The following is a 576,716-nucleotide window of genomic DNA, read 5'->3' as shown; positions in this document are numbered from 1 at the left end:
CGCCTTGTCACTCAGGCCAAGTCAGCCTCTGTGCTCTGAATCCTGAAGGCTTGCACTGGCCTCCGCTCTACTGCCTCTTCTCTTCACGTGTCTCTTGTCTTTAAAAACTAAGCAAAAGAAAGAAAAAAAGCCTAGGGGCCGATGGGGTGGCGCAGCGGTTAAGGGCGCACGTGCTTGTTCAGATCCCGGTTGCAGACATAGCACCGCTTGCCAAGCCATGCTGTGGTAGGCGTCCCACATATAAAATAGAGGAAGATGGGCACGGATGTTAGCTCAGGGCCAGTCTTCCTCAGCAAAAAGAGGGGGATTGGCAACGGATGTTAGCTCAGGGCTAATCTTCCTCAAAAAAAGAAAAGAAAAGAAAACTAAACCAATAAAAATACACCAAAGAACAATAAAAAGTCTTGTTCCCAAATACGTTTTTAATTATTGCCTTCTTTTTATCTTTTTTACTAAGCTTCTTCTGTATTAAATATACATATATATTTCAGTTTGCTCTTCATCCATTCGTTCCTATTTATGCTATAATCTTATTCCTCTTCTGTCACCAACTAAAACTATTCTCACTAAGGTCGCCAATATCCCCATTATTGCTAACATCGAGGGAAGGGTTTGTCTTCCTCTTCTCATCCAAAATATTTTATGCAGTCAATTAACTCTTCTTTCTTGGATTTTTATGGTAGCAGAATCCTCTGAATTTCCTACCATTTCTCTTGCTATTTATTCATTCAAAAATACTTAGGGAGAGCTTAGCATTGTAAATGGAATTATAGTAAATAAGACACAGAAAGTTTCTTCTCTCATGCTGATTTCAGTCTAATGGTAAATGCAGAAAAGACAATTATATGGAGCCAAGGCAATCATAACTGAGTGCTAAATTGAGTGAAGTACCAGGTACTATGGGAGCACAAAGAGGTGCTTTCCCTGCTGATCATATGTACCCCTCCAACTTCAACTATTTGAAAGAATAATGATTTCCAATCCTTCTCTCCCACTCAGTCCTATCTGCGCAGCACACAGCTATGTGCCCATCTGCCCCCTAGACACTCCACTTTCAGAGGTTCTAGGGTCAAGGATGCTACCCGGAGGTAGCGGCCTTTAAGCTGAGCTCTGAATGATGAGGAGCAGTTAATCAGCCACAGAAAAAGAAGCAGGAGAGCTTTCTAATCTGAATATGTAGAGAGAGAACACGCCATTTTGAGGAAATGAAGAAGGCCACTGTGGATGGAACAGAGAATGAAGGGGATCACGGTGGCATTGAAGCTGGGAAACTAGTTAGGAGAAGACTGTACGGGACATTTTATTCATGTTAAGAGTTTATTTCCCACCCCCTAAGGGCGATAGACACTCACTGAAGGTAAGAGCTTCAGTGTGTAAGAGGGGGTTAGTCTCAGATTGACATACATATAGATTTATCCTTTGACCCGGAAGTTCACCTCTAAGAATTTCACCCCCAAAGATACACTGGCAAGAACACAATGAACTGAGCACAGAAGGCTATTTGTTGCTGCACTATTAGAAATAGATAAACACTAGAAACAACCAAAATGTCCATCAATAGGGAACTGGTTGAGAAAACTGTGGTATTTCCACATAATGGAGTACTATGCAGCTGGAAAAAGAAATGAGGAATGTATTAGGCAGAGTTCTCCCAGAGAATAGAAACCAATAGGATAAATATAGATATGGATATATAAGAGGAGATTTATTACGGGGATTGGCTCATGTGATTATGGAAGCTGAGATGTACCACAATCTGTTGCTGCAACCTGGAGAACAAAGAAAGCTGGTGGTGTAATTCAGTCCAAGTCCAAAGGCCTGAGAACAAAGGAGAGCTGATATCTGAGGGCAGGAGAATATGGATGTCCCAGCTCCAGTTAAGAAAGAAAATTCACCCCTCCACCTTTTTGGACTATTTGGGCCCTCAACTGATTGGATACCTACTGCTTTGGTGGGGTGATCTTCACTCAGGCTATGGATCCAAATGCTGATCTCTTCCAGAAACACCCTCACCCAGAAATAATGTTTTACCAGTTATCTGGTAACAGGTACTGGTAGCCCAGTAAAGCTGACACATAAAATTGAGGAACCACATCACAAGTAAAATCTTTATATACTACTACTGAGTGATCTCCATATATTATAGTAAGAGGCAAACTATATGTGTGTGTGTATGTGGTGTATTATACACATACAACGCAAGAAAGACCATCAAACATTATGTAACTCCTGATGGTAATATATATATTATATAATATATACACAATATATATACACGCATATATATACATACCCACACACATTCACCACCTAATACATGAAAAAAAAAAGCTGAGAGAATTAGAATATCACTATTGGAAATCCACAATGAGTTAATGGATCCAAATAGTGATTATAAATGACTCAACTTCAACACAACAGAGACCATCAACCACTATGTAATTCCCCATTGTAACACACAAGTGCAACTATAAAGTAGTTTTGTCAAATCTGTACTCGATCAAGACTTTTAGAGTTTACTACCAATTTACAGTAAATAGTGAGAACAAAGGAACACCATGGGAAGGCAAGAAAATCCAGACTGTGGGACGAGTCACATCCAGTTTCTTCAACAAATAAATTGCAAGAAAGAGAGAGAGAGATTGAGAAGAAACCTACATAAAAGAGACTTGAGACACTCATAAACCAAAAATAAGATAATAAGATACGGAATTTACTTGGATCCTGTCTCAAACCAATCAACTTTTGAAAAAAAATTGAGACAATCAGAGGAATTTGAACCCTGACAAGCTAGTTGATGACGTTAAGGAAAAGCTATTAATTTATTTAGCCTAATATAAATATCATTGTATCTATGGGTTATTTTTAAAGTCCTTACATTTTAGAGATAAAACTTGAAATATTTATGGATGAAATGATATGCTTTTTGGTATTTGTTTCAAAATACTATGGAGTGAAGATTGACCATGAGTTGGTAGTTACGGAAGCTGCATATCTGAGAGTTCATTATATACTAGTTTTCTTTTGGATATGGTTGAAATTTTCACAATAAACAATAACAAAATAAACAGAAGGGTAAAATAATTTCATGTACCTATTTACAAGCCTCTTCTTGGCTCCAGAGTAATGAATGGATGGGAAGGAGCCTGGGTGAATGGGCAGAGTGGAGGAGGAGACGTGGGAGACTCAGCTGACAGGCTATTTATTGACCAACATACATCACCCTCTGCTCACATTACTCCTTAGCACATGCATTTCACTTTTTCCTCTGGATCAGAATGTTGCAGTGATCATGCAGAAGGGCTCTGGAGTTAAGTTTTAAGACTTGGGTTCACATTCTAGCTCTGAAACTCAATAGCTGTGAGGCAGCCGCCTAATGGCAGGGACTATACAGTAAAGCAGCTACGTGGTTATGTGGTTATGCTAATAAATAACTTTTACCCTAAGAGCCTAGATACAGCATACAACAGGAAACCAGAGTTTCCTTTTGAAGAAGGACCAGGTCCATCTCATTAAGATGAAGAAGAATTTTTCAATGCTGTCTCCTGAATTTAAATATACATATATATATATATATATATATACACACACACATAACTTAAACTTTTGCCCTAAGAGAATAGACGACGTTTTAAGCCATCAAGTACTTCAGGGAATTTTAGATATTGTTAAAGACCCCTCACTCCACTTCTCTTCTAATTTCAGAGCCAATTCAGTACCCTAGGTGAAGGTGGTGGCCAAGAATGCAAGTGATTCCTTAGTTCTGATGATTACAGCAGCTCTTTTTGCAATCCCATCTTCTGCCACTGACCCCAGATTTTTTAAAAAGTAAATATCTGGAAAGTACAGAAGAGCAAGACTTTTTTTCTTTATAAATTTGGCAAATTGAATATCAGGAAAGCCAAAGAAAAAGTCTGTCAGAAATATTTTCTTCTCAGTTTCATTGATGACATTTCTGTCAGGTTTTTGGAAGGCCCCTACCGTGCAGATGTGAAATGCTGAGCTGGAATTGAAAACGCATGTCCATTTCTTGTGGTCAGCAGTGAATCAAGCAGTCTGTCTGCAGCTCTTGCCCTGATTTTTATGAAACTGACCATTCTGAATTTTACGTTAAGGCGATTGAGCACTAAACAAGGTCAACATCACCAGGGCTTTGCTGCAAAACAACTCTCAACATTACTTTGTGTGGCTCAACAAGAATCGGTTTTTAATGTCCAGTTCAGTTAGAGACTGATGTGGAAAAAGAATCCATGGCTCTATAATGGGAAATAAAAATTACTACTAATTGTGTGAGACAGATTGCTGAAATCAGACAAGGATACCGTCTTAATATATTTCAAAATGTGGCAAGTATACTGATTGCACACAGGAAAACTCCTGAGAAAAAACAGCTGAAAAAGGAATAAATCATGGAATTCAAGGCCATACTTTAAGCACAACCATTCTTAATATCTACCTAGTAACTTCAGCCAATATAGAGAGCAAAAAAAGGTCATGCCTCACTGTAACACTCTCTAGTCTCTTCTACAGGGCTCTAACGTTCTGCATGTGTTCAAACATGCCTTTTATGCTCTTTAAAAACACTGGATGGAGAAGTTGAGATTCCTTCTTTCTAAAATTTATCCAGAATAAGTGAATCCATCCAAGCCAATTTTTCTACGAAGCTTCAATTATTTAGAGCTATCAATTTTTTGTGTGTGTAGCTGAGCATTTGTATAGAGTTAACCCCCATCAAATCTACTCAGACATTGACTACCCCAACATGTGTGTTAGACATCCTGCCCACACATCTTACCTGTCAGGACAGCCTCGGGCTATTTCTCTGGCCCTCATCCTCACACTTCAAGCACCTCTGGCACCATTTCCCTTGTTCCCTCAGCTTTTAGAAACCACTCTTTGGCTCACTTGGCCTCATCAGGCACTAAGGACTCTGTTAAAGTGAGTTTTTCAGGAATACCAGTAGATTCTAGAAACTACCATACATCAGAACGGCCATGAATGTTCTGTGTCTTTAATTTCTCACACAAAAATAAAATTTATAAAAATGGTGCTACTATTAAGGTCAGTAGTGAAACAAAAGAGAGATGGTTGACTCTACCTGCACGTATTGGGAAATTCTTCACCGAGAGAAAACTGATCTGAATCGTGGGGATGAGGAGACGTCTGTGAGTCTTACATGGGGAGAAAAAAGGCAAGAAAGAAGGAAAAACTGCTTGATCATCTATGTTCCAGGCCTTCCCACAAAAACTTGACTAATAATTGTCAATTAGTTGTCTTACTTTTGGCATCCATATGGACAAAATTGCCTTAAGAACAGGTAATTGAAAAGGAAGATCTTTCAAAAATCTATGAAAATGTAGAGTAAAACGTCATCTATCAGGAATGCATTAGGGCGGCATTTCATAAAGGTAACAAGAGGAACTGCAGATGATAGAATACATTCCAGAACAAGCACAATTACCTAGTATTGCTGGGAGAAAAGTCTCTTAGGGGTTAATTGAGAGATACGAACCAATGCAGCGGACATTAACTGAGCAGCAATGGATGTGAGTAAGGAAATTGAATTCTAGAGAGTGAGTATTTTTATGGAGGATAGCAGTTATCCAGAACGCATCGAGAAGTCCTCTTTTTTTTTTTTAATTTTTCAAATGTAGTTCCTTTTTCAAATGTTCTAGGACAAGGTGGGTTTATGGATAATTAATGTAGCAAAAGTTTAATTCCAAAGAGTTGAAAGGACAACAAGCATTGATGTAATTACAATGCTTTTAAGTAAAAATGTATGATCTAGTAACGTGACAGATGAAGAATTAGTGTTGGTACTTGGCTCTTAAGCATTTATAATGAACATTTTAAAAGCAATCAATAAAAATATCTCATGGCTTACATATAGGAGGTGGAGAAATATAAATGCACTATATATATATATTTCCCTTAAATTCTTGTAAATAGATCACTTCTTATCCCCAAGTGCAGATAAATGGGAGATAGAGTACAAAAATATTTCAGTTGATGAATATTCCAAGAAAATTCCTGTTCTCGTTTTCTCCAAACAATTATTATCTGATATAACATACTTAGTTTAGGTTGAACAATTATATAAATTCATTCAACTCATTCAACAAGGGCCAGTTATTTTGTGTATGACTCAGAACTAAGTTTGGTTGTTCTCCAGAATAACTTGCAGAACAGAACTCCACCCTGCCCGCAGCATTAAAAAAAGCAGCAGTGCTTTTTTACTCTCTCTTATAGAAAAGTCTGTGCAAGCATGGAGGAATCACATAGCACTTTTATGTTATTGCTCCTCCAGACATTGCCTCTTGCACCAAAACAGATAGATTTCTTATATAAGTTGGTGGCACTTGCTTATCCATTATGATGCCTCCTCCTGTCAGGGGCACATCCCTGTAGTTATCACTTCATGTGCTTTTATCTCTTTGACACAAAATAGGCCCTCAGCCACATCCAGCTGCAAGTGAGACTGGGAAACACTGTTGTTCTTTCCCATCAGCCATGTGCCTAGATACCCTGCCTCCCAGGTACTCGGCCTCACCAAGCTGGCTGAGCAAAACTCAGCCATTAACAAAACCTAAGTGGTCTCTTCCCTCGTGGAACTTGTAGTTAGTGGCTTTGATGAACACATGTTTACATTATTGAACTCACATGATGTATTCGCTTCCTGGCACTGCTGTAACAAGTTACCATAAATTAGGTGGCTTAGAACAACAAATATTTATCTCTCACCTTTCTCAAGGTCACACGTCCTAAATCAAGGTGTGAGCAGGGGCTGCTCCATCTGCAGGCTCTAAGGGAGAATGTGTTCTTTGCCTTTTCCAGCTCTGGTGGTCGTTGGCATTCCTTGGCTTGTGGCCACATCACTCTCTGGGCTGCCTGTGCATTCACATCGCTTTCCCCTGTCTGTGTCTTTTCTTTTTCCTTTTCCTTTTCTGTCACAAATCTCCCTCTGCTTTTCTTTTATAAGGACACTTGTCATGAGATTCAGGGCCCACCAGGATAATCCAGGATGATTTCCTCAGCTAAAGATCCTTAATTTAATTACATCTGCAATAACTTTTTCCAAATAAGATAACATTCACAGGTTTCAGGGAACAGGATGTGAACATCTCTTTTAGGAAGTCACTATTCCCCCCGTTACACATGGAAACACAGTTACAGTTTAAGTTCATTTACACTTTAAGCAACTCCTTCATTAAGGTTAAGATTCTTTTTTCGTTAAGGTTAAGATTCTTTTTCACCAGGATATGTAAAATTTTCCCATGTGTCAGAACTTGCAGAAAGTAATCAATTATACAGCTGCTTCCCCTAAGATATGGTATATATGTTAATAAGTGAAAAGTCATGGCAAAGTGACTGTTAAATGTGAAAATATTTTACCATCTAATTATATATTTTCCTTTCATTTTCTTCAGTAATTTCAAACTAAAGGGGAGTTACAAAGGAAAGACAGTGGTTCCACAGTGGGAAGTAGAATGTAATCTGTATTTATTTCCTTTGACTCAGTCAGGATAATCTCTGAGTTATTAGGCATTAATTTGGGCAAGTTTCTGGCTTGTTAAATCTAGATATCACGGGCTGGCCCCATGGCCAAGAGGTTAAGTTCGCATGCTCCACTTCGGCAGCCGGGAGTTTGCTGGCTCAGATCCCAGGCGTGGACCTACACACCACTCATCAAGCCATGTGGAGGCATCTCACATAGAAGAACTAGAACAACTTATAGCTAGGATGTACAACTATGTACTAGGGCTTTGGGGGGAGAAAAAAAAGAGGAAAGAATGGCAACAGATGTTAGCTCAGGGCCAATCTTCCTCACCAAAAACAAAAAAGTACAGCTTTAAAAACAAACACCTAGATATCATAGATTCCCAACACATAACAGGCACTAATACAAAGAATGCATTCAACTAATGATTATTATTATTTTTAGCTGAGAAAGAGAAACCTTGAAGCCACTCAGTAAAGGAAAACAAGTCAAGGTTATCTCATGTTGTCAGTAGGGAAAGATGGAAGAGGAAAGAAGGAGTTTCATTCAGCCAAAATTCCCAATTTTCTTTGCAATATGTTTTTTGAGGGTAAGACGAAATTCAGAAAATAATAAGAATCTAAACCAAACTTCTCATTTTATAAATAAACTGGAGAAAAATGATTCCTAAAACAGAATATAGACATAGTATGTTTTACCTCAAATTCTCAGCCATGTGATAGGTATTATTATATAATAGTATAGTAATCATGTTATATGAGGACAAAAGAAAAAGACAACTGTATTTCTAAATTATAATTCTATAATTTTGCATAAATTACTTTATTGGATTTGTTTAATAGTATAAATTTTATATGATGGTATACACAGTATGAGAAATAAAGACCATTACATGTAAAAAATAAAAGCTATACCTAATTCAAGTAATTGTTAACATTTATTTTTAACTAAGACAGAGAGTGAATATTCCTGAGACATGTATACCATAAATTTAACCTCCCGTGACAGCAGGCTGTGAGGTTAAGTTACTCTTCACGGGACCAGTCACGTTCTGAGCTGGTGAACTCAGCCCTGGAAAGAACGGAGACGGCTGAGAACATACTGAGGTAATTGTGAGGAAGATTTGTGACAAATGAAAGATTCAACGATTCTCAGCAAATAGATATGAATGTGTAAAGTAAAAACAAAATTGTTTTGGACTAAAAATAATGTGCATTTGAAGTGAATATTTTAACCCAAAAGATGATGAAGAAAACCTTTGAGGAACACTCACGTCTTGGTCGTCTGCAGGTGTTGCACGTTTTAGGATGTGCCACCCAGCACCCCCCAAGGCTTCTGCCCTACCTCTCCACCACTGTATTCAGGGTCGATCAGCTACGTTTAATCACTAATTTCAACTTTATTTGAAAGGTGCATCTTCTGTATGAAATCACAAGAGGCTTATGAATGTCAAATATTCAGAAGTTACTCGTTGTTTCAGAACATTAACCACCTCATGACTTTCTTTGGATAATTAAGGTTTGACTGCAGTTTTCTAAGTCTTTTTCTATAAAAAGTGTTTGCTTTTTGACAACTCCTTTATGGTTATGTGGAATGCAGCTGTTGCACACATAACTGCAACAGAGATACAGAATATAAATAACACACAGGATAACTTTCCAAAATGCAAATCCCCGATATCCTACCGCTTCCATGGAATCAAGCTCCTAGCAGGAAAGTTGCACAGGAAGTTTCAGAAAGAAGATTTAAAAAACAGATTCCCCCCCCTTCTGTCTGTTTCTCTGTTAGTGATTTTCCAGATACAACGTAGAGGTTCTGGTGAAACAGCCTGAGGCAGGGCTTCGGAGAGGGTTGAGTCCGTAAAAGCACACTATTTCCATTAACGTCCACCCTGAGAGCTGATAGATGTGCCATTCTTTCAGAGAAGCCACACGCAGAAGTCCTAGTAACATAAGCAATTCTAAAATAAAATCAAATTGGAGCACAGAACCATTTGGGGGCTGCTTTTCACATATTTTTTTGAGGAGTCAAAGATTTCCAAAGAAATAAGACTGCATTTTCAGCAATCCTGGTGTGCATAGCTCACTCCAGTAACACCTGTTGTTGTTAACCTTTGCTTTCTCAAAGAGATGTGTGAGTCTGGAGACATCTGAGTGACCCAGTAGGGCACCCCCAGAAGTTTTGCGATAACATAAGTAGACCAACTAAAAGAATGTCCTTGTGAAAAAGTTATGAACATCTCTTCATCAAGCTTCTTAATCTCCATAATTTTTCAGACTCTGAAAATGGAATGTGATTTACAGTTTATAAATTTTCTTGCTTCAGATTTTCATTTTTCTATAATCACAGCTGTGAAAGGAGAACTCAGAGGTTCCTCCTAAGTTTGTCTTTTAACCAAATAAATGAATGCATAAATAAAACACGGCTAAACCTTTCATACGTCTGGTGCCTGAGAAGAGTAAAGTGGTCGGCTTGGAATTAAAGGGAAATTTAATGTTGTTTGATATGTTGCAAAATGGATAATGAAGAGATTGTGTAAAATAGTGTGTGGTATGAGAAAAAAACAAAAAGTAGTATTTTCAATATGAACATTTTCCCTTGGGTTTTGTATTCAGCCCTGAGAAATGCTTCATGCATGGCTTGTAGTTTCTAATTGGAAACGAAAAGTAAGAGAGAGATCCATTTCTTGGGCCTCAAATTTGGCCAGTCTATTCATCTCATATAAATACCCAAAGCCTACATGTTGCTGTAGACAATATGCAAATTGGGAAACTTTCCACGGTAGGGTTTCTTCATCAAGTAATTACCATCTCCTCCCTCTACCTTCTTCGGAATAAACACAACAGTGCAGGAAATTAACAGAATTCCACAGCTGGAAATGAACAGAATGATTTAATGGTTGTGATTGGTATTTTTGGAAGAGAAAGATCTTATGGAATTTCACTGGAGGGTAGAGTAAGTTTAAAGCTTAAAGAAGGAACTGGAGTTACTTTGGTTGGAGCATTATGGACTGAAAGAGTGCCATGAGGCTTTGCTTTCCCTCAGTCTGTGGCAATGGGAGAGTTTTAAACAGTGGGTGACTGACCCCTTGAGTGGAAGTGGGAATTGTTTCTTATCCATTATCCATTTGGTAAATATTCTGAGATTAGGAGAGTCTCTCACTTTAAAGGGGCAATATCCTATCTTAAACTGAATAACGAACTTGATTTTGGCTATATAAAAATGTATTTAAATAAGTAATGTCTACTTTTTTTTATGGTTTTATCAATGTGGTTTCCTTAATATTCATAAAGTGATATCCAACACAAAAATCCCAAAAGGTAACTTGGAAATAGATTTTAGTAAGAGATATGCACAAGTGTTTTGAATTAAACTTTTATTATTGGGGTTGTGCAATAAATAAAATGTACATAAAAGACAATATAATGGAATATATTTTAACATTAATATTTTAAGCAATATGGTACTGAGGCCCAAAATATTTTGGAGAATTTAACACATTTCTAAAATTATAAGTAGAAGATAATCTAGATAAAGGAAACTCAGGTACCTTTGCTTTGATATGGCATCTATTAGCTATGACTAAATAATCCTTTTACTTACTCCACTCTTTACCTGACGAATACCACCACCGATTATCGTTAATCCAATTATTCATTTATTCTTCCATACATTTGGTGATAGAGGAGGAATCCTGCAGTTCAGTCAGAAGACATGCTCTAAAGAAGTAATTACAAGCAGCATACGGTAGATGCGGTGCACAGTGATGCAGTGAAGGCAGCTGAGTATAGTGACCAAGAGCACAGACTGGATTCTTTCAACGCCTGTGTCTGTCATCTACCAGCTCTGTGATCTTGATCAAGCTGCTATACTTCCCCAAACTTCTGTTTCCCTAAAGGAAGACCATAATGAGGATTAAATGAGGTAATGCATTACCTCGCTCTTAGCAAATGTTCAATAAATGCAGCCATTGAGCTCAATCATGCTCTTAGATGTGCTATAGGAGCACAGAAGTAAAAAAGTCAATTGATGTCTGGTTAACTCCAGGAAGTGGATGTACAAAGAAATGTAATATCTGTGCCAGGTCTGAAAGATGAGAGAGAGCTCACTGGGAAGACTGGAGGCAAGGGAAGCACATTCCAGGGAGAAGAAAAATTTTGCACAAAGTCATTGAGTTGAGAAGAAGCATGGCAAGTTAAGGGAATGCAAATAGTTTCCTGGCTGGAGAAATGTGTGTGTGTGTGTGTGTGTGTGTGTGTGTGTGTGTGTGTGTGTGTTGGTATGAGAAGAGAGAGGTTGGGAATTGAATATGGCTAATGCTTAAACACAGATGTGAAATGCTTTGCATGCAAAGGACTTAGAGTTTAATCCTTCAGGAAACAACAGAGAAACACCCAAGGTTTCTAAGTAGTAGGATAACAATATAAACAGGCTTACTTACTTAGAAAGATCATGTTCAAGGCAGCGTGGAGAATCCATGGATGAAAGGAGACTGGTAACACTGAAGCACCAGTTAGGGTCATCCAAGGCAAAAGTTGATGGAGGCCAAAACCAAGGAGAAACATGGAAATAGAAGGAAAGAATAGATTTTAAAAGAGAGATCAAGGTAGAGAGATAAATGTTTTAGCGAGGGTTCTCCAGAGAAACAGAGCCAATAGAATACATATATAAATATATATATATATTTATATGTAAAATATATGTATGTATAAAAGTTTATTTTATATATATATATAAAAGTTTATTTTAAGGATTTGGCTCATGAGATTATGGAGGCTGGCAAGTCTAAAATCTGGAGGGTGGACCAGCAGGCTGGAGACAGAGGGAAGACAGATGTTACAGTTCAAGTCCAAAGGCTGTCTGCTGATAAAATTGTCCCTTGCTTGGGAGAGGTCAATCTTTTTGTTCTATTCAGGCCTTCAACTGATTGGATGAGGCCCACCCATATTATGGAGAGCAATCTGCTTGATTCAAAGTCCATCAATTTAAATATCAATCTCTTCCAAAAACACCATCACAGAAACATCCAGAATAATGTTTGACCAAGTATCTGAGCACCATGGCTTAGCCAAGTTGACACATAAAATTAATCATTACAGGTATGTAATTAAGACTGATAGGAAAGAACAAGAATGAAGAAAGCAAGAAGCTGCAGATGAATAAGGTTTTCCACTTGGTCCAGGAGGTGTCATTATTAGAAGAGATAGGCTGCAAATGGAAGCAACAGGGTTGAATAATGAGTTTGACTGAGTATATCAAATTTGAAATAACTGTGGACAGTCCATGTGAAGATATTTCTTAGAAGATTTGGCCTATGTGTCTGGAGCTCAGGTAAGATGCTAGGGAGCAGAATAAAACTCAGAAATCAGTAGCCTATTTGGCTGACAGTATGGATAATTCAAGAGATCAGTGATTCTCAAACCTAAAACTCATAAGAAACATCTGTGAAATATTTTAAAAATATAGATGCTGGTCTCCACACCAAAAATATTGACTCAGAATTTTCAGAGCAATAGCCCAAGCATCTGTATTTAGATAAAGTCTCATAAATGATTCTGACATGCAGCCAAATTTGAAAGCCACCAGCTTAAAGTTTGAGAACCACTGGCTTAAAGCATAGAGCATGAAGCTAAATAAGAGACTAAAGAAGAAGGATAAAATGTACAGAACAGCACGTTTTAAGAAGAACACAAAAAGAATCATCAGTAAGTTAGGTAGGAGTAAAGTTATAAAAAGCCCAAGAAAAATAATTTTAAGGAGAGCTGAGTCAACAGTATCAAATGCGGCAGCAATGTCAGTAAAATGAAGGAATGTAAAAATAAAAAGCATTCAACTTGGTTTTTCCCAGTTGAAGCTCATTTGCCCTATTGATAGCAAAGGGAGTGTTCAAGTCTTAGGAATAGTACGTTCCATTTTTACTGCCCAGGCCCACTTGCAGGTTCCCTGGAGCCAAAAGCAGCTGTTTCACCAGATGGCAGCTGGCCAGGACATTTTTTGTTCCCCTGAGCTAGGAAGCAAGACAGGCACAAAACAAGGTACAGATTCAAAGGAAAAGACTAAATAAACTGTATCACAGATATCAGCCTGACTATTATGTTTAGAAACTAGCAGGATGACATGCAAAAGTCACTGTATATATCTTCCAGCTGGAAAACGTTTCTAACTAAAGAAAGGAGGCCAGAGAATTTTCAAAAGAATTGTTGAGACTATGAGTTGTAAAGAGAATATAACAAATCCTACCTCAATGTCACTACAACAAATGTCAAGTTTTATCTCAAAAAGAGCCCTGTGTCCATCTGAACTTATACTGAAGCCTTGCATCACAGCCAAGTCCTGAAAGAGGAGGCTACATAGCTACAATACAATCAAGACACGTCTCTTAAAGCTATGTCCATGCAACCAAACCCCTCAGAACAGCTAACTTAGAAAACAGGCCATTGTCCCCTCTGTAGGACAACAATCATTCAGAAGACTTTGTCCTCCGTCTGGCAGGCTGATGGTGCATGCAGTGCTTCAGGTGGGAAATTAATGAAAATTCATTGGAACTGAAGACGTATTTGGGTTCCGATACCCAGGTTTTAACCCATTGAGGCAACCAGCACATTTGAAAATTACTGACAGAAAGCTAGGAAACCTGGACTTTCACAAAACTTTCAATTGGCTAATTTAGGTGCATATATGTACACAGGTGTATATAGTTGAAAAATCTCCTGCTTGGAAAATGAGTGAGGATAATCAATCCTATTTCTTCCTTTTGTAATAATTAAATATATTAGAAAGATTTCCTGGTTTGGAAGATCAATTGAAACAAAATGTCATGAATAACAGTATATTAAGGAGAAAATTTAGCTGCTTTTAACTCAGAAGATTCCCATAACTGCCAATATTTTCATTAGATTAGTCAAATTAAATAATCATGGAAAGCGTTACTAGCTTTCAGTACTTCACTAACTCAGTATTTCACTAACTCAGCCCAGTCTTTCTATTTCTAATCCACTTCTTCTCCTATATGCTAAGAGCTCATAATGTTGAAACTAATGCTTTCTCTACACCAGAAGTTTAAGCAAATAAGCAACATTCAGGTCCTTTTTGAAAACCAAGATCTTGCCAGATATCCTGGGTCTTATCTTCACAGCCCATGATTGTGCCATTCACATTCCACGTTCTCACAAAATGACTAAGAATAAGACAGATACCAATGGGAAAACTCCAACACAAATGATCTCAGTGTACTACCCACTATCGACTCTCTTATAATTATAACCCACCAGGTTGGCATGGCAGATTAAGATCGAAAGCTAAAGTGGGCTTGGGTGTCCAATTCAAATTTTTTAATTCATAGATGTGAATAGGAGGGTTGGAGCAGAGAAGTAACCTACCCAACATCCCACAACCAGTGAGGGACAGAGCCAGAACTTGAACTCCTGTCTAGTGGGTACAGATATGCCAGATAGGCTCCTTTTTCTATTATGTCAAAATACTGCTTTAATTTCTCTAAGCGATTTATAACTTGAGAGCTCCTCCATGTCTGACAAGTCCACACTGCCCTAACTAGTCTATATTTTTTTCCTTTTTGTGCCTTTGCTCAGCATCTGTCTTTTCATTTTGTCCCTCTGGCAGCTCCATTCTCCACGTCCTCAGTATGATTTATTTGTTCCTCGGCGTGTCTGAACAGATTTACATTTCTATCCTGAACTTCAACCCTGTCGTCAAGAAAAAGTATTTTGGCTGGTTCTTGTCCCAAGGGCAGATCAGATCTACAGGGGTCTGAAGTAATCTGGGCTTAAAGTTATACTCTGGGGTAACGCAAGTCCCTAGAAAAAACATATTTTCTATCTTGGTCTTTGGATTATGAAATTCTTGGTGGCATGATGGAGACATTTGGGAGAGCTGAGAATTTATAATAGATTTATATATTTCACCTTACTCCAAACTAGAGAGTCATGTTATATTTAGCCTGTTGCCATATAAAATAGTTGTCATTACTTTGTATAAATGTATATGCTACGGGCTAGCAGTTATTTATATTGCTTTGTGATAGGTGTTCTTTTCATCCTGGAAAGGGAATATGAGATAAGCAGCTGCCCATCTCATAAATTCCAGAAAATTTTCATGCATATTACAGGGTTCTGTTGAGCTGCAAGTGACAGTAGAAACAAACACACATGTTATGATTCTCCCAGATATAAAAACTAAGCAAACAATAACATATATTTATAAGCGATTGAATTATAAAAGACTTGTTGTTACTTTTATGTTAACTAGTCAGAAATATCCAAAGTGTTTTTGCTAAAAATCCTAACCTTAATAACTGAATAATTAAGACAAAGTATACTGAGGTTCATGTTTTTACACTATTTCATCCATATATGTACTCAGAAAAGGATAAGGGACAGACGACTGAGTGCTCGGGAAGCTCTGCATCACTTACGGCTGGCCCAAGACAAGAAATCAAATAAGGCGGTCTGCAAAGTTCAAGAGTGCTGGGATTTAAAGAATTAAATAATTTAAAAAAAAACAAAAACAGAAAAGAGGATAGGCCTTTACGTTCAATCAAATCCCACTTACAACATTTTTATCCACTCACTTGAGATTCATTGTTCACGTTTCATGCTCAAATCCTTCATACTTTTCTCTCATTAGTTCCCTGATGAAAAGAAAAAAACAGTACCAGCAAATAGAGGCCACTGTTCCACATGGAAAGCTGCCTTTTCACTGACTTTGATTGATGGTGACAGTTCACATCTACCTCAATTTCTCCTATCACATTCTTAATACTAAAGAGCTGCCGGTATATTCCTTCCACCCAGCTACATTGGATTTATAAGCATGCATGCAGAGCAGGCAAGAAAAACAGAAGGCTGGCAGTCCTGTATAAATGCAACCTATTTTTCTGACAAGCAGAAGTCCAGACTGAGCAAGATAGACATACAGATAAAGAAGACTAACCACAATAGGAGTTTGCCAGGTAATGCATTAAGTGGCTTTCCAATGGTCTTCCGTGGTCACATATAAAAGTTTGATCATGATCAATGGTGGCCTTCATCTCTGACTTTCTCTGCTGAGGTTTTCATTGAAACCTGAGTCCAACACCCACATTCAAATATCTGCTTTTAGAACTAAGTTACGACTTAAGTGAAAACATCAAAGAAGCTTTAGCAGGAGAGAGGGAAAACACCCATTACGTCACCCAGCTCACTTCCCCGCCAGTAATGAATTCTGCCCTCGATTCTTTTTTCTAAGAGTTGGTCTAGCCCTATTTTTACAGCCTCAAAGATGGGCCTCCATCCTCTCCCTGAGAGGATATTTATTCCACATTTTAATAGGTTTCACAATTAGGAAACTTTTCCTGAGAGTCTGTCCAATTTTTCATTGCTTAATTTCTTTCCTTGGCATTTAGTAATGGCTCAGAGTTCTGAAAATCGTTCAAAGGCAGTTGATCTGGAAAAGTGTAGCTGAAATGTTCATGAGGCCTGTCAAACACTGAGAGCTTTGGAGACCGGTGTAAGCACACCTATCAGGATCCTCTGAAACCACTTTGATTTCCTCTATGAACTCTATTTATGTGTTTGCTTTATGACATGTGATTTATATTACCATGAGCTTGAATCAGCAGAAATTATCCAAAACCTTCAATGGCATATTCTTTTAGCTTAAAAAAAAAAAAATCAGCACAGGTCACAAAATGCCACTAGGGAAAAGATCATTTATTTGTAGCAAACTTCACCAAGGTTGTGGTCTTAATTTTTTCCATTATGGTGGGCCAAAGCTGGTGCGGGCATCAAAGGCATGAGTCGCTCAAAGGAATAATTTCCTCTTCAAAACAGCCTTAAATGCCCAATTCAAGGAAATCAAAATTTGGTCATTTGATGAGAAAAAATATATATATTTTGAAGAAGCGACTAACTCATGCCCTACATTCTTGGATTTTATCTTCTCAAGCCCTTCATTTCTCCTGACCTGTAACAAACTAAAGACCAAAATAACAACAAAAACTGAAAACAAACAGACAAAAACACCTTAATTTAAAAAATAAGCATTTCTGGTAATTTCTAAAAATATAGAAGTCTAGAATAAATTGCCAGTCAGATTTTATATTTTGCAATGCTTTATGTTTATTTATTTGATAAATTATTACTCATCCAATAATATGATATGCAATATATTAAGCTATGGAGTACCTTTACCTAGAGAGTATATTCCTATGTTTCATATTAGGATTTCCTGTAATCAGAGTGATTTGATATAAAATATTTTCCCTCAAAACTCAAGTTATTAATTTAAATGGTCCCTTGAAAGTAATTTAGGTACATAGAATGAGTTTTAAAGTAATTTTGAGAGCTTCTCATTATAGAAGATCTAGAACATAATGGAACTCTCATTGATTTCAATATCATGACCTGTCTTCTTGTCTTCCCAATATATAACGAAGTTTATTCATAATGACTTCAGATACTAAGAATTCTTCTTTGTCTTTTGCTGGCCTTTGTTAGCACCTTTCTGCTGCTTGTCAACGAGCTTTTTCCAATCTCATGGAGTCCCTACAAACAAGGGAGTACAGACTAGAGCAACATTCTTGCTCTTAAGAATACTAATATGCAAAAAGTATCAGTTTATATTGAAGCTGCTGCTAAAAATGGCAGGTCCTTGTGCAAACTAGAAAGGGGCTCTTTCCTGCGGCACAAATGGGAAACATTGGGAAAAGGTGCCCCCCTGCGCAGGTCAGTTAAAGTGCCCTTTCCTTTCTTCTGGCCTGAGGCAGGCTCCCAGGCGAGACCCAGAGCACGGCAAGTGGGGTGCTTCTGGAGTTTTAGCTCATCCTGCCCACCTGGCTAGCTGTCCCTGTGCAGGACACAGGAGAAGCAAACATACGCAGTGTCTCTGGACGCCACAGGCTATTGCTTGAGTTACCTGTCAGTTGGCTGACAGACAGTAAGGAAAGGCCCAGCAAAGACCTCCATATCCTGTATTACTTAGATCCTGTTTGGTAAAATATGATCTACTTCTACTGTGACTTGAAAAATGTAGTATTTAAACGAAAATAATTAGAAACAACCTCTTCTCAGAGGGGCTTTCATCTGCGTGAAATACTAGAAAAAATTAAAAACTGAGGAGTTAGGCAGATCTGGACAAAACTTTAACATTTACTTGTGTTGTCATATTGGTCAAATTATTTAAACTCTCTTACTCTATCCTGATCCATATAATGGAGAAAATGACGGGTGGGAGGACGAAATGAAATAACGCATGAAATGCTTGTTAAATAGGCCCGAGAACATAGTTACATGCGGCATTCAACTTTAATCCTACATGGAAAGAAGATAGGATATATAATAGTCTGGCACAGTTAGTTGGCTGTTCCTTTCTCTAAAGCCTGATTTCGTATGTGAGTCATTGTGTGGTTGCTATAGAAATCACTGAATAGTAAAGATGATTATTTTAACAAATTCTTTTGTAACTTATTCACTGTAAAATACTTCTGTTTCTGAGTAGCCTGAGGTATGTGGTTTCTCTTGGAACGTTCTCTAAGAAGTTCGTCCTCAAGTATTTGAATTCCTTCTCCCTTCTCCCCAACCCCATACGGGATATGATACTTATGAGTAAAAAAACCCAAAAAACAAAAAGAGATGAATTAGATACCCTCAGAGATTTACTGAAAGACTAAACAAATTTCGTAGTTTTGTATGTATAACTCTGGACAAACTGCCTAATACGTTGATTCTGCTTCTTCCACATTCTGGAGCACTGTGTCATGCTCTGTGACTTCCCAGTCATTTCTGCAGAGAAAACCCTCAGCGGATGGGGCTGAGGTAAGTAAGCGTCATAGATAATCATTTTCTGGAGGAAACTGGTCTAGCTGAATACACTGTGCTGGATAGGCATTTGTTTCTTCTTTTCACTGTTCGGTTTTGTTGTTACCTTTTCTAATAAGACACATTCTTTAAAATGGTGAATGTGATATAATGAATGCCTCCAGAAAGTGAAGAACATTTGAATGGCTTCATGAGAAAAGGGCTATATTTAACAAATATGTCTATTTAAATGTTTCAGATTTTCTTTCTGCTAAATAGAAAATTTAATTAGTGAAAAAAATCTAACAGAGAAACCTGGTGTGAGGCTGGCCGTGGGGAGAGATCAGCAATGGGAGCATCCTGAGAAAGCTGTAAGGAAAGAGAGGCATTTTCTTACCTAAACTCCTTGCTCCCTAACAGTCACTCCTGCTGGGTGGAAGTCATTATGTTATGAGCATTGTCAGTGACCATGTCTAAGGTTAGCATTTGTGAAGACTCACTTTTCTTGAATCACTTTATAATGTTTTACTTTACAATTAGAGAGGAGGAAAGTCTGGATGTTTCTGTTATTCTTTAAGATTTTTTTTAATTGTGCCAGTATAATCAGAGTATGGAGTTTTAGTAAATAATTACGGTACATGTTTAATAGTCCTATCAAAGAGCCGTTATCCTTGGGATCCTAAAAGAAATTATATAAATTCCCAGACAAAAAAGGATCATGAAACTCAGGTTGAATTCATTCACTCAACAAATATTGATGCAGTATCTACACTGCACTGTGACATTAGTGCTGGAGATACATGTTAAACAAATCATGCTGAGTTCCTGCCCTCATGGAGCTTTTCATCAGTCAGGGGAGACATTCATTAATTATATGATCAACATATGTAAAATTGCAGCTCTATAGTGTGCTCTGAGGGAGTGCTATGGAGTCTTATAGTCGTCTGTACTAAGGGGTTCTAACATAGTGTGGCCAGAAAAGGATTCCCTGAAAGAATAATACTGGACTAACATCCGGAGTAACTAGAAGAAGAGGAAAAGGAAATTGGGATCCTCCTGTCCAAAGGCCTTGGGGCAGGGAGAAGTATAAGGAACTAAAATAAACACAATGTGAATAAATCCCAGAGAGTAAAGCTTTAGAGAACGAGTTAAGGCTTTGCATAATTATCTGGAAAGAGATCGAAAGTCACCGGGATTTTTAAAGCAGCAGGAACATTATTAAATTTGTGTTTTGAGAAAGCAATTCTGACTGCAAATTGGAGAAGGGGTTGGAAATTTTAAAAAAGTGAAGGCTAATGCAGTAGTTCAGATGAGAGACCACCAGGTTTTAGTCTATACATGTCCATCTTTTTAAAGTCAGTAGTGACCACTACACTGACTGATCACATGGTCAAATATCACTCATTTTATCCAACTATTCAGCAACAGCTGACATCATCGATCACTCCTTTCTTCTCGAAACAGTGTTTCACCTGTCCTGCTCGGACCTCCATTGACCTCAGTCTCCTTGGCTGGTTCGTCCTCTCCCCGGGTAAGCTGCAATACTCCAGGACTTCTTCCACGGACTTCTCCCTCTATGCTTCCCTCCCAGGTGATCACATCTAATCCCAAGACTTTAATGTCTACATACATGCTGGTAACTTTTAAATCTGCACCTTCATTTGTAATCTTATTTATTGATGTTTTATTATATGTCAACCATGTCAAAGCATGTCTTGAATCTGACCTCCATTACTGACACAGTTTCAGGCCACCATTGCCAATATCCTGTTTCAAGCCACCACCTTTCAATTGCAATAGCTTTCTACATTGCCTCCTTGCTTTCCTCCCAGCCTTCAAAACCATAAATTAAATCACGTCACTCTTTTGCTCCAAACCCTCTAAAGTCTTTTAGTCTTCTGTAGAGTAAAATCCAAAATTCTTCTCATGACCTATAAAGTCCTACATGATCTGCAGTCTGCTATCCTTCTGCCCTTTCTATTCTCTTCCCTGCTAGCTTCACTCTAGCCACACTGGCTTCCTTGCTGGTCTTGGAAAAATCTAAGCAAGCCCAGGGATCTTGCATTTGCTGTTCTGTCTACCTGGAAAGCACCTGCCCCTCAATAGCACAAGACCATCCCCCACGGTTCCCTCACACCTTTCCTCAAACATGTTTACATATAAACTTTTTTGACCACCCTCTAGAAAATAACACCCCATCCAAATCACTCCCCTTTGCTCCTACTGGCTTTATTTTTCTTCATGGAATTTATCACACAATTTATCCCATATGGAATTTATACCTCACATTTATATTTGTTCATTAATTAGTTTTATTATAACCCCCCCATAAAGATTGTGAGCTCAATGAAACCAGGAAGTTTGTCTTACTTATTACTCTATGAGACAATGTGTATGGTAGGCATTCAATAAAGTATCTGTTGAACAAATAAATGAATAAATCCATAAAATCAGATTAAAAGTAAATTGGCTGCTAAGAATTTGAACTAAAGTGACTTAGATATAGTGCATAAGCAACAAATTACAGTTGTCAATAATTATCCATATATACTGCTATATTTAACTCTCAGAAATCCCCATGAGGTGAGAAATATTAGTCCTATTTTGCAGATAAGAAAATCGAAGGTTGAGAAAAATTGGAGATTTGCCTGAGATTCCACACTAGTATGTGTTTAAGTAAGGAATCCAACCTGGGTCTTAAACTCCTTTCCACTGTCTCCTTCACACAACCTAAGTACTGCCAGCAGAGTTTGACTGACTTTGTGTCTTCAGGTAATTACATAAAGTAATCTTGGCACAAAAATAAAATAATGGCTTGTGGAATATGATAGGAATAAGGAGTCAGAAAAACTACATGTCAAATTCCAGCTCAAGTAATAACCCAGGTTATGACCTTGAACACAGTCTTCACGTCTCAACTTCAATATTTGCCTCTATAAACTGATAATCTTCAAACTTGCATAGTACACAGTGGGACACCAATGATTAATGCTTTCTGCCTGCAAAGAATTATCTAAGTGCTAAATAATATTATCATTACTAACAGGCTTGGAATTTTGGTTCAGAACATTTGGCTACTTATCCAAACCTTATCTAAACTATCTTAAAGTTTTGGGTCTTTAAAACTGCCCTTACTAAAGCTTTCTCATTGCTTATAGTCTAAAATGATTGATTTAGAAGAGAGCTTATCCTGTGAATCTTGTAAAATTTTCAAATTTCTACTTTTAAGGTTATCCCTCAAAAGGAAGTGAAGAAGTATTTATTAGGAAAGCAACAACAAGCTGCTAGGGAAGGGATTCCTTTCGAACTCGCCATTTGCTCTGAGCATCCTGCGGTGGATGCTGCTAATTTTCTGAATCTGTGGTTGAGCCAAATTTCAATGGCAGTGGGATTCCTGAACACTTCCTGCCCAAAGGGACCCAAAATCCAGGTACAACAAGCTAGAGGAGAACCACTGACTGGAAAATAGGTCATTAAAAAAATCATCCAGTATAGCCATTCAGTAACTTTCCTTGACAAGAATTTTAGATAACTCACTGTGGTACCAGTTTAAGTATTATTTTTCTCAATGCATACATATTATTTTGACAATCTTATATCACAGATATCATGTATATTGTTTACTTAGAGATTTATTGATTGCTTAATAGATGACAAGGATTTTGTTAGAACTAGAAATATAGAAATAAAGATATAGCCCCTAACATTACAAAAAATGTTAATGAAGTAAACACAGGAGCTTGGATGAAAGACCCTAATTTAAACTGAAGTTATAGCTCCTATGACTTTCGAGAAACACATAGCATAGACGTTAAAGCAATAGACTCAAACCAAATCACCTGGTTAGATTCCAGCTGTGCCACTTATTAGCTGTGTGAATTTTCACCAGTTATTTAATTTCTCTGGGCCTTGTCAGAGATATTAATAGAACCTATTTCATACAACTGTTGTGAAGATTAAATTAGTTAATATGCATAAAACACTTAGAAGTTACCTGGCATAAAACGTATAATTACTAGTCATTCTTATTATTCCAAATATAATGGTCTTTCCCTGGTACCAACACACAATCCAACATTTTAGTCAAATCTAAGTCAGAATAACTATAGAATATCTCCATAGTAGGTGACAACGTTAAGAAGTTCTTAATGTGATTGAGCACTATTTATGAGTTTCATTCAGGACTTTACCACTTACTACCTGAATGAACTCGGACAAATTACTTAAACTCTCTGTTCTTCCATTTCCTTAATTGCAAACAGGAGATAATATTTGTACTTCTGATGAGGGGGGGTTAAATTAATTAATAAAAGTAAAGGACTTAGAAAAGAACCTGACACATTGAGCTAATCAATAAATGTTAGTTATTTTTTTATTGCTAACATCAGAAAATAAATTATGATTAAAAGGAAAGGGACCAGAGTCTCTATGAGTAATTAACAATAAAATTCATTATATATCATTTTAAAGTACAAAATGCTTCCTCTAAGATGAACATAGCTATTAGTAAGAAATAATCAATGAAAAATAAATACTTTCAGGTCTACAGCTGACAGAGTCAAAAAATATATATATACCAGCTGACAGGTAATGAATCGTATGATCTTTTTGGAGTGTTGTTGGACAAGCTCCTGTGGGTAGACATCAATCTTCAGAATTTATATAGTGCCTACTGACGAGCCCGAAGCCCTTAACAAGCTGGGACGTGGGATAATTTAAAGTAGCATCAAGGAAAAGAAACACAAAATAAGCAGTGGAAGGAAAGAGTGCCTGACACTCTGCTGAGTTTCACAACCTGGCCGATGGCCTACTTCAGTCTTAAGAGCCACACCTGAAGTTGCTGTGTCTTGTTTGAACACTTAGCTCCAAGTCCCAAGGAAGTTAGAGGATCCAACGTCTACTGATATCATAACTTTTTATCATAACTGACACGATTCTTCTACAATGAACATCAAATGTGTTTGGGGGAGATCTTTCCTATTACAGACTGGCAAGGTGTAACATAATCCTCCTCTTCTTCTCACAAATGGAATTATTTTCATGTATAGTTTTGGAGGTTACAGAATCATCATCTCCTACATTGGCGTGTGTGAAAACAATGGCTCTGTTTATAGTCCCATCCACTCATCTTTCCTGTTCTTTCTAAACTCGCTAAATTCTTATTTACAGCCTCCCCACCCCACAATGTACACTGGCCGATTTCCAGCTCATTCCTAAGAGAAGATAGTATTTCCAGGTCTGTGCACACTGAACATATTCAGAGAAGATTTCTCCTTGCTAAGGCCAGGATGATAGGAAATTTCCTACTATTACAGCAAATGAACCAGCTTTTATTTGCTCAGTATGCTTGATGACAGCCCTCTCATGCTCGAATGGACATTCTGGGGGTGGCCTGGCTCAGAATCCAAAGACAGAATAGTTTCTGTGGGGCAGCACAAATCCTGCAAAATTGCATGCAGTTTCTCCTTAAAAATTGTTTATTAAAAGCCTTACCAATAGTTAGGAGTATCCCAGAGATGTTGGCAAAGAAATTCTACTTGTACAAATCATGCAAATATGTGTCTCTAGGATTTTTTAAAATAATAAACTCAAATTGGTTTATATCTTGTTGCATTTACACTTGTTAAAAAATAAATAAGGTAATAAGATCTTCTTTATTGTTACACAGCCAACAAAGGTTATGACCGAACTAGTTTTGATTCAGACAAAACGGAAATTGCGTATATCCCTCCATCTAGGATAAGCCTGTAAAAACTGACGAGCGTGGCAGCAACTAAGCCTTGATCTGCTTCTCTTCTCTCCTTGGAGTGCGACTGCTTGGGTGAAAACAGAACAGCAGTTATAGAATCTGCCTCCACCTTGAAGAAGCTGTGGGAGTTGACACAAAAACTGCTATAAAACATATATATATATTTTTTGCACTTTCCTGATTCCTCACTTTCTACAAACTCCCAATTTAAAGTAAACCATCACCAACAAAAAACAAACGGTAACCCTGTACTTCTGGCTAAGTATTTTTCTCTACTCCCAAGATCACTTTATTAGTGGCAACCCACATATTGCTGCTTGATAAAATAATCTATTCCAGACAGCCACTTGGCATCTTAATGAAATCAGTTAGAAATAACCTAGTAGATGTGTGGAAGAAATATTCAAAATAATGTTTAAAAGAGAATAATTAGTATTTCCTAGTAATAAAAGAGCTGCTTTCAAAAAGGGATGAAACATTAGTTTGAAATATTTCTTTAAAATATGTGAGTACAAGCTACCTTTATGGAAGAGCTTTGGTTTAAAGAATTAAGATTTACATTGAGCCATACAAAAGTTGCTTTGCTGAATGGCTGCATATAAATTGAGCCTTTGAAAGCTGAATACCTAAATGCATGATATCTATTTAGAGAACCATATGGAACCCTTTTATTAAAATAAAGATCTTTCCTTGTTGTTATTGTTTTGTCATTTTCTGTGATAATTTTCTGGCCGAATTTTTTAAAACAAAGCACACTTATGACATAAAAATAAGAGACTTTGGGGAAAAATCTATGTTGTGACACCTTTAACCTATCAAGTGATTATAACAAGGGCTATCTAAAATTGAAAATGGCTGGAAAAAATTTCTTTGAACTTTCATCTCATAGAATTTTCCATCTGATTTCACAAAAGGCATTTTAAAGTTGATGTGTCTTGCTACCAATGGGCAGCTCTAAATTCACTGAACTGCCTTCTTCCTCATGGCAGGCATCACTGACGGCCTTAGGAAATGAATGCTGAATCCACTATTGAATCTCCTGCAGATAAGGGATGGCACAGTTATCCTCACCTGCTTGCAAAGAGAAGTGAGTGTAGCGTATTTTGTATAAGGACCCAGTACAATTACATTAAAGAATAAGCCAGCCTCATGGTGAGGGTATGGAAAGCAACTATAACACATTTTTCAAACACTGGTAATGTTATTGTTACTTCAATGTCTTTTCAAATAGAGACAGAATGTACCTTCCTTCCAAGAAGGGATCATAAAAGTGAAACAGGAACAAAGAAATGAGAAACATTGCATCTTTCTGAGGGTGCAGCTTTTATACGATTCTGACACTAGGTTATTTAATCACTTTAAGTGTCTGTAGCAGCACTTCTCTTCCTCCTAGCAATTTGGACTAGAAAGACTGTGACAGCAACTGGAATATGAGTCACAGGATGTACTTTAGGTCAAGGCAGCACTGAAGGAAGGCCAAGTCAATACTTTTTCAAATGGTGGAAGTTTAGGGGATTTTTCTTTTCCTTTTTTCTTTTTATTTTTGGTTTGCTTTCATTTTTTAAAGTATTGATTTTATGTTTTGGACTAAAGATCTTCATGTTCCTAGAATTTGGGCTGCCATTAAAAATAAGAATTACAGGGGATTTTTTGTTGGTGTTATTGCAGTTGCTTTTAAATAATATTAGAGAATGCTATTGTGTGTGGATAGATAATTTTGCCCAGTCTTTTCCTGATCTAAAGTTATCCTGATCCGAAGTTCAAGATTAAAAAGATTTCCAACTAGAACACATTTAAGTAATTGTGGCCACAGCATATTTCATGGAATAAAACATATTCAGCAGTTTCAAGTTACTTAAATTATATTTCTTTTTATTGAAATCTTACTTTGAAAATCAGAATTCCTGGGATCAGGAAGCTTTTTTAACTCATCTGACTGATCAGATTCAATGTACAATGAATATTCATGGTAATTGTCAGGACATGTATTATGCCTAGAGACAAGTGTTGATAAGATATGTTTTTGGCAGTACAGGCGACTGGGGAGGTGTTGGGGAAGAGAAGATAAACATTGTGTCTGGCAATGTCTCTTATAATTTCCAAGACATCAATCACCATGATGATGATGCCTATAAAGAGACATATCAACTTAAAATCAATACATAATGTGCTAAATTCTTTACACTTTGCTGTAGGAGGCAGGGACAGGGAGGGAAAGGAAGGAGAGTAAGTTATAGATCTAGGAAGTGTGACTAAGAGTAAGCACTTTCCTCAGGCCCTGGACACACCATGATGGCATGTTTTCCCTGGACAACCTAATCTTATTTCCTTGGAAGGGGTTGGGCCTGGGCAGTGGGATAGAGGTGTGCTCAGAACACATCTGGACCGGGAATTCTAAGTGCACTTAGCAAAGATTATTGATTGCTATTGGGATAGATGGGCTTTCACTTTTCAACAGCTCATTTTTTGTGGAACTGGGAAACTGGAATGCTCAGAACAATAAGTATACTTAGATAGATTACAACACAGTAGATTTAATTCCATTTTTAGGGAAAATGAGTTATTCACTAGATTTATAGTGTTGACTGGAAATCTAAGGCATGTTATAAGATCTGTACCAGACAATATGGATGAGAGAATAATAATGCATAGCCCCTGCCTTAGAGAGCTCTGTGTTAGTAGTTCATCAATGCAATTTTATGGTAGAAGAGTCAAAAGTTGTATTTGAATAAGGAATGATCGCAGACTACTGTTTAATCTCCCATAAAGAAGAAAATAAAATTGGTCTACTATTATTTGCTAATCATAATTTATTGCTAAATTATATCTGTCTACTTTCTTCCTAACATCTCAGGACATGTGGAAAATGACGTGCCTTGAAGGTTGCACTGTATGGAAGAAATATTCTTTCAGAAATGAATAACCTAAAGTTAAGCCACTGAATGTCTCCCCATCTGCCCCATGAAGAGCTAAGTCCAGTCCCTTTATCTTCAGAGTTTTCCTTATCATCTTCTTCTGAAAGATAAATTGTCTTTAATTTCCAAGAACCCAAAACATAATGAATACTAACCCGGAATATGAATTCAAATTGCTGCTTTGGTTTTATTCTTTCCTGAAGGGAAGGAAAACTTCTCTATTTTCCTAACGCTGTTCATTTGTTCATACCTCTCATTCACAGAATCACTAAGGGACTCTGTGATCGTTCCCCAAATTCTAAAGTTAACAGAGTTTTCCAATCACCTTAATTCACTGATTATAAATCTTCCCTGAGCATCTATTATAGGAGTCAGCCTCACTTCCTCTTGGTCCCATTTAAAACAAGAGTGTGCTCACACATTGAACTAACTAGAGTAACGCTGGGAATTTACTCATTATTACGCATATTTCTATTTAATCTGCCTTAAAAAATTCATTCTTCTCTAAAAACTCATTTCCCTTACAAGCAATAATGCAAACTTTCTATTTTAAAATTCTTACAAATTCAAAATAGAAAATTTGGCAAAGAATGGTAGAAAATTTTTTTTAAAAACTGAAATACTTCACCTAGAAACAAATTTTTAATTTGTATATTTTGGTGTATTTTTTAGAGAAAAATGAAAATATTGGATTAACAAAAAATATGCAATATACAATTTTACATCTAATTTTTTAATGTCATTAGTTTCTTTTCTGTGTTGTTAAATATTCTTAGTAAATATTATTTTTAAATAAATATAAAATAATGCTGCTTGGATGCAAAATACTTTTAATATTTTGATGATCTTATTTTTCCATTTTCTTATTAAATATATTTGAGATGTATTTTGTTACATAGTGAAGTAAAGATCTAACACAATCTTTTTCAAAAAATAATGCTTGCAACCATTTTCTTTGGAATAATGTATTCTTCCTCATTGGTTGCATTTGCTTTCCGCAGCTGTGTAACCGATATGCTCAGATCTGCTCATACTCTCCTCTGATCCATGATGTTAACAAAGTGATCTTTTAAAACCCAAATTTTATTATATTACTCCATTGTCTGAGCAACTTGTGGAATATAAGGAAGACTGCAAGAAAGGTAGATTTTAAGTGAAAATAAACCAGTGTATCAGTTTTGAAAATGTGAGTTATTCACTAGATTTCCATATAGAGATGTTGAGCTTGGAGTTTAGAGATGGGCAACATGTAGATAATTTTTAAGGTGTACGATTGGATTGAAATCACTTTGGGGGAGTTCAGAGCTTCAGTTCTGAAGCACTCCATTGTTTAGAGGTAAAGCAGTTGAGAAATTACTGACAAAGAGATTAAGAAGGGGCAGCTGAAGAGGGAGAAGGAGCCAACAGAGTGACAGTTAATGATGAAAGTGCATCAAGGAGAAGATACCAGTTGTGGCTGCTAATAGGTAAAGCATGATGAGTCTAAGAGTTTACCCTTGGATTTAGCAATCTGGTCGCCAGTGACCTTCTCATTAGTTGTTTTGGTGGAGAAACTTTGACTGGAGTGAGTTTAAGAAACCATAGAGAAGATCAGGGAAATGAGTATAAAAAATACTTCCAAAAAATATTGCTGTAATGGTAAGCAGATAGATGGATTGATAGCTAAAGTAGGCTGTAGAGACAAAAGAATTTCTTTTAAAGATGGAAAATATGGCGTGTTTGTATTCAGATGGGAATGATTCAACTGACAGGGAAAAATTAAGGAGCAGAAAATTAAGATGAGAAAGTAGGCAATTGTTGGAAAAGGGGCCTAAAATAGGTGAGAGGGGTTAGGATCTATTATAAAAGTGGAAGGATGGACTTAAATGGGAGCAATAATAGCTTATATATTATAAAAGGAGGGAAGCAGAGCATATTCATATACAGGCTGATGTGAAGAAGTGCCGGTGGGGTAGATGGAGGGTCCCTTCTGATTATTTCAATTTTTATTTTTTAGTCAAATATGAATCAAGGTCAGCTGAGAGTGGGCATGTTAAGGATCTATCAGAGTTTTGAGTAGAAAGGTGTGAAATTGTCCTTAGACTAAGAGGGAGAATGAAATGACCAAGATAGTAAGGCAGCTCTATGAGCAGTCCAATTTGATATTAGAAATTCAAGATGAGACAGAGTCAGCATGATTTCGCATTTTGTACTAACTATTCTATTTCATGGATATAGAAATGCCATAGACAGAAAGTTAGGTTTAACAAAAGTTTGGGTTTTTCCATGTAAATATGACAAAGTTTAGGGAAGTCAGGAGTTGATGGGGTACAGAAGGAGTGATTATAACGATTAATACCAGAATGTAAGCTGAGGAATAAGGAAGGGGAGTACCTGAGGAGGAAAGTGAAAATATGACAAAGTCTATGGAGCGTAGACTGCTGGGGCAGAGGAAGAATTGTGCCCAAGTGTATTCGAGGGAGTGAGCTAGAGCAAGAGAGCAAGATTCCCAAATCTGAGGTCACAGAAGTGGAGTGCTTCAGATAATTTTACATCATCATTTATGAATATTGGACTGGATGGTTGATAAGGAACTAAGAGACCAGGGTGTAAGAAGTAACATCTATGTGAAAATTGCAATTTCCAAGAATCAAGAATCATGAGAGAAGGAGTAGTGTTGAAGAGAATGATAATAAACCAGAAACTAAAATTCTCAAGGAGTTGGGGAGAGGTGACCTAGAGATGTGTTAATATCATCTTAACTGTGTTTTTTAAAAGGTTGTTTAGGTTTCTTTCTTAGCTATGCCTATAATTTTTTTGTTGGTTCCTGTCTCTTTCCTCAGTCTTCCTGAACTATCTTATCATTTCACATCTTTGTCACTTTCAAACTAATTCAAGGAGAGTTTCTTATCTTTCTTCTTTACCTTATGAATTTCCTGTACTGCCACTTAAGGGCTTTTTTATTCCCTCAAATGAAGATTTTAATTCTATTACTCTTGAAATATTTATTTCTATCAATTTTTTTTTCATTTTCTTCACACTTTCATTGTAACTGGTTCTCAGAGTATAGTTTTCTTTTCCTACTTTATAAAGTTTAGTCCTTCTTATATCATTCTAAAAGTGCAGAACTGCCTCCAAAATGTTATGCTGGTTTTTGTAGCAAATCCTTTTGTCCCAGAGATATGCTTCCCACATCTTTGGATGATGTTTCTTTTCCTTTCTTCTGTAGGATTTCTTCACAGGTTCTAAGTCTTTTTCATCGACTTGTCCTCACATGAGGACAGAGTTCCTCAGGTCCAGTTTTGCCAGCAGGATAGGTATGAGAATTATCCTTGACTGCACTTGGTGGCTAAGTGAATCTATCTTATTGAATGCTACTTGAATCATCTTCACATTAGTTGGATAAAAGGCTGATACGTTTTGCTCCAATTGTCAGTTTAAAAAGTTAATAAGTACATGAAAAAATGCTCAACATCATTAGTCATTAGGGAAATGCAATTTAAAAAAAACTGAGATACCACTCTACACTCACTACAATGGCTACAATAAAAAAGAGGGACATTAACAAGTGTTGGTGAGGATGTAGAGAAATCAGAACACTCATACATTACTGGTGGGAAAGTAAACTAATGCAGCCACTTTGGCTTTTGATAATTTGATAATAATGTGCCTTAGAGTGGATTTCTCTGAATTTATTCCGCCTGTAGCTCTTTGAGCTTCTTATATGCATGGATTTACATATTTCATCAAACAAGAGATGTTTTGGGCCATTATTTTTTCAAACAATCTTTCTGCTCCTTTCTCTCCTCTACCACTGGGACTCCCATTATGCACATGTTGGTCCACTTGATGGTGCCCCATAGATCTCTTAGACTCCATTCATTTTCTTCACTCTTTTCTCTTTTGGCTCCTCAGACTGGAGAATCTCAATTGACCTGTCTTTGATTTCACTTATTCTTTCTTTTTTCTGTTCAAATCTGCTGTTGCAATCTTCTAGTGAACTTTTCAATTATCGTATGTTCAGGCTCCAGGTGTCTATTTGGCTCTTTTTTAAAAAAATAATTTCTACTTCTTTCTTGACATTTTCTATTTGGTGAAACATTATTCTCCTGGTTTCCCTTCATTATTTTTCTATAGTTTCCTTTAGCTCTTTGGGCATATTTAAAATAGTTGATTTAAAATCTTTGTCTAACATCTCCAATGCTCAGGATACTTCAGAGACAGTTTCTATTAACGTCTTTTTTCCCCTGTGAAAAGGCCATACTTTCTTTCTTCTTTCTTTGTATGTCTTGTAATTTTTGTTGAAAGCTGGACATTTTGAATATTATAATGTTATAGCACAGGAAATCAGATCATTCTCAATCCCCAGGGTTGCTGCTGCTTGTAGTGGGTTATTTGTTTGTTTAGTGACTTTTCCAAACTATTTTGGTAAAGTCTACATTCTTTGGCATGTGTTACTACTGAAATCTGTGTTCCACTAGCTTAGTGGTCACCTAGTGTTTTAACAATTTTCTTAAACACTTGGCATCAAAAATAAAAGAGAGAAAAAGGAAAAAGAAAAAAAACTCCCCCAGTCTTTATATATTGGCTCTGTGTCAGGGTGCTCCTTCAACACTAGCCAGGCTATTTACAACTCTGCCTTAGCTGTCACTTGTGCTTGTGTGGAGCCTGAAGTGGAGCCAGGGGTGAAAGCTTAAGGTATTTTTTAGGCCCTTTCTGAGCGTGTGGCCCGTCCTGGGCATGTGCATGGCCTCCCTGATTGTCTGCTACATTCAGGAACTTTTAAAAGCCCTCATTCCCCCACAGACCTCCTTTCCCAATCTCTTGATTCCTAACGTTTTGGTCTGTCCATTGCTAGTCTTGACTGTAAACTCTTGCCCCAGGCTGCCACGGCCAATAGTTTTGCCTTCATATGCTTTCTCAAACACCACCCAGGAAGCCACCCTGGCCCTGGGAATATTTCAAATCAGCCAAAACAATGGCAAGCCCTTGCACTGGTCCTTCAAGGAGCTGCCGAACAAGTTGAAACCCGTAGTCACAATTCTTTGAGAATAAGGTCTACATTACTCTCTCTGGCACTAGCAACCTAAACCAGGATTTCAGGCTGCCAGCATCACAGCTACTGCCAATCTTGTAGTAGAGACAATGAGCAGGGAAATTAAAATGCCAGAGCACTCTCTTACCCCAATGCAGCAGCTTATTTCTTCATTAAGCTTTCCCCTGGCTATGATAAGTTTTGAAGAAGATTCCAGAGTTCTGAAAAAGTTGATTCTGACCATTTTACTAGCTTATTAGTTGCTTTTGTGGAAGTACAAAGCTCTAGAATTCCCTCATCTGCCTAATCAGTGATGTCACCACATTAGTGCAGCCACTTTTGAAAACAGTTTGACCCTCCTCAAAAAGCTTAACCTGTTATTACATGACCCAGCAATTTTAAGTTCAAGTATAGACCTGAGAGAATTGAAAACACAGCGCCACACAAAAACCTGTACACGAATGTTCATAGCAGCATTATTCATTACAGCACCCCCACTCAAATGGAAAGAACCCAAATGTCCAGCAACTAATGAAATCGATAAATAAAATGTGATAGATCTACACCATGAATACTACACAGCCATAAAAAGGAATGAAGTACTGATACATGCTAAAACATAAGTGGACTCTGAAAACATTATGCTAAATGAAAGAAGTCAGACACAAAAGCACACATATTATATGATTCCATTTGTATGAAATGTCTAAAATAAGCAAATACATATGGACACAAAGTAGATTAGTGGTTACCAGGAGCTGAGGGGAAGGAGGACTGGGGAGTGACCGTTAATGGGTATAGAGTTTCATTTGCGGGTGATGAATATGTTCTGTACATAGATAATAGCAACGGCTGCACAAGTTTGTGAATATACTAAAAACCTCTGAATTACACAGTTTTAAACAGTGAACTTTATGATACATGAATTATAACAATTAAACCTTTTTCTTATAAAGTACTAATGTCTCATCTAAATTATTTCTTCTTCTAGATATACTATAGTGCTCTTGGATAGCATAAGTAGGTAGAACATATATCTCCCAAGGTATTCACTGATTGATAATACTTACTTATAAGGAAAATATTCAAGCATGTGCTTTCATGGTGGGGCTAATTTTGTACATTGTTTTATTTTGTTTTTAAGAACCTATAACTTTTCTTATGCAGAAGTTTATAATATCCTAAAATATGTGCCACAGTTCAAATATATGGAATTAGATAAATTGCAAATATTAAAACAAACTTGACTCTAATAACTAATCAACAAAGTTTATATAAAACAAGCAAAAGAAGTTGCTATGATAATAACATTGGTATTTTTATACTTTTAAGATCTTTCATTTGATAATAGACTTGCCATAATATATTTTGACACAGGATTTTTTTATACCACATATTAGCAAATCATCTTTATGTTTAACATTGAAAACTTTCCCTCTCACATAGAAATGAAACTATTTACTATATGGTTCATTGAATCACCAGAGCTCAACATATTAGAAGTGCTCAGTCTCAATATTTCTTTACATACTGGTTACACTATAAGCCAAAGAGAAGGAAGACTTTACACAGAATTTCTAGCAGAGGTTTCAATACCTTTCCTAACCTCTCTTTCATAAAAAGGAATCAATAAAATGAAAATGCAGGTATTATTTGCCACACTTAAGTAACAACACTTGGCTTGTCTTTCTCTGAGTCTAGAAAGGAAAAAAGAAACTATAGAAAAACATACTTTTTAGACTGAATTTTTTTATTCTAGTATTCATTTGCCCTATGAAACTATTACAAGTATTTGTTAGTGACAGAGCTTCAGGGAGCAGAACATTATTTACTGCACAGAAAAATAATGACACATATAAGAAGAAATAAGAAAAATGCTGTAACATTATGATTATTGATTAAACACCCTGAAGATTAGTATATTTTGAAAGCTCTATTTTCATTGCTAACTTAGTTATTTCTAATACTTATATTCTTATCAAATACATGCATATGCTCTGTCATGAACTGAATGCTTGTGTCCCCCTCAAATTCTTATGTTGACGCTGTAACACCCAATGTGATAGTACTTAGAGATGGAGTCGTTGGGAGGTAATTAACGTTAGGTGAGAACATGAGAATGGAGCCATCATGGTGGGATTAGGGGCATTATAAGAAGAGACAGGAGGGAGTTTGCACCGAGGAAAGGTTAATCTACTGCATGAACTGAAAAAAAGCTATTTAGTGAACCTGCAAAATTACTTACATCCAAGCTGACTAATGTTTCTTTATACCAGTGATGCACTGGTTATTTTATCCATAGTTACTCTAGAAGAATTTGAGTCCTTCTTAAAAGATATTTCAGGAAACTCATTAGAACAATTAATACTGCTTATTGTATAAATCACAATGTTTAAAATCATGTTGTGACTACTGAGTCATTTGAAAGCATTTCATTTACATTTGAGAGGGAATATGTATAACATTGCTTCACTGAAAGAACACTGTGATTAATTCCTCTTCTTCTTAGTTCTTTAGGAATACCTCTTATAAGATTTGTGACTAATTCAGGGTTAATTTCCAAAGAAAGACTCAGTGGTAAAAAGAGAGGAGGTTTCTTTTAGAGCAAATATTCTCAGTTTTTGATAATTCAGTCTGTTGGGCCTGCCAAATTTTGCTCTGATGCATTCCATGCAGACAGACAACACTAGCAGGCGTGAGCAGGTGCTATTTGTGAAATCTAGTGGGATTAATTCTTTGTAGTTTAACAAGCACAAGCTGTATTATGCACTAAATCACCTCAATGTTAGTCTCCTAAAGAATTATCTTAAACAAACCACAATCTGTTGCTAAGAGAGATAAAATAATAATAATAATTAGAGCAGAGAAGCGTTGTAACCTTCCGACCAAGACCTTGTTGACATTTCAGCTTTTTCCATGAATTGAACTTGTCAAGTTTATATAGGTGGTATTTGCACTGATTTCGTTTCTCATGTGTTATCACAAAGCTTATGTTATATTTTTCAAACAAAGTGTCAAAAAGCCTGTCCAATGATACGGAAAATCCTGGAAGAACGACATGTGCAGGATACTCATGATAAGTCAAAACAACAATTTGACTCGGTCTCACATCTTAGCACTATAAAACTCAGGACTTAAAGAGAAGACATTTTATAGTAAGATTTTAAACTATTTATTTTTTCTAGTTTTGACTGTTATTAATGATTCAATGTACTTAATTGAGAAATAAGCCACGTAGTATACATCCTGTAACTTGACTGAGCCAGAGGTAGGCTCAGAACGCTTCTCTTGCATAAAAGTAAAGGAAGTACAGACACTCACTGTGATTAAATTGAAGACTGACAGACCTGCAGTCTTCAAGAACACATGATTGACCACCATTTACCTTTGGTGTATTACATACAGGATATGCTTCAAGTGTTGTTTAAACCAAGAGAAATTTCACAGTGCACAACAATGTTACATTTAGCACAAATCCTCTAGGGTAGAGGCTAAGCAACTGGATCAGTATCAAGAACAGAATGCTTTCAGCTTCGATGAATGGAACCCAAGATTACTGATAGGACTGACTGGTAAAAGACGAAATTTCTACCAAAAGCAGGAATTGATTAAGCGAAAGAATGAGAAACAGTTTTAAAGATTAAGGAATTTCCTTTAAAAAGGCTTCTAAATGGTCTTATGATTTTGAAAATGCTATCAGTTATATTCTTGGCACAATCAGAGGCTGTGCTATTTTCCTGTTAAATGCTATACCAATTGTTTGTAACCACAATACCAAGTGTGTTTTCCACTTATTTAAGTAATTGTTCTTCACTTTGATTTACCACTGTCTCTCATCTTTTCTGCCGATTTACGGTCTTCGGGGTTGAACTACAAAGGGCCCAGGAAACCATGATGAATGGGAATACGGATGCAATAAATAGCAGACTGAAGCGATGCATCTGTTTTAGAGAGCTATCCTGCCACTTGGCTAGTTTCATTTCCTGAGTAAATAACTATAATTTTCTTATTATAAACCTTACTGAACTCATGTTCAGGCAGCTGTGAATTTCTATAGTTGCCCTGCTGAGGCGTGGTGTATTAACCATTTCATACACCTCCTATTCGAAATCTTCACAGCAGTAGAAAAAGTTCCAACGACATACCTCTTAACACAATGTTCAAGTTTTAAAACTCAAGTCCAAAGGTAGTCACAAGAGCCTGTTGTTTTAAAATTGTGAAAGTTTATTCTTAGCTGCTTCATTTTTAATTATATAGGTCATCTTTAAAAATCGAAGAATTTTTTTGAATAATACATTTAAGGTCGTTCAAATCTGTAAATAGTATTCTTAAATATTCCCATTTGTTATGTGGAATTGAAAGGTAAATGAAAACAATGTGAGAAGGAGTATCATTAGCCCCTTTAGAAATGGATACAGTGGAGCTTAAATGAGTAAAGGCATTTACTTTTTAGGGTAACAAGAAATCTAGAAGTAGGAAGAACTAGTGGGTATAGGGATCAGTGAAGTAATCAAAGGCCCAAGCCCATATTTTTCTGCTCAACCATCACTGCTGGCATCTTAGAAAAAAGAAGGGGGGAATAGATTTGGGGTAGGCAGCTAGCAGTGACTGCCACAATATTATAGTGATTAGGAACTTAGATTCTGTAATTATTTTCTCTGGCTTACATTGTTTGTTCTGCAATTTATTAATGGCATGACGTTGGACAAATTATTTAACCTTTCTCTGGACCTTAGTTTTGTCCATAAAAGGATCTACCACAGTGAACTGTACAGATGGTACCTGACCCATGATGGTTCAACTGATGATTTTTTGACTTTATGATGGTGTGAAAGTGATACACCTTCAGCAGAAACCACACTTCCAATTTTAAATTTTGATTTTTTCCTGAGCCAGCAATATGCAGTATGATCCTCTCTCATGCAGTCAGCCCCGCAATCATGAGGGTAAACAACCAATACACTTACAATTATTCTGTGTCCATCCAACCATTTTGTTTTTCACTTTCAGTACAGTTTTCAACAAATTATGTGAGATATTCAACACTTTATTATAAAATAGACTTTGTATTAGATAATTTTACCACAGTGTGGGCTAATGTAAGTGTTCTGAGCACGTTTAAGGTAGGCTAGGCTAAGCTATGATGTTCAGTAGGTTAGGTGTATCCAATGCATTTTGACTTACAATGCTTCCAACTTAAGACGGACTTATCAGGATGTGATCCCATCGTAAGTTGAGGAAGATTTGTAGTAGGAATTAAATCACATAATACTTGTAAGACATTTAAAACAGTGACTGAACAATAAACATTGGGATTACTATACAAATGCACTTATGTTCATTCCCCTTGGTTTTTCATGGAAAGTAGCATCACAGGTAATACTACTTCCGGTGGGTTTTCTGTGCACAAAAGATAGAATAGAAAACCAAGGTATTTTTTGCTCTGCCAAAATTGACCTAAAAACAATTTTAAAAGTGGAGAAAAACTGCACCAGATTACCTTGATAGAAAGTAAGCATAAGATTGTTTGCATTTTAGCTTCCTTTGGCTTTCATCTACAAGTTTTCATTTTTAAAGAAATCTAGTCTAAACATGGTAAAAATTGACCGGTCCAGCTTCCAAAAAAAATCAGCCCACATTTGATGAAAGTTCATAAACCTTGGCAAAACTTTTGTTGAACCTCCCTGAGTTTCATGTTTATTTGAAACCGAAACCAGGTGAGTCTCAGATTTTGTTATGAATGTTTCACAAAGTTCTACAAATAAAACATCATTTATGCAACAAGTAGTATTTGATGCTTACCTGCTGCTAAGTCTTCTTCAAAATTTCTCAGTACTTATAGCTGACCTTTTTATGCTTTATCCAGTAATTTTCAGGCTGAATTTTTATATACTTTTTAAGTTTATTATTAGAAACAGGGATAAACTTATTCTTATTCAATAAATATCTTTTCATGATAAGATAAGTCATTGACAACACCCAGAAATTACTCTTTCCCTAGGAAGGGTATAATTGCATGAGGATTTCTTTCTCTTAAACAATCTTGAATAAAAGTAAAATTTTACTCAATATTTTTTCAATTTTTACACTTAGAATTGCACATTTATTAATCTAAAGTTGATCAACTCCAGTTCAGAGAAGTTACTTCTTACGAGTGTTCCATACTCAATAACTTTAATTTTCCACACTCTTCATTTCTTGATAAATACTACACTAATTATTTACTGACATATCATTTTTTATTTTAATATAAAAGAAAATAAATTGTGACAAAATTACCATGATATATATTCTCATTTGTTCAGTAATATTGTGTTATATAGGACCCAAGAACAAACATTTATTTTTTATAATAGTTCAACTTTTTGTATCAGTGAGAACAAATTAGTGACACAATCCCTGTGAATACAGATTTCATAATTACATTCGGTGGGTACCTAACTGTTAATGGGTTATAAAATTCCCCTTTTCTAGGTGATATGTTATAGAGAAGAAGAGAGCATGCTTAAGTAACTTATCAGCCATTCAGTGGGTACTTCTCCATTGTCAAACGCATGGTGAAAAGAACAGAAGATCATGTAAAGGTCTTTGAAAGTCCTGTAGTGTAACACATATGTAAGAAAATAAATTAGTATGGATAAAATTGTAAAACATAAATTGAATTAAGTACCAAGAAAATATAGTCTAGAGACAAGACAAAACTGGTTTTGATTAACTTCCTTGAAGGAGTTCTCTGTCTCATTAAAGTGTGTGCCTGTATTCATTTATCCATTTTTTTAATGATGCTTTCTACAGCTTTTTATTGAAGGATATAGTCATGTGCTGCACAATGACGTTTCAGTCAACAGCGGACTGCACATACCGTGGTGGTACCATAAGATTAGTATCACGTAGCCTAGGTGTGTAGTAGGCTACACCATCCAGGTTTGTGTAAGTACACTCTATGATGTTTGCACAATGACGAAACCACCTAACTGCATTTCTCAGAATGTTGAGTGTCATTAAGCGACACATGACTGTAGATAGAAAAATGAAAAGTCCAAAGTATGAATCTCAATGAACTTTCACAAGGTGAATGTTCCCCTATAACAAGGAGTGAGATAGAAATAGAATGTTACCAGTACCTTAAAAAGTTCCCTTCAGGGGCCGCCCTGTGGCCGAGTGGTTAAGGTCATGTGCTCCACTTCAGCGGCCCAGGGTTTTGCCAGTTCGGATCCTGGGTGCTGACATGGCACCACTCATCAGGCCACATTGAGGCAGCGTCCCACATGCCACAACTAGAAGGACCTGCAACTAAGATATGCAACTTTGTACCTGGGGGGATTTGGGGAGATAAAAGCAGAAAAAAAAAAGTTCCCTTCCGCCCCCTTCTAATCACTACCCATCCCATTTTAGAAGAGTAACTACTGGTCTGATTTCTAACACAACAGACTAGTTTTGTCTTGTTTTGAAATGTACATATGTGAAACCATACAGCATGGACTCTTCTTGCATCTGATTTCTTTCATTCACCATTACGTTTTCTAGATTCTTTCCTGTTTGAAATATAACAGCAATTTTCTTATTCTCATTGCTATACAATATTTCATGATTTCCCTAACCATTCTATTGTTTATGGACATTAAGACTGTCTTTGATACACACTTTAATGAATTTCTATTGTGTGCCAAGAGTAGAATTGCTATGTTGTAAGAAATGCATATATTCAGCTTAGGGAATACTGCCATGCAATGGATTGGGAAAGGAGGGTTTTATTAATTTACGTTCCACTAACAGTGTATGAACATTCCTACTGCTTCGTGTTCTCTTTGATTTGCAATTTTCACCTTAGCCCTTCTGATAGGTGGCTAGTAGTAGATTATTGTGTTTTTAATTTGAACCGCTTTTCATATGTTTATTGGTCATTGGGATGTCCTCTGCTGTGCAATGACTGTTGCTGGTTTTATTTATTAAGTAGACTGCCTCTTAAAATAGAATTTTAGGGGAATTTTATATATTCTGAATATGAGTCCTTTTGCCAGAAATGCGAATTGCCAATATCTCCTTCATCTATGTGGCTTGTTGCTTCAGTCTCTGCATGTAGTTTTCTGATGACTGAAAGTATTTAATTTTAATGTAGTCCAATTAAGCAGTATTTTCTTTATGATGCAAGCTTTTGTATATCCTATTTATTTGTTTGGCTCAGGCCAAACAACATATAATGCCCTGATGTATTAAGCATGTGGGCAGCTAGTTTGTGACTTCTAGGCAATTAACAAAAAGACAAGTATATTTAGAAGAGAAATATAATCAACATTGTGTTTTAGATAGACCAGTGATATTGGCTGGAATGGATTTAGAGGAGAAAGATTTACCGCAGGTAGATCAATTAGAGACTATTGTAATCAGTTGTGTGAGAAATAATATGCCTATAAACTAAAGCAGTAGTAGGGCGATGGGGAGGAGAGAATGAATTCCGGAAGAATTTAGACAATTAAATAATACAACTTGGTGGTGACTAAGAAGGAGAAAATGAGAAATCATGAATGAACCTTGGGTATCTGGCTTAGATGATTAGATAGCAGTATCATTAATTAAGACCAGGGGCTATCTTTTTGAAGAGTAGATTTGAGGAAAGTTAGTTTAATTTAGGCCATGTTGTGTTTGAAATGTCTGTGGGATGTGTATGAAATACAGATCTGGATAATTTTTTTCTTCCTTCTGTTCCTTTCCATTTTCTACTTAAAAAATAATTAACATATATTAAATTGGTAATCAGACCAAAGAAACAGTAAAAATACATCTGCTTGACTTCTCTACCCACCCATAGAGTAGAACATGAAAATGCGCGACAGCTCACTCACCCCGAATCCTGCTGCTCAGTCTCACTCCTGGTGCCCACGTGCCCCACACTTACTCAAGCCTTCTTCGTGGATGATCAGATTCAGGATCCACGAATCAGAAATGAGTCCTGTTCCCATGTAGCGTTTGAGGCTCAATAATCAGTAAATCCTGGACTGGCTTTGGCTGCATTCTCCTTTCTCCTCTGCTCCGTTGCTTGACCAACGTTCCCAGTTCCTTCTAGGTCTGCAGCCTTTCCATGAATCTGTTCCCATATGGCTCATTATCAATTTTCTCCTCTGGGGATTAGCATTCTCACTCTTATGTATAGACATTTCTGAAGTCAGAATTGAGTATCTGCTTATATGTGGATCCCTTGAGACTGTTCTCTATCTACTGTTTACAGATCCCAGTGCTGAGTGTTCCATGTCTTTTATGTGTAACTTACTTCACTAATTTACGTTACTTGCTTGGACCCTTTAAGTGTTTTGGTTTGCTACTCCATCAAAATGAACACCAAAAAAAAAAAAGAAAAAACAATCATTGCAGACTAGACTATAAATTTAGAGAAAACTGCTTAGCATTCTTAGCATGTGAGTTGTTCAGTTACTCAGCTGACACTTACATTGAGCACAAACAGATTTGTGATGAAGCCACACAGAGGAAGGAGTTAGATTCAATTAGTTCTGGAAAAATGGTCATCCTCAAGAGAAATACTAATTTCTCATGGCAATAAAGGTAAATATATTTCCTGACACTTGGAAAAGCACCAAAAAAGAGAAAACAAAACAAGGGATTTAGAAAAATCTGAAGATCCCTATGTAGGGCTATTTTGGTGAAAAGTGTTGAGGGATAATCATAAATAGTTGCTCGCATTTTAGGGTTATGATACCTTGTCTAAGATGTTATAGAGTAGGTATGCTATCATCAAAATCTTGGAAGGAAACTATACCCTAGATTCTTCCTGTATTTCACGTCACCTCATTCCACCTCCCACCACACACATAGCAAAACATTTGCCTGTGATGTCAACATCACATAAGATATCAACAGCTTGACCCTAGAGTGCCTGTGTACTAGGCTGCTGCAGAGCGCTGTGCAGGCCATGCCTGCCTGACTCTAGACACACCATTTGCCTCCCTAAAGGTGAGCAGTTACCGACCTGACAACCCAGCATCCTTGCCAGTGTGAACCAACTCACACTCTTAAGAAAAGAAGCAAATTCTAAAATTCTTCTTCAGGACTCTCTTTTTTAGTCTGAGGATATAATCTACCATTGATTGTAATATATAGTAAGAGATACTGCAAATGACCGTTTAGGCTGGTTGAGCTGGCAATGCTCTTTCTTAATTTCCTACTCCCAACTTTTACTTCCTTAACTTCAGCATTTTAATTCTTTACTCATGTTTCAATTAACAGGCACAAAAGCTTTGAAAGAGGAAAGCTTTTTGCCTCCTTCTCTAACGCAACCAACAAGCTCCCATTTGCCTTCTCAGAAAACAGCCTCTCCCTCTCATGGGAAACGCTTCCAGCCAATGTTACCCACTGTGCCTCCTGACAAAGCCAGCATCACAGCCCAGGCTGCTCTGCTCTCAAGGGTTTTTCAGTAGGTTCAGTCTGTCTGGAAAGCAGCGCCTGCCATCTGACCTTTGTATTGCTCATCTACACAGGCTGGATGAAGAAACAGAGGGAGGGCAGAGCTGAGGACTGGGTCTGGAGAAGGAAGAGAAAGAGACAAAAACAGAGTCTGGGATCCAAAGAGCCCAAACACTGTTTGGTTTGGCCTTCAGACATGGCAGCTCGGCAACAGGAAATGTCAGCTTATTAAAGACTTCACATGGCATCATCAGACGACAGCCATTAGACCCTTTGGCCAGGTTCCCAAGATCACACTGAGGGGAGAAAAACAATATGAACCAATATGAATGTCTAGATTTCCTTTCTAAGACAGAAGAGTTCACTAGGCTGGCTGATTTGGCAAGCTGTTAACAGAACTAATTTGATTGCTTTGGCAGGGATAAGAGGATGCAGGAGGAGATCTCCCAGCTCTGATGCCAGCTTTGAATTCCAATGATTATCCTGTATGCTGTTGACTTGATGTCGTTGAGAAGACGGGGGTGGCTTGGGGTGGCAATTGCAAAAACATCACCAAAAGCAACCACTGCTGACTGAAGTTGGCCATTTGAAGGTGTGAGGGAAAAGCCTTTCCTGGCAGAGGCAGGCAGGAGCCACCCCCAGGCCTATTATTCTTGGGGTGGAGTTTCCAAAAAGATGGATTTATTATGCTTGTCACACCTGTGAATGTGTCACTTGTGTTACCATCCTTGCAGTGTATCACTTTGCTTTTAAAACTGCTGGCTAAAAGCCCTTCCTGTTAGGGGATAGATCCTACTTATCTAAAGCTCAGTGTCTGTTGAAGTATTTGTTGCATTAACAGAACTTTCCTTTCTTCCTGCCCAGGGAGGAAAGAAGAAGGACACTCACCTCTGGTCCTAGTTACATAGAACCATGGTGTTTCTTTCCCTGGAAAGGAACAGGACACTGAAGGAGAGACGCATTTGTAAGTTGCATAAAACTCTCTATGGACTGGTCTATGTGCTATTGTTTCCCTTGGCCCACCTGACCAGTAGCTTCACTATTTGCCACAGCCTCTGAAGTTGTGTTGTTCCTGAAATCCATTGCTAAACACGGAGGAGCACACAGAAATCAATAGTCTGTCTTCATGAAGATTTTTAGGATACTCTCCAGACAGTTTCCTCACTCAGTGCAAAATGCATACGCCACTGAGGCAGCAGACACATGAATTCATTCACCATCAAGGAACTCACCTTTGCCTCCAACATCCCTGCTGGCATCTTTTATTCTCCTTGGCATCTATTCCTTTTAATCACACCATCCTGGGAAAGTCAGGCCAGGCAGGTTTAGCCATCGAGCAAGCCCACAGGGATCTGCTAGAGGCAGGTAGAAGGAAAGGGTGTTTATGGTTAAGCAGGGACTTGTGGCTTCAATTTCATCTCAGGTGCTTGCAAAACTTCCTCACACCTAGTGAGCCGTAGTGAACCACAGGACAATTGTGAACTTCTCAAAGAGGCTCAACTCTGTGGAGCTTTGGTTACTGCTTCAAAGGTATCCTAGATTCTAAACTACATTTTAAAATATGGTCAGGTCCTCCAAGGGGAACATATTTCCCTTATTTTATACATGCCCACCTGTCTTGGGTTACTTTCTCATTGCTATAAAAATGACTATCACTCTAGCTTCGCTCAAATGCTCACTTCTCCTTATTCGTTTATATAGAATAAGTGGTAATTTAAGGATCTAGGATATACCAAAATAAGTGATTTATTTAATGACATGAGTCTTAGTCTTGTTGTTCACTCAGCCAACAGTATTTATGTAAGTCACACTGTATGTGCAAGTCACTATGCACAGTAAGAAGGAAGATAAGTTAAGAAATGCATAAGTAAGTTTCCAGGAATTATTTAAGAGAAAAAAATTAAATATATTTTCTCTTAAGAGGACAATCTACTTTACCAAAGATTAAAATTGGCATTTATCCTTCATTTGGTAGGATCCATACATTGGTATATAAGTCAAGGCTCTTAGTTGTAACAGAAATAATCTCCTGATAATTTAATCAGAAAAAAAAGAAATTATAGTACATTGGATAGCTCACACAACCTTCAGGAAGGCCAGAGAACCAGGTTTGGAGGCTATGTACACACATAGAATTGACATCATAATGTATAACTGTGCAGCAAAGCCACCAATGTTACGAGCAGACTCTGATATTGTCACTAGAATTTCAGCTACTATTGGCCCTGGAAACTAAAGAGTTCCCTCCTCCCACAGTAAAATGAATTGTACATGGCACCTACCTCTTTCAATCATCATATCCTAAATCAAAGTCTGGAGTGAAGATATCTGATTGACAAATCCTAATTCACGTGCACACATCCTAGCTGCATGTAAGGCTGGAAAAGTCTGTATACAGCATTTCCATCTCTAAATTGGGAGATGGGCATTGTCAAAATTCAGAGATAGAGATGAGGAAGAATAATTATTTCACCAAAAATTAGTGGTTTTGCTCTGAAAACCCAGAGCCTCTGCTACTTTTCTCCTATCAGGGTTTGCTGCAAACTCCATGGAGATCCTTCTCTGCCACAGACCTATTAGTACCATCAATTTACCAAGACATAGGTAGCATGAACAGCCAGAACCAGGTTGGAAATCTTCTCTTGTCTGAGCTTGACTGAAAGTTGGTAGCTTTGGAAGAAATCCAGTACATTGGTGAGAGAAATCCACCCAAATGAGGTACATGTCCTCTCCAAAATCTAATGATGTTATCCAAACATCATGCTTCTTTCTTAGTGGTCTGGGAATAATGTACAGCAACTCACCCTTCACTGTGAAAACCCAGACCAGTGAATCAGTATTATGGATTTTTCCTTTTGCCTCAGTTTCTAATATGGCTCAGTGTGGTATGATTATGAATCCCGTCTTCATTTAGAATAGTGAGATTTTATCCATCATGGATTATTTTGCCTTAATGATGTTTTTCAATTATTGCACTAAAATATCTTCTATCTTGGTTACTGAGTTTTATAGTGTCCCCTTGAATTGTGTGCCCTTGAAGAATGCCCCACTAGTGTTGGATCTGCTTTAGGTTCATCCTCAGGGATATTCAATTTCTCTGTTTCCAGGAGTTCCTATCATATCAAGGGAGACAAATATAACATGCACTTTGGAGAATATAAAGTTCTGGACAGGGGTATGTACATATGAAATAGGATGGCTGGGATGGTCTCAGAGAGAAGGTGACATTTGAGGAAAGATGTGAAAAAGGGGGAAGAGGCTAGATTTGTGTTTGTACAGTTCAGTTTGGATCTTAGAGGGCTACTCCCTGATGTGAACTTAAGGCCCTGGTGACTGAGTGACCATCATCAAATATCTCTCAAGGGCATGCATTTGGATTATCATCCAGTCATGCTGCCTACGAGATAAGCTGTCCCTCCTTGCCTCAGTAACTAAGGTCTCTGCCCCATTACTTGGACTCTGACGCTCCCAATTGAAAGCGGGTACCCAATTTAATATATAAACTCCCATCAGCCTCTCTGGCCAACACAAAACACTGATGCCCATCTAGGTCTCTAACTACAGTCAGTTTCCAGAATGTCCTGAGGGCCAATTACAAAGTCAAATCTGAGAAGAGAGGATTTATGCATCCAAAAATAACTGCCAGATTTTAAATTTTTATACATGTGTGTGTGTATATATATATATATATATATATATATATACATATAAAATCCGGAGGATGCATATGGGAAGAGATTCTCAGGGAACTAGATCAAATAGGGAAGAGCTTAAGTGTAGATGGAGCTGAGTTTATCTATACATACCTGCATGTACCAGAGTCTGAATTCAATATGCAAGTTCAAGCAGCTGGGAGTGGTTCTAATTTGTTTGCCTGGCTGCTTTTAATAAAACCTGGACTCAATAGTGATCTGCACTACAAAAAATGGAGATGTCAAAAATTCCTTAGACTAGTTTGAGGAAAGAATTTAAACACTTAGGGAATCCTACCCATTAGATTGTATTTATCACATGTAGTCCATCTAGCAAACCTTAATCTTTGCTCTCAAGAAAGCCCTGAAGACTGTCCTCAAGACATCAAGAAATAGATATTGTTATTTCATTATATATATATTCATATTAATATGGATATTTTCAACACACACTTGAATAGAATTACTACTCCCTGAAGAATGCCCTTGGTCTCAAAACTATATTCAATTTATGTCAGAAACTAGACATAACTATCATATGGCAGAATTTGTCCCAGTTTACAATCAATGTGGAAAATTAACTCTCCAGCTTTAAAGATCAGTAAAGTTTCTCCCAATAACATTTTATGTACCTTAATGCTTTCACTATAAAACAGAAAGCTTAATTTATTTTTATTTTGCAAACGATTATAAATTGAAGGGATTCCCATTGCAAGGAGAATGTCTATTTTTCTAAGACCTTAGAAGGGATGAATAGCTGACTAACTGACCAGTCTTCAATTCTAGGAAAACAATATCTGTTTTACAGGGCAAAAACATGAACACCAAAACAAATTCTACGTTCATGTGTTGGAGCAGTAAGAATGTCAAACAAAAAAATCAGCTTTCTGATAGACATATGTGTCTTGACTGTTTTGAATCCTCAAAGAGTTTCCATTTCTGCTCCAGTTGCTTCAAGATTTCACTATTGAAGTGCCCAGGTATCAATACTCCGGAACTTATCGCTTCAAAAGCTGAAGCTTATGCCACTTATGGGTCACCTCGATCTAAAGTTCTCATCACATCTAGATTCTTCCTATAATTTTAAATTATGAGCACATGTTGGTTTTTACCTTTTCACTTTCTCTAATGCATTACCACATTTCTCTTCTTACTTGCAAAAATCTTTTTCAGACCCGCAATTTTTTCTAATTCTGAAGGCATAAAATCATCACTCAGTATGCTATTGTTGCACTTTTCCCTTGACCATTAGAGATTTCTACATGGTATGTTTTCCTACTCTTTTCCTGTCTATTCAGCATTATCTTCCCCAGAAGTACTTCCCATCATCCTGTCTTTGCAATGAATAGTAACACCTCATTGTGAGGCAATTAAAGTAAGCCCTTCTGCCAGGAGCTTAGAGAAATTTCAAGACCTTGTTCTCTTTCTTCTTTTAGACGGCTTTGCTTTGATCAAGAAAATGTCCCTCAAGGAGGCAGGCCCGTCACAGATCTGCCTGGCAAGGCCTGGCGCAGCCAGGATGCTTCCGGGGGTGAGGACCCCACTCGCCCGCTGGGCTGCCAAGGCTGGAAGGCCACGGCCCCAAGTCCCCAGCAGGAAGAGGCCCCTGGCCAATGGCCGACTCTTGGAGGAATGGGCCCAGAAAGCTAGCATTGGACTTCTGTGACGGAGCCACCAGCAAAAGGCCGCCTCCACCAAGGACACCGGGCAGGAGCACGCGTCCCTGGGGGAGGCAGGAAAAGGCGGCGAGGAGGTGGTCGAGGGGCCCGTCCCCCCTCCCCAGGGCGGGGGATCTTACAGCTGGACGGGGACAAGCTGGATGACCCCAACTCTAACTAACCTGCTCGAGGGGGCGGAGAGGCCCGGCCCCCGAACCTCCCGGAGGCGGCGGGTCCCCAGCCTCAGAGGCGTCCCCTCCGAGCCGGCGGCAGGCGCGGCGCGGGGCGGCGGGCCACGAGGACCCCACGGCCGTCGGTCGGTCGGTGAGGCCACGGCCCGGCGCCCCTGCAGGGACCGCCGGGGACCGAGGGAAAGCACCGCGGGACCGCGGGGCTTCCAGGCCTGGCCGAGGGGGACGGTCCTGTGCAGTCAGGACTTCTTGGTGTACCAAGTCGGTCTGAGGACACAGTGCTGACACTTGGGTCGCACCCGCTCCTGAAGGATGCCCTCTGAGACGGCTCCAGGCCCGGGAGGAGCAGCGGGGCGCACCGGGCGGACGCACGTGCCCCAGGAAGACCGCCTGCGGTGGCGCGGGGGACTGGACGGCCTAGGAGCCCCGGTGTTCCCGTGCTCATGTGTCCTCGCCTGGGTCCCCGGCTGCCCACAGGGCCCATCGTGGACGTGCAGCAGGACAGCCAGAAGGACCTGGACATGACGGTGGAAGCGACACCAAAGGAGAAACTGGCGCTGAAGAGCAGGTGTGAGATGCTCCGCAGGAAGAACCTGGAGATGGGGAGACCGGGGATGGGTTTGAGGCGAGAGTGTCCCAGGCGATGCAGGAGGCTCAGAAACAGAAGGCGCTTGCCAAAACTGAGGTCCAGAGGGTTCTGAAAGAAGAAGACCAACTTACTTTAGACCTGAACTCCATGGAAAAGTCTCTCTCTGGTTTCTTCAAATGATTTGAGAAACAGACGGAGGTGATGATCCAAGGCTATCATTGCAAGAATGAAGAGGAGATTTACAGAGTAAGACTTGAAAGAGAAGACCAGAGATATGAAGCACTGAAGGCTCATGCAGAAAAGAAACTCAAATTGGCAAAGGAGGAGATGCCCAGGTCCGCAGCCAGGCCTAAGCAGGGGCCCTGGCCTTGCAGGTGAGCCTGAGGAAGGAGCAGATTCGCATCCACTCGCTGGAGGAGCCTGTTGAGCAGAAGACTAAAGAAAAAGAGGAACTGACCAGAATCTGTGACATTCCATTTCCAAGATGGGGAAGATCTGACAAAGTCTCTGACCAGTACCATCCTCCCTCCTGCCTGTCTGTCTGACTGTATTAGAAGGTTTCATGATCTTTCTTCTCTCCTAACCATAACTCCTTTTCAAAACTAGATTTCTTTAAAAAGAAGACTAAAGTTTCCCTTAAGTTAAAAGAAAAAAGTGCCTGATGTTTCTTAAAGTACTTTTGAGTTTTTGACTATTCACTTTCCTGTTCTTCCTTGCTTCTACCTGAAACAGAATTTTTCCTTGACTTGAATCTACTTATATTGCTTTCCTCTTTCTGACTCCATACTCTGTGCTCTGTGTCCTCATATTGACCGTAGGCATTCGAGCCCGTGATACACCCATCACGTGATGCACACTAGGTCTTTTCTACATGTGTGCACACTGTCTTCCACACGATATTGTCACTTTCCTAAGAACAGATGTCTTCTATTTATTTTTTTAATACTCTCAAAATGTTTAAAATATAGGAATCGAACTTCTATGTGCTACCCTAGAAATGATTAATTCTAGTATTTAACATAAGGCCCATGGACCCCAGAGAGTTAATGGATGGGGTTTCAGAAAGTCCATGACCCTGCCACGGGATTGTATTATACAACAAAAAATGCTAAGAATCTCTGATCTCTTCTAACTCAAATCACTTTCCAGATGAAGAAACTGAAATTCAAGGTCAGAAAAGTAACTTACTTGAAGGGAATAGACTTTCTGAATCCTTGTTCCTTTCAACTTCTGAACTCAATTTCACATACTCTTGGGAGTATAAAATTCCATGAAAGGTCTTCAAAATCCATTACCCTGCCTGCAGGCTGAATTTGTCATAAAGATCCCAGCAGATGCAACCCATGATACTATTAAAGATCTCCTGGGAAAGGAATTTCATAATTTCCTTCAGTTTACTTTCACACAAACATAAAATCAGCCTCTTAGAACAACCACTACATTATATTACTTCTTTTTCTTATATCCTGAAAACACACACTCTCTCACACACACCCCCCCACAGGGCCTTCCATTTAGAAGGAGATCAAGTAAAAGTGCAATTTACCTTACTTCTAGTCTCTTCCAAATATTATTTCAACTTGAGCTTTATTTGAATATGAAAATCAAACAAAAACAATATCAAATTAGTTTTTATGTTTTTGCTACATAAAAACTCAGGTCGATAAACTCACAGTAATTCACAAACTCTTTAGCCAAAGAAACAACTATTTGTACTTTTAGCATGACATGTTTATTCTGTCTTTGTGGGGTTGGAATTGAAAATGGAAATCTCTGCCCTGGCCTGTGCTTGTGGAGTAACAGTAACAGTAGAAAAGTTTCTGGGTAAGCTACAGTATCCCTAAGCCGTCTCGGGGCCACAGAGGGCCTCTCATGGAGGGGGTGGGAATAGAACAGGAGTTTTCTTCCTCTTAAGCTCAAACACCTCCCCTTGCGTCCAGGAATCCCTGCCCTTCTCCTGTAGTCCTTCAGGCAGTTTGCTTTTACTCTGCAGCAAAGGGTAGGATTTTAAGTGATTTGCACTTCCTAAGTTCAAGTGAAACTATTTCAGATCATTCTCATTTCCATCTCCAAATGTCTGTGGCACAAGGAAACAATCCAGAAGATTGAACATGACGAATAGGAGTCAAACTAAATCTCCCGACAGCATGATTCCTCAAAATGATGTAGGCCTGTTTATGTACAGAATCAGAGGGGCTGAGTCTAAAAGTAGCAAACCACTTTTCCTTTTTTTCAATCTAAATTATCATTGATGTTATTGGGGGCAAAATGACCTGATCGACAAGTGTGATTCTCAATACACAGAGCCATAGTGAAAGAATAGACAATGTAACAACTGGAGAAATAAGGGCTGAGGGAGATGGGTCAAACAGGTCCTAGGTACTGCTAGGAAACCATCCAGAGGCCCTTTAGAGAACTACAGAATTCAAAAGGGGAATTCAAGCTTGACCTGTAACCACTTTGGGAAAGGATGGAGAGCAAGCTGACAGAATCGTTGTCAGAGAAGATTGCTTGAATATGGATATGGGACCAAGAAGTTGAATAAGAGAGTTGGCATGGAGATATGGCTGGAAGTAAAATCATGTTCCCCTTCAGCAGGTTTCACATACAAAGAAAAAGGTGTGTGAGTAAAAATAAGGCGTGCTGTTCCTTTCCAAAAGGAGACCCTTCTTTGAGAGCTCTGCCTTCCTGAGGTCCTGACTTCCTGAAAATATTGTTCAAGATTTGCATTGTTGCATTTTGGAAGATTGTACTCTGAAAACACCATGATTGAGTGCTGCCCAAGCACTGAAGAATGGGTAGTCCAATGTTGCTGCTATTTTCCCAGGATTATTTCTCTGTAGGGGGTACAAAAATAGCCATTTTCCGTTTTTGCAGTGACACTATGGTATAGTGATTGGTTGACTGGACATTCATGACATAAAAACTATACTTCTTTTGGCCAACTGCTATTCTCACCATTTCAAAGTGTCTTTTGAATAGGACTTGGTCTAAAAAAGGGAGATGGAGAAATTTCATAGGAAAGGCAGACTGTGCTTAGATACCCTTTCTAGTTCTTATTGTGCAGGGGGGGAGAAGTGTCTTCCTAAAAGAAAGTCAAGAGGCTTTATTGTTTTTTCCTCAGGTATCAGTTTCCTACCAAACTGCATAGAAAATTAAAAGCAAAAGTGGGAGTGTTCTGGGTGGGAAGTAGAAGGAGGGAGTAACATTTTTAGTGTGCTGGAAAAGATATGTATGCATCGTAACAGGAAGGCAATGTTTTCTGCTTGAAAGATAAAGGGTGCTTTTTAACATTAAAGCGTGACTTGTTCTTGAAATTTCTCAGAGTATATTTGTAGATTTTTTTATGTTTTATTGAGGTATAATTGATATACAACATTATATTAGTTTTAGGTGCACAAGATAGTGATTTGGTATTTGTATATATTATGAAATGATCACCATGGTAAGTCTTGTTAACATCCGTCACCATATATAGTTACAGAATTGTTTTTTCTTGTGATGAGAACTTTTAAGACTTACTTTCTCAGCAACTTTCAAATATGCAATACAGTATTATTAATTGTGGCCACGATGCTCTACATTACAACTCCATGATTTATTTATTTTATAACTGGAAGTTTGTTCCTTTTGATTCCCTTTACCGATTTCGCCCACCTCTCATTTCCACCCCTGGAAACCACTAGTTTCTTGTCTGTGTCTATGAGCATGGTTTGTTTTTGTTTTAGATTCCACATATAAGTTACGTCATACAGTATTTGTCTTTCTCTATCTGACATTTCACTTAGCATAATGCCTTCATGATGTGTCCACGTTGTTGCAAATGACAAGATTTCATTTTTTCCTGTGGCTGAATAATATTCCGTTGTGTTTTCTTTATCCCACATTTTCTTTATCCATTCATCCTTTGATGGACACTTAAGTTGTTTGCATATCACGGCTATTGTAAATAACGCTAATGCTGCAATGAACATGAGGATGCATATATCTTTTCAAGTTAATGTTTTCATTTGCTTCAGGTAGATACCCAGAAGTGAAATTGCTGGATCATGTGGTAGTTCTATTTTTAAGTTTTTTGAAGAAGCTTCACACTGTTTTCCATAGTGACTGCACCAATTTACATTCCAGTCAACAGTACACAAGGGTTCCTTTTTCTCCGTATCCTTGCTGACGCCTGTTCTCTCTTGTTTTTTGATAATAGCTCTAACAGGTGTGAGGTGATATCTCATTGTGGTTTTGATTTGCATTTCTCTGATGATTAGTACTGTTGAGTATCTTTTCAAGTACCTGCTGGCCATCTGTATGTCTTCTTTGGAAAAATGTCTATGCAAATCCTCTGCCCATTTTTTAATCAAATTGTCTGGATTTTTTGCTATTGAGTTGTATGAGTTCTTTATATATTTTGGGTGTTAACCCTTTATCAGATATATGATTTGCAAATATTTTCTCCCATTCAGTAGATTGCTTTGTCGTTTTGTTGATGGTTTCATTTTGTAGTTTTTACTGCTTCATATGCGTCATTTCTCTCATTGTTGAATCCCAAGATTTTCTCACTGAATTTTAGTAGAATAGGTAACATGAAGTGGGTCAACAAAACCTTGAAACTTATGACCATATTGTCAAGTTAAATTGGCTTCTCTAAGCCATTTATAAATTCAGCAGAAAGAAAATGATTTAACAAGTTTTTACATACACAGTTAAACTTTGTATACTCCATTAAAGCTTAGGTACTAACTTAAAACATAAGTTTAACTATTTTTCAGCTAATGTTTTAGTTTGCTTTTTATATTTTGAAGGGAAATGGAATTAGTACTGTATAGTAAAACAGACATTTTCAAATGAAGCTTTACCTTTAAGTTTGACATTTACACTTATAAATAAGTTTTGATTTCCTGCATTTGGAAATATATATGATTATGGTAGAATAGAAGGATAACATTTATTATTTTATTATCCTTAAATTGAGTAAATTAAGGGAAAATTTAAACCTTCAATATGAAACATGGTCCAAAAGTGAAAATGAGAAAATATTAAAAAAGAGAATATTTTAGGATGATTCTCAAAAGACAAATGGTATAAGGAAGAAAAAATAATACTTTGTTGGCTTACTAAGCAAAACTCAGTCCTATAATTATATTACAAAAAAGAGTTGTTACAAGAAAATAATTAACAGGATAGATACAAAATTATGAAACTAATAAATTACTCAGAAGCATCTGAGTAATCTTACAACTAAAGAAGAGGAATAAGGATACTGTTGTATCTTAAAAGATATAAAAATAAAAATAATATATATGAAAAATGCCTCTATCATATTGCTTTTTAGTTTAATGTTCTAGAGATGAGTAAACATAATTTTTAAAATCCTGAATTAAAGCTTGATGAACTCAGTCGTTCTTTTGTTTTTTTCTACATAGCTTTTTACTACTGAATTGTTGTGGTGCTGAAAAATCTATTTCAAGCTGCAAGAGTATTTTTCACCTCACAACCTAATAAAGTGCTTTAATGAAAAAAAGAGACAAGTGCTTCAGTTTGCAGTAGACTAACATCCACGCGTAGGAAAACAATCATAAAGGATGTCAGAGAAAGGGTTACCACAGGTGGCTCCCAGCAGACACCTTAATTTAAATTGAAATTGGTATGCCAATTGAATTTGTAATTTACTGTAATCAGATAGCGATAATCGCTCTTCAATTTGATACTCTTCAAATCCCTGATTAGGAAATGATTTGCTATCTCGTTAACTCAAAAAGGCATAAGCCATAAATATACAATTATTTCTTAATTAACACATTAGATGTGACAGGAATCTCTTCGTGTTATATATTAATATTTACTGGGATAACTCATAGGAAATGATTTTAATGGACGTGGATTAATAGCCTTTTCAACATGATCTTCAGTGGGGCCATTCAAGCAAAAGCCCGTGAGTTAACCATCTTTAAGGTTTTTTTTAAATTACTCTCTTTGAATTTAAAGAAAAAGAAAAAATTAAAATATTCCTTTTACAAGTAACTAAAGATTATTTAGAGTTATGATTATAGTTTGTCTCTGAGTATGTTTTTTCTTTATTTTTAAGAGCCATAAAACATGAGAACTTCTGTTCTAGAAAAAAATTAACAGTCATTTCTTTTTGTCAAAATTATCAATTTTAATGACTATCTTCTGAGTGATATCTATGCGCCCAGAACCAGAATAGTGCCCAGTGAAATGAGAGGCAGGCAGTCCAGCATATGGTCCTAAGTCAAGGAGCTTAAAATTTATTTGAGAATATAAGCCTACGTATATGAAAATGTTTTATGGTGAAAAGTAAAAATTTCATGAAATATTTGTAAAAATAGATTTCAAAATGTAAAACAAAGCAAAAAGAAGAGTAAATTCCATGGGTTTGGATAAGAAGGATCTTAAGAGAGCTGGAAAGAAATTAAATTGATGCCATTAAGAAGAAAAGCGAATGGCATTGAAAAATACAGATATAAGAGTGTGTTGTCATATCATCTCAGTATTAGAAGAGATTATAAAAGTGACCAGATTGAGCCACCCACTCAATATCATGCTTAAAGGCTAAAGGACAAACACTGTATGTGTGTGTGTGTGTGTGTGTATGTGATAGAGAGAGAGAGAGAGAGAGAGAGAGATAGTAACAGCTAAGATAGACAATGAACCTCTAAATATGTGTCTGGAGATGGTGTATGAATCAGTGTGCGGGGACAGAGCAACTGAAAGGGAGTGCTGTTTACAAATGGGGCTCAGTGAAGACCTGTTAAAATGGCATGTGAGCAAACCCCCAAAGGAAGGTAGCAACAGCCACATGGCTGTGTGAGGGCAAAACTTTCCCACATGGAGGGGTCAGCAAGTGCCAAGGATGTGAGTTTAGGAACCTTAGTTAGGGAGATCATGTGACTAGGAAGCAGGGGGTGAGGGGAGAGTGGAAGCAGGTGAAGTCAGAGAGCCAGAGGAAGGTGCAGAGCATGTAGAATGTGGCAGAACGTGGAGAAGAATTGAGTATTTCTCTGCGTGAGGTGAAAGCCATTGGAAAGTTTGAGCAAAGTGGCCAGATCTGCCCTCCTTTTACAGAATCACGTTGGCTGCTGGGTAGAAAAGATGAAAGCCAGAAGCTAACTGGTTAGGAGGCTCATCCTTTTTGGACTAAAGTGGTAGAGACAAATGGTTGAGAAATGGTTGAATTCTGAATATTTTAAAGTTTTGCTAAGGGTCAAGATTTATCAATTACTACCAAGTTTTGGGACCTGTGGCAGCTAGAATATAGCTTGAAGGATGACAATAGTAGCAATGGTGATGACGATTCGAGACAAATGACACAGAAGAGGTCTCTACTTAGAAAACAAAAGAAAATTATGCTATATCAAAAGATTGATAAATGATAATACATTTTATGCTTACAATAAAAATTAAAATTTTTAGACAGAGGTGTCTTTTTTAATGATTACTACAATTCGTTGAATTTTTCCATGAACCAACCAATTATCAAAGCCAATTCCATCAAATAAAGAACTTTCTATGGTTTATTACTGCTAATAATAAAAACAACATGCAAGGGTACATTGTTAGCATGGTATTTTGTTGAGCAAATGTGATATGACTTCAAAATATGCTTTTTTTTTTTTTTAGTAAGGTTAATACTTGTCTACTTATTCTCTTTGTCATTTTTTTCTTTTTCTTTTAGGTAAGGAAAAATATCACAAAATAAATACACTTTGCCTTTCCCTCCCTGGACACTGCCTTGGTCAGCTCTTGTTGAAAAGTTACAAGTTCCTTGTTATCATCACTCCTCAATCCATTTTTACCCTTCTGGCACTCCAAACCACAGTATAATCAATGCAGATATATGTTGTAAAGTTATATCTCTACAAGAGAGTAAATTGAATTTCACCCAGGTTAAAAAAAAATGCCTAAGTGTTCAGGGCCTTCTGTCATCCGTGTGGAAGAAGTTGTTTATGCCTCACAAATGCTGAGGAGTTTGCACAGTAGAAAGAAAGGTGAAGATTTGGCAGATAACTGGGCAACTATCTAGACAGGGGACAGAAAGGACAGTTGTCTGCATGCAGCATCAATAGCTTCAATAGTTCTCTGCGAATTCCTGAAGCCTTTGAACACTCCAGACAGGACGTGAGGGCACTGTACTGTAACGTCATCTGGAGAGAACAGCACGGCTGCACCAGTCATTATAAAATCAAACTTTAGATTTCATGCTAAAACTTGTTTGCAGAATGACAGGAGATTTCTCAAGGATAGAAATATCCAGAAGAAAAGAGCAAAAAATGAGAATGACCTCTTGGGAGATAAGGGTACATAATATTAGCCTTCCTAACTTCTCTTATAGCATGATTTATTGTCAAGTAAGTTTCAGATATGCACTTATATCAAACTGAAACTGAAGGAAATAAAATTTCTGTCATCACTGTGTTATTTATGTCTATGTGGACGCTGGCTGAAACACTGGCCTTTAGGATAAACTTGATTCAACCACAGGGAGCTATATTGAAACTGATCCACTGAGAAACATATTCCTATATAAATTGTTTTTGTTGTATTCATTTCCACTCTAGCTGCCATGACTTAATAGCTATAACAGACTCGTGATATCATGTTGTTTCCAAGAATTGCTTTACTTGAAGGTCTGTAGCACACAACTAAAATATTGAGTGTGTGAGAGTCATGCATGAGCTATAAAAAGCAGAAGGGAATTAGCATCAACACCAATATCTTGGCTGAGTGTCTAAATGTTATCCTTTGACAGTGGCAGGCTATTAAACAATTTTTAAATAAGACATTTTCCCACCACAAGGAAAACATTCATTTATAGGTACTTTACAACCCGGGATTTAAGGCTTTAAAGAAAATATGCTGTCCGTACCATGGATTATCTGGAGGCATTGGAAAGACCTGCCAATACATTTGGCTTGAGGTTAGAAGGTTTGAAACTGCTTTTAAATAAAAGTTGGTGTCTAAGGACAAATGAGTCATAGACAAAAGGCCAAACCATCTCATTCTGAAGAAAGTAGGAAATGTCAAAGAGCATAGTTGCATAAGAAAATATGAATAAAAAGTGAAAGAAAGGAAAGATTACTTTATTCCCATTAACCTTTGCTATTCTGTACTAAAATCTTAGACACTTCAGTAATACTTTATTTGATAGTAAGATTCAAGTGTTTTGCTAGTGAAGCTAGTCTTCCATGGCTTTCCATTCATCTGTTGAGCGTATTTTACAAAGATAATATGTTAACAAATGTTCCACTATAGCTAGAGCACTTACAGTGTGCTCCTTTATCATCTAAATCAGAGTTTCTCAACGGAGGCATCACTGATATTTTGGGATGGATTATTCTTTGTTGCAGGGGGCTGTTCCTCTTCATTGTAGGATGTTTAGCAGTATCCCTGACCTCTAGGTACTAGATGCCAACAGCATCCCTTCAGTTGAGACAATCCAAAATGTCACCAGAAATTGTCAAATACCCCTGGTGGGTAAATCCACTCCAAATTGGGAACCACTGATCTAAATTAAGATTTATATAATAAAGAATTTTGCCACATATCTATATATGATGTGTACACTTGTCCAATTTTATGTCTTCCACAAATTTTATAAAACTTTATAACTTAATGAAATTTATATTGCATTAAGAACAATTTAGTGTCACAAGTAAAATGTCTTATGTGGATAATTCACTTAAACAAAGGAGCTTCTCTGTCCTGAACAAGCAGAACTATACAAGTGGTCTCTAGTCCCTAAACTCAGATTGTGGAGGCTCACAAAGTCTTAAATGGTGATCAAGCTAGAGGCCTGGGAAAGGAATTCTAGGAAGGGAGATCTAAGGTCTGAAAATAATGAAAAAGGAGGAGGAAGCCATGACAGAAATTAAAATAAAAATTAAATGAATAAAAATTTGAGTGAGGAAAGAATGATAGAACTTTATGAAGTACTTTAATGAAAAAAAGAGGCAAGTGCTTCAGTTTGCAGTAGACTAACACCCACATGTAGGAAAACCATCATGAAGGATAGATCTGTTAAATCAACAGATACGATGGTAATCAGAGGGCGATGCTGGAAGCTTCTTCCTGGAGGTATAAAGCTAAAACAGCAGATTTGACACAACTCAGAAATATTGTCCAAGTCACAGGTATGTGTTTCTCTCAAGACATTGTGATGAATGAAATAATAATAAAAAAGTAACCAGAAAGAGTTCCCATAAGACAATATGGTGCTTACACACATGGCTTAAGACACAAACTTCCAGAAAGTCTTTGGAGTCCTTGAGGATCTCTGTCCTTTCAAGAGAATTCTCCATAGATTAAGAATCCTTGATATCATTTCAGTATCAGAATAATATGGACAGTATTTTGAGAAAGAATGTTAGAGAAGGGATAAATAAGTCATCTGTATGATGTGTTTCCCGGTTTCTGTCTGTTGGTCTTAATCCCTCAAAGTCAAAAATGTGAGAAACACACACACAGAAACAGAGACAACACCCAATATGAGTTACACTCAGAGACAGAAGCAAACTGGGCAATTTGACGGCAAAAGTAATAGGAGTCTGTGGTAAGCGGTTTGCAGCAGAGGCTGCTAATTCCAACCAAACACTCCCCTTAAGGACAACTGCACGCTTCAGTTGAGGTCTAATTATTAGAAAGGTTCTATCCCACCTCCCACCCCCAGCCATTAATCTTTGCTTTGGCTAAACTAAACCAAATGATGTTCAAAAGAGATTCTATTTCTTAGATTCATAGAAAGCTTTTATGAATGAATCTTGCGGCTGGGTGCCAGATGGATGAATTTAGAAGTAAATAAAAGGCCACTATCTACAGAGTAGATAGCATCTATATTAAGTTTAGAAATAAAATATCAGACAAAAACATTGAAATGTGATTTTCTCACCTCTGTGAAAAGATGAGGAAAAATTGGGAGCATGAGAGACTGTGCTTTACCCTGAAAGGACTTCACATGGAATGGCCCACCTACTCAAATTGGAGCTGCCAGATATGTTTCAAATAGGACACTTCAAGGTTTACTTTGATGTGGTGAGCGAAGGGGAAAGAATGGGGGTAATTTTCATGTAGACTCACATTAATACTCCAGTTACTTTCAGGGTGATTTTTCTAAGCTTCAGTTTCCTCATCTGAAAAATGAGGATGGTAGATCTAGATAATTATTTCCCAAACTGTGTTCCACGGAGTATTATTCCCAGGAGAATCTCCATGAAAAGTGTTATTGGGCAGATAGACACACACTGTATTCTCTATAAAATAGATATATAATGTAGATAATATTGTGCACCAACATATTACAAATTTTTTCGTCCACCCAGTGTAATAGTATCATTGTGCTCATTTACATGTAAGCGACTTCCCAAGATCACACTCTATGTGGGTGAAAAGGGAGCCCAGGACTCTTCCCTTCTTGCAGACTTAGAAAGCACATTAAAGTACTACAGATTTCTAGAAGTCTTTTGCTAAAGAAAGTTGTTTAATCTATATATACGGATGTTTTCCAAATTATTTTGACCATGGGATCCTTTTCTTCTCAGAACATATATTTAGATTCTGCAGAGTCCTCTGAAAAATGTAGGTCTTGCTTATGTATAACATCCTTTTAAGGCCTACCATATTATAAATACGAGATTAAAAAGAAGTTTATCAAGAGGAGTTCTTATATAATCTGTTGAGAGACAGCAAGTATATTTTCCATTCCAGACTTGAAATTGAAGTTCTTCAATCTTGCAACTACATACTGAGAATGAAATGAGCAAACTTTACGTCCAGTGGAATAGTATTGAAGAGAGATCAGTTAAATAGTAATGCAGTATGGGTCCAAGAAAACCTGCACAAAAGACTGTGCCTGCAGCTGCCAGTAATTATGTGGCCAGAGTGAAAACCCGTATTCTGTGGTCTACAGCCCTTCCAGCTCTCTGCTTATTGCCCTAATGTTGCCATGCTTTCCAATTTCATGGTTGAAAGTACAAAAGTTTTATGGAGAACTGGACAAAGTTTGCTTTTGCTAGCCCTTCTTACAGCTAACTATTTAGCTTAAAAAGTAGGTAGTACATATAAGCATGCAATACACATAATGTATGTCAGGCACTTAGAACTACATAAATGATATCATTCATGTAAAGCACTTCAAATAATGCTAATGCCCAGCAAGAGCTAATAATGTATAATAGTGAAGACCATGTTGTACACTAACATATTACAAGTGTTTTCATCCATCCAATGTAGTAGAATCATTATGCTCATTTACACGTGAGCCACCTGACCAAGATCATACTACATGTAAGTGGGAAGGGAACCCAGTACCATCCAAATACAAGTTTCTTATTCTGAACCACTGCCTCTTGAAGGAAACCTACCTGAGCAAATCTTAGTTCCAGCTCAGAGGCTAGTGGCTGCTCTTCCCATTTCCATCACGGGGCTTGAGGGTACAGCAATGGAATTGGCTCCCCTCCTATTCGGAGTCTAAGTGATTGGTTTTCATTATTCCTCTTCGCTGGTCTTATGAGAGAAAAAAGACTGGGTTGGGTGATTTTTTTATTCCTTCCAAAGCCTGCACTTCTTCTTTGCAAAATCACTTTTATGCACAAATAAGTTTTGAGTAGGACCAAAAAAATCCCACAATACTATTTTGTATTTCTTAGCATTTTGCAGTTTATAAAACACTTACGTACCCTTTTTGTCTTTGTCGTTTCTAAAGGTACTTGGATATAGGACAAGAATTTTTATCATTCTAAATATTGGGAAATTAAAACCACAGAGATAAAAAGATTCTAATAGTAAACAAATGGCATTTAGGAATCAGGGATATAAACCCAGAGTACTATGTGTTATGAAAATCAACGCAGATCTGCCATACAAATAAGCTTATGTTTAGAACTTCTAAGAATTGAGAAAATATATTTAGAAAGAGCATTCTTCAATTCTCCTTTTCATTGTTTAAAAAATTAGATTTCCAAGGAAATCCCAAGACTGTCAGAATTCAGTGTCTTACACGTTGGCCATTTCCACTACAGTTGCTTTCCAATGAATCTTGAGAGCCTTGAATTGGAAACTACAGCTACGAACCGAAGGCAAAATATTCTGAGTATTCCACGATCTAAAGAAATCCACAGATAACCTTCTTCCTCCAGAGCCACCAGTCAGCATATCCAGCCCCATTCCTCCGCTCTCCGTTTGTATGACCATCACCTGGAAGAAGCCTAAGAAGAATGACTCAGCCTGTAGGAGAAAGCACAAAACCAAACTGACGGGGTCCTCCAAAAGACTCACTTATAGTCTTCCCTACATGTCTCTGAAGAGGGAAATCAAGAGATTGGACTGACCTCAGGGTGGAGAGAGGAGGCAGAAGTAGAATATTATCCACTCACACTGTTTGTCATGGCAAAAATTATGAGTTTTCTGTGGATTAAGTGAAGGCTATGGAAGGTAGATGGATTTTAGCTATCTTACCTCAACCCCAATAAGAGAGATGCTGGCTAGGGGAAAAGAAATTGAGAAGAAAGCACAAATGGATCTACCAGCATGGGTATGTGCTGAGAGGAATTGAAAGGGATTTAGTGAGGCTTGATCTCCCTTGTCTGCGCATTGTGCAGCGTGCAGTGTGTGTGTGTGTGTATGTGTGAGGAAGGCGGGGGGCATTCTTACTGGATTCTCTGAACTCACACATCCTCCCCAGGAGACATCCAACATTTCAACACAGCCACAGAAAAGACATGAATGACATGCCCTCTTTTTGAACTTTCTCCTTGATCCTACAGACAAGAGGAAACAAATTTAGCAGGAGGTAGAAGGAGCCAAGTAATGCGTAACTAAGTTGTGCTCTGCACACATATGCCCGTGCTCCAAGGTGAGGGCAGGGAGGGGAAGTAAAAGAGACAGGCAGGCTTCCACCAGCCTTCAGAACTGGCCGGCAACGGGGGCCGGACAGAATGTCATCAGTTTGTTAGCAACTTACTTTATATTACGGGATACTTAGAACTTTTTGTTTCTGGTAATGGGGGAGAGAAAAATCATTTTAGCAAGTGCTATACTGAAGTTATAAATTGGTGTAGCCAAAAATTTTGAGTATTGAAATTGCCTAAGAAATTATCAAATCTGCCCAAAATGTTATCCAATAGAGAAGAGAGATTTCATTCTACAATTTTGTAGGTGGTGATGGTTAAGACACAAAATAATTTTGTGATTATTATCCCCACCAAGCTGAGTCTCCTCAGTACACAGTTACACCATTTATGGTTTCCCACCTTCTTAAAGGGTCAAATTCCCTTCCCTGCATTTGTCAGGGTGAGAGTTCTAGTTTTCTTCTGGAAATTCATTATCCTCCCTTTCTCTCACCAAGAAAATCAGAAAGTAAATATATAAAAATTGAGATTTTGTCAACACTCACTGAACTCTATGTGTTTCAGTATATTTGGATCTAAAATATTAAAAATAATCTTAGTACAAGTTCAGTGATTAAATTCTAAAGAGAGTCATTAGCATGGGTGATTTTTAACTTCATTAGAGCTAATTGTGGAACTGGGTGGTGCAATTTTGGAAATCAAAGGAGTGACAACTAAATCTAATGCATACTGGGCAAAGAGAACAGGTGAGGTGGAATACATATGCAGTATGTATTTAAACATTTAGATGACTGGAAAATATGACTTGAGTCATTCTTTGCCAAATCTGGTTCAATCACAACTGTTTAAGATTGAAATTTGCTATTGGGCAGATTTGACGTCTGTTAGGAGCTGAAGTGTGTACCCTGCCAGATTTGTATGCTGAAGTCCTAACTCCCAGAACCTCAGATTGTGACTGCATTTGGGGATAGTAGCTAGAGTAGGAAAAAACCTCAGCCTTTTCCTCCTGAGTAGGAAAAAGCCCAATCCTTCCTCCTGTGTGTCTCCTTTACTTTCACACTACCACACTCACAACACTTCTGACATCAGATGTGTGGGGGTTTCCCCCACCAAGCAGTTCTCTGACACCAGCTGGGTGTCCTACAATTGAACTTAATTCTGACACTATGGACCTGGAGATAATGTCAGATCTCACAGGCTAAGGGCTCAGTCTCACGAGATTGCTTCCTACTTCAGACTCCAATTGCAAGCAGTAGGTCCCCAGGTTACCCACAACTTCTGTCCAACTTAGCTACAAATCAGAGGTTTCCATGACCCTCTCCTTGGGTTTGATTAATTTGCTGGAGTGGCTCACAGAACTCAGGGAAACACTTACTTAAATTTAGCGGTTTATTAAAAGATATGGTAAATGATACAGATGAACAGCCAGATGTAGAAATACATAGGTTGAGGTCTGGCAGGGTCCTGAGCACAGGACCCTGTCCCTGTGGAGTTGGGGTGCATCCCCCTCCCAGTTCGTGGATGTGTTCACCAACCTGGAAACTCTCCAAATCTCATCCTTTTGGGATTTTATGAGAGCTTCATTACCTAAGCATGAATGATCATAACTCCAATTCTAGCCCTTCTCCCTTCTCAGAGAATGGGGATGGGGCTGAAAAGTCCAAGCTTCTAATCCTGGGTTTGTCTTTCCGGTGACCAGCCCTCATCCAGGAGCCATCCAGGAGCCCACCTAGAGTCTCCTCATTAGACCAAAGATTCTTCTATAACCCAGGAAATTACAAGGGTTTCGGGAACCTTGTGCCAGGAACTGGAGGCAGAGACCAATACAAATATATTCTATCGTCTCACGTCTTTAAAAAGATAACTAAGCTAAAATGAGGTCATTAGAGTGGGCCCTAATCTGATATGGCTGGTGTCCTTACAAGAAGAGGAAATTAGGACACAGACATGTACAGAAGTAAGACCATGTGAAGACACACGGTACAGAAGACGACCATCTACAAGCCAAGGAGAAAGGCCTTAGAAGAAACGAACCCTGCTGGCATCTTGATCTCATACTTCTAGCCTCCAGAATTGTGAGAAAATAAATTATGGTTGTTTAAGTCACCCAGTCTGTGGTACTTACTGATGATAGCCTGAGCAAACTAATACAGGGTCTATATTATAAGATTCTGAAGACATAGTGGAATTGCAATTTTGAAAAAATCAGGTCATCCAACAGGACAGAAAGATTACTTTAGTGATTAAACATATATCATACAAAGTATTAATAAAAATGAGTTTGCTAGCACTTCTTCTGTTTGAAATACATTTCAAAATTTAGAAATAAATACTTAGACTTTCAGTGTTATACTTTCTTTATGCAATTCCAGCTCTTACTGGTTTATTTTCCCAAGAATAGAACTCTTGTGACACAACTGATTTTCAAAAGTATTACTAATAGTCAACTCAAACAATGGGAAAATCATCAACACTTATATGCAATCTATGGGAAAATTAATCCAATTTGTTATAAGAACTTCTTTCTTAAAGAAGACTCAGAAAGGGTAATAGGGCACGTGTGCACAGTGACTCATAACTAGTCTTTGAGTAGTGAACGTGATGTAGCCTACACAGAAATTGAAATATTATGATATATATCTGAAATTTAATATTATAAATCAATGTTATCTCAATGAAAATAAAAATATAAGAAAATTCAAAAAATAAAAATTAAAAATCAGCTACATATGATAGGTTTGTGAAACTGAGCTGAGATATGGGAAAATACTTAAAACCAAGAGTGAGTAGAAATTCTCACACACAAGAGGTACTCATTATTAATATTATTATTTGTATTTAATAGTAACATTACTCTGAAATAACTTATTTTAGTCCAAGATACAGCGAAGAATTACTCCCATATAGTTAAGGAAATGCTTAGATTGTTCTAGTGGTTTGGTTTTTGATCCTTGGAATTCCTTCTCTTTGGGGTTGATTTGGAGGCCCAAGATCCGTATTTTGATCCATAATTAATATTAACAGAGACATTTTTATGCATCTCTTTCTTCTTCCTCAGACTTTCTCCTGATTTCAGCTCCACCTTCTAAGGGAATTGGGGTTGGACAGTGTCTAATTTCCAAGTATGACAAAGTCTATCCATTTTCCTGACCTAATGTCAATAAAAGAAAAACATTAAATGCATAGAGTACCTTTGACAAAGAAAAAGAACTTTAATCTTTTAGCTGTCTGTAACTAAAGTTGCATTCCAGTGTGGTAGCCCTTTCGTCCATGATCTGTATCAAGTTCTTTCTAAGCCTATACATGAAACAGAGAACGTTCTGCTCTTCGCCACTAATTCTAATGATATCCAAGGTCCAATTGTAACTCCACCAGTAATGGAAAAAAGAACATGTCAACATTTCTAAGTGTGTTTGCCCATGAATCCCATTTGTTCCATGGAATCTGCTTTAGGAATATTATACTGGACTTACTGTGAAAGAAGCATCAACGGGATTCAGTGTGCAGCCTGAGTGGTGGGAGAGAAGTACCATTTTCCTAGCCATGGAAAATCATGGTTTTATTTTGTTAAGAAAAATTATCTAAAATTTGAAAATAAGGCAAAAAAAAAAAAAAAAGAAAATGGTATGTCTTTTCAATGGCAGATGAGGGTGGCCCAGACCCCCCAAGAATTACTTAAGTACTTATGAGAATATACTTTTTTTTTTCAACTCCCTGTTTAGAACTGATTAAAGTGTCAGACTTACTGAAGTTACATTTTAACTTGTAGATTTTTGTCAGGTAGATCAGCAAATTATTCTCATGCAAAATAAAAGATAACCCCAAGGATTACAGTTTTTTGCCCTTTAGGAGATTAACCAGCATTGTATCTAAACTTACAATCTTATTCAAACTGTCTTTTCTTAAATTGCCTTTAGATACTCAGCTTCTCGAAAGCTCTTTGAACTATTATTAGCATTTGGCCGGTTCCCTCATTAATGAATGAGTTGAACACAGTTGTTGACATTGTTTATTTTATATTTGTATGAGAAACATGTTTTAACTTTTGGAAACAGTATTTTAACAACTTATAAAAAATGGTGCTGTTACAAGGAGTAAGTATTTCATAGAGTAAGATTGCATCTTTAAATATTTCGCCTTTGAGATGTTGAAAATATCTTTCTTAGGGACCAAAAGTCTTTATTATGACAGTTCTCTTTTTCATAAAGTATGCATGTCTACAAAACAATAGACTTTAAAATTATAGCTAAAATTATTAGAGAAATCAATAATTCACAGAGAATGGCTATGACATCTTTTGTGACTCTGTCCAATATCTTTCACATATATTGAAGTTTGTAATTCTATGCCAGTCCAGAAACATCAGTACTTACAAAGTGGAAGACTCACAGACCTTTAGAGAAACATTTCTTGGTCTTGCCTGCTGTTTAAAAATGTATCCAAAAACTCATTACCCACCAAACTTCTCACTATAAAGTCTGGCTGGAAACAAAATACGTCTCTCATCTTTTCACACTGAGATAAATAAGAACATAAAAATAATAATGACCAGAAGTCCCTTCATTGTTTTTCTGAAAATGAACTTTAGTGGCTGACACTTGTCCTGAGATTATATTTAAAAAAAAAATATATATATCTGTAACAAATAGGATCTTGCACAGGCAAAAAGCAACAAGATGATTTTCCAAAAGGAGGTTGTTGTTTTAAGAATTTGTTGGCTTAATAAATGAAACAACCTAAGGCTGAACACATGCCATAATGATTACATTTTGCAGGAAAAGTCAGTGCCTCTGGCTTTCTTGTTCTAGAGCCAACAGCAGTCCTCTTTCTGGGCTTTAGTTGCAGCTCTGAACCATTCCTCCTACCGGAGATAAGGAGCAGTAGTCAGAAAATTACAGGCATATAAAAATAACTAACTGAAACAACACAAAACCTACACAATCAAGTAGTAGAAACAGCCTACGATTGACAAAACAGCTATTTTTTATAATATAGTGAAGATTGGCAAATAGTTTCTTATGCCTAAAGCTGTTGTTTAATTTAATAAAGCCAGCCATATTAATTTGGCAATACTCCCAAGCTGGATTGAGACTCAGTTATGAAAGTGACTGTGGATCCCTTCCACATGCCATTGGTAATGGTGGTGATGTTGTCCTCAAAGGCTGGTTATGCAAACACACACACACACATACACTTGTTGCATACTAATTGATTAAGTAAAACATTTAAGTATTAAAATATAATGAAAAAATCAAAAGATAAGCAAAGCATATACTCCATTTGATTCTAGGTTTGTCTCTACCCTCTTCATTTAGTCAAAAAGTCTTAAGTCTTAACCAAAAATAGGGATTTAAGTTAAAATTCTGCTTCTATTCTAAAGCAGTAAGAACAAAGCTGAGCAGTGGCATCCATATCTAGTCTCCCAACCATTTGACCCTCATGGCCAAGGGTGACAAACTCCTACTTCGTGAGTGTGGCACTTGAATATATTATTTAAGCTGGCACTTCTGGAGACTAGTAAATAAACATATACCTTAGCTTATGGTAATAATTACCATTAACACTTTTGAGTGCTTATCATGTGCTTATAATGTAACTTGGTTAGTATTCTTTATATCATTGTCTTATTTGATCTTCACCGTAACTATGAAGTAGATACTGTTATTTTATTCCAATTTGTAAATAAAGATATTAAAGCTTAGAGAGATTAAGTAATTTGCCTGAAGTCACACATCTAGTAAAGCAAAAATGAGATAGCAACTCAGGGAATCGGACTTCAAAAGTAGATCTCTAAACCCTGGGCTATGCAGCTCCTTTGGTATCATTTCATATCTATGGAAAATAATCTTGGCTACAATATGCAATTACTGCTTAGCTACTTGTTCCTACATTATCTCTCACTGCAAGGCTAGAAATGGTTATAATTAACCAAGATCCTGTTTAAGCCAACAGAAAATTACAGTTAGAAAGAGAAATCCAAACTTTATCATAATTAACTAATTTATAACTAGTCATTTCTTATGGGGATGTTTTAATTCAGGTTTTTGTTTCCTCAAGTAAATAACATTGAGAAGCTCATAATTCATGATTTTACCCCCACTCCACCCACAACACACCCTCATCCTCATAGGAAATTAGTGCTTTTTTTTTTTTGAGGAAGATTAGCCCTGAGCTAACATCTGCTGCCAATCCTCCTCTTTTTGCTGAGGAAAACTAGCCCTGAGCTAACATCCGTGCCCATGGTCCTCTATTTTACATGTGGGACGCCTGCCACAGCATGGCTTGATAAGCAGTAGGTAGATCTGCACCTGGGATCCAAAATGGCAAACCCCGGGCCACTGAAGCGGAACCTGAAAACTTAACCGCTGCGCCACCAGGCCGCCCCCAGTGCTATTTTCTTTAATCAAAGCAAATGTACTTTAAACCTTTAATATTCTGCTATATTTCCTTTAATATTCTGCTATATTTCCAATTCTCAGTTTTATTTCCATTCACCCACTACAAGTTCCACTGTTCTGTATTTTTTTTAATGGGAGGTAATTAAATTCCCTGGTTCCTTTTACGATGCATGTTTCCTTAAAAATACATTTCTTACTTTACATATCTAGAAAGCATTTTAAAGATAATCAACATTTTGATACGTTTCTACTCCAAGTGTCACAGAAACTCTCCATGACCTGGGCCATCTCAAAGCTTTTGTTGTAGTTTCTTTTTGAAGTTCTAAAAAGTTATGGCTTCCTACACACCGGTGCATTGGCATAATACCCCCATGCCTGCAGGTCCCCATGCCATTGTTACCACTGTGTTTTGATGGACTCCACACTCACAGCTCTCCAAGGATCCGTGACTGAGTTGAATGAAACTTTTGCTACTTGGCAGGAGCAGTAAGAACACATGAAACCTGCCAGCTGTCAAGGATGTAAATGGTGATTTTGTTTCACTTTTTAATGAATTAAAGTAGGATTGAAATCTATCCAAAGTCAGCATGTTTGGCCTTTTAAAGGAAGAAAAATGAAAGAGAGGGGTGCTTTCTTCTCCCCCGGCAGTGGTGTGCAGTGAGGTGTTGACGATTAGTGTGAGTAGTCAACACTCCAGGAAAGCTGTCTAAAGGCTGTTTCTGTTGTTGGTTTCTTTTCCGTCTAATCAAACGCACTCGATTAGCCCCAGGCAAGCAGACCCTCCCCATTCTGTCTTAGAAAAATTTTTATATCTCTGACCTTTCCCAAAGGCAAAAACTAGAATGTTTCATTATCTCTCAAATCATTCCCCAAGGTGCAGTGAGGGAGACAAAACCCTAAAAACCATATATTTTTAATTTGGTGGGTGTTTTTCTTGCTTTCTTTTTCCAAAGCTAACAATGAGTGAGATTTATTTACTCAACGTTGATTCATTGAACCACAGCAAGTACCTGTGGAAACTGACAAAACCCCATTGCACATTTCTCCAGTGCACTCAGAATTACATTATTCTGTTCATATTTACAGGGCATTTTGTGCACAATCATTTAAGTTTTCCCCAAAGGTGTATTTACCTGTATAAGAAAATGTACAGGTTTGCTGTTGTCACCTGTGCCAAAGTAGCAAGATCTTTAACTCCCCATGCTTTAGCTTTTTCTTTTTAATATGAAAACAATCTTCTAGTAGCAACTTGGCCAGAAAGCACAAAAAACAGGTGATTTTATTGTCATCCAATCTTCATTTGCCTTTTTCCTCAATGATGTAATAATATGAACTTGGCAGTCCCCCATCTTCTTTCCTCAAACAAACAAAAATACTTTTAAGTTCTATAGGGTTTGGTTGCCCTGTTTCTCTCTGGAGTTAGCAGCTCTCACTGTATTAAATATGGCAATGTCTCTTTGTCTCTAGATTTGTTATTCACCTTATGAATCATTAAGATCAACCCAACTCTTACTAAAAGTAGGTCATCATTGGTGGTCCAGTATCACATGGTTTATTTGACAGAGAATGGGTAAAACAGAATCAGGGAATTTTATTCTCGTTGACAAAGAACATTCCACTGAGCCTTGAGCATGTGTGTTTAAGCTTCCCTCTTGAAACGGCCTTTAGCCTAGAGGGTGTAGAGATCAAGGAGCCAAAGCCCTCTAAGAGGGAACCAGAGCTTTTGCTTCCTGGAATGGATCAGAATCAACAAAAAAAATCTTGATGCCAAAATTTGTGACCGTGTCTTCCCAATACAACCATGGACTCAAGGCTTAGCCGTGGGCCAAACCAAGCTCTCTTGTAACCAACCACTTCTGAACTCCAACCAGGACCTGCTTAAATGGTTAATCACTTTTGCTTGGTGGCATTTGCCTTTTGAGCCTCACATTGCCTTTGGTCGGAAAGACAGTGTTTACAGGGGCTGCTCTCTTAAATGTATGAATATAGGAGTAAATTCCCAATACTTTTACACCTATTATCTCTGAGTTATTCATCACAGCTTAAAACTGTTTATTTTCCTTTCAGCATTACATATTGCATGTAGAACAGTGAGCTAGACACTGCTCATATTATTTTCAAATCAGAAGACAATCTCCCCTTGGGACCGGGCCAGTGGCATAGAGGTTAAATGCGCGTGCTCTGCTCCAGTAGCCTGGGGTTCACAGGTTCTGATTCCGGGCGTGGACATACACACTGCTTATCAAGCCATGCTATGGCAGGCATCCTACGTATAAAAGCATAGAGGAAGATGGGCACAGATGTTAGCATAGGGCCAATCTTCCTCAGCAAAAAGAGGAGGATTGGTGGTGAGTGTTAGCTCAGGGCTAATCTTCTTCAAAAGAAATAAAAGACACTTTCCCCTCCTTCCCTTTTCAACATAAAGATTCCCATAAGTGACTGTGAATACTTAAGGAAGAAGCATAGTAAGTTTTCAGTCACTATCTCTTAAAGTGCAGATATTTGCAATTGCTATACACTGTAGGATATAAAAATTCTAAAAATTTATTCATGCTCTACAGCCAAAGAAAGGATGGGTAAAGTTGATTTAAAGGAAATGGTTTACAATTTCCAAATTTTAAAGCATTGAATTCTCCTCCATATTCAGAGGAGTGAAGTCAGAAGACTCAGTGCTTAAAGTCAGAAATTGTACTTTCAAATGCTTGGTCTTAGCCTCATATCTCCCCTCTGTCATCTACCTGAAAATAATAATATAACAGGATGGTTTGCAATCAAAAGAAATTGTATGTGAAAAACCATTAGAAAGAGTCAAATTTGCTATTATACTTACTATCTGAGCAAATAGACTTTTTTGGAAGAAATAAATTTTACCTTAAGACATTATAAAATATCTTTAACTATGAATATCATATTCATATTCCTTCTGATTTTTTGTCATTGTTACTGAGGAAGATTTTCCCTGAGCTAACATCCATTGCCAATATTCCTCTTTTTGCTCAAGCAAGAGTCACCGTGAGTTAACATCCATGCCAATCTTCCTCTGTTTTGTATGTGGGTCATCACCACAGCAGGGCCACTGACAAGTAGTGTAGGTCTGCACCTAGGAACTAAACCCAAGCTATCAAAGCAGAACACATCGAACTTAACCACTAGGCCATGAGGCCAAACCCTCCTTTGATTTTTGATCAGTTTATTGCACAGATAAGTATCTTATTTGCAGCAACACACAAACAAAATTATTCCTTAATTTGTTTACCATAATTCAATTATTTTGTCTTGAGTTTTTCATCTAAGAGTATAGCTAATTTTAGCCATTGCATATGAAGTTTCAAGAGTTTGCTACTAATAATAGTTTGCTACATACAGATCATATTTTAATGGTATATTCTTTCCTCACAGGCAGTCTCAAAAAGTTATACTTGAAATTCTTTTATTTTTTCTGAAACAAAACACAAATAGACACATCGCTGTTTGTAAAACTTTAACATACTTTAAGAAAACTTTTTTTAAGAAATTATTAAATTTTCATCTATTTTATTTGTGTATATATCTTCGAAATCTCAAAGTAAGGTTAAACATTGATGGAGGAATGTAGATGAGAAAAGATTTAGTGGGGATAACATTTCAAAACTATACTAAGCATATTATTTTCTTAGGGCTGAATGACCACTGTTTTAAAAAGTACAGCACAAATATTTCCCTTGTATTTGGAAGAAGGCAGAAGAAGGAAAGGAAAAAAAGAAACGACTAAATGTTGTGTAGCTGGGTGGCATTTGCAGTAGGTAAGAACATAGAAAATCAACCTATGTGGTTTCTACATCTATTTTAAAAGTTAATCATGTGTAGCTTAAATGAGTCCTGATTATATAGAAATCCTAATGCAGAAAGCTGAATTTGGTTTCATGACATTTAAATATACCTGTGGGTACATGTGACTACATTGTCATTTTGTTTGTACAATAAAATATTCAAGAGGGTAGAATTGTAATTAAAATAAACACATAATCATTATTTAATACCTAGTAATAATGATATCTAAATAATTACTGTCACACCATTCTAAGTATTTTACATGTGTAAAGTTGCTTAATCTTCACAACACCTCCAAGAGGAAAATATTATTATTATTAACATTTTACAGATGACAAAACTGAGACACACAGAGATTAAGTAACTTGCGATAGGTCACACAGCTAGGAAGTGGCAGTCTGCTTTTAAGTCAGCTGTCTGCCTGGCCACTATGCTACACTGACTTCTTAATATTAGTTTGTAATTGGACCTCCAAATATAAATCTTCTTGGTGACTTTTCTGAAGCACAATTTAGTAAAAATTCACACACACACAAATACACACTCTCACATATATACATATATGTAAGAGGTTATATATATAATCAACCTCAGAAAAGAGCAAGAAAATAAGATAGCATAACAGAAGCGTTTCCTGACCACTGTAATAACAGCAATCCTGAATGACAATAATATATCGTATGTATTGAGCACTCACCACATGCCAGTCACTGTACCGAGCATTTTAGAATAATTAACCCATTTATTCTTAAAAAAAATCTTATGAGGTAGATTCCATTATCTCCAATTTACAGAAAAATGAAGCAAAGGGAGGATAAGTTGCCCAAAGTCAAACAGCATTAACTGTGGTGGAACCAGAGATTTGAATCCAGGAAATCTCATTTTAAAGCTTATATTCTTAAATACTACACTATTTTAGTTTTATGTAATTCTGTTACTGTTCCCCATTTTCTAAATTATTCTACAAAGATTGCAACTTATTTTTGATTATGCAACATACCTTGATTAAAGTAGGTGACTTTTTTTTTCACATCTATTCTCTCAAATATTGGTTTTGCATTACTGTTGATTAGCCAAATACCAAATCAACCCTGTCAAGCCCTTAACTTCAAAGGGGAAGTAATTTATATATTTACATTTATTTACTCTCAACTTCTGAAAGTATGTTGGTCTTTTGAATCTTATGTATTATTGTGGCTCTTCTCAAAATTGTTGTTTCAGCCTCTTCTGAACTAACTTACTTAAATATCAACTATCTGTAAATTCTTGAAATCCCTGTATCATGCCTTCCCTGAGTAATTCTCCATCATTGAAATAATGTTCAGCCCTGCCTGAAATTGTTCTCCATTACTGAAATTATGGTCAGGAAGGTCTCCAGATAGTTATGCCATAATTATCTTCTGAGGTTTGAATTTTAGTCTATTTTCAAACTTTGTGTATGTTAGAAAAGATGATCTAGAAATTACATTTATGTTGTCAAAAGGAAATAAATTGATGCATGAAAAATATTATTCCATGGCTTTTAAGAGCCAGAGATATTTTATCTTTATAAAGAAGAACATGCCATTCTCAGTATTCTCCCCATCCTGTGTCTTGTATATGTGTGTGTGTGTTTATCAAAGATTAATAATACTAAAATTGGGAAAATGAAACCTTCAATATATTTACACTAAGTGATTTTAATCATTAACTCCTTTCTAATAAAGTTAAATTATCTAGAATCAAAAACAATACTTATATGGCTCAAAATACAGAAGAGCAGTTGTAAAAGACATAGTTGAGGGGCCAGCCCCATGGCCGAGTGGTTAAGTCCACATGCTCCGCTTTGGTGGCCCAGGGTTCAGATCCTGGGTGCAGACACGGCACCACTCACTAGGCCAGGTTGAGGTGGCGTCCCACGTGCCACAACAAGAAGGACCTACAACTAAAATATACAACTATGTACTGGGGAGATTTGGGGAGAAAAAAGCAGGGAGGAAAAAAGACATAGTTCACAGATAGTAAATAAATTTTGTCAAATATTTAGATTCATTAAAATGTTTGAAGACAAATATAATTCCCATGAATTTTGAGTGATTCCTTTTTTTATTAACGTATAATTGACATACAACATTATATTATTTTGAAGTGTACAACATAATGAGTCAATATTTGTATGTATTGGAAATGATCACCACAGTAAGTCCACTTAACACCCATCACCACACAGAGTTACAGAATTTTTTTTCTTATGATAAGAACTTTTAAGATCTACTCTCTTAGCAACTTTCAAATACACAATACAGCATTATTAACTGTAGTCATCATGCTGTACATTTCATCCCCATGATTTATTTATTTTATAATTGGAATTTGTAACTTTTGACTCCTTTCACCTATTTCACCCAACCCCCATGCCCAACTCTGGCAACTACCGATCCGTTCTCTATATCTATAAGCTTGGTGTTTGTTTTTTTTCTTTGAGATTCCACACAAAAGTGACATTGTATTTTCTCTGCCTTTCTCTGTCTGACTTATTTCACTTAGCGTAATGCCCTCAAGGTCCATATCCATGTTGTCATAAGTGGAAAGGTTTCTTTCTCTTTTATGGTTGAATAATATTCCATTGTGTATGTGTGTGTGTATATATATATTTTAGACACATTTCTTTATCCATTCATTCATTGATAGGCATTTAGGTTGTTTCCGTATCTTGGCTATTGTAAATAATACTGTAGCGAAGATGGGGGAGCAGATACCTTCTAATCTACTCAAGAGGCTGCAAGGGGAAAAGAGCCATGAACACATTGAGACATAGGGAAACATAAAATGAGATAACGCATTCAAACATATAGATAATTACAATAAATGTAAGCAAACTAAACTGTTCAGTTAAAAGACAAAAACATTTTTCAGAATAACCCTTTTAAAAAAACTCAGTTGTATATCCTTTTCAATAAAACTTAAAGAAGTTTGAAAGAAGACTTAAAGTATATGTACCTAAAACGTGGAAAGGAAAAGGAAAAAGACAGGCAAATATTAACAACAACAAAGAGTCTACATAATTATTTTAATGAAATAAAATTTAAGACAAAAACTTTCAGGAAAAAAAATCACTAGCAATAAAGTTCATTACACAATGAAATCAGGTCAATTCCTCGGGAAGATGTAACTATTCTAAACTTCATCCCCTCGTCAGGTAGCCTCAAGATGCGTGACCTAAACAGACAACTCAAAGAGGCAGAACTTCTGGAAGGACTTAAGTGATCTCCCATCTCACTGAGAGATTTTGACACAACTCTGCAGTATTTAGGACTCTTCTCCCCTAAAAAAAGTTAAGATAAAGCTTCAATTAGAAAATGTATTTGGGCTGAGTAAAAGAGACTCCTAAAATAAAGACTTAAATAAATGAAGATTCCAAAAATTAATTCTTGCCTACCTACCTTTTGAAAACTTTCGAATCTCGGTTTAAAGACTGCTGAAAGGATACACATAATGCACATTTGCCTTACAAATGGAGAATGCAGTCTTCCAAGCACTCAGGCGACATTTATAAAAATTAACCTTGAACAGCCTATAAAGCAAGTTTCAATAAGTTTTTAAAAATACCTAATATGCAAACATATTCTCTTCCCATGTCATAAATAAGGTAGAAACAAAAAAGCATAATTTTTAAAAATCATATTATTAATAAGGAAAAGATAAATTTCTAAATAAATCAAGGGATAAGGGATAGATTATAATGGAAACTAGAAAACACTTAGAAATTTTAAATAATGAAAATATAGCAAATATAGATGCAATTATATAGTAAACACATTTTTCTTTTGGTTTTACATAATTCATTGTTTCCAACCCTTTACAGCATTCTTTTGACATTTATTTATTCTAGGTTATAGTATGAGATAAGCAACCCATTTTTTTCTCAAACTGTTGACCAATTTTCTAATCAAAATTTATTGAATAATGCATCTTCCCCCAAGTAGTTTTTATCATGCTGCGACTCCTTTTATGCATTTATCTTTGTTTAGAATTATCAATTCCTTTCCATTGGTTTGTAAATGTTAATTTTATAATGTTTTCATAAGTCCCAGGGAATGTCCTTTTTGTTATGCCTTCTTTCTAAGGAAAAGCTTGTTACTATTATCACCAGTTGCCAACTAATCTGTACAAAATTCACTTTTTCTATCTGCGAATATTTTATTTATTTTTAAACTAAATATTAGATGTACCCAAACTAGTTTTTTCCTAAACACTTTACACATAATATGTCTCCCTTAAGCTCCTCCTAGACAGCCATTACCTACAGCTCCAATTCCTGCAGCTTCCGTAACCACTCCCTTCCCTCCAGCCCTTTCGGGTGTAAGGATGGTAATGGCGTCCTGCTGGTGCAGAATGGGCTTTTTCACTGCCTTGCTGGTTTCCCTTTAACCCCACCCACGAGTCTATAAATAGTCCATCCATTAAACCCTTTTCCATCAACCCTATTGAATGTTCTCTCTTTTTCCTCCCAGGTCTCTGACTGACATGGGTATGTGTTCTATGATAAACCCAATCTCTTCTAGAGAAAGCAACGCTTACAAAGGTGACATCACTTTCTAAGCTTGCACAGCAGGTAAGGGAGGTAAGTAAAATCCAGATTTGAACCCAAGTTTTCAACTGCCAGTATCCATAGATGTCACCATGCAGGGTGGTAGATAAAGACTGGCCTATAGATCATCCTTGGACTTTTGAAAAGTTATATATAACGAAACTTATTTTTGCAATATTTTGGAACAAGCAGTGACTATTAGGAAAGTATTATATCAGTGTTAAGGGTTCTTGGCTATGTGGCAAGAGCAGTATCTTTCTGAGACAGCTAGCCATATCACAAGAAGATCTGGAACTTTTTAAGGGTGAGATTTAGTACAAGAGGCAGATATCAGCAATAGCATATTTCAAAATACACACTTCCCTGGGAATGGATATCCATAAAGAGAGCCCAAGTGTTTACTGCCTATTAGTCTTCTTTCCAATTCCCATAAATTGAGAGAAAAATTGCCAAAATTTCAATGTCACAAATGATGCAAAGGAAAACATGTGGTGGCGGAGGGGAGAGGATGGGTATTCTCCTCTGTAATGCTTGGCTAGTTTTCTGGAAAATAATAAATTTGCCAAACTTAATCTGAACTCACTTGGCTTTGCTGGGCCTTTCATCTATAATTAATGTGAAGTTTTCACCATCACTGTAAGGCCCACATGTCTTAATCCTGCTTTTTTGTGGTTTGATGATAAAAACCACAGACCTTCACAAACGCAGAGAAAATTCAATAGAGCCTTAAAAAAAGGTTCTGGTTTTGTTTGGCTTAGAGATTTTACAGTCTGGACTAGGACAATACTGAAATTTCAAAGGAAGCTTAATGAGTTGAATTCACAAGAACTCAAAATCACTGAATCAATGCAACCAAGTTCATCCAACTTGAAACTACCAAATACACAATCCTGCTCACGACCCTACTCTTTACCTGACCTGATATTGAAGATCACCTTTTTTTCCCAGCTTTATTGAGATATAACTGACATATAACATTCTGTAAATTTAAGATGTACGTGTGATCCTTTGATATACATATATATTGCAAAATGATTGCCCTGGTAAGGTTAGTTACCATAACCATCACTTCACATAATTACCTTTTGTTGCTATTGTTGTGACATTTAAGATTTACTCTCTCAGCAACTTTCAAATATACAATAAAGTGTTGTTAACTATAGTCATTGTGCCGTATATTAGATTCCTAGAACTTATTCATTTTATCACTGGAAGTTTGTACCCTTCGACCAATATCTCCCATTTCCTCAATCTCCCAGCCCATTAGAAACCACCAATCTACTCTCTGTTTCTATGAGTTTGGCTTTTTCTGAGTCCAAATATAAGGGACATTATACAGTATTTGTTTTTCTCTGTCTGACTTATTTCACTTAGCAGAATACCCTCAAGTCTCATCCATATTGTCACAAATAACAGGATTTCCTTCTTTTTTATGCCTGAATAATATTCCATTTTTTATATATACCACATTTTCTTTCTCCATTCATCCATTGATGGCCATTTACATTGTTCCCATGTCTTGTCTATTGTGAATAATGTTGCAGTGAACCTGGGGGGCAGATATCTCTTTGAGATAGTGATTTCATTTCCTTCAGATATGTACCCAGAAATGAGATTGCTGGAGTATATGGTTGTTCTATTTGTAATTTTTTGAGGAACTTCTATACTGTTTTCTATAGTGGCTGCACCAATTTACAATCCCACCAACAGTGCATGATGGTTCCCTTTTCTCCACACCCTCTCCAATACTTGTTATGTCTTATCTTTTTGAAAATAGCTTTTCTGACAGGTGTGAGGTGATATCTCATTGTCGTTTTGGTTTGCATTTCCCTGAAGTTGAAGCTCTTTGTTCAAAATTTTATATAACCCATTCAAATTCTACATTAATAAAATAATTTAGTGTTTTAATAACATATCTGTTTTAACGTAAATCTCAACATATAAATTAGAGTTTCTTCATAAACAAGAACATTTTCACTTCTGGTATAGTTTATTTTATTAATTTTTTGAAATAATATAGTCACATAATTCAATTTTCAAAAGTTACCAAAGATTATAGAAAGAAAAGTATGTTTCCCTTCTAACCTTTTCCCTAGCCATGAGCTGTCTCATTGGAGACAACCCCAATTACTAGTACTTGAGTACCCTTCTAGAGACAGCCTAGGAATATGCAACAAGCACCTACGTGTGTAGTTCTTTAGGTATATACATGTATTTATGTATTATTTTTATTTAAAACAAATGATAACATGCTTAGAATGCTTTTCACTTTGCTTTTTTTCAACTTAAAATCTGTCTTGGACATCACTCCACAGCAGTGCTTCATTCATTTATAAAATTGATGAAGAGGGTTCAGTTGTATGAATGTATCACATTTATAATACTAGCTAATATGTTTAAACTTTTAGTTTGATTTTGGCACTGTTTTAATGCTTTAACCAATTCAATTCTTTTTTTTTTAAAGATTTTATTTTTTTTCCTTTTTCTCCCCAAAGCCCCCCAGTACATAGTTGTATATTCTTCTTTGTGGGTCCTTCTAGTTGTGGCATGTGGGATGCTGCCTCAGCGTGGTTTGATGAGCAGTGCCATGTCCGCGCCCAGGATTCGAACCAACGAAACACCGGGTCGCCTGCAGCAGAGCGCGAGAACTTAACCACTCGGCCACGGGGCCAGCCCAACCAATTCAATTCTTGATAGTAGTATTTTTACTTTCATTTTTGCATTTTAGGAGTCTGAGGGGCAGAGAGATTCATTAACTTACACAAGATCACAGAGAGCGAGGGAGCAGACTTGAGATAGTTTAGTTCCAGCTCCTGAGTTTGTTGGGACAAACTGAACTAAACCCAACAAACTCTCCATCTTGGGAGCAGAGACACTGGCCTCGTTTGTTTCTGACTATCTTTTCAAGATTGTTTGCATAGTAAACAGCTTTGGAAACAGAGATTGTGAAACTCTCCCAGGCAGAGGGAAGATTCATTTACTGTCCAGGATAACAAAGATAGTATCTCCCTCCATAGAGTAGAGCAGATTTTTCTTACAGCTAATTATGAAAGATTTGGTTTGGTGTGAAGCAAACCTACAGTGTATCAGCATCCACAAGGACCCCTTCACACTGTCTCCTCGGAACCGTCTGATTACATTCCCCCGGGAGCTCAGTTGGGGCTGGAACATCCAAGATGGTCTCATTCATATGTCTGCTGCTTCAGCTGGGGTAGCCAGAATGTCTGAGGATGGACAGGGCCATTCTCCTCTCTGCAAGGTCACTGAACTTATCACATGATTCCCAGAACACCAAGAGAATAGAAAGCAGAAGCTGCCAGACTCTTAAGGGCTAAGTCCAGAACTGGCATAGCTTCACTCTCCCCCATTATAATGACCACAGAAAGTCACATGGCCAGCCCAGATTCAAATGGAGGGGAAGGAGATTCAAGCTTGGGTGGCAGAAGAGCTATGCAAAAATACAGGAATGGGAAGAATCATTAGCAGCCATCTTTGCAGACCATCCGCCAAAGGTTAACAAAAAAACTTCCTGTGTTTTCTCAAGCAATTTTATGGTTTTATTGTATATGTATGTATGTTTGATCTATAATTTATTTTGTCATAATAAATATGTCATCAGAGATAACACTTTAATTTTAAATGGTAAAGTCTTCTGAAAACATTTAAGTGATGAATCTTTTCCCTAAAAATTTAAATGAGTCCTCTACAATGGATGAAATTTCCATACATCTCTGTCTATTTCTTATTTCTATATTTTCTGTAATACGTGTGCTGGGACAAAATCTATTTTAATCACAATACTTGTGCTAGTACAAAACTTTTAACAAATTTCGGGGCAGGGCAATTTCTTTTTTTTTTTTAGATTGGTCCTGAACTAGCATCTGCTGCCAATCTTCCTTTTTTTTTTTTCTCTCCCCAAAGCCCAATACATAGTTGGATATCCTAGTTGTATGTCCTTCTAGTTATTCTACATGGGACACTGCCACAGCATGGCTTGATGAGCAGTGTGTAGGTCTGCGCCTGGGATCCGAACTGACGAACCCCAGCCTGCAGAAGCAGAGCACGTGCACTTAACCACTGTGCCACTGGGCCTGGCCAAAACCTGTTTTAATTCAAAATCTTGAACTGCCCTCAGTCAAGCTCCCATCTCTAGACTTCCAAACCTTAGTTAGTCCACAATACCAACTAAAATATAGGAGTTATGAATGATGTATCTCCATAACCACGTGCCGTAATCCACACCATCCACCATTTCTCACTAGGCTACTAAAATAGCCTCCTCATGGGTCTCCTTTCTCCTACTCTTCACCCTTCAGTAAATCTTCCATAGGTAGACAGAGCAATCATTTTAAGTTTCAGATCTTGTTACTCACTTTTCTCAACATCTAGGGGCTTTCTATCTTACTCCAAATAAAGAGTTAGGTGTCCATGGCTTAGAAGATCCTACTTGACCTTTCACCAGAGCTGCTCCTCCAGTCTTGTTTTCTTCCATTCTCTCCTTTTCTCACTCAGTACCAAACACACTGAGCTCCTTGTGTCTCAAGTGTGGCCACTTGTCCCCAGTTTAGTGCTTTTGAAATTCTCTTCCCTGTACTTGGATTACTATTCTGGTAACATTCCCATGGATCCCTTCCTCGCTTCATGCGTGCCTCTGCTGAAATACTTTTTCCTCAGAGAGGCTTTGCCTGACCATCCCATTTAAATATCTTCTTCGAGCATCACTCTCTCTCCCTGAGCCTACTTTACTGTTCTTAATGGCACTAATCATTACATGATATTATTGTAAATTTGTATTTGCTTATTATCTGTCTCTTACACTGGAATATAAGCTCTATGAGAGAGAATAACTTCCTCCTTCACTCCAGGGATCTAGAATGTTACAAAAAGCATAGTAGGTGTTCAAATAATGTATGTTGAAGAAATGAATGAATGGGAGACTGAAGTAAACTTTTCAAATAAGACTATTTCTCCAAATCCAATTTGGTTGACCCTGTATCATATATAAATAAAATGTATAAGAAATTATATCTGTGTGCTTATAGATCTGTTACTTTCCCAAGATGCATGCCTAAAGTATAAAAAAGAAACTGGATTTACCTTATCTGAATGTTTTCCTCTCCCAAAGTGCATTCTATAATCCATATTCCCATTGCATTTACTGGTCTTATTTTTTTCATGATTTAACGTGTTAATTAGAATGAAATCTTCTGAAATGGTACAGAAAAGAATCCTCAGATGAGGATGCAATTTATAAATGTAATTTCTTCCTTTAGAAAGTTAATGCAGAAGAGAAAATAAGGGTGTATGGATCATATGGAGAATGGAAATTTTTATACAGAATGGAAGTCAAGTCAAAGCAGATCATGTTAGGAACTCTGTGTTTTGAGTATATCCACACAGATTTGATATAAACATAGGAGCATACTTTTACTGAAAAGTGCCCCCTCCAAAAAGTGTCCAGGTTATTTCTGGCATGAAAGATCTAGTAGCTATTACTCTTCACTTGCAATTAGTAAGCCCTTCTATCTCTCCTTCTCTCCTTACCTCCCACATTCAATTTGTCCATGTTGTCATAAATGAAAAATTTTTACCAAACCAAAGATGTTTTACCTCTAATGCTGATAAATTTTTGACCTCCATGAATCCATTCTGATTACTCAAATCGATGGCACTCTCAAATGACTCTAGCATTCTTTCTTTCTTCCTGTGCTGTTGTAATAGCTTATTGATACGTCATATACTTAACTTCTATTTGGCATCTGACAACTTTGTTTCATACAAAGTATAGTTCAAAAGTAAAAGTCTGAAAAGTACTTGTGTATACATTTAGGGTGTGTGTGTGTGCGCGCGCATGCGTGTGTGTGCATATTGCTTTCAAAATATATCACAAGTAGTTATGCTGAGGCAGTCCTCTGTCTCAAGTCTTAAAAGCTCAGGTGAAGTCAATTTTTTACGAAAATAAAATTTTCTCTCTCTTTTTACTATTACATTATTTTAAATCTTCAGTGTTCCTTTCCTTTTTGTTAAAGATGAAGACTAAAGACAGAAAAAATATTCTTCCATCATGTTTAGATAAATTTAAGTGTTGTCATGAAAAAAGAAGAATGAATGAAGGTTTGGAAATGTATATAAAGGCAATGATGTGTGTGTGACATATACATTGTCTGGCACTTTTGTCAAAGATAGCCAAGGACAAAAAGACAGGGAGGTATTATTTTACTGCACCACAACACAATACTTTGAAGTGTTCTTTTTGAATCATTTTCCAAATATCATGAATGATTGTTCAGAGAGAGAAGAGCGTGGGAAGATAAATGAAGCAATAAAACAATATTCAGGTAGTTGAGGTTTGCGTGTGTACGTTTGTACTTTCAAACAGTTTAAAAAGAAGAAAAGGATCTAGTGGTGACACAGAAGAACAAGTCAGGGTCCTCAGGCTCAATTCCCCTCTGGCTTCCCATCTTGGAAGGTGAGTTTACCAAGTGACACTGCCTCAGCTTTTGCATCTTCCACCCTGAGCAGATAATGTTAATGGATTCCGCAGGACTAAGTGAGGAAAAATCTTTACATAAAAGTATCTTTCAATTGTAACAACTAAATCTAGAAGATGTTTTGTCAAAGAGGATAAAAAACTTATCTTCTATCTCACTAGGCTATCTATAATAAAAGTGCTTTATTTTGCATGTCTTATCGAGAAAATTTAAAAGAAGAATCTAAGTATTTTGAACAATAGGTTGATCAAATTTCTTATTATAAAAATACAGTCCACTATATTATTATTATTCTCATTATTATTTTTATTTTCCTTTTATCACAGTTTCCTTTTGTCATTTAAAGACTTTGAGCTTTGTATATATCCTCTGCAATCTAAAGGGCTATGTCTTTAGAAATTGCCAAGTCACTCTGTTTTCTAAAGCTTTCACTCAGAATTCTAAGACTTTGGCATAGACTTTTGGATACTCCTTTTGAAAATAATATAAGTTTTATGAAAATATTTAATATAGTTGAATATGTTGACTATTCTGTTTAACAGCTACAAGTCACCACATATACACAGTCCTTCAGTGGGCATCAGAACACGTACCATGCAAATGCTTAGCCATATTAAAGTCTTCTCAAAGCAGCCTAAAGTGGACACCCCATAGGAGTTTATGTCCCACTCTCTGAAATGTCTTTCAGAGGACCTCAGTTTGAAATAAACTCATGTGCACCGTCATCATCCTCCAGACTGACTGTCCCAGAAGGAAGATCAAGGCTAGAGTCTGCTTCTCTAGCCACTCTGGACTTTGAGGGGCATCTTCCGAATGAGCTAAGAAGATATCTTCTTGCACCCTGATTCCCAGTACTAAAGTAACAGTGGCTACTTCTACTGTGGTCACTGACTGTCCCCTGGAACATGATCCTCATTTCACCCCAGTCATTTTGTCCTGAGACCAAGTAAAACATCATGAAACAACAAAAATAAGATCAATAACAACAACAACAATAAAAAGATATTAAACATGTGTCAAGCACTTGGCTGGTTCATTTACATAGATTATATAATTAAATAAACACTTTGTTGAAACACCTATTCAACAAACACTTACTGAGGACTTTCTCTGAGCCATCACAACCTACGAGACAGTTATTATTGTTTTCTCATTTTATGGATAGAGACACTGAGTTTTAAAGAGTATAATATTTTGCACAAGCTCACATGCTAAATAGATGAGGTGGGATTTGACCTCACGTGTTCCTGATGCCTAAGACTGAAGGTAGAGCTCCTCACTGCCTGCCATGATGCCATTTTTAGCTGCTTGGCATGTTTTTCCAACCTCACCTAGCTCTCAGGCTTCTTGTGTTTTTTTGGAAGCAAGCCCATTTAAACATTCACTGTGACAATGTAGAAAGGTCAAGGTTTGGGATGTGTTTTTTTTCATACCACTTCTCTCTCAAGCCACTGTTTGCAAATTATTGCACAAGGTGCCATGACATTCCCTGCCTGCACCAGAGGCAATTTCTTAATAGATCCAGTTCCTACAATAACAGCCATAGGTCAGAAAATGAGGGAGTTATGGAATGAGTGGTTTGGGGCCTGTGTTTTTTGGCCTGGCACTGGTGAGAGGCTATAATCTGGGTAGATGTTAGCTTTCTAAACAAACATAACCTCTGGTTGCATAAAGGAGGAAATAAAGTTTAAACTTGTTCTCTTCGTTAAACAGCTTTATAAAACTAGCATTTATTAAGCTCAAAATAGACATTACTTCTGATGAGCAAAAATGATGACAGGAATGACGGAGCTACCAGAGTAATGTGAAGTCTTTAGTGTTCTCAAATAATCAAATGGATATTTCATCAAAAACATATCTCAGACAAGTCATTGAATATCAAATATGAAGTGGTAAACTTGAGTGTGTCTGTGAAAGTGGCCTGGACTTGAGTTGAGTTTTGACATAGAGCTGGGTTTCATCAGTATTCTTTCTGGGGACCTTTCTTGACCAGATGCTACCAGTGCGATAGTGGTAATTTGCATACCTCACCTCTTTAGATAAAATTTCAAAAATTCATGGAGAAAAAAATAAGAAATTACTGAAATAAGGAAGAACTACCATTCTGTTAATGGTGAACAGCTGCCATCAAGGAATACTGTGAGGCACACTAGGTCCAAATTGTGACCTGTGTTAAAACGTGTTACACTGCGGGGAAGAATCCACAGAAGGAAAACTCTTGGCTTTATTTTTAGTCAGTGTCAATTCATTATATTGTGAAAGGATATGAGAAAGAAAAATTGCTAAGATAAATGTTCAAAAGTCGTACTATTACTGTGAAGGCAGTAGCCTAATAAAAGACACAATGCAGAAGTACACATGAGTAATTTCTATGCCTTATAAAGTGGCACTATTCTGTACTGACACTGAGTAAAGAAATCTAAAGCGTCATGTGATCAGTACAGGGTATTTTTCTTTGAGTACTACTATTGAAAGACATCTGATATCCAGATACTGATAAAGATTTAGATTTTATCAGGTCATTTATGCAGCTGAAATATTTATCAGAGCATGTAAAGATATGTCTTTGATTTTATAAATAACCTACTTATTAACAACTTCCTAATGTAAAACTAAAAACAAAGCAGTTGTAAGGAACCTCTTATTAATGCTGAAAGAGAGCAAAAAGTGTTGAAAGATCTTAGAATAAATCTTTCTGCTACAAATCCTATACAAAATCCTAAAAACAAAATTTGTATTGTACAAAATCCTGCACTAAAATTAACAGGATCTACGTGTGTAATAGACTTAGAAGCAAACCAGGCAAATCTTTGTGTTTGCAATGCAATCATTAAACAACAACAATCTCAGTAACAATGGCAGCTTCGAGAAATCTCCACAGATATTTGCAACCAGAATCAAAGTCCACAGTTGATTCTGCATCCTTAAACCCTGGGTTTGTGTTTTTTTCCTTTTAAATGTGGCTACTGGAGGGCATTTCATTGAGACCAGTATTACTAAAACTAAAAATCTCATCCAAGAGGTAAATTTATATATCATTTGGTGTTTTTAAGACATGGGGAATGTCTTCACAGCTTCTCCGTCAATACTGCCAGCTTCCCCAGATAACTTAATTCTACAAAGTGTAACAGTTTTTGAAGCATATAGAACAAACATATTTTAACAGAACAGGATAGTTCAATGTGATGTGTTGGAAAGAGAGAAGATCTATTCACATAAGCTGACCAACGTAGAGTTAGTTTTTGTTTTGTTTTGCTTAAAATCAACTTTATTAACATCAACTTAACATACAATAAAATGCACATATTTTAAGTCAATGAAATTTGACAAATGTATTACGCTCGGGTAATCGCCACCCCAGTCAAGACCCATCATCCCGTTACTGTTAGGGAGCATGGTTTTGTAACAGCTTCTCCTACTATCAGTTCTGAGAACCAATATTGAACTGATGACTTCCTCACTAACACATTCAGTTATTATTTTGATAAGCAGAATATCCCCCATGCCATCCAACAAACATGGTCAACTCACAAGTATTCTGGTCTGTTATAGTAGACACAAGCTAGCATGGCCACTTCTTTGAGCTTTCTAATCCTTTCTTCTATAGTTGAGTATGGCAATTCTGGCATCTTTACTTCATTGAGTGTGGGTCATCCTACTTCCAAGCTCCCCAGAGCCATCCTTGTATGTATCAAGACACTTATGCAACATGAGTTGTTATCCTTTGGGGTCTTTGACAGGATGTTAAATTCTGAATTATGAGAAACTGCCATATTCTGACCAAATCTCCACTTTCTAGTCTTATGTTCCACTCCCCCTGATTCAGCACCCTGAGGATCCACTTCCAGGGATACCTGATGCGCAGTCCTGCAGGTCCTATGGCTATAGTCTCTCTTCTAACTTGGCAGGTGCAGCACTTTCCCAGTTGGATAACGGTAAAGATTTGACTGTAATTATCAGGCTAGGGACCAGAAGGAGAGGTCGGGTTAGATACTGGAGAGGGCAATCATTGTGGTATCTTCTTCCATTTGAAGTCTCTGCACAATCTTCCATCAAGGAGTCTCCCATCAAGGGGGGTGGACCACTTGTGCATCATATATATACATATTCATCCGCATATTGATATGAATCTAAACATGTTATCAGAGCAGATTTTCAGCAGTGTAAAGTCCATTTCAAATATAGGTACGAGGAAAACCTCTTATATGTTCCTATACCACCACCACCCCTCTGGGGTTCAGCGGGGTTGGCTTATAATTGTACAGACCTCATAAATGTGGCTGTCCACTTGGAGCAATTTAGTTATAGCTCAGCAAAGTCTCATGTCACAATCAAATATTGATCGCTTCTCCCACTTTACATTTTTTACATCTTTTGCTAAGGCAAACTCTCTACGCCCTGCCCTGTTCAAGTTCTACCATTGGACTTCCAAGAGCCCACTTTAGGGGGAAAAATAATGTGCTTTAACTGTTCTGTTTTCCTGGCATTTCTGCTATGACAATCTTAATCCTATTCAAAGCAATGTATTAACTTCTGATTGTCAGGGTTGGAAATGAAAAAAATAAGACGAAGAAGAATATTTCAAGATGTTATCTCATATGTGTATGTGCACACACACACCTGCCAGTGTGCCTGTCTGAATTTTTATCTCATTAATAATCTGAATTAATTGTAAAATTTTCAAAGTAAGGAGAAAAGATGTTAAGCAGAAAGGATATTACCATAACGCAAAAACCTCCCAGATAAGTGCAGTGACTTAATTATCCTCTTAACGTGGTCCAAGCTGAAAGTCTGTCATTCAAAACGAAGCAACATCAGAACGTTCTGGCCATGATTACCCCTTATTCTCTGATTCAAGCTCTTTCTCTCACACACACTTTCACTCTTGTTTCTTATGAATCTCTGAATCACTTCTCAATAATTACATATTTTTAAGGTACCACTTGCAGAAAGAAATAGTATGAATTATTCTTTGGTATTTCTCTAAAAAATTATAATATGAAATTATTTTGTGGATGATTATATATATACATTCACGTAGAGAGCTGCATGTAAAATTATTTATCAAAGTCTTTGAATTAGTTCATCGACTTAGCTGATAATTATTTAGGACAGTAGTCTGCAAAGTGAGGTGTGCACAAGATGACCCATCTGGGTGCAGAATTATAAGAAAGTGTGCTAACGTTTAATACATGATTGATGCTGGTGCCCTCCTCTGTCTGCATGCCTGATAGTTACATAAGCACTTGAAGGAAGAGTGGGGGATCCATACTCCACAGAGGTGCACAATCGTCCTCTCTTCATTCTTCACTTTCAGAATATTGTCACTTATGTGACTCCTGTTAAATGGATTTTTAGATTCAATTATTTAAAATAATAAAGTTCCATAATACTTTGTATCAGATGAAAAGTGGCAATAAAAATCTCTTCGTTTTTAACCATGTAGAGATTCACTGCTTATCCAGAGTCTTTTTTCTCCCTGAGACCTCAAGCGCATAGCTTCAAGTGAATCATACTCCTCTGTGTGTGACACATTATCACTGGTCCATAGATGTCTCCTTTCTTGTATTATTTATTTACTCTTTTATCTCCTTGCCCTACCACCTAGCATAAGCAACTATTCTAACGTGTTTAATGTAAAATATCTATTGCTATTTTTTGTTCATGTATTTTGACATATAAATATTAATATACATACATTTTTTTTCTTATTTATTTTACTCATTACTATGCTTTTAAGATTTTCGTGTTTGTTTCTACCTGCATATATAGTCTGAGGTCTCCAAGTGATGCTACAGTATTCTAGAGTGCACACCCCCATATTTTGCTTAACCATTCTATCAGTCAAGGACAACCAAATTACTTCTGACAATTGTGGAAATTTTTGTACATATCACCTTTGTATTTTCCAGAATATAAATCCAGAAGCAAGATCGATGGGTCATAGAGTATGCATTTGCATTTCCAATATTTAACTAAATATTGCCAGATTACTCTCCAAAATTGTTGTCTGGGAGGTAGGAGCCTATACTCCTACAGCAATGTATGGAGGATCACTGTAAGCCCACATAACTACTGTAGTTTGCATTTTCAGCTTTCAAGATTTTGCGGAACTGATGGTTTAAATAAATAGATATCTATTAATGTGGTTTTATATTTGTAATATAATATATAATATATAATATATATCTATAAAACAGATTGTTGTTTTAATTTGCGTTTTGGTACATATGAATGTTTGAGTATATGTTTCATATGCTTTTTAACCTTTTGTAATCTTCATCTGTAAATTGCCTCTTAAACACTTTGCCCATTATTCTACTGAAATTTAAATTTTTTTCCCCATAGAAGTCTTCTATGTTCTTTATTAGGCAAATTCATGGACAGTTTATATTTCCCATTTGCCTATTGCTGGAAAAGGTAAATGCTGTGGGATTTTCTCTATGTCAATCTTGTGCCTGGAAACCTTACTGAATTCCCTTATTCTATTTTTTCCAACGATTCTTTTGACTTTTCTTTATAGATGATCACATGTATGAAGATGGTACCTTTCTTTTTCCCTCCAAGACTTGCACCTCTTGTTTTATTTCCTTTTTGTTTACCTTGAGTATTGACCAAAACTTCATCCTGTGTTAAACCTTGATAGAGGATATATTTGCTTTATATGTAGCCCTAATGTTAAAGAAAATACATCTGAAGGGTCTCCACCAAGGATAATATTATTTACTGTTGCTTTGGTATACAAAATCTTTTCAAAAATAAGGAAGATTTTGGTGCTGGCCCCGTGGCCGAGTGGTTAAGTTCACAAGCTCCGCTGCAGGTGGCCCAGTGTTTCATTGGTTCAAATCCTGGGCCTGGACATGGCATTGCTCATCAAACCACGCTGAGGCAGCGTCCCACACGCCACAACTAGAAGGATCCACAACGAAGAATATACAACTGTGTACCAGGGGGCTTTGGGGAGAAAAAGGAAAATAAAATCTTTAAAAAAGTAAGTAAGGAAGATTTTCTTTTATTCCTAGATTTTTAAATTATTTATTATGAATACATGTTAAACAAATTATTTTTTCCATCTTTTAAGATACTCATGATTTTTCTCACTCAGTTTATTAATGAGGGTGTTTACTCTGAAAGGGTTTCATCTTTTCACTTCTGACATTAAAATGCCACTTGACTATAGTATATTTTGTGACATATTGTTAGATTTACTTAGTTAATATTTTGTTTAGGATATTTGCCTCTGTTTTTCTAAAAACATTTATCCAATATGTCCTTACCTTTTTTTCACGCTTACTTACTTGTAGAATCAAGATTATGCTAACCCTACAGAATTAGCTGGAAAACTTTTGCAGTTTTCTGTTTTCTAGAAACAGGTATGTAATATAGAAGATAACTATTTCTTAAAAGTTTGAGAAGTGTCACATGTAAAACAATCTGGATTTTGAGAAGTTTTTGGGAGGCTCAGATTGTGATTAGCATTTCAATTTCATTAACACTCACGTTCTATCAAAGTTTTTTATTCCTTCTCGGTATCTTAGATTTTTTCCATAATTTATTCCCTTTAATTAAGTATTAAAATTTACTAACAAGTCCTTGTTCACAATACTCCTTATCATTCCCTTTGCTCTTATTTCCTTGAGTTAATTCTTACTTTCTGAAAAGTATGTGTGTTTATAAAGCTAAAATTTTTCATCAAACTACCGTTTAGCTGTCATACACGTTTTGTCTTTTTGTTCTAAATATTTCACAATTTTCTATATTATTTCCCTTTTGATCTAAAGGATATATGATTTTTGTTTCCTTAAATGTGAAATTATATTAGCTATCTCTTTGCTATTACATTCTAATTTCATTATATTGTGGCCAAAGAATATAGTCTGTATTCTATTTATGTTTTGGAATTTGTTCAAGATTCCTTTGAGCAATAGTAGAAGTCAATTTTTAAAATTATCCACATATGATAAAAATGTGTATTCTCGGGGCTGGTCCCGTGGCCGAGTGGTTAAGTTCACGTGCTCTGCTGCAGGCGGCCCAGTGTTTCGTTGGTTCAAATCCTGGGTGCGGACATGGCACTGCTCATCAAACCACGCTGAGGCAGCGTCCCACATGCCACAACTAGAAGGACTCACAACAAAGAATATACAACTATGTACCAGGGAGCTTTGGGGAGAAAAAGAAAAGAATAAAATCTTTAAAAAAAAATGCATATTCTCTCTTTGCTAGATTTAGAGGTTTATAAATATCTAACAGTTTGAACTTATACATTACATTATTTATATCAGCTATGCTTTTCTTTTTGTTGTTGTTGTTCTACTTGATTTTCTTATTTTCTGAAAGGTTATATTAAAAATCTTTAACTAGAATGGTTAAGATATCTATTTCTCTATGCATTTCTGTTAGCTGTAGCTTTATATATTTTGAGGCTGTATTATGGAATAGGCCATCATGATGAACCATTGTATCTTCCTCCTTCATTGTTCATTTTACTAGTATATGAAGATCATCTTTGCCTCTTTTGATCATTTCTTAGCTTGAACGCTATTTTGTGAGATATTAATACCTAAAAATGAATTATACATGTCCCTTTAAAAAAAGACCTGTGACCCAAATTTTTGACCTCAGTGTGAAGTCTTCTTGAGTATAGGATCCATATCAAGAGTGAATAAGACAATAATTGCTTTTAGAACAAAGGTGTGCTATGAAGAGAGAACTTTGAAAATGGATACTAGGAAATTTTGTTTGTTGTTTTAGATTTTGGCTGCCAATAATAACATGGAAGGAAATCTTATTCCCCAGAATAACCCTTGTGATTTCTTTTCAGCCCCTCACTCACCCTTTCCCAGGGTGATTTTCCCCCTTGCTGAATATGGGCGAAGAGAATGGGCATGCACAGCTCAGCTCCCCTCTCTGTTTTTGAGATCTGTCCTTTGGCCATGCAGCACTTGCTTCTGGCTGCAACAAACTTGGCAAGAAGACCTGAAGTTCCAGGGACTAGTTCAACGAGGATGTAGGAGAACAAGCTGATTTGACTGCTTAACTTAGCCACATTTTTTACTTAAGTTTATTAGTAATGAAATTGACATTTTAATCTCATCAGTCTGACTCTTACATTTACATCATAAGGTGTTCCAAATTTGGTGGGGGGGAAAAAGAAAGAGTAACATTATTCCTTTGGTTCTTCAAATCTCAGAAATTTCTATTATGGAAATAAAGGAGCATATGTTCTGATTCCTATGTTCCAGATGCTATTGCTCAATTAACTGGCTGCGGATATCTGATGATGGCCACAAAAATGTCAGTGAAAGTGGGTTGTTGGTATTTGGCCTTTGGTTTCTGAAGCTCCTAAAAGGCAGAGAATGATATTTTAATGCTTAGTCCTAGAACATCTGGAATCCAGGGGAAAGATAACAAGAAGAGGGGAATCTAAAAGAATAAATAAAAATCTCTGAAGACCAATCATAGCTTTTTATTTATCTATGGATTTATTTTATTGCATTCTACCATCACATTGCCTTAAATGTTTTTGTTAGTAAGGGAAATAGTGAATTGGTTTACTACCTAGTTTATAAATTCTGACATAAGAGCAGAAATGGGCCCCTGGCATTCCTCCAGCCATGTGGAGTAGCTAAAATTTATCAAGGATAAAAAATTTTCATATTTGTGGTAGATTAAAGAGGGCCAAAAATTCTTTGACGCTCCTCCCATCGAGAGGTGGGGTCTACATCCCTCACTGTAAATTTAGTATGCTTCAATGACAGATGTGTCTCTTGGAACATTTCTTCTTGGACTCCTGAACCACCACATAAGCAGTGTGACACTCCTATGTCATGAAGCATCCCAAGCTAGTCACATGGAGAGGCCATGTGGGGAAGAATTGAGGAAACCAACTGACAGACAAAATCAATATGGTGCTAGTAAAGCCAACTCAATCATCTCCAGCTGTTAGAGCTACCCAATTTAGGCCCCAGACATCCTGGAGAAGAGACAAGTCATCACTGCCGTGCTCTGCTAAATGTCTCACTCACAAAATCATAACCATGATAAAATTGTTGTTTTATGTTACCCTATTTTGGGGAGATTCATTTCACTGTAATAAATAGCAGAACAATCATTGAGTCAGAATTTGTATCTATATCTGTTTGTATATATATATATATGCATACATACATACAAATGTGTATACATAATGCGTGTGTGCCTTAAGGGAAATATCTAAAATAGATTTCAATTATCCACTCAATTTTTGAGTTATAATTATCTTGAATTTATAAGATCATATATGTATGTAGTATTGTAATAATTTTCAAAAAGATCACATTGTTGTTTAATTTAATTAGTGCTCTCATTTGTCAAATACCTGGAAACAAACTGGTATGCCAAATAAGACTAAAAAAAAATTTAATTTCTTAATTTTCAATCTGACGGCTTTTCCATCAGACCACAGTGCTTTATCCATCTTTTGTATTTTATAACTGGCATGCATTTTTAGAATGGGCCATCCTAAAAGACACTGATTCAGAAACGTTTTTAACGAAGAGGAAAACTAAAAGTCCATTTTGAGCATTTAATTCTCATCAGTGAGTGACTTCAGCTCTAAGTGGGAGAGGGCTCTCTTTTCCAAGATCAAACGTGTTGCTAAAGAGTAAGTCTTTCTCCTGCTGCTTAGTTCCCTGGTTCAAAAGATTACCAAGTGGCTTTTACCGGTCTATGGGAGGCAAAGGATTTTGCCTCGATTCAATGGTACTTTTCCAATCTGTGTGGGAGATTTAGGCACTGAAGTTCCTAACTCAGATTAATAGGTGTGACTAGATTTCCACTTACCAGTTAAAAGTGCACCTTTTCAGCTGTCTGAACAGCGACTCACAGGGTTTTGATCTTCTGTTAGAATGGAATGGCATAAAAGGTGTCATGGTTAGCCAGTTCTAACTTACTATGTTTCTGTTTAAGTGGTCTTGCAAACACAGAATTGTCCACTTATTCCCTTGAGACAGATTATATCCCTTTGTGATACTCAGAGTGGCCACTAAAGGTCAGTCTTACTCCATTTTCTCAGTCTAAGTTTTGAAACCTGAGCCCAGGTATTAAAATCTGTGAAACGCCTTCTTTTAACTAGCACAGGATGCACTTGTGATGGAACATTCTAGGGGCCAAGAAGTATTATTTAGCACACCCCTCCAGTTCAGGAAGCAACAAAACCTACCTGTGTAACTCAAGGGTTTGAAACAGAAGGTTTGTGTTACATCCCCATGTTAACGCATTTCTAGGAAAGTTATCAAAATTCATTAAAAGTTCATTTTAAAGTGAATACAGGGCAGATGTGAAATTCAATGATTATATTCTGGCCCACAATGAAAATGTTTTATTTAAAAGAGAAATAATTCATTTTTAGGAAACACATTTAAGACCTCAAATGCTTATTGAGTTAATAAATTACAACTGATCCTGTTTGAAGAGGGGGGGAGGAAATGTTGAAAATAGCACTTGCCAAGAATTCAACAGCTTAAATCATCTGTAAAAGTAAAGGCCTTACATCTAAGAGCCTGTTCGTTTTTACACATAAGTGTTTGGAGTATTTAGGAAATGCTCATATTTAAAAGTCTTGGATTTCTTAGGTAAGGGAAAGACCATATTTTTCTGCACAATTTATAAGAGATACTTCAAATAGCCAGTATAAATGCTTAATCTCACCAGTACTAATGAGAATGTAAATTAAAGCAATTTAAAAAGCTGTTTAACTTTAAAAATGACAAAGAATGTAAGTGAGAAAATATCAAGTATTAATATTGTGGAAAATCAAGCACCTCACATTTCTCTGGGATTGTAAAGCAGTACTGACATTTGGTGATATCTAGTAAAAAAGAATATGAATTCTTTTGAACCTAACAATTTCCTTCTGGGATTTACCTTAGGGAAATACTTGCTCATTTGTTCAAGGAAGTGTGTACAATAAGTTATAGTCAAAAGAGTAGCACAAACTAAAGTTATTCAGAGATTGGCTAATTCTATATCACAGAATATCATTCATTATTAAAAAGAATTATTCTTTATGAGCCATGATGGAAAGGATTTTTTAGGGCATTTAAATGATGAAAAACTAACATTCCAATAGATATGTAGAGTATAGTAGTATTTACTTTTCTAAAATTCCCATAATTAAAATGTTAGTTTGAACCATGTGAAATTGCTGATATTCAGCTATTTTTAACCTACAAAGAAGGTAATTTCATATGATTCAATCTATGCTTAGAAATAATGAGAAAGTTAACAAGTCTTTTCCATGAGGACTCAGGATCAGGAATGGTGATAGGAGAGGATTTTTAGGTAATTTCTAAACAGTTTTTTCAAGAAGAATGTATTCATGCATTGTGTAAATAAAAATTACTAAATAGATATGCGATTTCCCCAATTTCAACATTTTAAATCCTCATTTACATTTATATGTATATATTACATGAGTTATATATACATTATCGTGTCAGGTAAAATATTACGCAATGCTAACAGATGTAAACAAAAATCAACCTGCCCCTCGATAAAATATGTTGGATAATAGTGCCTTGAAGTCCTATTCTGAGTCCTGAAGAAAAGCTAAGCCTCTCTGCAAGACATATTCTGCAAAGTTATAGGGCTGACTTTCCATGCCAGCCTCTAACACAGACCTTCTCATGTTAAATTATTTTAGTTACATCTCCACAAACTTTTCAGCGACAAGGAAGGAATTTTTCCCTTTCCCCTTTTTCAGTCACAGCAATCCCTGCAATCACGTGGAACTTTGTAGATGTTTCCGGTGATTTAGAAAGGTAAAGGGGTTTACATCACAGTATATAATTATGTTTAAAGAATATATTACACATTCTCTTCCTTCCAAGTTCTCTTTTTTATTTCTGCCCACTCAGGCTCTGACTTCCCTGCCTATTTTTCACTCCTCCTTCCAACCACCCTTTCGGAATTGGCACTGGGAATCACAGTTTCTGACCTCTCCACTAGGCAAAGCATTCAACCCTCTCCAAGATCTTGTTCCAAATTCAGCTCAACATTCACCTGTGCCTATTCAACCTTCCAGGATTCTCTGACGAACGATGTCATCTTACCCTTTAATGTTATTTACTTTCTCTAGAACACAACTGTGATTTAAGTTACAGTTATAACTTCTCATTTATTAAATATACATTAAGTAGGGGCCAGTCCAGTGGCATAGAGGTTGAGTTCGTGTGCTCCACTTTGGCAGCCTGGGGTTCACAGGTTCAAATCCTGGGTGTGGACCTACATACTGCTCCACAAGCCATGCTGTGGTGGTGTCCCACATACAAAGTGAGGAAGATTGGCACAGATGTTAGCTCAGGGCCAATCTTCCTCAAGCAAAAAGGGGAAGTTTGGCAACAGATGTTAGCTCAAGGCCAATCTTCCTCACCAAAAAGAAAATATGTACACATATTCATACATACATATATATATACATATAAATATATTTATACATTAAATAAAGTATAGCCTCAGTCTTCGTGGATCTCAGAAGCTGGGAAAAAAACAGATGTCTATAAAAAAATTGACTATTAGGTAAGTTTGGATAACTTTGAGTCAAAGCCAGTTAGATTTCTTAACTGCACTTCTTAGAACATTCAGAACATTTGTTATGCATGGGGATTCTTCAACAGATAGATCTAGTGTATATTATTTCAAACCACTTTGAAGGCAAAACTCTTACAGAAAGAGAGTTCTGTAAAATTTAATTGAAAACTGGTTAACACTCAATTGCAATACAATCCAAAAAATACTAAACTACGTATAAGACAACGAAGGAAAAACTCTATAACTGTTCCTTGGAGGAAAGAGCAGGAAAAATTTCAAAGAAAAGTAACACTTAAATATGAACATGAAATATAATTTTCTAAGCTCTCCTTTGCACCAGTTAATTCTACAAATTGCAGTCAAAATAATCTTCCTAAAACACAGTTCTGATGATGTTATTTCCAAGTTCGGCACTTATTTCTTTCTGCACCTTGGGTGTCACGCTTAAGGGTCTTCTCCTTCTTGTCCAAACTTGCTGCTATAGTCTTATTTCCTTCTCCCTTTTCCACGTAGTCTATGCTCTACACCAACTAAAACTGGTCAGTCCTTTGCATGTTATAGGTGCTTGATAAAGTAATATTTTCTATTAGCCTGAATTATCACTCCAAATGGTAGCCAATATACAGTGAGCTTGTATTTAAAAGGAAAAAAAAAAAATCTTTGGCGAATAATAACTTATTTAAATAAAACAATCATACGACATAGGCAGGGAGCTATATTATCCATGTAATTGGTATCCTCAGTATGCTTGACTCCATTATACTTCTGTCTGCTTCGGTCCTTCCACTTTATTCAGTGGAGAATGAAACCCCAGAGTGAACACTTCAGTTAGTCACAAGGCTTTTCTGCTGATTGTTGGTTAACAAGACACCTGTGGTAACAAGTTGCAAGTACAGCCTCAGTTCAGTACAGAGTGCCACTCCAAACTGAACCTAGCTTTTAACCTCACCTTTTGCAGATGAAACCAGCCTTCAGGAAGAAGCTAACAAAGCAGAGGGCATGAGCCTTCTGCTTCCAGTTGCTTTTGGCTCCACAACTGAGACACTCCAATGCTCCGTTTCGCTCCAACCAGGATCTCCAGTGGTTGGGAAGTAAAGCATCAGCTGGGGCTCGTAGGACGCTTCTCACTCCACACTGAGAGCCCTCTATCCTCTGGGCTTGGCAGATAGTAAAACAGATTCTCTCAGGAGGACCCTCCCAGGGCTCTTAATGTGAATCCAGCAGGATCCTGCTCTCCGTGGCAGATGTGTCTTGTTTCCCCTGCCTGGCCTATTGAGACTCCTTTCTCATTCTTAGGTGTCTAGTTGTTCCCATCCAATCTCCTTCTGCTGATACTTCCTCCCTCTTCCACACTGCCCTGTTGAACGATACTCCAAATGGCCCCTCTATCTTGCATGGCCCATTTCTGGGTTTAGGGAACACTTGTGAATCTCTTGCCCAGTGAATCTATATAAACTCTGGGCATGCGGTTCTCCCCTGCATAAAGGCTCCCTCACACAGTTTGTCAGCCTTCTACTTGCTCTCAAGATTTCCTGGTCAAGAGATGGGTCCAGCTCAGCATTCTCTCTGTATCACTCACAAGTCTTCCTTTTCTCTCCCCTCTGCACTTTCGTGTATTTTCTAGCAGGTGAAAAGAGTCAGTAATCAGTAAGTAATAGGTTCTTGCCTATTTCCTATGAAAATTTTCATACGCAGGTTTATCTCTCACATTGATATATGACCACTTTTTTGGGACCTCAGTGGAAATTGAAGAAGGAAGGGCCATATTCTGATATCCTTTGATATTCATTTTTATGAGAGAAAAAAAACTAAATCTAAGAGGTTAGTTTTCTAGATCTAATTAAGCACATCACATATTAATTTTGTTTTTTTAGGGAAAAAAATTGTTGATGTTATTTCTGGTACCTGGGCTTGGCATAAAGAGAGCATAGCTACCTCCAGGGAAATAAACTGAGCAAGTTGCACAGTAGCCATCAGAGAACAGAGACCAAGTACCATCCCTGGTTTTTGGTGCTGTATAGGCCCTGATAATGATTAAGATTAGATCACCTGACAGTTAGAAGGGTGAAAGCTTGGAGAATTTTTATTTTGATTTAGAAGAGTAAATGAAGGTGGCATTTCTTTACTCGAGTGTTTCAGTGTCAAATTTATACTGGCTCCACAAAGATAAACCCAAGGTCTTCTGCCTCCTTCCTATGGTTTTCTCACTACAGCATGTTTAAACACCCAAGAAAAAAGTCATACACATCCTGTATGATGCTTTATAGAAATGGATACAGTTTGGGTTATTTTTAGTCTACCATGAAAGAATTTTTACCTCTTTTGTAATTAAATCAGAAATATGATGAAAATTCACTAAAGAAAAGTAAAAGGAATGTTTTGCTTATATTTTTAAATCAATTAAGCTTTCCCAAAAGTGATGATGATGACCTAAACAGATGGAATACAACTTGGGACTGTGCACGGTGAGGTTTACTGTCTTGTTTGCTGAGGAACAACATTACAAGACTTGCACACTGGGCATGAATAAGATACATGAGAGTAGGAACTAATTTACGGAGAAAATACAGTCATTTTCTTATTTATGTTTTCTCTTATGTTTACCATTTATATACCCATTGAAAGAGTATTGCTGTTAATTACACATGGAAAATATTGATGAATATATCAACAATTATAAATCAAAACTTGATTCCTAGAATGTACATTGTCACCATTTCTAACCACTATTCAGCAGGTTTCAGATCTTCTTCACAAACTTCTCTCACACAAGTGTGCTGTCTGTCCCCAAAGAAAAATCAGTTGAAAATAAGAGCTGTCTTTCCAAGGTGACAGTTATTTAAAGAAACAATCTAATTCCTCACACATCTCTCCAAAAGAAAATGACACACAAGTAAAATGGCATAAGACTTGTCAGAGTCCAGAACATCAATAATTTCTATCTGCACCAATAATTTAGTATTTTATGTGCCTTCTCTGTGCATTTCAGCTTAATAGAGAGGGTTGTTTCAAACTTCCCCTTGCAAAGAGGTTTCAGTTCAAAAATTTAAAGATCTTTCCTTTTCCTAACAGGTGCTATCACAACTAAATATTTTCAAAGCATTGAATTCAATATTTAAGGAAATAATTGTTTCTGTTTTATAGTCAATGGTACCTATAATACCCATATCAAATTTAAGATCTCTAAGATTCTCAAAATCTCCAAAAATTTTCAATCTCTATGCTTTACTAGTGACTTTCTACACCCAGTCTTATATCTCTTCCTCATATCAAAAGATTCTATGATCCTAAGCAAAGGATGTCATTTTATTAATGACAATGTCTGTATCCCAGACTTTCCACTATTTCTATCCTTCCTAATCAAGGAAACATTGAAAATACGATGTAATAAAGTGTTTGAACCTATCATAAATATGACAAAACAGATAGTGCTCTGGAGAAAACTGGCAGTTTAGGATAGTAACTACAATGAAATTTATCTTCATGAAATCCTTACTAATTATACAACGTGCTACAAGTGTTAGTGGAAATAGAATCAAAGTGGGAAAGCATTGTCTTATTAAAAAATGTGATTCAGCAACTGATATCTATATAAAGAAAAGGTGTCTTGGCATTTACCTCATGTCGTACACAAAGGTCAAGTCCAGAAGTCCAGAAGAAGTTAAAGTGAAAAGGAAAACAATAGTGCTCTTCGAGTGGTGCTGTCCAATACAATGGCCACTAGCCATCAATGTTGAAAAAGAATTTAAAATGTCATTTCCTCAGTCACACTAGTCCCATTTCAAGTGCTCAGTAAGTGTATGTGGCTTGTAAGTACTACATGGGCCAGTGCAGTAGAGAACATTTTAATCATCGCAGACAGACCTTGTAGTAGGCAATGACCTGTTCAACAGGACGCAAAAAGTGATAACTGTAGAAGAAAACATTATATACAAATTAAAATGAAAACTTCTGTTTATATACTTTACTTTCATAAAACTATAAAAATGAAAAGAGTTTTAGTGCTACAAAACTAAAAAAAAAACCCTCATTATATAAATGGGCATCATTAATTTAATGCGACAAGGGAGGTGTTTTACATAAATTAATTTGCTATTATTCGATTTAAGAGTAGAAAGCTGTGGATCCAGGCCTAGTTCCATTTTCAGTATTTCTTGATTTGAATTTCACTAACTCTAGTACAGAGAATGTGTACTATATAATCAAGTTATTCAATAAACTAATAAACTCAAGCATTTGTTTACTAGTTTAGGATCATCATTATCCAGGCCCCGACCGGTTCCTCCTGAAGTTTATACCATCTTATTAAATAGCGCTACCATTCATTTCATCTAGTTGCTAGGGTTAAAATCTGGTCATCATCTGAGATTCTTCCTTCCCTCACACACGATTTTAATCCATTTCTGGACGTCCTTAAGGGCACGATCCACACCCACTACCAGGTTTATCTATCAATAGGAAATTTTTCTTCTTCTTCTTCTTCTTCCCAAAGCCCCCCAGTACACAGTTGTATATTGTAGTTGTAGGTCCTTCTAGTTGTGCTATGTGGGATGCCTCAGTGTGGCCTGATGAGAGGTACCGTGTCCGAGCCCAGGATCCAAACCGGTGAAACTCTGGGCCGCCAACGCAGAGCCCACAGACTTAACTGCTTGGCCACAGGGCTGGCCCCCAATAGGAAATTTTTTTAAGTAACAACCCAGACTTCAGGATTCAGCAGAATTTGTTTTTCCCTCCAGGACTCTCTCGATAGTCCTATAATGAAAAACAAGAGAGGAGGGCCAGAAGCCAAAATTTCAAACATTTCAAACAGACATTTCAAAGTTCAGTTTGTGCCATATTGTTCTTACTATGCTAAATCTTTTACCCCTCACCTGGAAGTGAATTTATGATGTTCAACGAGGTTGCTCAGATGTCTGCTCTGCTTGGTTTCAGCAGTACAGAGAGGCTGAGATGAATAAAAGTCAGGGAAAGCACATCAGAGAAACAACTCGAAGTAGGAAGTCGGCAGAAGCTCTTTTCTGTGGGACAAGATGAGACGAGAGGGTGCCAAGCAGAACGAAAATCACACATCACTCTCTGATGGAAGCCCAGAAAGATGGCCTATGCGGTGGGCGCACCTCCCCGGGAAGGCGTGTGGCACCACTTCTGACGCTATGACAGAGCACAGACATCAGGATGTCACTGCTGCTGGTTTTGACTGCCACAAAAAGTCTGACGTCACTGTTTGGCCTCAGGATAAAATTCTTTGACCCTTTGGTTTTCACCATTGTCTCATTTAAATAGTAACTTACAGCAATTTAGCCTTCATCGAATGGTTTAATATCAATAATAATAGTAACAGTAGCCAATATCTATTGCTTACCTATATGTATAGCAATGTCTCTAGCAGGCACTGTTTAACGTGTTTCACACGCATTGAACATCCCCTTCTCCCTGCTACTCTAGAAAGTAGGTTCCATATTGTCTCATTTGATAGATAGAGAAACTGAAGCATGGGGGAGTTAAGTGATTTGCCCAAAATTATGCAATCAGTGAGTGACAGAGTTTGGATTAGAACCCAGGCAGCTGACTTTAGAATCTGAGATCTTCATCATGACAGAGATTTACATGTAAATGCCCACAGGCCCAGGCAGGCAATATAGGCGTGTGAATTGGACTAGTTAAGTCTAAAGTCTAAAGTAAGGAGTTGCAGAAATCTCCAGCAAATTGGAAAGGGTGTGGCCAACTCACCAACAAATCATATTAGTAGCTGGAACATATTTATTAAAGTGAAAACAATCTGGAGGGTTTACACTTGATCCAAGTTGCTTAGTCACAGACAGCGATACAAACCTCTCTTTTCCAAGTTCCCTAAAAAGTCCAGTTCCTTGTTTTACTTCTACAATTAACAAAGTCTAAACTCCTTTGCAGAATCAGACGTAAAGTTTCCGCAAACTCTGAAGTTCCCAAGTTTAGTCTGGACTGTATTCTAGCTCCTTTGGATGTGCTATGTTCTCTCTTTTAAGTTTTTGGAATTTTCTTGTTTCTTTGATATTCTTAAATTTCACTATAATGTGCCCAGACGTAGGTTTTTCTTCTTTATCTTCCCTCGTTGGCATGCTATGGACCCTTTCAATCTGAGATTTCCGTTCTTTCATTAAGTCTGAGAAGTGTTTCTTTATTGTTTCTTCATCACTTCTTCAAGTATTTCCTCCTATCCATTTTTAATTGTCTTTCTTTCCAAGGGTGTTATTTAGGATGTTTCATTTATGTTTCTCTCTCACTTATCACTTCACACTTCTATAATTTTCTATTTATTTATCCTTTTCTTCTGATTCCTTCTGGAAGTTTCCTGAAACTTCCAATTCTGTGCTTCATGGATTATTTATTTACACCACTTATTAGATTCTTTAATCTCTTACACCTTTCACACATGATGTTTCTGCATGATTCTTCTTATGGTTACTTATATTTGCTGCGTGTTTTAAATAATTTCTCTTATTTCTTATAGTTATTATATTATTTGGTCACCTATTCTACTTTCTGTGCTTCCATTGTAATATAAATTCCAATTTATTTATAGTTGTGCTCTTTAAGTGTGTCTCCGCATGCCTGTGAGATCACATTCCCCTAGGATTGTTGGATAATCTATCTGGAAAAGCATGAGGGAGAAAGGAGGTGGAGCCTGTGGTCCCTGCTGGTTCAGCATTTTGGTAGAAATTGGAACTGCAATCTCTCTTCTACTCTTTCTATTCTATTTTCCAGATATGATAGAGAACATATGTTCTGACCACAAAGCAATAAATTTAGAAGTTAATAACAAAAAATATAAATAAAATTAACTTGTACTTGGAAATTTTTAAAAATTGCCAAATAACTCACAAGTTAAAAAGAAATCAAAATGGAAAATTTAAAAGAGCTAGAAGTACATGATAATAAAACACTACATATCAAAATGTACAGGGCTGTGTAAGCCATGCTTTAAGGGAACATTATTATTTTCAATTCATGAGTTAGAAAGTAAAACAGGATGTAAATTAATGAGCCAAGTGTCCAACTTATGAATTTAGAAAATGAGGAACAAAATATGCTTAAATATAGTATAAAGAAAATGAAAATAAAAATAACAGCATAAATTATAAAATAGAAAGCAAAGATAGGCTAGAATAGGGATGATGTGAGCAATATGGCAGAATACGAAGCCCTAGATCCTCCTTCCTCCCGCAGAACAACCAATTCAACAACAATACATGGACCAGTTCCTCAACAAATATAGGCTATCAATTTTGAAAATTTGTTTAAAATGGACAAATATTTTGAGAGCTGTAATTTACCAAATCCAAATCAAGAAGAAATTAAAAGCCTGAATGGTCCTGAAACTACTAAAGAATTGAAGTAGTAGTTTAAAATATCCCCAAAATAAACTTCAGGCACAGACAGCCTCATTGGCTATTTTAATAATCTTTCAAAGGATGGATAATCCCAAACTTACGAAAATTGGAAGTCCACACTCCTAGGATAAAAGTGACTGGGCTATAGCCATGATAACAAGTAGACATCAGAAATGGTTTAACCATTCTTAGTTGATCAATGACAACTCACTTCAGTCAACCTGTCTCTGGAAGCCAACCAACAAGTGACAACCTTACACTTTGAACATTAGTCATTTGGCAACAGACTCAATCAGCTGACATATGGTCCATCCAAAATGTCCAGATGATATTTGGTCCACATCAAAAGATCCTGAATATTTGGTCCTGTCCAAAACGTCTAGAAGACATTTGGTCCATGCCAAAAGGTCCTGATACGTGGTCATCTTTGGTCTTGTCTAAAACATCCATCAGACATTCGGTTCATGCCAAAAGATCCTGATATCTAGTTATCTTTGGTCCTGTCCAAAACGTCCAAAAATATATTTGATCCATGCCAAACGGTTTTGGACAGGACCAAATATCAAGGACCTTTTGGCATGGACCAAATGTCTTCTGGACATTTGGGACAGGACTAAATGTCCTGCAAGGACAGCCTTACCACAAATCATACTTCTAAAACTGACAGTGACCTACCCCTACCTGTGTGATCAACAATAACACCAAAAAAACACACTGAGGTAACTAATAGAAAACGCAATTCGAAGATTGATAGCAACCCGCTTCTGCTTCAGTAACCAATATAAACCATGCTCTGAGAATTACAATAGCCCACTTCTACCCCTATGCCCAACATGACATAAAACAGACTCTGCCAAAATCCTATATAAGAGCAGCAAGTTCACTTTTCTCAACCAGACCACACACGATTCTCATAGCCCTTCACTTTGTAACATTTTGTGGAACCCTCAGACCCAATAAGCGTGTTAACCAGATACCTTGTGCTCAAATTCCGTTTGTCCTTCAAATTTGTTGCCATGTAAGCCTGATCAAAAATGAGCACTCTCTTGATTTGTAGCATTGTTGTTACTGACTTTTTTTTTTTTTTTGATGAGGAAGATTGGCCCTTAGCTAACATCCATGCCAATCTTCCCCTACTTTACATAAGGGATGCTGCCACAGCATGGCTTGATGAGCAGTGTATGGGTCTGCACCCAGGATCTAAACCTGCCACCCCAGGCCACCGAAGCAGAGTGCACAAACTTAACCCCTACACCACTGGGTCAGCCCCATAACTAACATTTTTTTTTTTTTTACACTAGAGTATATAACCAATAGGTCTTTATATAAAGCAATTAGGCTTAAATCATGGTATAGGATAATTAAGTCTTTTGGTTTGAGAGCCATCACATGGTAAAGAAAATTATATATAGGCTTTTGTATAAAGTCATTAGATTTTTTGTTGCAATATTTGATAAGTATTTTTTTTCAGGTAATCTGCTTATTCTTTTCTTTTTCTCTTGTTTGACTGTCTGCACAAAGTCTAGTCTCACGTGTTTTTGTTTTGCCCTGGATTGTCTTGTGTTAAACATGTAAGAGACTGTTTCATAGGGAAGCTGGAAAAACCATGCTAGCAGATCATTTATCTTAACAGGTTGTACTGACTGAAGTCTTTAAGCAAGGACTCCTCAGGGAGCAGAAAAACAAATCCGAGGAGATATTCAGGATTTGGCCCCACATTCTGAGAAGTGGCAGTGGGAAAAATCAAGTTGTAAAATGCAAGAGATTAAGATAACACTAGATAGTTTCAAATTGGCACTTGACAAACTTCCATGAGGCAACCCATCATATTCTGGACACACTGGCCTTCTTAATAAACAAACACTAAGAGAAGATATTTTCTAGGGCAGCAAAGATAGGACCAGTTAATGCCTCATCTGTGACTTTATTTCCCTGATCAGGCCTGGGCAATCTTCCAGACAGTCTTCCAATTCTTTTTTTTATAATATTTTAATTATATCTATTTCCTCACAGTCATCTAACGTTATCTAATAACTGTTGTCCAGAGCATTGAATGATCTGCACAACCTTTGTCCCAATAGATGGCACAACAAATGACTGAAAGCCAAGAACAGGATAAAGTCATGCTGACTGAAATTCAATGGAAAATCAGCCTTCTGTAAACAAAATTGCATTTTCAAAGGGGAATCAACAAAAGTGGTGGAAATCTGGACAGTCCCTGAGGGTTTCATGTGCAGCTTTGCTTGACAGAAAACAAAAACGGGCAGCTGAGAATTTCATAAGCTCCCACACTCCTAAGAAATTGTTGATTGATCTACAGGCTTGCGTGGTATACTAGAAAATGTATATTTGATCTTTGCCCTTGTACCTGGCACAGAGCTTCAAAAACCTTTGGAATTTCCTGAGTGATAGAAGTATCTTTTGTTACTCATGACAAGCCCCTTTAGACTATGAGTTTATGCTATCAAGGTGACTCATGGTGGCCCGACAGAATGTTTCAACAGAGGGGCTGGCCAAACACATAATAAGAGCTTAGAAATTTCAGCCCCGCCTTCCAACCTCTAGGAACAGAGAAGGGGAAATGGAGACTGAATTCAACCACGTGACCAAGAATGCAATCAGTCACACCTACGTAAGGAGGCCTCAGTAAAAACTCTTGAACAAGGTGATCACGGAGCTTCCAGGTTGGTGAACACATTGATGTTTTGGGAGGGTGGTGTGCCTGGATTCCAGGAGAGAGGAAGCGTGAAAGCACTTCCCCCGCCTCCCCCATCCAACCTTGTCCTATGCCTCCCTTCCATTTGGCTATTCCTGAGTTTTACCCTTTATAATAAAATTGTAATGTTGAGTATGGCACTTTCCTGAGTTCTGTGAGTTTTTCTAGAAAATTATTAGATCTGAAGGGCGGGGGCGGGGGGGGGAGCATAGGAACTCCCAAATTTGGAGCAAGTCAGACATGAGTGCCGGTAGCCTAAGAACCCAGGACTTTCGACTGGTGTCTGAAGTGGAGGCAGTCTCGTGGGACTGAGCTCTTTAAGCTGTGGGGGTCTATGCTAACTCCAGTTAGTTAGTGTTAGAATTGAAATGAATTGTAGGGCACCCAGTTGGTGTCAGAGAATTGGTATAAGAAGTGTTTTTAAACCTGTTTAGTTAATCAGTGACAACTTCTGTGAACACGCCTTTGAAAACCAACTAATCAGTGACAGCCTCACATTATGAAAGTCAGCCGATTTTCAATGGACTCACTCCAAGCTGTGTTTCTAAGACTAATATTATCCCACTCCCACCTGTTACCATCATGAACCAAGCTTCTATAACATTGACATTAACCCACTCTTGTCTTTATATACATCACAACCCCAAACAAATCTTCCCAAAAGAACTACATGTCATCAACACTTGTTTTGCCCATTGTGACTATACTTGACCACTGTAGCTCCCTATTAATTGAATAAGGCACAAATTAAACTTTTTGGCTAGAGATATTGAGTGGTGGTCTGATGTTTTGACACTTATGTAAACTCTTTCATAAAGAGTGAAAGAAGGAACACCCCTCAGCTTATTCTGAGAGGCCAGTATAATCTTGTAAAACAGTCAGGACATGATAATACAAGAAGGGAGCTTTATAGACCTATTTACCTAATGATTAGAAATGAAAAATTCCTAAACAAAGTATTAGCAAATCCAGTATTACAGCATAGTAAAAACTACATTCCTGCTAAATTCACTTTGTCCCAGGTACATAAAGACAGCTTCATATTAACGTTAATAGATTACATCATATCAATAAGTACAGAAAAACATTTGATAAAAGTGTAAAAGCATGCTTAAACTTTAAAATAAATCTTTGTAAATTAGGAATAGGAGGTAACATCTTCAACTTGATAAAAAGCAGTTATGAAAAACTTACAGCAAATATGATTTCCAATGGGGAAATTTTAGAAGCATTTTATTTAAAATTAGGATAAACAAGGTACTTCTATCATCACTTCTCTTCAACCTTGTATTTGAGTCCAAAATGCAAAAGGCAAGAGAAGAGTGCTACTATCTAAGGAATGAAAAGGAGAAAATAAAATTGTCATAATTGGCAGATGATGTAATTCTTTACATAGAAAACCCAAAGAAACTACAGATAAACTATTAGAAATAATAGGAAAGTTTAGAAAGGTGGATGGATATAATCAATTATATTTGCACACACTAGTTATCAGCTGAGAGATCCTTAATAAATTTTTTTGTGATTGATCACTATGTGACTTCTAGAATATAGGTTAGTATGAGAGACATTGAAATTTTAAAAAGAAGGACTTTCAGTTCTATACTGGGACAAAACCCACAATATCTCCAAGGTATGCTTGTATACTTACTTTCTTAAATTAAGTCTTTTAAATTACTAACTGCTTATAAAACTTAAGACTAGGAAGAGAAGGATTCTACCAATAGGTGCTATTCATCAACAGGTAAATAAATAATTGAGAAAACAGTGTTTCATCTCATTTAAAAATGCATTTCTAATAATAGTTTACTTATATTTAATATGATATATCAAATCTTGCAATATAGTAATGTTGTTTTGTTTGATTTTATGTTATTATATTCCTAATAATAAGTCTAGTGATAACTCCAGCCCCTTTAGTAAAACCAAATGCCGTTCACTCTTTTCTTGCCCAGAGGGACCACCACTCTGTTTGTGTTCCAGTTATGTCTGCCGTGACTTGGAAAGTGTCCCCAGGCAGAAAGCCAGGGTGATGTTAGAGGTCACTTCATATGTTTCCTTTCTTTCAAGGATCATAGCCCTGAGCATTTGGGCTCCGATTCTTAAAAACAGTTGCTTCATATATTTTTTCCAGATTTATACTCATTTGCTCAAAGGTAAACTGATACCTGTTATTCCCTTACGGCTGCAAACAGAAATTAATGGTAGTGGTTTTACGTGTCACTCTTTATAACATTTTAAAAACTACATCCTTTGCAAATATCTAATTTATGATCAAAAATTTTAGATACAAACCTAAAGATGTACAAGTGTTTGAATGAGTTGCAGAGATTAAGGTGTGGAATTATGATATCTATTTGTAAATTTTTGTTTGTGACGCTGACAGATAAAATCAGTAGGTTCTACAATATGAGATCCTGAAAATTGGAAGAAAAGTCGCATGCTACAACTTGAGATTTTGGAGTCGTTAGCATACAGTCTCATTTTGGAGTTCTCAAAGTGGATGAGATCTCCTAATTAGAGACAGACTATCAAGGAAAAAGAAAAATACCTAGAAGGGAGTCCTAAGGAACTCCAAATTCGAGAAGGAGGAGCCAGAGAAAAGGACAAGGAATAAGGAGAAAGAAGGGTAGGAGAAAAAATATGAAAGTGCAATTTATAAAAGCCAAGGAAAAATTATTTAAGAAAGATGAGCAGTCCACAACATTAAAAATGCAATGAGATCAAGTAAGACAGACTGAAGGGAGGTCACTGGATCTAATAGTGTGCAATAGTCTTGAGCATATTTCATTTCTGATGCTAAGTCTTCAGAGGAGAGTGTGGAGATTCAGAAAGAAGAGTGCCACATACAAGATTGCTTAACGGCACAATAGGATGTGGTCCAAAGCACACACAAGATTGACCTTAGATAGGAACGCTTTGGCAAAATTGCTTCTAGAGGAATTAAAAACAGCTTTCTTTAACCCTCTCTAATCCACTCATGTGTCTAGATATAATCCACTCTTAACATCAAGAACATATTTTTTAACAAAGTGGGTGCTATCTTATTTTTTGAGTCAAGAAAGATGAGGCATCAGTACCCATGCCTCCTATTTCCCAACCTGGTTTCGGCGCAGGATGTTTTAATAGTCCAGGCATTCTTTCCCTGTTGTTTTGCCTGAAGTAAGATGCTCTGTTAGTAGTTTATCTTGAACCTTGGCTTCACTGCATGGGATTTTTGCCAAGCTTGTGTTCAGTGAAATTCACAAGGATCAGGTTGGGTCAGAGGGCATTGTTCAAACAAGAAGAGCTACAGCAGTCTCATCCCATTATAGTTCGTTTGTAAAGATCTTATCCTCCCCTTCCTCTGCCAGCTCATGCACTTGAGAGCAGGTTAAGCTTTCTAATAGCTCCATCTCTCCCAAGGGTGTTGTGTCAAAAGCAGGAGCTCATTTCTCTTGACTCATTTCCTACTCGTTATTGGATCAAAAGGTTTATCTTGCTTAAAGAGACAAAATTTAATAAACAACAGAAATAAAACCATTGAGATATGTTTAGGATTCATTTATTAATTTCAAGGCTTTTTAAATCAAATATGTGACTTTTATTCTCTTATCAAGGAGAAATATTCATAAATGATATTTTATGTAAAAAACACAGATTTATACATTTAGTGATGGAAAGTTTAGGTGGATCCCATTTTATGGCTACTCTCTTCCTTATGAAGTAGGAAGCAATAAAAGTTGCTAAGAATTAAGAAAGTTCAGGCATAGTGCTGAAGTTGAAGAGAATGGGATGAGTTTAAAAGATATTCCCCCAAATTAAGAGATATATATCTAGAAAACAGTAAGGAACTGGTTGACATTGTCGATCATTAAGTTCTATTGATACCAATCTGCTGTCTGTTTTATCTTCCCCCAGAGGTGCTCAGCAGGCTGCATTTGGGAAGAAAGAAAGCAGACAGTTAGAATCATGAAAACTAGAATTTTTCCAGGTATAGTTAATGAAAAGACATACTGAGAATGTGGTTCAGGGTATTGACTAGAAATTAATAGAGACGACAGAGGGCTTCTGCACTTGAGGCAAATAGAGTGCCCAAGAGAAAGATGGCAGGCAGAAAAAATTTGCAGGCAAAATGGAAGAATATCCAACAGATTGTATGTTGAGAGAGGGTGCCCAAACTGTGAAGGACTTGAGATTTTACCTTTTGTTCAAGGTAACCCACTAGCTTGCCACACTTTCACAGACATATAGGTAGAAGACATAACCCTTAGCTCCGAGATGAATAATGGTTGATTACTCAAAGGAACAAAATTAGCCAGAATATTAACAATTTTATACTGGTTCTCCAGACTCCAGTTTCCACAGGACAACAAAGGGCTGGATGACACCTACACACACAGTGGGATGATTACAGGAGAGGAAACTTGAGTTTAGGGAACCCGGATGTTTTCCAATGGTCAGTGAGCATGCCTGTCCCTTTGCTCTGGTAGAAGATACCACATTTATTATACTGGATGGTAAACGTAACTCTCCTTCACCCTGGAGGGAGACACTATCCATCTTTCAAGATTGCAGGCAAATATGCCCCTTGTTCTGGAGGAAGACTCTATTTCTATCTTTGAAGTAATTTTGCATACATCCATTCTTTTAGAGATAGTTCGGAACAATACCTCACTTTCAAGATGTGCAGAAATGTAAGACAACCATGGAGACTTGTCTTCTGACAGTGGGCAGCTGATTTATAGATTTTGTGAGAGAAATAATTTCAGGTGATGGCAATTTCCTGGCTTTGGTTTTGAGAGTTCATGGTAGAGAAGGTAAATGAACCAAGAGGTGGATGTGCTGCTTCTTTGAATATTGAAATTTCCTAGGATAATGGCAAAGGTTTGAGTTAAAAGGAAAATAAGAGTTAAAAGTCTTCAGTGGGAAGATAGGACATATGTATAATGATGTATTATATACAATGCATACATTAAGTATAGGACATAAACAGCAAGGTTTAGAAAGAACAAAATGTCTTATAGCTAAGAGATAAAGCCTCAAATACACAGGGATTGGAAATAGTGAATATAATTGACAACATGAAGAAAATAGCTTTTACATTAAGCAAACTGAAAGATGAAGGCAAAGGCAATATCTTTTCAAAGTGTCCTAATAGGACCGTTGTCCTAATTCTCAAGCTTTAAAGGATGTTTCTAATAAAACCCACTGAAGATAGTCTTTGCAAACCTGATACCACTTAGCACATTCTCTTGTGACTATAGACTGAAACAGATTCAGCTGAAATGCCTATGCAACAACTACTCGAAGACATTCCAAATATACCCAACTCTAAAGCACTTCTGGAAGATTTCCATGTTGTAATCGTTCTCTGTGTACTGTTTGAAAGAAGAATAATTCATTCACTCATTCTCTCATGGAAACGGTAGAGTTAGAAGTAAGTAGAGGACCAACACATTGTATTTGTTAAGAACCCAGGCTTTGGAGTTAGGCAGAATTAACTTAAATCCCAGGTCTGCCTCTTAGAAGAAATCAATTAAATTCTCTACATTTGGTTTCTTTATCTATAAAATGAGATTATGTGAGGGGGACGATGATGATGATGATGATATTGTTTTAGAATTAAATTAGATAAAATATAAAGGTCCTGATAACTAGAAAATAATCCATAAATGATCATTATTATCACTGTTATCATTTTATTACTATGATGACATAAAGTTCATCTTGTCAAAGGACTGACGTTCCCTCAGCACTCAAATCAGATTAAGTATTTGTCTATAAGTAGCCTTAAGTCATACCTGAAATTATGGAGATTCCTCCTTAACAGCTAACTTGGAATATTGCGTTAGCGTTTCCATCTCAATTTAAATCAGTTCAAATCAACTCAGTAGATTAAATAATTTTTAAGAGGCTACTTCTGTTCTGAGTTCTTGGAATAAACATATAAAGTTGCTGTTCTTGCTCATAAAAAATGCACATGCTATGACACAGACATGATCTCTCAGAACACCTTGAGTTGATTGATACTAACTTCCAGAAAAGGACAGTAAGACCATATGTAGATTCAATCGGAAAAGTTACCATGTTTATTTTCAGAGTTTTCTAAAGATAGAGGAAGATTGAATGCATCATAAACCAAGTAGGAGCAGAATGATGTAACATTTAATTTTGCCTGCTGAGAACGTCTTTATTGCTTTACTGAGAATTTGACATTTGAGTTGAGCCCGAAAAAAAAGTGAGTAGGATTAAAGAAGAAAACTTGGCAAAGCATTTCAAGCAGAGAGACAATAATAAACAAAGACATGCGTGAGATGGAAAGGATATCAAGTGCTTGGGAAATAGTCTCTTGAAAACAGAGAGTACTCGTAGCAGTAGGGGATGGGAACGTACAGCAAATGGACTTGAATGGCTTGCTAAGGAGTTGGACTTTGTCGTGAGGTAATGGGAGATATCAGTGGAATTTAAACAACAAATGCATGAACAGATGGATCTTTAAGATTACTGGCAACAGAGTATGTGACCTTTTGAGAGGAATAGATGCTGAATATGAGATTAGATACTGAAATATTCAGGCAAGAGATGGATAAGATCAATGAGTAGAACAGGCGGTAAGAGTGATTAGCAGACTGTTGTGACCTACTAGAAGTTGAATTATAGGGAAAAAGTTAGATAAAGACACTTTTCAAGTATTCAATGAAATAAAACGTAGATAACAATAGCATTCAAAAAATTTAGTTGAAAATGTTGAATTTTCAACCTCCTGCTGCAACTTTATGGAGAGTCAACCACGTTCTAGGTCAGATGTCAGCAAAATTTTTGTTAAAAGACCACATAGTAAATGTTTTAGGCTGGATGGGCCACACGTTCTCTATCACGACTACTCAGCTCTGCCTTTGCAGTGAGAAAGCAGCCATAACAGTGAGCGAGTGTGGCTATATTCCAATAAAACTTAATTTGCAAAAACAATGAGCAGCCTGTGGACCCGTAGTGGAGGTGGTACTTGAAGATGTGCATGTGGCAAAGTTCACCCAGAAAAAAAAAAAATTGAAGGAGGAAAACATGAGTTTTTTTGTAGAAGGCTGAGAAAGAGGAGATAATCAAAGACACTGGAAGAGAATAGTCAGACACATAGGAAATTAATCAGCAAAGAGCTGAGTCTTGGAAAAGGAAAGATTATATTTCCAGAAGAAGTGGTCATTAGTGCCCTGGGTTTTAAGATTGTCTAAGTAACTCCATCGAGGAGTGAATGATTCAGTAAGTCGTCAAACTTATGTCATATTTTCTAAGATAGTCCAAAATAGAAAAAATTTTAAAGTGGTACTATTAGTTGTGCTCAATTAATGGATTGCAGTAGTGATTTCCCTCCAGTGCCAATCACATGTTATCAAAATTAGGAGGAGGAAGAGTGGAGATAGCGTGCAATTATTGAGTATGACAGTATACTGCCATGGTGATCATTATAATGCAATCAAATACTGCTATGGTGAGGTTCAATTGACTGGTGCCGATTTTGTGATTCCATTCCACATCAGATCACAGAGCTGCAGCAAGAAAATTTCTAATACAAACAGCGCTATTGATTATTTGGTGTAAATTATTTAGGAATAAAATATTTAGGAACTATATCATATTTTTCTGAAGCATTGTGTAAATGATATTGCTTGTTTCTGAAACTATGCTTTTCTCACTTCTCATTTTTCATGGTGGAATGCGACTCAAAGAATTGGTTAGGAGTAGTAAAAGAATGAAAAAATGATTCCTTTTCTAGAAACAATATGCCGTAAAAATACTTGCAAGTGTTAAACCAAACTGGACAAAGAAAAGAGAATTCATAAATCAGTAATCAAGAGCTAGTTAAATTAAATATATTTCCTTCCTGAAGAATGTAAGGTTTCTGTTCAGGATTTCAAGATTCATATTGTGTACCTAAAGCAAGACATAATCCTACATCCTATTTGCAGTAATGTTTTCATGGGAACTAAAGTCAACGCGTAATAAGAAAATAACAATTCTGATTGCTTCATATTCCAAACCTTGTAAAAAATGAACATTATTCACTAAGGTTTACTTAGCCACAACTCCCACTGGCTTTAATGGGAACTTTGCCATGGCTAAGGACCACAAATAAGGTCCATGTTTCTGGTAATAAAAAGACTGCCCTGTTACTGTGGAGAAACTGTTAAACCACAGAGTGAAAGAAAACAGTTTCATGTCATTGGAGAAGTCTCCAAGTTGACTTCCATTAAAATGTAACCTTATAGTAGGATGTGGATGATTAGAAAGTACTTAGGATGAAGGACAAAGGTTACTTTCCCAAAAGAGAAATTGTGTTCGAGTGAACGGAGATTGTAGATGGGACGCCTAGGGATGCTGGCTCCTTTCCCATTCTCACACTTACTTGACTTGTCTTCTTTGGCAAGTTATGTGCAGGTCCTCCCTCTCCCCTTGTCCCCTGTGCCAGATCTGGCCCTGGTCATCTCACAGCTGGACTACCATTACCTTCCTTCCTACAAGCCCTGCCTCCTGTATCTCTCCTTTCCAATCCACCTAAGACTTTCCTGCTCAGATTATCTTCAATTTCTTGTCATTCAGTTCCTGATACTCATTTCTTTAAAAATCTCTCAGCAATTCCCCATACTTATTTTCATAAAAGTCACTTTCTTGTTTTTGGTTTTCAGTTCCTCAAGGGCCCAAATCTGCTGTCTCTTTGTTCTCACCAACTGGTCTATTCAAGTGGGAATACTGACAGATCCAACAGAGAATACGTATTTTGAAAAATAAGCCCTTCTGAATTTCAAGGGCTAAAAAATTAGTGTCTCAACTAGTCTGGGATTCTATCAAGTGGGAAAATGAGTATCCTAAAGCAATTTGTTAGATTTTTTGTTCTTTTTATTTTAATGTCACAGAAGAAGAGTTTCACTTAGGTTTGATTACTCAAAGCCTTTCTTTGTTTTTCTACATAATTAAAACCATAGAGGGTTTTTTTCAGTTAGAACGGACTTTTGGTATTATCTAGTCTGTGGTTTGAAAACTGTTAGTATATACACAGCAGAATTATTTACTAAAGATACATCTTATACAAAGATATATATATATATATGCGTGTGTATTATTTTAAAGAAGTTGTTGCCTTGAATCTAGGTGGGATTCCTTGAGCGCTACTCACCCCCATACAGGTCCTGAGAGGTTGCGTAGGGTCAAAAGGATTCCACCAGTATGTTCCAACTTTCTCAGTTTACAATTGAGAAAACTGAAGCTCAGAGAGTATAAGTTGTTCAGAGCTGTAGTTAAAGGCAGAGCTGGCACTAATTCAGTATCCTGATTCTGAATCTAGGGCTTCTGCCACTGTGGTCTTTACAATCACTCTGCATTGTTTGTTAGGGAAACCATCCCTCCAGGTTAAATGATTCTATGATGAGTTTTAGCGTAAGTCATGGGAATACCTCCATTGCTTCCAGTGGAGTTCTATGATGTCTGGGTAAAATGGCTCAGACTTTCCCTCTTCTCCAAGCCTGTCACACAAATTCAGGAGCTTTCTTGGACATATGAGTTGGTTTAGCTAACCCAATGTTTGAAATGGAAGTTACTAGCCTTCATTAAAAAAAATCATGAATAAATATTCTACCTATAAAATATATGACTAGTGAATTGAATTCACAATATAGGGCTACTTGAGAATTATTTATTTGGATGAGAAACAGAAATATTTGGTAGAAATGGTCTCCTGTCAGGCCCATCCCTAACTTTGTGAGGCCCACACACAGGGCAAGACTCCATAGGGAGGTTGATATATCATATTTCTAAATATTTGAAGGTTGTGAGAAAGCTAGGCCCACAGCCATGTCTGAGTTCCTGTCCTCCTACCCTCTCCCCCTGCTCCCTGAGGATTTCTATTGCATCACTGAAGCTTCAGGAGTTCTGGGCTGTGTCCTGGACCAATCTTTATCCTATGGATGGATTTTCTGGGGCAGAGTAGGATGGAAACTGAGGCTGAGCCCAACACTCCTGGATACCACCTAAATCTATTAGAACCCCAAATGGGACTGACCTGGTTAGGCTCCCCAGTGATCTGAGATAGACAATTTCTCTCCTCAATGCCTCACTTCTCTAACTCAGCACCTCCAGGTTAAGCATCTCTCCAAGCTCTCCCTTGTCTTGCAATTCTTTCTTTTTTTAATTTTTTTTTAAAGGTTGGCCCTGAGGTAACATCTGTTGGCAATCTTGCTTTTTTTTTTTTTTTTGGTTTTTCTTCTTCTCCGCAAAACCCCCCAGTATGTAGTTGGATATTCTAGTTGTAGGTCCTTCTAGTTCTGCTATGTGGGACACCACCTCAACATGGCTTGATGAGCGATGCTAGGTCTCTGCCCAGGATCTGAACTGGCAAAACCTCAGGCCTCGGAGCGCACAATCTTAACCACTTAGCCACAGGCCCGGTCCCTGTCCTGCAATTGTTGACGTAATCAGCTTGACACTGAATAGCCATTCCTTGACAAGAAAATCCTGGAGGTTTTTATGGTTTAATTAATACTGATATTTTACGTTTACGTATATTTAATGGAGTATTGAGTGTGATGCAGAGGAGGAATTCTCTGACCCCTTCTGGTTAAGAATGAACAAGTGAACAACCAAACAAATAAACATCTTGTTGAAGGGGAACTTCCTGATTATGGGATTTCTGGACCAGAACATCAGGGAATTTTCAGCTTTGAGCTATAGAGTATTGTAGAGGCAATTTGGAAAATAGCTTGTTTGTTAAATGTTTCTTCATAATTGAGGTAAAGAATTGTTTACCAAACACAGTTTGGGTTTATAAAAGAAAAGATATTCTTAATTAGTTTCTTCTGACTAAATCACGGGTGAAACTTTCATTCCAAAAGATGACGCCTATACTGTGCAGTTCTGACAAAGCTTGCACTCCTGAAACCACCTTAGTGAGTCAAAAAAGAACGCCTTCAACCATCACCTAAATTCAGTAGCTAACATGGGCATTTAAAAAAGTTTAGATACACCAAAGCATGGTACTTTAACATTAGAAATAGTTCTGTTTCTGTAACGTTTCTGCTCACGCTGTTATTTTCCACTGACAGGTAAGAGTGAGGTTTGACACTCTTAATATAACATAGGGTGTTAATCTTATAATCACCCTGTCAGCACTTTCTGTCGGGGTGTTAATGGCCACCTTTCAGCCACTCAGAGGCTCTTGCCAATAAAAATAATACCAGCATCCAGTCAACCAACCAGAAGTTATTCAGCTACTTTTTTCTCTTCCTTTTTTTAAAGCAATGAATAAATTAAAAAAAAATAGAAAGTACCAGCCTTAGAGGCAGAAGTCCATCTCTGCATCCCGCTTCCCTAGTTCTTCACTTCACTCTCTGCCTGGTAATACAAGTCAAATTTTTCCCTTGGTCTGAATCTTTACACTACATTTGAACGATTCCAAGTTTTTCTTAGTTTTCACATAAATATTCCAAGGAAAAGTCTATCTTGCCTAAAAATGTAAACTATCCTTTCAACCAGATTGAAAGGGGCAACTACTAATATACAATTAAGAATCACCAGGAGCCAGCCCAGAGGTGTACTAGTTAAGTTCTTATGCTCTGCTTCGGTGGCCCAGGGTTCGCAGGTTCAGATCCTGGGCACCAGCCTACACACAGCTCATCAAGCCATGCTGTGGCAGTATCTCACATACAAAACAGAGGAAGATTGGCAAGGGATGTTAGCTCATGGCCAATCTGGCTCACTCAAAAAAAGAAATCACTAATGATCCAGTGCATTTGAAAGTAACAACTAATATTTCTAAAGGTATGTTTATTAAACAACAGAAGCCTCTAAAGTACATTTCATACAGGACTTTGAAATAAAACTAATTAAAAGAAATGATAATTACCTAAATTTTTATGTTTTGGATTTGATCCTTTATTGAATCAAATAATGGCTTACAGCTTTTGTCTCTATGACTAATCAGCAAGCAGATAAAAGACTAGGAGGAAAAAACGAGAGTAGATTATGAGCGAAAGATTCTCTCACCAGCTGAGGGTTTCTTTCTCTGATGTTCATTTCACTCTTCTGACTTTTCTTTCCTCCCTACCTTCTGAAGACATTCATTTGAGCTTGAGGACTTCCATCCGGTGGGAACTGCTATCATCCAGTTCATCTAACCCAACCATCTTGTTCTAAATTAGTGCTTCGTGTGTGTGTGTGTGGCTATGGGTTTGTTACATCTTTGGCAAAGAAGTAGCTCTGTGGTACATAATTTCGTATTGAAATATCAGGATATTTAGCAGTACAAATATGCCTTTCCCAATGGAATCCTTATTCATAAATCTACATTATCATAATCACAAAGATCAGTATGAAAATCTGACACATAGTGAGCTGAATTTCTCACGTTTTATTTCATCTTATCTCCTGTGCCTTTTATATCCCTGAGTTTAGTTTTAGAAGAAGTGACACATATGCATGTCTGAGTAGTATTGATTGAAACATAGTTTCTGCAATAACTTGACTAAGTTATTTTATGTTAAGGATAAATCTGTCATCCTTTTCTTGTTAATCATAATACTTTCAAATGATATTTTATTTTCCCTAATGACAGACTACACGTGGAAAACGTATTTCCAAGAAATAAAATCCAAAGAAATTCGTAACATCCTCTTTTCACTGAAAACTAAATAAAATGTATCAGCAAATCTTTCACTGGGTTTGGCTGTAACACAGGGAAAACAATAAGGTCCCAAGTACAGAAACACTTTTATGAGGACATGGGTCACATACTTTTTATGAGAGAAATTCCCTCTCCAAGAAGCTGATGAAAATGAACTCAAACTAAAATATGAAGCCAGAAAAATCTAAGTTCAGTAAAAAAAAAAAGAGTGGCAATTTAATCAAGCTTTATTTGTAACATGTTTGCCTAAAGACAGAGGTAGTCATGGGAGGAAGTCATTGAGTGGAAAATAAAATTATGAGATAAATTCAATGGAACTGAACTTCTCACTTTGAGCCATTATAGTTTTCTCAAAGAAAATTTATTGAAATCGAAACTAGTTCTAGGACTCAGATGTCTCATATGGTAGAATTTCAGTGAAATTATTGCATACACAAATAACCTAGTTTCTAAGGCATTTTTTATAGATTAATTCTTTTTAAGCAAAAGAAGTTGCTAATGTAATGTCCTCGAAATCTTTACTTTCATCTGTGAAATGAGGATTCAGTGAGGATTCTCCCACTTCCTCCAGAAGAACATCTATTTTTAACTTCTCAAAATGTTTAGTGTTCTATGAGAAAAAAGAGAAGGTCAGAGAGTTGTGTAAATACACATTATTTGGGTACAAAGTGATGACATGTCATTGTTGGTCACTGAGGATGAAGCCTGGTACCTGAGTGTTACTGTAGATATTCAACAAGAACATGATTGCCTTTTGACCTTGTTCCTAACACAGACAGAGATGAATCTTGTCAATTTGCTGTTCTCTTGTTTAACTTGAGGGGTGAGTTGGGTCTTGAGGATTTGTGAGTTTGTTTTGCAGAAGAAAGAACGCCTTTGGGGAGGTTGCAATCACGGATAGCTGGCCCCCAGCTGTCATTGAGGCTGAGAAGTCAGATTGCCCAGAGGCTTATCAGGAGCGACCCCTCTGTTTCTCCAAAACTCCTCCTGCCAAGCTCCTTAGCTCTATAAAACCCCTTGCTTTCTGCTCTTGCTAAAGTGTATTTGAGAGAACCTAAGCTCCCACCTTCTTGTTTTGGCCAGTTCAAATAAACCTTTCTCCATCTCCAAGCATCAATGTCTCAGTGTTTGGCTTACTGGGCATGGGGCATATGAATTTGAGATTAACAGGTTTGGTACCAAGGAGGGAGGGAGTGGTCAAGATTTAGGTTTGGCAGAAACAGGCAACCCAAACCACTGGGATGAGTATGTGACACTGGCTTTTTGACCCAGCACCCTGTATTAAACTTAAAGTACCATGAAGTACTAAAGAACATGATCAATGACTTGTGGAGTCTCCAGTAAATGATCTCTAATTTCCCTTTACATCATGTGACTTGTCTCAGACTGTAATTTGTTTTATTCCTCAAAGATATTTTATAACTCTATCAAGTATATATCATTTTTCTACAGGCATAGAGAAAATTTTAGGTTTTTCTTTTTTGTCTCATTTTTAAATTGCATTAAATTAAATGGTATTTTTATTTACATTTCTATCTGCTACTCCAAATGTATAATCGATAATTTGATTATATTCTCATCAAAGCATCATGTGCTTAATTAAAAAATAAACTGCCTTCACATTCCTTCTCTTTCTCACTATTCCATAACTTTCTCGTCCTCAGAACGTGGGAGACTCTATTTTCACGGTTGCTCATGTTTTTCTTGTTCCTGGATATGTCAGCATTCTGACTGTCTCATGTTCACCTGAGTCAGGTTTTTCAGATACCAGGACACACGGCATAATATTAGAGAGTTTTTTTTAAATACTTAATACATGTTAAATCATAACAAGAAAAAATTCTAATCAATAATAAAGGGTATCATGTAGCTTTGTTCTGTATCTATATGTTGGCATATACAGAAAGAGACAGCGATAATAGTAGTGAGTATATCACAGCAGTTGTTTCATTTGCAAGCAACAACAACAACAAAAAACCAGACTCTAGGTTGACTTTACAAAGAGTGACTCCATTTGAAAGACATGAGGGAGCTTACAGACCAGAGGGAAGGCTGAAGATGAACAGTTCCTGACCTGTCCAGAACCAGTCTCGGTAGCAAGCCTTGCTTGACAAACTTCGTGGGGAATGGATGAAATCCAACTCATTCTTCCAGCTTTGCTTCATGCTTCTCAAGTTTCAAAGGCTTTGGCCTTGCCAGGGTGGGGAGATGCAGAAAGAATTTCCAATGATCTGAAGGCAGCTTTTGAAGAAGAGGGCAGACACATGGATTTCACGTTCCACCAAGATGACTTTCAGTGAGGAGAGGAACATCTGCAAATTAAATTCTGGTGCTGGGTGGCCAAAATATTAAAACTTATTGCAGTAATAATTGTCTTTATAAGTGGAGCACTATGGTTTCCTACCAGTGGCAAGGAAACTCATATAAAAATGTGAAGGTTAAGTAATTAGAAGAGAAGAGGGGAAAAGAGCTTACTTTTATAGCTTCTCTAAAGTCAACCAAATGAAGTCTTATGTTAGCATATGCTAATAACAGCAAAACACTAATGACTTAGAAGTTGTAGGTCTAAGTCACAAGGGATGGACTAAAAGAACCTGGTGTTAAGGCATTTACTTAGGCTGATGACAGTTTGTCACTAATTAAATCATTAACTGAGGAGTCTGCAACACTTGGCAGGGCTCAACATGCTCGAATCAGTTTCTCACACCTAGTTTAAAGGAGTGCTCCTGCTTTCTTTTTATCACTAAATAAACTTTGCTTAATTAGCAGTTACTTTCTCAAGTTTGCCAAACACAGCTTGGCACTTAGTCTAACTAAACACAGGACAAACTTCGAACAAACTTTAAGAAAATTACTTTATGGTCTTTTATTAAACGTACCAGATGCAAATACAAAATAATGCGAACAAATAAATAAATAAATAAATCTCTACAAAGATATCAAAAAATAATTTTTAGGGGCCCACCCTATGGCATGGAGATTAAATTTTGGCAAGCTCCACTTCAGCAACCTGGGTTCAAGAGTTCGGATCCTGGGTGCAGACTTACACCACTCATCAGCCATGGTGAGGTGGCAACCCACATACAAAATAGAGGAAGATTGGTGCAGATGTTAGCTCAGGGCGAATCTTCCTCAGGAAAAAAGAAAATTAAACTTGGGAAGACTCGAGAAAGAAACTGAGAAATCGTATGCAAAAGAGAATTCAAAAATGGGGTAGATGATATCAGTAGCTAATTTATCTTCTTACAAACAAGCTAAAAAATTTAAATAAACAATAGTAAATCCAAATAGTTTTTAGTTATATTTCAAAATGTACCATCAAAATATATCATAAGCAGAAAACAAAACTTTCCTTCCTCAGCCAGATGATTCAACTAAAGAAAACTTTTAAACTTCCCAATTCTCAGAATCTAGTTTTCATAATACATCAACAAAAAATAAAACTGACCTATGAAACCACTACTGAAAAGGGACAAATAGAAAGAGACAACCTTTTGGACTGGCCCATTGATTGATATGTGCTCAGAAAGAGGCTATGCGTTATGAGGCTTGGAATGAAATGAAAAACGGTCTCTGTTCTCAGAGTTAAAAATCCATTTTAGGGATATAAGAATGATTTTGGAGGAACGATTAACTAAACAAGACAAAAAACAAGAAGTGGTTAAGTTGTGAAAGAAAGTAGGACACTGAATTGGAGCCTGAGGATGAGATAGGATTTTAAGAAGATGGTGAGTACTGAAGTGAACATTCCAGGGAAGGCAAAGGCAGTGATGAGTGTGGTACCAGGTAGGGGTACCAGTTTTATCTGGGAACAGGAGTTCTAGAGAAGCAGCATCAGGATCCACTTTGGTTTTGGCAGACACAGAAGTTTCACCTGGCCAGACCAAGAGGTCTACAGAATGACAGAAAATGATGTTGACTAGTTGGGGTCACATAACGGAAAGCTTTGAAACGCATACAGAGGGATGCATAGGTATTTGTGATTGAAGCAGTTGGATATAACAGAATGATAAGTCTACGATGTAAACCAGAGAAAAGTCTGGAAGGGATTTGCAGGAAGGATATGTCTACCTCTATGTTTCTTTGACATGATAAATACCAAGAGATTTAAAATAGAAGCTAAAATCAACTAAATCATATTGACCAAAAAATGTACTGCCAAAGAAATGGAAAACCCACAGTTACATCAATGATATGACTCAAACAAAAAAATACTATAACTTTTTTTTAATAAAAGGACAGTATTTAATCAAGCAATTGAGTGCAAATGTCAGCCCCTAGTGCACTCATGCTGCTCAGCTGTAATCATTCAGGCCTTAACCTCCAGCCTCAGGGCTGCCTAGCCTGAAACCAATTCCTCCGCATAGAGCAGGGAGTGTATTGGGATCCTCAGTCTGGCTGTCTGGTTGAATATCAAGGCAGCCATGTGCATTTATCATTTCTCCCTTCTCAAATCCTGCTAAGCTAGCAGAGGGAGAGAAGGAAAGGGAAAGGGAGGGAGAAGGAAATGAGGAAGCAGGAGGAGGAAAGAACAAGAGAGGGCATGAGAAAGAGAGAGAGACAGGAAAAAAGCACGAGAGGGGCCAAACACGGACTACAAATGACAACTATTTAACTATTTTTTAAAAGACGCAAAGCACATGGGATTATTTTATCAGAGGAGAAGTTACAAACTAAGTGCCCACAGAGAGGAATATCAAAAAGAAAGAAGATAATTTTGTCCTAAAGAACTCTAGGCTTGGAGGTAATAAATTGCCAAAGAACACAAGATAAGATGCAGACTTGAAGACAGGTGGACTGCTTGAAAATCTGTACATGGAACAATGGTCACTCCCTCCATCCCCCTTCCCAACATCCACATATTTCCCAATGTGTAGAGCTAAGTGACCATCCTTTCTTAAAACTCCCCTGCCCCAAGGTACATACACACCCTTCACCTCTCTTCTACCTATGACCTCAGGAGATCACAAGTCTATTATTTGGAGAAATTGAAACAGAAGTTTCCAAACTTAGGGACAGTAGGCACAGGAGAGAATAGTGATAAGCGTCATAATGACAAGTGGGAAATTATGAGACTGTCGTTAAAATTGACACTGGGACCTCCATCCACCTTCTTCAATCCTTCTCTCAGAATGTGAGCTGCTGAGGAAAATAACTCCAGGCACAAGAAGAGATGATTCTTCTCTGGAGAAACATCAGGGTTTCATAAAAATGATGTCTAAATATTGGCATTTGTAAATCTCCCAAGAAAAAGTCAGTTTACTGTCTAACCATCCTGTAAAGAAAGACCCCCATTCACAAGCCCACCGAGACACACAGTGTCCAACCTCTTTCTACAGTTCCCTGTTTAATATCAATGCAGAACAAAATTTCATTTGAGAGAAGTCTGCAACATAAAAGAGAGACCAGAATAAACAAATACACAGAAGGGAAAAAGAGAAACTTGAAGAGGTAGGAAAAAATACTTAAAAAGACATCTACAATTAATATCATCGGCTTTATAGGAAAAGCTATTTCATCTATGACCCACCAACAGATGAGTTGAATAGAAAGTACTCAGAGATCCACAGAAAACTCTTGCTGGAAATGACCTACTTGTAGAAGACAGTAGTTGGATAAGCCCGACGAATTGGAGTTTTCTCCTTTTCTGATGGAAGACACATTCTTCCCAGCAAGAGCTGTGTCTCATTATACTCTGCTTGCACTGCAGCTGTTTCTGGACTCCCAGAAAGCTTGCATTTCCAAGGGCCACCAAATGGCCAGTCCTCGCCTCTTTCTTCCAAAGAGTGCTCTAGGAATGTTAAGGAGACCATTCTGCACAAACTGGAGTATGGATATCAGTGTGCCGAAATGCTTCTGCTACATTTTTAGGACTTTCTTACATTTTCAGATTCTAGATAAGGAACTAGCAAAGGAGTGCAGCAATAAATACATAGTTCAAAAATAAGTTTCTGTCTCTATTTTTTTGTTGTATATTTGATTTTGCATATTTAAATTTTTCTGTTTACGATGCCTGAATGTTTGCCTTAAAATGTATAAAGATTTGTAAATTAGATTGTTGTCTATAATAAAATACCACTTGTGCAAACAAAAAAAAAATGCCGAGAAGTGACTCCAGTTGTGGCATTAAAGCGATACCATAATGTCAAATGGATTTGGTCACAAAGCAAATATCTTTTCACTTGTATTTTAAAAACTTATTTTTAAGTTAATAGATTCTTTGAATGCATTACTTATCCTCTGTCTTCCCGCTCACATCTGAATTCACCGCTTCCACATCAGTTAGACATTTGGCATCTTTTGTTAAATCTAGGAGACAGAGTGATGAAAAATAAAGTTAAATAAAGCTTAAGAACTTTCTGTGACATGTATTTATTCATGCTCTTTCTGGAATCAAAATGGTTAATTAATATTTGACTATAATTTCAGTTGGGCATTTAAATCTATCCAGTTCTGGAGTGCCCCTTAAATATTACTGATGATATAATATTGATGAACATAACCATAATTTTTTCTGGGAATTTATCTCCCATTTAATTTTTTTGATTTATTGGTATTTTATTTCTTTTAAAAAACTATTTGTTTTCCATTGTTTCTTGGAGGAAGTAACACATTAAACAGGACAGAAAAAAATACTTCTGTTTCATTGGTTGAGGTTACCCATATTTGTCATGTGCTGCCCATCTGGATTTGAAATGTTTAAATTCATACCGAATTGAAAGAAAGACGACTATTGCAACAAAGCAATTAAAGTTGATTTTCCAAGGCATTCCATGCAGCTGCAGATCCTCCTCAAGAATGCCATTAAATGTCATTTTTGATCTTTTTTAAAGCAATAAAAACATGTAGTCTCTATTTTCCACTTAATAGGAAGTTTGAAATTGAACAAACTGTTAAATCTCAGCTGCTCTCCTTAGTTGCTCAGCCATTTTCTATCCCTTGATTTGGAAACATTGAAAGCGAATTAGATAACTAGGTCATTCACAGAGTTGTATTTTGACCCCCCTTGGTCATTTTTTCGTCTTAAAGCAGGCTGCTTCTAAGAAGGTGAGTTTTATGCCTGTGTGAATGCCTTGGCAAAGCTACGGTAAGAAAGCGGATGAAACATGCACAGGATGTGTTCTACTCCAAAAGCACTTAAAAAGTCTCAAGTTTGAAAATTGATTCAATGTGTGGAACATATAAATATCTATTCTTCTAAAAATCACATGTATGTTTACTTTTAGTGGAGTATCCTTTTTTTGTTCACAAACTTGTATAAAAACATAAGGGTCATGTGGAGAGACATTGACAAGATCTGTGTTGTATTGATTTGAGATAATAACTTACAAAGTTAGGTAATGTTTAATTATTTTTCACAGTTAAGCCTTCTTTCGCATTATCCCCTTGTCCTAGTCTTTCTGTTGTGGTTAGAGTTTAGGATTAGCTCTTTATTACTTTTTAAAGAATAATCGTAGCTACGTTTACTGAGTACAGGCACCATGTTAATTTGTGATATTCCATCATATCTTGTTCATTCTTCATCTTTCCAGAAGTTTTAGTGTTTTAATCTGTTTAGATAAAACTTCATCCATCCAATCCATTTGCCTTTATAGACAATTTATATCATTATCATGGGTCTCCTGAAATGCGGTAGTCAAAATTATATCCAAAATATTCCAAGTAAAATGAGACTGGAATTTTGTACAAACAAAAAGCACCATATTAGGTTTCTGATAGTTTTCTTGATTCTCACTAAATATAAGCTGGCATTCTCAGGAAATATAGAAGTACAGGTTGTGAACTATTTTGGTTATTTTTCTTCTAATTTATGTTTGTAATGAATTAAATTTATTTGCAGGTATGACAAATTGGAAATTTTGGATTGAGAGAGTTACTAGCCTGTGTACAAAATGGATCTTCTACTTCTGTTTTTTCCTCCTCATTTTCTCAAACCATTAGTATTCTGAGGATGGTACACATTTATTCTGTATTTCAAGAAATTTCTTTGTTCTTGGATGTCTAGTACCTGGAACTCATAAATCTAATGAGATAGTCTACCTAGGTTGAGAAGACTTGGGGAAAACAGATTAAAAGTTATCAAGGGATGTTTAGCACAGGTCTAAGACTGGTATTTACCAAAGATTAGAGTTTGTAGTTGGGTTACCATCTTGACTTAACTTCTACTAGTAAAGTTTGATGCTTCCTTCCTTTATCAGTCAAGACTAGTTATATGAAAGAGAAAAAATCGTAGGCATTTCAAGAAGCAAGGGACATAATACCTGAAATTGAATGTTTCCAATATTATTGGATGAGCTGAAGAAATGGGAGTCAGAAACCGCCTAGATGGATGGTAGAAAAGACTTTTTGAGAACCCATCATATTATTTACTGTGGGCCCTCAGTCTAGCCCTTCAGAACTTCAAGCAGGCATGATATCGCACATTAAATAAAATATCATATTTAAAGCAATGAGCATTAGTCTAAAACATATTGAATCTTTAAAAAATCAATTCTTAGTAAAGTTATCAGTTAAATATCTTTTGTAAAGAAAGCTTGAAAAAAAAGTTTTTCCTCTGGATCTCAGGTTTAATATTTGGGATATCAGATTTATCACTGATTTGGAAATTAATATGAGGAGGTAATATATCCTTCCCTATTTACATTAAAGTGCCCCTAATACCAAGCTTGGGAGCAGATGAGGGTTGGTTCATTAAATATAGCATACTGGAAAGACTACGGATTTTATATGGATTTTTGAGACAAGCACGAGCTCTAATCCTGGCTTCAAAAATTAGAAACTGTGAGATCTTCTACAGGTTACTTATCTTCCTGGGCCTTTGTCTTTCTTATTTGTAAAAAAATAATTAAAATACTTCCTAAGGTTGTTATGAGAAGTAAATCAGATAATGTGTCGTAGCGTCAGTAAATGGAAGTATTGATTGAATATCCTGTACATCTCAGATACTATGTTACATTTCTGCCTTCTCTTGTCTATCTGAGATATTTAGGAGACAAATAAATTATCAATCACATTATGGTAGAAAAGAGGATGCCATGACTGCCGTAAGATACGTAGAGAACTGAAGGATACCATTGGGTATAAGAAAATACATAAGATAAATTGGTTCTTTTTCTTTACTATGGCAAAAAACAGAAAACAAAAAATTTACCATCTTAGCCATTTTTCAGTGCACAGTTAAGTAGTGTAAGTAAATTCACATTGTTGTGAAGCAGATCTCCAGAACTTTTTCATCCTGCAAATCTGAAACTCTGCACATTCCTTTTCCCCCTCCCCCAAGTCCCTTTTAGCCACCATTCTACTTTCTGTTTCTATGAATTTGATGTCTTTCGATACCTTACACAAATAGAATTATACAGTGTTTGTCTTTCTGTGACTGGCTTATTTCACTTATCATAATATCCTCAAGGTTCATCAATGTTTTAGCATGTGACAGGATTTTCTTCCTTTTTTAAAGCTGAATAATATTCCATTGTATGTATATAACATATTTTATTTATCCACTCATCTGTCGATGGGCTTTTAGGTTGCTTCGACCTACTGGCTATTGCTAACAGTGCTGCTATGAATACAGACATGCAAATATCTCTTTGCAACCCTGCTTTCAATTCTTTTCGGTATATATTCAGAAGTGGGATTGCCAGATCATATGGTATTACTATTTTTAATTTCTTGAGAAATCTTCACACTGTTTTCCATAATGCTTGCATCATTTTTCAATTCCTCCAACAATGGACGAGTATTCAAATTTCTCCACATCCTCACCACACTTGTTATTTCCTGTTGTTCTTTTTTTATAGAAGCCATCCTAATGGGTGTGAGGTGCTATCTCACGGTAGTTTTGATTTTCATTTCTCGGTTGATTAGTGTTGTTGAGCATCTTTTCATATGCTTGTTAGTCATTTGTACATCATTTTTGGAGAAATGTCTATTCAAGTCCTTTTCACATTTTTTAATCAGGTTATTTGATTTTTTGTTTTTGAGTTGTAGGAGTTCTTTCTACATTCCGGATACAAATCCCTTACCAGATATAAGATTTGCAAATATTTCCTCTCATTCTATAGGGTTTTTTTCACTGTGTTGATTGTGTACTTTGATGCACAGAAGTTTTTAAGTGTGATATACTCCCATTTGTCTATTTTTCTTTTTGTTGCTTGCACTTTTCGTGTCATATCCAAGAAATCATTGCCAGATCCAATGCCATGAGGCTATTCTCCTGTGTTTTATTCTAGGAGTTTTATACTTTTAGACTTTCAATATATTTAGAGTTAACTGTTATATATGATGTAATGTAAGGGTGCAATTTCATTCTTTTGCATGTGGATATACAGTTTTCCCAACACCATTTGTTGAAGAGACTGCCCCTTCCCCATTGCAGGGTCTTGGCATCCTTGATGTAGATCATTTAACCATACATACAAGAGTTTATTTCTGGGCTCTATATTCTGTTTCATTAGTCTGTTTGTCTGTCTCTATACCTGTATCACACTGTTTTGATTACTATAGCTTTGTAATGTGTTTTGAAATCAGGAAGTTTGAGTCCTCCAGCTTTGTTCTTTTTCAAAATTGTTTCGGCTGCTCAGATGGAGATTCCATATAATTTTAGGACACGTTTTTATATCTCTGCAAAAACTCCTATTGGGATTTTGATAGAAATAGCACTGAATTTGTAAATCACTTTGGATAGTATGGACATCTTAACAATATTAAGTCTTACAATCCATGAATGCAGGATGTCTTTCCCTTTATTTGTGTCTTTAATTTGTTGCAGCTGTGTTATGTAGTTTTCAGTGAGCAAGTCTTCCACTTCCTTCATAGGTTTATTCCTAGGTTTTTTTTTTTTTTTATTGAGGTAACGTTGGTTTATAACACTATATACATTTTAGGTGTACGTCACTATATTTCAACTTCTGCATAAACTGCATCATGTTCCCCACTGAAAGTCTAGTTGCCATCCATCACTATACAAATGTGCCCCTTTATCCTTTTGCCCTCCCCATAGCCTCCTTCTGTCCTGGTAACCACCAATCCATTCTCTGTACTTATGTATTTGTTTGTTGTTGTTGTTGTTGTTTTATCTTACACACATAAGTGAAATCGTATGGCATTTGGCTTTCTCTGACTTATTTCAGTCAGCATAATACCCTCAAAGTCCCTCCATGTTGCTGCAAATGGCAAGATTCCATCTTTTTTATGCCTGAGTAGTATACCATCTTTTCATGTGCTTGTTGCACATCTTCTTCAGAAAAACATTCAGATCTTCTGCCCATTTTTAATTGGGTTCTTTGTTTTTTTTGTTGTTGAGTTGTATGAGTTCTTTAGACGTTTTGGATATTAACCCCTTATTGGATATGTGATCTGCAAATATCTTCTCCGCGTTGGTATGTTGTCTTTTCATTTTGTTGATGGTTTCTTTTGGCAGGCAATAGCTTTTTAATATGATGTAGTCCCATTTGTTTATTTTTTCTTTTGTTTCTCTTGCCTGAAGAGACTTGTTCAAAAGGATACTGCTAAGACTGATGTCAAAGAATGTACTGCCCTTGTTTTCTTCTAGGAGTTTTATGCTTTCAGGTCTTGCATTCAAGTCTTTAATCCATTTTGAGTTAATTTTTATATATGGTGTGAGAGAGTAGTCTACTTTCATTCTTTTGCGTGTGGCTGTCCAGTTCTTCCAACATCATTTATTGAAGAGACTTTCCTTTCTCCATTGTTTGAGCTTGGCTCCTTTTTCAAAAATTAGCTGTCCATCAATGTGTCATTTTATTTCTGGGCTCTCAATTCTGTTCCATTGATCTGTATACCTGTTTTCCTGCCAGCACCATGCTGTTTTGATTGCTACAGCTTTGTAATATACTTTGAAGTCAGAGAATGTGATACCTCCAGCTTTATTCTTTTTTTCTTGAGATTGCTTTAGCTATTCAAGGTTTTTTGTTTTTCTGCATAAATTTTAGGATTCTTTGTTCTATTTCCATGAAAAATGTTGTTGGGACTTTGATAAGAATCGCATTGAGTCTGTAGATTGCTTTAGGTAGTATGGACATTTTAACTATGTTAATTCTTTCAATCCAAGAGCATGAAATATCTTTCCATTTCTGTCTTCTTCAATTTTTTTAATAATATTTTATTGTTTTGGTCTACAGGTCTTTCACCTCCTTGGTTAAATTTATTCCTACATATTTTATTCTATTTGTTGTGATTGTAAATGTCATTGTATTCTTCTCTTTCTGCTATTTCATTGTTAGCATATAGAAATGCAACTGATTTTTGTGTGTTGGTTTTGTACCCTGCAACTTTATTGTATTTGTTTATTATTTCTTGTATTTTTTTGGTGAATTCTTTAGGGTTTTCTACATATAAAATCATGTTATTTGCCAATAGTGACAGTTTTACTTCTTTCTTTCCAATTTGGATCCTATTCCTAACTGTTTTATTCTTTTTGAAACTGTTGTAAATTTAACTGTTTACTTAATTTCCTTTTCTAATTGCTCATTGTGAGTGTACAGAAACATAATTGATTTTTATGTGTTGATTTTGTATCCTGCAATTTTGCTGAAATTTAAAAAATTTTTTGTTATAATTTTTTTGTGGCATCTTCAGTGTTTTCTACATATAAGGTCATGTCATCTGTAAACAAAGATAATTTTACTTCTTCCTAACCAATTTGAATGGCTTTTATTTCTTTTTCTTGGCTAATTTTTCTGGCTAGGACTTCCAATACTATGTTGAATAGCAGTGGCCAGAGTGGGAATCCTAGGCTTATTCTTTGTCTTAGAGGAAAAGTTTTCAGTCTTTTACCATGGAGTATGATGTCACCTGTGGGCTTTTCATAAGTGGTCTTTGTTATGTTGAGGCAGTTCCTTTCTATTCCTAGTTTGTTGGGGTTTTTAATCACAAAAATGTGTTGAATCTTGTCAAATGCTTTTTCTGCATCTGTTGAGATGATTGTTTAGTGTTTTGCGCTTCATTCTGTTAATGTGCTGTATTACATTGACTGATTTTCATATGTTGGATATGATCCTTGCATAGCAGGATCCCACTTGATCATGGTGTATGGTCCTTTTAATGTGCTATCGAATTAAGTTTGCTAGTCTTTTGTTGAGGATTTTTGCATCAATATTTATCAGGGATATTGGTCTGTAGCTTGTTTTGTAGAGTTTTCTGGTTTTGCTGTCAGGGTATTGCTGGCATCATTGAGTGAGCACGGAATTCTCTAGTGCAGCCCTCTTGTCCTCGGCTTGTCTTTTTTGGGAGGTTTTTGATTACTGATTCAACCCCATCTCCTTATTCGTTTTTGGTCTGTTCAGATTTCCCATTTCTTCATGATTCAATCTTGGTAGGTTGTGTGTTTTTGGAATTTATCCATTTCTTCTAGGTTATCCAATTTGTTGGTGTACAATTGTTCATAGTAATCTCTGATAATTCTTTTTATTTCTGTGGCATTTGTTGTAATGTCCTCTTTTTCATTTCTGATTTTAGTTACTTGAGTCTTCTCTCTTTTTTCTTAGTTAATCCAGCTAAGAGTTTGTCAGTTTTGTTAATCTTTTAAAAAATGAGCTCAGTTTCAATGATTTTTCTTCTATTGTTTTTCTATTCTCTATTTCATTTGTCTCTGCTCTAATTTTTTTAGTCCTTTATTCTCTGGTTTTTGGTTTAGTTCTTCTTTTTCTAGTTTCTTGAGGTGTAAAATCAGGTTGTTGATTTGAAATCTTTCTTCTTTTTTAATGTACGCATTTACAGCTATAAACTTTCCCTTTAGCACTCCTTTTGCTGCATCACATAAGTTTTGGTATGTTGTGTTTTCATTTTCGTTTGGCTCGAGGTATTTTCTAACTTCCCTTGTGACTTCTTTGATGCATTAGTTTACTGAGTGCATTAGTTAATTTCCACATGTTTGTGGGGAAAGTTTCCAGTTTCCTTGTGCTTTTGATTTCTAGTTTGATTCCACTGTGATTGGAAAAGACACTTGGTATGATTTCAGTGTTCTTGAATTTGCTATGATTTGTTTTGTGGTCTAACATGTGCTCTGTCCTGGAGAATGCTCCATGTGCACTTGAGAAGACGGTATATTCTGCCGTTGTTGGGTAGAGTGTTCTGTGTAGTGTACGTCTGTTAGGTCCAATCGATCCAGTGCTGTTCATGCCCTCTATTTCCTTATGGATTTTCAGTCTTATTGTCCTAGCCATATTGAAAAGCCAAAATTGCAACAGTACAGGTTACTATATTTGTCCATGAATTTACCTTTATCAAAGAACTTTATATCCTCACACAGCTTCATGTTGCTGTCTACTCTCCTTTCATTTCAATTGGTGTGAAATGCAGGAGTATTCTGAACTATGGAAGAAGGAACTCTTCTAGCTTCCTAGACTGTCAACTGGCTGATATTACTCTAAATTCATTTTAAGACAACATTTTTCAATCTTTTGTCACAACCCATTTGTATGCATGAAAGCTGATTAGTGGATAATCACCAATGACTTTAACAAAAGGGAATAGACTAGACTAGAACAGAAAATGTTAGAGTATTTCATGTTGTAAGGGTAAGTACATTGTTATTTTGTAATATTCTTTATGGCTGTGTGGATGTGTGCGTGTGTGCAGTTTCTCCAATCTGCTCCTGTCCATACTGCTCCAAAGTCCACCCACGTCTTCTCTCTTTCAAGAGCAAGCCAAGCTCTTTCTTGCAGTGAGGACTTTGCACTTGTTATTCTCTGTGATCCCCTTACTTTCCTCATAGTCACTCTCATCCTTCAGGTCTCAGGTCAGATTTTCTACTTTCAGTGAGAATGTCCTGACTTATGGTTGTCAGATGCAGTGAATAAAAACACAGGACATGCAGTTAAGTTTGAATTTCAGATAAACCAGCTAGCTCACATTTGATGTTTTGCAGAAGTCTTCCATATTCCCCCTTCCCACCTCACCTCAGTCTAGGGTGAGTGTTGATTCCATGTGTGTCCATGTATGTGCAGCCTCAGTTCTCCTTCTATTTGAAAATACATTCCAGAACACTTTTCTTTTATGACTGTAGATGTGTTTCATTAATATTAACAATAGTTTTCAAATTTAATTTGGGGAGATTTAGTTTTTAATCTTCAACATTTAATAATTTGAATAATAATATTTAATATCTAATTCTGATGGTTCAAACTAGACCAACTAATTAGACCACAATAGCAATAATATTAGACCAACTAATAGCAGACCACAATTCTTATAAATTTATGTCTCATAAAATTATAATTTATAAAATGTATTTTTCTGAGTAGAATTTCTATTCATTTCCCCATAATAATTGCTTTGTGAAAGACCTTCTTCTTGGATACACCACACTGCACTAAAAGTTCCATTTCTGTTTCTTTTTCTAGTACATTAAGAGAGAATTTATTCTTATTCATTTTTCTTTGCTAGCATAATACCTGGCCTAGAGTAGGTGCTCAATAAATGAGCTCAATTTCACTACTCTATTTTAGTAGTCTACACAAAGGCATGAATTACAGGATAGCAGTGGATGTAGAAAAGAAAATGTAAGTGTGAGAAATATATCAAATAAAATCCAAACAAAACTAAGCTATTGTGGGGAAAAAGTACAAAAGGTCAAAAAGACACTGATAAACTTTGCTATAAGGTAGTTCATTGTAATATAAGAAATGAGTTAAAATGGAATCAGAATCAGCTACACAAATAATTTTAGAAGCCCATTTGATGATGTAGATAGTATTTTTATATGTTTTAAGTGAAACAAAGGAGTTTATAAAACAACGTATTCGCTATACAGATACATTACATGCGTCTATAGGATGTACATCAAAATTTCATCCCAGGCTAGTGAAATTTCAGGAGCATTTTTAGAGATTTTTCCATTAGCCATATCTTATAAATTTTATGTTTTATAATGAAATGTATATTGCTTTATAATAACAAAAATTAATGTCATTAAAAATATATAAATCTGAGCTATCAATCCTTGCCAGCTCAGAAGATGGTAGGACTCCCAAAAGAAAAAGATAAGTCAAGAGAAGATGCTGACATAAGTGGAAAGATACATTCTTACTTTGACTTTTTATTCCCCTTTTTATTGTGAAATATTTTTAGCATATTGAAATGATTTTATTGTATGGATACCCAAGAGAAAGTTTTAGTTTTTTAAAAACGACCTTAAATTAGACATGTCCAATAGCAATTTAGACATTTACTACTTCTTCTATTAAAAAAAAAAAAAAAAAAAGGAAAGATGAGAAGATTTAGAGTGGAGAAAAACCTGAGAATCATCCTCATGTTATAGGCAAAAAGAAGAAATAAAATATAAAAAAGAAATAAATTTTTTGAAAACCTAGTCTATTCCAAGCAAACTGGTAGGCCACTTTTTATGTGTTAACTCATTCAATCTTCAAGCTGATCTTATGAGAGAGATGTTACACCTATGCCGCAGGGGTGACGTCTACATCAACCACCTGTGAGGCAGGTTGACAGTGGTTAGGGGGAGCAGCTGTTCCGGTCCTAATAGTGGTGGTAGAAGAAATAGAAGAGGGAGAAATTGTAGCTGCTCCCCTCCAATGACCCGCACCATGTGCTGGGGACAGTGCCAGGGCTTTGGATGCTTTATTTTAACAAATATAATGCAACGAAGAAATAAAATTGTCAAAGGGGAGCCTGTGGAAGAAGAGAACTGGAAATAGAACCTCAGGGACCAGCTGGCTTTGGGGAGTGAGAAAAAGAGGAGGCAGCACAGCAAAAGGGCCTGATGATTGGGAAGGAAGAGATGAGCCTACCATGGGGAACCGGGAAGAGGAGCGCTGCAAGAAAGAGGAAAGATTGAAGCTGCAAGAAGGTTGAGGAAGATGCAGTTGAGATCATTAATAGCTTAATCTTGGACTTTCCCAAATTATAGCTTTGGTCATTTCCACCCTCTATCTTGAGCATTCTTTGAAGTTTCAGGGTCCTGGCTGAAAACTGGTTTTACCATTTAGGCTCAAAGTGTTTATTTGCACTCAGTAATGTCCCTTTCCACCTGATAGATTTGGTAAAGTAAGACTAATTCTTCTCTACTTTGCAACATTCCATTACAATTACCATATATATTCATACACACATGCATATATATATACACAAAAAAAATATGTATAATACAACACATTATATATTTATATATCAAATTTGAATTATATATAAGAATAGATTATAATTTAGGTTTTATATCTGTATATAAAGTATAACACTTTAATTTATTTTAGGTATCTGGTCATCATATCATTTTACCTACTTACATAGTCACGTTAAATTGTTCTGAAATTTAGCTACAAATGTTCACTTCTCTGAGGAGCTTAACTTTTGCTACAAAATTTGTGACTGGATCCTCTTTTTCCAAACCATAGTAATAACATTGTAAGACTGTAAGATTAGATATGGTTAGTACAAATCCAGTAAAATCCTATCAGCAGTATTTATCCATCAAAAAAGTACTACTCATGCTTTTCATACCCAGTGTTTAACGTTACATTTCCTCTAATCCAGGCTGAAACGATTTATTAAAAGAAGTACAATAGTGGGTGTGATCTTCTGCAAAAATATTTTTAAAAGTATAACTTATATTTGCCTGACAGTGGAGGGGGAATTGACAAGTTCTAATCTATTGGACATGGGACATGATATTTCTTTTTGTTTTGCTCAATAGATATAGCTGATTTAGATATTTAACGATCCTATTCTTTACTGTAACTTTGTTGAGATTTGTCTGTGATTCTTTTAGAGATTTCCACGCAATGCTGATGGAATGGTGGATTCTGTAACTTGATTCTCCTAGCCTACTCACAGAGGGTTTCCAGGGCTAACCCTTTCCGAGCTCCTTTAAGATGAAGTCCTCCTATTCCCTCTGGGGCCTGAGCTCTTGTCTGAGGGGGCAAAATATGGCTGAACTCTCTCAACAATTCTCAAATGAATCCATCCTTGTAGAACTGGGGTGATGATGCATTCTTGGTTACCAACTCACCTTCCCCCAGGCCTCCTTTCCCTTGTAGTTTGAGATTCTATGCCCCTAGTCTATATCAAGTTACACATTCTTTGGATTCTTATCAATATGGCCCCATTACCTCGACTACTTCCTGAACTGCTCCCCAGGGCTGCTAGCAAACTCCTGAGAACCAGGTCCCTTCAATGCTAAATTTCACTTTCCTCACTGTTTCACTGTTCTACATACCTCCCTCAAGAACCAGCGCCCTGTTTCCTGTTTTAAAACTGCCAAAGATAGATAAAGCTGGATGTTAGTTAAAATAGAGAAATCAAATTTTATTCAATAACTACTGACAGTAGGGGAAAGAGCTGAGCTCCATTCTGATTTGCACAGAAGTGACTGACTGAGAGAGTAGGGAAAGGGAGTAAGCAAGGGCTTAAACAGAGTCAGGAAAGTGAACAATTACAAGGGGTTGGTCAGTGTAAATTTGATTAGGCCAGCTGTGTCAGCTAGCTGGCAATTATCAAAGTTAGGATTGTATCCCTCCACTGAGACTGGGCCCTATCCTTCCAGAGGATCGCATTTTAATGGAATGGCTTTCAGGTCCTTGAGAAGGACACTCCTGAGCTACAGAAGATATGCATACATCTCAAGATGACAGAGGAAGGATTCACACTGTAAGCTTTTTTTAGTAAATACGCTAAGGAAGGGAGGTCAGTGGCCTATGGTCAGGTGTTGGCTAGAACAAACACTAAAATTCTTTGACAGCCCTGAGTGTTTTCAGAGAGGAACTCAAAAGGAGGCTAAGTCTTCCTAGGGAGGGCCATAGGCTACTGGAAATCATGTTAAAGTTTGGTCAAGTCTCTTAGGGCGGGAGCTCGAATGGGGTGCTCCTGCCAAGAGTTCCTGCAGTTCTCAAAACTACCCCTCAAAGATGACCAGTTCCTGGAAAGTGCTGTTCTTCATTTGTCTCTGGATTCACAAACTGGAAAATGGTGCAAAGAGTGTCATGCATGCCTGTCATTCTGAGAAGCGCATTTCAGAGGGAGCAGAGACTCCTGCTCACCTTTAGGATGTATGCCTGGATCATGAAACAACTGATTTCATATTTTCTGATAGAAAGTATTATACTGAATTCTCAGTAAACAGTCCACCAAGGCCTTGAGTGGTGAGTAAGCATTAGTAAATTGATGAGCAGAGAGAAGAGAATTCCACACAGAAGGCCTAGATAGGACAAAGTCACGAAAGATATACTTGGATTTTATCTGTAATTGCTGGGATGATAAATCTTCTAAGATTTTAGTTGACTTCTTTTTAAGAAGCCATTTCTCACCTGTGCCAATTTTCCTTTAGCATCTATTTGCCATCGGTTTAATGTCAATATCCACTTCTGAAATGTCAGAACACAGCTTTAGTCATCTCAGCATCACAGACTCTGCCTTGGCCACATGTGGCATAAGAAACCTATTAACCATTCACATTCAAAGAGTCAGAGTTCGTGGAAAATTTAATAGACAGAGACTCTTTTAAATATCTTGGACAATGCAGGAGATTAAATTTTTCAGATAGGTTTAAACTAAATCCTAACCAGAATATTAACATAAAGCAGATAAAATATGGAACCGTTTTGGCAGAAGTTGTAGGAGGTGTCCACAGCCCACTTGCCCCCAACAGGAAGCACCCATCTCTCCCTTTGGAAGTCCATTATACAGCACTGTAAATTCACAGGATTCTGTAGGGAACTTTGAAAATTGATGGATTAGATGAGAGCCACCGAGAGTGATTGTGCGCGAGGACTCATGGGCCGGACGCCCAGCAACAGCAGAAGACTCTCAGTGTGGTACCCTTCCCAGTTGTTTGCCTAGAAAAATGCCCATCAGCCAGCAGGCCCAGCACCTGCAAGACTCTGGGCCCCGAAATGTGCTTCAAAGCTAAGGTCTTCCAGGTCAAAAAGTTTCTTTTCTTTGGAGTAGTCCTTTATATAAATTTAGCGCTGGATCATATATAAATCTTCTGCTCCGTTATATTCTCTGCTTGCACATACCTTAATATGTGGTCATTTATTGGTTAAGTAAACATTTAAATAACGTGTAGGGGAGGAGGACATTTCCTCTCCCCAAATGGGGGTTTGTCTAGCTGGAGAACGAATTAAATTCACATGAGACAGAATAGCAAGAGAAAATTAAACAAAGCTTTATGAAGAACCATGGCCCGGGGCCTTTCTTCCCGAAGGAAGAAAGGGCACCGAAGAAGTGGGGTGCACAGAGTGGTTATATAGCCCCAAACAGGGTGTTTCACATGTGATTGAAATGTCCCTCCCACAATAGTCACAAGATTGCCCTGTTGGCACAGTGCTTGATGGACACAGCAGGTAATGGTCTGCTATCTCGGTGGGCGTAGCAGGAGGCAAGTCTATGTCTGGAGCTGGGCGGTCACAGGTGAGTGCAGCAGCAATCGGTTCCTAGCCTAAGGAAAGATGCTTAATCCTTAAGGAATGCCAAAGTTGGGAGGGGGAGGGAAGTCAGTTACAGGAGGTTACCAGACTAGCACAATAAAATGCAGATTTTAAGTCCTTGCCTTTGGTATTGATTAAGAGTTTTTGGAGAGTAGGTCATCACCTTTCTTCTTCCTGGTACAGAGAGGGAGGCGCCTTTTACAGATAGAGATTTACCTTACAAATGTAAACGTGTCCTAACAAAGGGCAAGTTCCATTCCTCAGAGCCTCCTTGCCTGTCCCAGTTTATCAAAAGCAATGAGCCTCAAATAATCCTGATGCCAAAGAGACATATCTTGGGGTGGCCAATTCCAGGTCCCCACAACGCAATAACCCTGTGATAGATTCTGAAATTTTTACCTGTTATAGGAATATTGGGGGCCTCATTAAGTATACCTAAAGGCTATATATTTCACAATTCAGGAACTTTATTAACAGATCCTTCAATAGATCTTGCATTTTAAACACAGTACTATTTTAGAAGTATGCAAAAGTCAGTTTTAAAATCGTTTCCCCCAAGGAGTAATACAGTGAAAACATAGCTTTTTATTCCAGAAAATAAATAGGTTCTACTTCAATGGTCCCAAAGATCTAATTATTAAAGGATTCTTGAGGTATTGGCACTTGCTTCCTATCTGGGCAGAGCAAAAGCAGAGGAAAGAAGTGCAACAGGAGATGGAATAAAGATGGCGACAGGCACCGACTGTACAGCTACACATGGAAGAGAGCTGAGAGACCGCTTCACATCAGACAAGTGAGGAAATGCATCGAAACAGGTAGGAGAGGCTAGACACACTCTGGCCATAAAACCCACCTCTGGCACAGCACCATACAATTGGGAGGGAACCCGCAGCTCCCAGCTTCTCCCTGAGGATTGAAGAGTTTGGACCCCCCATCTAGTGCCCTAATTTTTAAGACTCCCACTGTGGGGGAATGGGCTCCCCAAACACCTAATTCTGAAAGCCACTGGGGCTTGTGTCCAGGAGACCCACAAGGCCATAGTAAACAAAGAAGGGATTCTTAATGGGAGCACTTGTCACTGCTATCCCCCTGGGCATGCCATCCCCTCAGGGTTCAGGGCAGAGGGAGCAGGCAAAATTGTCTATCTCCCAGTCTTTCCCTGAAAGAGGTTTATCTACACACTCTATAAGCAGCTGCCTAAGTTAGTGAGCACTAGGAGTTGGCCACATCCTCCCTGGAGACCAGGGAAGCCAGAGGACACTCCTCCCCTCACCTTCTTCCAACCCCCTCCACCTCACTGATACCTCCCGGGAAGGAGCTTGAACACACATCCGGTGCCCCAGCTTTTGCAGCAGTCACCCGAGGGACAGGACCTCAGATTACCTGGTTTTAGTAGCCAACGGGGCTTGCATTCACAAGTCCCGCAGGACTGTGATAAACACAGAACCAGATCTTAATGGGCATAGCAACAGTTCCGGGGGCTACACATCCACCTCCAGGAGAGAGGAAGCAGGTAAAAATGCCCATCTCTCAGTTTCCCCGTGGAAGAGTCTTAACCACATACTTCCTCAGCTGCTGTCTGAGAGTCCAGCTTCTAACCAGCCTGTATCTAGGTGCTGGCCGAGATCCTCTCCCTTGGGACACTGACAGATGTTGGCACTCCCTTAACTACTGAGAGCCACTGAGCACAATGAAGAAGGTTTGGATAATCACAAAAGTTTGAGAGACACTAGGAGCTCGGACCAGGCTGGTGGATGAGATTTATCTCCTACACAAGACCACTCTGCCAATACTGGGAGGGGTGGCTGCTTTATCTAAAACATAGAAGCCAACACAGAGGGTCAAGGAAAATGAAGAAATAAAGGAATATGTTCCAAACAAATAAATATCCAGAACCAGGTCTTAATGAAATGGAGAGAAATGATTTACCTGATAGAGAATTTAAAATAAGGGTCAAGAGTCTCAGTGAGATCAGGAGAGCAATGCTTGAACAAAGCAAAAATTCCAACAAAGAGATAGAAAATACAAAGTATTCTCAATAGCTTCCTCTTAGGGAATCGGGACAGCAAAGAGTCCAATCTCTCTTTAAACATATTTTTCAATGTTCAAGGAAAACACATGTCATTTTATTTTATTTTCATGCAATTTGCAGGTATAGACATGTTCTTATATCTGAAATATAGCTACCACATGTCACTCTTACATATCAGATAGTGCTCAGAACATTCAAAAATTCTGGTAAGTTCACTGCAGTTCAAATAAAGAAGTCTAAGAGTCTTATCCAAGCAGCTGTGGTTCCTGTTTGAATTTTAGCCTAGATTATTAAAACCTCAAACCACAAAATCCCCCTAGGAAATCTTGCATAAGCATTGTTCTCATTGAAAAGGACTGGGACGGGAAAGGAAGCAAGAGGTTCATGCTTTAGTTGGCTTTAGAACATCAAAAACCAAGTGGTTAATTCTCCTTCAGATGTGTGTTCGTAACCCCTTTTAAAGGAGTGGAAATTATATGTGTGGATTTGGGGAGAACATACCCCCGAGTAAGCAAATTAAGAAATGCCAAGAACAACCAAATGTCTTTGCTTCAAAAAAAATTGGCTGAAACAATAGTTATTTTAAAAAATAATTTCATGCACTATGTCGAGTCAATCTATTCATCGCTGATAGGATTTCTATGACCAATTTGAAGGAAAGACTTTAAAAATGCTTTAACCATACTTCTTTTCTGGTTTTGACCAGAAAAATACAGTTGTTAAACTATTTTTGAAAAAGCAGTTATTTATGTTTCTGTAAGGCAAGTATCTCATAATTCAAAAATTGGTTATTTTTCTAGCAGGGCCTGATGGGAACTTCATATTTGCTAACGGCATAGCATGTAAAACAACCTTTTGGTGGAAAGAACTTCTAGAACAGTAATGCTTTCGACATAGATTTTATCATTGGGAGAGATGAGGTAATGTTCTTAAACCTCCCTAAGAATGTATCTGATAGACAATGTTAATTTAGCAGAGCAGAGGGGAGGGAGGGAGGAACGGATAGCGGCGCTATTATTTTTGAGGAAGTGGGTAGGGAGTTCTGGCGAAACTACTCCTTGCTATATCCAAACCACAAAGGTTTACTAAACAGAAATTTAAATCAAAAGGCAAACAGGATGTTCATCTGGGACACATTTTTGAACACATACTTTTAATACCACATGAAAGCTGTGCCATCCAGATGTGAAAGCAATAAAATTTAAACAAAAAAACAAACAATAAAATCAGAAGTGAAACGGGACGATAGCCTTTCACATGGAGCATTTCCTCAGTGAAGTTTCTGGAGCACAGACAGCGATTTCCTCTGAGGAAGAGGTGGGGCAGGTGCTGGAAGCTGGGTTTTCTCACAATGGAAGAAGTAAAACACAATCTGGTTTGAGGAAGCAGTGAGCTTTGGCAGCCTCTGCTTTCTGGATTTCTTCAATTATCTATTTTAGACTGAAGTGGAAACTTATTAAAGCCAGCACTTTAATATCAGATCAGCTGCAGGAAGGAAAACAGAGAAAAAATTGTTGGTACATATTGTACCCAGAACGTTATAAGCAAGAAATGAATAACAATTTCTTTGAGCTACCTATGGCTAGTCATCCTATCACAAACGCACAATGATAATGTCGCTAAAACTCAGAACACCTGGGGATTTGGAAATAAGAAAGTCTTTGCTAAGACTTAAGAAAATAGAGTATGTTACGGTAACGTAAACTATTATGTTTTTCACATAGTTGGAAGGGAAATTTTTAGGGTATCATTTAATTATTTTTAAGATCAGTAATTCTAATATTTTTAAATTACAAATAAGAGGTAGCTGGGCAGCCATAAAAATCATTGCTTGAGTTTCATGTGCTTCAAAATAGCAAATTTTAAGCATTTAAATTTTCCACATTTCTTAAATAGAACACTGAAAATCCAAAGCCTATTAACAATGTCTGGCTCTCCTGTCCCTGTTGTGATAAACCCTGGCAGATGCTGCCTTCCAGATTTCCAGATTAAGTTTCCATCATTTGCTGAATTTTTAAATTGAATGTAACAGTCTAAAATATGGATAGGCCATTTGTATTTTTTCCCTCTTCGTTTTGGAGATCAGGAATTAAAATTTCTAAATGTTTGGTTGTTTAAATGTTTGTTTTGTTTAAGCTTTATCTGCTATATTCTTAAAACTTAAGGTGAAAAATACTTGAAGTTAAAGAGTTAGAAATTATTTTTGGAGGCCGGCCAGTGGTTAAGTTCACATGCTCTGCTTTGGCAGCCCAGGGTTTCGCCGGTTCGGATCCTGGGTGCAGACTTAGTGCCACTCATCAGGCCATGCTAAGATGGCGTCCCACATAGCACAACCAGAGGCACTCACAACTAGAATACACAACTATGTACTGGGGGGTTTTGGGGAGAAGAAGAAAAAGAAGGGAAGAAAAAAAGGATTGGTAACAGTTGTTGGCTCAGGTGCCAATCTTAAAAAAAGTAAAAAAAAAAAAGGAGTTATTTTTGAAAGTGATCAAGTCAATGTGTTTTATATCCTATGAAGGAAAGAAAGAGTTTGAGAAAGGACCAGCTTACGAGACACAATTATTTCAGAGAAGTACATAATTGATATTTAGTAGTAAAAAATCTTAGAGTGATTTGAAATTTGCAATATTTTCACTGAAAATTATTGCTTATTTTGTATAATTTTTAAGAATTTTTGACATAATTGTGCTTTCTTAAATAGAACAGAGATTCAACTGCCACAGTTTGTGAAATAATAATAGCCCCAAAATACTTTAAAACAGAAAGTGATGGGTAAATACTGATTTCAACTCAAGAGAAGCATATAGTTTTCCATTGTCTTCTATTTTATTAAAATGGATATATGACATTACTATTTATTCTCAATTGATTTATCATGTATTTTTCCCACAACAGCTTAATTGTATGCCATGGTTTGAAATCCAAATTATTTAATTAAAATATCCTCAGATTTTCCCTCCTTTTAATGCTTTGAAACTTTGCTTTTCATTAATACATTTATTTGTTCTTGAAATGTTAGAGGTTTTATAGCAAGTTTTGTTATAATAAATATAATGAAGAGTAACCTGTAGTATATTAGTTTTAAATTGATACATTAACAAATTACTACAAACTTAGCAGTTTGAAACAGCACGTATTTATTATCTCATTGCTACCATGGGTTCAGGAGTTCAGGCGTGCCTTAACTGGGTCCTTTCTCGAAGATGAGAAAATTGAGATGTAGATTGGGCTACATCCTTTCTGAACCTCAGGGCCTATGCCCGGCTCACAGGATTGTTGGTAGAATTCAATTCCTTGTGGTGGTAGACCTGAGTCCACTGTGTTCTTGCTGGCTATCTACTGGGGGCCGCTCTCAGCTTCTAGAGGCAACCATGGTTCCCTGTCAGGTGACCCTCTCACAACTTGATATCTTGTTTCTTTAAAGCCATCAAGGGAGATCCTCTCATTCTAGTGAGTTACAGGAAGTCGTATATCATACATAGTAGAATCAGGAGAATGACATCTCATCACCTTTTCCATATTCTAGCGGCTAGAAGCAAATCACAGGTCTTCCCAACACTCACAGGAAGGGGATTATATAAGACCTATCAACAGAAGATGGAGATCATGGGGACAATCTTTGAATTCTGCCTCCCACGTGTAGTAATTTCTATTGCTTTACTAATTTAGAAGAACATTCTTATTAGGAATATTTTAGGCATTCAAAATATTACTATAAATCTGGGAAATGTTTTCTTGCTTTTTCACATGAAATTTATTAGTATCTTAATATTAGTTTGATTTTATTCAGTATTACCAACTACATGCACATTTAGAGAGTAAAAAGTACATATAATCACTTAAACTCTCTGAGTCTGTTTGCTCAACTTTCAAATAAATATGTCTAATTTTGATACTAATTCATTTGATAAAATAATATTTAGTTTCTACAGTATTCCGGTCATCATGGAAGGCCTGACTGTTCTGAGATAAAAGATATAGTGAATGCCTTTTGAAAGTTCACAGTCTAGTGAGTAAGACAATATCACAGAGTTAACACTGTTATCATTAACAGGAGCACACAGGAAGATAAGCATAAAATGTGAGATGAGTTTTGATGGATGAGTGACAGTCAGCCAACTGTATCAGATGAATTTAACAGCAAATGCAAACAGGTGCTTGAGAGAGCATGTGTATTAGGGGAAACTGTGAATAAATCAGTTAGATGGAATGTGGCTTGTAGACGGATAGTTATATGATAATAAAGTATCTAGATAAGTGAGGCCAGATCAAATAGTCACCGGCTGAGAAGCTCAGACTGTATCCTGAGAAATGGGGACCAACTGAAAGATGTTAAATGAGAAGTAAAACAATTACCCTTACGGTTTTTAAAGCTTACTCTGCAGGAGGTGAAAAATACAGAGAAGAAATCCCATACAGATGGATTTAGGAGGCTGTTTCAGTAAGCAAGACAAAAGGATAAAAAATAGGGCTGCTAGAGATGGTAGGGATGGGATGGATGAGCGTTCTTAAGGAGGTAGTCTATCTAGCATTTCAGGGATAATTGGAGATGGGACATGAAGATGAAAAAGAGGAAATAGATGACTTGTGGGCTTTTTGGTTGAGCAAGTTGGTGGTTGTTTCATTATCCTATAATGGGAAAGAAGGGTGAGGGGAAATTTAGGGAGGAAAAGAAAGATGAGTTTAATTTGGGGAATATTAAATTTGAACTTGAGACATCTTTGGAACATACTAGGGGAGAGTTTTTGCAGACAGTATTATACATAATTATAGATCTTAGGAGAAATAGATTTGCTAAAGTATAGATTAGGGATTCATCAATGTTCCTGTATCTAGATTATCTATAAGTTCATCCGGAGAAGGTAAACAATGTGAAAGGAAAATAAGACTGAGAACTGTAAAAGGTACTTAAGGTGTGTCAGAGGAAATTGAGCCCATGAAAGGCCCCAAGAAACAGTAGCCAGAGTTCTAGATAGAAACCAGGCCACAAAAATAGCACAGAAATCAATAGGTAAGGAGAATTTAGAAATAAGTGAGGAACCATACTGAATGCTATAGAGAGAGTAAAAATAAAGACGAAAAAAGAGACTATTGACAACAGCTTTGGGGACCTTGACAAGGAGTAGCCCCAGGGAACAATAGGAGAGGAGGTTGTATCTCAGTGATTGAGAAGTGGAAGGTAGGGATGAAGCAGGAAAAGCAAAAGTAAGCCACTCTTTCAACACATCCAGTAATGAGAAGGATGGGAAATACAGCAGTGCTGATAAACAGAAATGAGATAGGCGGAAGATTTTCTCAAGATATGTAGATAACTAGTGATTTACTTATGCACTATATAAATAGGCCAATATATAAATATACATATATATATAAATGAGATATATATATATAGAGAGAGAGAGAGAGAGAGATTTATAATATAAATTAATTATAGTGTCTAAAGCATAGTGGTAAAAATGTGGTTTCTGAGGTTACACTGCCAGGTTTAAACCCCGGTTCTACCACTTACTGGTTAACTAACCTTGGACAAGTTACTGAATCTGCCTTTACCTGGGTTACCTCATCTGTAAAATATAGATAATGATAGTATGTATTTTATAAACATCGCTGAGAGGAATTACATGAGGTAAATAAAACAGGCAAAGTGCTTAAACCAGTGTACAGTACATTGTAAGCACTTAAATTTAGCTTTTATTGGTTATGGTTCCTAGTGATCAATGACTTTCAAACAGAAAAGGACTTTATTAAAGTATAATAGGTAGCTCCTGGTATCACTGAGGTTGGAGAGTCAAGCATGGAAGCCATGCACCAAGAAACATAGCCAACTACGAGATGGCGTTAGTCCAATGAAAACACTCTACCATCATTGCTGAGCATTGGTAGTGATAATGCAGTCCACTCTGATGCTGTTGGAGACCCAGCTCCTGCCAATAAGAGCAGGGCCTGATGTCAGAAGCCAGATACCGTGTTTGTGGAGTTTTGCTCACTTTTGAACCAAAGTCTTATCTGAGCACGTCTTATGAGAGTCTGCGCATCAGTAACAAGGAAGATTGGGGAATAAGTTCTGGCTTCTCTCTAGCACAGGCTGTACTCAAAATGTGGCAAACTCTCTAAAAACAAGAAGGATGTCTCACAGATATTTGGCATCCAAAAATATCCGATCAATATCCACGACTTCATCCTTCTGTTTAGGGAGGCGAAAGCTTACTTAAACTTACTAGAAAGATGCACCCTCAGCCTTATGTGGTTTCAATAGTTTCTTTTTATTTGAAACACTCTTGTGGACAAAGAATCAATTGAAAGTTCGTTTCCCATCAGAACTGTTCTTTGCATTCTCTTCTTCCTTCCCAAGATGGTATATGGGCTGGAGCAAAACATATCCTTCAAGGAGTTGGGCAAAAGTCCCTCAGGCCTGATGCTCACCCCCATGTTGATTTCCATTGAAGGAAGCCTGGGGTGGTCTCTGTTAGGGAGGGAACCTGCCTGCGTGCCTCCTCCCAAGGTTCCAAACAGGAAGTGGTATCAACTTCACTCCACTTTTGGCTTTTCCTTAGACTTAATAGCATGTGTCACACTTGAAACCATAGCCTAAAGAGGGGCAATCAGGATATGTGGGTCTTATCATATACTTTACCCACCTGGCCTAGCAATACTAATGGGAGGCATCCCCACCTTCCTTTATGGCAGACTTTCTTCAGGACTTATTTTGACTTTTCTTTATCCCTGGTAAATATAAAATATCTATGATCTGGAGTGACAAGCCAAATACTTAATACATTAGCGGAAGCTAGAAGATTTTAGAAGAAAAGTTTTTTTTCCCAACCAAGCCTGGTTTTCAAAACTTTGGTCTTGTAGTCGATTCAAATATTTCATTCTGGATGTCAAAAGCTGAGCCGTGACTGCCTCTGACTCAGTGCAATCCAGTCCACAATTCCAGTCCTCCCCAAGGCAAACTGGCAGAACTGGGGCAAAGTCCTACTCAGGAAATGCAAGAGAAAAAAGAATATTCCTCTCTTTTAAAAATACCACTATCATTTCTCATGAAAGAGACTTAGTGTGCTTATATGCTAAGAGTAAAGGGAAAGTTCATAGGAGTAGGCTGAAGTCAGCCCAGAGAGAGCCAATTGGTAGGCTGAATGGCCCAAGGCAGAGGAAATAGTATCAAAGCACAATTGAAGGGATTTGTCTTAAAAGATGAGGTCGCTTCCATTGAAACAGAAGAGAAGGGCTAGCGGCTTGTAAAAATCAATCATTGCTACACTGCCCGCTCTGCTGTCAAAATTTTGAGTCTGTGATTTTTTTTGTAACATGTAATGTGATTCTAACAATAAGTGAATTACAGTGTTAAAAAATGTGAACGCCGTATAAACTGATTTGAAAGAAATGAGGATGGGCAGAATAAAGAGTTACAGTGTGCGATAGCTACTTTAAATGGAATGCTGTAGCTGTAAGAAAATTTCCCATCCTTCTGTGATCCTTCCTTCAAATTGAAGTCATTTTATTAGAAAAATAATAACCCTGTCCATTTACAACACCAGCACAAGTGTCTTATTGTTTTTGCTCTGGTGAGAACACCAGCCAGACTCCAACTCACGAAGTGGCCTCTTCTCCACATCAGCTGCTTTGGGTTTTAACCAGGACCGATGCCTGGTCTTGTATTTTCTTTCACTGTTTCCTTTTATTATGTTTCCTTTAATGCATTTCTTTCATTCAGCTTTGGAGATAGAACATGGCAACCAGATTTTAGATCATTAGCTCATTCAATAGGAAATATATATTCCTGTTTCAAACAGTGCATCTGTCTGCTCTCAGGAATGTTAAATAATAACAATAGCACAACAACCGAGCAGCTCAGGATAGGAAATGAAAACCACCATGTGTTCTGGAACACTCAGGAGGACAGTCTAAGTGGAACATAATTAAGTAGCTGGAATTTGTGGTTTAGTCCACCAAGGTTAAAAATATGCCTCCTGAGCAAAGTACCTTAGGCTTTTCAAAGATCAGAAATTTCAGCACATTTAATAGGATGATCACAGCACCCTCCCTCCAGGCGTCTCCACCATAATTATTGATTCTATGTGCCTTACAGAGTTCTCTTCTCTCAGTCAAGGCCAGAAAGGAGAGAACACATCTTCCTGGGAAAGGAGAGAAGAGAGTCCTCTTTGTTCCCTATTAGGAGACATGCAGTCTAATGACCAGAGCTGCCATCTTTCTACCTAATCTGCTCAGTTGAGAAAAACGGACCCACTATATTGTACATATTTTTTAGTGGAAAGATATAGCAGCGAGAATAACAATACAGAAAGGAACCTTGTTGGAGAACCATTTTTCTAAAGCAACTTCATTGCTTGCTTCATCTATCCAGCGCCATGACTCCAAAACTACGTAGTACACTATGGATCTGGGTAGTACAATCATACGAAAACAATATAACCTATTTCAGTTTATAAGTGATAAATTTCAACTATATATATACATCCACTTAAAATGTTTCCCTGGTGATATTCCCAAATATGATTTTCAGACACTCTGCTAAATTTATTTCAATGTGAAAGAAGTTCATTCTGTATCAACTAAAGGACTAGTACCTACTGACTAAAAGAGTCTTTACTTTAGTAAACACTTCTCTGAACATTTCTCTACATTTACACTATCTTATTTCAGACTCCTACAAATTCTCACATCAGTTACTGTAAAAATTTCCCAACTGGTCACTTTCCACTGCTTTATCATCAATCTTCAGTTTTCTATCCTATTTTCAGAGTAATCTTTCTAATCACAGTGTCAGTCCTATGATGAGAAAATTTCATTTGCTCTATATTGCTCTTAAAATAAAATTCACACTTCTTAGAGATGTGGTGTATATATACAATGGAATACTACTCAGCCATAAAAAAGACAACATTGTCCCATTTGCAACAACATGGGACAATGACCTTGTGGGCATGATGTTAAGCAAAATAAGCCAGACAGAGAAAGACAAATACTACATGATTTCACTCATATGTGGAAGATAACAAATACGTGGATAAAGAGAACAGATTAGCGGTTATCAGAGGAGAAAGGGGTTGGGGGGTGGGAGAAAGGGACAAAGGAGCACATATATATGCTGATGGATAAAAATTGGACTACTGGGGGTGAACATGATGAAGGGTATTCAGGAATTGATAAACAATAATGTACACCCAAAATTACACAGTGTTACAAACCATTATAATCCCAATAAAATTGCTTAGAAAATAAATAAAATTCACACTTTTTAGTATATTTCATAAAGATCTCCATGAATAATATCTGTCATTTCTCTCCAGCTTCACTTATTCTCCAGTTTAACTCAAAATGAAACATTCTGAGATCCTCTAAATTCTCTGCCGCTTCTGGCCTCTGCACAGATTCTCTTTTCCTGAAAATCTTTCCAAATAAAATGTCCAGCAGATGATTGGCTATATGCATCTCCAATGTCTCCAGGAGACAAATCTAAGCTGGAGCAGTCCAGGTAGAGAATAGACTTAAAATCATGGATACGGATGAGATTACTCACAGATTAAATTTCCAGTAAGAAAAAGTTGTGGATGAAAATCTAAACAACACTGATGTTAAAAGAATGGAGAGGAAAATAAACTCATGATGGAGATCAAAAAGGAGCAGGCAGAAAGTTTAAAGAAAAACAAAGTCAGGATAGCGTGGTGTCATAGAAGCTTATGGAAAAGAACATTTTAAAAGATAAAGAAGTTGCCAAACAATCCAATTAAGAAGAACAGCATAAAGTCTATTGGCTTAATGATAAGGATGTCACTCTGTTAGAAAGTTGGAGTGGTGAGGTTGGGAATTTGGAGCTGTTAGTCCAGATTTCAAGACTGAAGTGGAGGAGATACAGAAAATGAAAGGCCATAGTGTTGATTGACTCAATAATTCTTGAAGCCATCTTGATAATATCAGAAATTTGAGGTGAAGAAAAAAGTCACGTGAAATACTTTAGTGAATGGGAAGAACTGACAAAGGGTCAGGAGATCATAGGTCTCAGAAGAATGAGAGAGTAGAGGCTGGCCCCGTGGCCGAGTGGTTAAGTTCGCGTGCTCCGCTGCAGGCGGCCCAGTGTTTCGTTGGTTCGAATCCTGGGCGCGGACATGACACTGCTCATCAGACCACGCTGAGGCAGCGTCCCACATGCCACAACTAGAAGAACCCACAACGAAGAATACACAACTATGTACCGGGGGGGCTTTGGGGAGAAAAAGGAAAAAATAAAATCTTTAAAAAAAAAAAAGAATGAGAGAGTAATATACTGATGTTTGAGCATATACAAATGGGAGGGTTTACATGTCCATGAAAGAAAATGGTCCGACCGTGTAAATTGTGAGAAAGGAGGACATCGATCCTGTTTCCTGACCTGGGGACAAAGAAGCAGTAAACACTTAGGAGCTGTGCTGATCCTTCCTCTTAAGTTCCATTTAAGAATTTCTTTCTAATACAGATTGTTTCATCTTGAAGTTCAATTTGAAGAAAATGCATTCAAATTTTGACTATTAAGTCATGGAAGTTATCGATTCTCCTTTACATTCTCAAGGTGACACTTGAAAGTAACATATGCTTGCCGGTGAAGCCTTTATCGCTTCACAGTTCTTTCTCTGTCATGTATACAATACTTCGTACTTTGGTCTGTGGCATTAATAAGTGTTTTCTACCGTATTCCTTCTTCTAAGCTGAGCATTTATGAGAAAAGTGTCTCTAAACCATAAAAGTAAACCATATAGCAGAGTCATCAGAAGCCAGACTTTGGAGTCTGTTCGGGTTTGAATACCAAGTTATCCTAGACAAGCCACTAAACTTATTAAAGCCTTAGCTTTTTTCATCAATAAAATGAGGTTAATAAATCGTATAGTTGTGAAGATTAAAGAATGTTTTAAGAATACTTAGCACAATGTGCTGCAGATATACACACATATTATCTTACAGACTTGACCTCACATGCCTATTTCTAACTCATTTCTGATTTATTCAGAACTAGAAAGAATGCTAATCAAGAAAAGGCAGTTTCATCTGAGACATGCGTCCAGGAGGATATTGCCTAGAGAACAAATGTTTTGAAACAACGTTTTTTCCCATACTGTCATCCTCGCCCACAGCCATGTGCAGTGGTGCCTTCCTTGCCAGAAAATAAAGTTTGCTCTCACACAGACACAATCGTTGACTTTGATTCAAATTCTGGTTGACACGTTTACTTCCAAGGACACTTTATTTTGTGATTGGTCAACATAGGTCTAGGTTTATTGTGCTTTTTGTTTGTTTTTTTGCCACAGATTTCCACAAGTCCTTGCCATGCCATGCTATCCTTACACATTATGCCTTTCTTCTATACATAAACACACTTATATGCCTTCTCATTTATTGTTTCTCTGACTGTAATGCCTTTTTCATTTTCTCTACCTAGGAACTTCCCAAGACCCAGATTGAAAGTTGCCCTAGACCGAATGTTGCCTCCGAGCTTGAGTCAGTCATTGCCTGTCCTGAATGCTAGCATCATCTTTCTCTGACTCAGACTTGCATATTAGAATCAAAGTAAAACTTTTTTAAACTCATATACCTGAAGGGCACAATCAAGCATGCATGCTTTGAAAAAAAATAATGAGAAAAGAAACTCTCAAATGTTTCTATTGTGGCTCCCTAGGTAAGAATAACTGCTCTGGTATAATATCTATAAGTAATAACTGTTGGTTTTCAAGTCTTTCTTCCCCAGCAGTCTGTTAGGCTCTGAAGAGAAAGACCTGGTTTTGCTTGTTTGTATCCTCAAAACTCAGCATGATGTATAAAACACATTCAATAAACTTTTGTTTAATAGATGAATAAGTAGAAGCCAATTTTAACTCTATTAGATCAATTTCTTGGATATTCAGTTATTATTACAATTAAGAAGAAAAGATGTAGTCTTTTCATTGTTATAAAATCAGTTCAATGACTTTTCTTTCCCAATATGACAACTAAAATCTGAAACTTGCAAATTAATTTTCAAAAGTTACTTTGGCTCTAAATAATAGAAAGGATTATTAGCTGCCTAGCCCCATATTAAATGCTGCTATTGACAATAATCTTGTGGGCCTGCGTATGACTATAAAATGACAGAGAGCAAGACCTCAAATGACACAGGTTGAGGGTGAAATTGGATGGTGTGGTTCAAGAAGTCATCGCAAAATGAGGTTCTCCGAACAGGATTTTTACTTTATGAGACTTTTTTTGAAATCACAAGCTAAGGAATTTTCTCCTCCTTTCCCTGGCTTCTGTCCTGGAGAACGGATTCATCCCTGGGTAGCTGAATCGGGCAGTGTTGTAGAATACACGTTTTGAGAGAAGCTGTACCAACTCAACCTGCAGGCTGCATTCAGCAGGAAAGGAAGAAACAGCAACATGAATTAAAGGGTAGTTGTTGCCATCTCTGTATCTTAAAGACTGAAATGTGAGCAACTGCTGATGGTGAGACTGAGAATTTCTTATAGAATTTGTTGGTATTCATATGAGAAAGTAACCAACTTCACATGAATCAGCATGGGATTCCTGAGACAAAAGGAGAATTGGTAGATATCAGAGAGTAGAAGAAATAAAATATCAAGACAGAGCCAAGATAATGACAGTTCTGTTAAACAGATCTGGCAAAAGATTTCAGCAATACCCTGGTGGTGGAAGAATTGATAATAAATGCCAATATGACCATGTAGCTGTACATAGAATGTACGTAATAAGAAGTACATTATGAGAAGGAAGGGTCTGACAGGAATTTTGATTTTTTTTTTAAACAGAATCTAAACAAAGACTATTCCAACCATGTGTGCCACATGGAGGGTTATTATTTAGGTTAATTTGAAGAACTTAAAGTGATGTAAAAAGTGGAAGGCTTCTCTAATCTCAATCAAATCGGGGTCACATCACCCAGCATTGGCACACTCCAGTCACTCCACAGCATCCTGGGATGTGTCTTCCAAGATAATGTGGAAGCAAAATGAAGATTGAATAACCAACCAGCAAAACTTCAATTTCCTTTTTTCGTACACAATAACAGGAATGGAATGAATGTATCAGAAAAATTTCCTTTGCTTGTTTTCTTAACCATTGGCTATACAAGCTAATAACTAATGCTTCCTTTATTATTATTTGGTTTTATCATCATAACAAATTATGAGTTCCTCAAAGTGAGCAATTATGTATTTTAATTTTCATGCATCTCGGCAACCCCATCTCTATGTGTCTATTTATCCCCAATGCACAGTCGATGATCAGGGATTTTTCATTAGCACATCTTATTTCTGACTGTGGGGTCATACCTTAATCATCTGCCAGTAATTGGTGATCTTTAGAAGCATGTGGATCATAAGTGACAAAATCAACAAAAAGAGAAATAGACCAAAAGGGCCACTTTGTGTTTCTGCTGGAGATAAATGAATTACGCCATGAACAGGATCTCTCAAAATAAATGTGTTTAAAAAAATAAACTGCAGCCCTTAATAAAGGCATAAATTTGTTTGGACATATAAAAAGGTTTTGTTTAGCAGTAATTTGTTCTCCCAAACTATCTGTTCCAGCGATGTTGCCATGTGCAGTGAAAGTTCAGGTTGTGTGACATAACTGAGCTTAGACATGAAGAGGATGGCCTACGTCACCTCACTTGCCAAACTGCATTTTCTAAGTCTAAGGCCCTGCTTAACATTTCAAGGCAATTGTCTTCATTGATTTTTCTTATTTTATTTAGCAAATTAAACACTACTTACCAATAGCTTAGATCGCTTATGTGTCCAAAGTTGTTAAGGCAAATAAATGAACACACACACACACACACACTCCAAAATTCTCTTATGATTTCTCTAGTGATAAGACAGTAAGCAGAAAATCAATGGGCATGCATTTTAGACAGTCAGGTTAAGGTGGGTGGACCTCCACAAGATGCTGGAAATGATATTGAGTGGCAATTCAGTATGGAAGGTAGTCAGCCTGGAGGGAGAGAAGGAAAAGGATAACCAGAAAGAGAAAACTTCTCCATCCCTGATGAAATTGGCAAGATTTTGGCAGCGATTTCAGAGTTTTCAACAAAATGAAAAGAAGAGTAACCCTGTCGGATGACAATATCAAGACATTTAGGAAGGATACATTGCAAAAACCTAAAGATAAAGACTCCTTTCTCCAGGCTGCCCTTCCCAACAGCACCATCACTGCCCTGTTCAACCATCAGAAAAGTAACAGACTATATGAAAACCATCAAAATTTGGCAACATGGGGAAAATGGAATTTGCCCAGACACCAAATCAAAGCTTTTGTGTGCTTATTCAATATACTCAATAAATCCCAGAACAGAGAATGGGCAAAGGTGAAAATTCCTTAAAACAAACAGCTTGGGGAAAATTAGGCTAGTATTTATTTTCATGGTAGTTGTAAAATGGTGCAGCCACTAGGGAAAACAGTATGGATGTTCTTCAAAAAATTAAAAATAGATCTACCATATAATCTAAGAATCCCGCTTGTGTGTAAATATCCAAAAGAATTTAAATCAGGATCTCCAAGAAATATTGACACTCTCATATTCATTCCACTTTGATATTACAATGCTGTAAATTGCTGTATAGATTAGCTAATTCACAGATAATGTTGAAACCAAAAGAACCCAAAACATACCCATTTTCATGGGAAATGGATTTCAAAGGGAGATCAAAAAGACATAAGAAAGATTTTCTTTCAGTCTGATTCATGAAAATTTTTTTAGAAATTATCATTTCCAAAGTTACTCTGAAAATGACATTTTTTAAAATCACTGAATTCACTAATTTAATCAGAACTCAAGACTTAAAGTTTAATAAACTGCTGACCACTCTATCATCTCAAACACAGTGTTACCCCCAGTGCTTTATCTCTGCATTTTTATTGGGAAAACAATAAATATTAAAAGTATTCTGTATGTATGTAGAATGATTATTGCTCTTTCTTACTTTAAGTTTGGAAAATAATACGTCTGTTTAACATCGTGGCTGCTCTGGAATTCTCATTGAAAACTTTTTTAACAGAGTATTCCAAGAATATCCTTTGTTTTCTCCTAAGAGGGAATTTTAAACCCACTGTAAACAACGGGAGCTTAGCCTTTCTTTATCCTCATTGGTAAAGATTTCTGATAAATCTGATCAAAGTTTTCTGATTTCTGATAAATTGGGAAGCAGAAACATTTTAAAGAATACGTTTGTTTGTATGTTAGATATTTAGTTTATCAATTATTTCTTCCCCTAGTCATTCTTCCGGAAACAACCTGGATATAGACACAGACACAAGAAGATGCTTTTTGTCAGCAGTTTCACTGTTTGCATATGTGCTTAATTGTACAGGATGTACTGAGTGTTGTTGCTATTTCGGTCATGGTTTCTTTGTTCGAAAATGAGATCTGTTTTTTGTGAGCCCTGACGATTAATATTTGATTGCCCAAATAAATTTGTTTGCTTGAATTGTGTGTAAAATTTCAGTACCTTCACGTTGCCTTAATTGTTCACAGGTTTTCTTAATTTTCGCATCAACTGTTTGATCCTTTTAAAAACTGACGTCGCAATACTGTGGATAACATTTTAGTATGGTCTTATCAGAATCAAGAGGGTCTACAAGCTAATATTCACCCGCATCATTTACTTTTGCATAGCATACAAAGTAAGGTAAACAAAACATGATTTTGTTCTAACCTTTCTTGTAAGATTTCACAGTTGTTTACGTCTTCTTTCCTTCTGAAGGTTTAGTGTGTCTCTTTTGTATTTCATACAGAATTTACATTCTACCTGTTTTAACCATTAAATGGTTTATGCACATTCATGTGTAATCACTCTTTAGATTTTAGCACTACCCACTTTAACATAAAAGACAATTCTTTCAAAAGCCCTCTTCCAAATTATGATGCTAAATGATGTTAATGTTAAATAACGTTAAATGATGTCTAAAGCTGCACCTGTAAACTCATTAAAACTGAGAAGAGTGCAGCTTTATGCCGCTGTTTTTTATCCAAACTCTTCCAGATACTGATGGCTCTACAATTAATCCAATATATCTTGAATAAATTCTGTGTGCCGGATGTTAGGATGCTGATTTCTAAGCATATACTCAATCATGGGATGACTGAAGAGACTAATTCCTCTTCACGGGGAACAGTTAATACATCCCTGAGAATTCTGCGTATGCAGAACCAAGGAAGTAAAGTTTACCTTAAATATTCATCTAAGTGATTGAGAAAATGAAATTAGGATATTTAATTATTAACCAAAGAAATTTGATTTGGCAATCAGACTTTGAACCAAAGTATCTTTCCCCTAAAAAATAAAAAAAAGGCATAAAATAACTGCATCTTAAAATATTTTCAATGCATTTTTCCATTTGTTCTATGGAACATCACCAAGTTTTTGTTGTATTGAAGTAAACAAAATCTACATATTTTTAACATAAAAAATACATGTTTTGGAAAATAAACTAAGGATGCATTATACCTTATTTGTATTATAATATTGTGAATAGGTATATGTCCCAATTTAATTATTGTTGCAGTATAATGCTCACGGTATACATTCTAATTGATTTCTTTCATATTTTTAAGTGAAATTGAAATTGCAACATACAACACACCAAAAAGAATAATAATATCACAGTACATACAATCTGATCATAGTAGGCAATCTTGGGCCTATTTGAAAGTATAATTTTATCGTACAGTCACAAAACAATCAAGACTATTGATTTTATAAGACATTTTAAGCTAATATTATGGAGCTCTTTATTACACCCAGCAAGTGTGCAAAGAAATTTACAAAACTGATCTTTTCCTTTAAACAACCTTAAAGTTAGGTACATCTGCTCTGCCTATTTTGTTTAAACTCAGTGTGAGGACAACACAGATTCAGTCTGCATGGTGCTGAATATATGACGTTATTTGTCAAATAAATGTTACAAGTATAACATTTACTCAGTTAAGTATGCTTGTTAACAATTTTTAATACAAGTGTTGTAATGTAAAGTACCTCCAGTGAGCAAAAATGTATTTATTATTCACTATAGAGTGTTCCTGTTTTCCACTTTTACCTTTTTCTTTGCTCTAATTTTTTATGTTTTCTCCTTTGGATCTTAAAATAAATATATTCTGAGATCACAGATAATTACTGAAGTGCATATTTCTGTTTGGACTCATACTCTAGCCACGAGTGACAGCAACGGATGAAGATAGGGTTGACTGACTTTCCTCCAGAAAAAAAAAAGGAAGGGAAAATTCAATATAAACACAGCCATTCAAAACACTATGGATTTATGTACTTTTGAAATCCTGGAAAGAGATGAATTCCATGCAGCATCCCTGGACAGTGTTTATCTGTGGTTTATATATGGTGCAGATATGAAATACTTCTCTCTGGATGGCAAGGCTTGACTGAAAACATTATATCTGCCAACTCTCAATTATCCACAGACTATTATTAAATTTGAAAATTAAACAGGGCCCTGCCTTCTCTTTCTTTCTACTTTCTTTGTTTTCTTCCTGCTAAATTTTTGACAATTTCATTGCCAAGTCATTTTTTACCAAAAGATTTACCTGGAAAAGAACAAAGAAAAATCAATCACTTTAAATCCTATTACTGGACCACGTAAAAAAATTTGGTTAGAGAAAAACTTAGCTCGTGTAACACCCAACAAATTTCCAAGGCAAGCCATGTCATCCTGGGTAATGTACAGTTTAGAAAAAAAAAAAGTCTTTCATCTGAGGCTCTGAAAACCTTTGTCTTAAAAGTCAAAATATCAGCCAATAGCAAGTCAGCGACCGTGCATATTGCCTAGTGGAAGGAAAGTGCAGGATTGCAGTATAGACCATTTTTGTTATAACCAAGCAGACATTTTACTTCCAATACAGGATTTTTTCATAGTTCAGTAGAAGAATTTGGCAGCAATAAAGAGTTTTATGTATATGTTACTTCCTAGAAATTTGGCAAGGGTACTATCACAATGAAATTTCCATTGCGTAGAAATTTTAAAGCATGTTTTCCAAAAGAACAGAATGTTTAGAAACAAAATAGATAGCTAAGAAGTCTTATTAAAGTGACTCAAGTGAAATTTAGTTTTCTTCTGTTGCCTGAAGGGCTATATAGGAAGAAACTGGATTATATAGTCATGCATTATTTTTCTAACTAAAAATCTCTCTTTCTCCCTCTTCTCACAAGCGTTCAAGAGGGACGACACTAACAGCGTATTTTCATGGGAACTCCCTCCAATTCCTACCAGTCCCAAGCTTATCATCGAAAGGAAAGAGAAAAGTCTAGTCTGTGATCTGAGTGTACCAATTATCTAAATGTTTAACCAAGGCATCTGTTCAATTTCTCACTTTTTAATTGAAATGTTTGGTACTATAAAAACCCAGACACAATCTTAGAATAGGTTATATAACTCCCCAAGAAACCCCCTAGCCAATTTCTATTAATCAGAAGCAAAAGAGAAAAAGATACTCAGGCAATTTTTACTGCTTCTCTATGTCTGACTTTCATTGACATAAATCTTTATATGTGCTCAATTTTAAGACAATACTCAAAATGTTACTAAAATAAATTGTGACTCAACGCTAGACATATATGATGTGACAATTGTTTTATTTTCTTTTGCTTATTTAAACTTTTCATGCAAACCTATTTTCAGTGAAGGTAGTTCAGAATTTTTCTCTATTTAATATGTTTTTTGTCAAATATTTCCTCTGTGTCTAATAAGATTTTAAGCATTGTGGGATATTAAAAACTGGGTTGGGACAAATGAGTTACATATTGTGTATAAATCACCTGAAAATAATATAAAATATACATAATCTAATCAGAATGCACAGGAATTTGAACAGGGAGAGATCTTAGAAAATGTTCAAAAGAGAACAAGGAATAACTCTACTAAGGGTCATCATTATATCCCCACACAGCACCTGACACTTGGTAGGTATTCAAAAGATATTTATCGAATGAGTAAAGGGATTGAGGACTGGGTAATCCAGTCTATATAATGTATCATATAAGCTGGAACTTGAGTATAGTACTTCTGTGAACTTGATGAGGAGTTTTATAATTTACAGCTATGTGGCGATTGCCCAGTTCTGATAAAGACAGGCGAATCACAGCCACTATCAGATGCATCTCTGGGGCACTGTTGATAGGGAATCATGGCCAATAATCTGAGAAAGACCAAGAAGCATGAGCACAGGATTCCAGAAGTCCAAAACAATGTCTCAACCCTCAGTGTCCCGACTTCGAAGCCTTAATGAATTTTAAAGATGGCTTAGACAGACTGATTAGGGAGTAGAAAAAAAGCTATGTGTCTAACATTGAGTGCGTGAAGTTCTATGACATTACAACAATATATAATTCTTAATCGTTTTCTTTCTTAATGAAGCCTCTTCTCTTTATCTTTCTGTTTCCTACCCTGCTTCCTTCTTTCTCCCCAACTCCCTCATCACACTTACACAAGTGAAAGCAATATTTGAAATCAAACAATTTGAAAACAGTTTATTCTGACAGTAATGTTTAAGTGAGTGCTACTTAAAAAGTATGGTCAAGGCTCTTTTATTCTTGCCTAACTACAGATAAGAAAAACATTCCAAGCAATAAAAGTAGTTTAGTCTGCTCAAAGTTCTGGGAATGATATTTATCCGAAGGCCAAATGTCCCATCTTCAGAGCAGAGGCGTCATGCAGTTATGGTGTCATCATAGAATGCAGACCATCTGGGAAAGCGGCCCCTCGCCACACCCTTCAGGACCCTGCTGACAGAAAGTGCACATCACGGTGGATTGCCATTGCACAGCTGCTGGCTGGCTGGATTTCCCAGGAGAACTCTTCAATTAGTTGGCTTTTTCCAGCCCGTTCCCCAAGGAAGATGCAAAAGGCTAGCACCTGCTTGCTTTGAGTGCTGACTGAAGAAAACATAGGCATTGATAAAGTCCTTAGAGCATGTGGGGATGAAACATTGCAACCAGGAAGCTGAACAGAGGGTCTGCCAACAGGAAGAGTTTCCAGTGGCTTAAGTTTTTGGACAGTTAAACTATACTGAGAAAGGAAAGGAAAAAAGGTATATTTAACACCAATTGCAAGGTTGACTTGACACACAAAAACCTGGCTCGTGTTGGGGGAGGTGGTGTAGGACTGATTATAACAGGGCAGTCTGGGTAATTTTAATTCTCTCTTCAAACAATAATCTGTAAACAACTGACTCTTTCTACTTAAACTGAATTCATAATTCATGGCTAGACATTATATTTACCTTTATTGCCCATAAATTATCCTTAAAAATTGCCATATTCTCAGAATTTTTTTCTAATAAAACTGTGTGTAATCTGAACGTATGTAAAGTTTTATTTATTTAAAATAGACGTTAAACTTTTATACGCTTTTTAAGGTAATTTCGGCTGACTCAAGCTTACCACGTGCCTATTTCTAAAGCGGGTCATTTGAAAATTCCTCCTGGAGGTGGAGCATACAAAAGAAAACACTCACATGCTATAAAAAATAGCAAATATAAAACCGTACTTTTGAGAAAGAAGCATATTCTTTTACACTCACGATATCTAAAGATTAACCTGACCTATTGGAGTGTCTTACAGAAAGTGAAGAACCCCAAATCCAGTTTCTCCTGGAAATAAGTGCACATTCCCCATCCTTTATCCATGTTTTTTAGTATGTACATTTACTTTTAATTTATATTTTAAAGTCATAGTTTAGAAAAACATACGCTCCATGTAAAAATTTACACAACATAGCCAAGTTAAAAAAAAAAATACCTAAAAACCTTATCACCAAGAAATAAACACAAATAAATTTGAGAAAACATATGTCTAAACTGCTGTCTATTTCTGAGCTGGATATGTTTATCTATACCTATCTGTGTCATACATACTTGGATAGACAGATACAAAGCCTGGTAGAAATTTTAAGATAAAGCATCTGTATTGTACAGACTACTTTATAACCTGTTTTTATTTCATTCAGCATTTTTGCATGTCTATAAAATAGGATTACATTATTCATTTTGGTATTTGAATCATAAACATGCCCATTTCATTACACTTTTGCCATCACTGAGTATTAATTTTTTCCAATCTCATAGGTAAAATGTGATATTTCATTGCTTAATTTAATTGCATTTCTTTGATTTTTAGTCAAATTGGGACATTTTCAAAATGTTGGTGACTATTTGTATTTCCTTGTTTGGGAAATTATGTGTTCAAGCTCTATGACATCTTATTCTATTTAGTTGTTTACTTTTGTTTTTAATTTCTTAAGGTTATTAGTATATCATTGATATGAAACTCTTCATATCATATGTGTTATAAATAATATTCCCAGACTTTCATTCACCATGTGGATGAAATAAATGCGTACCTGTATGAGAATATGAACAATAGCATTTATTTATTATTTTCATGAATGTGATTATCCCTTTAGATCACATGCTTCTTTATGGAAGACTGCCCAGTATTTATGTATTGTATGCAGACAATACATTCTCTTAAATTTTGGTGGGCAAGGAACAATGTCTAGTAGCAAAGTAATTTGTTATAGAATACTGTGTAGATATGAGAGAGAGATAGGGAGGGAGGAGAGAAAGGAGATTGAGAAAGTACTACCTACAGGGATTTTTCCCAACTGTCTTGATGCTTGAATTATTATTGGATATCAGCCAAAAGGCCTGTGAGTTGGCGCCCAGCTTAGAATTAGAAAGTTTTACCAGTGATTACCAACTTTACTTTTGTTTTCCCAATACTGTGCAAACTCTCAGTTACAATATGCCGAGCCATGTCATTATTTGCATCACAACAGCCACAGGCTAAACTTCAGTTGAAAGAATTGTCACTTCACAATACTTAGTCCTCAATGGAAATTTTCAGAGAATCATGTATTAAGCCAGAAAACTGATTCATTCATATATGATGAGAAATATAACCATGCAGCAACCAAGCTCTCTCATCACTTGCCCAAAGCGGTTTGATCACATTTAGGTCAGAAGTATCAGAACAAGAAACAAGATGGGCATGATTTCTTGATTCCATCATATAACGAATACTAGACGCTCCCTTATGACATCATGGCCAATATATGCAAATTGGTCTCATAGGCATTATTATTTCCAGATAGTCACAGCCACCTCTGTCTCTACAGCTCTATGGGATTTTTCGAGACTTCTATGGCTAACCAAATTCATTCTGGTTGACATCCCCTCTTTTTAGAGAAGACAGGTTCCTGTCTAGCCCCTCTATCCTAGAAACCATTCTTCTTGCTCTTCTTTTTTTTTTTTTTAGTCATTTTACAGAGTTTTGTTACAATCCATTATTTAAAGTTTAAGTCTCAGAGTACCACGTCATTTCCAAATTATTGTGGAATGCCTCATGTTCTCTCTCAAATATCACTTAAAATTTCTAAAATATAAACCTAATCTTCATTATTCGTAGTAACAGAAAAATTTAAAAATTCCTGTGGTATGATGCCAGAAAATATTCCTTATGACAGTAATTGCAATATTTAACAACATATTTGTATAATCAGCCAAACTTGATCAATATTTTATAAATTCTACAAACTATTTTAAATGAAGTATATCCTAAGATTGAAATTGAAAACAATTTTTGCATAAAAATTGAAAAAGATATATATAAACAGTAATAAGATTGCAATTTTTTCAGAGCCCATTAAAATTTCACAGCCTTTTAAATTTTATTATTATTATTATTATGTTGGTTATACTTCTTGTTCAAATTATATAAAAATTTGTTCTTTGTTTCTACAAGTACTGGCTGATGAATCATACGGTAACTTGCTTGAACTTGAATATTACCTAACTTATCTCCATTCTTTTTTTTTTTCTTTTGAGGAAGATCAGCCCTGAGCTAACATCTGCTGCCAATCCTCCTCTTTTTGCTGAGGAAGACTGTCCCTGAGCTCACATCCGTGCCCAGCTTCCTGTACTTTATATAGGGGACGCCTGCCACAGCATGGCTTTTGCCAGGCGGTGTCATGTCCACACCCAGGATCTCAGCTGGTGAATCTCGGGCCACTGAAGCGGAACATGCGAACTTAACCACTGTACCACCGGGCCAGCCCCAATCTCCATTCTTTTGATGGAAACTATAAGAATCAGCAAGTCCTCAAAAGTAGAACACCTAGACATGGAAGAAAATTCTAAAAATGGAGACCCCTGGATCTCCATTTTTGAATAACCATTTCTGAATAACCGAGGATTGGCACATGTTCGTGATATTCTCTGAACGATCTGCAGGGACTCTTTCGTCTTTGAATATGCTAAACCCAACTCTTTCAAATGGCTCCAGTTCTAGGGAAATTTAGTCTCTACTGAGTAAATAAAAATTCAAGCTCATTTCTCAGTTCATATAATAAAAATAATGTGTGCTGTCCCAGGTTCAGGTGTCCGGTGTTTTTAAAAATATACATTAAATTAGATAATTAACTTTTGGATAAGGAAGCATGCAGGATATAGAACACATTTCAGGAAGAAAAAGTACGTGTGGTGTTAGCAGAGTGGGAAGGCTGCCCAGAACATGTCCCCTGCTATAAGATTAGTTTGGGAATTAGGGATTTACAGTGCTTACCCCCATCTAGAGGGAATTTGGCAATATTCCCTAGAACAGCAGAGATAAATTGGTGAGAGTGAAAGAAATAAGTAAAGGCCAGAGGCTGCTGGAAAACAGACTTTCCTGTCACTAGATCGTGATGTTAGAGAGTTCTGAAATCAACCTAGGTTCCAGCCTGGGAAAAAAGACAGTTTCTATATTAACAGCATTAACAACTGATCAATTCAGTCTCCTAATGGTCAGCCTGAGAAACATAATATAAAGGTCCACCTTGGGAGAGGAAGTGCTGATGCGGTCATCCACTCAGCCCAAGAGCCTTGAGAATAAGACTGGACGTTGAGGATGAGGATGACAGCAATAACGAGTGATGAGCAATAATGAGTGATGACAACGGTGAAATTTGGGGATGATTAGGACACCATTGCAAGAGGAAGGAAGAATTAGTTATTTTTTAAAAAACAACTGAATATATGAATATAAATGGAATAGTTTAATTCCCAGTTTAAACTGGCAAAAAGTTTAAATGTATTCCTTTTGAAAGGAAGTCCATCAGAATTCACTTTCATTCAAAATAAAAAAGATTGTAACATAGAGAAGTAGTTTCTAAAAGCTGCTGTAAAAATGCAAAGCTTGAATTCCTAAAGGGAAGTATTTATATTAAGCAAAATAAAGCAGTACTTAAAGTTTGCCTGGAAATTCCCCTCATCTGGCCCTAGACACCACTTTTGAATTCTTATTTTGCTCTCTGTTGTCCTTCTGTCCCCCATAATGAGAAAAAAATTCCAATTTAACATACATCATTCACGGCTCATTTTCAGTATTTTAATGCAGCAGACATATCTAATTTATTATTGTTCGCCTTTATGTCTTCCTTCCTTCTTCTCACTATTTTTCTTTCTCTCCTTTCATTCCTTCTTTCTTCTCTTTATTTTTCTCTCTCCCCACCTCCCACACCCTAGAAAATGTCCAGCAGGTCAAAACAGCCAGCGTGTCCTCAGGTCAAAGACGTTCATATTGAAAGACTTCTCTTGGAAAAATAAGGAACAGAAAGAAAACCCTCAAACTCCCAGGCTACACAGGTGCCAATTTTACCCCAGTTCCTGCCTGCTGACCTCCTCACTTGGCTTTTTCTTCACACTCAGAAGTGTAGACTTCAGGCCACGGTCACACAAATTCGGTCCTATTCCAGGTGTCAGTGGGTTAGGCCTGTCCGGAGCTTCTCTGGCTTTTGGTGCTTGCGGACTCACTGGAGTAATAAACCCAGTTGATTATAGGGAGAGGACTGAGAATTCAGGACTCAATCCCAGGCTGATGTTGTATGAACCTTTTACTGCAAGCTCATTTAATTCTTAAGCCAGAGAAACTCCTGACTCAAATATACCAAAGATTGTACCTTTAAGAGCCTGTTGTGACCAGCAGTGACTTCTTATGTAGGCTACCTCCATGAAATGAAGTTACTCCAGACAATAGAAAGAAAATCTTTATAGAAATCCTTACACTAAACTTTAAAAGGCATTGAATAACTGTTTCCTGCAGTAGCATGCTGTCTTTTTCAGGATAGGCGGACATGGCCTCTGAGTTTATTGCCTGATGACATAGAAATTTTCTTTACACTCCATCTACACTATTAGGGAGAAAAATAGGACTGGATTTGTGTGGCCACGGCACAGTATCGATTTCCTTCTATGTGAGCCAGGGGAAATCATGACAGCTGGAGCGCACACCTCAACCTCCACACGGAAAACAGGAGAAAAGGCAGATCTGTATCAAAGTATCTACAAACTTTGACGTATATGATGAATAAGTTCTGAGGATCTGATGTACAGCATGGTGACCATAGTTAATAAAACTGTATTGTATACTTGAAATTTGCTGAGAAAATAGAGCTTAAGTGTTCTCACCAAAAAAAAAAAATGTAACTATGTGAGGTGTTGGAGCTGTGTGCTAATTAACCTGATTGTGGGAATAATTTCACAAGGTATACATGTGTCAAACCATCATGTTGTACACTTTAAATATATTAGAATTTTATTTGTCAAATATACTTAAATAAAGCTGGAAAAAAAAATACCTTTCATCTTCAGATCCTCAGCTCTCATTAGGATTGCCAGATAAAATGTAGAAAGCCCAGTTAAATTTGAATTTCACATAAACAACAAAGAATTTTTAGTACAACATGCCATACTTAGAATTAAAAAAAAAATTGTTATTTATGTGAAAATAAAATTTAACTCAGAGTCTTGTATCGTTTTTCCTTTGCAAAATCTGGCTATCCACATAGTAACATACCCCTCCCAACTATTCCCTTATCCTATCTTTGTACTTTGTACTTGGTGTACCATCTGGTAATAGATCTGTCATTCAGTTTTTACTGGGTCATTGCTTGTGTTCCATCACGAAGCGTTAATTCTATAAAGGTGGCGATGCTTCCATTTTGTCACTTACCAGAACTTGAGCACCTAGAACAATGCTCAGCATATGACAGCTGCTCGATAAATACTGAATGAATTTATTGGATTAATAAACGGAACATTATCTCAGAGACCTGTTGCTTGTCCGTCAGATATGTAAAAATTCATACGGATAAATAAATCCATAATATTTGCTATTTGTCTTCAGTTGTGACTCTTTTTTCCTAGTTAGGTTGAAATCGTTTAAAGATATGGATGACACTGAAATTTGTTGGGTACTTAAAATGTGCCTGCATTCTAAGTCATGTGCGCTTAACATATACAAAAACTTTATGAAATTGATACAATTAGTATTCTTAGTTTGGCGATCAGAAAAATGAAGCTTAGTAAATAGTCATGTCCAAATTCACATAATCCAATTATCAAGCAAGATGTGAGACCTCATGTAAAACTGTCCATGGGGTAAAGCATTTTCTCAGTACTTATTTTATGTTGTTGTTATCTTATAGAATGGAACTTAAAAGATACATGAGCATTATTCCTGCTCTTTTTTCTTTTTATAAACATTTATTTTCGCAAATATTTGTCTAATATACTGGCAAAAAGCAAAGAAGAAAAATTACTAGCAAACACCTAACTTAAATGAATCTTTGCTAACAGATTAAAAGCAATTTAGGGGGCCGCCCGGTGGCGCAGGGATTACATTCCGACATTCTGCTTCAGCAGCCCGAGGTTCACCGGTTCGGATGCTGGGTGCAGACCTATGTCAAGCCATGTCAAGCCGTGCCGTGGCAGTCATCCCCACATATAAAGTGGAGGAAGATGGGCATGGATGTTAGCTCAGGACCAGTCTTCCTCAGAAAAAGAGGAGGATTGGTGACAGATGTTAGCTCAGGGCTAATCTTCCTCAAAAAAAAAGAAAAAAGAAAAAAAGCAATTTAGTGCTGCCTCTTCCAAGGGTGAAATTACATGGCTCTTTAATTAATATTTTGGCATGAATTATAAATAGTTAAACAGAGTATTAAACAATATAATTTCATGAGTTTTCATTTTGGGTTTTACTAATGCATTTCTATGTATATTCAGAGAACATGAGAAGAGAGGGCAGCAGTATGTTTTCTTATGTTATTCAATCTTCTGCAGGCTTCCTTCCAAACCAAGCAACTAAATGAAACACAGCTTCCCTTCCCAAGAGGGTTTCACTTGTTCCTTTTCTTGCCTCCATTCCCTCTACCCTCTTGCCTTTCTTCCTGTGCTTTTGACTTTCCTTCTCTTTCCTTCCACCCACAGGCACTTTTGAAATGGCCTCAGATGGGAGGGTGAGATCAGAAATATGCTTATAGAACCTTCTACATGCAGATCTGGCAGGCATTCAACACAAACGCAATTAGAGGGCTTACCCTTGCATGAAATATTTGCTTTCCTGATAGTCACCAACATTAAGCCTTAGGAATGCTAGGGCATAGTGTTTCCATGTCAGTGCTGGGATCCTCAGCTTCTCTTTCCTCAAAGTTATTGCTTTCAAAGTTTGCATACAGTATCAAAGGCCAGCCGAGAAATAAATAGGAAAGCAGGAATTTTTTTAAAATCCACTTGGGACAACTGCATCTGCCGTTGGTATTCTTTGGCCAGGGTCTGAGAAGTTATAGCACACCCACCCAGAGGTACTTAAAAGTGTTGTTCATGCATTCAATAAATATTGAATGCTAGAGAGTGCCATGCATGGGGTCAGACAAGTATGAAATCCTGATGCTCACTTTCAATGGTGGACCCAGGTAACTAACCAGAAAATTGCAGCATAATTGATGAAAGTACTTGATCTTCCTCATCCCTCTCTGCTGTAGAATTTCCACATACAAAGGAAAAATAAAAAGAATATTTATTTTGCTTTGGGCAAGGATAAATATATTTCAAATGTGGTCAATTCATTGATACTTGGAGAAAGAAAGAGAAAAGATATATATATCTCACACCCACGTATAGCATGTGCTAGTTTAGTATTTAAGTTCTGAAATCTAGGGGGGAAAAAGTTTGAAATTTTTTTCTTTCATCCTAAATCAATTAAAATTGTTGTAGTGTTTTAAAGTCATTGATTTCAGTCATCATATTTTACTGTATACTGTATCCTTGGAACCTAGTCATACAAATAGATGCTGTTCAATTAATATTTGTTAAATTAAAGCTTAATCATAACATATCTAAGACTAAGAAATGTTACGCAATGCTAAAGTATATGTGGAAGTCTTTGAGCTTCTTCAAAACAGAGAATAAAGTGAATAGGCAAATACCAAAAGTACTCTAAAATTATAAGTACCATTTACTGAGCGTTCAGGATGTGCCAGACACTCTGCTACGGACTTTGTGAAAGCATGAAGTCGTTCAGTCTTCAGATAACTTTAAGAGGTAACCATTTTATCGATGAGAAAATTGAGGCTTGGAGAGTTTGAAGAAGTCTCGCAAGATCACACCTAGTAAGGGGTATGTATTAGCTTTCTTTAGCTGCTGTAACAAATTATCACAGACTTAGCACTGTAAAACAACAAAAATTTATTCTCTCAGAAGTCGGAAATAAGTATCACTGGGCTGAAGTCAAGGTGCTAGCAGGGCTGTGCTCCCTCCAGAGGTTATAGGGGTGAATCTCGTCCTTGATTCTTCCAATTTCTGGTGGCTGCTAACATTCCTTCGTCTGTGGACACGTCACTTGAGCCTTCAGATCCAGCATCTTCAAATTTCTCATTGCTCCATCTTCACAACACCTTCCCTTCTGTGTGTGTGTGTATCTCATCTCCCTCTGCATCTCTCTTATAATGACACTTGTGCTGGCATTTAGGACCCATCCAGATAATCCAACATAATTTCCTCATCTCAAGGTCCTTAATCACTGCTGCAAAAACTTTACCATATAAGGCAACGTTCACAGGTTCCATTGATTAGGACCTGGTATCTTTTAGGGGCCATCATTCCATCCAACACATGATTAGATCTAGCATTTGACCAGGCAGTCTGCCTCTAGCCCTTAACTGCTTTGCTCTTAACCACTACGACACACTGCATGTCCAATTTGTAACTTTTATCCAGCTAGAGAGAAGACACAATGGATGAGAACTTTTACAAAATGCTAGACTAGGATAAAAAGCTGGTGGGAACTACTAAATGTTTTATGGAAGGGAGAGACAAAAGGAAACTGGCATTTTCAGAAAGATTGTTGTCTTGTGGCTTGGAGTGTGGTGTAAAATAGAGAGACCGAATATTGGAGTCTAGGAGAGCAGGTAGGAAACTATTGCAATAGCTTGTGCAAAAAATGATAGGGGTCTGAGCCAGGGTGACGGTGAAGGAAGTGGCAAGTTTGGACAGAAGATGTGAAAGAAGAAATGCGAAGACTTGTGACTGAGTAGATCAGAAGGACAACAGAGATGGAAGAAATTTTCACTCATTCAACAACATTTATAAGCACTAAGTGCCAGCCATTGCTTGGATCTAAATATGGAGTGTTAAATCACAGTTTGTAACTTCAAAAAGTGCAATAAAAGATGTGAATAAACAAATGATTAAAACAGAGTGTGGTGGGAACGATCTCAGAGGGTACGTGGGAACTCGGTGCAGACGGACTGCACGGAATGGGCGTGTACATCAGGGAAGGTGCTTTATTCTGGGTTCTTCCGGAATCAGGCCTAACACAAAGATTTCAGTCCAAGTAGGAGGTGAGGCCAGTAAAGCATTCATTTCCAGGCCAGTTACCAGTGTGGGTGCCTGGAGCTCAGTCCCGGTGGGCCCTCTGGGAGCCAGGGCAGAAGAGATGTTTTAGTGTTATCCCATCCAGGGCTGGGCTTGCAGGAAGATTTAGACACCAAATCCCAACGAAAAACTAGAAAACTGAGTTGTTATAGTTGTTACCGAGGGGCTGTAGCATCTGGCTAAAAAATACTCATTTTTCACATTTAAGTCTTACTTGACCTTAAAATAAGATTTTAGTAATGGTGAAATGCTCTTATTTCATATCCCTGGGGAAGAATGAGAGTCATTAATATCTCGAATGCATTAGGAACATTCGGTCCAATAGGCATACATTGATGTCACACAGAGTCTCTGTCTCTCAGGATTGAGTGTATTTACTTATTTTCTGCTCTACATGCCATCTTCTACACTTCCACCATCTGATTTTTACATAGGATGGGTTGTGCAAATCAGGCAGCATATGTCTGAGTCAACATTCATTTCTCTTTTACTTCATTTCTTCAGAGGTTCCATGGAAATCTTTTACCTCCTTTTTGGAGGGAGGACTATTCCGCAAGATGACAAATAAAAATTTAAACTGGATTTCTACAAACAGTCATAGGAATAAAAAGATTTAGTGGACTTATTGAAGTGGCTGTTGTTTTCCCCCAGAGTGGTGGGCTTATTTTCCTTGAAGCAGCATATAAATCCCTCAAAGCTTCCTTGCATGGGCACCCCCCTCCGCCTATGGCTTCCTACTCCCATATATTGTGTGCACTTCAGTGACTTATCAAACTGCTAGAGGGTCAGGCCATCAGGAACCTTATCACCTGCAGTTTTTATGGACTGCTCCATAATGAGACTAGAGAGGAGTTTGAACTCCCTGACATGGAAACCTTCAAGAAGCTATGGAATGTGGTCCTTGGTATTTCTGGTATCTTTTAAACGTCAAGAGAGCAGAATTTCTCTTGTCAGTTGTCACAGTAAGGCTAACAATCAAAGCCATCTGCTCTTCATTTCACTCCCCAAGGGCATTTTTCATTTTTCACCAACTTCCTGTTGTTGACAGCACAGTTCCTCCCAATTTCGCTCTGAAACTGTGAGCTCACCACCAGGCTCAGGCCATTCAGTGAACTGCTGGTTTGGCTCCAACCCCTGGAACGCCCTTCGCCCCAGGAGCTGCACCTCCAGTAACTGGGACCCTGCAGCACGCACAGATCCTGAAGAACATCAGCTCTTCCCCGAGCAGTGAGGGCAATGGGCATGCATGTACCAGCACCACCATCCCAGCTGACACTGCTATGTTTGGGGGATATTTTTTCTTCTTTATCTCCCCAAGGCCCCCCAGGACATAGTTGCATATTCTAGCTGTAGCTCCTTCTAGTTGTGCTATGTGGGACGGTGCCTTAGCTTGGCTTGATGAGAAGTGCTGGGTCTGCATCTAGGATCTGAACCGGCAAAACCCTTCAGCTCACTGAAGCTGAGCGCAGGAACTTAACCACTTGGCCATGGTCCTGGCCCCTGGACTTTTTTATTTAAGAAAAAAAAAAGGCAGAAAGGAAAAGAAAAAATAGGGAGAGATGGGAAAAAAAGAAGAGAAGGAAGAGTAAGTAAGAAAGAAGGAAAGAAGGGAAGGGAAAAGAACAGAACAGAAAAGAAAAGAGAAGAAAAGAAAAGAGAGAAAACAGAAGAAGGTGAGGGAAAGGAAAGGAAAAAAGCAAAATGAGTCTATGTTCTTTTTGAATTCAGGCTCATTACTTTACTCTCTCTGATGGGGTGAAAATATCTGTCAACCACAAATTCTATGTGTCTTTATTATAGTGTTTATCTTAAAAGGAGATGGCAAATGGAAAAGAGCTAAAAGTATACAGAGCAAAGTTATAGTTTCCTCAGACTGTGTGAGAAACTTGAAAGGAGAACTGACTGCAATGATTCAAACTAGTAATTTTGCTGATTAATGTACTCCAAGGCTGTTCTTTTATTGTTGTTAACTGTGATAGTGCCACAAAACAATAAGAAAAGTAATCTTGCTACTGAGAAGAAAATCACCTTACAATGTGGGGATAGATTTCCCTTTCTGTCTGACATCCAAGGGCATCAGATATTATACACTTACAAAAATTGTGAATTCATAATGCAAAACTTGAAGGAATTTATGTATCAACTCAATCCAGACAAAAGGAAAGTTTCTAGAAATTCTGTTGGCATGAAGATCATGTATAAACTAGGGAAGTACACAGTTGTTATTTCAATTAGAAGTTTTAAAATGGCTAATCAAATTTGTTAATAGGCTTGTCAGATTTATATGCACATTTCTAACCAAAGCTAAAGAACAAATTCTAAGGAATAACTCTCTTTGGCTCGGTAGATAGCAAACTCAAACGAGTTACTTCAACACTCCAGACATGCAGTATTTGCCTAGCGTAGACACAGTTTGGTTTCTTTTGGATTAGCAAATTAGTCACTTGAGAGATTCATTAATTTAGGTCTCTAAGGTACTATTTAGTAAATTGCTGCTGTAGGCTTTCACAGCGTAATACCTCATGTGAAGGACTCTACAGCTAGTGTGTTTGACTCATTAAGAATAGAATAATAGTACATATCCTTCATGTAACTGTCCCTGGATATTTCTGAGTTCATAAAGCACAAGGAGCCAACACCATGTGTGAGGTTTAAATTTGTGTCAAATAGAGTCTATTTTACACAGTCTTCGAAAACAGGGTTAAAATCACAAAAGTCAATGAGACTTCCGGGAGTTTCTGTTCTACATGCATCCAGAATGCAGAGATGCTCCAACAATGTGTTTCCCTAAGAATCATCAGGTTCTAATTTCTTTGAGTCTTTTCTTTCATACACTAGATCAAAGTTATTAAACTTTGTTTTCTAGATCCTTCTTCCATTGGTAGAACATTCCAAAATAATAACTATCAGTCTAATAAGGAAAATATTTTTCTTAAACATATCTGATGACCCACTTTTGAATAAACTATGTCTTTGGGGAAGCAACACTGTAACAACCTCAAAGTCAAAATAATTAAATTATGTAGCTATTTGTATTGATGTAAATGTTTTTCCCACTTTCTCTATTTGACGAAATGACAAAATACCATGACCCCTTCCCCAAGACTCAATTCTAGAAGAGTCAAAGATGCAAGAGAGAAGTAAATAAACCATGAAAATAACAACAACAACAAAAAAAAGAAAGAAAGAAAAGAAAAGTCTGGTAAGTGCTACCAATGAGGGAAGTACAAAGTCGGAGTGAGCATTTTCATGAAGGGTAAAAATAACATACATATATAAATAAAACAAAAAAATAAAAACAAAAGGAATCTTGCACAGAAAATGATGATAGTTGGTCTTCAATTGAAGTATGTGATTAACCTACCTCTCTGCACTTATCCAAAAAGAGTAAAAAAAATAAAATAAAAAATAGCCTGAGATGAGAGACTGAACCCATAAGTTTACCTAAGTTCACTCTTAATATCAAACGGAAATAGAAAAATAAAAGTAAATTAAAATTAGGGCTGTAAATGAAGAAGGGACCCATTAGTGGAATTTCTGGAAGATATAAAGCAGATGGGATCAAATTAACAAGAAAATAAACAAAAAACAACTGGAATAAAGAACTTGTGATCGAGAAAATCTTCAAAAGAATAGATTATCACAAATTTTTTTCTACTCAAGTCTTGAAGAAAAATCCAGATGCAAACATGCAAAGGCTGGAAATGCATGCAGGACGTGGGCTGTGGTGCCGTAGTATGACTTTTCTACCAATGTCAACATGTGTAAAACTTCTGGCCACAGTGTTCACTTCAAATACAGAAAGATCTCAAAGTAGAGTGGTAGAGCCACCATGAAGATTCTTAGCATGAGGCCGGAGAGGAAGGCAGAAATACCCTGCAGGCTACTAAAATGGATCAGTGATGAGACACAATAAAAATCGGAAAGTAAAGAGGCTCAGCAGAGCAGGAAAATTCACTAAACCTCCTTATCTCTCGGATTAGTCCTTCCCTGCTTCTCACTTGAAGAGATTTCTGTATTGTCGTCTTGTTTCCTGCACGTACAATCCAAAATCAGGCTTACCTGTCCATATATCCCTCCCTCCTCTCTACAGCTGGGGAAAATCAACATGTGAATTCACGCATCTGGGACAGGAGGCCTGCCAAGAGAGCCTGCCATGGTCAAATTCAAGGGGAAAAGAATAGATGACAGATGATAGATGATACATAGATAGACAGACAGGCAGATAGACAAATCTGGGCCTTTATAATATTACAAGACACTATCTGGAAGAAAGACATTCATGAGTCTTTACATGCTAAGAAATAATTGATGATAATACATAAGAATAACTAGATTAATGGAGAAAACCTTATCAATGGATGCCGATATGACGGGAAAAATGCAGTGCTTGTCCCTTGTAACAGACTCTTTGCAAGTGAGGAATAAAAAACCTCCTAGTTGGGGCTGGCCTGATGGCAGAGTGGTTAAGTTCATGTGCTCTGCTTCGGCGGGCTGGGGTTTGCCCATTCGGATCCTGAGTGTGGACCTAGCACCACTCATCAAGCCATGCTGTGGCAGGCATCCCACATATAAAGTAGAGGAAGATGGGCACAGATGTTAGCTCAGGGCTAATCTTCCTCAAAAAAAAGACTCCTAGCAAGTCAATCTTCTTAACTTGCAAATAAGTATTTCTCAAAAACCAACAGAGACTGTGACACTTCAGGGTGAAACCTTAGAGACTTTTAACCGGTCGGTCTGGTTTTGCTGATTAAATGGCAGCACATATTATATTTCTGAATCAGAAATGTTATGTTGCAAAGGTGTAATTTCCCCTGAAATTAACCTATAAATTTAATGTAATTCCAATAATACCCCAATGTGGTTTGGGGGGATGCAGCACACTGAGAGAGAACTTTATGTCAAGGGTATTTCCGATGGACAGTCCTAATGTGGTCTCCCTGAAACACGCTGAGAAATATCAAGCTGAGTTCTTACCTGGTTCAAGTCAAATTAGGGGCTTCAAAAAAGTGTTCTCGTGAGTAAGATGCCAGTCTTCCCGAATCTTTCCGAGAAGTTCTCCTGCCATGACGTTCTTGGCTTGAAGGTTAGAATGGGAAGCACGCCCACTCTGCTCCACCACAGTACTCTCTTCCCACAAATCGCTTCATATACTCTCATCTAGGACCTCTGAGCTTCTGCCATTCAGGCTGCCAGTGTGTGCTGGAGATGGACAGCCAAACAACTAGACTGCCCAAGCCTTCACTGATCTGATGGGGATGTGTCCATCGCTTTCTTTAGAATATTTCAGCACTTACCACGTGCCCTCAGTTTCAGATTTCAGAACAGGCCCAACAGTAAGAGAAAATTCTCTTTAGTACTGTCTCTCTTTTCTATTTCTATCTCTTTGTTTCTCTCCATCTCTATCTCTCTTTCCCACGTACACACACACACACACACACACGTACAGAGAGAGAGAGAAAATAAATAAATAAACTGTTTTTCTATCATCTTTAAACATATCTGTGAAAATTCCTATCTCATTTTCTCTTTCAGGGCACATAGGAAGTCTAAATTGCCCATCCCTCTTTGAAATTGGGTTGGAGTCATTTAGTAGGATCAAGACAAGGATATGTGGACTGAAGTGATGTAAGCCACTTCCAGGCTGGGCCGTTCTAAGCTCTGTGTCTCACCCCGTCTTCCATTCTGTGGCAACCTGGAGAGCTGTATGTTTAAGATGGCAGCACTTCAAAACAGAAGAAGCCTAGAGTCACTGTTAGAGGAGACCTGCCAAAAAGAACCTCCCAACCCACTTCAAGCTGTGAAATGAGCCAGCAATAAACTTTATCGTATTAAGCTACCAAGATTTGGGGATTTGTTTGTTATTGAAGCATGGCCTATTCTATCATGTCTATTCCAAAAACTGATACCCTGAAGTTGAGTGCTGATGTAGCAAACCTAAAATACAGGGCATTGACTTGGCACTCAGGTGGAACAAGCAAAGGAACTGATATGAGGGACCGAACAGTTGATGATCTGCGTTACACAGTGGCAAAATATTTGGATAAGCTGTCTCATGCAATAACTTGAGAGGCAGACCATGTGCCTGCTGAGTAAAAAACTCTAGGGGAAAGGGTGGAAAATACCATATTAGTGTGTTTTGACTATTATTGGCTGTGTTTAACAAGTTATTACAGGAAAGGATAAGTTTAGAAAAGAATTATCTAGTTTGCAAATGATTATCTTAGGGAAAAAGAGCTTGGGACATTGTAAATTTGGAAAGCCTAGCTCCTTCTACACTCAAAGAATGGGAAATGTATTTTAAGAAGGCTGTAAGTACCAACTGTCCAGTAAAAAACTTCTCAATCGAATAAAGCGATTCAAGGAAAAGATGACATTCAGGCTATGTCCTCCTCATACATTTCGCTTCAGATACATTGAAGCAGCTGTCCTTAAGTGGAACGAGAGAGGCTTGGAGGCAAAAAAAGCAAAGAAATGAGCTAAATAACTTGTCTTTTAATTCATAGGTGACTGCATGGAGAGGGACCATCTCTCGACCCAATAACAAAGTGCTTTATTACCGGATATGATGTTTAATTTTATGTGTCAACTTGGCTGGGCCACAGGCCCCATGTATTCAGTCAAACACTTTTCTGAACGTTTCTGTGAAGTTTTTTTAAGTGAAATTAACATTTAAATCAGTGGATTTTTTTCCTAAAGCAGATTACCCTCTGTAATGTGCGTGGGCCTCATCTAATCAGTTGAAGGCCTTAATAGCAGAAAGACTGACCTCCCCAAGCTAAAAAGAATTATGCCAGAAAACTGCCTTTGGACTCAAACTGCAATTCTTCCCTGGGTCTCCAGCCTGCCGGACTCCCCTACCAGATTTTGGACTTATCAAACCTCCACGATCACATGAGGCAATTCCTTAAAATAAATCTCTCTCTAAATATATGAACATATTCAATTGGTTATATTTCTCTGGAGAATCCTGACGCTTACACCTGAATATTACAAACCTTCTGTTGGATTTAGTAACTGGACAGCACTATGTGGGAGGGGTCAATATGTGCTCTAGGCAGAGAGGAAGAGTGAAATGGCTATTTGGTGATCTGAGGAGTGAACTGTGGCAGAAACTGACTAACCACGCACTGATTCCATTTCTCCTACTGGGCACACAGGAAGCTATATTTATTAGCCTCCTTTCCAGGTGTATTGGGGCTATGTGACAGTTCCGGCCAATGGGACATGAACAGATGTACATTTTTTTTGACCGATCATAAAACTCCATACATGTTCTCTCTTACCCTTCTGTGGGAACCTTTGAGGCCACGTAATTAAGCTAGCAACATCTCCAGAAGGAAGGAACTGGATGCCGAGTCACCACTTACACAATAATGACCGATGACTTCAACTGTAGGCGACTTTAGTAAGACGTGAAACTTTGCTATGTTAAGCCACTGATATCGGGGTTTTTTGTTACCTAACAAATCCTGGCCTATTCTAATACAGTGTCCTAATATTGAAAGTGTAACTGAAGTGTTCTCCTGCTAATGGGAGACCCTAACATATGAAAACGGCTGAGGTAGGATGAAGTAAGGATCTTGAACATGGAAGACAATTGCAATCCTTGGATTACTCTGGAACCGTGGTCTACATATCTAGTGAGAGTTTATCAAGCCCTCCTTTCTCCAGATAAGCAAAAATTATCACAGATCAAATGGCCAAAAGTCTTGGTTTGCAAGGTAAAATTGTCCGGGCACTATCTGGAAGAATGAGGTGCTGAGGCAGCTGTTTAAGTGACTACCTATATCTGGTTGTGAGTCACACAATGTGTCCACCAAATCTGATGGTTAAATTGCTAGAAAAATGTCTGAATAATGTAAGAATTTGGTTCTCTAAGAAGTCTTTCGAGAACCCTATCCTATATAACTTAAGACAATGCTTGACATTATTTTCTATTATAACACTTCCTTTTCTTCTTTCTCAATCTGTAATTACTTAGATATGAAGGTGTTGACTTGTCTCTTTATCTTTTTCCTATGAGAAAGCAAGCTGCATGATGGCAGAGACTGTCTTCTTGCTAATTAATCACTGTGTTCCTACTATCTAGTACATACCTGATACAAAGTAGGTGGGTTAAATATCTTTGTTAAACGAACAAGTAAATAAAGGAGTTAGTGAATGAATGAATAAATAAATGTGCTACTTATTGTGGCTGCCACAAGGGATGAACATTACACGAACTTTGGTCTCCACTAGACTATGTTACACCTGAGAGACAACTGCTAGACATATATGGCTTTGATAAGAGGCATCCTTTCTGCTTATGGCCTGGGAGGCAAGTTCACCATATTGATAAAATCATTTGCCCTGCCCTCTGCTCAAGTTAGTTTGCTGATTACGAATGGAAAGACCCAAGAGGAGCTAAAAGAAATTTAATTCTGTAAACACCCCCACTCCTCAGCCTAACTAAGATAGTAATTGCCCCATTGTAAAGCTCCTGTGTCCACATAGCCCCAAGAGTTGTTGAGGCTGCAAAGGCAAGGGAGCCCTAGTCTTCCAAGTCCCCACCTGGGAACTCAGAACGCTTCTGCAAGGGCCAAGATGGGCTGCTGATTTGACCCATCATAAGTTTCCTTTCACACTGCCCACATTAGAAATCTCTTAGTTTTCTTTCCCCACATTACAACTTGTTTTATTCTCATAAAATATTTTTTTACTCAGCAAAACTTCTTGCTAATTTTTCTAAGGCAGAAGCTCACCACCAAGACAGGGTTTCAGAAAGGTGAGGAACAAAGAGCATGGAGGACCAGGAGTGGGAGAGAAAAAGGAAAGAAAATAAAGTGCCTTCCCTTTAAGATTAAGGTCTGATTCTCATTAGAACCATCTTTTTTGTTTCTTTTAGTCCCTGGAAACACAGGCCAGCAGCTATTTTAATGGATGATCTAATTCATGCCACTGCCTCCAAGAAGAATAAAATCTAAACCATACAAGATAAATAATAGCCTAGCCTATTCTTAAAATTGTACAAAGGAAGAGATTCCACAAATATCTGTCTCCAAATTTATACAAAGAACTTATTTTTTGCTATTAGCTTAAATTCTATTTTTTCTCTTTCTCTTTCTCTCCCTCTCTTCTCTCCTTCCTTTCCTCTTTCCTTCCTTCCTTCTTTCCATCTTTCCTCTCTCCCTTCTTCCGTCTATGCCTCTGCCCCTTTTTCTCTTTCTCTCTCTTTCTTTCCTTTTCCTTCTTTTTTCTTTATCTCTTTATTTTTCTCTACTTGAATTAGTCCACGTAAGCTACCATAATAAAATAACAACGGCTGGCGGCTCAAAGAACAGAAATTTATTTTTTCACAGTTCTGGAGGCTAGAAGTCCGAGATCAAGGTGCCATCAGGGTTGGTTTCTGGTGAGACCTCTCTTCCTGGTTTGTAGACAGCTGCCTTCTCACTGTGTCCTCACACGGCCCCTTCTCTACGTGTGTGAGAGAGAGCCCTCTGTCTCTTCCTCTTCTTATAGGAACACAAGTCCTAACAGATTAGGGTCCTACCCTTATGAGCTCACTCATCCTTAGTTACCTCCTTCAGGCTCTGTCTCCAAATACAGTCACATTGGGGATTAGGCCTCAACATAGGAATTTGGGGAGATAAAATTCAGTCCTTAACACCATGGTAGTCCAACATATCTGGATTCAAATTCCTGCTAGCTGTGTGACTTCAGGCAAGTTCTCTAACTCTCTTAGCTTTAGTCGCCTGTTCTGTAAAGTGGAAAAAATAAAACTGAACATTGAGGGTCCTTTGTGAGAAATAAACAAAATAAATTATAACACCCCCAAATTTAGCCAAAAATATATTGAATATCTAATAACTTTTGCCCTTAATTTACATTGAAATTATTATAATGAGACTTCCTTTAGCCTTTTCTTTTCTAGTTGATATAGCCAAACCTCTTTCCCATTTCTTCAAAGAAGATGCTTGTCTAATATTTTCATGTTTTCTTTCATTGATTTAACAAGTACTAATCATTTTCTTCTTGTGGGACACGCACTATGCCAGGCCCAGGCCATACAATGCCACATGAAACAGTCTCTGCTCTCACACGGCATACAGTCTAGGTGGGCGAATTGACAACCAACTGATGAAAACATCAACGCCGCAATTACAAGTCAGCTGATGGGAGCAATTCCAGAAAAGCTCAGTTTACTGTGGCTGGAAGGACATGATTACATGGTGGGGGGATGGGCAGGGAAAGCCACACTTTTAATGCTCCTTATTTTCTCTCCTAGACCTTCTTAAAGTCTTTAGAATTCAACTAGTTTTTAGAAAATAAACCCAATACCTAAGGCTGAAATACTTCAGGTGAGTTAAAATAAACAACATGACAAATGAAAAGTTCCAGGATGTCTAGAATCCTGAAATCAGAACTAAAGTAGTAGAGCCTTTGTGGGCTAGTGAGTGACCCAGTCACACACAGATGGGGTTTTCAAAGAGATGGTTTAAGTCAAAGAACACTAAGCAGAAAATAGGTACCTACTGGAAGAATCTTGTCATGTCAGAGAAAGGCTATAACGATCTACCAGCACAAATAGTACAATGAACAAAAGTACAAATATTTAAGTCACACATATACAATTTTAACTGGTAAAATTCTGTACTTTAGAAGTGCTGGAAATAAGTAATATGTGCAGCATGTATTTATCAAGAACATTTTCTAAAGTCTATACAAATATTCTTTGTACAGAAAACTTGACGTTTTATGATGGGCTACCTAACTAATGGACTAATAGATGGCCTAACCAAATGGGAGTCCAAAGTAAAGATGGTAGGAGGTTAAAAAAAAAGAAAGAAAGGAAAAGGAAAAGAGAAAAATCATACTAAAAAATGTAATTGTAATGGCCCGTTCAATACGATAAGGCTATTTTCAGCTTCTTAGTCATATCCACACTACCCATGCTTATTGATGAACACAAAGCTAATAATAGAAATATATAATTATTTTACAAATGATGTCTTTCTGTGTTTTTATCCATTTAGCTGCCACTCTCTGTAGTAAGATCTTGGAGAGTTTGAGGAGATAAAGATGTTATAGATTACTTGAGATGGCCCCTCTCAATTTATACTTGAGTACATTGAATCCTCAGTGACACCCATGCCTTAGCCATTCATACCCCAAATTTCCTCCCTTGCTCAGTTCAAAAGTCTCCTAAGTTCCTACCCAAGGGTTAGACGTGTACCATCGTATCATCAGTGAAATAGTCATCACTTTGCCCAGCAGTCTTGACAATCAAATAATATATGATTGAATATTCATACATTTCCCAAGATCTAGGCTGTTCAGTCTTATCTTTAAATTCATTTTATAGGGATATAAATGAACACTATGTTAATAGAATTGTGCACACATGAAAATCCAAGCAAATTTTGGACAGTTGCTGGAGAGTCTGAAGTAAGTAGGAAGATGACTCTTTTTCAGAGAAAATGAGAAAAATACTTGAAGTTAATACACAGTCATATTTCTAACATAGATCTTCAAAAACACTAACAATCACTATAAGGAAAATATTCATGTACATTCTGGATAACGCCCACGATCGAAAGTAATGCAAACAGAATTTGTATAAAATTAAAATCATGAAATATTCATAATGGTTTATACACCATTTTCATTTAAAAGTATATCATTAGAATTTTAATTATTATCCTGTTAATAGTTGCACAAAGTTTAACAAAATTTATTAAATCATTTGTCTCATTGGATTTTTGAGATTCTTTCCCAATGTTTTTCTATATTTAGATTTCTGTTCTTAAATAAAATTACAAAAAAATCATAGCTCTTCTGGTTTGGTTGATTTAATAAACTATGTTTTTCTTTTCTAACCACAAAATTTCATGCTGAAGAAAAATTAAAAGGCATAAACAAAAATATTTAAATTATACATAGTCCAACAATCCAAAATAATTACTATTAATATTTTATCAAATGACTTTCCATTTTTATGTGTATTCATATATATGTATATACGTATATATATGTTATATATGTTTATGCATATACATGTAACATATAATTATAAGAGATTTTAGTTTTGGGGGGGTTTGTACCATAAGCCAATGTTTCCAAGTTAAAAAAAATACTTCACAAACAAATTTTGCACTTCTCACTTATTTCCAGACCTAACCTTTCTGTCATGAACATAAGCTTTTAAAAATTACAAATAGAAAATTTTGTATTATTAGCTTTTTATAGTCTATTCTCTGACGACAAAATTTCTACAAAGGATGCATATTTTCTTGTTATTTTAATTTAAACTAAAGAATAAAATGTTGAACATCTGTATATAATAAACATTTAAGTATTATACACTCTATTTTCTTCTGTGTTCTTTTCACACAGTTCTTTATGTTGAATATTTTATATACTATTTCTTTTTTTTTGCAGTAGTGCTCTTTTATTCAGAGAATAGCATGAAGTGGCATGGGGACAGGACCCATGGGCAGTAAGATCTGCTATATATTATTTCCATACATTATTTTATAAGTATCCAATGGCTATGTGATAATCTGCTCAGCCAGAGTCTTAATTAGATCTTTAGACATTATTTACTATTATGAGTAATTCTGGATGAGCATCCTTGAACTTAAACATTTGTCCATATTCTTGATGGAATTGTTCATGTCTGAGGGGTTTTCGTGCATAGATACGGAGATTCACTATGACCTTCTTTATTTAACGCTTAACACATTGATTTTATTAATAAACTAACATTTGTTTAACATTAAGTGAGTAGGATTCCTCTAAATAGCCACAATATTTATACAATTAACAAATGAAAATTTATAGACTTACATTAAATTTCCCCATTGTCTGCCAAATTACTTAATCAAATTCTTCAAAATATTTCATTAAAACTTTAAATCTAGCATACTCATTTCTCGTAAATGCTTTAAACACCATAATTAGAAGAAAAAACCCACACAAAAATATTATTACATTAAGGTTACGGAGTTAATTTTTTTTGCATCATTTTCATTCTTGCTAACTTTTGCTTTTTATAATTTCCTGGAGTTACCTTTCTAACAACGCAGTAATTCTCCCAGACTCAAAAGAAAAATAACAGCGTCTCAGACCAGCTGAGGCTGCAGGATCTAGAATGCCAAACTATTGATCCTTGGTTGGGGCCAGAACTTGCCTGCATGGTCTGAGGTGATGCACATCTGAGCCTCTCGCTCTTGGGCAGATCCTTGTTTTATACATAAGTCTCTATGCCACCTCCTGGGAGTTCTAAGACCATGCCTTTCACATAAATTTTAATTTTATGAAGCTTGAGGCTTCTGAAGTGTTGCTGTAACTTTTAACTTTTGTATGACTGCCAGGAAGTCACTCATTGTTCTGCCCTTCCACCATGTTGGCCTGGTCTGCTGGTACTACGGCAAACTGACCGTGCCTCGTCAGAATCTCACCGTGGTTTTCATCACTGATTGTGATGATAGATGCAGGATTTTTGTAGATACCTTTTATCAAAATGATGAGTCTGCCTTCCAATGTTGGGTAGCTGAGACTTCTTGTTATGAATGAGCATTGAATTGTATCCAATGATTTTACTCATTTATTGAGATAACTATATGTTTGGGTTTTTTTTATCCTGCTAATACTTTGCTCTTTTTTTGTTTTTTGTTTTTTTTTTTGAGGAAGATTAGCCCTGAGCTAACCTCTGCTACCAATCCTCCTCTTTTTGCTGAGGAAGGCTGGCCCTAAGCTAACATCCATGCCCATCTTCCTCTACTTTATATGTGGGACACCTGCCATAGCATGGCTCGACAAGCAGTGCATAGGTCCGCACCCACGATCCAAACTGGAGAACCCCAGGACACCGAAGTGGAACGTGCAAACTTAACCACTGGGCCACCAGACCAGCCCCAATACTTTGCTCATTTTTAAATGTTGTATCAATCTTGCATTCTTTGGATTAAACTAGTGTTCTGCTGAAGTCAGCTTGTACCAACACATAGGAGCTGATTGTTTAATTTTCAGGAATTCTGCTAGCCAGTTTTTAAATACAGACATTGCTAAATATTAAATTATATAAACTTGTAAAGAGAATATACTAAAACCAAGGAAACAAATGCTCAAAATTCACCACTTTCTAATTGTTTTATTACAGTTTACTATTAGCTATCCTCTTGAGGTTACTTATATCTATTTTATCTGTATGTTGGAAATACTATATAATAGCATGCTTCCCTAATCTGTCCAGTGATGTCACATTGATAGCTTAAACTCTCACTCTGGGAGAATTCACACCACGAAAATAAGCAAATGCTACAAATCAAAGCTTGATTTATTGTTTTATTGATCATCCATACTTACAAAAGTGAGAGAGAAAAAGCTAATAATACTGATTTAACTAAAAAAAGTGTGTTTGTCGCCATTATATTTTGAATAATACAAAATTGATTAAATTATCTTCCAGTATTTGAAAACCAATAACTGATTCGGCAAAGAAGTTGCTCACATTATTGATGAATGAGTGAAGTCCTACTATGCATCTTTGTTGTTTCATTTTCATTGGTCTTACTCATTGACATAAACCAAAATATCAACCAACATTCATGTTGAAACTGCACTTATGCATCAGTTGCAACCGTAGATTGTCTACAAATATAGTTCCGTAAAAATCAATAAAAGAAATCAATGAGACTCAGTACCTATGTGGAATTGACAATAAAAAGTAATCTATATTTTGTTGTGATTTGTAGATCATGTAGTAAACGTGTGTGGTGTCTGTGTGTCTGTGTGTCTGTGTGTGTATATATGTGTACATATATATGTATATATAGAGATATATATACTTTTTTTTTCATTTGGAGAGCCAGCTGTTAAATATTTACCAGCACATCTCATTGGATAAAACCAACTTCTTCATGATGTACTACTGTTCTTTTACTATAACTGGACTTGATTTATTAACATTTTATTCAGATTTTTTTCTGTGTCCATGAGGGATATTGGTATGCACTTTTTTCCCTTTTCACAATGTCCTTGCCTGATTTGGGTATCAGATTTATATTGGCCTAATAAAATGAACTGGAAATACTCCCCCTTTTTCTTTTCTCCGAAGAAGTTTGAGTGAGGTGGTTTCTTCTGTAAATGTGTACTGGAATTAACGTACCAAGCCATTTGTGCCTAGAGTTTTCCTTGTGGGAAAGTTTTAATTATAGATTTGATTTCTATAATATATGTACATCTACTTAGATTTTATATATCTTCTTGGGTCAGTTTTAATAAATATTTATCAAAGAAGTTGTCAATTTGGAGCCAGCCCAGTGGTGCAGCAGTTAAGTTTGCACGTTCTGCTTCGGCAGCCCGGGGTTCACTGGTTCAGATCCTGAGTGTGGACCTACACATCACGTATCAAGCCATGCTGTGGTAGGCATCCCACATATGAAGTAGAGGAAGATGGGCACAGATGTTAGCTCAGGGCCAGTCTTTCTCAGCAAAAAGAGGAGGATTGGCAGCAGATGTTAGCTCAGGGCTAATCTTCCTCAAAAAAAAAGAAGTCAATTTTATGGAAGTTGCCTTGCAATAGTGTAAAGTTGCTCATAATATCTTCACATTACCTTTCAATGTCTTCAGAATTTGGAGTAATGTCATCTATTTCATTCAATTTTTTTGGTAAGTTCTGGAGGGTTTTTTCTCTTATTTTCTTGGTCAGTTTTGCTTGGCATTTATCAATTTTATTAATCTTTTCCAAAAACAAGTGCTTGACTTTGCTGATTTTCCTATTGTGTGTCTGTATTCTACTTTATTACCTTCGGCTTTTACTCTTATTCGTATCTTCTATCAGCATTCCTTTGATTTATTTGCTTTTTCTTTTCCAGTTTCTTGACGTGAAAGCTTAACTCATTGTTGTAAAGCTTTCTCTTTTCTAATAGAAGCATTTAAAGTATTACCTTCCCTCTAATCATGGCTTTAGCTGGCCCCATAAATTTCAACATGCAGTATTTTCGTGATCATTCAGTTCAAAATTGTTTTAAGATTTCCATGGTGTAATCATCCTTGACCCATAAGTTATTTACAAATGTATTGTTTAATTCATGTGTACTCTTTTTTTGCTTCTCCCAAAAGCCCCCCAGTACATGGTTGTATAGCCTTGTTGTAGGTCCTTCTAATTCTGCTATGAGGGACACTGCCTCAGCATGGCTTCATGAGGAGTGTTCCACACCCAGGATCTAACAGATGAAACCCTGGGTCACCAAAGTGGAGCACGCAAACTTAACCACTCAGCCACAGGGCTGGCCCCCAAGTGCAATCTTAATATATTATTTTATTTTCCCCAAAAGCCACTAGCCAGTAGATTTGTATTTTACTGACAAGCACATCTCAGTACTAAATTAGTAATCTATTTACAAGCTTCTTCAATTTTCTAATTTTCTTAGATATTATTCATTTCAAAGTTTTAGAAACTCTTTGGAATTTTTAAATATTCATTTTCAAGTCCAGAGATCTCAAATAGCAATTTGAGAAACAAGGATTTGTTGGGCAATAGTAGCTATATTATATCTAGGTATGTCATTTATTACCTTTCAAGTTGAAGAGCAGATATCTAAAATAACCCACAAGATACGCCATCTTCAGAGTAGCGTCTCATTTAATCCTCACATCAATGTACATTTATTCTTTTCCTCCTGTGAGTTACATTTATTGTTTTCCTTCATTTTATTAAAAAGAAACCGAGGCTTAGGGGAAAATCTGACTCCCCCGAGTGATGGATGGTAAGCCACAGAACCAGGACTTACCGCCTGAGTCCTTTGATTAGCTCAGTGCCACATTCTCACTAACAATGTTAGGGTGAGGATTACTTGAGATAACGTGTGTAAAGCAGAGTACCCAATACAGAGTGGGCACTAAAATATGTGGCTACTTTTGCTGTTGTTTTTACAGGAATTGTGCCTTTTGTTTTTTCCAAAAGATGATCTTTTTCCAGATGGCTGTGGAGATAAATGCCACAAGTGTTTAGTTTGTTATTTTACTTAAATCAGTATATTTCAACTCTGTCAGACCTAATGTTCCTTTTTTTTTTCCTTTTCTTTTCTTTTTCTTCTCCCCAAAGACCCCAAAGCATAGTTGTATATTCTAGTTGTAGGTCCTTCTGGTTGTGCTGTGTGGGACGCTGCCTCAGCATGGTCTGATGAGGGGTGCCATGTCTGCTCCCAGGATCCGAATGGGCAAAACTCCAGGCTGCAGAAGCGGAGCCCAAGAACTTAAATGCTTGGCCACGGAGCCAGCCCCTACTGTTCCCTTTTTATAGCAAATACTTTATGATATCGTTTCTATCCTGAAGTGGACTTCCTAGATAGTGTAATCTGCCTTGACAAAGAATTTCAATGCAAGCTGCAGTGTGAGGAAGAAATAGTGCATATTACAGATTTCAATATGACCATGACTATACTAGAGGATATAATGAAACAGTCAAATGCCTGTTTCTATGCTTAGCATAATATGAAAGTGGCTGTTAGAGGTACAGACTGAAGCAGTACTGGCTGCTTTAACATGTGAGGGGCACTAATGTCAGTGATATGATTTTCTGAAAGGATTATATAATCTACTCTTGGTCAAGTTCTAAACAAAGAAAAATACAGTCGTTTCTCAATTTACGTGGTAGTTACATTTCTGGAGAATACAAAGTATATCAAAATCAAGCAAAAATATTTAAGGTTATTTTTGACCAGTGTTAGAGTTTGGGCTCAAATCGTTGTAAAGAGGTTTCTCATAGGCCTGAATGTAGGGAGTGATATTTGAAAGTCAAGAGGGCTGTGAGACAACCTTTTATTGTGAAGCGCAGCCCTGTGCCTGCAGGCATCTAGCAAAGCTGATTAGTTTTTTGTGTTGGCTACTCACTGTCTTCATGACAAATTCTATGGGCCCCGCTAAAAATTGAGAGGACAGGGTGATGAGAAGGGATCTGGTGGAACAGACCTAATATTCCTCGACAAAACCTGTCCCTGGCTACCAAAACAATCATTTTCTCCCCACCCGTGGAACACATCCACTCCACGCCCCAGAAACAACCCTGCAGTCTATTCACTTACTGCATTCAGACCCAATTTTGAGCTCTCTAGTTCTAACACACTTCTCGTAGTTTGATGATTTATAAACTAAAGTGCAAGGTATTTATCTCCAATACATCCAATACAACAGAGTAAAGAAAGAACAAAATAATCTTAGTAAAAGACACCCCCTAAATTCAAAGAAGTCATAAGAGCAATAGTCTCTGATCCATAACAATTCTCAAATTTTGTTAGGCAGGAAGAGCAAAGACTCCACCCCCTGGTGGTAGAATAAATTCTTAGCTAGCCTATCTAGAAGCTCTAGCTACTTTCTCTAGAAAGTTTCTGCATGGCAGACAGGCTTTAAAATGACCCCCATGACCCCACCTCCTGGTGGCCACACTCTTGTATGATCCTCTCACCCTGAGTGTAGACAGGACCTGCAACTTGCCTTTAACCAAAAGAATATGGCAAACATGATAGGATGTCATTCTCATGATGACATATAGACTCCCTCTTGCTAGCAGATTGACTTGTTCTCTATGTTCTCTCTCCACTGCAAGCTGTCATGAAGTAAATGGCCACTTTGAAGAAGCCTACATATCAAGGAACAGCGAGCAGCCTCTAGGAGCTGGCGGCTGGCTCCAGCAATAACCTGAAACTGTCAGACCCACGGCCACAGAGGAGCGAATTCTGCCAACAATCTGAGGGAGATCAGAAGCAGATCTCCCCAAGTCAAGTCTCCAGGTGAGAACGCAGTGCAGCCTGTACCTTGATTGTGGCCTTCTGAGGCTCTGAGCAGTGGGCCCAGCTAAGCCACGCCTGGTCTCCTGACTCACAGAGACTGAGCTAGTAAATGTGTGTGGCTTTAAGTTTGAAGCAATTTGTTAGGCAGCATTGAAAACTAACGCACTCTTCTTTATCAGTGGTCCTTGAGACCTACGGCTCTGCCGTAAGGAAGATTCTTGCTTGTCCACATCTGAGGTGCAAATTGGGTGACCCTGGGGTTCTGCGAGCCACTCACCTCTGCAAGCCTACCTCCTGCAGCTCCAAGCTCCGAGCTACCCTCCACCAGGCTCCAGGCCTGTTTTTGGCTTTTGTTTGGTGTTGTTTGGCACTATAATTCTCTCCAAAATTCAGTAGAAGTCTTTTTAATTGGCTTCAAGTCAGTTCCATGTTTGAATAATTACAGCCAAGGATCATTCCAGAAATGGTTGGAAACATAAAGCCTCTCATAAAACAATAAAATAATAGACTCTCTCCCCTCATTCTCCCTGTTGCTCTACGTACCGGCTGCCGATTTGAGGCTTTCTGAAATAATGGTCTGGCGTGGAAAGGCAACACAGTTAACTTCATCTCTGCCGACACACTGCTTACTGCCTACTTTTATCTCCACAGTTTTACACTCACGGTTTATAACTACTTCAATTCAGGGTACCAAACAGTTGGATTTTTTGACCAGACAGGATTTCAAATTAGAGGACATTTGGGCAATTTAGACATCAGGCAAAGATACCGACTCCCCCCAGCAAAATCGCACATCCTTCTGTTTCTGCTTGCTGAGTGGCTACTCCGACTTGAGTTCCTTTCTCTCTGTTGCACTATTCTAAGCACTTCAAGGCAACCACCATGACACTGGGCATCTTCTCTACTACTCCGAATGCTATGGCCTCTGGCAGTTTTTGTGCCACCTTCTCATCTAGGTGGCAATCAGTGCCCAGACAAAAATGGAAGCTCTTTTACTCAGGAAGAAGGAATAATGGATGTTGGGATTGAAAACTAGCAACGACTGCCATGGGTGTTGTATTAGTTTTCTGTTATTGCAGAGCAAATTATCCCCAAACATGGTGGATTTAAAAGAATCGACCATTCTATTTGCCTCTGGTTCAGGGGGCTCAGCCGGGCAGGTCTTCCTTAAGTCTCTCCTGACTAACTCACAAGGTCACTGAGGAGGCTGCAGTCAGCTGTGGGTCATCTGGGCACTGGTTGTCCTAGGAGCCTGAGCAGAGAGGGTCATCTCCTGACTGTCCTCCAACAGGCTAGCCTGGGCTTCCTCATCCGGGGACCCCAAAGCAGCAAGGGAGCAAGAATAGAAGCTACAAGACCTCTCAAAGCTCAGACCCAGATGGCACGTCATTTCCACTACATTCTATCTATCAAAGCAAGCTGTGAAGCCAGCCTACATTAAGGACCTGGGGAAATAGACTCTACTTCTTCATGGGAGGAGTTGCAAAGAATTTGTGTCCATTCTCCATTGCAGGTATTAAATTAATATTTGTAGAACAGAGAGAAGAAATAATAAAGGAGGGAAGGAAAAAGGAAGGAGAGTAAGAAAGGGACAAAGAAAGGGAAGAGGAAAATATTTTCGGACAAATTGAAGACTAAAATACAGGGGGAAATAGGATATAATAAATTCAATCCCTTAGAACAAAGAAACAACATTTGATGAATTTTAAAGTAATGAAATGATAACTTTAAGAAATCATGAAGTTAAATTATATTTACAATATTCATCCTCTTCCAGTTATCTAATGTTATGCAGAAAATTACCCCAAATTCAGTGGCAACAAACACACATTTATTATGCTCACATATTGTACGGGTCAGGAATTTGTAAAGAGCTTGGCTGAGGGGTTCTTGCCTGGGTGTCTATCATGCTGTTAAGGTGAGATGTCAGTTGGAATAGTAGGGTCTTCTCAAAACCTGTCTGGGGCTGGAAGCTCTCTTTCCAAGGTGGCTCACTCTCACAGCTGCTAACTGGTGCTGGTTGTTGGCCAGGAGCCCCATTTCTCCACAAGAGCCTCTCTACCTCTGTCTAACTGTGTATGGCTGGTGGCATGGTAGCTGGCTTCCCCAAAAGTGAGAAATCCAAGAGGACAGAACAGAAGCCACAATGAGTTTTATGTCCAAATTTCAGAAATCACAGGTCACTTTTTCGTATTTGACTGGTCACGTAGGAGCAACTCTGATTCAGTATGGAAGAGGATTATACACAGACATGGTAACAGGAGGCAGAAATCACCAGGGGCCATCTTAGAGACCAGCACCAAAACCAGAAAATATTGTTTTTATGTAATACATACAATTGTAGGGGAGGAAGACATTTCCCCAACCCACTCTAGGTCCTTCTGGCTGGACTATGAATTAAGTTGACTTGAGACAGAATAACAGGAGAAAATTAAACAAAGCTTTATAACATATATACAAGGGAGAAACTCAGGAAAACTGAGCAACTCACCAAAATGGCAGAGATTCCCATCATAAATACCATCTTCAGCTACAAAGGAGGATGTTGGGGGTGAGGGGGGTGTCAGTTACAGGAGATTACCAGAAAAGCACAGTAAACAAGAGTAAGGTTATTATGCAGATTTAAGTCCTTGTCTTGCGTATTGATGAGAGCTTCTAGAGATAAGGTCATCCCCCTTCTTCCTGGTACAGAGAGGGAGACACCTTTACAGATGGAGATTTCTTTACAAATGTAAATGTCTCTTACAAAGGGTAACTTCTACTTGTCAGAGTTTCTCTCATGTCTGCAGTTTTAAAAAATAACCAGCCCAAAATAATCCTCCTGCCAAAGACACTTATCTTGGGGTGGCCAATTCCAATCCCCCACATGATCTAACGTTTAAACCAACAAAACTTAAAAGCAGAAATAAATCTACAAGATTCAAAATTGCTACCTGTGAGGTAAAGCAGTGATAAAAGGATTTTTTCAAGTACAAACTCCACAAATGGAAATTCCAAGTGTCGCTGAATCTCTTTTCGTGTTAATTACGTGAAGGAGAACAATGGGGGCAAAAGCACAAGAACACGTCTCAGTCAGTAGGCAAGAGCCTCCAAAGTTTTCATTGGGCAGAAAAACTCATAAGATATCTCTTAGCAAAAATAACGTCTGAAGAAATTTTGGCCTCACATAAGATTTATCTCCTCTGATACTCTGGCCAGTAAGCAAAAATATCCCACTGTTTTGGACTGAATTGTGTCCTCCCCAAATTCATATATTGAAGCCCTAACCTTTAAAGGGACTATATTTGGAGATAGGACCTTTAAGGAGATAATTAGGGTTAGACGAGTTCATAAGGTGGGTTCCTAACCCAACGTGACTGATGTCCTTATAAGAAGAGAGAGAGATACGAAGAATGCACATGCACAGAGGGAAAACTGTGTGAGGACACAGTGAGAGGGTGGCCATCTGCAAGCCAGGGAGAAAGGCCTCAGGAGAAACCAAACCTGCTGATGCTTTGATCTTGGACTTCCAGTCTCCAGAACTGTGAGAGAATAAATTTCTGTTCCTCAAGCCAAAGTCTGTGGTATTTTGTTATGGCAGCCCTAGCAACCTAATACATCCACCAAAATTTAAAACACATTTGGAATTAATAAGGGAAAACTGGCTGATAGGGTAAATCTAAACAATGGGTTCCCTGTGTTGGGGTGTAGATTCCATGTCTTGTAATTAATCTTTACCTTGGATAAATCTTCTGACACCTCATATACAGATGATCTATGGCATAAAAATGTTGTAGCCAACGGCTTCAATTTGTGTTTAATTTAAATTGACATGAAATTGACCAACTAGTGTTTCATCCTAATTCCGCATACATCTCAAAGCCTTGGCTATTATTTTCTTTTGAAATATCTTTTATTTTCACTTTTATCTTTTTAAAAACATTCTTTATTGAGCTATGATTTACATTTAACATTATATTAGTTTCAGGTGTACAACATAATGATTTAATATTTGTATACATTGCAAAATGATCACCACAATAAGTCATCAACATCCGTCACCACACAGTTACAAAATTTTTTTCTTTCTTTTCTTGTAATGATGACTTTTAAGATTTACTTCCTTAGCAAATTTCAAATACACAATACAATATTATTAACTATAGTCATAGTCATTGCACTATGCATTACGTACTCATGACTTTTTTTTCAAATCTTTAAGATTAATTTTTTAAATATAGATTCCTAGGTGCAGAATCTCCAATTTGAAGAATAGAAATGTGTTTCAAGCCTTGGCCATTATTGAAAGCAGAGTTGTACTACCATTTAAACTACTGTGACAAAGAGAGAGCAGTGGGCAGAAAATGCTTTTTCTGGTTGCCAGTGGCAATGGGAAGCTGTCAGGCTGTTCCCTGTGTGTCCTGCCCAGCAGGTGGCCTGGCCTAAGCATTCTTGTTTTCCAGACATTCTGTTTTCAAAGAGAGCAGCCCCACTTTGCAAAAGACCCCAAACTAGCAGAATTAGTCCCCTTTGATGCACCTATTTTCTCTGGGTTGTATTTACTTAAGAAATTTTACACACAGAAAGGAAAGAATGAAAAGGATATTCAGCTACAAGACAGGAATGAGATTTGTGTTGTCACTTCCTTTTAAGTATCTTAAAACATAGCTGAATGGAGAAGGATTGTGGGGCAGTAAAATTCTGTTTAAAATATTCAGTGAATGAATAGCATGAGACATTTCTCATAAAAATAACAGTGAGCCAAAGAAACAATTCTTTCATTGCCCACAAGGTACGTCACCCTTAATTCTTCATCAGACATATCGCTGGGAGCAGTCTGTTATTGTACGGTGTTGTAGTGGTCAGAAAACTTTTTACTTTTGCTAAATTTTAAGACTTTCTGTTCGTAAGACTAATAGTCATTTGTCACTAGAGTTTTGTTGTTGACACTTGCAGCAATTTTTTAGAAATGAGTCATTGCAGCTTAATCGTGTATCTTGAAGTTCTCTTATGGTTAATTTAGTTTTTAAAGTCTAAATTCTCAATGTGCTGATTTTATTTTCGGTCCAGAAAAAGATTATTGTTTTTGTTATAATATTCTAGTTTTCAGAATCGTGTCTGGGTAAGGTATGCGTGTTATGTGCACTGGGTAGACTACTGGCCAACAGAAAAGAAGTAAAGAAGTGGCGTGGTTTGTAATTACAAAAAAAAATTTAAATGAAATCTAGGGCCAGCCGGTGGCACAGCAGTTGATTTCACACATTCAGCTTCAGCGGCCTGGGGTTCCCTGGTTCGGGTCCTGGGTGTGGACCTACACGCCGCTTGTCAAGCCATGCTGTGGCAGGCATCCCACACACAAAATAGAAGAGGATAGACACAGATGTTAGTTCAGGGCTAATCTTCCCCAAGCAAAAAAAAAGAGGAGGACTGGCAACAGATATTAGCTCGGAGTGAATCTTCCTCAAAAAAAAATATTTTTTTTTTTAAAAGTGAGATCTAGAGTTAAAAACCGTAGTTTTTAACTGCTCTGGTCCCAGAACAGTTGCTACTGACTATATCACATTAGAAAACTCACTTCACTTCTTTGAATGGTCTTCTTTGTCCACATCAAAGCTTCTGGGATTGTGACGTTAATCCGCTGTGAAAACTTTTTATCATTGTTCTCCACACAGGAGAAAGCCTCCATAACGTGCTTGTTCGGGGAATGAAGGTATGTTGCCGAGGAGCAAGTTGGGAGAGGGTCCACCCAGGATCAAGAAGATGGGCCTGCCTGAACGTTTGATGTGGCAAAGCCACCAGGAACGCTTTTGCATATGGGACCAAGGAATCTTTACAGAAAAAATGCCCCCTAAGAAAAGAGAAAATCAGGCTCTTGAGTCAGCGTGCCTGCTCTCTCAGCTGTCAGAGGAGGCCAAGTCTGAGTATATCAGATCTGTCCCATGAACTTATGTCTAAATCTAGCTCGGTGTAAAAACAGAGACAAAAATACAAATGACAGTTTTTCTGAAACCCTCGTGGGACATTTAGAGATCCAGTGATGCTTGCATGGGATAGGTAGGATATATTTCCAATTATAGAGGAAAAGGTACGTTTCCCCACTACTACATGGAAAACAGCATGGTTTCCGCGAGCCGAGGGCTCCAGAATACAAGGGATCTTAGTGCACCTGCAATTCCGCCAACCAACAGCAGCAAAGGAGACGTGACCCAGCCTAGTGAGAACACAGCTACCCTGGCACAGACATCAGGGTCTCATGGTGGACTCCCAGCAAAGAGGTACCTTCAGACCAGCTTAGACCCACGAATACAACACATCAGGCAAGTGGACTTAGAAACAGCGCTGGTAACTGAACATGTTACATAATGTCATTTGTCAGGTCTTTTCAGTTCAGAGTATCAGAGAACCGGAATAAGAGATATGGGGGGTCAGGGAGGCACGTTCCACCTCAACAGAGCAAGCATGCTCTAGATTTCTATGTCCCAAACTGTCTTCTGTGGAACATTAATTTCCCACAAATTATTGAACGCAAATTTGAGGGAGTTTGCCAGAATGTTAAGAAAAAACAATAGGTAGAAAAAAATCAAGATAAACAATAGACCTAAAGAAGAGAAGAATGGAGAGAAAAATAAGAATTCTAGCCATCTCTGAATAGAGAAATGGGAATAATTTGAACAAAAGGAATTAAAAATAATCAAGGAAGCTTATCTGAACTGAAAAACATTCTCTTTTAATATGTGCTCTTACTATATGCCTGGCACTCTGCTAAATACTTTAGCTGAATTATGTCATTTAATTCTTAAAAGAATCCTCTGAGTTAGTTTGTATTAGTTCCATTCAGAGAAGAGGAAACTGAGGGTTAGAATGATTAAGTTGGTACTCACTAACCTGCTTCTAGGAACATATGACAGAGAAGAACATATTCTTCTTCTTCTTCTTCTTTTTCTTTTTTTTCAACTGAGGAAGATTGGCCCTGAGCTAATATCTGTTGCCAATCTTCCTCTTTTTTGCTGAGGAAGATTGGCCCTGAGCTAACATCTGTGGCAAATCTTCCTCTATTTTGTATGTGGGTCACTGTCACAACATGGCCACTGATAAGTGGTATAGGTCTGCACCTGAGAAGCAACCCCAGGCTGCCAAAGCAGAGCATGCCAAACTTTAACCACTAGGCCACTGGGGCTGGCTGGAGAAGAACATATTTTTAATGTGTACATAAATATATATTTTTTCCTTTTTTATGAATGTATATTGAAAGAGCTTACCATGAACTCCAGGAAAAAATATTTATACCCAGATAAGGCTCAGTCACATTTTTGCATGAGTATACATAAAATTATGAAAAGCATCTGGGCAGAGCTATTGTATTAATTATAAAGAAAAAATATAAGGGTTGTCTCAGACATCTTCCCTAAAACACAAAATACTAGAAAACAAACGGAGCAATGACTGCATAGTTTTGAGAGAAAAAGACAATAACCAATGCGTCCTTTGTATTTGAAGGCAATATACATGCAGAGTCATAAAATATATGACACAGGTGGTTTTTTAAAATACCTGGAGGACCTGGAGATGAATAAAAATTAAGAACTGAAGACTATGGATGACATAACATAATTGAAACAGTTAACCCTATAGATAATTCTAAACAGTTGTAAATCTACCTTCCATATTGAGGGCACAGATTTTAAAAGTGTCTTTAAAAGGTAAATACATAAGTTCAAATTTAACAGTTTAGTATATTAATCCAGATTTAAAATAATAAAGTTTCTCATGTCATGTGAAAAAAAACTTTAAATTTCTTACAGCACAAATTCCTGAAAGTTGTGAAGAGTAGTTAAAAGTAGAAGCCAGAGTAAGATTTACTGGGCAAAGGTAAAGGTTATAAAATCAATTCAGACGAAAGTGATTCCAAGGTAAAAAAATATACACATGTTAGACAGGAAAGAGAAGATTATCTAATACTGATAAGAAGAGATAGCAGTTCTCAAAGTTTACGAGCAGAATAATATTTTGTAGAAATATTCAAAATCAAAACTGTTAAAAAATGAAGAAAATAAACCTACTAATATTGTAGTGGGCACTTTTTAACATATATTTAAATCTTTTATGGTTTAGGTAGGCCCAAAATAAATGAAAATATAGATATATATGTAATCTGAATAAGGTTGCTTAATAACAGATATACATAGCACTTAGCACACTCTAAATTGAATACGTTATTTACTGATGTTCCATAGTACCTTTACAAATGTTGTTTTATCATAGGAGAAAAGGAAAAGCTCAATTAATTCTAAAATACTGAAAATAAATATAATATATTTTCAAATAATACAGGATAAACTAATAAGTTGCCCACAAAAAAAGACAACAAAAGAGAGCAACACATACAGACCTGAAAGTTGTCCCTAAATAACTCTAGTGCCAGTGAGGTATGTATAATTACAATTAAAAAATATTTAGACCCCAGGGGTGAGAGAGTTATATTTTAAGCCTATGGGCTACCCAAAGCTATGTGCAGAGCTGAAATCGCAACTGTAAATGTGTTGGCTATTCAAGAAGCCTTTGAACAGACAAATGGTCCATTTGCAATCCTATTTCTGAACCATCTTATTCCCACCTCCCATTGACTGGGTAATTCCTCATTGTTAAGAATCATTCCTTACCATCATTTAGATTTCCATTCAAATGTTGTTTTCTCAAGGAAGCCATACCCTACCTCCCAAACCATATCAGTTCTCGATTGTATATATTTTCATACTATTATTTGTAATATGTTTTATTTATTTTGATCACTGATTCTTAAACCAGAACAGGTTGTCAGGAAAATGCAAGAGGGGCTGTCCAGCAGAGTAGTGGTTAAGTTTAGTGCATTCTTCTTGGGCAGCCTGGGGTTCACAGGTTCGGATCCTGGGCATGGACCTACATCGCTCATCAGCCATGCTGTGGTGGCAACCCACATATAAAACAGAAGATAGGCACAGAAGGTAGCTCAGGGCCACTCTTCCTCAAGCAGAAAGAGGAAGATTGGCAATAGACGTTAGCTCAGGGAGACTCTTCCTCACCAAAAAAAAAAAAAAAACAAAGAAAGAAAAAGGAGCAGGAAAAAAGGAGTTAATGGAAATTAAACCTACAATTGCCAGAGTAAACACAAGGGCTGGGAGATACATTTGAGGAACTCCTAACAGCAGAGAGCAAAGAGACAAAGCAAAAAATCAACACAGGAGAATTCAATTCAGGAGATCTGAAATCTAACAGTTAAGTTCCTAAAAGAGGGAAAAGAAAAAAGTGTGCGTGGGGGGCTTACTCAAAGAAATAATAAAATAAGATTTCCCAAAACTAAAGAGAGTAATCAATCTTATACTAAAACTGTCTGCATGGTTTGAGTTTTTCCACACACAGGATTAATTTTTAAAGTTGATTTTATCTAAGTTTGAAAACAACATGAATGAGAACATTAAGTATGAAACTAAAAATTATGTACATTTTTTCCCTTTTTTGAAACTTTTCAATATTTTCCAAGATGGTGGTTCAAAGCGCCTGCCTTCCTCTTCCTGCTCCAATCCAAATGTTAGCCATCCTCCTGAGCCTGGGGAGCCCCCGAGCTGAGGGAGCAGGCAGGACCTGGGGGCAGAGCCCGGACTAGGGTAAGGGAAGTGAGGCCCTCGCCCCAGGTCTAAATGTTAAGTGGGTGCCAAAAAACTCAGTAACAAAAATAAATAACATTTTAATGCAATATTTTAAGAAATCAAAATTAATGCAAAAAATCATAATGAACAAAATATCAGCATGTTTAATAAAGGCATGGTTAGTATTATCTGAACTTTCTTTGTGCTTCAGATTCCAGTAGGGTTCAGCACAGCAGTGCTGGTGAGCATGAACACACTTCAGATTCTGTGGTAGCTTAAGTGGGTCAAGCTCATTACTTCCCTCACTTTGTACCAGACAAAGAGGGCCTGAGGTGAGGACCACATCAGAGCGTATCCTGGAAAGAGATTGGCTTGAGGACATCTATGGTCCCATGAGAGGAAGTGGGGTGCTGTCTCTCACGAGAGTTTCTCGAAGAATCTGTCCCCATCTGTGTCTCTGCGCATGCTTTCATAGTTGTCACAGATTGGTCAAGCCAAGAAGAGTACTAGCACTCACAGCTGTGAAGAATAGGAATATAGAGACATTCTCAGGGGACCTCAACAGGATACTGATCACTTCCTGATAAATACATCACCTACCCCCAATAGAAGAGACTGCTACATCTACCACCATCCGGAAGATGGCTGCCACTTATGGTTCCAGCACTATGCCTGATGAAGAAGCAAAGAATAATTGTGATGCATCTAAGGAGATGCAGTAACCAGCTAGAGGAAGAACAAACACATGACCCAGAATTGGTAGCTCACACTGTTGGAGGAACTGTTGAACTGTTGGAGGAAACAGAAGACAATTGGCTCATAAAATAATAACAAAAACACACAAGAAATTTAATGACAGCATGTGCATACCCACACTCATAAACACATTATAACACATTATAACCTTTCTGGGACTTAGAAAACAACAACATGATTTTTAAATTTAAAAAAACGTTGCTGGCAGATAGAAGAGCGAACAATTAGAATGAAATTGGATGACCAAGTCCGAGGGAGATCTAATAATATAGGGGAAGAAATCCAAATATATGGCAAACATACAGGAAAATATACAAGAATTGGATGACAGATTCAGGAGGGCATGACTCTTATATTGACAAATGTCCACAACTGGTATAATTGACAGAAAGATCAGGCACAGGAGCCAAAACTGCTAGAGTAATCCCATCTAAAGGATTCAGAAGAACATCAGAAGAACCAGAGTAGACAGAAGAGAGATCAATAACGTTCTTCAAGAAGGTGCAAATCTACGGGGCTCTGAAAGTCTTACTAAAGCCAACACAGTTTCAGTTAATAGCATCCAAGTGAATCAAGTTCACATCAGACTGTCTGAGAGCACACCTGTCCTCTTTGAAGCCTGGCCTGATACACACAGGCCTACAGCATTCCAGGATGGAGCCTTGTCTGGAAACCTGCTGGAGACCTCCTCACCTGGGCCAAGTGTACCTCACCAATCTTGAGGTACACAATGCACAGTATGATTGCTACAGTAGAATACTCAATCCTCTGGCCTGAAACAGCTTGTCCATGCATGTTTGCAGCCTCCACAGCCTAACACAGCTTGATTTTGAAGGTAATTACCTTCTTGAAGGCTGCACAGTTACCCAGGGGTTTCCAGGAGACCCCAGCTGTAGGGTCCATCCTGCAAGGAGACCTAAAATGGGACAATAGAAGTTCCAGAAGGAGAAAAAAACAACAGACAAATGTTGTTTCTGTTTCAGAATTAGTTGGAGAGGAAATCATTAAGCCAGTAACATTTTAAAATTTCTCTGGGCAGGGGAAAGACTTGAATTTTCAGATTAGAAGGGCTCCCAGAGTTCCAGGAAGGGCTCATCAGAAAAGGCACATGTTAATACTACGTATATATCCTGATAAAATTCCTGAATTCCAAGGAGACATCTGGATAAGCTTCCAAACAGAAGAAGTTGTTATTTGCATGGAAAGACAATGATATTTAGCACTGAACTTCTTATCTGCAACACAGGAAGTGAGAAGGGAATTGATCATTTCCAGCGTGGAAAAGAAAGATATGTGTAGTTACGCAAGGATTCAAAAATAGAAAAAAGGTGCAGTCCACTGAAGGCAATTACTAGACAATGAATTCTAACCAAACAAAAAATTATCAGAACAGAAACCTCGAAAAAGAAGACAAGATGAGAGAATTACTGAGAGCATGAACTTTGAAATTAGAGGCGGCCATGTTTAATTAATTTCAGGCCTTTGGGACATAAGCAAACAACATGTGCTCACTGTCTGTGTTACCTCTTTTTGGAGAAAGACATTGCCCTGGGCCTCGTCTTTCACTCTGCTCGATGGCTAGGAAATGGGGAAAATTAGAGCAAACTTGAAAGAGATATATTGAGAATGAGAGAGTCACTCCACCAGCCTTGAGCTGATCACATCTGGACTGTTACTTGAAAGAAAATTAAACTAGAATGTTTGATACCCTCTATTTAAGGTCCCTTTGAAACAGCACCTTAGCTCAACTAATATATTAGGTTGAACCACATGAAATTGCTGATGTTCATTCAACAGTCTTTGGTCTTGGAAAAATGGCAATTTTATATGGTTCAATTTAATAGTTCCTATTTCACACATAAGTTGAATTATTATTCTGCATTATAAACTCAAAAGGTTCCCAGTACCTGTTTATGTCCACTATTTTCCTCAAGGGGCTTTGAAGGAGGTCCTAAGAAAATGTTATTCTTTCAGGACAGGAGGACTTCTTGTAAACAAAGAAAGTGATGGAAAGGAGAAATACCATGATGATATTCTGCCAGAGGGTATAAGGAGAGTAAGACTTATTAGGATCTTTTCTTTCTCGTAGTTGCTTTAAGAGTAGGAGAGATTTTTTTTCCCCTTGCTGAAGAAGATTTGCCCTGAGCTAACATCTGTGCCAATCTTCCTCTATTTCATAGGTGGGTCACCACCAGTTCATGGCCACCAACAAATGATGTAGGTCCATGCCTGGGAACTGAACCCAGGCCACCAAAGTGGAGCACACTGAACTTAACCACTAGACCATGGGGCCCACCCCAGGAGAGATTTTCTGTAGGTATCTTTGCATTGTCTGTTCTTTCCACTTGTTTGGCTCCTGTGAATTTCTTCCTGTGTATGCTTATTTTTGATTACGTGACATGCACTTTTTAAAAAAATTTATTTGTGACAAGTTCTAAAGCCTAAGACAATTGTAGATTCCTCCAGAAAGTATTCTCATTTGTTTCTGCCAGGTACTTGGGAATACCATCAATCATTTAAGGATTAAAGAATTATCTAAAGTTAAATTCACAGTTTAAGCTGTGTATAATAACATGGGTAGTATTAATTGGTGTTACAAATCCACAAGAGAGCTGGCATGTGGTTACAATTCTCAGGAAGTTGTTGTTCCCTCCAGCTAGGCTCAGGGTCAAGGCAAGTTTCTTTGCATTCTTCCAGGGGTAAAAAAGGAAAGGAGGTGGTTTAACTCCACTTCACCCTTATCTTGAGGATGTAGCTTTTGGCTGTTTCTATTTCTGGGGCAGGGCTTGACTCCCCCACCCTGGGCAGAGCATGAGCCTTGAATTCAGTTCTTTCTGTCCCAGTTCCAAGCTCAAAACTGAAGGTCGGGTTCACCTTATTGAAAAAAGGCCTTTGGGATAAAAGTGGCTTCAGTCTTTGCCTTACTGCTCCAGGTGCCTGCTTCTGGTTAGAAGTTGTCCTGAGAAATCTTATCTTTTTGGTTATTTGGTGCTTTTAATAAGTTTTTAAACAATATTTTACCCAAAATATTTTACTTGCTTTCAGTGGGAGTATTGGTTCAAATAACGTAGTCAAATCATATTATCAGAAACTGAAGTCATTGATAAATGTAAAAAACAATTTTCAATATTAAGTTTGCAAAAGTATTGAGGGAGTTAGAGATGCCACATGGATACTTACCCACTTCACCTGCCTCTACTCCTTCCCCGTTATTTTATTTATATCCTCTGATTTACATGGGAACTGACAAGCCAACTTGAATCATGTCCACAAGTTTCAAATAGTGTTTTTGGAATTAAAATTCCTGTGTAGAATGCTAAAAACTCAATGGCTCTTCATTACTAGGCATTTTATTTGATACTTGAATATCTCTGCCTTATAGCAAGGCATTCCTTAATGTGATATTAAAATCAATCTCTAAAAATGTGCCCCAAATACATTTTGCTTGATGATTAAAATCTTTCAAAGGTAGGAATTTGACAAAATGTATGAGGTACTTATAACAGGAAGAATAATAAAATGAGGACATATCTCAAGCCACAAATATCAAAGAAAATGGGGATCCTCTTCTCAAAAATTTAAAATTTTAGTCAATGATCAGGAATGCAAAACAATCCAGGTCTTGCTATGAGTACAGTGTGAAGTTGTAGCATTTGCTTGCCCTGTTTCTTTCCTTTCTCATTAGGTCTTCCTTTGAGAGAGTTTACAAAAGAAATTCTTTGTACATGATGTCTCTTTCATGGACTCTTAAAAGTATTGGCACCAGAGACACAAAATGTACCATGAGACATTCCTTTGTATTTCACATAGTTCCATGGGAAGGAACTTATGCAAATTATAGTCACAGACAAAACATATCCTGATGACATCATGATTTCACTGAAAACTTTCCAACACTAAAAAAAAAATGTTTCTTCCATCCTTACCTTCCCCCATCAGTGGCAACAGACACATCCAGCTGTTGTTTTTACAGAAAGGAGTCTGTTGAAGCCGCACCCTATTTTTGCTGGTCTCATCCTTCAGCATGTTTTCAGAGTGCTAAAATCAGTTCCTCATGTTATGGTTGAGGCTGGAGTTCTTTGTTCTATAACTCATTTCTGATTAAGATTTTTGAGAAGTTATTAAAAATAATAAACAAAGAATTCAGAGCAAATGTTATGAAGGGACACATATATTCTTGCTTGCTATCCTGACAAAATACAAGTTGCAAGCTGTTATAAAAATGAACATATGATTAAAATCACAAGTCAAATAAATTAAAAGCATTAAGAATTTCATCATCACGAGATATTTCAAATTCGAAACAAGATTTTTAAACTGATTTTGGTGGGAAAATTGAAAATGTCATACTTTCTAGCTTCATCATTGTGGTTTTAAGCAGAAATTATTTTGGCCAAGGCAGATTAAAAATAATGAATCCAATTATTTTCTTCTTAGAAAAGTGTTATCATGACTATAGTGCCTAGTAACAAGAATCTTCACCACTTCAACCCAAAATCCTAAAGAAAATCAGTGAAAAATACAGAAAAATGTTTTCTGATTATATGACCACATATTTGGTACTGCATCCTTCTAGGCACAAAAGAAGTTCTGGGCTCCCTAGAACAGAGGCTACAAGAGCCAAACACAGTGTCTGGTAATATAGTTTTGCAAAATATGTTGTTATGTAGATAAATCACGCATCCTAATTTTAATGTTTGGAGAAATAAGTAAAATGCAGGTACATATTATTCATAGTAACCTTTTTGCATAAACAAAACTTCAATCTGAGATAATGAGTCTGTCGTGAAAAGACATTTTTTGCAAAACATATATTATATAGCAATTAATTGGATTAAAATTCAGGAGGTGAATTTCTATTCCAAGCCTCTTAATAGGCCCATTTCTTTAAATAACAGCCATAATGATAACTTATTAACGACAATGAAGATGAGTTAGAACATGACTGATGGGAATACTAAGAAAAATAAATACAAGCAAGGCCTAGCCTGATGTTCCTTCGGGCCTCTAGTCAATTTTCTTAACTTTTGCTTGGTTTCTTTTTCGGTACAATTAGAAAATTGGACTTGAATTGGTGGTCTTCTAGTTCTTTTAGCCATACAATCATTGTACAAAATGCCCTGACAGAAACGCTCCAACGGTGGAGCCACCAGGATTAAAGCAGAGCGTCACTTGCAGAGCCCTGCTGTGGGTCCAGCTTCCCTGTGGCCAGGGCTGAGGGTGCCTCAGAACACAGTTTGACAAACAACGTACTAGACAATGAAGAGAGACCATAAACATTTATAATTTTAGAAGAAAAGAAGGAAGGGGGATGAGGAAAGAGAAAACACCATGCCTCATGATTGCCTATCTCCAAGTCTAAAATGCCTCCTTAAGTTTCCTCTTTTACAGTATTTCAAAACAATAGTTGAAATTTTTTTATTGTTACTTCTTACACTTTTTTTTTAATAAGATAGAACTGGAAGATTTTTATCTTGTCTGAGTTGTGGTAGTCTCTTTATAGCCTTCCAAGGAAGGTAGCAGTAATAATATTACTTGATACCAACCAACATCCCTCTCCCTCTTCTTTTCTAGCAAAACTTTGATTATTTTTAGCATGTCAATGTGCCCAGTTAAAACTAATTACCTCCCCAGACTCTCTAGCATGTTGATATGGTCCATGTGACAGACGTCTGGCCAATGAGATGAAAGCAGAATAATACTGCGTGGGGATTTCAGGAAAGCTGTTGATTTCTTGATTAAAAAAAGACTCATTTATCGTTAATTCGTTGAATGAATTGATGACATACATCCGTTGCCCTCCACTCTTCTTACTTATTTCTGCATGAAATATGGACATGATGCTAGAGACACATCGACCGTCTTGCAACCATGGGAACAAGATTCATAACCTCTGAGTGATGGGGTAACAGAAAGAGCCTGGGTCCCAAAAGGCATTATGGTGCTACCACACTAGCCTTGTTCTAGGTACGAATAATAAACTCAAACTATTTAAGCCCAATTCAATTCCTAACTGATATAGAAGTGAAGATTTTCTTCCAATCCTCTCCTCCAAAAAAAGAAATCTTTGAGTACATTGAGATAGCGCCTTTGAAGCCAATGGTTAACAAATTCTGAGTTACAGCAACCAAAGTAAGTAACTGGAAGATGACAATACTCAGTCTTACATGGAAGGAAGTGAAAGCTGAGTGAGACAGAGACTCACAAAGACAAAGGGATTAGGGATGTGTGGTGGGGGAACATGGCAGTGGGGGCAGAGACCAAGACACAATTGTGTATGAGACCCTGCATAAGAGATTGCAGCAGAGAGTCTGGAGAGATTGGACATTAGGAACTGCCTGGTAAAGAAGCAGTGAGGGTAGCTGTGAGCACATCTGTAGGCAAGGTAATAGATGTCTTGGATGAGTACACGAGTCTGATTGAGCAGAGTACTGGAGGAATGGCTGAAAAGCACTAACGGAAACACATTCAGTAGCATAAGGAATCAAGGAAATGGTAGCTTCCAATTACTGGGGACTCAGACCTATTCCTGAGCCCTTAATAATATAAGTTCAAGATTCTCATATGATTATGAAATTGAATGTTGAATCAGGAAAGGGGAGGGACTCTCAGAGGAGACTAAATTTATCAAATTAAAGGAATGTGACATGTTATTCACCCATTCACCCTAGAGGAGATTGTTGCAAATTAGGCTCACAGATGTAAAACATCTTTACTCTGATTTGCAAAGGAAATGTAGCTTTCTTATTTCTCTTAACTAATCTAATCATCATCTTGCTGTCCCGTACAGCCGCACTGGCAATCAGTAGTAGGAGATGGGAAGGATGGGAGAAGCTTCATTTACAAATATATGGTATCTCAAAATCCTCACATTTAAACAGTTTTGTGTACTTCAATGTCTAGTGTGGGGTTGGGGGGAAGGAAGGGTTTCCATGTGAGCTCATAGAAGAAGGGAATAGAAGGTCTCCAATTTACGTGTGCCTTCTCTCTGTAGAGAGATGGCTAGACTGATGTGGTCCATAGGTTGATGTCCACTGGTGAGCACCTAGGTCTGTCTGGCCATTTGGATAGTTTTGTGGACACCTACTTCATTTTGGTCATGCAATCTTACCACTCTGCTACCTTTGAGTCTGGCCTTAGCCCAGCCTACCTAACCACTCAGGAGGATTCCTTTTAGTCAACAGAGCATTAAGGGTGCCAACAGATGGACCTAAGATCTGTGCTTGAATTCAGGATTCCAGAAATGCCCACGTGCTCTAACACTTACCTGAGGCCAAAAAGTCGTGGTGACTGGTGTATTGTCTTTGAAGACTCAGACGTTGGCACTGTCTGAACTCCCTAGGAAGACAACTTCTGAGTGACCGAAGTATAATATCTGTACTTCAAACCCATGTGGAAAGCTGGTAAAATGGAACCAGCAGCCTTGATACAGTCTCCAGCTACAGAAATCTTTTATCCGAGGAAAGTGAAACTGGCTCCTTTAGAATAAAGGTATCAAGAGGTGTTTTGAGTTAAGCACCTTGTTCCAAAGTCAACCTGATTTGTCACAAATCCCATCTGTTGAGAAGGGATGTTGATAATAAATAGGGAAGGAGGAAGATGTTGCTCATCTCCATGTAGGTGGTGGGAGGGAGCAGAGTTTGGGCAAATCTCAGAGGCTTGCTCCAGGCCCAGCTAGGGCAGATGGGAAGATTATCAAAACAGTTAAATGCCATGACCTTACTATCTCAGCATCCTGCACGATATCATGTGGGTCCATTACACAGATGAGATCTTGTAGATGGTACTCAAAAGAAAAGCAGCAGATTTCCTACATACATTAGTAGATAGATGTGGACCTAATAACACACAACACACTTGAAGATCTAGGGAACTCAGTGAAGCCTTTGGGGGAACGTCAGGACTTCAAGTTCAAAATGAAGGTGGTTAAAAGGTCCAAGTTATAAGACCAATAAGTCCCAGGGATGTAACGTATAGCATGGTGACTATAATTAACAATACAGTATTGTGCTGAAAGTTGATAAGAGAGTAGATCTTAAAAGTTCTCCTGACAAGAAAAAGAAGTTGTAGATATGTTTAGTGATGGATGTTAATTGAACCTTTTGTGGTAATCATTTTGCTATATATATATATATATATATCAAATCATACATTGTACACTTAGAACTAATGTAATGTTATATGTCAATTATATCCCAATTTAAAACATAAAGTTAACAAAAAGAAAAAGTGAAGGTAAGATTGCCATCTCTTTAACTTGCCACCACTAATAAGAGGTATAAAAACTGGTGGCCACCTTTGAACTTTGGAGATAGCATGTATCATATCTGGGTTTGCTACTTTTACTGATTTGAGTGGACTGAGGAAAAGAGCTCCCTACAGACTCCAGGCTTGAGTACAAGTAACTCAGACTCGGTCTTTACAACACACCTGATACAACAGAATTTGAATTGTCTGCAGTAGATCACACGTCATACGTATCCTGTAGCAAGTCTTGGTTAGATATCACAGTGGAGGCCCAGAATTTTGAATCAGATACAATCCATCAACAAATAGTTTTCCCTTGGCAAAAATTAGCTTGGCCTGATCTTCAACCCTGATAGAGACTGGAAGCATAATGATACATTATTGGTGGTCGTATAATCTGAGCTATACGTCAAGAAGTGGGGGTTAACTGATCCATTTAGCCAAAAACTAAGACAAACACAGAAGTATTCCCTTAAAAAGTAAAAGTAGAAATATATAGAACAGGTCTTACTTCATTCTGATATCAACTGTAAATTTCATGACCAGGTGGCTTATACTACCAACAGGCAGATTCTTGCTGCACTGCCACCTCCCACACACACATACTCATCAGCCCACATCTATGTTCTCAGAGAAAATTACCTAAGACAAGTTGATTGAGAAGGCAAAAAAATACAAGCCTGATTTTCAGATTGCTGGTACCAACAATAAATGAACTGTTACTGTTTTATAGTCTACTGAAGTGGCCCTAAAGGACAGCAGAGGAGGGAAATCTATCCCCAAAGGTGGAAACATAAAATACCACATTTCATTGTCCTTTTTTCCTGGAAAAGGAGAAGTGGTCTAAGGTGCAGTTCTGAACTGAGTCATAAGCAATTGGCTAATACTTTGGCCAACACTTAGGAAGTTGGAAGAAAGAATACTAGATAATCGGTGACAGGAATAATTGAGAATGGGCTTTGTATATTTGTGTTCCATATAAATGCTCCTGGAAATGTCATCACTGCACCAGAGGCGGTTAGTAATCAGAACAGAACAATGTGCCCTATGGGTGTCATCTGTTTTCTCTCCACCCTCTATCGCATGGCTTGCTCAATGAGCTCCTGATTTTTAGGGCAGTGAAACTATTCTGTAAGACCATATAATGGTGAATACATGTCATTACGCATTTGTCAAAACCTGTAGAAAGTACAACACCAGGAGTGAATCCTAATGTAACTGTAGACTTTGGGTGATAATGATGTGTCAATGTAGTTCATCAATTGTAACAAATATCCCACTATGGTTGGGGATGTTAATAGTGGTAGAGGCTGTGTATACGTGGGAGCAGGGGATTTAGTTGGAACTCTCTGTACTTCCAGCTCATTTTTGCTGTAAACCTAAAACTACTCTAAAAACTAAAGTCATTAAAAGAAGTCTGATCTAGTTAACCTTTCCTTTCATAAAATTGACCCATCTCTCATTTGGTACCATAAAGGGTGAAAACAACACCCATCTTGTAACAGGTAAACATTTTCTATCATATAGTGGTAAACAATTTGTCCTAATGAGCAACAGATACACTTAAGATTTAGATTTGCATCCTGCCACCACTATTCTTTTTATACAAACCCTCATGATAGCACAAACAATATTTCTTTGGCCAAAAATCCACCCGTTTTTACTAATTCAAATGGCAACCCCAGAAGAAATTTGGAATTTAGCTCTAGCAACTTTTAAAAACTGAGTAAGAAAGTGGAAGGGTTAGGGAAAGAGACAGGATGTTCTCTCCTTCTCCACTTGAAATTGATTTCTTTGGAAAGAAAATAAAGATATAGAAAGTTAATAACTGATTCTGAAGGGCAAGAATTGGATTTGTGGACAATGCTTTAAGAATTGAGAGAAATGAGCGATTAGCAAGGAATAATGACCATCTGACAAGACTAATGAAGGAGACTTTTGGCTGAGGCATCTCCAGCCTAAGTGAACTCAAAGATTTAAAATTAAATTTGTTAAGAAAGCAGATAATTACAGATACAAAACGAAGTGAAGAGAAAGAATGGAGGAACTATAGTAATTATGAAGAAATATACATAACTAGAAGGACCCACAACTAAGATATACAACTACGTACCAGGGGGATTTGGGGAGATAAAGCAGGAAGAAAAAAAAGAAAAGAAAAGAAAATAGCATGAAATAATACCAGAAATAACTTTATGAGGTATTTTTTGTTGATATAGCAATGTAAAGTATATCCATAAGAAACCAAAAAATATTTTAATGCAATGTATTAGAGCAAACTTGCTGAAATGAAATTAGAACTACAACATTTCTCTAAAAGACTATATAGTTTTAAGAAACAAATTTAATTGAAAGAATATGGAAGAAATACTCTATGTCTCGAAAGCATACAATTGAGTGGAAATCACATAGTAGAAAACATTTGGTGATGGTTTAAAAAAGCGAAATCTTTATTAGAGTATATCCTGTCCAACTCTACAGAAAACTATGGATGATACAGAAACAAGCTAATTGAGAAACTTCAATACTGAAATGTCTGCCAAAAGCCCCATTTTGCTAAAAGAAAAGCATCAGGTGTGCTTAATGTGACTGCTGTTGTTTTTATTATAAAGATAGAAAAAGTTATTCAATATCAAGCCAGCTGTATAAAAAAAATCCGGTGAAATTATTTCCAGTTTTTCCTATTACCATATTTAGGGGAGTTGTTATATAATTATAATCAAGGGGTTACAATTACACACATACGTTACATATATATGTAATCCCATGATTATAATTGTATTATCCATATATATCCCATGATTGCAATTATATACTATATATATCCCATGAGTACAAATATATATACTTAACTATATATATCCATATTCTGCTTTTTCATATAATTCGTATAATTTATGACATAAGTTTTACGTAGAAAATAGAATCAATGAATTAGATATACACGTAACAACATAGACAAATCTTAAAAACAATGTATAATGAAAAAGAAACAGATTGAGATATTTAATACAATACCATTTATGTAGATAAAATAAAGCAATACATTTACATAAATTAAAAATACTTGCACACAAAGCAATACACATTTTATAAAATACATAGAAGCAGAAATTTACATTAAAAAGAATGAGGAGACTTTGGAAATGAGAGCAGGATATAGGAATAAAAATGAATAATGATTAAGTAAAACAAGGAAACCAACAATGATAATGTGCCATAAACTGAAGATGATTAACTTAACCTTCAATATCTAAGATCGAAGAACACCATGTCAATCATTACTGATAATAGTACATCGTCCTCATAATCACTGTTTTTTGAGTGACATAATATTTAACGGGATGGATGTGATATAAATATTTAACCTCTCCCTACTGCTGAATGTATATTTTGTTTCCAGTTTTTATCTATTATGAGTTAATGCTACTCTGAACACTTTTCCATAAACATATATTTCCCCCTATTTTGGATGGTTACTTTTGGATATACTATCTACAATAAACCTACTTCTTTAAAGCATATGACATCATGACCATTCTTTGTATTCATTCCAAAAAGACTGTTTGAATTTACAATGCCTAGAACAATGAACAGTAATGCCAATTTCCACATACCCTCAAGAGTACCGGGTCATACTATCAGTATTTATATCTATCTTATCTATCTATCATTCACCTGTCTATTATCTATCTTACCTCTTTCCTCTTTATATTATCTATCTATTTACATTACTGCCCACTTGATAGACAAAAAGTTGTCTCACTGTTGTTCTGCTCATTCGTTATCGTAATCAATATTAACTATCTACTATGTTTCAAAAATTGTTCTTGCTATTATTTAAATTGAATTTCTTTTAGTTATAAGATTCCACATTTATTTTCTACTATTTCCTCCTTGAATCTGATAACATTTTTCCTTCTGTTGCTTACAATCATGTTACTGTGAGTCTGGATTTATCCTGACTGATTTAATCAAGCAATAGTCATCCAGGGGGGAAATTCATGTTATCTTAGAAGCGTTAAACGGGAAAGAGAATGGTAGTTTGAGAAAAATGATTTCAAATGTTTAGAGAAAATACATCTCTATGTTCCATGGCATCTTATTGATATCTCTATCCTCAGAGACTAATGCAGTTCTGAATACAAAATAGGTCCTTGACAAATATGTCGTTGGCCTTCCTTATAACCCTTTGTGAGCCTCCTTTACCCTGTTCTGAACCTCACTTCCTCCAGCCATATAGTGTGGATGAAAATAACTCCTGCCTCAAGAGGAAGCTTCAAGGAGAAAATGGGAGAATTTGTTTTATCATCTAGACAGCATTTTAGGAATGTGAGAGATGAATAGTAGGAAGCTGTGTTCCTGTTTTCGTTCTCAAATAAAATGCCTAAATACATTAGGATGCTTGAAAGTCTTGCCAGTTTTCTCACGGAATTTTTCTATTAAATAAAGTAGACAGTCTATGTGGAAGATTAGACATTTTCCTGGAGTGAATTTTTTTTAAAAGCTGTATTCATTTTGAATAGGAAAAAAAATGAAGCTAGTAAACATTTTTATTTTCCCTGAATTTGACCTCCTACAAAAAGCAGATGTTCTACCATGGATTAAAAAGGGATAAAAAAAGCAAAGAATAACACCATGAATTACTGGCAATGACAAAGCTGCACGAGGAACCTGACCAGGCACTAGGGAATTTGAAACATAAAAGACTAAGCAATAATTTAAGCTGATTCCATGAAGTAAGTAATATAGTCTAGACAATTAACATGGACCCTGCTTGGTCATTACGCATTATGCTTTTATAGTGGGTTTGATGTGCTAATATTTTGTTCAGGATTTTTATGAAAAAGATCAGTCTATAATTTTCTTTCCTTGCAATGTGTTTTTGAAGTATCACTGTTAAGTTGCCATCCTAAAACAAGTTGGGAAGCATGCTTCATCTATTTTCTGGAAAAGGAAAAAGTGTGTAAGATTGGTATCACATATTCCTTAAATTTGAAAGAATTCACTATGAAAAGCCTCTGGGTCTAGAATTTTCTTTGTGTGGAGGTTTCTGATATAAACTAAACTTTTCTGATGAATATAAGGCATTTATATTTCTTATTTCACCTGGTATCAGATTTGGTAAGTTGTGTGTTTTAAGGAATTAGTCAATTTCATCTCTGTTGCCAAATTCATGCACATAAAGTTGTTCATAATATCTCTTTAAAATCCTCCTGATTTCTGTAGGATCTGCAGTAATATCCCATCTTTCAATACTGATTAGAATTTTGTGATTTCTCTCTTTTTATCTTTATCAGTCTTGCTGAAGTTTATAAATTTTATTGACTTTTTTGAAAAACCATTTCCGGGTTTTGAGAAAATTTTCAACTGCATCTTTTTTCTCTTTCTTTGATTTCTATTCTTATCATTATTTCTTCCACCTATTGAGTTTAATTTTCTCATCTTTTTCTAGTTTCTTAAAATAATCTTATGATAATCTTAAGTTAATCACACTGACTTCTTAAGGTAGAAACTTAGATCATTAATCTTAACTGTTTATCCCTTTTTAATATTTAAGGTATTTAAATTTCTAATATTTAAGGCATTTAAAGGTATAAATTTCCCTCTAAATTGCATGCCACAAATTTTGAAATGTTGTATTTTCATCAGCATTCAGTTCAAATTATTTTCTAATTTCTTAGCGATTTTTTTCTTTGATCCATGGATTATTCAGAAGTTGACTAATTTTCAAGTATTGTAACTTTTCTAGATATCTCATTTATTTACAACTTAATTCCAAATGGTCAAAGAACATAATTACTAGTGCTCTCTAATCCTTTGAAATTCACTGAGACTTGTTTTATGGCCCAGTATGATCTATCCTGGTTCATAGTTCATGTGCCCATTAAAAGAATGTGGATTCTGAACTTGTGCTCAATGTTCTATGAATCTCTGTGAGGTAAAGATGGTTGCTAGTTGTGATGGTTAATTTTTATGTGTCAACTTGACTGGGCTAAGGGATACCCAGATACCTGGTAAAACATTATTTCTGGATGTGCCTCTGAAGATGTCTCAGGAAGAGATTCGCATTTGAATCAGTAGACTGATAAGTAAAGTTTACTGAGTAAAGAAGATTATCCTCACCGATGCAGGTGGACATCATCCAATTTTTAGGCGCTTGAATACAACAAAAAGGCAGAGGAAGGCAAATTTGTTCTCTCTGCTTGAGCTGAGACATCCATCTTTTCCTGCCCTCAGACATCTCTGCTCCTGTTCCCAGGTTCTTGGACTCAGATCAGAACTTACACCATGAGCTGCCACCATCCCATACCTGCCCCCCCACACACCCATTCTCAGGCCTTTAGACTTGGAGCAAATTACACCACCAACTTTCCTGGTTCTCCAGTTTGCAGATAGCAGATCGTGGGACATCTTGATCTCCATAATCATGTAAGTCAATTCCTATAATAAATCTCCTCTTGTATATGCCTATATAGATCCTATTGGTTCTGTTTCTCTGGAGAACTCTGATTAATACAATAATATTATTCATATTTTCTTTTTTTACTATGATTTGCTTAATTACTTGGAAATAAGTGTTAAAAATCTCCAAATATGATTGTAGATTTGCCTATATCTCCCCTTTTATGTATCAGTGGTGCTTCATATATGTCAAAACTCTGTTTTTAGGCACATTCACATTTAAATTAATTCTTCCTGATGTATTCATCCTTGTGACTGATGTTGAATGGTCATTCAGCTTTATTATGCATAGTATTTGCATGGTATATAATTTTTCACTTTTATTACTTTCAAGCTATTTATGCCTCCTTAGTTAAAATGCATGTTTTGGAGACAGCATGTAGTTGGGTCTTGCTGCTTTATACAGATTGATACTAATTGCCTTTTCATTGGAAAACTTAGTCCATTTACATTTAATGCACCTATTGATATGAATAGATGTAGGTCTGCCCATTTTGTACCTTATCTCTTCTTGTTTTTCATATGTTTTTGTTGTTGTTATTGCTCATTTGTTTCTCCTTTCCACCCTTCTTTTAAGTTAATCAATTACTTTTAGTATTCCATTTTGATTTCTCTATTGACTTTTCAGTATAACTCTTTGCATTTTTCTTTTTTAGTGGTTGCTCTAGGAATTATAATATCTGTCTTTAAGTTATTATAAATTATGTAGAGTCAATATTGAACTGCTTCATATAAAGTATAGAGGAAACTTGTAGCAATGTCATTCAATTTACCATCCCATGTTCTCTGTGCTTTTTTTGGAGAGATATACATATATCCAAAATTAATTTAATTTTTGCTTTATACAGTCATACATCTTTTAAAGCAATTGTATTTGACCAATGACAATTTTGTCTCCCAGGAGGTATCTAGCAATATCTAGAGATATTTTTGATTTCTATGACTGTGAGAGGGCTGCAGCTGCTAACTAGTGGATAGAGGCCAAGGATGCTACTCAAAATCTTACGCTGTACAGCACAGTTCCCCAAAAGAAGGAATTGTCCATTGCAAAATATCTCTAGTGCTAAGGCAATGAAGTTTAAACATATAGGGTTTACTTCAGTTACTTAGAGTTTCAGCTGATTAGTAACATTTCTTTACCATAGTCAAAGTTCCTCCAAACACAACATTTATATTCAAACCTAAAGTGTTATGCTCTCTAAGCTCATACGAGGTACTTATGAGCTGATGATCAATCACTGAGTTTGTTGAGTGAATTAATCATGTTGTACACTTCCACAATTGGAATATTCCACAATGAGAAATTTAAAGGCAATTGGAAAGAAGCCAGAGTTCCAAACAAGGGAGTCTCCCCTACAAACTGTCTTCCTTTACCTCATTCTCTCCTGGTGCACAAATACCATACAAGCAATCGTTGTTGGGTTATCTTCATTTAGGAGGAGTAGGATAGGAAGGCGTAAAAAGAAAATCCAGCAAATTATGCTTGCATATTAAATAAATCCTAATAAGTTAAACCCTTTTGCACAAAATCATTACACATTTCTTAAAGTACAATGTGTGGTTTCCTTTTTCAAGTGATCTCTTTCAGCATTACTAGACACACTGATAAAATGATAATGAAGTTAACTTTGGCAAATAGCACAGGGTTTCAAGCTATACCTGGGTGTGAACCTCTAGATCTTTCACTTCCTAAATTCACAATACTGCACTCTCAGCCCTCCTCCAAGCCTCTTTTTTTAATCTGTAAAATGGAGATAATGCCCACCTCATAAGTGGTAAGAAACACCTCCGCCTAGTCTAGGACAAAGATAGAATTTAGCTAGTCCAACGTTTTGTTCTGTCTTGGGAAACTGGTTTGCTGGCCCTGTGACTTGATCCTTGCGCATGAAGAATATAGCCCCAGTAAATTGGAGTCTGTGCTGAGCTGTCTACTGCAGGCGACTGCACTCATGCCCCTGGAGACACAGAGCGGCACTACTGAGATAAAGTCCATATGTACTCTGTCACAGATCACTCATTTCAGTTAAGCCTACAGTGAGCAAGGGAAGTGGTGAAGGGTGGCCACTGCGTTCTTTCACCATCTTCCCAGGGAAATGCATTGAGTCCATTCTTGGAAGAGGATGGGTAAGCTGCAACCTGCGTCAAGTCTACTCCTTATCCAGATGTCACCAAGGCCTCCAGCTCACAGAGCTGAACTGCTTAAGGAAGTCGTGGCTTACTGGGCATTCTGAAATCCATCCGGGAACAAAGACTTCAGGTCCAGGAAGTAGGCCCTCTATTTTATAGGGCAGCCTCAAAATTGGCAGCGATACTAAGGTCGCTTTCATACCAGCTCCAAAGTTTGACTAGAGGGGCCTTTCTAGTCCTGAGAGAACCATCCAACCAAAACACACTTGCACACAAGCACGCACACACGCGCTCAAACAAATGGCATATCTTCCACCTCATACGTTGACTGCCACAGCTGCCGTCCCGACAGGGTCTTCAATCACACAAATGTCTTCTGTTTGAAGGCTGTTTCCACCTCCAGTCAGGCGGGTTGTTTTTAGCACATCTGACAAAATAGGCCAGATCTGCACAGCAACCTTTGAGAGGAAGTGCAACAAAAGACATCCAGCTGTGCTGAATTAAAAGGTCTTCATTCATCACCTTCCATCAGTCAAAAAGCAAAAGGAGGCTGACGTTATTTGTAAGAAATTTAAGGGTGTTATTATTCACCTGTAATTAAAAAGAATGGTTTGATTTGGCTTACAGCCTGGAGGAGAATGAATGCTTTTATTTTGCCAGCTTACGAATTTTTCCAAGTACTGAACAGGCTTTGGGAATGAGGCAATGAGATGGAGGAACTTCGTCGTAAAGTAGAATTTTCCTCAACCTGTATTCACTTGTTTTTTTTTTTAATCCAGTGTTTTTTTTACCTTTGCTTCTCTGCTTTGGAGAAGTGCTTCCCAGAGACTAGAAATCAAGTGGATTTTGAATCCATCAACATGAGAAAGTCCATGTGAAACGTTTTAGCTGTCCCAAGAAGACCAAATCTGAGGAAATTTCTTACAGATGCACAAAGTTGCTTTTCCCAGATACACTACATATTCAGAAAGAGTCAAGAAATAAGGATTTCTGTGGTACGTAGTGAAAAAATATGCACAGCAGGAAAACTAGAGATAGTCTTTAAATGTTTTTATGCATCCGGAGTTCTGGAGGATGGATGTAAGGATTTGCAAAGCAATTTCTTTTAATAAATTTTTCTTCAATCATGCTTTTTATTCCCGGAAGAGTTTAAGGCAACTTGAAGACACATTAAAACACAATATTAATGTAGACACATTAAAACACAATATTAATGTTAACTGGATGAGAAAAACAGAACAAAAGGAAAAGCAAAGTAGGAAATATAAAATCAAGCTAGGATTGAGGCATATAAATGAAATAAATGTGACTAAGTTCCTGAGTAAGCCACACGTGGAGCCCTTAGTTTTCTAGCAGCCGGTGCAAAGAGGGATCTAAGATCACTTGTGTGATTTGTAACGCCCACAAAATTAAAACAGGAGAGGCACATACTATTTTCCAAGTATTCTCATTATCATGGTGTGACAGGGCTGGGCTTTGGAGGGGCAAAATAGTTGCCAAAATTATGTGCTGGGAAAGTTAAAAATTTTCAGTAACAATTAGTTTTTGTATTTTTAGAGTATTCATATGTTTCTTCAGGCTTGCCAAAATTGTTGTTGGAGGTTAATAGAGAATAGGTGGCCTGAAGGCAGGCCTAGCCCAGCATAAGCAGCTTTTGAGGACAGCAAGGGCCTGGGAGCCCAGAAAGTTGGGTTTTATTATACCCCAGCACACTGAGTGCTGGACCCAGAAGTAGAGGAAGGGAAAGGATGGGGCCACTGAAATTTAAGCTGCTTGGATGCCCTATATAATATTCGGTATTTTGAAAACACTTTACACTTGCCAGTAAGTAAATCCAGATGGGATTCAAGTAAGTTTAGCCAATATTATTATCCTGGCTTGCTGATGCACGGCATCAGCTCTGATTGATTTGCTCAAGGACTTTCAATTCCTACGGAGCCACCATACAGCTTTTTACCGCTTCCTGTATATCTAGTGAGCCAAAGAGAGTCCTGGAAGAAAACAGAGACTTTCATATTTCCTGTTCTTGGCTCAACCCAGCAGGTCACAGAAGCGTCTAAACAAAGGAAAAATGTCTATCCTTATTACTTGGCTGGTTCCTTTTTCAGTGATTTCTTGCAAAGCAGCCCATGGCCAGTTTTTTTCAGACCTACTGCCTAATTTCTATTAGGCCATTTTTATTAGTCTCAGGTTATTTTCCTGAATAGTTATGAAAAACAACTTTTCCCAAGTTACTCATAAGAAAGAGAGTTATGTAAAAATCTGGAACCCAGAAGAGAACATACACAATTTTAAGTTTACAGAGATGTATTTTCATTTCTAAGCAAAACTAAAATTATTTTTAAAAATTTCTGCTATTGCCAAGATGGACATTGTACAGTTACTCTCTGGAGTAAGTTCCCCAGACTTTCCTGATGAGGAAAATCATCTCATTTGGGCTATTTGTTAAAAAAACAGATTCCCTGGCTCCACTCAGACTTGCTGAATCGGAATCTTTCAAGGTCTAGGCCTTTGTACAGGAAATTGTGACATCAAAGACTCTGGAAACTCATGAAGCCTCAATTCGAATCTTACTTCTGTCACTTAATAATAGCTGTGTGACCTTGGGGAAGTAGCTTAACCTCTCTGTATCTCTCTCTATTGCTTCAGAGAGAAATGTGAAATGAAGATATGGCCCTTGAGAAACTCCAAATTTAAAGGCAGTTTGGTAAAGAAGGACTCAGCAAAGGAAATCTAGAAGGAGCCAAAGGTAGTCTTTAGATCAGTCTATTTCTGAAAAACTGGGTGATGTTAAGAAAACTTGCCTACCTTCCGATTAGATTCACTCAAGCTCTAAAATTGATGAGAATGAGACTATAATATTCAAAAGAAGGATGCATTCTCAACTGATTTCAGATATCCAGAAAGAGACGACCTTCCATCATAATCACACCAAAATTTGAGTACGATTTAGAAAGAAGAAATTATAAATGATGTAGCACTCTACACTATTTCTGCCTCCAAATATTGCCAATCATAAATCCAAACCTTAACCTAACAATGGGACTTTATGAAATGTTTTATGTAGCTCATTTCTAAATAGCTTACCAAAATACAGAAAATACATCATTTATTTTATATGAAAAGAATCTTCTACTCAAATGAACGACAAAATTATCTCCAGTCAAAATCTTTACAGAAGTGAAATGCTCAGGAAGACACAGGCAGGGTCCAGATCCCTGGAAACAGCGGAAAAATATATCAAAATGAATAATAGAGCCAAAATACATAAATAATGATTGCATTGCTTAACTACGTCACTGAAACTGGTTGCTGACAAGCCAGATGGCATAAGTCATTAATGCCTTTTGGCTTTGGTGTCCCTGCTAACATAACTCAACCTGGAAACTCTGGACTGGAATAGCACCACCATTGTTAGCTTAGCATCCCTCCAAGCAGGATGTGCTAGAAGGCCCTCCTTCAGTGGGGGAACAATGTCTTAAAATTCTTTTGTTATTCTGAAATGCCTCCAAAGTCATTAAATCTTGTCCTCTTTCACCCTACGGCACTTTGGGACTTAATTAAATTATTGTTTGCAGACGTGGGATAAATTCAGTTACATCACAAAAGAAACAAATTCAGTTCCAAACATTAATACACACCTCCCTTTAAACTCTAAGTCAGGATTCAAGTCGTATCGGGGAAACAGCAGTATAATTGTGGATCTTTTTCTAAATAAAGGGGCCAAAATAATATTTTTTTTTTAAAAAAAGCAGGAATCTATTAGTTGTTAATTTTATTATGAAACTTGTTTACCAAACTCTGATGATTTTTGTTTAAAGTATAAAGACAGTTGATGTATTCACATAATTGTTGACAGAATAAGACATTTTTGGTGGAAGAAAGCTAAATACTAAAGATAAATCTTGAGATCAGGGCCTTCCTGCTCCTGTCTCCATGAAATCTCTTCCGTAATACCAAGCCCTGCTTCTTCGGATGACCTTCAGAACCTCTGCTGGTGAGTGAAAATTTTGCTGCTGGGAAACTCTAAAATGGATCAAATCACTAAATTATGATAAAAGGTCCTGTTCCTTTTACTGAGTTAGTAATAAAATCTACCACTCTTCTTTGAGAGAAGTCATTCATTGTTTGTGTCTTGAAAAATCTCATGCCATGGTTAGAGCTTACATAATGAAGAAATCCAGAGCAATGGAGGCCTTCATAGTGGGAAGCGATTCTTGGCTCAGTACAGGCCCTGTGAATCCCTGGTTATTCTTCCCTGTTCCATCTCTTGACTCCAATGGCAGGTCAAAGCAACAGTAAACAGTGCCTCCTACCTAGAGCTGACACTAAGAATGTCCTGCAGATTCAACTGGAAAACATGGCAAACACAGCCAACAGTGGCTAAGCCCCTCACTGTCTGTGCATGAAGACTTTATGTATCCCGTGCCTGCTCATGGATAGTGACATGTATAGCGTTTGAAGCTAAGGTGATATTCCAGCTAAGCTCTGTATGGTCCCTGTACATATCCTCAGGCTGTGCCAGCTCTCTCAGCCAATTTTCTGTATGCTGCATTTCTGAAGACTCACCTGTGTTTGCACAATCTCGTGCCTTTATTGAGGTCTGTTCTTTCACTCAAGTCCTACCACCTCTATGGAAATTGATACTTGCCTGTAAAAAAATATCACTTACCATAAGCTGCAATGATCTTTCAAGGTGAAAATCTCACAGGGCTTATGCCTAAATCCTAAAACTGCCTGAAAACCCAGCCACGCTCCACAACATGAGCCATGTCACACTGTCCAAGTTAAAGATGCACAGAGGCTCCTACTAAAATGCGAGGCTCGAAGCCCTGATCCTACCCACGCCTCTCTATGTGTATTTTTATGTCCAAATTATATGTTTTGTCTTCTGTTTCACAAGGTTCCCAATGAATGAATCAAATATGCCAAGAAGAGGGTAAAGGTGGCCTGATAAGGAGCGTCCTCCTCATTCACCTAGGTTCTATACCCGTTGTGAATTAAGACAAAAGGGTCAGCCAAACTCTCATCTCATGAATGTTGAGCTGGAGGAGGTTGCTTGGTGAGGCAGAGCTAGCTCCCACTTTGACTGCTTTGGTCTTGAAAAACATACCCAGAGTAGATTTTGAATTTGCAGAGCAAACACACTTACGTAGGTCACTGCCTTTCTCTGGAACTGATGGAGAGAGAAGGAGAAACAAGAGGCCACCTCCCATTCACAAGAATCTAATAGATCACCTCCATCTGACTGGGAAGCAGTGGACCAATGCCAGATGCCCAGCAAACAGGTGATCCCTTTGACCTCCCTGGGAGGAGTAAGGGGGGATGAGAAACTAGGTATGTTACACCAATGAAGCCCCTCCAAATGGGTGGAAACGTTAGGCACCAGAATGAAGTATTTCTGCCCAAATACTTAAGACCCACAAAAACGCTGTTTATTTGCCTCTGATTAGAGAATTAGTTCTGTAACAATTATATTTTTGCATTTTCCAGAGCTTCTAAGAAGCTTAAAGCTAAGTGTATTTGCTTGATTATAATAGTCTTCTCTGATACAGCTATTTGTACTTAAATACAAATAGTGCATCAAATAAAATAAATTCAGAATCATTATTTTACAAAATTTAAGCCTTTTACACTTCAAGAAATCATAAGACTTGTTCCACTCTGAGTCATCAATCAAATGTGACTTATCCTGATGGCACATTAAAGGACAACCCTTCAGGGACATGAGTATTTCGTCAATACAAGCATAGCCCACTGATTTTACAAAAATACTGTTGACAAGTTCTAAAATAAATAAGGACATATGATTTTTGCCATTTAGACTCTGTGTTGTCCTTAATGAGGGCTACAGATGGAAGGAAAGTCAGAGGGATGATCAATAGTGATGAGCTGAAAGCTACCTCAGTTTCAGAAGTGTTTTCTGCTGTGAAATATCAGCAAAGTTTCTCGGGAGATGGTAAGAAAAACACGCGAATTAAAGATACAAACACCTCTTTCATCACAGGTCAGGCTTTTTACACACCATTCAAGTCATTCCTTTCTGAGAATGGCTCAAAAGTATTTAACTAAAATGAGTGATAAAAATAGAGGGGATGAAAAGGAAATTGTCTTGAAAAAAGTATATTTTATTTAAATCCTTTGTATTGGTCAAGTGTCAGTGTGGCTAGCAATATTTAGTCTTTCTAAAACTCTTCACAGTTTGATCCACTGACACCATGGTTTTCTTAATTTCCTGACCAACAGCATCATATGTGATTGCTCTGCATGGCCAACAGCTGGTGCCTTTAACCCAGCAGATGTTTTTGTGTCTCCGTTGTAATCATCACACAGGCAGAGTCCAGGATTTTGTTTTACTTCACACCCTTTTCCCACATGCAGAAACTTCCTTCACAAGACAAAGGGAGTGTGCATAAAAACACACCACAGGGTGTGGATGAGTTTAATAAACTCAGTCTATGGCGTATAAAGAGCCTAACTCTTTCCTAGTATAGTAGGATTACACGATGTCCACTGAAGTAATTTGAAATGGTTCCTATAAGCCCAAGATCCACAGCCAACAGAATCACATAATCAGAGAATATTGAACTTGGATGAGACCAGTACAGCGTGTGTCAAAACTGAGTAATATGTGGAGACTTTTAAAGGAAAAAGTTATTTAAGCTCATACTCCCCCAGCCCCCATGTTGATTTAAACTATTTTTGTTACAATGTTATTTAAATATGTGCAACCATAGAGCAAAACATAAATTTCTCATGCCTCTAGCTTCTTCAGCTTCTGACTGGGACAGAGACTATAGTGCAGTGTCACTTACTTGTAATGAGTTTTCAAGGTGAAAATTGTGCCAATGTGTCAGCATGACTCAGTGTAGTCCCACCTCCTCTGCTCACTGGCTATGTCACTTTAATCAGATTACTTAGCCATGTGCCTCATCTATAATAGAATCCATCTTATAGGTTGTGAAATTAAATAAAATGCTACATATGTAAATGCATACCATATGGTTAGCACTCAGTAAATGATAGCTATTGTTGTCATTATCAGTTGTTTTCAAAACAACATAACCATCAAAATTGAAAGTTTATTTAATTTAATGTGATGCATGATGTGATTTTTTTAATGAAAGTATAAATAGGGAAAGTGGGGTCGTAGGCAACTTTTGAACAGAACGACATTAAGAGCTTTAAGAACGCATTCTTGAGTCCAGAATAGCCAGACCTCATATATAACTAAAATTCTGCCAGTTAGCATTTTAACACCAATTTTAATAAAGTGACACTCTAAAGTTGTCTTGTCACTTCAAGGTAAGATAAGCATTGTCACATTATTGAAATCTGCAGTAAATGCGTGGTTTGGTTTAACCACTTCTAGAGTGAAGAGGTAAATTACACACTTCATGTTTGATATCACCCTCAGAGCCAAAGAAAATCGAAAACCTTCGATGGGTTTTTCAGTTAGATTTTAGCAGCATGAGACTAGGAACCTGGTCAATATCCAAGACTGTAAAATCACAAAGACGTTAAGGTTGATTTGATACCCATATTCCTTTCCAAAGTTCTTTTTTTTCTATGAAAGTCTGAAAAATCTACACACAAAAAGAAATAGTAGTTTTATAACTTTTTGATGTTGGCTGTCTGTGGTGGTGAAGAAAACTTTGCTGTCTTCAACAAAAGTGACAACTATATCTTTTTAAACTAATACTTATTTCCATGACACGTATTTTTTCCTGCTAAATCTTATTGTGTATGAAAATAAACCATTCACTTATCTCAGGTAGAGATAACAGCTGACCAATATTATCCCAGATCTATAAGGAATATGTTTCAGAGGACACAACTTTCTCTCTTCTTTGTGTGGGATCTACAACTAATTTGAAAGCTAACATGAACACAATGCCTTTTCTTGCATTCAGATACGTAAAGCATTCCTTACAGTTTTAGAAGTTTCCATCATGTCATGCAGTTGTATTACAATGTTCAGATTTATACATAGAAGTTTTTAATTAACAACAATATGCATCAAGGATTCCCCACATCAAAGCTTTTCAATAATGAAATATTTCCCTAGCTACTTGGAGAGATATATACATATACACATATATATATATGTAGTTTACATTTTGAAAGCATTTTCCGTATTTCCAATCACTGATATTTACATCTGATTCTTTTTAAAGCTAAGCAGAAACCAAGAATACGAAAAAAAAATCTATATTCAGGGAAAAAATTGCGATAAATAAAAGATAAATTCGAAAATAAAACTTTGAAAGAAAAACTGATTAGGCTAATGGAATCAATGTATATAAAATGGACTGTTAACTAGGTGGATCTAGTTAAATTTGAGCTACTGAAGCGAAGACCAGAGGAGACAGATCTTACACTTACACCTCATATAACATACATCTCTTTGAAAATCTCAATGCCGTTGATTTCATGAACTTCTCTCTCTTTCACACATAGTACCACAGTACAGCATGCAGGCGACAACCATTTATTCAGCTCAAAAATCAGTCAGCCAGCAGTTTGGGCTGTGTTCAGCCTGGCATCCTCCCAGTATGCTCCAGGTTGATGTCCTCAGCTAAGCTCCTTCAAGGGTCTTGGCTGGATCAACTGGAGCTTCTCACTACGTGGTTTCTCATCCTCTAGTGGGCCAGCCTGACTGTTCACAAGGCTCAGTTTGAAGCTCAGTGAGAGAGATCCCCAATATGCAAACACTTTTTAAGCCTCTATTTGCTGCCCATTGACCAAAGCTGGTCACAAAGCCAGTCCACATTCAACAAAGTCAAGAAAGGCTTCACTTCTTATTGGGAAGACTTGCAAATATTGTCACTATTTCGCTATTTACAACGTGCACATTTCTCTACCTATGTCCTTTCAATTTAACACCTAAATATCTCTCAAATTCATCCATTTCTCTCATCAGAGAGACTCCTTAGAATAAGTCATCATCACCTCCCATGGGACTCCCCAGCAGCTTTCTAACTGGACTCCCTTCAGCCATTCTCACTGCCTTACAAGAAGGCAGCCAAGGAAACTCTTTAAAACAGAGATATGGTTAAAGCCTTTGAAAGGTTTTCCACTATGTAAGGCTAAAAACCCAAGAAGTCCTTACTATGGCCTATAACACCCTCCATGGTCCAGTTCACACACCTCAAATAGATGCGGCCTCCCCTAAGAGTGAGTGAAACATGTACAGTAGCAGGAGGACATGTGACTAGAGACCTGATCTAGTCTGAAAGGTTCTCTCAGGAAAGGAAATTTGGGCTGAGGTTTGACAGATCTGTAAAAGGTGACTGGAGCATGTTGGGAAAAGAGATGAGTATTCACATAAGTTGCAATTTCACATTTATTGTAGAATTTGTTACGTGTTGAAGGCTGCAATCACATCTGTTTTTCTCACCATTACGTCCCTGATGCCTATCAAAGTGATTGGCAAGTGGTTTAGCCCAATAAGAAATTTTAAGACAACAAGATTCACTTTTGGATGCCTAAGCACAGACTAAAATTTTAGGCTTATATGAACATTGCCATATTTCAGTGTCACATTTCATTAATGTTTGAAATCATTATGTTTAAGACATATGATTTATGTGTCTGGGCTTGATGTCAGAAATGAGGGAATTTGGATTCTAAGACTAATTCAGCCACTATCCATCTGTTAAATAATCTTGGTCTCAGTTTCCTCATCAGTAAAATGAGAAAGTCTGTGGACATGGTATCTAAATTTCTTTCAAATTTTTTAACATTACGTGATGCTATGATTCTGAGACTTGAAATAAGCAGAAAACTTTAGCATAGGGATAACTTCCTGTCAGAAGGGAACAACACATCATACATTTATCTACCTTAATTTGCTTTACATTTATAATGTGTCATCAATTTAAGTAGCTGGAGGATATAATTATAGATAAAAATCAAATTGCTCAAAATGTGAAATGTAGAGACTCTTTAAAATCCCACACAAAGTAAGACATAAAACATAGAAGAATAAGCATACAACGCATAAATAATAGAATGAAGTGAAATTAAAGAGCAATCTCCTCATCGCAGCTAATAGAGTAACTGCTCTAAATTTGTGAACGACTTAGATGCCTCACATTAGGAAACATGCTGAATTTCCACAAATTTTAACACATGGGACCTGCTTATGAAGCATCTGGAAAATGCCAAAATCAAAACATGCACTTCAGCAGGACAATTTCAAAAGAATATAAGCCAGAGGCTATGTCCCCCAAGCTGAGTGTGGCAGGAAATAGATGGGCCCCCACATGTCAGGACAAAATTTCAGCAGCACTTCTCAATAGGACGTTTGAAAAGAGAAAAGCAAATAGACCACACAGCAGTAGGTATTTTTTAATATATTTCAGATTCGACTCAAACCAAAACAACATATGGGATTCTGAAGTAATCCTATAATGAATCAAATCGGAGATTTTGAACCGCTTAAAACTCAAAGTAGTGAATTTTATTCCCACAATTTTGTGAGGCTTCTGAGGGAAGTTCTAGTTTATTGAGGAATGTACCTGACCTAGAGCATCATAAAAGCAGAGTTCAAGTTCAGCTACATGATGTGACCTTAATCTCTCAATCTCCATTACAAATGGAAGTCAGTGGTAAAAGAATAGACTCTGGAGGCCGACTGTCTGTTTTTTAATCCAAACTCCTCCTCAGAAAAAATGTGTTGAATAACTTTGTATTTGATAAATGAACTGTCATGTATTTTGTGGAGCAGCCACTAAAGAATAAAAAGTTATAAATTCCAACTAGAGGATGGGAAAAAAGGCAGTAACAAGAAATAACACAATCTCAAAGGGAAGCAGAAAAAATAAGACACAGCAATATACAACACATACAAATAGCACAAAAAAATATGGTAGAATTTTAACCCAAATATATCAGCAATTATATTAAATATAAATGAGCTATATGTTATAATTAAAAAGCAAAGATAAAATAGATTAAAATGTAAAAATCAAATAAACACTTTTTATTAAAGATGTATATTAAAAATAGGGATACAGAAAGAATAAAAATGTATAAGTTAGAAATAGATGTGCCTTGCAAATATTAACTCCCTTCAAAAATGGGATTTTATAGAAATATCAGAAAAAAGAGACGCTACAGTAAAAAGCATTATTGTATTTCAACAGGGTGACTTCACAATGAGAAAATATGTAATAGACCAGAGATCACCAAGAGGTTATAAGATTTTAAACTTTACTGTATCTAATAAAAAACAAATATGGACAAAATTAGAAGTATAAAAATACAAATCAAAAATCAGAGCAGGAGACTTTAACAAAATTTTCTCTATAAGGATATAATAAAAAGAAAAAAAACCGATAAGGATACAGAAAACTTGAATAGCTCAATTAAAAAATTTGACCTAGTAGATTTTTATAGACTATCCCACTTAACAACCGTAGAATGTACCTTATTTTACAATGTGCATATTTATAAAAACTAACCATATCCTGGGCTAAAAAGTATATTCAACAAATTTCAAAGAATTTAAATCATGCAAGCCATTTTCTACGATTACAAATTAGAAATCAATAAAAAAACTACAAATATCTCTTACGTTTGGACACTAAGAAATGCTTTTCCTTTTTGACTCATTCTAAACCTTATGTTAAAATTAGAAAATATTCTTAACTGAAATACAAGCCAACCCTTGGGATGCACCCAAAACAGGACTTAAAGAAAAATTGATAGCTTAGCATATGTTTAAAAGAAAACACAGCAGAGTGAAAATTAATTATCCATCTGGGTGAAGTACAAAAAGGCCAGTATAAAAAAAGGCAAAAAAGATAAATAAAAAAGAAGGATAATAAAGAGGTAAAAAGCAAAACTTAATGAAATAGAAAATAAGCATGCTAGGGAAAGGACCAATGAAGCCAAAAGTTGGTTTTTAAAAATATCTAATAAAATTGACAAGCTTCTGGCAAGATTAACGAAGCAAAACAGAAGACACAAATAAATCAAATATCAGTTATATAACAATGGACATCGTTATTATTGATGTACATATTAAATAGATAATATGATATGAAGAAATTTATGTCAAAAAATGGAAAATTTCAACAAAATTTCACTTACCAAAGTGAACTCAAGAAGAAATAAAATACCAGGATATTCCAACCTTTTGTATACTTTATAATAAATGGTGAAAAAAATACTAGCCATAGATTGCATGAAAATATTTGCAAGGGCTGGAACAGATAAATGAATATTAACTAGAATATATAAAGAGCTCTTACAAGTAAATAAGAAAAAGACAATAGAAAAATAGGCTAAGTATATGAACAGGCAATTCACAAAATAGGTAAACTGAGTGATTAATAAAAACACCTAAAAATTTAGCCCCAGCAATAATCGAAGAAATTCCAGTTAACATGATGACAACATAGCATTTTATCTCCATCAAATGGGAAAAAATTCTAGATGTTTTATTTTCTAAATGCACACAAAAAATGTGATCTACAGCAAATATAACAAAAGGCTAATATCTTTTGAATCATGGAGGTGTCTGTGGATGCTTTTATATTGTGTCCTGACATGATTCCTAGTCGAAATCTTAAAACTGTTTTAATATAACTTTACAACACATTTGGTATTTGGATTCAGAGACTTAACCTTGAATCTATGTTTACTTGCTGTGTGACTGTTATACCCTTTCTAAACCTCCATTTTTTAATTTATTGAACAGGAAACATATTGTCTATCCTACACGATTATCTGTAAGGATTAAAAGGAAATGAAAATAGGAACAGTGGCAGGCTTAAAGAAGAGTGTCTGTCAGAAAATGGACTTTTACAAATGTATTCCTTTCTTTTCCATAAGAAAATAAATTATTGAAAGCAAATTATTTTTCGTGTTACCTCAACTTTTGGCAGCTCATTTCTTCACCCATAAGACAAAGTGATAATACTTCATGTACCTGCACCAAGGCAGTCGCGTGAAGCTAATGTGACAATTGCCTTCAGATGCCCACTTCACTTAGCGTGGAAGCAGGTCCTCACAGTGGTTGACAAGGCCCTTCCTGGGCTGCCCTGTCCCTCACACCTCTCGCTGTTCCCTCTCCAGCATCTCCTCTCTGCTCACTTGGCCCCAGCCACACTGGCCTTCTTGCTGCCCTATGAACTTGCCGGGCAAGCTCCTGCTTCAAACCTTTACACGCTGTTTCCTCTGCCTAGAACACTCTTCTCAAAATATCCACAAGGCCAATCCTCTCACTTCTCTCAAGGCTTTGCTCAAAAGCCAATTTTTCAATTACACTGACTCAAATCAGCCTAATAAAACTGTAACTCTGTCCACTCAGCAATTCACTCTTGATTCTTTTTACTTGCTGCACTTAATTTTTTTCCATAGCATGTATCACACTCTAACAGACTATACAATTTACAATTTATTATGCTTACTATTTATAGTCACTCTCTCTTCTCTACTAAATCAACTCAACAAGGACGGAGGCCTTTCCTTTTCCAAGCATGTACCCCATGTACCTAGACCGGTTCCTAGCATGTGGTAGGCACGCAATAAATATTTGCTGAAGGAATGAATGTGTGTGAAAAGCGCACCCCTGGGGAAAAACATGACCTTAGGACTTTATGCAAGTTGAACTTTGGTTGCCCAAATAACTCTTGACTTAATTTTATAATGTATGGAATTGCAGATAATTTTGGAAATATACGTGCAAAAATATTTACAGAAATAGTTTCTAAAAAGAAACAATATTGACATTTATTGTTCTTTAATTTTACTCCAAAAGCAAAAATAAAACTTGTGGAAGAAGATGAACTTTTCTTAAGGAATTGTGGTGCATATCAGTGAATAGTCCTGTTTCAGAATCCCACACTATTAAGAACGGAGAAAGGTGGTTCAGGACGTGTAGAACCAAAGATGTTCCAAATGTGTCAAGTGATGAATCCCCAAGATGCTGTCCCAGGGTTCCCAGAAAATTGTTATCTGATAACTCCTAGATTAGTAGGAGAGGAGTAATTGACTCCATCGGTATGGTATTTCCAGAAGATTTTCTAGATATTTGCCCTGATAAGTACACTGGATTTGTGTCCTGTAACCAATTAGCAGAAGAAAATGCACTCACAGATGTTTGCCAGGGTGTTATACCTTTTTTATGTAGTTGTTTACCTGGCTAAAAAATATATATAGCTATTTTTCATGTCAAATATTCTGAAATATAAGGATGAAAAATAAATTTAAGTAGGACAATCTATGATAATTTTAAACAAGTTTTTGAATCGCATCCCAAGTCTGGAGAAGTGGGGACAAAGTTGGCAGTGATTACTTGGTCACTCGACTTGTGGTGTGGCAGGCAGTGCCCACGCCCTCCTGGAACACATGTGGCCACTCAGCCCTGCTCTGCTGTACCCTGCCCTCTCTAAGAGCCTGCAAAATGTCCAAGCATCTTGATCTTATTCATTCATCCTGCGTCTAACAGCCGTGACCATTAGAGATGCCTGCCTGGGTGAGTCAGAACATTTTCCAGTCGACGAAGTAAACAAGGGTACAGCAATTGGACTAGAAAACTTTTTGATCTGAGGTGTGTGCTTTTTTAGATTCAGGCACCTGAGAAAGGCGCTGATAGTACTGACTCAAGGGAAACTGTAGTCCAGTAAGAATTTTAGAAAGAATTGACATAAATTAACATCTTTATAGGGCTCTAACACAGATGGGGTTTTTCACTTTATGTGGTTCTCTGTAAATAGACTTAATCGTGGTTTTCATTAACTTAGGAATGAAGTATCCCACTAAGTGATGTAAGGAGATAAAAAGGATGTAAAAGATGTGTTCTCTGGCCTCAGTGCATTTAGGATCTAGTTTGAGAGAAACAATGTGAACATTTATATTTTTTAAAGACAACATCTGAATGATAGTTTCTAAATAAGCCATAGAAGTATTCAATAGGGAGCATGATACCAAAATGGACTACCGTACTTTGTGGAGGAGCTGGGTTGGAAAGGAGAAAGAGAGAAGAAAGATATTCCATGCAGAGGTGTGGATAAAGGGGCAGAGATGGGATAGGCAGGCAGGGATCCAACTGCGGTGCAGGGCTGGTGCCGCGGGGATGAGAATCATGTACTCATAGCCTTACCTTAACTTCAAGGAATTATACCATCTTGCCAGTGGCTGTTTTGTTTATATTATATATGCGCATATATGCCAATTTTAGCTGACCCTTCCCAACGGTATACTGACCTTGTCTTGCCTATCTCCAGCCAAATGTCCAGTTAGCAACTTCCAGTCCCAGATTCCCACCAAATCCTTTAAACCATAATAATGGCCCCAGAGTAAGAAGTATTAGTGCCTTCTATTAATTGTGGCGCCAGCTTAGCACACGTAATTTTTTTCTTATAAAATAGAAAATGAATGTTCACCATAACAATGAGTTTGACCTAACCATCTTATAAAGGAACTGAAGGCAAGGCACCCCAGCATGGCGGTTAATAGTCTGGACTCTGGAGCCAGACTCCCAGGATTCAGAATGCCGACACTTCCTGGAAATCTAACACAGGGCAAATCCCTGTGCCTCAGTGTTCTCATCTGTAAAAGGGGATAGTAATGGTACCTCAGAGCACGGTTGTAAGGATTAAACTAGCTAACACTTCTAAAGCACTTTGAGCAGGGCCCTATATAACTGGTCATGCCACTACTATTAATAATATTCATTTTATTACTGAGTGAGCTGAGAAAATAGTCATATGGCTTATTCAAAAAACACAAATCTTGGGGCCAGCCCAGTGGTGTAGTGGTTAAGTTCGCATGCTCTACTTCAGCGGACTGGGATTCAGATCCTGGGCATGGATCTACACACCACTCATCAAGCCATGCTGTGGTGGCATCCCACATAAAATAGGGGAAGATTGGCATGGATATTAGCTCAGGGCCAATCTTCCTCACCAAAAAAAACCCCCAAAAATCTCATGTCATAGGAAGCTTTATAGTTTTTAAAATTTGTGATGTTAATTTTGTTTGCCTAAGGTAGTTACTTTAACATGAATCTTCAGCACATACCAGCAAGTAACTAGAATTCAGGGAGACTTTCAGGTCACTGGAAAGCCAAAAAAGCACTCCCCAACTCTGGGTGGACTGTCATGTGGACTGGGACCGTGGTCATCACTGTAAGTTCTGGTCAATACGGAGAACCAAATGTTCTCAGAAGTTGTATGAAATCCTAAAACCATTAGGCATTTGGGAATTTGAAAACTTTCTTTTCACTGTATCTGAAATTTGGGGATGGAAAAAGAGATTTGGAGGGGACTTTTCCTGGCTGCCTAAACTGCAGGTCCACTGAAAGGTGGAGAAGATTTATTTCCAAGGCAGTTCGTCATTCAGACGCTCACATCATAAGTACTGTAGCTCCAGAGTGAAGCGTCACGCAGACGTTGTGGAGAGACAGTTAACTGCCCACTAAACATGTGTGCCTTTCTCCCCTTGGGTGTGGTTGTCACTGAGAAGCAGCTGTCCAGTGAGGACCTACATTTTCCAAAACCTTTTACATTGGTGGGGCCCGAGACTCAGTTCCGGGGAGTGGAAAGTGGGCCGAAGTGATATTTTTTTAAAAAATTCTTCTATGAGATTCTCTGCTCTCTCTTCTCCTGCCTGCAGGCTGGACTTGAGGCTGCATATGATCAGGGACACCAAGCGTTTCCTAAGCCTGGTCCCTCTGTGTTCCAGGGAGCAGAGTCCCCACTGCCACTCAGACCTGATACGAGTGAGAAATAACTTTCTATTATGTTAAACCACAAAGAATCTGGGCTTTATTTGTTTCAGCAGCTAGCATTACGTTGCTAATAAAGGGGTATAAATTAGAGAGCAGCCTTTGCCCAGCAGCAGTGATGGCCAAGCCACAAGTCATTACTGACATTTGACCACAGCCTTAAAAAAACAATAGCCATGTAGATGTCTCATTAGACAGGACGCTGAGAAAGTATCAGACTACTGTGAAAAGTGACCAAGAAGTCTGGTTTCATTGTCTTCCAAAGTGATTCAAAGCTACAAATCTTGCAAGAAGCTACTAAATGTTCACAAATCTAACCATTTTCCAGACCAATGAGGTTCAGATAAACTTTCAATAAACATCCAAATGACTGGGTGCTTATTTCAAAGCAAAATAAACCTCTAACCCTTTTGGGGCCTTTATATTAATAACGACTATTATTATAGTGGTTATAGGATGAAATCATCTATAACTAGAGGAGTTATAAAGCAGTAGCTATAAAATTTCTTACTAGAGGGGGAAATTGTTGGGTCTTCCTCAGGCCACTTTCTCTTTGTAATTATTTCTAAATCATTGCCTTATGTCGACCTTCGCTACAACAGAAACCCGATTCTGCCTGACTTTTAAAAGAGATATAGAAGAGTGCCTGTCAAAAACAATTATTGCTGTTGAGAAAGGGTCAATATCTGATTTTAGTAAGAGAAAATGTTTGTGTAAAGGGAAAAAGACTCTAAGAACTTAATAGATTTAGTGTTATAATAAAGAATGCTTATACAAGGCTGATGTCTGCAAGATCTAGTAAAAACATGTAGTCCCCCTTCCTTAGTAGACCCTGTCACCATATAAATGCTTAGTAAAAAGTCAGATCACTTGAAAGGAAGGGTTTTACTATCCTCCTGCTAAATCAGCTTTATGAGCCATTTGCTTGGCTCGTCCTGTGTCTTGTCAGGTGTGTCTTATGTTGACCATACTTGTCAGCGTTTGGTCTCACCTTTCACTCAGCTGTACCTTTTAATGCATTGACAGCTTCCTTCATCAAATTTAATGGCCTCTTTCAGACAAAGGAATAATTGACTAATCAGATCTTCCTATTTGCAATAACCCTCAGGAACCAATTTCTTAGCAGTCCCCTAGACACTTAAAAGCATGTCCCAGGCCTATAATTGATGGCGATGAAGAAATCACCGGGCATTTGTCCTGCCCATGGAGCACAGGCCTGCACACAGGGGTGACTTTTCTTTGAAAAATGCTGCCTCGAGCCCTCTCTCTCTTTATCTTCCCCTTATTACTTTCAACTGATGTAAATTGCTTATTTTTTTGCAATAACTGGCATTTTTCTTGAAGACATCCCAAGATTTAATCATTGTAATGTAAAAAGCCAGAGTCTTATGAAAATTTTGCCAATATATTCGTTGAGAAACATTTCAAACTTAAGTTCTGCAATATTTTATTTCTAGAGCAAAAGAAAAGCTCCAATCTCCTGACAGACAGCTACCTCTATCTACCATTGCATGGAGTAACCGTTTGTTGTTTTATGCTCCCCAATTCTGCTAACAACCTCCTCAATGTGTCCTAGAAGAACCACACCCTTCCTCTCCCTCTCCATCCATAAAATTCACATAAAATTAACACCATCCAGTTTCAAGGATGGGCTGAACCAATTATTAGCGATAAAACTGGTTAAGGCGGCACTTCCCAATCTTTGTCCACAGTATGGTCTACTAGGGAAAAAAAAAGATAATATTAGAATGCCACATTGAGATGAAAGAATGAAGCTGTTCGTGCCAGAGATGAATAGCCCAGGTCTCTGGCTGCCCCAGGTGCTGCCTGACTGCTCTCTAAGGCAAAAGAGATTCTATACCTCACCACATGTACAACTCATTCAAGGCATACCAGTAGTATCACAGAACCCAGTGTGCTTGGGCACACCAATTCTAGGTTAAAGGAGGCATTCACAAAACAAATCGGACCAATTCAAGATGATGGGATTCTAGTCTAGTTCGAGCTATAAGGAAAGCAGAGTCTCTGTTTTCTTATAGACATGCTGTGATAATAATGTTAGCCTGGCAAAGCCAGGACTACTCTGTGGCACCTAAGGATGTTGAGCTCATGTGAATGCATTTGAGCCATGAAAAAAGGAGACATACCCCTGAACATTTCATTTATAAGAGCCAATAAATTCCATTTTGTGCTGTGGGGGATTGGCATTGGCCACCCGAAGATATGTCTCTTTGCATAAGGATTATTTTGGGCTGGTTACTTTTAAAAACTGCAGACATGAGAGAAACTCAGAAAAGTAGAAGTTACCCTTTGTAAGAGACATTTACATTTGTAAAGGAAATCTCCATCTATAAAGGTGTGTCCCTCTCTGTACCAGGAAGAAGGAGGGCGGTGAACTTATCCTCTAAAAACTCTTATCAACGCAGAAGGTAATGACAAATCTGCATAATAACCTTACTCTTGTTTACTGTACTTTTCTGGTCATCTCCCATAACCAGCTCCCCCCACCCCCAACATCTTCCTTTGTCTTTAGCTGAGGATGGTATTTAAGATGAGAGCTTCCACCATTTGGGGGAGTTGCTCAGTTTTCCTGAGCCTCTCCCATGTATACATGTTATAAAGTCTTGTTTAATTTTCTCCTGTTATTCTGTCTCATGTCAATTTAATTTGTAGTCCAGCCGGAAAGACCCAGAGAGGGTAGAGGAAATGTCTTCCTCCCCTACAATGCTTAAACCACTTTCTATGATGTACAATTGAAGTTGTAACTGATAAACTTCTAAATGTATCATTTTATACTGAATTATCTGTTTAGCTGCTGTCTCCTCAGCTGGACTATCAGTTTGCTAAGGATAAGAGCAATGTATTAGTCAAATCTGTATGCTGAGCAAAGTGCATGGCCCATCTGATGAAGTGCTCCATCAGGATATATGCTTGTTAAAATGAATATAAGAATGCATATTTTTAATTAAAAACTATGAATAGAATTAAATTAATATTTGGCCTGTTGTAATCCATACATTTCTGAAAGAGCAAACAGGGCCAAGGATAAAGTATACACACTCATCGATGGCAAATTAAAACTGGTATATATTGTTTGAGAAAGAATAAAAAATAAAATATGTAAGCAAAGCCTTAAGAATTTTTGGATGTCTTGGAATATAACATGCAGAAGAAAAGAGAATCGGTAAAATGACTTCATTTAAAAATTGTACTTGCCAAATATATTATTTTGTCATTCAAAGCTTTGAACACACCAATCCAAGTCAAATGGCCTTAAGATTAAAGTAAACAAGCAAATAACAGTAACAGAAATGCTAGGACTCTTATCTTTCAATTCTGTTCTATGGTAATTACTTATTCTCTCCCTTTCCCTAAATCATACAATCTAATTGCTTCCCCTTTTGCTCCTCTCCTCAAAGAGAAATCAATTCTTATTTCCAAATTATGAAAGTTGTGGACAGATGGTCATGATGACCAAAACAAATGAAAGCACAAATCAAGATGGATTCGTCTGATTTTTAGATGTCCCCCTTAGCAAATCTCCATGACTGATCTATGGTAAAATTATCATTAATTTTTTTAATTTAATTAATTAATTAATATCCAAAATTAGCAATTTTGAAGTTTATTCAAAGGGAAATCAGGATAAATTAGAACTGACTTTCTTCCTCAAACAATATATTGTAGCTCAACTGAGAATTTAGGAACTGGGGTCAGAATGGAAGACTCATGGTGTTTTGAGCAAAGCAGGATTTTATTTACAGTGCTCTGAATGTGTCAACTGGACAGCAGCCTAAAGGGAAAAGGAGAAAGATAAGAGAGAATTTTTCAATATTTCTCTCTACACAGAGAGCCATAAGCTGGGCCCCTTGGACCTGAACCAAGACTTTCCTCTTAGACCTGAACCATACATTCCCTGAATTGTCTCAGAGTGGTCCCCACTGGAAAAGAGATTAAAGCCTTTAAGTTTCAACTCTTCAGTAAAGGAGTCTCAAGCTCTGGGCTGTCATGCCCTAGTCATCACTCATCCACTTGCAAAGAGAATCCCATACTGGGTTAGTTAATGAGTAAGTCTCTGCTTTAATTATGAAGAAACCACAAGCAAAGCTTACCCTTCCCTGCTTTCCACTGTACAAAGCATACCATGGCACTGTGAAATGAATATCAGACAGGCAGTGAAGAGCTCTAACTTCTAGTCTCTTCCATATCAAACTAGTTTAAAGAGCTTCTTTCCATCCTTCTTTTAAACTCTTTTAACCTCAGTTTACATATCAATAAAACAAAGATGTGCTTCAAAGTCTACTTTTCTACAATTCCATGATTCTATGGCATTGGTACAAAGCAATTGAGAACATCTGACATCATGCTATCGCCATCAGTTATTTTTGGAATATTGGCAAGCTTCTTAATTGGGTTTCACCTTAGTGCTATACCAGTACATCCTAATTGGCTACTAACATGAGGGATATGCTCCTGTTAGAGGCATGAAGTGGTGATGGAATCAGGGAAAAAGTACTAAATTTTACTAACTTATACAGATGTAAGGAACCTAATTACCAATTTAATATAGAATTTACTTACCAGATCCTGGTAAAACATCTCCCAGCTTCTAAGTTATCTTTGTACACTATGACATTAATGGAATTAATCAAAACCTAGGACTAGCAATCAAAGAGTTATCAAATTATAAGAGGAATTTTTACTCATTGCAAGTTTGATAGAACTAGATTTTAAAAAAACAATAATATGGCCCACTCAGCCTATATAGCTGAAAGTAGGTAGAAAAATCCTTCATCCTTACCACCCTACCAATCCTTTGAATCAGAAATGCAATAACTGAACCAAAAAAAAAATGTAGTAATGTATCTTGCTTCTTGAGATTGCTAGAATGCTGCTGTCTCATACCATCTTGAATATCTCTTCCAATAAACCTCTTTCTTAAGAGCCTGAAAACCCAAAGAGTAACAGGGTAAAAAGTTGGGCAAGGGTAGAGGAGCATGGCACGTTGACACTGATGTGCAGATCTTGCCACTAAAGAGCCATCCAGAGGGACAGAGAAAGGAAGATTCATGATGCCATGATCATGCTTTCTTCATAATAATTTTGTCCAGAGTTAGAAAGCACAGCAGTGAGAGTAATGGAAGTCCCTGTCTATTTGCCAAACACTATTATATCAGTACTGGTAACTAAACTTGGAGCACATCATCCATTTGTGGATTGTAAAAGAAGACACGACGAGGACGCAAAAGAATAGTGAATAGGGCCAAAGATAGAGCATACACACTCTTTGATGGCAAATTAACACTGGCATGTATTATTTGAAAAAGAATAAAAAATAAAATATGTACATGAGGACAATGGAAAAATGGATAAGGAGAAGAAAATGTAACAAGGTTAGCATAACTCTGAAAATTATTGACTGGAGGAACCCAAACCAGTAGAAAATTTTAGAGAATTTTGTTCAATCCTAATGGGAAATAAGAAAATATAACTGTTATGTGACAAAAACAGAAAACTACAGAGAGAACAGATTGAAATGAAAATATATGAGAAGAGATTAAAAAGAAATTAAGAGAGATTAAAGAGAATGAGGTGAGAAGAGATGGCAAAGAAACAAAAAATGCAATATTCAAAGATGGGAAAGGATAATCTCTTCAATAAAGGTTGTTGGGAAAACTTGACAGCCACATGCAAAAGAATGAAACTGGACCTTTGTCTTATACCACACACAAAAAAATCAACTCAAAATGGATTGAAGACTTGAACATAAGACCTGAAACCATAAAACTCCTAGAAGAAAACATAAGGGGTAAGCTTCTTGGCATTGGTCTTGGCAATGATTTTTTGGATTTGACACCAAAAGCAAAGGCAACAAAAGCAAAAATAAACAAATAGGACTCCATTAAACTAAAAAACTTCTGCACAGCAAAGGAAATCATCAACAAAATGGAAAGGCAACCTATGCCATGGGAGAAAATATTTGTGAATCATATATCTGATAAGGGGCTAATATCTGAAATATACAAAGAACTCATACAACTCAATAACAAAAAAACTCCCCAACAATCTGATTAAAATATAGGCAGAGGAACTGAATAGACATTTTTTCCAAAGAAGATATACAAATGGCCAACAGGTACACGAAAAGGTGCTCAACATCACTTATCATTAAAATGCAAATCAAAACCACAATGAGCTCTCACCTCACACCTGTTAGGATGGCTATCATCAAAAAGACAAGATAACAAGTGTTGGCAAGGATGTGAAGGAAAGGAGACCTTTGTGCGCTGTTGGTGAGAAGTAAATTGGTGTAGCCGCTATGGAAAAATTATGAAGGTTCCTCAAAAAATTAAAAATAGAACTACCATATGATCCAGTAATCCCATTCCTGTGTATATATCCAAAGGAAATGAAAACAGGATCTTGAAGAGATAGCTGCACTCCCATGTTCACTGCACAATCATTGTACTACAGCCAAGCTGTGGAAACAAGCTAAGCGCCCATCAAGGGATGAATGGATAAAGAAGGTGTGGTATATATATATATATATATATATATATACAAGATGGAATATTATTCCATGAGAAAGAAGGAAATCCTGCCATTTGTGACAACATGGATGGAACTTGAGGGAATAATGCTAAGTGAAATAGGTCAGATAAAGATACTGTACATTATCTCTTACATGTGAAACCTATAAAAAGCCATACTCATAGAAATAGAGACTAGAATTGTGGTTACCAAGGACTGTGGGGGAAGGGAAGAGGGGGACATATGGTCGAAGAGTACAAACTTCCAGCTATAAAATGAATAAGTTCTGGAGATTTAATGTGCAGCATAGTGATTAAAGCTAATAATAGCCAATTATATACTTGAATGTTGCTAAGAGAATAAATATGAAATGTTCTTACTATAAAAAAGAACTGGTAATTATGTCATGTGATGCAGGTGTTAGCTAATGCTATGGTGGTCATCATTTTGAAATATGTAAGTGTACCAAATCAACACATTGTACGCCTCAAACTTATACAATGTTGTAGGTCAATTATCTCTCAATGAAGCTGAGGGGAAAAAAGAAATAAAATGCAATATTCAAGTAAAATGAATATTACAGACTATAATTTGTACTGTAAAAAATGGAATCAACGACATAGAGGACAAAATTGAAAACTTCCTCCAAAATACAGAGAAAAAGATATATTTGAATTTGTAGGATTACAGCAGAAAGCCTCAAGCATCTAGGAGGAAATAAAATGACACACTGTCAACAAAGAAACAAAACTTGGTGGAGCGTCATACTTTTTGTCTGTTAGATGGAATGTCAGAGGCAGTAGACTAATGATTTAGAAGATTTTAGGGAAAAGTATTCTAATCTAAGCTTTTTATTAATAATTAATTGTTATTTCATATGTGAAACAAGAAGTTAGAAATTATGAAATATATGAGTGCTTAAAAAAATATTAACCACCAACTTTCATGAAAATATTACTGGAAGGCACATTATTGCCAACTGGAAGTTAAATCAAAAGTATTTAGTACACAGAAGTCATGGTATAAAGAATCTGTTGGGAAGCAATGATACCATTGGAGCATAAGACCCCCAAATTCACAGAAATCTAATTACGAAACGGAAGGCAAGGGTCAATTTTTTCTTGAAGTAGAAGATATATAATGTAAAAACAATCCTTTAGTTAACAATAGTCTTGGTATGAATTATCAGATTATATTAACAAAATCTAAGAGGAGAATAGAGGGAGACCAAATAAGAAATAAAATTGTGTCAAAAGCTTCCTCTTATGTGGCACCACTGTAGATTTTGACAAGTAGAAAATAAACATGAAACTGTAAAAAATAAAAATAAAATAATACTGTCCAACTAATAAAGATTTAAAAAATAGTAAAAGTCCAAAGACAAGATAAAAGCCTACAAATCTTATCAGGAAAACATAAAACAATCAAAAATCAGTAAGAAAACAAAAGTAGAAAGCATAAAGAGAGAGAAATGATTAAGTTTAAATATATAAACTAAAATATGTGTTAGGTTCCTAGGAATGTTGTAACAAATTACGGCAAACTAGCAGTTTAAAACAACAGAAATGTATTTTCTCACAGCTCTAGAGAACATAAGGCTGAAATCAAGGTGTGTTCAGGGCCATGCAGAGGCTCCAAGGGAAGAATCTATTCCTTACCTCTTCAAGCTTCTGGGGGCTACCCGCATTTCTTGGCATTCCTTGGCTTGTGGCCGCATCACTCCAGTCTCTTTCTCTGTGTTTGTATTGCCTTCTCCTCTTCCATCTGTGTGAAACCTCCCTCTGCCTCCCTCTTACAAGGACACAGTTGATTGCATTTAAGATCCACCTAGAAAATCCAGGAAACCCTCCTCATCTCAAGATCATTAACTTAATTACATTTGCCTGCAAAGACCTTTTTTCAAATAAGGTCACATTCACAGGTTTCGGGGATCAGGACATGACCATAACTTTGGCAGTCATTATCAGCCTGCCACACTACAGGGAAAGTAAATAGTTAAAATTTCATTCATTAAAAGAAAAAAAAACAAAAGGCAAGTTTCAAGTTGATATCATATTAAATCTTAGCATTTAATCTCTCTTCTTAAAAATTAAACTTCATTAAAGTGATTTGTTTTTTAAGAAATAAACCCACAAGGATGGAAAGAATGGGAAAGAAAGAGTAAAACAAGAAAATTTTAGAATCAAGAAATCAGATGACTGCATGAAACCTTCTATAGAAGATTCAAGGCAGTGGGAACCAAGGCCAGTAGTAGGGAGAGCAGAGAGACAATCCCCAGTTTAAACTAGACAATCTCCAAAAGGCTCAGGATGCAGCAGCATTGGGTACCTTTAGAATCGGGATGAAAGGTGTGGTGTTAAACTAAAGTGAAAGATGAAAAAAAGGCATTTAAGAAGTTTGAGATCCCTAAGCCCAAGATGCCTTCTCCTACTCCATGACTTTAGATGTATCCCTGAAGAAACCCTAAGATTTAACATCTGGAGAAAACAATATGGCAATTATCTGGAAAAGAGGATTCTAGGCACAGTGAAACAATTGAGTACCTAATGAAACTATGAAATTACATGTCGTGCATACCATCATTAGGCCTCCTAGATCAAACTGCAATGAAGTTTGAAGCTGGCAACCTGATCCACAGGTCCAATGCCTCCAGTCATTTTTCACTCCCCTTTCTTTTTTTCTCTCTCTTTTTTTTGAGGAAGATTAGCCCTGAGCTAACATCTGCCACCAATCCTCCTCTTTTTTTTGAGGAAGACTGGCCCTGAACTAATATCTGTGCCCATCTTCCTCTACTTTATATGTGGGACACCTGCCACAGCATGGCTTGCCAAGCGGTGCCATGTCCGCACCCGGGATACGAACCGGTGAACCCCAGGCAGTGGAAGCAGAATGGGCACACTTAACTTCTGAGCCACCAGGCCAGCCCCTCACTTCCCTTTCTTAATCATGACTGGATATCCTAGAATCACCATGTGAGAAAAGCTTCTCCCGTAGAAGACAGAGACCAACCCATCCAAAAGGAATAAAATAAAAGTGGAAGAAATGGAACTATGCAGGTATATTTTTAAGACAGGTTCTTTAAAAAAAAGAAAACTATCATTGATATCAGCAGACAGATAATAAATTATAGCCATGAAGCAAGATGGACATCCTCCAAGAAAAGAAGTATTTAGAGAACAAAAACAAGCTTTTAAAATGTACAACACATAGAAAAAGTATTTAAAACATTTAAAAACAAAATACATTCATCCCCCAGTATCTGAGGGGGATTGGTTCCAGGACCCCCTCTTAGATACCAAAATCTGTGGATGATCAAGTCCCTTCTATAAAATGGCCTAGTATTTGCATATAACCTATGCACATCCTCCCATATGCTTTAAATCCATCGCCAGATTACTTATAATACCGAATGCAATGTAAATGCTATGTAAATAGTTGTTATACTATATTGTTTAGGGAATAATGATAGGAAAAAAAAGGCTGTAAGTGTTCAGTACAGACTCAATCATCAGAAGCCTTTTGATCCGCAGTTGGTTGAATCCATGGATGCAGAACCACAGATAAAGAAGGTTGACTGTATATAAACAAAACAAGATAAATGAAATAAAAAATGTTTTAAAATTAAAAACTAAATTAAATAAATAACATAATGTTATGGAAATTATTCCAGAATATAGAGCAAAAGTACACAGAGATGAAAAATAGGAATATAAAAAATTTGAAGGATCATTCTAGAAGGTTCAGCACCTGAATAATTGGGGTTTCAGAGAAAGCAAAAGAATGTAGGAAAATGAGGTGATGAGAGGGAGAAAATCATTAATAAAACAATTCAAGATAATACCACAGGATTAAAGGACATGAATTTCTAAAACAGAAGGATTCATTTAGTGCCCAAAAAAAGCAGACCTGCACACCACTGTGAAACTTACACAAATGTAAACCAAGAGAAGAACTTAATAGTGTCCAGGCAAAAAATGAAAAAAAAATAAGCAAACAAAAAGCAGGTCACATAGAAAGGATCAGGAATCAGAAAGGCTTCCACTCTAACATCACCACCAAGAACTAACAAAAGATACAGCAATGCCCTCAAAACGCTGAAGGAAAATTATTTCCAGCCTAGATTCCTATACTTATCTAACAAAGCAATCAAATAGAAGAAGATTCGAAAAAGACGTTTTGAGACATAAATTCTCTTGGAAGGGTTCTCTCTCACCTCCCTCTCCGGGAAGCATTTGTGGGATGCTCCACCAAAAAAAAGCTGACCACAAAAGAAGAATACGTGAGCGATAGTAAACATGGATCCAACGCAAGAAGACAGTGAGGGAAAGGAACACCCTGGATGATTGTGAAGGGAGCAGCAAGTCCAGATTGTACGGCAAGGCCACCCCCTTTTGTATGTGCCAATATTCAAGCACATGAAAGTCAATAGTCCTCACTGTTATTGATGAGATTCATACTGGTGATGGCCTATGTCTGAGACTAAATGGTGGAGAATAAAGAATGTTCCTAATGTGAATGGTGCCTGCTATCTCTGTTTGAACCAACAATTTGGCAGAACTTTTGATCCCCAAAGAGCACAACAGAGAAGAAAACACAAATGTTCCCATTGAATGAAATTCCATTACATAGCACTTTCATCAAACCTAAAAGACTGTCAATTGCAATTTGCAATTTATATAAGGAGGAAGGATAAACAACCAAGACTGAGAATCTAATTGATGACCCACCTGCACAGCTGAATCACCAAATTCCTATATCGTCACTAAAGCGTAAAACAAAAATAAACCCAGCTTGCAGAGAGAGCAGGAAGACTAGGATGTCTCAAACTTGATTCTACTTTGAGAGAGAAAAATAATCTTCTCCTGGAACCACAAGCCAGTACTCATGCAGGTTCATGGAGTGGATTCGCTTTATCAACGTGGTTCAAAAACAGAAGAGTTTTAACCTAGATAATTTAATTTGGAGTAGTTTCAGCTTGGTAGCACCTCATGTGACTAGCAGAAGCAGATGCAAATCCTCTCTAGAATAACTCAATTTTAAGAACCCTTGATTGTATGTTGCATCTCAATTTCACACTTAAAAAATGAAGAAATTACGCACCTTAGAACCCATGACACATGGTATGTAAAATGCTTATAAATGCACAGAATGTCTCAGAAAGCATGGACAAGAAGCTGAGAAATGGTTCCATCTGGTGAGATGAATGAATTGGTTTAGTTAGGAGAAGGAGTATGTGGCTTAGGATGGCATAAAAACCTCAATTGCTTGACTGTCAGGGAACATCATATCTTTGGGGTTCTCATACATACCAAATTAAATTTGACTTTCTCCTGTTAATCTGTCACACGTCAATCTAATTCTTAAACAAACCAGAAGAATTTAGAAGAGTGGAGGAGAAATTTTTCCTCCCCAACAACAACAAAGTTCCCTTGTGGAACAGAAAAAGTAGATTCAGAAGACAGAAGGAAGGTTCTTCAGTATAAACCACTGTGCACCTTTTAGATTTTGCGCTGTTTGAATGCATTGCTCATTAAAAGAAAATTAATTTAAAAATTTTTAAAAAACAAAACAGATTAATTTTTAAACAAAATCCAACTATCAATTATTTACAATAATTATATCTTAAAAAGATATATAAATAGTTACCAAGAAAAGCATACCAGTACATTTATGAGGTTAAAAAAAAAACCCACAAACAAGAAAACCAAAAGGAAGCATTAAATCAGACAAAGTAGAATTTAAGACCCAATTAAATAATTGAGAATAAAAGAGTTATTTTGCATTGTTGAAAGGTATAATCCTCAAGGAAATTGTGAATCAGGTAACAATTGAGTAATGAAACATTGTACTATGTATTTATGAATCATATAGGTTTTTATCCATAAAACAAAAACAATTTGAAAATAAGGAAAAATTGACATTAATACCATTGTTGAGGGAGATTTGAAATATCTGAAACATAGAGCAAATGAACAAGTTGAATATGCACTTAGAAAGTTATAATAAATTGATGATTTATTTTACAGTCACACACAATTTCAAGAGTGTTCTTACTCTCTAAACTTGAAAAAATAAAAGCCCTGTAAGATATCATTTCCTTCACAAACTATACTATCATAACTGAGAATATTTTGTAACTCTGAACACTTAATGAGAACTATGGGGTGCTTGACAGCCCTTGGAAAGCCACTGCCTCCGCTGAAATCAGGATATTCAGCAGACAGCTAGGTCTATTGACTTCCTAATTACCCTTTCCTTGTCCTCTAGTTTTATAACATATTAAGTTCAAATTTATACCTCAGAAAAATTGAAAAATATTATATTTTATGTAACTCCAAGGTCACTCAGAAATGTCATCACCATAAACATTAAATATGAGAACGCCAAGACTCTGGCAAATATAGGACAGGTATGTCACAGATAGCAAGTACGTGCGTAGAATAGAAAGGTAATCTCAAATAAATGACCTAAAGCAGAATTTGTACAGTCTTTCTCCTCTGGCCACGATGCAATAAAGGACCAAAGGAAAACTAAGCAAAGAACAAAACCAAGCTGAAACATAGCAAAAGCGAGCATGCTCTCAGGAAACTTAGGGGGATGAGGCCCACCTGATCCTAAAGACAAAGTCATAGTTTCAAAAATTTTCATGATTAAAAGAGAGAGAGAAAGAATGAATAGAAGTAAATAAGCATTCAATTTTAGAAATTTGGAAAGCAACAAGAAGCAATCTTCAGAGAAGAAGGATAGGATAAAAAATATAGTAACATTAAGGGAAGTGTTGATAAATTGAGAAGCAGAAATACATATAAATCTAGTGTACTGATTCTTTAAACTAAACTAATAAAAAGGATAAGCTGCCAAATATAATCAAGAAAGAAAACCAAACTAAGTTGAAAACGAGAAATAGATGCATATATTTATGTCATTAAGTTAGAATGAATAAAGAGACTGTGTGCATAATATTTATATTTTCACACAATGTACAGAATTCTGTGGTAGTCACTGTGTGGGTGAAGCCTGGAAAAATATCTTTTCTGCTTATTTAGGAAAATAATTTACATAAATATAAAATGTAATTAATGATTCAAGTTACTATTAGAGCAACAAATATATGTTGCACTCGTCAGTAGAATTTGAGTTGGGAAAAAATCGACACCTCCTTTGGTACGATGAGGGAAAGCGTCACAGCCCACAGCCAGGGGTGAACTGGTACGAGAATAAGAGGAAGTGGGAACAAGAAGAGACCAAGGATTCTAAAGCTTCTATTCTGCTCCTTCTGACTCAGCTCCAGGACCAAGAGTTAAAGGGAAGAAGTCAAAATCCCAGCCCTTCCCTAGGCAGCCACCATATAAGAATTCAAGCAGGCATTCTCTCAAACTCCTCTTCCTGCCTCTCTTTTCCACCCTGAACAATATGAGGAATGCAGATTTCTTGGCAAGAAGAGAAAATATTTGAGATCCCCGGCCTTCGCCAGACATACACATACACACCCTCAACTAAGAAAGCTGACTGGGAAGGAAGCTGGGGAAGGAAGTTATTGGTGTTCTTGAATTTGTTTTTGAAAGTCTGAACTAGGATAGCAATCCAAACCTGAGGATTCAATAATTTTATGAAGCAAGCTTCATAGGCTGCTGTGTGCCCAATCATGTTGACCAAAGCTTACTAGAAGTCCTGAGATTCATGCCAAAAGGAACGTGAGGAAGGAATCTAATAAATATTGAGTGCCTTTTTTGGTTCACACAAAATCCTAATTACTTTTCATACATTACCTCATTTAATTCTCAAGAAAACATGTAGGTACACTTGGCAGTCGAGAAAATATCTGTTAGAATACATTGAAATAATTTGCCTGAGTGTATAAAGGTAGACAAAGCTGGAGATTATTACCCAGTTCTATTTAAGTCCAAATCATATATTTTTCCTTCTTGAATCAATCTCATATTTATTGTCATTTTTAAATGTGTCTTGTTTTTTCCATCTGTCCTCTCTTTTTTCTAGAGAAACTTCTTATTTTTCTCTATGTTTATTTTTTCGTTCTATAGATATTGATTTGGATACTTACTCTTCTTAAGATCTCTCCTTTATCTCTCAGCTGTTACTAAGATTTATGTCGTATTAGAAAAGCGAAGACAGATAGAGGCCTTCTGTGTGGCATACTGGCTATTTCTGGAGGGAAATAATTACTGAATACCTTTGTGATGCATTTCACATCTGTTTGTAAAAGTAAAATTGCAGTAATTCTTGTTTTTAAGTGGATTTTCTTTCAACAAATTCTATTTCCCCTTTCCTGAGTTTTAATGACTGCATCCTTCAAGAGACTGATGTAGAATTATGCTCCGACCTCCATTTCCCAGGCTAATACCAACCTGCCTGCCTTTTCTGCAGCTCTGCAGAAAATCCATGTGTTCTTTTCAAATTCTCAAAGTCTCAAGTATCTCCACATAGAGAATATCCAGAATGAAGGATGGATGATAGAGGGACAGGACAGATGGATGGATGGATGGATGAATATATCTAATATATTCTTAACTACTTTTGGCCATTCTCAAAGATGAAGTTATTCATAATAATCTAGCAACTACAAATATTGGGTACCAATACAAAAAATGTTATAAATAAATTTTGTTTTCCTTCAAGTGTAGGAAATATTTGGACTCATGAATATGTTGTGATAAATGACGTGAAAATAAGATATACTGAACCATGGGTTCAATTTTCAGTGTGCTATGCACACGAAAAATTTTCACTATCGTAACTAATCTTACTAATATAACTAAAATTAAATATGTAGATGAGACTATGAGTAAGTTTGGCTTTATACACAATGTCTTTCCTGTTTGGATGAAATGTTCCCTCCATTAAGGTAAAGAGACAAGAATCTCTTTTTCCAGGATTGCTTTGAAAACTGTTTCCTCAACAGCTTAGTACAGGTGTTAACAGGAAAAAGAACACTGCTGGAAGCAATTCTCTACAGAACAAGGGAAGGTGTAACAGGACTTTTGGTAAAATATGGTCTTGATCCAGAGGCAGGAAGAGACCTATGAATCATCAAAACCACAGGGGAGAAAATTGGACTTTGCTCATTAAGTTGCTAAAAAGTGGCCTCATCAGACAAGCCAGTCTAGGATGCTTAAACATTCACAGTGTAAAAATTAATAAACAGAAACCTCATTTAAAATGGAGTCAAAGAGGCCAGAAGAGAGAACTCTCATGCAACGTGCCACTCAATGCACACAACAGACTTCAATAAAAGGAGCCACACCTTGCGTCTCTGACAGGAAGTGATACTACTACTACCCCAGCAGAAGGAGAAAATTCCTCCTTGCCCAGCAACAGCTCAGCCAATGAGAGACTGCGGTAACTCAGTCAATGAAAGGCGGCACGCTTCAAACTCTGTCTCCTCCAATGGACACTTCTTTTACAACAGCCCGTCTCAGCTTCATAGAAGAATGTTTCTCTCCTTTGTTTTCTTTGGACTTGGCTGATTTGCCATACACTGCAGGTCCCAAATTACATTTCTTTGCAGTTCCCAAATAAACCCATTCTGCTGGTAAGACAGCAGGCTATTTATTTGCTTTCATGTCAATAACAGTTATCTCCTAGTAAAATTTATATACTTTTTTTCTCCAGTATCTTTGGTACTAAACTTTAGCTAAAATCGGCAAGTGTTGTTATGAATTTCCATCCATTTGGGGTAATAACTGAAAGCAATTGAAGTTTTAGAAAAATCTTATGCAATTGTGAAATGGTGCATCAGGGAATTAAACATCTAAAATGAGGTTAATTATTTTTAGTGTTTTTTTTTTTCGGGAAGCTGGAATGGGGAGGATTCTAAGTATATTTGTTTCAAAATAGATATTTATTTGGGGGGTTTATTGAAGTGAAAAACAATGGAAGTCAGTATAATGTCTCTGATAAATGCAGATGTGGCATTATAATTAATGACCCTTATGAAATTGGCAATATTTGGCCATTTTTACCTACAAAAATGGCAGTTTCTATAATAGCTTAATATACCCTACAGTGGATTTTAAAAATTTAGAAAATGACATGCATACCTACTTCTGAAAAAATAGTAGTTATTTCCATTTTTGGTGGAAATTGTGTATCTTCTCTCCTGTACCCAGCACCACCGAAGCACTTGGTGGGTAGATCTGTTAGCCCACGACAAGATAGGATAGAAGTTAGAGGCATTTACCAGCTCCAAGAGAAAAAGTCAAGGATAAAAATAATGAAAAGGGAGAGAAAGGGAATAAGAAAATCAGAGGAAAAGAGTTTCTGGAAAATAACTGCATCTTTAAAGATATATAAATTTGTATAAATATAAGAAAGGAGGAGCTTGGGAGTAGTGGTGACACTAAGATTTAGAGGAAACTCAAAGGGAAAGTCAAAAACGGAAGGAATTGGGAAACGCTCAGGATCAAACCCAGACTCCTGGGCTGCGGTTCTTTTCAAACTGTTCTCTGCTTGTTCCTAGAGGATTTTGGGGGGCTGACTTAAGGCTATTATTTCTTTACAGGCCCCATGTGACTCAAATATAATCAAGCCTAAGAAATGGAGAGCCTGGGAGACAGGCACAGGCGCTCATTTCCCGGTTGTGTTCAGGTGGAAGAGCAGCTGGATGTTGTGAGCCATTTTATAGAACACCATGAAATATGGAATTATTAAACCAAATAATTATGAAACTTGAACTAAATACGTGTCTGAGTTAAATCAAATATTGCATTGGATTTCAGTACGGGGAAATTTTTACAAGTGATTAAACAAAGAAAAATTGAGAAAAATAAGTTCATTTTTGATAGTTCCTATTCAAAAATTGCCCAGTATTTGACTTCCACAGTAGAACGACTTGGTTTATGCAATACTAGAGTTCTATGACATTTGAGTTTCAAACGACTATCCCAAAACTCCTTCTTTAAAAGAGTATATGAAAATATAGAATAACAATTTGTAAAAAGAAGAAAAAAAGTGATTTCCTGTCTTTAACATCCCGTCATAGATTTTATTTAGGGTTTTACAACTTTTGTTTTAATTGGAAAGAAAATATCCCTGATATTCTGCAAATATCCCTCTTTTAATAAGTTTCTGAGTTCTAAACAAATATTAATCATCATAGAGGTATTTTGATAGCTAAGTGTAAGACAAAAAAATGTCTCCCTCGTGATGTCTCTCTCCCCTTTATGAACTTCAAGTTGGATAAGAGAGTTTATTTAACTTAGAGGTTCCATGTCATTTTCTTCTCTCTTCTTTTCCTAATTTATAATCCTACTCTGAAAAGCTGGCTGCCCAACTTGCTGTTTTTAATGTCAGGGAAACTAAACAAAAGCCCTTACATTACTGGTCAAATATCTAAAATATTAAACAAAAGTCTATTGACACAGAAAAATAACCAAACAACTGCTAATGATTTTCATATAATTTCCGTATTTTTATCCTATTTTTCCTAAAGCACTAGCCAAATTCCGGGGGATGTTTTGGTTTTCTCACTCTGGCCATTAGAACCAGGCCTAGTGTGCAGCTGGAGCTCATTTGCAGTGGGAGTGTCCACACGACCTAACCCTCCCTGAGAATGGGCACCTCTCTTCACACAGCCTAATCCACCCTGAGAATGGGCACTTCTCTTCACACAGCCTAATCCACCCTGAGAATGGGCACTTCTCTTCACACAGCCTAACCCACCCTGAGAATGGGCACTTCTCTTCACACAGCCTAATCCACCCTGAGAATGGGCACTTCTCTTCACACAGCCTAACCCACCTTGAGAATGGGCACTTCTCTTCACACAGCCTAACCCACCCTGAGAATGGGCACTTCTCTTCACACAGCCTAACCCACGCTGAGAACTGGTACATCTCTTCCTTGACTTTTCTGGAACTGGTTTAATCAACATATGAGAAAGAAGCCCTCAGGATGTGGTTGCAAGGGAATGGAAGGGTAGCAAATTGAAATGGAAAAGAAATCGGCTTCAAGTGGGCCGTTATGTGAGAAAGTAAAGATAACACTTAATTAAAACGATGTCCTTATTTCTGTCCAACCTGAGTTTGCTATTTGCTGACAGAGAGAATAGTCTGCTCTCTGAGTCTAGTCAAATATGTAACAAAGAAAAATATTCTCAAAATCAGGGTCAAAAGGCATCGTACTACAGGGTCTTGAAGTGGCCACTGAGACATCTTGATTTGGCAGGTATCTATAATCACTCATGTTTCTAATTAAGAATTTGGGGGAGGATCAAGACTCATGCCTTGAAGGTAACTCTCTTCTTTCCTTCTTTCAAGCGTCTTACACGCCACGCCTAAATGTGTTTTTTTTTCCTGCTATTCTACTTTGGAACATTAAATGCTTCTCTGTGTGGATGAGGGCCTGCATTTCAATGTGTCATACAAAAAAAAAAACCCAAAAACAAAAAACAATCCCCTTATCGTTCCCTGGGTGTGGACTAGACGCTCTCAGTACATAGTTCTGACTATATTGCTCTTAGGCTAAATCAGTATTTTCAATACATTGAACTGTCATGGAGAAGAGGAAGCGCAGAAAAATCGAGACTGTGGGCCTGGTACTCCCGGCCGCCCAGCCCCAGCCCTTGTAATTCCACAGCAACAGAGTCGTATTAACAGAGTCCTGGGCTACAGCAGCTGAGGTTGGGTACAGCTTTTATGACCTATGTTTGCAAGTCTGTGGATTGTAGTCATGTTAATGGCAAACACTTGGTGCCCTCAGAGAAATTTCACATTAATAAAACCTACAAAGCACAGTTCTGTTCCTTTGAAGTTGCTACTAAACATGTAAAATTAGCTTGTGAAGCATTAGATGAGGAAATGAGCTCGATAAGGACTCTTGCAGTAATAGCTCTAAATTGATTATTTCCTTCCCAAAATAAACTTGCCAGGCAGCCCTGTGGGCTTACTTCCGAAGACTTGCTCTGCCCAGGAATCTTATCACGAGGAAACGAACAGCAAAAACCCAGACACACTGTGATAAGGCACATTCACCAGATATTAATACAGTTATGAGGCTCAGTCTTTTCTAAATGAACCCAAGATCTCTTGAGTGGTGCTATGAATTAAATATTCATTAATCGCATTCTAAACATGAGGAGAAGAAAGAACAACACCTTAATGTTATTCTGTTAAATAGTTAAGCACAACAAAACCCTAGTTAAATATGAAAGAAGGCAAATTCAAGCCTGTGTGTATTGTGATCTGAAAAACTTCACATTTAGAAGTAAGATAAAAAGAACTGTAAAGAGCAATCTTTCAAAAGACGTCCATAGGACACATCCTTGAATTTCACAATACTTTATTGGGGTGTCATTCATCTGCATCTTCTGTTTGAAATCAGAGGCCAAAAGTTACAGTTGCTGTTAACAATCCATTTTTAAATCCAATAATCCATTTTAAAACTCTTTATTCTGATCTTTTGTGTATGTATCTACATAAAAAATAAATATTCCTTTACAAGGAAAAAGAAATAAGGCTATTCAGGAAATGGCATTTTCTGCATTCCTTGTCCTTCTTCAATCAATATTAGCCACAAAAGAAAAAGGAAGAATTTGGAACTGGGAATTCTTGTGGTTTTGGTTTCTATGAAGAAAAGGCCCCTTCTTGCCCAGAATGACTATGTGGCTAGGTCAGCTCTGTTTAAGTACATTGTTGCTACAATTGTTTTCAGATTAATGTATAAATATTGACTTACATAATTCAGATTGCCCGATTTTCCAACTAAATTTGTAGTTCTTCCCACATTTATTTTGGTCCAAAATTGAATCCAATTTGCTATTAGAACATTTAAAGAGAATTGTTATTCTAATAAAAGAACAGAGTTAAGACCAATGGAATAAGTATCACTCTTTTCACAAAAATACATTTGTAGCAGTCTAGACATATAATTTTAATTATGAAAAATACATTCAAATAAAGTAAACTTAGATATTAACCCCTACAATTCCCATTTAATAGACTGACAATTATCACGGCTTTCTTTTTGCATTTTAGTCTTTGAAGATTTGAGAAGTCAAAGCCATGTTTTTCTTGCCCTATATAATTTCCTAATCCTTTCTGTAGACTTTAAAACATAGAGGTGGCCATGGTGGTAGGTACAGAACTTTTTTACTCTATTAGCTTGTTTCAATAAATATATTTGCACAGGTTCTTTCTTTGTCTTCTTATTTGCTAGTACCTATGTACTCCTTGACACACTCTTACTTCCCAGAAGGCTCCCAAATTATCACTACCAGACCTTTCTATCAAAGAAACTCATCCCGTGACTCATAAACAATAATCCAGGGAGATGATTCTGAGAGTGGTAAATTCTCCAGCTCCAAAGTCTTTAGAGAATTTTGGACAGGATAATTATTTGTTGTGGGTGACCATCCTGTGCATTGTAGGATATTTAGCAGCACCCCTGGCCTCTATCTGCTAGATGCCAGTAGCACCCCCATCACCACCAATCATGGCAATCAGAAATACCTGAAGTTATTGCCATATGGCAGGCAAAATCCAGCCAGGTGAAGAACAGCTGCTGCTGGAGGAACTGCGGTCCAGGGCTCCCCCTTGCAGGGGAGGAAGACATTTTCTCTACCCACTCTGGGTCCTTCTGGCTGGACAATGAATTAAATTCACATAAGAGAGAACAACAGGAGAAAATCAAACAAAGCTTTATAACACATATACATGGGAGAGACCCAGACTGCTATGGTCTTTCCATATTATTTGTACATTTTTCTTAATGGGTGTGAACGTATTCTGTGAGAAATGTTTTCATCAGACAAATTGAATGGGCATTTAATTCTGAAATGCTAGTAGGTAGAGCTGTCCTTTTTTCCCACGACACAGAGCACTTTCATTGGATATTCATTTCTGGTTCACTATAATGTTATTATATTTAAGTCTCTCCAGGAATTAATATTTTATGAACTAATTTTCAAACTTGTGCCATTTGTATTACTTTTATCACTCTAGTTTTATCTGTATTTTGTCCACATTAAATTATAAATTTCTTGTCTGTATTCTCATCCTCTAGAATCCATTTGCCTGAAGTCTCTGACCTGGATGGTGTTTACAACATCTCACAACGTAATATCATTTGTTAAATCCATTTATATGTCTCCTCATTTTCCTTCAAATCATTCTAATAGTAATTTTGCATAATCTAGTCTCTACAAATGGGTCCCAATACTCTCTTGAAACATGTTCCATTAGTCATTGTATTTTAAAGTACCATGAGCCTTGGTCAACATTATTCAATGTAATCTCATTTTGTATGCTATTCCCAAGAAATTTTGAACACATATTACAAATAAAACATTGTGAGGAGTTATCCCAGCTTCTCTAAAATATATACATAGAAAGACTTTTGGAAAAAGAAACTTGTTTAGACGACTAATGTGGAAACTGAAGATTAATATAATCCTTATTTCTCACTATTGTTTGACTTGCTTCAGTTTACTTAACTAACTAATTATGTTTATTGTTTTATTCTAAGAAAAAAAGTAGAGGATTTTTATCTTCCTTAGGGAGAGCACAATATTTGCTTTGAAGAAATACTTGAAAAACCTACTTAGAGTTGGGAGCGAGAATCCAAGGGAATCCTCAAGCAGCACAATGATCTCTAAACTGCTTTGCTCAAGCCAAGTAAGGCAATTGATTCTGAAAAGGGAGAGAAAGAGAGAGAAAAGAAAAGAAAAAGGACAATTGAAGTGTCTGTACAATGGAAAGCAATAATGAGCTGAGGAACAAGTGACACCCAACATAGAGCTACCAATAGATGTTTTAGCAATCTCTTCCTTTATTTCTTTAATGAAGGGTAATTGGGCATTTTAATATGAGCCAGGGACTATTCTAGGCTCTGGTTATATGCAAATGAACAGCTAAATAAACACCCCTCCTCAAGGAGTTTTCAATCTTCTGAGGAAGTCAGACAATAAACTAGATAAATAGATGTAGACAGATACATATGTACAGACAGACTTAGATGACTGATACATAAATAGGTTAAATTGGCATTAGATAAAGAATGATGCTAAGCAGATAAATTGAAGCACATAAGGGGAATGTAGGGTCGAGGGTGGCAAATATCAACAAGATCATCAGGGAAGTTCTCACTGAGAAGATGACACTTTAGGAAAGACATGAAGGAGGTGAGGGAGACAGGATGAAGGTGTTTTGAGGAAGAGCATTTCAGGCAGGGAAAACAGAAGTGTCAAGGCTCCGAAAACAGAATGCGCCTGGTGTGTGTCAGGAGTCATGAGGAGGCTGGGAATTTTGGAACAGAACAAAGGGGTCAGAGAGGTAATGAGGGACCAATCACTTAGCTTTTTCTACGACTGAAATGTAATACTAGTGGATGGTTTGGGGTAGAGAAGTGACGTAGTCTGAATTATATTTTTAGCAGTTGTTCTGACTGCTGGGTTGAGAACAAGTTAAAGCAAGGCAAGGACAAACATTGAGGTTGCAGCTAGAAGTCTATTGAATGATCCAGGTGAGACTTGATGGTAGCTTAGACCAATTGGGAAGCAGTGGGTGGAGTGAGAAGTGGTCAGATTATAGCTATATTTTGAAGTTAGACATCCAACGATATGCTAATAAATTGAAAGAGAACTATGTGAAAAAGAAAGAAGTCCATTAAAATTCTAAGGCTTTTGGTCTGAGTAATTTGAGGCTGGGCTTGTTTTAACTGATATGGAAAACACCATAATAGGAACAGATTTGGGATGAGGGAATATCAGAAGCTCAGGTTTAGACTTGTTAACTTGGAGATATATATTATATAGCTAAGTGGTCACCCCAAGTAGATTGTTAGAAATGCATGTCTGACATTCACAGGAGAGGGTCAGATGGAAGAAATACAATTGAGATTCATAATGTATAAACGGTCTTAAAAGCCATGAGAATGAATGGTATTTCCAAGGGATCAAGTGTAGATAGAAGAGAGAACAAATGCAAGACAGTGCTCTGGGCACTCCAATATCAACAGATTGGCATGATGGAGGAAAAGGAAAGGAGTCCAAGGAGGAATGGTCAGTGAGGTAGGGAGGTAAACCAACAGAGGGTGATGTTCTGGAAACCAAGAAAAAAACAGCAAAATAAAACGAGAGAAGAGAATTGGAGTTGAATTTTAGCCAAGTGGAGGTCATTTGTGACCTTAACAAAAGCAGTTCTGGTGGAGAGATAGGGACAAAAGCATAAATGGAATGATTTCAAGAGAAAATTAAAGGAAGGGAAATGAGAGACAGTGAAAAAAGACAAACTTGAGTCGTTTTGCTATAAAAAGAGACAGAAGTATTGCAATAGCTAAAGGGAAACGGATATGATCATTTCTTTTTTTGTTTACAAATGAGATAAATAGGAGAATGAATATATGCTGACTCATAAGGATCTAGTAGAAAGAGGAAATGATGACACTGCCGAATAGAAAGGGGAGAGTTTTCTATAATTTTCTGTGCCTTAGTAGGTGAGAAGTGAGGGGATCTGGTGTAGAAGTGGGATTGTTGACTTTGCCGGAGTATGACAATTCATTCATAGTGACAGAGAGAAGACCAGTGTGCGCTGGAGAGCGCAGATGCAGGCGGAAAGAAAGAGCTGAGGTGGGAGCCATAGACATTCTCTTCTGATTGCTTCAGTGCTGGGGGAGAGGGAGAGAAGAGAAGCAAAGTCATGAGCAGAGCATGAGGCTGGGAAGAAGAGGTGATACAAGTGGTGGGAAGAGAGAAGAAAGCATGAAATACTCATCTAGGAAAGTGGGAAAATGAGAGACAGTGGGGAAATATAGCAAGATTGCTGGGCAACTCTAAGAGCTGAGCACAGTAGCCAGGAATTAAGTTAGACAGGTCATCATGGTTATAAGATTTTCTCCAGCCACTTTCAGCCATGTGGGAACAGCTTAGAGTTGGATTTAATTGTAACCAGGATGGTAGCTTTACCAAGTGAATAATAAGATGGGAAGGAAGTTGAGGATTTAAGCAAGAGAAGGATTACGATCACGGGCCATGCAAGTAAAGAGAGATCTGGGATTTGACTAGGGATGAGGGACAGTGAGAAGGTGGTACAGTCAATGGGTTTTTATTCCCCAATGGAGTCTAAGGGTTATTTTTAGAGTCACAGTTGGAAAGGCATTCAACTGAAAAGATGGAAAGAGGTGGTCAGAGAGGAAGATGAATGATATTCAGATGATAGTGGTATTTCCATTATTAAGAACAAGATGAAGGGTATGTCTATAGGAGAGAGTGGCTGAGGTGGAGTAGAGAATAATATCGTTGGAGGTCAAGAATCTAAGTGACAATTGGAAGGATTATCTATGTGGATGTGAAATCCCAAGAACTGTGATAGGAAGGGCATCAGGGAGAATGACAGTGAGGCAGTCATCAAGCAATGAGTGCGAGAGAGTTTGAGGGCAGTAGATAACTGTGTCAAGGAGCTTCAAATCATGTGTGGCCTCTGAGAAGTGCTTAAGTTTTATGGGTGAGACGTATGCACACCACACTCACATACGTACAACACAGATACACACGCACACACACACATCCTGTCCTAATTCCCCTTGCTTTCTGCCAGCGCTGTTGCGGACTTAATTTATATGATCAAGTTTTCAATCTCTGAATCTGTCATCACATAAACTGTCCTTTGAACATTTGATCTTTATTGCCAAAGATGCTTAGTAGATCTAAAAGTTCACTTGGTTGTACACACACAACTGCAGCCAATCTCACTACCACATCAAAGAATCATAAGCCAGACCGAAAACCACCATTATCATTGTTGCAGGACAGAAAATTCCCTGCAACATACATGTCTCATCTTTACCTTCTGAATTATCCACTGTAGGAAGATAAGGAACAAAGAAAAAGGAAAAGCACTCAGAGAGGCTGTTAGAAGTCGGGGACTAGAATGACAGTCATGCCCAGCTGCAGTGCGTTTTCCTAGTTGAAAATGTATATAACCAAAAATGACTATGGAAAATGCAGTTGCTTTGCATCCTCCTTCCTAGGTTTACAGCATTTATAAATTCACATTCAGAACCTAAGCTCATCTTTGGAAAACGACTAGAATGTTTGGTTTTGTAGAAAATATCAGCCTTCTAAACTTACATAAAATGCCATTAATGAGGCCCCTCCACTGCAAAATCCTCTACCCAATAGGTCACATGACATGGCCAAATTCAGCTACTCTCTCCATTACCATATTAATTACTTACTGATTAGTTACCCAAGCTTCAAGAAATGAGGAGATTTGAATGTGTGTTTCTAAAGTTTACTACAATCTTATCACCCTTTCTGAGGCTGTCTTCAAGTTAAATATGAGAACTTGTGACAGAAAATTCCGAATGTTCTCTCTTACCCTCAAACCCTTCCCAACCCTTGCTTTGATCCCACAGTTAAGAAACCAACTTCTTGTTCAAGTCTTGAACACTTTCTGTACATAAGAATTCCCAAGCTTTTCCCCAACACAAATCCATTGTGTTCAGTAAGTGAGGCAGACACCACCACTGGCCAGAACCATGGCTTTCTCAACGGAGTAAAGAGGGCCTACCCCTTCAGGCTTCCTGGAATTCTAGGCAGGTGGGGATGAGCACTAATGCAATGCAGTAATGAGTAACTGCATCTTTCAGAGGGACACCCCTAGTTACTCTGTCTGCCCACTAGGCAAATCACTGACAGTCTTGTTATGCAAGTAGTCTGCTGTGCCTAATGTGGCCTGAATGCCAACTTGTTGGCTACACTTTGTTGATCTTTCCAAAGATGAAGGAGAGGGTGGATGAGAAAGAGAGTGAGACTAAGAGAGGTTATTTGTTATTTTGGGGGAAAATAGCCTTTTAATAATCCCAGTCAATTAGTATTAGTATGCAAGTAATCTCTTTAATTTCAGAATAAACTGGTCATCAAAAAAAGAACTTGAATAAATACAACATTTCAAGCTGCCGAATTAGTCTTGTTTTATTCAGTGTCACCCTAAGTCAAATAAGGAAGTCCACTATTGTGTTTCTTTTGCAAGGGCTCCATCTCTGCCTACAACTCTCACATCCAGTATCCACTTCCCATTCCTCCATCTTGCCTCAGTGAGAAGCCCATGGCTGTCAGATAATCCATGAGCTCATCCTACGTTGTGCATATTCTCTTCTCTTCCCAGTTTCAAGATTTAGTTATTCTATTTAATCCATTCAAGGGTAGTCATCCCATATCTTCAAATTTACCTGATAAATGATTCTGTGCTAATGGGTTGTGGTTATGGCTAAAAGAGTATCAATTATTCATGTAAAAAAGGAGATTTTCAACTATAATCATTTATCACAATGCATTTTAACCCAACTAGATGCACCTTTTCCTTTTTAAACAAATATTTTGTAATGCTGCCTTTATGTTCAAAATTTAAATTTGTAAGCGACAAATCACCTATAAACATGATCTTTAAAGTCTGTACAATGAATTAAGCATAATATAGAGAAAATAAGAGAGAAATTTATTTATCTAAAACAAAACATCTCTACGTGTCAAGCTGTGTACTCTAGAAGACAGTGCGGCAGTCAGCCGCTCGGCCTCCGTGTGGAGTTACAGCGACTACAGCATCTGTAAGTGCAGACTGCTGGAGGTGGTGTTGCTACTGATGACATCACTCTTCAAAATGGTGAACAACTTTAGTAAAGCTCCCAAACAAACAGGGTTCAAGCTTTCTTTGATTTATACAATGGTTGCTACAGCAGACACACCCAAGAGTGACCCAAATCAGTCTCCTCCTTGTGTAACCCCCACCCCTTGAAGGCAGATGGAACCTGTGTGTGACCTGCTTCTAACCAATAAACTGCATCAAAAGTGATGAGTTATCAATCTGGTGATTATGTCTCCCCAAGTGGCAAAGATGAAGGGATTTTGTGGATGTAATTAGGATCTCTAATCGGTTGATTTTGAATTCATCAAAACAGAAATTATGTTGAGTGGGACAGACCTCATCAGGGGAGCCCTTTAAATGAGAGTCTAGATTTCAGAGAGGCTCAAAGTGGCGAAGACTCTATTGCTGGCCTTGAAGAAGTAAGCTTCTATTACCTCTACAGTCACGTGGATATGAATTCTGCCACCAACCACATGAGCTTGAAAGGGGATCCAATCCTTAGATGGAATCATATCCTGGGTCAACACCTTAATTGCAACCTTGTGAGAGCCTGAGCAGAGGACTCAGCAAAGGGAGCCCAGACTACTACCCATGATCCATAAAAACTGTGAGATATATAATAATAATATGTGTTCTAGGCTGATAAATGTATGGCAATTTGTTATGCAGCAAAGATAAATGGAGTTACATTTCTCATATATTCAATGTATAATAAAAACGACTAAAATTTATTTTATGTATTTATGTAAAACACAGTTAGGTGGGTGCTCAGATCGTTACAGTATTTTCATCTACAGTAATATCTGGTGGGCCTTCTGAGTGTCTGTCGGAACGTGAGAGTTCTTCCTCATATAGGCCACCCCTCTCACTGCGGGATGTCTAGTATTCCAGGACTCCGTCCAATGACTGCCTGTAGCATTCACCAATCACTGAGTCAAGGAAAAAAAAAATCTCTTCTATAACTTTCTAGATTCCCACTGTGGAGACTTTATTTTCCTAAGTAAGACCTAATGGCCTACGAGATATTAAGAATCTTTATTACTAGCGCCAAAGTTCTGATTCTAATTTTTAAGCAGGGTTCTTAAATTATTTTTAAGAGGTATGTTAAAGACAACTTTAAAAAACTGATAAAACCTTTATATTCCTTTCTCCAGGGGAACAAAACGTACAGAAGAAAGCACACCAAATGTTTACATAAAATTGTAGCGCACACTGGGTCTCCTGAAGGACATCACTGAGTCTTTCTGCGTCCAGACTCCTTACCCTAAGGGTGGGGATTTCAGAGATGGAATATGAGGAAGATAAGGCAACAGCAATAGATTGGAGAAGTTTCTTTAAAATGAAGGATTTACAGTCTGTGTTCTTCAAACAACTGCCTCGAGACAGAGCACAGGCAGCGCCTAATCCGGTCAGCCAGCCACCAGTTAATAAAGCTTCCTCTTTCTGTTCGTTTGCTGCCCAGAACAATCTGAGAAGCTGAGGAAGCTTGAGAAAATTCTTAAAGATAATCAAAGAGTAATTACAATCATCTTTGTTTCACCGAAAGTTTAATTAAGAACAGCTATAGAGAAAACATATGTTTCTTATCCTTCAGTTGTTTTGTAATCAGCAACAAAAATGAGAAAGTAGCAACTCAGAAAATAAAGGAAGCAGGAACATTTGAAAGAAAGCAATCTGAGGTGCAGAGGAAAATCTTTGGTGCATAAGCTGGAACACAAAAGCAAAAATGATGAAAATTGAACAATGTTAACATTTTTAGGGGCCTTCTTTTTTCATGGTCCATGATTATTTTTTTGAATGTATATTGCTAATTCATTGCTTATTTAAATGATCTGATTTTGACTACAATATACTGGTGTTTGTTAGTGCTCTTTATAAATCAAGGAAGTTAAACTTTTTTTTCCTGCCATATGTATTGCAATTTTTTCCCAAAAAAATGTCAGCTGTGTTTTCTTTGTTGACAATTCTCTTCACCAGACAGAAGTTTATTTTATTTAGATGAATGAATTTTTTTTTTGGATTCTCATGGACATTTTATCAATTCTGGGTTCAAGAACTCTTTATAAGTCTCTGCTTGCTCTAAAACAATAAATAAAGTTATTGTTTTCTTGTAGAATTTTTGTGTTTTTATTTCAAGTGTTTAAATACTTTGTGTAAGGAGCGAGAGAAAGATCCAGGTGTACTTAATTTTCTTCTAACTGTTTAGTTACTTTGCTATAAATTAAACTTCCATGTGTGTTTGGGGCTCTTCCAGGATTGTGTTTTGCTGCTACTTACTCACAAAGACTAAGAAATTTCACCTTTGGTTGCTATGTTAGAGGTATTTTAGAAATAGTAAGTCTGCTTCCTCAATATTAATTTTTTTCAGAATTCAGAATTCTCCTGAATATCCTTGCATGTCAATTCCTCAGGACTAGTTTCATATTAGATTATCAATAAAAATATCACATAGGCATTATATTAATAATTGGAATCATATTGAATTTACAAAGAACTTAAGGTATACTGAGATCTTTATATTACCAATTCTTCCTCCTCAGGATTATAGGGTATCTCTGTATCTATTCCAGTCATTCTTTATGTCTCTTGGAAAGTTTTTGCCTTTACTTCATTTATTTGGCCTATTTCTAGATATTTTATGTTTGGGGTTGGAATTGTAAAGGAAAAATTCCTCCAATTATATTTGCTACGAGGCTATTCTTTGCACACAGAGAAACTCTCTTTCTTAATTTACAATTTTGAAAATAACTGTCGCTCTGAATTTTCCTGGTGACTAATTATTTAATTGAGGCTCATATTTTCTTGGTTAACAATCCAATTTTGTAAACTGGAAATAATGATATATGTACACACACACATATATATATATATATATACACATATATATATATACACACACACTGGGGTATAGACCTTAGACTTTTTTTTCTTTTCTTTTTGCTAATTGTATAGACTAAAATCATCACAGAAGTTAAAATAATCATTCTTTCAATGAATGAGCATTAAATGTTAACTTTCCTTTCAAAGAAAAACTATTTTTTATGGTAAAACCATATCCATCTCTTCCTATTATACTTTAAATCACGATATCAGATTTAATAAAAAGTGATACTCTGACTTCTATTGAAATGCTTTCTTTCTCTTTTTATCTATTAACATGATGCACTGTTAAGTTCTAAACAATTTGCTGTGAAAACAGTTGTGTTTTTATAACAGAAGTTTTAAACAAGCACATTTAATTACTTGTCATTTAATAAACCTTGTATTCTACACGAAGGCTAACTTAAAAGAGTGTCAGCCACAGCGTATGCTCGGCACAGGCAGGCTCTGCATCGTGCATTCATGTAAAGCATAAGGTCAAATGGTCCAGAACCATCCATGCTCACTTCAGCTGCCGTTTGTGTCTCCAGTTCCTTAACTGCATAATTTCGTGTTTCAATAGCAGATTCAAAATAAATAATGACAGCACGGTGATTGTAAAATGTAATTTTAATTACTTAAATTACATAAAATTTAATTACTTAAAATTTTAATTTATTCATTTTTGATTGGTGTTTGTGCTGTTTTAATAGCTTTAATGAGGTATAATTTCCACAGCATAAAAATCAGATATTTTAAGGGTACAAAGTTTTTAAAAACATTTACAGAATTGTGCAAGCATCACCACAATCCAGTTTTAGAAACTTTCCATCACCTCTAAAAGATCTCTTGTGCCCATTTGCAGTCAATTTCCATTTCCACCACCAACCCCAGGCAACCATTGGTCTGCATTCCAACTCGATGGATTTGCCTTTTCTGGACCTTTCATGTAAGTGGAATTATGCACTATACAATATTTTGCATCTGGCTTCTTTCACTGAGCATAATGTTTTTGAAGTTCATCCATGTGGTAGCATGTATCAGTGCAACATTCTTTCTTATTGTCAATAAATATTCCATGTGTAGATATACCATGTTTTGTTAATTCATTCACCAGTTGACGAGCATTGGATCATTTCTGCTCTTTGGCTATTATGAATAATGCTGCTATGAACATTTGTGTACAAATCTTTGAATGGACGTGTGTTTTCATTTCTCTCACATAAATACCTAAGAGTGGAATTTCTGGGTCATATGGGAAATTTATGTTTAACTTTTTAAGGAACCGTATTGTTTGTTTTCAAAATAATGACTAAATTATAAGGATAAAATGTTACATCAAGGGTGTGACTTAGTAGTTGCCTAAATTTTATCTTTTACAGATGTTTTATTTTTATTATAACTCATTTATTAGTTACCAAACAATGTTACAGAATTATTATATAAGACTGTAACTAAAAGTTCAAACTGTTATGTAGCTATGAAAACCATTAAATTAATTGTGCTTTTGTTCTTTTTTTATTCTTTATAATTTTATTTTTTGTCTTGTTTTGTTCATTCCATTTTATTATTTATTATTTTTTGGTTTATCTGTGTTTTAATTATTTTATTTTCAATTCCTTTTTGTTTTTAAGCTGACATGTTTATACATATGAAGTTCAATTTAAAAATCTGTCCATTACTTTTAATTTCATATTATAAAATATACTAAAAGTAATTTTATTAAATAGAGGAGAGGATATGAAAAAATCACTCATTTCAGATGTCAAATACATTAGGCCTGCCAATGAAATTGATAAGTAAAGGGAACCAACTCCTTAAGTAATTATTCGATGATCAAAAGCTATTTGTCCAAGGAACTTCTCCTCTGCACAGATTTTGAGCACTGCCGGTTTCTTTTCATGAAAAGGAAAACAGGACTGTTAGGAGTCACACCAGATAGTATAGTGGGGGGACGGCATATTAGAAGGTAGGAAAGATTGAAAGGAAAAAAAAAACAAAGGCTTGTGTGAGGAATTTGGGAGAAGTCACGGCCCAGCCCCTGGGAGGGAGGTCAGCAGATAGTTTCCAGCTGTGGCTCGTGACTGGTCTTCCTCAGCTGTAGAAACCTGCCTTAGTCACGACCACTCCCATTTAGGAGTAGCCGCTGTGGTGACTGAGGCAGAAATACAAAGGCCTGATTTTCAGCCCAACAGGGGACAAAGAACCAGCCATTTTGGCCCCAAAGGGAACTGACTGGATGGCAATTCTCACTCCAGAGCACCCCGCCCTTTCGATGCACCACAGTTGTACTTCCTGCTCTGCCCAAGCCTGTCTCCCCCTCCTTCCTTTCACAGTTAGTGACACAGAGACACTGGAACCTGAACCAAGGAGGGTGTAGGGCTGTGAGTAAGTGAGAGGAGCATTACACAAAAGTAACAGGACACTACCTTGATGCAGCAGTCAGCAGAAGATGGAAATATCGTGGTTAAATTCAGAGATGATGATGATGAAAGACCTGATATACAGTTGGCTGCATTATTTAGGGTGATACATACTTGCTGCTAAACCAGTAAGCCTTTGCACCTCCCTTAATTTGATCTTTACAGCAAAGATAGTCACTTTGTTTGACTGAAACGTCTTATAAATCTCTGTCTTACAATAATTTTTTGCTTATTTCTTACTATGGTGTGTCCTAAGCAATCCACTGGGCCTTCTCCATTTTCTTTAATCTCTATTTGAAAATCAGTCAATTCTTTCTTGTCATAAATCACCAAAGGCAGCAAAAAATGCCAGCCCACCTCATTCCTATACCTGTTACAAATCAGATCTCCTACCAGGCATCCGGTCAGTCTTCTAAGTTATGGGCAGGCATCAGTTTTACCAAATGCTTTGCCATGGCCTAAGAGCATTCTCCAGCAAGCCTGCTTACTACGACTTTATCCTTGGAACCTGACTATTAATCCAATAGAACATATTTTAGAGTTTTTATTGTTTCAGCATTTCGCTTCAATCTACTGATTTCTGAATTAGTTAAGTGACGCTAACTGCTGTTACAGATGATCTCCCAAATCTCAGTGACTCTGCATAATAGTTTATTTCTCACTTGTATGCAGTCACATTGGGTGTTCCTGGTCAGTGAACAGCCTTGCTGCTGGCCATACAGGGACCAAGACTCCTTCCATCTTGTGATTCCATACTCATCTAGGCCACTGGAATCCCTTCCACCCAGCTGGTAGACGAAGGAAGAAAATTAAGAATCATGAATGCAAAGATTTATAAGACAGACCAAGAAGTGACAATGTCACTTCTATTCACATTCTATTGCCAAGAAATAAAACACACGGCCACAGGCATAGGAAACTGAAAAATATAATCTAGCTGGCTATCCAAGTGGGAGACACAGTGGGATCTGTGAGTGGCTGGCCATTCTCTCCCACAGAGGCTAAGCAAATAAGATGGCTGGCAGCAGTGCTGCTGGCTTTCCCCAAAACAGCAGAGATTTTCTTTAGGAGAGCAGGTAGCAGAACTAGTAATGAAGTCAATTAAAATTAGGGCCGCTGCTTCCGAAGAGTCCAAACACAAACCAAAATCCTAAGGAGTATCTTCCCTAAGAGCATGAACAGTGGGCACAGGGAGATATTGTCATACCGCATCTGCTTACTAGCAAAGCAGGTTTGCCAAGCAAGCAGAAGAAACTACGCAGGGGTGAAATTCTTCTGATTAGGGTCTTAGCTTGCTCCCCTCCCACTCCAGGTTGCCAGGTTGCTGAGAAAGCATGCCATCTTCCCACCTGAGGTCTGAGAGAGGAAGCCTCATCTAGATTTAAAGAGAGACAATTCAAGAAAAATCTATTAATCTTTTTTCAATAAGGAATTCAAGGCAATAATAAATCAATTTTTTTAAGTAAGATCTGTGAAAAAAATAATAAGCAAGAAGCACAGAAAGAATTACTTTTAAAAATGATTTGTTGGAAGGAATAGAAGAAAAATTATTGTATTGGTGAGCTACTGCTTTTTAACAAACCATTCCAATAAGAGTACTATTTTCTTGTTGTTCATGCATCTGCAAGTCTGTGCATCTGACTGGCCTAGGCTGGGCTCAACTGGGAGGCTCTTCTTGTCACTGCATGTCTATTACTTAGCTAGAGTGGCTCTGCTCCACATCTTTCTTTATCCTCCCCAGGGACCAGCATGTTATCCGAGAATATCCATGGTATATTCTTCTCATGGCACTGGCAGAGATGCAAGAGAAAAAGTAGAAACATGTGAAGTCTTCAAGGCCTGGTCTTGGAATACACACTGTGACCTTCACCCATATGTCATTGGCCAAAGCAGGTCACATAGGCAAGCCTAGAGATGAGATGGAGGGAGTATACTCCATCTATGATGATGAGGCCATAGCTAGGGGATACATGCAAGAAAGGGTGAAGAACTGAGAACAATAAGGCAATCTATTAAACTTCAACAAAATCCACATAACAGCTCCAAAACAAAAGATAGAAGAGATAAAGAGATTGTCTTCTTTCTCTTTTCACCAGGGTATATTCAGATGTTGGTGCCTTACTCTTTATATGCAACCTCTTTAAATCTGTCAATTAGTTCAAAAATTCTTTTCTATTAATGCTTCTTTTCAGTATGGGGTCAATATGTTCAAAGGAATAAGAAAAAGAAGGGCTGTCAAACAGGAGAAAATTAAAATGGAGCTAAAAAAGAAAGGAAACAATGCTATAATTATAAAATTTATAAAACAATTCAAAATTAATTATAACAATACAGAGAAAGCATTAATGTGGAAAACTGAGTTAGATGTCTGGTGAACCACTTTGAAGCTCTCTACCAGATGGCAGAAGAAAGAAAATGAAGATGAAATAACAGAGAGGGCATTAAATTAGAGGACAGGACACTAGGAGCCAAATTTGATAAATGATTCTGGAAAAGAGAAAAAATACCAAAAAGAAGAGTTAATAGAAAAAAAATCAAATTGAATCTAAAGATTTAAAGAGGTAACATCTGAGGAATAAAACAACAATATCTGGATATATCCTGGTGGAAAGAGAAGGAAGAGAAGCAGCCTAGAGGCTGGGAAAAGTATAATCTAGAAAGAAGGAACAATTAACCTGAGCCCCTCTTCTCTACCCACTAAACGCCAGAAGAAACGGGAAAACAAATCTACAAATGCATGAGGGGAACAAACTCTAAGCTACATGTTCTATAGTCACTCAAGTTTTGCTTCATGTGTAAAAGACTGAAAGGATATCATTCAGATGTTTGTCCTAGAAAAGAACAACCAAAAAACTAAAGAAAGTATTCTACTTTAGTGAAATAAAGTCTACCTCTATCACGAGATAAGCGGAAACAATGGTGTATGAACAGAGCCAGTACTAGAAAATACTAAAACGTAGTGTTAAGCATAAGCCACCGTTGTAACAATATTATGTCAAAATGTACATTTGAACAATATTTGAAAGAAAAGCAATTGAACCATCAGACAATATGAAAATAATACTTTAAAATAAGATGCTGAGTACAAATTGATAGATTATATTTTTAAAAGGATATAGTAGGAGAGAACAATATAATTTTATGACAAGAAATTATAACTCATAAAACTTCAGGTTGAATAATAAAATACAGAGCTATATACATCAAAAACTAGTTAAAAAAAAAAGGAAAATAACAACAGTAGCAGGCCACTTCATCGTACCTCTCAGTCCATGTGAAATCAGGCAAAACAAAAATGAATAAAGTCATGGGTAGAGAATCAGGATTCTTTGACCAATAACAGAAAGCACAACTCAAAACAGTGTAAAAATCAGAGAAAACATGTCTTTCTCTTTTTTTTTTTTTTTTTTTTTTGATCCTTAAGAAGAGGAAGTTTGAAAGAAACACACTGACTCTGTGATGTCAGAAGAGACCAAGGTGTCTTTCATCTTCTACCCTCAATTTTCCCTGTGGCTAACTCCCCGCCTGGTTGCAAGATTAAAATCACACTTTTCATCCACACATGTAGACATGGCAATGTCCTGGGGAAGGAAAAGGATAATTAATTCCTTATTCACCTCTCCCTCTTGGGCTCTTTGTTTTTGGACTGAAAATATCTTTTATAGCCCGAATCCCTCCAGCAGACTTCTCTTCAACTCGATCACTCCATCAGCAGGGATAATTTACTATTATACAATAAAAACAAATTAAAAGAACATTCTGCTAGTGAAGTTAGGAAAATAAAACACAATAAACTTAAGAAAAGGGAAACTAAGAATTAATAAAGATGAAAGAAAATATCGAATTTTTTAAACTGTGAAAGAATGGAATTGATAAGTATTCCCCATAGATATTTTCCTAGAAATCAAACCAATAATAGACAAAACTATTGGTGTGATAAAAATGTATAAATACTCAAAATTAGAAAATAAAATGGAGATATACTGGAGTTGTGGAGCTTTTTTTTTTAAGTATAAGGGAGACACTGAAGAATAGATATAATGATCAAATACCGAATAAAATAGCCTACTATTCTACTAGTAATTGTCAGTTTAAAAGCACAAGAACGAAAGTTCCAGAGCAACAGGAACTCTTGCAAATGGCAGTGAAATGTGGAATATGGTGTAATCACTTCGGAAATCTAGGATATGTGCTAAAGTTGAACATACACATTCCCAGCAATTCTACTTTTAAGTACAGAGCTAACAGAAATCTATACACCGAGAGACATATAAAAGTATGTTTATAGCAACATTGTTTGTAAGAACCCAAAACTGAAAACAACTCAAATGCCACCCACTGTAGAATGGATAAACTGTGGTTTATACATAAAATGGAATTCTGTACAACAATTAAAAAGAACAAACTGTAGCTAAACCCAACAACAAAACAGAAATATAATGTTGAGCAAAAGAAACCAGACACAGAAGTAAGCATACATTATGATTCCAGCTACATGACATTTGAAATCAGGCAGTCTAGTTTGTGGGGATAAAAGTTAGACTAGGGGTTAGAGGGAATAATGACTGGAAGGGAGCCTGGGTCAGGCATCTGGAGTGCTGGTAATGTTCTCTATCTTTATCTGGATGGACATTACACGACTATGGTTTTTTGTAGAAATTCATTGAGCTGCACATTTACTATTTTGTACATTTCTCTACATATGCTACACTTCAATAAAAAAAATTTACTTAAAAAATTTCCAAATGATTTGGTTTCAAAATATTCCAGCACTTACGAGATGTATTGCCCTTTGGGCAAGATATATAACCTTTTCAAACCTCAGTTTCTCCATCTGTGTATCTGGGATGAGAATTGTTCCTTCTTTATTTGGTTGTCACGAGGATTAGATAAGATCATTCATGTAAAATGCTCAGTAGAGTGTTTGGCATCCAGTAAGCACTGAGTAATTGACAGTATAATTGAGACATGAACAGTTTATTTACAGAGCATATAGAAAGGAAATGATAATATTTTACTAAAGGACTTACATGACTTGAGTACATTCAGAATTCGAGGATTTTAGATAACGCGTAGATAAATGTTTTAGATGATATATAATATGCTTATAAATAGGCTCAGGAATAGATCGGAAGGCTTTGTATTTTACAGATGTGAATATTTCCTCTTGTTAAATAACACATTGAACACAATTTTAATAAAAATTCCAAATGGCCTTTTTTGGGAAGTAGGATAAAAATATTCTCAAGTTCATTGAAATGGGTGGAAATAACCAATTAAAGGTTGGGAGTACCTGGTACCCGGGGCAAGAGTTATGTCTGTAATTATTTCCATTTGCAGTCCTCACCCGGTTCCTCACTAAGTAATTGTCCAAGTGACAAAAAATAGCATGAAGATCTAGTTGTAACCTGTGAGATCACCTGGTCACTGCTCGTGTCCAAGTTCAGATAAACCAGATCATGTCGAGATAAGCACGTGGAAATCTGTCCTTCCAAAAATAAAAATCAGATTTTAGCAAAATATAAAAGTTGAAGTGGGGAACTTTGGTACATACCCAATATATATATCTACAAATCATCATCAAGATTTTAAAAATAATCTCTTATGTGAATGAAATCGGTTTCCAAATGCAATAATAATTTATAATGATAAAAACTGAAAGACAACCTAAATGTTTAAAAGTAGAGAGGTTTACTTAAGTGAATTGTTGTAATCTTTATAATTTACTGTAATTAAATATTAATTAAATTATTTAAGTAGCATCATTTATTATGCATTAAATATTTAAAGACCTGAGAACATTGCTGATATACTGCTAAATAAACAAAAATAGCAAATCCTATGTACAAAAATATATATTTTGTAAATATATGCAAAAATAGAAAGATAGAGGCCAAGAAAAGATATAGTAAAATCCTTAAAAGTAGCTATTTGTGTGTTGAAGTATAAGAACATTTTTGTTTGTGTTTTTCTGTTCCCTATGTTTTCTGAACTCACCATGTATCTCTTTACTAATTAGAAAATGATGAAAATGCTCTTTTCCTGAAGAAAGAGCAGAAAGCTAGGAGAACCACAGAAACATCAGGTGTTGTCACATTTATGTCCACTGTGGAGTCTGGTCTTGTTTCTTTTCACCATGCTTAAGCTGGTCCAGTCGTTTAACTTCTCTGTTTCTATAAATGTGAAATGGAAGATCATTAAATTAGTTCCTACCTATCTAAGGACAGAATAAATAGGCCTTTAAAGCTATACATATTGAAATTTCCAAAAGGAGGCCAAATGAGGCAAAAAGAGTTGTAAAATTTCAGAACTGCGAGGAAAAATAATGATAGATATAAAAACCCGTCTACAGTTCATTTGCTTGTCTGAATTTGGTGTCTTATGTGAGATAACACGGCAAGTCAGTGGCAGAACTACAACAAAGCCCTCATATCATTAACATTAAATAATATTTAAATAACTGCATGTCTTTTTAATAGTAAGATAAATACAACTGCTTTTCAAAAGTCACTATGTATCTTTTATTGTTATTTATTAATATGCATTTTTTCAACCAGTCACTGAATAGGCATTCATTAAGTGCCTAATACATGCCCGGCTCTAGGTGATATGTTGATGCGATGATGGGTGAGTCTGCATTCAGAGCTCCTCAGAGGATGGTAAGTAATGGAGCACCATGCCAAACACAGTGGGTGCTCCTGAACATTCTCCCACGTCATAGTGTAGGTCACAGACACTTGTGCAAGAGCCTCACGGTGCAGCAGATAGAAAACAAGCAAGAGGAGCCAGGAGACTGGAGGGGTGCTGGCCGTCATCCATTGTCTGGCTTCCATTTAGGACTAAAACTAAAACATGCATGACAAATTAACTTTAATCTTAATCTAATCTTAAAGGGCTCCCAAATCTGGTTGCTTGATTTATTTTATATCCATTTTCACATTCCTGTTTTCTGAAGCGAGTAAAGTCCACACTAAGCCCTAAGACACGTCTTTGGTGTGAAATTGGTATTTATTAATAATGTTAAAGCTTTTGCTATCCGATTCAGATCATCAAAAATTTTCAAGTCATCTTCCTGAATTCTTTTCCTTTATGTTTTACCAACTAAGTCTTCAAAAGAACATAAGAGTATTCTTCTTTGGCTGTTTAATTTAGGACAATTGAACTAATGCATTGGTCTGCATTTGGACAACACCCTTCAGCTACCTAGAAACGCTTTTATCCAAACACCACCTACTATAAGTCAGTCTTAGATACTTGTGTTTTGACTATTCACTCATTTTGTAAATAATAGAGAAATATAAATTGTATTCACCTATAATGATTGTCAATTTATCCATTTCAAAAAGTTTTTACAGAATAAACTACTTAAAATTATAAAATTGTATTCATTAGTATTATAATCTTCTACTGAAAATACTTCTCTATCATTTCTTACATGCCTTCCTCAACAAACATGAGTACTTCCTCCAACATAATGTGAGAACAACAACAAAATTACTATTTGGTTTTTAAAACCTACTGTAAATCTCAAATTTTCTCAATATCTGTCCCTCATTGGAGAATTTTAAGAATTAATATATCAAAAATTAAGCTATGGAATATTGTCTCTCCTGTGTGAATTATTGTTTATTATGCTTAATGGACCTCTTTTATTTGCTAACAGTGCCTTTTATTTGTTCAATAGTAATATTGCAACATCAGCTTTCTTTAGGAAATATTCAGTATATTTTTCCTATTTTTTACTTTCTTTCCTTAATTTTTGACTTTTTATTGTGAATTTTATATACAAAGGGGTCTAGATAATATAAATGTATAAAGAATAATGAAATGGGCATTTTTAAACTCACCGCCTAGTCTAAAGAGTAGAATGTCACCAATACCTTAGAGAGCCCTGTGCTGTCCTCCTGATCACATTTCCCCCAGGTGCCACCAATACTGAATTCTGGGTAACTCCTTCCCTGCTGTTTAGAACATGTGTACGTATCCTCATACAACACACTACGTTTGAATTTTATATAAAAGGATTCATACTTTATGTTTTCAAGGAGGGCTTACTTTTTTTCCTTCATGATAATGCCATAGATATTTACTCTTTGTTATTAAAAATACACGTTTATTGTATGAATATTCCAGAATTTATTCATCCATTCTACTAACACTGGGTTTATAGATTCCTCTCAGGATTTTGCCACCATGAACAAGGCTGCTATGAAATCATTTGATCCCATCTTCTAGTTTCTAAGGTCCAGTATCGAAGATTGACCCATAGTAGGTGGCGTTTGGATAAAAGCATTTCTAGGTAGTCCAAATACAGACTAACGCATTAGTTTTCTATTACTGCTGTAACAAATTATCACTTAGTGGCTTAAAACAACACAATTTATTATCGTACAGTTCCAGAGGTCAGAAGGGCAAAGTTCATCTCACTGAGTTAAAATTAGGGTGTTATTAGAGCTGTGTTCCCTCCTGAAGGAATTTCTTGCCTTTTCCAGCTGCTAAAGGCTGCCCACGTTCCTTGGCTCCTGGCCCTCTACCTTTGCAAAGCTAGCAAGGACCAGTTAAATCTTCTTCTCACTGTATCACTCTGACACTCTCTCCTGCCTCCCTCTTCTAGTTAATGATCCCTGTGATTGCATTGGGTTCACTGGCATAATCCAGGATAATCTCCTTATTTTAAGATCATCTGATTAGCAACTTAAATTCTATCTGCTGCCTTAATTCTCCTTTACCAGGTAATATAACATATCCACAAGTCTGGGATTATAGATGAACAAATTTACGAGGCCATTATTCTGCTTACCATGAAAAATTCTTGAAAAGAATTATGATTATGGCTGTGGAATGTGGAGTAAACTCTGATAAGATTCAGAGAAAATTCTCAATATTTTCAAGAGAATGGAATTAATGAAAGCACTACCAGCTTAGACTTAAAGACACTGATACAGTTGAAGACGAAAAGCGGTGTCAGGGCCTCCAATTGCTCCACAGGCAAGAACCAGGCTGAGGAAGCTACTCGGTGGTGAACAAGGAACCTTCTTGTGGAAAGGGAAAATTCTCTCAGATGGCAAAGTCAAGAACCCAGAATACGTATTCTTCCCAGGGAGCAAAACTGAGCTTTGGTGAGAAAGATTCTTTGCATCCAGAGTAGGAAGCCCTAATGACATATGCTCAGCCAGATTTTAGAGTTGCTACAGACCTGTGATGTTAGATGGCTCCCATTTCTTCCTACCTCAAAAAACAGTGTCTACTATGATTGCCCTGCTCCTGTTTTGCCTACTACTGTGTACTGGGGGACAGGAGGAAAGGATAACTGTCTTTAATTCACAGATCTTGGAATTGAGAGGAACTACATCTAGGAAGCTTTGTCCATTCTAAACCTGATACAATTCACAAAATCATAAACTTCAAGACTTTACAGGCTTGAAAGGAAGTAAGTGTATTTTGCACATGGGAGAAGTGAGAACCACTGGGATCAGAAGGTAGATTGTGGTAGATTGCTACAGGAATGGTCTCCAAGGTATCACACCTCCTAGTATCCATATTCGTGTGTATTTCCTTCCTGTACTGACCCTGTGCTGAGCTACATGAGTTGTTTTGGTCAATGAGATGTCACTGAATGTAACACAGATAGAGGCTTGATAAGCAATTGTGTATTAGGATTTGTACTCCTACAAGCTGCTGCCACCATGTGAGAATGCCCTTTCTAGCCCCCTTGAGGATGAAAAATCACATAGAGAGAGAAGTCCAGCCGTCTCAGCTATCTCAACTGAGATCCAGGCAAGCCCTCAACTAAATGCAACCAAGTCAGTCAGATGGATCAAGACTCAGCCAGTTGATAGAATTATGAGAAATTTATTAAATTGTTTCCGTTTTAAACTATTCTTGGGGTGGTTTGTGATACAACAATAGCCAGCTGATATAGGCATACACATAATTAAGACACAACTTTTTAAAATCTTTCACTATTTCTTCAGTATTTATTCAATGGAGTTACTTTCTTTGTTCGTAGATGAAAATTCCGCTAGGTCCATGGCTTTTATCCTTTTTGTTAGATAATAAATGGTCACACGCTGTCAATTAAGAAGTTGAAATTTTATTCCAAAGTATTAATCACAATTGTGAATTTGATTTAATGCAAAATTTCCCCTTCACCATTTAGGCTTGCTTCTCGGTGGAAGCCTGGAAGACCAAGGTGGGAATGGGAGCTGTGGATGCTTAGCATCTTCTCTTCTGTCTAGCACATTTCCCTACCCTCACAATCCATGAAAGGGGTGAAGGATGCTCTAATGAGCTTTCTTCCCATCTCTGGGAATGACCATTTTGCAAAGCTAACTCTCTCTTGTGAAAAAATCTCTTCCCCAATTCCAACGACACAGACAGACGCCGCTCTCTTCCAGATACTCTCTTTCAATCCTTTCTGCCTCCACCAAGGACCCAGAGTGCTTACTCTCTCATTGGCCCACATGTACCCCATGAATCCTTTGCTTCAAAGATTTCCCTGGAGTTAAGCTGATGCCAGGACAGCCACTTTTACCATTGAAACCACTTTCCTTTACTCAGCCCAGAATCAAGCTCCAGTCCTGTCTCCCATCTCTAGAGAACACATTGCAAACTCTTTGAGTGGTTCCATGGAAGCCAGGTTTGAAGGGAAGAAGGTGGCGTTCTACCACTCCTCACCTCCAAAGGAATCTCTTCACAAATCTTGTCTCATTTTTGTTCTCTTTAGATCACTTTTCTAATCGTGAAGTTAATCAGAGTTAATGGAATCTGTTCTTGACAAAATTCTTTGTAAACTAAATTAGGAGCTAGTAAGTCAAAGAGAAGGTTATGACTGATCCATTCTATCTCAGAGTGGTGGCTACAGTAGCTACATCCAGTGTCTGAAGGCAGAGATAATACTGCTCTAGCAGCAGTGTCTAGGTGTGGAGCGTGAACTGCCACTTCTGTGCCCAGTGATGGTAGTGGGTGTCCTTACTGGGATCAGTTCTGTGGAGTGATGACTGTCCAGAAACCTGCAAGTCTAATTCTCCAGCTCTCCTGAAGATTCAGTGTGCAAACAAAATAGAAAAAAAATTCCTTTCTTTTTTATCTAGTGGAATCTACTTCAACTGTTTGCAACTAATAACTCTTAGCCACACAACAATATGGATGCATACAGACAGCATTAGAAAATGACTCCTGGACAGCTGGAGAAAGGTATAGATAGCCTATTTTAGACTTCTCTAGCTCTCCCACATGCTTTGACTTAAGTATTCACAAAATAATAATAATAATAATAATGTATAATCAAGTTACAACAAAATAAAAAGATCTTAATTGTTCAATTCCCTGAGTTTTAAAATTGCATATACACCCTGATAGCTGCCACCAATATTTAGTAAATCCATTCTCCAACAGGGAGAAACCTGGCTCCTATTTCCTTAGTAAATTTCCTTACGTGAGTAATCCCGCATACGTAACAATCACCCAGGTGCCAGAACCTCTTCCCTCACACAGACGCCTTCCTCACCCTACTCAGGCTCTAAACTCCCATGTGGGGCTGGTTGTCACCACACGGTCACCCACTCCTGCTTCCATATCCCAAGCCACGACTCCCCTCATGTAGATGTCCTCTTCACCTTGCCTGAGTTCTGAAACCTCATGACATGTCACCTTCCTCCGTGGGTGCCTCGTCTCCCTGCCCAGGCTCTGACATCTAATGCCTGGCCACCTTCCCTCACAGATGCCTTGACGCTCTAATGGCACTCTGACCCCTCCTCTGAGATAACTTAGCTCTCCCTGTCTCTGTTGGTGTGAATGCGTTTTGTGTTCTACCTGACCTAATGGCTTTAGGGCTAACGTTTTCAAGACCAGAAGCAAAGAGGAAAAGCAAGAGTTTATTGTAGTTTTAATTTGCATTTCCCTGATGATTAGTGATGGTGAGTACCTTTTCATACGTTTATTAGCCATTCACACCTAGTCTTTTATGGAATATCTGTTCAAACATTTTGCCTATTTTTAAATAGACTATTTTATTATTGATTTGTAGGTATAATTAGTATATTCTGGATATGCTCCTTCTTCAGATACATGTGTGTTAATATTTTTCCCATCTGTGGCATGTCTATTGATTTTCTTAATTTTTTTGTTTTGTTTTTGGGTTTTTTTGGTGAGGAAGATCGTCCCTGAGCTAACATCTGTTGCCAATCTTCCTCTTTTTGCTTGAGGAAGATTGTTGCCGAGCTAACATCTGTGCCAATCTTCCTCTATTTTGTATGGGGGTCACCACCACAGCATGGCTTGATGAGCAGTACGTGGGTCAGTGCCTGGGATCCAAACCAGTGAACCCCAGGCCACCAAAGCAGAGTGCACGAACTTAATCACTACACCACCAGGCCAGCCCTCTTAATGATGTTTTTGATTGAGTATAAATTTTTAATTACCATGAAGTTCAATTTATCTTTTTTTCGAGTTAGTGAAAATGGGGTTTTTTTTTTGACCATTTGAAGAAATCTTTGCATCCCCCAAAGTCACAAAGATACTCTCCTACATTTTCTTCTAGAAGCTTTATGGTTGTGAGTCTTATGTTTAGACTTAAGATCCATCTAAAAAAGTTGGGGAGTAAAAAGTTAGACACAGTTAAGATCGATGTTTTTCCATATTGATTTCTAGTTGTTCTGACAATATTTGTCTAAAATACTAACTTTTTTTTGAGTGAATTTCCCTGGTACCTTTTTCAAAAATCAGTTGACACCTATGTGGGGCTTTATTTCTGGTCTCTACTCTGTTTCTTTGATCTATTTGTCTGTCTTGATGCCAATATCATACTCTATTGATTAGTATAGGTATACAGTAGGTCTTAAAATCAAGTAGGGTAAGTACTCCAACTTTATGTTTTCCTTTTGAAACTTGTCCTTACTATTCTAGATCAGGTTTAGAAGCCACCTCTAGCTCTTTCCCATGTAGCCCTCTCCATAAGCAGTCCATGGAGGAGTGAACTCCACGGCTGTGTGCTCCTCTGAGACCAGCAGGAGAATCTTTCCAGTGTGTGCTGGCAAGACAGAGTGATCTAATGAAGAGAGTGGCATCTCATCACCTTCGCCATCTTATGTTGGTTAGAAGCCAGTCACAGGTTCTGCCCATACTCAAGGGCGATGTGGGGAATTATCCAAGAGCATAGCATATTGGGGTCAACTTAGGCTGTGTCTGTCACTTCTTACAGTAAATTTATTCCAGAGCATTGTATAATTTCTGATGCTGCAGAAAATGATAGTTGTTAAATTTCATTTTCTAATTGTTACAAATATATAAATACATAATGATTTTTGTGTATACAACTTGTATTCTGTGAACTTACTATGTTCACTTCTTAGTTCTAGTAAGTTTTTTTGTGGATTCCATAGGAGTTTCTATGTGAACAATCATAACATCTGCAGATAACAATAATTTTACTTGTTCTTTTCCTGTTGTTATACCTTTTCTTTCTTTTTCTTGCCCTACTGTTCTTTCTAGAACATTTACTGCAATGTTGAATGGGAGTGGTGAGAACGTACATCCTTGGCATCTTCCTGATCCTTGGGGAAAAGGTTTTAACTATTTCAACATTAAGCATGAGGTTAGGTTTTGTTGGGTTTTTTTCAGTGATGCCCTTTATCAGGTTGGGGAAGTTCCTTTAATTCATTCCCTTGTTGGCTGAATGTTTTCAGTGTAAAATTGTTACCGAATTATGTCAAACCTTATTTCTACTCATACTTCATGGAACAGTGACAAGCCTTCCTTGCTAAAACCTGCTCAAATTGCATTGTGAGCTAAATAAATGATTACTGTTTTAAGATACTAAGTTGGAGATGATTGACTATGCAGCAGGAGATAACTGGAAAGTTTTGGTACCTGAATGTGAGTGCTATCATGATAAAAACCTACAGTTCGTGTCTTTGGTTTGGGGGCATGCTGTGTGAATACAGGAGCTTAGTGTTTCAGAAGCAGCAAGTTTGCTATGTTCTAGCAACTGAATAAAGCCCAGAGTGGCCTCAGCAGAGTGAGTGAAGGGAATGGGGTTGGAGATGGTGCTGAAGGGGTGAGAAGGGGCCAGATCATACAGGGTACTTGAGACCATGTTAAGAGTTTGGATTACATTTGTTTCACAACTGAAAGCCATCAGAAAGATTTCCCAATAAACAGAAGACTCAAGTGATCTAATTGAACTTTTGAAGAGAGACTATTAAAAAGCTGCCATACAAATAATGTTATAAAAGTAGACAAAGAGCGCCTAACAAGAAGGCAGTTTTATGTAATCCAGGTATGAGATAATGGAGTCTTGGACTAGAGTGTTGATGGAGGAGGAGATGAGAAATGGTAACTTTATTCTGGGGATGTTAATAAAAACATAATTTCCTGCATCCCTTGTGTGACTTCTCTGTTACTCAGTGTTCCCTTTAGGAAAGTCCACGCAAGTAACCTCTTTAACACCTCAATAACCAACAATCGTGTTACACTTTTTCTTTGCCTAACAGAAAGCTCATAGCCAAATTTGTGGCTCAACCTTAGAAAGTTCTAACATGAATATTTGTGTACTATTTTTTCCACTGCTCTCATCCATTTCTTGTTTCTCTAATTGTTTTCTCTGGCCTGATTTCTTATTTTGCTTTAGATTGCCCATATTTTTTAAGCTGCCTCAAATTCTGTACGGGATGAGATGACATTGCATACGTGTATCCAGTAAGCCTACCTCGGTCTAGACACAAAGGTTGTTTTAATCTTTGCTAAGGAAAGATGGGAGAGGGACTGGACTGAACTTGGTGTGGGCTAGCCTGGACCCAGTTGCTTTCCTCCTGTGGTTTTTATAAGATTGGATAACCCAGACATAGAAAACATGCTATTGTTGGACTATTGTAAGGTGGCCTTATTCGGAGCCAAGAGGAAGAGCAGATTTCCTTCGGTAGGGTGAGGTACCCACGGCTACCCCAGATACACACCCATACACTGTAGGAAGTCCTATCAATAAAAGAGAACAGTAATTCCTGCTGTCAAAAATTCTGGAAAGATATCAAACTTGTGATAGAAAATGAATATGTAAGCAGTAAACCTTGAACTGGAGAAGAGCTTAGAATAGTTTGGCCTGTGGATGTTTGAAATAGTCCCAAGCATGGGAGGCAAGCAACTCCCCACATGGAGACAGTTTGGTAGCAAGCCATGACCTGGGCAGTAGCTGTAAGTTACTGTCTTGATGTAGCTTCTTTCCATTATTCCTTAACTTTCCATAAACTCTGTTAAAAATGGTCTCCATGTAGGGGAAATTACAAAAACAGGACTATCCTATCGGATACGAGTGTTTCTTTCTCCGAGACCAAGGTGGTGGTCATTCTGGTGATTAACGATTAATAATGGAAGATGGCTTTTCCAGTAAAATGCCAGACTCACAAAAGGAACTAGTTGGCTACCTGGAAACATGGTAAGGCAAGATGGCAGGAGCACAGCAGGTTCAAAGTCTATTTTTAAGCACAGATGAAGCCAAAACCTGAGGAATTCCCAGATTGAGTTGGGGAACATTTTGTGGAGGTTAACCTCTAGAAATAAAGTTAGTAGATGTTCAAATAAGAATAATTTAGATTAGACACAAAGAAGAAAGACAGGAGAAGGAGGGGGCAAGATGAGGGAAGAGAGAGGTGCAAATCCATTCATATGTACCTACTCTACCCCTCTAAATAAGCACTCCTCTCATTTGTAAATGTTTCCATGTGGGGTTTTTTTCTGTATATTTTTCACAAACGAATGTCAGACTAGATATTTAATAATGAATTATAACTTTTTCTGCATTGGAGTCCACAACCCTGCCCTTTCAAATTATTAGTGAAAAATTTAGACCTATTTAGAATGGGATGGCATGATCATGCCACCCTAAGGTCATTGTTCTTTTTTGAAGAGGCAGCCTTCATACAAATTTGTAACACAAAACACAGCTACTTTCATCTGCCAGATCCAATGTAGTAATTTAATAGCTATGATATTATTTAAATAAGTAAAGTCTGTAAAAATATCATTATAAAGCCATTAGTTTTAGCATTTACTTAGAAAGTAACATTGACTCTGACAGAAACAATGATCTGGGATGCATTTGAAAATTATGTTCTCATTCATGGGAAAAAGTTTTGCCTAGCGCCTGTTATAAGCAAAGAGAAAGGCATAAGAAACAATGATGATTTACCAGTTAATATTACAAACTTCCACAGGTATATGTCATGCTTATTTCTGGGTGGATATTTATGCTTGTATCTTTCCTCCTCTACTAGACAGTGCCTTTTCTTTAAGGGAGAACTTGTATTCCCTTGTATTCCAGCATTACTGTGACTAAAATCTTTATGAATTTTTCAACCCCAATTGAGGTTTGTCTCTTCTGAACACCACACAGTCCTTAGACCACAATAGAGGATTTAATTGCACACTTTTTCATACGGTGTTTATGGTTCATATGAGTTTGTTATATCTTCCCCCAATGTTATTGAAAAGTCTGTGATGGCAATACCCAGGTCTTAACAGGTCTTATTGACCTATGCAGAACATACGCCTATATGGTATTATGAAAATTAAATGTTATTTTTTAAAGTTTTTGTTAAAAAGCCAGAATACCAATGTATATATTTCATTGTTAAAAAAAAAAGCTATCATAGGCATCAACATACTAAAAGTCACTTGCCCAGTCCTTCTCTCCAAAACAATGATAATAATGGCACCTACTATTTTTGTTGAGTGTTTACTATGCCACACACTGTTTAGCACATCATATGGATTAGCTCTTTAAGCCCTCACAACAACCCATGAGTTGGTTACTATTATACTTTTTGTTATTAGGCACATCTACTTAGAAATTCATATCGTAATCAGGTAATTTGTAAATTAATTTATAATTATAAGTAACTGCGGCATGGACTATGATACCTGATGTCAGGATGGCATCCTCTTTCCCTGGGCACAGTGGGATGCTCTGACCTGATCTTCCTAAACAGAAAGCCAAAAAATGACAAGTGACCATCATACAAGGGAGCAAAGTCAGTTCTAAAATCTGACAGTTAATGACAACAGGAAAACATGCCCTGATACAACTAACAACAGAGAAAGCCTTACCAATGAGAACAGACTGGTTAAAGTCCATTTCCACACCCCCTTGCTTATTTCTACAGTAGGGATGGCTTTGACATTCAATACTTAGTATCAATTAATAATTTATGGGACGTGAGTTAACAGAAAAAGGATGAGTCTATTTAATATTTAAAATAATAAATGACAAAATGATATTTTTTAAAAAACTGCAGCAGCATAATAGGAAAAGATAGTATCAAGATGCTGATGCCAGGGCCCGGCCCTGTGGCCAAGTGGTTAAGTTCACACACTCCGCTTCAGCGGTCCAGGGTTTCACTGGTTTGGATCCTGGGTGCAGACATGGCACTGCTCATCAGGCCGTTCTGAGGTGGTGTCCCACATAGCACAACCAGAGGGAGACACTCACAACTAGAGTATACAACTATGTACTGGGGGGCTCTGGGGAGAAGAGTAAGAAGAAGAAAAAAGAAGATTGGCAACAGATGTTAGCTCAGGGATAATCTTCCTCAGTCAAAAAAAAAAAAAAAGATGCTGATGCCAAACAGAACATGTTCAGAAAAAAAATGTAAGGAATTACTCCACACGATGGAGCACAGAGAAAAGTGAGCAATCAAACAAAAGACACAGGTGCAGTGCCATAGCGGTTAAAGCACGGAGTCCACAGCCAGACGGCCCAAGGTCACATTGCAGCTGCACCTCTGGCTGTCAATGTGACCAGGCACCAGTTACTTAACTCACCTGAACCTCCGTTTCCTCATTTATAAAATGGGAATAATAATCAGGCCTAGCTGTTAGGTTTCAGTGAAAGGTAAATGTATATAAATTTCTGGAACACGGTAAGCACTACAAGGGTATTCCTGTTATTCAAATTGTCTTGCATTTAAAAAATTAAGCCATGTTTTCACTTTAAAAAAATGTGTAAAGACATATCAAGACCATTTTCATATACTAAGTGATATGAAAATCTAATTTGGTTTTTGTCTGAAATTCACTGAGGCTTACTATTAGCCATTAAACTATATCCCTCTCCAAAATCATAACATAAAATAAAATAAAACAAAATAAATTAAAGGTTTTTCACTATTTTTAAGACTCTCTTTAAGTAAATGCTTTTCTTTCCTTTCCTAATGAATACATTTTAAAAAGTGAAAATAAGAGTTTGAAGCAGGTTTGCTGATCAACTGCCCAACTTTGCCTTGGCGGGTGACCCTGCTGGTGGCGCAGACTGAAGTCATTCACCAACACCCCAGTTCTTAGTTGCCAGGAGGGAGTGTCTGAAGACCTTTTCTTGACAATGTTTATTGTAATGATTTTTATTCCCAAATTTAGGACAGTTTAAGTTTAAGATTAATGAACATTCAATTACTAGAAGGAGGAGCCAGATTTTAGTGGCTGTCTTAATCTGCTCGGGCTGCCATAACAAAACACCACAGCCTGGCTGGCTTAAACAACACAAATGTATTTTTTCACAGTTTTGGGGGCTGGAAGTTGGAGATCGGGTGCTGGCATTGTTGGGTCTGGTGAGACCTCTCTGTCTGGCTTGCATATGTCCTCACATGGCAGGGAGAGAGAGAGAGAGAGACAGCAAGGTGGTGCCTCTTCTTATGAGGGCACTGATCCCTTGGTTTCCTCTAACCCTAATTATCTCCCAAAGGCCCATCTCCAAATATCATCATGTCAGGGCCTAGGGCTTCAGCATATGAATTTGGAGGATAGGGGAACACTAACATCCAGTCCACACAGAGGTAAATTGAGCAAAGATTAGGAGTATTTAAATCATATATGATACTGGCCTTAGGCTGGTAGACATAGTTTAGTCCTTTTATGCCTCTTCTCTGAGAAAGACCAATTAGCTGACTCCATGTAGTAGTATTTGATGGTAGAAGGGAACATGGAATCCTGTATTGAAAATCTAGGAACAGTCAGAAAATCTAGGAATAGGTCGAAATCATAAAAATGTACTAGGCTCTATCTGTACAGAGAGTACTTTAGAAAACACTTCATTTATGTGTACAACAATGTACACTTATGTGTTCAATTTTCAAGTGCTGTCTGTATATACCCTTTGAAAAACTATAAAGGAATTTAGTGAAATGCCTTTATTCCAACTTACTTGCAAATTCAAGTTACATGAAGTCAAATAAAACTTCTTAAAAGTGAAAATAAACATTCGAAATGCTAACATTTAAAATAATTTACTTTAAAAGGAGCATGCAAAATCATATTGATGGAATATTTATTTAACCAAGTTGCAGTGATTAAAAATAAATGCATATCAACCCACATTATGAAAATCACAAGGATTTCAGGATCTTTAAGTATCGTGTGTAATTATGGGTTAGAGCCAAATTATTTTCCACAGGAACACATTTCTCAACTTATAATAGAAATAAATGAGAGAATTTAGTCTAACAAAGGCAGAGGAACTTTACACACAACTTTTTCAATAACTCTTCTAACGTAAAACACAGATTTAACCTACAGCTAGAAGCAATCAAGTCACTATACTGTCGTATAGTGATCCCAAATGTTAAGTCATTATTCCCATGCCAATCCAGAAAAGAGTTCACGGCAGTAGGTATAAAATAAGAAATACAGACAATGTGTTGAGTCATAAGTTTGAATATACTCAGTTAAAATATAAATATGAGAAATAAATTAAAAGCCAGATAGATTCAGGTGATTCTGAGGTTATAATTCGTGATTTTTAAAAATATCCTGACTCAAGTCTACAAAGGAGTCTGAAATTTCTTTGAAGTTTTAAAGCCCTGTGAAGTCCGAAATTAAGGGAACCTTTGGTACAATAGAAAATGCGTGTGGTTTGATAGTCATATGAGAGTGGATTCAAACCCCAACTCTATTAATTACTATTTGGATGATTTTGGATTAATAACTTAACAGCTCTGATCTTTCATTTTATCCCCCCAAAATGGGTTTGCTTGTGACGACCTCAGAGAGTTCTCGTAACAATTGTGTGAAACTATATCTCAAATGCATTTAACATAGAGCTGCCATAGTAGCCACTTAACCAAGGCTATTACTGTTGTAGTGTCGGTTGGACAGAAGTAATAGTACCAAAGACAGTAGTATTAACCGTCATGCCTTTTTTACTGTTATTGTAGAGAAAAAAAGCAAAACTTTTTTGTTGCCAGTCACATGGAGAATTCCAGAAACAAAAACTGCATATAACATTCTTTCTCAATAATGTTCTTCTCTTTGTCAGTTAACGCTATGGCCAATCGCTGTTGTGCACATGAATGCATCGTGACTTCTGATTAACTCTTTCCAAATAAGTTCAACTCATATCAAGAGATTAAGCTAACTCATATGTGATTAAGCTAAAACATATGCGATGCTGGTTTCTGCTCTCAGTGCACTTTTAAACTGTTAAACCCACACCAGCTGCTTTCATAAACCAGCAATTCTAATCATCCAGTATCACTCCTCGAGGCACATTAGATTATAGAAGGAATGCGATAAACCATCACGAATTTTAGATTTTCAGCAGATTTATTTCAATTTCTAATCAAACTCATTCCCAGCGTTTTCCCTGACCACTCTTGGGCCAGGAGATTTCAAGTAAAGAAAATTGAGTTCAGAAAATGTTTAAAAGATTTTATGCTGACAATCCCAAACCATCTCCTTTTGTTTCTAGTTATGTACAACAAAACTCCTCAAAATGATTGCCTCATCATCTCCAGAATTTAAACAATTTTAAAAAACCAACTGCCCCTCAGTTCAAAATATAAGATGACAAATGATCAAGGAAATACCTTACAACTTGTAAATTCCTTGAGATTCCTTATGAAGAAAAAGTAATTTATTTGATTCTGAAGAAGATGATAATAATATGTGTTGTGTTATAGGACTTTTTCCAAAAATAATGACTTACATAGCGTTATGTTGTAAGCAGTATTTTCCAAGACCTTAATATGTGTTAACTCACTTAAAGCACAAGTAATTTTAAGACATGGATGTTGTCATTCCTCATTTTTCAGATGAGAAATCTAAAGCATAGAAATGTAAGCATCCTGAGCTGGTAAGTGGTGAAGCCAAGATTCAAATCCAACACCTTGTCTCCCTGACAGCATACTCTTCATGTTTATTTTATGATGATTTAAAAATCATAAAAGTCAAATGTGACATTCAGAGATGAAAGTGATTACAAATCTCATTTTAGTTTTTGTACATTGACAAAGTAGCCAAAAAAATCACAAGGTTATCAATCCCAATAACAGATGGCACAAACAAAGCTACTCCTTAATGAAATAACTTGGGTCTATCGTAAAATTTCAGCTTTTTTGTTTCTTCCCTTCCCTTGTCTTCACTCTTCTCTTTCCTTTCTCTTCAAAGGGGTCTTTAAGCATCTCTTTCAAATTTCTTCTGTGTTCCTACTCGTAACGGTCTTCTTGCGTTTGCTGGTTTGCAATTGCTGTTGATGTATCTGTTGTGTTATTTTCTTCTGGAAATTTTATTATTTGACTCCTCTTAGGCTATTTCTTAGTTAGTCTTTTCTGTGGTTCGTTCCAACTATCCCTCTCTCGATACTATGTTTGTTTAGCTAGCTCAGGTTTACTGGAGAATCTTATAATGTCAAAATGAATAATCTGGGTCATCAGTCATGAAAAAGTGGAAGATATCAAAAGAAGAAAATACCCCCTACTTGCCACTTCACTTCAAGCCCAACCTCCACTCTTACCCCAGCCGTAACCCCATCTCAGGGAATACACTAGTTAGAGTTTCATCTGTCTTTTAAAGGGCAAATAGAGGAAAGAAGAAAAAATTTCTGTATTTGCATTGCCAGTTTAGCCTGAAGATTTGAAGATGCCTGGCTAATACACGCACTTGACTCAGGTTAGAAATACTCTGGTTAAACAAGTACAATATCCAAGGGAAAATTAATCAAGGGAAATTTTCTATCCAAAAGGAGGGCCACATCTCTAATATGGAGATCACATGAGGATGGACAAGCCTAAGTGAGAAAATGCCAAATCTTCCCTTATAATATAAAATGACAGCATGCAAAAGCATTTACCGATTTTCATCTGTTAAATTCATTATCTTACATAATGGTCTTTCCAGGTAAATCAGCAGAGGGACGTAAAATTGCATAAATTTGTTCACCAGGTTGTAAATGTGCCAGAGTAGCTGTTTTTCAGGTATCTGAGTTGACCCAAAAGCTGAATGCTCACTTGTGTTAGTGAGCAATAAAATACTCCTGCCTGGACTTCATTCTGGTCAGTTGCCAAACTAATTATCTATTACCTGATATTGTCCAGGAGTTCTCTTTACGTAGTTCTGATGCAAGCAGGTAAAATACTTAATCCTTCCTCCAAATACACTAATCTGCAATCAGCCTAGATAAAAATAAAACTGAATGATAACCGTAATTTTAAAGCAAACCATCAAATGAGTTCACTGACATCAGTCTTGAGGTATTGCTGGTGACCCAGTGGAATGTTGATTCTGTCATTTCTTGCCCTTGGAAGCAATCTGTGGAAAGAGAGGAGGAGACAAACACTAAGGTTAATTGATCCATCGACATGATAACTGACAAAGAAGCAAACAGGTCTTCTTGTGTTCTATTCTTTCTTTACCATAGAAAAAAAGGGTTCAAGATTACATAATTGGGAGAGAGGGAACCAGGAAGAAATTAGAATCATGTGACTTATTACATTGGTTTTTTTCAACCCTTATTCCACTAAATAGCTGGTTATTTTTATGCCAGAACTGAGTACTGCTATGTGTAAGCCATTATAAAATCACAAAGTTGAACTGTGAAAACATCTATAACTAGAAATTATGAGCCAAATCCCTCTTTATTACAAACAGTACTTACGCAAAAGGAAGAAATTCTGAAGAGATCTGAATCAGCCTGTTATTCATCTGCTTACTTATTACTGAACAAACATAAGCACTGTCGCTCTTCTTTTTCAAGTTTAACAAATTTGGAGGAAAATGTGAATACCGGAAGTATACTGTAAGATACACTCATAACGGCATCTATGAGAAGCTCTGTAGTGCTTAGATTATACTGAATAAGCCCTGAACCAACATCAGTAAGATGCTCTGTGGATGTGTCAAGTAGTCACAGCTCCTTATGGACCATGTGGAGTGCTCTTGTAGCACGTGAATTTTACGTCTCCCTGAATTAAACATCCCATTTTATTTCAAATACAATATATTTTGTATTGTAGTTGTTTAAGTACTACTTGATTTCTCATTACTTTTTAATCTCTTAAACGTACATTGATTTATTCCTAAACACCAAGTGACATTACACAATACTGCATAACCCTAGACTTGCAAGTAATCCCTCTAATGATTCAGTGGAACTGGAGATCTAAATAATAAAAACAGACTTAAAGGAGTTAAGAGATTGATAGAATGATTAACTGAAACTCATAAAAGGACGATAATTTAGCTAATTTACTTGGCTGGGTGATATCTGGGGATGGAAAATAACAAATTTGAGATTGATTTTACCCTTGTATTGTGAGTTTGTGTCATTGTTAATGCAGTTTTATCAATATAAATTTTCTTATAGATTGGCGATAAGAAAAGAGTACATATAATCCAAGTAGGTGAGTAAATCCTATTTAGTCACTTTTAAAGTAAATTGAAAAAATGAGTCATATTTAATTTTAAATTTAATTTAATAAAGATTTATGCACTGTTGAAGAGAGATGCTGGGGAGTTGATGGTAGGAAATGGCTTATGAAAAAAGGGGTCCTAGTAATCCACTCTTTAAAAAAATAGAAAATCATGTGCTTTTGTGATTAAGTCTCAGGATGTAAATTTTAGTTGCCCATTAATTCATTCATCCAACGTGTACTAAATACCACCTCTCCTTCCCCACCATGCTAGGCACTGAGGTCTACAACATAAATCAAACCCAGAATAGAGCACTACACAAGTAACTTCAGGTCTGCACTCAACAGAAAAATGACATAAGAAACATTTAAAAGTAAGTGCAAAAGAATTGAAGTCAGGAAAAAGGAAATACCTAGTTGAGGCATCAGCCTTCCTGGAGAAGGAAGCATTTAAATTGGAACTTGAAGGATAGTTAAGATTTCAACAATTAGAGAGAGGAGGGCTTTCACTCGGAGTTATAATTAACAGTATGTGCAAAGGCAGGAGGTAAGAACTCAGAAAGCATGCAAGAAGTAGCATGAGGAATTTTGTTGTGGTATTGTGTACAGACTCATAAAATCCTTTATAACTCTCAGATGAGATTATGGGTTTTGCGATCTCTGTGCAATTAAGAATCTGGGAAGCTCCTTTATTTCTTCTCCTTGATAAATTATTTCCCTAGGTAATTTTTTTTCATCCTCACAAACATATAAGAAAGAACCAATTCCACTCTTGCCCTGCTCTGATCTGTTTTCTGCAAAGGAGCAGCCAGAGCTCCGTTTTTAAATGCAAATGTGGGCATCTCCTTCTTCTTAAAGCTCATCAATGTTTTCTCTCTTTACAGTGCCTAAAATCAAATAAAACAAAATCTAACAAAGTTTTATCTGACTCAGAGCCTCTGAAAAAGTTCTTTCTTCTGCCTAAAAAACTTTTCTTCCTACATTTGTCACACTAATTACCATCATTTAGGTATCAGCTAAATTTCACCTTCTCGAATGTTTCTCCCCTCATTCTTCTAATCTAAACGAGCTTTTCTTTTTATTCTCTCTTGTAGTACCTGATCTTTTCCGTTCTCTTTACTTATCATAACTTGTAATTGTACGTTCATTTATGCGCTTACTCATATGATGACTCTCATTACCCACTCTCACATCTCCTATCCAGCTAGACCCGAAGCTCCATTGAAGAAGGCATCATTCTAGGTCCTGTTCACCATTGCAGACCCAGTATCTAATGTAGTGTCTGAAGGATAGGTGGTACGCAACAAAGATTGGTCAAATAAGTTAATTTGCAACTGAAATTCACATCATGAAATGTACTCGTAAAAGTACACGATATTTTTCTTAAAGTGGCTTATTACAACTCATATTTATTGAATCTAAGCCAGGATTATTACTTTACAATTAAAGGGAGAAAAATATTTCTTGGTTATCAAACTCTGTCAAAATGAATATTACTTGTTGATTTGATTAGCAATGTTCTTTCTATATTCAGTTTTACTTTCCCAAGGATCTGGACATCCAGCAGGAAGTCTTTAAAGTCATAACAAAACATTTCCTTCTTCACCTGTGGAAAGTTATAAAAAATAAACATCCACACACAAAAGTATGTAATTTTAAAAGTTGACATTCCACTTGGTTCTTAGCCTTATAACTAAAAAATATGGCTAAAGTAAAGGAGGCCACCATAGGGATGAAAATGAAAGTAGAGTGGGGATGGTGAATGCTAAAATTCTATTTCAAGTATTCCTGAGTCACACCAGGTTATAGAAACAACAGCCAAATGAGAAGATAGCTAGAAATCATATGGTGTGGCAGACTGGATTTTCAAAAAAATCTATCCTATCTCACATTCTCATCTACAACATGACCTTTACTCTGATCGAAAGGTGGGGTCTAAGAACCACCTCCTTGAATACGAGTGAGCTTCACACTCACTTGGCACCAATAGAATGAGATGCAGGATAAGCTGCACAATTTCCAAGACTAGGTCAGAAGAGGTGGTCCCATTTCCACCTTGTTAGAACTCTTGCACTTGGAGTCCTGAGCCAGCATGTACCCTGAAGCTATCATACTATTAAGAAGCCAAGCCACATAGAGAGGCCAAGTACAAGCACTCTGGTTGGCAGTCTTGGTTCTCCAGTCCTTCCTGCCCAGGGACCAGATATTTGAATGAACGAACCTTCAGATATTCCAGCTTCTACTCCTCAAGGCAGCTCCAGCCTTGAGTCTTCCCCACTGAGGCCCCAGACATTACAGAGTAGAGTCAAGCCTTCAATGTTGCACCCTTTCCAAATTCCTGACCCACAGAATCCGTGAGCATAATAAAATGGTTATTGTCTTACATTGCTAATTAGGGGTGGTTCATCAGACAGTCAGACAGAAAATGTCACCATGGTATATAGTAGTCCAACTCTTTCGAACACAGATAAAGAAACAGATCTAGTGACCATAAGTGAATCCACTGCTAGTAAATATTCATAAGTGAATGGATAAATATGAGCAAATTAGGCAAAACTGCAGACTCCAAGGCTCAAGAGAAGGACACAGGAATTGGTGGTCATCTTCAGACAATGTTCGAATCGGGAGAGGAGAGGGACCCACTGAACCAGTCAGGTCAAAGCAGTTCTAAACAGTCAGTCAGCCACTGGGACGGGGGTCGGACACAGAAGCAAAGGCTCAGCGTCCAGATTCGCTCCTATTCTGTAATGCCCATATGAGCAGTGTCTATGCAACTCTACAGATCCTGAACTAGGACTGAACAAGGAATGCCTAAAGGACATACCAAATGGAAATGTACTAATAAGATCTACTTTTTTTCACACAGAATTTTATTATATTAAGAAATCCAAGCTATGGGTCTAACGTGTATTACTGAAATTTAACTAGAAGTAATTCAACTGTACTTTCTCCTTTTTTGTTTTTACTTTTTTACTATGGTAAAATATATGTAACATATCATTTACATTTTAACCATTTTATTCAGTGGCATTAACTACATTCACAATGTTGTGCAACCATCACCAATATCTATTTCCAAAACTTTTTCATCACCCCAAACAGAAATTTACTTTCTCCTTTTTTACATTCAAATTTTTTCAGATCTTATAATATCTAATAACCTTAGACTCAAGTGAATTAATCAATTCCCATTTTTAAACAACATCAAACAGTTCATCAACTTTTTTAGCTATGGTGAGTGAGAATTACATGTTGTCTTTCAAAGGCTAATTGCATCTAAGTTCCTTCCCGTTGCTAAATGATGATGCTTCTGACCAGTGGTTGCCAATTTCTGTGCTATAAATCTTCCTACCATGACTGATTCCAAGCTATCAATTTATGTCCCTGAATGTGGAAAAAATGAGAAAAGTTGTAGCCTATATGAGCTGGCTCCAGCGCACCATCCACTGTCTATGGCGTTAAGTGAGTTATGGTAATTTGTGTCTGTCAAGGAATTTAAGGAATTTTGTTACTGCATCTAATTTGTCAGATTTATTGACATCAGTTTGTTCATAATATTGTCTTTCTGTCTTTCTAATGTTTGTAATATTTGTAGTGGCGTCCCACTTTTCCTAATATTGTTCATTTATTCACCTCTCTCTCACACACACCCATTCTCTCCCTCTATCTCTATTTCTTTCTCTCTCTCTATTTCTATCTCTATCTCTATCTAGCTCTTTCCTTTTTGAACAATCTGCCTAGATTTTTATAAATTTTCAAGAATCAGCTTTTGGTTTCTTTTGTTGCCCTCTTTTTCCTATTTAATTGATTTCTGTTTTATAGTTATTTTCTTTCTTCTCCTTACTCTGTGTTTAATTTGCTCTTCTTTATCCAAACTCCTTTTTTGGAAGTTTAGATCACTGAGAAGAAGTGCTTCTGCTTCAGTTAAATGTGCTTAAATACTCTTTTCCCTTGTCAATTTTTTCAAACGCTTTTTTAAAAAAACAAAAAATACTGGGACCTGCCCAGGGGCACAGTGGTTAAGTTCACACATTCTGTTTCGGAAGGCCAGGGTTAGCCAGTTTGGATCCCAGGTGTGGACCTATGCACCGATTATCAGGCTATGCTGTGGCAGGCACCCCACATATAAAATAGAGGAAGATGGGCATGGATATTAGCTCAGGGCCAGTCTTCCTCAGCAAAAAGAGGAGGACTGGTGGTAGATGTTAGCTCAGGGCTAATCTTCCTCAAAAAAAAAAAATACTTATAAAATAAAATAATAAAAGGAAAAGTAAATCCAAAACCTTTTATAGTTATGAGCTCATCTATACTGTATTTATGTAGAGTTTTGGAGCTTTAAATACATGATTCTGTCTTTAAAAGTAATGACTGATTAATAGCTTCAGGAAAGATAGAAAAAAAATAATTCTGATATTTTCAAAAAGGACCCTCGTGCTTTCATTTTCAAAATTCACCATGACTCCAAACCATGCCAAGTGGCAAAAGTTCCCACAGCATGGCATCCGGAGGGAAGCAAAACACACTATTTTCTCAGAGCCACTGTCTATTTTTAAGGTATTGATACACTGAGATAACTATTGAGGCAAAAATAATATCCAAGTGAGCATTTCACTCATTATTAAGCATCAGTTGCTTACATGGCACCATATAAGGCATTGTCTAAATTACAAAATTAAAAATGTCTTTTCTCATGATGTTAAAAGGGTGACTATATGACAACACTGGAGGGAAGTAAGTGGACTGGGAGATTATTTGGGTCTGAGTATTATTTACAAAAGCAAAAGGTTTTAAACTGCACATTCATTCATTCATTGACAACGCTTAAACAGACATTCGATAAAATCACGCACTGAGGGAAAGTTGAAGTCCACAGCATTTTGAATTGCTATAGAAAGAATGGAGGGCAAGCCAGTCTTGGGCAGAGTGTGCACTCTCCATGAGCCTCTTTCTTTCTTCTTTCTCTACTCAATGTAGAGAAATGTATTTAAAATATGTTGTTTCCAAGCCTTCTTCCTTTGACCCTCCTTTCTCATCACTTTACTCACTTCTGCCTGGACAGATTCATCTATTCCTGTGTCCTTTAAAAAAAAATCTATATTCTAGTTTCCCTGAACTCTAGATCCTCAAAAGCCTTCTGCTCATCTAAGACTCTCTTACCTGTTGCTCCTCAGGTATTCAAAATTCAAACTACTCCAAATCTTTGTGTTCTCCATTGCACTTTTGTATATTTCCATCGCCTAACCCTTATTTCACAACACAACACCCATGCACACACACTTGTTTGCATCCTACTTACCCTGCGGTTCCAATCTCAGTTAATGGCATCCAGTTCCACTCTGTCACTCAGAGTAGTAACATCAGACTCATCTTGGGTTTCTTCCTTGACTTCATTGTCTGTCCAATTGGTTATCAAGTTCTGAATATTCCACATCATCTGATTGCTCTCTGTACCTACTGGTACTGCCTTAGTTCAGACAGTTAACGTCTATCTTACTACTACAATAAGTTTTTTATTCATTGTCATGCAAATGTTATTTTTCCATAAAGGGCTCATGTATTTTGGCAGTTAGAACTTTTGCAGTTCTAATGCCTTTCAAAGCTACTTCCCAAACAAAAGCAAAGAAATAAACACAGTTAATTGGAGAGCCCAGTCTGCTTGGACACTATTTTGAAATTTGGAGCGGTCAACATTAAACAAAAGGAGACGCTTGTTCTGTGGTTTTCAGGGCAAAGCAGATCCTCTCCCTCCCATACATACACGCATGGCTTTTGGCCCCTTATCTTCCGGCTTTGGGGGCTTGTTTCGGCTCATGAATTCTTCTCATAATTCTCTTTTGCTCAATTAATTAGCCAACCTTCAAAAAAACTTTATGGACACCAAGATGAAAATATAACAAAACACCTTCGTGTTTGAGTATTTGTGATATGTGGGTCATCCAAAGCATGGGACTTGGGGCAGAGCCCTTCTTGTTTGGGACTCAAGGAGGTATTGGCTCTATTAGAGAGTGAGCCTCGTGATAAATCTATAGCATTTAAGACAACACAGTATTGCTGCAATGATGGAACTAAACCCCAAATCCAGAAACAGACCCAAATATTTACAAAAGTTGATGTTTGACACAGAGGTAACTGAAAATGGGTGAGAAAAGGTTGTGCATTCAATAAATGGTCATGGGACAATTGCTTATTCCCACGGGAGAAGCCACACAAGGGCCTAGACCTGGGTGCTACAACTTGCACAATGTCTATTCTGCCACATTTTATTGATCAAAGCAAGTCACAAGGCCAATTCCCAGAGTGAAGAAATAGGCTCAACCTTTTGAGAGAGGAGTCACAATGCCATACGACAAAATGGCATGGCCGGGGGAGGCATGAGTCATTAAAGGGAGAGTTGCCAGATTTAGCAAATAAAAAATACAGGAAACCAATTAAATTTGAATTTCAGAAGAAAAACAATTTTTTTTTAGTGTAAATATGTCCCAAATATTACATAAGATACACACATGCTAAAAAAAATTCACTTTTTATCTGGTTCCAAGTTTAATTGGGCATCCTCTATTTTATCTTACAGCACTAATTAATGGCCATTATTAAAATCTTTACCACAAACGTGGGTTTTTAACTTGTACATAAAACAGTCATAACTTGATTTAGGAAATGTCAATCAGTAAATATATACGTACAAAGGAACGTTTTAAAGCGTAAGCTTCCAGGAGTTTAGAGGTCTTTATAAATATTAACAGCTTATCAGTAAAGAGAGTGGCAACACCAGAAAAGTTATTTCTATTAGCTATTTCATTATTTTTAGATGCATGATTCTTCCATTTATCAGTTTACTAAATGTGCAAGTCGGACTTCACAAGTCACTCACATTCATTCTCATTCTCAAATCTCTCCCCCGTACATTAAGAGATCGAAGAAGTATGCATCCGATCATAAAGGTGAGGTTGCTAGGATGCATAGATATTTCCAATCACTCTTCCCGTTTAGATCCAAGGACATTGTCCCTCGAATCTCACCTTGCAGGCTGCACAGGACCTCTTCCGATCTCACTGGTGAGTGGAAAACCACAGTGCCTCTGACAGAGAAGGGAGCTCCTCAGTCCATCACAAAGGAGACTTGTTCACCGGAGAAGAGCAGCTTTCCAGGAAGACACGATAGGTTCTATGACATTTTTAAAAGAACCTTTTTCTGGCAAGAATAGTAGTACTTGATATTTATTTTCATCTCTAATTTGTGTGCCTCTGATTTTTAGTCACGGTTTTATTGAATTCCTTTGGGGTGCATAGCCGTGCACTAAGCTTGGGATCCATGAGACCCTGTCCTTAAGGAATACTGTTTAGTAGATAAGAAAAATTCATGAGCAGAAATATAAATATATAAAGACAAGAGTATAGAAGTCATTTTTCTAACAACTGAAGAAAACAGATGGCTAATATCCAACAAAGCTTTAGTGAAGTAGGAAGATCATAAACTGAGATTTAATGGAAGAAATCGTGCGGCAGACGGAGTAAGGAAGAAGTAAACTGTGGCGGAGACTGCTGGTTGTTCTGCACGATCCAGTCTCCCCTTTTTCCCTTCATCATAGAACTCTCAGGGTTTTGCTGGGTATGTGGTCACCTGGAATAAAGACTACATTTCCCAGGCTCCATTGCAGCTTGGTGTGGGTTTGTGGTTAAGTTTTAGCCAAGAGGATGTAAATGAAAACATTGTGTGTCATTTCCTGGAAATTTCCTTAGTGGAAGGGGGCCTACCTTTCTTCACCCCTTCCTACTTTTTGCTGGCTGGAACGCTGACAAGATGGTGGCAGCAAGAATAGTACTCTTGAAACATGAGGTAGAAACCTGAGGTAGAATGCTGAGGGTGGTGGAGCAGCAAGACTGAAGAAGCCTTGGCCTCTGACACCATGCAGCACCATGCTGCTCACCCTAAGTGTTTACCCCCGGATTTTATTTCCATAACTGATACATGAGCATCTGTCCTGTTGAAATCCTGCTATGGGGATTTTCTAAAAAATAAAATAGTATCTACTCATAACAGATATAACTTAATGGCAAAATCAACTGCTTAATAGGAAATCAAAACTATGGATACCAGAATATATTTCCAAAAAGGAGGGATCTTGTAATGCAGTTAGAAGCTTGTTATTCCCCGGGGCCATTCAGGCAGGTTTCCAATTGAAGACAAAGGCAATGGGGAAAATATTTGAGAGCAGCTCTAAACGAGCCTGTCATTGAAGAGATTTATTTTCAAGAAGAGATCATAGGGTCAAAAAAGAAAAATAAGGATTGCTTGCATGGAAATAGCTCCAGCCAATTCCTACCAAATCGGGCTGAAAATAAGTAGAAGTCGAAAGTTGCAGTGAAATTAAATATAACTTCTGGCCAATCTCACTCAGCCCTTAAAGATGGATGTAATTGAGTTGTAGAATAGCCAGCAATACATCTTACATGGCACACCATTTTCTTGAATATCATCCTGGACAATGATAAGATAATTACATTACGGTACTTTTAACAAAACCTAATTTCCTGGAAATTTAACTTGTTCTTTTTTTCCCCAGCTGACAAAGCCCAAAACAAACATGTAAAATTGAGCTTTACTTGGCAATTTGAGAAAATATCAGTATTTATTTCAAATGCAATTAATTTGCAGAAATTTCTATTATTATCATTCTCAAGCTATTGATAAGATCCTGCAATCAAATAATTCTATAAAGTACAGAATAGATAGTCCTTACTGAATCTTTTTCTGCTTTTTGATCTCTAGCTTTTAAAGTTGCATTAATTTACTAGACTAGTATTTTAAACTACTTAGATGGTATCCTATTTTTTTTCTTTAATTTCTACCTATATCTTTCTGTAAAGAATTTTATACGCAGTTGGAAACTTACACTCTGATAGCATACTTTACATTATGGTTTTTATATTCAAGGAGGTAAATATTTCTGCGGCTCATATTTTGCAGACCTTTCAGGTGGGAGGTCAGTGACAGCTGTTCGGCAAACATAGGGCAGGGTGGAGCTCATGATGTCTTCACACTGCCTCCCATGCGCAGTGAGCAGGGTGGGCCACACTGACTCCATTATGCCTGGAACAGTGGCAAATCTCACTTAGTTCTACATAGTCAAGGAAAAGAGAAGTAGAAAACAGATCCACAAAATAAACCCTGCTGTGGGTATATGATTCAAATATTCCCATCTTAATATGAAGTCTGATATTAAAATCCATTCAGCCTAACATCTTTTTCAAAAGTTGATGAGGCAAAATAACAAGCCAAGTAGACAAATAGAGGACCCCAAGAAGCCCAAGTATTTATATATTCTTCATTTATATATTTATTTTATATTATATAATTATAATATAATATAACTATTTATATAACATCTAGCTGAGCCACTGTCTGGAATATAGCATCTCTGCTATTTCACCATCTCAACTCACTCCAATCTTGAGTAAAGGTCATCAATAACGGCTTAATTAAGAAATCCACCAGAAGTTTATCAATTCTTGTTTAACATGACCTTTCTGTGACCTCTGACAATGATGAATGCTCCCTACTTCCAGAAAAATCTCTTCTCTCTTGGCTTCTGTAGCACTATTTTCTCTTGGTTTACCTCTTACCTCTCTGAGCAGTCCTTCTAAGTCTGCTTCGCTGGCAGTTCCTGAAGCGTTAATGTTCCCCAGGATCCTGATCTTGGCATTTTCTTGCACCGCACATTCCTGTGGTTCAAGTACTACTCATCTGTTAAAGAATTTCAATTCTATCATGTTATCAGTCTCAGAACACTCTCCCAAGATTCATGGCTGTAATATTTGTTGTTTTCTGTCTTTTTCACTTGAACACTCTGAAGAAATCAAATCTGTTCAAAGCTAGACTTATCTTACTCCCAAAACCTTTCCCCCGCCTTCATCCAGCCACAAAATTTTATTTAATTCTACAGGCTAAATATCCTTCATATCCATCGTTTTCTCTTCGCCTCCCTTCCCACTGACTCTGATTCAGTAGTCAGCTGAACCATTGCAAAAATCAAAGAGAAACAAAAACCTTCTAAGTAGCCTTCCTGCTTTTAATTTCATCCCATTTCCATTATACAACAGCTTATGTGATTCTTCTAAAATATCTAATATAGCCACTTTCCTGTTCAACTCTTACAATGGCTTTCCTTCACCTATAGGTCAACGTCCTTATCCTTGGCAGGGTGTGAGAAGTCCTTTATTCTCTGATAAGGTTCACTGCTGAGTTCATCTACCACTCTCTACGCACTCACCCATCCTTCAGCCTCCTTGAACACTTACGTTCACTAAGTGGGCTATGATCTTTTTTCCCTGTGTGCCTTTGCACATGCTAATATCACTGACTGGAAAATTCTTCCCTTCTTTTTCCACTTGAAAAATTCCCCTTTTAAGACTCACACAAATACCCTTTCTCCTGCGGCTATGCTGCAGCCCCTTCTCCTAGGCAGTATTAGATAGCCCCTTTTCTGAGTGCCTTTGCATTCTGTACATGTTTTCATTGCAGCAATTTACACAATGGATTGTAAGCATTTCTCTACATGTACATGTATCCTTTATGACAAAGGAACCATGTCTTACGTTTTTTTTTCTATGAACAACACCAGGCACAGTGCTTGGTACTCAAAAGATGTTTGTTTTATTAACATTAAGCAGGGAAGGGGGTATGCAGATAAAAGACATATGGTCCTTGATTTCAAGGAAATATATTAAAAAGCTGAAACAATATGGCCTAATCAACCCCGAAGGTGACCTGCGTCCAAAACTTGTATTGGAGGAGGGTTTAGACCTCTACAAGTCTGATGTCATTCTGTGAAAAAAAAAAGAGAAGTTTTGAATGATTCTGAATTAATTTTGGGGGCAAACAAGAGTATTTAATATCTGTGCCTTAACTTTGTATTTTAAAAAATTGAATTTAAATTAAGTTCAGTGTCCTTATAATGAGTTCACTGAAATTTTATAATGCCACAATATTCTGGGAATGCACAACTAGAAACATTGTATTGGAGTTACTTGGGGGGCAAGCAATAAATCTCTCTGAGTTTGGATACTTAGGAAGGATGGACAAAAGCATCAAACAAATGGAAGTCAGATAGTGCCTTTGTTACCCATAAAGACAAAGATGATCAGCTTTGTTACTGACAAGCCACATTCTTCTGCAGGCCTAATAAATAACCCCTGCATTAAAAATACTCACCACCCTGCACACCTCCCCACCTCACCTCTCAAAGCCCCCCTTCCACCCCGCCCTTCGAGCGTCCCTTGTTATGCTGCCAGAGGGTAGAAAGCAGAGCAGCAGACCTATCAGGAGGACCCAGAAAACACTGAGCCAACTCTGCTTTGTTTCATCCTCATTTGCAACAGTCAAGGGAGGAGAGTAAGTGAGGGGGTGGAGAGAAACTAGAAATGCTTCTTTTACAAATTTTTTCTGGAGAGCTAAGAGGAATTTTCTTCTTTTCTAGGAAGAGGAAATGACAAATAGTGAAGACGAATTCTAACATACCTGGAAGAGCAATGTCATCTTTCAATGGCCTCTTAGTCTACAGCTGGCTTTACATATTGGAAAACACAATCGTGCTTCTTTGATATTTTGAAAGAATAAAAAACTAGCAGCTATATTAAGGACTAACCTCTTTCTTTAGATTAACTTGGTTTACTGTTGACGCATGCACCCATGCACTCAACAAACCTTTACTGAAAGCTTATCATGCTGCTGGCTCTTTTGTGCTACTGATCCAAGACGAATAAGCCTCTATGTTCTTAAAGAGCTCTAGCTGCAGAAATGGCCTATTAAGTATTCCTACTAATAATAAAATGCGATACATGGGATAATAGAGGCAGGATCATTATTCTATGAACCCAAAGGAGAAGGAGGAATTAATTACTGGAAAAAAGGAAAAGGAACATGGTAATGAAAATGCCAGACATAGTGGAGTGCTGATGCAGGCTTGGAAAGATGAGTAGGAGTTCACTAGGAGAAAGCGGGTGGGGAAAAGACATCCTTCGAAAAAGAACGTCAATGGGCAAAGGCACAAATATCTGAATATGCAGAGCTTCAGAAAGCATTAAACTACACAAAAAGACGTGGCCCAACATTTGATGTAGTAAACTATTTTCCTATTTAACCTAAAGTTGATTAAAGCAAGGAAACTTTTGCATAGTTTAATATGGTTACAAGTACCTAGAAGTGAGGTATTTTGAACTAGTTGATAAAAACCAAATCATTTCGGGACTTATTCATTAAACATTAAGGAATATCCCCTGGATCCCTCATCCTTGGTGGATTTCCAGCAGTCATATCTCAGAGTTCTTGGCACTTGACATCTGAATTTAAACAAATTATCTCTATAATATAAGGACCAAAAATATTTTGCTTCTGGGTCATTAAAGCTTTTAGAATAATAAGCCTTTCCCTCGCAGCCTCTCTATTTGGTAGAACGCCCTTCAGGAATGTGTTCCCTATCCGAATTCATGGGGGAAATAAAGCGGTGTTCTTATTAAGGAAGTTCATTTCCTCCAAAAGGATAAAGTATGACAAGGACTGTTTTTCCAACTTAATGTAAATTTCATAACATCGGCAGCGCGCCATGCAAACAGCCAAATGGAAAGGCCCTCACCCGTCCTTCCCACAGAATATGTGGGCTCAGAGATGAATAGATTACATCCACCTCAGCACAGGCACATCCTCCACACCGCTCTGTAAGATTTACATTGTGAATCTACTCCTCTCTCGTGAAGGCTTAGTCTTTATTAGATACCCTGTTTCAGGACAGCTGAAATGATGAGAGGGGTTTTTTTCCTTCCTGTCTCTCTCCCTGAACAGATACAGAACCCGTGACTGAAAAGCCTGACCTGCAAATCCCACAGTTCAACTTATCTAGGACTATCTCTAAGTACAAGGTCGACATTATCTCAGCCTGCATCCTGTGTAATTATAGTATTTGGCTGGCATTGCCGAACAGGGGCTGAAATCCATCAGGTTCTAGTTAATCTGCCTTGAGTAACCACAGCTGGTTGGCCGGAAGAAAATGATTATGAAATAAAGTTGTTGTGTCTTCATAATAAAGATTACTGATATGCAGGGCAAGATGGATCTAAGGTTAACCTTTTCTTATGTATGAAGACTCTGTATAAGGTGAGGGAACAGGAATTATTTCCTTCAAGTCTTCTTTATTCATATTTTGCGTTTCCTCCTTTCTTTTCATCCTTACCTAGTTTCCCGCCAGTCCTGAATTTTCATTATTCTTTAGTCAAACACATATATTAACCCTTTGGATGTTTTCCAAACAGACCAAAACTAGAAATTTAATGGACATGAGATCAGCTTCCTTCTTTTTAATTAGTCTTCAAACTTAATCTTATCTTGTTTTATTGTGAATCAGTTTATCTTGCTAATGTTGAGGCTATGAGTTATTCACACTACAGATGGGATGATGATGAATTTACATAGTGATATTAGATAGTATATCGGGGTAAGTGGCATGTGCAAGCTATATATTCAACACATAAAATAGACTCATAGAGTTGGGGACAATTCCTCCTCACTATTTATACAGCATGAACAACTCAGCGCACTTCCAATCCAATAATTTTCCCTCCTTCCAGCAATAAAAGATGCTCATAAGATGATTTGTCAGGCAACTGTGGAAAGGCACACATGGTCTTGTAGTGGTGAAGAGCACAGATTTGAGAATCATACCCAGCTCTGCCACTCACTAGCTATGTGACCTTGGGCAAATTACTTAACCTCTCTGTGCCTCAGTTTTCTCAAATTTAAAATGGGAATTATAATAATAATAGCTGCCTCATGTGGCTATCATGAAGATTGAGTTAACATATCTAAAGCACTTAGAACAGTGCCTGGCCTTTAACAAGCATGGTAAGTGCTCACTGTTGATAATATTAAAACAGCTAAAGAAAAACCAGGACTGGCTGGATTGTGATCCTGTGGGATAGTTAGTAAGTACTGCTTGCAAGATCTTAGCTCTAAATTCTTGTGTTTGATACTTGACTTTAGGTTATTAACATTTAACCAGAGGCTCATAAATAAGATGAACTATGGTTAAACCCATCATGTTAATGTGTCTACTCATAAGAAAATAAGAATGCACATAAAAATGGTATGCCATGGATTTCGCTTGGCAGGGTAGGATGAGAGCAAGAGAGGACAAGGGGAGATGCTTTGCTAGAGGCCGATGAGTCTGGACATGGTGGTTCCCAGGTTCTTCCTTATTCCACTGCTGCTACTGCCCTTAGAGCCCTCGACTGGGAGCACTGTGGCAGTTCCTCCTGCAAAGGCACTCACTTCAGTTTCTGCATTTCCAAGTCCACTTTGGCATTGATTCCTTGGCTGTTGCACTGACTCTCCTTTCTTCCTAATTACATCTCTGATGTAAATGCATCCAGCAATGATGCTTAATTACATCCTCTTAATTACATGCCTTGTGCAGATGCGTGCCAACTCCCCTTTGTCTACGTTTGAGTCCATCAGTTAATACTAAACAAAACAAATACATAGAGATAGGGCTGTTGAATCAAAACATATGCTAAGGAATATATATTTTTAGTAATTTCTCTTAACTTTTTGTGTGCTGTTAAATTTTGAGAATTGCTTTTTAATCATGGTACAACGCCTCTTTTTCATTTTTATAAATCTTATCTGACTTTCTAAAAGTCAACAAAGGAGAAAGTTTCGGGACAGACTTTAGATATCTGTTATTAGTTATAAGATTTCAAGACATCATACACACATTTATGCATTTTTATGGATCTTGCAATATCTTTCTTCATTTTAGCTGAAGATAATATATAAAAGTCAAAACGTGTCAAAACACGTAGATCTTCTTTAAATACAAAAAAAAGTCAACAATTCATTTGAGAGTCATTATGATGTGTTCTATAAGCTAAAATGAATTTCTGCGAGGCCAGCCCCGTGGTGCAGCAGTTAAGTTTGCACATTCTGCCTCAGCAGCCCAGGGTTCGCGGGTTTGGATCCCAGGTGTGGACCTACACACAGCTTATCAAGCCATGCTGTGGCAGGTGTCCCACATATAAAATAGAGGAAGATGGGCATGGATGTTAGCTCAGGGCCAGTCTTCATCAGCAAAAAGAGGAGGATTGGTGGCAGATGTTAACTCAGGGCTAACCTTCCTCAAAAAAGAATAAAATAAAATAAAAAAACAACATGAATTTCTGCCTAAGTACCTATTTCTCACCTAAATCTAAATCTGCACAGCTCTTATTAATGTCAAGGAAACTTATTCAAGTGTCCTAACGGAAAGATAATTTTTGAGAATAAATATATTTTGAAAAGTAGCAACCACTGTCAATTGAAAGAAAAGAAAAACTTTTTTTGTTGAAGTTTGATGCTGGGATTGAGGGGTGGAGCACCTGTATTTTCAATTGTTGAGAAAAGACTGTTTTCCAGGCTTTACTTTTATAGAGGGAGTTTATAATGGGCAGATTTTAGGATCGTCTTTTGCTTGCAAATTGATTCTAGATGTAAGGAAGAGAATATATGGAATTAAATCACTTTAGTAAAATACTAAAAAGTCAAACTATTTTTAAAATACTGTTATGAAAATAGAACTTTCATAAGATCCTCACTTTCTGGGTTTTTTTTTAAGCAGTGGTCTTTTTTTCTTTAATAATATTCAGTGCTGCTTGTGTTTCCATTCCTATAGTGAGCTTCCTAACATCTGTTTTTCATTTTTCTTTAATTTCCACCCATGACCTTTGGCCTACTCTCTGTGTTTGGAAAAAAACAGGAATTAAAGTTGACATTATCTCTATGCCTTCTTCAAACTGCATAAATTCACATTTTTAGCCTGCCTTATATCTAAACACGGGCTTTCTGACCACAAAATCCATTTGTCTATTGTTTAGTAGGAAGTTTTATAAAGTTGAAAATAGAGACCTGCAACCCTGGAGTCTGGGGTGAGGGTGTTGCAGGGCTGCAGAGCACCAGAATATCTGTTCTAGATCTGGGGCCTTGGTGGAAAATTGCTCGCGCCTAGTCCAGTGTTCTAGAAAATCCCCAAAGCATGACACAATGTGAAGCTCTTTTTATAATTATAGCATTTAGTGTTTCTCATGAGACTGAAGAATGTACTCATATAATATGGGAATTGTATATGTTGAAAAAAAATTAGGTAAATGAGCAGGTATTTAGGGATCACGCTGAAGAAGCTGAATTATTCACCCAAAGTGATGATGAGATAAACAAAAAGGAATTTAATGTTATGCTAATGCAGATTATATATTAGAACATGGAAAGCCTAAGCTACGCAGAACCCACAGATGATAAATATTCTGAATAAGTCGGTGAATGGGTGAGGGATTATCGAAATGAGCCCCACATTTTTTTAATGATGCTGGATGTCATGTAATACACACTTTTATGCCTCCATTTAATTGAGTTATCATTTACATACCAAAAAAAGTATAGATCTTATACAATTTGGTGGATTTTGCCATATGTATGCCTGTGTTTCATACCTTCTGAAACATAATATGCCTAAAAAAAGATAGTTTTCTTGGTATTCCAGGCTCAAAAACTATATAATAATGCCCTCAAGGTCTAATGAGACTAGAACTCTTTGCCCCTACATTAAAAGATGATTGTGCTTTATCTTATTTGATTCTTTTTGTTTCTTGTAGATTTTCTGCCTCTTTTTTTGTGTGTTAACTTAATTATCTTTATACACCCTGACCTAACATGGGGTCAAATAAGATGTTCAACAAATGTTTATGGTAACAAATTGGATGTCAGGTGTCCATGCTTGTGGGCATTATATGTATTGTGAGAGTTCATAACATTGAGTATTTTTGTCCTAAAGAAATAAATATTAGTAATGTTAAGTTTTTAGAGATTGCGAAATATCTTGGTTATGCAAACTGGGGTATCAGCACATCAATATTTTGTGAGTTCTACCAGCTGTAGAACCACTTGTACCACTGACTGAGGTTCTCGAGCTCCAACACTGCCTAGAAGGGACGAGTCATTCCAAACCAACAAGACGATTGGTTGAGAAAGGCTAATGTCGTGTTATGGAGTGAGACGAGTCCTATGAAAGACTATTCAACAGACAGCCTGCTCCAGCAGTATAGAGGTTACATATGGACTTGGTTTTCTGTGTTTGAAAGCCTCAGAGACATTTAGCTTTCTTATGTTCAGAATTACGAGGACTACGCTGTGCCATTTTGAAGAGTTTCTGTGATTTTTACCACAAATGTGCTCCATCGGGAAGGGTTGAAAAGAACGCACCACAATCTCACGGCAGTTCCGTCAAGTGAAGCATGCAGTTCCACGACTCTAAGTTGGCACTTCAAGGGGCCCACGTCACCCTCCCTTCCCTGCAGTGTGTGTTGCTCACGTGCAGGTTATGGAAGCAGAAAAGGGAAGAATGCTTGACCTTCAGTTTCCAATTTGGTAAAGGTAATCCTAAGGACGGCTTATACAAAGTCCAAGAAAAGCAGAATTCCCTGAGAAGCAGAAACCAAAGATAATTAGATCAATAATTATTACCCAAACTCACTACAGAGAGAGCACTATGCTATTATACAGGGCCGATGACTTCCGGCTGCCGCCCAGCCTCCACACTTGCTCGCGCCAGCCCTGCCTCCACCTGCGAGGCTACTTCGCTAGAAGCAGACCTAACAAAAATCGCAGCTTTTCCGTTCCTTTTGGCATTAGCAGCTAGTTTTACAGGTTTTCTTTAAAGCATGAATTACTTCTTATTTATCTATACAAAATGCTTTTTATATAGATTTTGCTACATATTTCAATATTAACAATGTTTTACCCTAGAAAAAGCACGATCTTAAAGGATAGGGTATAAAATTTTCTAGGAAGAAGAAAGTGAGCCTAAAACAGTAAGATAGACCTTATGATTTATTTTATTTTTATAGTTTAGGATCATTCTTATTAATTATCTACTTGTAACATTACCTGAGTCTCTGGCTCTTTCTACAGTTCTTTGAAGTTACAATTTTCTTAAAAAAAAATGTATTAATGTTTTTCTATCCTTACAGAACAATAAAAAGTGACCAAAATGTTTCCTATGATGTGGAGAAGTATGTAATAAAGTCAGAAACCTTAACAAAGGCTAGCCATTTCTGTTCACCATCATGCTTGACAACTAGGAATTTATTTTTGGTTGACTTTGTATTTTTCTCTTGTGTGTCATAAGAGAGATCGTCAAAGTAATAAAAGAGGATCTTTTCTTGACATCAGAACTATGAAATGTGAGACATAAATTATTTTATCTGGCTAACCATTTGTACAAATCTTTATTTAAACATGATTAAATCCATTTTAGTATTCTTTCCAAACGACGCTTCGCTCTTGCTTTCAAAGGTTCTTTTTGAATATGTCTTATTCTCCACTACAAAGTTTGGGTATCCGGTGTTTATTTCCACTTTCTTTTTAAAAAAATTAGTCTTGGCACTGTGTAGGCATACTTTCGATGTTTGTTTCCTCTTGTTTCTTAAAATGAAGGCTCAAAAACAACTCCAAAAGAGCTAGAGATCTCTCCATTCTCTGAACACCTGACGCACTTTTTAAAACAATTGTCCAATAGTAAATACTTTTGCCGAGGCCCAGTTTATGCACCTCCCAGATCAGACCATTCTCATCTGCCCCTCCTTGCCTCTGTCACTTGCCCTGCTTCCCCACAGTTAAAAGCCTGGACAACTTGTCCCAGAATCACTTCATCTACCAGCAGCATAGCCTCCTTTGCGTCTGGACAGTTGGAGCCAAACAATCCCCAATGCCTATGTCCTACCCAGTGGGACTCATTTTGATTCTGGCTGATCTGGGACCTCCACAGGGGCTGGAGAGCAGAACCTGGAAGTACAGGAATTCAAAAGAGAAAGAAGGAGAGGGAGGGATAGGAAAGAAGAGCTGGCAAATAAATTCTCTCAGTTCTACCTTCCTTCGAACCTATTTGAGTGCACAAGGTCCCTTATTGCTTCTCCTGAGACGACGCCATGTTTATGTAGTCTTTCTTGTTAAGCTCTGGCTGGGGCAGTAATGTAACATTTGTGTTTACTTTCCCTCCTTCTCTGACTTACACCCTTTTTTCCCTCCTCCTTGCTTCCCTCAGAATTCAATTCCTCCAAGAAAAATTAGCACATAAGCTTCACCACAGACTCTGTTTTCTGGGCAACTGGGGCTTAGACGCCATTTTTACTATATTATATTTGTTACAGTTTAAATGCCTCTGTATCCTTCATGGTACCTGGTATGCATCATACAAAATACCTAGAAGGTACTAAATAAATATTTACATTTCTGCTGGAAGATCAGCTAATATTTTAAAAAGAAATAGAAAGCAATGTGTCTAAACACCTAATAGATACCTCAAAGCAGAGGCTTGTCTTTTATCACTTATCTTAATAAAAAGTATAAGTATTTTCATTAAAGCATAATTTTCAGCAGTCTCCATGAGAGAGATAACATTTGAAAGCTATCTTTGACCTATTTTCAGAATAAGAAAAATAATATTTGTAGTTTCAAAGCAGAAACATCCACTTTCATAATCTTCATTCCTAGCTCTTGGTTGTTACTAAATTTTCCATGCCACTTCCCCCAAACTGTGAAAACGTTGAACTAGAATTAAATAATTACAAGGCATTTGTGAATCTACATAAAGTATCTTTCCATAGAGTTTTTTTAGTGAGGGCTCAATGATCAACATCTGTCTTTATGTATGCCAAAATACAAATTCCTTCACCCCATGCTACTTCTCATTCCCTGGTTTGGACTTGTGCTAGTTCTCAAAAAAATAACTATTGACAAAGTTTTTTTGGTCGACTATCCAAATTTTTTTATTTAAGTATATCTTTAATCTTGGTTTTTATTTTACTTTTTCAAAAATGGGAACTGAGATTCAGAGCATAGAGTGGCAATATTAGAAGAGAAGGAGTTTAAATTTTGAAAGTTGCCTTTGTATCAGGCTCGATAAGATCCTGTTTAGACACATGGTGTTCTTTCAGAAGAAGTAAAACTTCTGTGGGTGTAGTTCTGGCCAACCACCTCTTCTCTCTGTAGAGAGTACATTCTAGCTGTCTCTACAGAGGCAAGACTCTTGGATTTTAAAGACATCATGGGACCACTCAATATGCAAGGAAAAAACAGGAGTCAAAAGTTGCCTGCTCTGCAATTACAATGGATCTCCCGGGAACTTTCCCATAATGCAAACAACAATGATGGACAGTCAAAATAGAGGATCTTGCATCAGATGTGTCACACAAGCACAACTGGTAAATTGAGATAGCACATTATAGAAGTGATATTAATAATATCATATACAAATTCACTAAAACCATGGCTGTAAATTCATTTTCACGTAACCCTACGTTTGTGTCATGTCGGTAGTAATTCCAATGCCTTCGTGTAGGTTGAGAGTTTTTCCAGCAACTCATTCCCTTCATGTACCTAAAAGACTGAAGAGCAAACTTCAAGGACATGATGACTGAAATTAGGGGAAACATTCTTGTTACAGAAGCCTTAGATGCCACAAGTCAATTAAATCATTTAAATCAATTCAATACAATGTAAAGTAATTAAAGATATTCTTGGAATGGGAGAAAAATAATCTTGGAGCTTCAATCAGGAAAAGAATTTGGTGTTGTGTGTATTAGGAAAAGGGTAGGAGTGAGAAGATGATTTGAGATGCTACTGAATTGGTCCATACAACATGGACTAGAAGCATGGGACAGACATAGGGGACCGTAGAGTACAGAAGCTCCCTGACATGGTTCCTCCCTTTGTCCACTCTACCTAAGGCTCCAGGGCACCCACTGGCTCTCACCTCTTCCTATCCTCCCAAACTAAAGTGAGAGGAGGAAACCATGTGGACTACTGGCAATGGTCGTCACTATGCCCAAGGTAAGAGCCACATCTGCAGCCCCTTACTGAACTTCTACTCCATCCAGTTTGAGCTACAAGATTAAGCTTTGTTCCTTTTTAAAATGAAAGAGCTAGCTGTCAATTCTAGATTTTAGAATTCTAATTTTGAGACCTAATACTAAGGCTCCCATACTCTAAAAAAACTTATCTAGTGTTTAACTTAATAGAGGTATAGAGCTATCCATACTCTATTTGGTTATAGCTGTTGTTTATTTGGAGTGGGGGCTGTGCACGCATGCCCACTGCATCACTGATTTACCATGGGTTAAAATTCAGTCTGTTCCTTCCTATTTCCCATACCATCTCCTAATAAAAAGTCCTTAAATGACATTTTAAAATAATTTTCAGGTTTCATGTTATTGTCATTATTAAATAAGCTTTTTATGACTTCTCAACATCTTTTGTAATTCTCAGTAGCAACAAGGTCTCCATTACAATGATCTTTCTTCCCTACTGCCTAAACCCTGATTTATTTAATAGATGCTGGCAACATCAAAGTGGAACTAATGAGCCATAAGACAATTTTAACACCTTCATGGACTAATTGTTAAAATGGCCTTTGTTTAATTCTCTGAGGATGGATCTCCGAGAAAATTGCAAGCTGGTGACAGCAGGAAAACTCAATGTTAAGCCCTCATTGTTACAGACCAGCAAATAGTGGCCACTTGGCTGATCCTAGTAAATCTGAATCAAATTAATGCTTATCCAGTTCAATTATTATAACATTTGCTGAAAAAACTGCTTTCTTCCTATGAAATTGAATAGTATAACTGAATTTTTCCAGGCCAAAGAAATTAATTTTATTGTATTAGCCACTGATCAATTCTTCCAGAAAACAATGGATGGAAACTGAGTTTTCAAAGAAATTGGCTTCTTAAATAGTTCCTATATAATTGAAGAGCTTAATATGCCATTGACTTCTGTATTCACATGTAAAACCTTGGTAAAATAACTAAATATTAATAATACCTTCCTATCCTTCAAATACAAATTGAGAAGAAAAAGAACTTATAAATGAAAATATGGAATCAATTAGCTAAATTCAGTTAATGCAAAGTGACTCCTGCTCTTCAGAAATGGGCTGTTCTTCTCACTAACCGAGGATTCTCGAAACGAGAAACCTGGCTTCACCTGTAGTACCACAAATATTTTGATTCAAGAGAGCATTAACTGATTTTCCACATCAGGAAAAAACTTCGTCTTTCAGACCATCTCCAACCACCGTAAACAACTTTAAAATGAGGAAGGATGAAGACAAACCCAATCACTTATTAGCAGTGTTTGTGAAAACATAGTCAAAGTAGCCTGGTCTCTAATTTTGAGTTCAAAACTTTATCAAAAGCCACATTTTTCTGAACTAGTTAGGCAAACAATAGCCTCCTTGATCTATTACTTTGAAAACATAAATCATCTATTGTTTGTTTTTTAATATTTAAAACTTGAAACAAAAGCCAAATATAGTTTTTAAACTGCTTTTGCTTCTCCTACAATTGTCATCGTATGTGATCCCTCAAGTGCGCAAATCGATTTCTTCCCTCTGTTCGCTACATGCAGAACCAATGTTTACAGATAGAGTTTGTCCTTGTTCACAAAGCCCCCACTGATGCATTGGCATAACTAAACAGTTTACTTCACTTTCAGACTGTAAGCAGAGAATTTACAAATTCTCAACTGGAAAAGCCTGCACATCTATTTCAAGTCTGTCTCACTTGAAGTGCTGGAAAATTCTTAAGACATCCTCCACTGGGGGGGTGTGAGGCAAAGACCTCATCAAGGTCACAAGTCATCCTTGAACGTATTCAACAGAGGAACACAACTGAACACATCCAATTGTTCACACCTATGGAGGACTGTCTTTTGTGGGATTCTTACCATAGGTTTGCTGCATTGTTTGGGAGTGTTCAAATCTGCTACAGAAGTCAGGAAAAAATGGGATGGATAAAACTTATAAAATGTCAGAGAGTAAGTCAGTCACGCATATTAAAGATTAAATAAATGGAATATATGGTGCTTAATATAGATAAAAATAATGAAACACATGAAAGTTTTATTTTCGGATAGAAAGGGATGGAAAGACCCAGCAAATCTTAAATATTCATAGGAGCTCATGCCACCTCAGATTGATACCTATGGTATCTTGGGTGCAGCCACCAATTCGTTCCCCAGATGTGTTCTGTTTGCAGAATGCACATAAAAGCCATAGATGCTCAGCAAGCTACAGCTGTGGCCAGCTGCTGGCCAGCACCCTTGCTCTTGTGTCTCACTGAGAGAGCAAGTGTGCGCTGGCCGAAGGCACCAATTACCTACCTAGCCCCCTTGCTTCACTTCCTGTATTAGTTTGCTACTGCTGCCGTAACAAATTGCCACATACTGAGTGGCTTAAAACAACACAAATTTATTATCTTACAGTACTGTAGGTTGGAAGTCTGACATAAATTTCACTGGACAAAAATCAAGATGCCAGCTGGGCCGTGTTCTTTGCTGAAGACCCCAGAGGAGAATCCATTTCCTTGCCTTTTCTAGCTTCTCGAGGCCAGTTGCATTCCTTAGCTAGTGGTCCCTTCCTTCAAATTCAAAGTCAACAACAAACATCACATTTTTCTGTATTCATCCTCGCATGTGTCTCTGACTGCAGCCAAGAAATGTTCTCAGATATTTAAGTGCACATGGGCACATGGGATTAGAATGAGTTCATCTGGATGATCCAGAATAACCTCCCTCCCTCAAGGTCCTTAACACGATCACATCTGCAAAATCCCTTTTGCCACATAAGATGACATACTCACAGGTTCTGGGCATTACAGCACAGACATGTTTTGGGGGCCCTTCCAGCTGCTATACCTGCTTCTAGTACCCACCGTTAGCAGGGAAGACCAGAGTGTGTAAACATGACATAACCTAGGTCTTGGGTGGTGTGGACCTTCCATCTCTTCGCTAAATTAATCTACTCAGTTCCCTTTCCTTTGCTATTGTTGTGTATTTGCAACTCATTTAGTAAACTTTGTAATTCAAGCATCTTCATTTGGTGTGTCTATCTTTCTGTTTCATGAGCTCTAGAATGATCTGCCCGAGAGTGGACGTGGAGCCTACCACTGAATCAAGGTAACTCCCCAAACAACAGGATTTTAGTCTTAGCTGGTCCCCACATGGAGCCTCCCCAACCCCACAACGTCATATATGTAAACCATGATCAACCGCAAATCAGAAAATAAATAATTGATCATTTATCTTCCCTGGAAAGAAACAAGTCTATTTCTGAAAGAATAGTAAAAAATCAAAAAGAAACTTAGAAAGCTGAGTAGGAAGAAGCAGATATAGAAAAGGGAAATGATTTCAAGTCAGTAGAAACTAGAAACCAGAAGCGGCATACTGCTTGGGTTCCCAGGAATGATAACTTTAAGCCTGGAGTAGAAACTGAAGGTCAAAGAGGGAAGTATTTCGCCGCAGACAAGAAAGGCCAGGCTCAAACCAGGAAGCATTTAGAACTAGAAAAATAATTCTGACTTTTTGGTAGGGCAGATCAAAAAAACCTGACTCAGGCATATTCTGGGCCCGAATGATGAGATAAAGTTCTTTGTGTCCCAGGTATTTTAGTCTTATTTTCTAAGCCGGACCCTGTATCCATTTTAGGCACCCATTATTTGCCTAACTACATTAATTCAACCAACATTTACTTGGCACCTGTTACACACAAAGCATTGTGCGAGGTGGCTTCACCCTGGCTTTTGGAAAACAAAAATCAAAACTGATGGCTGAAGCCTGTAAAATCTTGCATGCGCTGGCTCCTGCCAACCTCTCCAGCTTCTCATGTCAGCCTTCCCCTACTCAACGGCTCCTTTCTGCTGCTCAAACGCCCCAAGTTATTTCCACTCTCAAGGTCTTTGATGTTGCCTTTTCCAAATTGCTCTTTTCCGATTCTCTTCAGACTGGCTATTCTCTGTGTTGTGTTGGGTGTCTGTTCAAACCTCACCTCAGAGAAGGCTTCTCTGGCCACCCCATCCAAAGTACCAGCCCCCAGTGCCCTGCCCTTTCCCCCACCCCTGCCCCACAATGCTCCATGACATCATTTCTTCCATAGCACCTACGTGATTTGCAATTACCTTTTTATTTGTCTACTTAGAGGTTTTTAATCTGTTTCTTTGTTTCAATTTATTAAGATGCAAACTCCATTTGAGACAGATTTTGTCTGTGTTCTCACTATTATATCATCAGCACCCAGCACTCAGTGTTTTGCACATTTTAAAAACAATCTGAATGACTAAATTAATGACTAATGAATGGATACACGAATGAGTATAAAGATGAATTCAATTACATATTCTGATAACATTGTAGAATTTATAATTCTACAGAGATATGTACAAAACTGAAAATTGTCAGGTTTCTAATAGTATATGGTCATAGTTCCCAAACTGTGTGCCAAAGCACAGACAGGAAACTCAATTAACACGTAGAGGTGTCACTGGGTATTTTAAACGTTTGAGGAAATCAAAGCAATACTCAACATGTACTAGACACCATGAGAACTGCTGGATCAAGTTAGCTCACAACTTCAATGTTAGATCATACAACATTTTTTGATGATGTCATATCTTTGTGAAACTGGGATTTCTATGGTTGCTTTGATAAAAAGCAAGTACCATGCAAAAATCAGTATGGAACAGGAAATGAAGTTGGTGGTATCCAATCTCATTCCAAGATTTGAGAAACTGCACAATGCCCAATGTAATTCTGGTTATTAAAATTTAAGCTCTCTAGTAGCCCTATTAAAAATGGTAGAAAGAAGCAGGTGAAATTAATGATGTATTTTATTTAAGTCAGTATGTCCAAAATATTACCATTTTCACATGTAATCAATATAAAAATATTAAGGTAATATTTTAAGTTCTTTTCTGCATACTATGTCTTCATTTAAGACCAGTGACACTCAGGCGCCCAACAGCGACGCGCGGCCATAAAACACTCAAGCAGGAAATCTCTTCCACCACAAAATACTGATCTGCTAGTTTTTTTAATCTCAAGGAGAAAACATTTAGGGGCTGGCCCTGTGGCCGAGTGGTTAAGTTCGCGCACTCCGCAGCAGGCGGCCCAGTGTTTCGTTGGTTCGAATCCTGGGCGCGGACATGGCACTGCTCACCAGACCACGCTGAGGCAGCATCCCACATGCCACAACTAGAAGAACCCACAACGAAGAATACACAACTATGTACCGGGGGGCTTTGGGGAGAAAAAGGAAAAAATAAAATCTTTAAAAAAAAAAAAAAAGAAGAAAACATTTAGTCAGATCTATGGCAAATAACCAATAATGGAACACAACCTGAAAGAGAAGCTAAGAAGACAAGATATTGTTTGCATTTATTATGAAATCTTCTGTCAATGGTTTCTTTCTTATTCATTTAATGTAATGGCATTCTTTTAATGAGATACTTTGTTTAAAGCACTTACACAGTACCTGGCATGAAGTAAATTCTGGGGCAGTATTGAGTATCATTATTAATACCACTGAGGACATATCAGTTTCTCAATGTCTGTGAGTGGGTCTAAGAGGAAAGAAAGCACACGAGTGCAAAGTACCCATCAATTACATTTTAGACTCTTTGTGGTGAGCACCGGCCAAATAATTACATCAGAATATATTTGCAAATTCAATGTAGGAGGTGAGTGGTAAATTAAGCATTTCTTAAGCATTTAAAAACTTTCAGGTTTCTGAGCCTTACAACACTATTCAATTCTGAGTGTCTCAAATACGAGCCTAAAATACATCTTTACTGTTTTGATCAAGATTAATCAGTGTTTCAACTAGGAATTTTTAGGAGTCTGCCATTATTCATATCTCCGTCATTTTTGTTCTGCTTAAGGGAAAAAGAAATCTGTGCTGATGTTTTATTTCTACATTCTCTATTAGCATAGTCCTGCCGTTCGCCGGCCCATGTTCCCTCCCACTTAGGCAGGAATGTGGCAGATGTGACCGTCCCCAGGTTAAAGCAGAGTAAGCATCCCCTCCAAGCATGAATTAATGCTAACCTTTGTAAGGATGTATTTAACCTCTGAAAAATCCTGCTAGTTTCTGAAATATTCATTGTCCTGAAATCAATAAATCACTGAAATCCCCACTGGGAGGGAAACTTCCTGAGGTCTCAAAGGCCAAGCCAGAGTGGAGCTAGTCAACATCAGTTTCTCACAGACATGCAATTAGAACATCTGTTTGTGTCTTCTATGCCTATTAAGATGTTTACTCTGTTAATTGTAGGCATAACATGGGTATCCGTCAGTATTTTTGTTTTCACTCCCACTATAGGAATTCAATAACAGAGTTCTAACCCAGGCCAGCTAGCTTGCCGGTCAATTAGCAACTTGTCTTTTTAAAGTGAATAGAAGAAATGCACTTTGTCAGAAGCAAAGGGTGAGTGGTGAAAGACAATTGTGAGGAAAAATCGTGGAAGTTTCATTATGGACAAACGTATTTCACCAGTGTGATATTTGAATGGTTCTGAAGTTTCAGGATTGGATTGATTATATCAAAAAGAGCCACCTCTGGGATCCAGGGATAGATTACGAGCCTCTACAAGCATTTTTAAAGCTAAGTTCATTAGCCTTTCCAGCTGTGCTGTTCATTTTCCAGCTTGGGTTTTTCTGCATGAATGGGTAGTAATCTTCTGCAGTCTCCTAAATCTTAGAGTACTGGGAGAAATAGAGAAAATCTTAGAGAACTGGGAGAAATAGAGAAAATCTTAGAGTACTGGGAGAAATAGGGAAAGTACACACCAAAATGTCAGAATTAAGAGCTACTGAAAATTACTAATGACATTTTAGTAAATTATCTACATTTCAAAATTATCCTAGACAAATATAACAATCATAAATTCACAAAATTAGACCATCTTAACATTTTGAAGGATCGGTGAAATTTAGTTATATGGTTCACAGGTTATGTTCTAATGGTATCATAACCTTGAGAGATAGTTACCACAGCAAAATTTGGGTTTCAGCTATCTGCCTATAATGAGGCTAAATACATAAAACAGTTCAACAGCATTTAATATAATCTTTACTTGATATTTTCCCAGGAACTTTAACATGTTCCTATTCACAAAAATGATTATGTAATAGCAAGCATCTATATAAAATCTTGAAAACATTTGACATTTAATTTACACATATTTCTGTCAAGTAATCATTCTAATATCCTAATAAGGACCTAAAATATAGTATTAATTTCATCTTCATCTCCATTCATTATTTCTGATGCTTATAAATAATGATAATCGCCATGAAAAATGACAATAAAGTAGAAGCAAGAAGTCGAGAATATTTAGCAACTAGCTTGCTCGCTGTGTCCAACAGTGTCTGAAATATACCAGCTGGTTAAGGAGTCTTGTAAAAGAGGAAATTAAAAGGAACATAATACTCACCTGAAATTGAATTTCAAGATGGACTTCACGTCCACTATTTAAGTTGAAATTTCTGAACTTCCTCAGAAGCAAGCACAACCAAAGTAAAAACTCATTTGTTAAACGTTCTGCCTAAAACGATATTTTTCTAACATCTGGAAACACTCCTTTGCCTCCCTTTTAAAACCTTAAGAACTACACATTGCTGAAGCTTGATGAAGAAATTTTATTTTAATGACTGTGGAACAGATATTCTCCACTTTGGAGCTATATCCACGCAGGTCTCTTCCAGTTTGGAGGGTGCCCTGGGCCGTTCATGGTTAAGAGGTATATTTTAATAAAGTTCATGGAAACTCCCCTTAGCACACCTACCGTAGCCCTCAGAATCAATCCTGTCATCAAACAGCTTCCATACAGTTTCATAGTCTTTTTATCGATTACCACTGAACTCAGGTGGCCTCAGTACCTTCAAGACTCACATTAATCCTTTGTCTTTATTAATATATATGTATTATTTCTAAGTTAAACCAGGATGGCAACTTCACGGGGATTGGATCCATGCTAGAGTGATTTCTACATTTCCCTGTTGTCCTTTTCTCAATCACAGATGGGGTGAAAGAAAACATGTATCTGTATATATTAGTTTTGTTCATCCTGAGGCATTCAGCAATTACAAAAACAGAAAAAGAACACTTGCAGCCTACAACTTCAATAGTCATGCTCCTAGCCACTATGCCATCCAGCCTCCTCATGATAAAAAATCCAGCACCTACTTTAAATATTCACTAAGGAACATTTTTATTGGAACTACGACAAGAAAAAAAAAAAGAATTTTTCTAAATAAGGGATCTATTACAAGAATGATGTGAGAAAACATCCACAAAAGGTTCATGCGGTTCTTGAAAACGTGGCATGTGAACTTTAGGAAAAAAAAATAAATGCAGTATTTACAATAAAGTTTACAATTTGATTTTGTGTTAAAAATTAGTATGCAGATGTTTATATGTTTCTGAGAGAGGAATCAGACTTAGTGGAGTAGATTTTCTTGATGCAAAGCTGCATCCCTCAGAGACCACACCAGACTATACAGCTGTGCAGCTGAATTATGCATGATATGGCCAAGCCAATTTATCACAAAAATTGACCAGATTTCCTGCAGGCTAATCCAGGATGGTTTTGATAACTAAAATAGGAGATAAAATATGTCATAATTCACATTGTTATAATCTAGAGTTAACCAAAACTCAGCAGTTTTGAAAGCATTAATTTATGTAATGATCAATATGTCAAAGTTGAATACCAAGGTAATAATTTATTAAATGATTCACAAAATTTCTGAAACTGTCTCTAACATATATGGGGCTAAGTTTTATAAAATTCACCAAAGTCAACAAAAAAATTAGGAATGGGAGTAAAGGGAGCATTATCCATTCTTCAGACTTTCTGCTCCTTACAAAACAAGCAGCTAGACCAAATTTCTTTAATCCCAGAATAACAAAATGTCGAAATTGGAAGGGAAAAAATTATATCTAGTCAGGGAAATACTTGAGAAAAGCATTGTGGGGTTTTAAGGTTATTGTAGAAATTTGATGATCATCCACAAAGGGAAGCTCAAATCAAAATGCAAACTTGCGGGTCAAATTTTAACAATTCTCTCTGCATTTGAAACCCCCCAGAGCAGTTTGTACACCTGTGCCTAGCAGCCTGGTAGCACTTCTGCTGTTTACCTTGTCATACAATAATATTTTCTGTTTACTTTCCAGTCTCATAAATAAGTTCCTTAAGGACAAAAATCTGCATATCTTATTTTCTCTCTGTTGCTAACATCTAGTATATAGTTGTTTTTCTATAAATGTTTGTGGAATTACACTAAATCCAGCATGGTAACTTTTAAGAACAAGGGAAAGCTATTCAAGTTGGTTTCTTGTGTTATATATTTACACACAGAGGGAGAGTGTGCACGTATATAAATTATACATATATATTTATATATAATGCATATGTGTATATACATTTATATATAACGATATACAACTGCATATATCATTATATATAAATTATATATATGTGTATCAAACTGCTCTGTCATTAAACTCTCAAGCTTTCATTCCTGAGCAGCATGGTTTAGAGTGGAGAAATTATTGATAAATATTTGGTATTGCATACAGTCAGATATAAAAGTTCAGGATTTAAATTCCAGACTGGAAATCAAAAAATATTTCCAAGGACTCCTCCCTTCTAACTCAGCCCTTCCAGAAACCCTCCTGCAGCATCGGGGAGGCATCCAAGGCATTCAGGAACTGCTTGGAAAGGAGCCATACCCATACTTATTGTAATGATTAGGAAAAAGAAAGACAATGAAAAGTAAAGTAAGTAGAAGAGACAGGCAAGCATGGAAGCTCTCATTAAAAATATAAACTGAGATATAGAGTCGAATAAGCCGTAGTGTGAATAAAATAATGAGATGGAATCATGGTGGCCAGCTCTTGTACTTGCCTGCCCTCAATTTTGAAGTATGTGGAATAGCATGATTTAGGATGACAAAATAACTCAGAGAAATCACTACCCACCTACCCTGACTGGGTTGTCAGAATTCTAGAATTCTGGAGAGTAATCGGTATTCTTACCGTGTGTTGATGCTGTGAAAGACCTTGTTTGATATAACTGATAACAGGTGTCTGCACTGATAGTCTTCCAAAATCACCTCCCTCCTCCTGTAGTCTAAACACAACTCAGTCACACATATTTAACTAAAAAATATTAATTACCCGGTGATAGGTATTCTTTCTCAGTGGCTTCTTTACCCTGATCATCTTTCTTTTGTTTATACCCTGTACTACCATCTAACCAAGATGAAGTTTAAGGCTTTACGACAAAAAGACTTTCCCCTTAAGGCTTCAAAGTAGGGGACATCAGCCTTAACAATTAGCTCTCTGAATTTGTTGAACCTAAAGGAAAGCCAGGGCCGTTTTCCTTCGGTCAAAAGTAGCAATTCTCTTTCTATATCTAATAGTGAACTGCAGGAAAATGAAAAATAAGAAAAGGCAAAAGATTGGCTCTTTCAACAAATATTATGTGTTAGAAGGAATATAAGACATAAGCGTTTTGTGCTATGATGATTTACACATGAGAATAAAATTTAATTCGCTTGTTCAGTTACTCTCCATCTGCCCCTGTGTCCACTAGCTACCATCCCACAAACATTTTTGATGATTCGCATCTTCCGAAGGAATACTTGATAACAAGGCCACACACATGCAAAAACATAATTTAAAATATATAAAAACTTGCATGTTCTAGCAATTTTAGGCACTGAATTTTATTCAAATAAAAATAGCCTCTGAGAGTTTTGCTTGCAGTTGAACAGGTGTACTTTTTTTAAAAGATAAAGCCGATAAAGAAACCTTCCAAGTCTTTAATTACAGGTTTTTCGTACGTTGCTGATCTTCTCAAGCGTCGTTTCTGCACCAGGAAGCCGCACTGGCCTGCTAACTTTTGGCAGGAGGAAGAAAGTGGTAGATTAAGATGACCAGTTTTATCAGCTCTTTGTCTATCTTGATTCTCCTCTGACCCCTGAGAGATTTCCTTGGATAATTCAAACAGAAATGTTTTTTCTGAATCATTTTTATTTCTCTTTGTTAGGGAAAAGATTTACACAGATAAAATGACTAAAAGCTACCAAAACATTAATTACTTAAGCTAATAACTGTGGCAATCACTTTCTCCAATTTTCTGGAACATTCTTGATTTTAAACAGTCTGTTCTGTGGTTCCCATAAAGAAAGTCTAAATGTTTTACAACGTATGTCCTAATTTTGGATTCTGAACAAATGGTCATACAATCTCCCACTTCTCAATAACGTGAAAAGCTTCTGCATCGTATTTCCAAAACAATAAATAAAGGTAGGTAACTTTTACAGTGACTAAGTAATTTGTGTACATATGTTCTCATGTGCTTTAAAGAGTTATTTTAAATAACTTTTAACGGTCACTGTCAGGAGAAAAGATTCCCTGCAGTAGTTTTGTGATCTATCAGATCTTCATACTGAGAACGTTTGTGTCATCAAGTGGTATTTGCATGGCTCCCATCAAAGAAAATTGAGTTGTTGGAGAAAACAGGACAGATAAATCATTTGGCCACCCCCAACCTCAAAAGGCAGTGCTGAACCAATGCTCCAAGCACCCAGCCCACGACAATACTTGAGCACAAAGGTGAAGAAAAGCCAGTGGATGTGAGTAAGGCTCTCTCTGTCATTCCACAGCCATCAAATGGAGACGGAGTGTCTGGCTAAAGTAACCACATGCTTCGTTTCCCTAAGGGCCTACGGGTGCCCTGCTTCAGAGGAACTCAGTGTGTCACTGGGGTGACCTCTGATTAGGAACAGCCAAGCATGCAAACCCTGAGAACTGCGGGGAAAACAAGGGATTGTCATCTAAATGATTGTGATATAAGGATTACCACAAAGGCCATCTCCACACCCACTCGGGGGTCCTCCCCGTGACCTCCAGCAGCCCAGAGAGGAGCTACCTGGAAAGTCACTAGATGACTAAAACCCTGATCTTTAAATTTAATCTATGCTAGAGTAATAACATTCTTTTCTTAAAAAAAGCATGTGTGTGTATACGTGTGTAAACATGTCTGTCTCACTCAATGTCCTTCCCCAGATTCCATTTCATCCTGAAACGGCAAATGCATACTTAGGGTACTATTTTTGTACCTGGGTACTAATTATGACTACTCAATAGAATCAGATACTATACATAACTAAATACTGATGCACAGGAAATTGTGGCAAATACTCGTATCTGGTTACACACTTCAAACTGGCTTATTTAATTTTGTTTTGCTTATTTCATTTGCATTCGTCTACATAAATCAATGGAATTCTCCTCTTCTACTCTTCAGTACAAAAACAGGAAGAGTAAAAGGACTGTCTCCCTATTTGCTGCTGCATAGATTAGCCCATGAAAACCGGATAGAGTAAAACGAGAGTATGGTGAAGTCAGTGAGCTTAGCGGTTCATATCTGATCAAACCTTTAACCTCACTGTTTCCTTTCCTTCTCTGAGTATTTATTTTAACTCTGAATTTTAGTCTTTGGCCTTCAGTGCCAGAAATATTCTTACATGTTCAGATAAGGCACTTTCATCCAGTTCCAAAAATGTGGAGGGTGAGGGGCAGATCTGAATTCCTGCTTATCCTGAGGCAAGCGTCTCCAACTGGACAAGCACTTGGAATGTCTTGACGGACGTCCCTGCAGCTGACAGGGGACTGTTTGCTGTCTTGCTTTTTATCTTCACCATCCCCCTTTTCTGAATTCACATAGCAGCAGAGACAATAAATTGCTTCTATATTCTTCCCATATCCTCCAAAGCTAAGCTGAGGACAGAAAGCCCCCGTTGATTTTTTCAGCTTGACCCTACCTGTGTTTGGCTTTCGCCACTCAACCATGTCAGCATTCCAGGACCATGAGAGAATGCCATGTTTGCAACCCAACAGGAAGAGGAGTAAGCCAGGCGTTGACATCACCTGACAGATGTGTTTCTCAAGTGGGAAATTTTATTCAAGGCTTTTTCATGGAAATCATTGACACAGCAAAGAAAGAAAGAAAAGAGAGGGAGAGAGAAAGTTGGTGCCATGATGGGCACGTTTTGCACCCCATAAAAAAGGAATTAAAATGATGTGACCTCACCCCCCCTTTCTCTACACCCCCCTCCTCACTCATCCTTTGTGTCTGGAAGTAAATGTTTCTGAAATACTATAGCTACCGGCAGAGCAGCAACACATAATAACATGGTAGCAACACATAAAAATGTCAGTCTTCAAGGAAAATAGATGGTTAGGTTGAGGGGGTAAATGGACGAAATCAATTTGAACATGCATGTTAAGGACTGTGAAAGGGCAGAGTTTACTGCTGCTAGGCTGGAAAACATTTGTCTCTGTCTTCTTGTATTTCCACAGCACTGGGCAGAATCCACCCACAGGCTTCTCGCTTGGCTCCAGTCTGACTCTGTGGCTGATTAATGGCAGCTGGAGGTGTCCAGTAATTTCCTCACCTAGTAATAAACTACAACCCAAAATGGAGGTTCCCCTCAGGCCCACAGTTAACATACCTATACTTACAACCAGGAGGTAGCCAATTACCCTGCCTCTGTGCCCACTACTTAGGAAATACATGCTCGAGCAAGGCTGAAGCCATTTTGTTAACCGGGACGATGCAGTTTCTGCCTGTACCAGACAGACTGTTCTTGTTACACGATGAACAAATATTAAGTTCACTCAGAGACCAAAAACATTTAGAAAAATCTTCTAGTAATTCATTCTTTTCCCAAAAACGTGGGAGAAAAACATGTCAGATGATGGACTTGGTCTCAAACATTTTTGGAACTTAGGTTTTAAATTGCCATTACTAAAATGCCAGGTTGTAATTGCAAAGCCTGAAGCCTAAGCAATCAGTCTAATTCTCTGCTTCCTGAGGCAACCAGTAAAGCTGTTTGTGCTTGGGCGGTTCTTCATCTCAGATTCTTTTGGCAACGAGAATTGGTCCATGCCACATACTATAAAGTGATTATGTGGATCAACTTTTCGATATTAATTGAGTGGTTAGCCTCAACATTTGTATTTATAGTAATTAACACAATTAATTAAGTTAAGGAATAATACATATTACATACCAAGACGAAAATACAGAAATGTGTGTGTGTTTGCACAAGTGTGTTAGCGCCATAAGGGTAGCAGAAGTGTGGGATAATGGAGAAACTACAGGGACCTGGATTCAGATTTCATTTCTGCTGCTTGATGGCATAACTTCACGAAATTATTTCAAATCCTATGAACTTCCTCACTTGTAAAATGAAAACAATGTTTGTCAGAAAAAAATGTATATAAAGTACCTAGTGCAACATCGGGCATGTAGTAGGCAACCTATAATTAGTTTCACACTAGAGATGAAATCTGGATTTTTCTTAATAGCAGTAAAATACACATAACATAAAATTTGCCACCTTAACCATTTTTAAGTGTACAGTTAGGTGGCATTAAGTGCATTCACACTGTTGTGCTACCATTACCACCATCCATCCACAGAAGTCTTTTTCTCTTGCAAAACTGAAACTCTGCATCCATTAAACAATAACTCCTTGTTCCCCCTCTCTCCAGCCCCTGGCAACCACCATTCTATCTTCTGTTGCTATGAATATGAGGTACTATTCTAGGTACCTCATATAAGTGGATTCATACAGTATTTTTCCTTTTGTGACTGGCTGCTTTCACTTAGCATACTATCCTCAGTGTTCATCCTTGTTTTAGCCTGTGTCAGAATTGCCTTCCTTTTCAAGGCTAAACAATATTTCACTGAATGTGTATACTGCATTTTGTTTATCCGCTCATCCATAGATGGACACTTGGGTTCCTTCCACCTTTTGGCCACTGTGAATACTGCTTCTACGAACAATGGTGTACAAATATTTCTTTGAGTCCCTGCTGTCAATTCTTTTAGGTATATACCCAGAAGTGGAATTGCTGGATCATATAAAACTATTTTATAAGGCTTCATAATTCTATATTATAATTAATAAAGTAATCTTTCCATTCCTTTGCTTGGGATCAAAGAGAAAAGGAGTCCATGATAAAGATGCCTAAAGAAACTTTCTGCTCCTTTATTGCCAGAAATAGAGAAAATTGGTTTTTTTCTTACTTTTAGGGGGCATCAGAATAATCCAAAGGAGATTATATAGCAAAAGGGAGAGACAAACCATCTGGCAAGTGCATTACAGAGACACTCAGAACCTGTGATAATGAAAACCCTATTTAACTCATCTTTCTTCTACATTTTCCAGAAAATCATATAGAGGTTGTAGACTGATACATCTTTTGTCCCTACTCAAAATCCAGGCTGCTGCACAGAAGGTATTTATTATTACTCCCATATGTAAAAGCCTAGATTTTGGTGGTCTTTAGTCATGGGGAAAATCTCTATGACAAAATGCTCTACTCTCCAGCAAGGTGATGAGCAGACGCCAGGGAAGGTGGATCTACCTGTGTAAAAAAATGAGTATAGTGGTGTAAGTCTTTTTAAATACAGAAAAATGTGTGAACATCATTGAATGCCTTTAACATTTTATGTTACAATTAAAAACACGTGGTAAACAAGTACAGTACCATCACATTCTGGCTGAGGCTGACGAGGAAACTGACAATGAAGATGGGTAGATTATATGCGGGTGGATGAGGATACCGGCACAGTTCCTTTAAGAAGGATGGTGGAGAAAAGGAATTATGAAAAGATCAGACAAGCAGGAATAGTAGCAGAATGAATGAAAGATAGGATATCAAAAATCAAAAGTTTTGGAATGTGGGTAGTAGACCTCTGTCAGGAGACCCAAATAGGCATGATGGCAAGCAAGGGGAGGACAGATGGGGGCATTGCCAAGTTGGTGACAGAAAGTGTCATGGAATCACATATTGTTGGTGTCTTGGTTCAAACCTAGAATGAACAGGAATTTACTTGATGAATTAATGGCATGTGATTGCAAACAGTAGCTAATCTTACTACTGTTACTAAACATGGGCCACCCATTGGGGAAGTGGTAGGATTGTTTCTAAACTAAACCCAGCTAACTACATGTAATCCTCTGTAGATGCCATGGAAGGGGAGAAAGCATGTGTGTCATTTTTTTTCTTTTGCTTTTTCTCCCCAAATTCCCCCAGTACCTAGTTGTATATTTTAATTGTGGGTCCTTCTAGTTGTGGCATGTGGGATGCTGCCTCAATATGGCCTGATGAGTGGTGCCATGTCCGTGCCCAGGATCCGAACCCACGAAACTCTGGGCCACCGAAGCGGAGCGCACGAACTTAACCACTCAGCCACACGGCCAGCCACTGTGTGCCATTTTTAATAGAAAAATGTTAAGCCATCTTAACCAGCCCCTGACCTCCCAGAAGAGTGGAGACTTTTAAATAATTGAGGAGCTTACGGGACTCTGGGTCACGCAGTGGTAAGTCTATACTGGGGATGACCTGGGTGTACTCTTGACTAAAATGGAGGAACTAGGTTGGGAGATTAAACATGTATAGTGAGATTCAAATGCATTCTGTGCACTCACCCAGCTTTGCAACAAGGTCTTAGCTTTCCCTGGATCTCCCATTGAGATGTTTCCTTGGCTAGCCTCATTGGATGTTGCCGCTCACAGTCAGTTGCTCTCTGCCCACATCAATACTCATGCCTCCCTCATCCTTCTCAAATTGAATTGAATCTTTGCATCTAATCTCAGTTTCTTAAAGGCAAACTATTGCTACTTTTTTCTATTCCTATCCCACTTCCCTCTTTTGATCATCATAAGCCAACATCTGATTTTCAAAAATGTAAGACCAATACCCACACATACATCTATCATCAGAAAATCTGGAGGAAGGTTTTTGTTTATTTGCTTGTTTTTAAGTAGAAATCTTATATTGCTGTCTATGAAATAGGATTAGGAAGCAGCCCCAGTGAAAGAGTGGAAATCCTTAACAGATCTGCACTACAAATAACAGAATAGGAAAGGAAAAGGTGTACAATGATAAGAGGCAAGAATAAGCGAGGTTGCCCTCATTAGTAACAATAGTACCAGAAGGAGTAAGTGCTCCAAAACTGGGCCAACTCTAGCGCCATTCATAGATTTACAGGTTATACTTCATCCTCTGCTCTGTTTGGCCTAAAAGTTGCTGTTATTCAAGCAAAAGAAAAGAAAAAGAAGAAGGAGAGATGAAACCTACAGAGAAAAGCAGATCTCAGGAAATAAAAGCTTCCTAATATCGTAGGGCTAGCAAAACACAGGAAAACCTCTAAGCTTCACTGATTGTCAAGTCTGGAAACAAAACCTTTGTGAAAACTGGAAGGAAAGTTTGAAGACTTGAGCCACTAAAGGGAAGTAAGTGAGTTCTTGGCATATGCCCTCTCAAAGTGATGAGCCTTGTGTAGAAACATTCAGTGGGAATGCTTCCCACTATCTCTCTGATTATTACCTGGTGATGTTACAAGGGCCACCAATGACCTCTTGGCTTTCTCTCACCAAATTTCCTTCTCATCACTATCTCCAACTCCACCCCTTCCTTATCAAAACCTAAGACACTTCTAGCCCACTTCTATCAGCTCAGTTGCACCAAGAGCTGCTGAGTTAAGATTTAGTGTTGCATCTGAATATTCAGTGATTTAGGAAATGTTTGTTGAGTACTTATTGTGTACCAAATAGTGTGCTACGTGCGAGAGTGAGTAAAATAAATAAATAAACACTTATAAAATAAAAATAAAGGGAAAAAGAGTGAAACTTAGAAACGTTATACATGTTGAACCACACCCGTCACAACAGAGGCAGAGGCAAATGTTCTTTCAGAGCCTGGAGTACAACGTGATCCAGAAAGTCAGAGGAGGTCTCCTTGCCTTCGACTACAGAAAGGACAGGAGTGACCTAGATTGTGAGGAGAAAGAGGATGGTACATGGTGGGAATTTAGAGTGAAGAGGTGGCATTTTGGCGGAAAAAGAATATTCATGTGCTGCATAATGATGTCTCAGTCAATGACGGGCAGCATAAGATTAGTACCATATAGCCTAGATGTGTAGTGGGCTATACCATCTAGGATTGTGAAAGCGCACTCTGCGATGTTTGCACGCTGATGAAATCGCCTAAGGACACATTTCTCAGAACATATCCCTGTCTTTAAGGGACACATGACTGTAACATGCACGAAACCCTGTGGTTGAGGGAAGCATGAGTTTTCACTGGACACAGAAATAAAGCCAGTGTGGCAAGAGGCCAGGGAGCAGTTAAGGAGAGGACTAAATAAGAATTTGAAGCTACGAAAAAGTGCAGCACGCAGACAACTCAGAATTGCGTGGAACATACTAAGGATTTTAATCTTTCCCCTGAGTCTGTGGGAGAGTTTTGACATGCTACTTAGGGAATTAGTATATATGAAGTACCTGTCCAGACAAGGGCACCATGAGCTGGAATGATGGATAATTGGGATGGCATGCAACCCTTAAGAAGTTTGTAAAGCAGATTGGAGATTAATAAACTAAGGTCCAGAAAAATGACAATGTGAAATAAGATCTGAATTCAAATCTTATCCTTCCACTTACTAGCACTTTGACCTTGGGAGAACTCAAGAAATTCTCTTAGCTTCAACTTACGTACTCGTTTCTTTTTGGTGAGGAAGATTGGCCCTGAGCTAACATCTGTTTCTACCACTTTGTGGGACACCTCCATAACATGGCTTGATGAACAGCATGCAGATCCACGCCCAGGACTCAAACCCACAAACCCCGGACCGCTGAAGCAGAGCACACAAAGTCAACCACTATGACACCCAGCCGGCCCCATCCTCACCCAATCTGAATACAGCTGTGAGTCTCAAATGAGGTCGTCTATTTGATAGCCATTTATCACCTCCAATGCTATAAAAGTATAAAGTAACGATGATTGCTGTAAACCTTAGAACAATAGTTATTATGGCAATACTTAAAACAAGTACTAGATAGTCTTTGCTATGGTAACAAATAACCCCCAAATCTCAGAACTAATGATGACAAGCAGTTATTCCCCACTCACGGTAAATGAGGACTGTTGGCTGGCTGTAGCTCTGTTGTAGGCTGTGGGTCAATGGCGTCTGCTTCATTCGTCTTCTCACTCCAGGATCCAGTGTGAAGGAGTAGTGCCGTGTCACACATGCTTTTCTCATGGTAGGGGCCAGAAGTGAAAGCACTTCTTCTTAGAGCTGCCATATCCCCCTGGGCTCAACAAGTCACATGGCCTAGCCTCAAATTGAAGGGACAAGAATGTATTATCCTCTTAGGAGCAAGGAGAAAATGAATAATTAGGAACAACAGTACAATCCGCCATAAATATTTGCGTGTATATGTGTTCAAAACGTCCTAAATCTAAGGAAAAAAAGAGAATAGACCTTGCCTCTTGTAGCCGTTCTGATAAGCTGAGAGAGAGATGTGCTGAAGACAGATCATCTATATTTTGCTTTTTGCAAGACTTAACAAACAAACAAGAACTTTTTAAAGTTAAATATATTTTAACTATTAGATGCATTCTTAAACTGTTTCGTAAATTAAATAATGGGAAAAATTATTTAAGTAAATAATTTTATGCCATACTGTAAAGCAAATAAACTTATAAAATGAAAATAAGTCCAGCCCAGTGGTGCAGCAGTTAAGCATGCACATTCCGCTCCTCAGTGGCCCGGGGTTCGCCGGTTCAGATCCCGGGTACAGACATGGCACCACTTGGCACACCATGCTGTGGTAGGCGTCGCACGTATAAAGTAGACGAAGATGGGCATGGATGTTAGCTCAGGGCCAGTCTTCCTCAGCAAAAAGAGGAGGATTGGCAATAGTTAGCTCAGGGCTAATCTTCCTCAAAATAAATAAATACATAAATAAATAAATAAATAAATAAATAAAATGAAATGAAAATAACCACCCCTAATTTATCACTTTAGCATGTTGAATACAAATCTGAAAGATCCATACAGTATGCTTTTAAAAAACACAAGCAAAACCAGGTAGAATGTCATCAGGCTTACTAACTGCCGGGAGACTTGGTGCAATCAGGGCTAATGATGTGTTTGCACTGGCTGTTCACTGAACAAGGGCACCGATCAAGAGGAAAACAGGAAACAAGATCCAACCCATCCTTTCTTCACCAAGCGATCTTCCCTGGTGCAAAGCTATGTCTTCTCAGAGGAAGGGGTAGCATTTTCCAGCTTGCAGAGATGTGTCGTTTAGCCCTGGTTGAAGGCTCATAGGGTAGTCATCAAAATCCTGGGTCTAGTTCATAATGTGTGTAGTAATCATGCCAGTGTCACAAGTGGTCTGAACTACACATTAGAGCTTTGGACTAATATAATCCACAAGAGACTGTGTATAATCCACACACCTTAGTGTAGTAACAAACAGTAAAAAAAACTACCAAAAAGATGAGATACATCTTCTGTAGTTTTTCTTTTTTAATTAGCAAGTTCCTATAAGTCAAATTGTAATCTGAAGGTGATCATAAAACCAGATTAAACAGAGTTAAGTTATATGATTTTCGTATCAGTGGTAACAAGCATCTCTTTCCACGTGTGATATTTCCTAGGTGGAAGTATTCCCCTCATGCTCTATGTTCTCTCTCATAGATTCTGCCAACCTGCAACTTTCCTGTGTCAGCCAGTCTGTTACTGAACGTCCTCACGATGGACGCATCCTGCCTTCAGCTATATTGACATCGCACAGCCTTTTTCTAAGTCAAAAGCAACTAAATTCTTAACTAGAAAACAAGAATCCTCACATTTTGATGTAGGGTTTCTTCTCTGGATCAACTGGGATGATTTCCAATATCTGAGCGTCATCTTAAGCCTTACTTTTCACATTTATAAGGTTGCTCTCATATATGAATTCTCCAATATCTGCAGATGCCTAATGTCGAGGGATTTTATGCATTGAATATTTACAGCAGTTTTACTCATGGGATATCTCTGACTAATGACATCTTGTGATTAATAATTGCAAAGTCTCCTAAATTTGCCGGGACCAAAAGGTTTCTGTTTCTTAGGACCTCTCACATAGCTATTTTGAAGGAAATTGCCCTGACACAGGAGATTCTATGTACCTTTTTTTCCCTTGGGAAAATTCTGTGTACATATTATCCTCCCCTTGAGATTGAGATTCATTTGAGATTTTTTTTGGTTTGGTTTTTTTTTGTTTTTAAAGGGATCTGACTGAATGTCACAAAGGACTGTTCTCTCAGAGAACTGTCTGATGCTAAACGTTTGCCACTCCTAAGGACTGTGTACTAGTAAATTTTGATATTTTAAGTCCTAGATTCTTCCACTCAAAATTATACAAGGAATACATCTAGGCGTCCACATGAACTTTTCCCGCCTCTGATAATATTTCAAGTCCTGGTCTATATCTCTAGGATGGACTCCCTAAATGGCCCCATATACCTCTCTCTCAAACGTCTGAGAGCCCACCCTTTCCAGCATGAAACTTCCTCATCTTCTAAATGTGAGGTCACCTTCCTATCATCTCTCCTCGACTGTATTGAAGAGCTTCTTAAGGAAAGTACTTGAGCTTCTCCACAGCTCTCCATTCCCCAGAAACACGGTATGCTAAAATCTGCGAATTCAAATACGGTAAGACAGAGAACATCGTAAAACAAGAGAAAATCTGAGACGAGATGATTAAAGCAAAAGAAATCTTTGTAGATCAGTCTACAGTTGTGAGGTCCAGTACAGCAGCCACTTTTAGGATCCCTTCATGTCTTTTTCTGAAGATTTAATCTCTTAACAGAACCTGTTTTAGTACATTGATATACTGTAGTAACGATAATTAACATCTTTCTCTCTCTTCCTTGGAAAGTGCCACCTAAGATATCATGAATTCTTGACACACCTATATAATGAGCCTCTTTGGAAGAAATTTTCCTTCAAAGATGAGCCATTAGGAAAAGTAATAAGTTATTCCACTATATAAAACTATATGTATATGACATTTATTAAGTGCTAAAATAAGCAATAAATATATTTTTATAGCAAAGGAGAATAAGAAAAAAGCAAAATTGGAGGACAAAAAAAGAAAAAGGAGGGGGCCAACCCAGTAGCATAGTGGTTGGGTTCCTGCAATCCGCTTCAGCAGCCCAGGATTTGTGGGGTCGGATCCTGGGTGCACACCTGCACAATGCTCATCAAGCCATGCTGTGAAAGCATCCCACATATAAAATTGAGGAAGATTGGCACAGATGTCAGGTCAGTGACAATCTTCCTCAAGCAAAAAGAGGAGGGTTGGCAATGGATGTTAGCTCAGGGCCAATCTTCCTCACCAAAAAAAAAAAAAAAAGGAAAGAAAAAATGAAGAGAGGAAAATGAGATATAGAACTCTACTCACAAAATATTTTTCTCCTTTTCTTAATCGCATAATGGTGTCAAATGATACCTTCCCCACCTCTCCTTCTACTTTTCTTACAGCTTCCTTGTTATTAAGAGTGACTCCTTTGACCAACTAAATTACCATTTGGTGGCCACCTCTCACACACGGCAAATACCCAATTCAGCGTTATTGTATTTGTCCCGAAAAGCTCAAAGCAGGTTCAGATTTACATAAAAGTTATTTGCTAGACACATCGATGAAAAACATATTTGAACAACACAGGTAGTTTTTTATTTAAGTTGACCCTTAGTGCTCATTCTTAATAATTTTCATTACAGAAACCATAAAACTAGTAAATTTAGAACAATCCCACTCAATAAAAGAGAGTTGAATTTAGTACCGCAATGTTATTGCCTGAACAATAACAATTTTTAAATTAATAAATTCCCAAACCATGTGTGATTAGGTGCAGTCAGTCATTACAAGAGATCCAATTAACCTTTCAAGGCTTAGGGGCCAAATGACTTTACCAGAATGTATCATAAAAGGGTATTGCAAAAATTTCACTGATTTCTCCTATAGGACTTTAAAATTTAGGAGCAAGTCGACTTTCCAGACTGTAGTGCAAATGTATATTCCATCTTTTCAGTGAAATTCTGACCTTTTCCCCTGGTATTCCTACTCCATTACCCTTTTTAGACAGGGATATAAAATGCCCATCTTAGGATATTGCAGAGGAACAAGGGTGACCATACCGCGGGTCAGGCACTCAAAGCAGCCATGATCACACACCAAGCTCCAAAACCCTCTGAGTTGGACTCGCAGGAAGAAGGAGCCGGTTACAGAGAGGACTGTCTCCACTCTAAAGCTATGGATTGGAACATTTGTTATACATAAAACTGTAACGTAAAACTCGGTCTGCTTAAACCACAGTATTGTGTCTGCTGGCGTAAGCTATCACACTTGGTGATATTTAAACACAAAAACAAGAACAACTTGTAAAGTTTCCTTCTTTGTTTTTAAAGTTAGGCAAACGGGAGTTTTTAAAAATATGAAGTAACACAGCAAATCCAGCAGCAAAAGTTATGACACTGTGATTAAAGAGAAAATCTTAATATAACTCGATCTGCACAGGACATATGGTCTTCCGTGATCTGACTCCTGTCCAGCTCTGTGAACTCCACTCCAGCCTCCACTCTCAGCCCAGCCCCCAGCCCCACCCCCACCACACTTCCCATCACATAGTGCTCCCATCAAGCATAACTGCATCGCCTGCAGCCTCAGAAATTCTCCAAAACCTCTTTTATCCTGAAATCCATATAAACTGATTTCTCTACCTTAAATCTCACCAGAACCCCCACTCTCCAAATTTATTCCCACAATTCTTCTTTTGACTAATTCCTCTGTGTCCTTCCAAAATATATACAGGCTCCCAAACGGCCAGGAATGGATGTGGCGTTAAAACAAACATCTTTTTAGCCTCTTTGATGGCACTCTCATACCCTGCTTTGCATTACAGGATTCGGCTTTGCACAGATCTTTATTTGTGTAAATTAACAAATAAATAGTCCTGCCTGCTGGCAGAGAAATTCATTAAACTCCCAAGACCCCTTCTAGTACATTTCATTTCATACTAAATATTCCACACTGAGTATCATATTGACATTCTAGTATTCAAAGTTGTTGTACTTTTTATCATCTAGATTATGTTTCATTTCCAAATAAGTCTCAATTTCATGGCTTGTGGCACATTTGATTTGTTGCTTAAGCAAACAATAATGAAAGTCACCATTTCCCTACATCATAAAAATTGATAAAATTATGTTACTAGAAATCCTTAGAGAAACTAAATAAAACCATGTATAATAAATCCTCATGGTTTTGTTTCCCATAAGTAGACAAACTTTAAAAAAAGTACTGATGAATAATAATAAAAAATAAAAATGTGGGTCATTTTTATTCTGGCTTTATCCTTATCATTATCAAATTGTGATTTCAATTATATTATTGCTCTTTTATGTTAGGTTTGCTAACAACCATCATCATCGTAACTTTTTTTCCACTAAGAAGATATTCTCCTAGTTTAAAAGCCTTACTTGGGAGTAGAAGGTAGAAAACTATGCAACAAGTAGTTTTTCTTAAATGTAAGAGAAGCCAGGATTGCTCGTGTGAGACCCAAGAAAAATCACATACTCATTTATTTTAAAACTTTTACTGAAATAGTGAGCCTGCTTTCATGAAGTTGAACTCTTTAGTAAACTTTCCGTACCTTTTCAGTTCTTCCACTCTGAGTGTGCTCTAATTCCTGAACATTATTCCTCTGTGCTGGAATTGTGGGTTCCCATACTAAAAAACAAGAGAACAAAGTAGAAAAAGAACGAGGAAAGGGCGCTTTCCTCACTGTCAGGACCCAGGCTTATCTCAGCAGCCTCCTATTTTTAACCAGATTGCAGACGGTATCCATGATCAAAGGCCCAGAGCCCTGGTGGAACTTAGGCAAACAGCACCCAGCAGAATGCTTCCTGAGGATCTGTAAGCAGGAAAGGACTTTTGACATGAAAGGCAGCTTGAACAGCACAAGAATAGCAATAAACCAGCTGTAAAATGCTTAACACTGCCCTTGAACGAATGCAAATTGTTCCAAATAATTTTTCCTTTTTTTGTAGCCTCTGGATGCCCCGCTGGGGCATTTAAACAGCCACATGCTCGGTGAACAAAAGCTTCTCTAGGTGGGAAAACACAGTGTACTAATGTGTTCAGAGGAAGGGAACCGAACACATCACAGCTCAGATTTGATGCCTCCTTTTCCTTTTGTTGGAGAATGAGTTCATTAAAAGCAGGCTTGTTTGGGATACTAACTAAGTCTAGTCAGTAATGTTGAAGGGTAATTTATTGGCTTAGAAATACTCAATTAACCATTGAAGTGGTTGTTAATTTAAAAGATAAACGGGTTGTTGAGCCTCACTAGGACTGTTCATGCAACTGGGACGTATATTTACCTAAAGATTAAGAAGGACAGAGCTTACTTGTCTTTATTATTTTCTATTAGACAAATACATACTATAGAAACGCTTTGAGTACTGTGATGTTTATATATATTTTCCACAAGTCATAAGAATAATATTATTATATAATAGTTTATATTTACATAGTTGCAAAACACTTTTATATATATATATAGTTTCAGTTAATTCACAAAATAATCTCTCAGCTGTATTAAAGTTCTCGCATATAGTTCTTTGAATAAATACATAAACAAAATGTTCCCTTTCAATAACGATACCTGTTCTAGCCAATTATGTTAATTCTATTTTTAAACTAAAAATAATAAAGACAAATCTCTTAGTATTCCATTATTTTAAAAATCATAGTAGTAAATACACTGAGTAATTTAGAAAACAATATGCTTGCAATTAAAAGATACATTTTATTCCACAAGAAAAAAATTACTTTCAAACAACTTGGCAATTCACTAATAAATGTTAGGCAGAAAGATTTATTTAAAAATCAGACAAACGAAAAAAGCCCTTTAAATTTATTTACATAGATACATATATCCTTTACTAGATAAGAGTAGATATGTTATTTTAATATTAAATTTAAATAAAATATTTATGAATCAAAACATAAATTACATTTAGAGTTATAACTAATCAATAGACTGTTATAAAACTCCTCTGCAAAGAATATTTTCGTATAATTACCTTAACTTTATTTAAGTTTATATTTCCACTTTTGTCTAAATATAATTATTTGAGACAGTTACTTCAATGTCTAAATTAGAATAAACATCCCCACAAAACCAAGTATATATATATATATATATATAGTATAACCCAGGAGGCACGACATCTCTCTGCCTAAATATCAAAAATTACTTTAAAAATTAATGTTTAAAATGCAAACGATCATGGAAAAGAGGATTTTTCTACTGCAATACCCAGCTTAAAAATGCTTACGTTTAGAAGCATCCCATTGGAGACTTCTGATGGGGTCAATGATTATATATTAAATTTCTAAGTGCGTTTCTGTGAAAATTGCCAAGTTACCAAAACTAATTCCTTTTCCAATCATAGAAGAATGGTACTTCTTAAAATCAGTCCTTACTCGTGCAATGTCACGCAAACCTATAACATTTATTATAGAAAGTACAGTATGTATTAAAACCTAATCTCTATTCCCCCGGAGATTTATTTCATGTTATACTTTGTTTTGACTTTTATAATAATAAATATGGACACAATGAGTACACAAAGCCTTACTGTGCTTTGCCAGGGCAGCAGCTAGACGACTAACACAATTGCTCTGATTTTAAACCATGTTTTTACTTAAGACTAATTTTTCATCAGTGTTAGAGGTTAATAACACTGTTATTTCCTCTATTACCTGGATTTAATAAAAGCAGTGGGGCATAACATTCTGTAAGCCAGGCAATAAGAGGAAATAACACAAATGTTAACCTTTAACATAAATGTAATGGTAATTACTCCAGTCTAGTTTTAAAATTAATGCTTTTGGTCGTCTCCCAAGTGACCAAAGAAAAGCTGTCCTCTCAGTGTTCTAGCAACTGCCAAGATCCAAGGTCAAGGGCAAGTCATGCCATCAGTTTGTATGCTTAACAACATTTGTGCACCATTCCACCCTCTGGTATAGAAGCACGTTATATTAGGAATAAAACACTGCAATAAAGTAGTAAGACGGTAATTATAAATGAGCTAAACTGAAAGTACATGTTGAAAATGTTAACCAAAAAAACGTTGCAACACAGAAAAGTTGATCCACCTTCTTATACATCAAATATAAAATCAAGCTACACCGGAAGGTAAATAAATCTTCAAACTAAATACTTAGGAAAGAGAAGGATGCAAAACAGTTTCATCTATATCTAACCGGTACTTTTAAAGTGACACATGAAATTTTCATTGTTGAATTTGCCTTGATTCTTGGTAAAAATCTATTGTGGGTATTTTTATGTACGTATATACGTGCTTTAGTAATCGTTTCTGTTCAATAAGCAAACTTTCCTAACGTTTTAGCAGGAAGAACTAGCTTCAGTTTTGTTAGCCATCAGCTTTGTCTTCCCCAGCACCAAGTCATGTCAGCAGGCTCTTTGGAAACTGTTGACAGCAAGTGTAAGATTAATTTCTATTAATTATCTCGGATCCTCAAGCCCTGCAATGTGTGCACTGAGAACCAAATTTCAGATTCGATTTGTGCAATTCTACTAGGCCCTTCAGCATTTCGTAGGTTCACCAAAGTAAAAATGTTCCAAGCTTTCATCTGTCAAACAACACCACTCTTTGCAAATTTCAACCATCTTTTATTTACTGTCATCTTTTCATATTCAGTTTACAAAAGCAAAAATGTGCCTCCAGACTATTGATGACTCAGAGTCTGCTTGAATCCTTTCTTAATAATAACTTCCTTGTGTATGTGGATCTTGTCACTCGTTTCTTGTGTTCTTCAAAGCATGGGTACCTGGTGGGCACTCAAAAATATTTACTAACTGATATTCATGAGAGTGGAACCAGGAAAGAAAGATCTTTGTTCAATCTGATTTAGCCTAGCCCTAAACTGTATAGCTTTCATCATGTGTCAGAAATCTAATTCCTGATCAGCTTCCTGTTGCATAGATTGTGACTGTCAACGCTTAATCACCAAATTTGTCTTGTACTCTGACAACTGGCAGGTAGGGTCGGAACTGCAGTGGTAACTAGTTCTTTAAAAGAAAATTCTAACTAGTATGACAAATATAACTATGATGACAATGTCATCTAAAAAGTACATATCAGCTTTGTCTTTGAAGTGCTCAAAATCTTTATCACCCCATAAAACATGGGAAGGAAAAAACTTCAAACGGGCCTACAGGAAGTTTCAGAAAGGGAAATTTAATATTTGACTGATGAGAAGGATCACCAGTGGCCCAGAGCCATGAACAAAGTCACTTAAATAGACAGAAAACCCTCCTCAGGTGTGGTCCCTTTGTTGTGTATTTACACTGGCTTCTGTGTTGAGAGGAGGCCTCTGCGGTCCTGAAAACTGCCAGAACCTTCTGGCTGAGCGAAGCAATAAACACGCTCTGTGATGATAACCTCTGGTGCACTCCATGTGTACCAAGATCTTCTAAGACCTTCACTCCACTTTGCAACAAGGTGGAACAACATGGGAGGTCAGTAGATTAGGGGATGGGGGAGCAGGAGAGAAGTACGAATGGATGGGGCTGAGGGAAGCGAAGCGACGCGGAGCATTGTTTAAAACGAGTGGGCTGGGTTGACATCCAGCCAGACCACTTCCCAGCTATATTACCAGCTAATTATTTAATCTCTCAAAATGTCCTCACCCATAAAATTAGGATCAAAACTGTATCTCCCTCATAAAGCCAATAAAATCATTTATATAAAGCAGTGATTGGTACCCAGTAATCACTCTCATGCATTGAATACTCACTAAAAGTCACCAGAGAAGTCAAGATTGCAATATAAAATGCAAATATGAATTTGCACATTAATCTTTTATTATCCAAATCAAGAGGTCAAAAACAAGTTACTTGATTGAAAATGATTCAGAAAAGCATGTGCTTACATTATAAAATATTAACATTAGAGAGTCTTAAAAGACAAAAGATATACCTGCCTCCACTAAGAAAATGCTACCTTATCTAATGAATTATCAATAACTACATGCCCGAAGGAATAATAAATCATAGTTTCCTCTTATATATTTTTCCCAGATGAAAATAAAGTCAAACTTTTTAAAATTTTTTATAAGTACAAATTATAACATACAAAATATACAGTATTGTACAATATGCACAATACAATACATAAAATAAAATGACACATTTTAACTCTGTATGTATATTTGACAATATAATGAAACCTATCAGCATAAAACAAAGACAAATATACATGTTCTCTATGCCTGAAGAGTTCACAGTCTAATGGAAGAAAAAGCACATGCATAGATAATTGTAATACTAACTGATGAGTGCTATAACAAAGGTATTTCAAAGCTTCTGGAGTAGAAAGTCTGAGGGATGAGGAGGAATTCACAGGAAAAGTGAAATATTCCCTGGACCTAGAAAGATGACCTGGGACAGAAGAAAAAAATATTTTTTCATTCCCTGAATGGACATCCTTTTGGATGCAATATATGGCTGACCATCCCCACAACAAGAATTGACCAAATGATAGGGAAAAAATTGCCCCATACATTCCACCACTGCCACAACTATGTGGGTATCCAGAAGGAATTTCCAAGGGCAAGATTAATGGCTTGCTGCCTCACACAGTTTAAAAACTATTTAGAGCAAGGATCGTTTCTTATTCTGCTTTCTATTCTTTGGCACATAAAATAAAAATTGTTGTAGACCGCTTAAAGAGCTGGTCTCTTGGTCAGAAATGAGAATTCCCTTCATTTTGTGGTGTGTCCTCTGAGTCCAGAATTTAATCCTCACCAGGCACTTCACTTCTCATTTTTGTAAAGCATGTTAATTTTGAGAACTTAAGACTTTTCTCAAAATTAACATCCATTTTCTTATTGCTCTAAGAGGATGTGGTGATGGCTGATACCATTATATTATTTAAATTCAGTTAAGTGCTGAATCCAATGTTACACAAATATTAATTTCTATTACTCAAGCTACAGAAATCAAGAGGCATTGATACATCTTAAGATGTTATGGAGAAGACAATGGGCAAGAGAAAATATCAACAGAGGCGGCCCATAAACAGGATATAACTGACTCTGGGAAGTTGTCCAGCTAAAACAGTAAAGGAGATGATCTTGAAGAAATTGATCGTCAGTGGATTTTGTGCTATGTATTTCGGCATAAGAATCTGTCTAACCCTGGGAAACCTTTAGGTTAGGAAGATTAAAGTCATTCTAGGACTCATTGTTTCAAGCATTTGGCTGCAAACTTTGAAATCTGCTCTAGGACCTCAATCCTAGAGCAGTTCATAGCTCTAAACAGCGAGCAGGATTTTTGCAGCCTGAGACTCTGTAATCAGAGCCCAGTCTTTCCAAACCTCCATCTCCCAGGCTGGTTGGCAATCAAACAGACCCAAAGGAAATAAACTAAAGGCACTTAGAGTTTTCTAATTAAGGCTACTAATAACAGAAGGGTTTCATATGCATAGCTTAAAAAGAGAAAGGGGTAATTGGAGACTATTTAAAGATAAAGTAGGACGGTTCGGTAATAGTCACCTATAACCAAAAGCTGTCTTAGCTCTACACGGAAGCTTTGGCAAATACTAACATTCTGACTTAAAAAAAAAAAAACTTAGCTACGTGAGCCTAAAATCAATTTTGGAAATATGGAAATACATGGAAAATTAGTTGTATATAAATATTATTCACAAGCAACATTTGCAAATCAATTATTTACTTGGAGGAATTAGAGAGGATACTTGCCCAATGTATCCTCTCTATGTATGTTTAGAATTTAAAGTTAAAGGCAAAATGAATAATTTTAAGAATCTGGAAGGGTTGAACAATTCATATTCATTACCAGTAAGGAAGAGAGATGACATTTTCATTGCCTACTTTTTGATTCATTTGAAAAGCTTCATGCTAAATAGCAGGGCAACTGCCATTGTAAATACATCTGTCAAATAAGGCCATGGAAAGTCACTGCCACTGCTGGGACAGGGTCTTCTAAAATGAAATTTTAAAAAAATAGAAAATTAATTCTGACAAATATTGCTAATCAAACAACAGTGGCTCACTTTGATGACACTGTGCTAGGTTCTCCATTTCCTCCAGCCAGAGCAGGCCAGCGACGCCAGGCAGGGATCTAGGCGAGGCCGGGACGAACTCACAGCTACAAAATAACATTGCAAGCCCCTGAATTTGTATTATTCATTCTTTAACTTTAAAAAACAACAATAAACAAAATGGGAAAAAAAAGCTTCCTTATTAATAATTTCTCATAATCCTCTCAATAACACTATGAGACAGAGAGGATATCAATTACTTTACAAATGAGGCATAAAAGGCTCCAGAAATTTGCATAACTTGTCCAAAGTTCCAAGACCTAATAAATAGAAATCTTAGAACTAAAACTGATATTCTGCCACTTGAAGTCAAAGAAATCTTTCTAGTATACCAAACTATGTGCTGTCTTGTCCCCATTTTTAAGTTGATGAGCAACAAAATTGATTTGACTTCTCCTTGCAGATGTTTCATGGAATTCTTCTAGCATTTACTAAATATTAAAGTATTAAAACCTTGGTTAAAGCAAGATAGAGAAAACCTGGAAGTCATCCTGCATTTGTTTTTGTTACACATGGGAACCAAGGAGACAACAACATCCACTGGCCCAACTTCTGCTACCAGTAGTTGAGTACTGGTATTTTATGTCCTTGATGGCCATATTTGATTTTTTTAAGAGACAGAAAATAAACAAAAACTTTATGTGCTGTTTCCTCTGTTTGCAAGAACTGTGACCTTTGACTCTCATAAATCTATTCAAAGCTGAAGTCTGGAGATTGGGTGTTTCAGGAATGTTCAAAATATAGCTTGAGATTTATAGAGCTGCAAACTTTTCTTGGCTTTTCTTGGTTCCTTTTATTTGATAAAAGTTAACTGGTAAACAAAGTGGCTGCACATCCTCTACAAAACATCCATTAGGCTATCTTGCTTTATACCAAACTAGAGTTTGTTTGCACAAAGAATTAATGAGAGGGGTTATTGAAGGACTTCAGTCTCTTCCTCCACTCAGACAAATTATTTGCAATAGCCGCACTAATGAACGCAAATAAAAGTAATTGATATTCTAATGTATAACTCACTCACTTTTAGGGAGTCTAGATCCACTGTTAAAACAGGAAAAAGTATTTCTTTTAAAAAGTCTTCGAAGGGGCTTAGTGTTAAGACAGTTGAAATTTCTATTAGTGTATCCAAAGGCCATAGTGCTCCAACTAGCTCTGAGCTAGATCTCAGAAAGCTGAACACAGCAATTTTCTCAAGTGGTTTCAGCCTTGCTGTTTAAAATGTAGCTCTATAATTAATGCTGTATATTATATCTTTCAGAATGAGTGTATTGCTGGTATTTAAATTAGTTAGAATTAACATATTTCTGTATCTAGAAACATTTCAAGTTTGAGAAAAGCCTCAAAATATATTTTAAGAATATATGATTGGAGCAGAACACTGAAATAGTGTTGTGTACCAAGCTACATGGTATAGATAAATGGCAGTATTGACCTTTCTGTCTGAAATCACAAGTCCTCAACATAGAGATAGAATGTCTTGCTCCCATCTTTGGGGAGTCATCCGAAAAACTCACTTGACAGCCATACCCAATGTGGAAAGATTTCTGACTACCCTGTTTCGTTAGAGCAGCAGTTTCTCACGTGGAGTGCGTGCATTCCAGAGAATACACAAGGTGGTCCTTTTATATTAATTTTTAACTTAAAAAGTAAGAAAGCAACTAAGTTTACTAATATTTAGTATACAGATTGAAACTGGTTCCATCATCAAACCTAAAGGTCAGAGAAATTTAGGGATTATATTATAGTAAATTTCAGGATTATATTACATTGAGTAGAAAAATATTTACAATTTGTACTGAAATGAGGAACTGACGTGAAAATTCTAGGTACCATAAAGAGACTGGTTGTCTCATAGAAAAATCCTTTAAAAAGTTGGAGAATTTCAACATGAGTTACATGTTTTTCTCTTACAAAAAAACAACCGTTCCAAATTTCTGAACTTTTCTATGGTTAAAAATGCTTGCTTAGCAGTATTTAAACACACACACGCCCTTAATATGTCCCAATGTAAAAGAGGCATTTTTAATAAGAAGTGAGAAAATGATTGTTTTGGAAAATAATTTCTGCTATCAAGACAGAATTTCGAAAACAGATGTTTGGCAATGTTTTCATCATTATGCAATTTTGTTACTGCAAACAATTTGTGTGTCAATTATAAAACACTCATCTGCGTTCTTTGAAAATTAAATGCTATATATTTTATAGAAACATATAATGTTTGTTAATTTGTGTTAATTCTTTATCTAGAGTTTTTGCATCTATGCTTATAAAACAGGTTAGCATATGTACTGCTTTCCCCACCTTCCCTCTGACTTTGGTTAGTAGAGAAACTTCCTTATTCCTCAACTTTTGAAAGTGTGCCCAAAATAGATGTTATCTATCCTGCAAAGATTTAGTAAAACTTGTACTTAAAAATTGTCTGGTTTTGTGACCATTTTATGAGTAGATTCTTGAGTGCAGACTAAGTGACTATAGATTAATTAGATTTTTTTAAATGTCTTCTCCTGTCAATTTCAATAATGTAGTTTTCTAGAAAATTGGCCAGTTCACCCAAGTATTGGTATAAAAGTTCCTTATTGAATTTACCATTCATTTGTAATGTTTCTGTTCTACCTGTAGTCTTGTTCCTTTTTTATTCACAGTATTTTTATTTCCTTTTTCTTAATAAATTTTGTCAGAGAAACTTCTTCCTAAAGAAATAGATTTTAGATCTATGTTTCTTTGTTTTGTATTTAATTAATTTTTGTTCTATCTTCTCTATTTCCTGAGCTTACATCCCGAGTTTATTTCCTGAGTTTACTTTGCTTTTCTCTTTCTAACTTTTGGTGCTGAACTCAAAGAAAATTAATTTTCAATATGTCTGCTACACTACTATACGAATTTAGAATAAAACTCCCTACAAATCATTTTAACTGCCTTCCACAAGGTTTAATATGTAGCGTTTCATTACTGTTTAATTCTAACTTTCATTTTGATTTCCTCACATTGGCATGGTTTAAAGCATAGTATCTGAAATCAAATTGTCTGGGCTTTCAATCTTAGCTCCATCGTTCATCAGATCTGTGCTTTAGTTTCCCCATCAGCCAAATAATAAGAACAGGAGCAGAACCTACCCCTAGGGTTTTTTGAAGCATATATAACGCAGATGGCACAGTAGGTGACTCATGCTGAGCACTCTAAATTGGCTGGAGCCATCATCATCATCTCAACATTATCATTATTAAATCCATGAAATATTTTAGACAGTGTTGCTTTAAAATTCAAAATGTATGAGTTATATTCAGATATTCAAAGTATATTGTTATATAACTTTATTGCCTATGATCAGACAGTATCATATTGATTCATTGATACTTGTTGCAATTGGCTTTGTAGCCTGGTATATGATCAATTTTTGTCTAAGTTTCATGAGTGTTTGAAAAAAATATTTTTATTCTGTAACTGTTGAGTGAAGGATTTGGTATACACACATTAGACCAAATGTGTTAATTGTGTTACTCAATTTGTCTGTGTTTGTAACAAAATGTGTATGATCGATACCAATACTTCACAGAGTTGTGTTAAAATCTTCTATGTGGATTTATTAATCTCTTCTTGAAATTGTTTCAATTCTGGCTAATAATGTGTTGGAGGCTATGTTGTTAGTTGCACACAGGTTCAAACTGCTACATGTTCTTGGGAAATAGTAGATTTATCATTATAAAATGATCCTCTTTATCTTTAGCAAAGCATTTTTGGTTTCAAGTCTATTTGGTGTGATATTAATATAGTATTTGTCTAAGACATTTTTCCATCTGTTTACTTTCAACCTTTCTGTGTCATTTTTTGCTCTGTTTCTTACAAAGTACATACATTTTTAAAAAATAAATAAAAATTTCTGTGCTTTGATTGGTCCAAGGTTTAATCAGTTTGCCACTATTGAGGAGTTTTTATATTTGGATTCCTCTCCACCATCTTGTGATGCGTCATTCTATTTTTTTGTTTTCCTCTCCTTTCCTGACATCTAATGAATTAATTGAATTATTTTTATTCTCTCTTCACAATTTTGGAAGTTTTTTAATGGAGACTCATGTTTTGTTTTTAAATTTTGAACATATGAGTCTAATTATCTACTAGACCATTCACATGGAAATATGTGGTAACTGAATGGAAACAAGGGTCATAAATTTAAGAAAGAGGTAAGTATTTTAGACCAGCATTTTCATTTAAACCAGTTTAGGTTTGGACACTCTCCAGATTGGAACACTTTTTAACATCGAAAATAAAACTTCTTTGCCAAAATTTTTTTTAAAAAAACAATTTATTGAGACTGGTTTCCAGAAATTGTCCAAATAATTTTTTTAAAACATAATTCAAGGGTTTTTTCCCCATTTCTTTAAATCTCAAAGTTTCTTTGGCAAATTCATCCAAAATACTCCATTTTTATTTTAGAACTTATACTTTACATTTGTGTAGCAGAGTGTCGTGAATCGACGTTCATAAGGATATCTTCCTCTAATCACTAGTGGCTTATAACTTCCCTTTAAAACATATAAATATCTTTTAATTAAGTTGTCATTCTCAAAGATGTTTTGTAGAAATATTTATGAATCATACATCTGTAAATTCTTATTCTTTGCTCTCTCTTTCCCCTTTGCACCACTTAGATGCATAATTTATAAAGTACTAGAGAAGACAAGGCTGTACAGTAGACGGGCCTCAGTCCCTGGCACTGTGTGGAAGACCTTGGTCCCTGAAACTACTTAGGAACACCTGATCAACGTTTATGTGAGCAAGAAGAGAACTCGTATTGTGTTAAGCCATTGAAATTGTGAAGACTATTTGTTACAGCAGCTGCCGTTATCTTACTGATACAATTCCATGTTAATTTTTTTAATTCACTCCAACAATTTGTCTTTTTAATTGATGTATAAAAACATTTAGAGTGATTATTGATATAGTGGAATTAATATCTATCATGTTTAACTGTTCTAATCGTTGCTTTTATTCTTTGTTTCTTCTTATTCCTTTTTCTGCCTTCTTCAGTTTCAAGTGAGCATTTTATATGATTCTGTTTTATCTCCTCTATCAGCAGATCAATTATACTTCCTTTTAAGTACTTTTAGTAGTTGACTTAGAATTTCAAATATGCATTTTTAACCAATCTAAGTTCACCTTCAAATAACTATGCTACTTCACATGTGTATACAAGTATCTTATATGAGTATTTCCAATTCTCCCTCCTGTCTCTATTCATATATTCATTTCACTTATCCGTGTCTTATAATAACCCAATACATTGTTGCTATAATTGCTTTAAACAAATAGTTATCTTTTTAGTGCTATTAAAAATGAGAAAAGTGAAAGACTTCATTTTACCTTGATGTATTACATTTCCAATATACTTCCTTTCTTCAGGTAGGTCTGAGTTTCTGACCTATATCATTTTCCTTTTCCCTGAGAAGGAAATATTTTAATATTTCTTTCAGAGTAGGTCTACTGATGATAAAGTGCCTCAGTTTTTGTTTGTCTGAGAAAGTCTTTATTTTTCCTTTACTTTTGAAGAATAATTTTGCTGGATATAGAATTATATATTGATGTTTTTTCTTTCAAAACTTTAAATATTTCCCTCCACTCTCTTCTTTGCATGGTCTCTGAAGAGACCACTATAATTCTTCTCCTTGTTCATCTATAAGTAGAGTGCATTTTTTTCTCTGGCTTCTTTCAAGATTTTCTCTTTGTCTTCAATTTTCTGCAGCTTGAATATGATACCCCTAGGTGTAGTTACTTGGTAGTTGTTTGTTTTGGGGGGGGAATGAGGGGGTGGGGAGGGTGGTATTTATCTTTCTTGGTGTTTTCTGAGCTTCCTGGATCTGTGGTTTAGTGTCTGTGATTAATTTTGGAAAGTTCTCAGTCATTATTACTTCATATACTTCTTCTGCTCTGTTTCCTCTTTCTTCTCCTTCTGGTATTCCAATTATGCATCTACTACATTTTTTTTTTTTTTTTTTTGCAGTTGTCTCACAGTTCTTGGATGTTCTGGAACTTTTTGTTCTTTTTTTCCTTTACCTTTCAATTTGCCAAGTTCTATTGACCTGTCGTCAGTCTCACTAGCTCTATCCTCAGGCATGCCCAGTCTACTGATGAGCACATCAAAGACACTTTTCATTTCTGTCTTGGATTTTGAGCACTTCCTTTGATTCTTTCTCATAGTCTCCTTCTCTCCACTTATGTTACTCGTCTGTTCTAGCATGTTTTCTGCTTTTTCCTTTAGAGTCTCTTACTTATTAACCATAGTTATTTTAAATTCTGATAATTCCAACATCTGTGTCATATCCAAGTCTGATTCTGATTCTTGCTTTGTCTCTTCAGACTGTGTTTTTCTTGCTTTTTGGTGTACTTTGTAAGTTTTTTTTGAAAATCAGACGTATTATACTATTGTCTGCTATAAAGGTAGGTGCCAGAGTATTCCATTTCCTCTAGTATATTTGTTTTTATTTTTCCTGTTGACTTTGGTCTTCCCTAAGTATTGTTCTTCAGAGACAGTGTGCATTTTACAGCTCTTTCCATTATAATCCACTATCATTACATTGGAGCCCTGTTGGAGTGGTGATAGTGTGGAGGAAGGGAGGCATTCTATAATCTTATGGTTCAATCTCAGTTTTTAGTAAGCCTGGGCCCCTGGGTGTGACCAAGTACTTCTCCATGGAAAAACTTTCTTCCCCCTTAGGTGAGCCCAGAAGGCTATCTGCAGTGAGAATACCCTCCCCCTAGCTGGGACAAGGCTCTGGTAAAGTCTTATCTCCTCTAGCACATGCCTTTGTTATGGAGAACTCTCTGGAAATATTTCACAATGATTACTCTTCCCCTCTCCATGCCAAAGCCACAAGAGGATCTTTCTTGTATCTTCACTGTGAAAATCCAGTGGGGTTACTGGACTTTAAAGCTCAAGGGGGGCCCATAAAACCGAAGCCTCCACAAGTTTCTCAATCTCATGCTAGTCTATATCGAGCCTCGTATATTTCCATAAAATTATCATGAAAGTGTCTCTACCAGATAATGGCACCAGGAACTCCTGCTCCAGGTAAGTAGATCTTGGCTGTGACTCTGGATTTGCCCATCTCACCAAAATTTGGGGTGAGAGTTTGCCCTGCAGCCTCTGTTCTCTGAATGGTCCAAGAAAAGTCATTAATTTTAAGTGCATTTAGCTTCATTGTTCTAAGGACAAGAGTGATGACTTTCAAGCTTTGTTGAAACTGAAATTGGAAGTCTTATTTTTAATTTTCTACTTAATTGATAATTCTTCCTATTGCACAAACTAACTTCTCTTATTCATTGCCTATGTGTCAGTCTCACGTTTTTAATGTGCTGTGGAATAAGAATACACAGAAGTCCTTCTTTCTTAATGTGGAACAAAATCACTCACAGAAGACAAGTCTTTGGAGATTTTCTAAAATCATAAATAAAATCTGTCTCTAGAAAGCAGGGGTGACCATGAACAGAGCACTTGCCCTGCATGCCAAAGAAAGAGGACCATGGTCTTTTTGAAACATTTTTTCTAACTGAGCTTAAGATGGTCACCTAGACTGATTTATGGGAGTGTAAGTGGAAGCCAGGGCAGGAGTAGGATTTCCTCAAGCATATTCCTTGTGCCCTTATATCCTGCCCTCACCACATTGATTCAGAGCTAAGGGTGTGTCTGACAAATGCTTAAGGCATGTTCCCATAATACTTCATTATGTGCCAAGGTAGTCATCATCCCCTGCAAAGTAGTGGTGTCTGGGAACCAGTTATCATTCTCAAATAATAAAGGCCATTCATTTTATTGACATTTAATATGCATGAGAACATTTATGACAGAACTCATATATATTTCTCACCATGAATATGTGGCATTAATTATCAATACTGCTCCAGGGAAGAATATGTTTATGACATTATGAAGCAGATCTTTCTGTTAAATAGGATGTTTGCACTTGGTAGGAAATCATTGTGTTGGTTAATTTGGCCTAGTCTCTGAGGACGTCTTTCTGCAACCATCAAAATTTTTCTCCATGGGTTGCATTTCAAAAATATTTGATATTACATTGTATACCATGCTGGTAGAAAGTTGTGTTTAATATTGTAAAATATTACAATTTAGGCATTACTTGACTAGAATTGGCTATCTGAGTCAGACTTCATTTGAAAACAAATGTGATACAGTAAAGGAAAAAGAATATAATAGTCACTATTTCCGTATAAGATACAATGACAAGTAAGTGTATTAGCTGGCATGCCTACAAAGACCATATAATGATAATAGTAATGGCAATTTAAGAAGTAATATTTTCAGGAATGAAAGACCTGGAATGAAAGTTCTTTCTGGACCTTTCTGGAATGAAAGACCTTTGACTCCCCTTATTTTCACAACAGTTTTTATTTGGATATTTTTGTGAAAAGCAGAGAAGCCCTATAAGGGTCTTTCAGAATAAATTGATCCCTAGAGTCCTTTCCAGATTAAAAAGGCAGTGGTCCTATATTTGTCGATCAGATGAGTAAAGAACCTATCGTGGAACGATCTGCCCTAAAATTCTCGATTCATATAGTAGGATCAATTACTGAAATATCAACCTTCAGTGCCAGAGCTTGGAAAATTTAAAATAAAAGACAAGTTTCAAAGTGTTACTTTACTTCATTAGACCCAGCCCAGTAGAAAATGGCTATGAAGATGTCAGAACTGGCTAAGAGAATGAATGTTTCCTGTCATTTTTGGGTTCTTGTCCCAACACTTCCACTTATTAATTTTGTGTCTTAGACGAAGTCTCTGAACTCTCTGAGCCTCAGCAGAGAAACCTTCTTCACGTCCTAATCTCTAAGATGAATTTAACAGTATCTCCCAGGTGGGCAGTGGTGAGCATTGTATGAAGCAATGTGAAAAAAAAAAGGTTCAGCATGAAGCAAGTCTTCCAGTAGCTACTTAACGCTCAGACTTGTCTCCTTTTTTCTTTCCTTCCTTTTAATCCAACTAACAAAAGTATTTTCAACTTACCGGTTGAGAAACTGGTATAAAATTCCCCTTGGGGCTATATTTATTTAGAAATGCTCAGATAAATAACTATTTTGTTTAGTGTTTCAGGGAACATAGTCCAGGTTTGATGTGGTCCCAGATGCATGATTATGGTTTTATAAGGGAAGCAGCACAGACACACATACCATCTATAAAAATAGGGGCAACAGGGGCCAGCCAGTGGTGTAGTGGTCGAGTTCACAAGCTCCACTTCAGTGGCCCATGGTTTCCAAGTTCAGATCCTAGCCATGGACCTAGCACCACTTGTCAAGCCACATTGTGGTGGCATCCCACGTAAAATAGAGGATGATTGGCACAGATGTTAGCTCAGCAACAATCTTCCTCAAGCAAAAAGAGAAAGATTGGCAACAGATTTAGTTCAGGGACAATCTTCCTCCAAAAAAAAAAAAAAGAAGAAGAAGAAAAGGAAACAAATAAAAAAGAGAAAAGAAAAAGTAGGAGCTACAATGACTACAAAAGTGATGAGTAGTCGAGAGGATCCAGAATTGTGTTGGTGGTTTGGAGGTCACTGGATCTTAGAGATATTGTCCTGGAAGAAGTGAGCCCTAAACTATAATTTGAAGGAGAGAAAGGGAAGTGATGAAGCAGAGGAAAGACATTATCCAGAGCCAACATCTGGGTTGACAAGAAGTATCAAGGTCAAGTGGAACATGGCTGTTAATGTGGGCAAATACCCACCCAGGCAGAGGCTCAAGATTCTTGTTCTACCTAATGATTACCCAGAACTCTCAAATAGTCCATACCTGAGTCTGCCCTGAGCCAGAGTTATCTGTGCTGCAGGCTTTTTTATTTCCCTCACTTCTCTCCATTCCATCAAACTGTGCCTGTCCCACATCGAGTACTGCAATATCTTCTTTTCCATTTTTAAAGCAGACTAAGCTTGTCTGACATAATAATATTTACTAATGTGAGAGGAGTGTATTTATGAAGTCCAAAATCCAAATTACCCAAAAAAGTAGTAATAAAAACTTCAAAATTTTCCTAGAGCTATCCCAGAATCCACTAATCAGAATAAATAGAACCTGTAAACAAAAAATAAAAATTGAAAACTGACAATTTTCTATTCCAAAGAATGAACTAACACATACTTGAGATATGTGATAAAGATGGTGAAATAATTGCACATATATTTATTGAAACCATTATGAACTGAGTTGTAGCATAATCTAAAATTATATAGGCATTTACTTAGATAGCAAAAATACTTAATTGTAAAAAAATTCTACCTTTGGGGATATATTATAATAATTTATGATATGAACAATTGAAATCATAGATGGTTTAAACAATCAAATGCCATAATGTTTTCTCCTGAATTTTTAGACTGCTTCAGAAACAGAGGTAGAAGTTCGTCTCTATGTTCAAACTTCATGCTTGAAACTATCTACAACTATTATCACAAAACATCATTATCTCAAAACATTATCTCAAAGCAACATGCTTGAAACTAGCTACAACTATCTTCTCATCCAAGAAAACCAAAAAGTATGTACTCCATAAGGCATCAAAACATAAAAGGTTATAGTTGCAAAAAATAAACCTATTTATACATTTTTCTCTTGAAAATATTTTTATATTAGAATGTATATTCTTACTTCTAAAAGGTGCATGCAAACCTCATTGAATTTAGTATCTTCATTATACACACTCAGAAGCTTTTAGTAAACCAAGTTAAAAAATAACTAGTACTTTTTCTCATATTAGTTAGTAATCACACACAGAAAACAAACTCAAACAAGAAGTAAGACAGTCACAGCATCCTCTAGGTGGTAACAATATTTTTTCTTTAATTAATGTCTGAAGGCTTTCAAGTTCTTAGAGAACCATATGTCCATTTTACATCCCAGATTTAGCAAATGTCAGACAGAGATCTCTGGTAAGGAGGTACAGACATGTGACAAAAGTCACCTCCTGATGCCACTGCTAAGTTTAGGATCAACATCCTCTTGCCTTGGAAAGATGGAAGTGAGGAGATGTCTGTCTCAAACACTTATCATCGGTGTCTGATCAATGCCACATATTTAATATATTTTAGGAAAGGACAGCCCTGCTGTGTGGATGCTAAGCCATTGTGACTCTGTATGTCTTGCTGGAGAGGTTTTTTTTCTCCTCCTCAAAGCCCCAAGTATAGTTGTATATCCTTGTTGTAAGTCCTTCTAGTTCTTTTATGTGAGCCGCTGCCACAGCACGGCAACTGTCACACAGGTGGTGTGGTTCCACAACCGGGAAGCAAACTTGGGCCGCTGAAGTGGAGAGTGCCTAACATTAACCACTACGCCATCAGGGCTGGCTTGAGAGTTGCTTTGATTAATATACCTGTTTACCCTTGCCAGATTTTAAAGCCCTGCAGCACTGAATATAAACTATAAATTTTGAAATCAGGAATGGAAAAGAAATGTTGGTGGGGGGCCCACTGTGTATCAAAATCTTGCATATATGTATATCCTTTGATCCAGGAACTTTGCTTCTGAAAGTATAAAGGAAATAATTAAGTATAAACATGTAATTATATGGACCTTCATTGCAGAATATTTACAACAAAGAAAAATTGTTCTCGAAGTGTCCAAAAATTAACAATAAGTAAAATGTCCAAAAATATAAGATAAATAAAACAGAGTATTTTGCAGCCCTAATAAAAGTGGTATTCCAAACATATTTAGTCATATGGAAAATGTCCATGTAATAGCTACACAAAAAAATGAGTATAAAACAGTAGGTTAAATGTGATCCCATTTTTTATTTCAAAGAACATATGTATATACAAAATAGTGGTGCTCTCTGGAGGATTGGATTATAATTGAATATAATTTTATTTTTCCTTACCTACATTTTCAGGTTTTATTCAATTAACAGCTATTACTTACATAATGAAAAGTTCCAAAATAGTGCTAATAGAAAATGGGGGTAAAAAGGGGCAAAATAGAGAGGTTTTCCTCTTGCCTCTCTCCTGTAGCTTAAAATATACATCAGAGAGAAAACCAGATTAAGTACATTAGAATTAAAGCAATCAACAATAAGCACTAAAATAATACAAGTAAAATTTGACCTACTTAAATTTGTATAAATATGTATGTCATATCGTGAAAAACAATCACGAGATTTAGGGGAGATTAAGTATGTTCACATCTGACTTTCTGTTGAATTTCTGGATGATCTTGGGCAAGTCACCATTACAGTCATCATACTCATAGAACAAGATGCGAGGAGTAGATGATTTTTGAAAGCCTTTCAGATCTAATATTCTACCTATGACTGGAAAATCCTCTTAATTTGAATTACACTGTTGACTTCCTTCAGCCGTAGGGGCCCAACACCAGTTTCAGCAATTGTGCACAAGGTCGCCTGGGCAGGGACTGTGTCTTGCATAAGTATTTACCCTTTAAATAAACTTCCTTCAAATAATAACAGCTCAATAAATATTTGGTAATAAATCATTCTTCTTACCACATTCATATTTTCATGCCCTCAGGAAACCTGTCCCGAGATATTTCCAAAAATTTGATTGACTTGTCTACACAAATAGCAATGGCTAGTCTAGTCTAAGATCCAATACTAATGTAAAAACTAATTATAACAGGACACAGTACACAGGCGTTGAATAAGCTGTTCCCATTCAATTCTCAACATGAGAGAATGTGGCACCCAAAAGCCACTGAACACCATTGTTCTCATGCTCTGTTAAAGCACTAAGACGTCTTTCATAGTGGCTCTGTTTGATCCATCTTCCTGATTTTTCCCTTCCCTCTGTTCTTCAGAGGAGCATAAAATTGTTTTGGTAGTTTCATCAGCTTCAGAAGCAGCCAGGGTAAGTGTGCTGGTTAAAATGTTCAGTGAGCACATCTGTCAGCATGTTCCACATGAGAAACAAAAGATTAAGGCTGCAATCATAGCTTTAGGAGCTAGCAGGCAGAATGGGTAGCTAGAGCAACTCAAAGTCAGAAAACCGACAGGCGAACGGCATGGACACTAAGGAGAGACAGCCCCAGAGCAGACAGCTCCTCATTGACCAGCAACGGGGCAAAGTGAAAAGGTTGGGGAAGATTGGAAAATGAAGAGCCATCACTGTACTAAACTGATGCAAATCGCATTCCCTGTTATTCCTCTATAATTTATTTTTATTTATTTAGTTTTAGATTGGTAAATGGAAAATATAGTATATGGTTGAATTAACAAAATTAATCAAAACCTTCGAGACTTAGTGTGGTGACCATTTTGCAATACATACAAATACCAATTCATTATGTTGTACACCTGAAACTAAAATAATGTTATATGTCAACTATACTGCAACAAATGTGGCCTAGTGGTTAAGACTCAGTGCTCTCATCACCATAGCCCAGGTTCGTTTCCAGTTAGCGAACCACACCACCCATATGTTGGTTGTCACACTGTGGTGGCAACATGTTGCTATGATGCTGAAAGCTATGCCACCAAAAATTTCAAATACCAGCAGGGTCACCCATGGTGGACAGGTTTCAGTGGAGCTTCCAGATTAAGACGGACAAGGAAGAAGGACCTGGCCATGGAAAAAAATTGGCCAGGAAGACCCCATGAATGGCAGCGGAGCATTGTCTGATAGAGCACCAGAAGGTGAGGGGATGGCGCAAAAAGACCAGGCTGGCTTCCATCTGCTGTACGCAGGGTCCCTAGGAGTCAGAATCCACTCAATGGCACTAACAAAAAAATAACCTTAGAAAAAAGAAACTTTCAATTTTCTAGTTACCATGTAGTGCTTAACGTGTTGTAAAATATTTAGTAAAACTAAAGATACTTATTTACCAGCATTATATTTACTTTTGAAAATAAGGATCAAGAAAGAGATCAACTATTAAAATAAGTGCAGCGAATTATTCTAAGTAGAAAGATACACCCAGAAGGAAAAAGAAGGGCTTCGAAGGCAATCGGAAATGTTTTCTGGGACTTTTGGTATAAAAATCAGGGGTTCAGCTCATGGGTCCCTTTTAATACTCCACACTTAATCACAACGGACTTTGGTTTGGAAACCTTTTGTGTTTTAACCATCATCAGTCAGGTAAGTCAAAACAGCAATGTTCAAAAGGCGTCTGTTGTTTAATTCTTGGCTACGTATAAAGACTCCGGATATTGTACATGTGTATGTACAAGGTAAAAAGCTTTTCCTTTCAGCAGTGTGCTATCATTTGTAAACTCACGTAAATGTTTCTAATTGTGGCTATGCAAAAAACACGTAATAATGCCTCTAATAAAGCCTCTTTTTGAGAAATAAGCTATGGTGATTGCATTATGTTGCATACATATGTCTATTATATAGCATACGTGAGAATATAAAATATGAGGTAAAACAGACCCAGAGTAATCAACTGTAAAATGTATTTCATCTAAGCTGCATGGAATTTGAAGAATACTGCTGATCCATGAAAGTCTAGTTAAGATGCTGCTTGTTCCGTGAACATCCCAATTCACCCCCTGGAAGTGATTTTTTCCTCTTTGAGCTCCACCAAAATTTTATTTTCATCTCCTCTCTACATAGTCTAACTATTGTGTTATGCATTTCAGGATTTATTTTGGATACTTTGTGTTTCAGCTAGATTGTCAATTCCTTGAGAGAGAAAAGTACAACTTAAAAATATTTATAAACTCCATCCACACCCATACACGTTGCTTACCATATTCTAATCGCTTAATAAATATTTGTTGGATGAATTCTTACCTTCTTTTCCCCTAGACAGCTCTAGAGTTAGAGGAACAATGACCTTTATAGCTTTTATTTATTCTGATTTTCTCCTCAAATGGAATGACCAGGAGATCTCAAAATCCAGTGAGAGACTCCAAACAGAGCTGATAAGAAGTGTGCAAGTTTGGGGCCGGCACATGACCCAGTGGTTAAGTTCTCATGTTCTGCTTCAGCAACCTAGGGTTTTGCTGGTTCAGATCCTGGGCATGTACATGGCACCATTCATCAGGCCATGGTGAGGCGGTGTCCCACAAAGCAGAACTAGAAGGACTTACAGCTAGAATACACACCTATGTAGTGGGGGGCTTTGGAGAGAAGAAAAGAAGAAGATTGGCAACACATGTTAGCTCAGGGCCAATCTTTTTTAAAAAAAAGGCACACAACTTCTCACTGAGTGATCTGTAGAGGAGCAGCTCTCTCTAGCCCCTCACCGTTCTCAATCATTTCTGTATATGACTTGAAACAACGGCACAGTTCATCATCCAAAGGCAGAAATTTCATCCTTGTGAATAACCTGGAAGATAGCAATGACCACTCAGCCAGAGGCAATAAGAAGTTTGGAGTAAAACACAATGATGAAACAGGGCCAACATTTTCACCTTGATTGAGGCCTGGTCCGCTGAGGGGTGGAGAACCATGTGGCTACCTGAATTAGATGTCAGTGGGGCACAGAACAGAGAGCACTGGATTGGGAGCCAGAGGCCTCGATGCCAGTTCTTATCTGCCACTAGGTGATTCTTGACTAAGGAAACATCACTTAATATCACTGGGCCTCAGCGTGTTTTCGGTTCTCTTCTTTTGTAAATTGAAGAAGTTAAAGTCCTTATGCTCTGATGTTCCTGTAAGCTATTAAATTCTATGATTAGGAATGAAATATATCTGAAGCTTCTTGGTGACTATTCAACCTCACGCAGTATTTCGAGGATTATTTTAGGCATGGTATCTGAGTCTGGAACAGATGATAATGATAGTAATAATAATAATAGATAACATTCATTTACTTGATAGATATTTGTGAGGACCTACAGTGTGTCAGGTGCTGTTCTAGACAATAAGGATACAGCAGAGAACAAAACATGTGTGGCTTCATGGAGCTTACGTTATAGTCCAGGGAGATAGTGTTTAACAAATAAAATTCAGTGTGTCTGATTGTGATGAGGACCACGGAGAAAAATAATACAAAGATTGGTGATGGAAAGTGCAATTCAGTGCATAATATTGAATACTTATTAGGGGGCACACGTTTGACATATATTCTCTCATTTTATCCTAACAAAAATCCTATGCGATTGTTATTTCTTCATGCCTATTGTACAGATGGGAAACAAAAGTGGGCACAGAGACATTAATTAAATGTCCCAAGTTCACAGAGATAGTAAGTAATGAAACTACAGAGTCTGTGCTCTAATCACTATGCAGGACTGGCTTCTGCCAGATGATATTGTAGCACAAGTCTATAATGATTTCATGAACCAAATTAAGCACACAAATTCTGCGCATTTAAAACTCTTTCTTTTTCCCACTACATTTATTGTATAGAGACTACCGAAAGAATGTCAAAATTTTTAGGAGTTTGCATCCTGATGTGATTTTGGCTTAATCCATGCATCCTGGGCAATAAGTTTCAAGAGCAGTGTATAACAATCATAATTAAAAGATCAAAATTGAATAAGAGAAAAATCATTACCGAGGCTCAATGCTGTGGTCCTCAACCTTCAGCCCTACTGGGATGGTGAAGTGTTCTCAATGGATAGACCCTAGAATACCCAAAGCATCCTTGTACATTGAGCCTATGGAAGAAGATACATGAGTCACATTTCAATGGAGCTTAACATCAGAGGCTGTAATAGAATCAGATTTCACATGAAGCAGAGACACACAGGGTGACATAGAGAAGTGGTTACGTACGTGGGTTCTGTACTCAAATAGACATGGCTTCAAGCTTGCTCCCTCACTAGCTCTATCCTCTTAGAAAAGCCTACTGACTTCTGTGAACCCTAGTTTCCTTAACTTAAAAGAGGAATAATTGGTAATATCAACATTATATATTTTATGTGAGAATTTAAAGAGATCATGTATGTTAAAGGCTTAACACAGTATTGGCACTTAAGAAATCTACAACAAATGCTATCTACTATTATTATCATGAATAGATGTAGCAACTTCAGAAAAAAGAATTTGCATCCCCAGGAGATAAGAGGTTGACACCTAACAGGATACTTAACGTTATTTTTCAAAGCACACACTCTACACATGAATGTAGTAGGAACCACTACTCCCCCTTCCCAAATTACTGCCTGGGGAATATGTTTAAACACTAATAGTTAACAGTAGCAGCATTTCCAAACAAAAAAGGGCAATGACATAATTTTGACTTGTTTCTGTACATTTATATAAATGTCAGCTAATGAGTGTCTTACAATAAGAAGGAATGAAGATGACTCCACTAGTATGTAAAAATATTCGTATAGACTCAGCCCCCTTTGTCAACTCACAATAGCCACTGATGATCTGATCATTTCCTCTCATCTGTGTTTGGATGACTTGAAGGCACTTCCCAGCAAGTAACCTCATAATATTAAAGCAATGTTCATTCCCAATTTATACCAGATTTCAGCCCATCCTATCAACAGCCCATATAGCCAAAGAAAGAGCTCTCTTACACATTGTTTCCATGGTGTTTATGTGTTTCTACCCTAAACAGACAGATGCAGATTGAGCAATGCATGTCAATCCCATTATGAGGCTGTGAAATGGGCAGTTTTGTTACACACTCATGCAATCACACACATTGTGAACATCCTGTTTATTTGGCTCATCCTCTGATGATTGGCTGTGGTGTATCAGCACATTACTGACAGCTGGGAATTTCTCCAGTGGAACATGCCTTTCCTATGACAAACATCCAAAGAGCAACGGGAACATGTGTCTGCCCACTGTGTCCATACAAAACAGCACAGTTTCTCCAAACGCAGAGCATGTTGGGTGCTTGGGTTTTGTTAGCTCGCCGCCGAGGGGCCCCTGATGACCTTTAGAGGCCGTATGAAATAATACATTCTTGGACCCCTATTTCCGGACTGCTTTGGGCAAGGTCAGGATGGCAGATATCCCACTTCCACAATATCAGATGTTACGGTAATTCCTTTTAGCTAATGTGTAAGAGCAAAGGAATGCCTTCAAACCTCATCTAGGCCCTGTGGAATCTGTTGAAAATGCATGACAGCTGTGGGCTTTGGCGAGGCTGTCTGTGAATGTATGAGATTTGGAAACAATTCAAAGCTAGAAATAACTGTACAACTCATAACCCTGCACCACTGCTCACTCTCTCTTCCCATCACTCATTTCACACACACTGTAGCTGGGTCACCATCTCATCCTCATGACTTTCATGCATTCTTCGTGGCCGGGAACTAGGGTAACATCTTCCACGTACAAACACAGATGTGAAAAGAAAAAAGAAGCAGGGGCGGAGGTCAAAGCAACAGAATGATTTTAATAAGGCACAAGCACAGGAAATTGAGAAAGAGCCTTTTTTTTAGTATCCAACTGGGAGTTGAGAAGCAGCAGCAAACTTACACACTTGTTTAAAAGCCCATCTGCAGTTAGAATCATCATCGAGTTTTCCCGTGATTTATGGAGGCACTCATTTTCTTAAACCTGCATTATTTTTAAAGGCTGTGACTATTTACACTTAGCTCTTGCCACTTTTGTATGTATTCTATGCCCCTCACCACATACTCTCTCACAGCAAGAGTTTGTACATAACGTTTTTGAGCAGAGTAGGATAATTAGGGGAAGGGACTGAGAGAAATGGGGTCTGCTCAACAACTCTGTTTTCTTAAATCAAATGACTAAGACCCAAATACCTTATTGATTCTGACCTCAGAATTCCTCCTTTTGCCATTTTGTCTTAAATAGCATCTCAAGATTCAAAGACATTCTGCACCTGGATTCATAAACAATATGACAGCCCGGGAAACACTGGCTCCCCTCTTGTGACTTCTGTTACTGCTGCATATATTTAAAATATTACCTCCTGGCATAATCAGTTTGCTCTAGGAGAGTTTTTCCTTTCTAGTTAACCCCAGCTTTGACACACATGGTGGCTGTGTGTCACTCACTAACAACACAGACTCCTAGATGGTCTAAAATAAGCCACACATTATCATGATCCAAAGTTTGGCCAAGATAACTCCCCTTGATGGAGGCTTTAAAAGTAAAGACTTATTTCTAAAGCTAATATTGTCCCATTGATATCCTAAAATAAAACAAAAACACACATATAATATTTAAAAATAACTTAGGGAATGGAAAACAATGTAAAGGGGGAAAATCAATTCCTACTGAGAACTGGCTGGATGCTGTCAAGCTCCTCATCAGCCAGCTGGATCTATTCAAGTGTTCAGAAGCAAAGAAAAAATTACTCTGGCCATCCATGCACTAAAACTTCTAACACCTAACTCAAAGAATAGATTCCCAAAGAAACTCACTTGAGGGAGTTTGCTACAGATGCTCACTTGGGGACATTTACTCCTACATTAAGATCAATTCTAACAATCTGTGTTATTTGGATTCCCAGGTCACACTGGATTAGAAACAGTGCATTAAAGAAAGACATGAGAGTAGAGTGCTGAGGTACAGGAGAGTGCTGGCAACAACCAGAAGCACAGCTGGCCAGCTCCTAGCAAGAGAAAAGAGCAAGGGTTCAGCAATGTGATTATTCAGGGCGTTTAGGACAGAGGTCCCAAAACATGCAATAGAGCACAGAAAAATAATGGATGGACATAATGTTGATCCTCAGTCATCAAGGAAAAGATATGGTCTATACAAGAATTTATGGACGTGTATAACACATTTAAGTCATATTCACATAAAAACCATATAAAATTAGAAATGTAGGTACTTCAGAGGATCTGATTTCCTTTATGTCTAAAATAATGTGGAATACCTCACTGACCCCAAGGAACAAATTTTTTTAATTGCTGTATTTAAATACAAAAGACTTATAAATAAGAATTTAATATCAGTGTTTCACTTTTCTTAAGCTCATACTCCACAAGATATATTTACCTGCCATCAACTTTATTTAAGCACTTCCTAAACAACTTCAAGAATATTTTACCATGAAAACAAAACTAAAGAGACAGAGATTATGTTTCTATCACCTATCTAAAAATTGTGAACATTGTGAACATATCCTTCTATACACACACGCACCCCACCACGCCAACGACAAGTAGGACTGAAAGGAGAGGTGTGCCTTCCATGTCAGTTTCACAGAGAGAAGGGAAGCAAATTAGGCAAGTGAGTGAATTAGGCAAGAGTAGGGGACAGGGGCATTTCAGATGGAGAGCATTCATGCACAGAGAGTCAGGCAAGAGGTAGAAATGCTTAGGAATTAGTTTATCTAGATGGAAGAGAGATAGTGTTCAACTCCCTGTCTCATTATCCCTACTCTGTTGTCTGGATTTCACACTGCTAGCTCTTCCTGGCTTTGAAATTCCCATGCCTTGTCATGACCATCAAGGGAATACACCAACCTGGCTCTCATCCTCTATCTACGACTCTACAGGTTTGTAAACTCCTTTTATAAAATCTACAATGGACATCAGCACCACATCCCCTTCTTTTGATAACTACCCTTTATCCCATTGTATTCATTTCCTAGGGCTGCCATAACAAATAACCACAAATTGAGAGGCTTAATACAACAGAAATTTATTCTTTCATAGTTCTGGAAGCTAGAGGTCAGAAAACAAGGTGTCAGCAGGGTCATGCACTTTCTGAAGGCTCTAGAGGAGAATACTTCCTTGCCTCTTTCAGTTTCTGGTGACCCCAGGCATTCTTTGGCTTATGGCAGCATAACTCCAATCTCTGCCTCTATCTTCCCATGCCTTCTTCTCTGCGGGTCTGTGTGTCTCCCCTCTTCTTAGAAGAGCACCAGTCATTGGATTTAAGGCCCACCCTAAATCCAGTATAATTCATCTCAAGATCCTTAGCTAAAGACATCTGCAAAGACCTTATTTCCAAATAAGGCCACATTCTGAGATTCTAAGGTGACCAAATTTGGGAGAGACACTATTTATCCCACTATAGTGACTTCCAAATCAAGCACACTTTATAGTATGATTCTATACGTCTGGCTATGCATAAATATTCCAACGATAGACATCTGTGGAAGCAAATTGGTGCTCATTCAATAGCCATTCTTGTCCCCTTCTTCCCTAGTCTTAGAGATCCATCTCCAAAGTTAACTGCTGAAAGATCTGGATACTTGCTTTCCCAAGCTCCAGGAGGCCAGGAGTGACCACATGACTCAGTTCAGCTGCTGTGATGTGAGAGGAAGTGCAATAGAGACTTATTTCCTAGGAAGTTAATGAAGCTTGAGCTTAGGATCCCATACTCACAATGACCCAGGCCAAGGCCCTACGCCTAATCTTGTATTTTTAATATTGTTCTTTTTTTCTTAAATAAGATCCCGAAAATTTTATTAGTTGAGGCCCCGCTACACCTGAAATGTGGTAGTTTTTCTCCTGACCAAAACAGAATTTCTCACAGAGAGCTTTCTTTTCTGCCTCTTTTCTTCCTGCTTCAGACACTGCCATAAGGATATGATTATTATAGTAACAGCGGCCATCTTTCTATAATGAGTGGAATGCTGAAAGAATCCTAGATATTCTGCCCCTTGACATCATTTAGCACTGAACCAGCTCTGGAACCATCTCCCTCCAGATTTCTTGTTATGTGAGAAAAATATGCAATAAGGGGTTATTTAGGTTTTCTCTGACATGCAACAAAAAGTATCCTAACTGATTTGGCACTGTTGTTAGTGTCATTCAGTGGATTCTGACTCCCAGTGACCCTATGTATGGCAGAACAGAACCCTGCCCAGTCTTTCTGTGCCATCCTCTCACCTTCTGGTGCTGTATCAGATAATGTTCTGCTACTATTCACAGGGTTTTCATGACCAGCTTTTTTCAGAAGTGAGTGGCCAGGTCCTTCTTCCTAGTCTGTCTTAGTCTGGAAGCTCCACTGAAACCTCTCCACCATGGGTGAACCTGCTGGTCTTTGAAATACCAGTGGCATAGCTTTCAGCATCAGAGCAACATGCAGCTGCCACAGTATGACAACAACAGCAAGTGGTGTGGTTCCCTGACTGGGAAATGAACCTGGGCCGCGGTGGTCAGAGTGCCGAGTCTCAACCACTAGACGACCAGGGTTGGCTCAGCCCTTAACCTGAGCCAATTAGAGCCTTACCAGAATTTTTGGACTTGAGACCCAGAGAATCTTTTCAGTGTCCCTTTGTTGGCTGAAATCACAAACTAAAATTCTGGAACATTTGGTTAACCGAATTCTTGCCATATGGATAAAACCACTCTGCAGAAAGAGAGAAGAACGAACTTAACACAGAGATAGAAGCATGTCTAAGAGACAAGAAAGAAGCCTGATACTCTGGGCCTTGATTCACAAAGTGATGAGAGATTGTGGCCTTTCTCCAGTCGTGGTTGTCCAATTATTTCATAACTTATCTTCCGATTAAAATCCTCTCTCTTGTTTAAACTAATTCAAGTGGGATTTCTTTCACTAATGAGTTAAATAGACTAATTAATAAAGCTCCCTTTCCTTCTCCCATATGGTACTATTCCCTGTGTCATTTTATTCTCATTTCTCTTTCCCTTCTGCTAAGGAGCTGGAGTCCAACCCCATGGCTTCCAATGCCCTTAGTGATAAAGAGCAGACTATGCAGTCATACACACCTGTGTGTACTTCTTGGTTCTGTTACTTACTGGCAATGAAATGTTAGCACGTAACCATCTCAAAGCCTCATTTATATTATTTCAAAGAGAAGGATCATGGTAATATCAATCTCATATTGTTCTCAGAAATAAATAAACTGGTATGTTTAGAGCATTGATAGCATTAAATGTATAGAGCATTTAATAGAGTGCTTGACACATAGTAAACATTTATGAAATATGCTGATTATCATCACATAGGCAAATGTTATCACTGTAATTTCTGAACCACAAAATTTTTCCAGGCATTAGGAAAAATTGCAAAGTGTTTAGAGATTTCAGAAGTAGAGATCACTCTTATCCTAAGTACACTTTCTTTTAGAGAGTATTACACTTGAGTAAGAAGGATGTCCTCATTTGGGCCCGACACTTTAGAAAGTCCTGTGCATTATAAACACACAAACCAAACCTATAAAAGAATACATGAATGCCCTGTCACCTAGCATCCAGTAGGTAGAGCTGATCCAGCCCAAACTATAAGTTTAAACACTGGCTCTCATGACAAACCTCCTTCAGTTCCCAAATAATCACTTCTTCAAATCACTTGCTATTTGTCCCCAAAACAAAAGATGACTGTATCTGTATGCCATGGTGTGTCACCAGGTCAGCTACTGCCGACTTCAGAGATGATATTGCTTCATTACGTGGGAAAGAACTGAGCATCAGAATCAGTTAGGTAAGAGAAAACACAAATTAATGAACTTGTCATGTCCTTCGCAGCATGGATGCAATAGATTCTTGCATAATGAAGTATCTTCCCCCAGGTATTGCTAAGCGTGCATTTTCCTCTCCTTATGTTCCAGGTGTGACATCTAAACATATTCCTACTTTAGTAAATTAGGATATTTGCAATAGGTGCACATGGAAGCTGAAGAACAGTTCTCAATATTAAACATTTCACATTTTTCTTAAATTTTAGTAAATGTAGCTCTAGAAGTAATATGCATGACCTGTGCTATTGATTTTTTTATATTACCATATGGATTTAGATATTGCTTTAAAAGATGGTAAAATCAATATACTATTGATAGTACTTTATTCAAGGAAGTTAAAATATTTTCTATGATGGTAATATTTTGTCATAAACTTCCATTAAACCATTAAAAAGGTTGAATGTGATGTGTAAAATTCATGATCATTTAGAATTAAATGCTGCTTTCAGAATTTTGTTGGCAGTTCCAGTTAAGATACCCTCGATAGATTTCTCCAAATTGAAAAAACAGAAGTCTCGGAGGGATTAGATCAAGATAGCGGAGTAGGAAGATCTTTAGCTCATCTCCTCCCACAGACACACGAAAACTACAACTACATGAAAAACAACTATTGCTGAGAAAGAGCTGAAGACTAGCAGAACAGATTTTCCATAACTAAGGATATAAAGAAAAAGCCACAGCAAGATGGATAGGAGGGGTGGTGACACAGTCTAGTCAGGACCCATGCCACCAGCACAGTGACACAAAAGCAGGAGGGATATCACAACTGCAGAGGTCTTCCCAGACAAGCAAGGGGTCCAAGCCCAAGAACAGGCTTCCTGGCCCAAGGGACCTGCACCAGAAAGATGAGACCCCATAATGTCTGGCTTTGAAAACCAGTGGGGCCTATGTCCAGGAGAGCTGGAGGGCTATAGGAAACCAAGACTCTGCTCTTAAAGGGCACACACACAAACTTAATCACTCTGAGTCCCAGTGCACAGGCAGTAGTTTGAAAAATACCTGAGTTATATGTGAAGGAGATTCATCAACCGATTTTAGGACACGTGCCAGAGGAGCAGGGATCTGTCAAAACTTCCTCTGGGCAAAGAAGCACTGACAGGCAAAATGGGGATACAATGGAATGTGCTCCAAACAAAAGAACAAAACAACACCTCATAAAAAGAACTAAGTAAGATGGAGATAAGTAAAATACCAGAGAAAGAGTTCAAAATAATAGTCACAAAGATGCTCACCAAACTTGAGAGAAGAAAGGATGAACACAGTGAGCCATTCACCAAAGAGATAGAAAATATAAAAAAAGACTCAATCAAAAGAATACGATAACTGAAGTGAAAAATACACTAGAGGAAATCAACAGCAGATTCAATGATGCAGAGGAATAGATCAGTGATCTGGAAGACAGGGCAGTGGAAATCATCTGATCAGAACAGCAAAAAGGAAAAAGAATTTAAAAAAATGAGAACAGCTTAAGCGACTTCTGGAATAACATCAACTTACTAACATTTGCATTATAGAGGTCCTAGAAGGAGAAGAGAAAGAGAAAGCAACAGAAAACCAATTGAAGAAATAACAGCTGAAAACTTCCCCAGCCTGCTGAAGGAAACAGACATCCAAGTCCAGGAAGTACGGAGAGGCCTAAACAAGGTGAACTCAGAGTCCCACACCAAGATACATTGTAATTAAAATGACAAAAGTTAAAGAAAAAGAGGGATTTTTAAAAGCAGCAAGAAAAAAACAACTAGTTACATACAAGGGAGCCACCATAAGACAATCAGCTGATTTTTCAGCAGAAACATTAGAAGCCAGAAGGGAGTAGCATATTCAAAGTGCTGAAAGGACAAAACTTACAACCCTTAATACTCTACCCAGGGAGGTTATCATTCAGAAGCGAAGGAGAGGTAAAGAGTTTCCCAGATAAGCAAAAGCTAAAGGAGTTCATCACCACTAAACTGGCCTTACAAGAAATGTTAAAGGGACTTCTTTAAATGGAAAATAAAAAACCATAATTAGAAATAAGAAAATTATGCAAGAATAAAATCTCACTGGTAATGGCAAAAATGTAGTAAAGGTAGTGGTACAACCATCTATACAGATAGTTTGAAGGTTAAGAGACAAAAGTAGCAAAATCATCTAAATCTACATTAGGAAAGAGATATACAAAATAAAAAGATATAAATATGACACCAAAAATATAAAACACTGGGAGAGAGTAAAAATATAGTGCTTTTAGAATGTACTCAAACTTCAGTGACAATCAAAATAAAATAGACTGCTACGTAGGTTGTTATATATGATCCTCATGGTAATCACAAACCAAAAACCTATAATAGATACACAAAAAGGAAAGAGAAAGAAATACAAAGATAACACTAAAAAAAGTCGTCAAATTACAAGGGAAGAGAGCAAGAGAAGAAGAAAGGAACAGAGAAGAACTGCAAAACAATAAGAAAACAATTTTAAAAATGGCAATAAGTACATATCTATCAGTAAGTATTTTAAATGTAAATGGACTAAATGCTGCAATCAAAAAACATAAGGTCATTGAATTGATTAAAAAAAAAAAAGACCCATGGGGCTGGCCCCGTGGCCGAGTGGTTAAGTTCGCGTGCTCCGCTGCAGGCAGACCAGTGTTTCGTTGGTTCGAATCCTGGGCACAGACATGGCACTGCTCATCAAACCACGCTGAGGCAGCGTCCCATATGCCACAACTAGAAGGACCCACAACGAAGAATATACAACTATGTACTGGGGGGCTTTGGGGAGAAAAAGGAAAAAAATTTAAAAATCTTTAAAAAAAAAAAAAAGACCCATATGTGTGCTTTCTAAAAGAGATTCGCTTCAGATATAAAGACATAACAGACTGAAAGTGAAGAGATAGAAAAAGATGTTCCATCCAAATGGAAATTAAAAGAGAGCTCGGGGAGCAATACTTATATCAGAATACATAGACTTTAAAACAAAGACTGTAACAAAAGACAAAGAAGGACATTAAATAATGATAAAGAGATTAATCCAACAAGACGATATAACACTTGTAAATATCTATGCACCCAAGAGAAGAGCATCTAAACACATAAAGCAAATATTAATAGACATAAAGGGAGAAATTGATGGTAATACAATAATAGTAGAAGACTTTAACCTCACTCACATCAATGGATCGACTATCCCGACAGAAGATCAATAAGGAAACATTGGCCCTAAATAAGACATTAGACCGGATGGACTTAATAGGTATCTACAGAACATTACACCCCAAAACAGCAGAAAACACATTCTTTTCAAATGCACATGGACATTCTCCAGGATAAATCACATGTTAGGCCACAAAACAAGTCTCAATAAATTTAAAAAGACTGAAATTATGGCAAGCATCTTTTCTGATCACAACAGTATGAAAATAGACATCAATTACAAGAACTGGACAAAACACAAACACATGGAGGGTTACCAAACAACATGTTACCAAACAACCAATGGGTCAACGATGACATCAAAGAGGAAATCAAAAAATACCTTGAGACAAAGGAAATTGGAAACACAGCATTCCAAAATCTAAGGGACACAGCAAAAACAGTTCTAAGAGGGAAGTGCATAGCAATGCAGGCCTACCTCAGGAAACAAGAAAAATCTCAAATAAACAATCTAACCTTACCCCTAATGGAACCAGAAAAAGAAAAAACAAAGCCCAAAATTAGTAGAAGGAAGGAAATAATAAAGATCAGAGTGGAAATAAATGAAATAGAGACTAAAAAAATAAAACAATAGAAAAGATCAATAAAACTAAGAGCTGGTTCTTTAAAAAGATAAACCAAATGGGTAAATCTTTAGCTAGACCCATCCAAAAAAAAAAACAAGAGAGAGAGAGGGTCCAAAGACATAAAATCAGAAATGAAAGAGGAGATACTACAACTGACACTACAGAATTACAAAGAATCATAAGATATTACCATGAACAATTATACCCCAACAAACTGGACAACCTAGAAGAAATAGATAGATTTCTAGAAACATACAATCTTCCAAGAGTGAATCAGGAAGAAGGAGAAAATCTGAACAGACTAATGACTAGCAATGAAATTGAATCAGTAATCAAAAAACTCCCAACAAACAAAAGTCCAGCACCAAATGGCTTCATAAGTGAATTCTACTGAACATTTAAAGAAGAGTTAATACCTGTCCTTCTCAAATTCTTCCAAAATATTGAATAGGAAGGAATGCTTCCAAATGCATTATATGAAGCCAGTGTTACCCTGATAACAAAACCAGACAAAGGCACTATAAAAAAAAAAAATTACAGACTAATATCCCTGATGAACGTAGAGGCAAAAATCCTCATCAAAATATTAGCAAATCAAATTCAACAATACCTTAAAAGAATCATACACTATGATCAAATGGGATTTATTCCAGGGATTCAAGGATAGTTCAATATCCACAAATCAATCAACATGATATATACCACATTAAAAAAGTGAAAGATAGAAATCATATGATCCTCTCCATAGATGCAGAAAAAGCATTTGATAAAATTCAACACCCATTTATGAAAAAACTCTCAACAAAGTTGGATACAGAGAGAACATACCTCAACATAATAAAAGCTACACATAGCAAATTCACAGTTAACATCATACTCGATAATGAAAAGCTAAAAGCATTTCCTCTAAGATCAGGAAAAAGACAAGGATGGCCTCTCTGGCCACACTTATTCAACATAATATTGGAATTCCTAACCACAGCAATCAGATAAAGAAAAAAAACGTAAAATGCATCCAAATTGGAAAGGAATAAGTCAAACTGTCACTATGTACAGATGACATGATAGTATATATAGAAAACCCTAAAGACTCCACCAAAAACTATTAGAACTAATAAATGAATTCAGTACAGCTGCAGGATACAAAATCAATATACAGAAATCTGTTGTGTTTCTACACACTAATAATGAACAATCAGAAAGAGAAATTAAGAAACAATCCCATTTACAACTGCATCAAAAAGAATAAAATATCTTAGGAATAACTTTAACCAATGAGGTGAAAGACCCATATTTTGAAAATAATAAGATTTTGATGAAAGAAATTGAAGATGACACAAATAAATGGAAAGATATACCATCCTCATGGAGTGGAAGAATTAATATTGTTAAAATGTCCATGCAACTTAAAGTAGTCTACAGATTCAATGTAATCCTTATCAAAATATCAATGGCATTTTTCACAGAACTAAAGCAAAGAATCCCAAAATTTTTGTGGAACCACAAAAGACCCTGAATAGCCAAAGCAATCTTGAGAAAGAACAAAGCTGGAGGTATCATCATCCATGATCTCAAACTATATTACAAAGCTATAGTGATCAAAACTGTATGATACTGGCACAAAGACAGTAACAGAGATCAACGGAGCAGAATAGAGAGCCCATAAATAAACCTCCACTTACATGGTCAATTACTCTATGACAAAGGAGGCAAAAGTATACAATGGGGAAAAGACACTCTTTTCAATAAATGGTATTGGGAAAACTGGTCAGCTACATGCAAAAGAATGAAACTGAACCACTGTCTTACACCATATACAAAAATAAACTCAAAATGGATTAAAGACTTAAATGTAAGACCTGAAACCATAAAACTAGAAAACATAGGCAGCCAGCTCTTTGACATTAATCTTAGCAATATTTTTTGGCGATCTGTCTCCTCAGGCAAAGGCAACAAAAGCAAAAATAAACAATGGGACTACATCAAACTAAGAAGCTTTGGCACAGTGAAGGAAACCATCAGCAAAATGAAAAAGCAACCTACTGAATGGAAGAAGATATTTGCAGATGATATATCCAATAAGGGGTTAATATCTAAAACATATAAAGAACTCATACAATTCAATATCAATAAAATAAACAATCTGATTAAAAAGTTAACATAGGACCTAAATAGACATTTTTCCAAAGAACATACAGATGGCCAACAGACATATGAAACGAGGCTCAACATCACTAATGACCAGGAAAATTCAAATCAAAATCTCAATGAGATATCACCTCACACCTGTCAGAATGGCTATTACAAAAACACAAGAACTAACAAATATTGGTGTAGATGTGGAGAAAAGGGAATCCTTGTACCTTGTTGGTGGGAATGTAATGATGTGGCCACTATGGAAAACAGTATAGATGTTCCTCAAAAAGTTAAAAACAGAATTACCATATGATCCAGCAATTTCACTTCTGGATATTTACCCAAAGAAAATGAAAACAGTAATTTGAAAAGATATATGCACCCCTATGTTGACTGCAGCATTATTTACAAAAGCCAAGATATGGAAGCTACCTAAGTGTCCATCGACAGATGAATGGATAAAGAAGATGCGAGATATATATATATATATATATATATATATATATATATATATATATATAATGGAATATTCCTCAGCCATGAAAAAATGAAATCTTGTCATCTATGACAGCATAGATGGACCTAGAAGGTCCTATGCTAAGTGAAATAAGTCAGACAGAAAGAGACAACTACCAGATGATTTCACTCATATGTGGAATCTGAAAAACAAAACAAATGAACAAACAAACCAAAACAGAAACAAACTCATAGTTACAAAGAATAAATTGGTGGTCACCAGAGGAGAGGGGAGTGGGTGGATAGGAGAAACAGGTGAAAGGGATTAAGGGGAACAAACTCCTAGTAATAAAATAAAAAGTCACAGGGATATATTGTACAGCATAGGGTAGGCAGTCAATAATATTATAATAACTTGTATGGTGACAGATGGTTACTAGACTTGGCCATGGTGATCATTTTGTAGTGTATATAAATGTCAAATCACCATGTCGTATACCTAAAACTAGTAATGTTGTATATCAACTATACTTCAATAAAAAATTAAAATAAAACAATAAAGGTACAAGCCCTGAAAATACACAACCCCAGGGGAAGCAAAAGAAAAGAAAAGAATTCTGGAGGTTGGCTACACAATGATCTGAATGTACTTAACACTACTGAATTACACTTAAAAATCGAGAAGATAGCAAATTTTATGTCATGTGTATTTAACCACAATTAAAAAGAAAAAAATCACAAAAGTCTCAGAATTGTGATGACTCAATAAATGTTGTCTAAATTGGCATCACTGCCAATATATCATAATTACATAAAAAACCTTGATTATAACAAAATTACTGATTTTGCTGAAATGAAGACAAGAAAAGAAATTTAAGAAATAAATACATAATAATTTATTACTCGTGTTTTTATTTCATTACTTATCCAGACAATGCCAGTTGATCAACACAGAATATAATAGTATTGTGATAATAGTAAATTTAGTAATCTTGGGTATTATGCCAATTTTCAGATATATAAACACCATAGTCTTCCACATTTTTCAATTTTCACATTACCTAGCTATCAAGGTCCCCAGCTAGATTTATGTTTTTTAAACATTTAGACAAAGGATATGTAGATCTCATTCACACTTCAGTCCTAGGCCTTGTAAATGTTAACAGCAAGTCTAGTTTTGAAAGCACTTTATGGGTTAAGGACAATCTGAATTCAGCTTTGAAGTACAGGTACCAATTGAAGAAATATCAAATAAAGTTGGGATTGGGCAAACATGTAATGAGGCACCACGAAAGATGAGCAAGCATGCAAAGCTGGGCATGCCCAGGAGGGGCCAGAATGTAAGGGCCATGAGAGCACAAAATGTGTCTGTTTTGTTTATTGATGTATCTTTGGAACCTAGAACAGTGCTGGGCACATAGTAGAAACTCATAAATATTTATTGAACGAATGAATGATAGCAAAGAGACTAATTTGAGTAGAAGGTATATATAAATAGAAGGTATATAAGGTATATAAAAGGTATATATATATATATAAAGGTATAGAAAAGGTATAGAAGGATGGGAGATAAGGCTTAAAGGGACAGATGATGGGGTTAGAAAATAGTTCAAATGATGTTTTATTGAAATCATCAGAAAACAGGATTGACAGACATCCTCACCCTTCTATTTTCTCTTCAACACAAGGAAAATGTTGTTCTAGGCATGGGAATTTTCATTGGAAAGTAAAGAGATTATTGGAAAAGAGAAAAAGAAAGAAGAACTTCACATGAAGGATCTTCAGGAGCCTAGGCAGACCTCTAGAGGTTTTATTCGTATAAGGACTCAACACCTTCCTGGGAAGAACAGTGTGAAAATGCTTGGGAAATGATTGTGAGTTCAAAGACTGGGATGACTAGACAAGCGGCGAGGGATAGAAGCCACCTCTTCACCTCTTGGGACACGTTTCATAAAACACAAGAAACATCCTTCAATGGGGCATGTCTCGGAGCCATGTCCTTGTCCAGAGATAGCGCTCAAAACAGTGTTCACAAGGAAGAGGACTGTGGAGTGCAATATTACTGGTTTCATTTACTGCATCTTCTGATTCAGTCCTTAAAGGAACCCTAAGGTCCCCATGAAAGAAGAGCTTTGGATTAAAATAGAAGAGTGATTTGCATGAAAGAATCACGACATTGAAAGAAAAGGAAAGAGATTAAGAAAAGTTCCTCTATAGAACCCACCAAAAGATTCTAAGGGTATAGAGGAATGTGTGCAGAACTTTATAGCTAGAACTATGGAAAGAAGAGAAAAAAAGAGAGTAAATTTCGTGAAATGTTCAATCCTCCCAAATATTCTAAGTTGGTTGTGTAAGTTTTAAAGTTTTCTGCTCAGCCACCAAGTGTCTACAGAATTCTCATAAATATTTCCCTTTTAGTTCATAAATATATTTTTGTTAAAATTCAGGCTTTGGTATATGCCTCTTAACCTGGGTTCAGATTTCATAGCAGAAAAAATATATAAAATCTCAAAGGAAATCATAGCCAAATTGTTGAGTTTTAGTTGGTTTTAGGTCAGAGTGCAAGACTCCATCGAATTTTATGTAGTTTCCATCTAAAATAAAGAAATACCCAAATTTGCCTAAAACTTGGCCCTAATTCTTCACTGTATCTGGGGCCAAGTTTTTCAGTGAATCTGGCACAAGGATAGAGCTTTTAACAACACCTGAGACCAGGTGAACTTTTTTTAATGATTTTGATGCTAAAATTTTATAAGGTTATAGAAAATAAAAATTTTCTGTAGGCCATATATTCACTCGATGAAGCTTAAGGACAGAAAATAAAGTTTCCTAAAGGAAGCTATCATACCATACAATTCCTTTGTACTTTAAACTGATGGTTTCCCCAAAGCAGGCATATAATAATTCCATGTTTCCATGTGGCTGAAGTCTCAGTTAAGACTTTGAAACATAGAATCAAAGTTCAAATATTCCTTTCCTATTAGTGATTCCTTCCATCCAAATTTCATAAGCCAAGGTCAATAAGAATAAAATGTAAGAGTGAATGGAGGTTTTGAAGCAACAGATTATTTATTCTGTGGTTGTGATGAAGACATTAGGTAGGGAAGTAAAATGAAATTCTATAAACTGACTTCATGAAAGTTAACAGTTTTCTTAAACTCAGAAACTAGAAATTCCAGTAGGAACATAATTTATCTTAGTTCTAAAGTATTAGTAAATTGCTGAGAAGTAGAGTTTGATTCCCTATCAGGGGGAAAATAGTAAATTTTTTTTTTTTTTTTGAGGAAGATTAGCCCTGAGCTGACATCTGCTGCCAATCCTCCTCTCTTTGCTGAGGAAGACTGGCCCTGAGCTAACATCCATGCCCATCTTCCTCTGCTTTATACGTGGGATGCCTACCACAGCATGGCTTGCCAAACAGTGCCATGTCCGCGCCTGGATCTGAACCGGCAAACCCTGGGCTGCCGAAACAGAACGTGTACACTTAACCGCTCTGCCACCTGGCTGGCCCCGGAAAACAGTAAAATTTAAATTTTAAGCCAAGTTATCTTCCTCCAAAAATATGCTTATATTCTAGATGTTTCTACTGGGGATTAAGTTAACAAGTCTTTGACAAGTTATTTCCATATTCCCAATACATACACCACAGAAGACATGAACTCTAGCCTTCAAGGTGTATAATTTAGGTGAACCAAGCAAGGCAGATGAAGAACTAACTACCAGAACAGAAAATAATCTGCAATCCAAGTGCTAGATTGTACAGAATAGAATTGGATTTTAGAGAATCCAAAAAAAAGTTGTTAAATTTTAAGAACAAATAGGTCTTGAGTTAGAGATTAATTGACTCATATCCCACTCTTAGTGAATAACTATCATTTACAGATACTGGGTGAGCTTGTGGAAAGTCAAAGATGACAGAGTCCGTACTCTTTACAAAAAAGGTCTACGGGGGACACAGACATATACATGGGGAAAAAAGACAGTAAAATTCAGCAAGTAATAGAAACACGTTCAGGGTGCAGTGAGGCACAGACGGAAGGCACAAGACTCCTCCAGGAAAGAGAGTGGGCGGAGGGTGCACTTGAAGGAAGCTTGGGCACCAAACACATAAAAAGGAAAGGGAGGTGGTGCTAGGTAGAGAAACCATTTGAACAACAAAGACAGTAGTTAAAATGATCAAAGCTTGTAGGATAGGTATAGGGTAGGGATCAAGAAATAAACAGAAATACTGTTGAGAAGCACTGGGAGGTAAGGATGGATAGTTGAGCTGGGGCTGGATATAGTGGGGTAAATTCAATGGTAGCCCCCCAAAAGATATGTCTATATCTTAATCCCCAGAACGTGTAAATGTAACCTATTTGGAAAAAAGGTCTTTGCGAGAATAATTAAGTTAAGGATCTTGAGATGAGGAGATCATCCTGGATTATCTGGGTAGGCCCTAAACCCAATGACAAGTGTTAGCTTCTAAGAGTGAGGCAGAAGGAGATCTGTCACCAAGGAGAAGGTACAGACAAGAGGAGAGGCACGATTAAGACTGATGCAGAAATTGGAATTTTGCAGCCACAAATCAAGAAATGTCAACAGCTACCAGACACTGGAAGAGGCAGAGAACAGATTCTCCACTGAAACCCGCAGAGGGAGCACAACCTTCCCGACACCTTGATTTTAGACTTTCGTCCTCCAGAACTGTGAGAGAGTAAATTTCTGCTGTTTCACTCTGCCTAGCTTGTGGTAGTTTGTTATAACAGCCCTAGGAAACTAATCAAGAGGGCCTTGAGTTCCACACTGAGTCTAGGCTCTAGATTAGTGGGCAATTATTTTATTTTGCTGTAGAGGTGATTTAAAAATGGGATACAAGAGGGGCTGGCCCCGTAGCCGAGTGGTTAAGTTCGCGCGCTCCGCTGCAGGCGGCACAGTGTTTCGTTGGTTCGAATCCTGGGCACGGACATGGCACTGCTCATCAAACCACGCTGAGGCACCATCCCACATGCCACAACTAGGTGGACCCACAACGAAGGATATACAACTATGTACCGGGGGGCTTTGGGGAGAAAAAGGAAAAATATAAAATCTTTAAAAAAAAAAATGGGATACAAGATTGATAGAGAGTTACAGCATGAATTATAGGGAAGGAAACCTTTTAATAAGCTATTATAATAATTCAAGAAAGAGGTCGGAAGATTATTGTCAAATGTATTATTTCCAAAGTCATAAGACAACATAATTCTCACACAGATACATAGTCAGGGTTTTACGGATTTATTTATAAGTAAATCAGCAGGACGCAAAACTAGATCATCTTGCCGATTAGTTATACTGAAACCTACTAACCAATGTATGTAGAATTAGTGAAGGAAGAAAAGAAATCTGTAATGAGATTGCTAAATTACAATGACAACAACAATAAAAAAGATTACTTTCCTTGAGGACCAGAAATCATAAATTTTGGATTATCTTCTTTACTGGGCTGAAAACATTTGCGTTACTACCAGAAAAATAAACATGTGAAACTTCTCCATTTTCTACAAGTTAAGATTTGTGCTTACAAAGTTATAAAATGTTTGTATGGATACCAGTAAACATCAAGTCAAGGAAAGTTACATTCTTAAGACAAATGACCTTTAGATAAGCTTGTTAGACAAGCCATAGCTACAACGCAAGTCACACAGTTATCTTTTTGTCTTACTTCCAAGTTTGGGAAAATTTTTTCTTAGTATTTTAAACACAAGTTGACTCAAGAATAGAGGGGACATCATGTATTTTAGAGATCTTGCAAAGAACGAATTTACAAGGCTTACCTTATTGTTAGGAGAATTAAATAAATTAATACATGCAGAGCCCTTGAAGGAGCACCTTCTCCAATATTCCTGGAGATTATCTTGATACAATTTGTTTGGAAAATCTTCTAGGAGGATATATATATTGGTGAGGAAGATTGGCCCCGAGCTAACATCTGTGCCAGTCCACCTCTATTTTGTATGTGGGATGCTGCCATGGCATCGGAACCGGGAAACCCCAGGCCGCCAAAGCAGAGCACGTGAACTTATCCACTACTATGCCACTGGGCCAGTGTGTGTGTGTGTGTGTGTGTGTGTGTGTGAGGAAGATTGGCCCTGAGCTAACATCTGTTGCCAGTCTTCCTCTTTTTGCTTGAGGAAGATTGCCACTGAGCTAACGTCTGTGCCAATCTTCCTCTGTTTTACGTGGGATGCTGCCACAGCGTGGCTCTATGAGCAGTGCTAGGTCTGCACCCAGGATCCGAACCTGTGAACCCCAGCCCACTGAGGCAGAGTGCATAAACTCAACCACTATGTCACCAGGCCAATCCCTCCAGGATATATATTTTTTTTCATTGAGTTCATAATACTTTACATCATTGTTAAATTTCAGTTGTACGTTATCTCTTGTTCATCACCATATAAGTGCTCCGCTTCACCCCCTCTGCCCACTCCCTACTCCCCTTCCCCTGGTAACCACTCAACTGTTTTCTTTGTCCATGTGTTTGTTTATAGTCCACGTATGAGTGAAATCATATAGTATTTCTGTTTCTCAGTCTGGCTTATTTCACTTAGTATAATTCCCTCCAGGTCCATCCATGTTGTTGCAAGTGGGATGATTTTGTCTTTTTTTATGGCTGAGTAGTATTCTTTTGTGTGTGTATATATATATATATATACTACATCTTCTTTTTTTTTTTCTGCTTTATCTCCCCAAACCCCCGCTGTACACAGTTGTATATCTTAGTTGCAGGTCCTTCTAGTTGTGGGATATATACCACATCTTCTTTATCCAATCATCGGTCAATGGACACTCGGATTGTTTCCATGTCTTGGCTATTGTGAATAGTGCTGCAATGAACATAGGGGTGCATGAGTTACTTTGGATTGTTGATCTCAAGTTGTTTGGGGTAGCTACCCAGTGGTGGGATACCTGGGTGATATGGTATTTCTATTTTTAGTTTTTTGAGGAATCTCCATACTGTTTTCCATAGTGGCTGCACGACTTTGCATTCCCACCAGCAGTGTATGAGTGTTCCTTTTTCTCCACACCTTCTCTAGCATTTGTTATTTTTAGTTTTAGTGATTATAGCCATTTTAACCAGCATAAGGTGGTGTCTTAGTGTAGTTTTGATTTGCATTTCCCTGATGATTAGTGACATTGAATATCTTTTCATGTGCTTATTGGCCATCTGTATACCTTCTTTGGAAAAATGTCTGTTCATATCCTCTGCCCACTTTTTGATTGGGCTATTTTTTGTTGTTGTTATTCAGTTGTGTGAGTTCCTTATATATTATGGAGATTAACCCCTTGTCTGATATATGATTTGCAAATATTTTCTCCCAATTGATTTGTCTTTTTGTTTTGATCCTAGTTTCTTTTGCCTTGAAGAAGCTCATTAGTCTGATGAAGTCCCATTTGTTTATTTTTTCTTTTGTTTCCCTTGTCTAAGAAGACATGGTATTTGAAAAGATCCTTTTAAGTTCGATGTCAAAGAATGTACCATCTATATTATCTTCCAGCAGTTTTATGGTTTCAAGACTTATCTTCAAGTCTTTGATCCATTTTGCATTTATTTTTGCATATGGCATGAGACAATGCTCTACTGTCATTCTTTTGCAAGAAGTTGTCCAGATTTACCAACACCGTTTATCGAAGAAACTAGCTTTTCTCCATCGTTTGTTCTTGGCACCTTTGTCGAAGATTTGCTGTCCCTAGATGTGCAGTTTTATTTCTGGGCTTTCAGTTCTGTCCCATCAATCCGTGTGCCTGTTTTTGTACTAGTACCATTTTGTTTTGATTCCTATGGCTTTGTAGTACATTTAGAAGTCAGGGATTGTGATGCCTCCAGCTTTGTTCTTTTTTCTCAGGATTGCACCAGCAATTCGGGGGTCTTTTGTTGCCCCATATGAATTTTAGGATTCTTTGTTCTACTTCTGTGAAGAATGTCATTAGGATTCTGATTGGGATTGCATTGACTCTGTAGATGCTTTGGGTAGTATGGACATTTTAACTACGCTTATTCTTCCAATCCATGTGCATAAAATCTCTTTCTATCTCTTTATGTCATCATCTATTTCTTTCAATAATGTCTTATAGTTTTCATTTTATAAGTCCTTCACTTCCTTGGTTAACTTTATTCGTAGATATTTTATTCTTTTTTTGCGATTGTAAATGAAATTGTATTCTTGAGTTCTCTTTCTGTAAGTTTGTTATTAGGGTATAGAAATGTAACCGATTTTTAAAGATTTTTTTTTTTAAAGATTTTATTTTTCCTTTTTCTCCCCAAAGCCCCCCAGTACATAGTTGTATATTCTTTGTTGTGGGTCCTTCTAGTTGTGGCATGTGAGATGCTGCCTCAGCGTGGTTTGATGAGCAGTGCCATGTCCGCGCCCAGGAATTCGAACCAACGAAACACTGGGCCTCCTGCAGCAGAGAGCGAACTTAACCACTCGGGCACGGGGCCAGCCCCTGTAACCGATTTTTGTAAGTTGATTTTGTACCCTGAAACTTTGCTGTAGTTGTTAATGATTTCTAATAGCTTTCGGATGGATTCTTTAGGGTTTTCTATATATAAGATCATGTAATCTGCAAACAGCAAGAGTTTCACTTCTTCACTCCCTATTTGGATTCCTTTTACTCCTTTCTCTTGCCTAATTGCTCTGGCCAAAACCTCCACTACTATGTTGAATAAGAGTGGAGATAGCGGGCATCTTGTCTTGTTCCTGTCCTCAGAGGCATGGCATTCAGTTTTTCCCCATTGGGTATGATGTTGGCTGTGGGTTTGTCATATATGGCCTTTATTGTGTTGAGCTAATTTGCTTATATCCCCATTTTGTTAAGAGTTTTTATCGTAAATGGCTGTTGGATCTTGTCAAATGCTTTCTCTGCATCTATTGAGATGATCATGTGGTTTTTATTCCTCATTTTGTTAATGTGGTGTATCACATTGATTGATTTGTAGATGTTGAACCATCCCTATGTACCTGGAATAAATCCCATTTGATAATCATGTATGATCTTTTTGATGTATTGCTGTATTTGGGTTGCCAAAATTTTGTTGAGGATTTTTGCGTCTACGTTCATCGGTGATATTGGCCTGTAGTTTTCCCTTTTTGTGTTGTCCTTGTCAGGCTTTGGTATCAGAGTGATGGTGGCCTCATAGAATGTGTTAGGAAGTATTCCACCTTCCCTAATCATTTGGAATAGCTTGAGAAGGATAGGTATTGAATCCTTTCTGAAAGTTTGGTAGAATTCTCCAGGGAAGCCATCTGGTCCTGGGCTTTTATTTTGAGAGATGCTTTTGATTATTGTTTCAATCCTTTACTTATGATTGGTCTATTCAGATTATCTATTTCTTTTTGATTCAGCTTTGGGAGGTTCTAAGCATCAAAGAATTTATCCATTTCTTCGGGATTGTCCATTTTGTTGGCATATAGCTTTGCATAGTATCCTCTTATAATCCTTTGTGTTTCTGTGGCATCCATTGTTATTTCTCCTCTTTCATTTCTAATTTTATCTATCTGAGCTTTCTCTCTTTTTTTCTTTGTAAGTCTGGCTAGGGGTTTGTCAATTTTTTTTATCTTCTCAAAGAACTAGCTCTTTGTTTCATTGATCCTTTCTACTGCCTTTTTTGTTTCAATTTCATTTATTTCTGCTCTGAATTGTATTATTTATCTCCTTCTTCTGACTTTGGGCTTTGTTTGTTCTTTTTCTAATTCAGTTAAGTGTGGTTTGAGGTTGCTTATTTGGGATTTTTCTTGTTTGTTAAGGTGAGCCTGTATTGTGATGAATTTCCCTCTTAGTACCACTTTTGCTGCATCCTATATAAATTGGTATAGTATGTTTTCATTTTCATTTGTCTCCAGATATTTTTTTATTTCTCCTTTAATTTCTGAAATGATCCATTTGTTGTTCAACAGCACGTTGTTTAGTCTCCACATTTTTGTCCCTGTCTCAGCTTTTTTCTTGTAATTAATTTCTAGCTTCATAGCATTGTGATGAGAACAGATGCTTGTTATTATTTCAATCTTCTTAAATTTATTGAGGCTTGCCTTGTTTCCCAACATATGGTCTACCCTTGAGAATGTTCTGTGCACACTTGAGAAAAATGTGTATTCTGCAGTTTTGGATTGGAGTGTTCTATATACGTCTATTAAGTCCACCTGGTCTAGATTTTCATTTAATTCCACTGTTTCTTTGCTGATTTTCTGTCTGGATGATCTATCCATTGATGTGAGTGGAGTGATGAGGTCCCCTACTAGATTGTGTTATTCTTAATATCTCTTTTTAGGTTTGTTATTAGTTGCTTTATGTACTTTGGTGCTCCTGTGTTGGATGCACAGATATTTATAAGTGTTATGTCCTCTTGATGGAGTGCCCCTTTGATCATTACATACTGCCCCTCTTTGTCTCTCTTTACCTGTCTTATCTTGAAGTCTACGTTGTCTGATATACATATTGCAACACCTGCTTCCTTTTGTTTATCATTAGCTTGGAATATCATCTTCCATTCCTTTACTCTGAGCCTGTGCTTGTCGTTGGAGCCGAGATGTGTTTCCTGGAGGCAGCATATTGTTGGGTCTTGTTCTTTAATTCATCTCACCACTCTGTCTTTTTATTGGTTCAGTCCATTTACATTAGCTTGATTATTGATATATGAGGGCTTAATGATGCCATTTTATCACTCGTTTTCCCATTCTCCTGTATTTCTCTTGTTTCTTATCCTGTGTGTTTTGCTCTACCAATTGAGTTATGTAGTTTTTTATGTTGAGTTTCTTTGTTTTCTCCTTATTTATCATTTGTGTTTCTCTTACGCTTTTTTGTTTAGTGGTTACCACGAGGTTTGTATGCAAAATCTTATAGATAAGATAGTCCATTTTCTGATGACCTCTTACTTCCGTGGACTAAACTGATTCAGTCTCGTTCCTCTTCCCCTCCTGTTTCTGTCTCATCTTATTCCATCTTGTGTGTTTGTGGTTAAAATGACAAGATATATTTGTTTTTGGTGATTTCCTTCTCTTCATCTTTAATGATATACTTGAGTATTTGCTAACCTGTTTTCTGATTTTGTCTACCTGTTTATCTCCTTACTCCTTTGTAAGTTTTGTAACCACTTTCTCCCTTTTTTTTTTCAAGTACGAGGGCCTTCTTGAGGATTTCCTGTAGGAGGCATCTTGTGGCTATGAACTCCCTTAGCTTTTGTTTATCTGAGACAGTTTTTATTTCTCCATCATATAGGAAAGATATTTTTGCTGGGTAGAGTATTCTTGGCTGAAAGTTTTTGTCCTTCAAAGATTTGAATATGTTGTTCCAGTGTCTCCTACCCTGTAAGGTTTCTGCAAAGAAATCCACTGAAAGCCTTATAGGGCTTCCTGTCTATGATATTTTCTTCTGCCTTGCAGCCCTTAGTATTTTCTCTGTCATTCACTTTTGCCCATTTCACTACTATATGCCTTGCAGTAGGTCTGTTTACACTGACATATTTAAGAGATCTGATAGCTTCTTTCACATGGATTTCCATCTCCTTCGCCAGGCTTGGGAAGTGCTCTGCTATTGTTTCTTTGAACAAGCTTTCTGCTTCATTCTCCTTCTCTTCTCCTTCTTGAATACCTATAATTCTTAGGTTGCATTTCCTAATTGAGTCAGATATTTCTCAGGGACTTTCTTCATTTCTTTTTAGTCTTAGTTCTCTCTCCTCCTCTATCTGGAGCATTTCAATATATGGATCCTCGACTATGCTGATTCACTCCTCTATGATGTCCACTCAAGTGTTCAAGGAATCCATATTTTGTTTTATCACATCCATTATCTCATTCGTCTCCAATATTTCTGAATGATTCATCTTTATAGTTTCAATCTCTTTTGTGAAGTAGCTCCTGAACTCATTGAATTATTTCTTTACCTTCTCTTTTAACTTGTTAAGTTTTTTGATGTTAGCTATTTTGAATTCTCTGTCATTTAGGTTACATATTTCCATGTCTTCAGGACTGATTTCTGGGTACTTGTCATTTTCTCTCTGGTCTTGAGATTTAATGTAATTTTCTGCATTCCACTGGGATCCCAGGCACTGGAGCCAACCCTGGGCAAGTTAGGGGTAAGCGCACTTTCTTCTGCATGCTCTCACAAGCTTACTCACTCTGCCCTCACTATCTGCTCTCTTGGGGTGTTGGCTTGATGAAGTGGACCCTCGTGATAGATTTCACCTAGTAGGGGGTTTCACCTAGGCTACGTGGATCTTTGATGTTTGCACTAACAGGCTCTCCATCCCTCCTTCCTTCCCTCTTGGCAGCTGCATGCAGTTCCAAAACTCAATCTTTTGCAGAGGGAGTGAAATTTTCTCTTACCCCATTCCACCTCCTCCAAGGGGGGCTCCAGTCTTTTCACCCTCCAATGTATGGCTGCGTGGTTCTCTCAGACATCTTTTGTGTTGCATGAATGTCCTCTTTGGAGTAGGAATGTCTTTTTTATTGTATCGTGGAGGGGAGAGATCCCAGTAGAGGTCACTCTGCCATGATGCTGACATCAGTCCCCTACAAGATATATTTTTAATAAAATACATTTGTATTCCTGTATTCAATAATATCTGAATAGCTACTGTGTATATAAAGTTACATGATACTTTCCTTCAAGGTCTTTATCATTTTGCTAAGATTTGAAAGTATTAAAGGTTTAACAGATGAAATAATAAAAGAAGAAAATATTATATAATAAATGTCAACCATATTTAATTGTGTCAAAATACACAATTTTCTTTTTATGTAGGGCTTAAATGTACAGTTTCTTGGAGAATTTTTGTGTGCTCAGGGAAGTTAATGAGATATGATTATGAAGCTAACAAGATACTAGGTTTCATAAATGACCAGGAAGAAGAATCCTGATTTTGCTTGAATAAAACATAAAAGGGACAAAATTAGGGCTTGATGAATTCCATTCACTTAATTTGTCCTCAAAACAGACTTAGTGACACGATTAACTTCCTCAGAAATATGATACAAGCAGAAGCCTTTGTTGGCAGCTGATGAAAAAGTATCATAATTTTTTTGTTAAATAAAATAATTTGACAATTTTAAGAGGAGCAGTAAATGTACTAGCAACTTCTATTTTAGTGGCTTCACAAAAGAGAACTTTATGTCAACTTACATAATTAAATTTTGACTTTAACATTGGAATTTGTCCAGTACTGTTCATATGATCCAACAAACATAAGAAACTTGTTTCCAGGATGCCACTTCTGACCCATGAATCCAATGAAAGTGCTTAAATTTAGTTCCCACAGTGCCTGGTTCATAACTATTAGAGCACTTATTGTATTGTATTATATTTTTTCTTACTGTCTCCCACAATGGAATGCTAGCTCCTCAAAGACAGGAACCATATTGTTTTCATCACAAAATTCACAGCGCAGTGCCTGAAACATCCTAGATTCTCAATTAATAAATATTAAATTGTAAAGGAATGTATTCATAAGTAAATGATAGATTTGGGGGCATTTGTCACAAAATGAGATTAAGGTAAGTTTGCTAATATTATATATATGATACCTCTAAAGATGATTTACCTCATTTTGTACCATGACTATAGAAAAGTCCCCTCAAAAGGAAATATCGTTAGGAGTTTATAATCGAAAGTATTAAAATATCTACACAAATATATACGGAGAGATATATACTGAGCGAAACCAGAATATGTCACCCTAAAATATACCACTTTGGCTTATTGATTATCTTTAATTAAAGGCACTCAAGAAACAACATGTGCAAGGACACTCGGACCCTCCTCTGTTTCCCTTGTGTCTCTGGCACTACTGAAATTTCTGCTTTCAGAAGAAAAAATCAATTAAAATTGGTGACTTCCTGGGGCAGCTGGGCTGTGTAGCAGTTAAGCTCCTGCACTCCACTTTGGTGGCCCAGGTTCACAGTTTGCATCCTGGGCGTGGACTTATACATTACTTATCAGGCCATGCTGTGGCAGGCATCCCACATATAAAATGGAGAAAGACAGGCACAGATGTTAGCTCAGGGCCAATCTTCCTCAGCAAAAAAGAGAAGGATTGGCAGCAGATGTTAACTCAGGGCTAATCTTCTTCTTAAAAAAAAAATGGTGATTTCCATTTCTTTAGGCAATGCCTCCTCTAAACCCAGTTACTGAAATCAGATGATATAATCAACAAAGTAAGATGTTACAGTAATTTAGCTGTGCCAATGGAGGATGCTTTTAATGGTGGTTTTAGTCGTGTTCCCATTACACCCGGCAGTGGTGTCCCCCTCTGGAGCTTCCAGTCATAATTGTGATGAAAAGAATTGGAGAAAAACTTAGTGAAAATGATTAAAGATCTAGGAAACAGACACCGTGATGAAAGCCTAAAAGAATCAGGATTATTTCTTTCCCAGAAAAAGTTGGCAGATTAAAAAATGGAATGGTATGGATGGTGAGCAGCTGTTCTCCATTCCCAAGGAGCATAGGTAAGGGAGGCAGGATTCAAGATCAGCAGAAGGAGGGATTATTCTCCCTATCACTCCAGTCCAACATACTGTCTGTCCCACTGCCATGTGTCTCAGGTGGCCTCCCTTCTTCTCAGTGGTAAGCCTCTTCTATCTATCTACTCATGGCTCTCCTTAAAAGTCCTTCTCTTGAAACATTTTCTCTAGCTACAAAAGTTGGGGAAAACTCTCCCATCACACTACCTTTATTCTCTGCAGCAATTATTTGAACCTATCTTCTCTGAAATCTTTTCAAAGCATTTGATTAAGACAGGAAGCCTCAAAGGGTCTCAGATTTCTTTAATGTCTTAAGTCAAAAACAAAAATGTACTGATGTAAATGAAACACATACACATTTTCCAAAATATTGGGATACGCAATCAGGAAGACAAAATTTTTAAGGAGATGGGTGCCAGGTTGTGTTGTTACCTAATGGCTCAAATCTAAATTCCTTTTCCTATCTTTTTAAACTCTCCATCAGCTACAGTCCTGATTGGAGGCGGGTGAGTGAAGATGGAAAGGATGAGGTTGCAACATCCCTTACAGACTTAGAATAACAAGTCCTTGAAATAACATAGGGTCATCAGTGTTCATTGAGGCACTTATGATAACTAACTTACTGCATGAAATTTGTCCCCTAATCATGGGCTTCTTTTCCCCTTCCTGATACTGGCAATAACCAAAATGACTACAGAAAAGCCCAAAGAGAACAAGGACGGATGGTACTCAGAACATCTTATCTGACTTCAGTATTTGTAGCCACTGATGGTTCTGAATGATGTTTTCAAGCAGAATGATTATTTTCCTTTGCTGATTCACCACCAAACTATCATGAAGAACCAGTGATTTGGGTACAAAAGATGTTTAATAAACTGAATTAAATTCAGGCTCTCCCATGAGTTCCTCCTTTTAAATAATACTACCAATCTGATACCCAATAAGATAATTACTGTTAATTTAAGATGAATTATAAATCTTAAAGTCCAGTGCAACAATTTATACAAAATCCCACAAGAACTCAAATAAATTTATTTTAGCATCAATTAATAGACAACATATAAAATTAGCAGAGACTCAAAACTCTTAACTACTTTTATCTTAAAAATATAAAAATGAAACCCTTAGCAGAGTTACAATTCTCTATGAGGACAAGCCAGAGTCATCCCATGTTCTTAAAATTCTAAGAATGATTTATGTTTTGAATTTTAGTTGTACGTGTGCTTGTGTATGTATATGCATGTGTTTTTAAAAGGAAGACGATAGGTTTTCTGTGCTTCCACATGTGTCAAATTTTTGAAAATATGTAAGAGCTATATTTGCACCGAAAAATTCGAACCCAAAGGGAAAAATATGAAAAAATCAATTAAGAGGGGATTATAATAAGACCTGATTTACAACCTTAAGTGCACTTTTCAAATATTCCAAGTCACTTGAGTCCTTTGTATGATTTCATTTTCATCACACAAAACTGAACAGAACAAAAGTTATGAATAACAAAACACTTACGATCACTCAAGTGAAAATAGACACCAAAAAAATCAATCCAAGTAACTTTGAGGCTCAGTGCTAACAAACAATTTTATTGCATGTGACCAATTTTGTGGCAATTTTTTGTAGAGCTAATGACATTGAGGCTGCCACAGTATTTCGTCTTTTGGTCTGCATTTATAGAACAGATTGGGAGGAAAAATGCCTATGTCAGAGTCCAACTAAAAAGAATTTGTGCAATGCTTCCAAGTTTCTAATTGTATAAATATTCATGTTTCCAAACTGCATGTAATAATTAAAGTAGTGTGTTCTACCTCAAGAAAATCCATATTTCACATTGGATGTTGCCCATGGTAACATGGACTAGGAGCACATTTCTGCGCTGTTACACATGCTTTTCATTTAGTGGCTAAAAATGATATAGCCATGTGATAGGCAACCAAAAAAAGCAAGCTGATGGAAAAAGGCCTTGGAAGTATAATATCTTTTTTAATAAATGTTTTTATCAAAATAGATTAAACTATAATTTTAACCAGGTCGAGGCTGCCTCCTCAAAGCAGCATAGGAAAGTTTCACCCAAGCGTGTGATAATCAAAGTGACCCCTTATTCATGTGATAGAGTAATAAACATCCAAGAAACACAGCTGCCTGTTGGGCTAAATTAAATGTACTTCCCTATTGTGAGATGTCTTAAAGGAATCTTACAAATAAATGGCTATGAATCTGGTAATATCTCATTGGTTCTCCACGTTTTTTCTCATCCTTGTTATTTCTTCCTACTCTGCTCCCTCTAGATCCACAGTCAGATAAAGTAAATGGGAGATGATCAAGCCACCTGGTACTTCTGGATAAATGGAACTAAAACCGAAAAATTAGGGAGCTGAAATGGGACAAATGTGACTATTTTCCCATAACGCTACTTCTTATTGGGCTTCTACCAGATGCCAAAAAAGGTGCTGGACACATCATACGTTGTCACTAATCCTCCTTGTCAGTAACAACCTTCTGATATATGTAGCAGAGACAGCATCAAAAGCCAGGTCTCTCTGACTTCAAAACCCACATTTTTTCCACCATGCCCAATTTCCTTCCTTTGGGGCCTACGCTGGAGCTCCAAAAAGGTACAGGGTTCCAATGTTCCAGTTGAATTAAATGATTGAGCAAAACAGGTTTGCAGTCAAAAGAGCCAAAAATACAGAAGACAATTTCTTCCCTATTTGGAAGAATATCTCTTAAAGGTCAGTTGTACTCACACAATTATGATACAATGATTTTATGGAATAGGATCCCGCTCACACAGATAATAGAAGCTAATTGACTTAAACCATCACACGGAAAGAGATCGCCTGTGGTTGTAGTTGCGTGTATACACAGCAGAAAAGCAGAAGTCTAGTCTCAGGGTGTTTGAATGTGGAGAGGGAGTAGAGGTTGCACAAGCAGCCGCAGGTGAGGCCTTTGCCTGAATCACATATTTCAGGTGGCCAGCCCAAGAGCGAGAAAGGGCATGATGCCAACTTTCCCCATTTCAGGGGCTGAGGAATGTCAGACGAATGTGAAAGATACCAGGGTTGTGCTATCGCACCTCACAATAATGCGTGTCTTCAAGGTCAGATCCATCTCTATTTGAACGTAAACTATACGTGGCTCTTTTCATGGCTCCATCCCTCCAGAGAACCAAGATTTCTCCTTGTGCTCTAGACAGACCATCTGACAATTTACCTAGCTTAATAGACCCAATAAACAATTCTTGCATTTTGAAAAGTTCTGCTCATATGCAAAAGGAGAGTTTTCTTGTTTCTTATTGAGCAGAACCCAGTTACTGCTATTTATTTCCTAACACCAGAATCTTATTGCAATTTTTGCTAAAACAAATATTCACAAAAGGAATTAATGCAAAAGGGAACTCTTCAGTTTGATTTATAAGACAATCTAGGAAAATGAGTATGCTTTAATATCTCTCTTACCAGGCAGATTTGTGCATTACAGCAAATCAGCCTGATAAGATTATTGAAATTTATTAATGAAATTCCCTAGGAACTAGCCCTTGGCATTACATAATAATACATAAAATAATCCTAAAAATGAGGTTATTCTTGGTTCATTCTGTTGTACTTTTTCAAATCATTCACGGTATTTAATAGCAACATTAATATGTTCTGAGGACTTGCCACATAAATACACTCATTATTATCAGATAAACGCACATTGCAAGATATTTGGAGTTGACGTTCATGTAATGCTTTCACATTGGAGAATAAATCTGTTGTCAATTTTTTATAAGTGACAATAAAGACAACAATTTGCCTGTGAATTTTTTCCAGCTGCATATAGTATTGACATCATGGGTAGGAAATATCCCTACGAGAGTAAACTAGATAGCAAGAAATGGCATATATTTAAAACTCCATAATACAGCATGCTATGGGAATATTTTTCTTGGACATTGACTATTATATAAATATTTTCAAACGTTTACGTTAAGTACATCTCTATTCATATTGTTTGAAAGAAGTCCCATCTTAAGTTCTCTGAGAACCTTTGAAAAAGATTAAAAGGTTCTCAAGTGACTATGAAAACTAATATAACTTCTGCTGTCTCCAATTTCAACAGCCAGATTCACAAGCTTCATCTGATTTTCAACGACTAATTTCATAGATTTAAAAAAATAGTCCTTATAATAGCCAAGGTTCCAGTAAGCTGTTCTTCAGAGGTCTGGTTTGATAATTACTCCAAGCTCCATAAGAAATGCAATATTTCCAACACATATCTAGCAGCACACCTGTGTCCTCTGTGCAGCCTGGTCTCCTGTAATCTCCATGTGAGTGTTTCCAACCCCGTTGTGTCTTTTGGGTCTCCTCCATTCATAGAGGGACACAAATGGAAACGGTTTGATGTATGTTAATTGATGTTTGTCCAAGCATTATAAAGTAATAATCCACAGGAGCCACAGAAGCTTTTACAAGGCAAAGTCAAGGGAACAATCAAAGTTTGGAGTGGATTATTACCAGTCCACACCCAGGCGAAGCTGACTTATAGCTTTTCATCCTTCCACAATGATACTATAAATAAAGCAAAGAAATTTTTGTTCTTGTCTAATCCCCTCTATTATGTGGTCTTGCATGCCGTCTCACGCAATTGATGCCGTCTACACTGCAAGCTCGCCATGAGGCAGGGGTAGGTTACAGGGCTTGTCTACTGATCTCACACCGTAACCCACTGGGACCTTAGGGCATAGCATGTCCCTGTTAGGTAAATCTCTGAAGTATAAGAAAAGAGTTCATAAATCAAAAGAAAGAAAACAGTTTGGAAAGTTGAAGTTAAAATGCCCCAGATGCACTCTCAGGAAATAACAGAAACAACTAAATCTAAGTTGTTGCTCAGTGGAACACTCCAGCTTTTGCTTCCACTCAGCAAAAACAAAAACAAAGATCGCTCGTATGTATAAAATGGTATCCTATGCTTCTCCTTCAAACCGTCCAAAAAACAAGCTTTAGCTGTCCATAAACGAGGAATGAGAACACTAGAACCATCAGCACAACTGAGTAAATTGTTATATAATCATTTCAGCTGCAGCAACCAGGATATTTGAACACCAAGAAAAGGCATGAATTAACTCCTTTCTTTTCGGTTCCTTATTTGTGTAAAAGGCCTCAAGGCATTAGCAACTTTGTGTGTTCACTTAATTTCTTGGAATTACATAAATACACATATGTTCTAAGAAAAATAAATTAAGCAACACCTGCAGGCCATGCTCATTTCAGCTGCCTTTAGTCATTAATATTTTGTCCTTTAGAAGAATCAGAGTGTGAGTGTACAGTGAGTGCATGTGTTTGTGAGCATGTGCTGCGTACATCCCTTCTACCTGGCAGAAAGCCCACCGCACCATTTATTTGGTCACGATACAAAGCTAACAATCATGCCTGATTTAAGACAGACAATAGGGAGTCAACATATTAATAACATGGTAAATATAAGCGGTTTGGGGAAGTACTTAATCTGTTCTAGTGCCACCACCCTGGAAAAGTGGGTATAGACATTTTATAAGGGTTATTCAGAAGTTACTCACATCATGCCATAGACGACAAAGGTTTATGACAGTCAACTCAGCACTACACGCCCTGGAAACAAAAATAGCTATCTGTTAAATTAATGAATAGACATCAGAAAAACATAATATTGTGAGTGTGTGTGTGTGTGTGTGTGTTGTCAGTTAGTTGAGTCTAAAAAAGCTAGAATGGAAGAAATTTAAGGAAGATTATTCCAACTTGAGAATGGATAGGAAGAATTAATGTCTACATTACTGTCTAGAGGCTGTAGCGCTGTTAATAAAAAAAAAAAAAGAAATCTCAAAAAAGAGATTTTGCTTTATCATTGATCAGCAGAGAGATTGATTGGCCTTAGGTCAGATGTTCATTCAATGACTGGGAAGTTGGAAGAGGCCATGGGATCATGTTGCTTTCCCAGGACTGTAGGAGGACAAGTTTTCCTAAAAACGGGTGTGAGCAGGACAGGCAGTGAAATGGATTAATAAAGACATTATCAAGATAAAGTTTGGAAAAAATAGCAGAAATGTTTACTCATAAATTTGCAAAGAAAATGACCAATCTTTCCAGAAAGTGTACATAGCTTCAGAGTGGGAGCAGTTTTATACCCAGACAGACACTTGATGATTTGAGGAAGGGCAAGGATTGTTTCAACGATTCAAATACACATGAAGTGGACTGTATCCAAATGTCACCTAGAGAGGCCCTCACTTAGAAAAAGGCTTTGGTTAATAAGCCCTCATCTTCACCAAACCAGGATTCCATGTGTGGAAGTCAGATTGATTCTGAGAACTGTGCAATGCAATTGGTAGAGAAACCGGTCTGGTCTGACAAATGTTACCACAACCACTACTGGTTTGATCAGTAAAGACTGAGGATTTTTCAAATATTGAGAGGTAAGAGAATCAAATTTTCTCTTGAAATCAGAAGCCGCCTTGGCTGCTGAGCCTGCCTAGCTTTATGACCAGGGTAGGAGCTAAGGGAGGATCTGGGAGAGGTGAAGGTATTAGTACAAAGATTGAACCTGGAAAAAGGGGTTCCCATTGTCTGCGGACTTAAGCCCTAACCCTTTAGCATGGCATATAAGGCTGGTGTGTGATCAATTCTTTCCAATCTTCCACATACACCCTGTGCTTTATGCATATCAGAAGTCATTTTATCCCTCAAATGCACCATGTGCATTTCACAACTCTGTGCATTTGCATATACACTCCACTTTGCCTGGTTTGCCTTTTGCTACCTTTCCCAACTTGTGAATTTCTGCTCACCTCCCAAAGCCCCAGATCAAATCCCGTGTCTTTTCTCTAGCTCTTCCTTATTTCCAGGTACTTTTAACATTCTTTTAGCATTGCACTTATCGCATTGTACCAGTTATTAATTTGTATACAACTGTCCTCTGAGACACTGAGCTCCTGAAGATTAGGACATTTTCTTATTATCTTTATGTTACCAGCACAGTGCCTAGCAAATAGTAGGAGCTCAATAGACGGTTTCATAAGGAAAAAAGGAGATGCAATTCAGAGAATGAAGAAAATATTCACAATCAAAATTATTAACGCAGAGAGGATTTTGGACAATTTTTAATGTTTACCAAATCTCCCCACCTCCCAATACAATATGTCTAAGTTTCTCAACAGAAGGAAAGTTTCTCAATTAGCTTTAAAAAGTTGTGATAGCATGAGCATGGTTAAAAAATTAAGAAAAAAGGCAAAAGCATCATGACAATAGAAGGGAGGACACTCTCTCACATCCATAAGACTGTTGACCAAATGAAGGAGCCCTCAAGACAGACTTTGTCATAGAATGAAGCACCTCAAGGTTAACATCATAAAAAAAAAGAAAGCCTCAAGATGAAGATGAGAGTGATGAGAAATAGCCTCATAAGATTTCCAAGAGGCAGAGAAAGTAATAGCAGCAATAGAAAGTGGCAAGGGAATGAATCAAAACCAACAGCAGTGTTACAGCGTGATTTTCATAGCCGTTACACTAGAGAATAGATGTTAAAAATATAGAGTCTAAAGTCTGACTCCCTAAGTTTGAGTTCTATCATTTACTAATTATGTGCACTTAGGAAAATTACTTCTCCTCTGTGTTACTGAGATGCAAAATGAGGATACTGATAGAATTATTCCATTATCCCTCATCCCATTGCTGTGAGGTTAAATGAGGAAGGATGTATCAGGACTTACACCAGTACCTGTCAAAAATTTTCTTGATGATCTTCCTTTAAGAGGGCCTGTCCTGGCAAAGCATAGGTTGTACGTGTTATAACACCAAAGCCTTAGGAACATAAAACAAAGATGCATAACCACAGATTAACCTCTGCTCTAAACAAACCAACCAGGGGTTTGATACCCAGTGAATCCTGAAAACACGTACTGATTTTCTTTTGCATGGAGCACTGAGAAAAGGGAAGTTAAGCCACAGGGGCAGTTTGATGCCCAAGCTATGACGCAAAGGAAGTCAAGTTCTTCAATAGACCTGGATAGGAATATTAGCAGACAATGGTGTTCTAAATTGCTTCACCATTCTTCCATTGGTACGCAAAATCAACACTCAAGTACAGAGGGAAAAATTGGGCTTTTAAATAAAGTAGATCTGGATTTAAATCCCAGCTCTGCCAGTTATTATGTATGAGAATGAACCTCAGATAGGACTATAGCCTGGGCCTTCTAAGAAATGGCATTCCTGGGGAAATTGACCTTTGATTCACCTGGTTCCACAATAACCATTCAAGAATCTGCTAGGGTTATTTTGTACCAGTGACTTGCAGATGGTCACACAGATTGAAAAAAAAAAAGCTCATCTGGCAGAATCATCACCCTCTGCAGCATGTATTGACTGCACCTGCACCTCCATCTGGGAGTAAACTTTGTGGCCTCCTGCTTTGTGTAATTGGTACCATAAGCTTCTACATCCTTTGTGATTAAAGGAAGTTCACATCCTTTCACTTATGTCTAGGTGTCTCTCCATCCATCATTTCCCTATACTGTGATTACACTATTGTGACAACCACATATTGACCCTGGACAAACTACCTAAACTTCTGAGTCCCAATCCCTCATCTGCAGTACCTGGTATGTAATAGCAGCTCGACAAACGATAGCGATGATTATAAAATGACCTTTTATAAGCTCTCAGCTTCAATATGGTTTATCTTTGTTTACACTCTTTCTTACTTCATATATTTAATTAGTCACCAAGTTCCATCAATTTATCCTTCAAGATATTTATTCTATGAGACTTCCTTTTCATTTCCATAGGTTTATAAAACACTATATCCCCTACTTTCTTGGAAATTTATGGTACATGTTAGTATATTAGAGATTAATAATTCCTAAAAGAATACACTTTAATTTATTTAACTCAATATTTGCCAAATGAAATTGCCTTTGGAATTGTTCTTTTCCCTACAAAGTTACCTCTCTTCAAAACTTTCAAAATTTATGTTCCGTAGGACAAGATTTGAAAAACCCAGGTGTACCTATTAAAGCCAAAGCTCCTTGATTCATAACCCGACATTCTTTACTTCAACACTCTAATCTGACCAAAATCTCCTTTAGTGCACTATCTTGTCTCCTTTCCTCCATAAAACCTCTACTAAACTCATTTATTAATCATTTTCTGAATAGATTCTACATTTTCTACCTTTAACTTTTTCAACTTTTTCTACTCAGCCCCCTAATCCACTCCCTAGACAATCCTGGAATGTCAACGCCTCTTTCCCCACCCTTCAGATCTTACCTGGCCCCTGAGATTCAGCTAAACCTGACCTCTCTTACCCATTGGATTCTGAAGGACCTCCTCCCTCCGTACTTGTAGAACATCTAATTTGACTTTAAAGTACATATTTCTTTATTTAAAACATGAGCAGTTTGATATAGTCTGTCTCTTCAACTAAAATATTAGCTCCTTGATCATATGTCTCCATGTCTTCATATACCTTATAGCATCTGACATAGCATCTAACACAAAATATTAACTCAGGGGCCGGCCCCGTGGCCGAGTGGTTAAGTTTGCATGCTCCGTTTTGTCAGCCCAGGGTTTCACAGGTTCGGATCCTGGGCTCAGACATGGCACCGCTTGTCAGGCCATGCTGAGGCAGCATCCCACATGCCACAACTAGAAGGGCCCACAACTAAAAGTATATACAACTATGTACCGTGGGGCTTTGGAGAGAAGAAGGAAAAATAAAATCTTCAAATGGTGTTGGTTCAACTGGTTATCCTGCTGTAAGAAGTAAATTTGGACCCCTATCTTACTTCATACACACAAATAAACTCCTGATGCAAAAAAAGATAAATGTAAAAAATAAAAGTTTAAAAAAATATAATAACTCAAAAACTATATGTTGATTTGCTTTACGGAAATTATCTTCTCTCTTATAATGTAAATAGGCATGTAGGAGCTTTAGCCATTGCATGAAAATCCCATATTTTTAGCACTCTGTGGTGGCTGTAGTCAGACCACACAAAGATTCAAAAGCTAGGCTGGAAAGCTTTGAAAAGAAATTGAATTATTCTGAAGTTTTATGCTCTTCCATCATCAACTAAGATCAAACTATAGGCCATGAAAAGCTTTGGCCTAAGAAAAGATTCAGAATAAATGAAGGTAGTTTTCTACTTAACTTTACAATGATAAATAATCATACCAAATATTGATGTTAGTGAGGGTATTAACAACATATTACTAAAGGATTTTATCTCGCTAAATTTGACTCGTTTTTATCTTGACTTATGTTACAAAACAAAGTAGTCAAAATTTATACTCATTGATATTGTAAATTTTATTTTAAAAATCTACCTTTGTAGAATAGAAATAACAACTACTATCAGTGTTACTTTTGCTTTTCTCACCAAATATGATAAAATTCCAAAAATTTAGATCTAGGAAGAAATTCCGTCTAGTGATCTTAACCCAAGCCATTTAGTCACCAAAACAAATAGAGTTTCTGTGACTCCTTGTTTGCTTTCTAGTTCCACTATGTGTGGAAAATCAATACAAAGCTAGGGAAAGCCAAGAGAGCATATCCTCTATGTAGTTGCATGTTAAAAATGGAGCAGTTTTAAAAGTAGATATTACATGTGTGGGAAAGTATGATGAGGCCACACTGGAAATGAAGGCTGTTACTATTCAGAGATTTGGGAGAAAAGTCAAAGACAAAAGAGACAAGGTAAAGTGGCCGTTAACTATAGGTTAAGGGTCAGTATATTTATAGGAAGGTTAAATAGCTGCAGTTTTGTATGAGATTAAAAACTTGTTTTTGCTCTGGTTCTGATCAACGTTAGCCTATAAATAGGAAGTTTCTACTGTTATTTTAGATCAATTTGTCTTCCCAAATATGTTGCCTCATCATATAACTATTTAAAATGCTTCACTGAAAATTAATGCAATAAAAGTGAAAAAGCAAAATCCATTTAGCAGTCCACTAAAAAAGAAAGATTGGGTATGACCTTTCTTCTTCTGGATATTGTCCCCAAGGAAGCAAACTAGAAATTGTACAGAAATCTACATGTGGTACTTGCATATAATCTACATGATATATCACGTAAAATAATTTTCCTCTCATACATTTTTGGGTGATTCATTCATACAGTAAACTTTTATTAAATATGTTATTTAAGAGAGATACTATTTTAGGTATACATGGTCTTAATAAACATGGTAGAGGACCACAGTTTAACAGAAATTGTAGCCAACAGAAAAAATTGATTAAAGCAGAGAATCACCAAAAAAATGATGCACACATACCTTAAATACTTCGTTCTAACTCAAAACATATAAATGTATATTCATTTGCCAATCTTTTGATGTTGGGCCAGATTTTTTTTTTTAGTTTGAATCCATCCTTTTTCTGTCCAGCATGAACCAAATACAAAATGTATCATTTAAGATTTCCATTTGTGCTCTTTAAAGTGAAAATGTAAATATATTTGAGAAGCAACATAAGTACATATCTTTCCTAGATGTTTGCAACATCTTCCAATATTTTACAGTTGTCTTGGTTACAACTAATTTGGCAGCATTTTTTTAGTATCTATCTTTATTGACTCTTTCAAAGCAACGCTTTTCTTGTTTGTTTCGCGTTCATATTCTAATTTCTTTAATCTCTAATTAAATGCTTCAATTCCAAAAGAAAATATACCTGATAAAAGTTGATCTTCAAAGATACTGTTAAAATTGTCCTTAGACTTGTAGGGTGGCATTAGAACAGAAAGAAGATTCTTTCTTGTGTTTACAAAGCCTTTGTGTAGACAGCAAATGTATCTCACATTTCATGTTTCCTCCTTCTGTAACTATAAAATTTCTGGTACACTGGAGAGTAGTTATTTTGTAAATAGTTGTTGACTGAATGAGGGTGCACAATTAATTATCCAATCTTTACAGTACATGCAAACCATACATGCATGAAACAGTGTGTCTACTACTAATTCTTTTAGCAAGCAACATGACATACTGAAAAGAGCGTGGATATTGTTGTTAAACAGACCAAAATGCAGATGCCAGCATATGTGGCTTCTGGTGAGTTATTTAACCTAAATCTTAACCTCTCATCTGTATAAGAGAGCTAATAACACCAACCTCAGGAGTCATTATGAAGATGAAATAAGATAATATACTGAAACGGGTCACAGGTGGGTTCTCCAAGAAGCAGACTCTGAGAAGGAGTTGGAATGTAGAATGTTTATTAGAGAGTGCTCTTAGAATCAGCACCCATGGCAGGGTAGGGAAGGAAGCAGGACTGGGCAGATGGAACATTGAGCTTTGACCCAGGCCTGACAACAGTTTCAGCTGACTCCTCAGAGAGTTTTAGAGCTAAAACAGGCAATCAGATTTCCCCAGGTAAAGCCAAAACGGTTGGACTTTTATACCTACCCTTTGATCAGTCATTGGGTGTGGGCCACCCTGGGAATGGGCTGACCTTAGGCAAGGTGGCTCTGTGCAGCTGAGGAAATCCCTGGAGGGGCTGACAGCTGAAGGCTGCCAGTGGACAGCTCTCCCAGCAGCTGGGCAACACACTCATTTGAAGAGGATCTGGGCCCCCGATCTCCACATTCACCACAAAAAGCCTGGCACATGACGTCAGAAAAACAAAAGGTAGCTCCCTTTCCTTCCCATCATCAGGCCCTCTCAGTCATAACAGAGTACCCAATCTCTTTGAGCCTTCTCCCAAGTCACAATCGCTGCCACCACGCCCTCCATTCTCAGAGAAGTTTACCTACTTCTTGGCTTTTTAGCATTGGAAGTACCCCCTCCCTGATCATTTACTACTTTCTCTATCTCAACTAAACACATACTTTCTCCCTCTGCACTCACAAACTTGTTAAAAGCACCTATATTTTTTTCTGCGATAAGGTCTATTATTTTACAAGTGTATGTATTTTATATTTTTGTTCATCTGAATGGTCTTAATTTCTCTATTTGCATTACCTGTAAGGATCTTAAAGAGCAATAGTGCATTTAACACTTGATAATATTTTAAAATTTTGACCTATGCATCAAGAGGCCAGCACCATCATTTCAGCCCATATCAAACATCCAGTCCATATTCCTTGAAGACCGAAGAGACATCTAGAACTGGGGCAACGACTTCTAACCAGAGCTCCCACTACAATCAGTTTTGGAAATTGGAGAATGAATTGAGCTCTTCTGAAATACAAATTTTTCTAGTAAGTAAATATCAGAGTTTTGTGAGCTCAGAATGTATCAGGGATTTTAAAAGCCCAGCAGAAGTTAAGTTTGCATAGTCCTACAGGTGTCCGGGACCTGTTGCTGCATCAGACATAGGTCAGCTAGTCACCCCATAAATGAGACTGCCTTCCCTGAGCCCTCTCCCTTCTATACATGGGGCTTTCTTCTCTAATGACCTCCCCCTAACCCTGTAATCTGCTTTATGGTTTAGTTTTGGAGGGTTGGAGGGAGGGGTGTTTGTTTTGTAATCAAAAATTAACTAAAGGAATGAAATAAGGATCATGGAAGCCTTCAGAATCATCAGAGAATAAGAATACTTCAGAAAACTTGCCCCATTCCCCTAAAATTGAGATCATGATACCCTTAGCTATGTGAGAAAATAAGAATAAAAATCTGATCAAAGTAATCAACTACCATACTATTTCTGAAAATAGTCCAGCCTGTGGCTATGCAAGGGGTGGTCTGGGTCTTTCCACAGATAGCAAGGACATGACATCATCCTCCTTTGAACGGCCATTTGGTTGGAGGGGAGGAGAGTGCTGTTTGCTTTTGTGTTACTTACAGTCACTGGGCTGCTTTTGGACTAAATTTGCTTCTGATGTTGCATTAGGCAGCTTTTATAGTGAAAGAAAGGTCTGGAGTTTTCAACAATTCAAATAAGCATTGACTTTGAATCCTAGTTGCCTCTGTGTGTGTGAACATTCCCCATCGTACCTGTTGTTAAGAAGTCTGAAAACTCTGGGAAGAGAAATGGGAGAAAGAAGAAAGGAGGAGGGAAAGAAAGTATTGGGGAGGAGTCGGGAGTGGGGAGAGGAAGAGAAAGGAAGAAGGAGGAGAGAAGGGAGGTATTGGAAATGGGAGGAGAAAGGAAGTGGAAGGAGGAGGAGGAGAGGGAAAATGGTCTCAGAGAAAATCAGAAATAGAATGGAAACTCCATATGTGGCCAAAGCCTGGAAAAGTTGTCTATATACACACACATGTATGTTTGTGTACACATGAAGCCATTCATGCTCCTCAGCTATATTATACACAGAGAACTAGGAGAAGTAGGTAGGGAGAATGAATACATAACGGGTTCTCATGGGTTCTCATTATGTGCCATGTGCTGGCGTTGGTGCCTCACTCTCATTAGCCCGCACATCAATCCTATGAAATAGGTGTTACCATTTACAATTTACAAGTAAGGAAACCAGCGCTCAGATGGGAGGTAACTTACCCAAGGTCATAGAGATAGCAAATGGCAGAGTGAGGACAGAAATCCAGTTCTTTTTGACTCAAAAATCTTTGCTCACAGTGAAAAATGACTAATGTTAATTAAAGATCTCATAATTTCTCATCAGTTATTCTAGCTTATAGTTGGTCATGAAATAGAATATGTGGCAGTAAAGATCAGACGTGTAGCTGTCATTGGATCGAGTTCCTAACACAATGACAGCTGCATCCAGGACAGTCTCACTATAGAATACTCCTTCTCATCTTAGATACTGACAGTGTTATGGCTGGTTATGCCTGAGGATGTTAGGAGTTTTCCTATCTTTTTGTGTCTAGCCACAACTCTTCACATTGTGGGAAGAGATTTCTCTCCCATGGACAAAAACCAGTGCTCAGTCTCTGCATCTATCACTCAGTGTTTCCATCAGAGGCTGCGACTTGAGTGAGAGCTGCAGAGCAGACGCTGCCTCAGGCATGTGCTTTAAGACCCTGGAAATCTCCTGCACCAAAATAAATATCTGACTCACCTGTCAGTTGAAATCTAAAGTTCCACAGTTATCATCTTAAGCCAAGCAGAAAACAAATTTTTTGTAGGAGCACAAAATAAGGTTGTGAACCCAATTTACAGCGTTCTAAAACTTCCTCCTCTCAGTTTGTACCAGTAATACAGACGCTGGGAGGACATTATCCAAACCCAGCAGTATTGTCAATCACCAGGCACCCCACTTACTCATATTCTTCCTCTGGAATCCATGTTTCTACACATTTTTAATACTGTCTAAAATTTCCTCTACATTAAACCCATATGTTGAACTTTTTATCTATTATCTGTGTTCAATTCTTTAACATGTTTTTTGAGAAGCTTGGAACATGACACAAAAGAAAACTAAAGTAAGAAAAGTCAAGATGTTGCAAATGTTTAGCTGATATAATCCAGGGGTATGGAAAAAACTTCATGGGCATTTTCTACAAGATTTTGGCATTATATCCTCGTAAGCTATCCTATATTTAATAAGTATGATTGGTGAATATTCTCTACTAATGAGTAACAGAAAAACTGTGAAATAAAATAAAATTCCAAGGATGTTAAAATGTTATGTTGTGTTCAAAACATATAATAAATTTCTAATTTTGAAGGTTAAAAAAAGGCATTCAACTTTAGGGCTGGGATTTGTTTAATATTTTGTTTTATTTTGAAATAATTTTAGATTTACAGAACAGTTGCAAGAATACAAAGAATTCCTTTATAGGCTTCACCCAGTTGTCCCTAATATTAACACTGACAGAATTATGGTACATTTGTCGAAACTAAGAAGTGGACATTGGTACAGTACAATTAACTAAACCACAGAATTTATTCGAACCACCAATTTTTTCCACTAATGCCCTTGTACTATTCCAAGATCTCCAGGGTACTACATAGCACTTAGTAGAATTTTTTTAAAGGACAATCTGCTTATTCTCAATCCATGAAATAAATGGTGGACAGATAGTTCATTTAAACGCCACCAGATGCTTGCAATTCTGGGTCTTGTCCTCATGAGGGAAAAACTGTAGGAAAGATTGAAAGAGGATGTTCAGACATCTCACAAAGACAGAGGTGGCACATCAGCCATGCCACCTACCATTTATGTGAAAAGGGTAACTGATAGCACTTAGGCTCCAACTACACCCTCAGCTGGACCCCAGGCTTCTAACACCAACGCCATGTCCAGGTTCACAAAGAATTGTCATCCAGCTATCTTTCTGTTGGATCCATGCTGATTATTTACCTGGCTCGTGAAGTGTCTAATAATTTATAATCTTTTTAATGAATATTTGAGTTGTTTCCAGTTTTGGTCTATTATAAATAGTGCTGTTATGAACTCTTATACATGTCTTTTAGTGAGTACATATTTCCATTGAATACATACCTACAAGTGGAATTTCTGGCTCATAAATTTTGCATATATTCAACTTTTAAAGAGCCTACCAAATATTTTTTCAAAGTGATTATACCAATTCACACTCTCACTAATAGCACCCCAGAATTCCACCTGCTCTACCGTTACCAACATTGGATATTGTCTTTTAATTTTCATCCTCCTAGTCGAGGTGTAGTATTATTGCATTGTGGCTTTAATTTAAATTCCCTGATGAGCAATGATGTGGGGCACATTTTCATATGATTTATTAGCCATTTGGATACTCACTTTTAAGAAGTATCTATTCAAGTCTTTTGCATGTTTGTCTACTGGACGGTCCTTTTTTATTTTTAAATAATTCTTTACACAGTTCTCTACACATTCTGGAAAAAGGGCTTTGGTCAGAAACACACACATACATTTGTTGGCTGGTAACAATTCTCTCCACCTCCACTCTGGTATTCTTCTTTCAACTTTCTTTTCTGTAAACCTCTTCTCACCTTAAAAATTCTCTACGTCCTATGGTTATTTTCCAGCCCAATTCTTACTTCGCCTATCTGCTCCATTAAATACGTGTAAAAGAAAAAAGACGCTGTCAATGAAAATAATCCATAACCAATCTATAAATGAAAATTTCGGTGAGTTTATTCTGAGCTGAAATCTGAGGACCATGGCCCAGGGCCTTTCTTCCAGAAGGAAGAAAGGGCACAAAAGAAGTGAGGTATACAGAGTGGTTGTATACCCCCAACCAGGACGTTTCACATATGATTGAAATGTCCCTCCCACAATAGTCACAAGATTGCCCTGTCGGCACAGCACTTGATGGACACAGCAGGTAGTGAGTCTGCTATCTCAGCGGGCATAGCAGGAGGCACGCCTATTGTCTCGAGCTGGGTGGTCACAGGTGAGCGCAGCAATCAGTTCCTAGCCTAAGGAAAGATGCTTAATCCTTAAGGGAATGCCAACTTGGGAGTGGGAGGGAAGTTGCACCTTTATCTCAAGGGTGTTTGTTCTTGCCATAGGGAATATCTAAAGCAGATAGACAATGCATGCTCAACAGCCGGTCAGGCCCTTTTGGAAAGACAGGGCGGGGATTAGGTTTATACCAAATGGCTTCCTCATATTCTCCAATATATCCTATTGCTTGCCATTTTTATTTGTCAACACACAAACTAAATATATAAAGCATACATTAATTTTTAGCTTTCTTGTTAAGTGACGTTGATGGAGAATAAGAAGTAATAGAAAGTAGGTGTCATACTGCTTTAGAAACAAGAAAATGAAAGTAAAAAATATTCTAAGAAAAATGGGCCTCCGTCAAAAACCAGAACCAAAAGTACAAGGACAGTGAGAAGCACACAGTTGAACTTAACATGAAATGTCACCAGAGAACTGAAACGTAAAGGGACCACCGGGCCTCCCAGGGTATAATTATATGATAATGAAAGGACCCCATAACGTGATCCCATTGAGGTTCTCTGATAGGCAGCTCCCTAAGATTGCCTCAGGGAGGGACTGGGCAGGGACCTGGGCGGAATCTTGAGTAGGAACAAAGGAAGGAGTGTTTTATGGCTATGCAGAAATATGTAAATTCAACCATCAAAATCCATGCAGGTCTGAGAACTTCTGGGACACCTCAGAACTACTGCTCTTCTCGCAGTCCCTGATCAGGTCAGCATGGCAATAAATCATGTAGCTGCCTACCCAAATTGCCCTCTGTTCAAATAAATGGTTGGCATTAAAGAAACCAAGGACCAGGAATTGTGACACTCGCTTATCTACTGCCCTGTTCAAGCTGGCCTGTTAAATAAGTCAGAGCGGACTGCATCTTCACTTTCCTCCTTGCCCTTGTCCCCTCTCTGGAGACCTCTGACTGCCCCGAGTGGGGAATTGACATGTTGCTGTTTTCCTCTTCATTGTCACCATAACAGTGTCCATCATATTCTGTTTGGGGGAAAATAAAAGTTTAAGAGAAGAAAATATCATTAATGACATTAATCCCCATGAACACAGGACCATTCTTTTCTTTGATTCAGGTCCATACCTAAATGTCTTCTACAGAGGCAGGTATAAAGTGACTACTCATTTAACATTCTAATAAAAACAGTGATTTTTTTTTTTAACAAACAGAAAAATGGGCAGAGTGATTTAGTAAAGGAGATATCTCTACTCTGGGGGATCCTATCCTAGGATGATATGGGGTTAGGGTACACAGATAATACAAAATATACCTTAGAGTTAAGGAAAATAGGCCAAAAGAGGTGAAATCCTACTTGAAAACCATTTGGTTCAATATATTTTAAAAAATCATTTTCATAAATAAGCAGATGGCCCTAAGAAACTGCTTTGCCAATACGATTACAGGTAATTTTATTAAATTCTCAATAACAGATATCTACCAGGCCTACTTATGTGAAATACTCTGCCATTTGTCATCTAAGTTGTAGCTGCATTTGCCTTCAATATTAGGAGAGTTTTAAAATGATGGCCAAAACCAGTGTCAAGAATGAGTCAACCACCGGAAGAGCTAAACCAACAGGACTTAAACAAAGTTAATAAGACAAAATGAAAGAACAAAGTACAATATGGACAGGGAAAAACTTACGTGTAGAGCCAAAATACAAACAGGAAAACGTGGAAGGAAACCTGAATACCCAGTTCATACGGCTGATGCTGTTGATGAAAATCTTCAGCCCAATGGCTCCACATAGACGCCTCTGTCTCACTCTTCACAGTTGGAATTTGAGAGATAGGAAAGAAAATGCTACCTTCACTTTTCTCTCCACTCCACAAGCAAAGAAGTTTTGGTTCATAGTCAAGATATTCAATGAAATCTCAGCAAAATCCTGTGTCAGGAAATTAAAATTACTTCATAAGGAACTGAATAGGTTCATGAAAATATATAAAGATAGTATCTTACAACTAGGTAGTGCTATATACATGTAGACCATAACAAATGGCCATTATTATAATCATTTTATAGGGAAAAAGTTATTTGGAAAGTTGTAAATGAGTTAAGATTTTAATATGCCTAACATAGCGTTAGGCGTGGAGTTTATCTTCAATAAATGCTAACTGCTACTATTAAATCATTATTATTAAAACATAGTTACTAGGGATCATGGATCATGTTCACCAAGCATTAGATAAAGTTTTGTGATATATCTGATGTAAATAAATCGTAGAAATTCAAATTGTAGTCAGGGTCCTGATTTCCTAATTCTTATTCCTTTAGATTACCTAGTCTTTGATCCTAGGGAAGTTACGCACTAATGTAATTATAATGATTAAACATAATGTTAAAATAAGTAAGCACATAGTACCTATCATTTCACCACTGCCCCTTCCAAGCTTCTCATTCCCACAATTTACTGTAAAAAAAAAAATCAGTTTATTTGAAGTGGAAGATTATGGTGCAACTGGAACAATTCCATGTCCATTAAGCATACCAGATCCACTGAGACTGAAAAATCCCAGCAACACAAGGTCAAAATATTTTTTAAATTGTTTTTCTTCCAAAAGTTTCTAGAAAGCTACATCTTTTTCAAGCATTCAAGTCATCCTGGTACCATTGAAATAAAACCAATGTAAATACACAAATCTGAGAATTTACCTCTCTTTGTCTTTCAAAAAAGGGTGCTGCATCCCAGATTCAGAAAGAAAAATTCATCTGGACACTGTGAGATTTCTGGAATTCCCAATTTTGCAGCAGGTAAAACACAGTGAGAAATCTTTTCTTGGTAGCCAAACCAGGAGGAATGCACCTGAAAACAAAGGTGGAAAATGTTTCCTTCAGAGTGTTGTTTTTTAAAAAATTATGCTGTTTCCCATAAAGGAAGATGGTACAGTTGGTTCATTATCAAAGGAATGTGTGTCTTAAGCTAGTCATTATTGATGTCACCCATTTGTACCAGGACTAACTAACCCAACTAGGCCTCCTGGATGCCCCAATCCCCATCAAGCCAACCAACCTATGCTCCTATTCTCTCCTGGAATTTCCATTGCTCCTCACAGATCAGTTATTCTCTGAAATGCCACATACTCCAAAATTACCTTTCCTCATTCACTCCAGTTCTGTGAAATAATAGGAAAAAACGGGTATATATATATAGACTGGTTTCTTCCCCCAGTCCCTGGCATATAGCTCCTAAAATCCTTATAATTTCCTAAGTGATAAGAATACTAGGAGCATTTTTTATTAGGATATTTGTCTTTGATCCTGGTTCCTGACACAGAGCTCCTAAATTCCTTGGAATTTCCTGGATAATAGGAATGTCTTTCGTTCTAATGAGGCAACTCTTGGTGGGCTCCTGGATAGTTTCAGATAGGGGCTGGTCACCAGAAAGGCCAAACCATGATCATTAGAAGCTTGGAACTCTGAGACCCACTTCTCTTCCTCCAGGAGAGGGTAAGGGACTGGAGACTGAGTTAATGATTGATCATGCCTATGTGATGAAGCCTCTATTAAAACACCCCAAAGTATGGGGTTCAGCAAGCTTCCACGCTGAACACATGGAGGACTGGGAGGGTGGCGTGCTTGGTGAGGGCATGGAAATTCTTGGTCCCTTCCCTCAGAACTTGTCCCGTGCATCTCTTCCATCTGGATGTTCATCTGTTTATTTTAATGATAAAAGAATGATACAGTTATCCTTGTATAATAAACTGGTAAATATAAGTGTTTCCTTGAGTTCTTTGAGCCATTCTAGCAAATTATCAAACCCAAGCGGGGGGAATAAGACACATTCTGTGACAAGCAGTGTCAGAAGTGAAGTGAAATGTGGCAGTAGTGTGAGAGTAAAGGAAACACACAGGAGTGTTTCTCATATACAAGTCCCTAAACTCTTAGTCTTATCCCAGGCTTCCCTCAATAACCCATCTCCCCCATCAGCAGTTTCCAATTAGGAGCAAGCCAGCTAGTGAAGCCAATTTAATCTAAGATCTAAGATTTTGAAGGGACTATTTGTTAATATAAATGACTCTCTAAGTGGTAGGGCTTAAGCAATTTGGGGAGAATGGGAGTTTGGGGTCTATCCCAGTACCCTGAGACCGGTCCTTATACCCTCTAGCCCTGATCTTGTCATTCTTCTGTTAACATTAGATCCTCCTGCTGACCAACAACAAATGTTTAAAAAGAGGTTAACCAAGATTCAGAATGCAGTCAATTCCTTGAATCAGACTTAAATTAACTTGTTGGTATTGTTATTAGACCTGACATCTAGGCCACTTTAGCATCACGCTCTAGTTCCTTGGTACCCAAGTGTGGTCCACAGACCAGCAGCATTAGCATCTCCTGGGAGCTTGCTAAATTTGCACAATATCAGGGCTCCCCCTTAGACCCACTAAATCTGCAAGGATTTGCAGACACAGTAAAATTTGAGAAGCTGCTGTAATTTACAGAGCTGAACATCACTAGCAAGTTTTTAACAGGTGATATGTGGTTGCACTAAGTGTGTGAGCTGATCTCCTGCTCTTTGTATTAGCAGGAATCACGGGGATGTCTGCAGAGCATCTTTGTTCCTATCTGGTCCATGTGAAGTAATGGGAGAAGAATGTCCTGGCAGTAGCAACAGCAGAGGCTGGAAGCAAGCTTTGTTCTGTTACCCTCATCTCTTCTCAGCTGCTTTCAGACTTCAAAAATGAACTTTCTGGTTTCAACATTCACACAATCTTATAGTCATTATGGCAGAATGATATCTGGACTCCGCCTAGGCACTGTATTGACATCTTGGCTATGCATTAGGTTACAAAGCCAAAACCAAAGCTAAGGGGCGTTCAACATAATTGCTCCAAATGACAGAAATACCCAGGCATAATTCTTTGATGGGCCTTTCTATTGCAAAGATATGTAGAGAGAATCTGGTTATCTACAGCAACCATCAGATAATTCTGTCATGTTCATTTCATACTTTGGGAGGTAGAAGAGTGAGGATGAGAGATATAAAATGAATGCACTGGCCATGCATATAAGTCAGCCATATCACCTAGAATGAAAAAATTATCAAGTGGTCTCCAAATAAGGAGTAAAACCAAGTCTCATGTTTGATTCATGTGTCTATGGAAAACGTATTTATTTCATTTCTAGGGACTACGTAGGCCATGAAAGCTGGTAATGTGTCAATAGTCAGGCTTCTAGCCTTCAGACTCACATCTGGGGACAAAGAAAAAGAATTCTTGGGATCTCAATAGCAAGGTCTAGTGGGAGAATTGCATGTGTTCCTCCTAAAACTCTCCCAGCTAGCCTAATGGGAATACAGAATAGCATATAATACGTATTTCTGCACAAGTTTTCCATGAACAGAAAAGGGGCCATAATGGAGAGTGTATACAGGAAATCAAGAGATGATCAGAAAATTATAATAAAACACAGTCTGTCTTAGCAGAAACGGTAACCTGGTCAAAACCACATCCTAGTAAAATATTTTGCCAGCATCCTCTGGGTATTGAGTACCTTTTTTGCTTTTGCTTTCTCATTAGAAATGCAAACATTATGTGTGGTTTATTTTTTCCCTCAAGAATTTCCTCAGTGGCCTTTTCCCACTAGTTTTGATGTCCTCATGAAATTAAGAGAAAACAACTGTGGGAAAGGAATAAGTGTGTATAGCAACCAGCAACCCATAAGCGCATAATCAACCCATGCCTAGGTCTCTAAGGCTTAAATACCATCACAAAAGGTGCATAGAAAACATCGGGCACTGGAGTCCATGAACACTTGGTCTGTACAATGTTTGCTTTTCACAGAAACCTGTCTCTATAATTTCCCTAGCTCAGGCTCTGCTATAATTACTTCCTCCACAGCTCGTACACTACCATGCATGCCTCAATATTACTGTAAGGACATCTCCTGGGCAAGGGTCGTGTCTTTTAAATTCTTCCTACTGCCACAGGTCAGAGTTTGGTACAGTGCACACAAAGGCACTCAAGGAGTACTCATTTTTTAAAATGCATGAAACTCTCATAACTTTCTAAGGCAGGAACTCGAAAGGAAGGTTAAATTTTTCTTTGGACAGACGCAGAGGGTTCAGTATGGTGAAGCAATAAAAGTGCTGTGGGCCAGTGAGCAGTACAGCCAGCCCATAGAATTTAACTATACGTACATGCACGAGGCATGCTGGGAGGAAATTCTTGGCCTGAGCTACCTGAGGCCCTGGACCCTCCTGCCAGCCATTGAGAGGGGAGAGGTGGCCTTGGCTTTTATGTCTGTTGGCTTTGACCTAGTCAGGGAAGATGCCAAAGTCAGGTCTGGATTGCTGATCGTTTCCTTGGACCCCCAGAACCACAGGGCAAGCTTCCTCTCATACTCATCATATTCATTTGTCAACAGCCCTGAAAATATGAATAAAGACAGGAGAGACGGAGAAAGAAGGAATAGGAGAGGGAGAGAAGCGTAGGAAAGAGAGAGAGAAAGGAATAGCCCCCATCCCCCCAGACACACACACACACACAACATAGCCCAGGTCTACCAATTTGGTTTAAGAGATTTAGTAAAAGCTGCACTATCTTCATTAATGCCATCAAGAAATTTCAACTTTAGGCAGCCTTTATCTTCATGGCTTTTTCCTTAACTACAATACCCTGCTACTATTTTATTTTCCATGCCAATTCTGCATGACTTATTTAGCTGTCAGGAAAATGCTGTGTTACAGTACCACAGAAGACACTAAACTTAATAGAAAGTCCTCTAACATTTTAGTCCTGAATTTTTACTATTAAGCTTTCTTATTCAATCCCAAAAGAAACAGTGAGTAGGGTAACAATGTTTAATTTAACTACTTCTTTGAATTTTGAAAATGATTTCAAATTAGCCCCTGCTTATATTTGGGGAAAATGTTAAGTAAAGTTCTAAAGTAACTTCACTTGACAGCAAATTTTCAAAATAAGTGATGACCATAGAGCCATGACCAACTTCGGATAGATGTGTGTAAGTTCTTCCCAGAAGGTTGACTACCCCTGGCATTGCTAAATCAGGAGGGGACAGCCCACAAGTCTCCCTTTGGCAACAAGCACCCACACGTAGTCAGAAGTACATAAAAGGAAAAAGTGAAAACATCCTCTGTTTTGCCAAAAGCTTGTCTCAGTGTCTCCTCCGTTCTGGCACCACTTATCTTCCAGAGCCTGGACCCCACCTATTTTGATAACTCAGTGATGAAAAATTCTAGCTACTGATGCTTATCCTCTGGACTTGACCTTTTCTCCTTCTAACCTCTGACATCCAGTACTACCCTACTATGAATTCAAACTCCTTCCCTTAGTCTGTCTAAAACCAAATAAGCCCCTCCTGCCAATTCATACTTTTTGTCTTGCTCATCATAATCATTCCTGTCCTACTGCTTCCCAAAGGGATAGTTGGGCATGAGTTTGCATGCTACAAGGACTAGCACTCCCCAAACAGAAGACATCACATACTTCTCAGAACCAATCACACACAAATTATCTAAAGAGTCCATTCAAATACACACCCCAATATTAAAGAAAATGTGGTGTCGCTGTTAAGATTTCTCCAGAGAGGAACTTGTGGTGAAAACCTTAAAAGGTGGGAATGAAAGGGCACAGCTTTCACTATATTAGGCACACTTACTTGACCTTGATCACAGAGAGGTTGAGACTCAGCTATGAAACAGGCCAGGAGGGCAGTGAATACTCCACTGTCTGTTCACCTCCATCTTTGTGGCCACCAAGGACCACGTTAACTCCTTCCCAAAGTTAACCCCATCACCAGCTGAGCTTTGGAGGAGAGCCCACTATCTGCTCCACTCGCAAATACCTTCTTAAACCACCTTATACGAACAGTTCAGTTCTCAGGCTACTCCAGCACAGCTGTGGCCAGCTGTGCACAGCCTCCAGCCCCGCCGTGGATTATGTACCAGATGATTCTTGTCCACTGAAAATACTAGAAACAACAAGGAATACATCGTACTGCTGAGAAATTGGATCCACCAAGACAGACCAAAGGAAAGCTATGACATTCGGGGAACAGGCAAACATTTCTCCTGTAAGCATTTACTGAAACAGGTATATTGTGAGGAAATTAATCTCTCGGATTCCCAGACACACATTTATTTTTTGCTTCCTTTGTTTTTAATTTTCTTTCTTTCTGGTGGGAGGAAGTTTAGGAGAAGGAGAAACCCTCTTATACTTTTCCCAATATGTTTTCTTTTCTTCTCTGTCAAAGACTGTAAAAACAACTTTGGATACCCTACTGGAATGTTGTCACAGCTCTGAATTTGGAAACTGATATAACCATGGCCTTAAAGGACAAGGAACAGAGGCTCCACGTGGCCTCATGAGTAACACTTTTTAAAACTCAAAAAACTGACCAAGATGTGAGAACTAACTTGGTCCAGCCAATTATTTCTATGTATAAGAGTAAACAATTAAAATTCTAATTGCTGCTTTTAGATAGATAATTGAAACGCCACGCAGTAGCTCGGTGTCTTCAAGGTAAAGGTAACTCAGAAGCATTAACCATTTGAGCATTATTAACCTCTTCAAGACGTTTCTTGGCAGAGGTTTCCGACGGCTTTCTCTGAGGTTCTGTCATTCTTTCCCTCCTTCTGCTCTGTGTCTTCCCACACTCAGTGAATGGAACATTTGGATTATTTTTAAAGTAGGTGAGGGAAGACACTGAGAAAAAAAAATAATTGGAGACCAGAGTTACTCTCTAGTAGTAATAAATATTTAACTTAAAAAATGCCTAAAAGTAAATCTCATCTATATGGGCAGACGCAAGGCTTTGAAACTCCTCCTTTGTTCACATACAAGATCTTTGGAAAAATAATCCCAGTATTCAACTATAAGAAGTTGAATGAGCCTCTATTTGATTCACTTTTTCCCGATGTACCAAAGTCTACTAAAGTTTTCCTTTTCAAAGAGCTAAGTGAATTCCTGCATCTTCTCCTTACTTGCTAATTATTGAAAGAGATGATTCAATGCCATGTTTGAAAATGTAAGAAGCTTTTATTACTAAGGGTCAATATTCAGAGCATAGCAAAACAGTTTACTTCATGATACTTCTTAAAATTCTTTTCCCACTGACAAATTTGGCCCTTTCACAGAGGCAGGATCAGTGAGCTTCTGGAAGGAGAAAGCCTCGGGTTTGCCAAGAGTCTCCCCTACTGGGCTGATGACACCTATTAAAACTCCAGAAAGGAAAATCCTCCAGAGGTCAGGCAGCAGGAGCTGCAGTCCAAGGTCCCAACTGTTTCTCCATTTGAAGTGAGTCAGGCAATGGCGCACCAGCAGTCCAAGTATATGAAGGAACCTGAACTGTTCTGCCACGTTAAAGGCATCCTCATGAAGGGAAGGGGTCATGCAGAGACGATGCTACTGTTCCTGTGAAATTTTAGTAGGACCCAGAGCAAGCTGCAAATCCACTTGACATTCCCCTTTTTTAATACCAACCTCAGCCCACAATGTGTCTCAGGGCATTAAAAGGTGTTTTTGCATCACAGAAACAAATTTAAAAGAATAGGTTTCATCAAAGGCATGTTCATTCTGCATTTAAAATTACAGACAAGTAGGACTCGGGGGCAGACAGAAGAACGGGAGTCATCTGTGGCAGAAACTGCTACAGTCGTCCCTCATTATCCATCCTTTCGTTTTCTATAGTCATAGAATTCCTGAGCTAGCTGGGCATTTGGCCTCCTGGAATAAAGGCTCTTTTTCCCAGCCTCTTTGCATTTAGGTGTAGCCATTTGTCTAAATTCTGGCCTGAGAGATGTAAACAGAAGTGATATGTGCAACTTATGGTAAATATCCTTAAAGAAAGAGGGTGAGCTGATCTCCTTCCTTCTCCTTCTTCCTGCCACTTGAAATGTGACATGATGGCTGGAGCTAAAGCAGCCTTCTTGGACCATAAGGTGAGCTTAAGAGAGATCATGCGTAGTGAAACAGCAAGCTCAGAGGCACCTATATCCCTCAGAGTTTCGTGGAATGCAGCCTTGCTAATAGCATCGTACTTCTTTCCTCCAGACATATGGCAGAGGCATAAACTATCTCATTTTGAATTTCAGTGTTACTTTAAACCAACTCTTCTCCCAATATATCATCCAACACATTTTTGACAGTGTCTTAGCTCGAAACGTTTCCAGATGCAGTTTGTTTTTGTTTTTGTTTTTTTAAATATCTCCATAGCTTTAAAAAAAAAAAAAAAAAAAGCCAAAGTTGCCATTGACATAAGAGTTTCCTGCATACTTATTTCCAAGCAGAAGAAAATTAGGGAGTTTTTTCCTCTCCCTCGCTTGCCATTTACTTTCATACCACATCCTATTTCACTTTTCTCACCCAGTCTATATTCTGGAGTTTTTAGCCATCTACAGGATTGATTTTTCAGCAGTTATAACATGTACAAAAATGAAGTGTTCAAGGAGCTTTAGAGATCTTTAAAAACACTTTTTTGAGAACAGCCATTTTAGTACTGCAAGGCTTTAGACCAATTAAGAGATCAGAGATCAGCACCAATATCTTCTGAGAACAAACTCGCAGCCTCCCAACTTAGTAGGAACTTATTGAAAATTTTTTTTAAAAAATCTAAATATTAGGGGCTGGCCCCGTGGCTGAGTGGTTAAGTTCGCGCGCTCCGATGCAGGTGGCCCAGTGTTTCGTTGGTTCGAATCCTGGGCGCGGATATGACACTGCTCATCAGACCATGCTGAGGCAACGTCCCACATGCCACAACTAGAAGAACCCACAACGAAGAATATACAACTATGTACTGGGGGGCTTTGGGGAGAAAAAGGGAAAAAAAAATCTTTAAAAAAAAAAAATCTAAATATTAATCAGTATTCCCCAAATGTGTTCACTCATGTGAGGAGCTACTACTGGGAAAAGTTATTTATGGTCAAATAAAGTTCCTTGGTTATGTCCATCCTGCACACACACACACACACACACACACAGAAGTGTAATCTTTGTGAGGTCAGGAATAGTGCCTGGCACATGTATTTATTTACTCATAACTATTCGTAGAATGAATCAGTGCAAAGCTTCCTGGACTGTTATTTTTATTCACCTGTTTCTCTCTTCCATCCCCCCTCTAAATGTGGGTTGATGGCAGGGAGGAGAACAAGAAAGACTCTCAGGACAGGCATCAGGATAATTAAAGTAGAGGGGCCACTGACTAAAGTACGAGATCTGCGACATTCTCCACTCAAAGGGACGCCACCAGACACAAAGATAGCCTCCTCCCCTCCAGAATTAGACACACTCAGCTTATTCCACCAAAAATTCTGCGTTGATCTAGTCACACACTTGCTTTAAACCTTCCATACTTGGCAACTGGTTCACTATAGCACCATTATTTAATGGTAGAATAGTTGAAAAGAGTCTGGATTTTGAAGTCAAGGAGAACTGAGTTCAAAGCTCTTTCATCACTTAGTTGAGGGAGTAAATTCACCCCTCTAATGTTCTCTCCCTCTCTTTTTTTCCCTGTTAAACAGGGATGATAATGTTAAGTACCCCACTGGATTATTGCAAGGATTAAATAAAACACTGGTACAGTGTCTAGCACGTGGCACCACCGAATGTACAAATGATGGTGGTTGTGGTCAGGAGTCCTTGCAGGAGGCTATCCCAGGGCTTGTCTGGGAGATGACTGGCTGACTTCCCTGGGTGAATGAATGGGCACGTACCAGGTCAGCTGTCTAGATCTGCCTTTCTCTTCTGATAATTAAAGACTTGAACAAGATAATTTCTAGGAACTATCTATCCAACTCTTATATTTGACTCTGTTAAAATAATTGAAAAAAACATTAAGCACATATTTCTTTTTTCTTAATCAGAATGTGGGGAAATAGCATATTTGTATTGGCTATTTCTCACTTGTGACTCACTTGTTGGATGACCTTTGTCAAGTCTAAATATATTAAACTTCATACCCCACATTTATCAAATAATTGGGAATCCTGTGATTCACACAACTGAAGGGAGTATTGAGAAAACCGTTAAACAAATCCAGAAAGAATTCATGCAAAAGACTTGAGTTTGTTATCCAAATTGAATGATTTTCTGAAATAGTTTTATAAATTTAACATATAATGTCATTATCTTTTGTGAAAATTATTTTTTACCTAAAATTGCTCACTGTCTATGTCAACCATTTGAATCCATGAGCTGTGTTAAATAAGTGTGGGATAATAGAATATGTTGGTCTCTGCCCCCAGTTCCCGGCACAAAGCTCCTAAAGCCCTTAAAATTTCCTAAGTGATAAGAGACTAGGAGCATCTTTTGTTCTTATATTTGGTCTCTGCCCCTGGTTCCTGACACAGAGCTCCTGAACCCCTTGTTTTTCCTGGTTTATAGGAGCATCTATTGTTCTAATGAGGTGACTCTGGGTGGGCTCTTGGATGGCTCCTGGATGAGGGCTGGTCACCAGAAAGACCAAGCCAGAATTAGAAGCTTGGAATTTTCAGCCCCACCCCCTATTCTCTTGAGAAGGGACAAGGGAGAAGGGCTGAAAATGGAGTTAATGATCACTCATGCCTACCTGTTGAAGCCTCCATAAAGTCCCAAAAGTACAGGGTTCAGAGAGCTTCCAGGTTGGTGAACACATCCACACCGGGAGGGGGATGCACCCCAACTCCACAGGGACAGAGCTTCTGTGCTTGGTACCCTTCCAGACCTCACCCTACGTTATCTCTTCATCTGGCTGGTCATCTGTATCCTTTATCATCTCTTTTAATAAACTGGAAAATGTAAGTAAGTTTTTCCCTGAATTCTGTGAGCGATTCTAGCAAATTAATCAAACTCAAGGAGGGGGTCACTGGGACCTCCCATCTACAGCGGGTTGGTCAGAAGCACAGGTGATAACCTGGGTTTGCAACTGGCATCTGAAAGCCGGCGGGGGCCGGGGTGGGGGGGGTGGCAATCTTGTGGGTCTGAGCCGTTACTCTGTGGGATCTGACACTATCTCCAGGTAGATAGTGTCAGAACTGAGTTAAATTGTAGGACACCCAGCAGGTGTCACAGAGAATTGCTCATTGGTGTCAGAGTAAAACCTCCACAAATGTGGTGACCAGAAGTGTCAGAAGTGAAGTGTCCTGTGTGAGCAATAAAGGAGACACATGGGGAAGAAACACACAGTAGGGAAGAACTGGGTTTCCCCACAACAAGCGGGAAAGACTGGGTTGTTCTTCCATTTCAATAAGTGTATACCTTGAGATTCTAGAAGCATTTTTCTCCTAGGCAAAGTATAGAATATGCTAAAGACTTTTACATCAAAGACATGAGATTTTTGGAAGTGTAGACAGTGAACAGGAAGCATTTTGCTTAAACTATGGCATATAGGAGTCTAAGTGACTTTTCTATCATCTATGTCAGAAAACAATCTACACTGCATGTGGTTCCATAAGAGTAAGATACTTTATCCTTTGCAACATCTGGCATTCAACTCGTCACCATTAAAATGACTAAAATAGCATGGCCTGCTTCTTCACTATAAAAGTCGTGAGTCAGCCCCAAATCCCTGGGTGCCTGTTGTCCTTGAAATACAGAGGGGCTGAATGCTCAGAGTAAGTGCAAAAAAATTAGTTCTGAAACTTTTGGACAAATAAGGAGAATCACTCTGAGCAGAGACTAAATGGGACTGGAACATATGGTTGGTTTCTGCAGCCAAAGTACATAATCAAGTATAACAAGACAAAAGCTTAATACCAAACTTGCCAGGGGAACTTGTTTTGTCGTTCTGAAATCTGCTCCACTTTAAGTAAATCTTCCCCAAACCAAAAACAAATATCTAATCACACACTATGTTATTTATCAGTCTTGATTCACAGCACTGATTGTGAAGGTAAGAAATCGGTCCACAAGTTAGAGAAAATCCTGATTACTTAAATTTAGTTCTCTGGCAGAGAAATTGCTTAATTTAAATGTGTCTTACTGAAGATATATCCTATACATATCTACAATACCCCATGAGGTACACTTCTCAAATTACTAGAAATCAATCAATAAGTCAATCTCTTTATGCACTCAACACTGAGGCAGCCACATTGAAAGACATAACAGACAAGGCCCCCATCCTCATGATTGCTGCCAAATTAATTGCACAGTTACTAATATTTGTAAACGCCAAGTCAAAGAGCTTAATAAGCATGCAATCATTTAATATAATGACTGGCAATTCCAGTTCTCGAGTTCAATTGATTCAAATAATAGTATTCTGACATTAATTTATATGCTTGGAAATACCCCCTAACCTGATTGTCACCGCTCAAAATATCTACCTACATGTGGAGCCATCCTTTCTGTCCCTAGCACTACTTCTTCCTGGAAGTGGCTTCTGTTTCTCATTTAAAACCAGATCTTTATCTTCGGCCCATTGTTTCCAACACTCCTCTTGGTCTAGCTCTGGCCTTTCCCACTTTCCCAGGCTTTTCATCCTTTCCTTGAGTCCTTCCTCCTCTCTCCTCTAAAAGTCAGACGCTAGTATCACGTCCACATATCTAACACCTGGAACAGTACACAGCAACATTACAAAGTTTATATACACATATCAAATTTGAGAATAACTATGTATGTTTCAAAGCCAAGCTCAAGCCTTACCTTTTCCCTATTAGAGTTGACTGTTTCCCCTAAGAGGAATAAGCCCCATGTTATGCCCTCACCGATATCTGTTCAGATTTCTGCCATGGCACCTATGATACTAGGATATACATCGTTTATATAGTTTGGCAGTCTGGAGCTCTTCTTCCAGAACTGCCCTCCCCATCTCTATCCATGTAGCTATTTCAAAAGCAGCCGAATTTTTACATGACCCTTTCCCAATGGCCGCTCTTGACTGATCCAGAATTGGACGCCTGGTCTAAGCCAAGATGATCAAAGAATACCTCAAGAATTTTTTAAACTGAAGCTTCAAAAGATAATTGATCCCTCTGCTTTGTGGAAATCACAGCCCTGATAGTGAAGAGTTGCAGTAGTGAGCTCACCACCACCGTGAATAAATCTGGCCTGCAATGAGGGACAATAAAGGTGTCACTCTGAAGAAAAACACAGAAGTAAAAGAGGGATATTCGGTCCTAGTGGGAATTACTGTTGCCAGTTGTCCTCAAGGCTTGGCTGCATCCCTGTCTTTTCATGCTTTGTTTGTTCAGACCTTCACTGGATTCTATAGGCCAATAAATTCCCCATTTTTCTTAAACTAGTTTAAGTTGGGTCTCTGTCACGTACAATCTAAAGAGTTCCAGCTACATAATTACCCATATTTTTTCATATGCCTGTTTTCCTTCCACATACTGCAAGCTTCTGGAATGCATGAGACAAGTGTTATTCCTCTCCAGTGCTAAGCATGACTCCTGGCACACAGTAGCCGCCAAATGAATAAATAAATGAGAGAATGAATGAGTTAAGTGAATATACCATGAATTAACGAATCTAGATCAGTAGCTAGTTATTCTATTCAGTAGTCACATATATTTTTACTCTGGCCATTGTCACTGTCTTAGGTCCTAAAGTAACTAGTTTAAGCATTTAGTCAATCTGAGAAGGGAGATGGAATAGAAAACATATACAAAGATAAACATGTAAACATAACTAGCCATGGAAATAGCTACTTATCTTGTTTATTACTGGTTAAATAACAATTTATATTAGGTAAAAGAAAAATCAACATCCTTTCTAAGCTTCTGACAATTTTAAACTTGGGGACCACCATGATACCAAAGCAGATACTAAGTAAAAATTCTCTCTTTTTTCCTATCTGACTTTAATAACATCTATCTCAATACATTTTCACACAGATCTTTAGAGACCCAATAATTATAATACCAACGAAAGCTTTAAAATTTGAGACAAATGTCATTGTAAAGATATTTCATGAAATCATTCCTTTAACGGAGTAACAAAATGTTTCCTACACAAGGATAAATTTTTAAGAGAATAAAAGGGAGCTTGAATGAAGATAGTGTGGTTGGTTTATATCCTTTTCCCACACACACAAAAAATATAACTGGTGGTGGGAGTGGCCTGGGTCTCACAATACTGCAAGATGACTTGTATGTGAACCACATAAACCACCCACAATGAGTTGTTCATTCGTTCAGTTCAACGCAACAGAAAAATAAGGAGGGCTCTAGTCCTCCAAACTTCACAGGGACATATCGTCCTCTGAGATTTCCACTTTGCTTCTGCTTTTGTCCAGATTATCTTACATTCCAGAATTCTAGACTTAGCCAACGCCAGATGGGTTTTTCAAGTTTACTAAGGTCTAAACTTGAAGCCCACAGGAAATAGTGTGAGCAGCTTGAGGGTTTGAAATGTGGAAAGGGCTCTCAGGGGCTTGCAAATAACAGCTTTTTGTCAAATCAGCTCAATTTAGCTGGCAAGAGACTCACCATGCAGCTGTGGGGAGGTACGCGGACAGTCCCCCAGCTACTGTAGCCATCAGCCAACTATTCTTTCTCAGAAAGGATTAATCAAAATCGTCAGTGTTTACTCCTCAATGTCTTATTTCAAAACTATTAATATTAAATTTCTGAGACCTCTAAGAAGAGATTTCATACCACCTTTTGTAACCTGTTTGAACGTTCCATCACAATGTCAGGAAATCTTGATTTTAAATTAAATTCCTCAAGTTGCAGCCGAAGTGTTTTTCCATGTTGTCTTCTTGGGGGAGATAAAGTACAAATAGTCACGCTCTTCAAAGTCTTATTTTAGGATCAAATAACCATCTGTGTGATTCTCCTCAGAACCGTTCCCAACTTCATCTTCACAAACCGTGAAGTCTTAGACTGGATATAATGCTCAGGAGGAGTATTTTATAATCTCCCTTAACCAAGGGTATTTAAGTCACAATTTAGCTGTGAACCCTCAAGGAGTGCTCCGCCCTCAACATATATATCCTCACAATACACACCGGCACTTCCTATAATCTCACAAGGGAGTGTCCAGAAAAAGCCATCCACGCTCATCGTTTCCTCTCCCCCCCATACACCTCAGCCCAGGATAATGTGAGTTTTGCTCATACAATTAAAATTGTTCTTGCCAAGATCTGAGTTGACAAATCTAAGGAAGATTGTGCAGTTCATATCTTAGTAGACTTCTTGGCAGTGTTTGTCTACCATGCTTCCTTCTGTCTTGGTAGCATCACTTTTTCTTCTTCTCAAGAAGCCTCTTTTAAGTTTCCTTCAAGGAGCCTCTTTGGCTGCCTTTTAAATGTTGATTATCCCCATGGTTGTGGTCCAGGCGCCCTCTCTCTTCTCATTGTCTTTGCTCTCCCTGGGCCAGCCCTCTTACTCCCACAACTTCATCTACACTTACATACCAATAAGCATTAGATCAACATCTTCAGCTCAGAACTCTCATAAATTTCAGTTCGTTTTATACAATGCCTGCTAGAGATTGCACCCACAAATACTTCAAATTCAACACATTCAAACTTCCATTTTTCATAAGCCTATAAGTCACCCTACATTACATATGTAGTAAATGGCACAGCATTTACCAGACTCTCAAGCTGGAAATCTGAGTCATTCTTGCCTCTTTTTTTATTCGTTCATTCATTCATTTATTCACTCAACAACTCTCCATATTTTCATTTCCCTTGTTTCAGTACTTGTGCAATATACTTGGGATAAAATAGTGAACAAAGCATATAAAGTCCCTACCCCTGTAGAATTTACAGATTAGTGACAGAAAAACAGGTTAAATAAACTTCCCCATAAATGCATTAGTGTTACAGATTGTTATAAATTTAATGAAGCAGAAGTATAGAGTGCAATAAGAGTGTAAGCAAAAGAATCTACACCGGGCTTTGAGGAAGTCACAGTAAGTTGAAGGATGAGTAGTTAAATCTCCCTGGTTCTACGCCTCTCTTTTAACTCCTTGACAACATACACATGTTCATTAGAATCCTCATAATTTCTTCTGTGCCTAAGCCAGAGCATAAATCTTTATTTCTCACCAATTACAACACCCATTCTCCTAAAAAGTAAATCCGATTCCTGTCACTCTCACACTAAACATCCCTCAGTATCTTCCCTTCAGCATAAGGTCAAAATCTAAAGCCACTCAATAAGGCACATAAGGGCCTTCACGATCTGACTAGGGCCTTCTCCTTCTATGGAAACATTTGTGCTTGCAGAGTCCCTCCTGTGGGCTGTCTTTCCCCTCCTCCTAACCCATTCATTGATTATTTTCCATTCATTTTTTAGTACTCATTCTAAGATTACTTCAGTCCAGGACATCTAATTACCCAACTCCAGAAAGCAACCTTCACATGGGCTTCAGGAGGTGCCATTGGCAGGGAATTCAAGGTGAATAGCGCACATCAAGAGATGCACATGGATTCAGTCCTGCCCCCAATCGTGGTGTAGGATCCCTACAGTAGAGATGTCATGGGGCCTGGACACAAATCTGTCAGAGTGCTCACATCACTATATTGCTCCTGCTTGTTTTCCGTGACTTCCCTAGGTTGACCTCCCTGAAGGCAGGCCATGTGTTTGTCTCTACGTGGAAGCACATAGCAGCATGCCTGGTACATAGGATACATTCAAAGATCGCTTTTGGAAATTTGAAACAAAATTAAATACTATAAAACAAAAAGGAAAGAAAATAAAATAATGGACAATGGATTTTGTTATTCTTATGCAAGTTGGTACGAGAGATTATGTCTTTGATTGTCAGGCATTTTTCAGTGAGTGCCTTAGGGCATCTTCCTCTTTTCATTCTTTTGCCCCTAAGAACATAACTTGTTAATAATCTGCTTCCAGTATTGCACAGCCCTACCTCTCCAGAGATAGCTCCTCCGAGGACACTCTTGTAATGTAATCAAGTGAAAATGTTCTTTCTTTTCATCTAAATTGGAAAGCTGTTTCCTTGACCATAAGAAGAAGATGTATAAAACAGGAAACGCTTCGTTACCATACAAGTGCACACTGGTTGCATTTTAATTACTAGTGCCATCTCCCTTCTCTCTCTATCAATCCTAGGAACCTCTCTGTACATCTTGTCTCTTCTGAGGGAGTTTGGTCGCTTACTTAAAATAATAGATTCATATTATTCATACATAATATATGTTATACACAAACATATGTATATACACACACACATATATATGTAAATGGATGCATAAAATCTTGGGTTTCCTTACAATTATATTAGTAATACCTCCTCATTGCAAAACAAAATCCAAATGTTTGTAATAAATAAATTTCTCCTACTTTCCCCATCCAAAATTTTTTGACTTAAAAAAAAGTGAGAAATCTAAGTCCCCTTTTACCCTTTAAGATCTACTCTCCAGAGGAAACAAATATTAATAGTATTTAATAGTGTGATATTTTCCTCAATTTTTACCTATGTTGATATCTTCATAATCATACACATATATCGCATATAGAGTTCTATTTATTTTTTTAACAAAAATGGAATTATGCTATATATATTGGTCTTCAACATGGTTTTTCATTTAATATATCATGAAGGTATTTCCAGGTCAATATTTTAGATTTGACTCATCTTTTTAAGACAGACTTATAAATTTCTACAGCGTGGATGTATCATAAATTTAAACATTCCTCATTCACAGCCTTTAATTTATAAACACTTCCTTTTGTTTTGGTGAGGAAGACTGTCCCTGAGCTAACATCTGTGCCAATCGTCTATTTTGTATGTGGGATGCCACCACAGCATGGCTTGATAAGCAGTGTGCAGGTCCGCGCTCAGGATCCGAACCCACAAACCCCAGGCTGCCAAAGCAAAGCACCAGAACTGAACAACTAGGCCACCTGGCTGGCCCCCTATAAACACTTTTTAATTGAGTTGGGGAATGGGAAAAGAAGAATAGTTAGGCCATAGGCCAGGGGCCGGGTCTCCCTATGCTGCCACGTTCTGGCATGGAACATTAAGAATTTCAAGAATTCCAAACTCAAATGTAATTTCCTGGTCATTAGGAAGGTATATTTTCAAAGTAGGACAATATAACATATTTTACTTAACATTTTTTCAGTTTAACTTAGAATTTTTAAATATTTAAACAAACGATATGTGGACCTTCATTCATACTTTTACAGCGGGCCCCACAAATGTCAAGGAAAGCCCTGAAATGTAGAAATCATTTCGTAATACTAAACAAGAAAAGAGAGAGAGAGAGAAAATAACAAAAGTAGAGAGAGAACCACAAATACACAACATTAAGAATGGAAAGTGGACAACATTACTAGATACAAGAGAAATTAGAGAATACTAAGAAAAAGAATGTTATTTAGACAACTTCATAGGAAACGTACTTTACCAAAACTGCCTTATGTTTAAAGAGAAAGCCAAAATAGTCCTATAACATTAAATAAATTGAGTAAAAAAAAAAGGAGAAGGAAAAATTTATCATGAAGGAAAAATAAAATAACTGGGATCAGATAGTTTTACCAGTAAGTTCTACCAAAACATCCAAGAGACAGAAAATTCCAATATTATGCATATTTTTTTCGGAAGAAATAAAAAAACAAAAGTTTTCCATTCATTTCATGAGACTTTTAGACTTTAGATTTCAAAACTAAAGAAGGATATATAAAGAAGGAACATTACAGGCTAGTTTCACATACAAATATTGATGCAAAAGGCTGAATCAAACATTAGCAAGCTAAATCCGGTAATTAATAAAAATAGCATGCTATACCAAGTTTGGTTTACCCCAGAAGTACTGGAACGATTTGCCATTAGAAATTCTATCAATAAAACTCATTACTTTAATAGTTTTAAGGGGGAAGAAAGTGTGACCATCTCAATAGATACAGAGAAAGCATTCAATAAAACTCAAATTTGAATCATACTAGAAACTAAGAATGGAAGGATATTTCCTGAAAGAGATGATGAGTACCTAAAAAAAGAGAAATCTTCAGCAAAAGTTATATTGAATAGTGAAACACTAGAATAAGTATTCCCATTAATATCAGAAACAGGCCAGCCCCGTGGCTGAGTGGTTAAGTTCACGCACTCTGCTTTGCTGGCCCAGGGTTTCGCTGGTTCGAATCCTGGGTGCAGGCATGGCACCGCTCATCAAGTCATGCTGAGGTGGCATCCCACATGCCACAACTAGAAGGACCCACAACTAAAAATACACAACTATGTACCAGGGGGCTTTGGGGAGAAAAAGGAAAAATTAAAAAAAATCAGAAACAAGTAAAGGAAAAGAAATGAAAGGTTAATTCCTAGAAGTGGAAGAATTGAGCCATAGGGAATAAGTATGTTTAATTTTAAAAGATACTATTAAATACCCTCCCAAGGTTTTGCTATTAAAACCCCCACTATCAATATATGAGTACCCATTTCCCCACATTTCTATCAGCATTGAATGTTGTTAGTCTTTTTAATCATTGCCATTTGATCAAAAAGAGCAAATTTTATTTTAGCTTTGTAAAGTGCCTTTTTATGTTCTTTGCAGAGTCTTACTTATACTTGAGGTGGCTGTAGCATACTATTATACAATTATTACCAAATTGAGGGGGAAGGGGAGACTGAAAGAAGTTGCCAGTAGTCTTAACTGAGCCTGATGTTTTCAGTCACAGAGGAAAAGTATCTTGATAAAAACTTGACCAAAAGGAGATAACAAGCTTGTGCAGCAGAACACGTTATCTGCACAGAACTTGAGCCAGGAAATCCTTATCTCTGCCTGATGCTCTGCTCCAGCCACCATGCCCTTCCTGAGACTTCACTGGGGGCGCCAATGAGATAGTTCTGGTGCTCCCAACCATGGAACTCTCACAGCCACAAGGGAAGGCCTCTAAGATCCCAACCTGGAGATGCTGCCCTCAAGCAGTGGCCCTTGGGTGAATGTGTGTGGTACAACTTCTAATGTCTCAAGTCTAGAAGTATCCTTGAGACAGATGTACCAACATATGTACTCTCCGTGCTCCCAGAATCTATGAAAACTCAATGATAAGAAAATCAAAGAGCCAAATTCTCTTAGGTTCTTGTTTTAACTTCTTTCTTCCAGCAAAGACCCCTTTTCTGGATGGATGAGCTTCGACAGAAACCCATTCTGTGACCATAGATTCAGGATGAGAGTTTATAACCTAAATCTTTTGCTTAAACCACCAGGAACAGAAGAGCTGAGATACGTTTCAGAGTCGGACGACTTTTGAAATCCTTCCTAGCATCTAGGCTGCTGTTATTTCTTGCTCTCCTTCAGGGACAACCATAGTCCTTCCTCACTGAGCATACCAGGGGTAAGATTTAAGACTTCAAGCCAAGAAGTCCTTGGATTCAGATAGTGCTGGATTAAACAGCAGCTCCTCCAGGTAAAGGCAGTGTGACCCTGGGCAAATTCCTCCAAACCTTCATTTCCTCACCTGTCCTATGAAGACAATAAAGCTCTTCACTGGGTGACTGGGAGGATACAAGGAGGTAAACGCACTTAAATCATTCCTGTCTCTTAATAAGTCCTCACTAAATGGTAGCTATTATCACTTTTATTTCTCTCAAAGAATTTTCCCTTCTAGGTTCCCCAGTCATTCCAGTTCTTCAGCAGTTTTCGCACCTCGTCAAAGAGCTTCCAGATCCAGCCTTAGATGAACTAAGAATCACTGTCACATATCTTGAGCGCAATTCATAGCTATGTCCATGTTGCACCCTCTAGTGGTGGCTCAGGGACTATCTGACTCTTTGGAGGAGCTTGCTTATGGCCTCTGGGATGACTTTAGGGGTAAATCTAACTTGCAATGTCAGGTTCATGCTCTGCACTCCCAACTTCACCCATTGCTTGGCTGTGGTGGTGCTCGCAGGGCACTGATACACCCTCAAGTCTGAGTGAGGCTCACACTCTATAAGGCAGGATGGGGCAAATCGCCGATCACTTCTACCAGGCAGCAACCAGGAGACTCAGTTACATCAACACATTCACCATCATATGCCCACCTGGGACCATTGGGTACATGGATGCAAATTTTATCTAGAGATAGCCCTGAGAATCTCATGGTTCTACAACACAGATGACAGATGACTAATAAAAGCCTATTAATTAATAGCTTGAGATTATATCTACACTTGGGCTTGGCTGTTCCAAGGTAGTAAAACCAAAACATTGGTGTAATTATAGAAGACCCTTGACAAATTTGTTGACACAAAATTCCAGCATAGATTTTCAGTTCAATATGAGAAAAGGAAACGAGAGCCAACACACTTGCTCAGTGTTAAATGCTATTCTAAGGGCCTTGCATGTATTGGCTCATATAATCCTCAAAACAACATTACAAGGCATTTATTTTCCCCACGTTTCAGATGAGAAAACTAAGGCACAAAAAGGTTAATAAATTGCCCAAGGTTAGCAGCAACAAAATGGCTGAACTGAGTGAGTGACAAATGGCATAAAGAATGCTAAACTACAACTTTAGAAACCTCACCATTGAAAGAAAAGAAAAGACATATGACATGTCTTAACACAAAGCAGACCTCTATCAATGTAACTGGATGATGACAGTAGGATGGTGAAAGGACTCAGCATGAGGAAGGGAACTTTGAAATTGCTGAAACAATCCAATCAGCTCCTCCCTGAAATTCAGACAGTGGTTAGATCTGAGGTGAAGAACCACCAGGAACTCCTCTTGCTCTGCGTCACACTTCCTAAACTCAAGCCACGTCTCCTGACATAAGACTCTAAAACATACATTCCACTAGGAAAGATGAGAGATGTAGCGATTCTCCCTAAGAGGCTCCTTCACCATTCACAAAGATGAAAACGTGGACAAATATCCATGTTAATCATGCTTTGAGAAGTTACTAATATGATGTATTTGTTGAGAAGTGACTTAACAAGCTAAGAAATTAACCCTGAAACGTGCCGTTGAGTGGAACTGATTTTGCACTGCAAGCAATGGTTATCTGGTTCACGAGTCTCTGGATCCTCCGTTATCAAATTATTTCATCTTGGCTGCAGAGGACCACTGGCTTAGTGCTAACAATGTGGTTTTCAACTACTGTCCTGAACTGAATCTGCATCAGTGAAACTTTCCTTGGCTTTTACAGCTTAGAGGAAGTGAGTCCTTTTTGAAGTACAGTCCCTAATAATCCTACACTCAGAGGTGGGGATCCTCAATCAACCTCAAACACTCTAATAGAGCCCTGCAGAATCCAAGCCACCAATATTTGCAGGCCCAATCACATTGCCTCGTCATCTCTCCCCGACAGGAGGTTTTGTAGCATAGACACTCTTGACCTACTTAAAGAACTCTAAGCTCCTGCAGTAAAAACACATGCATAAATATGTACCAGATGCACAGATCAAATTTAAGAGGAATAGATTATGGACACGGAACTGTCAGCATGGCCCTCACAATGACGTTTTTTCATCCTCCCATGTGGTGTCCACCTGCGGTGCATTGTCAGTGGGTTTGGTTGGAACTCAGTAGGTTCCCACTTTCAAAGCTGGCTTTGTGCCTATGGGATTTTTTTCAGCTTTGTTTTCAACAATGTGCCTGAACAGAGAACTAAAACCATCTTTTAAACTGAATACTTCTCCCTTACAAATTCCTCCGTAAAGGAGGATTGTTCTAGTATTACCATTAGAAAGATTTTGGTTGGTCTCATTTTTTACCATTAACAACACAATAAAATTACACCAGGTCAACTATGGGAGCCCAGTATTTTATTTTTACAACTACCCTCCCTAATGAAAATGCTTCCTATGAAACATGTACCCAAAACTTTTCTGAATAGAGCCTTAAAAAAATGTTTCAAATATAGATAAAATAGAACAAAGAAGATGGGGTCCATTGACCTGGGGTCAGTTCCTAGGTTCATCTTGGACAAAAGAATAAATTCCCTTTGTACCAATCAAGCATCCTGCCTCTTTACCACCCACGCGTGTTGAGAAGCAATTCTGGCAGCCTACTCAGCTATTCATGAAGAGAGCGTAGATACGAAAGGCTCAGAACAGCTCTTCCAGGTTTTGTGCTTCTCAAAGACGAGTTCTGATCCTGCATTTACTCATATAAAGAGCTTCATCAAACTGAATGTAAGTTCTCTGAAGTTCTTAAAACCAGACAATCTCCTGGCTGCAATTACTAGAAGTGGGACTATTCCCAAAGGAAGTCAATTACGTGATAAGAATATTGGAATCTCCTACCTCTTTGTTGCATAGCTAACATTTACTGAAGAGTACCACAATATGTGCTGGGCTCTTTTAGCTACATTGCTGCTAGAGATGTAGAACCTGAATCTTATGTTATTTAACCAAGAATGAAAGAACAGGAATAAAATGTCCACCCTGAACTCATCAATTAAATTGAAAGATTCCTTCATTAGTAATAATCAGTCACTAAGGTCCCTCTATTTGGCCCAAATAATCAGAGATCCACCCCCTTCCCTCTATTCCCAACTACTGCAGCCTTAGTTCAGGCCCTCAGTGCTTCTTGTCTAGATAATTATAATAGCTTCACACTTGTTTTTCCTGCCATCAGACTTGACCGCTCTAATCCATCATTCCCACAGCAATCTTTATACGGCATAAATCTAATAATGTTTCTCTTGGAATTACAATACTTCAATGGCTCCGATAACCTTGTAGATAAACTTCAAACACCTTATCATGGTTTCTAAGGGACTTTAAGAACCAAACGGTACCTGTTTCTCCAACTTCGCCTCCTGGGCTTCCCACACATTCATCCTCTCCCTAGGCAGGTTGGCTCTTTGAGTCGGGACCTCAATGCTGGGATAGGCAGCAAGCACATAAAGCCAGAGGGCAAGTAGTGAAGTATATACAAGGATAGAAAGTGTTAAGGATCACAGACCCCCAAAAGCACTTCAAAACAAAGGATCAATGAGGTGACTGTGGGTGCTTAAGCATGGAACCAAGGAGACAGTGGGGAGTGAAGAAGTAAGGTTAAAAATTGAGAGCAGAACCAATTATGCAAGGTGAGAAAGTTCTGGAAATCTATTGTACAACATTGTCCCTATAATTAACAATGCTGTATTGTACACTTAAAATTTTGCTAAGAGGATAGATCTCATGTTGTGTTTTTACCATAACAAAATAAAATTTTTAAAAAATGAAGAGTGAAGGGCAGTAAATCTGAGAGACAGTGGACTTCTGCCCGCCCCAGGCCATGCTGGTTCCTTTAATATACTCTCCTCCCTCTCTTTCCTTGCTCTCACCTGGTTAACTTCAAGACTCATCGCATATATCATTGCCTCTGAGAAATATTCTCCAAACTCTCTTAGCTGAGCTGGACCTCCTGTATGTGCTGTCTTAATATTCTGCTTCTCTTTATTTCAATACCCCTTTCCTCATTGGTATAATTGTCAATATGGCTCCCCACTACCCTTGGAGAGCAGCACATCCTAACTATGTGTCAGCAAGTAACTTCACCTCTGAGCCATATGTGATATTACGGAATTAGAATCAATAATACTTGAGGAATATTTTCTTTTTTTAAATTCTACAAATATATTACTATTTCTTTACATGCAAGTTGACCATGAGACAATTTGAACAAAACTGATATTAAACCCATCACTATAAAACCAGGACTGCTCAAAACAATTCAATCAGGTGCTATTTATCACAGCATCTCCTCTGTTCTCTGTGTAAGAACACGGGAGCACAGACCTTTCCAAAGATTCCCACAGGGTCCTAAAGTTTATGATTTTAGAGGAGAAGACACAATTATTTTCTTTAGGAGTTCTAAGTCCTGAAGTTACCAAGACAGCCTGACAAATCAATCTTTCTCCTGATGGATATAAAAATCTCAACCGGGCTAATTACCTCAGTTCTCCCAAAAATAAAAGTAAAGAATCACCTGTTATTATCCCACTTTGAAAGTTTTAAAAATTAACCCCATGATTTCACAAATATTTTGGTTTTATTTTATCCTCATTGTCATACCGTATTTTTAAAATACGTAGAGTTTTCGTACTGACTTTAGAGATGAGAGTGCAGCTGAAAAAGACTTAGAAATGTGTCCAACATTATCCAGCAACCTAAAGGCAAGAAGAATACCTTAAAAAGCTAGCAAGGCAAAAAGTTGGGGGTAGGGCAATGGGGTTTTTTTCTTAATACCAATTTGAAAAAAAGCATCCTTCCTAAAATTGAACCTGATTGCTTTTATCCTTGTCTTCTTCTGAACTTCACATCCAACACTCTTTCACACTGAACTTGGACTCTATTCAATGAACTAGCATTCCATAATTAGCCTGGGAACCTGAGATGTTTCCCAACTAGTGAATCAGTGAATGCAGAGGACATTCTGATTGTAAGAATGAAATAAAGGTTGGTACCCAAGTAAACAGAATCGTGGAAATGTCATGGAATGGATAGCAAGAAAAGAGAAAAAAACATTATATATAACCAAGTCAGAGTTATCTGGGGAGGAGAGGGGTAGAGTGGTGGATATATCAATAATTTTTTTTTTTTGGAGGAAGATTAGCCCTGAGCTAACTACTGCCAATGCTCCTCTTTTTGCTGAGGAAGACTGGCCCTGAGCTAACATCTGTGCCCATCTTCCTCTACTTTATATGTGGGATGCCTACCACAGCATGGCATGCCAAGTGCTGCCATGTCTGCACCCAGGATCCGAACCAGTGAACCCAGAACCGCCGAGAAGCGGAACGTGCGAACTTAACCACTGCACCGCCAACCCCTCAATAATTTTTATAAGATGTATGAATGTATAAGATTTACAAGATCAAAGGCAAACGAGAATCTTAACAAATTGTTTCTTGCTGATAGTTTTCAGTATTTTAATGATTCTGATCACCATAGATTAGATGTGCCTGGTCTGCAACTTCCTATCAACGGAGTCTAAATATGTAAATAAATCTATATTGTTGTAATATGAGTAGCTTATTATTCTATATTGCTGAATAATATCCATTGTATGACTGTCACACTTTGCATATTATAAATAAAGCTGCTATAAACACTCTTGTCAACAGATTTTGTAAACAAATATTTTCACTTCTCTTGCATATATACCTTTTAGTGGAATTGCTATGTCTTAGGCAAATGTATGTTTAACTTTATAAGAAATCGCCAAATAGTTTTACAAAGTAATTCTACAATTTTTATGTCTTCTGGTGGTATATGAGAGTTCCAATTACTCCACATCCTTGCAAACATTTGGTGTTGTTTTAAATTTTGTTCATTCTACAGAGAGTAAAATGCCACATCATTTTGCAATCTCATTTATTTACATCTTATTTGCAAAAAAATTGCATTTTCCTAGTGATCATAGACTGTCATCTTTTAGATCATTGTCAATCACTTGGACATTGATATATCTTTTGTGAAGTTTCTGTTCAAGTATTTTGGCCACTTCGAATTGAATTTTCTGTTTTTTATTATTTTTATGATTATTTTATAAATATTGGTTGCAAGTCCTTTGTAAGAGATATGTATAGAGAGTCAGTCTGTCACTTGATTTTTCATTTTCTTAGGATTTTTTTGATAAAGAGAAGTTTTTGATTTTATTAAGAGTATACTTATTTTGTCTTTTATGGTTAGTGCATTGTGGAACTTTAAAAATCTTGTGCATGTACAGTCCTGAAGATACTCTCCAGTGTTTTCTTCTAGGAGTTTTATGGTTTTAACTTTCACGTTTAAGTCTATGATCCATAAAGGAATAAAAGATCATGTTTGTTGTAAGGTAATAATCAAAGTTCTTTATTTTTCATATGTTTTTAATGCGATTGTAATTTTTAAAAATACGTTCTCCAATTGTTTGCTACAACTATAAAGAAATGCCATTGATTTTTTTAATATCTGGAAACCTTGATAAATTCACTTGTCAGTTCTCGTAATGATTTTGAAGACGTCGTAGAATTTCCTGGGTAAACAACTTGTTGGCAAATAAAGACAGTTTTATTTCTTCTTTTTCTATCCGTTTGTCTTTTTGTTTATTGCATATTTGCAAGCTAGGACTTCTAGAACGATGTTAAATAGAAGTGGTGACAGAGATTTCTTTGCCCTTTTTTCAATCTTAGGGGAGAAGTGTTCGAAATGTAAGTCTGATGCTAAGATACCATCTATAGGCTTTTCACAGATGCTTACTATCAAATTGAGGAAGTTCCCTTCTATTGTTGGTTCTTGAGAGACTTTATCAAAAATTGAGGTTGAATTTTGATAAATGCTTTTGCCGTATTTATTGAGATGATCCTATTTTTTCCTCCTTTATTTTGTTAATTTGGTGAATTGCATTGATTTCTTTTCAAATGGTAAACCAACCTTCTGCTTCTGGGATAAACCACAACTGACCATGATGCCTTAACCGTTTTATCTATTGTTGGATTCAATTTGCTAATATTTTATTGAGAGTATTTTCATTTATATTCAAGAGAGATACTGGTCTGTAGTTTTGTTGCAATGTCTTTTTCTGTTTTCTTTATCAGGCTATTATTGGCCTCATAAAATGAGTTGAGGAATAATTCTTCCTCTTTTCTGAAATTTTTTGTAAATGTGGTACTATTTTTTTCTTACATGTTTGATAGAATTTACCAGTGAAGATATTTCGGTCTTAGTTTTCTTGGAGAGAAATTTTTAATGAATATTTCAATTCCCATAATAAATAGAGGACTACTAAGCTTTACCATTTCTCCTTTTGAAATCAATTTTGGTATTTGTGATTTTCAAGGACTTTGTCCATTTCCTCTTAGTTGTTGGCATAAATTATTTCAAATATCCCTTTATTCTTCTTTCAGTGTCTAGAATCTGCAGGTATACACCCTCTTTTAATTCTGAGACTGGTAATTTATGTATTCTGTCTTTCTTTCTTGATCAGTCTTGCTAGGGGTTTGTATTAGTTCCCAATGCTGCTATAACAAACAAATAGCCACAAATGCAGTAGCTTAAAACAACAGAAATGTATTCTCTAAATTCTGGAAGCTGTAAGCCTGAAATGAGTCTTACAGGGCTAAAATCAAGATATCAGCAGGGCTGGCTCCTTCTGGAGGCTCCTGGAAGTAATTACTCCTTGCCTCTTCCAGTTTCTAGTGGGTACTGGCATTCTTGAGCTTGTGGTCACATCACTACAGTTTCTGCCTCCTTTGTCACGTTTTCTTCTCTTCTGCAGTCAAATATCCCCTGCCTCCCCCTTACAAGTACACTCATGATTACATTTAGGATCCACTCTCATAATCCAGGATAACCACTCATCTCAAAATTTTAATTTAAGCACATCCGCCAAGTTCCTTTTGCTATTCTATTCTATATTTTATTGGTCTCTAACCTTACCTTTCTGTTATCTTTCTTCTAATTACTTTGGATTTAATTTCTTCTTCTTCTAGCTTAAAGTGGAAATATATCATTGACTTTAAACATTTTTATTTTCTAACATAAGCGTAAGAGCTATCAGTTTCCCTCTACACAATATTTTATTTCTATCCCAAACTATTTTGACATATATTCTTTAGTTGAGTACATTCTCTAATTCACCTTGTGACTTCTTCAACCCATGAGTTATTTAGAAGTATTTTTTTGTAATTTTCAAGTATTCAGGGATTTTTCTGGTTATGTTATTGTTATGGATTCTAGTTTAATTCTACTGTGGTCAGAGGACTGTCAAGGACTGTGAAAGATTTGAGAATTTGCTTTATTTGCAAGCTAAAAAGTTAATCTGCCACGAATTTGTGGATGCTGGTAGAACATTCTAGATTCCTAGGTCAGAGACAAAGGACTTTATTACCTACAACAATAATAGCAACCAGATGGGGCCAGCCTGCTGGCATAGTGGTTTAGTTCATGGGCTCCACTTTGGTAGCCCAGAATTTGCAGGTTCGGATCCTGGGTATGGACCTAGTACTCCTTGTCAAGCCATGCTGTGGTGACATCCCACATAAAATAGAGGATGATTGTCACAGATGGCTCAGGGCCAATCTTCCTCATAAAAAAATAATAATAATAGTAGGCAGAGTATCAGCATTTATGCCAGTTCCCTGAGCTTTAATTCCCACAGAGTAATGTAAAGAGAGCCGGGCGATACCTGCACATGCAGTGGGTTGTGATATAGGAGGGAAACACCAAACTTAGGGAATTAGAATCTTTCATAATCAGCAGGATGCCTACCTAACCTTTTCCCTATAGGTCACTAAGACTCCATTCATTTATTTTTCAGTATATGTTCTCTGTGTTCTTCAAAACGGATAATTTCTATTGACTTGTATCTAATCAATTTCATTGACCTAACCCTTCCTTCTGCTGTCTTCAATCTGCTATTAAGCCCAACTATTGAATACTTCTTTTCAGTTATTGTACTTCTCCATTTTAGAATTTACATTTGGTTCTTTTTCATAGGTTCCATTCTTCTGTTGAGATTCCCCATCTGTTTCCTCATTATGAACATCTTTTCCTTTAGGTCCTTGAACATATATGGCTACTTCAAAGTTCTTGTCTGCTAATTCCAACATTTATGTCAACTCAATCCATTTGTACTAGCTGCCTTTTCCCATGACTAAAGGTCATATTTTCCCATTTGTTCACAAGTATAAAAAATTTTTCTTGCATACAATACATTGTGAATGATATATTCAAGAGACACTGGATTTTATTATATTCCTCTGAAGAGTATTAATTTTTGTTCTAGCTTGCAGTTAAATTACTGGTTGACGAATTTGAACTTGAGGAGACTACTTTTAGGGAACTTCCATAATTGTGGAGACTTTGTTAGGTCATGTCTTACAAGTTTAGCCCTTTGTACTAAAGTAAATTTCTTAAAGAACTTAGTCTACTAAGTGTGGTCCTTTAGGGGTTTTAATAAAAAGCCCAAGGTCTTTATCAAGTTTTTCTACATAAGTAGGACTCAAACTCCAAAACATGACTCCCCTCTGGTGGGCTCTGTTAAAACATTTGTTCAGTTCTTTCAGCCTTTTAGCATTTCTTTCTACTAGATTCCTTAAAGTCTCTGCTGTGCACATTAAGATCAAAGCTCAGACAAGGATTTGAAAGACTTTATACATAGAATTTAGTGCTCACTCATTTAAAAGATTTCCTCCCTAAATTCTAGTCATCTTTGCAGCCCCAAAGTCTATCCTCTTACACTTGCTTTGGGTCACTCTCCAGGGTTTTCAAATAATGGGGGAGGGGGTTATTATATTTGTGCAGAGTTTATGATTGTTATGTATAGGAGAGTAAGTCTGACACAAGCTACTCTGCCCTCAGCGGAATTGAAACCCAACTCCACTCTGACTTAAAACACCAAAGAAATATAATTATCAAAGCATATGCATAATAAGTAAATGGAAATAAAAGATGATCCAAGGAAGAGAAAATTTTCCCATCTGACATCTATGAAATGGGTGAAGCAAACCAATATAATCTACATTGCCAGAGATGGGATTAACACTATAACTAAAACTATCATATTTATTTTATTAGAAATAAACCTGGGAATAAGAAAAAGGGGAAGATAAAATCATTGATACCGGGGCTAGCTAAGTCTCATTTGGAAATTAGTAACATCATTTAATCCTGTTCTACCTTGATTCCGTGAATGTTTTCTTGTAGGTATAACAAAGCCAGAATTCTATTTTGTGTGTGTGTGTATTCTTACCTACAAGTGTAAAGAGAATACATAATCCATACTAGAGGTGGAAGGGAATCTAACATTTTCATCTTGGCTGACAACTACGGGTGAAAATAAGCAAGCTTTTTACATATCATTTCCAAGTACGTGGGGCCAAAAAAGAAATATATATTTGAAAAATAATGCAACTATTGAAGCCAATAGTAAAGTCAGAAAAACAAACAAACAAAAAAACCCACATAGGTAAATGGAGACATTTCCAAAGCTAGAAGTATTTAATGCTGAAGAGCAGCCTACCACCTGAAGTTTTCGTTTCTGTGAAAAACATACACGAACCCATAGCAAAATGTGTAAATATTCTAAACTCTGTGGACCTCTCCCATCACAATTGCTACATCCTGAAAAGGGTCAGTGATGCCCATAGACGCAAGACACTGCCTGAGGCAGCAACATCTATCACAATGACAATTTTCTATAGCAATGCTTTTCAGAATTTAACTTGGATAAAAATCACCAAAGATCTTCCTAAAATGCAGATTTTGTGTTGTGAGTGCCTCCTTAAATTTTGCATCCTAGGCACCTCTCTGGCCTGATTCTAGTCCTGACCATGCTGACCACGTGAGACAGTTAAGACAAGAATTGGAATGAATTGGAGAATTGAGACTTCAGGAAGAAAAAAGAAATACCAAACAGGGGAAGGTTGATTAGACATGTGACATAAATTTCATCCACTCGGAGTTATACTGGTTATAATTCTTCCTTAACTCCTGCAGTACCTGGGAACACAGGAAAGGAAGGAGTAGGGCTCCAGATTTTGTATTTCTAACAAGCTCTTAGGTGGTACTGCTGGTTCAAATCCACACTTACAGTAGCAGAAGTCTGGAGCCCAGATGGATTATTACTCATGATCAGGGGTCAGGCGGCTAACATCATGTCCTGATTCCCAGGGATTTAATTTCTTTAAATAGGAAAAATCAAGACAAGGGCAGTTCTTAAAGCACAAAATCTCAAGAGGCACTCAGTCTCAGGTATTGACCTTGCACTTGAATGACGCTGAGAGTGAATGCCTCCTTAAATTTTGCACTCAAGGCACCTCTCTAGCCTGACTCCAGTCCTGACCCTGGGTGATAGTTAAGACAAGACTCAGAATGAATTAGGGAACTGAAACTTCAAGAAAAAAAAAGGAATACCAAAGAGGAGAAGAGAGATTGGAAATGTGACATAACCTTCATGCACTCAGAATTACACTGGTTATAACTCTTCCTTAATCCCTGCAATGTCTGGGAGCACAGGAAAGGAAGGAGTCAACCTGCTCACTCAGAACAGTAAGAACATCATAGTAGTGGAATACTGCAGAAAGTACCCCAAATTTTTTTGGTGGCTCAGAATTTATACTTAAGCCATTAAATATTTCACAAAGTTTGAAGAAGTTTTTCACTGAGCTTTTGAGTGACAATTTGCTAATTTTATAAGCAATTGAAATCAAACAATCAAAATCAAACAAATTCAAGAAAGAACAATAAATAAGAACCTTGTTTAACTTCCTTGAGGGTTATGAATTATGCTATTTAAAAATTATGAGTAGAGTAACATGGAAAAGTGACATAATGTAATGTTAAATGAAAAATATATACGATATAAAATTGTATTTACAATGTGATTACAACTATCTTTTGAAAAATTATGTATAGCAGAAAACTATAAAACACTTCAATTTCAACCAATGGTTTTCTTTGAGCAACAGAACGATGGTTGATTCATTTTTCTTCCTCATATCCCTCTTTTAACAGCATGTGTGATTTTTTTTAATTAAAATGTTTATGTGTTATTGAGATGACTCTCATCCAGGTTTGTTCACACAGAGATTCAATCAACAGAGAATCTAACAACTCATTTGTCAATTATCTAGAAGTTTTGTTTGTTTATTTCTCTGTTTTTGCTAGGAAAGATTGGCCCTGAGCTAACATGTGTTGCCAATCCTCCTTTCTTTTGTTTTTCCCACCCCAAAGCCCCAGTACATGGTTGTGTATCCTAGTTATAAGTCCTTTTTTTTTTGAGGAAGATTAGCCCTGAGCTAACATCTGCTGCCAATCCTTCTCTTTTTGCTGAGGAAGACTGGCCCTGAGCTAACATCCATGCCCATCTTCCTCTACTTTATATGTGGGATGCCTACCACAGCGTGGCTTGCCAGGTGGTGCCATGTCTGCACCCGGGATCCAAACTGGCGAACCTCAGGCCGCCGAAGCAGAATATGCACACTTAACAGCTGAGCCACTGGGCCAGCCCCTGTAAGTCCTTCTAATTCTTCTGCATGAGCTGCAGCCGCAGCGTGGCTACTGACAGACGAGTGGTGTGGTTCCACGCCTGGGAACCAAACCTGGGCTGCCAAAGTGGAGCATGCTGAACTTTAACCACTAGGCCATCAGGGCTGGCCCAAGAAGTTTTACAAAGCCAGTCCTTACATTAAATTTATAGAGTTAAGCATCAACTAGAACAATCATTACTCTAGACAGAACTCTAGTCAACAAGGAAAAATTTCAGGCGAAGTTAAAATGGAATCTGGTCACCCTACAGTTCATGAAAGTCAAGAAAAGAAATGTGAGGCATATTCAGGCAACTGCCCTAGACTTCAAAAGAGCTGCTGTTTAAAAGTTTTAAAAAAATTAAAACATACATGATTCTACAACATTAGACTCTAAAATGTGAAGGCAGATCAAGAGGATTAGGAGTGATCACAATGGTTCTGGCAACTGGAAGCAGAGAGTTCAGGCCGCGATGGGATTACACAATGAATCAGAGGCTGTCAGGTAAAATTTTCAAAAAGCTAAAAACAGGATTCTCATATAATTGTAGAATAAATAGACGTCAAAGTCTTAATTAACTCATTAATGAGGGGACCAGTAAGAGGAAAAGCTGCTTCAAAGAGCATTTGAAGAATTAGGTATTCACAAACATTTTTAAGAGAGAGATTTAAAATAGTCTTGCTAGTTAGGAACAAAACTGGTTAATGTCCTAGATGGCAATAAAACTATGATCTTTGGATTATCATTTCTACTACACAGAAATATACAAGTTAATATGTAATTTCACGTTGTCTAAACTTTAATCAAATAATAACAAAGCTGACACAAGTGCATTCTCCTCGAGATAAATCATCCTTGGGTGGAACAGCTGAACAATGCTATTAACATTAACGTTGCTCTTCTTTTGTCTTATTTCTGTTTTTTGGATAGTTTTTCTTGTAAGAGGTAAGAAAGGCTTCCCAAAGAAGGTCATGTTTAAACTGCAATTAGAAGACAAACAGGAGTTTGCTGTACAAAAGGGCAGGCTGGGAGCATTCCACGCCAAGGGAAAGGCATGCTTGAAGACACAAAAGGAAAAGAAAATGGACTCATAAGTAAGGACAATTATAAGGATGCAAAAACTTGCAAAATGGTGTTAGGAAGGCTAATTAAAGTCTCATCTCCCTGCCAGCAGTCTTGCCCCTTCTGGTTTATTCTCTAGACTTCAGTCAGTGTGATCTTTTTAAAGAGCTCATTGTAAATTTGATCATTTCAGCTGTGGGTTTACAACACTCCAATGTCTCCCCTTTGCTTACTGAAGATGATCCAGCCCTCATAGGCTGATTCCTAAGTTTTTTATTTGGAATCTTCCTAACCATCTCTCTCCACCTCCCCACTTGGATCCTGGGATCCAGCCTCGCTCAGTCATTTAGTTTCCTTCCATTGCGTCTCATTACTCTCCTTCTGAAATGCCTTTCTCACCTTGTCTGCCTTTATCAGTAATTCTCAGCCTTGGTTGGCTGCACATTAAAATCATTGGAGAACTTTGAAAAAATACTGATGTCCAGATCCTAACTGCAGATCAACTAAATCAGAATTCCTGGGATGGATCGCTATGATCAAACTTTGTAAAGTTGCCCAGGTGATCTGAATGTGCAGCCAAGCTTAAAAATTAATAATATCAAAGGGCAAAGCCAAAAAGTCACTGGCTTATATAAGCTCCTCCTGGTCCCTCAAAGTTCCTCTTAAATATCATGCCCTCCATGAAATACTCCCCAACTGCCTGCTCCTGCCCTGCAGGATTACTTATCCTGCTCTCAATACTCCCACAGCCCTCGGAACGTGCCACCTTGGAGTCTGCAATGATTTATAAGTAAGTATATCTCAATGACAAGGAATTAAAAACTCCACTATGTCAGAGACTATATGTACTCATTTTTTAATTTCTATCATTTAGTACCATGTCTTACCTATAGAAAGAATTATGTTAATGATGAATGAATGAATATATTAGTGATGAATGAAAGGAGAAAAGGAAAACAATTTTTAAAAAGCTTCACAAGGATTGAGGTTTGCAAAAAAGATGCTCATGGTCCAAAAGGGAATAGATCCTCACCTTGAGACTGACAGTGTATAATGACAAGCGATGAGAGAAATTAAGACTCCTCAAGTTCACTCTACAGTCTAATTAGATTGCTACATCAGGATCCTGACACAAATACAGAGCACTTAAAAGGTCCTAAGACTGTCTTTTTAGCTTTTCACTGAAGAAAAAACATACAAGAAGAAAAAGTCTTATCATATGTGTACAGCTTGCTGAATTTTCACAAATTAAACACAATTATGCAAGTGGCCTTCAAATCGTTACCAGTATCGCAAACTCTCTGGCCCCTCCATACTCCCTTCCCAGTGCCTATTCACCCCCGAAGTACCACTGTCCTCACTTCTAACACCATAGATTGGTTTCACCTGTTTCCCTAGTTTATAGAAGGAACCATCAAGTTTTTAGTATGTATTCTTTTTTTTTTTTTGAGGAAGATTAGCCCTGAGTTAACATCTGCCGCCAATCCTCCTCTTTTTGCTGAGGAAGACTGGCCCTGAGCTAACATCCATGCCCATCTTCCTCTACTTTATATTTGGGACATCTGCCACAGCATGGCTTGCCAAACGGTGCCATGTTCGCACTGGCGAACCCCAGGCCGCCGAAGTGGAATGTGCGCACTTAACTGCTGCATTACCAGGCTGGCCCCTTAGTATGCATTCTTTTGTGGCTTTTTCATTCAACATCGCAAGACCTTTCCGTATTGGTGCATACTGTGTAGATCATTCATTGTTATTGTCATATAGTAACCCATTATTTGAATAGAGTACAAATTATTTATCCATTCTACTGTGTATAGACATTGGTTATTTTCTAATTTTTGCCTATTATGAATAAACTGCAATGATATTCTAACACATACCTTTTTGTGATCGTAGGAATGCACGTTTGCTGGGTATATACCTAGGAGTAGAATTACCAGGTCCTGGATGTGCATATGCTCACCTTTAGTAGACACTACTAAGCATTTTGCACCAGATTTATTCTTCACCTGCACTACATGAGAGATCCAGTTCCCTCACCAACACCTTACATTTTCCACCATTTTCACCTAGCCTTTTTGGTGGTATCCCTTTGTGGTCTTAGTCTACATATCACAATGTTTAGTACAGTTGAGCACCTTTTCATCTGTTTATTGTACACTTGAATGTTCTCTTTCATGAAGCTTTTGCCCACTGTCTTATTGGGCTGTTGTCTTTTTCTTGCTAATTTGTGGGATTTCCTTATATATTATGAGTACAAGTTCCTTTTTAGATACACATACTACAAGCACATTTTCAGTCTCTGATCATGCCTTTGGATAAACAGTTCTGACTTTTATTATACCCCATCGCGTCACTATTTTCTTCTATGTTAAGGTTATTGATTCCCGTTTCAACAACTTTGTCTACCCGAAAGTCAGAAAGATGTTCATCTATATTTTCCTCCAAATGTTTTATTATTTTATCTTTTACATTTAGATCTACAGTCCATCTGGAATTGGTTTTTGTATATATGGTGTGTGACACACTTTTTGTCACATGGATATCCAATTAATGCAGCATCATTTATTGAAAAGAGCATCCTTTCCCCACTAGACTCCAGGGTTACTTTTGTCATAGACCATTTGACCATATATGTATAGGTCTGTTTCTAGGCTTTCTATTCTATTCCAATGGTCAGTTTGTCCATTCTTATGCCAATATCATACTGTCTCAATTGCTTACTATATCTTTATAATAAATCTTTATATAAAATAATGTAAATACTCCAGTTTTATTCCTCTTCAAGTTTGCCCTGGCTCTTATTAGGCTTTTGTCTTTTCATGTGAATTTTAGAATCAGTTTATCAAATTCAACTTCTTAAAAAAACCTACTCACATTTTTTTGATATTACATTGACTTTATGGATTAGTTTGGGAAGAATTGAAATATTAACAGCGTTGAATCTTCCAACCCACGAACATTGCATTCATTTAGGTCTTCTTTGACTGTTCTCAATAATACTTTAAGGATTTCAATGTAGAGATATTGCATATCTTTTATCGTATTTGTTCCTAGTTTTATATGTTTTTTGTTATCATAGTAAATTATATTTTTGTCCCATGCCCCTAAGACCACCCCCATGTCCAACGATACTGTAGGTGGACTCACAGGACCCAGCATATGTTCACAGTCATGGCCATGATTTATAACTGCAAAAGGGGACAAAGCAAAATCAGCAAAAGGAAAATGTTCACGGAGCAAAGTCCAGGGAAAGCCAAGTGCAGGCTTCCCAGGGTCCTCTTCCAGGAGAGTCTTACAGGACATGCTTGATTCCCCCAGCAATAAGTTGTGACAATACATGCAAAACGTTGTCTACCAGGGAAGTTCATTATAGACCCAGCGCCCACCATAGCAAAATTTCAGACCCTCGGAAGGAAAGCAGACGTTCAGAATAAACCCCATTGTTTGCACGGTTCAGGCACAGTGAACAACTCTTACCGGTTAGGGTCATTGGAACCCTCCCGAAATCCAAGTTCCCAGACAACACTAAAGGCCAAGCTTGCAAGCAGGCCGTTTTAGGGATAAGCATTCTCAAGTCTTCTGTGTTAACTCTTTTCTGAACAGTATTTTTTAGAATTTTATTTCCTATTTGGTTTTGGCTGGTATATAGGAATATAATTGATTTTTAGATATTCATATTATATCCAGTGACCTTGCTAAATTCACTTATAAAAGTGTATGTACAGATTCTTCTAGATTTTCTAAGTACACAATAATGTGGCTATTGACTTTGTTTTTAATAGAAATTTTGAATTCCTTCCCCCAGGATGGAAAAAAAATAATACAATGATTTCATCAAGCTATAATTTTCTATTATTACATAACCACAGTGTGAAATGTAGTACAGAAAACAGCCAAATACTTCCTTCCTCTTTCAAATTTACAAAAATGAAGGAGAAAGAAAGGTATAGACATTCCCAAGTTTCAGAAAAGCAAGGAAGCCTATTACAGTATAGTATAATAGTATAAGAATATAATATAATATAGTAGTACAGTACATAGCACAATACATGTTATAATATGTATATGCATAACCATTCAGCATTCCCAGTCAGAGACATTTTGGAAAACAATCCTTTAGGTATGGATATATAGTCTTTCTAATTTGGTTTGCAATTGGTGATAAAATTATCTCATTCCAAAACAAGTTGAGAAGCTCTGCTCTAGGCGAGAATGGAATGGCAAGCCATTTTTCTCTACATCCTCTTATTGTTAACCCTTTTTACAATCACTTTATTCTTTCTTCATAAATTTTCCTTCACAAAAAGACTTAATTAATGTATATAAGTTCAGACTCCCTTATGCAAGTGTCACACATCTATGCAGCTTAAGCAAAAAGGAAATTTCATTGTTAGAAAAATGGTGTCTTGGGGCCAGCCCAGTGGTGTAGCAGTTAACTTTGCGCACTCTGTTTCAGCAGCCCGGGGTTCGCCGACTTGGATCCTGGGTGCAGACCAACACACCACTCATCAAGCCATGCTGTGGCAGCATCCCACACACAAAACAGAGAAGGATGGGCACAGATGTTAGCTCAGGGCTAATCTTCCTCACAAAACAAAAAAAAAGAAAAATGAAGTCTCACAAAACCTGTAGATAAAATTGGGGCTGTGGCTCAGGAAGTCCTGATAACTGTCTGGCCATCTTCTCCAGTCTGTCTGCGTAATTTGCTTTCTTCTCTCTCACACTCTATAAAATGCTTTCTTTAGCTCTCTGATGTACAGAGCTGAAAATCTGGCCTCAAAAAACTCTTGAACTGTAGTATTTTAGAGCTTCCGTCATCAGATGGATATCACTTCCTTTGTCTCCCAAATCAGAAAAGATTACAAAAAATATATGTCTTTATCTAGCACAGATTTTATCATCTATGTAGCTTCATTTCATGATGATGATGATGGTAATGGCAGTGGTTAGATTAGAAGTATATTGCCCCATAATCATCCATGAATCTCAAGGGCCCAATTTAATTGCTGGTGCTCTGATCACCAGTATAGGACCACGTCCCACCTCCTCATCGCCTCAGCTATTGATGGGAAAAGAAGACCCTTCACAGGATCAAGGTGAGCCCCATCAATTTAAGAACTGAGCACGGCTAATTCTGGACATGGTAGATGCCAAGATCTCCACCTTGATGAGTGCTATGTACTGAATTGTGTCCCCCCTAAAATTCACATGTTAAAGCTCTAACCTCCAAGGTGACTGTATTTGGAATATTGCCTTTAGGAGGTAATTAAGATTAAATAAGGTCATCAGTGTGTGGCCCTGATCTGATAGGATTAATGGCCTTATAAGAAGAGGAAGAGAGAGAGAGAGATTTCTCTGTCTCTTTCTCTCCATGCACACACACCAAAGAAAGGCATATGCGGACATAGCCAGAAAGCAGTCATCTGCAAGCCAAGGAGAGAGTGCTCACCAAGCACCAAATGGACCAGAACCTTGATCTTGGACTTCTGGCCTCCAGAACAGTGAAAAAAGAAATTTCCATTGTTTAAGCAAGCCAGTCCTGTGGCGTTTTGCTTTGGCAGCCCGGCTGACTGAGAAAGTAGGCATAGACAAAGACCAACAAATCTTCTTTGTAATTCTGTCTAACCCTACTGTCTAACCTTATTCCAGTTTCTGGTCTTTCCCACTTCCTAGCCTAAGTCTGTTGATCTCATCAGTGACCCTATCAGACAACCTTGATTTAGCCTCCCTCAGCATCCCATCCCACAAGCCCATAGACACAGGAGTCACTCTGAAAAATCCACTCTCTTTTCACAAACTTGTGTTAGTCATCACTGATGAGGATTTTAGGCTGGTTACTTCTAAAACTGCAGATGAGAAGCAGGCTCCAAGGACTGGAATTTGCTTGCTCTATGAGAGATATTTGCATTTGTGAAGGAAGGGGGGATGACCTTGTAGGGACCTGAAATTGGCCACCCCAGGATATGTCTCTTTGGCATCAGGATTGTTTGGGGCTGATTGCTTTTGATAAACTGGGACAGGGAGGGAGGCTCTGGGCAAGGAAACTTGCCCTTGTTAGGACACATTTACATTTGTAAGGTAAATCTCTATCTGTAAAAGGCGCCTCCCTCTCTGTACCAGGAAGAAGAAGAGAGATGACCTTGTCCCTAGAAACTCTTAATGGGGAAGGCAAGAACTAAAGTTGGTTGCTGTCTGGCAATCGCATGTAACTGATTTAGGGTGGTGGCTTCTGACCTTTACTTAATCCAATTTGATTCTTGTCTAAAAGTCATGGGATCACCAAATGACCAGACCCCACCTGCACTGGTACCATTTTAACTTTTTTTTCCATGTTCTTTCCTTTGTCTTGTAAAGAGATGACTCACATACCCATTCCTTATAAAATTAGCCCTAACCCTCAACTCAGGGCAGCAGCGGCTCCTCCTGCCCGTGGGCCCTGTCCCCACGCAACAGCCTGATTGCCCATGGGTCCTGTCCCCGTGCTATTCCACACTATTCTTTAAATAAAAGAGCACTACTGCCAGATCTTGAGAGTCCAAGAAATCTTTCTTTTGACTCCTCGGCTCACCGACCCCGCATCAATCACCAGATTGCTTTTTCTCCTGAGTCCTCCTATCTGGGCACCATTAAATTCCTGAGACCTCTACCTTTTCTCCAGTTTATCATTCTAAGTCTCAGGCCTGCAGCCAATCTGTCCACATCTGCTGGACTTCAAGCTCCTGCCCCTGCAAGACCAAGGCAGCTTCTACATGTAGACAGAACTCTTCATAATACCAGTCGTGAAGAGCAGATGGAACGCCAGCTCTTCCACTGAACGCGAAGGGATCAGCAAAGGAAGAAGGCCAGTCCCCAGACAAGTCCCATTACCGATCCTGGAAAATGTAAGAGGGCTAGCCTGCCACTAGCTTATTGTAGTTTATTTTTCCCCTCATTCTGCCTACCTAAGACCCTTAAACTCCTCACTTTTCACATATCTGTAGGCTAATCCCATGTGAGAAACACTTAGATAAACAAGTGTGACAGCTCTGCTTGAGGCCCAGAAAGAAGGCTCTTTCTAAAAGGGGCCTTTTGGTTGTTTTCCCAGGTAAGATGTTTAAGCGTTGATCCCTGTTGCCTGAATTCCTTTCTCACCACACCCAAGGTCATTTTAATGAAAATTCCAAAGTCCAAGCCAAGAGGATAGAATTGCTCTTAATCCTTCAGCAGTGCAGTCATTCGATCCCTAGACCCGCTGGGGTGATTATTGTGTGTCTGCAGAGAACAGCTAAGCAGACAGAAGAAGGAAGTGGCCACCACTGCAGGGGGCTGGTTTCCTGACCCTTAATTCTGTGTTGATGTGCTGTTGTCACTTCGCAAGACTCAAGGGCCTATAGTCCGCCCAGCAACCTTTCTCCTTATCACCTCAAGAAAATGTTGACTGTCATAGTTATTCCTCCCCTTTCGGAGAAGATCACAAATCCATTGATATTTTGTTAATGTTATTTATTTTATTGAGAAAATGGAATCAGAACTATTTCCTGGTTTTCTCACGCCCAGAGGAGGCTAAGGCTGATGTGAAACATGAAATTATACTTCTCAACACCCTGATATCTGTTGATGAGGATTTTTAGGCTGCTTAATTTTAAAATGGCTTATGATGAGGATTTTTAGGCTGGTTAGTTTTAAAACTACAGATGAGATTCAGGCTCCAAGGAGTGGAATTTGTTTTGCCCCTTTGTTGGGAAACATTTACATTTCTAAGGGAAACCTCTATCTGTGAAGATGCCTCCCTCTCTGTGCCAGGAAGAAGGGGGAATGGTCTTATCTCTAGAAGCTCTTAATGGAGAAGGCAAGAACTTAAGTTGGTTGCTGTCTGGCAATCTCATGTAACTGGTTTAGGGTGGTGGCGTCTAACCTTTCTAACCTTTACTTAATCCGATTTGATTCTTGTCTAAAAGTCATGGGATCACCCAATGACCAGACCCCACCCGCACTGATACCATTTTAACTTTTTTTCATGTTCTTTCCTTTGTCTTGTAAAGAGATGAATCATATACCTATGCCTTATAAAATTAGCCCTAACCCTCAACTCGGGGCAGCAGCAGGAGCTCTGACTGCCCGTGGGTCCTGTCCCCATGCTATTCTACTCTCTAAATAAAAGAGCACTACTGCCAGATCTTGAGAGTCTGAGAAATCTTTCTCTCGACTCCTTGGCTCACCGACCCCGCATCATCTGTGACTTAGCATTTCACTGGAATGTTGAAAAACCCTGTTGTAAAAGGAAATGGAAAATGAAAGAAACAACTAGGGTGCTTTTGTATTTTTTTAATTTGTTTTTATTTTCCTTCTAACTTCCTGAGTGATGGGGGAATGTAAAGGCTGACGACCAAATGTCTGGGATGTTCTGGGACCTCTGTCCCCTGAGCCAGATAGGCGTACATTCCCCAGTGCTGCAAAGACTAATCACCAGCCTAGGTCTTTCCGAACTCATGACCAGACTGAGCGGCAGCCCCCAGCTTCCTGTCACGCTGAACTCTGGAAGTCACTGATTGCCGTCCTGGCCAACCTGCCGCCAGCCTCCAGCAAACCCGCCAAAGTCATCTGCTTTGGTATTTTCTTGCCTCTGAGATTAAAGGGGCAGATGCTTCCCAATAACTCGTCGAGCGGAAGGCAGTTGGGGGAGCTCTGCTTCAGGGTGAAAAGCAGACTCTTTTCTTTTCAGGCCCTCGAGGCAAACATGACTAGGGAGTACCCCTCTCAACAGAAGAAACGTGCCTTCTGAGTTTACTAACACTCAGGTTTAAAAAGATTGGAAGCTTGAAGAGACTTTTGGAAACTGAACATCTAAGTCAAGATAAAATTTGAAGAATGAGCATTATAAATAATGTCTTTAACTTTCTCATTTTTCCTACCAAACACAAAAGTGCGTAGGGAAGATAAAAGTGAATCTGATGATTTTTCTCACACGAATGGTACCATGTCAACCTATGTTCTGTACCCTCTTTCTCTTCCTCCATCCCCCCAAATTTGCTCCCACTGGTCCTGTTCAGACAGAAAGGGAGGCGAGGAGCGAAGAGGCAGCCTGTGGCTGTAGCAGCCCCTCTAGGCTGGGGGCATGTGGCGCTCCTGCCATTCCTCAGAACTGGGCCACCTACAGCCCCTGGACTTTGACTCTCAAAAGGCACAGTACAACACAACAGTTTAATTCAAGCTGCTATGGACAGTATGTTTGAACTCCTGGATTTACTTAGAAATATGCCTAACTTCCTTAAAGAAAGTGAGAATTTTTAGATTTTCTTCTCATTCTTGCAGAAAAAAAGGACAAGTTAAAGAAAATCAATGTTATTTAAGTCTGCCAAGAACACAAAAGATCCCTATCCCAGAAGACCCTCTATACCTCACTGCCTGTCCCCTTGCCTCAGCCTGCACCTGTGCATGCACACGGAACCATGAAGCCACTTCAATCATGCCACTGCTACAGTCTTCTGACTTTTTCAGGAAACCCGAAATAATCCTCTCCATCTAATTGTTGGCCCCATACACAACCTCCTAAGTAAACCAATAAATGTTTGAACATTCCTTGCAGTTTTTAATCCCACGTTAACTTCTCTGGTCCGCCAAACACCCTGAGAGATGTGATTTTCCTTTCCCGGTTCCTCAGAGAGGGAACTGAGGTTCAAGAAGGCAAGAAAAATAAGGAAATGGAGTAAAGATTGGAACCCAGGGCTTCTGGCTCTGAATCTTCAGTCAGATTGTAGTCTTATATCTGTGGTCACTCACAGGCCATTTGGCCTTGGGTACATTGGATCAAGTATCTAGGTGTAGATTCCTTTATTGCCAAAAAGATGAGAAGAAGGAAGCAGAGGACAGTTGAGCCAGCTGATGTTTATGGTCTCTTAATTTCTACAGTTCCATAAATTCAAGAGCTTTCTCAGGATGCCTGACTGGCCCTGGCCTCTTCCCAGGTTTCTTGAGAGTAATCAATAACGACTTTTTGCCTCTTCTTTGTATAAGCAAGTAATCAGCTGAAGTCGCCACAGCTTTTGAGAGTTCCATCAAACTGGCAAATTCCCATCCAACGGGAAGGCTGTTGCCCTTCTCAAAATCCCTGCAGACCTATGTGGCTTATGCCCACTGAAATCTAGACTCTACTCTAACCACTAGCAGCTGTTATTTCCATTTTTCCAATGAAGACTCAGATGTAAGCCACCGTCCCCTCTCTTCAATTCCTCCCCTACCCCCACCAGACACCACTCACTGAAAGCATTGGATCACCTACCTAGCAGATTTCACTGAAGCTGAAGCTCACCAAAGAGGTGCCATCACAGCACTTTAGATCAATACGCATTATGACATAGCCTCTTCTTAAAAGTACTCTGCCACCCTAGCCCACACAACGTTCTCATTGGCTGGCATGTCGCAGGCAACCCCTTGCCAGCTGTCTTGATGCTCACACTCTCTAGCACCACCACAGTCAGGGGAGGGGGAATGGAGGGCTGGCCTTTTCATTCAAAGGACACAACAAGATTTTCTAAATAAAAATCCATCACCTCCAGTGAGTGCTTCCCTCCTTTTGGGTGAGATGTAGCTGTAATCAGCTGTGTTTTAAAATGCATGCTTTTTCTCTTTGCCACACTGATGTCAACCAACGTGGTAGAGTGGAGAGAGCACTCGGATTGCAGCCCAATCCTCTTTTCACATCTGGGTCTCAGTTTCCCTGTCTGAAGGAGAAGGGGCTCAGAAAAGAATGAATTCTTAACTTTTTTTGGAAGAGGAATTCTTATGAATTTCTACGAAACTTGAGCGTGTTGGAGAGGGGAGGGAAGAATGCAATGCAGGCCATGGGCTGCAGGTGACCGCACAGCTGCTGAGATCAAGGACAGGGCGAAGCAGAAGGAGCCCACTAGCTCAGCAAAAGGAAGCGAGAGTTGCTAATGCCCTGGACCGAAGGCAGCTGACCTGGTCCTAATCCTAGCTCTGCATCACTTTTAGAAGCGTTGATTTTAGTTAAATTGCCTGACCTGTTAAGATCTCATTTTACTCATCCGTGTGAAAATGTGTAATCTCTGCTGCTTCTATCTCACAGGGTTTATATGCAACTGAAATGAGGTAATGTGTGTGAAATTATATAAAATATTACCCAAAATTGATAACATTGACTAGGAGCTGGCAGTCAGTCCCACTTCACTGGCCAGCAACATCAAGGAGCTACCCAGGGTAAACGGTTCATCCAGTGTAGATTTCGTTAAATGGATCACAAATCCTACTTACCGGGATTGTCTTCTATCAATTTTATGTCAGTTTTCTAAAACATAAACATCTTAGAAAATATAGATAGTCATATATAATGCCGGTGGGTGAAATCTGATTGCAATTGTCATTTGTGGTGAAATATTGACACAGGTAGGCTGTGTCAGTGTCATATTTGAAACATACGTTTTTATGAAACTCATAGGAGGGAATAGAGGAAGAAACGTAGTATTCCTCCTCTATATTTTATTTTCGAAGAATACAAAATTTGGAGTATTTCATTATTATTATGGTATTATTACTATTTTTATTGTCCTGTTTATCATTATTATTGTGGTATATGGATTATTTCCCTTTCTAGCCATTAACCTAGATAATCTAAAGCCTCATCCTTTAAGATCAAAGGAAGATTTATGAGATATTAAAAAATCATTGCAATTTATTATATTAATTTGTGCTATCAGTTGCATCATTCAGAAGTTGTACAAATTGAATTCACAAATATCAGAGCTTTGACAGATCAAGAAATAGAAATTAGGTTTTGAACATAGAGGTTTCAGGGAAGAGAATAATAGGATTAAGATTCAAACCGTGGTCAAATTAAAAAATAAATATTCTCCACACAATAATTTATTTCCTTCAAGTTCAAGGGACTATGAATATTGTTAACTACATATACCATGTTGCATTTCAGCATTATTTACTTCACTTTTTAAATACAGATTATGTGGGCTTTTTACTGGAATTATAAAATTTCTACATGATTACAAATGATAAATAAAGAGAATAAAATCTACCCCTGAGAGGTAACCACTGTGTAAGTTCCTGGACTGAAGGAAAGGCCCTTGAACACTTGGAGCTTACACCATTCAAAACTACCTTGGAGGAAAATGGCTTCAACCAGTGTCATCTCTTCCTCCTCGTTCCCTTTCAGTTGCTCTGGATTTGAGAGCTCGCCTTATGGAGCAGGGCTGAAGTCAGGCACGGCCCCACCCTGGAGGATGGAAGCAGGGCCCACAGCACTAACCAAAAGCACAGCTGGAGGAAGCCTGGCCCTTCCTTGGACCTCTGCTGAAAGAAGTGGTCTCTCACACTGAGTGGCACTAAACACACCCAGGCAGACGCTCATTTTATGAAATACAAGCGCAGAGTGAACAAAGAATGTTACAAATCACTCAGCCTGGATAACTGCTGCCCCAGCAACTCTGCACTGCTTGTGAAGGCTGCTCCGCATTCCAGAAAACCAAAAAGAGAGCCCTGATAAGATAACCAGGTAATTAATGAGGCAATTTCCCCTTCCTGCTCACATGCTCTTTTTTTTTTAATATAAATTCTCATCATGTTAAGTAATAATACACTCTTTTCCTGTAACCTTTAAGAACTTGGCCAAATGGAGGAGTACAAACGTGTTATTCACACTTTTTGTGTCTATTTTTTCAGTTTTTAGCCTATACACACACAAAAAAAGTCTTATACATATATTCAACCTTTTTGGGTTTTTGGGTTTTTCTTTGCTTTATTTTTTCTTTTTTACAGAAACGATTTCATCTTCTAGTTTTAATCAGCTTTTTTTTCAGTTACATAAAGTGGACATTTTCCATGGTGTCAAATATTCATTTACTATAGTGAATTTTTAAACAATTTTAGCAGCAGAATTATTTTCTCAGTAAAATTGTATGTGGACCTCAATGTATAAAAAAATCAATAAAAGCTTAGCTATATTAAAATAACGTGATGGCGATGGCCTACACCTCACTTACGCCGTCCCACCCCTTCCCCCCACTCAAACTGCCCAGGGAAGACAACAGAACGTAGGTCAAGAAAACCACTTCTGCTGCATCGTTTGAAGGAACATATGGCATTACATATCGCTTACTGCTCAATTAAAAAACATTCTTGTACATTTTTTAACCTCTTTAGGTAAATTACTTAGACGGTCAGAAGAGAAATCATTAGGCTCAGAATTCCATATCAGGCAAAATCATTAATGACTACCTGGCAAGGGTCAGGCATGATGTAAAAACACTTTCCCTGCCAATCTGTTTCACTCCGGATCCTGAACTAAAGTATTTTTACAATTTGAGATTCTGAACCTTGTCAGATAATTCACGTATGCCAAATTGTTATGTAATCATTGAAATAACAAGGCTTTCGAAGCACTAAGGAGATAAATAGAGCAATTTGAGCTTTTTTTCTGGTCTGAGCAGGAAAATCTATCTTTGAATTACCTGTATGGCCACACAGAGCATAATTTCCCAATGATACTGTTACTCAGCATATTCTCTCCAGTGGCAGCCTGGCCTCCATCCTGGTCATAATTCCACTTGAAAATAATGAGCATCATAAAGAACAGTGGGTCCCCTACAGAGCATCTTAGTTTAAGAGTCTGAGTAACTGATTGAGTATGACCGAGTTTCACCAGCACTCTAAAGTGTAAAGATAGCGTCATGTTCTAAAGAGACTTTTCTGATAGACTATTGGTACATTTCAGTAGGATAAGAATTCAGAAGATTGGTGCCGCAGATGTCAGAGACTGACACCAGTTGATGGAAAAGAACATGGCACCCTTGTGTTCTAATAAGTGGTTAACTTGTGGTAAGTAGAATTTGCTGGGCTTCTTTGAAATATGACCAAACATGCTGCCCACCCTTTATGGGCAGAACCTCTAACATTTGTTTGCCAGGAAAAACAGTTGTGCGTGTGTATGTGTGTACAAACAAATGCTTTAAGCAATAAACTTCTTACTCCTTCATATCCTTTCTGCCCCTTTATGAAAAAGGATTATGTCAGGCTTCAGTTGAGATTTACTTCAATTTCTAATCAAACAAAATATATGTACCCACCATATTCATATCCACATTAGACTTTGAACATGAAAAAAGCTACCATCCTAGCATTTGATTTTGAGAGCAACAGCAACAGAAGTATTCAGTGAACCATCTGTCAAACAAGAAAATCTGTGACAGGCCAGGAATGTGTTATGAAAGAGTGAAAGAGGGGTTAAAGAAATCAAGGGAGAAATTAGATGATGGGAATGAGAAAAGGAAAAAGAAATGAAAGCAGAAGAAAATTTGGAAAGCAAAGAAGAAATCAAAACGTTCTTTAGAAGTAAAGACTTGAGCAAAAATTTAAAGCATGGACACTGAGGTTGATTATGGAAAAACTGCTTAACCTTTGCCCCAATTTCTTCTTCTATAAAATGCATCCCATCTATATTATAGGGTTTTTCCCAGTGATAAATGAGGAAATGAAGGTACAGCATTAGCAAGATAGCCAGAGAGAAGTAGATATTCAATATATGTTAGCTATTGGCATTAGTCAGTGTAATTACCTTTAAAGGTGTTGTAATTATTTGCATTATTTATAGAACTTACATTACCATTTTATATAATTTCATCTTTTACTTGCTAAAAATGGATTATTCTAGATTTGAAATCTTGCCATTCTTCCTTCTTAAAAATTTTTTAATACTGGTCATAAAGTTTATAATATACAGAATAGTAGGAAGAAATTTTAGTAACAGTCGAACCAGTTCATGAGGTATAATAGTTAGTGATCTCTAGCCCAGCTCTTTAAATCAAATTTTTCCCGTATAAATAAAGCTGAGATCAATTTCCTATTTTTTAATGCCCTGCCCAAACATGGTTTGGCTGTCCCAGGATTTTAGGAAAAGCATCTAAGTCTTTCCCCAAAGTTTGTACTCTTCCCCAACTCCTCTTCTCTTTCCTGTTTTATATCACCAAAATCATTTCCAAAATTAAAAATCTCACTTTGCATAAGTACTCATCTTAGAAGGGGAATAATCTAATCATTTTTTCAGAGTAGTTAGCACCTCTAAATTTAAATTTACATCTATGTTCTAACCTGATTTTCTTTGGTAAAAGTGAGCTCTGAGGACAGAAGCTATATTTCCTTCCTTTATATTCATCACGGTAACCATTTCTAACCTGTCCATGGAGCAGATAATCAATTAATATAAATTAATGAATAATGTGTTTACTAAAGAGAAAAAGACAAGAAGCAGAGGTTAATTTCAAAGGTCATCCAATTTCAGATTCCTAATGAGAATTCACCGAGCCTTTTGGGTTTCACCTTTTTCACCATGATTGAAATGCCAAGTACAAGCTGACAGTCTGCTAACAATCCTAAAGGAAAATATATTACCATAATTGTAGAGGGAAACTGGAAGCAATTTTCTCTTGGGTTGGAGGTTTAAACAAACAGGAAGCCCTGTTTAGGATTTGTCTTCATCATCTTTCATCACGAGTCAGCCTGACTTCCTGATGAAGAAATGTGGGACTGCTTTCAGATACTCAACCAAACTGGACAGAGATGCCAACTCAACAATCTCCAACTTTAAATCCAAAGTTGCTATTTCTGAATACCCTGTCTCCATCAGACCACAACTCTCTGAGTAAAATTTCGCCTCTTAATCTCTATGAGCAGTGGCCAGAAAATGAGTCTTTTTTGGTATCTAACCTCATAAAAGATCTCATTTTATTTCTACTATCAAGTAACAGGAGGATATGAGAAACAAACCATATAATAGAGAATAATAATTAATAATCATGGACCCCTTAAAGAGTTTTCTTCTCAGCATTAGTAAGATAGTTTTTGGTAGCTACTTAAAAATATTATTTATGAAAAGAAATGTGAAAGATTTTCTACTAAAATCTTGTAGTTATTTCAGGATGGAAAGTGCATAATATCTCAGAATTTGTCTCTAATTTATATATCAAAAATATACTTATCAAAGTTAGCAGTATCTTCTTAAACTTCAAATTTCATGAAACTATTTAGGTTAAACTACCATTCCTAAAATAACAAATACATCAATTTTCAGGGAAAAGTAAAACTTGAGGATTTTTAATGTTTAAAATTTTAGGGCAAACTACAAATAGAAACTTCAAAATGACTAGTATTTTATCTAATATAAAGTGGAAAATACAAAATCAGGACTGTTGTTACTATAAAAATTATAAAGAATTATCAATTCACGTAGTGGACTTTTATCCACTGAGACTAGATATTATTTCACCTGATGAATTTGCAAGAACTATTCTCACTGATATTTCCAAATATAATTTATTCCAAGGTTCCATTCTCATAGTATTCTTGAAAACTTTAGATTAATGTAAGAGAAAAAGAGGGATTATAATACAGAGAGAGAAACCAAGAGTAGAGTCATCAAATACGATTTGTTCTAACAATAAGAAACATGTGCTATTTAAATATATCCTGACTCGCTTAAATTCTAGAAGTCATCGATTAATGTTGAAGCCCAGAAGAAGACAATGCAGGCAATGACCACATCACAAACCTTCCAGATGTTCTTTGAATCCACAGCTGTCTCCTCACGTCTCAGCCTATGACAACCACCATTCAATCTTTTGTACTGCCTTTCAAAATTGCATATTTAATATTTATTTTTTTTAAAAAAAGGAGCAAAGTAGAAAGAGGAAAATAAACTTGAACAAAGACATATACAGTTTTCAGTCCAAGAAAATAAAATGTGCATTTGTTGAGAAACATGAATGAATTTCCTTAGAATGATGCAACACCGCCAAAAAAATCACAGGAGTCATCACCATGGGTGGTAGGATGCTGAGTTTCCCACAGGAAGCAGCTCAGGTAATTGCTTGTTTGTTTTTGTACTGAGAAGCACTCTATTATGTGCCCACGGGTTTCTTCTATGAGAAAATCTGCTGCATGGCCCATTTTGTTTCAAGTATTTCATAGGCATTTGTCTCATGCGTTTAGAAGGTCCGTCATCTTTATAAGTGTTCTGCAGAAGAAATGACTAAATGGGAAATACATGTTGTTGGCAAACAAGCTATATTACAGCATAAGAGAAACGTCTACAAATAACGTAAAGATAAGAATTCCAAGTTCGTATATATCGTCACTTCTGGAATAAGACCACAAATCCGAGAAGGGTTAGATGATCTGTCTGGCTAAGCTGCCTGGAAGGAATTCTAATGTTGAGGCCACTATTAGGCAAACCCCATGAAAGGACGTAAGGGTTACCGCAGCACTGCCTCCATCACTGCAGATCCCAAGGAGGTCAATTTAAGAGTTCTACAGAATAACTCTGGGCTGCGTACACTGCACCATGCACCATGCTCCCTGGTAAGAATACAGAAATGAATATGACGTGGTCCCTGCTGTCATGAAATTTAGCCAAGCAGAGAAAACAGACCCATAAACAGATCATTTCAAAGTAAGGGAGGACATAATGACGGAGCTATTCCCAGCAAGTGGTGGCATCCATGGAAAAGGAGGTCATTTGGTCCACTAAGAAGAAGGGAATTGAGATCTCCCAAGAAAAAAAGAAGAAGAAGAAGAAGAAGAAGAGAAAGGCTGTTCCAGAAGCTTCCCAGAAGAAACAATCCCCAGGCTGAGCTTTGCAGGATGGGTTGGGGACATGCAGTTAGCAAGGTTGAGATGGGCAGAGGAACATTCCAGGTTACAAAAGAGTGTGAGCAAGGACACATAGGCCCAAAGCAAGGTGGGATGTGCTAGCAACTACAAGCCACTGAGCATCACCAAGGTATAAACTTAAAAGTGGGAAGATGAGGCTGAAGAGGCCTGGGCCTCAGAGAACATGTGCACCATGTTGAGGAGCCTGGATGCCACCCAGTGGGTATTGGAAGTACCCAGAAAACAAAACTCCTCCAGTCCCGTCGCTGTTGCCCCCTTGTCACCAGCACACAGGACAGTTGTGAGTCCATACCTCAGAAAGTGGGGGGTGGAGAAGAAGTACCAGCTTGTTCTTTCTCCTCCCACTGCCATCCCTGAATTAATGTTAACTCTGCTCCTTTTACAGCCTCATTGGATTGAATACAGGGTATCTGGGACACGGAATAGAAGGCTAACGAGCGTCACAAAGAAGCAATATTGGAAGAAATGTTAATTCTAATACAAGGCAAGGGAAAAATACATCAATAGCTAGAAAACAGAGAAAGAAGACCAGCAGGAGCAGAGGAGCAGGCATGTGCAGTGGTATCTGTAAAAACGTGCGAGGACAAGATGGTGAACAACCGGGAGCACATAGGAGCACATAGGGCTCCTCCTGAGACAGTGTACCTAGGTTTGTTTCACATGTAAAGTATTATTTTGATGCTTAAATAAGTGATTTCCATACCTATTGTAAAAGAGGTATAATTATAATGAGATCCATTCCCAAAACTTCACATAGAAACTAGTCCCACTACTTTATAAGCTGCTCTGTATCCTCTTATATAAAATAATCAGAAGAGGAAAAAGAAATATATTTGGAAAAGTTGAAGGAGAGAGTTGATCTGAGAAAAAGAAAAACACAAGAAGGAAGGCTGAGAAAGGAGAAGAAATACAAACTCCATCTGTCATAATCCCCGATCTTTTGTGAATGCTTATGACATGCTACCACGAGGACCACACTAAAGGCCTGAACTGCACTGCATTTCGTCCTCAAACAGCCTTACTATTCTTTTCCCCCTTTTACCAATGAGGAAACTGAGGCTTAGAGAGGTTCAATAGTAGAGTTGGTAAACTGAAGCCACGCAAGTAATAAATGGTAGGACTGGAATTGGAACCCAGGCAGTCAGAATCCAGGCTCCTGAGTGGGACAAGTTTGCTCCACCAAAGAGAACAACTCCGGGTTGAAAGCATGCATTTAATGAGGCAATTCAAGCCCAAAAAAGAACCCAAAAAAGGCTTCCCTGAACACAAATGTCATGAATAAAACAAAACAAAAAAACAAAACTAGTTTTAATTCTCTTCAGAATATCTATGTTAAGAAACGATGATGTCTGTGCTATTTTCCACCACGCTTCAAGTGCAGGGCCATCAGTTTTGAGGCATAAACAATTTGTTACTAATAACAAAGCATCTTGGTTTGTAAATAAAAATTCTACAGAGAAAAAACAATTCTGCACATCTAGAAAGAAGCTATAAACTATACACCTTAATTTATGTATATACACATATCCTCCCATCTAAAACAAATATAAGCAAAAATATTTAAATAAACCACAGTCTAATCTGTCAAGATACCTTGAAACAAAGTTTACCTTCTAAGAGACAACCTTTGTTCTGTTTTCAGTATATCTTAACCATGTTCAGAAACCCAGCCCACATAATAAGATTTCTATTTCTAAGACAGTGGTGAATATGATGCGTGATATTTTTACTTTTTATTTCTAAATGCAGTCAAGTTCTAACTGTTCCTGCAGAGGAAGAAAACCCACAACAGAAATTATTTGCCTTTTTTATTTAAAATGTTACATCTTCAAGTCATATTTTCCACAATGCAAACATGTCCACTTGTTGACATGCTCCACGCTAGCTGAAGTGACACAATCATTTCAAGCCCCTGAATTTAAAATTGAAACATCTTTTTCTTCTTTCAGAGAAGAACCACCCTATGATTAAAACTTTCCACAGTTGCTTTTAAAGTGCTTGAACTTAAAAAAAAAAAAAGTTCTCCTCTATTTTTATCAGAAATTACCCTCCCCACACAAACACTGTGGCTGGCTCTGTGAGTGGTTGGCAAGTTGGGTTATTTGCAACAGGAGGCTCCCCTCCCTCCATCCCCCACTCTTTCCAGGAGCACAAGTGGATAACTGCCTTTGAGGATTTCCTATCCTGTTCCACTGCCCCCTCCAAACACTGGTTCCTTTCCCCTTTCCAGCTGTGGCTTCCCTCAAATTGCTGAAACTGCACAGAATGTCCTCTTAACCTCACATGGTTGCCACAGAAAGTCGAGTCTTTGGATGATACAATGGCTAAACCATATCACCTATTCAAATCTTGTCAAAGAACAATCTCTCTGAATCGCTTTTGAGGTTATCATGTGTCCATCTACCCAGCCTTTATTAAGCCATTGTCATTATTAAATTACATATTCACCCAATACTTACTGGGCATCTATATTATGCAAATCACTTTACTAGGCCATGCAGGAGAACACTTATGAGATGACGTGACTGTCCTCTGGGAACTCATAGTCTCGAGGAAGTCAACGCAAGCCTACATAGACATAAAAGGGAAATGCTACTGATGTACTAGAACAGGGAAAACAAAAGGCAGAGGCAATGGGAGGGTTAGGAAGAGAGTAGGAGTTATTGACATTACCAAAGAAAGGTTTCATTGACATTTTGAGATTCAGCTAACTGAAAGATCAAAAAGCACATAAAATTCCAAAATAAAGAGGGACCACAATTCCAAACAACTAGAATACAAATGGCATTCTTTTTTTGAAGAGGGTTTGATCTAACAACATCTAAGTGTTTACAGCTCTGAGAAAAATCTGTGAGAAGTATAATAAAGATTCATATGAATCAAATTTTAAACCATATTCATTGAAAGGAATCAACTATATGTCCCCAGGGAACTGGATGAGACTGGAACTTCTCTCTAGCTTATTTTCATTCTAATTGCAACAGTCTACACTAATTGGTGCCACTCTCCCTTCAGACAAAGCTCCTTTGGTGGTCTGAATGGCTCAGGTTTAATGAAGCCACCATGAGGCCTTAACCATATTCTTACACAGCTCTGCCACATTTGACCTTCATTCAACAAACGTTTGCTGAGCACCCACTACATGCAAGGCTCTGGGCTAAGAGAAATAACGATGAACAAAATACAGGCCTTACTGGTAAGGAGCTCACAGCAGGAAAGCCTACCCATAAACAGTTTCCTGAAATGAGATGGGGGAGGCATTGAGAGTAAGGAAAGGAACTGTGGACAAACAAGGGAGAGAGTATTTAAACGGAGGAGGGGAGAGAGAAATTTTCCAGGGAGCTCTCACAGGAAGGTGACCGCTGAGGAGCATCCAGAAGTATGCTTGCTTTCTTCCTACAGAACAGCAACCAAATTTCTAGGAATGAAGACAAGAGCCAGAGTTTAAAAGGTCAAATTAAAAGAGTTAAATATGCTGTGTAAAAGGATTTATACTTTATCCTCTAGGCATTAGGAAGAATTTTACACTACTGAAGAACTTTAAACAAAATGAATGAATGTATATATGCGTAGATATATATGCACACACATATATATGTAGATAAACACATATGTATATTATATTTATATGTATACACATACGAAATGAATGGATATTCATGTTATCTATATCTAATATTATATTAATGTTATAATGCTTAAATGTTATAATTAATACTGTATTAATTACACATATGGCAAATTGGTGCAAGACAGATGGGAGAAATAAAGGTAAAAGCAGGAAGATGAATTAGGAGACTACTCCAGTAGTTCAAGTAAGAGATGAGGAGGATTTGAACTTTATAAAAACTGGAATTGAGAGAAAGGGATGGAGAAATGTTTCAAATGTATAACTGATAAGTCTTGATTACCAATTGCATGTGTGAGGCTGAGATACTAAGAGGAATATGGGAGGATCTCCAGGTTTCTGACTTACAGAAGGGGTGGGGACAGAATTGCCATTAAGGTATATTGAGCATAATAGAGATAGAAGTGTTTGAGATAAAAGAAAATAAGTTGATGAAGCCTGTTAACTATGAGGTGCCCATGAGTCAATCAGATGGATTCATCCAGAAGATATCCAGAAAAATTTATTAGAACATCCTGTTCCCCAGACAAAGGTACTTGGGGGAAGTGGAAAGAACAATCCAGATTGAGCATATCTTAGACTAAAAATAAACATTTAACAGAAAGGTAGCTGGAAAACTCAAAATACTTGGAGATTAAACAACACACTTCTAAATAACACATGGGTCAAAGAAGACATCTCAAGAGAAATTGAAAAATATTTTGAACTAAATGAAAATGAAAATACAACTTATCAAAATTTGTGGGATGCAGTGAAAACAGTGCTTAGAGGGAAATTGCAGAAAGGAAGAAACATCTAAAACTAATAAACTAAGCTTTCACTTTAGGAAACTAGAAAAAGAAAAGCAAATTAAATGGAAAGTAAGCAGAAGAAGCAAAACAGTAAAAAATTAGACCAGATATCAATGAAATTGAAAAGGAGAAATCAATAGAGAATATCAATGAAATCAAAAGCTGGTTCTTTGAAAAGATCAATAAAATTTATAAGCCTCTAGTCAGAATAACTAAAAAAAAAAATGAGAAAAAACAAAAATTACTAATATCAGAAATGAAAGAGGGGACATCACTACAGTCCCCATGGACATTAAAAAGATAATAAAGGAATACTACGAACAACTCTCTGCCCACAAATTTGATAAGCTAGATGAAATGGATCAATTTCTTGAAAGACACAATCTGCCATTACTCACATAAGAAGAAATAGGCAGTCTGAATAGGTCTATATCTATTAAAGAAGAGAAAGTACCGGGCCCAGATGGCTTCCCTGGTGAATTCTATCAAACAGTTAAGGAAGAAATTATACCAATTCTCTACAATCTCTTCCAGGAAATAGAAGCAAAGGGAATACTTCTTAAGTCATTCTATGAGGCCAACATTATCCTAATACCAAAATCAAAGATATTACAGGAAAAATACAGATCAATGTCTCTCATGAACATAGATGTAAAAATCCTAAACAAATATTAGCAAATTGAATCCAACAGTGTATAAACATAATTACATATTATGACTTATTAAAATGGGATTTATCCCAGGTATGCAAGACTGGTTCAACATTCAAAAAGCAATAATGCAATCTATCATATCAATAGGCTAAAAAAGAAAAATCACATAATCATATCAATAGACGCAGAAAGAACATTTGACAAAATCCAACCCCATTCATGACAAAAACTCTCAGTAAACTATGAATAGAGGGGACCATCCTCAACTTGATATGAAGAACATCTACAAAAAACCTACAGCTAAACATCATATTTAATGGTGAGAAACTAGAAGCTTTCGCACTATGAGCAAGAACAAGGAAAGTTTATTCCGTCTTGCCACTCCTTTTCATCTCACACTGGAAGTGCTAGCTAACGCAATTAGATAAGAAGAGGAAAGAAAAGGTATACTGATCAGGAAGGAAGAAGTAAACTGTCTTTGTTCTCAGATGACATGACTATTTATGTAGAAAGTCTGAAAGAACAGACAAAGAACTCCCGGAACTAACAAGCAATTACAGAAAGGTTGCAGAACACAAGGTTAATATACCAAAGTCAATTGCTTTCTTGTATATTAGCAAAGAACAATGGAACTTGAAACTTTTCTAAAAATACCATATATCCCAAAAAAATGAAATACCTCGGCATAAACCTAACAAAATATGCATAAGATCTAAACACTTAAAGGTTATAAAGTATTATATCATCCTATGTATGACTTTCTGCTAAGTTGAGAATCTTTTAGTTTTAAGAATTATGTAGTAGAGTATCTTCTTCAGGGTTTTAGTCCCGTAATAAATCAATTTATTGATGTGCATTAATTAAATAGCTTCAGTACTTACAAGCTACAAATGACTGTGCTGGGAACTGAGGACAAAAAGACCAGTAAGAGACTGTTCTGACCTTATTTAATTAGGGTATTGAAGAAAGAAAGGGGGAGTGAGGGGAAGTCAAAGAGGAGGAAAGTTTAGAGTGGCATTTGGTCTTTTATGCCCCTGGTTGCACCTACTTTATAGCTTTATTTGCCTCTTGGGGGTGGGGAATAAGAAAAGGCACCTAAGCCAGTTTACCATTATTCGGAGGTTTCCTATATGAGATCCTGTCAGCCAGATCAAACGTTAAGATGGCCAAGTCCTGGAACCACCCACTAACAGAGTTTCTTCCCTAAGTATCTCCTGAAAAGAGCAAATGTGTTGGCCTAGAATCTATGCCATAGGGTGTGGACATCAAACCAAGGATCTCTAAGACAGGAAAAGTGCTTATCTTCCCATTAGAAACACACTTCAAAGGATTAGGCACACACTTCAAAGAGTGTTTACCCTCCTGTCTCTTGGATGCCTTGGTCTAGTAGCCAGTGCTAACACTCCATTAACACCTCATTAGCCCTGGCTCAAGAATGCTGGAAAAGAGTCCTGGACCTGGGAAGCATCCCCAGACTGAAACTAAGAGGATTCCTCCATTTTTTTTTCTTTTTGAGGAAGATTAGCCCTGAGCTAACTACTGCCAATCCTCCTCTTTTTGCTGAGGAAGACTGGCCCTGAGCTAACATTTGTGCCCACCTTCCTCTACTTTATACATGGGATGCCTACCACAGCATGGCTTGACAAGCCGTGCCATGTCCGCACCCGGGATCCAAACCTGCGAACCCCTGGCTGTGGAGAAGCGGAATGTGTGAACTTAACGGCTGCGCCACCGGGCCGGCCCCTCCTCCATTTTTCTTACCACTTTTGTAAATGCTCCAATGGTCAGTCAATCCCCCAAAATCATATATATCTGAATTCTAAAGTTGGTGTCAGCTAGATAAACATAGTAAGGTAGGACAAATTTTAATATCCAGGTATCATATATCCAAAATTTCCTTTAATAATGCACCGAAGTGGGCATCAGGTCTAAGACCAACTTTGGCAACCTGTGTTTCCAAAATCCTTAATAATGAAACTTTGCCCTCAATCACAGACTCTGACAATAACTTCTTGGTGTTTTCTACTTTCTGTACACTAGAATTCCTGTTGCCTTTACACCGTTTAATCCAACAAGTCATAGTACAACACCTTGAACGTTGCAAGCACTGAAATTCTCATAAAACAGTTCGAAACATTTGTTCCTCACAAAAAGAAAATCATCTCCCTGAGGATTCCATTATTAGCATGTGGAATCTGCTTCCAGAGCATCCTGCAAGAGAACAGGACTCCCTCTACAAATTTTCCCAGATGCATTTCACATAGTACCCACTAGACTGAACAGTCAAACCCACCAACATAAAAACTTGACATAAACTGTACAGTTGCCAGATAACTAAGATTTCCAGAAACTTGGTTATTTGAATGTTAAAGGAAGGTCAAGATTCCTAACTTATTAAGGGGAAAAAAGAGTGAGACCTCTTGACGCTGGTTTTTGTTCTAGAGTTCAGTACAGTAGTGACTTTCTTTAAGTAGCTAAAAAAAAACCTGGAACTATATGATGAAAATGAATGACTAATATCACTTTAAAGTAATGGACATTTCTGAGAAAACTGGGTCAGTGCACTTCAAATCTCATGATTTGAAATGACCTTGTTGAAAGGTCAAGTTTTCCATGGAATATTGAGCAGTGATTCCACTTGTAAATTCCAACTAATAAAGAATAAAAGGGAGACCGGACTCGTGACCAAGTGGTTAAGTTCACGTACTCCGCTTCAACGGCCCAGGGTTTCACCAGTTTGGATCCTGGGCGTGGACATGGCACTGCTCACAAGGCCATGTTGAGGCAGCGTCCCACATGCCACAACTAGAGGGGCCACAACTAAAATATACAGCTATGTACTGGGGGGATTTGTGGAGAAAAATCACATACAAGAAAAAAAGATTGGCAGCAGTTGTTAGCTCAGGTGCCAATCTTAAAAAAAAAAAAAAGAATGAAAGGAAAAACTCTTATTTGATATCTTGTGAAAAACACACCTAAGATAAATGTCATGTGTGTAATGCTCAGCGTAGGAGCTGGGCAATTTACTGACTGTGCAAATTCTATTTTGTTGTTAAGGATCTGATGAATGATTTAATGAAAATAATACAAATAATACAATTTTAAAAAGTAAAAGAAAAGTATACAAAAGGGAGATACAATGAAAACTGATAGTTTCTCCCAGTCCTAATGTCACTTACCACCATCAACAGTTTCTTCATCAAACACACCATTCATAAATTTATGCATATTTTTACTCAGCTGGACACATATTATATACACTGTTCTGAACCTTCCATTTTTATTTCATAATATATTTGAAGATCTTTCCATATTCATATATACAATTTCCTTTTTAATGGCTACATAGTATTCCACTCTCATTCAACTTCACTTTGGGTTATTTCCAGTTTAGTAAGCTAGGTGTGAAATTTTCTTTTTTCAGCATCTGGTTTCAATGTTGTGGTAGTTTTGTAAAAACAAAATGGAAGCCTTTCTCTACTCAGCTCCAGTATGTGGAGCTTCGATATCTTTTCTCAAGGTTTGAAAGACTCACATTTAAAATACCATGAGCCTTGATCTTTTTTAAAGAGATAGCACTTTCATAATTTTTTTCATTTTCTTCCTTGCAATTGTTCTGTTTGAGTTTACCTTCTCATCTGATATTGATTTTTGTCATATGCATAACCCTAGAAAATCATTGATGGATCCAGGTTTTCAAATGTATTTGTGAAAAAAACCTGAATATTTCTCACAATTTCCTCTGCATCTGGTTATTTTTCCTTTGGTTTCTAATTTTGTGTGTTTTTACTATCTTCTTTTTTCTTTTTAATTAGATTAGCTAGGGATTTATCTGTGTTACTGGGAGATTCATTTATGTATTAGTTCTACCATTTTCTTGTATTTTAATTTACTAATTTTTGCTGTTACTTTTATTAAATCTTTACTTCTGCTTTCCTAAAGATAGTTTTACAGGTCCTTTCCTACCTTATTCTGTTAAAAGATTATTTCACTTGTGCTCAAGGCCATGAATTGTCTCCTGAGCATGGCTTCAGCTTATAACATAAGTTCTCATATGCAGTGTCTTATTATTGTTATTTTCTACATGCTCTGTGAGTTCAGTTCTGATTTTTCTCTTTGGTCTAAAAATTGTTTGGGAGTTGTTTTTGTTGTGATTGTTGCTTTTAATCTAGATGGTTGGGACTTTATTTTATTTTTGTAATAAGTGTCTAGTTTCAGTATACTATGATCTACTACTATATTATGCACTCTTTCTAGTTTATAGAATTTATTGAGAGGCTTCTTTGTGCCCAGATATGTGTTTGTCTGTTTGTTTTTAAGATTCTAAGAGCATTAGAATGAGACCATCTTCTCTGATTTCAAGTCAAGGAATTTGTATATATATATTGTTTAGATTTCATCATCATGTACATTTTTAAAGAAAGATGCATGGGTATTCTTTTCCTCGCCTTCTTTCACATCTGAAATGATCTGTCTGTGTCCTTTATACTCAAACAACTTGGCTTGGTCCAAAATTCTCAAATTCTCTGGGAACAGTTTCCTTCCTTCATAACTTTCTCTTCTTCGATTCATTGTTTTCCTTCTATGACCTTATAATTTCACATAAGTAATATTGTCATTAATCTATTTGATAGTGTGAAGAACTGTATGTTTGAAATGGTTTTTCTACTTGGGGGCATAATCCTTATTGTGATGTGAATTAATCATCTGCCCTATATAAAAGCAGCAATAATAAAATAATAATAACTTGTGGAGCACCTTCTAGGTGACAGTTTACACGGATTAGCTCCCATTCCTCTTTTGTCTTTAACACCTGTGTATAGATCCCGTGCTCATTCTTTTCAGAAAATGTCTTTGAATGCGGATAGTTCTTTCAGGACCAGCTGAGATTGGTATGGGAGGAGCCAAGGCGGAGAACTGGGACTGCAAGTATCTTGAATTCAAATATATTGTCTCCAAGCACTTTCTCACTAATTCTGAGGTCTACGTGTATCTCCACTTACATGCTCCCTGAATTCAAGTTGTTAAACTTCCATTTGTCCCGTCCCCATGCCTCAGCACAGAATGAAGAGGACATCTTGCTGGGGCATTTGCAAAGCGTCTGTGGGTCCTCATAACCACTTAACTGACTATCCTAAAAATAATGTATGCATTTTTATATACACATACATTTTTGCATACTTGCCTTTTATATACACATACATAAGCTTTTGTAAGTTTTACAAATATAAAAGATGTATAGCACACAATTTACAAAATAATAATAAAAAAGGAATTGTAAAGTCCATATAGCTGATTGATTCTCCCAGAGTGCTTTCAATGAGTTTTGCCAAACCCCATCTATGGTTGTGACTGACAAACGTGTGGTTCTGACGTAAACACTGGACGACATTTTCATTTATGTTAACGAGTATGATGAAAGTAAAACAGCAAAGATGTACACTTGGGAACTTCACTTCTTCATCAATGACTTGAGCAACTTATTTGCTGAACCAGATAACAGATTAAAACACTACAGGAATATTTCCTCAACTTTTTGTGCTACAGGCATTCATTATTAATTTTAATCAGCATTATTAACATATTTCCCATCACTTTAAATAATAAACAAAACAATAAATCAAGTGCTGATTTGTAGCATTTGCAGATTTTCATGCTATAATACTTCCACTATGGCTGATTTCAAACCACCAACATGAGCTCATTGACCCCAGGGTTGGGAAGAAATGCACGGTGGGGCACTTCTGCATAATATTTTCACCAATCAGATACAATCGATGTAAATATCTCAAGAACATAGATAAGAGTAAAATATGGTAATTAAGGAGTGATGAGTCTTGAGTACTTATTACCTTTGTTTCTAACGTAATTTATGGTAAGTTTATAATTTAATTTTTAATAATAACTGTGTTTAACAATCAGCTTGCAAAATTTCAAAAATTTACTAATTGGTTCTAGAGAGCAGACATGAGTTGGCTCCAGCAGACCACAGAAGTCTTCAGCTGTCTGTGATTCCCTAACAAATCTGTTTACCTTTTAACATCTTCCTTCTTCCTAGTGGTCACCTACTTGTGATGAAACGGTATGTCTGGGTAATTCTGTGTTTACACCCTGACCCTGCTCCTCCTTGGCTGTGTAAACTGGAATTCAATGACTCTCCTGCAGCCAGTCCAAACACCTAGACTTGGTCATTCCAGGGAGAGATGCTTGGTTGGGCCTTTTAGGACTGGACAGCCAACTTGTAAAGCTCTCTACTTACTGCCAGAGATCACAGATGTATGTGCCAGCAGGCTGAAGCTATCTCAGTTTGGTCCTAATTTCCCTGTTTTGGGCACCTATATTTTGTTGTCATGGTTTGCAAAGTTTGCATGTGCCTAGTTTCATTGAAGATGGCCTTTCTGATTTGTTTTTCATCAATGTTGTTGTCTATTATTCCAAGGAATAAACAGGGATACAAATCCATTTCCTCCGCCATCTTTAGTCAAAAATCTGCACTTGGTCTTATATTGAAACGTTTTTCACTTGAGAGCCAAGTTCCTCTTTACAAGCAATGCCCTCAAGATACAAGATACTATAAGAAAATTAAGTACAGAAGTACTAAAATAAATGTCCCTCACAAAGAAAGTGCTGAGTGTATAGAGAATGATTACAACAGTGAAAAAAACTACTGTATGTGAGGACGTTTGCCGATCATATACAAACGTTTAAAGAACCAGAGCTTTTTTAAAATCTCAGCTGAAATGCATTACACACATTGTTTAATGATAAGAAAAGAGGAACTCTCTGCATGTGTTTCCCCTATAAATAGAAGAGACAGTTTTTAAGGAGGGAAAACAAGGACATTGACTCAGTATCAAGTCATTCCAAAGTGGTGGATTCTGTGGTATTTATTCTCTGTGTGTGGAACGTTTACAATTAAAAAAAAAAAAAAAAAGCCCACACCATTCCCACAAAGTCTTCTATTTGCTGAAAGGAAACATGTCGTTGGGCAGAAGAGCACTAAAGAAAAAGCAGAGGTATGTGATTAACATTCTCAGTGTTTCTTTTTTTAAAATACAGATTTGTTTCAGAACACTTTCAGATATATCCTAATATTATAACATGGAACTACTTGAACAAATGTCCATTTTGGGTATATCCCTTCTTCAAAAGTCACCTCCAAATGAGAAAAAAATGATGGTATGACCTAGCGCAAGATAGAAAACTCTGTTTCTGGGAAGGATGTGGAAGGATATGTGAGACAGCAAGAACTCACTCAGTGTGAAACTGCTTATCAGGCCAAAAGTCCGCTATCTTCCCATAGGAAGTTGTAGGAGGGGAGTGCTGGCAAATCTTATCTTCTAAGGGAGATAGATGGTCCCTGGAGTAACAGTGACTCCATCAAGTTTTCACTGAAGAGTTTCCAGATACATAATATCTTTCCACAAATAATTTGCTCTCGAAAGGCAGCCCCCAGACATGGGAAGCAGAAAGAATGGCTAACGGCTGTGGAATTTTCTGAACATGAACAGTAAAGAATGTAAGTCTTTGTAATTAAGAAATGAGATCACTTTGAAAAAATAAATGTCTAGAACCAGGGCGATTGCACGAGTAGGCACGTTTTTGGAGCCTCATAAAAATGCATTCTAGAGATTAATCTGTACATCTGTTTCCAGAGACTTCATTCAAAAGTTGACGCTTTTGTACAAAGAACGCCCTGGCGCTGAGTGTGATGAGCAAGCAGCGTTGCCAGCAATGTACTCATAAATCTGGGGGAAATAGTGCATATAGACTGCAGCCACCCTCACGAAAGCCCTGCAACCGCTCCTTGCCCCCGAAATTTAGAGGCTTGAGTAGAGGGAGAAAATAAAAGCAATATAGAGTGTGAGAAGAAAGTAGCCTAATATATAAAATAAAAGACAAAAGCAGACTGGATTACGCCAGCAAACCATCTGCACAGCTGAAGGCTCCTTCAGGCAGAAGAGGCTCCAGTGTTCCTGAATCAATTGCTTCCCATTCACAGGCTCGCTGTATAGGGCTAAATTCAAAATGGCTCTCGGGAAATTCCTGCCAATCCTGTGGTCTGATTTTAGGCTCTATTTTTCCCTTTCTTTTTAAGACCCGAGGATGTAAGTATGTATCAGTGCTGTAACCTTGCCAGCGTTCACTGGAATGAGTCAAAGGGACCTGGCATTAAATCACAGGGATTTGAGTTGCTAATAAATACAGCAGGCCCCATCCATTGTTGATTAATTCTGACTGAAATCTAAACACCAAACAACAAACACTCTTCTGAACTGCTCTGGTACCCATTAGTTTGATGTGTTTATTAGACTGGGCTGTGTTCTTTCAAGTTTATTAACAACAGATTAAAAAACTGCAAACAAATCTAGGTTTCCTTTTATGATTTAAAAGCGCGGGTACCATTTACTAATGTTTTTAGGGTTTGACAGTAAACCTAAACAAAACTAAAACATACCATCATGTCAAATTAAGATCTTGGTACCAAGTATGAATAGTTATTGTCAATGTGCAGCTCCCATTATGCAAACAAATAATCGAAATTTCTCTTAATCCTATAACTTTTAGAATTGTCATGTTTTTCAAATCCATCCTTGATTTTTTAAAAAATTATATATAATTTATAATAAAAGATTAATAAGATAGTTTCATGGGATTCAATTATATTTGTCAGATAGCAGAGTTCCTGTAGGTTAATTTTGAATTGGGCCGACTGACACGTGGTCATAAATATGATGCATATTATTTATTAGCAGTGCTTAAAAGTAAAAAAAAAAAATTACAAGCGAATTTACAGTGTGTAAAGATAATCAATGTGCCTCAGTATCAAAGGTTCAAGAGATCAAAGACCACACGGACAAATTTTCAAACTTTTTGAATGTATTAAATCTGACTATTAACACCTAGGTGGAACCTTGGGAATTTCCAAGGTGTATACTTTTAACAACCTGTGTAATAGACACGAAAGGCCCATAGAGAGTCTCAAAAAAGGCTCAGTTACTGCTATTTCAAGTTCATCAGTGGAACTGAAGATACAGAGACACATATGCCATATTTATAGCCTCAGAAAAATTACCATAAAGGCTATTTACCTTAATTCAAGCTGTCTAAAGACTATAAATAGATTTTACTGGCTTAAAGACCATATATTTATATCCTGTTAATAGTTTTTGCAAACCATGTAATTTTAAATGTCTTTTTAAATAACATATGAAGAGGAATAATTTTCAAGTTTTGGCTAAACAGAAAACTTCTTGTCAAATCTAGAGCCTTGGAAGAATCATCATGTCTTAAGGTCATGTGAGGCAACATCTTGATTGGAAAAGCCTTCCATAAGTGCATCTGCTATTGCATTCACAAAATATTCCAACCCAAATCTGTCACGGCAATATCTGGATTTTCCCCAGAGCTTCCCAGACCACCAGAGCTCAGCTCAGCAACTCCAGAATTAAATCATTACCTCCTTTCATCTTAAGTCATGTCCTCTTAATTTTTACAGCATGTAAACTACCAAGCTTCTATTCTCTGTTTTTTTTTCACAAATGCGTAAAAGCCACGACAGTGAAGATCAGAAAACGAGTATAACGGATTACAAAATTGATTGGTCTATTCAACCCAAAGGTTACTGTTATTATGGTGGTATTGATGGTGATTATGATTATGTGAGCCAAGAGTAATGTTTGATTTTATAACATCTGTAAACAAATTCTTTTTACCAAAAGAAAGCATTATAAACATTTCAAAGACCATATGGTATGAAAAATACAGCATTGTGCCTAAAATGGTAAAGATCCAGGCACCTCATGTAAAAAAAAAAAATCATTGCTACTTGGCATCTAGTATATGCCCCCATGAATAACTGATTGATTGATAATCAATTGATTACAGAGAGAACAAAAGAGCAGAGAAGGGAAGTGGAGAAGAGGAGAGGAGAGGGATGAAGTGGGGAAAGGAACAAAGAAAAGGAGAAGGGTGTACTGAAGCTTTTATAGTAATAAACAAATAAAACTAAAAGAATAAAAGGATAAATGACACTGATGATCAACAATGAATGACTAAATATTTTGCTGTTACCAATTAGAAAGCTAGCACTTTATAAAACTGAACCTCACATTGTCAATTTTCTAAAGAATAGATACATATAATTAGATCTTGTTATCTTTCAAGATAGACATAGATAATGGGGGATTTTATGGGAAATTCATCTAGTTTTCTTATAATCTTATTTGAAACAAAGTTGCTTATCAGAAAACTAATTGGCATTTGAGGTTGGTATCCTAAGCCTTTAATAATGTGGCCCTAATAAATTTTCCAGACGTTTCCCATGGTGCCGTGATTTCCCATTCACGTGGTCTTGGCCCTGTCATGTGTTTTATGTAGAACTCTCTCCCTTTTATATACATCTGTCAACATTAAACCCGTTCTCCAAAGTCTACCTCAAAGGCAACAGAGTTAATGAACAGAATATCAGCTGTGAGAGACATGACCTGTTCCAGAAGGAAACCTAGATGAAGAAAAATGAGCAATAATTACATGAACCAAACTATCTTAAAATTGTGTGTGCAGCTTCCTCCAGAAATTGTGCCATGAGCAGGATTATTATAGATCTCTATTCTCTCAGTTGAAAATGAATCTTCTTCTAGAGCTGTTAACTATTTATTGAGCACCTACCATATGCGGAGTCCTATGATCCTCGCCCCAAGGTGTTGTTATTAACTGCCTCGTCTTCCTGCTCCCCAGGTTTGTTCTAAACCATCACTTTGAACCTCTGCTTAGACATTGAATACGTTCTGCCTTTTTTGGTGTTTTGTTTTGGTTTTGGTCATTGTTGATTTTTCTCAACACCCTACATAGAAAGTCCTCAAAAACAAAGAATTTGCCTTTAGAGCCCCAATGTCCAGAGACTGGCACACAGCACATGCTAAGTGATTATGAGTTGAATTAAGTGAAGACATAACACTGACTTTTAGAGAATGAGATCCAAAATACAAAATCCACCTTAGCACCACTGGGAGATCGCTAAAGCCCAAATCACAAAACATGTGAAAGGATTCCCAAAAGCAGTGGAGGCGGGATCAAGGAAAGGTGAGGGGAAAGTTCCAAGAGGGTTCTAGGATGACAGAAAGAGCCGGCAAAGTAGTCTTCTCAGAGACGAGGGGCACACTCTATGGTGCAAAACCTAAACCCCGATTTTTGTAAGAGTTGAAAGAACGTGTTCCATCTGGTCTTAGGAATTTCCCTGTGCCTGGTTTGGTTCCAAGAAGCAAAGAAGATGGGGATCAATGAGAAGCCACACAAACAGGCCATATTTGCAGGGAGCAAGGAAGAGAAAAGGAAAACTTTGTACTGTAAAGAGACAAACATATACACACAGAGAGGACCTCCCTAGACAGCTGCCCATCTCCTGAGGAAAAGTAAAGGCTAACCAAAGTTGTACACAAAAGCCTGAGTTATCAGACAAATTTCAATTGTCCTGAAACAAGCCCTGACCCCTCCCCAGTGTGAGCCTCCTACAGGTACCTGGCCCCATAAAAACTCATCTCATTCAAATACAGGTTACCCAAAAAGACATTTACAACATCGACTCAAAGTTACTTCACAGAAAAGGAGTAAAGGAGCAGAAATACTGTCAGTGTCGCGATCCAATGTACACACCAGGATAGATGAGGAGAGGGCTGATAGCCACTCTGAGTTTATTATAACCAGAGTTTCAATATATACATAGCTTACAGCTATTAAACATACACAGGTGTTCTGGACAATGTAATTAGCGGATGCCAAGAATTCTTAGTGATTTCTCAAGGTGCCCTCCCTTGGCCTCTGTTTTGATATTATCATGTTATTGCTGTGCTTGTATATTTTATCTCAGAGCAGGCAAGTCCTCCTAGGCAACTGCTCCTCTTGCTCCTGATATCAATATCGTGTCTCCATCTGTGCCCCCAGGAAACCGCGCCCGGCTTAGGTTGCCTCCCCCTGGAGGTCTTACCCATCATTGGCTGACCAGCCTTCTCACCTCTGGGTCACAGTTTGTTGGCAAGCCTTTTCCAGTGATTATTAACCCTTCCTGCATCAGAGGCGGCTACAAATACTAATGACAGACACAGACAAATGACAGACACGGACTAGTCTCCAGAAAAATTTGCCATTGAAGAGATGAATACTGTGACTAGACATTTTCACCGTTAATTTGAAAACCTCAAGGAGGTGATAGCTTCTATGATGCTGGAGCACAAAGCTGTAGGTACAAGAGTCAAGAACTCAAGAAACAATGAGGCTACAGGAGGCAACGAAACACGAACATATGGCTTAAGGAAGGAACAGAGGAAAAAACATGATTATCCAGAAATGAAGATGAAAAGAAGGTGTGTGAGGGAAAATAGACACTGCTGAAGTACAGCAAAGGACTTGGAGGATAAAAAGAGGAAATCAACCCCAAAAATGGAAATAAAGAGATAAAAAGGATTAGAGAAAAAGTTTATAGATAGAGAAAGTAGTGAAAAGAAATTTTTCACAACTCAAGGAAGAAAACTAAAATAATGGAACCACACATATTCTTAAATATAATTCAAGCAACTTTCTGAAATGACAGAGAATTTGAATCTATATGCTAAAGAGTACAGTGTGTCCCAAGAAAAATTAGCCCATAACTGTCAACAAGTAAATAGCAACAGGTAAAATTTAAAGAAGACAAGAAAATAGGCACTGAGAAGCCAGGCAAAAACACCAAGTGATTTACAAGGGAGAAAAAGTCAATCTCACATATTTCTCAAAAGCAAGATAGGGTTAAAACATAGTGAAGCCCACTTATGATAGAAGATAGTGTAAATGTAGCTGTACCACATCTGGAAGATAGAGAAGCCACATCCAGAAACTCCTCAAGGAAAGACAGTGACCCTATGACTTTTCACCCAGACAAACTGTCATTCAAGGATAAAGATAACAGACAATTTTGCACATTGAAAAAGTCGAGGAATAATCTTCAAGAATATCTGGCCCCCTGTTATTTCAAGGAGATTCTGGTTCACTTTTTCCCTATCAACATTTCAATTTCTTAGAAGCAATCTGGCAAGAATATGAATTCATGTTATGTTGGAACCCCTAGGCTCAGACCCCTTCTCTCAGCTACCTTAGCCTTTCGGCTACAAGATATGAGAGATTCATCTAGAACAGTCAAAGAAGTTCCCTGGACCCAGTGCCTTGAGCCAGAAAATCAGAACGTTGAGCTCGTCCTTATTTTCCTTAAGTTCTCTAGCATAACGGGAAGCAACTAACCTACCTCATCTTGAATTTTTCATTACTGCCTTCACGGCCTAACGAAACAACAGACACTTGGTCTGACAAAACACACATTTCACACAGCACCTGATTCAAGGATATCACAAGCGATACTTTAAGTAACTGCTTTGCCACTACATGCCATGAACAACCGGTATCTCATTTTCCAATAGTAACCAGATTATAACTGCATTCAAATCCAACCAGCTCAGATAACCAATCCCAATTTTCTGTCTTTAAAGGCCTAGTGCCATCACCCCACTCCTAGTATTAAATATGGTATCCATGGAGGTTGAACTCAAGAAACAAAAAATGTTCTAGCTATTGTAAGCAACAAAATATTTAATTCGGGGACTAGGACACTTTTGAAATCAGTGGAAAGTCTAGAATACCAGGAGTTAGGAGTTTGCCTCTGGAAACATTGAATTCAAGAACATATGACAGTGGCTCTACTTTGGAAATCAGGAAGCCTCAGCAACTGCCTCTCAACACCCATGAAAGTGGTGATCAGACACGAGAACACTGAGTGCATCTCTACAACCATTGCAACTTTGACCTCTAATTTTACAGGTCAAGTAAAGTCTCAGTAGGCTGCCCATCTACTTCAATCTTAGGGACCAATGGAGCCAGAAAAACTGATTCCAGCCACTCACAATGCCTCTTGGTATTCATATCTCCATGACTTTGATTGACATTTGAAGCAGCAAATGACTTCTGCCTCACTTCCCCTCTTCTCAATATCACACGAGTGCATCTAGTTAGCAAGATCTGGTTGGCATCCAGAATCCTATTGAGCAAAGTTCCAGAGGCAGAGTGGACTCCCTGGAGATCACACATCAAAAATGTGGTCTTAAAGACAGACCCGGGGTCACGGTAAGCCATAGGACAGCCTGAGGATTCTTCCCTCTGTATGATGCACAGGTCAAAGGGGAACCCCATTGCTCTCTGCAATCTCTCAGCCTCACCACCACTATCACCACCATTCACCTAGCCCACACCCCTCTCTTACCACCATTCAGCCCTTTAATTTCTTACATCAACATATGGTAGGAAGAGGCATATTCTGAGCATTTCTATCACACTAACCATTCAAGCACTCACTCCATTACTTTGCCCAGATTATGTCAATAAAATGATGATCTGAGATGTAACCAAAGCCAGCCAAAATTGACAGATTTTGACAAAAACCCAACTAAGGTCCAGTTTAGGATCCTGTAAATACAAAGCTGTTATTGAAAACTGGAAGATATAATAGGAGCCTGTGTCGATGAGCTAACAGCATATTCATCTCAGATATAAAAATAAAATGTCATTACTAATGGTAATATAACATGGATTCTTATACTTGAGTAAGAAACTTCTAGGCTCCATCGTATACTTCTAAAGATATCACACCTCCACAGGACTTCAGAAAAAGAAAGGATTTTAACAATCATCTTGTCCAAGCTTAAAAATATGTTACCCAAATAAACCTAGGGCACCATATAATATCTCAATATAGTACCATTTTGGTGAAAACAGTCCAGCAGCCAAAATTTTTAAATGTTTTAGTTCTTTATTCAATCTTTTAAAGAAAGACCAGAAGGAAATTTATATTCTTTTTACGGAGGAATCCTCCAAAAAAAAAAAAATCCTCTGTCCTCATTACTGCTTTTGTCAATATTCTACACAGACTTTGCAGTTGTTCTCCTGATCTCATACCATCAACAACTAACTGTCAAAAACAGACACCCAGACCTAATCCCGCCCCTGTTCTATTAATTAAATAGATCTACTTAGCCTGTTTTCATTAGTTTTTATCCCTACTTTTCCCAAAACTCAGAGATCCTAGGAGCTGATCCAGCCAACAAAACTTATTCCTCATTGGGAAATGTTTTGAACGAGCATCCATGAAAAATTGGGGGACCTTGCTGCATATGTATTTATTCAAAAGACAGACCCATGTTAACCCTGGTAATTGAGCAGAAAAACAAAACTTGAATAATTGGTTTTTGAGCTTCTTATGTACTAACCAGCAAATTTAAGTTCCTGCTCCTTAGAAACACTGTATTGCCAAAAAGAGAAAACTGATCAGAAACAATCTTTGGATGTGAACTAACTTGACAGGTAAACAACTGTACTGTTACCAGTGGCCAAACTACAATAGCATAGAAAAAGCCATTTCTCCCTGATTTGGTCCCCCCACAAATGAAGAATATCCAATGACACAATTCTTAGTCAGTTAAAAAGGTTTTATCCAAGAGTGATGTGTAAATCTCCATATAGGTTTATTTCTTTGCTAGCAAAAAAAGAGAAAAAAGCAAACATTTGTTATTGTTGGCCCTTAGCAAAATGTTTCCATCAGGGGTAAAGTCAATTTCTTGCATCTGTTTGAGAAGAGCCCATAGACTGGCATATCAATCGCAATAAATTCGTTAGAAGCCAGTTATCTAGTCAAACAAGAATTAGCAAAATATGACACAATCCACTCCAGATACTACAGAAAAGGCAAAAAGATGAATGGATTCTGGTCCATGCAAGAAAGAAATTTATTAATGTAGAACAGAGAAACCTGGATCTAATCCTCAAGAGAAAATTATATCTATCAAAATGTACATCTCTAATGCATGTTACCAGTAGGAGTACAAGTTAAAAAGAAAAATTTTAAATATTTCCAAATATTTTATTTTGCGCATACATAAGAACTAATTTCTTAGTGGTAAGAACAATGGTTTGGGATATAATAGGAGCTCTAATTGGCTTCCAGGCTTACAATTAAATAGTTGTATACTAAAGGTTATACATTTTAACTTGGTCAGCTTGTCAGTAATGCAATTATCTTCTTATTTGCTAGATGTCTCAAATGAGACAGACACTACTCAAAGTAACAGAAATTACATAGAGACCAAAACAAAAGCTGCCCCTCTCTGATGGAGCCTACCTGCGGTTTGAGGGGAAATTCGTACACATAAATAGTATCACCAATAAATATATGATCATTAAGAGATAGCCTAGAGGGAGAAAAAAGGAGGCAGGAGAGGGAGTGATGCTTACTTTGAGACTTGATATGAGGAGTTAGCTAGGCAAAGGGTAAGTAAAAAGTACATTGCAGGCAGCAGGAATGGCATGTGCAAAGGCCATGAGCCTGAGAAGAGGTATGTTTTAAGAAACACATGAAGTCTCATGCTGTTGAGTTACGGTGAGCAAGGAAGAGGGTGACTCCTAACGGGGTTGCAGAGGGTGGGCTGGGGTCAGACCATACAGGTTTGCGCTAGGTAGTATAGAGGGTATTCAAAGAACAATAACAATTGAAGGTTTTTAATGATGGGAGGACTTGTTATAACTAAAGGGAACCTTCTGTAACTCTCCTCAAACTTGAAATCCAAACTCCTTACTGTGACCTAGGTAGTACAGCATCATCAGAAAATATTGTAACACAAAAAACCGTCCTAGGACCAACTGCAGTGGAAGCTTTAAAAAGAGTCGCTTTTCCCCTATAGCTGGTACTCTGCCATTAGTGAAATCTGTTTGTCCTGCAGAGGTGGGTGGATGTGCTGTTAGGAAACCATCTGGTAGCTATATTCCACATTAGAAAGTCAGAAGATGAAAAACACAAACATCATAAGAGAAACAAAACAAAACAAAAAAGAGCGAAGGACATCAAGAGAATTCACATAAGAGAAAATTCAAATAGTTAAACTTATGAAAAAGTGTTTAACCTCATTAATAATCAAAGAAAAACAAGTTATAATGAAACAAGATGCCTTTGGACCTCTTAGATTGGCCACTTGGATTTAGATTGGCCATTTAGATTGGCTAACACTTTTTAAAAGCTCGTACATGCACGGTGGGACCGACGCTCCCAGGCTCTGCTAGTCTGGGTTGCAAATAAGTGAAACCTTCCTGGAAAGCAAAGTGACAGTATGTGTCATGATCCCTAAAATAGTCAGTAATTATACTCCTAAGAGTCTATCCGGAAAAACAGTGAGGAGAAATATGATTTTTTTTTTAATTTGCAAGTTCAATGAAATATTTATTTTAGTGAAAAATGAGGAATCTAACATTGTAAATGTTCGACTGTTGGGGAACAGTTAATGAGACACTAAATGACAGAATATCGTGCAGCCAAAAAAATTTGCAAAATAATGTCTGAGTATCACAATTGAGAACAAAATGTTTTTAAGACTATGTGTGAGCTTTACAAGAAGTAACAAAGCCATACTAAGATACACTCAAAATAAGTGATCAGAATATCAAGATGGAACTATTTCTGACAGTATGAAGGGCTAAGGAGACAGATCCAAATTCTTAGCGATTAAAGGGTATGGATTTCAGGGCCGGCGTGGTGGTGTAGCAGTTAAGTTCGTGTGCTTCACTTCGGCAGCCAGGGGCTCGCCAGTTCAGATCCCAGGTGCAGACATACACAACACTTATCAAGCCATGCTGTGGCAGGCATCCCACATATAAAATAGAAGAAGATGGGCACAGAAGTTAGCTCAGGGCCAATCTTTCTCAGCAAAAAGAGGAGGATTGGCAGCGGATGTTAACTCAGCGCTAACCAAGTTCAAAAAAAAAGAGGGGCGATGGATTCCAGTGAATCTTTCCCTTGTTGACTGGATTGCTAAAGGACTACATCCTAACAATTAGGATGTATCAGAAGTAAATAGGGCCTCATAGGAACTAAAGTTATCCTTCAAACAATTTCAATTTCCAAAATTGAATTGGAGTAATCCCTGACTGCTAGTGGCTACAGATGCCTAGATGAAGAAAATACAAATACTTTTAGGATAAAGATAACATTATCCTAGGCCTAGAAAATTTTAAAGCAAACAAAGAAAAAAAAAGTATCTTCAAATAATTAAAACGAAAGCTGAATTCTCAACAGAAACAATGGAATAGATGGAAAATTATGAAAGAAAAGACCACCAACCCAGAATTCTATACCCACAGAAAACGTCCTTTCAAAAAGAAGATGAGACAAAGAGAGTGAGAGAGAGACAGAGAATTCTCCTATATTTCTTCTAAAAGTTTTAAAGATTAAGATCTTTAATCTACACGGAATTGACTTTTGTGTGTGGTGTGAGGTAATATTTCAATTTCATTTTTTTCATTCTGTAACCAATCATGAAATAGATACTCTTTCCCTACTAAAGGACCATTCCACTGTTACAGTAAATCAAGTATCCATGTGTGTCTGGGTCTATTTCTGAGCTCTTTTTTGTTGTTCCACGGATCTGCTTAATTCTTTAGCCATACCAAACTGACTTAACTACTATAATAAGTTTGGTATGTAGTGGGGCAGTGTACATCATTCTTCATCAAAAATATCATAGCTATTTGGGACCTTGGCAATTGTACATAAATATTAGAATCAGCTTGTCAAATTTAAAATAAGGAAACCTATTGGAAGTTTGATTCTTCCAATCCTTGAGCATGATAAATGCCTCCTTTTATTGAGATATTTTGTCTTTCAATATAATTTTATAATTTCTTCCATAAAGACCTTGCGCTATTTTACAAGATTTATTTCTAGGTACTTGATACTTTCACACTATTGTAAATGACATTTTTAAATTTCACTTATTAAATGCTTGCTGATTTATATAAAGGAAATTTACTTTTAAGTTGATTTTATAAATGGCAATCTTGAAATGCTTTCTTATAAACTGACAATTCAGCTGTGGATTCTTGGGAATTTTCTAGGTACACAATTAAATCATCTTCAAATAGTAGCCGTTTTCTTTCTTCCTTCCTATCTTTACAAAATTTATTTCTTTTTCTTGCCTTACTGAGCTAAGATTACCGATACAATGTTAAAACATCCTTCTTTTATTCCCAATAGTACTGAGAATGTTTTCAATACCTCATCACTTGGTATTTTATATTTAGTATAGTTTTTTTCCACACACCCTTTATCAGGAATATGCCTTTAATTCCCAGTTGGCTAAGAGTTTTTGCCATAATAGGATGTTGAATTTTATCAAATGCCTTTTCTCTCGCATTGAAATGATTTATATGACTTTTCTCTTTAATCTGTTAGACACTAATTGATTTTCTAATGCTAAACCAAACTTACATTCATGGACAAATTCCAACTTGGTCATGAAATTTTTTCTAACACATTGTTGGGTTTGGCTGACTAATATTTTGCTTAAGAATCTAGTGTATATGTTTAGGAATGAGTCTGATTAGTCATCTTTATTCTTTATGCCCTCTTTGTCGAGTTTTTGTTGTCAAGATTATACTAGGCTCCTAAAATGAGTAACTGATTTCCCACTTTTTAGACACCTTGGAATAATTTGCACAATATTGGAATTACTAATTCTTTAAGTATTTGCAAGGACTCTCCAGTTTAAAAAGCCTGGTCCTTGAGACTTCTTTGTAGGAAGAGTTTTTAGCCACTGGTTTGAAATCTTTATTGGTTAGTTTTCTATCTCTTCTTGAGTCAGTTTTTAAGAGCATTTGGCCACTTTAAGTTTTCAAAGTTTTTGGCATGAAGTTCTTGAGAGTAGCTTTTGATTATTTGTTGTTATTACAGCATCAGAAACCTGTCACCCTTTTTATACTCTTCATTGGATACTTGTGCCTTCTCTCCTGTTTGCCTTGCTTAACCTGACTAGACTTCTTGAGATGGAGCTTTTTCTATCAATTTTTATCCTTTCTTTTATAATAAAAGCATTTAAGACTATAACCCTGGAGCCGGCCCTGTGGTCGAGTGGTTAACTTTGGACACTCCACATCCAAGACCCAGGGTTTCACCAGTTTGGATCGTGGGCAGACATGGCACAATTCATCAGGCCATACTGAGGCGGCATCCCACATGCCACAACTAGAAGGACCCACAACAATTTACTGGGGTGATTTGGAGAGAAAAAGCTAGAAAAAAGAACATTGGCAACATTTGTTAGCTCAGGTGCCAATCTTTAAAAAAAAAAAAAAAAGAAGACTATAAATCCCTTACTAAGTAGCACTAGAGCTGAATGTCACAATATTTTATATGTAGTATTTTCGATAATGTTTAGTTCTTAATATTTTCTAAACTGCATCATGACTTTTTATTTGACTCATAAAGTATTTAAAAGTATTTTTCTTTATTTCTAAACCTATGGAGTTTTTCTAATTTTCTTTTTGCTATCATTTCTAACAATTGTTGTCAGAGCATGTGGTCTGTCTGACATCCATCTTTAAAATTTATTGAAACGTTTTATAGCCCAATGTGTGGCTAGCTTTTATAAATGTCCTATGTCTATTTGAAAAGCTGTGTACTGCTTGTGAAGAGACTCATCAGTTTTCCCTAACAACGTCTTTCTCTTCATTTGTGAACGATAGTTTTCACTATATACAGAATTCGAGGTTGAGAGTTATTTTCTCAGAAGATACTATTCCCCCCAGCTGTGTGGATTCAGCCTGCACATCAGCAAAGGGGCTGGGCTGTGGCTACCAATTCTCAGGGATTTTTTTTCCCCTTACATTCAGAATCCAAGTTTGAGACAGGTAGTTTTTCTTGAAGTTCCCATTTGGGGGTTGGGGGAGACAAGGAAGGTTGTATTCATCCTATTCAAATGGTGCAGTCCTATGGTATCTCGACTCTGTGGATACCCCTCCTCTTAGACAACTTGGGGAGGCCTGGGCTTTGGCCCCCACCCTCTGAGCTCAGGTTCAGTAAATACCTTCAGGGTGAAAGCCATGTTCGTGGCTGCGCTTACCTCTGAGTGCCTGCTCTCACTCAGTACCTGCTCTAAACACCTTCTTAGGTTGCCAGCACATGGATGCATTCAAGAAGACTTTTATTTATCATTTTAAGTTGTTTTCAGGTGAAGAGTTTATTCTGGTCCCTGGAATATCATGTTAGAGGAAAAAATTGTTTCCAGTCAGCTTTTAGTGCCCTGCTTTTAATATGAATACACAACCAAAGATCATCAGACATTTGAGGAAAATCTCTATCATGAAAGATGTAGACAGACAAAAACAGGAGGAAAAAGCAGCTTGGAAAAACAGCAACAGTACAGGCAGAAAACTTCCAAACTATTAATATCCTGAGAGACATAAGAAAAGATGTTGTATCTGTGAAACAAAAATCGTTTAACAGGTGTGTCCACAGAATCTAAAAGAACTTGGGAAAAATTTTAAAATCTGAGAATGGAAATGAAAATCTCAATAGATGTGTTAGAATATAAACTTGAGAAAATCTACCAGAAAAATAAATTTAAAAAATAAACATGAGAGTAGACAGAGAGAGACTCTGAAACAGAGAAGAAGAAAAAAGATAAGCAAATCAGAGGGGTAGTCCAAGAGAACTAACATTCAACTAATAGGAGTTTTAGGAATAGAGAACAAAGAAAATTTACCAAAAATAAAGGACATGATTTTTCAGATTGAAATATTCCTTTGGGTGCCCAGCAAAACATACAAAACAGGTACATATTAAGACATATTGTCATAAAATTTTAACATACTGAGGACAAAATATGCTAAAGTATGGAGTAGAGGGGACATGTCGAAAACAAAGACTCAAGAGTTATAATAGCCCCAGAATTCTCTAGTGTTACATTAGAAGCAAGTCGAAACTGGCACGATGGCATCAAATTTCTGAAAGACATTTATTTCCAACCTAGAGTTCTATGACAAACTCCCAGTAAAGTAGGAGGATAAAATAAAATTATTTTCAAACACACAAGTTCTCCAAACATGTACCTTTGATGCACCCTTTTCCAAACACATTCTGAAAATTGTGTTAACCAAAACAAGAGAGTAAACCAAGGAAGAGGAGTATGTGGTTTCCAGGGAACAAGAAGTCTAACATCAGAGAGAATCAAAGAGAATTCACGGTATGATAGTGAGTGATCACAAATAACAAGTGCAGAGCCACAGGCCCAGAGAGATTCTCCAAGAAGATGAATTCCACAAAATACATGTTAGCATGTACTGAAGGGGGAATTAGAAAAATGACCTAGAGTTTGCTGTTGATAAGAATGCAGAAAAACAATCAGATACACAACCAGAAAACGAAGACAATGGTTAACTCCAGGAAAAATAAAACGTTGCGCAGGAAAGGAAGAGTAATCGTAAAAAACTGCATGGTTCAGTCAGAAATAGTATTTACATGATCATAAGAATGTAAACTCCCGGTACGAACCTAAGCAAAATTGTAAGTAAATGTATTGAAAAAAAATGTAGGACCAAAGTGGGTGTGTGTAGGTGACGGGGTTTGTGAGAGACAGCTAAAGTCTCCTTACTCTCTGAGGAAGTAACAAGCAACACCAAACCTGAAATATTAAGAAGCAGCAACAGAAACACGTCATTTGAAGATGTGGAAATAAATACAAAGAATCAGCTTACTTTGTTGAAAATGATGGCCTCTGAGAAGGGGAAAAAGGGAAGAGAGTTTAGGGGGAATTTGTGTAACAATGGTTTTGTGTAATAAAATTCATAGAAAAATTGACACTTTCAACATATGCATATTATAATTTTAATTTTTAAAAAACTTCGGAAGATTTGGCCACTACTCTGTTTGGGTGTTTAACGTGGGACATCTGAACACTATAACATTTAAATGTTTTTATTTATTCTCCCATTTTACAGACTAAAACCAACCTAAGACAACACTTATGCCAGGACACCTGTACCACAAGGAGCTCAGGTTACACTGGAGAAGGGAAGAACGTAAGAAGTCCTGCCATGTTCCTCTTGGCTTGAGTGGCCACCTCCTGAGACGCTGCCCTGTGGCATATGCTGATGCATTACTGGGTCCTTACGCCTGACAGCGCAGTGGTTATGAGAAATATGTATGGTTTTCCTTTCATATGATGTAGTAGAATCTTGCCAATAAAAGGCACTTTTCACCCACTTTGGGTATCATCATCTCTTTCTTATACTTTATACCTTTACAAGAAGCTTCTCTTCCACCACATAAGAGGCTTTTCCTACATTATTTCTACTGTCCTGAAAATATTTTTCTCACCCACCCCCTCATTCTGATATGACTACCAACAGCATTCGTGAAGCTTTATGCACACTTTGGGGTGGGGAGGGTGACAGTGCTCTCTGGTTTTTACTTTACACAAATCATTTCATATGTTTCACCTTTAAGGAGGTCGGACTTAGTCACTCATTCAAGCTTTCTAAAGCTCTACTATGTTCTGGTGCCAGAGCCCATAATGACCATAAAACAGGTTGATTTCAAGCCGAATTGCACTGGAAAATGACATTTTGCATTTTTATTGGCATTTTGCAGAGAACATATTCTTCTCCAGTTATTGTACTTTTAACACTAAAATACTGAGAAATAGTCTTTCCATATGTATTATAAGAAAAAATATTTAAAATTTAAGATTTATTCCCTCCTATTATAATTTTTATTAGCATTTTAAGCAAGTTCAGTGCCCATCAGACCCGGGTCTAGTTATTTTTATTGATGCCATATAGACAATCCATAATCAAAACCACCAGCAAAAGTGCTATGTCTCCTCTGCTTCTGCCAGAAAATTGGCAGAAAATTCTCATTTAAAGCTTGCAAGAAAAATCCAGAGGAAGCTTGCAGAAATCCTTTATGCTATATTTCCCAGCAACCGAATATTTTCCTGCCTTTGAAAACTCAATTAAATTTTACTTCACCAAAAGTGCAAAAACCAGGTGGCACCTAAGAATCCATCCCCACTCTGATTTATCCTTATAAAAATAACACTGTGATCTTTTGCAACAAATACTATAAATCCATTTTGACCACCCTAGCAAAACGTTATGTCAGAGACCATGAATATGGAATATTGATTTTCCCTCCAAGCATGAGAGGAATAGACTTGACTAGAGCATAAATCTCTTTCTGCTCTGTGTACTTCACCAAGAAAACAGTTATTCTGCCACCCTATGTGGTCCTATTGCCTTTGTGTTCCAAACTCTCCGGGGTGTTCTGTCTTACAAAGGATGCTTACGTAAGCTCAAGCCACATTTTGAAAGAAAATTCCTCAAGTGACCACTTAAGCCCCTAACTTCCCCTAAACTTCACCCAGCATCTGAGCAAGCTGAGATTGACCTCATCCTTCTTCAGGGAAACCCAGTTACTGTTTCTTTGCGGGCTTAGAAAGGAGAGCAGTTGGGTTTCATTTTTCCTGTACTTATGCTCGATTAATATTAATCTAACTGGACCAATCTTCCAAGAGGCCTGAGCTGAAGAGAAGCAAACTACGAAGGCTTCTGGCAGCAACACCAGCTTTTGTAAATCTGAGAATTATCTCAGTTTTGCTTGGTTCTGCCAGGGCCAAAGTTGCATCCACACTTTGTTTTATTACCGTGTCGGACTGGTAGAGACAGAACCACAAAGCAAGTCAAAGTACTCAGCAGAGTTCAGAATGCCTTCAGCAGGTTTCTTGGAGAAACTTTGCTTTGGAGAGTCTTCCGGGTTTCTCAGGAAAGCCTGGTGAAGCCAAGCGACTGTTCAAATTCACTTAGAGGGTTAGGGCAGCACCGGGTCTAGAACCAAGTTTTCACATCTCCCTCCACCCTGTCAACATTAAATGGCAATCCTTAGGCGCTAAACTTGACAAGCCAAAGCTGACATCCTGCTGCAACCAGATATGGGGCTGGATTCACATGAAAGGGCTGAGTTAGAGGGAGAAGTTTAGAGATACACAAATGAGAGTTGCAGCCATTAACTTTCCCAAGAAAGAACACATGAATAGGGTACATTTAATCTGAAAAAGAGTAGTCTTAAAATTTGTGGTTGTGACCACTGGTGAATAAACTTGAAGGCCCAAGACACGATGATTTGAAATTTTGCTGAGATTGGAAGGTTAAGTGGCCTGTGAGCCGAGCCTCAAGTCCAACACGCATTGCTCAGCAGAGCTTTTTTGTTCTGGATTTCTCCTCTGCACAAAGTAATGCTCATAGCGTTACATTATTTTTAAGTTACTTTATAAAGAAACATGGCCTAGGAGAGGAAGTCAACTAGACGTGTGAATGAGGAAATAAAGCAAAAGCAAGAATATCTGAGGAAACGATGTTCCTTAGGGTGAAATAGTAGGTAAAGTACATACTATTGAACTTGAAATGAATAGCCCCACAATCATTCAATCAATAAACCAACAAAAAAGTATTCTTTGAGTTCCTAATACATGCCTGGGCTAAGTCTTAGAGGTACAGTTGTGAATACGTAACACACAGTTCATGTCCTCAATGATTACAAATAACCAAATTCAAACAAGATGAGTGTTATAGAAGAGGAATACAGGGGCCTCAGGACCATATCACCAAGGAGCCTGACATTGTCCTACAGGTCAGAGGATACCTACCTGAATGAAGCTAGGACCCGTACTCCACATGGAAAGAAGAGTGTTTCAGCAAATGCCTCAGTCAGTTCAAAAATTATATTTTATGGAGAAAATGATATATTTTAGAAGTCTTTGCAAATATGAGACTTCTCGAAGTTCTAGAACTGTTTATCCCTTAACAACATTAATGATGTGAGAATGGCTGAGGGCTGGCAACTGTTAGGAGGTAAGACGATGAAGAGGATCTAGAGATGGAAACAGAAATGCGGCGGAGAGATGAGAAGAGGCGAACAGTAGTGTGAAATGCTTCAAGGGGTTTAAGCAGAATAAGGAAGAAAAAAAGGTTTCATTAGACATCTTCGAGACAGTGGTTTAAGTGGAATGGAGGGGTCACATGACTGCAAGGGTTTAAGAAGGGCTTATGTGGACTGGAAATGGAGGGAGCAAATAAATGCCCTCACTCCTTCGAAGTCGTCGCACATGTTCATGCTTCCTTCCTTCAAGGACCTCCTGAAATCCCACTCTTAAGAAATTATCTTTAATGGGAAGAAGAGAAGAGGAACACTCTTGCTTGCTTTTCCTCAAATGTCACCACAAACTGTCACTAAACATTAGCATTTTCTAAACATCTATCTTATTTATTCAACATTTATTTCACACAATCAAATGCTTTTAGATGGGCAGCACACCAGAGAAAATATTTGTGGTTCTGAATTACTGATGATTAAATCAATAAAATCACTGCTATTCGGGACTGTTCTAGGAACACTTCCATATAGAGAGTCTTAAAAGAACGCCCCCCTCATAGCTGAGCCAGCTCCACCTCTCGTTCTGTAAGGCAAAGCAGCCCCACTGTTTCCCACACTCAGGCGACTTTGCCACTCACTCACAGCTCTTGGCTGGATCACTCTCTGCTCAAAAGCATTTCAGATTTCCTTTACCTCCATAAAAAAGTGAGCTTACCTCAGCTTGTCCTAAAGGGTCTTCCACAACATAGCCCCAGCTTAGCCAAGTTCCAAAATTACCTTTTAAAAATCTTCCACTTCTGTCCAAATGACCTACTCCCTATTTCTCATGCCATTCCCTCCTGAATGCAAACCAATCTCCTCCCTCATGTGCACACATTTCTACTGGAGGACTCTGCCTCATGCCGTCCGTTTGACCATAATGGAGAGAACATAGAATATTTGTAACAGTGTCTGGCAATGCTTGGTACTCAATACATTTTCTTTCCTTTTCCTCGCTTCGGTAGGCTGTTATTAATGAACCGTCAGTTGATGATCCAGCTTCTATTATATCCTGTATGCATCTTGCATGATTACTTATTGTCTGCTTATCCTTTTTCGCATGTTATTTTTTTGTTTTAAATTTTCTAAATTCCGGAAAGTAGAAATTCTGTTTACTGCCATTGTAAAGCTTGACTTTTAGTCACCCCATAAATACTTCTGGATGATGATGGTAGCTCATTTTCCTCAAATGAATTAGTATATACAATGCACGTAATTAATTAAATTATAGATTTATCTATCATAGGATTAGCATACAAGTAAGTCAAAGGATTACATTTATACTGTCCATACAAATGTGATTCTACAAGAAAATATGCTTTTATTTCACTTTAAAATCAAGCCTATCTCCCAATAACTTTCCTGTTTCATCCTATTTCATGTCACTATGAAACCCATGTCTGGGCTTCAAGAGAGATTCTGAAATTTTTTAAGTTAATATTTTTTAAATCGAATATCAAGTACAAGTTAGTGGTATGCAAAAAAACTACCTCTCCTCCTGTTTAGGCAAATCCTATTTTCCACACAATAAAGTATGCTCAGTACCTTAAGGAATATATATAAAATCTCTACGTTTTAGTTTTCCAATAAGTTCCATTTTCTACAAACATATATAACATTATGGTCTTACTTCTCTGTTTAGGTGGCTACATGATAATGACATAAACATTCTTAACCCACATTTATTATAGAGTAAAGCACCATTTTTCACACTAAAAATAACTGCTAGTGAAGTTGTACAAAATTCAATGATTGCTTCCAAAACCTTTTTCAACTGCTCTGTTTCATAACCATAAAGTTGTGAACCAAAGGGGTTTGGAAAGAAACTGAAACCATGTGAATCAAAGAAGACGGGAACAAGAATAATGAAAGTTGACTGATGTGAAACCCACAAATCTCTCCTAGTTTTAACCAAAAAACCATATAAGATGACTGTGCTTTCCTCTCCTCCAGCTCCTCCCTTCTCTGACCACCACCACCACACATCCCTACCAGGACCTTCTGCTATGTTCCGTGACTGTAACTACACTGAAAACTCTAATCTCTTCCCACCTCTTGAGAAAATGAGCAAATACTAACCACCTGGTCTAGTAATTATCAATTCCAAACTATAACATCCTTTGCAGGTAGCATTCAATTATTATTGATTAATTCTACAAACTCCTACTGAGGAGATGACTTTTTCTTGAACATTTGCAAACTCTGCCTATATCTACACAACACCACACCTCAGTTAATTAAAAAAAATTCAAATACTTCATTAGCTATTTTGTCCATGTAGTAGCATGCAAAGGATTTTTGGTTTCAGAGGAAGGTTTTTAATTAATTAAATATAAATTTAATAGCTAATACGTATTAGATATCTATTAATATCTAATAGATACTAAATTTTATTTTAAACACACAAATCCCACAAGCAGCCTAATACTATAAAAACTCGAAGTAGAAAAACCATCTCTATAGGCAAGGTGGTAATATATGAAAAAAATATATATTAATACAATACTGACAAACCCAGCAGCTAGTTCTTGGTTTTCTTGCCTTCTTGGTATGACTGGACCATATTTGGTATGGCCATTCCATTTCATGGGCAAATCTTCGAGTGTTATAAAATGCAGACTGGGACACCTCAGTTTCCACCTACTGCTTAACAGGCTAAGAAGAGCAGCCTGCTTGGAAAAGCATAAATAGTACCAAGTACATTTTAAGTTGAATTTCTGGCCTTTCTTAAAAGACAAATCCTTTCTTGACTCCTTGGAAATGCCTGATTTCCCTGGTGTTGCTTCTGTCCAGAGTGAGTTTTCCCCACTCTGCGTAGGCACTGTCTCAGAGGCCATTCCTGTGAAATTTGTCCGCACAGAAGGCAGCAGAGTGTGAACTCAAAGTCCCACCGTATGGAGCTGTCCTGTTGACAGTGGAGGGGTGGGAATGTGGGGGAGTTATGGGATTTGAGATTTAGAGCCCCTGAGAACATTCTCTTAATTTCCCCCGTATACATGCATACCTCCAACTGATAGCTCTCTCCTAAGTCATCTACCATAGATACAACTCTCCTGATGTACAATTCAAAGTTACGGAGAGTAGTCTGAATAAGTATTTATTTACTGCATAAGCAAAATCAACTCATGATGGAATTATTAGCACTACAGTACTACCATCAAAATTATAACAGCTTCTAACGAATAAATGAGCATGTGTGAGAACAGCCGGAACCCCTCATCTCCAAACCGAGTTGAGGGGAAAATAAGAAAAATACTGTTAGAGCAGATCAGATTGAAACCCTACATCTTGTCCCAGGAAGAGAAAAAATGTGAAAATGTCCTAAATAAAACAGAGCATCTCCTTACTTGCTGATTTATTGAAGTTATTCAGTTGCTACTTGCTTTTTACCTTCTAAATACCTGAAAAGTAGATAATGAAAGAGGTAGAGTGAACAAAGAAGAGGCTAGAACATTTAGAATTATTGCCAAAAGCTATCTTCAAACCTCCAGTTCAACCATGGGTCAAAATAACGAAACAGTAATTATCTAGTATATTATCATTATACAAATTTCCTGCAAAGCTTATAGGCAAATAACGGTAGGTAAAATAAATTTTCTTTGATGAGAATTACCATTTCACATCCTAAGAGATAATTCTTCAATCATTCACAGCTCTCCAGTGTAATCATCCTTACTCTCCCGACCTTATGTAGCTCTATCCTAGGAAGTCTGAAGATCAGAAAAGTAATCAGCAGGGCACAAAAGGAGTGATTAAGGAAAAGTTTTTATATGAGTTCTAGGATGCTCAGACTTTAACTTTCAGTAAATTAACCTTAATTTCTCATCAGTATTGTCTTAGATTATTAATATAACTTGTTCATGCTTTTAATCTTTATGAATATCTATATGAGCTTAGTGAATAATGAAAATTATGGAGAAACGTAATGCATTTGTTTACGCTGCTGCTGTTATCATTTTAAATTACAAAAAAAGAACTTTCCACAACCAAAATGTCCATCAATAAAGGATTTATTGAATAAACTATGGCATATCTGTACAGTGGGATACTATACTATTCTAGTGGCAGCTCTAAAAGGAATGAGCTCTCTCTATATATAACTCAGTGATCTCCACACAACATTATTAAGTAAAAAAAAGGGGGGGGTGAAGAAAAGTGTGTAGAGTTTATAAGGGTTCATCTGAGAAAGAGTAGATATAAACATATACACATCCTTGTTAATAATAATAAATGAAGGATTAAATCATAATTTTTCAGAAAGTGAACACTGACGAGGGAGGGAGGCGGGAATGAGGCGAAGGAGACAGGGTGAGGAGCCAGGCTTCCTTGAGTACGCCCTGTTCTGTACATTTGACTCTGGGACCACAAAAGTATTTGCATAATTATAAAATGAAACTACATTTTTAAAAAAGAGGCCCTAATAATAAAAGGAAACAAATAAATAGAAATACGTATCCGGTTTGTGGCAAAACCACACAGGGAAGAACTATTTCAAGTAAACCTGAAACACAATACGTCAACAGTGAGAGAGACTCTAGGGATTAAAAAGACACGCAAAAACACAACCGAAAAAAGTGCACTTTTCAATAGTAATTTCACTGCTGGTAGTGTTGGTATTGTTATCCTGAAATTATTGTGTATGTGTATTGGGGAATAGAGGAAATGGGTAGTTATATTGGTGTCATTGAGAAGAAACTGGATTTTCAGCATTAAAAAAATGCCCTAAAGTCAGAGGCAACCCTGTTGCCCTGATTTCAATTGCGTGTCTCAAGATGAACTCATAACGTAGTTTATTTTTATTTTTAACTAATTTTTGTAAAGGCTAGAAACAATGACCAACCCAATAGCAATGATCACCCCTACTGCCCAGATTGTATGTTCTTGAAATACCATTGACCACTAAACGGAACTAGGACTTTTTGGAAAAATAGCTCACTTCAGATATGAGGCAGCAAATGTACAAGATGGTTTCTGGAACACCTTATCGCATACGAGAAAGCCAGGACACTACCAGATACGTAGGATCATATCAATAACACTCAGGAGACAGTTTGAATAGACCTCCGCTGGCCAAGGATGGACCAATCTAAGCATCAACAAGAATAACTGCAATAAATTGAAACACAAATTATAACCACATAACAACAACAACAACAAAATACCCTCATACATAGCCTCTGGAGACTGTTAGGGAACCCACTCATTCCCTTTGACAACTGATAAATATTGGGAAAGAATGAAGCGATGTTTTTGCCTTTCCTGTACAAACTGAAGCTCATGGTAGCAATGTAATGATAAGAGGAAGTTTCTCTTTTAAAATATTCCAAATAATAAAGAAAAAAATGAAAGAATAATAGCGTTACCATTTTGCAGCCTTTAATGAATTAATGGGTCTGGAGCTATACGAACCAATATGGTAGCCACTAAATCTGGCTATTTAAAGTTATTAAAATTTTAAAAATTAAAAATTCAGCTTCTCAAGCACACTAGCCACATTTTAAGAGCCACATGTGGCTAATGGCTACCATATTCAGACACAGAACAGATAAGGAACATTTAGTATAGATATAGAACATAGTATATAGAATATAGTAATGACATAGAGCATTTCCATCACCACAGAAATTTCTGTTGGGAAGTGCTGCTCTAGAGTCTACCCTAGACAATGAACTTCAACTGCTGCTAGACATTGAGTGATAGAAATACACAATAGGACCTTGCCAAAAAGAAAAAATCAAACCTGAATAAAATTAAGCCTCTGGCTCTAGCTACCAATTTACAGGAAATATAGGGAACAGAGGAATGTATTACACAACACCGTGGGGATCTAGTCAGCAGAATTCCAGATTGTGGAACACTATCCAGAACAAATGACACAGCTTTGTTAACAAAAATATTACAAAAGAAAAATTAATGGAGGGAGAAACTGAAATCTTGTAAATTTCATGAGATTTAAGAAACATATCAAATAATTGCAATATAGCCCTTATTAAAAGCCTGTTTCAAACAAACTATAAAATAAATAATTATAAATTTTAAAACGATTGTGAAAATTTGAACAGGACTGGATATTTGCTGACATTAAGGAACCATTGCTGACTTTGGTGAGGCATAATAATGATATTAAGGGGATATTTTAAGCATTTTTACCTTTTAGGTGCACACTGAAGTATTTACCGATAAAGTGATACAATGCTAGTACTCTGCTTCAAAATGATCTGGAGGTGAGACCTTGGGGAAGCAATAAAAGAAACAAGATTGGCTATAATTCTTTGTTTGGAGCTGAATAATGGGTACATGAGAGTTCATTATTTTTCTCTCTACTTTTGTGTGTATTTGAAATTTTCTGTAATAAAAAGCTCATTAAAATTTTTCATTCCGTCAGCCAATTATAATCCACTGTCTTATAAATCTGTTAATTACAGATGAACTAGCAACAATATTTAACCATTCCTCATCTGTGATGGAACAATTTATACGGCAAATCTTGATAGAGCTCATTGCAACACAAATCTCCATTATAAGATGCTTAGACTTTATATTAAATAAAAGATTTTTTCCCCAAGTAACAAAGGAAAATATTTATCTTAATTAGAACATTTCTCAGTTAAAAAAAAAAAAGGCAGCCATCACTCTTAATATGACACCAGTAGGGGGAGATAGATGCTGGATTTCCTCTGGGAAAATCTTTTCAAGAAACAATCTATGTTTAATCTGACAGTCTGGATGATTGGTGGGGGTAGGGGGCTGGGGGGTGGGGAGAGAACACTTTCTTACTGTGTTTTCGGTAAAAAGCGTGTCCTCATTCTCAATTCTTTAGCCTTTCGTTTCCAAGAAAGGAAGTGTTCATTCTGCATCATTATAATCCATTTTCCAGTCTAAATATATGTTCAAATTACAGTAATAACTCTGTCCGTCCTTCTGTTCCTGTCTTATTATCTCCTTAACAGACTTTCTAGATATTATTCAAGTACTTTTTTAAAAAGTAACTTCTTTTCATCTCCCATGTATAATTCTAATTTAACATTTGAATTAAGCCAGTATTCTTGTAAATAATGTCATTCATTTATACAACTATTTCTTGAATGTCTACTATGTACAGGGTATTGTGGTTAGTGCTGGAGTTATCATGAATAAGAATTAGTTCCTACACTCAAGTGGATTATAGTTTAGTAGGAGAGCATAGCATACAGTGAGATAAGATAGGGGATGTACATGACAGTATGGGAGCCCCTGGAAGGGCAGCTAACCCATCTTGGAGAAAGACTTCGCAAATGGAATATGCAATAATGTCTTTCATTTATTCATTAGTTTGTTTAGTTACTCAACATATACTCATTTTATCCATTCAACAAATACATACTGAGCACCTTTTATAAAAAAGATACAGTGTTCTCTTTACCCAAACCACCACAAATTCTTCTTGCTTGAGATACGCCATCTTTGACAGAGTGTGCCTGACTATAACAATGAACAGTTCTAAACAATTTTTCTTCATTTTGTGAAATTGACATTTTCAATATAAATTCCTCCTTCCACTGGAAAACCCCAGTGGTATTCAAATATCACTTCTGGGTATTTTGTACTAATTTTTAAAAGTATTTTATGCTATGTCCCTATTTGAAACTAAACAGATGCCGGTTACACATTCTCTCTCTTCAAAGGTTACACAATTTCTTATGCTGTTTAACTAATTCATTTAAAATACTCTTGTTGTCAAGGCCACACTCTACAGAAAAGACTTCTTTGTTATGTTCTCCCCCTTCACTAAACCAGAGTGAATTTACATAGTCATCTCATAGCCAATAAAGAGAAATTTCTCTTCCAGGAGTTACATCCCTTCGGCTACGGCCTTTTACTCCTCTCTGAAATTTCCAGGTGTTACCCCTCCTCCACCCCACCACAGTCCACACAAGTAGATAGCTTAACATGTACTTAACCCTCTTATTTTGCGAGAAAATTTGACTTACAGAATAGTCCCTACTTGGCAACAGTACTGGGTATTCAAAAAGTTCCACAAGGGGCTCTCTTGTACTACTTTTATTTTATGTCTCACAAAGGCTCCTCTTTGTAAACTTCCAACCTAATCTCAACTCCTTCCTTCCCTGAGTCCAAGCTGATAATCCCATTCTGAGATTCCTGAGTATGGGATCTTTATCTATTTGGCCCCAGACCTCCCAATTCTCTTCAGGTCAAAATGGTGTCTGAGCGGCTCCCCACCACCACCTCAGCCAGCATCTCCCTGAGTGGTCCTTTCAGGGGGTCTCTGATTAGCCTTTAGTTTGCTTCTGGGCATTAAGCTCCACATTCATCTTTCCTTTCTCAAAAGTGCTTTCTGAATTTTGTTTCCCTCACAGCCGCTTTCCTGTTTTCTGTTTATAACCTGCCCTTGCTTTCGTGTTGCTTCAGCCCTTCCATTATGGATTATCTCCATCGAGTTCTCTCAAGCTTCCTCCTCTCAAAATTTCACTAACGTGCTCTCCTATCTTTTTACAATTCTGTCCTCTGAGCTATTGAGCCCACTGGTCTAGTCTGCAGGTCGCATCCTCTGATGGACAGTTCTCTTAGGTTTCCAGATACTCCTTCTCTCACATAACTTCCAGCCACCACCAGACAACAACTTTTTAAGGGGGTTAGTTTTCTCTTCCGAAGACCATGCCTCTGAACTTTTCGCTTTCTTTGATCTAGCCATTCGCCACACCTAGCATGTCAACTGGGATCTAGCACACACAGTCCTTTCAAGTATGCAGCTATTTTTACTACAATAGAAAGGACTGTTAGGATACAAACTATATCCAGATGAGTGAAGTTACAAATATGTGGCTCTGTGTTACTCGGCTTGGCAGAGGTTTACAGCATTAGTCTCTTCCAAGCCCTTCCTGGGTTTACACCATTTCTTGTCACAGGCAACTCGCCTCACTCTGATCCTTGGGGGGTTTCTTCTATTTTCACTTCCTGGGGCAGGTCTTGTCACTCCCTGCAATTGTTCGGTCCTTTTCTGCCTTGACCTCCAGGGCACATGCTCAGCATAATCGTCCTTCTCAGATCATATCCCTCAGCAGTTTAGAAGCATCCCTCACGCACTGGCTCTTTCCTAGTTCCTTCTAGACCTTCTTTGCTCTTCTTTTCAATAGAGGTCTTGTTTTGAATTCGCCAGCAGATTCACTTTTCACTTTCCGTCAGTTCATACTGGAGCTCCCCTCTCTCACTCACTCAAATTTTTATTTTCTCTAAAGCTTCAAGCTTATTTGCAACTGTGCTGCCAGCATCCCTAACCTCTTGGATGAAAAATCGCCAGGGTCAAACCAGACACACTAACATAGTGACTTTCAACCAACCCTCACTCCCGAATTCTGATCAGGGATCTAACTATACTAATATTGTTTTAACCTTAATTACATGTGTTCTTTCAATAGTCTATCTCCGTTTTATTACATCTAGTTCATAAATCACAGCGTTTTGAAGGGGAGTATATTTTGATACAAGTTTTCTTTTGGCAATCCCTTTACTGTGCCCTCATTATTGTACTCTGGGTAAAGGACATAAATACAGTGTAGTTATGCATATTGATTTGGAATAAGAAAAAACAAACCCAGGAACCCTGAAGTGAGTTACCTAAAGGATCGAAGTCCGCCATCTAACCTGGGCTGCAGATCAGAACTGCCTGCGGAAGAAGATCTGCCTCTCCCTCCCCCCAGGGATTCAGACTCAGGACCTCTGTGGGGAGCTCAGAACCGCTGGTCTAAAGGATTCTTGAGACAGTGACATCAATAATCACAGCGAAGGTAAGGAGCCTGGAAGTCCATCTCTGTGAACGAACTAACGTAAGTGATAAGACTGGTACTCTGTGCTTTTGCTTTGCCCTCATGTTGCCTCTTGTCATAGAACTGCACTCCACATGTGCTCCCCCACTCCTTTGGAGTCCCCTCCTGACCTTCTAAAGTAAACTGATTTTTTAGATGAGTAAACAACCTAATACCGCTTACTAAAAGAAAAGAAAGGGTGAAGGGTCATCACACTCAATTTTTACATTGTGTTTTGTCATGCTAATTTATCTTTGGGGATGTATGAGGATTTATTTCTGCACCCAGAATGTCCCTTTAACTAATCTGTCATTTCATAGTCATAAGGTGGAGATGGCCAAACCAGGATTGAGAAAAGTACTTGGGGGAAGAGGTCTCCAGAGAGAATGGAAGCAAAGAAAGTTACCTAAGACCTGACCTGTTCATGCACCACTTATTGGATGACCACTTCTTGTCTACAGAATGGCAGACACTGTTAGTCCTTGCCAATATCTACAGTCAAATTTACTAGCCCCTTATTCATTTCAGGAGACCAAGTTTATAGGGAAAAAAGGAGGGTGGCTAGTTTCTATATGTTTTTGTCAGACCCAGACTTATTATTCTACTACTTATCCCACCTCCCATTTTCTTTCAATGTTGTATATACAATAAGCAAGAGAGGGAGAACTTCTTTCTCTTGTAAGAAATAGCAAGAGATCTTAAGTAATGATCCCTCTGATATGTGTCAAGTGCTCTTGCTTTATTTCTGGTTTTGCTTTTGGATTGCTAGGTGTTCCGACATTGCTGATGATTTTTAGGTAACTTACACTCCCCAGAGGTGGGGCAATTTACTCTCTAAAATATTTGAGAAAGTATGAGGTAGAAAGGCCTAGAGCAACAAATCTGGCTTAATCTTAGCCACGTCTAATCATCTATGTGGTTCGAAGGAAGCCCTTTATGCCTGAGACTCAATTCACCCCTCTGTAAAATGGAGACAAAGACCTACATAAAGGATGTTGAGCATCTTAAACAACATCCATTAAGTACCTAGCATAGTTCCTCTCTCATAGTAGATGGCAATATTATCATTATTCATCACAACTCTTAAATGTCAGCAATAGTTTTTGAGACTCATATATGAGCACCACCATAAGCCATAAGTTTTAGGAATAGAAGAGTTTGTCGCTAAATATATCAATGGTTCATAGATGAATACTTCAAATAATCTATCACACAGCCACACCACTCCCTATCATGCTGTCAAAAAGCTCTTATCAAGCAAGAGGATATGTCATATGAAAGAGACCAGATATACTGACCCATATTACATAACTACCCTGTTTTAGTTTTACCACTGAACTATTTGTTAGACTGAATGTTTTGTTTTTGTTTATTTTCTGTTATTACTTGCAGCTGTTCCAGGAAAAGGAAGGAAGGAAGCCTCTTCCTTTGGATGCTGAAGCTTTAACTTGCATTTAATTTTGAATAGAAAGCAAGGAGGAAATACGAGTTATCAACTCAAACTCCATTTTTGCACACCCCAATGGGTTGAGTGGCCCCTTGCCACCATCACACACAGATCATGGACCTAGAGCTGGGAGAGAAGAAATCTCCCTAACAGCAAACCTGCCTGGATACAAAAGAAATAAATAGTCTAAGTGGCATTCACCCATTCGTGTCAAAGTAAATAATCCCAGAGAAATCGGGAGGAAAGAATTTAACCTACATTCTTTTACTTCACAACATAGTCCCAGATATGGTCCTTGGTTTTATTTTCCTAACAAGTCATGTTCTTAACATGATACTGCATTAAAATGAAAGCAGTCATTTGTCATGGTTCCAAATGTTAATGTCTAAGATAAAACTGATGTTTCTATTAATTTCTAGCTGTTGGAGTTTCTGTTTCCTCAAATCTCTTCTAGTTCCAAAATTCTAAAATTCTTTGAGGCCTTGGGGATGACTTGATTCACTTTCCTTCTATTGCATAGCATATTAGACCTTCAGAGAGGCCCTTCTCCCTATTCGGAGAAAAACTCACTCAGATGGGGGCCGTGTGTCTTCAAAAGCGGATTACCTGCTGGCAATCACCAGAATGGTAACACCCAGTCAAAGAGCACCAATGGACCGGCTAAGCATTTTAGATATAGTAGTTTACTTAATCCTCCAAACACCCTAGAAAACAAGTTTTCACTTCCACTTGTCATAAGAGAAGCTTCAAGAGATTAAGCTGCTCAGGTCACAGTTTGGTAAAATCTGGAACTAGTAAAATCTACATCTCCCTGACTCCAAAACTTGTGTTCTTTTCTTTCTGCTGCACTACCTAGAATAAAAAGCGACATGTGCAAGTAAATTCTTCCACCTGACAGTGTGAGAACCTGAAAGCTGACTACAAAGTCTACCCCCAGCAAATCAGGAGCAAAGCCTGAGGGCTGGATCCCAGTAGCCCCGAACATTCAACAGCCATGTTCTCATTGATCTTCACAACGTCTGACTTTTATTCTAAAAATTTAACTGCCAACATTTAAAACTGTGCAGAATTCACCTAAAAACCAGAATAAGTGGCAACCTGGGCTCCACATTCCCACGTGGCAGCTATAGAGGAAGCCGAGCAGCAGCCACCACTTTGGATGCGACACTGCCTCCCCCATACGCCGCAGCCTGCCCTTGGCTCACTTCGCTTCTGTGCCTGAGCCCTAGGGCTTCCGAGTTTGTGACCCCTCCTTTTCTCCATGGCATCCAATCCAGAGAAATGAGAAGGGCAAAATGTTCTCAACTTCATAAACATACAGTGTGTCAAAAACCATAAGAAAGGAAGCAACTTGTACCTTTTCTTCAATGGTTTCCTCTTGGGGATGACCCAGAGATTGTGAGGGTTTGGAGAACAGCCGAGGGCCTTCAATTAAAATAGTTTTGTCTTTGGTTACTACCGGAATAAACCTGTAAGCAGACAGCTGTTTCATGCCAGATGAAATTCTAGTCTTGGGTGGGATGGCAGAGGTTTATGACTTCAGACGAGAAACAGGCAGGAACAGATTATATTCTTATGCCAAGTTCCTTTCTTTATTGTCATGGAAGCAAGAAGAGAAATGCAGAAAGGGGAGAGCTTTGCTAGACCGGTGTTTCACTCAGGCTTTCTGCTAGGCATCAGGAGCTGCTCAAGATTTTGCAAACACTTTTACAGGAAAATAAGGGCTATAGAAAACCCCTAAAATTAAAACAGAGCTGGAAAAGAATAAAGACCATGCATTTGTCTTTAAACTCAGAAGTAGGAGCCCCTGGGATTTGGTATTCTATAACAAGACTGGAAACATTATTAACATTAATAAATAAACATCTGGATTGACTTGCAGTCTAAATTTAAGTGTCCTAAATATTTTGGCTCTATTTTAACTATACTGCATTTTGCTAAATTCTCCAGTGTTTCTTTTGTCCTTAGCTTACACTTCATTTTCTTCTGGCTCTTTTAACTCGGGTCTTGTTTTCCATGAAAATGAAACTTGTTATATAAATGTTTAAGCACCAAATGTCCATAAAAAGATACGGAATTGGTCTTGATTTCATTCCTCATATTTGTACAATGTGGGTCCTTTACACACTCATGTCCTTTTAATTGGAACCATATAATCACACCATTTGCTTTTCTTTCTCTCATGTAATACTTTGTGCTATATCTAATTCTAAGAGTGTCAAAATTTACCAACAAAATTTTCATTGAGCTAAAATTAAAACTTGAGGCCATTATGAAACTGTTAATTCCATTTTTTTAAAGTAAAATATAGCCAATGTTAGCCCAGTTTGGGGTAGTAGTAGGGAGAAAACACACAAAACATGGCGGCATAAACCAGATTAAGTCATAATCGTGGCCAAGTTTCACTTGGATCCTCAAGTGTACTCCAAAAGCAAGAATAAATGTAAAAGTGAAGGTCAGCAAAGCAAATCTCCACCAAGAAAAGGGCAATAAAACCAATGCAAAATTGAATGAGCCAGCTACAGAGAACTGCCCTCATAAACACAATGCTTAGACTTAATCTGTTCCTCGCCACCTTCATTTGAGAACACTCGTCTCTCCAGTCCCTGGACTGCTGTTGCTGCCTTGAGCTTTTTTTCTAGTTGTAAGCCAAGGGGTTGCTATGCAAAGTCCCAGTGCATGGAACCAGAGTTAATCATTCACAGGCCCTTTTGCCTGAAATAAGATGCTTTTCATTTCCCTTGGCTTATGTGAATAATGAAAAAGGAAAACAAACAAAGGAGATAACTGCACTATGTTAAAAGATAATCCCTTAGCATAACTATTGTCTAGAAGGCTGAGCACCACAGGCAGGCAAAAATCCAGTCTGCATTCAGTGACGACGCTGACGTTTATTTATAAGAGATTATGCCGTGACAGAGCTTCAAGTCATTTAGAAATGCTCCTATTCCCCAAGGCCTCCGCTATATTTATACGCAGGATCCCATATTATTTTTCCTGGTGTTATGGCAACAAAGATTTCAATGTTTACAGAGCTATCAAGTTCTGACAGGCCAAGCTGGGGACTTTGCATCACTGGCTCGCATTAAAATAGAGCAAGGGACCTGGGGAACCAGGCAGAAGCTCGGCTGTCTGAACAACTAATACCTGAATGGGACAGAGGGAGGAAGCAGGCAAGCGGAGCACTCACACAACGACTCTCCCCTGCGGGAATTTGCCTGCATGATCCTGTGGTTTAAGGAATATTTTACAAAGTCGGCCCGACCTAGCAAGTCATCTTAAACCCAAAAGAAAAGCAAATCCCAAATTCTTACTACAATTTTGTACCCCGCGTGGATGTGTAAAGCTCTGTTGAATAGAGAATGTTAGAGTCCATTATTAGACCTCTGGGTGGAGGAAGGGGAAATGAAAATGCAGTGGGCGAAGAAAGGGGAGAACAAGCACCCTCTCCATCCCCACTTTTTGTTTTCAACTACATGATGGAGAGGAGCCCAGAGCGCCTTCGCATCTAATTCAGTCATTGCCCAGGGCTCAGTAGTTTCTAGCACAGTCCCACTCTGGGGCTAATTGCTGTATGAAGCTGGCTATGAAAACGTCCTAGAAATATTTGTATCTCACAAACAAAATTATTTTGAGAACTTGCCACCTACTCCGTGAAATAGCAATGTGTCAACAGGACCTCACCGGCTGAGGTCCTCCGCATTGAAGTTGTTTTGTAGAGTTTGCCCGAACCCCTCCAGGCTCTGCGACTGACACACAGAACTAGAAATCATTAAAACACAAGTCCTTCCAAGCATATTCTTTGGATATCTTGGTTCTGGTGGAAGCAGGAAATAAAGGCCAAAAGCTTAGCTTCAGATACAACAAGCCACCACTTTCCAGTTCTAGATGTGGGCCAGGAAAACAATCAAGTCAGAGGAAAACAGAACAAGAAGTTCTAGGCCATGTTTCTTCCTTTCTTTTCTTTTCCTTGAGTATGTGTGTTCATAAGGGTATTGGTGCTAATTTGGTTACAAAAGTGTAGGATGGACTTTACAAACATGTGTCTAAATTTTGTTTTTTTTAAAAGATTGACACCTGAGCTAACAACTGTTGCCAATCTTTTTTTTTTCTCCCCAAAGCTCCCCAGTACGTAGTTGTATATTTTAGTTGTAGGTCCTTCTGGTAGATGCTATGTGGGATGCCACCTCAGTGTGGCCTGATGAGCAGTGCCACGTCCACGCCCAGGATCCAAACCAGCAAAACCCTGGGCCGTCAAAGTGGAGTGCGCGAACTTAACCACTCAGCCACGGGACCAGCACCATAAATTTTTTTAATTTGAGATTTTGTTCTGTTTAAAATTGTAAATAGCAAGAAATATGCATGTTTCCTAATGCTTAAAATGAACAATCCAAAAAATAATAAACTGTGACTTACCATGTAACATACATGTGAAAAAAACATTGTTGACGTAGTACGGACTTTCAATTTACATAAAATAGACGCGAAAGTATAGGGGAAAGACAGACTAGGAAAAAAGACCTGACCACCCACTTCCCAGAAAATTGGCCACAAAAACCCTAGGAATAGCAGCGGAGCATTGTCGGGTACAGCACCAGAAGGTGAGAGGATGGCGCAAACAGACCAAGCAGGGTTCCGCTCTGCTGTACACAGGGGCACTAGGAGTCGGAATCAACTCGACAGCATTAACAACAACAATGGAGGAAATGGCATAAATACTAATTGCAATAAACGTCTCTGTATGTCTTTCTAGATAAACTGGACATGTATAAGAAAATAGCTAGAAATGAGTAAGTGTGACATCACAGTCTTTCTCTTTGGAAGTCAGTAGGGTTGACAGGACTACTCCCCAAGACTAGTCGGAAAGACTAGTTGGAAAGCCTGTAAGAAGAGAGTTGGACATTTTGTTCTCTATACACGTCAGGCCCATCCTCTCGTTAGCAACGGTGACCCCAGTTTGCAATACCTGTTGCTGTGACTTTGCCTTTGTTTCCTCAAAAGCTGACTTGGTTCATGGTTTGCCAGCTCCCTTCAGATCCCAGCAAGCAGGCTAGATTATCTGTGGCTGGTCTTCCCAACAATCAGAGACCAAAGGATATTGTTTGAAGCTGTGCTTCAGCGTGCCTTTCTTACGTCTTCTGGTCAATCCACTTCAGTTTACCACACGGCAGCTGCAAAGGCAGCTAATGTTCTCGTCTTCATCATGACAACAGTCTTCATCAGCAGCAAGAATTTATTACAAACACAATTAATGGCCCAGGTATCTTTCATAAGCACTCTTTCAAGAAAATTACATAAGCTTGAGTCTTACCATGAACTCTGCAAATGTATTATTCATTCATTTAACAAATGTTTCTTCCTTTAACTTATGGTTGACACGACACAGTACACTAGGGATGCAGCCATACGCAAGGTAAACAAGGTCTTTGCCTTTGATGGAGCTTCAATTCTATTGGAGATAGCCAACAAATACAAGTAAATCAATCAGTAACACAATTGCTAGTACTAAATATGCTAAAGAGGAAATCAAGAGGACATTATGATAGAGATTATGGAATATCTTCAGATACTGGGTACTTAAGAACTTCTTCCTTGAACGACATTTAAGAAGGGACTTGCTGGATAAGAAAACAGTTCTGAAACTAAAACTGGAAGCATTTCATTGATGGTAAACATAATGCTGTTTAGGGCTCTTAGTGACTACTTAAAAAATCAAATAAAATATTTCTGGCACATTTTAAATCTCTCAGTCTTCTGGAAGATTGGATAAGATAATTTGGGGGGAGATATGTCTTAGTCCAAAGCTTGATGCTACATTGTTAACTAATTCCATCTGTTGACTTCCTGTGGATATTTTGGCTTCCACGACAAAACCGGGACCTTCTTTTACTGAAGGAAGATATAGAAAAGAGTTTTGTTGTATTTTTTTTTTAAAGATTGGCACCTGAGCTAACATCCATTGCCAGTCTTTTTTTTTAATTTCTTCTTCTCCCCAGTGCCCCCCAGTACATAGTTGTATATTCTAGTTGTAGGTCTTTCTGGTTGTGCTATGTGGGATGCCGCCTCAGGAAGGCTTGATGAGAGGTGCCGTGTCCACGCCCAGGATGTGAACCGGTAAAACCCTGGGCCACTGGAGTGGAGCGTGCGAATTTAACCACTCAGCCACGGGGCTGGCCCCCAGAAAAGGGTTTTTAATCTGGCAGACTCATGAGGGAGTTCCCTTAGTATCCATTCTGAATTTATATGCAAAGTAAACCATGTATGGTTGATATATACAATTCACTAGTGAGAACATCTAGCACATTTATTAGTTTTTTAAAGGGCTCTGTGACCCAAAAAAGGATATGGTCATTCAGACAAAATGGGTCTAAAGTAGTCCATTGCTCTGGAAATTTTTCAAAGAGTTGACTTGTTGTATTCAGGCCTTCAACTAATTGGATGAGGCCCACCCACATTATGGGAGGCAATCTGCTTTACTCAAAACCTACCAATTTAGATTTTAATCTCACCCACACAAGAATACCCTCACAGAAACATCCAGAATAATGTTTGACCAAATATCTGGACACTGTGGCCTAGAAAAATTGACACATAAAAATAACTGTCACAAGGTATATACTACATCCTAAAGGACAGTGGTCCAGACTCACAGGGTGTCATTTCCAAGCTGGTGCCTTAGGTATGCCTACAAGAGACCATTCCAGAGCCCTATCTGCCCACTGCTTCTGGATGATGGACAATGTGACATGTGGTAAGATGGGGTCCCGTGGTCATTTATCCATTGCTACACCTCCTTTGCTGTAAGATGGGTCTCTTGGTTCAAAGAAATGTTTTACCAGAACTCACGTCAATAAATGAGATACTCTGTGAGCCCTTGGATTGTAGGGAAGTTCAGGAACTTCAGGCAGGAAAGAAAATTCATACCTGGAAATACATGTAAATGCTAGTCATGACAAATCACCACCTTTTCCATGAAAAGTGTCCAATATAAATAACTTGCCATTAAGAGGCTGGTTGGTGTCCTTGAAGGTTAGTATTATATTAGGAGTCTCTGCTGCAGACAAATTGCACATTCAGCAGCAGTAGTTAGAAGAACATATGCCTTTGTCTCCGCCACCATATCTACCCAGTTCATGGGCACACTTTGGTAGCCAAAGACAAGATACTGTGATAGCCAAAGATTAAGAATGGCTAGCATCCACTGGGTGAGTCATCCTATCCACCTGATCCACCACTGGATGGTCTCTGGTGGGCATTACACGCAATAGAAAGATCCCAACACTTTGTGCCCACTCTCATAAGTCCATCCAACTGCCTCTAACCTGACCTCTTTGTCCTCAGTCTTCCAATCTTGCTGCTTTCAGACTCCGGACCAAACAGGAAAACCATTCTCTACCATCCGGAAGTTTGTGTGAGTCCTTACATAGGGCCACTTCTCCCTCTACACAAAGAGGATAACCAGGTACACTGCCCAAAGCTCTGAGCACTGGAAGAAGTACTTTCTACCATTATCCTTCTGGGCCATCCATAAATGGACTTTGCTAAACCAACATACTGAGCTGATCTATCTGTGAACCAAGCTCAAGATTTTTTCCTCCTCTATCAGCTAGTCATGAAGCTATAGGTGTAAACTATGGGAGAAGCATTATTGCCATAGCATAGGTGACATGGGGATTTGACCCACATATTTCTCAGAATTACACGTGCCCTGTGGACCTTCTGGTGCCTGATTCTGGATACAGTACTTCCATTGTATGACGGATCACTGCTGGGTCCACTCAACCTTATGACTAGTGGGTCTAAAAACACCCAACTCAAGATGGGCAGTTCTGGTCATGTAGTCATTTGATGTCCCATGCTCATATGGCCAATCTCTACTAGGGCCAGTAGTAGACCAGAAGCTGCTTTGTGAATGGTGTATAGTACCTGGTTGCAGATGGTTGTTCTAGAAACCTGGGTTCTGCACTGTGATTCTCCTATTAGATCTTGCCAGAGACTGCATGTAACGTCTTCATGACATATTCCTCTAGAACCATGGGATCTACTCAATCAAAAGACCCATGAAGCAGGGCTGTTTGTACTATAGCCTAGACCTACTTGATAGCCTTTACTTCTCTGCCTCACTCAAAATTGGAAGCCTTCCGTATTATCTAATAAGTGGATCCGGGCAATATTTCCAAGTGTGGTATATGCTGCTTCCAAAACACAAAGAGGCCTAACAAATGTTGTGCTTATTTTTTAAGTGGTAGAAACTTAAAGGTGCTAAAACTTATTCTTTCATTTAGAGAGTGTATTAGGGTTCTCCAGAGAAACAGAAATAGTAGGATATATATACTTATTGAAAGTATACTTACTAAAATACATACTTATTATGGAAAGGATACTTATTGTGAAGAGTTGGCTCACATGATTATGGGGGCTAGGAAGTCCTGTAATCTGCTGTCCGCAAGCTAGAGAGCCAGTGGTGTAATTTGGTCCTAGTCTGAAGGCCTGGAACCAGGGGAGCTGATGGTATAAATGCCAGTCTGAGGGCTGGAGATGAGGTGAGACGTCCCAGCTCAAGCAAGTGAGGCAGGAAACAAACAAACAAATTCCTCATTCTTCCAGCTTTTGTTCTACTCAGGCCCTCAAAGGACTGGATGACATTCACGCATGGTGGAGAGTGCAATCTACTTTACTGAGTCCACTGATTCAAATGTTGATCCCTTCTGGAAATACTCTCACAGACACACCCAGAAATAATCTTTACTCTGGGAACACTGTGGCCAGCTAAATTGACACACAAAATTAACCATCACAAGTCTACCCTTTGTCAACTTAGTACCCATATAGACCTCCTTAAACCCATACTTAATCTCCAAATAAAGACAATAACAAGCACATAATTATGCCTAAGGTGCAAAACTCTCCTGCATACAACCAAAAACCTACTCACCCCTTCCCCAGAAGAGGAGGTAAAGTCCTCGAGTGATGTTTACTCTTCCCTTGATATCCTATAACTTAAATACTGTGATGTAAAATTAACCATACCTAAATACTATAATATAAAACCAATACACTTTATATTACACAATAAAGGAATAAAAGAGGAAAGAAAACAAAGGTTGTAGCTGGTATTTATAACTACCTTCTTCCACTATCCATTCTGTATTCCCATTGCCTTCAGGAAGCACTCCAGCTGGTAGTGGTTCCTGACATTGTGGGGTGACCCAAACCTTCATTCCTGAAGGGTCTGGCCTATTAGTAGCCCTGCCTGGATTGGGTTGTTGTAGTTTTCCATTGACGTCAATCACAGGGCATGCTAATACTAAGAGAGGCCCTAAGGGATCTCCTGTATCCCAGACATACTCTTCTTTACCTCCATTCTGAAGTAGAAGTCCAATTTCCCCTTAGTAATTGGAATCAGTCACCCCAGCCAACACAGTAGCTCGCTCTACGTACTGATTCAGAGACATCAAGAACCCAAAGAGGCTGGGCAGCAGTCTTACAGTTCAATGGAATCAGTTTTGTGTCTCCTGGTGGCAGTATACCTCCCTCTGGAACTAAGAACTCTAGGCCAGCAGAACATGAAGTTGCAGAAACAGGACGCAAAAAGTTTGATAGTAGGTCACTAGGAGTAATAGTAAGTGATGCCACTCTGTTTCCACTCCTTGATTCCTGAACCCAAGAATCCTGGCTATTGGAGAAACAGCACCATATACTGGACACTGATTGAGAGCATATACGGTCTTCTGGAGAACCTCGCTCCAGCACTAAAAGGTACTGCCACCTAGCTGGGGCTGTAACCAAGTCTTCAAAACGTCTTTTCACCATTCTATCAAACCAGCGGCTACAGGATGCTGGGGAACATGGTAGACCAGTGAATTCCATGAACATGGACCCATTTCTGCACTTCTTTTGCTGTGAAGTGAAATCCTAGCATGCCCCGGACTATTGGAGCCCTAACAGCTTTACTGATATGGCAGACTCCTAAATCTTTGTACTTTCTCTCAATCTCTATAGTATGTGTGTCTTACCAGGGCTTCCAAAGCACTTGTCATTTCCTGTTCATGTATGATTAACATGCTGCCACCAATATAATGAATCAAATTGACGTTCTGCAAAATGTCTAGATGATCAATGTCCCTTCAAACTATATTATGACAGAAAGCAGAAGAGTTAATTTAGGCCTAGAGAAAGTCTGTGAATGTACTGTTTTCCATCCTGGTGAACTGCTTCTGATCCTTGTTCAAACAGGTATTGAAAAGAACACATTTGCCAACTCAATAACCATATATTACCAATGAGAAGCAGTGTAAATCTGTTCTAGTAAAGATATCACATGCAGCACAGCAGCTGTATTGAGGCTACCACTTGGTTAAGTTTCTGGTAGTCCACTGTCACCTGCTGGGATTCATCTGATTTCTGCAGGAAGTAGAATGATGTATAAATGGAAATATAAATAGGTTGACCATCTATGTTGGTTTTAAGTCTTTGAGGATGGTGCTAATCTCTGCCATTCACACAGGGATTGAGGGACAGAATTATTTTTGATTTACTGTCTTGACCCGGGGTGACTTCTACTTGGTCTTTTCTATTAAAATAGCTCTTACTCCATAGGTTAGGGAACCAATGTGAGTATTTTACCAGATGCTAAATATGTCCACCCTGATTATTCAGTCAGGAAATTGGAAAATGACTACCAGATGGGTCCAGAGATCCACTGGACCCAATTTGAGACGGGCCTAGGCCAGAACTTCATTTATCACCTGACCTGCATTCTCCCTCACTCTAACAGAGAAGCCAGGAGAGTGTTTTGGGTTCCCAAGTAACAGTATCATCTCAGATCCTCTACCCATCAGCCCTTTAAAATCTGAGTGTTCCCCAGAATCTGAGACAAAAACTCCTGTGCAAATGATCTATTAGGAAAGTTCTCTCAGACAGAACTGCAAAGGGACTGGGAGAAGAACGGAGTAGGGGGAGAAGTGGAGGAAGAGTGTAATTTCAGGAAAAGTTCCAGCCTTGAACGAATCTGACAGATGAGCTTCCAAGTTGAAAATTATAACCAAGAGTAAGTTATCCAGATGGGAGGCAAGGGAATTGGTTTTTCATATTCCTACATCAGTCAGTCATTGCTTAAGTGCCACCAAGACACAAGGAAGAGAATCAATGTAAACTTCTAGGCACTTCTGGCTTTCTTGACGTGGAGGCCCCAGTGACAGACAGTCTTCTGAAGAGAAGTGCAGGTATGGCTTGTCAGCAGCAGAAGCACATGAAGCTCAGGGAGAAGGGTACGCAAACAAAGGTAAACGGGGTCCCAAGGGTCCTGGTGAAGCATCAACTATATCCACTACAGTAGTTAAATGGCAGACAAGAGCCGAAGGGTGATAAAACTAGAAACAATTAAAAGGGACAAAAAGCTGGTGAAGGAAAAGCTAAATATGGAGAGCTAACATTAGTGTGAATGGATGGTCCAAGACCAAAGGCGAAGTGGGAAAGCTTCCCATAATGCAAACATTCACCTCTCCCCACCCATTTCTCCAACAGCTACTGACACACTCCCCATCCCCACCACATCCCTCAGAACCATTACCAACCAAACAAGCACCCACACTGTACATCCCATTAAACTTGTTTTATTGGTTTACTTGCATCTTAAGAGGAAATACTGCCTCTGTAGTGTAGCTTAGTACAATTAAACATACAGAGGGCAGACACGCTGGTTTGGGGGAGCTAAGGGGCCTTGTACAAGTTGCTTAGCCTCTTCAATCCTTAGTTTCATATTTTAAAATGAGGACAATAATACCCACAACACAAGGATTTTTGCTGGTTAAGTTTTAAAATCTATCAAGAAATGACTAGCACAATGCCAGACATATAGTAGGCACTAAATAATAGTTTCTTTATTTCTTTAGACATGGTCCGGAACGAGACTGTACATTTTTTCCTTGAAATTCTTGAAAACAACTGGATTCCTGTTCTGACGTGGTCCTGGGGCAGCCTATTAAAAAGCCCAAAGCCTGAAGAGTGCAAGCTGATGTAATGCTGGAAGATCTCTCAAAAAGAAGGATCTCATCATTTTTCTCTAGTTTTAGTTTCTATAGTGAGAAAAAGATTATTTTTATAGTGTATTTGAACAAATAGAACGGATTTATGTTTTAAAATATACGAAGTCGATTTCATGTGTGATTATATATCATAACCTCTGACATTTCAGACTGTCACCATTGTTTTCCTCTTGAACATCAGGATATTAAGTTTCAGCACATAGGTGTCGAGGAGAAAGGTCTCGTAGAGTGTGGGGACATGAGGCCTGCTCTGACAATGTTCTACAGGAATCTATATCTCCACCTAAGTTGAGCATCTAAGCACCAACTAGCAAGGAAGCAATAGTCCCATCTATCAAATGAGTCCTGAGAGAAACAGAAAGAGAAAGCAGGTGATGAGGAGATGAAGAGGGAAAATGTGTAAGACACAGAGGGAGGGAAAAGGAACAGAGGAAATTATGCGAATAGATAATAAATTAGTGAACAATAATTATTGGCAAAGCAGTTAATATAAGATGGACAGTTCTGGCCTACTACTTGTAGTTTCTAATCTCAGAATCAGTCTTCCAGGCTGGATGAATGGATGGATGAGTGGAGAGATATTCATAGACATAGAAGAGATAACCATTGATCGACAGCTGTTGAAATGAATTATTAAGGAGGAACATATTCCAAATTTCTAAACGGTTATGCACTATAGCTCCCAGATGGAGGCTTTATTTTTCCATGTGTCTTTGTCATTTTCCTTCTCTGTCTTACCACCTGGTGCCTTTTTGTTCCTCAGCTTGGCCCCATAAGAATGCAAGTTGCTTGGCAACTGATCCATCCACTCAAGTGTCTTGAGGAAATAACCCTAGTTCCTAGGATGGTGCATGATCCAAGTTATTACAGTAAGCTCTAGTGTTTACACCTAAGCCTGAAGAGATAATCCTTGTTCACAGTATTTCCATTGCAGTCTACGAAAATCCACGTACAAGCCAAAAAAGGCAAATGAGAGCTACATGACTGTTCTTTCTTTCAAGAACTATTCATTTGACAATATATGAACAGATGCTGGTGCAAATTAGTCTAATGCTGAAATCTTCCTTGGTCAAATATAACCAGGAAACTGTGTGGATGCTCGTAGGCAAACAAGATGACAATTTTTAGGTATTTCCAGTGTTCTAAATAATAGAAGCCACATAATCCATATATGACTGAAGTGCTGTATTTTTTGCTTGAAACCTTCAGCATCTCCAACCTAGAGCTTACAAACACATACATACACACATACTCTTCTAGCTGAACTTCCTACTTTCCACACTTCTCTGACAGAAGAGTAAAGCACAAAGAGGAAACTGGTAAATTAATGTTTTCTTCAAAGGTTTCAGGGCTCAGAGAGCTAGAGACAGAGGTCATTTCTTCAGGATCCACGAGGCACAGAGAATGGAAAGGGTCCATTGGTTTATATGGACAAATTTATTAGCCAAAAGTACATAAATCTGCTGAGCCAGACACAGGTGGGTGGCTTGGAATGCTTCTGTCCCATTCTGTTTTCAGTATCCTGGGAGGGAAACTCCCACACACAGCACAAAGGCCAGGTTCATCCCATTATACCCATTACAGCTAAAACATTGTTTGTAAACTTATTTTTTCCCTTAAGAGGCATGTTACTATGTGCAGGAGTTCTTAATAAAATAAGCATTCCCTTTCCCCAAAATTTAACCATTTAGATTCTCATATATGGCGTTTTCTTAAGCAAAACACGTATATCTTTGTCATTAATTGGTATTTAAAAAAAAAGCACGAAGAATTGAGTGAGTAAAACTCAGACACCTCTATAAAATCTTTTCCAAAACCAATAAATGCACACAAGTATGGGGCCATTTGGAGGCAGTCTCCAGAGCTGATGTGATGAAGTTCTATTTTGAGAGGAGTAATCGTTTTATTTTTATTTTATTTTTAAGTACTATGCAATAATGAAGTCTTCCCTATAGTCTGTAGTAAGTGGTGTGATCTCAATCCATCCAAAATCTGACAACAAAATCAGGACATTTTACTCTGAATTAAGAATATCAAAAATGTGTACAAGAAAATTAAAATAGTCAGATTTTTTTTTCCTGAGGAAGATTGGTCCTGAGCTAACATCTGTTGCCAGTCTTCCTCTTTTTTTTTCTCCCCATAGACCTAGTACATGGTTGAATATCCTAGTTGTAAATCCTTCTAGTTCTTCTATGTGGGATGCCTGCCACAGTGTGGCTTGACGAGCAGTGTGCAGGTCTGTACCCAGGATCTAAACCGGCGAACCCCGTGCCACCGAAGCAGAGTGTGGGAACCCAGCCACTATGCCACCGGGCCAGCCCTAGATTTTTTTCAACTAAAAACTTGGTAAAGATTTTGAAGGATCATGCCCAGTATTGCTGAGGAGTCGGAAAGATTAGCATTTTCATGTATTATTACTAGAAGTGTAATGTGATGTCAACTTTTTGGAGGAAAATTTGTCAATATACATCGATTTTTTTTAATGCACATAGTTCAATCTAGAAATTCTATTTCTAGGAACTTGCACTTAGAAAAGTTGAGTACTAAGAAATAGCTGAAAAGATGTCCATACATATAGTTTATAATAACAAAAGGAAACAGCTTATAAGTTCAATAATAGGAGATTTGTTCAAGCATTCATTAGACAATTTGTTTTTCACATATCCCACTCTTCTGGGAATACAGCAGTAAATAAAAAGAGTTCATTGCTTTCATGGAGTTTACATTCAAGTGAGGGAAACAGACATAATTTAAAAATTGCATAGTTTATAAAGACAACAAGAGCAGTTGATTTAATTGATATGGGATGTGAGAGAGGATTAGAGGTGAATCTGAAGATTTTGGCCTGAGCAACTGAGTGAACAGCTCTGGTGAATCTCTCAGACAGAAAATATCACTTCGTCCCACCCTGTGCTGTGTCCTCAGGTGAAGAGGGGTAATGAAAAACCCAGACAAGTTTGAGAGTGTCTAAAGAAAGAGGAAATAGGTGCCTAACTCCCCAGGGAAGTTAGGGGAAAAAGTTTCACGAAGAATCCTGCACGCACAAAGCAGTCACCATAGAGAAGGGCAGCTGGCCCCGTCTAGGCGGAGTGGGAGGATGGGAGTAGAGGCATCTACTCCAAGAGCATCCTAAAGTCTGTGTGCCACCAGCGATGAGTGTCTGAGAAAGAGCAGGGTACCCTGAGGAGTCTAGTGGAACAGAAAAGGGGGAAACAAACTCACTGATGAGCAATTATGACTGGGCATCATGGCAGGAGGGTCATGGACAACAATAGAAAGAAGCATGTTAGAGTCAGCAGGTGCCAACAGAGGAAGGCGTGGACTGGAAGTCTGCTCCCCGCTGGTTTCATGGTACAGCGGTAAGCCCTTCCCCCACTCCCAGTAGTCAACACAAGAACAAAGACAGAGAGGAGGAACCTGAACTGTGCTCACCCCTGGAATGCTTGAATATTACTGAACTGACAGTTTACCAGAAATAAACCAGATCTGCCATTCAGAATAAAGGCCCACAGGAGTCCAGGTTGAGTTACAGAAAATTAATATTACTCCTTTCTTTCCCTTCCTTCCTTCTTTCTTTTTTTCCTTCTTTCCTTCCTTTTTTTTCTTTTTTACTTTTTGTATGCCTGAGTTTGAGGCTAAGAAATCCACACCCAAGATATGGAATTCAAATACCCTCTAGGTGCTCCAGCTTATGGGTCCCAGGAAGGACCTGTTTAACAATTACTCACTAAGACAAGACATAGCAGATGCTGGTGAGAATGCTGAGAAAAGGGAACCCTTGTACATTGTCGGTGGGAATGTAAACTGGTGCAGCCACTATGGAAAACATTACGAAAGTTCCTCAAGAAATTAAAAATAGAGCTGCTATATGACCCAGCAATCCCACTTCTGGGTATACATCGAAAGGAAACGAAAGCATTATCTGGAAGAGGTATCTGTACTCCTGTGTTCACTGCAGCATTGTTCACAACAGCCAAGGTATGAAAACAACCTTAGTGTCCACCAACAGGCGAATGGACTGAGAAAATGTAGCACAGATACACAATGGAATATTATTCAGTCTTTAAAAAGAAAGAAATCCTGTCATTTTTGACAACATGGAGGAATCTGGAGGGCATTATGTTAAATGAAATAAGCCAGACAGAGAAAGACAAATATTGTATGGTATCACTTATATGTGGAATCTAACAACAACAACCAAAAAAAACCTCATAGAAAAAGAGAGTAGAAAAGTAGTTTCCAGAGACTAGAGGTGGGGGAAAAGGGAGAGGTTGGTAAAAGGGCACAAACTTTCAGTTATAAGATGAATAAGATCTAAGAATCTAATGTATTACATGGTAACTATAGTTGATAACACTGTGTCATATAATTGAGATTTGCTAAGAGAGTAGAACTTAAATGTTCTTACCAAAAAGAGGTGAGGTGATGGATATGTTAACTAACTTGGTGGGGGGAATCTTTTCACAATGTGTATGTACATTGAATCCTCACGTTGTACACTTTAAATATCTTACAATGTTATTTGTCAATTATACCTCGATAAAACTGGAGGTGGAAAAAGGCCGAATAAATTAATTAATTAAATAAACAAACAATTACCCCCTAACTCTTCTGGATCAATAGTTGTACTTTCAAGTGGTAAAATTTGAGCCCACCACATCTGAGTCTTTGAGACTTCCCAAAGAGCTGGCACTATGACACTGGTGGCTCTGCAGCCTTCTGCCCTGGTTGTTGCCCTGACCACACTGCCCCATTGACTCCCTGCCCTTGACCTGTCCAGTCCACTCTCATTGGGGCAGTGTCGCTGCTCAATTGTCCACGTGTTACTGATGAGGCAATGTTTTAATAGGAGGGAATTTTTCATGACTCAATATGTGAAAAAAAATAGACTAATTCATAGTAAGAAAGTGTCAACAACGTTAACACTAACTAAAAGATGCTTCTGCTTCTAGAGGATTTTTCACTTCTTTCTATATAATATCCATGGTGAGAAGAATAACCTTTAGGATGTTATAGATTAATAGAAATTCCCCCGAAAGACCACCAAACATTTTGGCTCTAACTCAATCCTAACCTACCTAAGATGAGGCAAGACCTTGACCCAGGGTCAGATGTGTCTCTACATACATTAGAGAAGTGGGATTTTTGATTTTTCAGTAAATTCCTGGTAAAGTTAGTCACTATGAACAAATTCCCCAGAGCCAGAAACATCCACAAACCTGAACCAGAATGATCCACATCTGCCTCAGGACTCAGGCTTACTGGTACTTCACAATAGATCCTTTTTCCTTAAAAGTTTCTGGAAAGGAAAGGTAAATGGAGCCTGCTGGAACATCATTTTGAAAATGGCCCTATAGCAATAAAAGCCCTGAAAGTTAAGCCAATAACAGGACTAAATACTAAACACAGTTACGAGTTCGAAAGCCACAGACCCCATTCCCTCACCCAGCAGTCCAAGACTTGGCTCTCATAACCTCCTAAAAGAAAACATGACAAGTTCTCAAAATCTTAGTTTCATTTCTGAGTTGATTGCTCTAAAATTCCAACACCAAAAATAGAACAGGCTGAATGCTAAAACAGTCTAGGTGAATTGCACATCTTCTGATAACCCTGATTGGATTTTCACCTATTACATATTTATAATTAATAAATTTCTGCCAGATGATGCCTTTAGAAGGAAACAGTTCATTATATAATCCATAAACTCTTTTTCCACCCTGGTATGAGATGATCAAACACTTTAAATTTATTTGGGATGAGTGGGGATAAGTTTCTTGGATTGGAAATTCATTTCAGAGAGTTCTGTGTATAGAGTACCAATTTGGCTGAACATTTTTTAAAAAGTAGCACTTTCTACATGCCTATTTCTGAGCTCCAGAGAAAATGGAAAATAAGATTTGAAGCTATGATACAGCTATCAGGAATCCAAAAACCACTCTGTACATATGCAGTGCAATCCTTCTAACTATCTGGTCATATAGTCTGGTCGATGTTCTAAGATTTTGTAAATACTCAGGACAACCACCTGAGAGCTACACGCTGTTGTGTGGTCTTAATTCATCGCAGCCATAATAAGTTCCATGTAGGTATGTTTTTTGTTTGTTGATTTGTTCTTTTCCACCCCAGCTCCAACTTTTCATGTAAAGCCAAAGAAGGACACCAGATTAAAACATTAACTTAAGAGACAGATCAGGCAGGAAATTCCAAAGTTAAGTTCCTCACTGTAATTTTAACTTTCCCATGATACACATTTTCTGGACTAGTTAGCATCTTGCATGTGTAGCTTTGGATAAAGAGTCAGATTCTGACCTCAGTCACATTCGTTTTATTTTTACTGAAAATGTAAGAGGGAGCAATGAAGAATCAAAGTGGGGTCAGAGGTCAGTAGGCTGGAAAAGAATTGCTGAAGAAAGTTATGGGAGGCACACAAATGGGGGAGACTGGAAAAGGAAACACAAGGCACAGACGGAGGTGTGTTAGTGAATATGCAACTGCATTTCAAGATTTCTTAATATGCATGTTTTCATGTACTTCTTTTCAAACATCTGTTAAACAACAATTTGAACCACATTAATGTGTTTTTTTTTTTTAATTTATATAGAACTTGAGTGTTTGGCTCTCTTTGATTTCACCTCTTGCTTATAAATTTTCAGACCAGTCATTAACTGCTTGTAAAGCCCTGGCACCTCATATATTGTCACTTAATTACGTTATGCTACAGTGGGCTTCCTAGGAGGCAAAAATTCTACACAAAAACACTTATAAAGAAAGCCAGGGCAGACAGCCTGACTAAGCCAGTAAGAATAAAAATTGTTGCTGACAAGGGAATAGAATTGACAACTAAAGGGGAAAATGAATAGTCAAGACATTTGAATTGTTGAAGGAAAGGATGTTTCAAATCTAGGCAAGGGGGAGGAACAGAGTATAAAACTGGAAATGGAAGATTAACCACTAAGCCTGCTCAGAATGAATCATAAAGAGAGAAAGGGGATAATTAGCCCAAAGGATCTGGGCAGGAAGGGCCCAGGGCAAAGCCGCCTGGTGCATCCTGCCTCCAAGCCTAAGACGTTGGAAACTGTACACTGTGGGAAGAAGGGCCTCACTGGGGTGAGCCTGCCCAAGACAGGAGGCAGTAAGAAAGGCCTAGAGGAAAATGGATTCAAATTGTAAGGCACTATTAAAATGAAAAAAACTGTGACCATTTCCATGAGAATACTCAATGCTGGAGAAGATGTGGTAAAGCTAGCACCCATGTATTACTGGGGACAGCATCAGTTAGTACAAGCTTTTCAAAAAGTAACTAAAAATATGTATCAAGAGCCATAAAACTACTATCAGCTTTAACATAAAATTTCTTTTTTTGGTCATTTATCCTAAAGAAATACCTCAGGATATAGAAATTAAATATAGAAAATATAGAAAAATCTCTATTCACAGAAATATTTGGGACAATACTATATATAAAGTTAAAAAAAAAGGAAACAAACTAAATATCCAATAATAAAATACAACAAGTATTATATTATTGTGTATACACTCAGTGAAAACGAGTGATCATAAAAATCATGATTAGCACAGTAGCACCTATGAAGTGTTCCTGTCAAAAAAATAAAAATAAAATATTTGAACTTGAATCTACTCAAACTTTTAGATAAAACTTCCAATTTACAGAAAATACCAGGTTGAGAAGAACAAGTTAAACAGTCCATAAGTAAGTAAGTAATCCAGAATTACAGACAATTGACCTAGTGTCTTTAATAATTCAGCAATCTGGGGGTAAGTGGGGGAGAAGGTAATCTTCTAGAGTCTGTTGTCCGATAGAACTTTCTGCAATGATGGAAATGTTCTGTATCTGCACTATCCAATATGCTAATCACTACACATGCATGACTACAGAGCACTTGAAATGTGGCTAGTGTGACTTATGATCTGAACTTCTTAATCTCATTTAATTTCAATTAATTTCAATTCAAAAAGTCACTCGCGGCCGGTGTTTACCAGGTTGGATGACATGATTTTAGGTTAAAAAGATTTAAGAGACACACAACCATATGCAATGTGTGGATCTTGCTGGATTCTGAACCAAACAAACCAATTTAGAACGTCCGGCCCGAGTCTTTTGGGGAAACGTGAATATGGCCTCAGTTAGGTGTAATTTTGTTAATTGTGATAAAGTTGTTGTGGTTACGTGAAAAATTACTTATTTTAGAGACCCATGCTGAAATGTTTAGGGGTGAAATACCAAAATGTCACAATGCCTGGGATTTCTTTAAAATGCTTCCATCAAAGAGAGAAGAAAGATGAAGCAAGTGTGACAAAATGTGGATAATTGTTTCATCCAGGTGAGGGGTCCATAGGGTTCATTATCGTGCCCTTTTTTGTGTGTGTGTATACTTGAGAGATTTTCATAATAATTTCTAAAACTCATAATTACACAGCAAATGCTTATCAACAATACTAAATGAAAAAGGAGAAAAGAAATGTGCCTGATCAGCACTACTATAACCATTTAACTAGCAATGAGCTAACGTCTTGACATTCATTTGCAGGTAATCTATTGAGATGTTCAAATCTGTAAAGGATTGTACTTGCATTTCAATGAAGTTGGTAGAATAGAGTCAATGTGCTAGGAAATGCTTATAGGAATATTTTAAGTATGTTTAAGCAATCATTCGTTAAGTATGGCAGGAAAGAAAGAGTTTGAGAATCACTGTTATCAACACATAGACATACCCACACATGCCCATATACAAAAAAGAGACTGGATGGAAACCCAACAGGTAGCTTATTCCAGAATAGTGGCTTCGTTCATGCGGTTGAACTAAATAAAGAATCGACAAATTTTCTTAATGTGGTTATGTTACTTTTAAAATAAGATTAAAGCCACACTTAAAAAAGTGAGATCTATGGTTTGGTATATGGAATTATTCTTAATAGACCCTAACAACTTCTACTGCCAAAACACAAATCTATTTCTCCACACTCTACTGCCTTTTAACTGTTTTCAGAAACACGCAAACAGAATAGAATAAGGATATTCACAAACGTATTTGCAAATGTAATGTAATGTGAAGAGAAAATTTAATGTAATGTGAAGAGAAGGGGGTAATTTACATTACCTTAGAAGTTGAATAAATTTCTCCCTTCTTCTGATGTCAATGGTAATATTTAACATTATTTAATAATTAACTAATTAGTGGTACTATTCAATATTTGCCATTTATATAATATACAATATATTTAATATAGTCAGGCACTGTTTCAAGCACTTTACTTATAGCAGTTCTCACAACCACCCTTTGTGGTATGGGAGATCATTGGTCCCGTTTTGAAGCTGGTGAAACTAAGACACAGAGAAGTCAAGTAACTTGTCTAAGACCACATAGCTAGGAAGTAGTGGAGCCAAGATTTAAACCCAGGAATTCTGCTCCAGAGTCCATCCTTTTAAGCACTATGCCACGTGAGCTCAGGTACTGTCTCTATTGTCTTTGTTCATTCGCAAGTGAGAAACAAGTACCTTTGTCTCTCATTGCAACACGCATTCCTCTTTCTGCAGGCCAGAAAGGTAAGGACCTTGTAGCATCTTATGAAAAGAATAAGTAGTTGAGACAAAGAGAGGGACCATGGTTTGCTCTTATCCAACCCACATTTGAACTAACCTCCCACTCAGCCCTTGGTAACTAAACCTCCCCTTCATGGATGCTGAATCATCCTCACAGTCTCACCCTCAATGAGCCAAAGTTGTCATTGATGGCAGGTCAGCTCAGGTCATGCAAAAGAGCAGACCGTCTTCTAGAATGCGTTTATTGCTTTGGTTTGTTCAGAAGCAAATAATAATTTTAAACCTGGTCATGCAATAGACGTTTTACATGTGATGCTTTTATAAGAACATCTTAATTCAGCCTCACTGAGAAGTAAGGGTTTTTTCTGCAAAGTTAATTTTCTCAATAACTGAAGTTTAGTTTTTTAAAGAGACCCAATTTTTTTAGGAATATCTTTCTAACCAATGGTAAGCAGCACACTGCCTTGTGTGATAAAGTATATGGAATATATTACAATCGTGTCTTCCTGGTGAGGCCATTTTATCACAGCAGGTGCAGAATTGCAGTATATCACCCATCCTTGGACTAGACAGACATGTAGGGTTTCTCAGCCCCACACTGCACGCTCTCAGGCAGCTGTGCTTTTTGAGTTCCCACACCTGTCTCTTTTGATAGCTTTCTGGGATTCTCAATGGCTTGTCAGTTGTCATATGAGTTGACATTCTTCCCGTCGTTTTTCTAGCAATCATTCCTCTCCTAATCTGTTGTGGTTTTAGAAGCCATATAATCATTCAGGCTGCAAGTATGGATCTATGAATGTATTAATGTATGAATTTATGAATGTGTGTAGACATACATATCCCTTTCCACAAAGAATTTGTGACAGTTTTTTAAAATTATGCAATTAAAAAGAAAATGATTTTTGAGGGAATTTGAACAAAAGGAAAACAAGAATGGGTAAGTAATAAAGCCAAGAGTGAGCAGCACACAGACTGAACCCCCCGGAGCCCTCCCTAATCGCCAGCACTAAGTAGCACACAGAGCTCTAAGCTTCCTGGACGTCAGAGCAAAGATGGAAAGGTGACCAATTAGTTCCAACTTCACAAGGCTCAGGAAATAAAAACTAGATGGCTCTTCAGAAAGGCTACTACCACTCTTGACGTGAAGACCTAAGAGGACTTTTTTCATGGCCTTCATAAAAAGGATGATATAAGACAGAATAGACAACGTCTTCACTGGCACTCTGACAATAGCTAGTGTAATATATTTCAAATAGTGTTTCTTTTAACAGACCTTAATATAAGCCAAAAGCAAAGACTCAAGGAAAAAAACATGTAAAGTAAGAGTGAAAGCAATTGGACTGAGGAACTCTGAGACTCAGTGAGCAACGTGTACAAACTTTAGTATATGAACTCTGTGATGACTATTTTCCTTGATTGAAGGCTGCTGGCACATACTTCCTAATCGATGGCCCTGTTCCAGATATGTAGGTTTATAAACATTTGTACATATTTTATGGGGAAATCTATTTCTTTTGGGTACTATCCATTTAGAAACCACTACAAGCCCCTAGCCATTAGATTTAGTTGGTTCTCAGTTCCAGCCTTGCTGCTATCTTCATTTTATGAGAAGGGACAAAGAAGTCTTATTTGAGCTCTCTTTATAATCTTCAGCTTCCAAACCTTCAATAAAAAAGATAAGATTGCCAGAGTTTTTAAGAAAATTTCTCAATTTGTAAATTAGCAAAGGGAATTGAATAAAGACATACTCTAATTCACATGCTAACTAGGAGATATTTTTTCATTATGAGCCCTTCTCTGAAGTGAATTTAATCAAAGTTTATTCACTGAATTTCAAAGCAAATCCACCAGCCCACTTTACCTTCCATTTAGGTCCCTAACAACAGGAGTTGAGGACTGTTCCTTCCTTTCCGTCTTTACTTGAGCCTACTGTATGCAGAGAAAGTCTGCAAGTTTGGATTCTTTCACAACACAATGAATTCCCTACACCACACCACAACACAATTGCTCAGCTATCAAGTAAAGCTTTTTTATCCTGCTGAGTTCAAAGTTCAAAATTTATTTCTTAGCTTAATGCAACGCTAGTGCAAGTGTGTTTAATATATTCATTCTAAATGCCATCACAGGACGGTGGTGTCAACATTTTGGCTTTGTTTGGACAGCTTTTGTGCAAGTGCAAACACTGAGTGTATGAAATCTAATGAGATTAGGCGGTTACTGCAAAATTAAAGGCAGGCGACCAGACTTCAAAGACATTGCCGCAGTGCAAATCCCTTACTATGTTTCTCGGGCCATTTCAGCAAACTAAAGTTTGAGAATCACCTTTACCAAAAGATTTTCTTCATAGCAACCCTTTATTAGAATACTTGATATTAAATACCTCCTAAAGAGTACCTGTTTTCTTAGTTTTTTTTTTAAATCATCATTAAAGAGTACTATAATTAAGGAGGATGAAATTGAATTAAGACAAGTAAGAATTAACCAAAAGCTGTTTACAGACCCAGAATTAAACCTGAATCCTCTAAAAGCTGTGGATTTTGAGTGTGGTTTTGCTTTGTTTTGTTTTTGCAATAATATAGAAAACAACAAAAGAAATTTGACCTCATCACAACATAATAAATCTTCCGATTTTCTTGAGCATAATTGACATTTAATAAGGGCTTACTATGTCCCTAGTGCTGTTCTAAATGATTTGTATATATTAAATTAATTCCAACCACAACCTTACGAGACTGTTAATATTATTAGTCCCAATTTATAGATTAGAAAACTGAAGCTTACTGAAATTAAACTGTGGTTTATTAAACTAGAATAATAGACCCAGGGTTGAATAGGAGATATACACTGAAAAAGTGAGAAAGAAAGAACCTTGTGTCTAATCGCAAGCATTTTTTTAAGCAATTTTTTTTTTAAAGGTATGCTTTTTTTGGTGAGGGAGATTGGCCCTGAGCTAACATCTGTTGCTAATCTCTCCTCTTTTTCTTTTTTTCTCCCCAAAGCCCCCGTAGATCATTGTACATCCTAGTTGTAAGCCTTCTAGTTCTTCTGTATGGATGCCGCCTCAGCACGGCTTGGTGAGTGGTGTGTAGGTCCATGGCCAGGATCCGAACAGATGAACCCCAGGCTGCCAAAGCAGAGCACACAAACTTAACCACTCAGCCACAGGGCCAGCCCCTAAGCACAAGCATTTTCAACTTCAGGCAAGAGATACAAAGGACCCTCCAAAGAAGGGACAATAAACAAACGCATGTTACCTAAGAATCAGTGCTCCTGGGCATAAATCAGATTATAAAAAGAGGCGTGTAAGCTTCATTACGGCAGGCCAGGGATAACATGGTTAGGAAGAAGAAAAAAGCAGAGATTAGCTAGAAGCTGTCTCTCCTGAGGGGAAATGGAGGGGTGGATGGAGGAGGGTGCCACTGCAGATGTCTCCAGTATAACACACCTGCCAACCAAGTGTCCAGCACTGTCAATGAGAGTAAGAGGCTAGTTAAAGAAAATGAAGGTTTGGAGAAAGCAATAACTTTGGGTGAATCATAGAAAGTAGCTATTTGACCATTTTTTAACCTACTAAATTGGTAACTTCATATGGTGCAACCTAAGGTGTTGGCATTTTCAAGTGGAGAGGCTTCTGATACCAGTGTGTTACATTGGACATGTGGCCAATCCAGCAAGAACTACATATATGGATTTATGAGTCATCAAGACATGGCCGATAACTTGAAATTATGTCAGAGGTTGCATTTCCAAGGGTAAAAAAGAAGGGATTGCTGGGAATACTCAGTTAGAAGAGAGAAAAAATTATGGGTGTGTGAGGATAAATATGAAACTCTGCGACCACTAATGTCAGACCAGAAATGATTAATATTTTGGAAGGCAAAATCAGAAGCAAAAACTTTGGGTAGAGACAAAAGATGACCATGGTATAGTGATTTCCGTCGAATGGTAGATTGCAGGGGCTGGGGGGCAGGTAGGGTGCAGGGCAGATAGTGAGGAAATATGGGTATAAAATGTTTACACACATTCCTTGAGAGGCTTACTCTTGAGAGGCAGGTAAACACGATTTTCTCTTTCTTAATGAGATGTTATTACAAATAAAAAGGAGTGGAGACTACTTGGTAGTTTCTTGAAGACAAAAGATCCAGGCATTTTTAATAGCAAAAAACAGAAAATGTAGGGGCCAGCCTGGTTGGGTTCACAAGTTCCACTTCGGCGGCCCGGGGTTTGCCAGTTCAGATCCCCCGTGCAGACCTACGCACTGCTTGTCAAGCCATGCTGTGGCAGGCATCCCACATATAAAAAAGTAGAGGAAGACGGGCACGGATGTTAGCTCAGGGCCAGTCTTCCTCAGCAAAAAGAGGAGGATTGGTAGCAGATGTTAGCTCAGGGCTAATCTTCCTCAAAAAAAAAAAGAAAAAGAAAATGTAGATGGTAAAGCAGCAGACAGTAGCCAAGAGAAAAGGTTAAGAACACAATATGAATTTACATGAGGCCTAAGGAGGAATCACGGCCCTAGAATGGATGGAAATACTGGTAAAAGACTGGAGGTTCCACAGAAGGAGGAATATTTCTGCTCTTTATAACTTCATGGTACAGAAGCTTTAAGAAAAAATGTTGATACCAGTTTTCAGTAAGAAAAATCTGCCTTTATCCTCAGACGATCATGTTCTCAGAAATGATTGTAAATGCTAACGTCCATTAGGTAATCTTGCTCCTATGTACACGTGGAAAGCTGCAGACTGTTAAAAGGCGGTACCGGGGGGAGGAAGGAAGAAGTTGATGATCTTAACAGTCTTCCTGAACATAGTGGGATTAGTCTCCATTAGGGAAAGATCAAGAGTTTAAGTCACTGGAAGTTGTAAAAATTCAGTGAAGTTGCTGGGAGAGAAACTCATAAAGGAAAAATGGTAAATGACATGCTAGTAACGGGAAGGATGGACACAGAGCAAGATAATATATCATATCACCAAACTTTACTTCTATCATTTTTTTGTCCCCATTTCATGTTACTTACATCCTGCCACACATAGACCCTTAGAGGGCAGGAATTCTTATTCATAATTCTATTTTGCAAAAGACCCAGAACAGAGTCTTGCACATAGTGGACATTTAACAAACATATTCGATGAAAGGGGCGAACTGATAACAGGTTACTAGTTTTGATAGTTAGAATTTACAACAGAATGGTTTAAAAATATTTTAGATTAATGAAACTAAATCTAACAATAATAATAACTAACATTTATAGAGTACTTACTATGGGCTAAATTTTTACATAGACTATCTGATTTAATCTCCATAATAACCCTAAAAGGTAGAAACGATTATTATCACCACTTTACAGCTGAGAAAAAATGAGGCGGTAAGAGGTTAGTGGTAGTACAAGGATTCCAACGGGGGCTCTCTCAAAGCCAGAAGGTACACAGAACACCTGGCCAAGCGCCAGGTTTCCGTGAGATGGTACATGAAGCAGTCACTGTAGTACAACATGGGCCCCAACATGACAGCCAGCCTGCAGCTTGACGTTCATAATGACCGTGTGGCTTCATCCGAGGCACTTTCTATTTCCTTATCTGTGTAAGAAGAAATTGGACAAGATCTTCAAAGTAGCTTCCAGGTCTGAACATCTGCAACTTTAAACCTATTCCCCATAATGGAATTAAAAGTAGTTAAAATTCTTGCATCATCTTGATTGGCTGATGCCCAAAGGCACTGAGAATCATGTTTGTAAAACTGAAAGGGGTTGGTAAAAGTGTGAGGCTTTGGAAAGTTAGTTGCTTGTCTTAGAATTTGTTATTAAGATCAGATAACTATTAATGTCACCAACAGACAATAAAGCAAAAATTCTACAAAATTTTATTTTTCTCATTTGTCTTAACAAGCAACCTACAAAGCAGCAGCCAGAGAGGACGTACGTAACGTCAGGAGTGAGGCAACCACAAATGAAATAAAACCGGGACTTTGTTAGGAAGGACGAGTGCCCTGTCCCAAACAACCATATGAATTCAGTGGTGCAACTTTACAATTGCTTTTATGAGAAAGCAAACATTTTTAAAGCACGAGGACTCAAATGATAATGGTATTTTAAAAGGTAATGCCAGACACAGCTCTCTACTACAGTTCCTCAAATGATGCTCAAACAGCTCATAAGACTGAAACAACAGCTAGAAGACACAATTGAGGGAGCAATGGCCCTCCAACCAGGAGACTGGAATAATCGAGCTCAAGTGCCCAGGCCCAATAAGTGCACACTTAGTTACAGAATCCAAGGTCACTGAAAAAGGACCTTTGCGTTTTAATTTGAAAAGAAATGGATGAGTGGATTCTATTTAGTTTGCCCAAGGAAAAAGTGGCTTCCCCCAATGCAGAAGTGGCCCCCCCCAAAGGTAAAGTTCTCTTTTCTCCCAATGAGAACAAAGAATTTTAACTCTACCATATTGTTATTTCCTTATAGCAGCTCACTGATACACTGATTACACCTAAAGCATATGAAGGTAGATTGGCATCAACTAGAAAACTATTGCTGTCCTTCTTGTTTCTCCCCTGTTTGCCCCCCAAATAACTTAGTCTGGCCCAAACCTCCAATGTTGCAACAATTTCTCTTTCAGGAATTCCAAATCCTTTCTAAAACTATAGATTACTTTTTCTGCTCACTAATAGAAGGGGAAATCCTGCCCTTAGTCAAAGCCACAGAGAAGTATTTGGTGGATTGCCACAAAATATGAGAAAAAAATGTAATGACTTCTCATCTTCAGAAATTACTTAGCACTTTACTTGCAGTTCAACTCAGAGGGAACCATTCGTAGAAGAGAATAAGGACTAGAGGTATATTTTCTCAAGTTATCAGACGAGGTGGGGGGAGAGGGGCACGCCCACCGCTCCTACGTGTGTGTTCATGTTAATTTAAAGGAAGTCTCACTTTCACAGGAAAACCACCCGCGGTACGAAAGATGATGACTCTGACCCACCAGGTTGGCAGCGGGGTGCAGATTCTTGGGAAACCAGTCTCTGTGGTTCACCTCACTCCCTGATAATGACAGGCCCTTGCCTTACCCTCAACCCTAAGAAAGAAAAAAATCAACACTCTAAAAATAAGAAGAAAGAAAAGGGGAGTGATGTTCTTGCCAATGCTAGTAACCAGGAGGCCTAGAAAGAGGTCACTGGATACCCTGCTATTTATTACCCATTTCCACCCATAGGAAGCTGGGCTGAGAGCTTGCCAAAGGGAAAGAGAAAATAAAAATGTTCTCCATCCTTCCTGTTGACATTAACAGAACCAAGGCACGCACATCATTCTAGCTCTAATATTTTCCCCTTCTACATAGAGTAGCTTTTTTAGGTCAAAGTTTTTAAGAAAAAGAATTTAAACTATATCTCCAAGTTTTAAACCCATATCTTTCACATATCTTACACTTTCTTCCATTACTCAATTGAATTTATGGAAATAAAAGACTACTTTAATCCCTTATCTAAGAGGCCATGTTTTCTCGTTTTAATGAATATAAGTTAAACAATTAGAAGCTCCCTTAGTCTACCACTCCAGAGTGAACCAGCCATTTACTGAGATTGAGTTTACACTTTTAAGAAAACATCTTCCCACAGGGAAAATAAGGTCAAATTCCTAGGATAAGAAATCATAATAAATTCAACTTTACTGCCGAAGTCAGTGGTTTGAGGAAAGTTCAAAACCAATCCCCAGTCCTCTAAATCATTCTATCTTTAAAACAAAGAAAGTAAACACTGTTAGTGATACATAATTATTTGTATACTTCTCTGAGTAGGAATTTTACCAAATAGAAGTGTTCCCTTAAAAACAAAAGAATCTGACTTATTATAGACGGTAAAGCCAACATGGAGATGGTGTGCTTTGGGGGGACTCTTTCAACTTTTGCTATACAAACCCGGTATACACAACCAGCATGCCAGCCTTCTCTCCGCTGCTGCAAAACTTCCAGATCCTTGCCTTCTCCGGGTTTCACCACCCTGTTCCCTCAGCCTAGACAGACCTGTCTTACTCATTCCCTTTGCTTCTCCAGCCTATCTGGTTTTTCTTGTTTGGGTGTAAATGTCACTTCCTCAGGAAATTCTTCTCTGAATTCCCAGTCCCAGTTTATCCCATCCTACCCCCACCCTCACCTCCACTCCCCACCATTATTTGCTCTCATGTACTCTCACTTGTGTTTCATAGCCCTTAAAATTAGTTCTTTGTGTAACCATATATTAATGGCTATGTAATTTTTATGTCATGCCTTCTGCACTTAATAAGCTCCAACACAGCAGCGGCCACATCTTTCTTGGTTACTGCTAGAGCATAATGTAAATACTCAATGAAACGTTCTGAAAGAGTGACTAAAGATTTGCATGAAATGTTCATTGCTGTTCTATCAGCTCCATATCACTTTCTGAAAATCCTAGAGAGTAAAGATTGGAAACATTTCATCAGAAATCATCCTGTCTGAAGCAATAGGATTCAAAAAGGAAAACAGTCAATGAATCCCTGACCTGTGAAAAGGGAACGACAGATAAAACAAACCTTGCCAAACAGAGGGCCGCTGAGTGGAATGGATGATAAAGCTAGAAGACAAGTTGGGGGTGGGAGGGTCAGATTATGGAAAGTTAAATTCAGACTTGAATATATTATAAACAATCAAAAATGTTTGCGTAATAAAGTAACATGACAAAGTTGTGAGATTATTCCAGAGGTAAAATACAATATTGATTCAAGGGGTAGAGGCTGAAGGCAGCAACCAATTAGGAAACGAAAATACTCTAGGTTTGACATAAATAAGGACCTCAGTGATTGTGGTATGAGTGGCAATGGGAAAGAAAGACCTGATTATGAGAGTTCATGACAGAAGGATTGATAAGACTGGGTGAGGAAGGGCTCAAAATTCCTAGAGACATCAAGCTGGGTGGAACGGAGTAGAGCTCCATTACAAACAGTTCTTCCCTCTGCTCTCAACTCTCTGGCTGACCTTGAACTTAACCTCTTCAGCCTCATCTTCTTCATCTATAAAATGGAAAGACTGGCCCAGATGATCAGCAGCATTTGGCGTTCTCTAAATTCGGCTATTCATAGAAACCAGAGAGTCAGCAAGAGTCATAGTCACGGAAACAAAAGAATTGTGTTTCGTATTGGATATGTTGAGCTTGAGGTAAAGTGAGACATCTTGAAAAAGTTCTCCAGCAAGCAGCTGGGCACACAGGATGGACAAGCCTAGAAGAAAAGCAAGCTGGAGACACAGATTTGAGAGTCAGAGGCCTCAAGGGTTACTTGAAGAGATGGGAGTGAATAAAACAGCAGAGGGAGAGTGTGAAGAGACAGGAGAGAGTGGCCAGCTCAGATCCTCCCTAGGCCAGGGAACTCCAATCTCAGGTCACTCGTGCCCATAAATCTCCCCTGGAGGTAAAGGGTTCATTTCTGCTCCAGCACAGAGCTTCTGATCCCACTTCTTTAACTCAGACTGGTGGCAAACTGCAACCAGTAAGTAAGGCAGGACTAAAAGGAGCTAAGATCCGGCATTCCCTATTGGTTCCTGTGACAAGTGGAGAATCCCCGAAGTCGTGCTGCAAGTGCAAATAGATTCTGTGGCCTTGGGTTGCCACTAAAAAGACGTTTAGCTGTTCTGTCCTCCCTTTCCTCATGCCCCCCAGTCTGGGACCACTTCAGTTACCCAGAGGCAAAGCTGACGACGGTGGGAGAGCGGTCTGCACAGCATTCATGCAATGCTTCAGTGGCGGTCCTGGGAAGAGCATCCTGGTCCTCTGCCTTTCAATCCAATTCTCTTCTCCAGCAATCATCCTGCCTATTAAAAGCATATGTGCTACACCTTTAAAAGTCTCTTTGCCCTTAACTGTGAATAGTGTTTCATTGTCTGCTGCCATCCTACCAGAGAGGGAGCATTGTGCAGTTCGACAAAACCTGCACCCTTGAGCAGCTGAGAGCTCAGTTTCCTCCAACCATCCGCAGGCCGGCGAACACTGCCAAGGACGTGATTATATATCAGTTCTCCTTGAATCGCATATAGGAATATTGTTGCTCTGTGGCCTGAGCCAAACAATCCGAGTCACCTGACATCCTCCATCCAACATTTAGGAGTCATCAAACTTAATTTCCCCTTTGCGCAATAAAACACCAAGAGGAAGCTTTAATAGATTGTATTATGTAACGGTTCTATAAAAATAGCAGGCCAGTGCTGGAGCACTTCCTTCCTGGGGCCCAGTAACCTATGCTGAAAGGATACACACTGGTTGCCCAGGCAACCATGAGAGATGACACTAGGGAAAAAAACAGCAACAAAAGGACCATTTTTTGGCTCAGTCAAATGAGGTCTGGCTTCAAGCTTGTGATACAGTGAATACAGACAGCCCAGCACCGAGAGAAGGAACCAGTTAGCAATTCTACTCAGGCACCAGTAGCCTTGCAAAGCTGCCCTTGCTTTCATTTTTTTTTTCCCCACTTGTTTCTTTAAAAAGGAAAAGAATGTCTTCCCCTAGTAATTTTATTTTTAATTCAAAAAAGCATAATCTTTGATGGGAGTTAAACTGTAGCAATCACTAAACAATGTTTATTCTATTTTTCCTTTCTCTTCCCAGGAGCTCAAAAGATAATTTCAGTTACATGCAATTGTCTTTTGTTTTCTCCTAGTTTGTTCAGGATTTGATTATGCAGGAAGCAACTGGTTTAATGGTAACAAGCTTTATAAACAACCTATAAATAAATAAAATAAATCAGGGACACAGCCGTTTTTATGCATTTTAAAAGTGAATAATAACCATTTCTGGGATCCCTCCCCACAGCAGACATCAAAGGACTTTCTTTTAACAGACTACAATCTCCTCTCTCCTGCTGTACTGAATTAGAGCCCCAACATTTTATTGTCATCATTACCATCATTGATATTATTGCTTCACAAAAGGGACTGCCATTTTAATTTCAGAAAATTGGTTTTCCCAATATCCTGAGACTAGTGGGAGAATGTGTGTGAGTTCCTGACTCGTACCTAAACGTTTTCCCTTTTACAAGGAGGAAATGGGCCCTCGGGGATTTACAAACATGATTTGGAACCTCTGGAAAATAAAACCAAGGATGAATCAGATGAGATTAAGCTCAGCTCTCTAATACAAAGCAACGTCAATAGTTCTTTCAAAGCAATTCTTGAAAACAGTGCTCATAAATATGTAATGAATTTTTATCCAAAAGACTTGTTTAAATCCTCATATAGTAAATGATTTATTTCGAGATTAGGTATGCAGCACAAAGCAGACATCCTCTGATCAAGTGGGAATAAAATCTGTGAAAGCAAGTGGTAAAGCATTATGTAAATATAAACGGCTGGGATTATGATCACCCTGTGAACTGGAATGTTTGAAGGAGGAAAGCCAAAAAAAATAATCAACGATGTATTCTTCAGAAAAATATCCTCTATCTGTCCTGTCTCTTCCGGTTTCGTTCCTCCCTCTTGCTGCCTCCATCAGTTCATTCAAATCTTCACAGCATCCGTTAATCATTTGCCTGCTGGCAATTAGCTAATATTGGCTGTCTTCACAGACCAAAGGGAAATGGAGAGTCAGAAATTATTCATTTATTTTTACCCATGTACATTGTCAAACTGGAGATTCTGGTCTCTGAAGGGTACCATTTAAGGCAAAATTCCAGTCCTTCCCCTAAAGTGGGTCTAATCATGTCTGTTTACCACATCTGGGCTCTCTTCAAGATGGATTTAGAGACAGATTAATCTTTAAACATCAGATGCTGTTGAAACACAAAACATCCTTTATTATCAAAGTTGCAAACTTCAGGCTTAAGTCCTTTAAGACCTGGGACCCTGTATCTTTGGAGAAAACTTATGCAGAATGCATGTGCCTTAAAGTTACTGGGCCTTATTTTCCTTTTGTGCTAAGGGTTTTGAAATCAACAGGATTAAGTTGCAGATAGTTGGGTTTTATCCAGATCTTTATTTTGACTCTAAAAAAGGATTGAAGAAGGCTTTGATGAAACGGACGTGAGTTAGCATTCAATAGGAGCTCAACTGCAGGGGAGAAGCCTGACTTTGAGGAAATAGAACAGTGTATCTCCTTAGTTTTCTGGTCTGTGATTTCAGTTTACCAGCACTTAAGCACATGGCACAAAATAAAGTGTACAGGAGTTAGAAAGCTTGGTATATGACATTGAATTCATAAATCCTTTTCAGTTATTATAGAAATACTAAATAAAATTAAGCTGGGATAAATATTTCTTAGGCTTCAAGTTCTCAATTTAGCATGTCCTCTGATTGCTTCTCGCATGGACTATGTCAATATGAATAATGATGTTGATCGTATGGCCATTCCTTTTAGAGGTTACAGATTATAGTTCTCTAAGTATATTTATACAGGAAGAAAAGTACATAATGAAACATGAGATAAAGTACCAGTGTTCACTGAAATTTGCTATATGCAAGGCTGTTCTGCCCTGTAGGAACTTACAGTCTAGACTGGGGTTTAAGAACCACTGCTAGGCATTCGGTAAGCCCTAAAGAAGTATTATACCTAAGAAATGCCAGAGGAGCTTTTTGGGAAACAGAGATCTCTGTGGGCTGGACAGACCAGGGAAGGCTTGGCAAAAGAGTGGGACCTGAGGTCATCCTGAGAAAACAGATAGAATTTAAGCAAATAGAGAGGAGAGAGATTGAGAAGGGAGAAGGCATAACCAAAGGGGCCCAGAGCCTAACATCCACGGCTTCTTCAGGGGACTATGGAGAGACAGAGAGTGTGGAAGTAGAAACAGCGCTTGGAAGAGAGAAAGGCAGGAAATAGCATTATTTGGATTTATAGGAAAGAAGATGTAGATCATTCAACATTTAATATTGAGCTACAAGGAAACTTAGACATCATTTTCATGTGATTTGGGGAAAGATTCATTCTCTGCTTGCCTCAATTTCCTTGTCTGTAAAATGGAGATAATAATAGTAATAATGATACTAACTTATAATGCATTAAACGAATATAAGTTGTCATGTTACCCAGGTCCCTCAGTCTGCATTTTAATTTCAGTTAATATACCATTTCATGTGGATTTACTCAGTCTCAAATTGTGATGTCTATTTGGTGAGATTAGATATCCCCAATCCAGCCCACGGCCATGTCCTTTGTAAGAGATCAATTGAGGAGTTGAGGCCAGTAAATTTCCCCCACTGGCTAGTAGGAGGGAAGAGGCCCTGAGAGAGCAGGGCTCTCTCCAGATTGAGTCAGTCCCCAAAAGAGATCATGCCATTTACCCACTAACATCCTCATCCAAATGTGGCCAAGAGGAGGAAAGGGTGATGGTTTAGACCAGAGGAAATGCCTGCTGGCAGCTTCTTCCTCCCGTGGCCAGCCAGCTCTCCGACTTACTGTTTCAGGTTCCTGATCAAATGCATCGAAGGTGGTTGCCTGGAACACGGACTCCAGTTTCTCAGGCTCCTGGAATGGTTCTGACGGCCGCAAAAGTTAACTCATTTTCCAACACTGGCACTCTGTCAAGGGCCCCAACAGTAGAGAAGACTCCCTTTTGCCCATTTCTTTCAGAGCATCTTGATTTTTAGCAATGCCTCTCTCATCCCTGTTGCACATCAAGCCATAGACTCGTGGAACCGCTTACTTGTGACCCACTTCATTTTGTTTACTTAAAGATTGTTTTTGTGACTTTTAAAAAGCTATGCTTGCATCTGGGATTTGTAATTCTAAGTCAGAGAAGGACAGTTGTTATGTATTGTTTAAAATTTGTTTAATAAAAAGGAATTTCTTTGAAAACATCAGGCCAAGCTTATGATGTAAATTTACTGTCTGTAAATTTACAGTGTAGTGACAGAAACTATAACACAGTATGTTAATTGATCAGTGTTGTAAGAAACATTCACTACAGCAATGAAAGAGTATATAGTGTTTTGTTTAAAAGATATTAACTCAAGATGAGAAATAAGATGTTTTTCTTTGGGGTAATTTTCCCTTTTATGGTGTTTTTTTCTTTTTGTCCATCTATATTTGCTAACTTTCTTATAACAAATATAAATGTCTTACATAACTAGAAAAGAAAAAGCAAATAAGACGCTGATAATGTGACTTCAGACTCTCCAGGAGGTAATTTCAACTGAAAATTTCCTCTCTCAACACCAAAGATCTTTTCTAGCCCTTCCTGCAGATCTGGATAAGTTGATTTCAGGTATGCTCCCGAGGCTGACCAAGCCCAAGTTCTAACATGATATACCCACCTCTTCCTTATCCATTTAATATATTATTGCTTAAGACTAATCAGAAATTAATCCCGGCCTTTGACTATAATCCTTTAGAAGAGGAAGGGTGAAGCTTTTAAGGAGGAGTTTTCTTAATGCCACCAAGTCGACAGTTTACTTTTCCATATGGGCTCAAGTTAAAAGATAGCAGGAGGTGGTAAAGTCCTTTCAGAGACCTCACCTTGGTTTTGTGTTACGTAAATTCTACCTAAGACCTTCCTCAATACAAAGCAAATCCTGGGACTTAAAACCTAAGTTGCTGCCTAGCATCAAGGGAAAAGCCACTTGGAGCAGACCCTAACCATCTACTCAGTAAAACATTTACAGTCATGCGTTGCTTAATGATGGGGATAGTTCTGAAAAATTAATCATTAAGCAATTTCATTGTTGTGCGAACATCATAGAGTGCACTTACACAAACCTAGATGGTGTAGCCTATTACACGCCTAGGCTATATGGTACTGATCTTATGGGAGCACTGTCACATATGCGGTCTGTCATTGACTCAAATGTCATTATGTGGCGCATGACTGCATGTCTCCTGAAGGAAGAATCCCTGGACCAGATTAGCCCATTGATGGAGGACAGGCAGATGGTAACGGGTCTGTAAACATCTGTGTTAGGTAGAATACTGCTTTATCATTGCACCCATGGAGAATTTGCTCAAATATGTGATGCTATATATTTGGCAAATATTATCTATTTCACTAGCAGCTAAGACCTAGGAATTCTAGAAAAACAGACTGAAGCAATGTAGTCCGAAGAACTTGCCTTTTCATAAAACATTTACTTGCCACTTCCTTCCTAGCTGTGTGACCTTGGGAAACTTGGTCACACCTTTTAAAATCTTTAAAATTAGTAATACCACCTAAAAGGATTAAATACACTAGTGTGTATAAGGACTTTGCAAGGTATCTAATTCACAGCAAGTACCCAATAAATATCAGTTTCTTCCATTAGCATTCCAAACTAGATGGAGGTACATATTATTATGCAATGTTGTTTAATATTCTTTGAGAACCCACAGTGTGGATTTATAAATCTAGAATTAGATAAAATACTTTGCAAACATCTCTGCTGATTTCTGTTAACCTATTTTTTCTAAAATCACTTACTACTAACTTAGTATTACTACATATACTTTAAAAATTAAAAATTTTAGACAACAGAGTAAAGTTGTTCCTTGGGAACTTGGTGACATGGAAAAAGCTGAATTAAGAGCCATGAAAGGTCATTATGAAGATATTCCATAGCAAACAAATATTAACCATTATGAGCAGAATGAAGATGCAGGAGAAGAGGTTAGAAGTTCCACAACTTCCTTCAGCTCCTCATTCAAGACTGACAATACTCCATTGTGGAAGATAGTTCCTGCTACCTCCTTCCCCAACCCTGATACACATAAAGTTGGGCAGTGAAACATTTAAAAGAATGGGGTTGGAGGGGCCAACCCAGTGGCGTAGTAGTTAAGTTTGTGCACTCAACTTCAGCAGCCCAGAGTTCGGGGGTTTGGATCCTTGGCACAGACATACACATCACTCATCAAGTTATGCTATGATGTGTTCCCACATATAAAACAGAGGACGTTTGGCACAGGTGTTAGCTCAGGGGCAAGCTTCTTCAAGCAAAAAGAGGAGGATTGGCAACAGATGTTAGCTCAGGGCCAATCTTCCTCAAAAAAAAAAAAAAAGAATGGTCGTCACAGCGTATCAAACGTGGCTCACACTCTGAACCAATAGCCATATACAATCACCAACAAAGCCTCTTTCCAAGGAAGTGGTGCCTGGGGAAGACAGTCTTTTGATAGGAGAAACATACTCATCCTGGCAGATACTAAAGCTCACGTGCTAAAGACTGAGTTCAGGCTCAAATGTACTAAATACTAAGAAAACATACATTGTCAATATTTTGTGTTCCTGTGCATTTTATTATTTTTCACAATAACATCAATAAATAGTTGTTATACATGTTTTAGACACTACTTTTATTCTTTACAAGATAAACTTTTTAAAAAATTCTTTGGCATTGTAGGAAGAAATTCCAGAAATTATGATGATGCTGGCACTGTATGTTGCTTTGTTGTATCAACTATAACTTTCTTAAAGACTTGAGAAGGTCTCAGCTTCTAGGGCTACCGCATAAAATAGCTCCAAGAAATATTACAAGCTTAGTTCATTTTTGAGCCACCAGTGGATAGCAAGGTAAATAATTTAGTAAGTATCATTTTGTTAACATAAATTCCCACACCAGATAAATTAAATAAATTTCTCAAATAAATTCCCATGCCAAAAGTGAAAAAAGACAACCAACTGTTATGGTGCATGTACTCAGAGTTCGTATATGTAAGACATGCATCTTACATATTAGAACTGAGCTCCAAGCTCATTTTTCCTAAACACAACAGCTTTTTCCTACCAGACCTTGACATATTCAAGAATGAAGATTCAGATCACCGTATCTTCTGAATAGCAAAATTTCAGAGCCTAACCACTCTTGCTCACCGTGGTCCAAAGCACAGTTACAAATATTCAGTAAATTCTATGAGTGTTTCATTCAGACGTTAGTCTCTTCGACTACTTAAAAGAATTAAACCGTCTTAATCTGGAATTCAAACGACAGGAAAAACAAAATAGTTCTGAATAGCCAAGCAAGTTATCCAATATCCTTATTAAAAAAAATAAAGAAATAAGGAATCTAGTTAACTGGTGAAAGAACATGTTCTTTAAAATGTAAGATTCTTTTGAAGAAATCAACTGTGGTTTAATGAAGTTGCCCTGTAATTCATTTTCATCAAGTTTATTATGAAAGAACATCCGCAAAATTCCAACTTTTAAGAATCCCACTGTTCGCATCTCTATATGTTAGTTGTTTGTTATCACAAGTTTAACACTTTTTTTTTATTAATAACTGCAATAGAATTGATTACTGATAAAGAGAATAGGGAAAAGTTTAATCGTAGAAGGAAAAAAGATTCTATCTAACTAACAGCATTATTATTAATAAAGCACGCAAGAAGGAAACCAGAAAATATCTTGTTCATTAGAATTCCTTCCAAGGAAGAATTTTCCAAAGGATATCACAGGCCTCAGTCATGACTGGTTCTTAAATTATATATTTACATGCACTATGGCATTTTTTAAAGTTTACCAATAACCCAGAAGGCTCTGGGCACAAATACAAAAAAATAATTTTAAAAATGCCACAATTGAATTAGATTCTGTTACAAAGAAAAAACTCTAAACCTTAAGCTACCCCATAAAAGAAGAGTAGAGAAAAAATTAACTCAGCTGGATAGTTATAGAATGCCAAACCAAAACTATACACTTTTGTCCCATGCCCTGAATGTCAAAGAATTTAAGATAAAAACAACCACAACAAACAAGCCAACTTCCACCGTACACAACCACATTATTGGCCTACAAACCCTACATGTAGTGTTCCAGCACTAATCATATGTATAAGTCCGGTCAACCACTTTTTCAACATAGGAATGACCTATAGATTTCATCCCATCTTTTCTGATGAGAGAGACAAGATCCAGGTCTGAAACCACACCCTAGCCACTTCCTATCCTCAAACACGCTGGCCAGCGAAACCTTTGGGAAACAGGCCAAATGGTTATGGAAACCCTACAACTTCAATTTCCTTCTCCTCTGGTCCAGTCATTTACCAGAACTGTAACCAAATAGCAAAATGCACTGGTTTGAGTTTCAGCTTTTTTTGCTTTCCCTCGCCCACCCTCTGGTAGAGATGCTAATGAGCGGTAAAATCTCCCGAGGCAGGGAGCCAGATAATAACCACCACGCTCAGTGATCTCCCTTCGATAATCAAAAGTCGGCACCAGCGCCTGGAGGAAGCTGTGAACGTAAAACACAGAGGATCCTACAGGAACAGCTGAGCTATAGCTACGGCAGGACGCAGACTTCCCTGCGGAGGAGAATCGGGTCGTAGCACTGAACAGCAAAATACGTGCATTCTAAATGCCTGTAGTCCTTTCAAATATGAGATTGTGAAGCAGCCATGGCGTGATCCATTTCATCAAAGTACCCAGGGCCAGAGGAGACAGGAAAGTGGAGGGCTAGAGAAGCAGAGTGAAGAAATGTGACAGTGGACAGCCTTCTTGCATCCACTTTCCCAAAGTGTAAGAAGAAAATTACTACTTGATTTGTATCACAATAAATACAGTAATGTAATAAAACTCTAGCACAGCCCCTGGCTTGTGTAGGTGGTCAATAAATGATATCAACTTGATTCATTCATTCGACAACGCTGATGGAGAACCTACCTACTATCTGCCAGGCAGTCTGTTGGACACCAGCATTACAGAGACTGAAAAACCTATTGGCTGCTTTCCAGGATCTCCTTAGCCCCATGATGATGAAGGTCCCCCAGAGCAAACCAGAAACTGGAGAACAGCTGTACCATATGCAACTGTTCTACCACAGAGAACTCATCGTCCCATGGCTTGAGTCCTCAACAATTCTAAAGAGAGCATGAAAACGGCCAAACTCCAAGACTTTGTGAAATTCAATATGAAGATGCTACTAAACAGGACAAAGGAGGCACCATCATCGCACCATCTTACATTTGCACATCTTAGCATTCAAAAACCATGTCTTAGTTCATTAATACTCCTGATAGTTGACTACAAATATTTCCTTTCAGAAGTCACGATACTACACAACTTCAGAACCAGGAGGAACCTCGAACATTAACTCCTCATTTCAGAAATGAGGCTCAGAGAAGTAAAGCGGCATGCCCAACCTCAAGTACCTATTAAGACAGCAAGCACAAAATAAGGAGAGAGGCAGAGACAGGAAGGGAAACAAACAGCATTTGCTGAGGGCTATTTTGCCAGACATGGTTACACTATAAACATCTAATGCTCACAACAAAATACAGCAAGGTAGATATTATCACCCTATTTTACAGAGGAGGAAATTGAGGCTCAGGTTAAGTAACTTGCCCGAAGCCACACAGCTAAGAAGCAGAAAAGCGAGTTCATTCAGTACCTCACAGTGTTTATGGAGGCTGCTCTTTTTACAACTGCCTCTATAGAGAAGTCAGCTTATGGTCCTTGTCAGCTTCCAATTGCTACTGACCGTGAATCTTGAGGACTGGTATGATGAAAACAGAGGAAAAACCGTTCACTAAGGTTTAGTGACCTTTCCTAATCCACAAAAGGTGATATCGCTCAGACAAAGCTGATATTGTCTCGCTCGCAGGCTACTCCTTCACAAAGTTTTCTATACAATTCTAACTTTCATTTTCACAACAAACCTCAATATTCACCACGTGCAAGTATTTAGCTTCTAAACCTCAAAATAATCAATCTCTATCATATTATTGTTCTTCAGCTGCCAGAAATCCCTTCAGAGGCTTTATTAGAAATGTCGGTAATCCTTCAAAACGCCGACTGGTGTCTTTTTCAAACGGTTCTGTAATAGCATCTCGAGCATCATCCTCCACGAGTACCTCCAGGAGGATTCCAGCCAATACTTTACTAAAACTCTTCCCTACACATGTGGGACTAGCCACAGATGAGCGGCTGTGATATATTTAAGAGATCACTGGAAATGCAGAAAGGAAATAGCTGCATATTCTATTCCCTCAAGACAAAGTCTGCTTACAGAAATTACTGATAAAAAATATTAAGACAACTTCTGTATCACAGAGCACCTTCCTCGAGTGACTACGTTCCCCAATAAAATTTGTGATTAAAATATATCTTAAAATATGTCCCACATCTAGATTTGAAAATACCTTAAGCAGAGCAGGAAATCTTGAATTGTTTTGAAGGGAGTTAAAAAGAAAAAACAATGAAAGGGTAGCATAAAGAGAGATTTCTTACCTTAATGGCCATAAATGAGACTGCATCTCAAAATCTTTTTTTTTAATTTACCAAATTGTAGGGAGAACGGAGAAATTAGAACTCAATTATCCAGATTCTTAAACAACACGTCCAGCAGTCTCTAATTAATTGTCTAAGCCTTCATTTCCTTTTGTCTGTGTGTTGGGTTGGGAGAGAGAAGGAAAAGAGAAAGAGAACACGTAGAAACAGATGTGGAAATAAATATTTTTCAACACAACATCTTGGCAAACTTTGATCTTTATATCACCCTCGCACTCTATTTTCTAAGTTTCTTAGTTTTCCCAATCCCCATAGAATTCAGAGCTAGAAAGAAGATAAAAACCTCTTAGAGGTTTTCCATAGTGTTAGAGAAGCTTCTTTGGAGAATTCTGATTGCCTCCCCCTGAATCTAATATTAATAAATGTTTTTGACCCAAGGAATTTCTGCCAGAGAATAGAGGAGATAAAAGGTTCATTTAGCTGGTTTGTCCTGTCCTTGGACTTCCAGGCAGAATAAACAGCACCTTGTGACAAAGGCGGACCACACGCTGGCTGAGCTCCAGGCAGACACTGGGGGACGCAGGCTGTTTATCAGACAGCACATTGTCTTACCCGGGATGTGGTCGGCCTTTGTAACAAGAAGTATGCAAATGAGTTTCCCAGAGACCCAACACCCTGCCCCCGCTCCACTTGTTCCTTCAGGAGACGCAAGCTAATGGTGACTGTCCTGAGAACAGAACAGAGAGCCACAGAAAGACAGGGGAAGAGGAAGCATCCAGAATTAACCAGGGCCCAAGAGAACTTTTCACTTTTCAAGAAACATACCACAAAGAATATAATTCCAAACCACCCTGATTCCAGAAAAAAACAAACACACACACATTTTAAAACAGGATTGCAAGTTTTTTAATGTTCAAAAATTAAAAGAATTCTGAATCTGGTTCACTTATTCTTGATGCAGGGCAATGCAGCGAAGCTTTAAAATGCTCCATTTTCTCGTAGGAAAATTGCATCCCCAGACACTGCTGCAAACTGCCGCCAGGAGCATCTCTCTTAACTTCAGTTCCTTCATATATAAAACGGTACTAACAATAGTATCTGTGACATTTGGTTGCTGCAAAGATTAAATGAGGTAATTAATGGAAAACAGTTTAGCACAATGCCCAGCACATAGTCTGGGCTCAGAAAATGTTAGCAGGTTTTATACTATGCATATTATTGAGCTGTGTATCATAAAAGCACAAAGAATGAGCCAAGAGTACCAGAGGGGAAGAATGTGGGGCAATAAAGGCAATTATGGAGAAGAAAGACCAGTGCCCCACTGGCTAGTTTAAAGGAGTTCAGTGAATTGCAAGTTTGTATCCTATTTGAGTCTCAGTTTCTCCACCTGTAATATAACACTCACTTCATATGGGTTATGAAGAGTAAATGAGACACACATTCAAGTGCCTAGCACATCGCCGTGCAAATCATAGCCACTCAATGGTGTTAACTATTTGCTTGTTTTATTTACATAACCCTATGGTTGGGTTCAAATTCACACTTTGTACCTGTGTGATATTAGTCAAATTACTTAACCTTTCTGGACCTCAATTTCCCTCTCAGTAAATGGAGTATAATAATAATACCTACCTCACCACGTTTGCTGTGAGGATTTCATAAGCTGCAGGGCCCTTAGACGGGCTCCTGGCTCAAAATGAAGACTGACCATTATTGGTTGTAATTGCAGTCTAATTCCTTACTTGATGCATACAGTTAATCTCACTTGGCTGCTGAATTCTGTGAAGCATGGGATGGTCACTTGCCATGCCTGTAACCAGACTGCCATTTCTGGCCTTCAGAATTGCACTGGCTATCTTGGCAAACTTTCACATAGTCCTAAGCACTGACATTAATTATGCCTCATTATTTCAAAATGATTTCTTCAAAGCAGGCAGATAATGGTTTTCTCCTGATGGTTGGGTTCACCTTCCTCCAGGCCCCTCACGTCACCTTTCATCTGCGAAATCATTTCTATCCTAGCCAGGGTAAAGGAACAGGAAACAAATATCGAACTCATTTCAGAAGAAGAATCCAGTCTCAGACCTCAGTTTCTCAGTGTGTTTTCCATTGGAAAAGTTTCATCTCACTCCATGTTTCTACAATAATGATGCTAGATACCTAAATCGGCAAATGTTGACAGCCCAACAAATATACTAAGGAAGACAAATCAGGTTTTTCTGATATATTCTAATACAGAAAGATTTTTACATATAAATCAGATGCCTCACTTACATGCTTTCCTAGCCCCTCTTGGATGCCTGGAACACAAAACTTACCAGGCTTTGTTGTGAATTTTCTTTCTTCCCCATCCTCCCAATCCTGAGTATTCAAGAGGAGTGTCTCTGCCTTATCCGGATCTGTAACTCCTGCGATTGGTACAGAGCAGTGTAGTGTCTGAAGCCACCCTGCCTGGGTTCAAGTTCCAATTTTTACCATCGAATAGCAGTGGGACCTTTGATAAGTCACTGAAATTCCATGTGCTTCAGTTCTTTCAACTATAAAATGAGGATAATAACAGTACCAACCTCCTGAGGTTGCAATGAAGAGTAAAGACCTAACGCATGCAAAGAGCTTAGAACAGGACCAGACTGAGGAATCGTAGTAGATGCTATTTTATTTTGCTCTTATTATTATTATTATTATTAGCGATAACTGACAGACATGTTTCTACTCTCATGAAGCTTACATAACTCTGCTTGAGACACATAAACAAACAAGTAAATCAGTAAGATTAATTCAGTAGTGGGGCAGGCCCCGTGGCCTAGTGGTTAAGGTCAGCAAACTCTGCTTCAGAGGCCCAGGTTTGGTTCCCAGGTGTGGACCTACACCACTCATCAGTGGCCAGGCTGTGGTGGTGACCCACATACAAAATAGAGGAAGATTGGCACAGATGTCAGCTTAGGGCAAATCTTCCTCAAGCAAAAAGAGGAAGATTGGCAATAGATGTTAGCTCAGAGCCAAACTTCCTCATAAAAAACGGGGGAGTGTAAAAAAAAAACATTAATTGGGTAGTAACATGTGCTGTGATGAATATGAAAAGGAGGAAGGTGATAAAATGCAACTGGAAGACAACTTAGATTGGACAGTCAGAGAAGGCCTCTCTAAGGTTGTGGCAACTGAAATTAAGATCAGGAAAGAGCCAGCCTTAAGAAGTCATGGAGAAAGAGTGTTTCACAGACAAGGAAAACTAGCCCCAAAGCCTTAGCCCCCAAGCCTTAGGCAGGAAGGAGCTTGTCTAGTTCCAGAACAGAAAGAACGTCAGTGTGGTTTGGCTGGAGTGTAGTCAGCAAGGAAGAAAAGGGTAGGAAATGATGCTCCAGAGGTAGGCTTCGGTTAGAGCACACAGCCCATGTAGCATCAGGTAGAGAATTTGAGTTTTATTTCCAGCCCGAAAAGATGCCTTTGTTGAGTCTTGCAAACTCAGATGATCTCATTTATGTTTTAAATGATCACTCTGGCTGCTATGTAGATTGGAATCAGGGAGATAAATTTGGAGGCTCTTGTGGTAATCCAGACGCAAACAAAACAAAGGAAACGAAGGTAGGTTACATTAGGATGGTGGAGGTGGAGACCAAAAGTAAATGGAGCTGGGACAGGTTCTGAAGACAAAGTCAACAGGATGTGCTGATGGAGCAACACTATAGGTCACCGAGGCAAATCTACTTATTAAAGGAAAAGATGTTCAGATTACATTGTTCTCTTTTTAAACTGTGCTTTAGATTTCTCTCTCATTTAAAGCACAAAGCAACTCAGAAAAGTCAAAAGTTCTAAAATGGACATAAAGAGGGATAACGCTATAAAAACACTCCAATAAGTATGAAGGGAAGCTGAAGACATCAGAGCTGGTAGCCCTCTTCCCCCAGCATGACTACAGAAGGCTTCGAGTCCCAGGGAAACCCTTCTCCCTGCTTGGCGCCTCGCCAACGTGACGTGGAACAATAGCCAACAGGGACCAACAGAGGGAGGAGGCCGGGCCCATGAACCTGGGATAGTAGGTGGCTCCTCAAAGTCTGTGTGTGGCGTGCAAGGACCCAGAAGTTCCTATGTTCCGTAGTGGGGAGCCTGGAAGAGGTAGACAAGTGGACGGAGCAACAGAAATGGAGTAGCAGTAAAAGGAGAAGCCACAGAATACGACTATTTCTCAACCCAATGCCAGCACCCCCAAAAGCCCAGGTAGGAATAGTCCTACCCAACAAAGCCTTGTAACAGAGACCAATAGAGATTCAAAGAATGGCGACAGATCCTGCCATGTTATGTAAAACAACCTCTTACACCAAGATGCCATCTGGAGGAGATGCAGGAACAGGAAAGGGGCATCCAAAAGACCTGAGCATTTACCCAAAAGAGCATGAGGAGCCCAAAGGGGACTGGAATCCCTTCAACGGGCAAAGTCCCAGTCTTCTTCCTTCCTAGCAGGGTGAAAGGCTTATGAAGAAAATTAGCTCAGATGTGAAAAATAAAGAAGCTACAGTTTTCTTTTTCATCTAATTGATAATTATTACATTTGTAATGCTAGCATAAGTGTTGTCAAGTCAGACAAGATCAAATTCAAGCAAAAAGTGTCAAATAAAACAGAAAACTTTATGATAAAGAATACAATCCACAATGAGATTATAGCAGTCTTGATGCACAAAATACTTATGTTAAATTCATAATACATGGACTATAGGAAATGCAAAGGGAAATAGACTAAAACATAAGATTAGAAGACTTTAAATCACAATTTTAGCCCATGAAAAATCAATTGGACAAAAAAATAAGAATGTTAGGTGTCAATTACATAATTGATGAACATAACAAATACGTAGAACTTGCTATCCGAATTTTAAAAAATACACCTGCTTTTCAAGAATTCATGAGACATTTATAAAATTCTGACCATAAATAAAATCAAAAAGAAAACTAGAAGTAGCACAGAACACATTATCAGACTGTGACCTCCAGGGATATTAAACTATAAATAAAGAAGAGGAAGAGAAGGACCAGAAGAAGAAGGAAATCAATCTTATGAAAATTAAGAAATTTACTTTGAACCAACACTTGAGTCAAAGAAAAGATCAAAACTAAAATTGCAAAACATTGACAAAGTAATAAGGAAATACACTGCATATTAAAAAAATACACAACAAGCTAAAACTTAGAGTTAAGTCCACAATCATAAACACATTATTAAGTAAGAAAGCATGAAAATAAATTGAGCATTCAGGTCAACATATAAGAAAAATAACAACAAAATAAAATTTTCAAAGTGTAAAAAGAAACAATATGAATTAGAAAAATAAAATTTGTTAATATTAGAATTCAAAAAAATAAGAGTATTAGTGATAAATAAACCCAAGAATTGATTCTTTGAAATAACAAACGATTAGCTGGCCTAGCTCAGAAAAAAAAGAAAGTTAACACAATTAGAAGGAAAGAGAAATAGCCACGAATACAGAGGAATTTAAAGCAATTATGAGAGACAGAGGAATATGTTTTTAGCCATACTTCTTGGAGCTGGTCAAAAACACTTCTTATATATTGTATTTCTTTTTCGTGTTCATACTATCAACATCAAAAAATGTTATAGCAAAGCAATTTTAACATTCTTAAATCAAGAAAACCTTCAAAATTGTTTAAATAATACTTCTGTGGATTCTTGGTTTCCGTCAGTGGCAATTTTTTTTTCTCAGAGCATCTCTCACTGACTGGACTGATTACTTCATGGTCATAACAATCATTGGGCTACACATCTTAAGCGATTTTAACCTAAATATAGAATTCTCTGACAGGGGTGAAATCTTAGCATCAGCAGGAAATGATATGTTAAGTATATTCTCATGCCTCCAACCATCCCCAAAACTACTGGTCAAATAAATTCCACCAATTTACTCTAATTAAAGCTAAAAAGTGTCGTGTGTGCTTTAAAAGTCAGTCAATTTTGAGGTAATTACACCCGAAAACAGGACTCCATCAAGGTCTCTTTTTTAGAATTAAATTCAGATGGGAAGTCAAGGAGTCAAGGGACATTTGCAGATAATTCGTTCCATGCCTATATCTTCCTGGGCTGTTTACTGACAGTGGAAGGATGGGTGCATTTTTGGAAAGATACATAAGGATGTTTTTGTTTTTCTCCTCTCCATTCCATTTTTTTCAACTGGGTCAATTTTATCGTGAATTTATAAGAAACTGAGATTTCAATATGAGGAAAGAATATGCAACCTAAAATATAAGAATAAACCCTTACATTTGTAGAAGGCTTTGTGGTTCTCAAGACGCTTTTATGGACACCGTTTCATTTCATTCTCACAAGAATTCTTAAGGTAACATTCTCCCCATGACCAATAAAGAAACTGAAGATTAGTGATTGAAGAGGATCAGAAAATGCCACCGCAAAACATGCTGCTTTGGCATAAGGATTATTTTGAGCTGCACACAATTAAGAAAGAGCAGACACAGGAGAAACTCTCCACCCTCCTTTCTTCCTAAAAGCAGTTAAGTTTGCCCTTGTGAAGGTGTCCTCCTTCCCCTCTCCCATCCAGGGAAGAGGAGGACGACTCAATCACCACCGATGGCTTTCGTCACTCAAGCATCCTTGAGCCTGAATAACAAACCTTATTAAAATAACCCTTCTCTTCCATTAGTGTCCCCCATACATTTACCTTCCCACAATTTACCCCCCCAAGAAGCCCAAATCCCTTTTCCTTCGTCTTACTACTTCTCCACAGTTTATTACCCTTTGTTAAATGGTATATAAGCCCTCAAGTCTAACCACTTTTTTGGGTTTTCACTTCTTTTTCTGTGAAGCTGCCATGTGCATGCAAAATAAACCGTTTCTCCTATTAACCTGTCTTCTGTCAGTTTAATTCACAGGCCTCAGTCACTAAACTTAAAAGGATAGAGGAAAAGTTTTTTTCATTCCCTATGAGATCAAAAACCTTGCTACAGGGGCCAGCCCCATGGCAAGCGGTTAAGTTTGGCATACTCCACTTCCTCGGCCTGGGTTCACATGTTCAGATCCCAGGCGTGTACATATATCATTCATCAGCCATGCTGTGGCGGCAACTCACATACAAAATAGAGGAAGACTGGCACAGATGTTAGCTCAGGGCAAATCTTCCTCAGCAAAAAGAAAAAAATTTAAAAACACTCAGTGCAACATTGTACCTCAAGCAAATTTGCTGTATACGCACATACTGCCTCCTCACACCCCTATAGCAGACATCACCCAATCATCAAAGTACTGTTTCCTGCTGAGGCTAAACATTCCCCAAATCCTTTTCAACACAGTTTCCATGCAACCACTTTGCTATGTCTGCATTACGACTTCCTAATAATGTGCACAGCATATTGGTAGTTTCCCACCTTTGCTCCAGGGAGAGCCCTCCCTGACGACGGAAAAGCAACTCTGAATCTCTTTCTTTGAGAAGCTTTATCCACATTACCTTATTCTAAAGAATTTTCTGAAATTAAAACAAAAAAAATGCTTCCTGCAAAGTAGGTGATACCTCCTAGAGTCTCTCACCTCAAATCTGCAAAGGACTTTTTCCACAGAATTGATATGAGGCAAATTATTGGGCTCTTCTCTTTGAAGAATCACCCTTTCATCTGGCTGACCATTCTCAGTTGGCGAGGGGACATTCTCCTTGACCTCTGGGGAAAGCCAGTGCGGTCTGGCAAAGACTCTTTATAGAGGGAACTCTCCCTTGAGGACATATCAGTTCACACATGTCCCAAGGTTTGCCAGTAAAATCATCCCCATATCTACCTCTCACTTGTCACACCAATTTCCTCAGGACAGAAAAGCATAAGAACTGAGGAAAAAAGTGAATCAGACTTAGAAACTACTGACGTGGTCTCCTACTGTAAAATTGTTTTATCTTTAAATGCACTACATCAAAAGTTCATAGTTCACATAACCTTTCCATTCATTCTACTTTTTTTTTTTCTTTTGGTGAGGAAGAGTGTCGCTGAGGTAACATTTGTGCCAATCCTCCTCCAATTTGTATGTGGGATGCCATCACAGCATGGCCTGATGCGAGGTGTGCAGGTCCACGCCCAGGATCAGAACCTGCAAACCCCAGGCCACCAAAGTGGAGTGCACAAACTTAACCCCTACACCACCAGGCAGGCCCCCATTTCTACTTTTTGATATGTTCTGATCGGCCATCAGAAAAGAGGTTTTATCCAATGAGTTCAAATAAAATCAACCATTCTCATTGCTGAAGTTTCTTCGTCATCAAGATTACACGTCCTACACACAAAATTTGAGAAAATGAGGCAGTTGATGATTATTTTTTATTGATCAGTACATTCTAGAGAGCACACAGCGAATTTGCTGCAGACTCCAGAAAAGGAGTGTCAGTGTTACCGAAATAGAGTGAGAAAATAATATAGCCAAAGAGACAGTAAATTACCACTCTCCTTCTTTTTAAAAGCATCTGTTTGGGGCTTCATTCCCTCAGAACTTTATCTCCGTTAGCCATGATACAAGCAAATCTGTGAGAGACTTTAATGGCCAATAATACCTCTCTGCCATATAAAATACATATATTTTAATATGTCCAAAGCCAAAGAAGCAACTTTTTCAAACACTAAAGAAAAAAGATAATATTGCACAACAGGTTCATTCAGCACCATTAGAATCCCACCGTGTGCGGGTCTCTGTTACACCTAAAATCAGAGCCTCGGGACAAGCTACAAGGTTGAACAAAACCAAATGCAGTTGAACCACACTTCTTTTTAGGCTTCTATTATGAAGGATAATTGGAATCAGAAACAAAGATAAAAATACGCAGCTATAATAGGACTACAGGTCCCCCCATGTCCTGAATTTTCTGAAACAATGACAGTTTTATTTCATCTGTGCTCACCAGGGAAACCTGGATGTTCAGACTTGAAAGTAGAACTAGGGAAAATGGATCTGATAGAATTAGTCTTACCTCATCTTAGGTTGGGTCAATCCTCTGACGCTAGAGAAAAAAGGTTAATATACATACCCTTGCTTTCACAGACATTTGGTTGTTTAAACACACAGAAACCATAAGATAAAGTCATGGCTTAGCTTAGAATGTGTTTGTCACTGGACATCCTGGAATTTCTAAAACATTCGATAGGACAAACTGAATGTCTCCAACAGAGAGCTTGAATATTCAGAGTCTCATTTTAATTTCAGAATTTTTTTTGACGTAGAGTAGTACAAAAGGAAAGGTGCATAATAATTAAAAAGAGTGATGAATACACCCACAGAATCAAAAGAGAATCTGTCTTGACCTTCATTACTATATATTATTAGTTTTTTGTTTTAAAAACTGGTCATTTAATGATGGGTGAGTTGACACTGAGTCGTGGGCCACTGGTGCTCAAGCTTTCTTCTCTTAACTTTAACACTGACCCTAACTCTACCATAAATTGCATAATAGAGGTGCAATAAATGTTTGTCATTGATGTTGATAATGATGTGGTTGATTACAATAATTTAGACCAGGGTTCAGAAAACTATGGCCCCAAATCTAGCCCACTGCCTGTTTTTGTAAATAAAATTTTATTGGAGCACAGTACACTCATTCATTCACACATTGTTGACAGTTGCTTTCATGCTACGAAAGCAGAGTCGAGGAGCTGGGACAGAAACCTCAGGGCCCACAAGGCATAACATATTTTCTATCTGGCCCTTTACAGAAAAAGTTCAACAACTCTTGATCTAAAAGTTCCCTTAGGAGTGATTAAATAAGTGGTAATTGTGGCAAAGTGTTTTTGTGTATAGCAAGTCACAACATAAAAATGTTCTTCAGAATTTGGTGTCTTCTTATCAATTCACCAGTCTCATCTTCAACCTCCCCGTGTCTAAGGCCCTGATGCCTCTCTTATTTGCCCCCTTGCCACACCTGTGATTATTCAACAGGGACACATGCCACCATAGATCTCCTCCTCAGTAACCACAACATAATGAATATTCAGGGAAAGATAATGGTAAAAAGATTCTTATAATGCATTAGCTGCAATCAGTCGGGATTGCAAGTAACCTTTCATTCTCATTTTATTTTAGTTTAGTTTTTTGCAGGGAAAGATTCACCCTGAGCTAACATCTGTTGCCAATCTTCCTCTTTTGTTTTTTCTTCCCCAAAGCCCCAGTATGTGTTTGTGTATCCTAGTTGTAAGTTCTTCTATGTGAGCCACCACCACAGCATAGCAACTGACAGACGAGTGGTGTGGTTCCACGACCAGGAAACGAAGCCAGGCAGCCAAAGTGGTGAGAGAGTCAAACTTTAACCACTTGGCTATCAGGGCTGGCTCTATTCTCATTTTAGATGGGATACTTGACATAACCCATTAAGCATCCCTCTGTGACATACCTAAAGGATGTTACTCTGAAAATGGAACTAGCAAAATCAAAAAAGAAATATGATATACAGGACAATCTGTGATCAAAAAAGCTTGCACCTCTGCTTTAACCAAGACATCCCAGTCAAAAATATATTGCTTAGAATTTCAAAGTCAAATGCTAGACAAGGTCAAGGATAATGTACTTCATCTCACGAGAAATCTTATCCCTGAAGCATACTAATTTTCCACATGATATTCTGGAATTGGAAAATAAAATCTAAATACTGATTTTATAGGGTTAATAGAAGATTTTCTTCTTTCCTTTGCAATTGCTGTTAAATTTAACACACAACGAGAATGACAAAAATTATCTTTCTTCTCTCAGAAGAGTTGGGAAAGATCAGAATTTTGACCTGGAAGAATCTTCATCCATCCTCTGAATGTATCCAATGAAATTGAGGCCCAAACTACACATCTAGCTAGAGACAGAAACTGAACTAAAATTCAGATCTTCTGACTCTAGTCAAAAATTCTTTTCTCTGTGTCATGGTGGATAAATTTCTCTTCACCTCTTGGGTAGGTCAGCAGATAAGTTACTTGATGAAGAGGAAGTTTTGTTCCATATACTTCCTTTGTGGTGATGCAAGTCAAATTCCAGGCCCCCAAGCAAAACTTTTAGAAAAGGTCCCATCACTCTTGATCAACTGCAGAGGAACTGAAGAGTAACAGCTGCATAATAAAAAGTCCTTTCCCCTACGCGGGCTGACCTCACCAAGATGCGGGCACCGCTCCGGCAGTAGTGACGACCATCTGCCTTTGGAAAAACTTTTAGTTCTTTTTTCGGTTACTGCCACTGCCCTTCCTGTTCCCTAGAGTGCACAGTAAAGACTAGATGCCTTCTGTATAATGACTGTGGTCAGCTATAAATACAAGAAAAATGCACATGCGCCATCTTGATGTCAAGCTAATTTTAGCTAAACAGTTTCATTTTAAGTATGCCCAACCCAGACTGGGCACATCATGGTTCAGTCTAAGAAGTTTTAAAAATGGAAATTACAAAACCACAGCACGGAACCAAAATTGTTCCGATGGTAGTAACCGTGATTGAGATGCTCTTGGTGGTGTTGCCAAGAGGAGGCCTCTCAAGGCACCGTGGTGAGCTCCCAAACCACATGGATAAATAGATTCGGTCATCGCTATGAGGTGAACAATAGACCTTGTGTTGTGGCTTTGGCCTTGTTGTAGTGAATGTAAATAGTTTCTCAGCATTCAGATGTGGACAATGCTCTATGTGTTATGGAACCCAAGCGGGGCGCAGGTGTGATAAAACTTTCTTACCAAGTTTTGTGTACCGTCTTCTCAATATTTTACCTTCACTTTTAGCATCAGCAGAGTGTCTGACTACTGTTTTCAATCCACAGAACAGCTACAGAATATGTCTGAAGATTCCAGCCTGTTATTTTTCTTCAAATCTGGGTTTCAATCTTGGTTAATGTTTGCCCAGAAATATGTAATTGCGGACTTCCTCCTCATCAAGCCGTCCAGAGTGGAGGCTGCCAGCCCTGCATACTGTTATTATCTCTCCACCTCGGGGCTTGCACAGGGTGTGCCCTCACAGTCACAGGACAGATAACCTGCGCTCTGCCAGGAGGCCTCTATGGCTAGCAGCTGCAGCAGAGAAAAAGCACAGCTTGCATGTTTCCAGGAATGTCTGTTTTTCTTCTCCTTTGGATAAACAAATCTTAACTGGTTTCTTTATTAAAAACTCACACTTGCCTTTTCCCTATATTTTTTGGGTAAGTCCTCATTACTCTGTTTACATTAGTCATGTGACTTGAATGTACCTGCTCCCCTCCCTCACCCAGCTTACCTTACTAGGAAGGTTTTTTTCACCCATCAAATGTCACTTCCTTTGTGAGGCCCTCCCTGCTTACATACCTTCCCAGCCCCAAACACGAGCACACACACACAGACACAATGAGAGTTTATTGCAACCTTCTGGATGCCACCCTAGCACTTTGTTACATCCCTACCAGAAAATAGCATGGCCTAACTCGTCTTATATTTAGCTGTGTCCCTTCAATCTGCTTCTTCAGCCAGACTGACTTTACTAATCTCTGTATTCTCAGTGCTTAGCAGTTATCTCAGTCCTAGGATGAACTTAAATAATTTTTTTAGTTTTGTATTAAGGTGTAATTTACATGCATAAACTTCACTCTTTTTAGTGGACGGTTCTGCGAGTTCTGACAAATGCACACAGTCATGGGACCACCACCCCCACGATCACTGTACAGAGCAACTGCGCTGCCCCACAGACTCCTCCAATCCCCACGGAGTCAACCCCTCCCCTCACGCCCAGCCCTGGAAACCACTGTTTTCTTACACAGAGGTTCCGCATGTCATAGAAACGAAATCCTACAGTTTGCAGCCTCTTGAGTAAGGCTTCTTTCCCTTAGCATCACGCATTTGAGTCTCTTCCATGTTAGTACTGTGGCAGTGCGTTCCTTTTTATTGCTGAGGAGTTATGAACATACCACATATTTATGAATATACCACAGTCTTTTTACCCATTCACCACTTGAGGGACATCTGAGATGTTTCTAGTTTGGGACAGTTGTGAATACAGCAGCTATAAACATTCACATTCAGGCTTTTGTGTAAACATAAGTTTTTATTTTGTTTGAATAAATGACTAGCAATGGGATTGCTAAATCAGATAGTGTCTGTTTAACTTTATAAGAAACTGCCTGACTGTTTGCCAAAGTGGCTGTTTCATTTCATATTCCTCCCAGTCAAACATGAATTCCAGTTTCTCCACATCCTCACCAACACTTGACGTGGTCAGTTTCTTTTTATTTTAGCCCTTCTAATAGATGCGTAGCAGCGTCTCACTGTGGTTTTAATTTGCATTTCCCCAGAGACTAATAATGTTGAACATCTTTTAATGTGTTAATTTGATATCCGTGCATCTTTGGTGAAATGTCTATGCAAATATTTTGTTCATTTTTGGAGGGTTGTCTTATTATTGAGTTTTGAGAGTACTTTTAATAGTCTAGATATGAGTCTCTTATCAGATATGTGAATTGCAATTATTTTCCCCCAATCTGCTTAATAAATATTTTTAAATGAATTGAAATCTCATACAGAAAAAAAAAAACAGTTCCTTTGAAAAAGGTTTATGAGACTTTAAATCCACAAACGATGCCACTCTATATACTTTTACCTCTTCCATAAGTCAACAATATGCTCAGAACAATGTAGTAAAAACGTTGATAGTAGCAAATCTAAATTTCTACCTGTAAATTATTAAGTGCAACACACAGGGAGATTTGACCGGAGGAATATATATGCACATCCCCAAATCGCTGAAAAAAAAATGATTTATCATTTAAGTACTTCTCTTTCTTTGAAAGAAAACCATAATAGAAAATATTACATACATTTTTACTGAGCAATCAGATATTAGTCTTTCAAGTAACTTCTATCATAGATATCAACTATTAGACTAGGTATGTATCTGTAGCAAGACAAGGCTAATGGGTAAACTGTTCAGAACTAAACACTGGCTCCTGACTCCCATTGAAATCAGTCTGTTGAAAAGCATATTAAAGGATTATGCAGTCAACCTTTGTGTGTGGACAAGGATAGAGGATCCTTTACCATGAGGGCTGTGGACCTGACATTCCTAAGAGGATCTTCAGTCCTATAAGAAAGTGTTCCGTTGTCAAACCCTACTGGAAGGGGTGGTTTTACAGGAAGAGGAGGAAGTTTCATTACTGTTTCTGCAAATGAAGTATTCTGACATTGAGTGAATACCTACTTGGATGACAGGACCCCAATATGCCATAAAATGTTGCATTTTTCAGGCATATTTCTTCTCAAGCAATCAATAAGGATGTACTGTTTGCACCACAGTATGGACATCACAGAAGAACTACTACATGGGGCTGCTACCCTCAATGGGAATTCCTTCTAGTTAAGGAGACAAGAAAATAACACAAAATATTAGCAACAACACAAAACAGTTGACTATTAGGTAAAGACCAAAGAGAGAACAAGGGGAGTAGACTGGGGGAAGAAGAGGAAGCTATCAATACAGACTTATTTCCACCTTGCAAACTAGCTATTTCTCTATTAACTATTCAAAAGTGGCACCAAATATTATTCTAGTTACAACAGTTGGTCGGTGCCATGAGATTCAGGTTTAATGATATGAAGTCAACTTCTAAATATTATGTTTTACAACTCTTTCTGGTTGTAAGTAATGCAGTGATTCAGAAGAGAGCTAAAACCAAAGTCTAAGGGAGTCAGAGAAATTTCACAGGGAAGGGGGAATATAAACTGAACCCTGAAGCATGGGTGGATTCTGCTCAACAGAAGAGAGAGAACAATATGACGAAACCAAAAGAACTAAAAGGGAAGTTGTGGAATTTGTCATTCCTTGGTCTCGCAGCACCTGACGCCTCTGCCCACCACAGAAGCTAACAGTGCCAGGTATTTGCTTTCCGAGTCTCCCTGGCTAGCACGCGGCATAGGCTCTGCCAACTGAAACCACTCGCCCCAGGCTTGGACTCACCATCCACTGCTGTGTCAGGAAGAAGCAGGGAGCACACAGCATGTGTGTGGACCGTGTGTGGCTGCATCCTTATCCTAGAGGCAGCCAAAGCAGGGGCTCGAGTAGCAGGACCCATGTCAGTGGGGCCAGTGGTATTGTCAGCAGCACAGAATTATCTTCACTGGGGTCATTCATAGTGTGATTTGGGAAACCGTTCCTGAATACATGGTCCCTGAGCCCAGAATCTTTCTGGAAATTCTATGAGCCATCTAATAACTTTTTAATGTTTATTTTCTGCTTAAATCAGCGAAAATCAGTTTCTGATACTTAGAGTAATAATGGGCATTACAATGGAAGAACCTCTTTATCCATCCTCACATCCCTGCAGAAAGTATCAATTAGTATCCTATCCTGATTTTTCTTAACAGGTAGCATAGCATAGGAGTCAAGGGCATGGCTCTGGAGTCTGATGGCCCTGGGCTCAAACCCCAGCTCCATGGAAAAGCAAACCTATAGGAAATCTGGGGCCCTTGGCAATCTGTATGACCACAACATACGCTTTCACACTTCCTCTCTCATTCCCAGTACATACGTGCTTGTTGAATACGTATTCAAGGGTCCAAGAGTCTTTCCACTCATACGTCTCATTAGAACCAATATGGCTTTTCTGCCTGTGAGTTATAGAATTACAAGATAATAAGGAATAAACTCAGCGACCTTTGGTATAACCCATTCTTCTAAGCTCATTAAAACATGGCCCAGGTTTACAACTCATTAGCACATTGCATTTCTTCTAATGGTATTTAACTTCTTGTTTGCTATTTAACTTTTCATCAACTGCCTCACAAATAAGTTTGTCTCCTGGAGGACAAAGACTGTCTGTATCTTTGTATCCTAGCATTATACCCAGCACAGAGCTGGGCATGTAGAAGTTACTCAATACATATTTCTTGAATGAAATAAAGCCTGTGGAAGTACCTCAATCACCATGGAATAAACTGATTTGCATGCACATGCCGGAAAAAGCACCTATTCCTGTATTTGGGCCACTTAAGAGATGTTTCTCAGCCTAAATACGCAGCAATAGAGGACCTGTTCAATGCACTGTGGTAGCCACACAGTGGGATGTTTCCCAGATGTGCATAACTATCCTTTTAAAGACTAGACAGCAACATAGAAAGTGGTAATGATACATTGTTTAAAAAACAGAAGATAGCAATATGTGTGTAAGTAGATGAGCACAGCTAGAGAATGAGCACAGCTAGAGGACACGGTGAGCTGAAAAGGTAAGTGATTTGATGTGATCTTTTTCATTATTCAGATTTTCTTTTAAGGTCTGAAAAACAGGTCAGTAGCCTAAGAATAAGGACTTTGGGTACATTTCTTTTAATTTTATAACAATAGTTGGTCCAATAAATAAAAAGGAAGAGGAAAATGCATTTCTGAGGGATCGTTCTGTAAGATACAGGCAAGCGTAGTACAGCAGATACTGTTGGTACCCCAGCCTTATCCTCTCGCCCTAATCCTGGCTGGACTTCCAGCTGCCAGTACCTCACTTCTTTGCCTAAGAGCTGTCTGTCTCCACCTGAGCCCACTTTGTTCACATGTTTCGCTGCCCAGAAATACCCGGGAATTAGCACCCCGGAGCAGCCCTCTGCAGACGACTGCATAGATACCGCAGCTCCTTCCTCACTCAGGTGGAATAACCCTGAGACACATGTTCTAAATTATTTCCCAGAGTTCCCCGGGGATTAGATTCCAGTTGTCCAGAATGGTAACTGTCTCCATAATGCCCCCCTATTTCTCCTGCCCTTCCATTCCATTTCCCCACTCCCCTACAGGGGTCTCCTGAGATCACCTTCCAAATAAACTATACTTGAATTCTTGGGCTTGACTGTGTCCAGCCTTTGGAAACAGACAGGCCTGGGTTCCACGCCTGTCACTGGCGCTCACTAGCTGTGCAGCTTTGGGCAAATTCTCCAAAGGCTCTAAGCCTCCACTTCTTCATGTATATAATAGGGATGATAATACCTATATTGCAATGTTATTCTGAGAATGAAATTACGTGCAACAATGTACATAAATCACTAGCACATGGCACCAAAAGTGGGCGCTGTCCTTTGGTTTTTAGTAATAGTGACAGCAACAGAAGCAGTAACAATAGTGAGCAGTAAAGCTTAGAGCAGTCTTCCTCCAACTTTAATGTGCACTGGAATCTCCTGGGATCTTGTTAAACGTAGGTTCTGATTCAGTCTGGGGCAGAGCCTGAGATCCTGCTTTTCTAACAAGCTCCCAAGCCATACCAACGCTGCTGGTCCTCAGACCACACTATGAGTAGCAAGAAGTTAGAATACCACCCTCTGTGAGGCAAGGAATAAGGAAGATAAATCATCTGAATAAGGACTCACTCTAGGGCCAGTCTTCAAGTACTATATGGCTGTACACACATATACATACACAGACATACACACTGTCAGGTGTTTTCAGATCAGCAGAGGAATTTCCCTTTGCACCTCGACATGATACGTGTAACTACTTAACCAGCTAATTCTTAAAGACTTCTTCAGGCAGGTAGGCATTCCTTCAAGTCTTTCCACTTCTGCTACCAAATTCTGTTCCACTTACCCATTTCTGCATAACAAACTGCCTCAAAACTCAGTGGCTTAGAACAACCATTTCATCATCTCTCACAGTTTGGGTCTGTAATTTGGGCAGGGCTCAGCTGGGTGATTCGTCTGTTCCACGTGGTGTTAAGGTAAGTAATCCAAGGGTATTTAACGAGCAGCTGGGCTTGTCTGAAGGGTCCACAACTGCTTCACTACCAAGTCTTACACCTTGGCAGGGATGACCGGAAGGGTGGACTCAGCAGGAGTTGTTGACCAGAACCCTTACGAGAGGACTCTCCAGGACGATGGTCTCTGAGTGGTCACCTCTTGCTTGGCAATGCGAAGTGGCCACAGTGGACACTTCAAGGCTTGGCAGTTCAGGGTTCCAGAGCAAGTATTGCAGTGAACCAAGAAGAAACTGCCAGGTCTTATATCACCTAGCCTTGGAAGTCACACAGCATCATTTCTGTCATACTCTATTTTTCAAAGCAGCCGTAAGTCCACCCAGATTCAAGGAAAGTGGACACGACCCCATGTCTCAATGAATTTGCAGCTGTGTTTTAAAACTGCCACAGCTATCCCTCTGGCCACAAATGCTACCACGCCTCTCACATGAAAAATATACTCATTCCTTCCCCAGACTGTCCACTATGGCGTCAGGCTCTGGCTTAGGCTCAGGCTGGAAGTACAGGATCCGATCATCAAAATCAGGTCCTTATCAGGTGTTTCCTAGAGGCAACTCATTGATTAAACCTTCCATCTTGTTTCTGTGAGCTCAGTTAAACATCAGGAACTAATCTGTAAGTTAAACGGAGAATTATATTTTGAGTGAAAAGATAGGAGAGACTAGAAAGAAGCATTTCAAGGAACGCTTTCAATTTACTTCAAATAACGTATCAAATAATACAAATAATAAACCTCAAGGAGCTAAGGTCTACCCCAGGGCCTTATCATAAATGAGGGACTTAGACAAAGTGCAGTGAATCTCAAGCCACCATGAGACCATTTAATGTTCCATATAAGGCACATTCCTGAGCTTCTTTCTTATTCCCAGGAACATTGCTCATCAGCTAACATTTCTTCAGTACTTCAAGGTCCTGACCTGTCATTCAAGTGCCATAGGGGTTCACCCAAATACGTTTAATCCAAACACACCCGCCTTCTCTCCTTCACCCAGTGCCAATGACAACGAGCACGCAATTTATGGTGCAATTCTCCTGCTGCCCTTAGAAGCTTAAGAAGAAAACAAAGAGGTCTGGGGGATTTTTAACATTCCCTTGATGAAAATGTTGAACAGGCCACAATAGCAAACAAATTGACTAAATTATAAACGAATGGGTCATTGCACACAGATGAGGCAGGAGAAAAAATGGCAGGAGATGGACATGGGCCCTGAACACATGGATTCAGCATCTGGTTTAGCAAGGTACTTAACCTCTTTATGCCTCAGTTTCTACCAAATGAGGACACAAGGAACTACCGTACAGAACTGTCATAAAGATGAAATGAAGTAAAAAAGGGAATAAATGTTAAAAACCTTGAAGCACTAAATAGAGATAAAGTGTCCTAAGACTTTGATTCACTTCCATAACCATCTTTCAGTTAAATCTCCACCCAGGCATGTGAATTTGTGGTGGCCACCTCCCCTCACAGCGACTAACAAACATGAATATGTGTTGAACACATTTATTCCTCATTTAACCTTGGACTTAATGTCAGGCCCCTGTGACTTCCATTAATAGGTTTAAAATCAGATCCATCAGTGATGTGTGTCACATTACATTACAACTGTATTAAGTGTAATGTGGCAGAATACACGCAATCTGTCTCAGTGTGCTTCCTGTCATCACCTCCACCCAGAGCAAGCCCCATCACCTCTCTCTAGACCACTGGCCTCCTTCGGAGTTTCTCCAACATGTGTTTCATCAGATTACAATTGGTCCACATTGCCAAAAAATTAAGTACCAGTTCCTTATTCTGGCGCTCAGAGCCTTCCAAATATGTCCCCAAAATACCTTTCCAGTATTATTTCTCAGAAAACCCCTAGAAATACCCTATAGTCCAATGAAAGGAGTCATCTTGCTGTTCCTAGGACCTTTTCTCCTTGCCTGAGCAATCTTCCACTTGAAAACTTCTGCACCAATCCAACCAATACTTTAAGGCAACTTTCTAACATGCGAAAACTGAAATGAAGCCGTGCCAATAATGACAATGCATTGCCCCGAAAGTCACAGGAACTAGTTTGGTGTGCCAGGCAAGACCACCACTTACAGATATCTACAGAACTGGAAAGATAATGTCAGCCTCTGTTACAGCAAGAGTTTGCATCGTTGCTGGCATGAGAATTTTGGAAAAGCTCCTCACCCCTGGAACTTTACTATACCGAACAAGTAGACGGTACCCAAAAATCTGTCAACTGTGACAATAACTGGCTGTCTTCTACGTACAGTTCTCATCACATAAGCTCAACGTAAATGTGCCAGAACAATCCATCATTTTGTTTTATTTGGTATTTTAATGCAAAACAGGTCTCCCAAAAATCTCTCCAAAAGTTGTATTTTCCAGACCTTTGACAAAGAAACTTCTTAGTTGTTTTGTGTTGTTTTTCTTTCTTCTGAAACCTTGGTAAAACAACTCAAGCACATATTGTCTTGTATTTTTTGTCTTCACAGGGGCTTTAAAAATAATTAAAAACCTCTTAGCTTTATAAAGTTTGGGCAAAGAATCTATAGGCAAGAAAAAATAAAGTTAGATTAGATTTTAAACCATCTATTACTCAAAGAGAAGTTGCCGTATACTGCCCAAGACAGATTTATTTCCCAAAGCTTTCATTGGCTCCAACCATTTAAAAGTATGCTAGCGGCGAGTGATGAACTCAGTGCATACAGAGCTACAAGGCCATAAAGGAACCCTCAGACGGAGGCTGCAGGAAGAAAGGCCATCCTCCCAGGGTAACTAACCAAAGTCCACAGAAGATGGCTGGAATTGGTGATCCGCTGCCGAGCCACTCAACCACTGAGGAGGCAAAGGGAGTCCCAGCAAGGACTACTATGATTTTTACGTCCATAAAACTTGCCAACAATGACAATATAACAACCACGGCCCTTCTCAGAAAAATAAATGAGCCTTTTATTTCCTCTTGTGGTAGCTATTACAGACAAAATATTGACAGATGCTATTCACAAGATGATTTCCCCAAAGCAACTCACCTCACAATGTGATTTGGAGATTATATGCCACCGACATGAAGGGGTCTTGCTCTACATCGTCAAGGAAAAGGCCACTTCACGCGAAATCAACTAGTCAGCATGTCTACTGAGTGCCTATGATGGACGATCCCTTAGAAGGAAGATGAAAGCAAAACGAGGCAAAGAAGTCAACCTTTCTTCAGCACCTGCTACCAGGTATGCCATTCCAAGGGCTTCACATCTACCTCACTGAACCCCTATGAAACCCCTGAGTTTGGTATTAGCATGAGGATTTTTACAGATTAAGAAACTGAGGGTCAGAGCAATTAAGCAACTCTCCCAGGTCACAGACGCACAAATTGTGGTCAAAAGCAGCCAAAATTCGAACCCAGGCCTCTCTACCTCAAGGCACATGCCTCTTCCAGGACACACCTGCTTCCCTGAAGCACAACTCTTGCCCTCAAGGAGTTTACCATCTGGTAAATCCGGAACCTTTGAGAATCATGACATGTAAAGAGTGTTGGAATGAAATAGTTCGATGGTTTAATGATACAAGCAGAGGAGCAGTACCTTAAATATAAAAAAAGCAAGAAAAAGAGAAAAGAAAAAAATTTAGTGGAGTTTTGCTGACACTGTCTGTGAAAGAATGGCCCTCTTGAACCTCGCTCAGAGCTAATTAAAATAGATTGCCTGCTTGGCAAGTACGTCTTTTTAGTGGAGAAAAATGATTCCAGAGAATAGCATAGCTGGAAGAAAACATACTTTTAAAGCCATCCAACAAAACTTATCCAAATCATATTTACGATATTTCTGTTCTAAGTCAGATGCTCAAACACAAATACACCAGCCAGCTGACCCAAACATCCAATTCATCAAGAAGTTAGAATTTGGGATAGTAAATTCGTAAATTGGCCTTTTAAAAAGTAATACCTAGTTCCTTAAAAATTACACAAGTGAGATTCATATTACCCGACCCCCTTATCTCTAGAAGAAATAATAAAATCAAATATCTGAATCTGCTCAGCGGTGACCCTGACCAAGGCTTAGAACTCGAAGTGCCACCACTAGACAGAGGACCAGCCTTGACTTTCCTGCTTCCCTCGGCATTGTCAAGAGACCTGCGGAATTTAATCCTCCACCTGATTGCAGGGACACGTTAATGCACAAAGGGACAAAATCAGCTCCCAATCAACATCCTAAGAACCTCGAGGAATGGGTTTGCCTTACACCACCCTCAGTGAGGGAACAGACAGTCAGAGACCATAGGGTTGTAATTTAAATCAGGATATTCTAATTTTCTTTTCCAATAAAGGGCATTTCCTCATCTATTTGTAATAATTTTACTTAACTGCATTCCCTCTTAATTTTATATTCATTAAAAGCTTGGATCCATTATGCCAAGGATGAGTGCTGAACATATCTTTAAATTTTGGAGGTTGAACCCTACGAAATAGCCAATAGTTAACCATTTTTAAATACAAAAATAGCAATTTCATATGTACAAACAAAATGGAATGAAAAATCCCAAGAGTTTCTGCTGTGCTAAGATGTCCTTAAGCAGGACCTTTCTTCCTCTGGGGGATTTTCAATGTTTCCTTGAAAGACGTCCAGGTGCCTTCCAACCCCACAGCTCTGTGTCGCATGTCCATCCTCTGACAGCCTCGGGAAGTTTTGTTTTGGAGAAACTATAAAGCAGAAAAATCCAGCCTTCTTTCAAGGGATAATTCCAAAACCATAGGAAATAATGAGAAAAAAAAACAGGACCCTTTAACTTGTGAAGGCAATAACAACGCGTTCCAAAGTGTAAACAGTTTAAGACGTTATAATACCTGGCTCTTCTACCTCAGCAAAGGAGTTTGTTCCATCTCTGCTGAGGAAAATCTCCCCCAAGACATCACAGGTGATTTAGCTCCCTAACTAGTTGGGTCCTGTATGAGCTCCACCAAAGTGTATTTATGGACTTCCATAAAGTGAAAGCATCAAAGCCGCTTCACCCAGGTCCCCAGGCCGGCCTGGCATCGGGGTCAATGAAAGCAAACGCCTGATCCCATCATTCGCTGGGCGCGCGGCTCCCCAGTCCAGCTCTCTGCGGCCCCTCCCCACCTCCCCGGGAAGTGTAAATGGAGGGATTTGGTTTTATCCCCCCGGAGGCACCGTATAAAAATAAAGTATATAGGACAAGATGCTTACTCTCTGGAGATGTAAATGTTTACAACACACACGCTCACTGCAATCCTGCTCTCCCTCCTACCCGCTCTCTTCCGGCTGGCCTCCAATGTTGCCAAGGGAGAAGGTCGCCTAGGCCTTGCCTTGCAATCGCACAGAAATCACTCATCTTGGTAAGGTTACGTATGTGGGGATGCATGCATATAGAGACATATATGCTCAGAAGAACGTGTGCCCAATCCTTCTTCTCTAGGCCACGCCTGTTCCGGCCAGCATGATGAAAGTTTGGTTACTCTTCACTGAAAAGGAAAGGGCAAAGAAGCTAAGGAGGCCTGGCTTTCCCCAAATGAAAGAATGGTCATCAGCGGCCACTAACATCACAAAAAGAGAGACAACCGTTACTAGGCACATCTTTGGAATTATTCTTGCTAAAAAATATATAATCTACCTAAATGAGATCAATCTCTAAATCTAACTACCAGTTCACAGAAAATGGAGAGGGTTAGAGGAACAAAAAGCAGAGTGCACGGGTCCAGACGTAGGTCAGGTGGTAGACTGATGGCGGCAGCATGTGGAAGCTGTTTTTAATCTCTAGACCAACTGAATGCCCAGCGCTTGGATCTACCTACAATACCCCTGCCGTGCGGGCATTCCCTCACTATCTCTAGAGACATCTCGCACTTGCACAGACTTAAAATTAGCCCTTTATTTTTTCCTTTTTTGGAGCAAAAGCCCACCTCTTTTGCGCTGGGTACGCAGTAGTCAACGTGATTAGTCTGGCAACTACACTTCCTGGAATTCCCTTCCTTCTGGGTTCTGGGTTAGAGTTGCCAAAAGAGGACTTTGCGAGGCAGAGCGAAGCCTTCAGTCAGACGTGGGGACAGAAAGATGCAGAGCAGCCTGGCAGATCTCCATCATCCTCACGGCCCTCTACTCCACATTTAGGTTTTCGTCCCAATTATGAGCCCTGCTGACCAACAGCAGCCCACTCCCAATGACTTGGTCGCCGACCTTCTGGAGCTATCTGGAGGCAAGAGCTTCCCAAAACACTGCCCTGTCTCCCCCTTCACAGGCCCACTTCTGCAGCCGCACAGGCTCGTCTCCTCAGATCTCCCTGCAAGCTCTGACTCGCCCCCCTAGGCCGGGGCTTCACTCATTTCTAAGGGAATGACTCCTTCTCTGATCCTCCACCTCCCCTTTCTGGACCTTCCTTTCCCCTGATCCTCCCACAATTGTGTAAGGTTTAATTCGTATAATAAATACCTCAGCCCACTCTGGGTGTGGCACTGCTTTCCTGCAGAACCCTGGATGATACACCTCTATTGTCTACTGGATCCAGTTCTGCTTCCCGGAGCCTCCCAAGATGAACAGTTCTAATCCTTCTCCAGGAGAGCCTGTCGATGATGGAGGGTGACCATGATTCTCACCAGCGACCTCATTCCTCTGGCTGTCACACCCAGCACTTCAGTATTTCCGCTGGGATGTGTTTTCAACTCCTCTCACAGTGCGTCACTCTCTCTCCTAAGACCACCCAGGGCATTTAATCAGCTTCTTTTGTTTAATTGGAGCTCATTTATTCCAACTCTTCGCATCATTTTTCCTAGTGGTTTATTCCACACATTCAGTGTTTCTTCCAAATAGTTATATTTGACCAGTATGCTTTCCTATCTTTGTCTAACCCACTGATCCATGGGAAGGGGCCAAGAAAAAATTGCTGCTGTTACCAACTCCTCTTAAGGAGTCTCTTTTGGATAAGATTGTCATGTCCAAGTTGTCATGTGACTCCAGGTAAATCAATATCTAATCCAAGAGACTTGGTCAAATCAGGCAGTACAAAGTTAAATAAATACATAGACATATACCACCAACAGCTTTAAGTCTGGGAGAATAGTGCATCATTGAAAATAGGGACAGACAGCAAGGCAGAGGTTTTCACATTGTATGCAAGATATCCAAGAGATACATTTAATTTTAGATGCCCTAGGTCGGAGGTGTATGGAGAGACACCTGAGCTGAAGACGGACGTTTGCATAGAAGTGATATCTGAATATGCAAGGGTAGAGTCATTCTTTAAAAGATAATAGATAAACAGGTAAAGAAAGAAAACCAGGGGAGGCCACGGACAGAACATTAGTAATGTCTGTGTCATATGAGTGTATGATCTCCCGCAAGTCAGTGGCCGCTCCTAGCACACTGCCATCTACATGTGAAAAGTTAAGGTGGGAGAACCCCACCAACTTGGATCTCCAGACTGGGAACCACCTGGGTAGTTAAGAAACCACATGACCCTGATTCTTCTACGATTATTTCCCTAAGCCTAATATTATAGAAAGGGAGATTCCCTTACCTTATACATACCATAATGAATAGGAGACTGACTCAAATTGTAGAACACATTTTATCTCATTTTGCCCCTTTGCCGGAATGGGACCTTTTCCTCCACATAAACTTTAAACTTTGATCAACATATGGACAGACCTTTAAGTGAGACTTGGAACAACTGAAATGTCCATCACTTGGGGACTGATTAAACAAACTGTGCGGCTCTCAAGGGGATGAGAAATATCTGTGCATGCCGCTAAGGAGTGACTGCTAAGACAAATGGCATTAAAAAAAGGCGGAGGAAAACGTGTATATTAAGCTAACATTTATCTAAGAAAGTAGAGGTGAGGGAGATACTAATATCTATATATACTTATTCCTATAAAAAAATAGAAAGATAAAAAATGAAGTTTACACAAAATTACTTTTGGAAGAGAAAGGAGACAGAAATGGAAGCCAGACTCCTCTTAATACATCTTGTTTTACATGACCTCAAAACAAAATTAAATAAAATTTAAGATAACTACAACTCTAAAGCAAAGTGAAACAAGTAAATTTAACTGCCTAGCAAGTTGGTAGACTTTACGGAGAAGAATTCATTTCAAGTGACTTTAGAAGAAAATACTTTGACCGTATATCCTAGTGGTACCCACTCTAAAAATGAAAAGAACTGCAAAAGAAATTCAAACTATTTTTGATAATAATACTTTAATAATATTTTATATTATTATTAGTTTTATATATATTTACATAGAAAGGTAAAACAAGTAATTATCAGTAAGAACTCATTGTTTAGTTTCTCTTTAAAAACAAAGAAAAGGAGGAAAGGTGGAAAGAGGAGAGAGGAAGGATGGAAGGAAGGAAGGAACAATAAGCAGTCTGGTAGCAATAAGCACTCCGCATACCCAGGTCGTGGTCTCTAAATAATACCGTTTCCCATAAACGAATGCCAGCTCCTTGAAAAAATGCCTAATTCCAGGCTTAGGGCAACAAACATACCAGATGAGCCTAGAAAATCTTGTCATACCAGAAAATAAGGCAGCTGTTGAGGATCATTGAAAGACTCAGAAGCCTAACTTGAAGAGGCTTCCACTGGCCAAAATGGGGCAATTTGAGCATTGATAAGAAAAATGCATCAAATATGTTTAAATAGCCACATGTTCATTATGATTCTTTAAACAAGCTAAGTGATCAACTTTGGCTGATGTTAAGAAACCAACTCTCTGAACTGGTGAAAAAAAAACAAGGAAGGTGGCTGTGAAGCTAGCATCTCGCCACAAAATTGGATGAAGCCCCAGCTTAGAATTTCTATGCCTTCACACCCTTAAGATTGGCTCATGAAAAATTGTTCTTCCTTCCTCTTAGTGAGGAGCATAACATAAATCCAGCAATCTCCTTGGCCCCACAGAAGAGCTAAACAGACTACAAAGATTGACCAGTCTTTCACTTTTCACCATTTTGACACTATTTTCTGCTCCCAAAGAAGTAGAAGCTTCAAGTCAATGCTACATCCTTATCTCTACTGCCCAAGGGACTGCTTTCTTTCTCTCCCAACACCACCTCCAGGGCTGCCTACAAGTCTGCCCCTGAGACCTCCTTCGGTACTGTAGTTCAGGAGAAAACCCAGTGGACTGGAGTCAAAAGCCCTGGGTCCTCATCTTGCTTTGGTCCCTGAAGAGCTGTACAACAGTGGATAATGCTGGTTCTTCCCAGAATTTGGATAACAAGATGTTGCCAACATTTTTGGAACTCTTGTCTTGAAATTCCCTTCGGAGTCTATTAGAAAATTCTTTAGAGTACCCTTAGCTAATAGTAAATCTTCAGCCTTTGGGGGTAAAATCATAATCTCACACAGCCAAGATGAATTGAATGAGGTAGATAATAAAGCTGTCTTTGGTTTAAAACCAGATGTAACTATTAAGGGAGATTAAATTTCTTTTAGGAAGCATATACTGAATTTTAAAAACATTCCAAAAGAAAAGCAGTGACAGAATTCTCAGATTAAACATAAAGAGCTTCTTCGGAAGATTTCTGCCTTTGAAAATTTTCCTTGAGGTGTGTTTGCTAATTTTTCTTTAAACCATTTATTACTTTTAAATCTCACCTTAAGCAGAATCACAGTCATGCCATCTACAAAGTATTTCAGCGTGTGGGCTCTGTGCTTTATGCAGCTGTAGCCATACAGGCAAATTTACAAGTCAAAAATCACAGAATTATTCATATCTCAATTAAACAGCTTAAAGAAACTCAGTACAAGTAGGAGCTAGGTCGGTTCTGTTTCATCCTCTGCAAAATGGGGCTAATAAAAGTGTCCCTAACCTTGAGGGTATGATGTTAAGCGAAACAAGCCAGATAGAGAAAGTCAAACACTGTATGCCTCCACTCATATGTGGAAGATAAACAAACACAGGGACAAAGAGAACAGATTAGTGGTTACCGGGTGGAGGCGGGGAGGGGGGTGGGCACAAAGGGTGAAGGGGCGCACCTACAACATGGCTGACAAATAATAATGCACAACTGAAATTTCACAAGGTTGTAAACTATCATAAAATTAAAAAAGTGTCCCTACCTCACTGGGTTGTTTTCAGGATTAAATGAGTAAATAGATGCAAAGTATTTAGACAAACTAGCTCATAATAAAAACCATGTAAGTGCTGGCTACTATTATCCTTATTAATATTTCACTGTGCCCAGTGCTCAAAAATGAAATATCTCTCATTGTCTTATTTTTCATTCATCCTGCTTCTGGCAACTGTAGATTCCTGTCACTGAGAGCACACACATTTCTGAGGATTTGAAAGGTTCAAAGTTTTTTTCTGTATATTTAGGCAGGCATTCTTATCTAGATAGATAAGCTTATATGCAAATAAATTGATTTCTACTTACGGTCTCCAACACCTACATTAATTATGGGATGACTACATACTGTTGGTTTTCAGAGAATATCTATCAAAACCCATCAATCCACAAATATTTACTGCATGCCACTTACACCCAAGTTAACGTGCTAAGAACTGTGGAAATTCAAGGAAGGAAAAGGCACAGCCTCATCGTCAAGGAGCTTTCCAGGTGAAGAAAGGAGAGGAGGAGATGCACACGAGGCTGGAGGACGGTTGAAGGGAGCACAGGTGAGTCTAAGTGACTGCGGCAGTAAGGTAATGATCTCCACGGGGAAGAACAGAGGCAGCGAGAAGGCAGAGAAATCCCTGGGGACCAGGACAACGCACAGTCCTTTCAGGGAAGATGGGCTTGAGCCAAGACTTAAGGGATGAGTAAGATTCAGAAAAGGGAAAAGGAGGGAGAAGGAGAGATCCTGAGTGGACACTGGAAGAGCACACGGACGAAAGCAGAGAGCCAGTGAAAAGAAATAGAGGAGAGGACATTAGCAGAAGTATCCAGACCCATGCTGACCCGCCTACAGAATGTCAACCTTATCTTAGAAGAGATACAGGGTCATAGGGGTTTTTGAACAAAGCTTTGACATGTCAAGTGGCATTTTAAGAAAATTTCTAGATTTGGGCTCCACAGAGCCTCCTGTGACTGAATTATTTGCAGATACAGACATTTGTGATTCCCTTCTCTCCTGTTTTCGACAATTTTGTGGTCCACTTGCCTGTGTTTACAACACCTTTGGTTCACATAATCCCCCAGATTTGAGTTCACCTTTCGAAAACAGGAGAGGATTGCAGTAGCGGGCATGTGATTTGCCGAAAACTAAATCCATCTTGTCCTCAGATCGCATGGCCAAGCTCCCCCTCCAAATTGGGTAATGACGGTACAGATTGGTACCATACGAATTGGGTACAAATAGGGTATTGACAACTCTCAGGCTCTGAAACCTCTAGGAGAGAGAGACATCTAACCAAATGAAGCCCCTCTCCCTTTAGCAAAGAGTTATGGAAATAGAAAAGTATTGCTTTTTTCTTTTTCCCTTATAGTAAAAATATTTTCTTGTTTTTCCTGATTACATGAACAATACATACTTACTGTCAAAAATTCAAATACCTCATAAGTATAAGGAAGAAATCACCTGGAGTCCCAACCCCCCTGAGACAAACACCATTAATATTTAGAGGCTCATATTTTAATCACCTCATCATGAATATACACATACATGTATATTTTGTAATTTTTTTTTTTTTTTTTTTGGTGAGGAAGATTGGCCCTGAGCTAACATCTGTTGCCAATCTTCCTCTTTTTGCTTGAGGAATATTGTCACTGAGCTAACATCTGTGCCAGTCTTCTTCTATTTTATGTGGGGTGCCACCACAGTGTGGCTTGACCAGTGGTGCTAGGTCCATGCCTAGGATCCAAACCTGTGAACCACAGGCCCCTAAAGAAGAGCATGCAAACTTAACCACTGTGCCATCAGGCTGGCCCCTATATTTTGTAGTTTTAATCATGATATTGGTAATATTTTGGTAATACAAATATTTTATTATTTAGTCATTCCGTTGTGTTCAACTTTCCCGTCTCCTCCCTCTCACTCCTGAATCCTGCTCTTTCCACACCTAGTTCTATACACCTAGTATATATCTTCTACAATTTTATGTTCTTATAAACATATTAAGCATATATATATACACATATATAGGATTTTTATTATTGTCGTTAGATTTATAAAAGTAGTATCCATTACATACACTTCTCTGCATCATATTTTGGTCCCTAAACAATGCACCATGGAAATTCCTCCAAGTTAAGTGATACTTAATTCATTCTTTTTAATATTTCATGAAATAAGAATAATATTTATTGAGTACTTACTAGGACTGTTCCCATATATGTTGCCTATATTATTTAATTCTCTCAAAAACCTTATGAGATTGGAATTGCTATTGTCCTCATTTTAAGAATGAGAAATCTGAGACATAGAAGCTTAACACCTTTCCTGAGGCCATTCATTACACATTTAAGATGAATATAGAGAGTAAAGACCAGGCAGCCTGATGCTAGAGCCATGCCTTTTACCCCTCCGCCATGGGCTTAGCCAGGCGTGGTGGAGCTCCCAACCAGCCCATCACTACTGGGCATTCTCTTGATTCCAGTTTTTTGCCACTACAATAACACTTCATAACTATCCTTGGACATACACCCTGGTCTATGGGTGTTTGATTTCTCCCATTCAACAAATATTTAATGAGGGCCTACTCTGTGCTGGGACTATTCCAGAGGCTAGAGTCCTGGTGATGAGGGAGACAGGTGCAGTCCTTGGTTTCACAGAGCTCACTGGCGGGAAAACAGAACAAAGGAATGAACGACTGAATGAATGAACAACAATAAAAACAGGAGATGATGCCATTAGGTCAAATGCAGAGAATTAAAATAGGGTGATGTGATAGACAGCCACTTGGTGGTAACTGTAGATATTATTTACATGATACAGATCCAACCCCCAAGTGTGGAACTGCTGGGTTGAAAGATACGCTTTTTATTTTTTTGATGAAAATTAGCCCTGAGCTATAACATATGCCACCAATCCTCCTCACTTTTGCTGAGGAAGACTGGCCCGGAGGTAACATCTGCCCATCTTCCTCTACTTTATATGTGGGACGCCTGCCACAGCATGGTATGCCAAGCAGTGCATAGGTCCGCACCCGGGATCCAAACTGGCTGCTGAAGCAGAACATGCAAACTTAACCACTGCACCACCAGGCCAGCCCCAAGATACGCTTTTTTTTTTTTTAAACTTTAATAATTATTGCTACTTTGCTTCCTAAAAGGCATATTTCCTATAAATTTATTTCTACCAACAATAGAAATACAGATCTACAAAATAAACTTTTCTTGTCGTCCTTTTTAACTCACTAGGAGAACTTTAAAAGATTTTTCTTTGTCTGATAACTATGCAATTCAAATCCAGCATATATAAATGTACATCAGTTAAAAGGTAAACATCAAAAATTACTTTATGTCACTTTGTTTACTTTTAAAAACTGCAATATATACGGCTGTTCCTACGAAATCAAGAACACACAGCTCACGGAATGCTCTCAAAGGAAACACAGGTGCTCATTGGGGAAGGGGCGGGTGGGGAACTGCCTTATGTTCTTAACACAGATAGTAAGAGTTAACATTTTTAAAAGATGGTTGAACACAACTGAGTTTAATAAAATAGTAAGGAAGCAAGTCTAATAGGCTGAAAAGAGACTCTTACAAATAAAAATCTTGATAAACATTAAAAAGCAACACTTGAGGGGCTGAGGTATTTTCAGGAGTAGCCATCAAAAGAATACCACCAAATCTACCATCCATAGCCTGTGGGGCTGGACTTTCCCACCACATCCCTCCCTTCTTTATAGGCCTGCCTGGTTATCACAAGTTCTCGGGGACTGTCATCATTTAAAGGACTCATAAATATGCAACAGGTATTTCATGGGAGAAAACGCAAGTGAATAACTTCCAACCACGCTAAGATACAGAAAGGAGGAGAGTCTGTCTTCCCGGCTCTCACCAGTCCCAGGACCCCTTCAGACATTCCAAGCCAAAGCAGGCAGCTCTCAGGATCTTTCATCCGCAAAATGCCCTGCCAAATCCGAGTGAGAAGATGGCAGCCTCCATCCCAAATCTACCCTCTCACTCTAAAGGGCCACACGCTTTACGTGGGCAGCAAAGCAGGGTTTTACTTTGACCGTGTTTCACAAGCAAAAGCGATGGAAAGAATTCTACGCCTAATCTTTTTTTTTTCCTCCCTTGAAATTTGATCATATTCCTAACTTTAGTCATACTGCCTGGTTTCCTCTCCTTAATGGAGTGAAATTTATGTCTGTGATTAGAGAATTGGCTTGGGAAAACCATTTGAGTTTTAAAAGTTATATGTTTTAACAATAATAGATATGGGAACCCTGGAAGAAAACCAGTGTGTTTTGGATGTTAATTCAGACATCATAATGACTTGCTATTTCAGTCCACAGTCGGTAGGTAATGGTGGTATTAGACATATTTGAGAGGGAAAAAAAAATTGAGTTGAAAGTTTTCACAAGGATAGCATAGTGATAAATTTAAAATTATAGCCTCGATGTAAAGCTTTTTGGCTAAGATGTCTGGGATTATTTTGAAAACAAAGAATAAGGCGACATGCATTTAAAGACTAGCTTTTCTGGGAGTGTATTCACTACAAGCGTGACCCTCAAACTCTAGCATTCATAGATCCAGGAAAAAAGGTAATCAGATGTTCCTTGCTTTATGCAATAGATATGCTCCTTAACTCAACCATATTTTTCAGTGTATCAGGGAAACTCACTATAAATGAAAGGATGTGGGCAGACCTCGAGGGGAAGAGAGGCAGGGCCACATAATGCCTTTCACCCAACCACAAACAGCCCAAATGCCTCCTGGTTGGAGGATACGGGGGAGACCCAGGAGATATGTCCTCAGAGGCACACAAATCCAGATGTAAATCCCTCTACCTTCTTGCTGTGTGACTTAGAGCAAGTTACTCAATATTTCTGAGCTTCATCTGCAAAATGGGATGTCCTCAGTAGCTTACCTCAGAGGGTGTTGTGTGAATTGAATGAGATAATGTACGTAAAACAGAGAAAACGTTTAATACATTTTAGTTCCTTCCTCCTTCCCACCCACTTGTTACGCTGGCTTTGGGATAATTGAATTGGAAAAAAGGAGTCCAAAAGAATAGAAGAGATAAACAGAGTGACGAAAAGGAAGAACTGCCAGGGAGTGGTGTGCTTGCTCGGCAGAACAATCTCAAAGAGCCAAAAACTGCCACCCATGCCTGACACGCAACCTATAGCCAAACCCTCAATGGCAGCAAAGAAAGCTTTTGCAATATGAATAATTGCCTCCTGCTGCTTCTAACTTCTAAGTTTTTCTAATCAAGGCGTAGGCATTCATTCATGTAGCTGCCCTGGAGTTTAGCAATACTGTAAATATATTGGTTGCTTCATTTCAATACTGTTCGTTAAATGCTATGGGCTTATGATAGTGCTTGTCCCAAAACAAATAATCAATATTTATTCATTCTAACAGCATGACAATCTCAAAAAATATTTTCCAAGATATCCTAAGCAGAGCAAAAAGGAAAAAACCAAATTTACAACCCCAAGGGGTTATTTGACATACAGATTCTCAAATTCTTAAATATCACGGTAGCATATAACATCCTCCAAAACGCAAGACGGACATTTGAGAAGTCTTAAGTGACTCTTTAGGCCTCTTAATAAGTTAATGAGGTTAAAAGCACAGGATTAAAAATTGTACAAAAGTATTTTCTGGCTAAGAACTTGCATTTTCCTAGACCTTCACTTGTCATTTCCATCAAATTCTCCGGTGACTCTGTGTAGAGGGCCACTTTTCACCAAGAACCAAATGTGGATTGCTTGAGAGGAGTTCCTGGCTGCATCAACTGGGATGTGTGAAGAACAGCAGAATCGCGCCGCGGTAGCTGAGCAGTTTATTCACTGCATGAGGGGCTTGTTCTCACACACAAGGTGAAATTTCAGAGTTTTGGGCCTGATGGAGATTACAAATTATAGAGATCAGGGGCTTTTAGGGTGCCTCATGAGTAGGTGAAACTGCCGGCGTTATCTCCATAAATGCCAAAGGCCTAACATCACAGAGAGGAGGCATGTGCAGTTCATCAAGTGCCCAAGTCACTCACACACACAGGAACTGAGAGGAGGCAATTCACACTTTAAATCAATTTTAAAGCCAGTGTCTTCTGCAGGTGTCTGTCTCGTTTTGAACAGAGATGTGTCATACGTAGATTTGTGTTGGGAAATCCATGCCCTGCCTTAGGAGAGCTGCCTGACGATGAGAAAGCTGCCTTTACTTCATTCAAGAATCAAAATCACCCAACTTCATGACACCATGGTGTGAGAAGTCATTCGGCAAGGAGAATTTTTAAGTTCATCCCCTTCTTTGCTCT

The 576,716-nt window shown here is 37.8% G+C and overlaps 3 long non-coding RNA genes across 18 annotated transcripts; 1 reads left to right on the top strand and 2 right to left on the bottom strand.

Moving 5' to 3' along the window:
* The first annotated feature begins 19,075 nt into the window (after positions 1–19,075).
* LOC123284550 (uncharacterized) lies at positions 19,076–57,873 on the top strand. Its single transcript, XR_006525662.2, has 4 exons — positions 19,076–19,308; positions 20,755–20,881; positions 44,249–44,348; positions 57,202–57,873. It is a non-coding gene; the product is annotated as an uncharacterized lncRNA (long non-coding RNA).
* Positions 57,874–286,381: 228,508 nt separating this feature from the next.
* Positions 286,382–338,533, bottom strand: LOC123284551 (uncharacterized). 7 transcript variants are annotated; one of them, XR_011501897.1, is made up of 4 exons: positions 320,248–331,803; positions 301,531–309,405; positions 298,927–300,997; positions 286,382–290,807 (listed from the first exon to the last, which is right to left on the bottom strand). It is a non-coding gene; the product is annotated as an uncharacterized lncRNA (long non-coding RNA). The 7 variants fall into 7 exon arrangements; XR_011501899.1 differs by lacking the exon at positions 320,248–331,803 and adding an exon at positions 331,815–338,533 and having other exon boundaries at positions 287,392–290,807; positions 301,531–302,731; XR_011501901.1 differs by lacking the exon at positions 320,248–331,803 and adding an exon at positions 331,815–338,526 and having other exon boundaries at positions 287,394–290,807; positions 301,531–301,651.
* A 14,810-nt stretch (positions 338,534–353,343) lies between these two features.
* Positions 353,344–543,088, bottom strand: LOC106834085 (uncharacterized). 10 transcript variants are annotated; one of them, XR_011501895.1, is made up of 7 exons: positions 542,649–543,088; positions 407,952–408,102; positions 406,944–407,184; positions 365,916–366,035; positions 360,346–360,448; positions 359,258–359,504; positions 353,344–359,172 (listed from the first exon to the last, which is right to left on the bottom strand). It is a non-coding gene; the product is annotated as an uncharacterized lncRNA (long non-coding RNA). The 10 variants fall into 10 exon arrangements; XR_011501894.1 differs by lacking the exon at positions 365,916–366,035 and adding an exon at positions 393,554–393,605 and having other exon boundaries at positions 353,345–359,172; positions 542,649–543,085; XR_011501890.1 differs by lacking the exon at positions 365,916–366,035 and having other exon boundaries at positions 353,346–359,172; positions 542,649–543,076.
* Positions 543,089–576,716: the final 33,628 nt, after the last annotated feature.

The sequence above is a fragment of the Equus asinus genome, chromosome 3 (assembly GCF_041296235.1).
Source record: "Equus asinus isolate D_3611 breed Donkey chromosome 3, EquAss-T2T_v2, whole genome shotgun sequence".
NCBI lineage: Eukaryota > Metazoa > Chordata > Mammalia > Perissodactyla > Equidae > Equus > Equus asinus.
Note: the sequence above shows the minus strand (reverse complement) of the source record. Positions and strands in the feature narration are given on the sequence as shown.